General features: G+C 41.8%; 4 protein-coding genes, 1 long non-coding RNA gene, 1 other non-coding gene and 2 pseudogenes across 9 annotated transcripts; 4 read left to right on the plus strand and 4 right to left on the minus strand.

Annotated features, from left to right (window-relative positions):
* Positions 1-18844: 18844 nt before the first annotated feature.
* Positions 18845-38789, minus strand: BHMT (betaine--homocysteine S-methyltransferase). Its single transcript, XM_066381699.1, has 9 exons — positions 38660-38789; positions 38292-38552; positions 34184-34316; positions 29320-29438; positions 28151-28342; positions 27186-27333; positions 23969-24151; positions 21922-22150; positions 18845-19548 (listed from the first exon to the last, which is right to left on the minus strand). Exons 2-9 carry the CDS (start codon positions 38322-38324, stop codon positions 19365-19367), a joined length of 1221 nt encoding a protein of 406 aa, XP_066237796.1. The 5' UTR covers positions 38325-38552; positions 38660-38789; the 3' UTR covers positions 18845-19364.
* Positions 38790-75850: 37061 nt separating this feature from the next.
* On the minus strand, positions 75851-91308 carry BHMT2 (betaine--homocysteine S-methyltransferase 2). Of its 2 annotated transcripts, none has more exons than XM_066381701.1 (8): positions 91180-91308; positions 85222-85354; positions 83866-83957; positions 82736-82927; positions 80769-80916; positions 80345-80527; positions 79884-80112; positions 75851-76896 (listed from the first exon to the last, which is right to left on the minus strand). In XM_066381701.1, the coding sequence occupies exons 1-8, from the start codon at positions 91210-91212 to the stop codon at positions 76815-76817; spliced, it is 1092 nt and encodes a 363-aa protein (XP_066237798.1). In that variant the 5' UTR covers positions 91213-91308; the 3' UTR covers positions 75851-76814. The 2 variants fall into 2 exon arrangements, with proteins under 2 accessions (XP_066237798.1, XP_066237797.1); XM_066381700.1 differs by lacking the exon at positions 75851-76896 and adding an exon at positions 76903-77091.
* On the plus strand, positions 80923-81529 carry LOC136403185 (uncharacterized). The gene is made up of 2 exons (XR_010751116.1): positions 80923-81251; positions 81454-81529. It is a non-coding gene; the product is annotated as an uncharacterized lncRNA (long non-coding RNA).
* A 22-nt stretch (positions 91309-91330) lies between the features above and the next one.
* Positions 91331-166262, plus strand: DMGDH (dimethylglycine dehydrogenase). Of its 2 annotated transcripts, XM_066381696.1 has the most exons (16): positions 91331-91463; positions 92521-92695; positions 105933-106031; positions 107226-107390; positions 110137-110341; positions 118337-118585; positions 120958-121156; positions 127429-127598; positions 127971-128124; positions 129936-130101; positions 131342-131472; positions 133197-133414; positions 134575-134732; positions 137944-138003; positions 155533-155667; positions 163189-166262. In XM_066381696.1, the coding sequence occupies exons 1-16, from the start codon at positions 91363-91365 to the stop codon at positions 163402-163404; spliced, it is 2601 nt and encodes an 866-aa protein (XP_066237793.1). In that variant the 5' UTR covers positions 91331-91362; the 3' UTR covers positions 163405-166262. The 2 variants fall into 2 exon arrangements, with proteins under 2 accessions (XP_066237793.1, XP_066237792.1); XM_066381695.1 differs by lacking the exons at positions 105933-106031; positions 107226-107390.
* On the plus strand, positions 121317-121442 carry LOC136404586 (U4 spliceosomal RNA; annotated as a pseudogene).
* A 6636-nt stretch (positions 166263-172898) lies between the features above and the next one.
* TRNAT-AGU (transfer RNA threonine (anticodon AGU)) lies at positions 172899-172974 on the minus strand. Its single transcript has one exon. It is a non-coding gene; the product is annotated as a tRNA-Thr (tRNA).
* Positions 172975-188375: 15401 nt separating this feature from the next.
* ARSB (arylsulfatase B) lies at positions 188376-455171 on the plus strand. 2 transcript variants are annotated; one of them, XM_066381698.1, is made up of 8 exons: positions 188378-188776; positions 214583-214769; positions 219107-219297; positions 243511-243718; positions 344870-345113; positions 365857-365927; positions 451807-451929; positions 452638-455171. In XM_066381698.1, the coding sequence occupies exons 1-8, from the start codon at positions 188444-188446 to the stop codon at positions 452901-452903; spliced, it is 1623 nt and encodes a 540-aa protein (XP_066237795.1). In that variant the 5' UTR covers positions 188378-188443; the 3' UTR covers positions 452904-455171. The 2 variants fall into 2 exon arrangements, with proteins under 2 accessions (XP_066237794.1, XP_066237795.1); XM_066381697.1 differs by lacking the exon at positions 344870-345113 and having other exon boundaries at positions 188376-188776.
* A 96724-nt stretch (positions 455172-551895) lies between these two features.
* On the minus strand, positions 551896-552224 carry LOC136404459 (small ribosomal subunit protein eS21 pseudogene; annotated as a pseudogene).
* Positions 552225-557891: the final 5667 nt, after the last annotated feature.

Genomic DNA, 557891 nt, shown 5'->3' on the forward strand with positions numbered 1-557891 from the left:
TAAATAAATAAATACTTATTCATATTTTGATAATTTTCCCCAGTGATGTGCATTTGGTAAAATTATTGCCTAAAGAAGTCAGTGTGTGCCCCAAGGCATGATTCTTGCTGGTGTTCTTCAAATCCCACCATGCTAATGTCTGTGTGAGACTTGCCTCCGGAGGAAGCTGACCATTTTGCGATTTTCCTCCATCAGGGCTCCGCAGCTTCTCGGGAGGAATCGAGAGAGTGGACAGTGGGGTTGTGCCAAAGCTGGGCTTTTCAGGGACCATGTGGCAGAAAAGAGAATGAGGGAATGGAGGTGCTAGTGGGAAAGTGGTTAAAGTGATAAACTGTGAGGCCGGTTGTAGAGTACAGAGGAAGTGTTCTCCACCTCGGCTGCTCATTCAGTCAGCTGGGGAGCCTTTCGAAGTCTTGTTGCTTGAGCCCCTCTGCTAGAGGGTCTGATATCATTGATTAACCCAGCTTAGTCATCCTAGGCAGCAGAAGTTCCCCAGGTGATTCCAATATTTAGCTAAGGTTGCAAAACACAGCTGTATGTAAGGAAAAGAAGTGAAGTTAGGCAGGCACCAATAGAAAGGGAATGAAAGGTCAAGGTATGGGGATCTTGGATGTAGTAAGGCCGAGTGAGACCTGGATTCAGAAGGCAGGCTGCTCTGAGAGGGGACGTCAGGGTTGAAGGTAACAACGAGTTCAGGTGCTGCTCAGAGTTCACTTACTGAAGTAAGCTGCGAGTGGGGTGGAGTGGCTGGTAAGATGGGGCTATCGGCTGGGTTACCTTTGTGGACGGTTGTGGTTTTCTGGGATCCTGTTGGAGGCTGGTCGCAATGAGAGTCTGTAAGGAGGTGGTCAAGCTGTTGCTGACTGTGGTGGAGGGACATAGGATAGAAGGTTAAAGAGCAGGACAGTAAGAGGGTGGGTGACCTAAGCCTCAGAGGAAGAGAGGCTTTGGGTGGGGTGGGGTTGGGGATGGGGGTCAGTAGTTGCGGTAGGGAGTTTAGAGGAGCTGTAAGTGGAGCTGTAAGTGCCCCCCCCCCCCCACAGGGAGTTTTGGAGAAGGTGAGTGTATAGAGCCTTGCCTGTGTGTCTCTGTTAGTACTCACACTGGAGATGGTGTCGAGTCCCACAGGTTAAGTGTTCAGTCCTACAGTAGTGCCCCTCCCTCCCTTCAGACACCAGTTCAAATTGTCACCTGTGCTTCTGACCCATCGATAAGTCAGAGGTTCCCATGACTTTTTCCTTGGGTTCAATTAAATTACGAGAGAGCTCACAGAAATTGGGGAAACACATACTTACATTTACCCATTTAGTAAAGGACGTGACAAAGGACACAAGACCAGATGAAGTGATACATAGAGCACAGGAGGGATTTTATGGAGGCTTCTTTATGCAGGCACAAATAGTATTATCACCATTTCTAGCGCCTCTCCCCTCTTTGGAGGATGAAAAATGAATATGAGAATTCCAAGCTTCTCATCATGCCTTGGACCTTCTGGAGACCAGCCTCACAACAGCCCTCAGGAGCCATCTAGAGTAGCCTCAGTGGAGCAGAAGGTGCTCCTGGTGCTCTTACCACTTAGGAATTTACAAGGGTTTCAGCAGCTCTGTGCCAGGAACAGAGCAGAGACCAATCCATATTTCCTGTCACCTCGCAGCAGGAAGCGAGCAGTCTGCCTTAGACAGAGCTGTAGCAGAAGTGAGGTCCTGGAAAAGAGCTTGATTCTGCAGTGTTATTGAGGGTTGGTCTCCAGATGGTTGAGGAAATTCTTCAGAATCGAGTGAATAGATTGTTTAGGATTCGTGACTTAGCCTGTGCTGAACAGAGGACACAAATTGGCTACACTCAGGCTGATTCTGTTTAGATGACACCAGAGTTTGGGAGGGGGGAGAGTTAAATTTGTGTGTTTTTGTTCAGAGCCTGCTGTCTCTAGTTTACCCCAGGTTCCCCCTTTTGGCTTAAAACAGAGATTATTTATACTTTTTAAATTTTTTATTTATTTAAAAAATTGTTTCAGTTATAGTTGACATTTAATACTTTATATTAGTTTCAGTGTAGAGCATAGTGATCAGACATTTATATAATTTACGAAGTGATCCCCCCAATAAGCCTAGTACCTACCTAATACCACACATAGTTATCACAATGTTACTGACTCCATTCCCTATGCTGCACTTCCATCCCCATGACTGCTCTTACACTCTGTACTGCTTAATCCCTTCACCTTGTTCTCGCATCCCCCTTTATCACCCTGATAAATCTAGTGACACCACACATAAGTTATCACAATGTTACTGACTCCATTCCCTATGCTGCACTTCCATCCCCATGACTGCTCTGTAACTACACTCTGTACTGCTTAATCCCTTCACCATCTTCACAAAGCTCCCACCTCCCCACCCCTCCCATCTGACAACCATCAGTTTGTTCTCTGTATCTGTTTGTTTTGTTTGTTCATTTATTTTGTTCTTTAGATTCCACATATAAGTGAAAACATATGGCTTTTTTTGTTGGGTTTTTTTTTTGTCTATCTGACTTATTTCCCTTATAATACCCTAGATCCCTTCATGATACTTCATACATTTATATTACCTACTTGGCCTCAAGACTTGTTTCTTTAATTTTTTTATTATGAAAAATTCCAGAATACAGAAGTAAAGAGAATGGCATAATGAGTGTCCCTATCCCCATATACCAGCACCCAGATCTAAAGACCTTTGACGTTGAGACCCCTGGGAGATAGAGCAGAGAAGCATGGTCCGTTTCTGCGCAGAAGTGTCTCCCTTGTGTGGCATGCTCCACTCTCCCTCCTACCCTGACCTACTACTTGTTCTTTGTGTCTCTACAGAAGCATCATCTTTCTACAGACTTTTCCTTGTAATCATTCAGTGCATGTTTGTTGAGCCCCTTAGTGCATCAGGCCCCGTTGAGTTATTTTAGGATCCTCTGGGAGTCAGAGGCCAGGAAAGACTCAGAAGCACAAGCTGTGAGGGTGTGTGGCAGTGCCTGTGGACATTACATGGGAGAGGAGGAGGACTAGGCCCTGGAACTAGAGCAGAGGGAAAAACAGACAAAGCTCCTGTTCTCAGAGGACTTAAAGCACAGGATCCAATACATACAAAAATAGGTCACGTGAAGTGCTGTGAAACACAAAAGCAAAGCTGTTTGACCGAGTGTCTTGTCAGGGTGTGGGAGCCAGAAAGATTGGGTGGATGGGGTACTTTAGGTATTCAGAGGGGCCTCCCTGAAGTGGTAATTGATCTGAGACGTGAATGACAAGAAGGTACCTCCATGTGAAAATCTAAAGACTACCACACTTCAGGCAGTGACGAGACCAGTGCAACGAGCCTGAGGCTGTTTGAATAACAGAAAGAGGTGGCAGGATGGACCTGTTTCTCCGGGAATCCTTAGGGCACCTGTGCCCTCCCTCACATAGCTTTTCTCTGTGTCTTCACAGCACCACATGTTGTAACACTTAACTCCTTTAGTGGGGACTTGTCTTTCTTCCCCATGGCCCAGGGCTGACCAAAGGCAGGGCACTGTCATCTTTTTCATCATATCTCCCAGCCTTTAGCCCAGTGTCTGGCTCATAGAGATGCTCAATAAATATTTGAGGCATAAATGTTTGCATGTAGGAAAAAAAAAAGGAGGATGAGAATTTGGGAACCTGGGTTTTAACCCCAAATTTGAAAGTAACAAGTGAATCACAAAAATTTTTTCAGCTCCTAAAATTTTCTTTATATGTCTGAGAGAAGACAGTAATATATTTTTGTAGCTATTTAAGTTCCCTTCTTTCTAGCAGGAGTCTCCCAAATGTGCTGTCATTTCTTAATTCACCAAATATTTGAGTTCTTACTACATCCAAGGCATTGTTCCAGAAACTTGGATATGGAAGTGAACAAAGCCAAGAACCTGACCTTGAGGAGTTTATAGTCTAGTTTGTGGGGAGATGATGGAAAAACAAATATTTTATGAAATGTCTGACAAGTGGTGACAATTACTGTGGAGGAAAATAAGCAGACTAATGGAGTAGAGTGTGAAGGAGAGCACGTTGCTGTTTTACAAAGGGAAAGGAAAATGAGTTATTTTGGGATCCTCTGGGAATCAGAGGCTAGGAAAGACCCAGAAGCATGAGCTGTGGGTGTGGCAGTGCCTGTGGACGTTACATGGGGAGGAGGAGGACTAGGCCCGCAGAGCCTCGGCCTGGAATGGGTTTGACACCTGTGGACGGAGAGGAGGAGATAGGGTTGGGCAGGGGGTGAAGCTGAATTACAATGAAGATCCAAAAATACCTGGGCCAACCCAGTGGTGAGCTCTGGAGAGAATGCTGCCTGTCAGTGTTGTCCTTTGTCAGGTCAGAATGCCAGGGTTTTATACCCTTGTTTTGGTCAGGCATCAGGTAAAGGCTGGACTAGGAAAAGTTTGACCTTGAACAAAGAGGTCCTCTGCAGCTTTGACCTTTTTTTTTTTTTTTTAAGATTTTATATGTTCATTTTAGAGAGGGGAGAGAGAGGGGAGGGGGGAGGGGGGAGGAGCAGGAAGCATCAACTCCTATACGTGCCTTGACCAGGCAAGCCTAGGGTTTCAAGCTGGCAATCTCAGTGTTCCAGGCCAAGGCTTTATCTACTGCTTGAGAGAAGAGGCTGTGGGAGCAGCAGGGTCAGGTGGACAAGGGACAGTCAGGACCTTGTCCTCAGAGTCAGGCTGGGCTGCTGACAGGTGTGAAGGGCTCTGGGAAATACTTCAATGAGACATCTGTCTGTATAAGCAATTTGACTTATAAAATGTATTTGATTAAAAATGTATTTGAAAATTCATAGGCCCACGTGAGATGCAGTGATCTGCCATGTGGGTTGAAAAGGGGTGCTTCTCTATTTGCTCCTTGTCCGATTAGTGCATGCGAGGGTCATCATCTCCTTATTGAGAAGCAGGAACCATCTCTTCTTGTTCTTTATTGTCGACTGTGCAACTTTTGTATTTTCCACTGAGAGGAAAAGAGAACATTGCTATTATTACTCTCAATGCTGTGACTCTTTAGAGACTGTTTGAATTGAACCAATATAGATCTTGTTTCTGCAGTTCCTTAATAGCATTTGTTTAATGCTGGTTACATCAGTACTCCTGATACCACATCACTAATGGAGCAGCCTGCAAATACTGGTTTCCATGAGTCTCAGAGGTGCCCACTGCGCTTTGTGGATGGCCTCAAGTGCACGTCTCACCCAGAATATGTGGGATCATTAGCTGATAATTCACCATATGACAAATTTCAGCTACGTTTGCTGCTGAGAATTTTATAGTGTAAATGCAGAGGAGATGTCTTCCAGCCATGTTGGTAGGCCACAAACAGTGCTTCCCTAGAATGTGGTCTTCAGTGTTGATTATGCTCCTGCCTTCCACACCCCTCTGTCAGGAGGCAGTGCTGAGGGGGAGGTTCTGTGCATTCAAGGAACGTCCATCCCTCGTCTGGCACGATTCATACTGACCTGGGAGACCAGGGCAGCACCTCATCCATAAGAGGCCAGAGGACATTGATGGGAATGGTCTATTGACATTGTAGAGCAATGTCTGGAAAACCATCAGAGAATCAGGCATGTCCACCCCTAGAGGAGGCTTGACGTGTGGCAGAGCCTGTGGAGGGGTGGAGAGGTGGCGGGGGTCGGTAGGGAGTAGCGATGTTTAGAGAGAGATGCATAGCATAAGAAACACCCATTGTACCCCTGCTGTCCTGAGTGCTACCCACTGTGGGCGGCACTGAGGTTGGAGCTCTCGCAGGTGAGAGCCAGTGCGGGCCCCCACTCACCTCTCCCGGGAATCGCTGCAGGGGGCCTGCAGGTGAGAGCCAGTGCGGGCCCCCACTCGCCTCTCCCGGGAACGGCTGCAGTGGGCCTGCAGGTGAGAGCCAGTGCGGGCCCCCACTCACCTCTCCCGGGAACGGCTGCAGGGGGCCTGCAGGTGAGAGCCAGTGCGGGCCCCCACTCACCTCTCCCGGGAATGGCTGCAGGGGGCCTGCAGGTGAGAGCCAGTGCGGGCCCCCACTCACCTCTCCCGGGAATGGCTGCAGGGGGCCTGCAGGTGAGAGCCAGTGCGGGCCCCCACTCACCTCTCCCGGGAATGGCTGCAGGGGGCCTGCAGGTGAGAGCCAGTGCGGGCCCCCACTCACCTCTCCTGGGAATGGCTGCAGGGGGCCTGCAGGTGAGAGCCAGTGTGGGCCCCCACTCACCTCTCCTGGGAATGGCTGCAGGGGGCCTGCAGGTGAGAGCCAGTGCGGGCCCCCACTCACCTCTCCCGGGAATGGCTGCAGGGGGCCTGCAGGTGAGAGCCAGTGCGGGCCCCCACTCACCTCTCCCGGGAATGGCTGCAGTGGACCTTCAGCGCCTGAGGCTTGAACTTGTTCTGTGACTGACGTGAGTCATACAAAACTATACTGTACTGGGAAGTTCCATCTCACCTGATTCTGAGACAGAAACACTGCACCTGCCAGTGAGAGCCATCCTGTCACCAGGTAACCCTCCTGGAATTAGAGCCAACAAGAGTCCTGGGGCTTTTGGGGGCATGTGGCCAACTCCAGGAGTGAGGTGGAGGTGAGGAACATGGGAAGGGGTGTAGAGGGTCACTGAGCACTCAGAAGGGAAGAAACTGGGACCAGGCCCCATGCTGACTTGCCCAGGCTTGAGGCACCCCTCCCAGATGGCATGGCTGGCCCTGACTGGTCCTAGCCACTAGAGAGGGACTTAGAAAAATTTGAAGCAGGCTACTCTGGTGACCAGAACCCATGCAGGACCAGGTCCAGATTTGAGGCAGTCTGCTTGGTTACCGTGGGAAGGGGCTCCAGGCTCAGAGCAGGGACTGCTGGGGTCTCGGGGCAGACGGATATCAAGTGCTCATTTTGGGGATGGTCTAGGCTGGAGGTATACACCTGGGAGTTGTCAAGCTTCTGAGAATGGCTTTACAGAAAGAAAAAATTTGGAGGTTTCCAGTTTCCAAACTCTATTTCTTATTATCAAATGTGCGAAAACAGTTCTCTCCCTTCCTACATAGATGAGGAACTCGAAACAAAAATTCTACACGTGATGGTTTCTAGAACTTCCAAAGCCATGCAAACCTACAAAGAACTCTGAGTCCTGAAAATAGAAACAGTTCATAATATGAAAAATCACAAACCCAAATCTTCCTAGGAAGCGGCACCTGCGGGGAGAATGGCACTTTCGTTTCCTGGTGCCAATGACTGTAGGCTACAGCGTTCTCCCTGCCCTCTGACTGTAGGCTACAGCGTTCTCCCTGCCCTCTGACTGTAGGCTACAGCGTTCTCCCTGCCCTCTGACTGTAGGCTACAGCGTTCTCCCTGCCCTCTGAACAGTGTTATGTGTTTTAGTCTGTCCTCTGCTCAACCAGGGGATGAATTAACTAACAACTAAGTCTGCTGGAGGCATATATATCATCAAGTGTATATCTCAGTAAATAGTGACAATGATCAGGCTATTGCTTATTATACCATCAGATGAGAAACATAAACTGGAGGTTCTTCAGCAAGGTGTTAGAGGTTTGTCATCTCACAGGTGAGAACTCAAAAGTTGGAGAAGCAAAGTGATCTCTCCAGTGCTGCACAGTGAGAGAGGGACAAAGCTAGAACTCGCACCCCAAATTCCTGATTCTAAATAATTTCATGGAAAAAAGTAATAAATTTATTCATTGCTTTTTCTACTACACTGCACTAGTGTTTGGGGGAAATGGCTGAATTCCAGTAAGCCAAATCATATGGTGAGACATTAACCTTTCCAAAGAACAATAAGATCTCATTAAATCAAAATAATTGGAAGAATGGCCAGACTGAATGGGAGGAAAAGTTTAAAATATTTTCAAAGATATTCAGCTTTTTCCTTTAAAGGCCATGTAGTTAACTGGGAACAAATAACCACAAAATGAGGCCAAGCAGAGGACTCGCTGAACCTGCTAGAAGGAACAAACAGGAATAATTTATAAATGATCCATTAATGATTTGCATATAAGCGATGACTGAAAAAATATTTTAGGCATTTGGGGAAATAATTTTTTTATTTATGCTGAAAACATTTTATTAAGCTAAATGCTCACTTTATGTAGAAATTTACATAGGGAACTTTCACAAATATGTCAGTCAAACCATGTGTTAACATTATTGTGTGTTAGCTGTACTGGTATATAAATTAACCTGTCTTATTTTGTTGGGCATTATTTCTGTAGCTCACAGCAGCACAAATGATGACAGATGTTCCTTCCACTTTTCATCCTTTAATTTTTCGTCGACCAAGGCTAACAGAATGCCTCCCGCTGCTTGAGAACTGGAAGCAGTTTCTAGGTCTTTCTTTCCCTCACCACATTCCCACTGATTTTCCCCAAATGACCCTTCCCCTCCTACCACCATGTGTGAGAAGTCTTTGTCTTTGGCTGCCTTTCCGTTGTTTTCTGTTCAAATAATAAGCATTCATTTGTTCCTGGCAATGTTCAGAGATATTGGGTCTTGTTATCTCTGAACCACGTGCTTTATTTATCACACTTATCACCAGACACACTACTCCTGAAGCAGTTTGTAGCACTCTTCAATTGGTCTCTCTTCAAATTACAATATCTTCTTCATCCTTCATTATGGAAGAATCAGGGTGATTTACCTGACAGGTAACATAAGCAAGTGTCCAGACTAGCCAAAATGTTATTGACTAACAGAGAAGCTATTTGGGAAAACAGTCTGTATAATGCTCACAGCCAACTGGGGTGCTCAAAGCTGGAAAAAAATCAAGAGAGCTGGGAAAAATGGGGATCTGGTTGGTGATATATAAGGTTTTCCTTGATGGGTTGAGTGGTCATGGATATGATTCAGAGATACACATATTTTTGGGAAATAACCAAAACAAAAAAGAAGACGACAGATATTTCTGCCATTTAATGTTACAGTTCATTCTGAAGAAATAACTTAGGTTCGAAGCGAAATAGAGCTACTCAGGCATTCCCTGCTGGCGACTTGCTGCCCCCCTCTGGAGAAGTTGGGAACTGAAGCTTCTGATCTCTTTTGGTCTAGACTAGAGTTGTCTTGTTATGGATCTGCATTGGCCTGATTCCCTCACCAGAAGGCACTTTGCTACAATGTAAAAGAGTGTCAGACCATAAACTGCAAACGGTTTATTCAGGGAGTTACACTGACTACTGCAAGGATCTTTATTTCCTGGCAGGAGGATGAACTCAGTTTTTTGATCCATTTGTCCCAATTTCACTTTTCTTCTACGTAGAATCCAAGCTAAAGCAGTTTTGGACTACCGACCAGTTCTTCTTACCTTGATAGCCTGCCTTACTCAGTAATCTTATCCTTAAAAGGGCGAGTTGGGACTCTTGATTTCTGAGGGTCCTCTGGCTGTGATTCCATAAAAATGTATTTACCAGTAAGAAATGTTTATTTAACATAAAGAAACACTTAGGTATTAAATGAGCCTTCTCGCCCTGGCCGGTTGGCTCAGCGGTAGAGCGTCGGCCTAGCGTGCGGAGGACCCGGGTTCGATTCCCGGCCAGGGCACACAGGAGAAGCGCCCATTTGCTTCTCCACCCCTCCGCCGTGCCTTCCTCTCTGTCTCTCTCTTTACCTCCCACAGCCAAGGCTCCATTGGAGCAAAGATGGCCCGGGCGCTGGGGATGGCTCTGTGGCCTCTGCCTCAGGCGCTAGAGTGGCTCTGGTCGCAACATGGCAATGCCCAGGATGGGCAGAGCATCGCCCCCTGGTGGGCAGAGCACCGCCCCATGGTGGGCGTGCCGGGTGGATCCCGGTCGGGCGCATGCGGGAGTCTGTCTGACTGTCTCTCCCTGTTTCCAGCTTCAGAAAAATGCAAAAAAAATAAAATAAAATAAAAAAATAAATAAAATAAATGAGCCTTCCCTTTTAATGAACAGGATTTCTGGAAATAAAATGAATACACTTGGTGGATAGGCTGAATGGCAAAAAATATTTTCAAAATATGAAATGTGCCACTAGGAGGCAGTCTTGACATATAGTTCATTCAAGCACATCGTAATTCCTTTTGAGGGAGATGTTTTTAAAATCAAAAGATATGGAAATGATTAAAGGTTACAATGTTTTGTGTAGCAGTAAAGTTCATAAACAAATATCAAAGGGGCAAATATCTTACAGAGTAATAGAACATAAATCGAATAGGTTTCTATCATCTATGAATGAAAGCATTAAATGTTGAACCCAATTTGAGAGTGAGAAATGGTAGGTAGCAACTTTGTTTTTTAAAAGAATGACATTCATTCTCCTCTTAATTCCCCCTCATTCATACCCAGCCTTGTCCTGTGTTGTACTGTGTTGTCTCCATTTCTGTGAAGCGGAGAATGTGCGGTGGGTTGCTCAATATCTTTGTAAGAAAATTCCCTCAACTGTAATTGAAAAATGATTTTTTTTTCTTTTTTGTATTTTTCTGAAGCTGAAAATGAGGAGGCAGTCAGACAGACTCCTGCATGCGCCCGACCGGGATCCACTTGGCACGCCCACTAGGGGGCGATGCTCTGCCCATCCAGGGCATCACTCTGCTGCAACCAGAGCCACTCTAGCGCCTGAGGCAGAGACCACAGAGCCATCCTCAGCGCCTGGGCCAACCCTGCTCCAATGGAGCCTTGGCTGCGGGAGGGGAAGAGAGAGACAGAGAGGAAGGAGAGGGGAAGAGGTAGAGAAGCAGATGGGCGCTTCTCCTGTGTGCCTTGTCTGGGAATCGAACCCGGGACTCTCGCACGCCAGGCCGACGCTCTACCACGGACCCAACCGGCAAGGGCCAAAAAATGATCTTAAAAAGAAAGAAAAGGCCCTGGCCGGTTGGCTCAGTGGTAGAGCGTCAGCCTGGTGTGTAGAGGTCCCGGGTTCGATTCCCAGCCAGGGCACACAGGAGAAGCGCCCATCTGCTTCTCCACCCTCCCCCTCTCCTTCCTCTCTGTCTCTCTCTTCCCCTCCCGCAGCGAGGCTCCATTGGAGCAAAGATGGCCCGGGCGCTGGGGATGGCTCCTTGGCCTCTGCCCCAGGCGCTAGAGTGGCTCTGGTCGCGACAGAGCGACGCCCCGGAGGGGCAGAGCATCGCCCCCTGGTGAGCAGAGCGTCACCCCCTGGTGGGTGCGCCGGGTGGATCCGGGTCGGGCGCATGCGGGAGTCTGTCTGACTGTCTCTCCCTGTTTCCAGCTTCAGAAAAATACAAAAAAAAAAAGAAAAAAAAAAAGAAAGAAAAATTCTGGAAGTTTCTCTTCCTTTTAAATATTGCTGTCTTCTCTAAAACTCCAGCATACTTGTGAAGAAGGAAAGCAGTATGTTTTGAGTTGAGGCTAAACTGAGGAATAGAGATGTCATTCATATAGGACTTAGCAAAGTGTAGAATGAAAATAAGAAGTTAATGCAATCAGGATAGTCTTACTGCTCTTATTTTTTTAATAGATGAAGAAGTTACAATTTCAAAACAGCTAACCAAGCCAAGAATGTTTAGAAAGCAACATCAACTTTTTCCTAATACATGAGGAGCAGTCATATTTATGGTTTTGCATCTTCAGGCTTTGTGAACCATCATAAAAGAGTAGATATTATCAGGTGAAAAAATATTTCTTAATCTAGGAAACCTGGATAGAGTTTGAAGAATTTCTATTTTTACTTTATTTAAATTTTACTTTTTTTTAAAAGCTATCAAAGTAACACATACTTGGTGCTCCTCAGACTTGCTTAGTGGAAGCATGTAGGTGGATTCAGTTCTGAGTAGAATGGAAAGGGCCTAGATATTAACCCCCTGCCCGCCATTGGTTGGTATGTTTTGTAGCAGTAGAAGTGGGTCAGCAGAGAGAGAACAACTTTGGAACTCTGAGAGCAGGAGTCTGGGCTTTGGATACTGATCAGGTCCCATATTTCTGATCTTTTAAGCATAAACTTAAAGAAATAGGAAAGTCCCCATTGCTGAAGTGACCTATAGCAGTATTTTTCAAACTGTGCACCAAAACCTACTAATGGATTGTGATATCAACTTGAAGGATTGCAACCTATTAAAAAAAAGAATGGAGTCTCCCTCGCCAGAGCCCCAGGACATTTTTTGAGGTGGAAAGATGGCGATGGAGTAGGTGGATGTACCAACTTCCACATCCCAGAACCAAAGTGGATTACAACTTAATTTTAAGAACCACATCTGGAAAAACCAACTTTGGACTAAAGTAAGAGGACTCTTTAACCAAGGAACACTGAAGAAGCCACACTGAGACTGGTAGGAAAAGCAAAAACATGGAGAGGGCTGCCCAGCTCCCCGGAGCAAATGGCAGCCCAGAGAGACTCGTGTGGTGGGAAGTGAGTTTAGCGGAGAGGGGAGGGTCCTGGGCCCCAGAAACAAAGCCCCAGCCTGCAGCCCCAGAGCCTAGAAGAGGTGTATGGACAGTATTTAGCTGTGAAACAAGTCAGGATACTGTTTGTGAGAAAGAGACAGATTTCTCAGACCCAGGATTTTTCTTAAAGGGACTGCACCAAAAACCTCTTTTTTAACCATTCACCCAGGGCTCTGGGGGACAGGGAGAGAGCAGAGGACCAGAGTAGCAGGAAGAGAGTGTAATCTAGGAGACACAAGCAGAAATACTTTGAGGGACAGCCACCCAAACCCTTGGGCTGAGTCACTCCCAAATCTGAAGTGAATATTTCCCTGGGAACCAGCAATACCAGCAAAGGGAAGTAGCACCAGCCAAACAAGTTCTCCCATGGCACTCAGAGCAGAGTCACTTAGAAGGAGGGAGCCTTCAGGAATACAGTATTGAGTGCTAGGGTCTGAGCTGCAGTGCCCCAACCCTCACTGCTGAGGGTTTGCTGGAGGGTGGGCAGCAGCAGGACATGGAAGCACGGTCCCGTCAGTGGGGGCGGAAGCCAGGCTGGCCACAACTGAGGCTTGGTGTGGGCTCAGTCTCGACTGGCAGGGGTGAAAGGGGGAACAAAAAAGTGGTCCAGCCAGCTGCAAGCCCGGCTGCAATCCCGCACACAGGGGAAAGGCAAAAGCCTGGGAACTGCAGCTGAGTGCGGGCATGCTAGCCCACCTGGCCCACAGAGCTGGGGCTTGTGGCCTGACAAGCAAGTGCAGCTCTACCCAGGGGCCAGGGCAAAAGCCCAGGAATAGGCGGAGACCCACAGCTGAGCAAAGGTGCTCACCCCTGCCTGTGGTGCCAAGGCTTGTGGCCCTTGGTGCGGTGCACAGCCCCACCTATGGGAGCAGGACAAAGGCCACGGCTTGTGGATCCAGGCACGTGAACACAGCCCCTCCTGTGGAGGAGAGACAGAAACCAAAGCGATAGCCACAGCCAGTGCTAGCAACGCCCATACCCAAACACTGGAAGCAGCAGCAGAGGGGGTGGTGGGCCTGCAGACAGACCACATGTAAGGAACACAGAGGCCACAACCATTGGACTCCAGTGGTCACACCTTTATTATGCACAGACTAAATGGGAAGGCAGAGAAATGCAACCCAAATGAGTCAAGAGAAGTCCCCAGAAGAGGACTTGAATGAGTCAGATATAACCAAATTACCACATGCAGAGAGTTTAAAATAATGATTGTTAGAATGCTTAAAGATCATAGAACAACAATAGATGGTCATAACAAACAACTAATTAAAGACATAGCAAGTATAGAAAAGGACATTGAAATAATAAAAAGAATCAGTCAGAAATGACAAATACAATATCAGAAATGAAGACCACAATAGATGGAATTAAAAGCAGGATGGATGAAGCTGAGGATCAAATCAGCGAGTTAGAGGACAAAATAAACGAAGGCATGGAAGCAGAGCAGCAAAAAGAAAAGAGACTGAGGAAACTCTTAAGAGAGATCTGTGACAACATGAAGGGAAATTACATTTGCATCATAGGGGTTCTTGAAGAAGAAGAGAAAGAACAAGAGATAGAGACTTTGTTCAATCAAATCATAGCTGAAAACTTCCCTAAATTGATGCAGGAAAAAGTCACACAAGTTCAAGAAGCACAGAGAATTCCATTAAAAAGAAACCCAAAGAAATCTACACCAAGACACATTATAATTAAAAACCAAAGCTAAGTGATAAAGAGAAAATATTAAAAGCTGCTAGAGAAAAAAAGACTATCACCTACAAAGGACCCCATAAGGATGACATTCAACTTCTGAACAGAAACACTTGAGGCCAGAAGGGAATGGCAAGAAATATCCAAAGTAATGCAGAACAAGATCCTACAACCAAGACTACTTTATCCAGCAAGGCTATTGTTTAAAATTGAAGAAGAAATAAAAAGCTACCCAGGCAAAAAAAACAGAACACAAAAACTCAAGGAATTCATTACAACCAAACCAATGCTACAAGAAATGTTAAGGGGCTTGTTGTAAACAGAACAAAGGGGGAAAAGAATATAACAAAAGAGGAATACAGCTTTAAAGAATAAAATGGCAATAAACACAACTACATATCAATAATAACCTTAAATGTAAATGGTTAAATGATCCAATCAAAAGACATAGGGTAGCTGCGTGGGTAAGAAAACAGGACCCATACATATGCTGTCTACAAGAGATACACCTTAAAACAAAAGATGCACATAGACTGAAGGTAAAAGGATGGAAAAAATATTTCATGCAAATGGAAATGATAAAAAAGCTGGGGTAGCAATACTTATATCTGACAAAACGGACTTTAAAACAAAGGCTATAGTAAGAGATAAAGAAAGTCACTACATAATGATAAAGGGAGCAATCCAACAGGAAGATATAACCATTATAAATATCTACACACCTAATATAGGAGCACCTAAATATATAAAGCAGACTTTGATGGATATAAAAGGGCGAGATCAACAGCAATACTATAATAGTAGGGGATTTCAATATCCCACTAACATTACTAGATAGATCCTCAAGAAAGAAAATTAACAAAGAAACAGCAGACTTAAAGGACACACTAGATCAACTCGATTTAATAGATATCTTCAGAACCTTTCACCCTAAAGCAGCAGAATATACATTGTTTCAAAGTGCTCATGGTACATTCTCTGGGATAGACCACATGTTAGGGCACAAAAGCAGTCACAACAAACTTAAGAAGATTGAAATCATATCGAACACTTTCTCTTATCACAGTGGCATGAAACTAGAAATCAATCACAACAGAAAAACTGGAAAATACTCAAACACTTGGAAACTATGTAGCATATAATTAAATAACAAATGGGTTAACAATGAGATCAAATAAGAAATAAAAAAAATTCCTAGAAATGAATGTTAATGAGCATACAACAACTCAAAATTTATGGGACACAGCAAAAGCAGTTCTGAGAGAGAAGCTCATAGCATTACAGGCATACCTTAAGAAGCTAGAAAAAGCTCAAATAAACAACCTCACCCAACATCTTAAAGAACTAGAAAAAGGACAGCAAGTAAAGCCCAGAGCTAGTAGAAGGGAGGAAATAATAAAGATCAGAGCAGAAATAAATGACATAGAGGCTAAAGAAACAATATAGAGGATCAATGAAACCAGGAGCTGGTTCTTTGAAAAGGTAAACAAGATTGATGAACCTTTAACCAGACTCACCAAGAAAAAAAAAGAGAGGACTCAAATAAATAAAATTAGAAATGAGAGTGGAGAAATAACAACTGACACAATAGAAATACAAAGGATTGTAAGAAAATACTATGAAGAACTATATGCCAAAATATTAGATAACCTAGATGAAATGGACAAATTCCTTGAAACATATAATCTTTCATAAATCAATCTGGAAGAATCAGAAAACCTAAACAGACCGATTACAACAAATGAGATTGAAATAGTTATCAAAAAACTCCCAACAAACAAAAATCTGGGGCCCAATGGCTTCACAAGTGAATTCTACAAAATATTCAAAGAAGAACTAACTCTTATCCTTCTCAAGCTATTTCAAAAAATTCAAGAGTAAGGAAGACTTCCAAGCTCCTTTTATGAGGCGAGCATAATTCTGATTCCAAACTCAGGCAAAGACAACACTAAAAAAGAAAATTATAGGCCAATATCCCTGATGAATCTAGATGCTAAAATCCTCACCAAATATTAGCCAACCGGATCCAGCAATATATGAAAAAAATCATACACCATGATCAAGTGGGATTTATTCTGGGGAGGCAAGGCTGGTACAATATTTGCAAATCAATCAATGTTATTCATCACATAAACAAAAGGAAGAGAAAAAAACCACATGATAATTTCAAGAGATGCAGAGAAAGCATTTGATAAAACCTAGCATCCATTTATGATCAAAACTCTCATCAAAGTGGGAATACAGGGAACATACCTCAACATGATAAAGGCCATCTATGACAAACCCACAGCCAATATCATACTAAATGGGAAAAAATTAAAAGCAATCCCCTTAAGGTCAGGAACAGGGCAGGGGTGCCCCCTTTTACCACTCTTATTCAACATAGTTCTGGAAGTCCTAGCCACAGCAATCAGACAAGAAGAAAAAAAAGAAGGAATCCAAATTGGAAAAGAAGAAGTAAAACTATTATTATTTGCAGATAATATGAGATTGTATATAGAAAACCCTAAAGTCTCAGTAAAAAACTACTGGATCTGATAAATGAATTCAGCAAGGTGGCAGGATATAAAATTAATACCTAGAAATCAGAGCCATTTTTATACACTAACAATGAACTGTCAGAAAGAGAAATTAAGGAAACAATCCCCTTCACTATTGCAACCAAAAAAATAAAGTACCTAGGAGTAAATTTAACCAAAGAGATTAAAGACTTGTACTCGGAAAATTATAAAACATTGATAAAAGAAATCAAGGAAGATACAAACAAGTGGAAGCATATACCATGCTCATGGTTAGGAAGAATAAAGATCATTAAAATGTCTATATTACCCAAAGCAATTTATAAATTCAATGCAATACCAATTAAAATACCAATGACATACTTCAAAGATATAGAACACATATTCCAAAAATTTATATGAAACCAAAAAAGAGCACAAATAGCCTCAGCAATCTTGAAAAGGAAGAATAAAGTGAGAGGTATCACACTTCCTGATATCAAGTTATGCTACAAGGCCACTGTACTCAAAATAGCTTGGTACTGGCATAAGAATAGGCATATAAATTAATGGAACAAAACAGAGAACCCAAAAATAAACCCACACCTTTATGGACAACTGATACTTGTCAATGGAATAAATACAGCCTCTTCAACAAATGGTGTTGGGAAAATTAGACAGCTACCTGCAACAAAATGAAACCAGACCACCAACTTACACCATTCACAAAAATAAACTCAAAATGAATAAAAGGTTTAAATGGAAGCCGTGAAACCATAAGCATCTTAGAAGAAAACATAGGCAGTAAGCTCTCCGACATCTCTTGCAGCAATGTATTTGCTGATTTATCTCCACAGGCAAGTGAAATAAAAGACAGGATAAACAAATGGGACTATATCAAACTAAAAAGCTTTTGCACAGCTAAAGGCAATAAGAACAGAATAAAAAGACAAACTATACAAAGGGAGAACATATTCGACAATATGTCTGATAAGGGGTTAATAACCAAAATATATAAAGAACTTATAAAACTCAACACCAGGAAGATAAACAATCCAATCAAAAAATGGGCAAAAGGAATGAATAGACACTTCTCCAAAGAGGACATACAGATGGCCAATAGGCATATAAAAAAATGCTCAAAGCCCTGGCCGGTTGGCTCAGTGGTAGAGCATCAGCCTGGCGTGCAGAAGTCCCAGGTTCGATTCCCGGCCAGGGCACACAGGAGAGGTACCCATCTGCTTCTCCACCCCCCTCTGTCTTCCCCTCCTGCAGCCAAGGCCAATTGGAGCAGAGTTGGCCCTGGTGATGAGGCTGGCTCCATGGCCTCTACCTCAGGCGCTAGAATGGCTCTGGTTGCAACAGAGCAACGCCCCAGATGGGCAGAGCATCCCCCCGTTGGGCATGCCGTGTGGATCCCTGTTGGGCGCATGTGGGAGTCTGTCTGACTGCCTCCTGTTTCCAACTTCAGAAAAATAAAAAAATTTTAAAACCTCAACATCACTAATCATTAGAGAAATGCAAATTAAAACCACAATGAGATACCACCTCACACCAGTCAGAATGGCACTCATCAACAAAACAAAGAATAAGTGCTGGCGAGGATGTGGAGAAAAGGGAACCCTCCTGCACTGCTGGTGGGAATGCAGACTGGTGCAGCCACTGTGGAAAAACAGTATGGAGATTCCTCAAAAAATTAAAAATTGAATGCCTTTTGACCCAGCTATCCCACTTTTAGGAATATACCCCAAGAACACCATAGCACTGTTTCAAAAGGAGAAATGCACCCCCATGTTTATGGCAGCATTGTTACAATAGGAAAGATCTGGAAACAGCCGAAGTGTCCGTCAGTGGACGAGTGGATTAAAAAGCAGTGGTACATAGATACAATGGAATACTATGGGGCCATGAAAAAGAAGGAAATCTTACCTTTTGCGACAACAGGGATGGACATGGAAACTATTATGTTACGTGAAATAAGCCAGGCAGAAAAAGAAAAATATCATATGACCTCACTCATTTGAGGAATCCAATGAACAATGTGAACTCAGGAATGGAATTGAGACAGAGGAGAGATCAAAGGGACCAGAGGAAAAGAGGACAGAGGGAAAAGGGATGATAGGATGGGATAAACCTGAAGGGAAGGGGGGAAGGCGCTGTAGGGAGGGGGCAAAGGAGATGTTGAGGGGAATACGGGGAAGGGGAGATGCATTTGGGGCAACACTAGAATCTATGTAAACACAATAAATTAAAATCAATAAAAGAAATAGAATGGAATAAAATGGAATGCAAAATACCAGAGTAGATCACACATTTTATTTCAATGGTTGCATGGTATGTGCTTTATTGGGTCATATATTATATAAGTTGTGTTTCTTGCTAAGGGTCATGTTCAAAGGAGCTTGGAAATCACTTCCCTCTGTCATTTTTTCTATCCCTGTCTAGTTTTTGAGCCATTTATGAAAGTTTATGTCTAATCCTTCCTACTTGCCTGCAAACTTGTCGAAGTGGGATTAGTGTTTGAATTACTTTTCCTTGACCCCAGTTATTTTTTTAATACCTTACACTTGGTGGGCGCTTAGTAAATCTGCTTAAGATGTACTTCATACTTATTTTGTTTCTAAGGAAACTTCTAAAATGTACTTTTTAAATTGTCAGGTGCTATTTGTAATTCTGTTTTGTTCAGCTCACAGCAAATTTTATGTGTAGGCAGGCATGAATACACGCCATGTATTTTATCTGATCTTTTCCTTATTTGTAAGAACTGTGGCCCAACCGTAGATGAATTCACAAAGTTGGGTTTTACTGAAGGTACTATGCAGATTTGAATTTCTGTTTTTCAAAGAGCTCTTTCAGCTGCTGCTCCGTTGTGGCTTCTTTCTGCTGCATCAGCTCGGTTGTTCCTTTGGTCACTCCCCAGGCATCGGGCTGGGACATGGCAGGGTTGTATGGCCTGCCGGAGGCTATCCGAAGATTTTCCCAGTATTCCTTCCTGGCCCTAAGTGAACAAAACACACATTAGACTCAGTGGTGGGATTCAAATAAATTAACAGCTGGTTTTCTGCCCTAATGACCACTTTATGGATAAAAAAATGATATACCAAAAGGTAGTTTATTATTTCATATATTTAATACTTAAGTGAGAACAATAAAAGACACACAAAGCTAGATTGTAAGAGGTTTAAAATATTAATGAAAAATATTAAATACTTGGCAAAAAACAATAAAACTGTTATATAAGATATTTCCATATTGCTTCTTGATTGGCGTCCTCACTTGCAATTTTTTTCACCTGTGGATGAAATGAACATTACTACAGGTGCTTAGAATATGCTGTTGTGCAGATGAACATTAAAGAAGAGTAAGGAATGTAAATTTGTGATTTCCACATTGGGCAGCTGCCCAGATGCCCACTGTAGAACCCTTACTACAAGTGCCATTTTAACAACCAGTTTGCCAAACTCAACAAAAAATTAGGTGTCGGTTCTGCCAAACGGATGCGAGCCAGCCGAATCCCAGCACTGATTAGAGCCCTCCTTGAGTATTGATCTCTGTGCCACAGAACAGAACACAAAACCTTCAAGACACCATCTTTGCTGCACTCTTGAGACTATGTCCATTAAAACACATTTATTAACCTGTCCTAAAACTTTTCCCCTCTCAGAATCTGTAGGTTGAAATGACTTTGAATTCCTTCTTTTAACATTTACATAGGGGTTACAAGCTAAGAATTAGAATGGGGACATTTTCCGGCCAGTTTGCCCTAAGGCCACTCTCACCTCTGACACTCGCCTGGTGGACCAGCTGAGCCCACGTCTGCTGCTCTTCCCAACCCCAGCCTCACTTCCACACCTCTCCTGACCTCCGCAAAGGCTTCCTCATGGATTTCCCTGTCTCACAGCTATTACAACTTGCTAACTTGCAGATCTTGTCCTGGACCACTTGTGACCCTCTAGGCTCCTCAGTGCCTTTGGGATGTGGTCATACTCAGCTTGTCAGCCTGAATAAAAATCCTCCTCCTCTCCCTGGTTTGTGTCTTCTATCAAATTCTGTCTCTGATATTCTCAAACTTCTAGTTTCTCAGTGTGCCATTCCTTTCCCACCTTAGTGTTGGCCTATAGGCTTTGACCCTTGTCTGGCAATGTCATTCACCCTTCAGAATTAAGGTTGGGCAGCAACTCTCTTAGAAAACCTTTATTGACTCCACTCTGCTTTCAGCTCCCATGGGCCATTACCCCCAGAGCATCTGTGCATATCTTTCTCTTTGAATTTTTTATGCCAATTTGAATATACCTGTTTATCTATCTGCCTACTAGACAACTGCTTGGAGACGGTAGCGCCTCACCCAGCTTGCTACCTCAGTGTCCACACAGTGTCTGACAGTGTGCTCAGCCGATGTCCAATGAACAGGGAGCTTGCTCCCTCTGCTTGGGGCACTCACCCTCCACCCCTTCTCTAGCTCATGGGAGTTTAAACACCTTCAAAACCAGGCCAAAAGAATCCCTTCTGCTAACATATCTTTCTCTTAGGCAAACATAGTACTTTTTGTTATTTTTTTATTCATGCCTTTATTATTAAAACAGTTACCACAATGGGATGCATTGGCTTTCTTGTCCATTTTCCTCAGTATACTGTGAGAAGGACCACAGCCCTTTCCTCCCTCCCTCCCTCTCTCCTTCTTCTCTCTCTCTCTCTCTCCTTCCTTCCCTCCTTCCTTCCTTCCTTCCTTCCTTCCTTCCTTCCTTCCTTCCTTCCTTCCTTCCTTCCTTCCTTCCTTCCTTCCTTCCTTCCTTCCCTTCCCTTCCCTTCCCTTCCCTTCCCTTCCCTTCCCCCTCCCTGCCTCCCTCCCTCCCTCTCTTCCTCTAAACCACAACTTAATCGTGTTCCTGCTCTTAGTGTCCTGCACACTGCCTGACATAAAATCAGTTTATTTATTGCTCATCTTTCCCACTGGAAGGTCAGCTTTGAGGACAAAGCCCTTTTCTGTCTGATTTTCCATTCAATCCCAAGCTCCCAGAATTATGGTATGCTTGGCACAGAGCAGCCATTTAATTACTATGTTCTAGAGTGAAGTTACACTTAAATCATAGGCAGTTGATTCAGTGTCAGCATCCCCCACAGGGATGGTGCTTTCCTAGAGCGTGAACTCACATTATTACACTGCAACCTAGATTACTTACAGTCTACATTCCTAAAGCCTTCTCTAGAAATCACTCCACGACATTCTACAAACATCTCTGTAAGAGAATTTAAGGATAATTGAATCTTTATTATCACAGCAAATTAGCCATGCTCTTTATAAGGATCTCACTTGGATATATTCATAATCTATGTGAGTTTGGTTTGGCAAATATAGTTTAAAAATCCTTACCTGGCTCTGACCCAGGGTTTGGTGTGCATATTGAGGCCACTTCCCCAGCCGCCATGCTTTTCTGACGCTGGTGGCAGGAAGCCCCTCTCTGGGGCCAGCTCCTCTGCAATTGCCCTGATGTGGTAGGGCTCGAATCCACAGCACCCTCCGATGAACCTGACCCCCAGGTTGTAGGCCTCTCTGGCATATTTTTGAATATCCCACCTGGTTGCAACTCTGGGCTCCAGACCTGCAGTAAATGGCATTATGCCCAAATTCCTTTTTAAAATAAATTATTTTACATGAACAACTATAATAATATGTACATAATAATAAATGAATTAAATAAGTTGTCAATATTTAATTCTTTTCAAAACTGTTAGCCACTCTGTGTCTATATACCCAGTTTTAAGTGGCGATAGCCAGCCTTCACCACGAACCCTGCCCTCTGGTATCCGCATCCTGTGCAGCGCCCTTCGGCATGCTATCAGGTTGGTCGGCAAGACAAATAGAATATGACGAAAGGCCTGGTGTCTGATTTCTGAGGCTATGTTGTAAAGGGTGTTAAGGTTTCTGTCTTGCTCTCTCTTGGAACACTTGCCTGAGGAAAAGCCAGATGCCATGTTGTGAGGACACTCAAGCATCACAGTGCAAAGGCCTGGGAGCTGAGGAACTGATGCCTTCAGTCAACAGTAAGAAACTGATGCCAGTTCCTAACGGCCTCCTGTGAGAGCTTAGAAGTAGATCCCCAGCCCCCATCAGACCTTCAGGTGACTAGTTCTGGCCAATGTCGCAACTGCAACCTTTTTAGAGACCCTGAGCAAAAACCACCCTGCCAAGCTGCTCTTGAATTCATGACACATATTATAGATATGAATTTTTGCTGTAATTTGTCATACAGCAATAAATAACACAAATGCCTTGCCATTCCTCTTCCATGGCTCCTCTAGAATGATTATTTTATAATATCTTACTTCCCTGAGGGTGGGATATTGTATAAAGACCTTAGAATGGAATAGGAGGCTGGCCATGCTCTGGTCCTGCTGATATCTCTGGGCTTGATTTTATTAACGTAGACTCACCCTCACTTCCAAAACACACTAAAAGACTTGATCCCTGTGCCTAGACTTCAGTATGCCCTCACTTCATCTGTTTGGTCTCCTCATTCAAATTGGCCCTACAGTAACCTAGTGATGGCACTTTCCCTCCACCCTCAAACCATGGGGCAACATTCAAAATAGGAGGAAAGGCTTTTCAAGGTAACCTTGTTCTAACCTTTTTTGTGTGTGTGATGAAAAAATTAAGATCTAGACCAGGGGTCTCAAACTCGCGGCCCGCGGGCCACATGCGGCCTGCCGAACAATTTTGTGCGGCCTGCAGACTAATCCACGAAGTTCAAAATATTTTGGATAAAATTAAGTAAGCCTAGGGGCCTACTTGTATTTTTCATTTCTCTAGCATCCTAGCTAGATATTAGCTTAGTTAACAGCAGTTGTGATGCGAACTACAGTTTCTGGTCGTTTTGTGACACTGAGTAAACTGCATGTACGATTGTGCTTGTTGTACTGATTTTTTTTTGTTTTCAACTGCAGTGAGAAAAGTGTTGCGTAACAGTTGCCTTTTGTAGACCTAGTGCGGCTCACCGAATGGCTGTGATCTTGCTCTGCGGCCCACATGCTGAGTTGAGTTTGAGACCCCTGATCTAGAGGAACTAAGGAATTTTGCTAAGGTTACACAACTCAGCAACAGAGCTGGAACCAGAAGTGAAATCTTGGCTGATTCCACCTGGAAGAGCATTCTTACCAGCCTACAAGTATGACTAACTGGTTGTCTATCTTGATGTTGATTCAACTTTAACACTTAAGTTCAGAGGTCTTTTTTGCTTGCTGGTCTCTTCCTTCTCTGACTGTCTAATATGAAGGGTTTGGTGGCTGTAGGGAGGAAGGCTAGGGCTGGAGATGAGATAGGCAGACATTTCTTCACTGTGATAAAACTCCATGGCTATAGGTTTAGTTGAAATTTGTCAGACACAAAGACATTGAGACAGTGTATAGAATATCTGTCTTACCAAAGGGGAATTCTGGCAGGTCGATAAATCCCTGTTTGCTGCAGTCAGGAGTGTGGTAGGCTAAGGGCTGGCTCATCAGGTGGGCTTTTAACCCGGCAGCCTGCAGACCCTCTTTCATGAGCTTCACTGTCTGCAAGCTAATTGTGGGGTCAAAATGGCAGTTCACACCAACGATGGCAGCTCCTGCAAGTGGGAAGAACATTTGAACTGTAGGGATTCACCAGAATGCCAGGAGACCCAATCTTCCTCTCTTATCAGGGAGCTTTTATTTGGAATGATAGATCTGAAAGTACAGCATTTGATCCTTCCTCCCTGAAAATCTATCTTATCTTTGGGCAAGAACGATTGCCCACAGGCAGCAAGCACTTTCTGTGAAAAGTGCTTTGAAGAGTCTGGTATAATTGAAGTGTCATTTATGCACTCTTGGCTATTTTGTTTTTTTTAAAATCATTAGAGTTCTTTTAACTTCACATTTTAGTAGTCAGTTTTTCAATCCTTGACATTATATTGCAAGCACAATCATTTCTTGGCATCCCCAGCTGCTAGATTGCACCCATAGTTACCATACCATTTATTTGAGGAGTAAATCAATGTTCCCTTTCATCAGGCCAATTTAAAAATATCACTAATCCAGATTCCAGGAGCAGCAGAGCTTATGCCACTGGCTGGGGCAGCAGGCATCTCCGTGGTCTTCAGTGGGTGGGGTCTACAGTTTGCTATTCGTTTTGTTCAGTCAGGCCCCATGCTGTCATTCCTCTGCATCAGCTTTGGTAGGGGCACCTGTGACCTCAGTCTTGCCAAATCCAGTAATCATGTCTCTGTTCTCATTTTACTGTACCTCTCAGCAGCATTTGATCTGTTAGACCCCTTCCTCCTCCATCAACACCCCCTTTTTTCTGGCTTCGGAGAACTCCCCACACTCCCTGAGTGTTGCTCTTACCTCCCTGGCTGCTCTTTGGGGGTGTTATATGCCCACCCCTCCTCAAGGCAGAATCTGTTAATCCTGCAGTGTCCCCGGACCCCACTGAGCCATCTCCTGCTCTTCATCTGCACCTCCTTTTCAGTCTCAGGGCTCTCGACACCATCTACACAGAACCCTCCTAAACCTCTCTCTAACCTGACCTTTCCGCTGGGTTCCAGACTTGTATATGCAACAGCTTACTCAACACGTTCACTTGGATCTTGACTACCTCTTTTTATTTCTTCTGGGTATTCAGCTGCCAGAGTTTCTCTTTCCTTGCTTGGCTTTATTACACTAATGAATTAATCATGTTGGCTATTTACTGGATGTCTATTAGGTATAAGAGTCCTTGTAAGGGGTTCTAGAGAAATATAAATATAGGTCATAGTCCCTGATGCCAAGAATTTTATAATTTAGTACAAAGCTTTCCAGGGTTTGATCTATAAAAATAAGGTTCTATGATCTATTAAGTTAGGCCTTCTTAGACCCTGCCAATATATGAACATATCAAAGGCTCTCAGGGGTTCTGAAGTCAAGAGACCTGCTTAACACACTTAGTTTAACACAGCATTTTTCTTTCCTTCCTTCCTCCCTCCCTCCCTTCCTCCCTCCCTTCCTTTCCTTTCTCTTTTCTTTTTCTCTCTTTCTTTCTTCTTTCTTTTATTTTAATTTATTTATTTGAGAGAGAGAGAGAGAAAAACATCAATTAGTTGTTTCACTTATTTGTGAATTTATTGGTTTATATGTGCCCTGACCAGGGATTGAACTCACAATGTTGGCATATTGGGACAATACTTTAACCAATTGAGCTACCCAACCATGGCAACACAGCATTTTGTAAATGTATTTGATTACAGAACTCTATTAAAATTCCCACAGATTAGAAAATGTGAGTGGAGGATATTCCAAATGAGTATAAATAGAAAGTGTTTGACTTTGGGTGATGGGTATGCAACATAACCGAATGTCAAAATAACCTGGAGATGTTTTCTCTGAACATATGTACCCTGATTACTCTATGTCACCCCAGTAAAATTAATAAAAAAGAAAGAAATTTGCAAATAAGTATACAGTGAAGCAGCAGTATTTAAGTGTTACAGTTTCTGAGAGGAGGGAGGGATACTTGGGGTAGAGGTGATTATGTAAGGGTATATGGAGGTAGAGTTTGAACTAACACTGAAAGATAGACATTAGATAGGTTTATTAGACAGATATTTATTACGGATGTCCTGTGTGCTAGGCACAGGGTACTCAGTGTTAAGACAGAGTCTCTGCCCTCTTAGGTTTTACAATCGAGTGAGAGAGTTGGACATTAAGGAGATAAATGAGACAAGTGGAAAGTGCTACAAAGGCTATAAATAGGGTACGGTGATTTCAAACACTGTGCCACCTACTCTGAACAGAATGGTGAGGTGAGGATGAGAGCGGGCCCAGGATCCCTGCCAGGTAACAGTGGCAATGGTGAAGGCCTCCTCTGGTCTTTCTGAAACAAGCTAACTTGCTCCTCCCCCCATGTTTATACTACCAATCAAAAATTAGGATTATTCAACCTCATTCCTAAATCTAAATTGTTAGTGTCAATGACAAGTATGAAGTGACTTTCATGAAATAACAGGAGTTGGATAAAAATCAGGAATTAAACAAATAGCCAATCAAAATCTATTTCACAGAGTGAGTTGGACTCTTCCACTGACACTGAGTTATTCCTTGGGTTTAAATCGAGGCATCTTTTAAAACAGTGTGTTTTTCCTAACTGAAATGTAATCCAGTATTCGGAATGAAAATTATGTATAAGAAGATAAATTAGGTGGTATTTCATACCAAAGGGTTTTTATGTATATCAGTTGCAAAAAACAAGGGCATACCAATAATTTATGAGAATGGAAAAACTAGCAAAGAGGACAACTGACTTAAAAGTTAAAAGTTATTAATGTTTAAAGACCTCAACTTGAGATAAATTTAAAATAAAATATAATTTTTCTGAATGCTCCTGAGTCACCCAGACCCTTTCCATTCCAGTTGTTACAGCCTCGGCACAGGGCAAGTGCTCCTTCCACAGGGCTGGGGTGTGTGCATCTGTGCTTTTTAAAACACACTTCTCTTTAGGACTCAATAATAATATCAATATTCCTAAAAAAGTAAATGAATAGTTTTCCTGTTAATGAAAGTAGTACATAGTGATTCATAGATGGACCTGCATTTGTATATTATTTTAAAAGACTCATTAGTTACAAACTGATCAAAAGCCATCCTCACCTGCTTTAACCAGGCGCACTGCACACTGGCCAGGGCTCACGCCATGCAGGTCCCCCTCGGGGCCAATGCACATGGTCGCTGCCACAGGCTTCCCGGACGCTTTCAAGGCTTCAACAGCCCACACTGCCTCTTCAACATGTTCAAAATACTGGAATAAGACAAGGTTACGGTACTTTTAATCTTGTTTTTCTAGAATAATTTGAAAACATTCTATGCTTAATAATTAAATTATCGCCCTGGCCGGTTGGCTCAGCGGTAGAGCGTCGGCCTAGCGTGCGGAGGACCTGGGTTCGATTCCCGGCCAGGGCACACAGGAGAAGCGCCCATTTGCTTCTCCACCCCTCCGCCGCGCTTTCCTCTCTGTCTCTCTCTTCCCCTCCCGCAGCCAAGGCTCCATTGGAGCAAACATGGCCCGGGCGCTGGGGATGGCTCTGTGGCCTCTGCCTCAGGCGCTGGAGTGGCTCTGGTCGCAACATGGCGACGCCCAGGATGGGCAGAGCATCGCCCCCTGGTGGGCAGAGCGTCGCCCCTGGTGGGCGTGCCGGGTGGATCCCGGTCGGGTGCATGCGGGAGTCTGTCTGACTGTCTCTCCCTGTTTCCAGCTTCAGAAAAATACAAAAAAAAAAAAAAAAAAAAAAAAAATTATCACTAGATGAGTGATTTTCAAACTCTGAGTTTGAAATATTTGGAATGTTGAATGTTAAAAATTTGAAATGGAGAGCCACTGGCATTTTTTAAATGGAATAGAATGGTGACTTCTTACTGTGCATTGCAGTCAAAAGGTTCTAATATTAGATTAACTGAATCAAATTTAGTAGAAGCCCTAAACTGAAAGAGATTTCAAAACTAAATATTACCACTACTAGTCATGTTGGCACCTCATCTTATATGGTCCTCATGAAAGCAGAAAGCAGAAAACCGGCACTAAGTGTACTTGTCTCATCTTTGATCATGTCTCTATTTACCTCCGCAATCAAGAAGTCCACATTCTTCTTCATAAAGACCTCTAACTGTTGCTGAAATACTTTTTTAACTTCAGTTTCACTCTTGCAGCTGAGGTACGAAGGTGTCTGACTCACGCCTCCTGCCACCAAAGCATCTCCCTCATCAGCGACTTGCCGGGCAATGTCACAAGCGGCTTCATTGACTTTCTGCCCCTAAAACGGTGAGTGTATGATACATCTATATTTTCATGTGAAATTGAAACAAAATTATTATTCAACTTTCTACATCTTTTTTGTATGTTACCATAGTGATTTGATTCCAGAAAATGACAATAATGGAATGAATAGTTCAGTGCTTTACTAAGTTGAGCAATTTGTAGTAACAATAACTCCAATAATAATGATAAAAAAATAAATCTAATGATGGTATATATGATATTATATTATACCAAATATGTGTGGGAGGACAGAAGTCTTTATATAAAAAGATCTGTAACCTTCCAGTGCCTCAGCTCATGTAAGAAAATAGTGGTGATAATAATGATTATTTCTTTTTATGACAAATACAAATAAAATTCAACTAGACTAGAGAATTTATGACTTTTTGTTGTTCTGTATTTTCTCAAAGAACAGATAAATGTATCACAAGTAAGGTCTTCTCTGATTATTTAGACATTAATAATAGACATGTCCTTGAAAAATCCCAGTGCAGTAGGTCACACGGACTCATGGAACTTTGAAACTCCCTGTTCACTGTCGAGATTACAACCTTGATGGGGTAGGTAAAGGGCTTGCCCAGCATCACACAGTTGATTTGTAGCTGAATCAGGAAGATTCCAGGTTCACTGACCTCTTATGCCTGTGACCTTTCCCCTACACAGCGCCACATTAAAAAATGGGAAGGATATAAGAATTTGTAAGGATACCCACTCAGCAACTTAGTCGGGAGACTGGGAAAATCATTAATCATTAAATACCTCTTCTCTGATCTACTTCATTAAATATGTTTCTATCAATTTGGGGTACTCTAGCTAAAATCTAAGTATTATTTACATATATCTCATTGCTGTCTTATTTAAAATAAGACACCTGTGAAGAGGCTCAACATTTTTTTCTGCAAGAACTATGGTTATAACATGTGTGTCTACTACACCCTTTCTTCCAAGAGTGCCATGTATGGTTTTACTCACAGAGATTTTCTCTGCAACATAGTTCCCCCTGTTCTCCAACTTGTCTTCACTCGCATAAAAGGTGAAGGTCTGCATGACATTCGACCCAGCTCTGAGGAACTCTCGGTGAAGCTGTCGAACTGTGAGATTGAGTAAGAGAGGCATTAATTAACCCATTATTAACCCATGATGTTTTCAGAAGCCTGTAAGATAGATAAATACGAAAATATCTGCTTAAATTCCTGGTTGCTTGGTATTCATGCATCCTGGAGTTAATGCGAGATGGATCTGGGTCTTTTGCCAGGAAGAAGAGATTTCTAGCATGGAGTGGGAGGAAGGAAAGAAGGGGGTCCCAGAGACAGGGAATCATTTCAGTGTTTTTTCCAGGTAGAGGAGGCAGGGAAGGGCATTCTTCCAACAGAGGAGGCAGGAACAGGTGTGACATTTGGGGGAACAGCAGACGGGCAGATAGGGGAACAGCTGGAGTTGAGTTTGTGTTGGAGAAGGATGGAAGATGCATTTGGAAAGGTGGACTGGTGACAGAGTATGAATGGTATAGCAGCACATCATCCCAAGGAGTTTAGGCTCCAGCCCACAAAGGTTAGGGCAAAACCAACAGTTTGTAAGCAACTGAGTGATGTGATTAGCTCAAAGGATGAGTGGGATAAGGATTGGAGCAAGGTGCCCAAACGTGTCCATGGATGAATGCCAAAGAGCAAAGCTTTCTTAGGGTAGAGGAGATATAACAGCATCCCTCTCATATAACTGAATATATTCCATTTTAAAGAATTATCTATCCTTTGCTCTAAAATAGTGGTTCTAACCCTTGGTTTCCCACTAGATACCCTATAAGCTTTTCTTTTTGAGAGAGAGAGAGAGAGAGAGAGAGAGAGAGAGAGAGAGAGAGAGAGGAACTCAACTCATTGCCCTACTCTAAGTTGTATATTCATTGATTGCTTCACATATGTGCCATGACCGGGTTTTGAACAGGCGACCTCAGCGCTCCTATCGACACTCTATCCACTGCACCACCACCAGTCAGGTGCCCTGCAAGCTTTTATAAGTCATGGGTACTAGGGTAACCCCACAGCTATTCTAATTAATTGGTTTGGGTCAGGGAGCAGACCCAAACCAACTGTTTTTTTAAAGGTTTCTCCAAACCTGTTTTTTTAAAGGTTTCTCCAACTGATTCTTATTTTCAGCCTTGTTGAGAACCATCATTCTAAGAGAGTAGAAAATGCTCATTTTATAAAAAGACAGCGAGCAAAGTAGGAAATCAGCAATCCAGTATCAGCCCCTGAAATTTATATTGAAATTTCAGAGGCCTATAAAATCTAACAGTCTGGAAGCAACTACACTAGAAGCCAAGAAGCTATGAAGACACTGGGGTTCTTAGTCATCAGGGGCTAAGACTGGAGATGAGTCTAGCATCTTTGCATCCCAGGTACCTAGTAGACCACCGAGAATATAGGAAAATCAGTTTTATTTTTTTAAAGACAAAAAAGCTTTAGAATTTCAGAAAATGGGTTTTACTCTTGAAGCCAAATCTTTGTTTTTAAAATCACAGAAACTTGAGTTCTCAGTGGGAATTTCAAAGGATGCCTAAATTAGGGGGCACTGCACTTGTTTTAATTAGCAACAGAATCAATAAAAAACACCTTGTATGGAGTCCCCATCTATCAATCAGACAAGCTGCTGTGGCTGGAGCAGGGGTGCACGGCCTGTAGACTATGTCCCTGTATACCAGGGTGACATGGTTTTTAAACAGGAAGTCCGCCTAGGTTGTCCTTGAGTGTATTTCCAGAGACTGAAAAAAAAGAAGTCCTGGAATGGTGGCAAATTGTTTATGTATACCAGTGGTAGTCAACCTGGTCCCTACCGCCCACTAGGAGGCGCTCCAGCTTTCATGGTGGGCGGTAGCAGAACAACCAAAGTATAAATAAAAAGATACATTTAACTATAGTAAGTTGTTTTATAAAGATTTATTCTGCCAAGCTTAGCGAAAATTTGACATAAAGTACTTGGTAAGTAATTATTATTATATGCTTTAACTTGCTATAACTCTGCTTTATACATTTTATAAAGTAAAGTTACTTCCCTACTTTATAAATCACCATTACTGTGGAATTGGTGGGCGGTTAGAAAATGTTACTACTAACAGATACAGAAGTGGGCAGTAGGTATAAAAAGGTTGACTCCCCCTGGTGTATATGTACGTTTTACAGTACAGAGGGTCTACCCTTTTATTAGATTTTTCCAGATGGTGGTGACCCAACACACCATTCTTAATTGATTTGATTATTCCACCATTTTTCTTAAAGTTGCAATGATTCTCAAAATGTGACCAACTTAGACTCACCTGGGGATGATGATTATGAATTCAGATGCCCCAGCCCCCTCCAAACCCATCAGCCCCAAATTCCTGGCCAAATTCAATGCTGATTCCATTGGGCACAGCAACCACAACTTTGGCATCACCTTCAGTAGGAGAATCAGTCTGGTCATTTATGGGCATCATTTCAATTTCTATTTTCTGTTCGCTCTCATCATAAAACTCCTGCATCTTCATCTTCTAACCAATAACAAGGTGTGATTGGTCTCTATGACAAGGACACAACCTATACTAATTAATTACAATCATGTTCTAGCTTTAAACTCTTCATTATACTAATTTTAGCATCATTAGAAGCTAAATGTTATCCAGTTTCTCAACTAAGTTGCTGAGTGGGTATCCTTACAAATTCTTATATCCTTCCCATTTTTTAATGTGGCGCTGTGTAGGGGAAAGGTCACAGGCACAAGAGGTCAATGAACTTGGAATCTTCCTGACTCAGCTACAAATCAACTGTGTGACGCTGGGCAAGCCCTTTATCTACCCCATCAAGGTTGCAATCTCGACAGTGAACAGGGAGTTTCAAAGTTCCATGAGTCCCCGTGACCTATTGCACTGGGATTTTTCAAGGACATGTTCATCATTAATGTCTAAATAATGTCTAATAACCTTACTTGTGATACATTTATCTGTTCTTTGAGGAAATGCAGAAGGACCTGAATTCTGTAGGCATTTTAAATGAATGTTATTCTTATTAATTGTAAAGGCAGATCATCATCATTATCACCATTATTTGCTAGGTAGTCAAAGTGCCTCATAGGTCAATGGCTGTATTTAGCATTTGGGGGAAATGAAAGGTTTTTAAAGAATTCATGCTCTGAAAGAGAACAGTGGTCAGTTTTCAAGCTCTTTTCTACAAATGGATTTGTGTATCTGCAGGTGCTTTCCTGATTTAGGCTGGATGACAGCTGGAATTGAGAGAGACCCTGAAAAGTTCCCTGGCAAGCTGGATGGCACCTGAAATGTTTTTGTGGGGCTGGTGCCTAGGCTTGACTTTTTAGTGCAGGAGATGGTGAGAAAGGAAGGTTATGTTACAGGTCTGTAATCCCTATCCAAGCCATTTGGGGGCCAAATGTGTCTTGGAATCCAGAATTTGGGGAATTTTAGAAAGTAAATACAGCATATGCATTATATATTATCTAACACTCTCATTAGGGTCTGAAGCAGTAGCTTTCACCCCCAATTAAACATATTAATACTTTTTTGCATTAGAATATATGACTAACCACATTAACTTGGATACAATTATATATCTCCTCACATTAATTCAGGTCACATTTTGCCCCAAAATAATTTTATTGAAAATGTATTATCCCACTGAAGAAATATGGCAAAATTTTACTTGACCTTTTATAGTTCACTGTGGAATTCCAAAGACTTGTATTTTCTCAAGTAAATGTACAAGGGTAATAGCTAACTATGATCTGTACATATATAACTTGGAGATATTATCTATATATATATATATTATACAATCTCTTACAGGTCCTATCCCACCTGCCCTCCTGACCATAAAAGATTATGGTCAAAAAAGTAAAGTGAGAGTAAGGTGTGTGGGTACAGCTGCAGGTAAGTAGATAGTTGAATTGAAATTGGGTGCCTAGTATACAGTGCATTTAACTAGTTGCCACATATGCAAGGGAGAAGAGCCTATCTGCCACACCGTGGTTGATCCTGTACCATTTAACTAAAAGTGGGTAAAGGGGGAAGGCTGAAACAGAAGAGAGGAAGGACTGAGAGTCTTGATGAGGTTGAGGAGGGGCAGTGTTAGAGAGAGTGAGCAGAAAAGATAGGAGGTGTACTCAGAGTGAGTACTAGTTACTGAGGGTTCAGAGGTGAACATCTTTGATGATGGCAAGGTCTGGGAGTGGGCTGCTGGGGGTGGAGGAAGAGTTAGGTGGAGATGAGAAGATCAGGCACTAACAGGAAGAGTGCTGGAGGAATCCTCTGTCTGGACACTGAAATCACCTAGAGCAGATGGATTTACAACCATCAGTCCCCCACACCGGCTCACCAGAAATTTTGTGACAGAAATTTCATGACGGTCCACAAAAGAGTTAACCACCCTGATGTGGTATTAAGGTTACAGACCCAGTGATCTTAGTCAAATTTGCTTATGCTCAGGGTGGCTTCTGTTTTAACAGTCCCTGAAATAATTCTATTTTTATCAGTCCCCAAGTATAAAAAGCTTGAAAACCACTGACCCAGAATAGTGAGGGAGGGAGGGACAGAGAGGAAGGCAGTGAGCCAGGTACTAGACTCCACTAGAGTAAGGGTCAGGGACCAAGAAGTACACATTGGTGACAGCAACAAGGAGGGCTGTTGTGCTTATCCAACATGTGAGTCCATACTTACATACCTAGCACAGTGCCCAGCAAGCATTAATAAATATTTGGGAAATGTGGCATGAATGTATATTCTGATGGCATGCATCTGGACTTGGGCCAACATAGTGTTCTTGTATGAGAACCTGGAACAGAGTGAGACACCCACCTGCTTCTGGGTGCTCCACAGAAGCTTCCGGGGTCCAGGGGCCTGCCTTCACGTAGCCCCTCTTCTCCAGTGCAAAGACAAACCCGCCGTCTCCAATCACAACCTCTCCAGAGTTTAAACGTTCTAGAATGCCCTGAAATGACAGGTGAGGGGGAAAAAAGGAGTTACTTGAGTTTTTTAGACAATTTTCTATCTTTAGTACTTTTGCTATTAGACTCTTGAGAAGTATGATTTCTGTAGAATTCTCAGAAAGTACAAGTATATTTTATAAATTCATGGTACTGTCTATAAGGGAAACAGCCGCATGCTCATATAATGAAAACGTGTGTATGTATGTGCCGGGGTGGCGGTCTTTCAGGACACGTGGAAGGGTTTTGAAGAATATCGTGGGAGGATGTCATGTTTGAAGAAATATCTGCAGGATTAAATAAAAAGGCTTAGTTGTAAATCCTCAAATGACTACTTAAGCACACATTGTTAAAATGGTAAAGGCTATTCTTTCTTCTATTGATAAACTTAAGCAATGATTAAAATGATATCATTTAATGCTATTAATATAATATATTATAGCATTGTTAATAATATATTAATATTTAATATAATAATAATATATTAATAATTAATATAATATAGCATTAAATGAGTCATGTAATGTTGTTAAGGCATTTTGAAGACTGAAAAGTCAGAAGACAAGGCACTTGGTAAAGACAGAAGAAGAAGATACCACCACAAAGGTGGTCATTTCCCTTAATTAAAGTCTTCTTTCTTTGGTATTAAAATTCAGTTTCTACAACAGCAGCTGTGTTATGCTGTCCAGGAGGACTTGAGTTCATGCAAACATGAGTGTGCATGTTTACACTCTACAAGTGCAAGATGAAAAAAGAAAGAGACAACTAAATAAAGTATTTGTAAAGGAATTTCCAGCCCAGTCTCCGTACCAGTAGAAGCATTTACAGTACTATGCAATAATTACCCTCATGTTAATGTTCAATAGACATGTTTTTAATGTAATATTTTAAAGAGCTTTGTGAATTGGAAAGTAATTTTTAATGTAACCATGTGTTTTAATTTAGAAGAATCATAGAGTTTAAGAATAAAAGATATGTTACATTCAATTTAGGTCATTTTCTCTGAATTTATAAATGAAGCATTAAGGCCCATAATTTTAAAATGTACACAAAGTTTCCCAGGTGAGGAGTATAGGGCCTCCTAATTCTTTTATTTGTAAGTAGTATCTAGAGTTGACTTTAAATGAGACAGCCCTGAAAAGACAGTGTAAAGGAATAACTTGGAATGTACTTACCAACTGTGTTCCATTTATTACCAAAAACAGTTAATAAAACAAATGATGTAATAACAAAGGTTACCTAAATCTGTGACAGCCGCTCATAGGATTTTGCACTCTATGTCCTCACCACCCTCGAGCCTCCCTCATTTTAACCCTCCCCACTTCCTATGCGTTTGGTCAGCTAGGGCTCAGAAAGAAGACACAACTAACATTTTCACTTTAAATGAAATAGGAGGACCATGCTATATGTTCCCAAATATCCCTTCTAGATGGAAAAATTTTTAAGCATTGAAGTTCGTGAGATAGGAAATAACTGCAACAATATAGAATTGATCATGTGTTACTTTGAAATCCAAATATGTTATGATTTCAGTGTGCCTAAACGCTGCATCTTCACACCACAGCTTTATAACCTAATTAACAAGAAAAACTTGTTAGTTTTCATAAAACTAGTCAGTGCAGTTACATAAAAAACATGAACAAGAATCAAATAAATGAGATATGACTTGCAGCTAACTTCCATTTGACTGAACTAACTCATATTTTTGTTCAGTCACTTAGCATCTCTTAGTGAACATGTGTGTGGTATCAAATTCTAGTACTACAAATATTTAAATACACAGTATAGCTAAGAATCTGATATTTGCTGGTGGAGTAGCTAGTGGTGATTCCATTACCATGTTGTTTATAAATTGGTTGAAAAATTATATCTCTTAGATTCTAGTACATTTAATTACCTGGACTTCTGATTTCTTTATTCATAAACTAAATAGCTTAAAAAAAAAAAAGTGGACCTGACCAGGCAGTGGTGCAGTGGATAGAGCATAGGACTGGGACATGGAAGACCCAGTTTTGAAACCCTGAGATGGCTGGCTTGAATGAGGGCTCATCCAGCTTGAGTAGGGGGTCACTGGCTTGAACGTGGGATCATAGACATGACCCTATGGTTGCTGGCTTGAGCCCAAAGTCACTGGCTTGAGCAAGGGGTCACTCGCTCTGCTGTAGCCTCCCAGTCAAGGCACATATGAGAAAGTAATCAATGAACAACTAACTAAGGTGCTGCAATGAAGAATTGATACTTCTTATCTCTCTCCCTTCCTGTCTGTCTGTCCCGATCTGTCCCTCTCTCTGACTCTCTCACTATCACTGTAAAAAAAAAAAAAAAAGTGGAATGTGCTATGAAAAAAATGTTCAAGGTACTGTTTTATGGGAAAAAAAATATTACAAAATAGTATGTGTAATATTGGATGGACTATTTTTGTATAAAAAGTACATGTTTGCCTAGACAACAACCAAGCAGAATATACACTAAAATGTAAAACATGGAGTTCATAAATCTTTTTCAAACTGTTTACAATGAATATGTATTAGCTTTGTAACATATAATTTAAAACTATAGACATATTACTGCCCATGTTTTAACACTGAAATATGCATGGAAACAAGGTTACCAAAGAAACATTTTCTTTTTTATGTCTATCTTTTGCTTATATAATCCTTTAAAGATAATACGTTAAAATGTTTCATTTTCTGAGTTTGAGTTTGGGGAGTGGGTTAAAATCTATCACTATGAGATTGGGGTCAAACCAAAAATATTTATTTTAATATCTATAGAATCATCCTTTCCAGCCTACACCAACTATTCATTTAGCAAATGTATGGATTGGCAGAGATTCTCAACCTAATTGAACTGGTGATAACCTATGATCATTTGCCACCTCAACATCTTTCTCAGGCCACAGGCATGCATCTATTAATGTTTCGTGGCATTTTAATATTTTAACTGGATTAACTTTTTTTTCTTTGTATGAAGATCTTTCTGATTTGGGAGGGATGGCTGGCAATGAGGATGAGAGAAGGTCCTTACTTAACAGCTGGGAGGACAGTTGGCCTGGCCCTGTCTGCCTTGTGCCTTCCCCTGGGGGCCTATGTCTGCCAGGACTCTTTGACACCTAAAGGTCGAGCATATTCCCTCCTCTCTGCGTTCTTCTCTTCCCACACACCCAACCCTCGTTCTGCAGTCAGTTCCCATCCGTCCACCCCCCAAACTAAACCAAGGCCGACAGTCTGGACCGGGACATTCGTCCCAACAAGGGAAAATATGTGCTTCTTGTTAATCAGGTGCTGGAGCTGCTGTTTTTAAAATCTTATTAACAGCACTTCTTAAATTTATTACGGCCTCTGTGCCCATTTTTGAGGCCTGCATGATGCATTTTGTTGCCATCACTGAAACTAAACTGTGGGAGTAAACGTACCATTGCCCAATCAAGCTGCGGTACGAGGCTGCGCGCAAAGGTAATCCTGCGGGAGGGAGGCGCGTGCTGGAAACCTTCGGGGCCCTGCGCCTGCCCCGACTGTGGACTGGTCCAGGGTGCAGGGGGGCGCACGCAGTGGCGGCGGCGAGTGCAGACACACAGTAACCCAGGCGTGCCACAAGGCACCCCTTTGCCCCACTGTGGTGGGGGAAGGAAGTCCCGCCTGTGTGTGTCTGGGAGCTGCACCTCCAGGGAGTGCTCTGATGTTGGCGTGCAGGACTCGGAAGATGTTGGGAGACTCAGAGTTCTGGGGGCGCCCTCGAGTTAGGAGTCACATAAATCAAGGGAGAGCTCTGGAGCTCTGGACCTGGGCAAGAATGGAGGGCTCAGAGGCGCCTTGGGTCCTGCAGGAGGAGTTCTGGGCGCACCTTCCCTTCCTGTCACCGTCACAGCGGGGTTCCGAGGGTCCCTCTGCACTCCCGGAGACTGAGGGTAGCAGGTTGGTGGGGCAACACCCAGAGCCTTGGCTGGGATGGAGAGCGCCCTCGGGTCCCCGAAGACTCACCTTCTTGGCTTTTTTGCCCCCAACGGGTGCCATTTTCTCGGTAGTGTCCGGACAGAAACTCGGCAGGGATGCGGACCTACGAGGCCAACGTGTGCCCCTGTGAACGAAGCCCGGAGCTGCCTCGCAGCCAGGCTCTTTATACTCACTGCTCGAGTGTGGGGTGGTTTCCCGGCCTCTGCACGGTCCAACTGCGGGCCTTGGGCGGGGAACACGCCCACCAACCTTTTACTGTGGCCTGCGGCTTGTTGTTGGGAACCTGCCCTTGCGGAGGGAGAAGGTCGGAGGAGATGGTAGAAGTTGTTCTCCCAAATGGGTGACAACAGTGAGAAGTAAAATAAGAAAGAAACAAAAATGAGGTTGCCACTCACTCAGGTTTCAGACGACCCCTCCTTGCCCCTCGCGGGTCCCTAATTCTGATTTACTTCTCCCTTGCCTGGGATCGTGCACTATTATTTACGTCAGTCACCCAAGGCCTCTAGGAATGCCCTTCTCATGCCCAAATATTTGTCAAACGCCGTGGTACAAGATTATTGGGTAAGGAGGCGATGCCTTGGAAGTCAGTCTGAAGTGGCACCTGTGTGATATGCATGCAGCAGTTATATAACAGAATACAAACATGTCATTTACTGAAGAGACTGATACTAACCCTGACTTAGTGGGTATGTTTAAAATACCTTCTTCCTTATATCCAAACATGCCTTGCCATTTCTAATTCAGGCACTTTAAAGAGATCTTTGCAACATTTAACCAGGACAAACCTTTAACATTTATACATGATAGTGAAAATGTATTTTAGCAACCTCTAAATCCACAGGAAATACTATGCATAAAAATGTATAGACTGGGAGGAAATAGAAATGTTATCAGTAGTTATCTGTTGATGGAGGATTTGGCTTGCTTTTATTTTATTCATTATGTTTTACTGTATTTTCCAAAATATCCTTACAATGAGGAAACATTGGTTTTAAAATAATTTAAAAATTATTTTTTAAAACGTTCAGCAGAACAGTAGAGTAAAAAACAACTAAAAAGCCTGAAACAAAAAAAAAAAATCAGGCTCTTTTACCCAAAATAAAAGCACAGGAGGAAATTTTTTTTTTTAATTTTATTTTTTTAATGGGGTGACATCAATAAATCAGGATACATATATACAAAGATAACAAGTCCAGGTTATCTTGTCGTTCAATTATGTTGCATACCCATCACCCAAAGTCAGATTGTCCTCTGTCACCTTCTATCTAGTTTTCTTTGTGCCCCTCCCCCTCCCCCTTTCCCTCTCCCATTCCCCCCTCCCCCCCCTAACCACCACACTCTTATCAATGTCTCTTAGTTTCACTTTTATGTCCCACCTACGTATGGAATAATGCAGTTCCTGGTTTTTTCTGATTTACTTATTTCGCTTTGTATCATGTTATCAAGATCCCACCATTTTGCTGTAAATGTTCCGATGTCATCATTTCTTATGGCTGAGTAGTATTCCATAGTGTATATGTGCCACATCTTCTTTATCCAGTCATCTATTGATGGGCTTTTTGGTTGTTTCCATGTCCTGGCCACTGTGAACAATGCTGCAGTGAACATGGGGCTGCATGTGTCTTTACGTATCAATGTTTCTCAGGTTTTGGGGTATATACCCAGTAGAGGGATTGCTGGGTCATAAGGTAGTTCTATTTGCAGTTTTTTGAGGAACCACCATACTTTCCTCCATAATGGTTGTACTACTTTACATTCCCACCAACAGTGTATGAGGGTTCCTTTTTCTCCACAGCCTCTCCAACATTTGCTATTACCTGTCTTGCTAATAATAGCTAATCGAACAGGTGTGAGGTGGTATCTCATTGCCGTTTGATTTGCATTTCTCTAATAGCTAAAGAAGATGAGCATCTTTTCATATATCTGTTGGCCATTTGTATTTCTTCCTGGGAGAAGTGTCTGTTCATATCCTCTTCCCATTTTTTTATTGGATTGTTTGTTTGTTTGTTGTTGAGTTTTATGAGTTCTTTGTATATTTTGGATATTAGGCCCTTATCTGAGCTGTTGTTTGAAAATATCATTTCCCATTTAGTTGGCTTTCTGTTAGGAGGAAATTTTTTATGTGAAACGATAGTTGCATTTCAACATACGCAAAGAAGAACATTACAGTTGTGAATGATGAGTTAATACACATTTAATTTTTTAAATGATATGCACTTGATATATAACTGAGAAAGTAGAGAAATCCTTTTGCTTCTGATTGTCAAGTTTAAAGTGGAAAAAACAAAAAGAAGAATGATAGATGAATATATGTAATTCAAATAATCTAATTTTTTACCCAGCAAGGGTAGGGAACAAGATAATGCCATCCTTCACAATACCTGTATTTTGGACAATTAAAGCAATGGAGTATCCAAGTAGGTAATATTTTAGTTAGTTAATGCATCAATTACTTATAGTAGTAACTTGCTGAGTAATTGATGAGTAGAACAGTGAACCCAGCTGTGGCTGCAGGGGCTAGGGGGCAGTATCAGGGCTCTGGCAGTAAAAACTGAAAGCAGACATCCTCAATTTCACTCAAACTCAGAAAAAGTTAGGAGAAGTTTTAAACCAGCAGCATTTAATTTAAAAATTAAAAATTGTGAATTTTTAATAGATATGTTGTGGGGCAGCTGTGTTAGGCTTGTTGGCTGGTGTACCAGCTGCAGGCTCTTTGCTTGATCAGTGCATGAGCACGTGGCAGAGGCACGTGTGCATGGACTATGTAAGGCTACGGGTGCTTGCACTGGAGAGAGATGGGGGATTGTGGCTGCGCAAATTGCCTCCCCGCCACGGTGAGAGGCCATTCTGCTGTTTGTTTCCCCTGCCTGTGTGCTTGTCCACTGTTGTGAGACTTTATTAAACGGAGTGGCCCAGTGCTTTCCGGTTCTGCAGTTTCTCTACCGTCTGCCGGAATCCAGTGTGAACCAGCCTGGCCTCGGCCACCGGCATTACAAATGTAGGCACACATGGCAAAAATTTAAAAAGTCTTTCCCCAGCTGCTGTTTCCAGTACAAATCCTCCTTGAAGGTAACCACTATTACCTGTGAACTGTTCTTCTAGCGGAACTGTATGCATATCTAAGTGTGTACAGGCATAGGTAAGTGTAATGCCAGTGGCCGAGGCTGGGCAGGTTCACACTGGATTCTGGCAGACGGTAGAGAAACTGCAGAGCCCAAAAGGGTTGGATCATTTTGTTTAATAAAGACTCACAACGGGGGTGGGGGGGTGGGGGGGACAAGCACACAGGCAGGGAAACCACCTCTCAGGCAAACAAACAGCAGAATAGCCTCTCACAGTGGCGGGCAGGCAATTTGTGTAGCTGCAATCCCCCATCTCTCTCCAGTGCAAGCACCCATCATAGCCTTATATAGGCCATGCACACGTTCTCTGCCACGTGCTCACTCACTAATTAGGCAAAGAGCTTGCAGCTGGTACACCAGCGAGCAAGTCTAACACAGCTGCTCCATAGTAAGGATTTGTATTTAAATGTAGGGAATTTTAGTTATTAAACACTCATCTACCTCAACCTTTTCCAAAATGATTTTATGGGCAGCTGTTGAAATATTTTAATTTTCCTCGGTTTATCCCACTTCCCCATATCCACCCCAGTGAGGGCCATTAAAAAAATTCACCTAATATTTCCATAATAAATATTAATATCTACAGTTAACTGAGTTCACAGTTCACTTACTATGTGCTGGGCACTACGTTAAGCCTTTTACATACACAATATTTACTCCTAACAACTCTGTGAGGTAGGCACCCACTCTTTGTACTCAGAACCATGAACTCAGAGAGTTAAAACTGAGTTATCTGTGTGAGTGCAGAAATCCCTTTGCCTCATTCCCAAAGGACCAAGTCCACTTCGATGTCCCTGGGGAGTGAGTTCTGTCGTAACTGTTCCCGGCAGGTTGCCTGTGTTCTTCTCTTCTAGAGCAATGAAATGAGGAAGGTTTTAACACTCAAGTCTTTAGCCTCCTACAAAGATGTTTTCAGTGGGAGATAAATCCTCAATAGGAAGAGGGGCTTTAGAGCTGGAGGTCAACCCCCTCAGTTCTATAACCTCAAAAGCAAGGTCTTTCCCTAGCAAAGCAGAGCACAGCACTTACTCCATTTAGTTGTTCAACAAACATTTAAGTACCGTTCATACAATGTTTCAAACTCCATGCTCCTTTCTAGAGGTAAAGGATAGTTCTTTTTTCCAGGGGGGAGAAAAACCCCATCTCAAATAAGAGTTAAAATGTAGGAGTTTTCATTTTCCATTTACTTGGGCTCATCTTTAAAAATGAAAGTGGCTTTTTATAGATCTCTTTAGATTAGTATGTTTCATCTAGCCGTTAAACCACTGAGGAGGGTTTATGTTTTAGCACCATGTAAAACACTGTTCAAGTGTTGACTTGGAAACAGGGCTAACCTCTGTATTCTCCTTGGCAAGGCTAGTATTTTTAACAAACTGCATGTGAATTCATTGATGTGCAGCCTCCCCGTTTGCCAGTCTGACCACATCTAGTTGTCCTACATGTTCCTGGTTTGTATATTTACCTTAATTTAAACGCATTTGATTTTTCGGCTTCTGCTGTAAATGTTTTGGGACCTGTGAGATTTTCTTTGCTCTGAGCTCTACCAAGTAGCCACCAAATTGAAGGTTTTACTTTCCTTATATTTTCCTCCTGCCCTAACCCCAGTTGCCACTGCCCAGGATCATGATAAAGGGACGGTGAGCACAGGCTTTTTATTTCATCTTCCCTGGGTGTGCAGCCTTCTCTCACTTTATCTTTCCTTATCGTGCTTTATTCTCTCTTACCATTGCAATGGCCACACTCAGTATTTATCCCAACACACCAGGCATATCAAACCATCTCACACAATTAACCTTCTTTGTAGTGTCTTGTTTTCTTCACATATAAAATTTAAGTTGACGGTAGGTGGCTTTCCAGGTTTCTTTTTGCAGTTGGCTTCACAGAAAGTTGGCTTGGCATAGACTAGAGCGTAAGATAAATGACCTCTGCCCAGAGTGCTCTCTTTGCCTTCCCCTTTCGGTCAGCAAGCACTTCCTTAGACTGGCTTGGAGGGTGCCTCTGTTCGTGCCTCCAACTCTGCCCATTCCTAGTTCCTGGAGAAAGAACAGAGTTTTGGGGGGTTTTTTTGCTTGTTTGTTTTTTGTTTGTTTGTTTGTTTTTGCTGGACTGTTCAGGGCTTCCTTCCACTACAAATAAAAGTGCTTCTCTCCAACAGTCTCTCTTAGGTTCCACAGGAGAGTCCTCTGAATTCTGGACACTCCCAATTTCTTAAATCATATTCCCACCATGGAATTGCTCCCTGGGTTCTCTTTCTAGCTCTGGAAATTTCTCTCTTCTCTTTCTCCTTTCCTTTAATGGTTTCTAACAGTGGATTTAGCCTGTCTTTTGTGGTATTGTGTCCCTTTGCTCCTTTTCTTTAAAACAACAACAACAAAAAAAAAACCCAGATAACTCTAACTTTAGGTCACTTGCTATGTGAAGTTAGCTGTGCTAAGTGCTTCATAGTAAGACTATACTTTCAGGGATCATTTCTATAGTTTGCTAAGTGCTTCATAGTATTATGTAATCTTCACAAACAAGCCTAGGAGGTAGGGACTTTACCATCCCCATTTTACTGATGACAACACTGGCACACATTGAGAACTTTCCTGGGATCGTGTCAATCACGGAGATGGAAGGATGACTTCAGCCCAGGCAGAATGAAGCCAGGAATCATATTCTTTAGAGCTACTTTGTACTTTCTTTTCAGTAAACGGTTTTTCTAAAAAAATCTTCCTAAACTCTTTATAATCTCATTCAACGTGGCCCCTCCCACTCACCTGGCCCAACACAGAGGTTCCTTCTCCAGGTTACAAGTTCAGATTCAGTGATGTACAATTATTTACTGACAGCAAACAGTCTGCCCTGTCAAGGTCACCACCCACAAATGCACCATGACTTTTGCATTGTGTCTAACCCCTGGGTTGCCCAATCATTCTGAAACTTTGTTGTTGTTTTAAATGGATATTGGAAAAGAAAAGCTATTATTTCCTGGGATAGCTAATAAAACCTAGTTTTCCTCATCTTTGTGATCTGCTGAGAGATGAACTAAGTCATCTATTGCCTCTTCGAATGGAAAAAGTGGAGTTGAAACTAAAGATTAACCCTTGTCCCATGGAGCTGCCACATGATATCTGTGTGGTCTGTCAGCTCCGCATGTAGCTCCTGATCTGGGGAGTTGTACCCCAGGGACAACCAACCCCATGTCCTAGATTAGAACCTGCAGGGGAAAACACATCAGGTTGATGGGTGTATGTTGTGAGAAGGAAAAGAGGGAGAGACAGATATGTAAAGGAAAGATCAATGGTGGTGCCGGGAGAATCTGATTGTGGTGGGATTAGATTTGGTGTCCAGCCCAGCAAGGTTAGACTTGAGCACTGTGCTGAGGAGCCTACTTGATGGGAAACTTACTACTAGGTTAGAACCAGAGTTCTCCTCCCCCCCCCCCTTTTTGTTCTCATAAAAACACTTGATATTTTTTCATTAAAAAAAAATTTATACGTTTAATTTAACAAAGTGACATTGGTCAGCTAGAGTACATAGATTTTGGGCAAATATCTACATCATTTGGACAGTCGATTATGTTGTATACCCATCACCCAATGTCAAATCATCCTTCGTCACCTTATATTTGTCCCTCTTTATGTCCTCCCTCCCCCTGGTAACCACTGTACTCCTATTTATGTTCATGACTCTCAATTTTGTGCCCCACCTATATATGGAATTATACAGTTCTTAGTTTTTTTCGATTTACTTATTTCACTCATTATAATGTTATCAAGGTCCATCCACGTTGTTGAAATGATCCGATGTCATCATTTCTTATGGCTGAGTAGTATTCCATAGTATATATGTACCACATCTTCTTTATCCAGTCTTCTATTGAAGGGCATTTTGGTTGTTTCCATGTCTTGGCCACTGTGAACAATGCTGCAGTGAACATGGGGCTGCATGTGTCTTTACATACCAATTTTTTCAAGATTTGGGAGTAAATACCCAGTAGAGGAATTGCTGGGTCATATGGTAGTTCTATTCTTAATTTTTTAAAGGAACTACCATACTTTTTTCCATAGTGGTTGTACTAATTTACATTCCCACCAACAGTGAATGAGGATTCCTTTTTCTCCACAGCCTCTCCAACACTTGTTATTACTGGTCTTGTTGATATTAGTTAATCTAACAGGTGTGAAGTAGTATCTCACTGTAGTTTTGATTTGCATTTCTCTAATAGCTAGTGAAGATGAGCATCTTTTCATATATCTTTTGGCCATTTGTATTTCTTCTTGGGAGAAGTGTCTGTTCATGTCCTCTCCCTAATTTTTAATTCGATTGTTTGCTTGTTGTTGCTGAGCTTTGTGAGTTCTTTATATATTTTGGATATTAACCCCTTATTAGAGCTGTTGTTTGTGAATATCATCTCTGATTTGGTTGACTGACTATTCATCTTGTTGTTAGATTCTTTTACTATGCAGAAGCTTTTAGTTTGTGTAGTCCCAGTCATTTATCTTTACCTTTACTTCCCTTGCCTTTGGGGTCAAATTCATAAAATGTTCTCTATGGCCAAGGTCCATGAGTTTAGTACCTATGCTTTCTTCTATGTAATTTACTGTTTCAGGTCTTATATTTAGGTCTTTGATCCATTTTGAATTAATTTTGGTACAAGGAGACAAACTGTAGTCAAGTTTCATTCTTTTGCATGTGGCTTTCCAATTTTCCCAGCACCATTTATTGAAGAGACTTTTTTTTTCTCCATTGTGTGTTTTTGGCTCCTTTATCAAAGATGATTTGCCCATATATATATGTGGTTTTTTCTGGGCTCTTAAATCTGTTCTATTGGTCTGAGTGTCTATTTTTCTGCCAATACCACGCTGTTTTGATTATTATGGCTCTGTAGTATAATTTGAAGTTAGGTATTGTAATGCCCCCAGCTTTTTTTCCCCCCTCAGGATTACTTTGGTTATTTGGGTTTTTTTATGGTTCCATCTAAACCTGATGATTTTTTTTTCCATTTCTTTAAAAAATTACATTGGAATTTTGATGTGAATTACATTAAATTTGTATCTTGCTTTGGGTAATATGGCCATTTTAACTATATTTATTCTTCCAATCTAAGAACATGGGATATTTTTTCATTTAATTGTGTCTTTTGTTATTTTCTTTAATAATGCTTTGTAGTTTTCAGTATATAGGTGCTTCCCATTCTTGACCTGCTCCATTTCCGACCTGGGCAGGTTCACCCCTTCTTAGGCAACCTGGTGGTCTCCTGCTTCCCGGAGGTCACCATATTGATGCCGAATTTAGTGTGGACACCCCATTGGCATAGTGCACTACAGCCCAGAACTCCTGGGCTCAAACAATCCTCTTGCCTCAGCTTCCTATGTAGCTGGGACTATAGGTGTGCACCACCGCACCTGGCTCCATTCTTTGTTATGTTCATTTCTAGGTATTTTATTTATTTTTTGTTGCAACTGTATAAGGAACTATTTTTTTGAGTTCATTTTCCAAAGTTTCATTCTTGACATATATGAAAGCAATAGATTTCTGTATATTAATTTTGTATCCTGTGACATTACTGTATTGGTTTATTATTTCTAATAGTCTTTCTGTGGTGTCTTTGGGGTTTTCTATATACAGGATCATTTCATCTGCAAAAAGTGAAACCTTTATTTCTTCTTTTTTCAATATGAATGCCTTTTATTTCTTTCTCCTGTCTAATTGCTCTAGCTAGACCTTCCAGCACTATGTTGAATAGGAGTGGAGGGATTGGGTAACCTCGTCTTTTCCTAATTTTAGAGGAAAAGTTTTTAGCTTTTTACCATTTAGTATGATGTTAGCTGATGGTTTGTTATATTTGGACTTTATTATGTTGAGATATTTTTCTTCTATACCCATTTTATTGAGTGTTTTAAACATAAAAGAATATTGTATTTTATCAAATGCCTTTTCTGCATCTATTGATAGGATCATATGGTTTTTGTTCTTTGTTTTGTTGATATGGTGTATTATGTTAACTGTTTTACATATGTTGAACCATCCTTGTGATTGTAGGATGAATCCCACTTGATCATAATGAATTATTTTTTAATGTGTTGTTGTATTTGATTTGCTAGTATTTTGTTTAGGATTTTTGCATCTGTATTTATTAGAGATATTGGTCTGTAGTTTTCTTTTTTTGTATTGTCCTTGACAGGTTTTGGTATGAGGGTTATGTTGGCCTCATAAAATGTGTTTGAAAGTATTGCTTTTTCTTCAATTTTTTGGAAGATTTTGAGAAGGATAGGAACCAAATCTTCTTTGAATGTTTGGTAGAATTCACTAGTGTAGCTATCTGGTCCAGGACTTCTATTTTTGGGGAGGTTTTTGGTAGCTGTTTCTATTTCCTCCTTGCTTATGGGTCTATTTAGGTTTTCCATTTCTTCATGACTCAGTCTAGGAAGATCATATATAGTTCTAGGAATTTATACATTTCTTCTAGATTTTGAATTTGGTGGCATATAGTTTTTTTATAGTATTCTACAATGATCCTTTGTGTATCTATGATATCCGTGGTAATTTCTCCTCTTTCATTTTAGATTTTGTTTATATGAGTCCTCTCTCTTTTTTCCTTAGTGAATCTTACCAGGGGTTTGTCAATTTTGTTGATCTTTTCAAAGAACCAGCTCTGTGTTGTATTAATTTTTTGAATAGTTTTTCTGTTCTCTATTTCATTTATTTCTGCTCTAATTTTTATTATTTCCTTTCTTCTGCTGGTTTTGGGTTATCTTTGTTCTTCTTTTTCTAGTTCCTTAAGATGTGATGTTAAGTTGTTTACTTGGGTTCTCTCTTTTTTTGTTCATATAAGCCTGTAATGATATGAACTTCCCTCATATTACTGCTTTTGCTGCATCCCAGAGATTCGGATATGTCTTATTGTCATTTTCGTTTGTCTGTATATATCTTTTGATCTCTACTTTTATTTCTTCTTTGACCCAGTCATTTTAAAGAAGTATGCTGTTAATCCCTCTACTGGGTATATACCCCAAAACCTCAGAAACATTGATACGTGAAGACACATGTAGCCCCATGTTCATTGCAGCACTGTTCACAGTGGCCAAGACATGGAAACAACCAAAAAGCCCTTCAATAGAAGACTGGATAAAGAAGATGTGGCACATATACACTATGGAATACTACTCAGCCATAAGAAATGATGACATCAGATCATTTACAGCAAAATGGTGGGATCTTGATAACATTATAAGGAGTGAAATAAGTAAATCAGAAAAAAACAAGAACTACATGATTTCATACATTGGTGGAACATAAAAATGAGACTAAGAGACATGGACAAGTGTGTGGTGGTTACCAGGGGTGGGGGGAGGGAGGACAGGGGGAGAGTTAGGGGGAGGGGGAGGGGCACAGAGAACTAGATAGAGGGTGGCGAAGGACAATCTGACTTTGGGCGAGGGGTATGCAACATAATTTAATGACAAGGTAACCTAGACATGTTTTCTTTGAATATATGTACCCTGATTTATTAATGTCATCCCATTACCATTAATAAAAATTTATTTAAAAAAAAAAAAAAAAGAAGAAGTATGCTGTTTAATTTCCACATTTTTGTGGGTTTGTTTACTTCTTTTTTTACAGCTGAATTCTATTTCAAAGGCTTATGGTCAGAGAATATGCTTGGTATAATTTCAATCTTTCTGAATTTGTTTATGTTGATTTTGTGGCCCAGCAAATGGTCTATTCTTGAGAATATTCCATGTACACTGGAGGAAAATGTATACTCTGATGTTCTGGGATGAAATGTTCTATAGATGTTGATTATATCCATTTGTTCTAGTGTTTCATTTAAGGCTAATATTTCTTTATTGATTTTCTGTTTGAATGAACAATCTAGATCTCCAATTGAGATCTCCAAGTATGACTGTATTTTTGTCTGTTTCTAATTTTTGTCAGTTTCTAATTTTAGATCAGTTAGTAGATATCTTATATATTTTGGTGCTCCCTAGTTTGGTGCATATATTATATATTAAGAAGTATTATGTCTTCCTGATACAGTGTCCCCTTTATCATTATGAAATGACCATCTTTGTCTCTCGTTACCTTTGTTGACTTGTAGTCAGCATTATCAGATATGAATATGGCTACACCTGCTTTTCTTTAGAATTTGTTTTGTTGAAGAATCATTTTCCAACCTTTCACTTTGAATCTACTTCTTTCCTTGTACCTTAGATGTGTCTCTTGAAGGCAGCATACAGTTGGGTTTTGCTTTTTATTTTTTATTTTTTTTATTTATTCATTTTTAGAGAGGAGAGAGAGAGAGAGAGAGGGAGGGATAGAGAGGAGAGAGAGACAGAGAGAGAGAGAGAAGGGGGGAGGAGCTGGAAGCATCAACTCCCATATGTGCCTTGACCAGGCAAGCCCAGGGTTTCAAACCGGCAACCTCAGCATTTCCAGGTCGACGCTTTATCCACTGCACCACCACAGGTCAGGCCTGGGTTTTGCTTTTTGATCCAATCTGTTACTCTTTATTGGTGAGTTCAAATCCACTTACATTTAATGTAATTATTGACATGTGAGGGTTTCCTATTGCCATTTTGTATATTGCTTTCTGAAAGCTCTGTGTCTTATTTGTTTCGTCTCTTTTGTTTTTCTGTCATTTGTTTTTGTTTGGTGGTATTCCATACTTCTTTCTTCTGTTTCTTCTTTTTTTAAGCTATGTGTTTTAGTAGGGACATTTTCAGGGGAGGTTACCACTAGGTTATTAAATAAAATTATCATATTCATTAGAGTCTATTATCTCATGATTGCTTCTGCACTTCATCTTCCTTTGCTACTGCTGATGTTTGTCCTCTTACCTTTTATGTTATTGTTGTCCCAGATTATCTTTGTTTTCATTGCAGTCTTGTTGGAGCTTTTACTTGTACTTTTGTTTTGTTTTGTTCTTTATATCTGGTCAGATAACCCCCTTTGGAATTTCATCATGGGGGGGTTCTGGTGATAAATTCCTTCAGCTTCTTTATGTCTGTAAATATTTTTATTTCCCCTTTATATTTGAAGGATAACTTTGATGGATATAGTATTCTTGGCTGGTAGTTCCTCTCTTTCAGTACTTTAAACATTGGGGTCCACTCTCTTGTGGCTTATAGAGTTTCTGCTGAGCAATCTGATGAGCCTTCCTTTATATGTTATATTCTTCTTTTCCCTAGCTGTCTTGAGGATTTTTTTCTTTGTCATTGATTTGTGATAATTTTATTACGATGTGCCTTGGAGTATGAGGTAACTCGGTGTTCTGTTTGTCTTGGATTCGAGGCTATTGCCACAGGCTGGGGAAAGTTCTCATCTATTATTTGTTTGAATATGTTCTCTATTCCTTTTTCCCTCTCCTCTTCTTCTGATATACTCATAATTCTTATATTGCTTTTTCTGATGGAGCCAGACAATTCTTATGGGGCCTGAGTTCTTCTCTCTGTAGTATCTGTAATTTCCTATCTTCAATGTCACTAATTATCTCCTCTATCTGGCCTGTTCCATTAGCTAAACTTGTTACCTCATTTGTAAGTTCATGTATTGAGGTTTTCATTTCTGTCTGGTTATTTTTTATAGTTTCAATTTCCTTAGCGAAGTACTCCTTTTGTTCATTAAGTTGTTTTTTATGCTCACTAAATTGCCTTTCTGTGTTTTCTTGTATCTCATTGAGTATTTTTAGAACTTCAATTTTGAATTCTCTGTCATTTAGCTCCAAGGTTTCCATGTAATTGAAACTTTCTCTGGAGATTTTTCATTATCTAGCTGAACTACATCTCTGTCTTGTGTATCCATGATATTTGATTTCTTTTTCCTTGATCACATTTGAGAGTGGTATTGTTAATAACACTAACAAGAGATAACTAAAAAAATGAAAATAAAAATTGAAAAAATACAATGGAAAAAGTGAAAATTCTATAAATAAGATAAGTAGAACAAAAACTACAGAAAAAAAGGAGCAGGAACTGAGGAAAAATGAAAAAGAGAGAAAAAAACAAAGTAAAAAACAAACAAAATGCCACAAAAAAAGTATGAGTCCAAAGTATAATCACTTGACAAAAAATGATGTTCAGATAAGAGGAAAAAAAGAAAAGAGAAGAAAAGGAAGAAAATAAGGGAAGAGAGAAGTAAGTATTAAAAAAGAAAGTTTCAGAAATAAAACCCTCACAAAAAAACAAAAATAAAAAATATAACAACTAAGTATAATGAAGTTCAGATGGGAAAAAAGAGAGAAGAAAAAGGAAAGAAAAAAATGAAAAAAGCAAAAAAAATGTATTTTCTAGTTTTGAGTGGTAACTTTTTCCTTTTTCTGGCAGGTGGCACTGTACTACAAGTTTTGCCTTTGTGAGGTTCTTGGACAGAGTTCTCCTGAGGCGTTGCTGTCTTAATGATGTAGGCTGGGTGGCAGTGGCATTGGTAGGAGGGGCTTGTTGTTAGTGCTTTGCAATTTTATGGCTCTAGCAATGGCCGTCTCAGGTCTTCCAGTGCCTCTCCGCACCTCCCAACAGAGCAGGGGATCAAACATGGGCACCTCTGCCTATCACAGGAGAGAGCCGCCTGGAGACTTAGCTGTGGGGGATCTACTATTGCCACTGTTCAGACAGCAAGGGAGCAAATTCAGGACTTGGGATACTAGAGGAGACAAAGCGGGGTCCTTCCTTCCATACCACTCAAAGCCTGATCCTGGGCAGGGCAGGGGCTGAGTATGTAGAGCCGGTACCCAAGCTGTGTGAGTGGGGCGGGTAGGGCACAGATCTCAGATGAAGCATGCCTCTGTGTTACGCAGGCCAAACTCTGTGGGCCACGCGGGCTGTTTGAACATGCCTTAGGGCCCTGCAGGCTGATCTCCAAGGGCTATTGACATGGCGATCTGGGAGCACGCTGCAGGCTATGTGCATGCTTAGCACGTGTGGTGGGAGCCTGGCAATGCAGGCAGACGTTGCAAAACCGTGTTCCAGCTCTTGTTTGCACGCCCCTCTTAATTCAGCTCCTTCGCTCTGCCCTTCAGTCTTTCCACTTTTCCTGGCTCCGAAACAAAACCCACTCTAAAAGTGCCTCCCTACCTCAGATCAGTAAGGAAAGAGGAAAACACCATCCTCCGGCTTTTTTCCTCTGTGTGCAGATTCGATCTTCGACCTGCCTTCCCACTAAGTCATACCTTTATCTGGTGTGTGTATATTTCAGGTGCTCCAGGGGTTTTTTCTCTGCGTATACTTGTTGAGTTTGTTGAAATTTCAAGGGAAGAGATCAGGAGTATTCCTCACGCCGCTATTTCTCTGACATTGCTTTTTTTTTTTCCACTTTTGTTTTCTGTTGGTCTGCATATAAGTATTTTACCAGTCAGCTGCATCTAAAGAGGATTTACTGAGGATTTTTAGCTTGGTGATGATATATATCTTTCTTTATAGTATAAAGTATTTTTTGGGGGGGGTGAGATGGCATGTGATTTTAGTCTACTTTAAGGTTATCACCAATACACAGCCCTCAGTTGACATAGGAAAGCAATAACATGTCTCAGAAGCAAAATCAGCATAACCAAAGAGCTTCGGAATCTCAAGAATATAGGAATATATATGTATATTTAAGTTAATATATGTATATAATAAGAATACTAAAAAGTTTATAAAAAAGGAGATACATGAAAAATAAGATTTTCTCTAACTTTCACTTTCTCAGTTTTAATTTTTTTTTTGGTATTTATAACCTACTCAGCTTAAAGAATTTCTTAAAAAAGTTGATACTTTTAGAAACCAGCTTCTAGCACATACACCAGAAGAGCTAAAATGAAAAATATGAAAATGTTGGGGAGGATAGGGAACAACAGGAACTCTCATCACTGCTGGTAGGAGTGTAAATTGGTACAACTGTTTAGGAAAATAAAAGTGTCATGATGACAAAAACTACTGAGTAGAGACCAGATAAAATGCACCAAGGGGCTGAGGAGAGGCAACAGTCCAGGTCAGCAAACTGAAGAACTGAAGCCCTGACCCCAGCCTTACTCAGAATAGTTATCAGCAAGTATAAATAACTCAAGGAAGCAGAAAGAAGAAGTTTTCAGGGGGTGAAGTAAAAGACAAGGAACATGCTGACTCCTAATCTCTGTTCTGAGAGCCTAAACAGTTTTGTTGCTAAATCTTATCCTGCTGTTCTGCTGTTTCCAGCATGCACTGTTTCCAGTATGGGGTCAGAGACCCCTGTACTATTCTCATCCACTCAGGGCTTTCTCCCCAGGGTGCCTCACTCTATCTAATGGTTATCCTAACTCTGCATGTTTTCACGGCATGCTCCCACAAAACAGTTTGGCCATAGCTTTCAAAGTTGCGTATATCTGTATTAAGCAGTTCCACTTCTGGGTGAAAACTTATTTAAATGTTCCTTAAAAGACAGGTACAAGATTGTTTATAGCAGCCCATTTATAAATAGCTCAAACTGGAAGCTATTCAAACAGCAATCAACAATAGAATAATAAATAAATTGTGCTGTATTTACAAAATGGAATGCTATATGAATGATTCAGTTATAATTCATGCAACAATATGGATGAGTCTTACAGACAGCATTGAGCAGAAGAAGCCAGAAACAAAAGGAAATACTATAAGATTACATTTATACATTGTACCAAAAAAATGCAAAACTAAACTATCCTCTTATAAGTCACAATATTGATTACTCTAGGGTTAGGGGAGAGTGACAAGAAAGGAATGGGGTGATTCTGGGGTGCTGGCAATATTTTTTTATCTAAGTGCTGTGTACATGACTGTGTTCAGCTTATAAACATTCCCCAAGCTATACATTTATACCATATGTACTTTTTGGTATGCATCTTATACTCCAGTAAAAAAATTTAAAAACAAAACAAAACAAAATAGCTTCTTGGCCTTTTGTAGATCAGCCCAATAAACTAAATAAACTAAAAAAGCTAAAATAAGCCAGTCTAGATTTTGAATACAATCATTTTACTGGTGGTAGGAAATGATTTAAGTAGACAGTATTAACTCTGTTTTCTTATAAAAGGAATCCATTTTGAAAAATAAATTTAGAAACTATATATGCATAAGGTACCCAAAATTCAAAATGTCATCAATTGTCAATGAGATTAATTATGAAATTCTGATCTAGAATAAACAATAAAAAGGAAAAATTAAAACATTATTTATGAGTATTGATTTTATTTTATTTTGTACTTTATTTTTTATTTTATTTTTTATAGATCAGCATTGCATAATGTGTATAAGATCTATTTTTGTTAAGTTAATTTTATTTTAATTAATTAGTTAATTAAAATAGATAAGACATTCATTTGGTTCAAAATTAAAAATTAAAAAAGGGTATCCTGTCTCTTGGGTACCCAATTTGCCCCACCCTGTCAACCAGTGTTTCATTTATTTTATATCATTCAGAAATATTTTCTACCCATACACAAATATGTTTAAACATTTCTTGCCCCCCCATTTAACCAAGCAGTAGTAAAACATAGAGACTGTCTCCATCTTACTGTTTTTGCTTAATAATATATGTAATATTTCCTATTAATAGACAAGGAGCTTCTTCCTTTTTAATAACTTAATAATATTTTATTATATAATATATCAGGACTTATTTAGTTTGTTCCTACTGATGGACAGTAACATTATATCCATACTTTGCCACTTCAAATAAAGCCAGAATGAATAACTTTTCATATATGTTATTTCATACATTTAAATAAAAATGTCTGGCAAATCTGGAAGACTAATTCACTTTGTATTATCAGGCATTTATTTGTTTTCTCCACTTGTGCTCATGGTTATTCTTTTAGATTCAGGTCAAAGTTTTCCCTGTAAATCCTTCCCTGCCCTTCCTTCCCCAGGCTCACCCCAGGGTAGGAACTTTGTGTGGGCTGAAGAACCCAATCACCCTCCAAAGTAGGAAAATGTGTTTCAGATCTTAATATATTTATAAATGTGTTAACATACTTCAGAATAGAACTAAGAACTGCTTAAACCTATTTTTTAAAGTTATAACATATTAAGGAAATCAATACAAAATTAAAGAGCATAATGTTTTTAACTGGGTTTCCTGAGATATGGGTTTGGTTTCAGGTACGTATGTTATCTGGGACATGAGGCTGGGAAGCCTAATGAAGAGGTAGGAAGTGCAGACAGGGAAGGAAGAGAGTCTATGTGTGCTGCTCTAGGCAAGGGGGTAGCATTGCTTTTTTTCTGGGACTACCTGAGAATCATGCAGAGTGTATTGGAACTGTCTACTTGGAAGTCAGGATGCTGGAGTATTAATCCAAGATTCCTTCTCCCAGTGATTACGGTTGCCTTGAGGACATTAACTCTCTCACACTTTTGGTTGTTGCCTGTGGGAAGAGAGGTCTGCAGTTGCACAGGAGAGGACCCTGGGCCAGTAAGCGGGATGACTCAGGCAGCACTAGACAGAGGGCACTGTCAGTGCCAGGTGAGTCTGGCCCCTGCAGCTGCAGGTGAGATTTAGCCAGAGGTGTGGAGGGAATGGGACAGGGGCACTGGAATCCTCCGATCTAGTCTGCTCTAGCTATGTACTTAATTGGGTGAACAAAATGGCAGGTACTGCTGTGGCTTGAAATTCTGGTCTGGAGCTCCCTACAATGTCAAGTAGGGGAACTTGTTCTGGGTACTTTGTACTATTAACTTATTTGTACAAGGCCCCAAGTTTGATTGAATAACAACAATTTCTTGAGATACTATTCTCCTGACTCTCTCTCAAATTGTGGTAAGCTATATGTGACACAGAATTTGCATCTTAATAATTTTTACATGTGTTAAATACATTCATATTGTTGTGTAGCCATCACCATCATTCATTTCTAGAAGTTTTAAAAAAAATCTCCCTAAACTGACACTTAGCATCCATTAACCAATAACTTGCCATGTGGCATTCCTTATTCCTGACAACCACCATTCTATTTTCTGTCTCTATGAATTTGATGACTCTGGGTACCTGTTATAAGAGGAATCATATGGTATTTGTCCTTTTATGACTGGCTTATTTAACTTATCATAGTATCTTCAAGGTTTATAGCATATGTCAAAATTTCTTTCCTTCTAAAGGCTGAATAATATTCCATTATATGTGTATACCACATTGTTGTTTGTTTGTTTATCCATCCATCTGTTGATTCATACTTGGGTTACTTCTACTTTTTGGCTACTGTAAATAATGCTGCTGTAAACATGGGTTTAGAAATATCTGTTTGAACCCCTGCTTTCAATTATTTTGGGTGTATACCCAAAATGGAATCATATGATAATTCTATTATAATTTTATAAGTAGCCACCATACTATTTTTCATAGTGGCTATACTATTTGACATTCCCACTAAGAGTGCACAAGCTTTCCAATTTCACCATGTCCTCACCAACATTTGTTATTTCTAATTGGTGTTAGTTACTATTCATTGTGGTTTTGATTTGTATTTCCCTGATGATTAGTGATGCTAAACATCTTTTCACATGCTTGTTAGCAATTTGTATATCTTCTTTGGAGAAATATCTATTAAATCCTTTGATCATTTTTAGATTGGGTTTTGTTGTTGTTGTTGAGTTCTTTATATATTCTGGATGTTAACTGTAATCACATACATGATTTGCAAATACTGTATTTTCTCTCCTTTCATGGTTTGCCTCTTTTCCTCACTCTTTTTTTTTTTTCTGTCTGTTTTTAAGATGCTGTGGTTTGGAATGATTTAGGGACTTTTCAAGATTACCAACATCTTTATTGGAGGCACTGGGACCTGAGCATGATTCTCTAATTTTTTATATTTTAAGATTTTGTTTATTGATTTTAGAGAGAGAAGAAAGAGAGAGAAAAAGGGGTAAGGAGTGGAAAGCATGAACTTGTAGTAGTTGTTTCCCCTTTGTGCCTTGATTGGGAAAGGCTGGGGTTTCGAACTGGCGACCTCAGCATTCCAGGTCGACGCTTTATCACTGCGCCACCACTGGTCAGGTAGATCTCTGACTTTTTACCTAATTTCCTTTTTTACTATTTTACTCCAATCCCTAACGTTTGGTCACATAAACATAAAATGTAGTTTGACCTATGGCAACAATTACTCCATAAACAAAGTACCAAGTGACAAAATTTTAACTCATCCTTTGAATGACCCAGGCTCTTGCTGCTATCCTCTTTCATTCCTCCTCTCCCATCATTCAGTAATGATGTTAAAGAGACACAGAATGCATCTGGCTGGTTTTAGTTATATTAATTAGCTAATCAATTAATTAAATTTATTTTCTTTATTATATCATTGTACGACCAGTAGCCGCCACCATCATGGCCATTCACATGCAGGTTCTCACTGGATTTGGGAAGATTCTGGTAAAGAAAGAGTGGAGCCAAAAAATGGTTGGCCATTTCTTTATTCTAGCCTCACACCAGCAGGAGAGTAAAACACACACAGTGGGAAAACACTTCCCTTTCACTCAGAGCTCACAAAGCCACTGACTCATCCGGGTTTTCCTAGAATAAAAGGTCCCCACCAGCTCAGTCACCTCTGGTTCCCCATCTGACAACCTTCTCCCTTCTCCTCTCTGTACAAACTGGCTTCTCCTTCAGCACCCTGCCATCTTAGCTTTCTTCCTCTTTCCCCTTCTGCTTCTTCACAAACTTTACTTGGTGAGAAAACCCCTCCTTCAGCAACATTAGCATAACAATGGCCCTTCCCAAGCAGGAAGGTAATTAGTGATTTCACAGACAGCTGCCCAGTGCCATTTTTAACAATGAAAGTGAGCAAACTCAGAAAAACACAAATTTTACAAACTCATTTGCCCAACAATCATCCTTAAAAGGCTCTATTCTGTTCTTTAAAGTGTTTTTAAGAACCATAACATGTTTTCCAAAGGCTATTTATTTCCTCTAAGCACTGATGATAGTAATGTTGGCCACTGCCTAGCAGTGCCTGACACAAAGTAGGCTTCCAGTAAATGAGTGTTCAGTGAATGCTGGGCTGGCAACAACAAAGGGAGGGAATTTGTAGGGAAATCAAACTGTTTGATTTACTAGGAAAAAGAGCAGTATCTTCTACATTGTGGCTTCTGTGGAAATTGGTTTTATTTGTCTCATTCCTCACATCTGGAGCTTCAGGATGCCGCAGACTCGGGAGGAGGCAGGAATAAGTCTCCCCAGAAGAACACAACGAGCCTAAGGAGGCTTTCTGGCTGGACGTTGAGGGGAGTCAAGACTTGGGCCCTTTTGATCAAAGCATCCTGCTTCCTCACTATATTGTGGGAGGCTCTGAAAAAGGAGTCTTGAAAAAACAATGAAACTTTTGGGCCTTTCAATATGATTCCTTTCTAACAATGACCCCTTGAGTAAATCACTTAAACTTCCTGGGCCTCTGTTTCCTTTCAAAAACAATAATAGAGTTGAACCAGAAGAGAGATTCTCCTGGGGCTCTAAAATGCTTTATTGCTATTTTAGTATTCAATTTTGGGGGGGAAATGGAAAAACAAATTGAGCAGGTCTAAGAGCTAAATATAAATAAATACTCTTACAGCAGATTCTCATGGCCATTAAAGATTTTAGAAAGCTTAAGTAAATTTTTTTCCTTTTTTAATTTTTATTTAAATTATCTTTAATTTATAATCTCAGTTTATGACCTTAATTATGTAATAACATGATATATTTCACACATATAATTAAATTTAATATGATAACATCATAAGGGTAATTGTAGTCAATTGAATATTTGATTTCTGTTTGTTAACGTGACCATGTTATCTGGCTGCCTACCAACTTTTAAATATTTTTCTATGCTTTGGTGTAATTTTCTGTTTGAGAAATCCTGCCTTCCCAAGGTAGAAGCTCCAAAACTCACTTTCTTGACACATAGAACATAGCAGGCCAATGACTTTGGCCTTATTAGTCAGACACACGGACTTGAGAGTCCAAGAAGCAAGCAGTGTGATGCAGCAGGCATCAAGAGGAATCCCTTTCTGGCATGGGCTGTGCCCAAGCCAGTAGAAATGGATGACAGTCCTCATAGCTACTGTGAATAGTGTGTTCACACATAAACTGGGTTGAGTGCTGTTCATTGAGATCAGCCTGACTCTGGCCCTCCTGGAGGTTCTGTGAACTTCCAAATGAACTTTACTAAATCATTTTCCTGCTTAAACTTCACATAGAGTGTTTCCTATTCCCAGCAAACAAGAACATTGATTGATAGATTTTATTTCCCAAATAATCTGTCATATACCCAGGACCAAAGTACTTCTTTTCCAAGGCCAAAAATAATCTTTTAAGTTATCTGTTCTTTACCTTAATTTTTTTTTAGTCTATAAACTAATATGACTGATGCTTTAGTAACAATTATTTATTCATTCAACCAATCTTATGCTCAGAGTTGCAAGAATATAGTGATTTGTAAGACATAAGCCTTATCTCTGAAAGCTCACATATGTTTTAAAGCTGAGCGTCTAGTCTTGGATGGTTTTGTAATTATAATAGTGCTTAACATTAATGAATATGTACCATGCTCCAGGCACATGTGCTCACTCATTGAACTGTTCCCACAATTGGAAGAGTAGGTACAGCTGTTACTGCTTCAGATGAGGAAAGCAAACAGCTTCCCCAAGCCAAGTGCCGTGCTCAAGGCCATAAGCCGTAAGCAGCAGAGCTGAGATTCAAAGCCAGGTGGTCTGCCCCAGATACACACCCTTAACACTCCTCTATGGGAGCAGGCTCATGTCACTGTCAGCATTTTGATGACGATAACACCATTTATATTCATCTTTGAAACTACTTCTCTCTTATTCTAAAACCAAAACTATCAACAGGCACCACTGAACCAGGAGAGAGTAAATACTCCTCCCTTCTTTTTAAAGATAAAACTGATCCCCTAAATGGACCATAACCTTTCCCTCAGTTCCCTTGGACACTGCTGAGATGGTAGAACTTTCAAAAAGACTATTTAAATGCCTTGCTCTTCCCTTTTTGTGGCTTATTCCTTTAAAAAAAATTTTTTTTATTGGTTTTTAGAGAGAGAGAAAGAGGAGGAAGAAGTAGGAAGCGTCAACTCATAGTTGACTTCCTGTATGTGCCTTGACCAGGCAAGCCCAGGGTTTTGAATCAGCAACCTCAGCATGCCAGGTCCATGCTTTATCCACTAAGCCACCTTAATACAATAGCCAGAGAGATCCTGTCCCATCCTGTTCAGAACCCTCTAGTGTCCTCTCCTATCACTAAGAATAAAAAGCAAAATCTTTGTTAAGACATAAAATCTCACTTATTCCAACTGTACTTACTCCTCAGATCTGGCCTCCTGTAACGTTCTTCTCTCTCTGTTTCCAGCCACTCTGGCTTCTTGGCTGTCCTTGAACACATGGAGCAACCTACCACTTCAGACTTTGGACTCTGGGGCTTCTCTTCTCCAAGATATCCATGCAGCTATCATTCCTTACCTATTCCAGGTCTTCCCTTAAAAATAACGTTTTCAGTAAGGGATTCCCAAGGCCCTTTCCATCTAAAATTTCAGCTTTACTTCACTGATGTAGGCTCTAGGTCGGTGTTTCCCAACGTGGGGCCCACGCCCCACAGGGGGGAAATTAGATAGTTAAGGGGGGCAATTTGAAAATGGACTTGACACGACTTTAACTCTTTCGCCCCGGGCCATTTAAATGCAATGCTAGATATCGGTGCCAAATTTAACAAAAAATGCAATTCTTAAATAATTGCAGTAAATAATTATTAGGTATAATTTCGTTTGACGAGACCAAAATATCAACTGGGTGATTGGCGTCGTCAAGTAAACTTCGTCCTGGGTTCACCGCGGAGGTGCTGTCTGCCGCAGGGAACCCCGGACGTTTTAAAAACTCGCTAAACAACGCAGTTATTCTCACCTAATTGGCCCATCGCAACTTCTGTAGTGTTTCACATCATTCAGTTGGTGTTAATTTGAAATAAGTGTCAGTCAAAACTGTTGTAAAAGCTCGTTGATTTAATAAATATACATATATATATTGTATAGATATAATTGGTAAGTATTTGATTTTATTTTTATCAATATTAAACTCTTTATTAAGTACTTCTTGCATCGGGGCTAGAAAGCACTAATATTTTATAAATATTATTGGGGCTATAATACTGCATGCACAACAATTTTAATTTTAGAAGCATAACTTTCCAGAAAATTTTGTCAAGTGGAAAAAATATAGATACCTTTGATTTTCGGTGGTAGTGTAGTAAATGTGTTATATACATTTAAATAAATATGAATTTTTAGTATACGTTTACTCTATGTCACATTGAATATATTTTAACACATATTTTAATATTAGTTTTTAATTGATCTTATTTTTATTTCTTATAGCCCATAGTAAATTGAGTGGTGCAAGCAAGAAAAAAACTCATCAGTATTTGGAGGAATATTTAAAATTTGGGTTCATACCCGCTGTTCACGATGAGTGGATTCTTTTTTGTCTTTTATGCCAGCAATGCTTGACCAACGAATAAATGAAACGAGGTCGTCTCGAGGCGCATTTGAGGGCGAAACATAGTGCTCATATTAATTCAGATTTGAGTTACTTTAAAACTTTAAAGAAAAATTTTGAAAAAAGAACATTAAAGTCTCTATTTACTGCTCGTACTTCAACTAATAATCGTGTTCTTGAGGCTAGTTAACAAATTTCTTTATTCATCGCTAAAACTGGAGAAAATCACACTATAGGAGAGAATTTAATAAAACCGTCAATATCAGCATTTCTTAAAACGGTTCTTGAAAAAGATGACAAAGATGTAAAAGCTATGCCACTCAGTGACAATACTGTTAGCAGAAGAATAGACGAAATGAGTGAGGATATTGAAAAACAACTTATTGAAAAGCTGAAAACAAGAAAATTCTCCTTGCAAATGGATGAATCAACTTTGAGAGACAGTGAGGCAGTATTGATAACTTACGTAAGATATATTGATAAAGGACATTTTGCTGAAGAAATGTTGTTCTGTAAAAGATTAGAAAGCACCACTACCTCCAAAGATATATATAATAAGCTAAAAAACTACTTAGATGTCAATGATATACCAATGAAAAATATAACATCTTGTGCTGCAGATGGTGCTCCCAATATGATGGGCAAGAAAAATGGCTGCTTAAAATTGATGAAAGATGCGTATCCAGAAATGATTCTTGTGCATTGTGTTATTCATAGGGAAAACTTGGTAGCTAAAAACATCTCGCCTGTTCTGAATGAAGTATTACATACAGTAATAAAGTGTGTTAATGCTATTAAAGCTAGTGCCAAATGTGAGCGTCTTTTCAAGCTATTTTGTGAAGAACAAAATGAAGACCATGTGAGACTTTTACTTCATACTGAAGTAAGATGGCTATCTAAAGGAAACTGTTTGAAAAGATTTATGGAACTGTTTGATACTCTTAGTGATTTTTTAAGCAACAAACCTGAAATGAAGTATCTGTTAACAATAGATGGTAAAGCATTTGTGAGTTATTTAGCCGATATCTTTGAAAAACTAAATATATTAAATAAGCAACTTCAAGGAACAAATAAAACTCTTGTCGATGCAAAAGCAAAGATATTTGGTTTCATTACCAATATTGAGTTATGTCAGAAACATATTAACAACAAAAACTTTAAACAGTTTCATTGGCTCCAAAAATGTGAAGTAACTGATACCACTTTACTTGTTATTGTCAATCATTTGAATATTCTATCGGCTAATTTAAAAGAAAGATATTCTGATTTAAAACAAATTGATTTCCCAACATGGATGATGCAGCCAATGTTAGTGGATTTGTCTGATATATCAAATATGCAGTATCAAGAAGAACTCGCAGAATTGCAAAATGATGAGTCAGTCAGTTAAAGCTTTATTTAATATCAAAGGAGTGATGGCATGGCTTTGTGAGGAAACAGAAATCAAATACCCAAATTCAACCAAATGTGCAAGAAAACTATTGCTACCGTTTCCATCTTCATTTTTAGCTGAATGTGGATTTAGTGCTGTAAATGATTTACTGGTAAAAAAAAGAAATCGGCTGGATATAACACAACGTGGAGACTTGAGACTAAAGCTAACCAAATTGGAACCTAGTATAAAATCTCTGTGCAGCAAGCATCAAGCGCAAGGATCACACTAAATTAAAATAATAAATTAATATAGAAAAATCTGTATTAAAATTATTTGGAATTTAAATTTCTGTTTTTCATTATATGTTTTGAAATTTTACTTATTGTGTTTTGTTAACAATTTCATAGTGATTTCTTCCTAGAACCTATAATTTATGTTTATTAAGTGAACAAATCAATTTTTTAATGTTAAAAATTATGTATGTTACATGGGGGACATAAAAATTTTAGAAAGGTTAAGGTGGGGCATGGCACAAAAAAGGTTAGGAAACACTGCTCTAGGTGATCAACTTTAACTCAGGAAAGAGAGGACTTTCAGGAAACAGGACTTTCAGTGCTAACACTGGGTTTTTCCTGGACAAACCAGAACAGTTGGTCACCCTATGTAGTTCCAGAACCTAGAACAGTGCCTTGCTCCTAACAGTCTTCATAAATATTTGTTGAGCAGAGTGAGTGAATGAATGAATGAACCAATGAATGAGCTAGTAGGTAAGAGAGAGAAGTACTTTTCAAAGGGAGTGCAGGGAGGTATTTATTACCCCTAGAATCAGAACTTATAGGCATATCTATTCATCATAGCAATGTGTATGGCTTCTTTAGCATGGAAAGAAGCCCAACTTGCATGAATGGTGGGAACTAATGTTTTTAGTCCCCTAACTGGAAAAGTATAATTGATCAATTTTGCTGTTACTGAAAGTGATTTGGAATAGTGTGTCCCATGCTCATCTTTTAGAGAAGCAGTTAAAATGGCTGTGTTGGCTTTACTTTTTTTTAGACTTTAAAATGACATACCTGTATTTTAAATGGCAATGACACATTTAAAATTTTTAACATTTAAAAATATTTTATTGGCTTGTTTATATTCCACGTATGAATGAAGTCATATGGTATTTCTCTTTTTTCTGTTGTGAATGATCCTGAGTCCCAAGTTGCTTCTCTGTCTTCATGCTTCCTCCATCTACTCCAGTCCGGATTCTCCTGGGGTCCCTTCTGCTTGTACAGCCTGCTCTTCTACATCTCAGTGTCCCCTGTTTTTTCCCACCAGTCTCCCTAACTTCAGCTTCTTTAAACCAGCAGTCTGATGCTGGTATGTCGCACATCACACACTTGTTCTTCAAAATATTTTCGGTAAGAGACTTCAACAAGGCGGCATAAGAGTGGTTTATCCATCTATACATTCATTCACTCACTCATTTATTTATTTAATGCTTTTTTTTTTTTTTTTTTTTTTTTTTTTAGTGAGAGAGACAGAGACAGGGGTGGGGGCAGATAGGAACAGACAGATAGGAAGGGAGAGAGATGAGAAACATCAATTCTTTGTGGCACCTTAGTTGCTGATTGATTGCTCTTTCATATGTGCCTTGACTGTGGGGCTCCAGCCAAGCCAGTGACCCTTTGCTCAAGCCAGCAACCTTGGGCTTCAAGCCTGTGACCATGGGGTCATATCTGTGATTCCATACTCAAGCCAGCAACCCCACGCTCAAGCCAGAGACCCCATGCTCAAGCCAGCGGCCTCAGGGTTTCAAACCTGGGTCCTCTGTGTCCCACGCCAATGCTCTATCTAGTTGCCACCGCTCGGTCAGGCCATTTAACACATTTTTAAAATTGATGTAAAATTGGTGTATAACTTTTGTTCCAAGTATACAACATTGTAATTTGACATCTGTATGCACTATAAAGTGATCACAAAATTCTAATTACCATCCTTCACTGTACAATTGACCCCTTTTACGCATGTTGTATCCCCTACCCCTTTTCCCTGGTAACGACCAATATGTCTTCTCCATCTATGCTTTTTTTTATTTTGTTGGTTTGGTTGTTTTTTGTTGTTGTGTAGATTCCATATATGAAAAAAATCATATATTTGTCTTTGAGTTATTTCATTTAACATAATACCCTGAAGGTCCACTCATGTTCTCATAAATGGTAAGATTTCATTCTTTATTATGAGTAAGTATGTATGTGTATCACAATTTCCAAATCCATTCATCTCTTGAAGGATACCTACTTATTTCTATATCTTGTCTATTATGAATAATGCTGCACTGAACATAGGGGTCCGTGTATCTTTTTCTTTTTTTTTTTTGTATTTTTCTGAAGTGAGAGCGGGGAAGCAGAGAGACAGATGCCCATATGTGCCTGACCAGGATCCACAGGGGGGGATGCTCTGCCCATCTGGGGCATTGCTCTGTTGCAACTGGAGCCATTTTTTTAGCACGTGAGACAGAGGCCATGGATCTTTCCTTAACCACCTGGGCCAACTTTGCTCCAATGGAGCCATGGCTGCAGGAGAGGAAGAGAGAGAGAAGTGAGAGGGGGAGGGGTGGAGAAGCAGATGGGCACTTCTCCTGTGTGCCCTGACTAGGAATCAAACCCAGGACTTCCACATGCCAGGCGATGCTCTACCACTGAGTCAACCAGCCAGGGCACATGTGTCTTTTTGTATTGCTATTTTTATATTCTTTGGATAAATATCCAGAAGTATGTATAGCTAGATCATATGGTAGTTTTAATCCCAATTTTCTGAGGACTCTCTATTGTGGCTGCCCTAACATTCCTACCAACAGTATATGAGTATCCCATTTCACCACATTCTCTCCAAACACACCTTTTTGAATTCTAGATTGTGCCAGGTATGGGGAATTCAAGAATTAAGATATTTTCTCTGCCCCCTCAAGTCAAGGGCAGTTAACTAAATAGGAATGATTAAGGAGTATTAAAACTACATAGTATTTATTCATGATAAATCTAGGGTACATATGTGAGGAATTGAGTGAATAAATGAATGAATGAGTGAATATAATGTATATGAGAGTACAGAGCCCTCAACTGTTTTGACTGAAATGAAATGTGACTGCCAGAGTGCCAGCAATGCCACACTCAGCGCCCCGTCTAATTGACTCAAGACTTTAATAAAATAACTCTGACGGGCAAATTGCACCCTTCTCTAGCACTTTTCAGCATTTTCATTATCGATTAAACAAACTATGTGCTTGTCTGCAAGACAGCTGACTGTGCAGCCAACATGGGTTGCTTAACTTTGCTTGTGATTTGCATAAGGGTATCAAATCATGGCCGCGGTCACAGCAAAGCAGGAATTGTTTTTCCAGCTGAACTTCGATCCTCAGTTTCAGCACATCTCTTCTATCTCGTCTGGCGTTTCCATGCCAGCTCTTGGCCGGTGTGCACTGCTGATTCTGCACACGGCACAGCAGGGTTTATCAAAGGTATATTTACTCTTCTTGATAACTCCCTGGTATGTAAACATATGTTGGGGAACTGAAAAGAGCTAGTTCAAGCCAGTTTTTCTTAATATCACTGATTGTTCGTAACTTTTTATAAACAATTACCCTTTTCTTAATTTCATCCAACCAAATCAAAGCCAATGGAAAATTTGCCTTTAAAAATAACTCATATTAATATACTAAATTATTTAAAGTAAACTATAAATATGAATGTAACAATTTAGTATTTATTTTAAAGAGTTACAGTTAGAATTAAGTGGTTTAAAATACTTTCCCCCAAAATGTTTTTATTATTATCTGAAGTGTGATTCAGTTACTCTGTAATTGTAGGGTATTTCAATGTAGGAAATCTTTCTCTTATAGACTTTCCTTTATTGAATACCCACTTGACTCTTGGAAGTTTTATCAACTTCCACTTCATCAACATTCTTTTTATCTTTTTCTTCTCTCTTTTCTTGATAAGAGAGAGCCATCATCTCTTCGACATTTTATAGCGGGTCTCGCACTACTGTACCAAGAAAGAAACCAGCACGTTTGACAAATCTAAAGCAACTTTTGTCTTAAAGATAACACTCAGGCAACAAGTTACCAAATCAGCACACAACACAGTTATTAAATTTTCTTCTGGAACACAAATTTCAGTGGCTACACACTATTTCATCAAATGAGTGTAACCTATGTTATTGCTCAGGCTGATCTTCTCTTATTGCTCTTGGTCTGCATATCTTCTTCAAAATCATTTTCTTTTTTTAAAATTGATTTTAATTTATTGTGTTTACATAGATTCAGGTGTCCCTCTGAATACATCCCCCACCCCTGTGTTTCCCTCAACACCCCCCTTACTCCCCTCCCCCAACACCCCCCCATTTCCCTCCAGGATTTGCTTTCCTGCTCTCTATAATGCTGTGTTATGTGTATATAATATCACCAATCTCTTTCCCTTCTCTGATCCCATTCTCTCATCCCCTTTCCCTCTGTCCACTTTCCCTCTGGAACCTTTGATCCCACCTCTGCCTCTATTCCGTTCCTCAGTTCATGGTTTTCATTGGATTCCTCAAATTGGTTAGGTCATATGATATTTTTCTTTCTCTGCCTAGCTTATTTCACTTAGCATAATAGTTTTCAGGTCCATCCATGTTGTCACAAAAGGTAAGATTTCCTTCTTTTTCATGGCCACATAGTATTCCATTGTGTATTTGTACCACTGCTTTTTAATCCACTTGTCCACTGACAGACACTTGGGCTGTTTCTAGATCTTGACTATTGTAAACAATGCTGCCATAAACATGGGGGTGCATTTCTTCTTTTAAATCAGTGATATGGTGTTCTTGGGATATATTCCTAAAAGTGGGATGGTTGGGTCAAAAGGAAGTTCCATTTTTAATTTTTTGAGGAATCTCCATACTGTTTTCCACAGTGGCTGCACCAGTCTGCATTTCCACCAGCAGTGCAGGAGGGTTCCCTTTTCTCCACATCCTCGCCAGCACTTGTTATGTGTTGTTTTGTTAAAGAGCAGCATTCTGACTGGTGTGAGGTGGTATCTCATTGTGGTTTTAATTTGCATTTCTCTAATGATTAGTGAAGTTGAACATTTTTTCATCTGCCTATTGGCCATCTGTATGTCCTCTTTGGAGAAGTGTCTATTCATTTCTTTTGCCCATTTTTTGATTGGATTGTTTATCATCCTGGTCTTGAGTTTTACAAGTTCTTTATAAATTTCAGTTATTAACCCCTTATCAGACATATTGTCGAATATGTTCTCCCATTGTGTAGTTTGTCTTTTTATTCTGTTCATATTGCCTTTAGCTGTGCAAAAGCTTTTTACTTTGATGTAGTCCCATTTGTTCATCCTGTCCTTTATTTCAGTTGCCTGTGGAAATAAATCAGCAAATATATTGCTGCAAGAGATGTCAGAGAGCTTACTGTGAGTTTATTTTTGTGAATGATGTAATTTGGTGATCTAGTTTCACTTTTTTGCAGGTAGCTGTCCAATTTTTCCAACACCATTTGTTAAGGAGACTGTCTTTACTCCATTGTATGCTCTTACCTCCTTTGTCAAATATCAATTGTCCAAAAAGGTGTGGGTTTATTTCTCGATTCTCTGTTCTGTTTCATTGATATATATGCCTGTTCTAATGCCAGTACCAAGCTGTTTTGAGTACAATGGCCTTGTAGTATAACTGGATATCAGGAAGTGTGATACCACCCACTTTATTTTTATTTTTTAAGATTGCTGAGGCTATTTGTGTTCTTTTTTGGTTCCAAATAAATTTTTGGAATATTTGTTCTATATCTTTGAAGTATGCCATTGGTATTTTAATAAGAATTGAATTGAATTTAAAATTGCTTTGAGTAATATAGACATTTTAATGATGTTTATTCTTCCTATCCATGAACACGGTATATGCTTCCACTTGTTTGTATCTTTCTTGATTTCCTTTATCAGTGTTGTTTTGTTTTTTTACAGAGACAGAGAGTCAGAGAGAGGGATAGAAAGGGACAGACAGGAATGGAAAGATGAGAAACATCAATCATTTTTTTTGTTGTTCTGCATTGCGACACCTTAGTTGTTCATTGATTGCTTTCTAATATGTGCCTTGACCGTGAACCTTCAGCACACCAAGTAACCCCTTGCTCGAGCCAGTGACCTTGGGTCCAAGCTGGTGAGCTTTGCTCCAACCAGATGAGCCCACGCTCACGCTGGCGACCTCGAGGTTTCGAACTTGGGTCCTCCGTATCCCAGTCGAACGCTCTATCCACTGCGCCATTGCCTGGCCAGGCAAAACTTTAGGGTTTTCTGTGTACAGTATCATATCATCACCAAATAATGATAATTTTACTTCTTTTCCAATTTGGATGCCTTTTATTTTTTCTTTTTGTATGATTGCTGTGGCTAGGACTTCCAGAACTACATTGAATAAGAGTGGTGAAAGGGGGCACCCCTGCCTTGTTCCTGATCTTAAAAGGATTGCTTTTAATTTTTGCCCATTGTGTATGAAGTTGGCTGTGGGTTTGTCATAGATGGCCTTTATCATGTTGAGGTATGTTCCCTGTACTCCCACTTTGATGAGAGTTTTGATCATAAATGAGTGCTGGATTTTATCAAATGCTTTTTCTGCATCTATTGATATTATCATGTGATTTTTCTCCTCCCTTTTGTTTATATCATGAATCACATTGATTCATTTGCAAATATTATACCAGCCTTGCCTCCCCAGAATAAATCCCACTTGATCAAGATGTATGATTTTTTTATGTATTGCTGGATCCAGTTTGCTAATATTTTATTGAGAATTTTAGCATCTAAATTCATCAGGGATATTTGCCTATAGTTTTCTTTCTTTGTATTGTCTTTGCCTGGTTTTGGAATCAGAATTATGCTAGCCTCATAAAAAGAGTTTGGAAGTCTTCCTTCCTCTTGAATTTTTTTTTTATCTTTTTTTTTAAATTTTTTTTAATTTTTACTTTATTTATTCATTTTTTAGAGAGGAGAGAGACAGAGGAGAGAGAGACAGAGAGAGAGAAGGGGGGAGGAGCTGGAAGCATCAACTCCCATATGTGCCTTGACCAGGCAAGCCCAGGGTTTCGAACCGGCGACCTCAGCATTTCCAGGTCGACGCTTTATCCACTGCGCCACCACAGGTCCCTCTTGAATTTTTTTGAAATATCTTGAGAAGGATAGGAGTTAGTTCTTCTTTGAATATTTGGTAGAATTAGCCTGTGAAGTCATCTGGCCCAGAATTTTTGTTTGTTGGAAGTTTTCCGATAACAGTTACAATTCATTTGTTATAATCGATCTGTTTAGGTTTTCTGATTCTTCCAGATTAATTTCTGAAAGGTTATATGTTTCAAGAAATTTGTTCATTTCATCTAGGTTGTCTAATATTTTGGCATATAGTTCTTTATAGTATTTTCTTACAATCCTTTGTGTTTCTTCTGTGTCAGTTGTTATTTCTCCATTCTCATTTCTTTCTTTTTTTTTCCTTTTTTTTTCCCCACTCTCATTTCTAAGTGTATTTATTTGAGTCCTCTCTCTTTCTTTCTTGATGAGTCTGGCTAAAGGTTCATCAATCTTGTTTACCTTTTCAAAGAACCAGCTCTTGGTTTTATTGATCTTCTATATATTTTTTTAGCCTCTATGTCATTTATTTTCACTCTGATCTTTATTATTTTCTTCCTTCTAATTTCTCTGGGCTTTACTTGCTGTTCTTTTTCTAGTTCTTTTAGATGCAGGGTTAAGTTGTTTATTTGAGCTTTTTCTTGCTTCTTAAGGCATGCCTGTAATGCTATGAACTTCCCTCTTAGGACTGCTTTTGTTGTGTTTCATAAGTTTTGAGTTGTTGTATGTTTGTTTTCATTTGTTTCAAGGAAATTTTTTATTTCTTTCTTGATCTCATTATTAACCCATTGTTATTTAATAACATGCTATTTATTTTCGAAGTATTTGAGTGTTTTTCAGTTTTTCTATTGTAGTTGATTTCTAATTTCATGCCATTGTCATCCGAGCAGATGCTTGATATGATTTCAATCTTAAATTTATTGAGACTCGTTTTGTGTCCTAACATGTGGTCTATCCTAGAGAATGTACCATGAGCATTTGAAAACAATGTATATTCTGCTGCTTTAGGGTTACAGTTTCTGAAGATATCTATTAAATCCAGTTGACCTACTGTGTCCTTTAAGTCTGCTGTTTCTTTGTTAAAATTTTTTTTCTTTTTTTTTTTCTTCTTTGATAAGTTGGAAACGGGGGAGGCAGTCAGACAGACTCCCGCATGCGCCCGACCAGGATCCACCCGGCATGCCCACCAGGGGGCAATGCTCTGCCCATCTGGGGCGTTGCTCTGTTGCAACCAGAGCCATTCCAGTGCCTGAGGCAGAGGCCATGGAGCCATCCTCAGTGCCCGAGCCAACCCTGCTCCAATGGAGCCCTGGCTGCAGGAGGGGAAGAGAGAGACACGGAGGAAGGAGAGGGGGAGGGGTGGAGAAGCAGATGGGCGCCTCTCCTGTGTGCCCTGGCCAGAAATCGAACCTGGGACTCCTGCATGCCAGGCCGACACTCCACCACTGAGCCAAACGGCCAGGGCCTCTTTGTTAAATTTTTTGTCTTGAGGATTTATCCATTGATGTTAGTGGGGTGTTAAAATCCCCTACTATTATAGTATTGCTGTTGATCTTGACCTTTATGTCCATCAAAATCTGCTTTATATATGTAGGTGCTCCTATATTAGGCGCATAGATATTTATAATGGTATATCTTCCTGTTGGATTGCTCCCTTTATCATTATGTAGTGAATTTTCTTATCTCTTATTATAGCCTTTGTTTTAAAGTCTATTTTGTCAGATATAAGTATTGCTACCCCAGCTATTTTTTTCATTTCCATTCGCATGAAATATTTTTTCTATCCTTTTACCTTCAGTCTATGTGCATCTTTTGTTTTGAGGTGGGTCTTTTGTAGACAGCATATATATGGGTCTTGTTTTCTTATCTATGCAGCTACCCTATGTTTTTTGATTGGATCATTTAATCCATTTACATTTAAGGTTATTATTGATAGGTAATTGTTTATTGCCATTTTCTTTTTTAAATCTACAGTCCTCTTTTACTAGATTCCCCTCATTTGTTCTGTTTACAACAGGCCCCTTAACATTTCTTGTAGCATTGGTTTGGTTGTAATGAATTCCTTGAGTTTTTGTGTTTTTTTTTGTCTGGGAAGCTTTTTATTTCTCCTTCAATTTTAAACGGTAGTCTTGCTGGATAATGAAGTCTTGGTTGTAGACTCTTGTTTTGCATTACTTTGGATATTTCTTGCCATTCCCTTCTGGCCTCAAGTGTTTCTGTTGAGAAGTCGGATGTCATCCTTATGAGGGCTCCTTTGTAGGTGATTGACTGCTTTTCTCTTGCAGCTTTTAGTATTCTTTCTTTATCTCTTAGCTTTTGTATTTTAATTATGATGTGTCTTGGTGTAAGTCTCTTTGCGTTCCTCTTTAATGGGATTCTCCGTGCTTCTTGAACTTGTGTGACTTTTTCCTGCATCAGTTTAGGGCTGTTTCCAGCTATTACTTCTTTAATCAGGTTCTCTATTCCTTGTTCTTTCTCTTCTCCTTCAGCAACCCCTATTATGTGGATGTTGTTTCTCTTCATGTTGTCACAGAGCTCTCTTAGAGTTTCCTCAGACTTTTTGATCCTCTTTTCTTTTTGCTGTTCTGCTTCTGTGCTTTTCCTTATCTTGTCCTCTAAATCAGTGATTTTCAACCTTTTTTGAGCCGCAGCACATTTTTTACAGTTACAAAATTCTGGGGCATACCACCTACCAAAATGACACAAAATGACACTCTAACATACTATATGTATATTATACATATAGTTAATAATATAATTTCTAAATGTATTTATACTCACAACTGACCATGTCTCACAACACACTAGTGTGCCGTGGCACACTGGTTGAAAAACACTGCTCTAAATCACTGATTCAATCCTCTGATTCATCCAGTCTGCTTTTTTAATTCCTTCTAGTGTAGTCTTTATTTCTGATATTGTGTTTGTCATTTCTGTCTGATTCTTTTTTATGATTTCAATGTCTTTTTTGATGCCTGATATTCTTTGTTTAGGTGCTTATTATGTCCATCTATTGTTGCTCTAAGATCCTTGAGCATTCTCACAATCATTATTCTAAACTCTGCATCCAGTATCTTGGTTATTTCCATCTCATTCAGTTCTTTTTCTGGGTATTTCTCTTGTTGACTCATTTGAATTGCATTTCTGTCTTTTCATTTTGTCTCTGTATAGACTGCTCCTTTGGATGTGTTGTTTGTCTAGCTAGGTGAGTATAGGGTTGGTGTTTTCTGCCTCTAGCTTTCAGTTGTGTTTTTTCTAGATCTTCTTGTGTTGGCTTCAGCTATTGTTTGTAATCTGCTGTGGGCTACTTGTCTGCTGCTACTGCTGTTTTTGCTGTGTGTGACAGCATTTTCTATGCCTTAGCTGTGTCAGGTGTGAGGAGCCTTTCCTTAGGATACTACTCTAACTAGGGTTGTTAGGTTCTGAGCTGATGCTCTCTGTATCTGGCTGCTGGATATACCAGCCATGGACCTCCCTGGCCAGAACTTGGTGCACACCAGTGGGGGTCACTGCTTTTGACTGGCCCTTAGCAACCTTCTTAGAGCTACAGGCAAGCCAGAATTTGTGGCTGCCTCTGCTGGGCCCTGATGCCATTGTAAATATCAGCTGCACTCCTAGGCTGGTTTTTATCTACTCTTGGCCAGTGTGTGTGGCCTCTCTATTCCTGAAATGTGGTATTTCCATCAGCCCTCTGCTGCCTCTACCTCCTTGTGCACTCAGGCACTGGCACTGCTGGGCATGCGGGCTTGCAGGCCACAGCTCTGGCTGCTCTGTGGGCTTGGGAAACTCCTCACCTTACTGGGTTCTGCCTCACTCTCACAGGTGCGCGGGATGACTCTCCAGGATCCATGCCTTGCTGTCTCCATGTGGGCTGCCTGGCTCCACCCCCTTGGGCATGCAGGAGGCTTTCTGGGTTCTGCCCCTTGCTGCCCTTCACAGGGGGTGCCAGGCTCTGCCTCTGTCTGCTGTGCGGGCCAAGTGCTGCAGCCGCTGTGGCAGCCAGGCCTTCCTGCCATTTGGAGGGTACTCAGAAGATAGCAGGGGGGCGTGTAGTCCAGACCTCAGCACTCAAAACCTGTGTCCCTGATGATTCCCCTGCTTCCAAGCATCTCCCTGCCATAAGTGAGGCAGGAGAGCCTCTGGTGAGCAGGGTAATTGTTTCCCTTTGCTGGCTTGGTTCTTCCAGGAAAAATGGCCACTTTAGGTTTGGGGAGTGACCCAGTACAGAAGTCATGGTGGCTGTCTCCCACAGTCTCTCCCTGTGCCCCTGAGACTACACTCTCCTCTCGCAACTCCAGTCCTCTTAGTGCTCCCCACGCCTGGGGCCCCGGGTAAGTGGCTGTGAATGAGGTTTTCAGCATGGTTCTTTTAAGATGGAGCCTGGGTCTGAGAGTTCTGTCTCCCTCTTGCAAACAGTAACCTGGCTCTTCTTTCAGCTAAATACTCTCTGTATTTCTCCGCTAGTCTCTTGGGCTCCAGGCTGAGGTTCTGGTCCTGAGTCTGAGGATCCACAACTCTCCAGGCAACCCACCCGCCATGAGAGTCCCTCCAGGCCGCCTCTAGCTCCTGGGAGTGGGGCAGCCTATTCTGCGTCTCCACCCTTCCTACCAGCTCAGTGTAGTTCCTTCGGTGATGCTTGGTTATAGATTTCTCTTAGTTTAGTCCAAAGTTGGTTTTTCAAAATGATTGTTCCTAAGTTAATTTGTAATCCACTTTGGTTCTGGAAGGTGAGAGTTGTAATGTCCGTCTACTCTGTCGCCATTTTCCTCAACCCCCTCAAATAATTTTCCTATCAACATTTTTCAATCCTATGACTAACAAACTCTAGAGAACATTTAAAATATTTTTTGGTATATATCACAATTGTCAATCTGAAAAGTTGATGATTTGACTCTTTCTAAAAATCTAAATGAGTTGCTCTTAGCTAATATGGACCTTAAATGATTTTCCGTGTGTGTGTGTGTGTGTGTGTGTGTGTGTGTGTGTGTGTAACCAAGGGACCTAGATTTAAGAATAATTCCTTATCACCTACCATATATAATTCATGTTTATTCATTACACCACTTCTTTTTTTAAAATCATTTTTATTTACTTATTCATTTTTTTTAAAGAAGAGAGACATAGAGAAAGAGAGAGAGAGAGAGAGGGAGAGGGAAGGGAGGAGCAGGAAGCATCAACTCCCATATGTGCCTTGACCTGGTAAGCCCAGGGATTCAAACCAATAACCTCAGTATTCCAGGTTGATGTATTATCCACTGCGCCACCACAGGTCAGGCCTTATTACACCACTTGTAAACTCTGTGGTATAAAACTGGATGAAGGTTTTCGTTTGTGCTACTATAGACACAAGGAAGGGATTCAGAGTGAAGGATGGCTCCCCCTCCTGATGTAGCTTCTTGGCTCTTGCTCTTTGCCCTTTTACATAATTTTTACCTACTAAGCAATCTGTTGTGTGAGCATCTACTCTCACAGAGAGAGAGAGAAAAAAAGTAACAGCCTGGAACATAAATAATAAATGTTGATTATTATTATTTCAAAGAATATCCATAAAGTTTAAAACATTCCAGCACTACAAAAGATAAATTTTTATGTTTATTGTCACAAATGGGTACATTATTTTGATCAACAGAGAGAAATCAGTACATAGAATATAACACAAAGGTAAATCAAGAAAATATTAGACCAAGATAGATGTAAACTCTGACTTTTAAAAAGGTCTTCTAAAACTGTTACTTATTTTAAACAGTATTTCCTTGAACACTATTGTTATGCTTAGCACAATGCTAAATAATATAAGGAGAAATATAAGTACATCACATGGTCTTGTCCCTAAATCGTTTATAATCTAGCTACTTGTGATTATAAAGACACATTAAAAAATTATAGAGCCTAACACCTTTAAGGAAAATCATCTTTGAAAGCAATTCATTTGGAAGGTTATACATTTATCTCAGCAATCCTTCCATTGTTCAAAAGGGTTTTTGCTTCATTTCCTTTGGGATTGCCTTTGAAATTGTTGTACAAATCATGTAAGAAAAACAGGCTCAGTGCCCTAGTTTAAGATGCCACCCTGTCTTCCTCAGGCACCTAGCTAGTCACCTGAATTAATCACTAGGTCAGTGCTCAGAGACTTCTGGTTGTTTTTTAATCTCTAGTTCATCCCAAAGACAAATTTTGGTGTTCCTGATAACCTTCAAAACAATGTTCTGGAGTTTCACTGGACAGTAAATACTGCAAACAAGCAGCGTTTCTCATGGCCTCAGCCTCCGCTGCAGCACCCACCCCGGGCTTACCCACAGCGCGAGTGCAATGCTCGTATGTTGGCTTTAACTGAGGGGGCTGCATCATGTTAGCTATTCAGCGGCTGGAAATATCAGGGTGGCTGACGGTAATAGCGGGGAAGGAGTCCAGATATGGCTTGAGGAGGATTTCTTTCTGCTTTATTATTTCGGTGTTTTCACTACTTCTTAGATGTCTGACTTTGACAGCGAAGGACAGAAAGGTCTGCCTGAAGCCGGCAGCATTTGTTCCCAATACTCCCTTCTAGCCCTGTGTTTTAAAAAATATATAGTTAATTAACTTAAATATTGGTATCTAATATATCTATCAAATATACATAGTTAGGTGGATGATCAAGCTAAAGTAGAATTTCTGTCATACAGAACAACCATGTTTCCAGCCATTCATGCCAGGGGTCTTTCTCAAATCTCTATCCTCAGTAACAGTCTTTAGGTTTCATACCACCTGTCAGAAAAAGACGATGTGTTTGAGTTTTATAAACTTGCATTCATTCTGGAATTTCTAGCAGGGTTCTTCTTGTTCCACTCAGTATTTTAATGTAATAACAAGTATATGAAGATGGTTTTTCACATAATGAGACAAAGTATAATTCTTTACAAAGTAACTAAAAACAGAACACAAATAATTTTGTCCGTATTTGTTTCTTGTTTTTAGACAAAGAAAGAAGATTTTTAAAAATATATTTTCACATTTCCCCCCTTTCACTTATGAAACAATGAATAAATCAATGTGTTGGGATGATGAAAATGTCAGAAATCTGGGTACATCCAGGTTTCTGTGCAACCACAGACATCTGCAAACATCGGTATGTTTGGGAGTTCAGGGCTCAAGGAATGTCTGGCTTCACTCTAGAGAGTAATTCTTTATCTGTAGTGGCTAATGCATTTTAAGGTTCTCTAGACAATGATAATGAAAATAAGTTGTTTCTCACTTATTTGAAGTATTTTATTTATCACCAAGGTATGCCTTTTCCTCCTTTTAATTATATTTAGCACTTTTTTCTAAGTATGACACCTATAAAAACCATCTTCTCTAATAAATATCCAGATCTCCCAAAAGAAATGTTTGGCTAAATGATTTCTTCTCTACTTTTACAATCTAAATAAATTTACATTAAGAAAATTGTTCCAGTTCAAAAGTGAATATTGTTCTAAATCCCAATGAAATAAGTACAAAATGGATTAAATGTATACTAGCACTGAATAGTAAGAGACAGCGGAGATTTGGACTCGTTTTTGGAAGATGGAAAATGACATTGTACTGAAGAGAGAGAAAATCAGAGATGTAAACAGAACTGTAATTCCAGCTCTGCCCCAACATCATCATTGCTGAAGTGGGCTGAATATAACCAATAGTATAATTTAATAAGAAGACATTAGAGAAGGTAAAGAACTGTTATTCCTCTTTTAACAATGAAACAGGAAGTTAATGAGAAATTTCTAGAAAACCAAATGTAGTACAAAGAAAGTCAGACCAAGTATGAAGTAAATTAAAATATGATATGCATTGATATTACATATGAAATATAAGAGGAGAAATCACTCTGACTTTGATGCTTGGAACATTTTACTACAAGTGGCTCAGGTTCTGTAAAATAGGATTATATCTCTTTTTCTATAGTTCCATGCTTACGACTTGGTTGTACAGTGAATAATGTTTAGAAAATCATTACCAAGACATTAGATTGGAAATTTTATTAGAGGCCTTGAGATAAGCTAGATATCAGGTGTTAAACAAGACAGATGCTCTGCAGAAGTTTCAAAGTAGGTGGCCAAGAGCCAGTCAGATGATTCACCAGACTCTCCACTGGGACGAAGAGGGTGCAGTTAAATTGGGAGCAGACCACCCTCTCAGAGGCTGTCTGCATAAAGGAAAGGTGAAAGGGCCTCTAGCCAGCTTTGAGTCTAATAAGAGACAGAGTGAACCAATCTGGAGGTATTTAAAATCAGGCCCCGAGAATCACTGGGAAAGACGATGGGACCCGAAAGAGGGTGTATCTGGAGTGCCATGCTGAGAAATCTAGGATCTGAGGGGGAAGAGCAGTCAGAGGAGAAGCGTGAGAACTACAGCAAAGGTTCCCGGTGGAGGCCCCTGAAGAACGTGACCGTGCTCAGGAAGCTCCGCCGGTCCAGAGGAGGTAATCTTTTAGTTACAGTGCCAGTCAAGTAGTGCCAGCTCACCCCTCCTTCTATCCCTTCTCCTGTCACTTTGAATCTAGGAAGTCAGAAATCGTGGTTAGCAATTTGGGAAGGGAAGGTGGGAATTGTAAGACAGAGAAAGAGAAGAATCACACTGACTGTCGTGGTTTCCGACCTATTGAGGTCTCTGGGAAGAAGAGGAAGTTTTAGGTTTGAAACATGTTCCATGTTTTGATTTCACATGGAATGGAACACTTAATTATTGAATTGACATTGTGTTGGCTAAATCAAATGATTGTGGGGCTTTCTATACCTAAGACTAACTACCCAAAGAAGTCTTGGGGCATGTCAGGATTTTCAAACAGAGACAGAGGAAAGAGGTCACCCACTGAGTAGGTTGGGAGAGACAGAAGGGGACAAAAATAAAGTTGTGTTTGAATTTGTATTTTATGCATCCTGCTTGTTTACTATGACAATTATAATAATATTGTAGATGTTATTTACTAGCTTTACATTTTTATAATAAATCTATATTTTATTACAAGTCTTGGAAGACAACTATAATTACAGAGCATAACACAATGGTTATAAACTTTGATGATATGAAAGTAATGGTATAATTTAAGCCAAGATGTAGGTGAGGTAGAGGAAGTAGAGGGAAGCAGGAATCAATTCTTATTTTATAAAGAGTGGAGTAAATAGATAGGGCCGCATTTTGATGAATTAAGAAATAAGCAGTAAAATATGAAATTCAAACTTATAAAGAAAATCAACAGAAAAAATAAATGTAATTAATCAAAATGGGAAATGGAGAACAGGGAAAAGGGGAAGAGTATGTGATTTAAATTCCTCAGCTTTCATAAAGCTTTTTAAAAATTGATAAAACAAGAAGTAGATGTATAAGACTTTAAATGGCTTTAATCTAATACCCATAGTGGTATCTCTGGGAATAGGACTGGTGTCAGGAGGAAAGCAACTTTTACTTTTCACTTTCTACAAGTTATACTTTCTGAATTTTTATTATTATATGCATGCTTAGTATTTACAATAATAAAGTGAGATTTGAGAAAACAGTATTACTAATTAAAAAATCCTTACCTGGCTCTGACCCAGGGTTTGGTGTGCATACTGAGGCCACTTCCCCAGCTGCCATGCTTTTCTGACGCTGGTGGCAGGAAGCCCCTTTCTGGGGCCAGCTCCTCTGCAATTGCCCTGATGTGGTAGGGCTCGAATCCACAGCACCCTCCGATGAACCTGACCCCCAGGTTGTAGGCCTCTCTGGCATATTTTTGAATATCCCACCTGGTTGCAACTCTGGGCTCCAGACCTGTATTACAGTAATTATGGCATTTCTGTTACAATTTTCAGATAATAGATGCTCTAATGAGCTTTTTTTCCAATTAAAAAACTGTCAATTTTAGATTAGACATTCTTTAAATTGCTCACTTTTGGTTAACATTGAAAGTTTTTGTCTTATACATAGGTGTGCATTTTACCTGTTTCCAGTTTTGTCACAACTAAAAATCACAAGGACTTCTCATCACATGCGCTGAGCTTACCAAAGGGATACTCTGGGAGGTCCACAAACCCGCCCAGGCCGCAGTCAGGCGTGTGGAAGCCCAGGGCCTGCACCATCAGGTGTGCCCGCAGCCCGGCGGCCCGCACCCCTGCCTTCATGAGCTGCATCGTCCTCAGGCTGGTCCTGGGCCCAAAGCGGCAGTTCACGCCAACGATGGAAGCCCCTATGCAAAGAAAAAAAAGAACTGTTACATTTTATTCTTTTACTTATTTTATTTTATTTTTTAATAGTTAGAAGGTGCCTTAGAGGTCAGCTATCCCCTGCTACCTCCCAAGTTTTATGGATGAGGAAACTAATTCCAGCTCATTCTTTTATTTCGGACCTGCTCTGAAAATATTAAGCAGACTCTGATAAATGTCATAAACAACAACTGAGCTGTTAATCACACTCTGAGTCCCAGTGACCTGCTTTCACCAGCTTCACAGCACATTCTCCAGGTGTGATGCCATGCTTGTCACCCTCGGGGCCGATGCACATAGTAGCTGCCACAGGTTTCCCGGACTCCTTCAAGACTTCTACAGCCCACACCGCTTCTTCAGCATGCTCAAAATACTAAGAGAAATGTCATTTTTTTTCTGTTGGTCCAAATATAAAGCTGCTTTTAGTGATAGAAGGCAATTGTTGCAGAACAGTTATAAAAACAACTGAGTATACAATACAACTTGCTAAGGAAGGTGTCTCTGCCAGCCTGACTGATGAGCACCTTTCTGAGGAGCCCTTCACCATGCAGGGTGGGCAAAGCACGCTCACAGCTGTTCGTCTGGAAGTAATGTAATGTTAAATAATAAGACAATAATTAAACTGTTTCACGTACTCACAACTGTAAACCTACTTTTGCCCTACCCTGTATATGGATTTTCATTCATATAGATCTAAAGAACACAAAGGTTTTTTTTTTTTTAATTTCATTTATTCATCTTTAGAGAGGAGAGAGAGAGAAACAGAGAGAGAGAAGGAGGGAGGAGCTGGAAGCATCAACTCCCATATGTGCCTTGACCAGGCAAGCCCAGAGTTTAGAACCGGCGACCTCAGCATTTCCAGGTCGACGCTTTATCCACTGCGCCACCACAGGTCAGGCAGAACACAAAGGTTTTTAAAGTAGTTGAATGCTTAAAATCATAATTTTGAAGAAGCTAAAGTTAATAAACTTTGGACTCACCTTTTATGGAACTGGGCTAATAATGAATAGTTTGTTATGCTTTACACTACTTCAAAGTGCTTTTATATTCACTTGTAGATATTCATAAGTGTTGTATAAAGTAGACATAGAAATATGACTATTTCCCCAGATGAGAACATTGAGGCACAGAGTGGGAGGGATAGCTACTGCATTTCTTGGTGAATGGTGGACAGGACACATTGTCTGGTGTATTTATGACACTTGCAGGACTGCTTCTCAGGAACCCCCATAAGTGCCACAGTTGAAAAACTGGCTTTTAGTGAAGAAAAGCTAGCAGAAATCTCGCTGCTTCTTCCTTTTTCACCTCGAAACATTCTGCAGAAGCAGTATGTGAGGAACGACAGAGAGACACAAGAGAGGCTCTTATAAAACAGACTGGTGTTCCCATGATGTGGAGAGCATTCAGGGTAGAGTCTGCACTGTGCGAAGGACTGGTCCCAGGTGGGTACGCTGTAAGTGGCTCTGAGTCTTGGGAAGGTTGAAGAAGCAAGGTTTACAACAGCTTCAACAGAGCAACTGGGGAAATAGCAGTTGTTAGGCTGTTGTCCTTGTTGGGGTAAAACTTTAGTTGAGGACTTGACTCTAGCAATTGCAATGGGAATTGGTGCATGAAGGTTTTTTAATTTTTGGAGGCGGAGGAAAGAGAGTATTTTTGGCCTTCATGTTCAGTCAATGGCCAATTCTGTCTCGTTCTTCAAAATACTGCTCTTGTGTTACAGTTTGAATGAAAAGAGAGAGGTAAGAGTGAACAAGGGTGGAGTTCCTTGGAACTGAGGGTTATCAGTGGGCCTGGCGGAGTCTGAACATCCACCTACCCCGTGGCTTTGCTCCCTCGTGGCTCTAGTCCATACACACAGCTCCTTCTAGCCCTGCCTCTCCCCTGGGGAAAGATACTCCCTGAATCACTGCCCCCTTTCTCTGACCCCAGGTTGTAGTGTCCCCGCGAGAGTCAGATGCTGCAACCACCCTGACCTTAGAGAACCAAAGGCTGCAGCTGGGCCTCTTATTAGGTCTGTCCTTGGGCCTCACAGAGAATCTAGCATACAAGTGAGAGGATATTGGCTATAGTGCATTTAAATAAACCTTTGACCATCTGCAGAGAGGAAATGAGGGCATAAGGCAATCCAATACCATCATGAACAGTGAAGACTACTCATTTATACTTGCCAATAGGTTTGACACTATGCTTACCTCTGCAATCAAGAAGTCCACATTTTTCCTGACAAAAACCTCTAGCTGTAGTCTAAACAGTTTTTTAACTCTTGCTTCATCCTTGTGGTGTTTATATATTGATGTCTGGCAGATCCCACCAGCTACCAAAGCATCACCTTGGCCAGCCACTTCTCTGGCGAGGTTACAGGCAGCTTCATTTACATCTTCCCACTGAGGTTAAAGAGCAAGAATCAAGATGGTGAGCCTGGCATTTTAAAGGTAAAATACAACTGATAACAAAGGGGGAAATGAGCAAGTAAGATGAGTAGAAGTCACTGGTTTTAACTGCAATTCAAGAAGACCAGCAGAGTTGGGTACCACCTCCTCTACCACCGATGAGCTTGCATTTCCATTACTGTACTTACCACATTGGAGTTTAGCATATTTGTTTGCCTCCCATACTTGACCCTGAGCCACTTCAGAATGGGCTGTATGCCTTTGTACGATCTTTGTATCTGACTTAAGGGAGTGCACATAACAGGCACTCAAGTGTTGGTTGGGCCTTACCATATATAAATATTAACACTTTACATTTACAGAATATCTCACAATACTCTATATGCTTCATCATTTTCACCTTTTACAACCACTCCAGGCGATTAAGCATACATTATTTCCATTTTACAGAGAAAAATAATGCTCCATGCCATTAAGTGTCTTGCACAAAATCACAGAGCCAATAGGTGGCAAAGCTGGGTATTCAACCCAGTTCTCATTCCTAGGCCAGTGCTGTGTTCCCTTAGGACCACCGTGTCTCCAGATGGGCAGGTCAGAAAAGAAGAAGTGAAATGAGAAGGTAAAAAGAGCATCTATACAGTGTTTTTTCTCTATAAAAAAAATAGTACAGGAAAACGGCCATGCCCTTCCAGTGGCCTGTCCTTTCACAGTTCCATGGCATTCCTTCCCCTAAATAGGAAAAGCTTATTCATTTAGTGTGTATACATCTACATAACAATTAGTTAATATATTTTATGTGGAGTATGTAATAAAGTATTATAACACATCAGGTCAATTCCATAGCTTCTCATCAAGAGGTTATTTTTATTATATGTGATCACTGCCCACTCACCTCCCACTCTGTCCCCTAGCCATGTGGCATCACTCTTTACCTGGCTTTCCATGTTTTCTTCACTGGCAGAAAAGGTGAAAGTCTGCATGACATTTGCTCCTGCTCTCAAGAACTCCATGTGAAGCTGACGAACTACAGAGTAGTTGTTTTTTAAATTGAAATTAAAATATTAAAAAATCACAGAAACGGTCATTTGCAGCAGCAGCAGCAGCTCACCCACACACATCTCCTTCAGTCAGACACACTTTCAAACCTAGTACTTGTCTAAAAAATTGCCGAGTAAGGTCAGTAAAAGTCAAGGACAGGACATGGCAGAGTCCATACCAAATCAGGGCTGTTGAGAGTAGCCTCATATCACCCTGCTGATGGCCTTACAGCTTGGTGAAGTCTCGTGCAGAGATTTAAGCTTGGTAGGCCAGTTGCTCTTGGTCTCTTGGTCTAGAGAGGGCTTGTTCAATTTCCAGTGTCAGGAAGAATCTAACTATTCTACTTACAGTCAGCACTGTGGTGCCCTCAATGTAGAATGAGGAAAACTATGTTTATTTCTTCACCCCTGCCCCTCTGCAACAGAACCTAGCTAGCTGTCTATTGTCTGTGCTATGTTAAATTGGTGGATACCATTAATCATCCTTACCAAACACACTGTTATAATGTACAAATTAGCTAGAAGGATGAATCTGAAGCAGTGACAGTTTTACTATGCCAAGGAAACTCTTGAATTCATGAAAAAAATATTAAGATGTATATTTTGGGCCCTGGCTGATTGGCTCAGTGGTAGAACGTCGACCTGGCATGTGGAAGTCCCAGGTTTGATTCCTGTAAGGGCACATAGGAGAAGTGACCATCTGCTTCTCCTCTCCTGCCCCTCCCCCTTCTCTCTCTCTCTTTCTCTCTCTCATTTTTTCTCCCATAGCCAGGGATTGATTGATTCAAGCATGTTGGCCTTGGGCACTGAGGATGGCTCCATAGAGCCTCCACCTCAGGCACTAAAAATAGCTCAGTTGCAAGCATGGCCCCAGGTAGGCAGAACATCGACTCCAGATGGGAGTTGCTGGGTAGATCCTGGTCAGGACACATGCGGGTGAGTCTCTCTCTCTCTCTCTCTCTCCCTCTCCCCCTCCTCTCAAATAAATAAGTAAATAAAGATGCATATTTTGGCATTCCCTCTATATGAAGACGCAAGTGTGTGTGCCTGGTGGGGGGAAGAGAGAAAGAAGGAGAGAGGGAGAAGGAGACCATTTTCTTTCAGCCCATGTACTGCCACTATCCACACCTTGGCAATTTTTATAAGTGAAATGGTCCTTAGAAGACACACATTATTTTTTTTTATCTTCTCTCAATCATATGTACATACACTGTTACCCAGGTAAACACTCTTAGAGATGTTGGCACTGACCTGCATTTGGATGTTCTACCACGGCTTCTGGAGTCCAGAGCCCTGCTTTCACATAGCCCCTCTTCTCCAGGGTTATGAGAAAACTGCCATCTCCAACCACAACCTCCCCACTGTCCAGACGCTCTAAAATACCCTGAAAGAAAGAAAGAAAAATCACCCTCTTTTTTTTTTTTAACTCTAAAAAGTAGTTTCTAATTTTCGGAAAGGCAGTATGTTGTTCCTATAGCTCCTGTTCCGTTAAAGGCATCAGTGTCTAGCACTGTTCCAGAACAATTGAATACACTATTATTTCTTGGGTAATCCCTGTACTGGTTTTGTGCAAAGGCTGTGACTATTTTTTTCCTAATATTTAATCTATGTCATAATATAATGGAAGTGGTGATTCCATAGTAGTTATTTTGGGTTTTCAATGTTTGTGGCATATACAGTGTGTTCGTAAAGTCATGGTGCACTTTTGACTGGTCACAGGAAAGCAACAAAAGATGATAGAAAAGTGAAATCTGCACTAAATAAAAGGAAAACCCTCCCAGTTTCTGTAGGATGATGTGGCATGCGCAGATGATGACGTAACACCGTGTATACAGCGGAGCAGCCCATGGCCATGCCAGTCGAGATGTGGACGGTCCAGAGGAAAGTTCAGTGTGTTCTGTGGCTCGCTAAATTTGAATCCGTGACCAAAGTGCAACGTGAATATCAGCGCATTTATAACGAAGCGCCACCACATAGGAATAACATTACTCGGTGGGATAAGCAGTTGAAGGAAACCGGCAGTTTGGTGGAGAAACCCCGTTCTGGTAGGCCATCAGTCAGTGACGAGTCTGTAGAGGCTATACAGGATAGCTACCTAAGGAGCCCTAAAATCTGTGCATGAGCCCACATCGAACTGCACTGAATAGGTATGAAACTGGGAGAGTTTTCCTTTTATTTGGTGCAGATTTCACATTTCTATCATCTTTTGTTGCTTTCCTGTGACCGGTCAAAGGTGCACCATGACTTTACGGACACACTGTATTGGTAGTTTCCTAATTAGTGTTTTCTCTCCTCTTCCTTGCTAATGCGTTTTGTTTGGGGAGACAATGTTTTCAACTTAAAAATAATCTCAGGGTCCCTTGCTGCTGGGAATGGCCCTTTGACACAGTGCTGACCAATAGGTGACATAGCCGGAGGTCTGCTGAAGGTTTCTGGACAAGTTTTGCTTTCCTGATAGAGATGCCCACTCCCTTCCATCTTGACACTTTTTTCCTTTCTGACTGGAGTGTCAGCATAAGCCCTGGAGATCGAGCAGTCATCCTGTGGCCACGCCATTGACACACACATGCTAAGGTGAGCAGAGCAGAAGGATAACAGCTGCCTTCTGTCTGGATGGCATCTCTGAGTATTCAGCAAGAAAAATAAACCTCTTTTTTTGTGTAAACCACTGAACATAATCCTAATGAACACAATACTTGATAATTATGCTCTACGTCTTCCATCATGTTTATATACCTGTTATCATTTGGTACTCCCAACAACTCTTTGAGCTAGGCAGGACATTTTAAAAACAAGGAAACTGAGGTTCAGAGAGGCTATGTGACTTGCCCAAGATCACAGAGTTAAGTTAGTAACAAAGGCTTCAGATCTTCTAAATTCCAAGTCTTTTTCTATTTACCACTTTTCAGCCTACTCATAACTTGAGTAAAAGTTTGTATCCAGAGCAGTTATCCAAAGGTAATGGTTGCCATGTCCAAAACACACCCCCCTCAGATACGTGCATGGCTCACTTTCTCACATCCTTCAGGTCTTTGGTCAAGTGTTATCTTTTCAGTGAGGTCTTCCCTGACCACCCTCTGACAAACTGCAAACACCCCAGGGTGATCCCGAGCCCTCTTGTACAGTATAGACTACAGTAATTGAAGATATGATGTGTTAGTGAAAATACAAGGCCAGTTCACTTCAGCCCTGCCCGCAGCTGGACACAGAGCATCGCGTACACTGGGGAGAAAAGCCTCCAGTTGCAGCATCTCGTCAGTCAGGCTAAGTACCAGGCTGTCATATCCACACTATCCACTCTCCTGTGGAAGGAGGTGCAGTGCAGCCCTGCTGTGTTGGCCACAAACACTGTTTGACCGACAGTGCTCCTGACTCCAGTTCTTTTTCTATATTTCATATCTAAAGACGGATTTTAGCTGGATTTGGAAGAAATGTAAAGATTTGCCATGATTCTCACCTACTCTCTACTACCTCCAAAAATACAATTTGCTCTTTTTGTTTGTTCTTTTGAAACATAAATAAGGACTTAATCTTTAAACTTTCAGTGAGACCTTCCCACATGCCAGGTAGAGCTCTAGGCAACGGCAATACACATTAAATCGAGAAAAAGACCGGCTACCTTGTGGAAGGCCAGTGGTCAACAAATCATCTCAAGACAATGTAAAAAGTGAATGCTGCGGAGGGATATATAAAATTAGATGTATAGTTACCCGTATAAAAATCTCACCTTGAAAATCTAACACACTTCAATTAATTATGTTAAGACTCAACTTTAATAGTATACATCAAAGAATTTTAGTGGGGAAAAAAACATTGGTATAAAATTTAGGTGTCATAGTTAATATCTCACCTCCCACATCCAAACAAAGTGCATGTATTTAACACTCTTGTATATGCTCCCCACCATCCTCACCCCCCCAGGTTACTGAAATGCTCTTAGTTCCCTCCAGCACGTATTCTATCTTCCAATGCTGCCAGAGCAAAGCCTGGCCTGACCTACTCTTATCTGTGATTACCTCTTCCTCTGTATCCTGTGTAAGTCCAAGCTCCCTTCATTTCCACACCCATCACCTGCTGCACTGTCTGCTTCCTGCCCTGTCTTTTCCGTGTGGCTGTGAGATGTTTGTGGCTCAGTTGACACACCTTGTCAACTCCTACAGCACCTAACAAAGGAGAAGTCTTTAATAAACTAGTCAGAGTTCACAGGCAGACAAGACTTTTGAAAATGTAACATGTCTCACATAAGCTACAAGCTTTGTCATCAGGAGAAAAGAAAAAAAAAATACTGTATTTTTCACTCCATAAAAAATACTGTATTTTTCCTCCACTTTTGGGGGAAAAAAATAAGTCTTTTTTTTTTTCTTTTTTTTTTTTTCTTTTTTCTGAAGCTGGAAACAGGGAGAGACAGTCAGACAGACTCCTGCATGCGCCCGACCAGGATCCACCCGGCACGCCCACCAGGGGCGAAGCTCTGCCCCCCAGGGGGCGATGCTCTACCCATCCTGGGCGTCGCCATGTTGCGACCAGAGCCACTCTAGCACCTGAGGCAGAGACCACAGAGCCATCCCCAGCGCCCGGGCCATCTTTGCTCCAATGGAGCCTTGGCTGCGGGAGGGGAAGAGAGAGACAGAGAGGAAAGCACGGAGGAGGGGTGGAGAAGCAAATGGGCGCTTCTCCTGTGCGCCCTGGCCGGGAATCAAACCCGGGTCCTCCACACGCTAGGCCGACGCTCTACCGCTGAGCCAACCGGCCAGGGCAAAAATAAGTCTTGTGGAGCGAAAAATACAGTATATTCTTTAATGGAAAATTAGCTAGGGTTTTAAGAAAATTATAGTACATCTTTGGCAATGTCTTGATGATACCAAATAAAGGTAAGATATTTTTATCTGTTATTCAGTTTTCTAAACAGTCATTAGCAAAATAAAGAAGTTGCTAAGATTCAAATTCAGGGTATCTTTTAGCCCCTCCTTCACTGCTGCACTTACCACCTTAATTAATTACTATATCAGTATGATTTAAAGACAGCTCTAGAATGACGGGTCTATGTGAAATAAAGAACACTGTAAACTAATTCGTGGTACATTTATATTTTCATTCCAGTCCCCCTTTCAGTTTCGCAGTGAATCTACCTGGGATCTGAGAGTGAGCTCTGAGAGACAGTTATGCCCCCTCCATGCAGGTATCCATATCTGGTCTTCTGGAGTTAAGATCTGGCTTCAGGGCACTTCTATTCACACACAAAGGAGTCTACCAACTTCACCCTGTGGCAGGAGGCAGCCAGAGATCCAGCTGCCTAAAGTATCTCCCCATATGCCTGAAAATTGCCCTGGTACAGCTCTTTTGGATTAAAGAAGCAATTGGAGGTGTCCTCTGTGGCAATTAAACTCTTTAAATGCACCTATTAGCTGCGACGAGAGGTGAGATCAACTCCTTCCTTTCAACACTTTAATTTTAACTCCCAAGTACACATTGACATGGATTAGTATATCATAAGCTTGGTTCTGCAAGAAGAGAGGCCAGGAAGAAATTGAACAGAACAGCATTGTGGGGCAAACAGCTGCGTTAGGCTTGCTCGCTGGTTTCCCAGCTGCAAGCTCTTTGCACAGTTAATGCATAAGCAAGTGGCATAAAGCCACGTGTGTGCTTCTATGAAAACTCTGGGTGCTTTCCCTCAGTGGTGATTCTCCCAGATTGCTCTCCTGCCACTGCAAGGTGCAGTTCCCTGAATACCTCAGCCGCCACTGGCCACTGAGAGGGGAGGTTTTCCTGATCCCTTGCCCTCCACTGGGAAAGTGGTTTTCCTTTGTTTATTCACTCGCCTGTCTCTGAGAGCCTCCAATAAACGGGTATGGCCTGATGCTTTCTGACTCCTTACTTCCTCTACTGTCTGCCTGAATTTAATGTGAACCAGCTTGGCCTCACCCACCAGCATTACAAGCGTATTTTCAAAACTTAAAAAAAAAAAAAAAGAACTGTAAAAGTGAACATAGTATGAGACAAAGTTTTGAGAAAAAATCAGCAGTGTTCTGTGCTTCTTGCTGCCTTTATTATGCCCGTTTCCGTCAATGCCCATATTTTACTCTTATAATCAGAAAAACATATCCAAAATGTTTTAAGTTTTTAAACCCATATTTCTCATCTTATGTATCAATTACCATTATTGTGTGTATATAAATATTTTTATATGTGTAGTTGCGATCAGTCTGTAATGTATCTTCTCCCTTCCTAAGTTAGGATTGCCAAAGCACTTTGCCTGCTTCCACACTTAGCATCTTAATGGGCTAACAAATTATTACGAGGATGAACCTTAATTTATTTAGGGAGCCCACTACTGTAGGGTGTCTTGATTGTTCTTAACTTTAGGATATATGATATAAGTCAGTGGTGCACATTTTCAAGTCTGTATTTCCCCGTTCTTCCCCACCATCTCACAAATTTGGGGGCACAAGTGGGTTGCTTTGAGGGGCCCTGGATATGTTCTGTGTCCAAGTTCATGTCCTTCCTAATTTTATTTTGTCACCCCTTCTTCCCACAGTGAGTGTGGAAATGGGTGAACAAAACCAACAGCTGGCGACCCTAATGGTAACGGGCCGACAGAAAGAGCCCGGAGGGAGATAGGGACTGCCAGGTGGGATGAGACGGAGGGTCCTCATGCACCCTCCCCTCCACCGTCCGCCGCGGGTCTGGCACTGATCGAGCCAGGCCTGGCTTCAGGCTAGCCAGCTACCGTGATAGCCAGGCTGTGGCCTTTCCCGAAACCAGAGGGAACGGGACTCTGGAGCAGGAGACCCGGGACACAGTTGGTGCGGGTCCGCTAAGGGGAGAAAATGGAAATGTGACCTCTGAGTCCGGAGGCTCAAATCCCGCTCCACTCTGCGCTGGTCGTCTATGAGGGCCTCCGTGTCCTCAACTGTAAAATGGGGACACTTGTGAAGACAAAGAGATAATTCGCGTAATGCACTGTGTGCAGAGCCAGCCTCCAGTCAGGGCTCAATAAATGGTACCTAGGCTTATTATCCTATCCTCACCCCAAGATATACCGCCATCCGCCTGGCAATCCGATGAACCGAGGCCCAGAGCCATCCAGGCGCCGTGCCCTGGCCGCGGAGCTGGGCAGTGGCTCCGGCGGGATTGGACTCCGGCGCCAGGAGCGCGCAGCCTAGAGGGCTGGTCGAGTAGCCGAGGAGCTGCGGACTTTGGGAAACTCACCCTCTGAGCCCCGAGGCCTCCGGCGGGTGCCATAGCGGCGGCGCGCTCTTGCCGGGGCCGGGTGGCAGGAAGCGCGCCTGCCTGTCCCTGACCCGCCCCTCCCCCGGGGGAGGGCCCTGTGGCCCCCGGCTGCCCGCGCCTCGGAGCAGTTGTCGGAGCTGTTGTTTGTGCGCTTGCTTCGCCATGCTCCGCCCGGGTGCGCAGCGGCTGCTGGGCCTCCCCCTGCGGGGTCTCCCGCTGCCTGGCTCCCCTGGCCACCTGCGCTCCGTCAGTGGCCGCCAAGGGTGAGTGGAAACCACCGCCGGCTCAGAGGCCCAAATCCAGGTGGCAGCAGGGTGGGAATGAGGGGCCAAGGCGGACTGGGTATTGGGGGTGCTGTGAGAAATGAGCATTTGGCTTTCTTCTTCATTTACGTTTTCTTTTCCGTGCACAACCTCACGAAGTGATACAGCATAAAGGAGTTCCCAGTGAAAAGTTGCTTCAACTCCAACCCTCCTTCCCAGTCACCTGTTACAGTGCCTTTTGTATGTACCCAAGGAGGATCTATTGTGTCTACAAACACAAATGTATATGTTTTGTTTTTTTGGCTTACTTACACATTGTCTCTCCCCCCCCCCCCCCCAATTGATAAAGAGAGAGGAAGGGAGAGAGGGAGAGGGGAGAGAAGGGGAGGGGAGGGGAGGAGAAAGAGAGGTCAACTTGTTGTTCCACCTGGTTGTGTACTAGTTGGCTGCTCCTGGGACGTGCCTGCCCTGGAATGGAGCCCTGACTTCGTGCGCAGAGAGGACGCTTTATCCACTGAGCCCCAGGCCAGGGCCATACCATATATTGCTTTTTTCACACTATGTGTTGGAGAAGCTCACGATCCAGCTGGGAAGACAGTCATGCAAATAAATATATGAAACCACTGAGCAGTAATTATAATTAGAGAGGCATGTACAGGGTGAGAGGAAGTTACATGAGAAAGAACGTTTTAGTTCATCTGGCTCTCTTTAACCTGGGAAACAGTGGAGGGAGGTGATACAAGATTTATAGAATTAAACTTCATGGATATGGCTTTTGTGGAATAAAATTATTATAACTATTTCATAAATTTATTAAGAAACATTATTCTCTAAATTCTCTTTTAAAAAAGTCACCTGTTCAATTCTTTAACTGTATTGCTTATCTACAATGGGCCAGAATGATATGGACTGGGGCTCAAATGCCTCCTCCTCCCTCCCCCACCAGGTTGCCTAAGTTAGGCTTTTGATGCTTTAAAAAAACAAACAATAAACAAACAAAACCACTTTAGCTATCATAGCCTAGTAGAACTACCATTTTTTTAAAATTGTCTTTCAGAAAGGACAACCCACCCTTATCTGCAGAAACAAGATGGAAAGACAGAGCAGAGGCAGTGATTGTTGGAGGTGGCTGTGTTGGTGTGAGTCTGGCTTATCACCTCGCCAAGGCAGGGATGAAAGATGTGGTCCTCCTGGAGAAATCGGAGCTCACTGCAGGATCTACCTGGCATGCAGTAAGAAAAGCACCTCCCAACACTCATATACGCTGAATTGCGCACTGGTGCAATTAGTTTTCTTCCCCTTCACAACGCCCTACTGCTAGCTCCTTAGAGGGAGCTCCCTTTCAGCGTGTTAGAGCAGTTCCATTGTGGTTGGCGTACTTCCAGGATGTGATTAACATTGATGACATCTTTATCTTGAACATATGGCTTCTGGATTCGCATCGTGGCTCTGTCATTTTCTAACCATTTGACTTACCTGCCAGTTACTTAAGTTTCTATTTCCTGATGTGCAGAACAGGAATATTAATAGTACCTACCTGCTAGGGTTGTGATGAAGATTGAATTAATATGTGAAAAGTTATTAAACAAATGGTGTTTAGTAAATGGTACCCTTTGTATCAAAGAACAGCATCTGGGTGATCCTTAACAGGACCAAGACCTTCACCTGTATTCCCCTCACCTGGCTTGTGGTCCTTTTTCATTTATTTGTTTATTTATTTATGATATTAAATCAAAACAAAGTCCCTGCCCTCGTGGAGCCACATTCTGGTGGGGCAGGCGGAAAATTCACAAACAGTGTGTGAGAGTAATCAGTGCCGTGAAGAAGAGGAAAGCCAAGTAAAGGGACAAAATGTGATGGAGATGGAAGAGTTAGGAGGCTGTGCAAAGAGCAGAGACAAGGCAGGAGTGAGTGAGTGAGAGGCCATGAGGCTGTCCAGGTAAGAGGTTGTCAGCAGATGGAAATTTGGGCAAGTGGCAATATCTTAAGAAGAGGGCTTACATCCTTATAACACTTTTAGGTCGTTAAGGAGAATGTACTTTTAATATTTTAATAACTTATTTGCTCATTTATATTTGATTGGTTTGATGTGGCCTGCATTTTAGAATAAATTACCAGATTTTCTGCAATTTTACTTCTTAGACATCCCAAGAATTAAAAAAAAAAAAAAGCAACATACCCTTGTCATAAGTTCTTTTAAAAAAACTGGGCAAAGTTTGTAATATGCTAGTTTCTTATTAAATGTTAACTGTGGAAAACAATTTCCCTTAAGCAAAAAGTTACCAGAGTGAGTGGAAAAGACATTATTCTGGGTTATGAACAAAGTATTATGCAATGGTTTGCAAAATGGGATTCATGCAGTGTGAGCTCAAGATGGAGTCAGGTGTCAGAAACCAGGTTTTTGTCCCCTGAGGAATGAAAAGAAAAAAGGGCTTCCCTAGGAAGCTGATTCTATGAATTTTTTTAAGTCAAGGAGGCTTCCCTCTGAGGAGTAACATGAAAAAATCCCATGTATTAGGCATTGTTGACACAGAGAAATATTTGGGGCAAAAACAACAATGTGGAAGGTTGGGGAGCCAGCAAACAGGGCAGAATACAAAAAATAAAGGCCGTCTCCTGAAGTATCACATATGCTCAGGTTAAACGTGTCTGTGAATGTAGGAATCAGTGCTTAGGGAGGAAAGGACAGCTTGCAATGTGAGTAGTATTCAAAATGGAGTCACAAATCCAAAGATCCTGAGGGTTTTTCTATGTTTTAATGACACTGCTTTGTCAGCAGCTGACATTACTAATAACATGGAGCATTTCTTGTGGGATGGAGGTTAGAGGAGAGGATTGAGTGAGAAGCAGTTTTGCAGCATGGGGATGGTAAGAAAGGAATGGTTTTGGAGGGCTGAGGACTAAAGATGCAAGATGACCCATTTGGGGAGTCAGAAGACAACATTAGAACTTTCTATTTATTTTTATCTAAAAAGTGTAAGAACAAAATTAAGCTTTCCTAGTGTTTATAAATAGCCCTCACCTTTGATGTGGGTAGTATTAAATATGATTCCAAGCGACTAAGGGAGAGGTGAGAACTCTGCAATGGAAATGTCCTCACTTTTTCTTCTGTCTTCAGTATGTCATTTCATATTGCACATCACGTGCTATAGGATATTGCTCTGTGACTCATTTTATAGAACCAGGGCTTTAGTAATATAATTGGTGATGAAAGGGAGAGGAAGGGACCTTGAGATTGTTGTGTTGCAAGGAGATTTGTTGGTTATCTCATTATAATAATTAGAAGAGTTATAAAACTTAAAGTGTTTTTTTGTTTTGTTTTATTTACAAAAAGTGTCCCAAATTTGGTGACCTTTGTCACCAAAATGCAAACAGTTGCCATTCATTTCTACATAGCAGATACATATTTTAAAAATAGATGCAGTCTAGACTTTTAAAGTAAAGGTGATATTACAATAAGTGAGAAATAACTGCCTCTGTGTGTGTGTGTGTGTGTGTGTGTGTGTGTGTGTGTGTGAGAGAGAGAGAGAGAGAGAGAGAGAGAGAGAGAGAGAGAGAGAAATGGTTCTGTTGGGAAGAAAGAGCATGTTGGAAAAAGATGGATTGGAAATGTTGGCATTATTATTAGATTTTCTGGCCAAAGTGATATGTATCACCTAGTAAAACTTTCATATATGCAGAAGTTAAGTTTTTTTTAACTTGTCTAAAAATTTTCCAAATGAAGAGTTTCAGTGGAATTCACATCCATTTATTTAAAATATAAAAATGCAATACTTTCCATGTAGCTTATAATAACAACTGATAAACAAGAGAACATGAAATATTAGTGGTCGCACTTCAGCGGATACCTTCATGTAGGTATTGATTGGGATGAGGAAGTGGTGTCAAGATACAGGAAGAGGTGTCCAGATGCAGAGGGCACAGCTGTAGCGTGCACTTTTCCCCCTTAGATTGCAGTGTCAGGGACAGGTGGTTTCCTCAGCTATCACAGCCATTCAAACCAGTCTCAACATAAAACAAACCTACATTTAGGCCTTCAAATCGTTGTTTTACCAAGGTTGATCCAATATATATATTTTAATAGTAAAGTATATCAGTCACATAGCCCTTGCCAATATATAAATAAACAATATTTCAAAGCTTTTCTATATAATAAAATAATTATTTAAAATATTTAATTCATTTCCTGTTGTTTTATATTCTCTGTTAATTTAGTAAAGCATATTTATATATCATGTGAAAAATTAGGAAATGCACATATTTTAGAGGGTATTTTCAAACTTTTTAATTAGATGTGAGTGCCTGGATAAAAGATTTACCACTGGGATAGAGAATGGCTTGAGGTCAGTCAATGGCTTTTTGAGGCTGAAGAGGCTCATTAAAGAGGGGAAAGGATTATTAAAGAGATAGGGAGAGCACCCCTAGCTCAACTAATAATTTTTCTAACTCCATTATTCCTTTTATTCATGATTAATTGTTACTCTGCTATAAGGAAGAGTTTCCTCTTCTATTTATTTATTTGTATCAATATTCATAAATTCTTATTTTTAATCAAAGGGCTATAGTTTCTAATGATTATTTGTGTCTCTGATTCATCTTCCCTCTTTCATCTTCTCTTATCAACTATAATTTTATTTTTTTCAAATCAAAGGTAAGCCTCTTTCTGGTCTTCCTTGAAAATGTCTGTGACCCTTCCAGCACCTTCTCTTCCCTTAGTTCTCATGTTTTCATATGTTCTGGCACTTGATCATATGCTCTTGATTTTATTGTTTCATGTATGAAACTTTCATGCTCTCAGTCAGACCATAGGATCCTTTTTTATTTTTTAGGTGAGAGTAGGGAAGATATAGAGACAGACTTCCGCATGAGTCCCAACCGGGATTCACCCGGCAACCCCATCTGGGGCTGATGCTCAAGTACCAAGCCATTTTCAGTGACTAAGGCTGATGTGCTCGGACCAACCGAGCTATCCTCAGTGCCTGGGACCATGCTTGAACCAGTCAAGCCATTGGCTATGGGAGGAGAATAGGGAGAGAAGGGGGAGAGGAGAGGGGGAGAAGCAGATGGTCGCCTCTCCTGACTGGGAATTGAACCAGGTACTTCCACACACCAGATCAACATTCTGCCACTGAGCCAATTGACCAGGGCCCAGACCATAGAATTTTCAAGGATAAGAACAGTGTTTTCTCCTTCTTCAAACTTCTCATTTACTATGACCTTGCTGAAACTCAGAAGAGAAAAGCATTTCACCCTTCTTCTAGCCCAGTGGTAGTCAACCTGGTCCCTACCGCCCACTCGTGGGCATTCCAGCTTTCATGGTGGGCAGTAGCAGAGCAACCAAAGTATAAATAAAAAGATAGATTTAACTATAGTAAGTTGTTTTATAAAGATTTATTCTGCCAAACAGCGAAAATCTGACATAAAGTACTTAGTAAATAATTATTATTATATACTTTAACGTGCTGTAACTCTGCTTTATAAATTTTATAAAGTAAAGTTACTTCCCTACTTTATAAATCACCATTATTGTGGAACTGGTGGACAGTTAGAAAATTTTACTACTAACAGAGATACAAAAGTGGTTGGTAGGTATAAAAAGGTTGACTACCCCTGTTCCTGCCCTAAGAAAGACAAATAAATTAATAAATTCTGTGTAAGATATTACGTTTGGATAACTTACCATAAAAGCAGATATGGTTGACCTCAAATTTTAAACACAGATTAAAAGAAAAAGATAAGTTAATAAAAATATGCGGGATATAAAAATAGATAATATAATTTCATGCCTGGCAAAAAAAAAATTAAGCTCAGCACTTACGTCTGTGTTCTAGAAGCAAGGAAACTAGTAGTATGAGTGTTTTGGTAGAAATAGGTACACTATTTCACTAAGGTTGAGCTAACTTTTCCTTGACCAGGAATTCCTGGAAGAATTTGTTTCCTAAACAAAGGATATTGGGCTGAATTTTTTTGAATAACAATTTTATAAAAAGTAACCCATGTGACTCTTTCTGATGAAAGATCATTAACTCCTATGAAAATGGCTTTCTGGGGTGGGGAAAAAGACAATAACTTTCTGATAGTTAAAATTAGAGTATCTTGAGGAGTGAATGGTGAATTCTAGGTCAGTGCTCATGAATATCAGTTTTCTCAAATAATGGGAGCTATATGGAAGATAAAATTGAGTTCTCCAGTAGACACTTGAAGGCCACAGATTCTCTATTACTGAACTAGAACAGTTCATATGCACAATAGGTACCAACCATGTAAAGGAGAGTATAGTATTTGACTGAAAGTTAAGGAGCCTTTTAGTTCTGTTGTAATGGGGCTGTGCTATGAGAGGATTTATAAGCTGGGCCAGGATTTTTCTTAAAACAGTAGCTCTGCATACATTCAAATGCTTGAATAATTACTTGATAGAAGCCTGGTCCATAAGGAATGGTTGATGAACCTTTATTTTATTTTCAGATTATTTTTCAAAATTATTTAGAAAATTAAATTTAACAGGGTGACATTAATTGATAAGAGTACATAGATTTCAGGTCAATATCTCTATAGCATTTGAACTGTTGATTGTGTTGTGTGCCCATCACCCAAAGTCAAATCATTCTCCATCACCAAATACTTGTCCCTCTTTACTCCCCACCCCCAACCCCAGCTTGATGAATTTTTAAGCGAGGTGTTTTTGAATTTAGGAGAACCAAATGCCCACCACTACCATAGAAGAACCTGTAAGTACTTCAAAAAAGACTTTATTTTGAACAGATTGTGTTCTGATGAACTTTCCAGGCTACATTAGCTTCAATATGTGGCCATACATATTTAATTCAGAGAACCTTCTTCATATAATTGCTTAGAATTCTTTGTCTGGGTACTACATTGCATCTGACTTAATAAAAGGGATTTTGGCATGCTAACATTTATTTTATTATTTTTTTCTTAAATTTTATTTAGACAATTATATTTAACAGGGTGATATTGATCAATTAGAGTATATAGATTCAGAGAAAACATCTCCAGATCATTTTGACATTTGATTATGGTGTATACCCCTCACCCAAAGTCAAATTGTCCTTCATCACCTTCTATTTGGTTTTCTTTATGCCCTTCCCCACCCCACTCCCTCCCTCTCCTCCCTTTCCCTCCCCCTGGTAACCACTGCACTCTTCTCCATGTCCATGAGTCTCAATTTTATGTCCCACCTATGTATGGAATCATGCAGTTCTTAGTTTTTTCTGATTTACTTATTTCACTCCGTATAATGTTACCAAGGTCCATCCATGTTGTCATAAATGATCCTATGTCATCATTTCTTATGGCTGAGTAGTATTCCATAGTATATATGTATCACATCTTCTTTATCCAATCTTCTATTGAAGGGCTTTTTGGTTGTTTCCATGTCTTGGCCATGTGTCTTTCCATGGGGCTGCATGTGTCTTTACATACCAATGATTTTGGGTTTTGAGGGTATATACTCCAATAGAGGGATTGCTGGGTCATATAGTAGTTATATTCTTAATTTTTTGAGGAACCACCATACTTTCTTCCATAATGGTTGTACTACTTTACATTCCCACCCACAGTGAATGAGGGTTCCTTTTTCTCCACAGCCTCTCCAATACTTGTTATTATCTGTCTTGTTGATAATAGCTAATCTAATAGGTGTGAAGTGGGATCTCATTGTAGTTTTGATTTGCATTTCTCTAATAGCTAGTGAAGACGAACATCTTTTTCATATATCTGTTGGCCATTTGTATATCTTCCTGGGAGAGGTGTCTGTTCATGTCCTCTTACCATTTTTTTTTATTGGATTGTTTGCTTGTTTATTGTTGAGTTTTGTGAATTCTTTGTATATTTTGGATATTAGACCCTTATCTGTGCTGTTGTTTGAAAATATCTCCCATTTAGTTGGCTGTCTGTTTGTTTTGTTGTCAGTTTCTTTTGCTGTGCAAAAGCTTCTTAGTCTGATGTAGTCCCATTCATTTATCTTTGCCTTCACTTCCCTTGCCTTTGGAGTCAAATTCATAAAATGTTCTTTATGGCCAAGGTCCATGAGTTTATTACCTATGTTTTCTTCTATGTAATTTACTGTTTCAGATCTTATATTTAGGTCTTTGATCCATTTTGAATTAATTCTGGTACAAGGGGACAAAATGTAGTCTAGTTTCATTCTTTTGCATGTGGCTTTCCAGTTTTCCTAGCACCATTTGTTGAAGAGGCTTTCTTTTCTCCATTGTGTGTTGTTGGCTCCTTTATCAAAGATGATTTGACCATATATATATGGTTTTATTTCTGAGCTCTCTATTCTGTTCCATTGTTCTGAGTGTCTATTTTTCTGCCAATACGATGCTGTTTTGATTATTGTGGCTCTGTAATATAATTTGAAGTCAGGTATTGTAATGCCCCAGCTTCATTCTTTTTCCTTAGGATTACATTGGCTATTGGGGTTTTTTATAGTTCCATCTAAACCTGATGATTTTTTGTTCCATTTCTTTAAAAAATGTCATTGGAATTTTGATGGAAATTGCATTAAATATGTATATTGCTTTGGGTAATATGGTCATTTTGACTATATTTATTCTTTCTATCTAAGAACAAGGAATATTTTTTCATTTTATTGTATCTTTTTCAATTTCCCTTAACAATGCTTTGTAGTTTTTATTATATAGGTCCTTTACATTCTTTGTTATGTTTATTTCTAGGTATTTTGTTGTTGTTGCAACCATAAAAGGGATTATTTTTTTAAGTTTGTTTTCTGATGTTTCATTGTTGGCATATAGGAAGGCCATAGACTTTTGTATATTAGTTTTGTATCCTGTGACCTTACTGTATTGGTTTATTGTTTCTAATAGTCTTTCTGTGGAGTCTTTGGGGTTTCGTTGTACAGGATCATATGTGCAAAAAGTGAAACCATTACTTCTTCTTTCCCAATATGAATGCCTTTTATTTCTTTCTCTTGTCTGATTGCTCTGGCTAGAACTTCCACACTATGTTGAATAACAGCAGAGAGAGTGGGCAGCCTTGCCTTGTTCCTTATTTTAGAGGAAAAGCCCTCAGTTTTTTGCCATTTAATATGATGTTAGCTGATAGTTTATCATAAATGGCTTTTATTATGTTTAGATATTTTCCCTCTATACCCATTTTGTTGAGTGTTTTAAACATAAAATGATGTTGTATTTTATCGAATGCCTTTTCTGCATTATTGATAGGATCATATGGTTTTTGTTCTTTGTTTTGTGATGTGGTATATTACGTTAACTGTTTTACATATGTTGAACTATCCTTGTGATTCTGGGATGAATCCCACTTAATTGTGATGAATTATTTTTTAATGTGTTGTTGTGTTCGACTTGCTAGTATTTTGTTTAGGATTTTAGCACCTGTACTTATTAGAGATATTGGTCTGTAGTTTTCTTTTTTTGTGTTGTCCTTGCCAGATTTTGGTATGAGGGTTACATTGACCGCATAAAATGTGTTTGGAAGTATTGCTTCTTCAGTTTTTGGAAGACATTGCGTAGAATAGGGATCAAGTCTTCTTTGAATGTTTGATAGAATTCACTAGTATAGCTGTCTGGCCCTGAACTTTTATTTTTGGGGAGGTTTTTGATAGTTGTTTCTATTTCCTCCCTGCTTATGGGTTTAGGCTATCTACTTCTTCATGACTCAGTCTAGGACCATGATGGCAAACCTTTTTATAAAAAGCACCCACTTTAGCAGTGCTGGTCAACCTGGTCTCTCCTGCCCACTAGTGGGCATTCCAGCTTTCATAGTGGGCAGTAGTGGAGCAACCAAATGGTGCCACGATTGGCCTACCATGAAAGCTAGAACACCCACTAGTGGGCATGAGGGACCAGGTTGACCAGCACTGCAAAAGTGGGCAGTTTTTATAAAAAGGTTTGCCATCACGGGTCTAGGAAGATTGTATTGTTCTAGGAATTAATCCATTTCTTCTATATTGTTAAATTTGGTGGCATATAGTTTTTCATAGTATTCTACAATAATTCTTTGTATATCTATGATATCTGGTGATTTCTCCTCTTTCATTTTGGATTTTGTTTATATGAGTCCTCTTCCTCCTTTCCTTAGTGAGTCTTGCCAAGGATTTGCCAATTTTGTTGATGTTTTCAAAGAACTATCTCCTTGTTTTACTGATTTTTTCTATGCTTTTTCTGTTCTCTATTTCATTTATTTCTGCTCTGATTTTTATTATTTCCTTTCTTCTGCTGGTTTTGGGTTGCCTTTGTTTTTCTTTTTCTCGTTCCTTAAGATGTGATGTTAAGTTGTTATAAGTTGTATCTCTCTTGTTTGTTTATATAAGCCTGTAGTGATACGAACGTCCCTCTTATTACTGCTTTTGCTGCAGCCCAGAGATTCTGATATGTCGTATTATCATTTTCGTTTGTCTGTATATATCTTTTTTTTTTTTTTTGTATTTTTCTGAAGCTGGAAACAGGGAGAGACAGTCAGACAGACTCCCGCATGCGCCCGACCGGGATCCACCCGGCACACCCACCAGGGGGCGATGCTCTGCCCACCAGGGGGCGATGCTCTGCCCCTCCGGGGCGTCGCTTTGTCGCCACCAGAGCCACTCTAGCGCCTGGGGCAGAGGCCAAGGAGCCATCCCCAGCGCCCGGGCCATCTTTGCTTCAATGGAGCCTCGCTGTGAGAGGGGAAGAGAGAGACAGAGAGGAAGGAGAGGGGGAGGGGTGGAGAAGCAGATGGGCGCTTCTCCTGTGTGCCCTGGCTGGGAATTGAACCTGGGACTTCTGCACGCCAGGCCGACGCTCTACCACTGAGCCAACCGGCCAGGGCCTGTATATATCTTTTGATTTCTACTTTTATTTTTTCTTTGACCCGCTCATTTTTTTCAAAGTATGTTGTTTAATTTCCACATTTTTGTGGGTTTGTTTACTTCTTTTTTGAGCTGAATTCTAGTTTCAAAGACTTATGGTCAGAGAATATGCTTGGTATAATTTCAATCTTTCTGAATTTGTTGATGTTAGTTTTGTGTCCCAACATATGGTCAATTCTTGAGAATGTTCCATGTACACTGGAGAAAAAGGTATACTCTAATCTTCTGGGATAAAATGTCCTATAGATGTTTATCATATCCAGTTGTTCTAGTGTTTCATTTAAGGTCCATATTTCTTTATTGATTTTCTGTTTTGATAAATGATCTAAAGCCATCAGTAGTGTATTGAGGTCTCCAAGTATGACTGTATTTTTGTCAGTTTTTATCTTTAGATCAGTTAGTAGATGTCTTATATACTTTGGTGCTCCTTGGTTTGGTGCATATATATTAAGAAGTGTTATGTCTTCTTGATTTAATGTCTCCTTTATCATTATGAAATGACCATCTTTGTCTCTAATTACCTTTGTTGTCTTGTAGTCAGCATTGTTAGATATGAGTATGGCTACACCTGCTTTTCTTTGGATATTATTTGCTTGGAGAATAGTTTTTCAACCTTTCACTTTGAATTTGTTTTTATCCTTGTAGCTTAGATGTGTTTCTTGAAGGCAGCATACAGTTGAATTTTCTTTTTTGATCCATTTTGCTACTCTGTGTCTTTATTGGTGAGTTCAGTCCATTTACATTTAGTGTAATTATTGACACTTGAGGGTTTTCTATTGCCATTTTATATATTGCTTTCTGATAGCTCTGTATTTTGTTTGGTTCTTCTCTTTTGTTTTTCTGTCATTTGTTTTTGTTTGGTTGTATTCCATATTTCTTTTCTCTGTTTCTTCTTTTTTTAAGCCACATGTTTCTGTAGTAGTTTTTTCAGGGGTGGTTACTGTTAGGTAATAAAAAGAATATATATCATATTCATTGTAGTACATTATCTCATGAGTGCTTCTGCACTTCATCCTCCTTTGCTACTGTTATTCTTTGTCCTTTCCCTTTTTTTGTTCTTGTTGTCATAGATTAATATTGTTTTTATTGTGATCTTTTTGGAGCTTTTACTTGTAATTTGATTTGTTTTGTTCTTTGTATCTGGTCAGATAACCTCCTTTAGTATTTCCTGAAGTGGGGGGTTTTCTGGTGATAAATTCCCTCATCTTTTCTATATCTAAATGTTTTTAGTTTCTCTTTGTATTCAAAGGGTAGCTTTGGGATAATGACAAAGAGATAAAAAATGAATTCAAAAACATGCAAAATGCCACAAAGAAAAATATGAGTCCAGAAAAAAAGTTTGTTCATAAATGTCAATCAAATGAGAGAAAAAGAAAAATAAAGATAAAAGAAGAAAAAAAAAGTTAAGGGTTTTGAAATGTAACCATCATAAAAAACAAGAATGAAAAATGTAACCCCTATGGATAATGAAGTTCAAAAGGAAAAGGAAAGAAGAATAAAACGGAAATAATAAAACAGAAAAGATAAAATGACCAAAGTGGGGGGAAAAAAAAAAAAGAAGTTATAAAAATGTAATTTTTTTCTGGTTTTGAGAGGTAGATTTTTTTTTTTTTCCAGCTGGTGGTGCTGTACTACAGGTTTTGCCCCTGTGAGGCTCTTGAGTAGAGATTTGCAGTTGTGTCGCTATGGCAATGACATAAGCTGGGCCTCAGTCCTGTTGGTAGGTGGGGTTTGTTAGGGTTTGCAGGCTCCGACAAGGGGAGACTCAGTTAGTTTTCCAGATGCCTCTGCCACGTCTCTCCCTCCTGAGCTTGCAGCCTGGGAACTTAGCTGTGAAGTTGCCTCAGCCACTGCTTGCAGAACAAGAAGCTCTAAGAGCAGCCTGGTCCTTCCTCCAGCACTGTTCAAAGCACAGTTCTGGTTAAGGCTGTGTCAACCAGAGCTGCCAGTGAGAGCAGGCAGGGCTGGGAGTGGATTGCAGGGCCACCAGGCAGGTCTAGTATGTCTCAGTGTGCTGCAGGTTGGAAGCTGATTACAGATCAAGGGCCTTTCTAAGGGTCCCCGGGCATGTCTAGTACTCCTCAGCGCACTGGGGGGTCTAATCTCCACAGGCTTTGCTCCCTTGTGCCTTGTTTGGTATCCCGCAGCAAGCTACGTGCGCACCCAGCCTGCACGACTTCTGCAGTGCACACGGGGGCCTGCTCCCGCCCACTTAGGCGCACAACGCCTGTGATCCCAGTCAGTGCTGGAATGCAGGAATGCACTTTGTGACCTGTATCGGCTCAGGGAGGCGCCCCGTCTGGACAGGTCCAGGCCTAGGGATCCCGGCTCTTGTGCACTTCCGGTGCTGTTGGTTGGGGCGCTGGGACCACACAGAAATGCTGGCTACAGCCCATGCAGAAGTCCACCACTGACAATCTCGAGCCTAGCCCCTCCGCCCGCGAACACGGGTGTCCACGCCAGAGGCGCCAGGTGGAGCCACTTGCACACCGCCCCCAATTGCAGACCCCGGAGCGCACAAAGCCCAAAGCTGCTCCAGTGCCAGCCTCCATGGGCAACCCACCCCACAACCTCCATCGGAGTCTGCCGCCCGTGCTAGCCCCGCATCCGTGATCTCGGTCGAGCCGGCACATTCTGTCCTCTGCTTGATCATCCGGCCTAGCCCAGCTTCTTCCCTCTGCCCCAGATCCTCCGTTTCTCTCTGTTCCAGATGAATGTGGCCCTTCCTCAGATCAGTGAGGAAAGCGGAATACTCCGTTCTCCATCTTATTTCCTTCAGAGTGGATTATATATATATTCAGCTACCTTTTTGCCCAATCATACCTTTGTCTGATGTTTGTATATTTCAGGTGTTTCTGAGATTTTTTTTTCTCTGAGTTTAGTTGTTGAATTTGTTGAAATTTCAGGGGGAGATATCGGGAGCTCCCTTCACAGTGCCGTTTCTCTTACAGACTCTTTTAATGTATAAATTCAATCACATTTAGATTTTTTTTTCTGAGAGTAATTATTCAGTATGTATTCAGCAAATACATGTGGGTACAATCAATGTGTTCATCAAACAGGTAAAAGCTACAACAAAAGTCTGTTCCTCAACTCAGCAGGTTATAATTTCCAGGAGTTTTTGAAATCTTGAATTTTGGAAATTCCAAGGGAAACAGGAGGGCTTTTCCTTTCAAGGGAATGGTGAGATTGGGTCAAGGAAAACTCTTTGCTAGTCTGCAGTCCTTCTCCTTGAGGGAGCATGCGTGATTTGCTGGTTGATTCCACATTGTGTGCCATCCCCCTATCTTCTTTCTCTTACTGTATGTCCCAAGCTTCCTCCTAAATCATCCCATTTCTGAATCTTCAAACAGTCCTTTCCCTAATAACCGCTAGGGACTTAATATATATGTGTTCATTGGCTGGCTCTGACATTACTTATACGGTTCAGACTGTTCTTACAATGTGGCATCAGCCTTAGGCTCTGGTGTGCTCAAACCGGTGCTGATGTGTCCTGATCCCAAGGGACTGGCTAGTGCGGCTCCATTTCCTGCCAGCGATAAATTCCTGCTTAACAGATAAATGATCAACACTTCTAGAATGTTAATTTTTAAATATTTCCTTTCCTGCTCACTTTTAAGGCAGGTTTAACAACATACTTTCATCCTGGAATAAACTTGAAGAAAATACACTATGATAGCATCAAACTTTATGAGAAACTGGAAGAAGAAACTGGACAGGTAAATGCATTGAACTTAAAATTTGTCTTTTAAGTTTCTTAGAAATATGTAGGATCTCTGAAGGACTTTGATATCATTATATATAGCTGTTTGTAGTGGCATCAAGGGCACGTGAGATGTTTAATGTGGTAGAGAAATCTGATGAGAGGTTAAGGTAAGAACCTCTCAAATCTGCTCTACCATCAGTTTAATGACTTGAAGTGTATTACCCATGCAATTATCTACTCTTCTTGATTTTTTTTTAATGAAGGAAGAATACAAAAACAGCAGCTTTCAAAAATATCTCTACTCAGTTACTCTATCTAGAAATGAAGAAAGTAGGGCCTTTCAGCAACTGAATTGACAACAAACAGCAAAAGAATTTGAAAACAATGTGTGGCATATTGTCACATGGCTTTGACAAGTACTTCACTAAAAGCCCCTTACTTTTATTTTGACTTCCTTTCATAGTTATTAGTACTCTCAAAAGAAAGTGGCAGCCATAGTCTATCGATAGGCTAAGACTGAAGTCTACTTAAAATTTTCATGTCATTTCCCTTGCCTAAAGCCATTAAGGGAAATGACGGTCTACAGGCCAAAGGACAAAGGAGGAGATCTTCATTAGCTGAGCCCTGCCTGACTTTCTAGTGGTGGTTGTTGCTTTACTGATTGGTCTTCCCTACAGACGAGGAGTAATCTGAAGGCAAAGACTGCATCTCTTATCTCTATAACCCAGGGTTCAGCTGAGTGCTTGGCCAACTGAAGGACTTTGATAAATATTAAATGAATGTTTATTTCAATTCACACCTAATCTCATCACTGTAACATTTGATTCTTTATATTCCCTCCTCAAATGCTTTGCCTTTCTCCTTTCCACATAATTTTCTTTTACTCTGTATATTAATACTATCTCACACCATTAGCTGTCTGCCTTCACCTGTAGACTATAAGCTCCATCCAAGCAGGAGCTTTGCCTTGTTCATAACAGCATCTCTGGGGCTTAGCACAGTGCCTAGCTCAGAGCAGGCATTTAGTAAATAGATGATGAATGAATGTCTTTTTGTAAGATGAAAATATGTTTATATAGTTATCCCCTTCACTGCATAGTAAATCTCTTTTCTTGTACCCCTGCATTATCATTGTGCTGGAGAAGAATCATGTTTGAGTGCCAAACAGTGACTTATTTATGTGTTTTTACTGGCATTATTGTAACAGGTGGTGGGATTCCATCAGCCAGGTAGTATCAGAATTGCTACAACTCCTGTAAGGGTAGATGAATTTAAATATCAAATGACTCGGACTAACTGGCATGAGACGGAACAGTATATTATTGAACCAGAAAAAATTCAAGAGATGTTCCCTTTACTCAACATGAATAAGGTATTTATTTTAAGGGAATTTTCACAACATGTTGACTTGAGTTAAGATTAGAAAAAGTTATTTTAAAATGTTAATTAAAAATAGAAAAACTGTGCACACATTTTAAATGGCAAAATCAGATGATTGATACTAAAATCTGGGTAAATTAGAAGGTGGGCTATTACATGTGCTAAATGAAATATGAAAAAGTATACTAGTTTTACACCTATGACAATTGAGAAAACATTTTCAATAACTTTCTATTACTGTGTTTCTCATACCTAGGGATTTTCATACATAAACTTTCTGTATGAGAACTACAACGAAAACAATAGCCTGGTATGATAAATATGCATATAGAAAGACGGCATTATTAACATTTTCTACAAAATCAAATGTAGAAGTACCATACTATGTTATGACACAAATATCACCTAGCTCATAGCTATATTTCCCTGACATGCTTGATGCCAGGTAGTTATCTAGTTTTAATCAAATTTAACTCAGAGAATCCACTTGACAATTAAGTGTCTTTTTTGGCAGAAAGGGAGCTGGGTGACAATCCAATTTAAATAATAATAACAATAATAATAATGACTAACTATACTACATAACATTACAGTACATATTTATGTACCAGATACTATAAGCCCTTACATGCATAATCTCATTTAATCTTCACAATAATGATATAAGATACATATATAAGCAGGAAACTGCAGTTTAGATGGTTTACATAGGGGGTCTACATACACTATTCCAGTTAAGAAGAGCTGAGCAGAGATTTGAACCAGGCTCTCTGACTCCTTTGTACATACTACCTAAGGGTACTGGGTGGGACTGTTCTGGGAAGCAGAGGCTTATGGTTCTCCCTGGTGACTACTGCAGTATTTCTGATACCCAAGGGTTTGTATCATTGATCTGGATGCTGGGGTTGTTTGCCCTTGTGAGTCTTTATAGGCTGCTGGAACTCCCTGGTCTATAATTTTGTGTGATGCCAGAGTAATTGCAGGCTGGTGTGGCATTGCACTGTTTGCATTGAAATTCCGTCACCACCACTTGTGAAGATATGCTTATATCTGTTTATATGTCAGTCTTGGAATACTTTGCTGGCTGTTCTCACCATCACAGAATTTTTTCAAGGGCATTAGGTAATGGAGATATAGGAAGAGTATTTTCTGGCTCTGGGGCAGTATGCCAAATTAAATAGATATAAGATCACAGAAATTATATATCCATTATAAAATGCCAATGTGACATTTGGAAGGCTACAGTAATATGAATTCCATTAAAATCAAAAGCCTCTGGCATTAAACCTATAACAAGAGATTGGATTAGTAATCAAAAACTTCCTACAAAGAAAAGCCCAGGTCCTGATGGCTTCATTGGTGAATTCTACCAATCTTTTAGAAGAGTATCAATACCAGTTCTTCACAAACGCTTCCAAAAGTAGAAGAGAGGTGAACCTTCCCCAACTCATTTGTGAAGCCAGTGTTGCTGTGATACCAAAACCAGACAGACATTACAAGAAAAGGAAGATTGGCAACCCTTATGAATATTACTACAAAAATTCTCAATAAAATACTTGCAAACTGAGTTTAGCAACATATAAAAAGGATTATGCAGCATGACCAAGTGGAATTTATTCCAGAAATATAGCGTTGGTTTAACATGTGAAAATCAGTCAATGTAGTACTATATTAATAGAATAAAAGACAAAAAGTGATGATCATCTCCACAGATACAGGCAAAAAGTTGACAAACCTCCTTGCTCATATTTGGTGCACAGTAGATTTTTGTTGAATGGCTTTAGATCTAAGACCTAAAGATAGCCCTTCACAGTATTCACTCCCGTTTCATCTGGGGTTTGTTGTTCTTCTTCTCCCCCACAGTACCCAGCCTCAAGCCCTACCACAAAGTAGCTATTTAAGTTAGTTGTTGAATGACTAAGTTAAGTTTATATTTTCCTGACACCAGGTATATATTTAACATGTGAATTTACTAACAGTATTAAATAATTAAATATAAAGAATAGAACAGTTAGTATCAGATTTGACTACAAATGTCAGAAACCAAAATAATACCTAAACAAGATAGAAGTCCATGTCTCTTTTATTTAGATAGTCTGGGCTTGAATGGTGACTCTTTTCCATGAAGACTTCAGGGTCCCAGTCACCTTCCAAATCACTGTTCTGTCATTCCTGGGGTGTGACTCTTATGCTCTTACTCTAACATGGCAGCTAGAGCTCCAGTCATTATGTCTGCATTCCAGACAGCAAGATACAGGAAGGGACGAAGAAGGTGGACAAAGGGCCTATTTCAGTTGTCTTTTTATTATGGTTTGTGGAAGCTGCCACATGACACTTTCATTTGCATTTTATTGACCGAAAACTTATAATAGTCTTATCTATCAGCTGGAGCTAGTAGCTACCAACTATTGGAAATCATTTGTTCTTAGTGGCCTGGTGTCTAACTAAACCTTACATTTCTATTGCTGTGGGCGGGGGGAGGGGAGAATGGATATTGGAGAGAGTTGCAAGGCTCTCTTAGGTAGCCTGTGTGAGTCCTGCCTAAGTCTGAGTTTTGGTATAGCAAAAAAAAAAAGCAAAAAAAAAAAAAAAAAGCAATATATGCAGACTGATCAATCTGTTGCCTTGATGCATTTTTTTAAAGTCCAGTTTTGTTAATCATTTGCTGGCAGGATATAGTACACTGAATAATGAGTATATATTCATTTGAGTTCTGAATTTTTTTATGATCAATTTAGATTTTAGCTGGACTGTATAATCCTGGAGATGGTCACATTGATCCTTACTCTCTAACAATGGCCCTGGCTGCTGGGGCTAGAAAATATGGTGCCCTTTTAAAGTATCCTGCACCGGTGACTTCCCTGAAACCCAGGCCAGATGGAACGTGGGATGTTGAAACACCACAGGGATCTATAAGAGCCAACAGAATTGTGAATGCTGCAGGTAAGTGTCATATCTTTTTAATTAGTGAGGATTTTTTCAAGTTGCAAATAAATAAGATACTATGCCATAAAGTAATGTTTTATACTATGAACATTGTCATAAAAACATTACGATGTTCCCAAAGTGAACATGTCTATTTCTGAGCTGCAAAGCCCTCCCCTCATCACTGTGCTCTTGGTGTGTGAGATAACCTCTGTCCTTGGTTATCTACGTGGTGTTCTTCTCCATGCTCCATTTTATTTTGCTCCAGGTTATGTTTTGCCGAATTACGCTTTTCCCCCTTCCTTACGTGCACTCTTTATTTAATAATCAAATTCCAGTAATCAAATTCGTGAGCATATTCTTTGCTCTTTTTAGGACTGATTTGATCATTTGTATTCTCTCTCATCCATTTCTGAATACATTAGTTAAAAAACTTTTAACCCTTTTTCTTTCAGAACATTGTTAAATATACTTCATAATTTTTTTCTTAGGTTGCTTTGTTAAAATTTAGACTTAGAATAGAATGAAGCCAAAAGGAATATTTGAGATAATCAACCAACCACTCATTTTCCATTTATGGAGACCAAGGTCCAGAAAGGTCATGCCACTTGGCAAAGTGGCACAATTATGTCAGAGCCAGGATTTGGACCTGAGTCTTTTGATTCTTGAGTTAACACACTTTCTAACAGTTCATTTGCCTGTGAAATAATTTTTAACTCTCACACACACAAAGATAAATTCTTGTGCAAATGAAAATGCTTATGCAGTCTAAATTGGGCTGATAATTTTTATTTACCTATAATTCATAATGGTTAACTTAAAACCTAAAATAAGCATGAGGCAGTAACTGATTTTCTTGTCTTCTGCTCTTTGAGTGAGTGTTTTAATTGTACAGTGAAAGCAATCTTTGTTACAGATTAGCTAAATGATATGCCATGTGGATATGCTAGAAGCATGGATCCTTACAATTCTTAGATGTAACTTGGATTGATATTATTTTTTTTAACAAAATATTTTAAGTAGTTCTAGAAAAAGTCATATATTCAATATTTAAGAGTTTAAGTTAGTATTTCTGAAGCCTTCTACTGCATGTCCCAATTTCAAAAGCATAAAAAAGCTCACGCTTTCTTTGATATCACTTGAAATTCAAAACATGGTCATGTAAAATTACTTACCTAAAAAATAAAAGGAAAGGCATAAAATACTACTTTCTTTCTTACTTACCCCAACCTGCCACAATTCCCCTGTTTTATCCCCTACCCTCACTGTCTTACACACCAGTGGTTTAAATTCTGCTACAATATGTCCGGCACTGACTGACCAGGCGGTGGCACAGTGAATAGAATGTCGGACTGGGATGCTGAGGACCCAGGTTCGAGACCCCAAGGTCTCCAGCTTGAGAGTGGGCTCATCTGATTTGAGCAAAAGCTCACCAGCTTGGACCCAAGGTTGCTGGCTCCAGCAAGGGGTTACTCGGTCTCCTGAAGGCCCGTGGTCAAGGCACATATGAGAAAGCAATCAATGAACAACTAAGGCGTCGCAATGCGCAACGAAAAACTAATGATTGATGCTTCTCATCTCTCCGTTCCTGTCTGTCTGTCCCTGTCTATCCCTCACTCTGACTCTCTCTCTGTCTCTGTAAAAAAAAATTTTTTTTAAATAAATTAAAAAAAAATATGTCAGGCACTGAAATCATTCATCCTTTCCCCCAAGTAGCAAAGATTCATTGTAATCTTGTAACATTCTTTATGGTCTCCTGAACTGAGCCCCTAAAGCATTTTACTGTTTTCATAGTGATAGCAAATACTAAACAAACATACTCAGACTTCCAGGTCAGTACCATGGCAGACATTGCTAATTGATCACTGCACTCACTTCTGATGGGCTTACACAAACCCCACCATTATTCTCCACATTGTTTCTGAGAGCCACACACTCACAATTGCTATTTTGAGAAATAAGATAGAGGACCTTAATTTAACACTTTTCTCAGTTGTTTTCCTAAAATGGATAAAATTTTATTTGTATTTTATTGCCATTGTAATAATATTTCCCCCTAAACCACAAACTGTGAGGAATAAGGAATCATCGAAAAGAAAGAATACTTTCCATCCTCAGGACACTGGTTACCAGAAGAAGCACCTATTCTGTGTGCTTGTGAAATCTTGTGCGATGATCCGGTAGGGTCAGGCAATGGCAGGGCTCCTGGAAAGCCGCTCTTCTGGTGCTGGCCTAGGAAAACAAATACCTGTGATTAGGCTGACAGTGGGCCCCATGTGGAGTGGTAAACATTGGGCCATACCGTCAACCTAATTTGGGGGATTTTTCCAGATCAGCACTAAGAAAGCTGTTCTTAGGATGTCCTTCTGCCCTTGCCCCTGAAGCCTCCTCCCCACCCATCTACTCCTTTTCCATCCTCATCGGTCACTCCAGATAGCTCCTTAAGAACTATGCTATCTCAATTCTCAGTTATTTTCTTAAATGAAATTTGTTGGGGTGACATTGGTTAATAACACTATATAAGTTTCAGGTGTACAATTTTATAATATATCATCTGTATATAGTATTCCGTTAATTCTTTATCTCATTTAGGTTTTATCTCTGGCCTATATATATATATATATATATATATATATATATATATATATATTTTTTTTTTTTTTTTTTCTTTTCCTCCTCTTTCATCTGTTCTCTTTCATTAGGCAAAATTACTGGAGAAAATCTAACTGGCTACATATTAGTAGTCAATGGAAGGTGTGGAATGGTGTGTGTTTAATTAGTTGTAAATCTTTTCAAAAAAACCTTAAAGTATAGAAGCTCCCCAGATAGAAAGCCTCAGTCAGTGGGGACAAAGGGTTAGATGTACCCCTTCTGTAATTAAAGCTAACAGAGTCAGGTTCCTGAATGAAAGCAACCATCTGCAGCATGCTAACATGATTTGAGAATGTGTGTTTGATGGAAGGTTTCCCAGAATTACTTAGTGAGACCAAGGTGTCTCACAAATTTAGGCAAGACCCTCAGGCCAGCTCTGAACTCTAATTAAAGTAACCAGCATGTGGAATTGGAAATAAAACCAAAATGTAAATGATGTAAAGGCCACCATTATCTACTGCATTGTACAATAATAACCTGCTAGAAGTTTCTTTACATGGAGTCATAGCAGAAGGCTGTTGAGTTTTTAGGATATCTGTGAAAAAGAAAGTCTAAAAGTAAAAAATATGTCCATTTGCTGGTGTGTCTCCAGCACTGTCCATGGCAGTGGGGCTTTCATGACCAGAGACAACGCATTGCCAACCATGTGGCCTGGACAAATGGAGATAATAGTTTCTATCTCAATAAGTTATTATAATCACTAAATGAACTACTAATGTAAAGTATTCAGAACAGGGTTTACCATATAGAAAACACTAAAATTAAATATAATAATAATTATTATAATTATTTCCTTGAAAGTCTGTGTCCTGGTCAGGGAGACACTAACATGAGGGTACCATAATATCTTGGTACCAGCCTTAAAATTACCCAAATCCTTTTACTTAATCTATAGTCAATCAGTATCCATTCTGGTAATCTGACTTCCCAAAAGCTTGGTTCTCAAGCTAGTGTGCATAAGGGTCAGCATGGGAAATTTTCCAGATTTCTTTTTTTAATTGATATTTTAGAGAGAAGAGAAGAGGGGAGAGGTGAGAGAAAGAGAAGCAGGAAGCATCAACTCATAGTAGTTGCTTCCTGTATGTGCCTTGACCAGGCAAGCCCAGGGTTTTGAACTGGCGACCTCAGCGTTCCAGGTTGACACTTTACTCACTGTGCCACCACAGGCCAGTCAGGTTTCCTAGATTTAAAAAATATCCTAATTCATGTGGTCTTGGTGGCAAGCTGTATTTTAAACAAGTGCTCCAGGTACTGTATTGTCTGCTCAGGTGGTCTGCAAAATATGTTTTGAGGAACACTACTATATAGGTAGAGAGAGAGCATGAGGTAACCTCATTTTGAAGAGAGCAGAGCTGAAGAACAGTTGCCGACACTGCTGATCTCTTGGTAGGCATTTGGCTAACTTGCCTTTAGTGTTGCTTAAAAAACTGCTTCATTGTACCTTCATTTTATCCCTCCTGTCAGGTGCAGCTCAGGGATGTGGGTGGGGTGGGAACTATTTATTATGATGTAAGATTTTTCTTTGCTTAGTAATGCGTGTTTCTCTTGACCTCATTAAGCCTGAGATAACTTTGTAAACTTTACTTAAGAATTTTCATGATATGATAAATCAGAAATGTGATTGGATCATGCCAATGGAAAGACCAGTGTCCAGCCAAAGGGAGTTGCTTAACTTTGCCTGGTACTCTGCGTCAATGAATGTCACTGTATAAACCATCTTTGCTGCTGTGTAAGCCCTACTGCCAGCAAACTTGTCCATAGACCTGGACCCTTCAATTCTGTTAATCACTGAATTTGTTTATAAATGAAGCCATTTGCAATGATTGTTTTATTAACTCTTCAGTGTTTTCCAGGTAGTAATGGTATATTTTTAGATGGTTCCTCCACATTTGTGTCTCTTCCCTTCACACTTGGTGGCTGGGTGATCTAGTAGGGGTTGAAGTGTAATCCCAGCCTGGTTTTGATTAACTTGATTGGCATATAGTAGAGAGAATGCCAACAACCACTACCACCATAGGGTAAAATAGCATAGTTTTCTATGCTTCCACTTTATTTTAATGAGCAAGCAACTAGACTCAGAAATGTATAAATATGTTTGAATAGAATAGGACTTATTTTATTCAATTTCTGTTTTTTAATTGAAACAAATATATTGAGGATATTGCAAGGCTTTAACTTGCTAGGCTAAATATTTGGCTTTTTATATTTTGAAACTCCTCTAGTGCATATAACTAGAATATGTAACTTTACTCTACTTTCCTACAAAATCCTGACACTGGTAATTCACACCTTCCCACCAGCCTAAATAAATTAAGTCTCTAAACTATTAAAGGACCAAGAAATATCTCTAAGGCCCACTGATAAGATTTTTGGTTTGCAAATGGCACCCATTTCTGGGGTTGTTTTACAAGTGTGACCAATTTAGCCATTAGTCCAAAACATAACAGAACACAAGAGTGACGTTCAGATGGTTGAACAGAAATAAATTTTGGTACTTGAGAGTCTGTCATCTGGGTGCCCAGATTGACTCAGAATTGATGATTCTGAATTTCATAATGATGGACTTCAGAGCTCTTTATTAGATTCTTAAAAAGCAGAAATAGAAATGGTTAAAATTTTAGAGTGAAATCCCTAAAGAAATAAGTAAGATTTACTAATCATTTGAATGATTACTCAAAATTATTATTAAACGAACAAGCACACAGAACTCCTTCCCGCAAATGATCCATTGGTGGGTGAGGTAATTCCACATCCCTGATAAATAATCATTTTAGCTTCTAAAATACCTTTATAAAATTAAAGAGTATTGGATTTTTTTTAAGTCTCTGTAGCAAGAAAAACAGTAAGATGTGATGATTCCAGGTGTCCCCATGTGACCTTGGGCAGGTCTGTTTCCATTTCTGTCTCTGGACTTTAGCTTTACATTTGTATACTGAGGAGTCACTCAAGGGAATCAAGGGTTCCTTTACCCACAAATTATCTAGTTCTATCTTTTGCAAAAGAAAAAAATCATGTTCGTCCCCACCAATAAGCCAGCCCCCGAGTGCGCTGTGCAGTGAGCGTCGCTGGTTGTGGTAGAGCGCCCCGAGTGCGCTGTGCAGTGAGCGTCGCTGGTTGTGGTAGAGCGCCCCGAGTGCGCTGTGCAGTGAGCGTCTCTGGTTGTGGTAGAGCGCCCCGAGTGCGCTGTGCAGTGAGCGTCGCTGGTTGTGGTAGAGCGCCCCGAGTGCGCTGTGCAGTGAGCGTCTCTGGTTGTGGTAGAGCGCCCCGAGTGCGCTGTGCAGTGAGCGTCGCTGGTTGTGGTAGAGCGCCCCGAGTGCGCTGTGCAGTGAGCGTCTCTGGTTGTGGTAGAGCGCCCCGAGTGCGCTGTGCAGTGAGCGTCTCTGGTTGTGGTAGAGCGCCCCGAGTGCGCTGTGCAGTGAGCGTCTCTGGTTGTGGTAGAGCGCCCCGAGTGCGCTGTGCAGTGAGCGTCTCTGGTTGTGGTAGAGCGCCCCGAGTGCGCTGTGCAGTGAGCATCTCTGGTTGTGGTAGAGCGCCCCGAGTGCGCTGTGCAGTGAGCGTCGCTGGTTGTGGTAGAGCGCCCCGAGTGCGCTGTGCAGTGAGCGTCTCTGGTTGTGGTAGAGCGCCCCGAGTGCGCTGTGCAGTGAGCGTCTCTGGTTGTGGTAGAGCGCCCCGAGTGCGCTGTGCAGTGAGCGTCGCTGGTTGTGGTAGAGCGCCCCGAGTGCGCTGTGCAGTGAGCGTCTCTGGTTGTGGTAGAGCGCCCCGAGTGCGCTGTGCAGTGAGCGTCGCTGGTTGTGGTAGAGCGCCCCGAGTGCGCTGTGCAGTGAGCGTCTCTGGTTGTGGTAGAGCGCCCCGAGTGCGCTGTGCAGTGAGCGTCGCTGGTTGTGGTAGAGCGCCCCGAGTGCGCTGTGCAGTGAGCGTCTCTGGTTGTGGTAGAGCGCCCCGAGTGCGCTGTGCAGTGAGCGTCGCTGGTTGTGGTAGAGCGCCCCGAGTGCGCTGTGCAGTGAGCGTCGCTGGTTGTGGTAGAGCGCCCCGAGTGCGCTGTGCAGTGAGCGTCTCTGGTTGTGGTAGAGCGCCCCGAGTGCGCTGTGCAGTGAGCGTCTCTGGTTGTGGTAGAGCGCCCCGAGTGCGCTGTGCAGTGAGCGTCGCTGGTTGTGGTAGAGCGCCCCGAGTGCGCTGTGCAGTGAGCGTCGCTGGTTGTGGTAGAGCGCCCCGAGTGCGCTGTGCAGTGAGCGTCGCTGGTTGTGGTAGAGCGCCCCGAGTGCGCTGTGCAGTGAGCGTCGCTGGTTGTGGTAGAGCGCCCCGAGTGCGCTGTGCAGTGAGCGTCGCTGGTTGTGGTAGAGCGCCCCGAGTGCGCTGTGCAGTGAGCGTCTCTGGTTGTGGTAGAGCGCCCCGAGTGCGCTGTGCAGTGAGCGTCGCTGGTTGTGGTAGAGCGCCCCGAGTGCGCTGTGCAGTGAGCGTCGCTGGTTGTGGTAGAGCGCCCCGAGTGCGCTGTGCAGTGAGCGTCTCTGATTGTGGTAGAGCACCCCGAGTGCGCTGTGCAGTGAGCGTCGCTGGTTGTGGTAGAGCGCCCCGAGTGCGCTGTGCAGTGAGCATCTCTGGTTGTGGTAGAGCGCCCCGAGTGCGCTGTGCAGTGAACGTCGCTGGTTGTGGTCGAGCGCCACTGTCTGGGAGCCCTCTCCCCTCCACGGGCCACCCTCCCTCCCGCCCTTTGCAAGAAAGGACCTTACAAATATATTCAAATTAAACTTTTAAAATAACAGAGAAAACTTAATGTGCTATCTCTCCCCAAATAGATACATTTTCAAATTTTAAGTTAACAAAACTTTTGTATTTGTGGAATTTTAGGCATTAACAATTTGGGGAAAGGAGGGCCTGGGGAACAGAGGGGACTGGTTTGCAGGGATTTATTCATGATTATAACATATTATGTTGATCACATCAACATGGGGGCACTTCCATGCCTGATTATCCTTATTCTATAAGTAGGGTCAGTTCATTACTGTGTTTCTTATTAACATTTGTATATTTTATATATTTGGATCATTCATTTCTTTTCTTCAAATATATATCATTTTTGTTTCTTTTCCTACCCACCTTTACTTATGGTCAAAATACTTTTTCAGGAATGGGATTCCCTTAAATTACAGAATTATCTTCAACACTCTGGGCAATGTACAATATTGTCTTGTTTTTTTTCCCCCATTCAATTTTACAATGCAAGAAAAGATTGACATTCTTTAGACTTTGCCACAAGTCCTGAAGCCTTCTAATTACTTTATGCTAATATAAATTGGTGTTATCAGTGTCAAATGTAGTATGTTTACTTATGTGGTGAGATTTAAAAATGATTTTTCATTTAAGGATTTTGGGCTCGTGAAGTGGGTAAGATGGTTGGATTGGAGCATCCTCTCATTCCGGTTCAACATCAATACGTTGTTACTTCGACAATCCCTGAAGTAAAAGCTTTGAAACGAGAACTCCCTGTGCTCCGTGACCTGGAAGGATCTTACTACCTCCGACAGGAGAGGGATGGGCTCCTGTTTGGTCCATATGAAAGTCAGGAGAAAATGAAAGTTCAGGACTCGTGGGTCACCAGTGGAGTCCCTCCAGGTAAGCTTAGCGGATGGAAGTATGTGCATATCAGACATGTGTGTTTTAGTTTCCCTAAGGCCCGGGGCTGGCTATAGTATAAGATGATGCCATAATACTAGCCTATCGGATGCCTGGGTTATTGCAGATGAGGGGTTTGAGGTAACCTCTCTTATCCCTTTGAATAATCACAGCAGGGAGTAAGGAAAGAGAAAAGAGGCATTTGGTGGTGAAGAAGCTAAAGAAACATATTCCCCACTGCTGCGGACGGCACTAGGTAATTTTTACCTGCCCACACCTACCTCCTGCCTCCTTACTCTTTCCTTACTCCCCTCCTGCTAAGTCTGGTTTCCAGATTTGGATACAGCTGCTATTATGCTTTGACAGCTGGAAACACGACAGGTGTCAGAGGCAGAATATCCAGCCTGCTAAGCATGAAAGCCTTGGAGTCTGTCACAGAGCAGGATAGGTTAGGATTCCACACTAAAGTTCCTACCTACTATATAAGTGGATGTGGAAAAGGCTCCAGCCTCTATGCTAAAGCAGGAAGTATTAGAGTTTCTCTTCCAAGTTCTGTAAGAGAAAAGGACCTGCTTTTGTTTTTCATGAAATGTTTTTACAGAGTTGGATTAAAGATTGGGTCAACTAAGGAGGTAGTCTAGGTTTGAATCTTATAAAAGGAGCTAAAATGTCATCAGGGAACTGAATTATTATAAGGGATATAAAGAAATGGAAGATTTTATACTTTCTGTAATTATAATTTGACAAGCTACTTGAGATAGCAACTGAATCTCTCCCATCTATCTCTCAAAGAGCACCTATGACAATGTCATAACAAATACCCACTGGACTGTCTTCAGCAGAAGTTGGGCAGTTGTCTGAGGGCTTTAGTTTTGCTGAGTGGACGTGCACATTTGGGCCTGAGCAGAATAGCTCCTGACCCCAAAGGAAGGCCTGGTCTGCCACCAGAGAGTCTCCCTCTTTGCTCTGCCCCATGCTGGCAGCCTCTCCACCAAATAATGTTGAACAAATATTTAAGTAATTGCAGTTGGAGGGAGGGCCAGATTGTTGGCTGGCCCTGAATGCCCACATGTCCTGGTCCAGTGGAGATCTATAGGTCTCCATACCACTGACCTGACATGTGGCCCATGGGAGAAACAAGAAGAAGCTGTGGGATGCTGTGGGAAGTCATCAGTGCTGGCGGACATGCTCTTTTAGAGGGTCACCTTCGGCCCTGTTTCAATCACAGTGCCTGTTAGGACTGAAAAGATAATTGTGCTTCCAGGCTCAGACTCCTTTCTTGGAAGTCTAGCCCTTGGCTATGTCAGGGAGCAGACTCAGTGGGAAAGGCCTCCATGACATTCCTTCCCTACTAAGAGTTAAAGGGGGTCTAGAATCTATCATCTTAGATCCTAGGGTAGTTTCCCAGTGTCCTGACATGGCTTAGTAGACTCCCATTTGCCCTCACCTGGGAGGATTGTGCAGATTTTATAGTTATTTGAAGAATTAAATCCCCCTCTTTCTCTCTCTCTTTTTTTTTTATTCAGTGAAAGGAGGGGAGGCAGAGACAGACTCCTGTATGTGCCTGGACCAGGATCCACCTGGCAAGCCCACTACGGGCAATGCTCTGCCCATCTGGGGCATTGCTCTATTGCTTAGCAACTGAACTCTTCTTAGCACCTAGGTGGAGGACACAGAGCCATCCTCAGTGCTCAGGGCCAACTCGCTCCAATGGAGCCATTGCTACAGGACAGGAAGAGAAAGACGGGGAGGGGGGAGAGGGAGAGAAGGAAAGAAGCAAGAGTGGGAGGGGTGGAGAAGCAGATGGGCACTTCTCCTGTGTGCTGTGACTGGGAATTGAACCCAGAACATCCACATGCTGGGCAGATACTCTACCACTGAACCAACTGGCCAGGGCAAAATATTTCTCTCAATAAACCAAATAATTGTCATTTTTAAAAAATTGTGACGGAAGACAATTGGACTTTGGGTGATGGGAACGCAGCATAATCAAATGTCAAAATAACCTAGAGATGTTTTCTCTGAACATATGTACCCTGATTTATCAATGTCACTCCATTAAAATTAATTTTTTAAAAATTGTGATTGAATTAAATACTGAAAAGTATTAATATGGATAAATTAAGATTTTCTGTTTATTAAAAAGGTTAACTTGCATGATTTTATTGTTTTAAGAAATAATATTGTTCTCCATAAAACAGTAGGTACCCATCTGTTGACTGTGCATATCAAGTTTAGACTTATAAAAGAAAAGAGGAAGCACCTTCCTAACAGGCCATCTTTAAGTGCAAGCTGCTTCAGAGACTTGCATTACTCTAGAGTGCTTGTCAGTGCAGCTGTGGCATCTGGCTCCCACTGGCATGTCCTTTCAGGGTTTGGAAAGGAGCTCTTTGAGTCTGACCTAGACCGAATCATGGAGCACGTCGAAGTTGCCATGGAAATGGTTCCAGTCCTGAAAAAGGCCGACATCATCAATGTTGTCAATGGTCCCATCACCTACTCTCCTGACATTTTGCCTATGGTGGGTCCCCATCAGGGGGTCAGAAACTACTGGGTGGCTATCGGTTTTGGGTGAGTATCTCCATGTAATTCATCATTTATTAGAGAGTCATGCAATTTAGGTAAGTCTTGTCCCATAATCTCAGGCCAAAAAAAGAAAATGGGAAAAGGGCAGAGAGTTTTTCCCTTTTGTGACTAATGAAATGAAGGCAATAAAAAAATTTTAGTCTTAAGCTTTGCACAGTGGCAGTATCATAGCCAATGAGGTTTATCTGAGGGGCAATTATTGCTAATTAAAAATTATAGTCTTAAAACCTGATTGTATAATGGTTTAATCATTTGTATAGGTTTTAAAGACTTACACAAAGAAAGGCAATGATTTCCTGTAACTTTCTCTTTGCGTATTTCCTGCCATTTCTATTATTTGTGTCTCTTTTCATATTGTGTATGTTCAGATAGTTGTTTGCCCAAATTTTACAAGGATGTTTTCATAATGCAATGTGACAAAGATAATTCAAAGAATCAAATGTGTGACATATCTGATGCTATTTTCATCATAATTCATCTTTGTGTAACATGATTTGTTTTTTATGATTCCTTGGGTTGTTTACTATTTATAATTTCATTGCCCATTTGATGCTTCATCTCTAATATTTGTGCCATTACTTTGGTGAATAGTGATGTCAAATACCATTTACTATCATATCGCAACTTCTAATATTCTATTTTTCTTCCATATTTTATTTGGTTATTTATTCAACTAATATTTAATGATTGCCTACTAGTGCTGTGTCCTGGGCTACAGCTGAGAGCAAGGCAGTGAGAGCTGAGCAGAGGTGCAGGGCTGGTTGAGGGGCTGTTCTGCCAACAGGAGAGAGACTGGGGTCTGAACTAAGGAAGCAGCAGCAAGGACTGAGAGGAGACAAAATTACTTAGATTTGGTGACTAATTGCAATAGGTCTTAAGGGAGAGACGAAAATTGCAAATGATAGATAGCAGCCTTTCTAACTTCACATCTGGTTGGATGCTGGGGCTATAGGCAGAGAGAACCAGAAAAATAATGAGTGTCATTTTTGATAGGTTGGGTTTGAAGTATTAAGGTTAAGTCTGTGGGACATCCAGAGGAAAAAAAACCAGATGGAGATATGGGACTTGGAGGTATAATGTAACTGAGGGCTTAGGCTTCACCTTTACAGCCTATATGTAGGCATGTGCATATGGAAGTGTTTCTCTTGTACATTACTTGTGTATCATCCTTGGAGAATGTCTATTTGTATCTTTTGCCATTTAAAATATTGGATTATTTGCCTTTTTGTTAAGTTATACAAATTTTTTATATATTCTAGATAAAAGACCCTCATCAAATATATGATTTATGTTATTTTTTCTCCAATTCTGTGGGTTATTTCACTTTCTTGATAGTATACACTGAAGCACAAAGTTTTTGGTTTTAATGAAGTCCAGAGCACTGGCTGGTTGGCTCAGTGGTAGAGCATCAGCCCAGCATGTTGATGTCCCAGGTTTGATTCCTGGTCAGGGCACACAGGAGAAGTGGCCATCTGCTTCTCCACCCCTTCCCCTCTCCCTTTTCTCTATCTCTTCCCCTCCCGCAGCCATGGCTTGGTTGGTACAAGTTGACCCCGGGTGCTGGGGATAGCTCCATGGCCTCGCCTCAGGTGCTAAAATAGCTTGGTTGCCAAGCAATGGAGCAATGGTCCCAGATGAGCAGAGCATCGCCCCATAGGGGGCTTGCTGGGTGGATCCCAGTTAGGGTGCATGAGGAGTCTGTCTCTTTGCCTCCCCACTTCTTACTTAAGAAAAAAAATGAAGTCCAGAATGTGTATTTTTAAAGTAAATTTATTGGAGTAACATTGGTTAATAACATAAATTTCAGATGTACAAATTTATAATATGACATCATATACTCTGTGTGCTCACCACCTAAAGTCTAATCTTTTTCCATCACCATATATTTGACCCCTGTACCCTCTTAATCCTCATCATCTCTCTTCGCCTCTGGTAACCACCATACTGTTATCTGTATTTGTTTTTTCTTTGTCTGTTTGTTACCTTTTGTTTATATTCTATATATGGTTCTTATATGGAGGTTCCTCAAAAAATTAATAATAGAGTTACTATATGACCCAGCAATCCTTCTGGGTATCTACCGGAAAAATTTTAAGACACTTATTTGTAAAGATCTATATACCCCTATGTTTGTTGCATCATATTTACAACAGCTAAGATGTTTCTTATGTGATATGATGGAATCCTCACATTGGCTGCCTCTCGCGGCTTATATCAGTGATGCTTCCCATGTCTGGCTGATCATCAAAATCCCCTCACGGGAATGTTTAAAAACAGAATTCAACTTCATGGTTAGTCACTGCATGTGCTTCATTCTCCTTTATATGTTACCTATGAAATTCCTATTATTTGTCCCTAGAACTCATGAATGACGTGCTGAATTGGAAAACTAACATGCAAACAGATTCCAGATGCCACTCCTCTAGATTCTGACCCAGTCATCTAGAGAGGGGCCCAGGAAGCTTTATGTTTATGTCTATTTTTCTGATGCAGCCAGTCCATAAGACAAGTCATTGTAAACTGTCTACAAATCTGCCAGTGCTTACTTCCCTTACTCACAGGTCACCCTCAGACAAGGATGTTTCATTTTTGTTTGGTCACAATCTAATAAGTTTTTCTGCTTCTGGGTGACTAACACAGTGTCCCCCCCCTCCCGCCAATGTTTGATGAATTGTACTGAATTGAATCTAGCTTTCTTGGCTTAGAACAGATTATAAGCAGCAAATTTAAAGAGGGGAGAGTGCTTTATGATGTAACATCTGACAGTTTAAGTGTTATCATAAAAAGCAGACACAAGAACTCAAAAAACATCGCCGCTGGGCCTTTGAGAAGAAACAGGTTCTGCAAATTAATGCTCAAGATCGAAGAGCCTGACTCTCCTCCAGTCCCTCCACATCCACCTCACACACTCCTTCTTCATGACAACCTTATCAACCGGGCACAGGCCGTAACTCTCCTCCAGTCCCTCCACGTCCACGTCCAGTCCCTCCATGTCCACGTCACACACTCCTTCTTCATGACAATCTTTTTTTTTTTTTTTTTTTTTTTTTCATTTTTCTGAAGCTGGAAACAGGGAGAGACAGTCAGACAGACTCCTGCATGCGTCCGACCGGGATCCACCCGGCACGCCCACCAGGGGGCGACGCTCTGCCCATCCTGGGCATCGCCATGTTGCACCAGAGCCACTCTAGCGCCTGAGGCAGAGGCCACAGAGCCATCCCCAGCGCCCGGGCCATCTTTGCTCCAATGGAGCCTTGGCTGCGGGAGGGGAAGAGAGAGACAGAGAGGAAAGCGCGGCGGAGGGGTGGAGAAGCAAATGGGCGCTTCTCCTGTGTGCCCTGGCCGGGAATCGAACCCGGGTCCTCCGCACGCTAGGCTTCATGACAATCTTATCAACCGGGCACAGGCCATAACTCTCCTCCAGTCCCTCCACGTCCACGTCACACACTCCTTTATGAAAATCTTATCAACTGGGCACAGGCCATCTCTGCTGCTATACAAGGCTCAACAGCCACCATGTACTGCTTGCCTACTGTGTGCTTTTAAATGCCATGTCAATTAAGTCTTCATCAACACCATAAAGAAAACGAGAAGACTAAAGTTCAGGGTGGTGACCCAGGTTGCCCAAGGTAACACAGCTTGCAGGGGCAGAACAAAAATCATACGAGAACTTTTGGTTTTATACTTTTAGGTACTAAATCAGGGGCTCTCAACAGAAGTTTCATAACACTCAGTTGTATGGCATTTTACATATACATTGTTAATGGTCAGAGATCAGAAGTTTGTAAAAGATTTACTTGTTAAAAAGAAATTAGAGCCTGACCAGGCGGTGACACAGTGGAGCCAGGTTCAAAACCCCGAGGTCTCTAGCTTGAGTGTGGGATAATAGAAATGACCCCATGGTTGCTGGCTTGAAGCCCAGGGTTCCTGGCTGAGCAAGGGGTCACTGGCTCAGCTGGAGCCCCCCAGTAAAGGCACATATGAGAAAGCAATCGATGTACAAATAAGGTGCTGCAACAAAGAATGGATGCTTCTCATCTCTCTCCTTCCTGTTTGTCTGTTCCTATCTGTCTCTCTCTTTCTCTGTCTCTCTTGCTAAAAAAAGAAAAAAAGGAAAAATTAGATTTGATTCAGGATTATCCCCAAATAATAGCACTCTGCCCTATTTGTTTACTCATGGGCATTGTTGAAACAGAAAGAATACGATGGTGTAGCAATGACACCAGAGGAAACCGAAGTACAGTCCTGGCTGTGCTCAAGAAGTCTGCCAAAGGCCTGACCTGTGGTGGCGCAGTGGATAAAGCGTCGACCTGGAAATGCTGAGGTCACCAGTTCGAAACCCTGGGCTTGCCTGGTCAAGGCACATATGGGAGTTGATGCTTCTAGCTCCTTCTCCTCTTCTCTCTCTCTGTCTCTCTCTCTCCTCTCTAAAATAAAAAAATTTAAAAAAAAATAAAAATAAATAAAAAGAAGTCTGCCAAGGATGTGAATTCTTTCATGTGTGTCTTGGCTGAAAAAAGATTTAGAATAGGGGTCAGGAATCTTTTTGGCTGAGAGAGCCATGGACGTCACATATTTTAAAATGTAATTCTGTGAGAACCATACAATGACCTGTGTACTTTATGTGTTGTCCCGGAGGACAGCTGTGATTGGCTCTAGCCATCCACAACCATGAACATGAGCGGTAGGAAATGAACGGATTGTAATACATGAGAATGTTTTATATTTTTAATGTTATTTTTTTTTATTAAAGATTTGTCTGCAAGCCAGATGCAGCCATCAAAAGAGCCACATCTGTCTTGTGAGCCATAGGTTCCCGGCCCCTGATTTAGAACCATTGAAGAAGTCAAGTTCAATAACAGGGAGTGTACACTGGGGTCAGATGAATGAATTTGTAGACGGAACCTGCTCTTTAGTGCTGTGTGTGTTATATAACCCCTGTGTGCAGGTTGGTTTTCTCATTGGTAAAAATAGAGTTGCTAAAGAGTTAATCAACTTGTACAAGTTAGATGGAAACAATGCCTAGAAAATGGTAAGCACTTTCAATTAATGTCAGTAAAACTTTATACAGTTTTGAGTCTTGTAAACAGTATCCTTGGCTCTCAAAAATGGCAACTATTGTATCTCATACATTGGGCCTGGGTAAAAGAATAAATATTTTAAGCATATATTTTATCATTTTTCTTGCTTTCTTGAAACTTAGTGAGATTGTTTGGATGACCTGCGGTTTCTCTTTTAAACTAGCAAGAATTATCGATTGTTGTCTTTTTATTCTGTTTCAAAAATAGTCTTATACCAAATTTAGGCATTCTTTTTTATAGAATAGCAAAACTGGTATCCTGTTGTGGGAAAAGTTAGTTGACATTTCTAGTCTTTGCTAAGGTCCTCCTGAGCCCTTAGAACCTGTGATTCTGGCTGTTAAGCTGCTGTTATTTGGGGTCTTGGAATTTCTCACATTTAGAGGTCTGCTCATGTAACTCCTTTCCTCTGTCATATTCCCATAATTCCCTGCTCACCCAACTCCTCAGAAGCCTCTCAACTTAAACCACAGATAAACCTATAAAAAAGTCCTTTGTTAGACAAGAACAGAGTAGGACAGCACATAACCAACATTAAATTATGATCCCTTTATCTGTATCACATTATTTGCTGCAGTCATGTTATTGGTTTAAAAGCATTTTCATGTGAAAATAGAAAACAAGCCTATCTTCTGTACCAAGTGACCTATCAGTTATAAAATACAGGTGCCAGTATATCTTTCTACCTCCTCCTCAAGTCCTAGGGTGAGTGCCTATTGACTGAATGCTTCTAAAATAATGGCTCAAGAACCTTGCACAGAACTAAATTAAGTCAAAGGAGAGACGAGCATACCACTCTATAGTGTACATATTTCTTCCACAAATTTCCTATCAGGATCATTACAGATCAAGAGGGCAGTCGACTGTCAACTATATCTGTCTGTTGCTTTCTTCCACACATGTTCCTAAAGTGAACATCTTACTGACCAAGAGTTGTGGGCTATTTTGCAGGCATGTATCTCTTGAAACTGTGGAAACAAACTAGCTATAAAGTCAAACACATTTGATTTGGATGCCTAAATATGTTTTCTTTTTGAGGAAAAAGTGATAGACTATGTAAATTGTGTGTTCTGAATGCACAGAGCACCCTGATTTTAAGGCCCTGTAAAATATTTGTACATATTTTGTTGTTTGAAAACAACATGTTAGTAACAACATGTTTATCTCTGCATTTGAAAGATATGGCATAATCCATGCTGGTGGCGTGGGGAAATACCTCAGCGACTGGATCCTGCGTGGAGAACCTCCTTTCGACCTGATAGAATTAGATCCCAATCGCTATGGCAAATGGACAACCACTCAGTACACTGTGGCCAAAGCAAGAGAGTCCTACGGCTTCAACAATATTGGTAAAGGGCAAATTGGTAACACTGGACTTGCAGCGCCTCTGACTTCAGATGCTTTTTATTTAGTATATTTGGGTGGGTGTGGTTAGGGAGTCTAAAAAGCCTCGTACCTCTAAGATACAACAACAAAAACCCTATATCAGTGTATATATTTATGTCAATTTATGTGTGGAATATATCAGTGATTTTCAATTTTAATTTACTTTAACCTTTGATGATCAATATAAAAATGACAGCTTCCAGGGTTTTTAAAACATAACTTTAATACATATATAGTTTAGGATTTTAAGTACTGTTTTTCCATTTTGTGAGTCCTTCAAAGTATTTTACAGCTCTGGTTATATGCTATTTAGAGTACTGTTTTTCCTTGTTCAGTGGGGTATCCTAAAGAAGAACGGTTTGCCGGGAGGCCAACTCAGCGAGTCAGTGGGCTTTATAAAATCCTGGAGTCCAGATGCTCCATGGGGTTCCATGCGGGCTGGGAACAGCCACACTGGTTCTACAAACCAGGCCAGGACACTGGGTACAGGTAAGTAAATAACATAACATGCCTGTGGCTCTGACTGCAGAATGCGATTTCAGAGGTGGAGCAGAGGGACATCAGTGCCGTTTCCCTCCCGCTGTGTCACTCCAGCCCAGTCCAACACATCCTTTCTGGCAGTAGAGGCATTCATCTACCCTGCATGACGCTGCCCCACATCTAGGACCCATTAGGCATCAAGAGTCCTACTGCCCACCCTGTGAACCCTCTGCTCGGCATTCTCAGGAGTTCAGAGGAAACTCCCCCACTCCAAATTCTCACATGCCTTCAGCTGGCTCCCAAGGCTTCATCCTGCTTGGATGCCTGGTTGAATCACATAGTGTGGAAATATGGGTCTTTTCCTATGAAGGCAGCCACTTCCTGCTGTGTGTACACTGAGTCACACAAGTTACATATACTGTTGCTAATTTAGGGGAAAGGATCATTTACTTAGCATTTGTGGTTAAGCTAAAACATAAACAATGCCACTAAACCAATTCTCTGAATTTCTCTGAAGTTGTTGCCATTTCTTTTCTTGAATTACCTGCCCTTATTATACTTGTGATTAATAGTGATTATATATTTTTTTCTCATGAGAATTTATAAATCAAGAGAAAACAAATAGCAAATCTAGAAATTATCTTTTTTTTTTTTACTTGTCATAGTGCTTCTTTAAACAGGTTTTTATGTCTACTTTAAGACCATATCTAAATGGGGCAAAGCATAGTAGAGCATCAGTTGTTGGTTAATAAATTTGGGCTCCTCAGGCAGCCAGGCTAGATTATCTTGGGGCAAAATGCTGGTTTGGTTTTTCCTAAATGACTCAGATAATTGCCAGATCTGTTCTTCACCTTGTGCTGTTTGAATCAGCCTGTTTCCTCTACTATTTTAATAATTAAACTACTGAAAACTCATTTTGCAAACTTAGCAGCTGCTCTGACGTAAACTGCCACATTAGAAGTCCACTTCAAACAACAGAAAGGACCCTGCATAATGAATCAGGAGACCTTTGTTCAAGGCCCAGTTCTGTCATTAAAGAATGCAAAGTCCTTAGAAGTCACTTGGTGTCTTTTTTTCTAAAAAATGAAGATGTTAGATCAAATCCTTGCTTAGTCCAGGTGTAGAGCCTGTTAGAATGTAGAACATGGGCCCTCCCCCAGACCTGCTGCATTAGAATTTGATTTTAACTAGTGCAAGTGATTTGTGTTTGCATTAATGTTTGGGAAACACTGGACAAGACAGCTCCACCACATATATTCTGATTTAATTAAAGCAAAAAAATTGGCTCTTTTCCCCCCATTGATTTGAGAGAGAAGAAGGAGAAGGGAGTAGAGAGAGAGAGAAGCATCAACTCGCTGTTCTACATAGTTGTGCACCCATTGGTTGCTTCTTATATGTGCCCTGATGGAGGCTCAAACCAACAACCCTGGGATGGAGCCAGTGCTCTATCCACTGCACCACCAGCCAGGGCTCAAAATTGGCATGTTTAAAAATGTGCCTTAGGTGACTCTAATATACAACTAAGGTTGAACACCACAGGGCTGGTTGACTTCAAAACTCTCTTCCAGAATAGAAAGCCCACATGTCTTATTTTATTTTCTAGCTAATAAATACTTTATTCACTATGAAATGGGTTAAAGGGATATATAAGTAACTTTTAAAAAATCAGATTTCAACATACATGTATGAATTGCCGAGAACAGTTTTAGGCTGCATTTTTTTCCCTCCAAATGGGATTTACTAGACGAATTAAAATATGCTTACTCTGTAATTTTCTGAAAATGAATGACAGTTGTTTTATGACAAACATTGTGTTTCAGGCCAAGTTTTTACCGCACAAACTGGTTTGAGCCGGTGGGTTCTGAGTATAAACAGGTTATGCAAAGAGTAGGAGTGATTGACCTGTCACCATTTGGCAAGTTTAACATCAGAGGCCAAGATTCTATTAGATTGTTGGACCGTCTTTTTGCAAATGTCATTCCAAAGGTAAATAACCTTATAATGGTACAAGCTCCAGGATTGTGGTCTGCTTAACTCTCTATCCTCTCATTTAAAAAAAAAAAAAAAAAAAAAAAAAAAAAAGGATATTTCAATCCGCCTGATTTCTTTCTTTCTTTTTTTTTTTTTGTATTTTTCTGAAGCTGGAAACAGGGAGAGACAGTCAGACAGACTCCCGCATGCGCCTGACCGGGATCCACCCGGCACGCCCACCAGGGGGCGATGCTCTGCCCCTCCGGGGCGTCGCTCTGTTGCAACCAGAGCCACTCCAGTGCCTGAGGCAGAGGCCGAGGAGCCATCCCCAGCACCCGGGCCATCTTTGCTCCAATGGAGCCTCGGCTGCGGGAGGGGAAGAGAGAGACAGAGAGGAAGGAGAGGGGGAGGGGTGGAGAAGCAAATGGGCGCTTCTCCTGTGTGCCCTGGCCGGGAATCGAAGCTGGGACTCCTGCACTCCAGGCCGACGCTCTACCACTGAGCCAACTGGCCAGGGCCCCGCCTAATGATTTCTGTATGAACACTAGAACTCTTCAACTGATCAAGCCTATTCTAGCTATTTTTTTTTTTTTTTTTTTGTATTTTTCTGAAGTTGGAAATGGGGAGGCAATCAGACAGACTCCCGCATGTGCCTGACTGGGATCCACCCGGCATGCCCACCAGGGAGCGATGCTCTGCCCATCTGGGGCATTGCTCTGTTGCAACCAGAGCCATTCTAGCGCCTGAGGTAGAGGCCATGGAGCCAACCTCAGCACTGGGGCCAACTCTGCTCCAATGGAGCCTTGGCTGTAGGAGGGGAAGAGAGAGACAGAGAGGAAGGTGAGGGGGAGGGGTGGAGAAGCAGATGGGCGCTTCTCCTGTGTGCCCTGGCTGGGAATCGAACCCAGGACTCCCGCACTCCAGGCCAACGCTCTACCACTGAGCCAACCGGTCAGGGCTTCTAGCTAATTTTTAAATTTAGATTTCTGTTAAATAAATTACTACCTAAGGATCTTCTGATTTTGCTTAATTGTGTCAACAGGAACTACAACATTGACTGAAGTATAATTTTTATGACAATTGTAATTTAAACTGAGAACTTCAAAATTAATCTTGGTCTTAGGTTTATAAATATGTAATTCATACAATTAATATAAATGATAAGATTCAGATTTTTTTTTATTGTTGACACTACATTTTATTTCCATGTTGCTTGTAAAGAATACAGAAGATAATTTTAAATTCTATTGTGTAGGTGGGTTTTACAAATATAAGTCACATGTTAACACCAAAAGGTCGAGTGTATGCTGAGTTGACTGTTTCTCACCAGTCTCCTGGGGAGTTTTTATTAGTAACTGGTTCTGGATCAGAACTTCATGATCTTAGGTAAGTGCACACCTAGTAAGAAAATTTTATATGGGTTAAACATGGACTCAATCTTAAGCTGAATTTTTCTTTCACCAGTAGTTGAAAGTACAACTTTAATTCTTAAACATTATTGTTTCAAATAAGCTTCAAGTCTTTATAGGAAATTACTTAAAGTGAGGAGCCCTGTCTCCATCCCCCTTCAAAAGGTAATCCCTCTACGGAGTGTACTGGTTCCGGTAATATCAACTCCCATTTATTAGACATCATCAATGTGTCAGAACTTTTTTTACATATTATCTGAACGAATTCTCTTAATAAATAGTGTTGCATGGTATATATTATTCCCATTTTCAGATGAGAAAACTGAAATTTGGGTTAAAGTAACTTGCTGAAGCCAGTCTTTGATTCCAATACCCACATTCAGCAAGCTGCCTCCCTGGGCTGTCTCCTCCCTGATGCACACTTTGTGCTCTTTAGTCCATAGCTGGGTCTGATTGTTGACTAGCCACGTCAATCTTCACATGAATCTTTAGTCTACTATAAAACCTGTATGTAGTCTTTAGTCTAGTATTCAAAAATCATTTGGAATATTATTGTTTAATAAATGTCAGACTAGGAGTAAAAAGAACTATCATAAAAATTGGGCAGGAGAAATCTTGATGCTATTGGATTCTCAGTCTCATTATAAAATGATGCAAATTATATCATTTAATCCAAGATACATTGGGAAACATTTTAGTAGCTTAGCTTTGTATAAATTCAGATGATCATTTTATGATAGACTTGTGTAGTTCTGAGGACTGCTCCATAAATTATAAATAAGCTCTATAGCTGGCTTCCAAGAACTCATAAGACAGAAATTGAAACTATTTTTTAGAGTTTTTGTGTTTTCCTTGTGATTGTCAAAGCAATTTTGTATCTGATGACAGGCACATTATTAACTTTTGGCAGCATGAATGTGACTCCTGTGTATAGGTATTAGAGAAAATTGGGGCTTAAATTAATTTTTTAAGATTAAGTCATTAAGCCCTGGCCGGTTGGCTCAGTGGTAGAGCGTCAGCCTGGCGTGTAGAGGTCCCGGGTTCGATTCCCAGCCAGGGCACACAGGAGAAGCGCCCATTTGCTTCTCCACCCCTCCCCCTCTCCTTCCTCTCTGTCTCTCTCTTCCCCTCCCGCAGCCGAGGCTCCATTGGAGCAAAGATGGCCCGGGCGCTGGGGATGGCTCCTTGGCCTCTGCCCCAGGCGCTAGAGTGGCTCTGGTTGCAACAGAGCGACGCCCCAGAGGGGCAGAGCATCGCCCCCTGATGGGCAGAGCGTTGCCCCCTGGTGGGCGTGCCGGGTGGATCCTGGTCGGGTGCATGCGGGAGTCTGATTGTCTCTCCCCGTTTCTAGCTTCAGAAAAAAAAAAAAGATACAAAAAAAAAAAAAGATTAAGTCATTACTTTAAATGCAATAGTGCTGTCACTATTTAAAATAATTGTGTAGCAGAACTCATTTAAATTCAAGGATCTTCTGTACAGTGAAAATTATCTCCAATTTATATAAGAGGGTGGTTTATAGAAAATCACTTACCATCTCTGGGACTGTTTCTTCTACGTTAAATATTAGGTGATTATATGAAATGATACTCTGGGGACTTTTTGGTAATTCTAGACACAGTGCATGTCTTCTGAGAAATAATAATGTTATAAACATGCATTATTCAAGCAAGATTTAACACAATGTTTATGACTCAAATGCAGATGGATTGAAGAAGAGGCAGTCAAAGGTGGATATGATGTTGAAATTAAAAACATAACTGATGAGCTTGGGGTCCTTGGAGTTGCAGGGCCACATGCAAGAAAGGTCCTTCAGAAACTGACCTCTGAAGATCTTAGTGATGATGTTTTCAAGTTCCTTCAAACCAAGTCTTTAAAGGTTTCCAACATTCCTGTCACTGCTATTAGGATATCTTATACTGGTAAGAATCGAAAAATAACCTAGAGTAAGTCTCTAAAATATAAAAGAAGCTACCAGAAATGGTCTCTTTCTCTGTATGTCTGTCTTTTGTCAGTATAATTTTAGAGGAAGAGTTTTCCTGCCCAACTTTTATGACAATTCTATCTATTCACTTTTAGTCTGAGAAAGTTATACACAGATTTCCAGTTGTCCTATAGCTGCCTACCATTTGTAAGGGTAGATAAAAGAATAGGAGACATCGGCTGCTGGAATTGTTGGAAGGGTTGACAGAATATTTAGGCCAGCTGACTCTATCTGGGGACACTCAAGATTACCTCCCATAGAATATATGCACTGTCTTGAACATATCAGGCACCTCTCTTACAGCATTCCTGTTCTCTATCCTTCTTTCTAGACTCTACATGCATTAGAGAAGTCTTCATATAGCACCTAACCTTGCACATAATAGGTATTCAAAACAGAGTTGAATGAGTGGGCTTCAACTCCCCATTGGTGCACTGGGCTCACTTTTAACTTCATCTAGACTTCCTTGTCCTGTCACAGAAGGAGTACTTGGTGCCCAGGCATTTGTTCAATTACACGTTGCTCATGTTTTGGTGGTGTCCTGGAAAAACACATCACCACCAGCTATCGACACTGAGGAACAAGGAGAAAACACAGTGTAAAGGCCTTAGCTCTTCCCTGGTGGCCATGTTCCTTTTCCCCACCATCTTCCACCTAACCTTGGCAAAATGGAACCAGAATAAAGCACAATCAGAATAAAAAAAAGTAAGCAGACTGGGTTGGGTTTCATTTCCTTTGACTTTTGCCTACAGCTCTAATAGTGAAAGAAATGACCCAGTGCAGAAGAAAGCCGGAGTAGGGGGATTAGAGACTATGGCTATCCCACAATGTAGACCATTGGAATACAGGTCAGTTGAAGAGGTGTCCTAGATATCATTCTCTCTGTGAGTGGTGGGCATGATGCATCTGTAATATGGCAGTCTACTTTGCAGTGGGTTTTTGTTGCAACATTTTTTTATGAACTGCTGTTTTAAAACTCAGCAGTGTCTATGTTACATAACTGGAATCTCTCCATTTATTTGTGAGTTTTAGCTACTGCACATTAGACCTAGTGACCATTGTTCTTACTCTGATGTGGCACTTGTGGGTTTATTGTAGGTGAGCTGGGTTGGGAGCTGTACCACAGACGAGAAGATTCTGCGGCACTATATGAGGTCATCATGAATGCAGGCCAAGAGGAGAGAATTGACAATTTTGGAACATATGCCATGAATGCCTTAAGACTGGAGAAAGCTTTCAGAGCCTGGGGGTCAGAGGTTTGAAATGCTAACATCTTCATTTACATTTTGTATATTGTATATATAATGCCATTTTTATATAAGGGCTTGTTTCTTGGTGTTTTTTTTTTCATTCTTAATTTTTATAAGGGCTAGTTTTAACTGCTTTAACATTGACTGACTGTAAGAGAAATTACATATTATTAGATAACTTTATTTAATTAGGGGACGAGGTTTTTCTTTTTAGTTTCCCAATTGAAAGTTTGTTGGAGTTATGACATAATATTTATTCTGCCCAGTTCGTCCTCTTGGCATAGGGTCCTGGACACCGTATCTGGCTGTGCGGAGCTGCGGCCATGCCAAGGGAGCCTGCCCACTGCCCCGAACGGGAGGACCGCTTTTCAGATTCTTCCTCCTCCTCTGTCATGTTGCCCAGGCTCATTTTCTCCTCATATTTCTTTGGAGGAAATAACAAAAGGTGTCTTTCTGAGGAGCACAGCTGATGGTCTAGGATGTGGTGTCTAGCCTACTTCTACCATTAACAATGGGAACCAAGGGTTTTCACACGCATGATTTCCCTTACCTTCTCACGTCTCCTGATTATTGGTGATTCTTGAACAAGGGGTTGGGAGTCAGCATATCTAAATTATTCCCATTCTGGCCTGACCAGTAATAGCATAGTAGATAGAGCATTGACCTAGGATGCTGAGGTCCCAGGTTCGAAACCCCGAGGTCTCCAGCTTAAGTGTGGGGTCATCTCTATGATCTCCACACTGGTTTCTGGCTTGACGCCCAAGGTCCCTGGCTTGAGCAAGGGGTCATTGGCTTGGCTGAAGCTCCCCCCACCCTCTGTCAAGGTATGTATGAGAAGAAATCAATGAACAAGTAAAGTGCCATAACTATGAGTTGATGCTTCTCATCTCTCCCTTACTCTGTCTCTTGCCTTTCCCCTCACCTCCTGTCTCTCTGAATAAAGAAATAAGTAAATAATCCCCATTCTGCACACAGTCATACTAAGAAACAGTAAACAACTTGGTCCATGTTAAATGAAGTGGCCAAACTATGGTTCAAACTCTGTGCTCCTATTTTATTTCCAACATGGCAGGCTATCTCTCTGTTGTCAGTATAATTTTAGAGGCGAGATGAGGAACAGTGGTAAAGGATGTACTTTACAAGGGAGTCTCTTGAGTTTGAATTTATCCTCCACCACATATGTGATCTTAACTCTCCAGAGCTTCTGTTTACTTTCCTATAAAACAGAGATACTCTTTCTCCTATAGAGGTACAGATATTAGATAGTCTATAAAGTGCCTAGCACATAATAGAATTAATTTAACTGGAGAGCAGAGTGGGTTTGGAAGAACAGGCAGGGCCCCTTGGGCATTTAAATGATGGGTGGGAGCAAGTAGGCTTTGAGATGGAGAAAGCAGCTTCCTGGAGCCACTCTTAAGAACAAGGGCCCTGGGGGCAGGTTGTCATTTTGCAGGAGAAAGGCTCTATTAAGGGATTCCCACCTACAAGGGGGGCCTTAGATGGGGTTGCAGCAGGGAGCGAAACAGGACAGCTCTGTCCCCACACTGCTTCCTACAGAAGGAAGCAGCAGCCCAGCCTCCTGCCTCTGTTATCTGCGCTCCTCTCTGGGAGCATCCTCTAGGGCTGCGCTCCCGCTGGGAGCGTCCTCTGGGGCTGCGCTCCTCTCTGGGAGCGTCCTCTAGGGCTGTGCTCCTGCTAGGAGCCTCCTCTGGGGCTGCGCTCCCGCTGGGAGCGTCCTCTGGGGCTGGGCTCCTGCACCCTCTGCTCCCAGCTCTGCCGGCACTACTTCCCTCCAGTGCTATTACAGCAATTTGTCTTTTGGATTTCATTTTCATTTTTTTTTTCCAGAGAAATTCTGAAACTTTGAGCAGATAAAACATAATTTTAGAGTTGTTCAAATTAATTAGAATACAGGAGACCAAATTTTATGTCATGTGAAACAAGCTTATATTACTCATTTGGTTTATGCTAGTTCTGTGCTATCCTTTTTTTTTTTTTTTTTTTTACAGGGACAGAGAGAGAGTCAGAGAGAGGGATAGATAAGGACAGACAGGAACAGAGAGAGATGAGAAGCATCAATCATTAGCTTTTTGTTGCGGCTCCTTAGTTGTTCATTGATTGCTTTCTCATATGTGCCTTGACTGTGGGCCTTCAGCAGACTGAGGAACCCCTTGCTTGAGCCAACAACCTTGGGACCAAGCTGGTGAGCTTTGCTCAAACCAGACGAGCCCGCGCTCAAGCTGGCGACCTTGGGGTCTCGAACCTGGGTCCTCCACATCCCATTCTGATGCTCTATCCACTGCGCCACCGCCTGGTCAGGCTGTGCTATCCTTTTTTAAGTTTGGCTACTTTTTATGAGGTCTAGACAAGTTCTCTTAGAGCAAAAGATACCAATAGCAACAAAATAAAACAAACAAAACCCACTAACTTCAGATCTAGTTCCCAAGTAATGGCTTTAGCTCTGGAAGTATATTAGAGTAACTCACTGCATTTGAAAAGATTGAAGTTCAACCTCTATTTTTGCCTTTTCTCTTTTCCTGAACACTGTAGAAGTCATTTTCCTAGCATCTGATTTCTCCTCTATTTATCCTGATTCCCGGATAATTGCAAGATAAGTAAATTACTTCATAATTTTCCAAAACCAGATTATGCAAAATTATTACATAAAAACTATGAAAGTCTTGTTTCCGGAAGGAATTTCATATTGTGGTATTCCCCTGGATATTTATTGTAATAAAAGTCATGGAAGCAAACTGAATTTTAGTTTCTAGTTTGCTATTGAAATAATAGCTGAAAGGCTATACTTGAATTTTAGATTAAAAATTTTTTTTATTTAGAAAATTAAATTCAACAGGGTGGCATTGGTCAATAAGAGTATATAGGTTTCAGGTAAACATCTCTATAGCATTTGAACTGTTAAGTTGTGTACCCATCACCCAAAGTCAAAGCATTTTCCATCACCTTATATTTATTCCTCTTTTTACCCTGTCCCCCCTCTCCCACACTCTCTCCTCCCTGGTAACCGCTTCACTTTTATCTATGTCTATGAGTCTCAGTTAAAAAAAATCACTTTAAAGATTAGTCCATATTTTTTCTTTTTCAGAATCTATATTAAAAATAAAAAAAATACTCTTTTCTAAAAGAAAAACAATAAACATGAAAGTTACTGAAATGATTTACACTCATTTAAGATTTACAGTGTGTGCTTCCCTTTTAGATGAACTGTGATACAAACCCCTGGGAAGCTGGACTGGAATGTTTTGTAAAGCTAAATAAGGTATGTTTACATGCCAAAGTGTATTTGAAGTAAGTTTTAAAATTATGCTGTTTCATGACAGAGCCTTGCTTTAAAATTTAACCAAGTGTGACATAGGACAAATGAATTGAACAGAAATGCTAAGCATTGCTCAGGTGCTTCATGCTAAGCTTTGTCAGTTAAAACTATTGCAATGTGCTTATAGAGGTAAGATAGCTGAACCCAGCAACTTTAAATAGTAAATCTACATTCTGAGATAAAAATTAGTAAGGTTAAAACGTCAGCAGATATTCTTGTAAAACTGGTGACTTGGGAAGCCACACATCAGCTTGTCAAGCATACTGCATTAATTGACTCCCTGGGTGCTCACAGCACAAAGCAGCCTCGCCCCTGCGGATATATCCATCTACTGATTAAGCATGTTTGTATGTAACTGCAACATCAGAGTAGAAGCAAATAAGACATTTTTAAATCTGTTTACCATAAAATAGGTATTTACTAGAAGCCAATACAAGCCCAAAGAATCATAACAGATATTAACATTCTAAAAGGAACTCCTCACTCAGTGGCTCTCTAAGTGCAGTTCTCAGACGGAACACGTCAGCATCATCTGGGAGCTTGTTAGAAATGCAGTTTCTCAGGTTGCACACCAGACCCTACTAAATCAGAGTCTCTGGGGGTCAGGCCAAGAAATCTGTTTTTCCAAGCTTCAGGGGATTCTGGTGCACCTGAAGTTTGAGAAGCACCACCCTACAATAATTATTGTGGAAAAGCATATTCTGAGGCCAACTTATTACAGCTTAGCTTATCTATAGAAGCCCTATAGATGAGGTTATCCCATTGTATGGACTGGATGTCGTGTCCCTCCAAAATTCATGTGTTGAAATATTTAATCCCCATAACATGATGCTATTTGAAGGTGGGGCTTTTGAGAGGTAATTAGGTTTAGATGATGTCATGGGGCGTTGCTCCCATGTTGGAATTCATGTTCTTATGAGAAGAGGATGAGAGACCAGCTGCTCGCTCTCAGCGAGAAAGTGGCCATCGGCAAGCCAGGAAGAGGACACTTACAGGGAGACTGAATTGGCTAGCACCTTGATCCTGGACTTCCTAGCCTCCAAAACTGAGAGAAATAAATTCCTTTTGTTTAAGCCCCCCCCCCCCCACCCGTTTGTGGTACTGTACTAGAGCCGCTGGAGCTGATCAGACGCCCATTGAGCAGTGGTTGGTTACCATAGGACAGGGGTCCCCAAACTTTTTACACAGGGGGCCAGTTCACTGTCCCTCAGACTGTTGGAGGGCTGGACTATAAAAAAAAAACTATGAACAAATCCCTATGCACACTGCACATATCTTATTTTAAAGTAAAAAAACAAAACGGGAACAAATACAATATTTAAAATAAAAGAACAAGTAAATTTCAATCAACAAACTGACCAATATTTCAATGGGAACTATGCTCCTCTCACTGACTACCAATGAAAGAGGTGCCCCTTCCGGAAGTGCGGCGGGGACCGGATAAATGGCCTCAGGGGGCCGCATGTGGCCCATGGGCCGTAGTTTGGGGACCCCTGCCATAGGAGAACTCGATAGAGCGGCAGCTAGGTTGTAGGTTGGAGCAGCAGCTGCTGCTGCTGTTCAGGATACTTGTGAGAATTCCAAAACCAAACTGTCCTGCCGTAGGTGCTAATAAGCTAAAGTAAAGTCTGTTTCCCATCCTACAGAAATATCTGAGCACATGCACATGAACCAGGCTAAAGAAACTTCTTTAATGCTCCTGTGTCAGTTCCCAAATTCTTAGCTAAGATATTAACATAAACATGTATTAAACTTACAGTATTAGATTTTAGGAAAAAGAGCCTCTTCCTAAGGATTTTAAAGGGAATAGCCTTCTATGCATATTTCCCATGACTTTTATTTTTATGATGTACTGTCTGCCTCCAGACCAGAGCAAGCAGGTTCTCGGAATTCAGGCAAACCCTAGAAACAGATTGCTCTTTCTGGTAACATAGGTCTTAGTTTCGCTGTTTAAAATAAGGATCGAAATGGCCTGGCTCTTGAAAGTACTCAAGTTCTGTTGTTGGTCACTATTAGGTAAATAGTTAACTGTCTCTTTTGCTTCAATGTTTGGTATTATTCAGGAAGAAGGCACAGATAAATTATCTCTTCGTATTGAAAATGGATTTTAAAACTCCCTTTATGGTTATAAGCAGGTGTGGATTGCATATTTATTAGTTCCTTTAAATTAGTTCAATAACCACAGCCCAGCTCAGAACTAAGTTAGTTAACAGATAGTAATTTTGATGTATGATGTGTTTTTTATGATTTCTGACTTGTTGCTTCTCATTCTGGTGTCACAAAGTTGATTTCTAATGCTTTCATTGGGTGAAGGCCCATGTAGCACAGGGCCTGGGCCCACCTGAGCAGTTCTCTTCATTTTAATGATGTTGACTCAGGGACCTAGTGGGTATCAACCTGGTCATAGTGATGTTTACTAGCTTCCTAGACAGGTGACTAGGTTGGTTCAACCTCATTTACATCCTACAGACACACCTGGTTTCACTGCTGTTCACCACTGTGCTTCACAGATGCATGTTTTACTGACTGAAGGCAAGGTCTCGATACTTGAGTACTGCAGTAAAGTAAGTTGTGATATCTTCTGCTGGTGGAGAACCTTGCCTTCAGTTTGTAAAAAAACCCACATCTGTGAAGTATACAGTAAAGTAAACAGCGATCAAACCAGGTGTGTGTCTACACGGAATCCCTGCGTGGCTCTTGAGCATTTACACGATTGTATAAGCCGTAATGTGAACAAAAACAGAGATGCAACCATGTCACAGCAGGAGGGCTCCTAGAGGTCACTCAGCACCACCTCCTCATTGGAGAGTGGGAAAACTGAAGCAGAGATAAAAGGGACCCAGGTGTGTCACTAGGGTTAGCCCATTTGATCTCTGACCTCACTCTAGTGTGTCTCACCCATCACTTCCTCCAGCAAGGTCCTTTCCCATAAAGAGCTTATCAGTCTTGAATAACTGCCCAGGAGTCCCTTTTTCTGGGAACAGGTATCTTAGAATTCACATGAACTACACCTTATTACTTGATACCTCCCATAGTCATGCTTTTGTTATAAGTGTGTTTTTTTTTTGTTTTTTTTTTGTATTTTTCTGAAGCTGGAAACGGGGAGGCAGTCAGACAGACTCCCGCATGCGCCCGACCGGGATCCACCTGGCATGCCCACCAGGGGGCAATGCTCTGCCCATCTGGGGCGTCGCTCTGTTGCAACCAGAGCCACTCTAGCGCCTGGGGCAGAGGCCACAGAGCCATCCTCAGCGCCGGGGCCATCTTTTGCTCCAATGGAGCCTTGGCTGCAGGAGGGGAAGAGAGAGGGACAGAGAGGAAGGAGAGGGGGAGGGGTGGAAAAGAAGATGGGCGCCTCTCCTGTGTGCCCTGGCCGGGAATCGAACCCGGGACTTCTGCACGCCAGGCCGATGCTCTACCACTGAGCCAACCAGCCAGGGCCAACATTGTGTGTTTTATGATAGGGTCAGAATAGCTGCTTTGCCCATTTTGAGAAAGAAAATAGGTGAGTGTGGAGATGGATTATTAGGCTTTGTTACACTAAACTGGGTTCTTGTAAAACTGGTACAAAAGTAGGGAGAAGAAAAATGAAATGGGGAAGAAATCTTAGATGGCAAAGGAAGGCAGTGTGATGGCACTCGCCTTCCTTCTCAGAGCTGTCTGAGCTTCACCCCCCTGGCCCTGGCATGAGTGAAGTGGATTAACATGACGGCCAACTCATTCATCTAGTCCCCGTGGGTTAAGTTTCATTTATTAACCACTTTGCTAGACCACAGGTCTGAAAGCTAAAGATTTAACTCCTGGTGTCTCTCAGATCTCCTGAAACTTGAAACAGGTGGTATTTCAGGAACTAAAGCTATGGGACACATTCTAAACATTAATTGTGAAAAGACCACCCACACGAGGAGGGTTGTTTGGCTGCAAACGGCGCCACCTTGTGGACAGTGAGCACAGGGCCTGGAAAGGAGGTGTTACCAGAATTGTGACGCAGGTGAAAATCATTGACTATTTTGTATACTTTTACATTTCCTCAGCTAAAACCCCTTTACTCTAAACTCATATCATTGCTCTGGCTGTCATTAGAGTTTGTTCCAAATGAAGTTACTCTCAGGGAAAAAAGTTAGTGGCATTTTTTTTCTTGAAATTAAAGAAATGTATTAATCAAAAGCAAAAGGAAAATAAGCTGCTTTAAAATAGAATCATATGTGTCCTTGGAACTTTCCTCTTGGAATTACTAAGTCTTTGTCCATTTCCAGAGAACCTCAGCCAGGATCCACAGAGAACCAGGTACCGAGTGTAATGTGTTTAAACAGATCAGAAGAATATTTCTTCTATATATAAGAATATTCTTTCTCTCCCTCCTTTTTCCTGTCTTGGGCTTCTAACCAGTAGGAATGGAATAAAATGTATATATTAATCACAAGTTAGAAGACAATGTTGATTCTAGAAAATATGGGATCTCTCTTTGAAGAAAAATTATTTAAAGCATAACTATTAAGTAAGCAAAACAAGATGAAAAACAGTACAGTAGCAAAGAGCTTTTCACCAGGCTTACTATACCCTAAGTATTCAATAAATATTAGCATTTTAAAAGCATCAAAGTGGAACTAAATCATTGTTGACAAACAGCAAGTTAGAGCGAATGTCTAGTAAGTGACAGTGGAAAAAGTACCCGACTCTGTGGAGGATATTTTAGGTAAGTAGTAGCAGGAATTGAGGAGGCAGAACATTTCCATTAGGCTTGGTCTTGGCGGCATGTTGGAATCATTTGGAGTATGATTCTTTTAAATCATACGATGATTTTTTTTTCCTACTAGCAAACTCTATTTGTCACTATGCTCCCCCAGTAAATGGCATTATATAATAATGATATTTCAAAGAATCTACCAGCATTCCACACACTATGTTTAGCAGAATAGTATTTGTTTTTAATTTTAATTTTTTAGATTTAATTTGCATAATCCCTTCACCTTTTTCACCTAGCCCCCAACAACTCTCCCCTCTGACAGCTGTCAGTCTGCTCTCTGTATCTATGAGTCTGTTACTCCTTGGTTTGTTAGTTTCTTTTGTTCATTAGATTCCACATATAAATGAAATCATACAGTACTTGTCTTTCTCTGACTGGTTTATTTCACTTAGCACAATCATCTCCAGGTCCATTCATGCTGTCACAAAGGGTAAGGTTTTCTTCCTTTTTACATCTGAGTGGTATTTCATTGTGTATATGTACCACAGCTTTTTTGTCTACTTCTCTGTTGATGGACACTTAGGCTGCTTCTAAATCTTGGCTATTGTAAATGATGCTGCAATGAACATAGAGGTGCATACATTCTTTTGAATTAGTGTTTTGGGTTTCTTCAGATATACTCCCAGAAGTGGAATTGCTGGATCATAAGGCAGTTCCATTTTTAATTTTTTGAGATAACTTCATACTGCTTTCCGCAGTGGCTGCACCAGTCTGCAATCCCACCAGCAGTGCAGGAGGGTTCCCTTTTCTCCACATCTTCACCAACAACATTTGTTATTCATTGATTTATTGATGGTAGCCATGCTGACAGGTGTGAAGTGATATCTCATTGTAGTTTTAATTTGCATTTCTCTGATGATTAGTGACAATGAGTAGCTTTTCATGTCTGTTGACCATCTGTATGTTCTCTTTAGAAAAATGTTGATTCAGATCCTTTGCCCATTTTAAATTAGATTGGTTTGTTTTTAGTGTTTTTGGTGCTGAAATTTTTTTTTTTAATAATTTTATTTTTAATGGGGCGACATCAGTAAATCAGGATACATATATTCAAAGATAACAACTCCAGGTTATCTTGTCGTTCACTTATGAGCATACCCATCACCCAAAGTCAGATTGTCCTCTGTCACCTTCTATCTAGTTTTCTTTGTGCCCCTCCCCCTCCCCCTTTCCCTCTCCCTCTCCCCCCTCCCCCCATAACCACCACACTCTTATCAATGTCTCTTAGTTTCACTTTTATGTCCCACCTACATATGGAATAATGCAGTTCCTGTTTTTTTCTGATTTACTTATTTCACTTCGTATAATGTTATCAAGATCCCACCATTTTGCTGTAAATGATCCAATGTCATCATTTCTTATGGCTGAGTAGTATTCCATAGTGTATATGTGCCACATCTTCTTTATCCAGTCATCTATTGATGGGCTTTTTGGTTGTTTCCATGTCCTGGCCACTGTGAACAATGCTGCAATGAACATGGGGCTGCATGTGTCTTTACGTATCAATGTTTCTGAGTTTTTGGGGTATATTTTGGTGCTGAAATTTTAAAGTTCATTATAAATTTTAGATATTAAGTTCTTATCAGATGTATTATTGGTGTATGTGTTCTCTTATTCAGTGGGTTTTTTTATTTTGTTTATGGTTTTCTTTGCTATGAAAACCCTTTTTATTTTAATATAGTCTATTTGTTTATTTTTTTGTTTCCCTTGCCCAACGTGAGATATCAGAAAAAATAGTGCTATGAGAAATGTCTGAGATTTTACTGCCTATGTTTTCTTCTAGGATTCAAGCCTAACATTTAAGTCTTTAATCCATTTTACAATTATTCTTGTATATGGTGTAAGATGGTGGTTTAGTTTCTTTTTTTTTTTTTTTTTTTTTGGCATGTGTCTGTCCAATTTTCTTAACACCATTTATTGAATAGACTGTCTTTATCCCATTGTATGTTCTTGTCTCCTTTGTCAAATATTAATTGACCATGAAGGTGTGGGTTTATTTCTGGGCTCTCTATTTTGTTACATTGACCTATATATCTGTTTTTATGCCAGTGCCATGCTGTTTTGATTACTATGGGCATGTAGTATAGTTTGATTTCAGGCAGCATGATTCCTCCAACTTTTTTCTTCTTTCTCAAGATTTCTGTGGCTATTTGGGTTTTTCTATGACTCCATATAAATTTTTGGAATATTTGTTCTAGTTCTGTGAAATACTCTATTGGTATCTTGATAGGAATTATGTTGAATCTATAGATTTCTTTGGGTAGTATAGACATTTTAATGATATTAAATCTTCCTATCTATGAATATAGTCTGTGCTTCCACTTATTTGTATCTTCTTCAATTTCTTCCTACGATGCTTTAAAAAGTCCTGAGGCTCAATCTGTATCCCAGATCAATTTAAAATGAATCTCTGGGGGTGGGTACTCAGGCAACAGTATTTTGTTTTAATTCCCCAGATGATTGCAGGAAAGATTGAGAATGATTGTTTTAAATCAATGATTTTCAACTGGCTGAACTTTTCTATCTTGGAGAACTTTAAAAAAATTATCTGATGCCCTGCCCTGAATAGTTCTCAAAGTGTGGCCCCCAGACTAGTAACATCAATGTTACCTTAGGACCAGTTAGAAATTCAAGATATTGAGTACCATCCCAGACCCTGAAAATCAGAAACTGGGGACCCAACAGTCTGCTTTAACAAGCCCTCCAAGAGATTCTCTTAAAAAAAATTTTTTTTAATTACACTTTACATCCAATATTATCATTTATTAGTTTCAGGGGTACAGCATAATGGTTAGTTAGACAATTTTTACAAACTATTCCCCCTGATATTTCCAGTACCCAAACTGAAAACATACATATTATATCAATATTACAATATTATTGATTATGTACAATATTATTGACTACATTTCCTATGTTGTACCTTACATCCCCAATGACTTGTAACTACCAACCTGTTCTTTTTAGTTCCTTCACTATTTCTATCCATCCACCCAGCCTCCTTCCCCTCTAGCAATCATCAGTCTGTTCTCTGTATCTATGACAGGAAATTCTGATTTATGCTTAAGTTTGGGAACATTGACCTACCCCAAACCAACTGGGAGTGGGGGCAGGTAATAGAATCTGGGATTCTTGGTTTTATTATGCACTGAAGGTTGAGAACCTCTGTCTTAGTTCTTTTAACCTCATGCCTGCTATGGTCCTGCTGTGGAATAAACAAGAAAGCAGAAAAACAAGTAAGAATGATCAGAGGCCAGTGCTGTAGAAATCTGTAGTGAGTTGGAAATAAGTCAGCAGATGACCCATTGGGCTAGTCTGCTGGTGAATATATTCTATCCCCACCCTTTTGAGGGACTGGCAGTAAATGAAAAAGAAAAAACACCAAATTCTAGCTATGTAGCCTTGGCAAAGCTATTTAATTTCATTTTGCTTCTGAAATTGCTGATTTGTAAAATAAGGGCTTGCTTGCCATATCTAAAATTCTATGAAATACCAGCTAGCAGAATAGTTTGATGACATTGGTTCTATGTTATCTATATGAGCCACAAAATTGTGTCCTTTTATTAAGACATCCTTATTCTCTTACCTATTTCTGTCACTGAAAAAGGAAAAAAGGGAAGGAAAAAATAAAAAAGGAAGTAAAACCTAGGCTGAGATAAAGTTTATAATTCCTAAAACATCTTTCAGAGTATATTAAACTAATAGCCATTGAATCATTATCCCCATATATCCCCAATTACCGTTATCAAACAGTAATTCCACGCTATAAATTTAAGTGTGCTGTTTAGTGGACGTTCTAATTTGGAAGTCCATGTACCCTGGTCTAGAAATGAATTGAAGTAATTCTCTAGATTGCTTTTATTTTATTATTTTTTTATTTTAACAGCTTAACTAAACATGCAGAAAATTGACATTGAAAGTTACCATTCTATGTTTTAATGAATGTATACACTCATGAAACCATCACCATGACGAAGATGGTGAACATGTCTCCCGTCCCAAGCAGTTTGTTTGTACCCCTGTATCTTTTCATTTGTCTAATAGTGTCTTTTGAAGGGCAGAAGTTTTTAATTTTTGAAATTTAAAGTTCTGCCCTGGCCGGTTGGCTCAGCGGTAGAGCGTCGGCCTAGCGTGCGGAGGACCCGGGTTCGATTCCCGGCCAGGGCACACAGGAGAAGCGCCCATTTGCTTCTCCACCCCTCTGCCGCGCTTTCCTCTCTGTCTCTCTCTTCCCCTCCCGCAGCCAAGGCTCCATTGGAGCAAAGATGGCCCGGGCGCTGGGGATGGCTCTGTGGCCTCTGCCTCAGGCGCTAGAGTGGCTCTGGTCGCAACATGGCGACGCCCAGGATGGGCAGAGCATCGCCCCCTGGTGGGCAGAGCTTCGCCCCTGGTGGGCGTGCCGGGTGGATCCCGGTCGGGCGCATGCGGGAGTCTGTCTGACTGTCTCTCCCTGTTTCCAGCTTCAGAAAAAAAAAAAAAAAAAAAAAAAAAAAAAGAAATTTAAAGTTCTTATCAATTTGTTCTTTAATATAAGATTATGCTTTTGTTGTATATCGAAGAAATCTTTGCCTAGCTAGCCAAAATCACTAGGACATTCTGCTGTTTTCCCTAAGGGTTTTATCATCTTTTTATATATAGGCCTATGATTCATTTTTACTTAATTTTTATATCTGGTGCAAGATATGAAATACTATATTTTTTAGCATGTAAACATCCAGTGATTTTCAGTATTATTTGTTTAAAAAACTACATAGGCCTGGCCAGCTGGCTCAGTGGATAGAGTGTTGGCCCAGCATGCGGAAATTCCTGGTTCAATCCCAGGTCAGGGTGCATAGGAGAATCGACCATCTGCTTCGCTTCCCCTCCATCACCCCCATCTCTCTTTCTTCCTCTCTCGCAGCCAGTGGCTGTACTAGTTCGAGCTTCTGCCCTGGGCACTGAGGATAGCTCAGTTGATTTGAGCATTGGGCCTAGATGGGAAGGAGCTGGAAGCTTCAACTCCCATATGTGCCTTGACCAGGCAAGCCCAGGGCTTTGAACCGGCGACCTCAGCTTTTCCAGGTCGACGCTTTATCCACTGTACCACCACAGGTCAGGCCAACTTTTCATTTTTAAAATAAAACTCAGTAATTATTTTTTTTCTATATTGTTGGATTTTATTTGATAATTTTAAAAGGAAAATTTGCAGCTACATCCTCCTTACAGGCTGTTATAGCTTGCAATTATTTTCTTCCTCTTTTGAATGGACTGCAAACTTCTTCTTCTTCTTCCTTTTTTAAAGATTTTATTTATTGGTTTTAAAGGGGGGAGGGACTGAGAAGCAACAACTCTTAGTTCACTGCTTCTTGTATGTGCCTGGATTTGGCAAGCCCAGGGTTTTGAACTGGTGACCTCAGCATTCCAGGTCAATATGTTATTCAATGTGCCACCATACATAAGTCAGGCTGGACTGTAAACTTCTAAGTACAGATTCTGGCAATATAAATTGTGCTTTGTTTACCACCTTATCCAATTTTAACACCTAGCTCAGGGCTGGTATATAACAGATGCCCAGCAAGTACATATTTTCTTGTTGAAAGCAGTAGTCAAGAGAGGATGGTGGAGGAGAGACAAGATGGTGCTGGAGTAGGCGGACGTACCAACTTCCACCTCCCAGAACCAAAGTGGATTACAACTTAATTTTAAGAACCATCATCTGGAAAAACTAACTTTGGACTAAACTAAGAGGACTCTTCAACCAAGGAACAGTGAAGAAGCCACACTGAGACTGGTAGGAAAAGCGGAGATGTAGAGAGGGCTGCCCAGCTCCCCAGAGAAAACTGCAAACCCAGAGAGACTTGTGTGGTGGGAAGTGAGTTTTGCAGAGAGGAGAGGGTCCTGAGTCCCAGAAACAAAGCCCCAGCCTGCAGCCCCAGAGCCTAGAAGAGGCGTACGGATAGTATTTAGTTGGAAACAAGTCAGGATACTGTTTGTGAGAAAGAGACAGATTTCTCAGACCCAGGATTCTTCTTAAAGGGACCGCGCAGAAAACCTCTTTCACAACCACTCACCTGGGACTTCAGGGGATGGGGAGAGAGGAGAGGACTGGAGTAGCAGGAAGAGAGTGTAATCTAGGAGGCACAGGGAAAAACACTTTGAAAGACAGCCACCCTAACCCCTGGGCTGAGTCACCCTCCAAATCTGAAGTGAATATTTCCCTGGGAACAGCAATACCAGCAAAGGGAAGCAGGACACCAGCCAAACAAGCTCTCCCGCAGCACTCAGAACAGAGTCACTTAGAAGGAGGGAACCTTCAGGAATACAGTAGTGAGTGCTGAGGTCTGAGCAGCAGTGCCCCCACTCACACTGCTGAGTCCTCGCTGGAGGGCAGGAGGCAGCAGGACATGAAAGCACAGTCCTGTCGGTTGGCAGGGACAGAAGCCAGGTGGGCCATGACTGAGGCCCGGCTTGAGCTCAGTCCCGCCTGGTGGGGGTGGAAGGGGCACACAAAAGTGGTCTGACCCGGCTGTGGGCAGGTGAGGAAGAGCGGTACGGCCTGCAATCCCGCCCACAGACGCAAGGCAAAAAAACAGGCAAAAGCGGGAGAACTGGAGGAGAGCTGTGGCTGGGCAGGGGCGTGCAGCCCTGCCCAGGAGCCGGGGCTTGCAGCCAGCTGCAAACGCAGCCCTGCCACTGGAGGTGGGGCAAAAGCTAGGGAACAGGCAGAGACCCATGGCTGAGCAAGGGTGCACAGCCCCCACCCCTGGAGCAGGGTCTTGCCGCTGTCAGGAACACAGCCCTGCCTGCAGGGGCAAGGCTAAAGCCGGGAATGGGTGGAGACCCGTGGCTGAGCATAGGTGTGCAGCCCAGCCTGTGGTGCCAAGGCGTCCTGCTCCAGCACAGAGCATAGCCACACCTGAGGGGGCAGGGTGAAGGCCAGGTCGACCAGGACTTGTAGCCTGGGCACATGAACACAGCCCTGCCTATGGAGGAGAGGTAGAAACCGCAGTGACTGCTACAGCTGGCAGATGCTGGCAACGCCTGCACTGGAATTCCTAAGGCAGCTGCAGAGGGGGTGGTAGGCCTACAGACAGACCACACCTAGGGAACACAGAGGCCACACCCAATCGACTCCAGTGCCCACACCCTTCTTATGCACAGACAGAATGCGAAGGCAGAGAAATGCAACCCAAATGAATTAAGAGAAATCCCCAGAAAAGGATTTGAATGAGTCAGATATAAACAAATTACCGGATGCAGAGTTTAAAATAATGATTTTTAGGATGCTCAAAGATCTTAGAACAGCAATAGATGGACATAGTGAGTACCTAAATAAAGAGATAGCAAATATAAAAAAGGACATTGAAATAATAAAAAAGAATCAGTCAGAAATGACAAATACAATATCAGAAATGAAGAACACAATGGAAGGAATTAAAAACAGGATGGATGAAGCTAAGGAACAAATCAGTGAGTTAGAGGACAAGATAAACGAAGGCACGGATGCTGAGCAGCAAAAAAGAAAAGAGACTCAAAAAGTCTGAGGAAACTAAGAGAGCTCTGTGACAATATGAAGAGAAATAACATCTGCATCATCGAGGTTCCTGAAGAAGAAGAGAAAGAACAAGGGATAGAAACCTTGTTCAATCATATCATAGCTGAAAACTTCCCTAAATTGATGCAGGAAAAAGTCACACAAGTTCAAGAAGCACAGAGAATTCCATTAAAGAGAAACCCAAAGAAATTCACACCAAGACACATCATAATTAAAATATCAAAGCTAAGAGATAAAGAGAAAATATTAAAAACTAGAGAATAAAAGGCTATCACCTACAAAGGAGCCCCCATAAGCATGACATCCAACTTCTCAACAGAAACTGTTGAGGCCAGAAGGGAATGGCAAGAAATAGTCAAAGTAATGCAGAACAAGAGCTTACAACCAAGACTACTTTATCTAGCAAGACTATCATTTAAAATTGAAGGAGAAATAAAAAGCTTCCCCCCCCAAAAAAAGAAAAAAAAACCCTCAAGGAATTCATTACCACCAAACCAGTACTGCAAGAAATGTTAAGGGGCATGTTATAAACAGAACAAAGGGGGAAAAGAATATAGAAAAAGAGGAAGGTAGCTTTAAAGAATAAAATGGCAATAAACAACTACATATCAATAATAACCTTAAATGTAAATGGATTAAATGATCCAATCAAAAGACATAGGATAGCTGCGTGGATAAGAAAACAAGACCCATACATATGCTGTCTACAAGAGACACATCTCAAAACAAAAGATACACATAGACTAAAGGAAAAAGGATGGAAAAAATATTTCATGCAAATGGAAATGAAAAATAAAGCTGGAGTAGCAATACTTATATCAGACAAAATAGACTTTAAAACAAAGGCTACAGTAAGAGATAAAGAAGGTCACTACATAATGATAAAGGGAGCAATCCAACAGGAAGATGTAACCATTATAAATATCTATGCACCTAATATAAGAGCACCTAAATATATAAAGCAGACTTTGATGTATATAATGGGCAAGATCAACAGCAATACTATAATAGTAGGGGATTTCAATATCCCACTAACATTACTAGATAGATCTTCAAGAAAAAAAATTGGCCTGACCTGTGGTGGTGCAGTGGATAAAGCGTCGACCTGGAAATGCTGAGGTTGCCAGTTCGAAACCCTGTGCTTGCCTAGTCAAGGCACATATGGGAGTTGATGCTTCCAGCTCCTCCCCACCTTCTCTCTCTGTCTCTCCTTTCTCTCTCCCTCTCTGTCTCTCTCTCTCTCCCTTTCTCCTCTCTAAAATGAATTTTTTAAAAATTTTTTAAAAATTTAAAAAAAAGAAAGAAAATTAACAAAGAAACAGCAGACTTAATGGACACACTAGATCAACTCGATATAATAGATATCTTCAGTACCTTTCACCCTAAAGAAGCAGAATATACATTCTTTTTAAGTGCTCATGGTACATTCTCTAGGATAGGCCACATGTTAGGGAATAAAAGAGGTCTCAAATTTAAGAAAACTGAAATCATATCAAGCATTTTCTCTGATCACAATGGCATGAAACTAGAAATCAACCGCAACAGAAAAACTGAAAAATACTCAAACACATGGAAACTAAATAGCATGATATTAAATAATGAATGAGTTAACAATGAGATCAAAGAAGAAATTTAAAAATTCCTAGAAACGAAAGATAACGAGCATACAACTCAAAATTTATGGGACACAGCAAAAGTAGTACTAAGAAGGAAGTTCATAGCACTACAGGCATACCTTAAAAAGCTAGAAAAAGCTCAAATAAACAACCTAACCCAGCATCTAAAAGAACTAGAAAAAGAACAGCAAGTAAAGCCCAAATGTAGTAGAAGAAAGGAAATAATAAATATCAGAGCAGAAATAAATGACATAGAGGCTAAAGAAACAATACAGAGGATCAATGAAACAAAGAGCTGGTTCTTTGAAAGGGTAAACAAGATTGATGAACCTTTAACCAGACTCACCAAGAAAAAAAAAAAGAGAGGACTCAAATAAATAAAATAAAAAATGAGAGTGGAGAAATAACAAATGACACAACAAAAATACAAAATATTGTAAGAAAATACTATAATGAACTGTATGTCAAAAAGTTAAACAACCTAGTTGAAATAAATTCCTTGAAACCTATTATCTTTCAAAAATTAATCTGGAAGAATCAGAAAACCTAAACAGACCAATTACAACAAATGAGATCGAAACATATCAAACTTCCAACAAACAAAAGTCCTGGGCCAGATGGCTTCACAGGTGAATTCTACCAAAGATTCAAAGAAGAACTAACTCCTATCCTTCTCAAACTATTTCAAAAAATTCAAGAGGAAGGAATACTTCCAAGCTCCATTTATGAGGCGAGCATAATTCTCATTCCAAAACCAGGCAAAGACAACACAAAGAAAGAAAACAATAGGCCAATATCCCTGATGAATTTAGATGCTAAAATCCTCAACAAAATATTAGCAAACCAGATCCAGCAATACATGAAAAAAATCATACATCATGATCAAGTGGGATTTATTCTGGGGAGGCAAGGATGGTACAATATTTGTAAATCAATCAATGTGATTCATCACATAAACAAAAGGAAGGAGAAAAACCACATGATGATTTCAATAGATGCAGAAAAAGTATTTAATAAAATCCAGCACCCATTCATAATCAAAACACTCAGCAAAGTGGGAATATAGGGAACATACCTCAACATGTTAAAGGCCATCTATGAAAATCCCACAGCCAACATGCTAATTAATAGGCAAAAATCAAAAGCAATCCCCCTAAGATGAGGAACAAGACAGGGGTGCCCCCTTTCACCACTCTTATTTAACATAGTGCTGGAAGTCCTAGCTATAGCAGCCAGACAAGAAAAAGAAATAAAAGATATTTATATTGGAAAAGAAGAAGTAAAACTATCATTATTTGCAGATGATATGATACTGTACATAGAAAACCCTAGAGTCACAGTAAAAAAATTGCTGGAGCTGATAAAGGAATTTAGCAAGGTGCAGGATATAAAATTAATACTCAGAAATCAGAGGCTTTTTAATACACCAACAATGAACTGTCAGAAAGAGAAATTAAAGAAACAATCCTCTTCACTATTGCAACAACAACAAAAAAGTACCTAGGAGTAAATTTAACCAAGGAAGTTAAAGACCTGTTCTCGGAAAATTACAAAGCATTGATAAAAGAAATCAAGAAAGATACAAACAAGTGGAAGCATATACCATGCTCATGGTTAGGAAGAATAAATATCATCAAAATGTCTATACTACCCAAAGCAATTTATAAGTTCAGTGCAATACCAATTAAAATACCAATGAAATACTTCAAAGATATAGAACACATACTTCAAAAATTTATATGGAACCAAAAAAGAACACGAATAGCCTCAGCAATCTTGAAAAGGAACAATAAAGTGGGAGGTATCACATTTCCTGATATCAAGTTATACTACAAGGCAATTGTACTCAAAACAGCTTGGTACTGGCATAAGAACAGGCATATAGATCAATGGAACATAACAAAGAACCCAGAAATAAACCCACACCTGTGGTCAATTGATATTTAACAAAGGGAGTAAGAGCATACAGTGGAGTAAAGACAGCCTCTTTAACAAATGGTGTTGGGAAAATTGGACAGTTACCTGCAAAAAAATGAAACTAGACCACCAACTTACACCAGTCACAAAAATAAACTCAAAATGGATAAAAGACTTGTATTTTGCAAAGTATTTTAGCCTGGGGCAATAGGAACTCTCTTTCGCCTCCTGAGTATGACAGCAATTTAAAGTTGCAATATCCATAGAAATCATACTTCACTGTGGGCCTATCTTAGAAGTAAAGAAGTAAACTGGGGGACTCAGGCAGAGCGTATTTGAGGACCCATTCTGATGCTTAACTGAGAGGGTAAGGGGGCTTACTGTACCCAGTGCAAAATGTTTTGTGTGCAGGAAGAGCTGTATAAATCCTAAATTTATAGGATTTGGTGGCAGAGGATAGTTTTGGCATGAAATATTGTTTTCTGTCTTCTTTGGCCAATGAAGAAATCAAAGTTGTTGTTTCCCATTTTTTCTTTTAGGGAGTAGTCTGTTTATGAAAACTATTTTGAGAATTTCATTTTCCACATTGTAACTCTAATTAAATCTCATTCACAGAGATGTGATTTGTATAACACAGACTCCTCCTTTCCCCCATAAGATGGGAAGGAGGTGCTCACTTAATGTAGACAGCTTACCCCAGTGTGCTGTCCTTTGCACTCCTACTGCTCTCAGTCCCTGACTAGTTTCTCACACTTCCCTGGCATTCTGGTTGGATAGAAGGGCATGTCCTTTATTTGCTAAATGTATCCACTGACTAGTTATTGCTCACTTGCTTGTTGTAAGGTGTTATTAATAAATGTGAAAGTCCTGATGTTTGAATGATTCCTACTTTTTTGATGCATAAGAATGGATTCAAGGTTGCCCCTATAACAGTGTCACTCTTACTCACGTGCCTTGCATTGGGAATAACCCTGAGTGTGCCCAGAGGGATGTTATCAGGAATAGGAATATCATCTGTCATATGTTGCATGAAAGGAGGAAGAAAGGTTAAAAGCACTATGTTATATAATAAACTCTTTGATCAAAATGTCTGTGTCTGACTAATTTTGTAACCCATACAGGGCCTAGCAGCATGCCTCACACAGGGCTCAATACACTTCCTGAATGAACTGACGAGTGCCATCCAATAGGTTAATACAGTCCCCAGAACATTACTCTGAAAAAGGAAAAAGACATAAAGCATTTTAGGGTTGCTTTTAGCATCACATTTTGAAAGTGAATTTCCTTCTTATAAAGGGCTTATGATAGATAGGTAGAGACTCCCTGCCAGCTAGGACCACTGTCCAGAACCATTAGCTACAAGGGTCAATTTCATAATTCACCACGGCAATATCATACCTTCTGTTTTTCTGCCTAGGTGGTCTCGTAAAATTGTTATCACAAGTTATTACCCTTAAGTCTAATTCTTTCAGAAGGGATAGGTGGCTGATATTGTCACTTGAAGAGTAAGAAATATTTGTCTAGACATTTGATCCAATCTGTATTTTTAGTGAATGTGTAATTGACAAGAAAATAGCCAAGACAATTTTAAATGCTTGCATTTCTAACCTTGTCACAGTGTCTGAGCATTCATTCATCATCATTTTCTTGGATTCCTGCAGCCAGTGGACTTCATAGGAAAGCAAGCACTGAAACAGATTAAAGCCAAGGGGCTGAAACGGAGACTGGTCTGCCTCACCTTGGCAACGGGCGATGTTGATCCAGAGGGAAATGAAAGCATCTGGTACAATGGCAGGGTGAGTACTGAGGACTTCATAGCCAGGGGACACTGTGGTGTTCTGCAATAGAAACAATCCTTGTCTCATCTCTTTCTTTTCTGAGTTTTTGCTCCGTATTTATCTCTTTGTGGGATGGCACACTTTTGATTTCTGAGCTGACATTCAAGAAACAGAAATCAGTTCATTAAAAGGAAAACAAAGTACTATGCATATTTGAAAACATGAAATTCCTATGCTTTGATTGAAGAAAATAAACTCAATTTGAAATACATTTCACAATGAGAAAGGTATGGTTTAGGGGTAAAATCATCTATTTGCTCACCACATTCACATCTCTGAATGCGAGAGAAGGATTTTATAAAGAATTTGGCATTCTGATTTAGCTTCTTTTAGAATAGCGGTTCTCAACCTGTGGGTCGCGACCCTGGTGGGGTCGCCTAAAGCCATCGGAAAATACATAATGCATATCAGGTATTTACATTCCGAATCATAACTGTAGCAAAATTACAGTTATGAAGTAGCCACCAAAATTATTTTTTGGTTTGGGGTCACCACAACATGAGGAACTGTATTGCGGCGTCATGGCATTAGAAAGGTTGAGAACCACTGTTTTAGAAGATGGCAGTTCCGACCTTAGCACATTAGCAGAAAAATATTTTTGATATGAAAACATCTATGACAATAAAGGGTAGATAGAATCTTAGAAAGTACTAAAGGGAAAAGTAGAAACCACTTTGTTCTTTGGGAAGAATAAAATTAACTTCTTACTTTGGAATGTTACGTTTCATTCTCTCTTTGGGTATTCAGTAACCAAGTAACTCACCAATAGACTTTCAACACTTTTCATGACTATTTGTAAAATCCAGTTTGGCTCAAGAGTTTGCTGTGTTTTGGCAGGATCTACCAGGCAGGTGTAGGGCACTCAGCGTGGGCCATGGGGCAGACACTGGTCCATACTGAACAGTGTCTGCTTTGTCCACACCCAGTGACTCAGAGAGTCCATGTCTGGGGGTTTCTCATGTATTGCAGGCTTCTTAATTTTTTTTCCCATTTCCCCCATTTCTTCAGAGACAAAAAGGGCACTGGAGGTGGCAGAAGCCAGCAGGATCAAATATCAGCCTTTGGATTATTAAAGAAATGGCCATTTGGGTTGAGGCATGGGTCAGGTGGACATGGAAATAATGTCTACAAAGTTCCTATTATGTGTCGGATATTTTTTATGTATTCTCTAATCTGATTTTACCACATTCCTCCCAGATAGGTATGATACCTTCATTTCAATGAGGCTGATCATTGTGATGAGGCTTTGGGCTCAGGGAGGTGAAGTAACCAGCTTGAGGTTACACAGCTTGTGATTGAGGGAGCTGATTTCTGACCCAGGTGTAGTTGGACTTTGAGTTGCTTATCCTTTCTTCTGAACCACGCTGAATACCCCAATTTACTCTCTTCTTTGCTGCTAATGATGTTCCACTGTATTCTCTTCAGCACTAATTATATATATACCCACAATTCTTGTACATCTGACAGCAGGTAGGTGCTATCAGACACTATGGAGCCAACAGACTTTTCTCAGATCTCAAGCTCTTTCTTAAATGTTTCACCTGTAATTGTGCTGAGTTTGTTCTTCTGTTGGAATCATTCCTACTCTTACCTCCCTGTTTTCCCCTCCTCTTTCTCTTCTACACCTCTTGTTCACCCCTCTTTTCTTTCTTTCTTTCTTTCTTTTTTTAAAAAATTTTTCTTAAGTAAGAAGTAGGGAGGCAGAGAGACAGACTCCTATACGTGCCCCAACAGGGATCCACCCAGCAAGCCCCCTATGGGGTGATGCTCTGCCCATCTGGGGCCATTGCTCCATTGCTTGGCAATTAAGCTATTTTAGTGCCTGAGGTGAGGCCATGGAGCCATGCTTAGCACCCAGGGCCAACTTGTTCCAGCCAAGCCATGGTTGCAAAAGGGAAAGAGAGAGATAGCGAGAGAGAAGGGAGAAGGGGAGGGCTGGAGAAGCAGGTGGTCACTTCTCCTGTGTGCCCAGACTGGGAATCGAACCCAGGACATCCACACGCTGGGCTGATGCTCTACCACTGAGCAAACCGGCCAGGGCCCACTCTTTCCTTTTTTTAAAAAAAAAGATTTTATTTATTCATTTCAGAGAAGAGAGAGAGAGAAAGAGAGAGAAAGAGAGAGAGAAAAGGAAGACACAAGGGAGGAGGAGCAGGAAGCACCAACTCCCACATGTGCCTTGACTGGGCAAGCTCAGGGTTTTGAACCAGCAACCTCAACATTCCAGGTCGACACTTTATCCACTGCGCCACCACAGGTCAGGACCACTCTCTTTTCTTAATAGGTTTTTTCTCTAATTTCAAATTTGCCCACAATTTCAACTGACAAATATGTCTGTCACAAACTGATTGACCTGATCATAGCCTCTCTGGGCCTCGATTTCTTGTCTGGTCTGTAAAATGAAGCCATAGGAAGAGATAATATCTAAGGTTTTTCCCCACCTCTAATTAATTTTTGTTCTTAGTGATTATATTTCTCCCACCTCATCGTTCTTTTGTTTTACATTTTCACTCTATTGTTTCTGAGGTTTCTTGGTCTTCAGGTGACAGTCCATGCCCATCCCTCCACCAATTCTCTGTCTAACTGGGTTGTGGGATGGCAGTAGATTATGCCGTAATACTCTGTATGCAACCCCACATCAGCCAAGATGGACTGATAGACTTTCAGCCATCTTAAATATGAACTTTAGCCAAGTTCAAGTTAAAAAATCTGGGCACCTGTACTTTAAATTTATACAATGTTATATGTTAATTATGTCTCGATGCTGAGGAGAATGGAGAAACCTTAAAAACCCAAGTTCCATATCTGAATTTTCCTTGGCCATATCTATGCACTGAGTTTACATGCTATATTTTAAAAATATCTTTTATTTAGAAATTAAATTTAATGGGGTGACATAGATCAGTAAGAATACATAGGCTTCAGGTGAACATCTCTACAGCATTTGAACTGTTGATCGTGTGGTGTACCCATCTGCATGCACTATTGCTCGTCTTTCCCACTCTGTGCAATATGCTTACAGAGATGTTAATCTGCGCATAGGCTCACTTATTAATAATATAGCTCTTAAATGTCCTGATATCACCTAGCCAGCTCTTTGGTTTTAGTGTTTAGGGTCATCATTTTATTATGCAGACCACCCTCTTTGATCTTCTTTATACTCTAGAATGATATGAAATGGTTTTTGCTTTTTGTGTCCTGATTTTATCTGAACTGAACTGCCAAGAATGGTATTCCATTCTTGCAAATATTCCCAGTGCTAGAGATAGAGTACAAATGTGTTCATGTATTCAGCAAATTTTGATCAAGTGCTTACTATGTGCCAGCAAGATTCTAGGCACAAGGGATGCTGAGCTGAACAAAACAAAACAAAACAGACAAGACTCTCAGCCCCTGATAGATTTAAGTTCCAAGGGAAGAGAGATTGACAATGAACATAAATAAAATAAATGGCATGTCAGAGAATGATTAGTATGCTGAAGAAAAGTGAAGTGCAAGTGAGAGATGGGCAGTGCTGGGGGAGAGGGATTATCATTTTAAACAAGTTTAGTTTTTTAAAATAAAGGCACAGAGGTGGGAATAGGAAGGGGTTTCATTAATTATAAAAGTAGCTTTGCTGGTAAGTATGGTTTGAAGAAGTTTATGAAGAAGGAAGTTTGGGGAATTTAGAAAGTCTTCTTTTTCATTATTCACAGAGTTAAAACACACAGGGACAACCAAAGAAACACAATTCTTTATCTAATTTAAATTATGTTACCGCCTTCAAAGGCCACTTACCATGTTATCTTCTCTAAGTGGGTTAGAGGTGTCTGCAAGTCTCATAAGAGAAGAATGAGGAAAGGCTAAAAATAAATGAGGCTTGTTTACATCGGTAGAAGGTCAATGTTTGATTTCACAAAGAATATGACAATGAGTATCTACTGTAAGGCAGAGGGGGAGGGCAGCTTGTTCTTGTGACTCACTCGGCAAATGAAGCAATGAATTTAATCGAATCTGGAACATTATAAGGTAGAAACAATATAAAAATTTATGCTAGAAAAAAATCTTTCCCTGGAGATATAGTACAGTAATAGGATAAAAGAAAAGGCCAGACTTCTAAAATACTCTGAGTTACTAACTCCTAGATTGAAGAAAAATTAAAGGAGAAATGAAAGCAGTCTAGCAGAAAGCAAAGCATTCAATAAATATTTTTAAAATAGCATTCACAAAATAAATATGCTATTTCTGTAACTTGCTAACTGTAAGACAATCACTGCTGGGGTTTTAAAAGATAGGAAGGCTTGAGGAGATGGTGTACACAGTCTCTGAAGAGTGTGGGTTTTGACCCAGTGTTAGGGGATTTGACCGAGAGACTTGCTCAGCCTTCTTCCTGTTTTCTTACGATGCCCAAGAAAGTCAGGTAACTTTCCCAGGACTCCAAACACAGATCTCTGTTTACAGACTGGGAAGTGAAGCCAAAGTTACCAAGAAAGTCTTTCAAAAAGTAATAATTAAAACTCCAACCTCCCTGACCCGGATTGCTGTTTTATATCACTTAAGTATTATCTAAAGCAGCGGTTCTCAACCTGTGGGTCGTGACCCCAGCGGGGGTCGAACGACCAAAACACAGGGGTCGCCTAAAGCCATACATATTTATTATACAATACATTTTTAAATAAAATATGTATTTCCGATGGCTTTAGGCCTAAAGCCATACATATTTATTATACAATACATTTTTAAATAAAATATGTATTTCTGATGGCTTTAGGCGACCCGTGTTTTGGTCCTTCGACCCCGCCGGGGTCGCGAACCACAGGTTGAGAACCGCTGATCTAAAGGAAAAAAGCATCTTTTTTTTTTTTTTAATGCAAGAGAGACAGACAGGAAGGGAGAAAGATGATGAAAAGCATCAATTATTAGTTTTATCACTTTTTTTAGTTGTTCATTGATTGCTTCTTATATGTGCCTTGACCAGGGTGCTCAAACTGAGCCAGTGACCCCTTGAGCAAGCCAGTGACCTATGGGCTTAAGGCAGCGACCATGGGATCATGTCTATGATCCCTCACTTAAGCCAGAGGCCCTGTGCTCAAGCTGGTGAGTCCGCACTCAAGTTGGCGACCTCAGCATCCCAGGTTGACACTCTATCCGCTATGCCACCACTGGTCAGGCAAGGAGAAAAGCAATTCTAAAATGTGTGTTATCTCTGCAGTACTTTGACAGTTAATAATCTGCAAGAGGGAAGCCTTAACTAATGTTTTTCATCAAAATAAGTTCTCACCAAAATAAGTTCAGAAATAATATGGAGAGCTTCTGATTTGGGATTTCAACGAGACCGGGGATGCAGAAATAGGAGTCTATATTTAATGTCACAAAAGCATGGCATCTAAAAGACTAGATACACTATAATAAGATGTTGGTTGACTCTAGCGGGCTCTTTGCTGAGGCAGCTGAAATTTCACCAGGGTGACACGTGTCCATGAATGTTTTTGGGCACCCGCTATGAACAGCCCACTTGTGCTCTGCTAGACAGTGAGGCTGTAAGGGTTAGTGCGATGCTGTGTAGCCAGGGAAGTCATTCTGAGTAGGGCTATAAATCATGTTTTGCTTTTGTTGTCTTCCTTTTACATTTTTAAATGTGGTATTTCAACTTGACATGTCTGTATCTCATACACACACACACACTCTGCATTTTAATCTGCTTTTCCTTTTCTTTCAACCTTTCCTTTAGATCCGGTTTTTGGGGTTTTTTTTTGTATTTTTCTGAAGCTAGAAACCGGGAGAGACAGTCAGACAGACTCCCGCATGCGCCCAACCGGGATCCACCGGCACGCCCACCAGGGGGCGACGCTCTGCCCACCAGGGGGCGATGCTCTGCCCCTCCGGGGCGTCGCTCTGTTGCGACCAGAGCCACTCTAGCGCCTGGGGCAGAGGCCAAGGAGCCATCCCCAGAGCCCGGGCCATCTTTTGCTCCAATGGAGCCTCGGCTGCGGGAGGGGAAGAGAGAGACAGAGAGGAAGGAGAGGGGGAGGGGTGGAGAAGCAGAGGGGCGCTTCTCCTGTGTGCCCTGGCCGGGAATCGAACCCGGGACTTCTACATGCCAGGCCGAGGCTCTACCACTGAGCCAACTGGCCAGGGCTAGATCCGGTTTTGACTAATCCTCTTGTCTTCTAATCAGGCATGTTATATAGATTGATTTATTTATTTGTAGCATAAAGCTTTAGGGTTTTGCTCCTAAGCCTGGGTTTTTGTGCACTATTTCTCTCTTTTTTGCCATCCCAAGTTATCCTATTTCATTTTCCTTCATCTGGATTGTTCATGCCCAACACCATGTCTCCAGTCCTCCTAGAAAAGTTCATCCCCGTCCCGACCCACATAATTCCACCATCCTTCCTTCAAAGTATAGCACAAATCCTGGCTTAATTATGTTCGGTCTTGACTTTGTGTTATATTTTTTTTGTATCTCTGTGTTAATTCCTCAACAAGGCTGGAAGCTCCTGAGGGTGGGAACCTCTACTAGTTTTCTACTCTGTGCAGAGTGAGCTAGAGAGGGTTAAAGTTAACATTTATTTAAGTGCCTGGCAGTTGCCAGGAATTGTTAAATGCTATTTGTAGTCATATAGAATGTTCACCTCACACTGACTCTATATTAATAAATAGTTTAATTGAGCACTATTCTGACAGGTCATTTTCTGAACCCCATCAGGATCAGTTAACTAAGTTGCTTTTTGGATTTTTTAGATTTTTCTCCAGTGTACTTACTATTACCATGCTAGTTTGATATAGAAGATAATATTTTTTTAAGTTTAAAATGACAGTATTCTCTTTTTCCTCCTATTAGATCTCTTGGCATGAAACTGAGCAAAATATTGCCAGGTATTAAGAAACTAGGCGTTATTATTTAAAAATGAAAAATGTCAAAGTGATATAAATATATACTTTGAGAATTAGTTTTTTTTTTTAAGTGAGAGGTGGGGAGGCAGACAGACAGGCTCCTGCATGCACCCCTACCAAGATCCACCCGGCAAGCTCGTTACTGGGCAATGTTCTGCCCATCTGGGGCTACTGCTCCATTGCTTGGTGCAGCTATTTTACTCCTGAGGAGAGGCCATGGAGCCATCTTCAGTGCCTGGGTCAACTTTGCTGGAACCATTCAAGCCACGGCTACAGGAGGGGAAGAGAGAGAGAGAGAAAGAGAAGGGTGGAGAAGCAGATGGGTGCTTTTCCTGTGTGCCCTGACCGAGAATCGAACCCAGGACTTCCACATGCTGGGCTGATGCTCTACCACTGAGCCAACTGGCTAGGGCTGAAAATTGCTTCTCATAATTTGTAAATTTTCATGAATTTTTCAAAAAAGTGAACTTTTCCTCCTGGTGCTATACCCATAGAATGCTTATCAGAAAATTTTCAGATTGTGAGTTGACTCTATAGTTTAAGTGTTTTTACCTGGTGCATAAGTTGTGACTAAAATGCTGAAGACTGCTGGGTCTTGTTTTTCAGGTGGTTGGCAACACAACCTCCGGAAGCTACAGTTACAGCATCCAGAAGAGCCTGGCTTTTGCATATGTCCCCATAGATCTAAGTAAGGTTGGACAACAAGTAGAAGTTGAACTGTTAGGCAAACATTACCCAGCAATCGTCATACAAGAACCCTTGGTATTGACAGAAATAACCAGAACCCGGCTTCAGAAAAAAGGTGGAAAGGACAAAATTTGAAAACGATTTTCATCAGTCAACTGAATTATGGTTGCTATATGATTGTTCTCAAAATAATCACTGATTTGTGGGGAAACAGAGGAAACCAAGGATTCATTTCAAAATCATCAAAATCTAGATCTAGAATCTTAAAATCTTTCTCCTGTTTTCTCAGCAAGATAGAATAATGGATTAGTGCTTTACATTGTTCTTTCAAAGGAAGAAATTAGAAGTGAATGTTTTTATTATCCTGCATTGTTGCTTATGAAATTCAATTAGTAAAACATTTAAGTGTTTGCTAATATACAATCATTATTACTATTAGAGGGCATCATATAATTTTGGGAACAGATGCATATGGTTCTTCTTAGCTGAAAGCAAATTAATAAATTATGTTTTACATAAAAGCAAATGCAATACTGTTAATGATTTACTGCATTTAGAAATATTTTCTTAGTTGATAAGGAATAGTTTTAAATTTTTATATCTGATGAAAATAGTGAAATTTAATATTGATATATAAAATTTTATTTGGTTCTCTGAAATATTTATTTTCTTAATGACTTCCCTGAAGGCAGCTTTATGAGACATTATTATTGTCCTTTCAAAGGTTGTTTTAGAAGAAAAATTGCAAAAAAAAGAGAACAGTCTTTCAAGTGAAACAATGCTTCTAAACCTTCTGAAATGAAGGTGAAATATAAATAGATTGTGCCAGGACAAACACAGTTTGAATACTGAACACCTCTCTTTGGGAAAGAATTAATGCAAGTTGACATCACATTGTGCAGTTCTGAATATCATTTCACAAAGCATTTGACAAAACAGGTCAAACAAGAGCTTCAGAGCGGACAGGATCGCCCTTAGCACTGTGTACAGCGAGAAAAAAAAATCCACTTAGAAATAATTCTTTGCTATACTTCTTGAAATTATTTGTGTTTAGTTGACTGAGTAAATCACATTTTTTATTAAAGGTAGTTTTATCATTTATAATTTATTATTTATAAAGAAAGCTGAGTGTGAAGCATGATAAGATTTTTAAATTAGAATAGATTTAAAAATAATATCTTGGAAGTTTTGAAAAGATGTTATCAAGTTTCCATGTTAAATGTTTTGCAAACGTAATTATATATTAGAACACTTCAACATGCCATTTGTTTCTCTTTGGTATGTCCTCTTAAGTAAGAAAAGGAGGAAATCCTTTTGGTGACAAACATTTCCTAATTATCAAGAGTTATCCAGACCCTGTGTCTTAGTTCTGGCATCGGTGCTGGTTAATGACTTTGGATGGGAATCAAGAGATCCCGAGTCTCATTTCCTGCCTTTCTGTAGCCCTGTAACCTTAGAGTATATATTTACTATTTCTGGGTTCCTCTTCTGCAAAATAGACTCTTCTAGGGGTTTTTTTTTTGATGCTATAATAACAAGAAGCAGTAACAAAAGTACAACATTGAATTCACATCATATAGTTAATATAGCATTAAAACAGATCAATAAAAGAATAAAATGTTTAGATGAATATTAAGCATTTAAAGAAATCCTACCCGCTATATAGAGAAGTTTACGTCCTGCTTTCCTTCAGAGGTTGCCCTCATTCCTTCTTTTGCTGTATGTTAGATGCTCTTAGGTTTTGTAGGTCGCCACAGCACCCCATTTCCACCTGGCCAGGGGTGCTGGCCTGGGCACCAGGTTTGGCATCTGCCAAGCCAGAGGCTGACTAATGATGCACTAACAACTTGACTGTGGAAAGATGAGCCAAATCCACCAGATTTTCTCTCATGGAAATTTGAACTGTGAACCGTCAGAGAGTAAACTGATGAGTACTAGCAGCTGGAGAAGAGAAGATGTGTAGAAAGAGACACCTTGCAGCCTCGGGGCCAGGAGAGCTCCTGACAGGAGCAGCCCTGAGAGAAACAGAGGGAGAGACCAGATCTTGCAGCTCTCGGCTCCTGCTGGCCTATCAGCCAGGTCTCAGGTGAGAACCTTGGCTCAAAAGAGCCTATTACAACCAATAGCTTCTGGAAAGTGAAACATATGCTCAGACCCCAAAGAAATTGGCACAGAACAAGTATCAGCTGTGAAAAGCAAACAAGCAGTATGCTTGCAATACCCTGGTGCTGTGCAGGAGCCATGTCTACAGCTCAGAAAGGTGCTCTCAAGAATATAGTGGTGAACGATAGACACTTTCTTCTCCTAAGCTTGGAAAACTTCTTGGAAGTGCAAACACACTTTCCAGTGAAAACATTACAACGTTTATGGATGCTCACATCCTAACTAATCTGTCTTTATCCTTTTCTACAGAAAAAATATTTTAAAAGTAAGCCATGTGGGACATTAAATAGCAGAGAGATTAATTAGATTCTGGAATTTTAGTGAGAAGACTTTGTGCATATTTGAATTTAACAAAAAGAAAGGTTGACATTATTAGGAAACACAGCAGCTATGAAGGAAGAAAGTTTTCAGCTACATAAAGAGAATCCTTTAGCCCAGTGGTCCCCAACCTTTTTTGGGCCATGGACCAGTTTAATGTCAGAAAATATTTTCACGAACCAGCCTTTAGGTTGGGACAGATAAATGTATCATGTGACTGAGACAAGTGTCAAGAGTGAGTCTTAGACGGATGTAACAGAGGGAATCCGGTCATTTTAAAAAAATAAAACATCGTTCAGACTTAAATATAAATAAAACGGAAATAGTGTAAGTTATTTATTCTTTCTCTGCGGACCAGTACCAAATGGCCCACGGACCAGTAGCGGTCCGTGACCTGGTGGTTGGGGACCACTGCTTTAGCCCAAGTCTCAAAAAATCAGAGAAACAATAATTAAGTTAATTATACTTATTTCTGATGAAATCTTCATAAAAAAATAAAAATAATCATCTTGCCTTTGTTTATCTTTCCACCATTTATGAATCTTTAGAATAGGCAATAGTTTATAGATGCTACATTATAGATTATAAAAGAGAAACACATTTGTGGGAATTAGACTGTGGTCCTGAGACAAGTCTTTCATGCGGACTTTGGAACAACAAGCTGTGCGGGGGCAGAACACTGCCCTTGCAAGCACTGGTGAGATTGTTTTAAGGAAACAGTTGATCTCTATGGCCTTTTCCTTACATACCTGAAAGGCCTAATTGCCCTTCTCTGCACCTGAACCCAGGCTCTGCTAATTAGCTTAATGAGCAAAGAGACCAATAAATACGATGAGGCTGCAGCGATCTGGGCTCTCAGTCCTAGAGACTGGGAGTCCCCTGTACCCATCTTTTCTCTATGTTGTGTCTTGTGTGTGTGTTTTCTTAAGTCCTGCAGAGCCTTCCTTTCGTGCACACCCACAGCTGAGCTGGTCTTGGCACACATTACATAATTTTATTTTATTCAGGTATGATTTTGTAAGTATTAGCAAGTCATGAAGCAGAGAGGTGGCAAAGTGATATGAGGACTACTAGACTGATAGCCAGATGACTTGCTTTCCCCAACTCTGCCACCAACCAAGCACAGATTACGTGATCATCTACTAACGCCCTTCCTGTATTTAAAGTTCTATGAGTAATTCCTTTCTTTGATAAAGTATTCATTAGTCTACACTTATTCACTGAGTACTTACTACAAGCCAAGCACTGGAAAAGCAATGAACAGACATGGTCCCTGCCTTTATGGCACTTACAAAGTAGAGAGGTCAAACATTTAACTAAAACAATGACAACAACAAATGGTATTTTTAGTTACAGAGGTGTCATGAAAACTAAGGGGAGAGGACATTTTGAGAAGAGAAGGATGGCAGTGTCAAAAATGAAAAGATGCCATGTAAGATTGAAGGCTGAAAGTGCCCCTTGGGTCACGCAGCAAAGCTTCATTGGTATCATGGGCATGAACTATTTCAGGGCAAAGCCGGACTGCACTGAAAATGGAATAGGAAGGAGATGAGGAGTTAGGGAACACAATGTTACCACCCAGGAGCAGCTTCCTAATTCTGACAGGCTGTGAAGAGTATCAGCATTCCTCTGCCAGTAAGAAAACATCACATGAACAGCAGTTTAAGCAGTTATTTATTTTATTAAACCCTATAACAAGTAATCTAGAAGTTGGCTCAAAGGCACACTAAGTACCCCAGTTCCTTTCTTCCTACTCTGTGACAGCCTTCTCCCTCCTAACATTTTTTTTAGTGTAAGTCTTTTGTTGTTACAGTTGTTGACATTCTGATCTTCTATCAACTTATCTATTTTAAATTAGCACTTTCTTTTCATTACTTACCTTCATGAACATGGTAGTTTAATGGAAATTAATTTAAAGAATCTCAACAATACTGTGATAGGTTTGCATGGTGACATATTGATTACTAGATTTAGTGTGATGATTACATTTTAAGGTATATTAATATCAAATCATTATATGTATTAAAACTAGTAAATATTGTACCTGAAACTAATAAAATATTGTATATCCACTATACTTAAAAAGAAAGAAAGAATGCCTAGTTATACCAGAGGTCCTAATACTCACAGACTCAGCTCACTAAGTTCTTTAGTGCTGGAATCATTCAGGTTTCTTCAGGCACAGTTCGGGTCTCCAACCCCATGGAACCAGTTGTCCTACAATTCAACAGTGGGTTGGAATTAAACAAGGACAGTAGAGCTATTGACAAGAAACAGAAGTTCAGTTTCTTGAATTCTGTCATTCCAGGTGATCATTTAGAGTTTCTGTTTTTGTTTCTGTTTCTTATTTACATTATGAAGCAGGGGACAAATTGGAGGTATAATATTGTCTTCAGTAAGTATAAATTTTAATTAATACATGAAATATCTTAGTGATTTTGAATATATGTTTAAAATTCAAATTTATTTTTAAAGAATTGTTAATTGTGTTAAAACTGAAGAAAGAACCAAAAAGATAATGCTACATCAGTAGTACAATTTAATAGTTAAATTAGTTGTAACTTTTCAGTAACTTCTGAGTTATTGGACAAATTATTTACATAAAATATTATATCAGACTCTAATAGAAGGAACAGCATGCAGAAATTGTGGAGAAGGCAATTAACTAGAAAAAGCAATCAAATTTCAAAGAATTTCAAGAGAAATAACAAAAGATGCTGGTCTTACATTGCTAGAAAAAATCAGTAGAGTAATATTTGAATGCCTTGATCTTTTTCACCAATAATTGAGTACTTGTTCTAAAGCAATAGATCAAATAATGTCAACTTTTAAAAATCATTCAGCCATTTTCTCTGATATTAGAAAATAAAGAAAAACTTCAGAAGTTTTAATCATATCAAGAGAAATGTATGATGAATTTTCTGATAAGTATATTTTAGTGGAAAATTTTAACTAAGCAATATTTGAAAGTTACTATGATGTTCCCAAAGGAACAAAGATCTAAGCAATACTGCAATTTCTGGAGTTTGCAGTGAAAGGACATTTTCATGAATCTCTGCCAAACTTATCATTATGTTAAAGTCTTTTTCTAATTATTTATACATCTCTTGGTCATGTAAAAGAAGCTTTAGAAATCAAAAGCTTAAAAAATCTTCAATTAATTACATGCAAAATAACTAGACAAATCTGGCTATACTGTCTATTAAATGTAAATATATGAAGATTAATTTTAATGAAGTCACTGTAAAACTTAGGCTTAAAACATAAAAGGTGATTTTTTTATTTACAGACAATAGACCAATTTATCACAACAGCCCAAATTGTAGGTACATTTTCCTTTAAAAAACATTAATTTAAAAATATTAACCCTTTGTTTTTTGTACTATAGTATTTATTTTATTTCTATTTTTTCTTATTTTTTATTTACTGGTATAGGAGAATATTTTCACTCTTTACATTTCTCTTCTGGTCATTATTAATACTTTTATTTCATAATTATTACTAAAAAATAATTATATGAAAGAGGCAAGGTTTTCTTTTTAAAGAAAAATAATCCTTACTTAATCTGGTTAGCTGGTCATTCAGGACAGCGTCTTCACTCACACATCTAGTACCTCAGCAAGGATGACTGTGACAGCTCAGCTGGCAGAGCTTCTCTTTCCGTGGGGCCCCTTCATATGACTACCTTCTAGGCAGGTCAAAGGAGGAGGAAACTTAACATGGAAATCCTTGAAGGGATGCCCTGAGGGTTGCCAAGGTGATTCTTGGACCAGACATGGAGGAGCTACTGGTGAGAGCTGGAAGTTCAGAGGAGATATGGACACGCTGCTGAAGATGCTCCCCAAAGCAGAAAGAAGGGAAGAAACAGCCTGGCTCCTTTCTCCTTTCCACCCTCCCGTCTCTTATCAGCGCTTCCCCTTGGCTAAACCTAACCGAAGCCAAGTAAAGGAGCCTGGGACATGTAGTTTATAGGGTATGGCCTCTTCTTTGATATGGAGCACAGGAAGATCATGAAATGGGTTGCATAGCAATAGACAATGACTGTCATGCAACACCAACATAATCCATTCAGCCCTGGCCCAAGGGGTGAGTCTTTTCAAGAGATGCCAATGTGGCTACTAGGATGAAGAGAGGTCGGGAGATGGGCTGATACTCGAGCACTTCTGAAAGGGGTTGAGACTTACTTTTCACTCTATGTCTCTAACTTAACTTTTTAATAACACTATGTATATGTTTCACTTTTTAAAAGCTATATATGCATATATAGATAACTTTTTTATCTAGTTAGACTAGTCTCGTACCTTCATAGTCATGCAATATAACTATTTTTTAAGACAGTGTTCACTTTGGTTTGAGATACTCATGTGTGATTGAAAAGAGTTGGCTTAGAACTGCTTAAGAAATTGGTGTACAACGTAAAAAGTTCCTTACAGAAAACATGAATGCAGTTCGGGTGCATATAATAAATACTGCGTGAACACTCAGACTGGGCTGTGTGGAAGGTAAGGAAAAGGCAGATGAGACAGAGTGCAATGCCAACACCCTGTTTCTTGACTTGGTGGTTGGTTACAGGATTCTGTCCACTTTCTGAGAAGTCATTGACAAATGTACACTTTTGGGCAGTCTTATGCAAAAAAAAAAATGCTATGCCAAATTTTTTTATATAAATGGTACTATGTTCCAGTCTCTACTCTTACCTTGTTGGTTTTAAGGAGGTAGGAGGTGATAGCGATGGGCAGAATGAGGGGGGTCAAAGGAGTTTCAGTTTGAGTTGGCCAATGCTGTTCTTTATCCAGATTACACTGGGGAACAAAATTTTTGTTGCATCCACAAAAACACTTGTTTTTACTTTATTCGAGTGTGCTGATCTCAAATCTGACATTAGCTTTTCTCTGTAAGCTACAGTTTTTTTTGCAATTCAAGATTTTAGGTTTTCATCTTTTGTAAAATTTTTACATTTAGTTTAACATAATGAAGTAGAAAATATAATAATTTATATAATGCAGTAAATACACTAATACACTAAAAGATATGATTGCATCAGAATTTGTCTACAATTTTGAAATAGAACATATTAAAACACTTACTTTAATCATAAAATTTGTGCAAATCTTATTTAAATTCTATTCAGGCAAAAACATGCATTTATAGCTCTTGCGTTTGTGTACTTGTTGAGGACAATCTCGTCTGATGCTCCAGCAGTAGTCTGCTCATCACTAACAGCTCCAAGATTTTCAGGAAACTATCAAAGTGACTGTTGAGGAAGTGAATCTTAATGCTCATGTTACATCCAATGTCACGGAAAGCCAACAGCACCCTTTGAACCAGAAGTTCATAGTTTTTTCCTTTTTGTTGCCAAGGAAGTTCTTTGTAACTGCCACAAAAGACTGCCATGCTGCTTTCTCCTCCTTATTCATCTTCCTGGCAAATTCTTCATCACATAGGAGGGTTCGAATTTGAGGTCCATCGAATACACCTGCTTTTATCTTCTCGAAAGACAAGGCAGGAAAAGCAGAAATAATATGTTAAAAGCATTCACTTTCTCTATTCAAAGCCTGAACAAACTGCTTCATTAAGCCAAGTTTGATGTGAAGTGGGGGGAAAATGATCCTGTCTCGATTAACTACAGGTTCATTCACAATATTTTGCATCCCTATTTCCAGAGCTTCACGTTTCGGCCACTCCCTCTGTGTCCAGTGTTTCTCCCGAGTTCGGCTGTCCCACAAACACAGAAAGCAAGGATACTTCATGAAACCTCTCTGTTGTCCTAGCAGGAAACTCACCATTTTAAGATCCATACAAATGATCCAGTTATGCTCCTCACACTTCAGTAAGTCGAGGACAATTTTTATGTCATTATAATCTTCTCGCAGATGAGTTGAATAATCAATTGGGACCACTGCATAAACATTACCGTTGTGTAGGAGAACACATTTCAGATTCCGTTTAGAGCTGTCAAGAAATGGGATACTTGCCCTGGCCGGTTGGCTCAGTGGTAGAGCGTCGGCCTGGCGTACAGGAGTCCCGGGTTCGATTCCTGGCCAGGGCACACAGGAGAAGCGCCCATCTGCTTCTCCACCCCTCCCCCTCACCTTCCTCTCTGTCTCCCTCTTCCCCTCCCACAGCCAAGGCTCCACTGGAGCAAAGTTTGCCCGGGCGCTGAGGATGGCTCTGTGGCCTCTCCCTCAGGCGCTAGAATGGCTCTGATTGCGGCAGAGCGATGCCCCAAGATGGGCAGAGCATCGCCCCCTGGTGGGCATGCCGGGTGGATCCCGGTCGGGTGCATGCGGGAGTCTATCTGACTGCCTTCCTGTTTCCAGCTTCGGAAAAATAAAAAAAATTAAAAAATAAAAAAAAAAAGAAATGGGATACTTTAGCTGACCAATGAAGTACATTCTTTTCTTGAAGCCTGGAGGCTAATAACTCAGCTGCTTTCTTTGATAGGCCCAAATCTCTTACTAAGTCATTCAATTCGGGTTGGCTAAACTGCTGAGGGGTTAATAACTGCTTGGCATCAGAAGAAGACCCTTCAGATTCTACAACCATTTCCTCATGCATCTTATCAAAATACACTTGATCACCATGTTCACTTTCTTTGTCCTTAGAAGAAATAAAACCATTGAAAACTGGACCCAGGAGTGTCTCAGAGTGTGGGCTAGGTCGTATTGCTGAAGGAATATTAGGATATGCAATCATATGCCGTTTTTTCTTGCTGATGCCCTTTGTATGGATCAGACAGAAATAACAGTCGCTGCTGTGGTCCTTAGGTTCACGCCAAACCATGGGAATACCAAAAGGCATTCCTTTGCGTTTTCTTTTTTTTTTTTTTTTTTTTTTTTTTCATTTTTCTGAAGCTGGAAACGGGGAGAGACAGTCAGACAGACTCCCGCATGCGCCCGACCGGGATCCACCCGGCACGCCCACCATGGGGCGACGCTCTGCCCACCAGGGGGCGATGCTCTGCCCATCCTGGGCATCGCCATATTGCGACCAGAGCCACTCTAGCGCCTGAGGCAGAGGCCACAGAGCCATCCCCAGCGCCCGGGCCATCTTTGCTCCAATGGAGCCTTGGCTGCGGGAGGGGAAGAGAGAGACAGAGAGGAAAGCGCGGCAGAGGGGTGGAGAAGCAAATGGGCGCTTCTCCTGTGTGCCCTGGCCGGGAATCGAACCCGGGTCCTCCGCACACTAGGCCGACGCTCTACCGCTGAGCCAACCGGCCAGGGCTGCGTTTTCTTTTTGTCCAGTTACGAAGCATTTTCTCACAATTATGACACACAATATGAGGAGCCCAATTCTTATCTTGATCACCAAGGGGAACTTGAAAATAGGCAATATATGCACATGTCACAAATGATGAAATATTGTGTCTTTGACGTTGAAGTGTGTAACAGCCACATATATAACAGAAGGTGTCAGGACTATTCTTACATTTACGTCTACTCGAAGAAGCCATGATTCAATCTTAAAACAAAATAAGAGAATGTTTTTATCAGATAATAATTTTTTACATTTAAAAACAACTACAATTATGTGAAAGTGATGTTTGTAAAACATTAATTGCCTTGTGGTTATATTCAATCCAAGAGTCGTTGCCTTTTAACTCCAACTTAAAAACTGATGCATGCCATTAACTGTAACAAAAAGAAATTAAAATTGCATAAAAACTAGAGCATGCACCAAAAAACAGATTTCAGATTTGGAATCAGCGATGCAGAAATATATGGAAACAGTTCTAAAACCTCATGTAACAGAAAATGAAAAAAAAAAAATTGTTCCCCAGTGTTATCAGTTCAGAAAGTTGGAGAATTTGGAGCTAAAAGAAATTGAGATTTTTTAAAAATCTTACCCTTTCCTCCTAATACACACACATATACCAACACACAGAACAAAACCAACACTAAACTGATGATGCTTTTGGATAATTACCTTCCTGTATGCTTGGAACCTTTATGATTGTTCACATGGTGATAGTAGTTTAGCACTGATAGTGGTCAATGTAGAAGATTTAGGCCTGTGACTACTGGCAACTAGAAAGGTAAAAGAACCTTAAGAACACTCATAGAAAGTCCAGTGTATGACATTACAGGCCTTTAAAAAGGTCCTCTCCCCCTGCCTCACTTAGATGTGGTAGAAACAAATCCATTCTAGATCAGATTCCAAAACTAAATGCATTGTGAAAATAATTTAATAGCCGCCATCTAAAGTAACAAAGTTTGGATAGTTTTTCTGATATTCAAGACTATCTCCGTCTGGACTATTTAGGATAGTAAATGGGGCAATGAGTAACACCAACCACAATTTACCACATTTAGTTAGTGAACTTCAGGTTTCTCTCTAAGAAAGGCCTCTTGCCATTCTTATCTATACCCCAGTGGTTAAACATTTAGAGATAAAGTGTTTAAAATTGCTTAGCCTTTGAGTGCAATAATTTATCATAGTCAAAGGCACTGAAACAAAAACCAGTTGAAAGAAGCATTGAAACACAGGTATCCTGACTTCTGAGCATAGCTTATAGCCAGTTACCACCATGCCAAGGACCAAGAGCTCTGCACACTAGAGCAACCAAGAGACAAGAGCATCTGTGAGATTTTCTTAGTGCCTGGACTTTCAGCTTTACAGACATGTTCATTAAAGGATATTTGTTCTTGGCACTCTGTTCTCAGCTATAATGCATTTTATTTTTTGTTTAAATGTAAATTGTTATTAATAAAATACTACTAGAAATAGGTAATATGTGCACAGAATTTAAAATTTAGAAGGCATAAAGAATACATGGTGAAAAGTTACTCTTTCTTCTATACCGGTCCTCAGCTAACCAGTCTACCCAGGGACAACCAATGTTATCCTTTCTTCTGTGTCCTTCTCAAGATACTCTATAAATATTTAAGCATCTCGTTCAATATATGAATATAGATCTATATGCATAATATGTACATATAGTTTAAAGCAAATGAAAGCATACCAAGCATATTGTTCTTTGCTCAACTTCTAAAATTTAATGGTCTATATCAGAGATTATTTCATATCATCTTTTTAATTGACTGCTTAGTGTCCCATAATTAATTTGACCAGGCTCTTATACTTGCCTTTTTCTAATAAAAATAAGGCAAAAATAAATATCTTGATGTATATGATATTTCTTACATTGAGTATATCTGAAGGATAAATTTCTATAACTGGAACTTCTGGGTTAAAGTGTATGTACATTTTGACATATAGGTGAAATTGTTCCCCTTAGAAGTGTGTCAATTTTCATTTTGTGATTAGTATATGAGAGGGCTGGTTCTTTTATACCACCCAAAGTAATGAGCTATCACTAGTATCCACTGTATATTATTGAGGTTTCTATTCATATTTATCCTTTTGAATGAGATTGAATATCTGTTTACATATTTAATGACCACTTATGTTTCCTTTTCTGTAAACTATTATGTTTCTATATTTTACCCATTTAAAATTGGATTGTTGGTCTTTTTCTTATTGACTTTAGGAGTTAGCAGATTCTAACTATGGGTTAAACAGGTTTTGTGTGGGCTAGAATACAAACCAAGTGATTATGTATAAGATCCTTTCCAGCCCTGGCTGAATAGCTTGGTCAGTTGGAGCATTGCCCAAGGCACAGAGATTGCCAGTTCAATTCCCAGTCAGAGCACATACAAAAACACCTTGGTGTTTCTGTCTCTCCCTTCCTGAAATCAAATCTCTCTTATCACTGAAATCAATAAACAAAATAAAAAAATAAAAGATCATTTCCATGTGAAAATATATATTCCAAGTTCCAAGCTCCCCTCCTATCAAATAATTAACTTTTATATCCAATTGTGAATTGGGAGCTGCTTTGATTTCAGTCCTAATTTTTGCATCTTTGAACTGATTGGAATGATTTTTACTGATATGATTATGTACTAGGAAAACCCTAAAATAAAATAATTCAGTACTTGGTGAAATATAAATTATCATGTATAAAGAAAGTAGCCTTCATTTCTACAAATAATAACCTACTAAAAGATAGAATGGTAGAGAAAGCCCATTTCACAGAAAAGATAAAATACTTAGGAATAAATTTAACAAGAAAGGCATAAAACTGATATGAGGAAAATTTAAAACACTTCTAAAAGATACAAAAGTAGACCTTAACAAATGAAAGTTAATATTTGTTTTTAGATAGAACAACTTAGTATCATAGAAATTTTTGTCCCTAAATTATTTTATAAATTTAATGTAATTCCAAGAAACAAACCAACAAACCTTTTTATGGAACTGAACACATTGATATTAAGTTTATATGAAAAAATAAATATGTAGAAGTAGCCAGAAAACATTAAAAATTAAAAGCTTTAAGGAGTCACTATCCTCACCATGCCTTAAATTGTAAAGCCCATATCTGAAACAGTGAGTACTGGTGCATGAGTCAACAGGTAGGCCAGGGAACAGAATAGAAAGCCCAGAAATAGACCTAAGTATATATGGAAATTAAGCATATGATGAAGTGGCATCTCTTATCACTAGAGCAAAGATGGAGTTCTTTATTTATGTTATGAGTGATGCCGGAACAACTGTATAGTCATTTGGAAAAAGATAAAATTAGATCCATGTCTCACAACATGCACAAAAATAAATGCCATAAATGCCAATGGATCAGGGATCTAAATGTGAAAACTGAAACCATACAACTACTACTTCTAGTAGTAGTTTACTTTAACTTTTTGTAAGGAAAGTCTGTGACTCAAGTCCAGATGCAATACAAGAAAATTTGGTAAGTTGACTACATAAAAAAATAACTTTGGCATGTCAAAAAACACCATAATGAAATGTTTGACAATTGACAAACTGGGAGAAAATATTTGTGACATATACTACAGTTAGGTAACATTTCTAATATATAAAGAATTCTTAAAATTGAGGGGAAAATACCAAAAGCCTAATTAAAAATGATGTGAAAATGGCTCTTTGGCATATGAAAAGATGTTTAACCTTACTCATAATAGGAGAAATTTAATAACAAAAACTACCCAAAGATACCACTTCTCATATCAGATTAACAAAATAATTTAAATATAATACTATTTATTAGCTCAAGATAATGAAAATTGGTACAACCTATACACATGTGGAAAGGGGGAAATAAAATTAAAAGTATTCTCTATGAATGCTTTTATTTCTATAGACTGTATTAATATAGTATGTGGGTGTGTGTAATATACATCTAGCTCCTATCTTTGTCTTTTGAGAGACCCTAGAAGCAGTGGCAGCCCAATCACAATGAGCACACCTATAGCACAAACCTTGGTTTCTGGATGCCACTCTCCACTGAAAGGAATCGGAGTTCCTTGGAGGAATGTTTGATTCCAGGGTTGAGGAAGGAAAGGTACAAGATGAACCAAGAATATTTTTTGTACCAAAAAGTAAGGAAGTGCTTCAAGACTAAAGAGGACATGCCAAGAGGATACAAGAGCCATATTAAAGGGGCTCCCACTGCCCAAATCAGAGGAAATTTCAGCACAGAAATAATTATAGCAAAATATTATAGCATTGATTAAAACAAGAATCCTTGAGTTCAAAGTGATATAAATAAATAAATGGGGAAAAGGTAAAGTCCTTTTTTACAGTAGAAAGGCAACTAGTAAGTATAGAAGGAATGACTGAATTAGAAAATAGCCATTTGACAACCATCCTAGTAATCTGTTGAAGTAAGAAGCACCAGTGGATGCTAAAACTAATAGGCAAAAGTTTTAGGAATAACACAAGATATACATATTCCAAAGTTATCTCCCCATAAAATATGTATTAATGACAAGGTGGAAATAATAACTTTACAGAAAATAGTAAAATTACTGTGAAGAAATGGCCACTTGACCAAAGTGATCAAATAATAATGCCGCTCAACATTGTGTGCCTCTTAATATGTAGCATCAAGAAGATACATGACTCTTGTGATATTTCTGCACAAACCCATAACCTAGGTCTAATCATTAGGAAACCAAACTCCAATTGGGAGATTTACAATAACTAGTTTGTCATGCACATTAGAGTGTTCAATACAAAGATGAAAAGTAGAATTAACTCTTTTACATGAACTCATTTGCACACTTCCAGAGCACTGTGGACATAATAAACTTTTACTTGAAAATGAAGAACAGTCAGAGTAATGGCAGGTAGGAAGCGATACCGATAAATCTCCCCCAAAACTCAACAAGATCTTCAACCACAAACAGAAAAACCTATCCTTGGAGCCTCCAGATGTTTCGCAATACACCCAAAGGTATGATCGAGCGAAAAATTGGCTAAATATATAACCAAACCCCAAAGGAAATAGGGAGTAAGAAATGCTCCGCCTTCCTCACTAACCTAAACAGGGCGGCTTTCACTGGAAACTGAGAATATAGAAACTAAGGCAGGCAAAGGGGGTGAATAGATCCAGGCCGCGGCACAAACGGCCGAACCAGGCTGTGGCACGGAGATCCAAGCCGAGGAAAAACTGTTCCTGTGACAACCCGGGCAATATAGCTAACACTAGCGCCAAACCCAGACAAAGAAAGACAAGCGGGGCAGCCATTTTACCCGATCTCCTGGTCGGCGCGCACAGATAGTGGGCGAGAGATTCCTTCCAAAGCCCTGGGAGTGTGCACCCGTGTTATCCCGCAGAGGGGCAGAGTCAGGGGCCTTTGTGTGGGCCTAAAGCGGAATCTCAGGCCACCCCAGAGCCTTGAAAAAGCCGCACATGGGGACAGAGCGAGAGCCAATTCCAACGCTGGAACTTTTCAGTGTGGGCGGGGGGTTTCACTCAGAGGGCGAGACTTCGGTCTGACATCCTGGTCTGCGCGCGCACATAGTGAGCGAGAGATTCCTCCGAGTGCCTCCCCGTGTTATCCCACAGAGGGGCAGAGTCAGGGGCCTTTGTGTGGGCCTAAAGTGGAATCTCAGGCTACCCCAGCACCTTGAAAAAGCCGCACATGGGGACGGAGCAAGAGCCAATTCCAACGCTGGAACTTTTCAGTGCGGGCGGGGGGGTTTCACTCAGAGGGCGAGACTTCCGGTCTGACATCCTGGTCTGCGCGCGCAGATAGTGAACAAGAGTTTCCTCCAAGCGCCCCGGGAGTGGGTGCCCGTCCGTGTTACCGGACAGAGTGGCAGAGCCAGAGGTCTTTGAGTGGGCGGAAGCCCCGGCTGATTATGCTAGCAGCTCTGATTGACTGAGCCTTACCCAGAGCCCTGTGCTGAGTGGGAATAGAGTGGGGAGTGGCCAGCTCTTTGAGCCTGTTACTATCCAGGCAGAGGCAGCAGCAACCCCATAGCTGGATTATCAGGCTACTAATTGAGGAAGGAAAGACTAGGAGAGAGGCTCCAGGAACACAGACTCTCTCACTGTCGGAGCCTATAAATGATAATGAGCCTCAACTGCCAATGTGATAAAAGCACAATACATGACATCGCCATAGAGACTTATCAATTGCAAACCTCTACCTGAGCGTGCCAAAGGGGCAGAACCCGGGGTACAGAGTCACCGACCAGGAAGAGGGAGAGAAAAGAAAAAGCAAGAAGATAACCTCTCAAAATCAAGAATAATCCGCAGACTTTATAACCTATCCCATTTTATTATATTTGTTCATTTGTTTCTCTTATCTTCATCCTTGATTTTTTTTTTTCCTCCTCCAATTTGGTCGTTTAACTCTCTACCGGTCTTACTCTCTCCTCTCCTTAAACTACACTACCCATAAGTGTTACATCTCCGATTATCTTTTCTTTCCTCTTCCTTTCTCTTTATGAGGGTTGCACTCCAAAACCCTTAACTCTCTCTCTCTCTCTTCTTTTTTCTTCCTTTATTGGTTCCCTCTTTTTTTTCCTCTCTCTTTCTTTTCTCCCTCTATATTAGTTTCTTCCTTTCTCCTTTACGTCTCCTCTCATTCAAACCTCAATAACAAACAAATTATCTTATCTGGGGCTCAAACTTATGTTTGTGGCATTTTGGGGGGTTTTTACTTCACCTTTTTAACTCACTAGCAGTGCTCCCATCCCTGGCTCTCCATTTTATCAAGCTCTTCCACTAAATACAATAGTAATTTTTTAATTTGTCCCCCCATTTTCCTGTTTCCCTCTTATTCCTCTCATCATAACTCTTAGTCAATGAACACCTAAATGCAAATCATTTTATTCTTGATCCAAATTTTTTCATTATTTGCTTTTTGTGGGTCCATACCCCCCCTTTTTATTTTTATTTTATTTTTTTTATTTTTTTTGCCCCTTTATTACTTTTCCCCAATTCAGGCCCTCCATTACAGGCATTGTTTGTTCTATTAAATACAATATAATTCACAGTTCACCACAAGATTTTCTCAAGAAAGAGGGGAGAGGAGAGGAGAGGAAAAAAGGAGGGGGGGAATCATTTCCTTTTTTTTAATTTAAAAAATTTTTTTTTATTATTTTATTTTTCTTTATTTCATTATTAATTTTAAAAAAAGCAACTTTTTTCGATTTTTAATTTTTCAACTTTTTATTCTTTATTAAATCTCAATACTATCAACAAAACCACCCTCAGATGCCATTAAGGAAGAGAAAATCGAATATCATGGATACAAAAGAAAGAGAGGTAACACAGATAGATGAGGAAAAATCTATGGAGAAAAAATTTAATATATTGGAAACCTTGGAGCTAAATGACAGAAAATTCAAGATAGAAATCCTAAAAATACTCAGAGATATACAAGAAAACACAGAAAGACAATTTAGGGAGCTCAGAAAACAACTCAATGAACACAAAGAATATATGTCCAAGGAAATTGAAACTATAAAAACAAATCAAAGAGAGATGAAAAACTCAATTCACGAGCTGAAAAACGAGGTAACAAGCTTAGCTAATAGAACAGGCCAGATAGAAGAGAGGATTAGTGAAATAGAAGACAAGCAACTTGAGGCACAACAGAGAGAAGAAGAAAGAGACTCAAAAATTAAAAAAAATGAGATAGCCCTACAAGAATTATCTGACTCCATCAGAAAGAATAACATAAGAATAATAGGTATATCAGAGGGAGAAGAGAGAGAAAATGGAATGGAGAACATACTCAAACAAATAATAGATGAGAACTTCCCAAGCCTGTGGAAAGAACTAAAGCCTCAAATTCATGAAGCTAACAGAACTCCGAGTTTTCTTAACCCCAACAAACCTACTCCAAGGCACATCATAATGAAATTGGCACAAACCAATGGCAAAGAAAAAATTCTCAAGGCAGCCAGGGAAAAGAAGAATATAACATATAAAGGAAGGCCCATTAGATTATCATCAGATTTCTCAGCAGAAACTCTACAAGCTAGAAGAGAGTGGACCCCAATATTTAAGGTCCTGAAAGAGAGGAACTTTCAGCCATGAATACTATACCCATCAAAGCTATCGTACAAATATGAAGGAGAAATAAAAACATTCACAGATACAGAAAAGATGAGGGAATTTATCATCAAAAAACCCCCACTCCAGGAATTACTAAAGGGAGTTCTCCAATCAGATACAAAGAACAAAAAAAAAAAAACAAAGCCACAAGTAAAAGCTCCAAGAAGAACACAATAAAACCAAATTTAAACTGTAACAACAACAAAAAAAAGGGGGGGGAGAGGATGGAGAGTAACAGTAGTAAAGGACGATGGAGTGCAAAAGTACTCACAAAATAGTGCGCTACAATGAACAGGGTAGGAACCCTTTTCATTATTTAAAGGTAACCACAATTGAAAAAACCACCACAGAAGCACATGAGATAAAAAAGATAGCAACAGTGGAAAGATGTATGGAATACAACCAAATAAAAACAAAATATAGAAAAACGAAAGAGAAGGATCAAACAAGACACAAAACTAACAGAAAGCAATCTATAAAATAGCAATAGGGAACTCACAAGTGTCAATAATTACACTAAATGTAAATGGATTAAACTCACCAATAAAAACACACAGAGTAGCAGAATGGATTAAAAAAGAAAATCCAACTGTATGCTGCCTACAGGAAACTCATCTAAGTAACAAGGATAAAAATAAATTCAAAGTGAAAGGCTGGAAAACAATACTCCAAGCAAATAACATCCAAAAAAAAGCAGGCGTAGCAATACTCATATCTGATAATGCTGACTACAAGACAACAAAAGTACTCAGAGACAAAAATGGCCATTTCATAATGGCTAAGGGGACTCTGAATCAAGAAGACATAACAATTCTTAATATATATGCACCAAACCAAGGAGCACCAAAATATATAAGACAGCTACTTATTGACCTTAAAACAAAAACTGACAAAAATACAATCATACTTGGAGACCTCAATACACCGCTGATGGCTCTAGATCAGTCATCCAAACAGAGAATCAACAAAGACATAGTGGCCTTAAACAAAACACTAGAGCACCTGGATATGATAGACATCTACAGGACATTTCATCCCAAAGTGACTGAGTATACATTTTTCTCCAGTGTACATGGATCATTCTCAAGAATTGACCATATGTTGGGCCACAAAAACAACATCAGCAAATTCAGAAAAATCGAAGTTGTACCAAGCATATTTTCTGATCATAAAGCCTTGAAATTAGAATTCAACTGCAAAAAAGAGGAAAAAAATCCCACAAAAAATGTGGAAACTAAACAACATACTTTTAAAAAATGAATGGGTCAAAGAAGAAATAAGTGCAGAGATCAAAAGATATATACAGACTAATGAAAATGACAATACGACATATCAGAATCTATGGGATGCAGCAAAAGCAGTGATAAGAGGGAAGTTCATATCACTTCAGGCATATATGAACAAACAAGAGAGAGCCCAAGTGAACCACTTAACTTCACACCTTAAGGAACTAGAAAAAGAAGAACAAAGACAACCCAAAACCAGCCGAAGAAAGGAGATAATAAAAATCAGAGCAGAAATAAATGAAATAGAGAATAGTAAAACTATAGAAAAAATTAATAGAACAAAGAGCTGGTTCTTTGAAAAGATCAACAAAATTGACAAACCCTTGGCAAGACTTACCAAGGAAAAAAGAGAAAGAACTCATATAAACAAAATCCAAAATGAAAGAGGAGAAATCACCACGGACACTGTAGATATACAAAGAATTATTGTAGAATACTATGAAAAACTATATGCTATTAAATTCAACAATCTAGAAGAAATGGATAAATTCCTAGAACAATACAACCTTCCTAGACTGAGTCAAGAAGAAGCAGAAAGCCTAAACAGACCTATTAGTAGAGAAGAAATAGAAAAAAACATTAAAAACCTCCCCAAAAATAAAAGTCCAGGCCCAAACAGCTATACCAGTGAATTTTATCAAACATTCAAAGAAGACTTGGTTCCTATTCTCCTCAAAGTCTTCCAAAAAATTGAAGAAGAAGCAATACTTCCAAACACATTTTATGAGGCTAACATAACCCTCAAACCAAAACCAGGCAAGGATGGCACAAAAAAAGGAAACTACAGACCAATATCTCTAATGAATACAGATGCTAAAATACTAAACAAAATACTAGCAAATCGAATACAACAACATATTAAAAAAATAATACATCATGATCAAGTGGGATTCATCCCAGAATCTCAAGGATGGTTCAACATACGTAAAACGGTTAATGTAATACACCATATCAACAAAACAAAGAACAAAAACCACATGATCTTATCAATAGACGCAGAAAAGGCTTTCGATAAAATACAACACAATTTTATGTTTAAGACTCTCAACAAAATGGGTATAGATGGAAAATATCTCAACATGATAAAGGCCATATATGATAAACCATCAGCTAACATCATATTAAATGGCACTAAACTGAAGGCTTTCCCCCTTAAATCAGGAACAAGACAGGGTTGTCCACTCTCTCCACTCTTATTTAATGTGGTACTAGAGGTTCTAGCCAGAGCAATCAGACAAGACAAAGAAATAAAAGGCATCCATATCGGAAAAGAAGAAGTAAAGGTATCACTTTTTGCAGATGATATGATCCTATACATCGAAAACCCCAAAGAATCCACAAAAAGACTACTAGAAACAATAAGCCAATACAGTAAGGTCGCAGGATACAAAATTAACATACAGAAGTCAATAGCCTTTCTATATGTCAACAATGAAACATTTGAGAACAAACTCAAAAGAATAATCCCCTTCACGATTGCAACAAAAAAAAATTAAATACTTAGGAATAAACATAACAAAGAATGTAAAGGACTTATATAATGAAAACTATAAACCATTGTTAAGAGAAATCAAAAAAGATATAATGAGATGGAAGAATATTCCTTGTTCTTGGTTAGGAAGAATAAATATAATCAAGATGGCCATATTCCCCAAAGCAATATACAAATTTAATGCAATTCCCATCAAAATTCCAATGACATTTTTAAAAGAAATAGAGCAAAAAATCATCAGATTTATATGGAATTATAAAAAATCCCGAATAGCCAAAGCAATCCTAAAGAAAAAGAATGAAGCTGGGGGCATTACAATACCTGACTTCAAACTATATTATAGGGCCACGACAATCAAAACAGCATGGTATTGGCAGAAAAGTAGACACTCAGACCAATGGAACAGAATAGAAAGTCCAGAAATAAAACCACATATATATAGTCAAATAATTTTTGATAAAGGGACCAAGAACATACAATGGAGAAAAGAAAGCCTCTTCAATAAATGGTGCTGGGAAAACTGGAAAGCCACATGCAAAAGAATGAAACTGGACTACAGTTTGTCCCCCTGTACTAAAATTAACTCAAAATGGATCAAAGATCTAAACATAATACCTGAAACAATAAAGTACATAGAAGAAGACATAGGTACTAAACTCATGGACCTGGGTTTTAAAGAGCATTTTATGAATTTGACTCCAATGGCAAGAGAAGTGAAGGCAAAAATTAATGAATGGGACTACATCAGACTAAGAAGTTTTTGCTCAGCAAGAGAAACTGATAACAAAATGAACAGAAAGCCAACTAAATGGGAAATGATATTTTCAAACAACAGCTCAGATAAGGGCCTAATATCCAAAATATACAAAGAACTCATAAAACTCAACAACAAACAAACAAACAATCCAATAAAAAAATGGGAAGAGGACATGAACAGACACTTCTCCCAGGAGGAAGTACAAATGGCCAACAGATATAGGAGAAGATGCTCATCTTCTTTAGTTATTAGAGAAATTCAAATCAAAACTGCAATGAGATACCACCTCACACCTGTTCGATTAGCTATTATTAACAAGACAGGTAATAGCAAATGTTGGAGAGGCTGTGGAGAAAAAGGAACCCTCATACACTGTTGGTGGGAATGTAAAGTAGTACAACCATTATGGAAGAAAGTATGGTGGTTCCTCAAAAAACTGAAAATAGAACTACCTTATGACCCAGCAATCCCTCTACTGGGTATATACCCCAAAAACTCAGAAACATTGATACGTAAAGACACATGCAGCCCCATGTTCATTGCAGCATTGTTCACAGTGGCCAGGACATGGAAACAACCAAAAAGCCCATCAATAGATGACTGGATAAAGAAGATGTGGCACATATACACTATGGAATACTACTCAGCCATAAGAAATGATGACATCGGATCATTTACAGCAAAATGGTGGGATCTTGATAACATTATAGGAAGTGAAATAAGTAAATCAGAAAAAGACAGGAACTGCATTATACCATACGTAGGTGGGACATAAAAGTGAAACTAAGAGACATTGATAAGAGTGTGGTCGTTACGGGGGGAGGGGGGAAAGGGAGAGGGAAAGGGGGAGGGGGAGGGGCACAAAGAAAACTAGATAGAAGGTGACAGAGGACAATCTGACTGTGGGTGATGGGTATGCAACAAATTGAAAGACAAGATAACCTGGACTTGTTATCTTTGAATATATGTATCCCGATTTATTGATGTCGCCCCATTAAAAAAATAAAATAAAAAAAAAAAAAAAAGAAAATGAAGAACATGAGAAAGCTCACTATAAATTCAGTTAGTTTCAGAAACAGTTGGTTGAGTTGTAATTGTTCCTGCAGATTAGCAGCCATGGTTGGGGCAATTTGATCTTTATCAGGAAGAGTAGGGAGGAGCAGTTATGAGAGAGAAGGACAAGCAAGGGCCATAGTTAAAAATTCTCAGTTCTTCATGATCACTTAAGGATCTTCACATGAAATTTTCAAGTCCTAACATAATGAGTCAAAAAGGTCTTTAAAATTACTTTCTCATTTAAAGCTACATTTAAAATTTTTCCTTCTAAATTTTTATTTCACCAGAGGTGCAAGTGGATTTAATATAAACTAGTCCACTTCATGCAAAGAAAAAAAATTATATGTATGTAAGAGGGAAACATTCTGTGAGAGGAAGTTAGACATGAATCGAGCAAGGACTACAGGCCAGGCACAGAAAGTCACCAGGGCTGAAAATCCCAGGTGCCTGGGAAAACAAGGACTGCTCTCCAGGTGACATTTTCTCCCTTACATGGTCCTATGGTTTAGACCCCTTGATTTCACACCGCTGGTCATGGGATTCAGGGTCTCTCCCCTGACCTTACCTCCCCTGACATTTTGCTAGTCTGGTGGTTTTAGACCCCCTTAGAGGAGGAAAAATCAAGAAAGCCAGAGAATAGCACCTATGCTATAACCCCTAGAGATAACATCTAGGTCTCCGTTATGTTTCAACGCCAGTCCCAGAAAAGCAGCAAAATAGACAAAAGCCACAGCTGACCTCAAGACCAGTTGCATTGCCTGAAGACCCCCTGCCTTGATCTTGATCAATCAAGGAAGACCAGGACCCTAAAAGACACATCTGGAGAGCTGATATTCTATTGAGATCCTCCCCTGAGATCTCCCCTAAAATTCCCACCCTTAACATCCCTTAGGACCGAGGCCCCAGGGTGCTCTCTCTTTTGGGAGCATGCCCACACCTGCCTCCTCTTCCTTACATCCCTCTTTTCCCCCTTCTTCTGCTCAGATGCGTTTTCCTTGTCCCTCTGTTCCTTCTAAGCTTTAAGGGGTCCTGGAAAGACTTACAACCAGGGGAGCAGTGGGCAGTGGCAGCTCTCCTGGGCTAACCCCCTGAGCCTGTCTCCAGGGCCCACTTTTCTCTTCCTACATGCCCAACAAATTCTTCCTTTGCTTGCTGCACTTTGTCTCTTGATTGATTTATCTCAAGAAGATGAGAATCAGCGTCTTGTCGCTCCCCTTGTAACAATTTCATGTATTAAGGCAGTGGTCCCTAACCCCCGGGGCACGGACTGGTACCGGTCCGTGGGCCATTTGGCACTGGTCGCAGAGAAAGAATAAATAACTTACATTATTTCCATTTTATTTATATTTAAGTCTGAACGATGTTTTATTTTTAAAAAATGACCAGATTCCCTCTGTTACATCTGTCTAAGACTCACTCTTGATGCTTGTCTCGGTCACATTATACATTTATCTGTCCCACCCTAAAGGCCGGTCAGTGAAAATATTTTCTGACATTAAACCGGTCCGTGGCCCAAAAAAGGTTGGGGACCACTGTACTAAAGGATAATTTTCAAAAAACAATAAAATCATGACTCATACAGATATAAAAATAAATACATGTTAAAAATTTTATTTAACTTATTAATGAGGAAACTAGTACAGTGTTAAAACAGTTCATAGGACAATTCGAAGAACAGATCAGGAATATAAATGTGCAAGTGGAGGCAAACACTGTTTTTCCATGGTAGTGGGGTTGAGGGAAGAAGCGTATGTCATTCCACTGGATAGACTTCATTTGTATAGTCATAAAAATTAGTTTCCATCGTTATCAGTTATCTATAACTCATAAAGCTGTGAAATAACTCCCATGGAATCAGATCCCTTAAACCTGCAAGGATGCAGTGCCTCATTTCTTACCCTACAACTGTTATTATCTCTCTGCAGACATGGAGTAGGCAGGTCTTGGATGGCAATGGGAATATACTGGTCATAAGGCTAACTTCCCAATTCAGTGAGCATGTGGTTAAGGGAATTTCCCCTTCCATTTACAGATTATTTCAGGCAAATTAGATAACTACACTTCTTTGGTTTACTACTTAATTGTAGGGGAGTCATCTCTGAACGGGGTCATACCTGGACAAGCTACTGAGCTACTTACTCAGTGCCCACACAGCACCCCAAACAACGCCCAGGGAAACCAGAGTTAAAACTACACCTTCAAAAGGGCGCCGTGCAGTCAGAGTGTGCATCTGGCCCCCTTTCTCCTAGTAGGGAGGAAGCGGCTTCACAGGTGTACACTAGTCATAAAAACAGAATCTGAACTGTCCTGAGTACCTGCCTCTTCGTCCTCCCACCTGCAGGAGGCTGGACTGTTGCTAGAAATGATTCTCCTACTACCTTTAAAACAACAGGTCGGGATCCGGAGACAGAACTGAGTTTGGGTTAGGCTCAACCAACTACAAGCTTGTTTATTGAGAAAACGGGAATTATAATTCCTAGCTGCCAGTGTTCTTGAGAGGTTTACAGAGATGAGTCTGTGAAACACTTTGTAGTGTTAAGTACAAACCGGCTGTGTTACGAGGCCACGCTGCAAGCCTCACGGCGCGGCCTCGGGCGCCGAGCTCCGCAGCCCAGGGGCAAGCCCGCGCGGGGCGGGGCAGCCGGGCGCCCAGTTCCTGCTTCTATAAACGGTGCCGGGGGCTGGTGGCGCCAGAGGCGCTGGGCCGCGGGCGGCGGAGGATGGGCCCGAGCCTGTCTCGAGGTGGCGGCCCGCGGCGGCCGCTGCTCCCCGCCTTGCCCCCGGCGCCGCCGCTGCCGCTGCTGCCGCTGCTGCCGCTGCTGCTGCTGCTGCTGCTGCGGCCGCCACCGGGCGCGGGCGCTGGGCCCGCCCCGCCGCACCTGGTCCTCGTGCTGGCGGACGACCTGGGCTGGAACGACGTGGGCTTCCACGGCTCGGCCGTGCGCACGCCGCAGCTGGACGCGCTGGCGGCCGGCGGGGTGCGCCTGGACAACTACTACACCCAGCCGCTGTGCACGCCGTCGCGGAGCCAGCTACTCACCGGCCGCTACCAGGTGCGCGGACCCCGCCTCGCCCCCTCGGCCGGCGCGGGCCGGACCCAGTCCCCGAACCGGGCCGAGTGGGGCGGCTGGCGGTCCCGGCTCTTCCCAGGCCTGCAGCCCGCGGCGACCTCTGCGCATGCGCACCCCTTGGGCCACCCGCATCCCCTTGCGCCCTCTCTGTGTGGTTTCGTTTGGTGTTTAGTTTCCTGGAGGTCAGGTGGAGGGGCTTCTGGAGCATGCTGGGTGCTGGGCAGCAGGTGGAAGGGTGGGGACGCCCCCAGCCGGGCGGTCCTGAGTGGGAGGATGCGGAGGGGGCAAGCCGGGCGCCCAGCTCAGCAATGAGGTGGGAGCCGCGGAGCTGCGGGGAGGGTTATAACGAGAGTGCCCTCCGTGAATGCGACTCTGGTCCTCTGGTTACCCAGGGGTCATGGGTTAGGGCTGTCCACTTCTTCCAAGAGTTGGCAGCCCTGGAGTGATACCTACCCAGGTTGACTTTTCTTGGGCTGCTGACTTTCCTTTCAGATTTAACCTGTATTCGACCTTTCTGAGTATCATTATCTCTGAACGCTTGTCTTTAGAAGGTTCTCTGTAGTAGATAGAGAAAAGTATACCGGTAGAGAGTGTGAATATATGTTAGATAATTAAGAATATGGAGAACATTTGCATAGTGCTTTACTGTTTTTAAAGTTAATTCTTGAAACAGCCTATGAGGTAGCTGTTATTTTTAATCCCCTTTTACAAATGAGGAAGCAAACCTGTAGAGGTTCAATAATGAGTTAAGAATCACATAGCCTGATGAGGCGGTGGTGCAGTGGATAGATCATAGATGAGTGGACCTGGGATGCTGAGGACTCAGGTTCGAAACCCAAGGTCCTCGGCTTCAGCGTGGGATCATGTTGCTAGCTTGAGGAATGGGTCACTGGCTCAGCTGGAGCACCCCACCAGGTACGAATAAGAAGCAATCAATGAGCAACTAAAGTGCTACAACTATGAGTTAGTACTACTTCTCATCTCTCTCCTTTTCTGTCTGCCTGTCTCTCTCTCACTCACTTAAAAAAAAAAAAGGCCCTGGTCTTTTGGCTCAGTGGCTAAAGCATCAGCCTGGTTTATGGACATCTTGTTTGATCCCAGGTCAGGGCACACATGAGAAGCAACTGTCTGATTCTCTGCCCCTCTCTCCTTCTCTCCCTCTTCCCCTCTGGCAGCCAGTGTCCCATTGGCTCGAGCGTAGGCCCCAGGTGCTGAGGATAGCTTGGTTGATCCCAGTGTCAGCCTCAGGCACTAAAAATAGGTTGGTTGATTCAAGCATGGCCCCAGATGGGGGCTGCCTGTTGGATCCCAGTTGGGGCGCATGCAGGAGTATATCTCTCCTCCTTTCACTTAAAAAATTACACAGAATGTAGTCAAACTGGGTCCTGCACCCACTAATTATCTCAGGCCTCTATAATTGAATAATTTTTTTAATTCTTAACCTGAATAAGATTGACATTTTCATAAGATCTTGATGTGATTATGATCATATTAAGTAAAATAAATGGGAACTGTTTCAGATCACATGCATACTTTTATATATGCATATGTACTGTCTATTAAACAAGCATATTTTGAGCTCTGACTGTGCAAGTCACAAGGAATATGCTTAAACCTTGCACTCCCAAATCTGTGTTCTGTGTAGCCTTTCAGATCAACCCCTAGCCTTACTTATGTCCTGAGATGGGGAGAAGGAAGAGTTCACTTATAATAACCACAGTGGTCTTGTTGCAGGGGGAGCTACGAGAACTCAATTTTTATCTTTTTTTTTTTTTTTTTTCATTTTTCTGAAGTTGGAAATGGGGAGAGACAGTCAGACAGACTCCCGCATGCGCCCGACCGGGATCCACCCGGCACGCCCACCATGGGGTGATGCTCTGCCCACCAGGGGGCGATGCTCTGCCCATCCTGGGCGTCGCCATGTTGTGACCAGAGCCACTCTAGCGCCTGAGGCAGAGGCCACAGAGCCATCCCCAGCGCCTGGGCCATCTTTGCTCCAATGGAGCCTTGGCTGCGGGAGGGGAAGAGAGAGACAGAGAGGAAAGCGCGGCGGAGGGGTGGAGAAGCAAATGGGCGCTTCTCCTGTGTGCCCTGGCCGGGAATCGAACCCGCTCAATTCTTATCTTGAGAAAAAGAATTCAATTACAGAGACAAAGTGCAGCAAATAAAGGAAGAATTTATTGGCCATGCAGGAAGAAAATCAGAGCAAAAAGGGCCTTGGAGACAGGTTCAGGGGGTTAACCCTGCAGAGCTGCCACTGTCCGCTGCTCCCCTGCTTGCAAGTCTCTGGGTCCCTTAAAGCTTAGAAGGAACAGAGGGGCAAGGAAAACACACTTGGGCAGAAGAAGGGGGAAGAATAAGGGGGTGTAAGAAGGAGGAGGCAGGTGTGGGCATGCTCCCAAAAAAGAGCACCCTGGGGCCTCACTCCTAAGGGATGTTAAGGGTGGGAGGGAATTTTAGGGGAGATCTCAGGGGAGGATCTCAATAGAATATTTATCAGCTCTCCAGATGTGTCTTTTAGGGTCCTGGTCTTCCTTGATTGATCAAGATCAAGGCAGAGGTCTTGAGTCAATGCAGCTGGTCCTGAGCCTTTTGTCTATTTTGCTGCTTTTCTGGGACTGGAGCTGAAACACAACTGAAGCCTAGATGGTATCTCTAGGGGTTAATGCTTAAGTAGTAGGAAAGGTTAGGGAAGCATCTGAATTCCATGACCAGCCATATAAAATCAGGGGGTCTAAACTACATGACCAGCTGGCTAAGGGAGCAAGGTTACCCTGGGGGTGAGGTCCTTGTTACAACACTTTTGCCTGTTGCTAGGCACCTTGGGCTTTCCACTCTATAGCCTTCTGTGCCTGGCTTATAGTCCTTACCTGCAGATGTCTGTCTAACTGCCTATCACAGTCTGAAGACTTTTAGAAACAGAAAAGAGAGTTGTCCTGCAGTGAGAAATAGCTGTAGTCAAGATTGGCAATGGAGATAAAGGATGATTCCTTCACCACCAGCAGGAAGTACTTCCCACAGTTCTGAGTGGCTGCTCAGTATAATCAGGAATATCTACTCTGATGCAAATCTTACCCTGGACACTTCGTAGGACTAAAGTGGCATTCGAGTAAAGGGGGGAAAGCAAGGTCTGCCCAAAATGGTTCTGCATTTACTGTGAAGCAAGAGAACTGAACTGAAATTGCAGAAGAATGGGAAGGCCATTCATTTCTCTAACTTCCTTCCAACAGACTTGAACCTGAAAGCAAACATCACACTTCAAAAACGTGTTTATATAATTGGTTGCTTTTGTCCCTTAACATCCTCTCCTAGGAGTAACCAACATTTCATCTAGGAGGAAAAACACAACAAACACTTGAGTATTTAGAGTACCCTGTGGTTAAGAAATGAGGGCAGGGTAGAAGTTGGGTATTCCAAAAACTGTTTAGAGACCACTCAATGTAGCAAGCCAGCTGCCCCAAGCATTTTGTTTGAATTTTCTTCTGTTTTCTTCTGATAGCATTCATGAGACCCAATTGGAAATTACCTTGGGTCAGCAAGCATTCTCTTTTAAAGGAGTCAATATTTCTCAAAAGGTTAAGAAACCTCATTGCCCTTAGAAACTACTTCCTGGTACTGTTCTGAGCATTTTACATTCTTACAGCAGCCCGATGAGGTAGGTATTACTATTATCAGTCTTGTTTGATAACAGGCAAACTGTGACTGGAAGGGGTTGAGAAACTGGCCCAAAATCACAGGGCAAGTGAGTGGTGGACCAGGATCTAAACTGGGCAGTGCGGCTACATAACTTCTACACTACATTGTACATTGCCAACTCAAGAGTTATTAAAAATATTTACGAATGATCTATTATTTTTGAACATTTAGATTGTTCCTCAGAATCTCAATTAAAAAAAAATCCATCATTTTCAGGTTAGGAATTATCTGTGTTAAATGTACACAGATAATTCTAAATAGGGAGAAAGGTTTTATTTCTGAAACCAATTATGTGTTATGCATAATTCTAGACAACAAAATTAGAAAATGTGTTTATTTTAAAATTAAGTACCTTTTTAAATTTTTTTAAATTAATTTTAATTTATTAGTAACATGGGTTCAAGTGTCCCACTGAATATAACACCCTCACTCCACCCCCGTGCCCACCATTACACCCCCTTTGCCCCCCTTACCCTAACTCCCTCCCCCTTCCCTCATGGATTCGCTGTCCTGTTATCTGTATCTCTGTGTTATGTATATATAATTTCACTAATCCCTTCACCTTCTCTGATCCGATGCTCTCATCATCCCTCCCTCTGAGAGCTGTCCCTCTGCTCCCTGTGACCCCGTCTCTGTCTCTATTCCGTTCCTCAGTTCACTTTGTTCATTAGATTCCACATATAAGGGAGATCATATGATATTTGTCTTTCTCTGCCTGCTTATTTCACTTAGTATAATAGTCTCCAGGTCCATCCATGTCATCGCAAAAGGTAAGTTTTCCTTCTTTTTCATGGCCGCATAGTATTCCATTGTGTATACGTACCACTGCTTTTTAATCCACTTGTCCACTGATGGATACTTGGGCTGTTTCCAGATCTTGACTGTTGTAAACAATGCTGCCATAAACATGGGGGTGCATACCTTCTTTTGAATCAGTGATTTGGTATTTATAGGATATATTCCTAAAAGTGGGGTAGCTGAGCCAAAAGGTAGTTCCATTTTTAATTTTTTGAGGAAACCCCATACACTTCTCCACAGTGGCTGCACCAGTTTGCATTCCCACCAGCAGTGCAGGAGGGTTCCCTTTTCTCCACACGGTTGCCAGTACTTACTGTGTGTTGTTTTTTTTTGTTTTTGTTTTTGTTTTTGTTTTTTAGAGACAGAGTCAGAGAGAGGGATAGACGAGGACAGACAGACATGAACGGAGAGATGAGAAGCATCAATCATTAGTTTTTCATTGCACATTGCAACACCTTAGTTGTTCATTGATTGCTTTCTCACATGTGCCTTGACCGTGGGCCTTCAGCAGACCAAGCAACTCCCTGCTCAAGCTAGCGACCTTGGGCTCGGAGGTGAGCTTTTGCTCAAGCCAGATGAGCCCGCGCTCAAGCTGGTGACCTCAGGGTCTTGAACCTGGGTCTTCTGCATCCCAGTCTGACGCTCTATCCTCTGCGCCACCGCCTGGTCAGGCACTGTGTGTTGTTTTGTTACTGAGCGCCATTCTGACAGGTTTGAGGTGGTATCTCATTGTGGTTTTAATTTGCATTTCTCTGATAATTAGTGACATTGAACAGTTTTTCATATGCCTGTTGGCCATCTGTATGTCCTCTTTGGAGAACTGTCTATTCAGTTCTTTTGCCCATTTTTTTTTTTTTTTTTTTTTGTATTTTTCTGAAGTTGGAAACAGGGAGAGAGTCAGACTCCCGCATGCACCCGACCGGGATCCACCCGGCATGCCCACCAGGGGGCGATGCTCTGCCCATCTGGGGCGTCACTCTGTTGCAACCAGAGCCATTCTGTTGCCTGAGGCAGAGGCCATAGAGCCATCCTCAGTGCCCGGGCCAGACTTGCTCCAATGGAGCCTTGGCTGCAGGAGGGGAAGAGAGAGACAGAGAGGAAGGAGAGGGGGAGGAGTGGAGAAGCAGACAGGCACTTCTCCTGTGTGCCCTGGCCAGGAATCAAACCCGGGACTCATGCACACCAGGCCAACACTCTACCACTGAGCCAACCGGCCAGGGCCATTTTGCCCATTTTTTAATTGGATTGTTTACCTTCCTGGTGCTGAGTTTTACAAATTCTTTATAAATTTTTGTTATTAACCCCTTATCAAATGTATTGGCGAAGATGTTCTCTCATTGTGTGGGTTGTCTTTATTTTGTTCATGTTGTCTTTTGCTGTGCAAAAGCTTTTTACTTTGTTATAGTCCCATTTGTTTATTTTATCTCTTATTTCACTTGCCTATGGAGATAAATCAGCAAAAATATTGCTACGAGAGTAATCAGAAAGTTTACTTCCTATGTTTTTTTCCAAGATGTTTATGGTTTTGTGACTTACATTTAGTCTTTTATCCATTTTGCATTTATTTTTGTGAATGGTGTAAGTTGGTGGTCTAGTTTCATTTTTTTGCATGTACCTGTCCAATTTTCCAAACACCATTTATTAAAAAGACTGTCTTTACTCCATTGTATGCTTTTACCTCCTTTGTCAAATATCAGTTGTTCATAAAGGTGTGGGTTTATTATTTCTGGGTTCTCTGTTCTGTTCCATTGATCTATTATATATGCCTGTTCTTATGCCAGTACCAAGTTGTTTTGAGTACAATGGCCTTGTAGTATAACTTGATATCTGGAAGGGTTATACCTCCCACTTTATTCTTCATTTTCAAGATTGCTGAGGCTATTTAGGTTTTATTTTGGTTCCATATAAATTTTTGGAATATTCTATATCTTTGAAGTATGTCATTGGTATTTTAATAGGAATTGCATGGAACTTATAAATTGCTTTGGGTAATATAGATATTTTATTATGATGTTTATTCTTTCTAGCTGTGAACATGGTATATGCTTACACTTGTTTGTATCTTCCTTGATTTCTTTTTTCAATGTCTTATAATTTTCCAAGCCTTTTACCTTCCTGGTTGAATTTACTCCTAGGTACTTTATTTCTTTTGTTGTTGCAATAGTGAAGTTGATTGTTTCCTTAATTTCTTTTTCAGACAGTTTATTGTTGGTGTATACAAATGCTACTGATTTCTGAATATTCATTTTATATCCTGCCACCTTGCTATATTCATTTATCAGGTCTACTAGTGTTTTGACTGAGACTTTAGGGCTTTCTATGCACAGTATCATGTCATCAGCAAATAATGATAGTTTTACTTCTTCTTTTCCAATTTGCATGCCTTTTATTTCTTCTGCTTGTCTGATTGCTGTGGCTAGTACTTCCAGAACTATGTTGAATAAGAGTGGTGAAAGGGGGCACCCCTGCCTTGTTCCTGATCTTAAGGGGATTGCTTTTAACTTTTGCCCATTGAGTATGATGTTGGCTGTGGGTTTGTCATAGATGGCTTTTATCATGTTGAAGTATGTTCCCTGTATTCCCACTTTGCTGAGAGTTTTGATCATAAATGGGTGCTGGCTTTTATCAAATGCTTTTTCTGCATCTACTGATGTGATTTTTATTCTTTTGTGTATGTGATGAATCACATTTATTGATTTTCAAATATAGTACCAGCCTTGCCTCCCTGGAATAAATCCCACTTGATCGTGATGTATGATCTTTTTGATGTATTGCTGGATCTGGTTTGCTAATATCTTGTTGAGGATTTTAGCATCTATGTTCATCAGGGATATTGGCCTATAGTTTTCTTTCTTTGTAGTGTCTTAACCTGGTTTTAGAATGAGGATAATGCCTCATAAAAGGAGTTTGGAAGTCTTCCCTCCACTTGAATTTTTTGAAGTACCTGTAGCTTGAGAAGGACAGGTATTAATTCTTTAAATGTTTGGTAAAATTCACCTGTGAAACCATCCAGTCCAGGACTTCAGTTTGCTGGGAGTTTTTTGATAACTGTTTCAATTTCATTTGTTGTAATCAGTCTGTTTAGGTTTTCTGATTCTTCCAGATTGAGTTTTAGAAGATTGTATGTTTCTAGGAATTTATCCCTTTTACCTGGGTCGTCCAATTTTTTGGCATATAGATCTTCATAGTATTTTCTTAAAATCCTTTGTATTTTTGTAATGTCAGTTGTTACTTCTCCACTTTCATTTCTAATTTTATGTATTTCAGTCCTCTCTCTTTTTTTTTCCCCTCTCTTTTTTTCTTGGTGAGTCAGGTTACAGGTTTGTCAATCTTGTTTACTTTTTCAGAAAACCAGCTCTTGGTTTTATTGATCCTTTGTATTGTTTTTTTAGCCTCTATGTCATTTATTTTCTTTTTGATCTTTATTATTTCCTTCCTTCTACTTCCTCTGGGCTTTACTAGCTGTTCTTTTTCTAGTTCTTTTAGATGTAGGGTTAAGTTGTTTATTTGAGCTTTTTCTTGTTTCTTAAGGTATGCCTATACTGCAATGAACTTCCCTCTCTGGACTGCTTTTGCTGTGTCCCATAGATTTTGAGTTGATGTATGTTTATTTTTATTTGTTTCAAGGAAATTTTTGATTTCCTCCTTGATCTCATTGTTAACTCATTCATTATTTAATAGCATGCTATTTAGCCTCCAACTGTTTGAATGTTTCTCAGTTTTTCTATTGTAGTTGATTTCTAGTTTCATGCCATTGTGATCAGAGAAGATGCTTGATATGATTTTGATCCTTCTTAAATTTATTGACACTTGTTTTGTATCCTAACATGTGGTCTATCATAGTGAATGTACCATGAGCACTTGAAAAGAATGTATATTCTGCTGCTTTGGGGTGAAAGGTTCTGAAGATATCAATTAAATCCAGTTGATCTAGTGTGTCCTTTAAGGCCACTGTTTCTTTGTTAATTTTCTGTCTGGAGGATCTATCCAGTGATGTTAGTGGGGTATTAAAATTCCCTACTATTATAGTGTTACTGTTGATTTCTCTCTTTTTGTTCATCAAAATCTGCTTTATATATTTAGGTGCTCCTATATTAGGTACATAAATATTTACAATGATTATATCCTCTTGTTGGATTGCTCCCTTTGTCATTATGTAGTGACTTTCTTTATCCCTTACTATATAGCCTTTGTTTTAAAGGCTATTTTGTCAGATACAAGTATTGCTACCCCAGCTTTTCTTTTCATTTTCATTTGCATGAAATACTTTTTTCCATCCCTTCACTTTCATTCTATGTGTATCTTTTGTTCTGAGGTGGGTCTCTTGTAGACAGCATATGTACGGGTCCTATTTTCTTATCCATGCAGCTACCCTATGTCTTCTGATTGAGCATTTAATCCATTTACATTTAAGGTTATTATTGATATGTACTTATTTATTGCCATTTTATTCTTTAAATATACAATTCTCTTTTTCTCAATTTCTTTTTTCCCTTTGCTCTTTTTACAGTTGGCCCCTTAACATTTCTTGCAGTACTGGTTTGGTTGTAATGAATTCCTTGAGTCTTTTTTTGTCTGAGAAGCTTTTTATTTCTCCTTAAATTTTAAACGATAGCCTTGCTGGATAAAGTAGTCTTGGTTGTAGGTTCTTGTTTTGCATCACTTTGAATATTTCTTCCCAATCCCTTCTGGCCTCAAGTGTTTCTGTTGAGAAGTCAGATGTCATGCTTATGGCGGCTCATCTATAGGTAATTGACTGCTTTTCTCTTGCAGCTTTTAGTGTTCTTTCTCTGTCTCTTAACTTTGGCACTTTAATTGTGATGTGTCTTGGTGTAAGCCTCCTTGGGTTCCTCTTTAATGGGATTCTCTGAGTTTCTTGAACTTGTGTGACTTTTTCCTTCATCATTTTAGGGAAATTTTCATTTGATTTCTTTGAACAGATTCTCTATCCCTTGTTCTTTCTCTTGTCCTTCTGGAGCCCATATAATGTGGATGTTGTTTTTCTTCCAGTTGTCACAGGTCTCTTCGAATTTCCTCAGTCTTTTTGCACCTCTTTTCGTTCTGCTGCTCTACTTCTGTTTATTTTGTCTTCTAAATCGTTGATTCAGTCCTCTGCTTCATCCAGTCCGCTGTTGATTCCTTCTAGTGCAGCCTTCATTTCTGATATTGTATTTATCGTTTCTTATTAGTTCAATGCCTTTTTGATGCTTGCTGTCTCTTTATTTAGGTGCTTTTTATGTCCATCCATTGTTGCTCTAAGGTCTTTCAGCATCCTAAAAATCATTATTTTAAACTCTGCATCTCATAGTTTGGTTATTTCAATCTCATTTAGTTCTTTTTCTGGGAATTTCTCTTGTTGATCCATTTGGGTCACATTTGTTTGTCTCCCCATTTTCTCTGTGTTTTAGGTAGTACATTGTCTGACTTTGAACTTTTTGTGGTGTCTTTATGAGGAAGATGGGCTTAGGGTACTGACCTGCAGGCCACCTGTTTTCCTTTTACTAGGAATGCTTCTTGAGGGTACTATTTTCCCTCCTGTTTTCTGTGAGTATTAATTGTAGTTGGTCCTTTCATGGGTATGGTTATTCCTTCAGGCTGGCTGGCTCTAAGGGTCAACCTTGATCATGTGTATTACACACTGTGCAATGTCTGTCTTGTTGGGGATATTTATTCTCCACAGTGTCTAGTGCCTGCTAGACTCCTCCTTTGGGCCTGCTGCTTGTGTAGCTAGCTGAGTGTAGGGTTGGGGCTGTCTGCCACCCACTACCAGTTGTGTTGGTTCTAGATCTTCTTGGCTTGGTTTCAGCTGTTTGTAACCTGCTGTGGGCTACTTGTCTGCAGTTACTGCTCTTTTCGCTGTTTGTGTCTGCATTTTCTGTGCCTGGGTAGTGTGGGAGGGGCTGACCTGTGTATAAGGATCAGCTTCTCCTGCTTAGAGATGACAGCAGCTCTGTAAATGCCCCAAGCTTCGTAGGATTTGCCTCCACTTTTCATTGCTTCACCTCCTTTTGTAGCTGCCTGGTTTTCCCACAGAGTCTTCTCTAGAAAGACTGTAGTGTGGGCTCAGACTGGCCTCACCCAACAAACCCCTCTATAGGTTGTAAGCTTGGTGGGTTAGGGCAGCTGAGGTTGGGAATAAAACATTAGTGGGACCTCCTACTTCAAGGGTCTCTTGGTCAGGAGATCAGTATGGGGAATGTGGCCTCTACTCCAGAGCCTAATCCAGGGGTCCCCAAACTTTTTACACAGGGGGCCAGTTCACTGTCCCTCAGACCATTGGAGGGCCGCCACATACAGTGCTCCTCTCACTGACCACCAATGAAAGAGGTGTCCCTTCTGGAAGTGCAGCGGGGGCTGGATAAATGGCCTCAGGGGGCTGCATGCAGCCTGCAGGCCATAGTTTGGGGATGCCTGGTAATCCCTCAGCCACTGCTGGATACTCAAATTTTACTTCTCCCCAACAAGGTGAGCAGCAGGTTCAGATCAAGTGGGTCTGATAGTCCCCTCTGCAGAAGTTCTTATAGCTGGTGAGACCCTGGTCTCAGGGAGGAAGATAGAGAGTCCTCTCTTTGTGCTGTGTCCCACCCCAGAAAGTGGCTGAGCCCCTCGATCAGTTCCAACAATAGGCTCACAGGGACCCACACTTTAAATTTCCATGCTCCAAACCTCTCTCCCTTCCCCCTGTCAAATCTAACTCAGCAGGGCAGGATATCTAGCATCTATGCCAGCTGACTGTGAAGCTCCACCTTATCCAATGTACATGAGCCGCTGTGCTGGTGCTGATCACAGAGAGTGGAACTCGCCTCAGCTGGGCCAGGTGTGAGGAGCCTTTCCTTAGGATACCCCACCAGCAAGGGTTGTTAGGTCCTGAACTGATGCTTTCCTCAGCTGGCCACTGAATGTGCCAGCCCTGGGCCTTTCTGGCAGGTACCCGGTACAGACCAGTGAGAGACACTGCCTTTGTGTCCCTTAGCCACTTTCTTGAAGCTACAAACAATCCAGAGTTTGTGGCTACCTCTGCTGGGCCCAGGTGCACATGGAAATACCAAGCTGCACACCTAGCCTGGCTTTTACCCACACTGGGCCTGGGCAAAGGTCACTTTAAAGGCCAGGTTCCCTGAGTCCCGCCTCCTGCAGCCTCTGTCTGCTGGCTGCTTATTAGGCTGGGCCACTGAAAAAACCTCTGCTAGAGTCTAGAGCCTGTGGCAATTCAGGGATTAGGAAGTGTGGTGGGTGTGGCTCTGCCTCTTGGTCCCAGGTATCAGTCAGTCCAGACTTTTTTCACAGACCTCAGTAGGATGTGGCCCAAGCAGTCCAGTGGGTGTGGTCTCTGAGACCCTGAGGTGTCGTTTGCCCACACTCCGGACAGTTTCTTCTGAGTCTCCCCTGAGGCAGAATCACCAGTTTAGACTTGGAAGCGTGTAGAGGGAAGCTCCAGCCTCAACACTGGAAAACTGAGTCACTGCCATGCCCTCTGTTTCCTGGCCTCTCAGAACGACCTGACTTCATGACTGGGGCAGGAGAGACTCCCGAGGGCGGAGCAGTTGCTTTCCCCGGGCTGATGCCGCACAGAGGGGAGACTCCACCTAAGAAAGATGGCGACTGCAGTATTGGAGAATGACTCAGCACAGGGGTTTTGGTGGCTGTCCCCCACAGTGTCTCTCTTTGGGCCTACAACTTTACACTCTCCTCATGCAACTCTAGTCCTCTCAGCTCTTCCTCTACTGGAGGCCCGGGTAAGTGGCTGTGATTTTCTTTGCTGTCCCTTTAAGATGGAGCCTGTGTCTCTGAGATTTCCGTCTCTTTCTCACTGATAGCAGCCCAGCTCTTTTCATGGCCAAGTGCTGTGTGGGTGCCTTTTCTAGGGTCTGGGGCTCTAGGCTGGGGCTCTGGGCCTGGGGCTGAGCACCCACACCTTTTAGGTGACCCTCCGGGCTGCTGCTGGCTCCTGGGAGCGGGGCTGCCCTCTCCGCGTCTCTGCCCTTCCTACCAGTCTTGATGTGTCTTCTGTGATCCTTGGTTATAGACTCCTCTTCCTTTAGTGCAAAGTTGGCTTTTCAAGATGATTGTTCTTAAATTAAGATGTAATCCCATTTGGTCCTGGGAGGTGGTAGTTGGATCATCTGCCTATTTTGTTGCCATCTTGGAATCTAAAATTAAGTACCGGAAGGAACTACTCAGTAGCCGTATCTGTGAATTTAACAGTTATGCTTTAATATTTAGAGAGTCCCGTTCCCATAATCACTTAACTTTAGATTAGAAAAAGTAATAAGCAAGACTAGGTTGACTGACAGAACTTTATATTCCCAAGAAGTTCTGAGTTTTAGTTTTTTAACTTGTTAAGGTATTAGGTGGACCAGTTAATGATTATGGGTATAGGTTTCATTCTTTGTTGTGTCAGTTTCAGACCAACCTTGTAGACATCATTTTCCACTGTTGGAAAAAATGGGAATTGGGCTAAGCTCTAAAGCTCTGTAGCTCTAAATTTCTTTGACTTGAAGGCACTTGGGTCCCTTAGCGAATGTGTGGCTTGGTAAATGAACATTGTCATATTCACCAACCCCATCTACTGGTAGAAGGAGAGATTAACCTTGCCCAACACTCCCTTATGGGGTGCACAAGCTGCTTGTTTTGCTTCTAGAAACTTATTTCTAAGTTTTTCTCCTTTTTATTATCTGTTGTAAATGGAATTGTTTCTTAATTTTATTTTCAATTGTTCATTGCTAGTGTATAAAAATGTAACTGACATTTATATATTGATCTATATCCTGCAACCTTGTGAAACTGATTAGTTCTAATAATGTATGTATGTACACATGTTCTTTATGATTCTCTCTCTGTACAAGATCCTCACATCTACAAATAGAAATAGCTTTACTTCTTTCTTACCAATCTCAATATCTTTCATTTCATTTTCTTGCCTAATTGTTCTGAGTAGATCCTTCAGTACATTGTTGAATAAAAATGGTGAGAGTGGACATCCTTTTCTTATTCCTCACCTTAGAGGGAAAGCTTTTAGTCCATCACCTTTATAATGCATGCATTCATTCATTTTTTCATTCAGTTTTTATTGAGTAACTCTTTGTGCTGGGCATTGTGCTATATACTTGGCTCTCCTGGTGCTTATAGCCTGTTGGGAATGAGGCTAGGGGAAGGGGTTATCAAGACAGGGTAAAATAAACACAAACAAATGAGCAAAGTGAATTTAAATGGCATGACAGTATATATGGGGAAGAGATAAAGCAGGTTGGGTAATAGTGACTCAGGAGAGCCTCTCCAAGTGTTATGATGAAACCGTGAGATAACGAGTCAACGGACGGATGTCTTGCCACACAATCAATTAGCCAAATTAAGAAATTAGGAGTCTTGCCCTGGCTGGTTGGCTCAGCGGTAGAGCGTCAGCCTGGCGTGCGGGGGACCCGGGTTCGATTCCCGGCCAGGGCACATAGGAGAAGCGCCCATTTGCTTCTCCACCCCCACCCCCCTCTCCTTCCTCTCTGTCTCCCTCTTCCCCTCCCGCAGCCAAGGCTCCATTGGAGCAAAGATGGCCCGGGCGCTGGGGATGGCTCCTTGGCCTCTGCCCCAGGTGCTAGAGTGGCTCTGGTTGCAACAGAGCGAAGCCCTGGATGGGCAGAGCATCGCCCCCTGGTGGGCGTGCCAGGTGGATCCCGGTCGGGCGCATGCGGGAGTCTGTCTGGTCTGTCTGACTGCCTCCCTGTTTCCAGCTTCAGAAAAATACAAAAAAAAAAAAAAAAAAAAAAAAAAAAAAAAAAGAGACCTTTTTATCCGGTTCCGTGGCCCTTCTCCCTACCTTCTCATAGGTAGCCCATTTCTTAGTTTCTTGGTATCCTCTGGAGGCATATTATGAATATAATGGAATAGATTTTATATTTACTTCCCTCTTGTTTAAAATCTCAAGATTAAAAATGTTAACTTAAAAATGCTTAAAGGGGTAAGGAACGGGACAGATGTTATTTAAGAGTACATACTTGGAACAAGTAGTAAGTAAGACCTAGAAATCTAATGCACAGTATAGTGAATATAGTCAGCACTATGGTGTAGTAATCATCAAACTTGCTCAGACTAGAACGTAATGATTCCATCTGCTAAAAAGAAAAGATAGTTGTATAATGCGATAGAGGTGTCAGTTATCACTACAGTGGCAATCACATCACAATGTTTAAATGTATCAACATGTGGTACATCTTAAATTTACAAAGTTATATGTCAAATATATTTCAATAACATAACATGCAATAAAGATGTTTATAAAAATGGTTTAATTAAGACCCTTCAGCTTTTCTAATAGAATTTGCATACTGCTTTTAGTTCATGTAGAAAACTTGAGAATACTAAATTTCCATATTTTTACAAATTGAGTTTATTCAATACAAAATATTCATTATACCTGTGCACCCTTGGTAGACGTTAAGTGAGAATGCTCGTCCTCAAGTCTGACTTCTCCACTGGCTTGTCTTGCTTACCTCTGGCCTAGAGAATCCCTCAATGTTGAACAAGTAAATGAGTGAGTGTGTCAAGTACTCTGACACCTGAGCATCTCCTGAAGCCTCACTGTCTTCACTGCTTAGGGTCCACAAGTCATTTCTAAGACCCTTGCTTCCTTTTTAAGAAATTAACAGGATTAAAGGGTAATAAGAGTTGTCGGCCTTGATGGGAACACTTCCTTTTGGGGGAAATAAGTAACTTTGGTCCTTACCTCCTGGGAACATTCTTACCTTAGGAACTGAGAGAACCACTCCACCAGAACTCTAAACCTTGACAGAGAAGAGAAGCAGTGAAAGATGGCTGCACGGTTTCATCCTTAAGGAACCTGAGCCACTGTTCTTACTCGCAAGGAGAACAGGGCATTGTGTCCTATGGCTTGGACAGGAGCCGTGCTGCCTGTGGACGCCTCACCTCCCTGACTCTCCCTCATTGTTCCCAATGGGCCGCGACTCATTCTCTATCACACTTCCACATGCCTGCCTCTCAGCAGGCCCTGTCCCTGGTTGGTTGTCCCCTGGACTCTGAGATTAGAAGAGTAGTGCTTGGGGGAGGTTACATGTCACACACTGCAGCTGTTTATAGGATCCCTGGCAAAGGCATCCAAGGAATGAGAGATAGGAGAGCATGTCGTCTAGAGCAGGGGTCCCCAAACTACGGCTGGCGGGCCGCATGCAGCCCCCTGAGGCCATTTATCCGGCCCCTGCTGCACTTCTGGTAGGGGCACCTCTTTCATTGGTGGTCAGTGAGTCCTGGAGTACTGTATGTGGCGGCGAAGCAAAGCGCGGCGTCACTCACGTATAGTACTACTTCTGGTCACACTGGACGCCTGCATCACGGCTCTGGAAGCGCGTCATATCACTTGTTACGCCTAGCAGTGACAAATATGGAACCGGACATTGACCATCTCATTAACCAAAAGCAGGCCCATAGTTCCCATTGAAATACTGGTCAGTTTGTTGATTTAAATTTACTTGTTCTTTATTTTAAATATTGTATTTGTTCCCGTTTTGTTTTTTTACTTTAAAATAAGATATGTGCAGTGTGCATAGGGATTTGTTCATAGTTTTTTTTTATAGTCTGGCCCTCCAACGGTCTGAGGGACAGTGAACTGGCCCCCTGTGTAAAAAGTTTGGGGACCCCTGGTCTAAAGGTCATAGGTGCCTCCAAAGAAAAAGCACTTGTTAGTCTTTATTCTGACTCTCAGGGGAAGGAACAAAGGATGCATTAGGTCCATAGTAACAAGCAAGGTGGCCACTCACTGAAACCACATCAGGCTTCCAACGCAGGTGGCCCTGAGGATGGCTTTCTCTGATGGGTCTTTTGTTTTCCCAGGTGTCCTTCTTGATCCAAGACACATTTTCTTAGAAGGGAAGGGGCATCTGGAGGCCTTATTCTATAAGTATTGAAGATATGTTAAAGAATTAATTCCATATTTAAAAACATTTTTTTAAAATTTATTTTTTATTTTTTTTAAGTGAGAAGCAGGGAGGCAGAGACACTGACTCCTGCATGTGCCCTGACTGGGATCCACCTGGCAAGCCCCCTACAGGGCAATGCTCTGCCCATCTGGGGCTGTTGTTCCGTTGCTCAGCAACAAGCTATTTTAGTGCTTGAGGCGAGGCCATGGAGCTCTCCTCAGGATATGGGGCCAACTTGCTCCATCCAAGCCATAGCTGCAGGATGGGAAGAAGAAGATATATAGAGAGAAGGTATAGGCAGAGAGCAGGTGGTTGTTTGCCTGTGTGCCCTGACCAAGAATCAAATTCGGATGTCCATACGCTAAGCGAACACTCTACCACTGAGCCAGCTGACCAGGACCATAATTCCATATTTTATATATTTAACTTCCCAAGTAATTGGATATGAGGAAATAAATGAGTCTGGGGATGAGTAGAATATGACCCATTGACTTATGGAGGGTTTTATTGATTGAATTTTGAGGTTTATTATTTCAAGAATCACTTTGAGCATAAGCTTTTTCCTAGCTAGTAACACTTTTTGGTTTTTCTTATATCACTTTACTAAAAATTTTTCTTCCATGTTTTCCTTTTTTTTTTTCATTTTGGGCTTTTGGCTGGATTAATCATTTAAACAGAGGGAGGCACTGAGACAGTTTTTGCCTTGTTTATTCTTTTTTACAAACAACATCCCTTTGTGGGTTTAGTCAGAGATTTACACTCCTTGCTAATCAATACCAAAATAAATAGACACTTAAAACTGTCATGACACCAGCCAGTTCTGCAGCCTGAGTTCTGAAGGACCTGGCCAGATGGCGAAACTGGGCCCCTGACATGCATAATGTGTGTTCTGTAGCCCTTGGCTTCAGCAACCTGGGCAGCTGACAGCTTTTTAGAAGGCTTACGGAGGGGAGGGAGAAGATTCTCCACTATCCATTTGTCCTGTAGGGAAGTGGTCCCCAACCGTTTTTGGGCCATGGACCAGTTTAATGTCAGAAAATATTTTCACGGACCAGCTTTTAGGGTGGGACGGATAAATGTATCACGTGACTGAGACAAGCGTCAAGAGTGAGTCTTAGACAGATGTAACAAAAGGGAATCTGGTCATTTTTAAAAAAATAAAACATCGTTCAGACTTAAATATAAATAAAACGGAAATAATGTAAATTATTTATTCTTTCTCTGCGACCAGTACCAAATGGCCCACGGACTGGTACCAGTCCATGGCCCGGGGGTTGGGGACTACACTGTAGGGCATCTCCAGAAATAAACGCTAAGGTGGCATGAGTGGTAGTTGACCATGGTAAAAATTCGTAGTATACTGCCCGAGGCACTGGCTGTTCTGAGCTCCTGGCTGGCTCCCAGCGTGTTCTGAGATTGTGTTTTGGCCTCGAAACTTCCTTCTGAGCTCTCTGGTATATAAGTGGAGGGGCAGAGCTCCTCCAGTGTTTTGTTTGTTTGTTTGTTTGTTTGGGTTTTTTTTTTTTGAATTTTCAAGTCCTTGAGCAGGAGATGTTGCACAAATACACAGGTGCAATGAAGGTATGAGTTCATCTTGCACAGGAAACTGGCAGGCCAGGTGTTATCTCAACACTTTGAGGTGAGGAGAGAAAGAGCGTTCATTGCCATGTGTGTGGTAGTGCTTCAGTGAGTTCCTGGAAGGGTTTATTGTAAGTGTAGCTGAGAGATGGTGCTCTGAGCTTCCAAATAGGTTATGAATCAATAGACTGCCCAGACCTCTGAAAGAGGAATTGTTAGAGGTTCTGATGTAGAAATGGCCCTGTCCCATCTTCCCCATCCAAAAGATAGGGTTCGAGAGATTGATTTTTCTCTTTTAAGCTCATGAGACTACACTGACAGTATTTGGGTTTACTAGCAGGGTAACCCACAGGTTCAGATAAATTCTTATGCATAACAGAACTTGTAAACAAGGATTTCCCACCACTTATCTTACAGAAAGAACCCAGAGACAAGCCAGGTCCTTCACTAAATTTGCAAACCCTTTGCCTTTGCAGAGGAAGTCATTGATGGTCAAGTAAAATCATAGGTGATTCTGTTTTTTGTGAGAGGACTTGGTTTAATGAAGAAAAGACAGCTACCTGTGGTAGAGAGAGAGACAGAGTAATCCTTCTGGACTTGTATGTATTAGCTTCATTTTTTTTTTACACTTACTCTCATCAAAGATGGGTGTCAGGATGGAATTGTTTAGAGGCTGTTGCATTTACAAGGGATGTTTATATTTTTTCTTTTGATTCCTGTTGGTGCTCTGTTGTCATCCTGTGGGTGCAGCATGGTGCGGCTTTATAATTCTGTGCTAGTTTGAAGTGCTGGGTTGGAACAAGCTCAGCACCTGCTGTTTACTGCTTGTCTGTACATTACAGCTTCCTTACTTCAAATAGTGTTTGAACAGACCAAAAACATGGTTTTTGGCTGTCATCCAGTTTGGCTTCCACTCCCCAGTAATGCCATAAAAATGCTCTGTCAAATAAATTCTCAGGAACTGAAAAGAACAAATTCCCTGCTCTGTGTTATTGCAGATAATAGAAGCAGGCTTCGGCTGACTGCCTGGCATGGTGCCCATGGCTTAGGAAAGCTGAGTGGCCTAGAGTCCCTTGGTCGTGCCCAGCATCTCAGAGTTAATTCTCTGCGTGAGATGGATGAGAAATTTGCACATAGCATTGATCTCCACTGGGTGTTTTGAATTCCATGAAACATCTTTCCTGCCTGACCAGGCGGTGGCACAGGGATAGAGTGTCGGACTTGAGATGTACAGGACCCAGGTTCTAGACCCCGAGGTCACCAGCTTGACTGAGGGCTCATCAGGTTTGAGCAAGGCTCACCAGCTTGAGCCCAAGGTTGCTGGCTTGAGCAAGGGGTCACTTGCTCTGTAGCCCCCCCCCCCCCCCCCCCAGTCAAGGCACATATGAGAAAGCAATCAATGAACAACTAAGGTTCCACAATGAAGGATTGATACTTCTCATCCCTCTCCCTTCCTGTTTATCTGTCCCTCTCTCTGTCACAGGAAAAAAAAAAAAACTTTCCTAATCCTGTTCTATGGCCAAATAAATCATTTGCGAACACATTTTTTTAAACCATTTATTAGTAATTGCTTGCTAGCTGCCTGACAACTGATATAGAGGTGCCAGAGTCATGGCCTGGGTTGGGAACTGGCTCTGTCAGACTTCAGTGACCCAGAGCCCCGCTTATTCCAGAAATCAGGGGTGCCCAGTGGTAGGGAAAGCTGGCCCCCAAAGCAGAGTTGGATGTGGGACCCCATTTCCACTTCATACAAAGCCAGGACAGGGAGGTGTGATGTTTTAAGGAAAGGGGGGCTGGGCGGGTAAGGAGGGAAGCCCTTGGGGACAGCCCCTCCCCCACTGTGCCCCTCAGAGGGAGCAGCGTCAGCTATCATGATTACAGCCACACTGACTTCCACCCTGGCTTTCCAGCTTGCCTAGCAAGTTCCAGTCCCAGGACTTTTGCATTTTTTACTCCTTATGCTTATATCGCTCTTGCCTGTGATTTTTGCGAGGCTCGCACCTCTCACTTTATTCAGAACACTGTTCTAGTATCTCCTCCTCAAAGCTTTCTTTTGCTACCCTGTCACTGTCTGTGTCCCACTTTATTATCCTCATAGCAATGATCACTATCAGACATTATAGCATCAGTTCTCAAACTTTATGGTTTGAGGTTTTAGGACCAATGCATGTGCTTAAAAATTGTTGAGAACCTGTTGGGAAAATGAATTTGTAAAATTTGTATTTTTTGAGTTTGCTCACTTTTATTGTTACAAAATGGCTCTGGGCAGAACTAGGTATATATGGTCTGTGAAATTGAAAATTACCTTCCTGTTTAGGAGGATACATTGTTTTGCTAATGTTTGTTGAAGGAGAGGTTTTTACACCAGAAAGTTTTGAAAAGAGAGCAGGAGAAGGGAAAAAGAAGCCATGTTGGCAGAGTGAGAGCAGAGAGAATGCAGAGTGCTGGAGAAGAAGCCATGTCGGCAGAGTGAGAGCAGAGGGAATGCAGAGTGCTGGAGAAGAAGCCATGTCGGCAGAGTGAGAGCAGAGAGAATGCAGAGTGCGGGCGAAGAAGCCATGTCGGCAGAGTGAGAGCAGAGGGAATGCAGAGTGCTGGAGAAGAAGCCATGTCGGCAGAGTGAGAGCAGAGGGAATGCAGAGTGCTGGAGAGGAAGCCATGTCGGCAGAGTGAGAGCAGAGGGAATGCAGAGTGCTGGAGAAGAAGCCATGTCGGCAGAGTGAGAGCAGAGGGAATGCAGAGTGCTGGAGAAGAAGCCATGTCGGCAGAGTGAGAGCAGAGGGAATGCAGAGTGCTGGAGAGGAAGCCATGTCGGCAGAGTGAGAGCAGAGGGAATGCAGAGTGCTGGAGAAGAAGCCATGTCGGCAGAGTGAGAGCAGAGAGAATGCAGAGTGCTGGAGAAGAAGCCATGCTGGCAGGGAAAGACAGGGTGTGCAGATGGGGAACCAGAGCTGAGGGCTTTGTGAGCTCCACTGAGACTGGTGAGGCCTTTGATTCTAGGAGGAACCAGAGAAGATTCTCTGGGTTGTGGAATCAGAGAATGTGTCAGGGCTTTGTGAGCGCTGTGTGTTTGCTCATCAGCTGTTGTGAGACTTTAATAAAAGGAATGGCCCACCATTTTTTGGCTCCACCATTTCTTTACCATCTGTCTGAATTCATTGAGAACCTGCGTGTGTATGGCCATGACGGCGGCGACTACTGGCCATACATGACCTCAAAGAGCTTATGTTTGTGAGGCTTATACCTTTCAAAATTTACTGTATCAGAACTTTACATGTTAACCTCATGTATGAAAGATAACCTTATTTTCCAAAACGAAAGAATTACAAGAGAAAAATGGTATTGTTCATATTTTTGTACATGTCTTCTATTCATAGAAGATGGCTGGATTGTTACATCTGCTTCTGCATTTATTCCGTTCTGATATAATGTTTGGGTAAACATTGATGAAGAATAGTCTCCCACGATATATAGTTGGAAAAGGGAGGGTTATTTTAATAGCCTTTCTACATAACTGTGGATATTCGATTTTAATGTCATACCAAGATTCAACAAGTGAACATTTCTTAAAGCTAGTTATTGTGTGGTCCTTGCACCCTGGACATCCTTGTGTGAGCCATTCCCAGCTGGTGGGCCAGATGGCCCCTTATTTTAAAAGAAAAGTTGGTCACTGTCTTTTAAAATTAATGGTTTACTTAAAGTAAAATGCAAATAATCATTTTCATTATACTGTTAAGTAACCTCTAAAAAATCACCAAACATTGAAAGGTTATAGAATTTCCTTCTTTTTTATTATCAAATTTGGCTTTATTCCCTTTTTTCAATTACATGTTACATTCATTATTGGTTTGTATTAGTTTCAGGTGTACAGCATAGTGGTTAGACAGTCATATATATACTTTACAATGTGTCCCTCTAATATTTCCAGTGCCCCCTGACACCATATATAATTATTACAGTATTATTGACTGTATTCCCTCTGCTGTACTTTTGTAGCCATGACTATTTTGTAGCCACCGATTTGTACTTCTTAATCCCTTCACCTTTCACCCGGTCCCCCAACCCCCTCTCCCCTCGGGACCATTAGTCTGTTCTCTGTATTTATGATTCTGTTTCAATTTTGTTTGTTTATTTTGCTTTTCAGATTCCACATATAAGTGAAATAATATGGTATTTGTCTTTCTGACTGACTTATTATATTTGGCATAATACCCTCTAGCTCCATTTATGCTGTCAGATGGTTAAGATTTTGTTCTTTTTCATGGCCTAGTAATATTCCATTACATAGATGTACCACCACTCTATTATCCACTTGTCTTTTGATAGGCACTTGAGTGCTTTCCTATCTTGGCTATTGTAAGTAATGCTGCAGTGAACACAGAAGTGCATATATTCTTTTGTTTTAGTGTTTTGGGTTTCTTCGGAAATATACCCAGATGTGAAATCTCTGGGTCATAAAGCAGTTCCATTTTTAATTTTTTTTTTTTTCTGAAGCTGGAAACGGGGAGAGACAGTCAGACAGACTCCCGCATGCACCTGACTGGGATCCACCCGGCACACCCACCAGGGGCGATGCTCTGCCCACCAGGGGGCGATGCTCTGCCCCACCGGGGCGTCGCTCTGCCGCGACCAGAGCCACTCTAGCGCCTGGGGCAGAGGCCAAGGAGCCATCCCCAGCGCCCGGGCCATCTTTGGTCCAATGGAGCCTTGGCTGCGGGAGGGGAAGAGAGAGACAGAGAGGAAGGAGGGGGTACGGGTGGAGGAGCAAATGGGCGCTTCTCCCATGTGCCCGGGCCGGGAATCGAACCCGGGTCCCCCGCACGCCAGGCCGACGCTCTACCGCTGAGCCAACTGGCCAGAGCCCATTTTTAATTTTTTGAAGAATGGCTATACTGTTCTTTATAGTGGTTGTACCAGGCTGCATTCCAACCAGCAGTACATGAGGGTACCCTTTTTCCACATTTTCTCCAATACTTGTCTGTTAATTTATAGATGGTAGCCATTCTGACAGGGTGAGGTGATAGCTCATTGTGGTTTTAATTTGCATCTCTGATGATTGGTGATATTCAGCATCTTTTCATATGTCTATTAGTCATCTGTATTTCTTCTTTGGAGGAATGTCTATTCAGGTCCTCTGCCCATTTTTTAATTGGATTTTTTGGGTTTTTTAGTGTTGAGTTGTATGAATTCTTTATAAATTTTGATTAATTGCTGATCAGATGTATCACTGGTGAATATACTCTTCCATTTAGTAGGTTGTCTTTTTATTTTATTGATGATTTTCTTTTCTGTGCAAAAAACTTTTTAGATTGATTTAGTCTCATTGGTTTATTTGTTTGTTTATTTCACTTGCTCTAGGAGATGTATTGGAAAAAATATTGCTATGTGTTATATCAGTGATTTTACTGTGCCTGTATTTTTTCTAGGAGTTTTGTGGTTTTCATTCTTACATTTTAGTCTTTAATCCATTTTGAGTTTATTTTTATATACAATGTATGAAGGTGGTCTAATTTCATTTTTTTGCATGTATCTGTCCAGTTTTCCCAGCACCTTTATTAAATAGATTGTCTTTACTCCACTGTATATTCTTGCCTCCTCTGTCATATTAATTGACCCTATAGGGGAGAGTTTCTTTCTGAGCTCTCTATTCTATTCCATTGATTTATATGTCTGGATTTTTACACTATTACCATGCTGTTTTGACTACTATAACCTTATAGTATAGTTTGAAATCAGGTAATGTGATATACCTCTAATTTTGTTTTTCTTTCTTAAGATTGCTGTGATTATTTGGGGTCTTTTATGGTTCCTATTATTTTTGGATTATTTGTTCTAGTTCTGTGAAATATGCCATTGATATTTTGGTAGGATTTAAGTTGAATATATAGATTGTTTTGGGTAGCAGAAAAATTTTAATGATATTAATTCTCTTTATCCATGAACACAGTACATGCTTACATTTATTTGTATCTTTAGTTTCTTTCTTTACTGTCTTACAATTTTTCGAGCATAGGTCTTTTGCATCCTTGGTTAAATATCATTCCTAGGTGTTTTTTTTTTTCTTTTTCTTTTTATTTTATCTTTTACAGGAACACAGAGAGAGAGTCAGAGAGACGGATAGATAGGGACAGACAGACAGGAACGGAGAGAGATGAGAAGCATCAATCATCAGTTTTTTGTTTCGACAGCTTAGTTGTTCATTGATTGCTTTCTCATATGTGCCTTGACCGTGGGCCTTCGGCAGACCGAGTAACCCCTTGCTTGAGCCAGTGACCTTGGGTCCAAGCTGGTGAGCTTTTTGCTCAAACCAGATTAGCTCGTGCTCAAGCTGGCGACCTCGGGGTCTCGAACCTGGGTCCTCCGCATCCTAGTCTGACGCTCTATCCACTGCGCCACTGCCTGGTCAGGCTTTTTTTTTTCTTTTTAATTGCAGTTATAAATGGGATTGTTTTTTTAGTTTCCCTTTCTGACAATTCATTATTGGTTTATCAAAGTGCAACCAATTTCTGAATATTTATTTTGTATCCTGATATTTTACTAAATTTATTTGTCAGTTCTAGTACCTTTTTTGGTGGAATCTTTAGTATTCTTTATATACAATGTTATGCCATCTACAAATAATGACAGTTTTACTTCTTTCTTTCCAATTTGGATGCCTTTTATTTCTTCTTCTTGTCTGATTTTTTTTGGCTAGGACTTCCAGTACTATGTTGAATAAGAGTGGTAAAGGCAGACATCCTTGTCTTGTTCCTGATTTTAATGGAAACACTTTTAGTTTTTCCCTGTTAAGTATAATGTTAGTTGTGGGTTTGTCATATGTGGCCTTTATTTTGTTGAGATATGTTCCCTCTATTCCCACTTTATGGAGAGTTCTTATAAATCAGTGCTAGATCTTGTCAGAAACTTTTTCTGCATCTATTGATATAATTCTATGATTTTTACCCTTCATTTTGTTTATGTGGCATATCACATTGATTTGCAGATATTGAACTAACTTTGCATTCCAGGAATAAATCCCACTTCATTATTGTGTAGTCTTCTTTTTAATGTATTCGATTTGCTAATATTTTTTTGAGCATTTTAGCATGTATGTTCATCAGGTATATTGGCCTATATTTTTCTCTCTTTGTAGTGTCTTTATCTGGTTTTAGAATTAGGATAATGCTGGTCTCAAAAGATGAGCTTGGGAGCCTTCCCTTGTCTTCAGATTTTTGGCATAGTTTGAGAATAATAGGTGTTAGTTCTTCTTTGAATGTTTGGTAAAATTCACCAGTGAAGCCATCTGGGACTTTTGTTTGTTGGGAGTTTTTTGATTACTGCTTAGATTTCACTGCTTATAATCAGTCTATTCAGATTTTCTATTTTTTTCTGATTCAGCTTAGGAAGATTATATGTTTCTATAGAAGCTCCTTCAAATCAAACACTATTCATATGTGCAGAAGTTTAAACACTTTTTTTCTGGATAGATCCACACCTTATATTATGGCTACCTTATTGAAGTAGAAAGTGAAAACTTAAGTTAATGGTTTCTAACATAGTGTCTTAACAAATATTTTTTGACATCTAATATTTGTTGAGTGCTTTTCATTTTTTTTCAAATCCTGTTTATGTCCATTAACTTACTTGAATAAGTTATTAAAGTACCTTTCAAAAATAGCCTCAAGCCAGTACAGGAGTAGAGTTAAAAATTCTTATACTACTGATATGTCCAATAAATTGGGCAGCCACTTTAACTGCCTATTTAGAATCTTTCAGCATCATTAATTAATAATTTTATGTTTATCTCTTTAAGATCCGCACAGGTTTACAGCACCAAATAATCTGGGTCTGTCAGCCCAGCTGCGTTCCTCTGGATGAAAAACTCCTGCCCCAGCTCCTAAAAGAAGCAGGCTATACTACACATATGGTCGGAAAATGGCACCTGGGAATGTACCGGAAAGAATGCCTTCCAACCCGCCGTGGATTTGATACCTACTTTGGTAATGGAACTGCACATGTTTCTTTAACAACTCAGACTGACTGCAGCCGACTCATAAACACACTCAAGTGCAATCAAGTGAAATACTGTAACTGGAAACTTGAACACAGAGTGAGTCAGTCAGCACTGCCATGGGATCACCTCCATAAACATGACTCATGGTGGGCATGAGCCCCCAGGGAGGCAGTTACCTTTGCCGGGGTGCTAAATGCCATGTTGGAGCCTTTGGAAAATTTGCTACCCTCACATCTAAGACCACTGTATCTTAGAAAATCTTATTACCAAAGAGGAGTACAGAATGGGTTTTTTTTTGTTTGTTTGTTTTTTTTATATTTTCTGAAGCTGGAAACGGGGAGAGACAGTCAGACAGACTCCCGCATGCACCCGACTGGGATCCACCCGGCACGCCCACCAGGGGGCGACGCTTGCCCACCAGGGGGCAATGCTCTGCCCCTCTGGGGCGTCGCTCTGTTGCGACCAGAGCCACTCTAGTGCCTGGGGCAGAGGCCAAGGAGCCATCCCCAGTGCCCGGGCCATCCTTGCTCCAATGGAGCCTCGCTGCGGGAGGGGAAGAGATAGACAGAGAGGAAGGAGAGGGGGAGGGGTGGAGAAGCAGATGGCCGGGAATCGAACCCGGGACTTCTGCATGCTAGACCGACGATCTACCACTGAGCCAACCGGCCAGGGCCAGAATGATTTTTTTTTTTTTTTTAATTTCAGGCAAAACCCCAAACAAGAATATTTCCTTCACAAATGTGTGGAATATTTTCCTTCCATGGGCTGTGTCCAGAGGTTATGTTTTGTTTTTTATAAAGATGATGGGGAAGGTGTTTTTCCCTGGACAGTCTTTTGCCCTACACTGAGTCTGGTTTTGAAATCACTAGATTGGGGAAGCTAAGTCAAAAAGTAAAGTGGGAGGGAAACACAAGTGGTAACAGAAAGGGTGATAAAGAATTACAAGTATTTTATGAACTTGATAGTCCTATACAAACTAATGTGAAACCTAAAGTTGGTTTTAAAGTGTGCCCTCTTTAAACCTGTTCTGAGCCGTATCTTAAATAACCTGTTTATTTTGATGGTGGCTGGACACCTTTGCTGGGTTCTTTTTCATATTTCACTATCTTTCTGTCTAACTGTTTCACTTACCTACCTTCTTTTATATCTTCATTTATTTTCAACTTGCCATATCCAAAAAGGAATACATATTTAACATAAAACATTTACAAATAAGTAGAATTTAAAAAATAGAGTGAATAGAGCCTGACCAGTGGATAGAGCATTGGACTGGGACACAGAGGACCCAGGCGTGAAACCCTGAGGCCGCTGGCTTGAGCACAGGGTCACTGGCTTGAGTGTGGGATCAAAGATATGACCCCATGGTTGCTGGCTTGAAGCTCAAGGTCGCTGGCCTGAAGCCCAAGGTAGCTGGCTTGAGCAAGGGGTCACACACTCTGCTGTAGCCCCCTGGTCAAGGCACATATGAGAAAGCAATCAATGAACAACGAAGGTGCCACGACGAAGAATTGATGCTTATCATCTGTCTTACTTCCTGTCTGTCTGTCCCTATCTGTCCCTCTCTCTGTCTCTGTAAAAAAAAAAAAAAGTAGAGTGAATAGAAAAGGATGGGATAGTTGCTTGACACCAAATTAAAAACAAACAAAAACAACACTCATGGCTGTAGGTGGACTTCACATTTAACTCTGAGATTTGAGATTTTTTTTATGTCCAGAGCAAAAGAAAATATTGGTAAGTCTATAAGAGTCACATTATTTGTAAGATAAATGGAAACCAGATGTTCAGGAAGAGTAAAGTATTTTTTGGCTCTAAGACCTGAGAGAAATTCCTCCTTTGGGAGAAGGTAAGGCAGAGAGTGCCCTCAAAGACATTTTAGTAATAGAGTGATGGTTTTCTTACAGATGTTTCTTGAGGCATTTTCTTTTATGCCAGATAGGGCCAGAGCACCAAAGTGCATTACAGTAAAAGTATTTTAAGTGGTCAAACAGTGCAGTCGAAGCACGTAGCTCTGTGGTGCTCGTTAAATCGGGGTTAAAGTTGAGATGCTAGCACATTGGCCCTGAGCCCTAACTCAGGCTTGGATATAAGACCTTTGTCATTTTGGAAATTCTAAAAGATAAAACAGCCTGTGTATTGAAAACTTTCAGTCAGGTGTTCGCTAAAGTATAGGTCAGTATCTATACTATGGCAAGAGGAAAAACTGCGGATATTTTTTAAAAAATCTTTTATTAAAAACTAAGTTATATATTTAAAAATTCAATTGGAAAAAAAATAGAAATGATATCCTTTCCTGAGCATTAAGAAGCCTAACCAGGGCCTCGATGAATAGACAGATACCTTATACTCAGTGGAACGGAGACTTGCAGGCACAGAAGGCCCAGGGACATGCAGCTGCTGCCACTGCTGTGACTCTGCTGCTCTGTTAAAAAGCAGTCGGATGATTGTGGGGCTGGGTACAGAACTCTGTGACTACACTACAGATCACTGAATTGTACATTTTAAATGGGGGACTTGTATATATATGAATCATATCTCAATAATGCTGTCAAATAGAGTGGTCAGAGATTTAGCTCTTCAAGAAGTATTTTTCCCTCCCAGAAAGCATAGGCTGCCATCTTCTTTAGGCTCAGCATGTTAAGTTCACATTTGTGAATCACTTTTAGGAGAAAAGCTCTAAGTGACTGTCACACAGGTACTTGGTGTCAGTTTGGTCAAGTATATGAATATATAGTTCTATTTCTAGTATCTCCCTACTTATAATACCTTTTTAATCTTTATAGGTCATGCCTCTCTTAAATCTATTCTGTGCATATTTTCTCCCAAATGATAAAAACAGTTTACATTTATGGATAATGAACCTGAGAGATTCCCTCGAGCTCTGATACCCAGTAGTTATTAAAAACCCCAAACAGAACCCCAAACAGAATCCATCTAAGCACCCATATAAGGGCTGAAAATATTTTTGTGGATATAGTTCTTTCTCTATTACATATTAATTAGTAAACACATGGGATCTCTCTTTCTCTTATATATTAGGAGGAAAACTACCATTTAAAACTTTATCTTAAAACCAAGGCGTTCATTGAATTCAGGGCCTTGACTTTAATGAATCATGGAAAAGAAGGAAATTAATTAAAAATGAGTTGGTTTATTGCATAAGCTGTGCAAGACTTCTCATTGCGATGCTACGAAACGTTCAGGACTGAGGAAAGGCTGGAGCAGGCCTATCATCCGCCTTCGCAGTTCCTAAGCAGTGTTAGGGGACAGCTCCGAGTGCAGCACAGCTCATTCCTTTTTAACAACTTTATCAAGGTGTGGTTTGCATACCATGCAGTTCACCCAATTACAGTGTTCGATTCAATGATGTTCAATACACGCACAGGGTTGTGCTACTGGCATCACAGTCCAGTTGCAGGACATTTCCATCAGCCCCAGAAGAAACCCTGTCCCTGTTAGCAGTCGCTCCCAGCTTTTCCTTGCCCTAGGCCAGCACGAACCTACTTTTTGTCTCTACTAGATTGCCTGTTCTGGACATTTCATATAAATGGAACCATACAATATGCAGCACAGCTTATTTTAATATTTTAGGAAAATATGGAACATTTGCAGCAACAACTATTTGTTGAGAAAACCTATTTCCTTCCATGGTTAAGTCTAAATTATAGGATAGGCAGTTAATACTATTTAAATATGCAGTGAAATTGAGATCACCATTGGTAGAAAAATCTAATCCTAGCACACCATGTGTTAGTTTGATCATGTGGCCCTGTTTTGTCTAGAAAACCCCTGTCTGGGAAAGTATGTGTCTTTCACCAGTGGGTGTCAGTGTCTGACTAAAGATTCTTCCTAGAGCCATTTCTATAATTAATCTTAAAGGCAGTCTCCCAAGGTCAAATATCAGCATTATTTGATTCTTGCATTTCTTTATGTGATCACCTCAGAATAAAAACTTGTAACAAATCCCATTAACCATATGCTATTTTAGCTATTAGATAGCTTTAAAATATTAAGATGTTGTCACCTTTCCTGAGTTTGAGCCCTGATTTTTTAAACATGTATTTACTTGGAGTCATCACTTTGAGAGTTAGTTGATAGAGCTTGTGTGCGCAGGACTGGTGTATGGAGTGCATGTGAATGTTTTGACAGCACTAGTGCCCTCTGCTAGCAAACAGAGACGTTAGGAAGCAGTGCTCTAACTAACCTTGTCATTTGATTAGCCTTGTCACTGGCAGTCAATTGTGTTAGGCAATTAAATGCTGAAACATTAGTTTGTTTAACAAGTTTTCTGTCATGCTGACTACTTTCATCTCCCATTCTTATTAGGATATCTCCTTGGTAGCGAGGATTACTATTCCCATGAGCGCTGCACCTTTATTAATGCTCTGAATGTCACACGATGTGCTCTTGATTTTCGAGATGGTGAAGAAGTTGCAACAGGATATGAAAATATGTATTCAGCAAACATATTTACCGAAAGGGCTACCGCCCTCATAACTAACCATCCACCAGAGAAGGTAAGTCTTGCCTCTTTATTGGTATCAAGATTGTATTAAGAGTGCATCTCTTCAGATGAATGTAGAAAAAGGCCACTGTCATATAGAGAAAAATCTAATAAATTCTAGGAGAATAGGTTTCAAATGTTAGAATACATCAGTATGAGTCCGGGAAGCTGGTTAAAGATAGACATTCCGGTAGCCCACCTCTAAGAGGCTGCGCTCTAACGTCTTTGAGAAATACAAACATCAGCATTTGAAATAAACTCCTCAAAGGTGAGTCTTATTAAAGTAGTCCCTAGAGAACACTCTAAAAATTTTGTGTCTGTAATATTTAGTAGAAATAATAGTTTTTATTATTTGGTATATCATGTGCATGTGCTATAAGTAATTTGTAAATTGACATTTTAAAAAAATGATAGGCTTATGTACCAGATGAGGTTCAATTATGGAAAACTTTCTTTTTTTAATTTTTATTGTTAATTTATTGTGTGACATGGTTTCAAGTGTCCCATTCAATACAGCACCCTCTACAGCCTGCAGCACACCCTCTTCCCCATGCAGAGAATCTCTGCTCTTATCCCCCTTTGCCACCCTCCCTCTAGTTCACCCCTCTTCCCCATGCAGAGAATCTCTCTGCTCTTATCCCTCTTTGCCACCCTCCCTCTAGTTCACCCCTGTTCCCCATGCAGAGAATCTCTGCTCTTATCCCCCTTTGCCACCCTCCCTCTAGTTCACCCCTCTTCCCCTCTCGCTGTTGCTACCCTGTGGTCTGTATATATGTGTTATGGATATGATTTTGGCTAATCTTTTCATTTTCTTTGATCCCATCTCCTCTTCCTTCTTCCCTCTGACAGCTGTCCATCTGTTTATTGTGACCCTGCCTCTGTTTATATATATTTTGTTCTTCAGTCCATTATGTTTATTAGATTCCTCTTTAGGTCCATCCATGCTGTCACAAAAGGTAAGATTTTCTTCTTTTTTACAGTACTGTGGCAAACTTTCTATTAAGAGATCAATAAACTTTAGGTTTGGGCAGGTCCCCTAACTTTGTATCCCTCCCCCATCCCCAAGATCATTTTAGCTATTTTAGATATTTTGCATCCCCTAATTTTAAAACCAGCTTGTTAATTTCTACAAAACAAAACAAAACAAAAATGCATGGTTGGATTTAGAAGTAATTGACTCTGTAGACCTTGGGAAGAATGGATGTTTTAAGAATACTGAATTTTTGAATCCATAAATGTGGCATACTGATGAGCCTCTTTCTCATATTTACCATCTTGAAGCCACTGTGTATGTCATATGCTGAAATGTTTTGACTTATCTATAGGTAAAAATAAAAAACTTTGAATAGCTTGAAACATTTTTTGTTAACCTAGAGTTAACCTTATGAACTAAAGTTTAAACTGAATTCTCTGCATTTAGCCTATGAATGCCTCTAAAATATTTGTGTTGAATCAAATATTTGTGTTGGTAGATCTCAGGCTCAAAATATGGCTTCATTAAGAACTGCATTAGCATACTCACAAATTTAGAGGCTTTAATAGGACCCTAACATCGCAAATTACAGAATGTGCAGTGCTGTTTGGTTCTTCCCCATTCCCTGCAGTTTGTCTCCCTAACGGTTACTGAAGGTCCTCAATGCAGGTCAATCCCAATTTGGATTCCAGTTCATGTACCTGTTAGACATAGTACCTGGCTGCCAACTCCCTTTCTGACATGGCTTCTTTGTGTCTCTGTCTGTGCCACCTCTGACTCAGCACTGGGAGTCTTCCCTGGTGTCTGTCCTCAGCTTTGCCCCACATCTGGCTTTTTATCACTTGTACATGCTGACATCTTGGCTCAGCCACGCTTGCTGTGGAACATGGAAGCAATTGGAGCATTCTCTCAAACTGTAGACGTATTGCAGATTTTAAATCTAGAGCTACATCAATGTTCAGACAGTTGGAAAGACAACTGCTAGGTAATTGGCTTAATTAAGTTCTCAGTTTTCTCCTGTATATTTGTTGTTTTGTGAGACAACTAAAAACCCAAAGAGTAAGATAAGGCCTTAAGAGAGCTGTTGTCCTTGTCTTGTTCTTTGAGAAGTCACTCTTTTACAAGTACACAGACTGGCTTAAAGAAGTGAAGTAACTTGTTCAGAGTCACAAAGCTCTTGAGAGTCAAACTTTAAATCCACACTGACTCCAGAGCTCAGTGCCCTCCCTACTTACAGTTTTATCCAAGACCAGAGATTATGAGCCTAAAGTGTGTGGTTCATCCCGACAGTATATTGGGATCATCTGGAAAGCTTATAAGAAATGCCAATTTCAGATATTGTGATATATTGGTCTGGGTGGGACCCTGTCATTGGTATTTAGTTACCCCTGTGCCCCCACCTCCTGCCGGTGATTCTGACATGCAGCTACGACCGACTCCCTCAAACATAGATTAGAAGCAGAATCCAATTGCCTTTTACAGGTTTACAATATAATCATGTAACTATAATATTCCTGCAATAAAAATTAGTTCCCATTAAGGAACAATAGAATATTCTCTCACAGTGCCTGTAACATGAAGCGGATAAGAGGAAGCAGCTGGGGTAAAATACTTCTTTGTGGGTGGGCTGCCTTCACTGGCGTGTGTAGAAAGCGCAGGAACTAAGGGACACTGTAGGCCCTACAGTTCAGATGGGAGGGTGGTCATTTTTCTACAGTGTCTGAACTATTCTGAAGCAGTACCCAGCCTTTCCAGCACCTTTACAGTAAGGTTTCAAGTATAGACATAAATGAATGAAATGATCAATAGCTGAGGAACACGCCAGAAAGTTTGTGTAAAACAGCAAATGCAGATGTTGATGTTTTAGGAAAAGTTCTCAGTAAAATGGTGTCACCCCAGTTCGAGGAGCTGCACTTACCATTTTACAACAATATTGAATCTTACTCTGTGCTAATTTCTCAAGTGCTATATACAGACTATAACATAGGTAGCTTGTTCTAGTAATCATTATAGAAATTCACACGTCTCCACAAGCCAAGTTAAAAGTGTCCCTATTTTAAAGAGCACTTGAGGTGGGGAAAAGCACATGGTGCTATTTTGTAACAAAAATACAGTTGGTGCTGGACTCAGACACTCCTAATAACTGTTTCTCATATGCTGGGAAGCAAAGTCCTTTCTCTTTTTCTGCAGGATAATTCCCTTAGTACTAACACTGCAGTGTGAAAGTAACATATTCATAAAATATCTTCTGGTTAAAAATAGCCACCTTCAGCACTTTGCAGAATAAAAATAGATGTTTTCTCACATATCTAATCTACTAAAGCTTCTTAAAGCAAATGCATATTTCTTGTGGTAGACTCCTACTTTCCCTGGAACAGTTTGGAAAGGGATGCCTTCATTTGGAAGTCAAAGATAGAGTGAGAATTTAAAAACATGTCATATGCCTTTTAAATTCATTCTTTAAGTTAGGAAAATAGACTAAACAAATGAAAATAAGACTCTTCCTCACTGAAATTAGTATCTTAGCATGGTGAGGATATTTTAAGAGTATAATAATAGACATAATAAGACAAGGAAATGAACCCCTAGCATCTTATTTATATGCTAATAACTTTAAGTAATAATGTCATACTCTGTTTGGTCGTGATTCACATCTAGGATTCTATTATGTAGTCCTAAGAAACCTGAAAGGGTACAGTTGAGGCTGGTGTAAAGGAAGTAGCTACCCCTAGTCTCATCAGACGAGGGATCTGGACCTGAGAAAGAAGAGGAGGGATCAGGGTTCAGCATAAACCCAGAGATCAGTGAATATCAGGTTGGGTCTAGGACTTGAGTGTTTTGAATCAGAATGTCAATAAAATCCGAATGTGCCCTCAGGTCTCCAAAGTCCAAGACATGATTGGGTTAGAACTCAAGTCAATAGATCTTGTAGTAATAATGAGCTCATCTCCAGGGTGGTGGCCACCTGATTTGGGCTATCAGAGGCCCTGGCTGGCAAGTGTGAGGAAATTAGCTACGTGTAGATGCTTAAGGAGAGAGGTGGGAGCAGTGCTGCAGGTGGGTCCTGAGTGTGAGGAAACTAGCTACGAGTAGATGCTTACTGGGAGAGAGAGGAGCAGTGCTGCAGGTGGGTCCTGAGTGTGAGGAAACTAGCTACGTGTAGATGCTTACTGAGAGAGGTGGGAGCAGTGCTGCAGGTGGGTCCTGAGTGTGAGGAAACTAGCTACGTGTAGATGCTTACTGGGAGAGGTGGGAGCAGTGCTGCAGGTGGGTCCTGAGTGTAAGGAAACTAGCTACGTGTAGATGCTTACTGGGAAAGGTGGGAGCAGTGCTGCAGGTGGGTCCTGAGTGTGAGGAAACTAGCTACGTGTAGATGCTTACTGGGAGAGGTGGGAGCAGTGCTGCAGGTGGGTCCTGAGTGTGAGGAAACTAGCTACGTGTAGATGCTTACTGGGAGAGGTGGGAGCTGTGCTGCAGGTGGGTCCTGAGTGTGAGGAAACTAGCTACGTATAGATGCTTACTGGGAGAGGTGGGAGCAGTGCTGCAGGTGGGTCCTGAGTGTGAGGAAACTAGCTACGTGTAGATGCTTACTGGGAGAGGTGGGAGCTGTGCTGCAGGTGGGTCCTGAGTGTGAGGAAACTAGCTACGTGTAGATGCTTACTGGGAGAGGTGGGAGCAGTGCTGCAGGTGGGTCCTGAGTGTGAGGAAACTAGCTACGTGTAGATGCTTACTGGGAGAGGTGGGAGCTGTGCTGCAGGTGGGTCCTGAGTGTGAGGAAACTAGCTACGTATAGATGCTTACTGGGAGAGGTGGGAGCAGTGCTGCAGGTGGGTCCTGAGTGTGAGGAAACTAGCTACGTGTAGATGCTTACTGGGAGAGGTGGGAGCAGTGCTGCAGGTGGGTCCTGAGTGTGAGGAAACTAGCTACGTGTAGATGCTTACTGGGAGAGGTGGGAGCAGTGCTGCAGGTGGGTCCTGAGTGTGAGGAAACTAGCTACGTGTAGATGCTTACTGGGAGAGGTGGGAGCAGTGCTGCAGGTGGGTCCTGAGTGTGAGGAAACTAGCTACGTGTAGATGCTTACTGGGAGAGAGAGGAGCAGTGCTGCAGGTGGGTCCTGAGTGTGAGGAAACTAGCTACGTGTAGATGCTTACTGGGAGAGAGAGGAGCAGTGCTGCAGGTGGGTCCTGAGTGTGAGGAAACTAGCTACGTGTAGATGCTTACTGAGAGAGGTGGGAGCAGTGCTGCAGGTAGGTCCTGAGTGTGAGGAAACTAGCTACATGTAGATGCTTACTGGGAGAGGTGGGAGTAGTGCTGCAGGTGGGTCCTGAGTGTGAGGAAACTAGCTACGTGTAGATGCTTACTGGGAGAGAGAGGAGCAGTGCTGCAGGTGGGTCCTGAGTGTGAGGAAACTAGCTACGTGTAGATGCTTACTGGGAGAGAGAGGAGCAGTGCTGCAGGTGGGTCCTGAGTGTGAGGAAACTAGCTACGTGTAGATGCTTACTGGGAGAGGTGGGAGCAGTGCTGCAGGTGGGTCCTGAGTGTGAGGAAACTAGCTACGTGTAGATGCTTCCTGGGAGAGAGAGGAGCAGTGCTGCAGGTGGGTCCTGAGTGTGAGGAAACTAGCTACGTGTAGATGCTTACTGGGAGAGACGGGAGCAGTGCTGCAGGTGGGTCCTGAGTGTGAGGAAACTAGCTACGTGTAGATGCTTACTGGGAGAGGTGGGAGCAGTGCTGCAGGTGGGTCCTGAGTGTGAGGAAACTAGCTACGTGTAGATGCTTACTGAGAGAGAGAGGAGCAGTGCTGCAGGTGGGCCTGAGTGTGAGGAAACTAGCTACGTGTAGATGCTTACTGGGAGAGGTGGGAGCAGTGCTGCAGGTGGGTCCTGAGTGTGAGGAAACTAGCTACGTGTAGATGCTTACTGGGAGAGAGAGGAGCAGTGCTGCAGGTGGGTCCTGAGTGTGAGGAAACTAGCTACGTGTAGATGCTTACTGGGCGAAGTGGGAGCAGTGCTGCAGGTGGGTCCTGATTGTGAGGAAACTAGCTATGTGTAGATGCTTACTGGGAGAGGTGGGAGCTGTGCTGCAGGTGGGTCCTGAGTGTGAGGAAACTAGCTACATGTAGATGCTTACTGGGAGAGAGAGGAGCAGTGCTGCAGGTGGGTCCTGAGTGTGAGGAAACTAGCTACCTGTAGATGCTTACTGAGAGAGGAGGGAGCAGTGCTGCAGGTGGGTCCTGAGTGTGAGGAAACTAGCTACGTGTAGATGCTTACTGGGAGAGAGAGGAGCAGTGCTGCAGGTGGGTCCTGAGTGTGAGGAAACTAGCAACGTGTAGATGCTTACTGGGAGAAGTTTGAGCAGTGCTGCAGGTGGGTCCTGAGTGTGAGGAAACTAGCTATGTGTAGATGCTTACTGGGAGAGGTGGGAGCAGTGCTGCAGGTGGGTCCTGATTGTGAGGAAACTAGCTACGTGTAGATGCTTACTGAGAGAGGAGGGAGCAGTGCTGCAGGTGGGTCCTGAGTGTGAGGAAACTAGCTACGTGTAGATGCTTACTGGGAGAGGTGGGAGCAGTGCTGCAGGTGGGTCCTGAGTGTGAGGAAACTAGCTACGTGTAGATGCTTACTGGGAGATGTGGGAGCAGTGCTGCAGGTGGGTCCTGAGTGTGAGGAAACTAGCTACGTGTAGATGCTTACTGTGAGAGGTGGGAGCAGTGCTGCATGTCGTCCTGAGTGTGAGGAAACTAGCTACGTGTAGATGCTTACTGTGAGAGGTGGGAGCAGTGCTGCATGTCGTCCTGAGTGTGAGGAAACTAGCTACGTGTAGATGCTTACTGGGAGAGGTGGGAGCAGTGCTGCAGGTGGGTCCTGAGTGTGAGGAAACTAGCTACGTGTAGATGCTTACTGGGAGAGACGGGAGCAGTGCTGCAGGTGGGTCCTGAGTGTGAGGAAACTAGCTATGTGTAGATGCTTACTGGGAGAGGTGGGAGTAGTGCTGCAGGTGGGTCCTGAGTGTGAGGAAACTAGCTACGTGTAGATGCTTACTGGGAGAGAGAGGAGCAGTGCTGCAGGTGGGTCCTGAGTGTGAGGAAACTAGCTACGTGTAGATGCTTACTGGGAGAAGTGGGAGCAGTGCTGCAGGTGGGTCCTGAGTGTGAGGAAACTAGCTATGTGTAGATGCTTACTGGGAGAGGTGGGAGCAGTGCTGCAGGTGGGTCCTGATTGTGAGGAAACTAGCTACGTGTAGATGCTTACTGGGAGAGGTGGGAGCAGTGCTGCATGTCGTCCTGAGTGTGAGGAAACTAGCTACGTGTAGATGCTTACTGGGAGAGGTGGGAGCAGTGCTGCAGGTGGGTCCTGAGTGTGAGGAAACTAGCTACGTGTAGATGCTTACTGGGAGAGAGAGGAGCAGTGCTGCAGGTGGGTCCTGAGTGTGAGGAAACTAGCTACGTGTAGATGCTTACTGGGAGAGAGAGGAGCAGTGCTGCAGGTGGGTCCTGAGTGTGAGGAAACTAGCTACGTGTAGATGCTTACTGGGAGAGACGGGAGCAGTGCTGCAGGTGGGTCCTGAGTGTGAGGAAACTAGCTACGTGTAGATGCTTACTGGGAGAGAGAGGAGCAGTGCTGCAGGTGGGTCCTGAGTGTGAGGAAACTAGCTACGTGTAGATGCTTACTGGGAGAGAGAGGAGCAGTGCTGCAGGTGGGTCCTGAGTGTGAGGAAACTAGCTACGTGTAGATGCTTACTGGGAGAGGTGGGAGCAGTGCTGCAGGTGGGTCCTGAGTGTGAGGAAACTAGCTACGTGTAGATGCTTACTGGGAGAAGTGGGAGCAGTGCTGCAGGTGGGTCCTGAGTGTGAGGAAACTAGCTACGTGTAGATGCTTACTGGGAGAGGTGGGAGCAGTGCTGCAGGTGGGTCCTGATTGTGAGGAAACTAGCTACGTGTAGATGCTTACTGGGAGAGGTGGGAGCAGTGCTGCAGGTGGGTCCTGAGTGTGAGGAAACTAGCTACGTGTAGATGCTTACTGGGAGAGGTGGGAGCAGTGCTGCAGGTGGGTCCTGATTGTGAGGAAACTAGCTACGTGTAGATGCTTACTGAGAGAGGAGGGAGCAGTGCTGCAGGTGGGTCCTGAGTGTGAGGAAACTAGCTATGTGTAGATGCTTACTGGGAGAGGTGGGAGCAGTGCTGCAGGTGGGTCCTGAGTGTGAGGAAACTAGCTATGTGTAGATGCTTACTGGAAGATGTGGGAGCAGTGCTGCAGGTGGGTCCTGATTGTGAGGAAACTAGCTACGTGTAGATGCTTACTGGGAGAGAGAGGAGCAGTGCTGCAGGTGGGTCCTGAGTGTGAGGAAACTAGCTATGTGTAGGTGCTTACTGAGAGAGAGAGGAGCAGTGCTGCATGTGGGTCCTGAGTGTGAGGAAACTAGCTACGTGTAGATGCTTACTGGGAGAGGTGGGAGCAGTGCTGCAGGTGGGTCCTGAGTGTGAGGAAACTAGCTACGTGTAGATGCTTACTGGGAGAGGTGGGAGCAGGGCTGCAGGTGGGTCCTGAGTGTGAGGAAACTAGCTACGTGTAGATGCTTACTGGGAGAGGTGGGAGCAGTGCTGCAGGTGGGTCCTGAGTGTGAGGAAACTAGCTACGTGTAGATGCTTACTGGGAGAGGTGGGAGCAGTGCTGCAGGTGGGTCCTGAGTGTGAGGAAACTAGCTACGTGTAGATGCTTACTGGGAGAGGTGGGAGCAGTGCTGCAGGTGGGTCCTGAGTGTGAGGAAACTAGCTACGTGTAGATGCTTACTGGGAGAGACGGGAGCAGTGCTGCAGGTGGGTCCTGAGTGTGAGGAAACTAGCTATGTGTAGATGCTTACTGGGAGAGGTGGGAGCAGTGCTGCAGGTGGGTCCTGATTGTGAGGAAACTAGCTACGTGTAGATGCTTACTGAGAGAGGAGGGAGCAGTGCTGCAGGTGGGTCCTGAGTGTGAGGAAACTAGCTATGTGTAGATGCTTACTGGGAGAGGTGGGAGTAGTGCTGCAGGTGGGTCCTGAGTGTGAGGAAACTAGCTACGTGTAGATGCTTACTGGGAGAGAGAGGAGCAGTGCTGCAGGTGGGTCCTGAGTGTGAGGAAACTAGCTACGTGTAGATGCTTACTGGGAGAGGTGGGAGCAGTGCTGCAGGTGGGTCCTGAGTGTGAGGAAACTAGCTATGTGTAGATGCTTACTGGGAGAGGTGGGAGCAGTGCTGCAGGTGGGTCCTGATTGTGAGGAAACTAGCTACGTGTAGATGCTTACTGGGAGAGGTGGGAGCAGTGCTGCATGTCGTCCTGAGTGTGAGGAAACTAGCTACGTGTAGATGCTTACTGGGAGAGGTGGGAGCAGTGCTGCAGGTGGGTCCTGAGTGTGAGGAAACTAGCTACGTGTAGATGCTTACTGGGAGAGAGAGGAGCAGTGCTGCAGGTGGGTCCTGAGTGTGAGGAAACTAGCTACGTGTAGATGCTTACTGGGAGAGAGAGGAGCAGTGCTGCAGGTGGGTCCTGAGTGTGAGGAAACTAGCTACGTGTAGATGCTTACTGGGAGAGACGGGAGCAGTGGTGCAGGTGGGTCCTGAGTGTGAGGAAACTAGCTACGTGTAGATGCTTACTGGGAGAGAGAGGAGCAGTGCTGCAGGTGGGTCCTGAGTGTGAGGAAACTAGCTACGTGTAGATGCTTACTGGGAGAGGTGGGAGCAGTGCTGCAGGTGGGTCCTGAGTGTGAGGAAACTAGCTACGTGTAGATGCTTCCTGGGAGAGAGAGGAGCAGTGCTGCAGGTGGGTCCTGAGTGTGAGGAAACTAGCTACGTGTAGATGCTTACTGGGAGAGACGGGAGCAGTGCTGCAGGTGGGTCCTGAGTGTGAGGAAACTAGCTACGTGTAGATGCTTACTGGGAGAGGTGGGAGCAGTGCTGCAGGTGGGTCCTGAGTGTGAGGAAACTAGCTACGTGTAGATGCTTACTGGGAGAGAGAGGAGCAGTGCTGCAGGTGGGTCCTGAGTGTGAGGAAACTAGCTACCTGTAGATGCTTACTGAGAGAGGAGGGAGCAGTGCTGCAGGTGGGTCCTGAGTGTGAGGAAACTAGCTACGTGTAGATGCTTACTGGGAGAGAGAGGAGCAGTGCTGCAGGTGGGTCCTGAGTGTGAGGAAACTAGCAACGTGTAGATGCTTACTGGGAGAAGTTTGAGCAGTGCTGCAGGTGGGTCCTGAGTGTGAGGAAACTAGCTATGTGTAGATGCTTACTGGGAGAGGTGGGAGCAGTGCTGCAGGTGGGTCCTGATTGTGAGGAAACTAGCTACGTGTAGATGCTTACTGAGAGAGGAGGGAGCAGTGCTGCAGGTGGGTCCTGAGTGTGAGGAAACTAGCTACGTGTAGATGCTTACTGGGAGAGGTGGGAGCAGTGCTGCAGGTGGGTCCTGAGTGTGAGGAAACTAGCTACGTGTAGATGCTTACTGGGAGATGTGGGAGCAGTGCTGCAGGTGGGTCCTGAGTGTGAGGAAACTAGCTACGTGTAGATGCTTACTGTGAGAGGTGGGAGCAGTGCTGCATGTCGTCCTGAGTGTGAGGAAACTAGCTACGTGTAGATGCTTACTGTGAGAGGTGGGAGCAGTGCTGCATGTCGTCCTGAGTGTGAGGAAACTAGCTACGTGTAGATGCTTACTGGGAGAGGTGGGAGCAGTGCTGCAGGTGGGTCCTGAGTGTGAGGAAACTAGCTACGTGTAGATGCTTACTGGGAGAGACGGGAGCAGTGCTGCAGGTGGGTCCTGAGTGTGAGGAAACTAGCTATGTGTAGATGCTTACTGGGAGAGGTGGGAGTAGTGCTGCAGGTGGGTCCTGAGTGTGAGGAAACTAGCTACGTGTAGATGCTTACTGGGAGAGAGAGGAGCAGTGCTGCAGGTGGGTCCTGAGTGTGAGGAAACTAGCTACGTGTAGATGCTTACTGGGAGAAGTGGGAGCAGTGCTGCAGGTGGGTCCTGAGTGTGAGGAAACTAGCTATGTGTAGATGCTTACTGGGAGAGGTGGGAGCAGTGCTGCAGGTGGGTCCTGATTGTGAGGAAACTAGCTACGTGTAGATGCTTACTGGGAGAGGTGGGAGCAGTGCTGCATGTCGTCCTGAGTGTGAGGAAACTAGCTACGTGTAGATGCTTACTGGGAGAGGTGGGAGCAGTGCTGCAGGTGGGTCCTGAGTGTGAGGAAACTAGCTACGTGTAGATGCTTACTGGGAGAGAGAGGAGCAGTGCTGCAGGTGGGTCCTGAGTGTGAGGAAACTAGCTACGTGTAGATGCTTACTGGGAGAGAGTGGAGCAGTGCTGCAGGTGGGTCCTGAGTGTGAGGAAACTAGCTACGTGTAGATGCTTACTGGGAGAGGTGGGAGCAGTGCTGCAGGTGGGTCCTGAGTGTGAGGAAACTAGCTACGTGTAGATGCTTACTGGGAGAAGTGGGAGCAGTGCTGCAGGTGGGTCCTGAGTGTGAGGAAACTAGCTACGTGTAGATGCTTACTGGGAGAGGTGGGAGCAGTGCTGCAGGTGGGTCCTGATTGTGAGGAAACTAGCTACGTGTAGATGCTTACTGGGAGAGGTGGGAGCAGTGCTGCAGGTGGGTCCTGAGTGTGAGGAAACTAGCTACGTGTAGATGCTTACTGGGAGAGGTGGGAGCAGTGCTGCAGGTGGGTCCTGATTGTGAGGAAACTAGCTACGTGTAGATGCTTACTGAGAGAGGAGGGAGCAGTGCTGCAGGTGGGTCCTGAGTGTGAGGAAACTAGCTATGTGTAGATGCTTACTGGGAGAGGTGGGAGCAGTGCTGCAGGTGGGTCCTGAGTGTGAGGAAACTAGCTATGTGTAGATGCTTACTGGGAGAGGTGGGAGCAGTGCTGCAGGTGGGTCCTGAGTGTGAGGAAACTAGCTACGTGTAGATGCTTACTGGGAGAGAGAGGAGCAGTGCTGCAGGTGGGTCCTGAGTGTGAGGAAACTAGCTATGTGTAGGTGCTTACTGAGAGAGAGAGGAGCAGTGCTGCATGTGGGTCCTGAGTGTGAGGAAACTAGCTACGTGTAGATGCTTACTGGGAGAGGTGGGAGCAGTGCTGCAGGTGGGTCCTGAGTGTGAGGAAACTAGCTACGTGTAGATGCTTACTGGGAGAGGTGGGAGCAGGGCTGCAGGTGGGTCCTGAGTGTGAGGAAACTAGCTACGTGTAGATGCTTACTGGGAGAGGTGGGAGCAGTGCTGCAGGTGGGTCCTGAGTGTGAGGAAACTAGCTACGTGTAGATGCTTACTGGGAGAGGTGGGAGCAGTGCTGCAGGTGGGTCCTGAGTGTGAGGAAACTAGCTACGTGTAGATGCTTACTGGGAGAGGTTGGAGCAGTGCTGCAGGTGGGTCCTGAGTGTGAGGAAACTAGCTACGTGTAGATGCTTACTGAGAGAGGTGGGAGCAGTGCTGCAGGTGGGTCCTGAGTGTGAGGAAACTAGCTACGTGTAGATGTTTTTGAGAGTGAGAGGAGCAGTGCTGCAGGTGGGTCCTGAGTGTGAGGAAACTAGCTACGTGTAGATGCTTACTGGGAGAGGTGGGAGCAGTGCTGCAGGTGGGTCCTGAGTGTGAGGAAACTAGCTACGTGTAGATGTTTCCTGAGAGAGGTGGGAGCAGTGCTGCAGGTGGGTCCTGAGTGTGAGGAAACTAGCTACGTGTAGATGCTTACTGGGAGAGGTGGGAGCAGTGCTGCAGGTGGGTCCTGAGTGTGAGGAAACGAGCTACGTGTAGATGCTTACTGAGAGAGGTGGGAGCAGTGCTGCAGGTAGGTCCTGAGTGTGAGGAAACTAGCTACGTGTAGATGCTTACTGGGAGAGGTGGGAGCAGTGCTGCACGTGGGTCCTGAGTGTGAGGAAACTAGCTACGTGTAGATGCTTACTGGGAGAGGTGGGAGCAGTGCTGCAGGTGGGTCCTGAGTGTGAGGAAACTAGCTACGTGTAGATGCTTACTGGGAGAGAGAGGAGCAGTGCTGCAGGTGGGTCCTGAGTGTGAGGAAACTAGCTACGTGTAGATGCTTACTGAGAGAGGTGGGAGCAGTGCTGCAGGTGGGTCCTGAGTGTGAGGAAACTAGCTACGTGTAGATGCTTACTGGGAGAGGTTGGAGCAGTGCTGCAGGTGGGTCCTGAGTGTGAGGAAACTAGCTACGTGTAGATGCTTACTGGGAGAGAGAGGAGCAGTGCTGCAGGTGGGTCCTGAGTGTGAGGAAACTAGCTACGTGTAGATGCTTACTGGGAGAGGTGGGAGCAGTGCTGCAGGTGGGTCCTGAGTGTGAGGAAACTAGCTACGTGTAGATGCTTACTGGGAGAAGTGGGAGCAGTGCTGCAGGTGGGTCCTGAGTGTGAGGAAACTAGCTACGTGTAGATGCTTACTGGGAGAGGTGGGAGCAGTGCTGCAGGTGGGTCCTGATTGTGAGGAAACTAGCTACGTGTAGATGCTTACTGGGAGAGGTGGGAGCAGTGCTGCAGGTGGGTCCTGAGTGTGAGGAAACTAGCTACGTGTAGATGCTTACTGGGAGAGGTGGGAGCAGTGCTGCAGGTGGGTCCTGATTGTGAGGAAACTAGCTACGTGTAGATGCTTACTGAGAGAGGAGGGAGCAGTGCTGCAGGTGGGTCCTGAGTGTGAGGAAACTAGCTATGTGTAGATGCTTACTGGGAGAGGTGGGAGCAGTGCTGCAGGTGGGTCCTGAGTGTGAGGAAACTAGCTATGTGTAGATGCTTACTGGAAGATGTGGGAGCAGTGCTGCAGGTGGGTCCTGATTGTGAGGAAACTAGCTACGTGTAGATGCTTACTGGGAGAGAGAGGAGCAGTGCTGCAGGTGGGTCCTGAGTGTGAGGAAACTAGCTATGTGTAGGTGCTTACTGAGAGAGAGAGGAGCAGTGCTGCATGTGGGTCCTGAGTGTGAGGAAACTAGCTACGTGTAGATGCTTACTGGGAGAGGTGGGAGCAGTGCTGCAGGTGGGTCCTGAGTGTGAGGAAACTAGCTACGTGTAGATGCTTACTGGGAGAGGTGGGAGCAGGGCTGCAGGTGGGTCCTGAGTGTGAGGAAACTAGCTACGTGTAGATGCTTACTGGGAGAGGTGGGAGCAGTGCTGCAGGTGGGTCCTGAGTGTGAGGAAACTAGCTACGTGTAGATGCTTACTGGGAGAGGTGGGAGCAGTGCTGCAGGTGGGTCCTGAGTGTGAGGAAACTAGCTACGTGTAGATGCTTACTGAGAGAGGAGGGAGCAGTGCTGCAGGTGGGTCCTGAGTGTGAGGAAACTAGCTATGTGTAGATGCTTACTGGGAGAGGTGGGAGTAGTGCTGCAGGTGGGTCCTGAGTGTGAGGAAACTAGCTACGTGTAGATGCTTACTGGGAGAGAGAGGAGCAGTGCTGCAGGTGGGTCCTGAGTGTGAGGAAACTAGCTACGTGTAGATGCTTACTGGGAGAAGTGGGAGCAGTGCTGCAGGTGGGTCCTGAGTGTGAGGAAACTAGCTATGTGTAGATGCTTACTGGGAGAGGTGGGAGCAGTGCTGCAGGTGGGTCCTGATTGTGAGGAAACTAGCTACGTGTAGATGCTTACTGGGAGAGGTGGGAGCAGTGCTGCAGGTGGGTCCTGAGTGTGAGGAAACTAGCTACGTGTAGATGCTTACTGGGAGAGGTGGGAGCAGTGCTGCAGGTGGGTCCTGAGTGTGAGGAAACTAGCTACGTGTAGATGCTTACTGGGAGAGAGAGGAGCAGTGCTGCAGGTGGGTCCTGAGTGTGAGGAAACTAGCTACGTGTAGATGCTTACTGGGAGAGAGAGGAGCAGTGCTGCAGGTGGGTCCTGAGTGTGAGGAAACTAGCTACGTGTAGATGCTTACTGGGAGAGACGGGAGCAGTGCTGCAGGTGGGTCCTGAGTGTGAGGAAACTAGCTACGTGTAGATGCTTACTGGGAGAGAGAGGAGCAGTGCTGCAGGTGGGTCCTGAGTGTGAGGAAACTAGCTACGTGTAGATGCTTACTGGGAGAGAGAGGAGCAGTGCTGCAGGTGGGTCCTGAGTGTGAGGAAACTAGCTACGTGTAGATGCTTACTGGGAGAGGTGGGAGCAGTGCTGCAGGTGGGTCCTGATTGTGAGGAAACTAGCTACGTGTAGATGCTTACTGAGAGAGGAGGGAGCAGTGCTGCAGGTGGGTCCTGAGTGTGAGGAAACTAGCTATGTGTAGATGCTTACTGGGAGAGGTGGGAGCAGTGCTGCAGGTGGGTCCTGAGTGTGAGGAAACTAGCTATGTGTAGATGCTTACTGGGAGATGTGGGAGCAGTGCTGCAGGTGGGTCCTGAGTGTGAGGAAACTAGCTACGTGTAGATGCTTACTGGGAGAGAGAGGAGCAGTGCTGCAGGTGGGTCCTGAGTGTGAGGAAACTAGCTATGTGTAGGTGCTTACTGAGAGAGAGAGGAGCAGTGCTGCATGTGGGTCCTGAGTGTGAGGAAACTAGCTACGTGTAGATGCTTACTGGGAGAGGTGGGAGCAGTGCTGCAGGTGGGTCCTGAGTGTGAGGAAACTAGCTACGTGTAGATGCTTACTGGGAGAGGTGGGAGCAGGGCTGCAGGTGGGTCCTGAGTGTGAGGAAACTAGCTACGTGTAGATGCTTACTGGGAGAGGTGGGAGCAGTGCTGCAGGTGGGTCCTGAGTGTGAGGAAACTAGCTACGTGTAGATGCTTACTGGGAGAGGTGGGAGCAGTGCTGCAGGTGGGTCCTGAGTGTGAGGAAACTAGCTACGTGTAGATGCTTACTGGGAGAGGTGGGAGCAGTGCTGCAGGTGGGTCCTGAGTGTGAGGAAACTAGCTACGTGTAGATGCTTACTGAGAGAGGTGGGAGCAGTGCTGCAGGTGGGTCCTGAGTGTGAGGAAACTAGCTACGTGTAGATGCTTACTGGGAGAGGTGGGAGCAGTGCTGCAGGTGGGTCCTGAGTGTGAGGAAACTAGCTACGTGTAGATGCTTACTGAGAGAGGAGGGAGCAGTGCTGCAGTTGGGTCCTGAGTGTGAGGAAACTAGCTATGTGTAGATGCTTACTGGGAGAGGTGGGAGTAGTGCTGCAGGTGGGTCCTGAGTGTGAGGAAACTAGCTACGTGTAGATGCTTACTGGGAGAGAGAGGAGCAGTGCTGCAGGTGGGTCCTGAGTGTGAGGAAACTAGCTACGTGTAGATGCTTACTGGGAGAGAGAGGAGCAGTGCTGCAGGTGGGTCCTGAGTGTGAGGAAACTAGCTACGTGTAGATGCTTACTGGGAGAGAGAGGAGCAGTGCTGCAGGTGGGTCCTGAGTGTGAGGAAACTAGCTACGTGTAGATGCTTACTGGGAGAGGTGGGAGCAGTGCTGCAGGTGGGTCCTGAGTGTGAGGAAACTAGCTACGTGTAGATGCTTACTGGGAGAGGTGGGAGCAGTGCTGCAGGTGGGTCCTGAGTGTGAGGAAACTAGCTACGTGTAGATGCTTACTGGGAGAGAGAGGAGCAGTGCTGCAGGTGGGTCCTGAGTGTGAGGAAACTAGCTACGTGTAGATGCTTACTGGGAGAGAGAGGAGCAGTGCTGCAGGTGGGTCCTGAGTGTGAGGAAACTAGCTACGTGTAGATGCTTACTGGGAGAGACGGGAGCAGTGCTGCAGGTGGGTCCTGAGTGTGAGGAAACTAGCTACGTGTAGATGCTTACTGGGAGAGAGAGGAGCAGTGCTGCAGGTGGGTCCTGAGTGTGAGGAAACTAGCTACGTGTAGATGCTTACTGGGAGAGAGAGGAGCAGTGCTGCAGGTGGGTCCTGAGTGTGAGGAAACTAGCTACGTGTAGATGCTTACTGGGAGAGGTGGGAGCAGTGCTGCAGGTGGGTCCTGAGTGTGAGGAAACTAGCTACGTGTAGATGCTTACTGGGAGAAGTGGGAGCAGTGCTGCAGGTGGGTCCTGAGTGTGAGGAAACTAGCTACGTGTAGATGCTTACTGGGAGAGGTGGGAGCAGTGCTGCAGGTGGGTCCTGATTGTGAGGAAACTAGCTACGTGTAGATGCTTACTGGGAGAGGTGGGAGCAGTGCTGCAGGTGGGTCCTGAGTGTGAGGAAACTAGCTACGTGTAGATGCTTACTGGGAGAGGTGGGAGCAGTGCTGCAGGTGGGTCCTGATTGTGAGGAAACTAGCTACGTGTAGATGCTTACTGAGAGAGGAGGGAGCAGTGCTGCAGGTGGGTCCTGAGTGTGAGGAAACTAGCTATGTGTAGATGCTTACTGGGAGAGGTGGGAGCAGTGCTGCAGGTGGGTCCTGAGTGTGAGGAAACTAGCTATGTGTAGATGCTTACTGGGAGATGTGGGAGCAGTGCTGCAGGTGGGTCCTGAGTGTGAGGAAACTAGCTACGTGTAGATGCTTACTGGGAGAGAGAGGAGCAGTGCTGCAGGTGGGTCCTGAGTGTGAGGAAACTAGCTATGTGTAGGTGCTTACTGAGAGAGAGAGGAGCAGTGCTGCATGTGGGTCCTGAGTGTGAGGAAACTAGCTACGTGTAGATGCTTACTGGGAGAGGTGGGAGCAGTGCTGCAGGTGGGTCCTGAGTGTGAGGAAACTAGCTACGTGTAGATGCTTACTGGGAGAGGTGGGAGCAGTGCTGCAGGTGGGTCCTGAGTGTGAGGAAACTAGCTACGTGTAGATGCTTACTGGGAGATGTGGGAGCAGTGCTGCAGGTGGGTCCTGAGTGTGAGGAAACTAGCTACGTGTAGATGCTTACTGAGAGAGGTGGGAGCAGTGCTGCAGGTGGGTCCTGAGTGTGAGGAAACTAGCTACGTGTAGATGCTTACTGGGAGAGGTTGGAGCAGTGCTGCAGGTGGGTCCTGAGTGTGAGGAAACTAGCTACGTGTAGATGCTTACTGAGAGAGGTGGGAGCAGTGCTGCAGGTGGGTCCTGAGTGTGAGGAAACTAGCTACGTGTAGATGTTTTTGAGAGTGAGAGGAGCAGTGCTGCAGGTGGGTCCTGAGTGTGAGGAAACTAGCTACGTGTAGATGCTTACTGGGAGAGGTGGGAGCAGTGCTGCAGGTGGGTCCTGAGTGTGAGGAAACTAGCTACGTGTAGATGTTTCCTGAGAGAGGTGGGAGCAGTGCTGCAGGTGGGTCCTGAGTGTGAGGAAACTAGCTACGTGTAGATGCTTACTGGGAGAGGTGGGAGCAGTGCTGCAGGTGGGTCCTGAGTGTGAGGAAACGAGCTACGTGTAGATGCTTACTGAGAGAGGTGGGAGCAGTGCTGCAGGTAGGTCCTGAGTGTGAGGAAACTAGCTACGTGTAGATGCTTACTGGGAGAGGTGGGAGCAGTGCTGCAGGTGGGTCCTGAGTGTGAGGAAACTAGCTACGTGTAGATGCTTACTGGGAGAGGTGGGAGCAGTGCTGCAGGTGGGTCCTGAGTGTGAGGAAACTAGCTACGTGTAGATGCTTACTGGGAGAGAGAGGAGCAGTGCTGCAGGTGGGTCCTGAGTGTGAGGAAACTAGCTACGTGTAGATGCTTACTGAGAGAGGTGGGAGCAGTGCTGCAGGTGGGTCCTGAGTGTGAGGAAACTAGCTACGTGTAGATGCTTACTGGGAGAGGTTGGAGCAGTGCTGCAGGTGGGTCCTGAGTGTGAGGAAACTAGCTACGTGTAGATGCTTACTGAGAGAGGTGGGAGCAGTGCTGCAGGTGGGTCCTGAGTGTGAGGAAACTAGCTACGTGTAGATGTTTTTGAGAGTGAGGGGAGCAGTGCTGCAGGTGGGTCCTGAGTGTGAGGAAACCAGCTACGTGTAGATACTTACTGGGAGAGGTGGGACCGGTGCTGCAGGTGGGTCCTGATTGTGTTTGGAGAATCTTAGAGTCTTACTTAATTGTTCCTCTATAGGGCCACCAGGTCCTACTAAGAACAATACTCTATTAATTTTTTTTGTTATTATTCAATAACAGGATTGAATTGCCTCACAGCTAGCATTGTTGGGAAATTAGTTGTTCCATGATAAGTTTCACCTTGTGAGTGCTGACATTTTATTTTTACAGTATTGGATGAAAATACCCTAAAATGTGTTGCAGTGGTCTTCACCTCATTAAATGGCCTACCCCATACATCATTCTGCCTCCTCCTAGTGACCAAGCCCTACTGATCTACGGGCCATTTGCCCATACACTAAGTGACTCTAAGGTTTCTGCCAAGGAAAGAGGCAGAAATATAGCTTGTCAAAGATTGCCTTTAGCTACACTGGTAAGGTATTAAGATCTGGTCTGCAAGGAGTGCGTGGCCTTTGCGTGTGTGACCGTCCCAGGACAGGCTGGGCCTCGTCCTCAAAGGAAGTAGTGCGTGGCCTTTGCGTGTGTGACCGTCCCAGGACAGGCTGGGCCTTGTCCTCAAAGGAAGTAGTGCGTGGCCTTTGCGGCGTGTGATAGCCCCGGACAGGCTGGGCCTCGTCCTCAAAGGTCGTTTTCACTCTTGCTTCTCAGTTATGCTCCTTCTCACAAGCCTGATCACTGGAGAAATGTGGAATTGCTGTAGTTTTATCATTTTAACCCCTCAAGAGTGATGGTCATGTCCTTAGCCACTAAAAGGTAATTATTGGAAAGATTTTTCAAGTAATTGTTTTTTGCTACATTTAACAAAGTGAGTAGAATAATTTCTATACTTAATATGTATAAGGTCCTCTGATGATGGTCCCAGAGTCATTATATATTTCCCAGGCGTGGTCATAAGAACTCTTCCCCACGACCCTCCCTGGCCGTCGCCTCTGGACTCTCTTGCTGGCTGGGGCAGCCTGCCCTCTGTCCCCTTCCTGACCTCCAACCACATGCATTGCCATGCTGCTAATAATCACCCAGATGAACATATATTTTTAAACAGTAAGGTTCCTTTCTCACTCCTCCAGCTCTGCCCACTGTGGAAAATGCAGACCAGAGTCACAAACTTTCCTGTTTACAAGGGTCAGGCCTCTAACCTGAGGACCCAGGTTCGAAACCCTGAGGTCACCAGCTTGAGTTCGGGCTCACCAGCTTGAGCACGGGGTCGCTGGCTTGAGCACTGGATCCTAGATGTGACTCCATGGTCGCTAGCTTGAGCCCAAGGTCACTGGTTTGAGCAAGGAGTCACTCGCTGTACTGTAGCCCCCCGGTCAGGGCAGATATGAGAAAGCAGTCAGTGAACATCTAAGCTGCCAGAGTGAAGAATTGATGCTTCTTGTCTCTCTCCCTGTCTGTCTATCCCTATCTGTCCCTCTCTCTGTCTCTGTCAAAAACCCCCACAAAAAAACAAAAAAAAACAGAAGCTGACTTGGAATACCGCTAATGTTAAATGCTGTGAATTGGTGTTAAGAGGTAAAATAGAATCAATATCATGCTCCGTAGTTTCCAGGAATTAAATTGCCCTAATGTTTGGTCCTAGATCAAAAACTAACAAGGCATGGTATTCACTTGTTTTCTCATAAAAATATCAAAACTCCCTGACCCTTTCCTAAAAGGTATGAAGTTATTTTTCAGCTAAAGCATCTGTTGGTATGTATCCACACCATAATAGTGATGTTTCCAATAATAGATTTGCAACTAATATGAACTCAGGCAACTCATGTAAACTTTCTAAGCCTGGGTTAACTTATCCATAAAATGAATGTAATGTAGGGTGGTTTTGAGTATTAAGTGAGATAGAATATATAAATCTTTATAGAATCTAGCACATAGACATTTAATATATACTGTATTTCCCCATGTATAAGACACACACTTTTCCAAAAAATTTTGGGTCTAACAATTGGGTACATCTTATACAGTGTTTGTAGTTTTTTTTTTACTTGCATTTCCCACTTTTTCACACTTGTTTTTGAGCTCATTATTATAGATTTTTTTTGCTTGCATTTCCCACTTTTTTGCACTTGTCTTTGCACTCATTGTTTCGCACTTGTTACTGGGGTAGGTTACATTTTACCATGTTCTGCCCAGAAATGACTCAGAAAAGATTTTTTTTTTTGTATTTTTTCTGAAGCTAGAAACGGGGAGAGACAGTCAGACAGACTCCCGCATGTGCCTGACCGGGATCCACCCGGCACGCCCACCAGGGGCGACGCTCTGCCCACCAGGGGGCGATGCTCTGCCCCTTTGGGGTGTCGCTCTGCCACGACCAGAGCCACTCTAGCGCCTGGGGCAGAGGCCAAGGAGCCATCCCCAGCGCCCGGGTCATCTTTGCTCCAATGGAGCCTCGGCTGCGGGAGGGGAAGAGAGAGACAGAGAGGAAGGAGGGGGGGTGGAGAAGCAAATGGGCGCTTCTCCTATGTGCCCTGGCCGGGAATCAAACCCTGGTCCCCTGCACGCCAGGCCAACGCTCTACCGCTGAGCCAACCGGCCAGGGCCCAGAAAAGATTTTTATACAGTGCTGAATTCAAGTTAAAAGTGACCCAGTTGCCTGACCAGGTGGTGGCGCAGTGGATAGAGCATCAGACTGGGATGCTGAGGACCCAGGTTCGAGACCCCGAGGTCACCAGCTTGAGCGCGGGCTCATCTGGTTTGAGCAAAAAGCTCACCAGCTTGGACCCAAGGTCTCTGGCTCAAGCAAGGGGTTACTCGGTCTGCTGTAGCCCCACGGTCAAGGCACATATGAGAGAGCAATCAATGAACAACTAAGATGTCACAATGCGCAACGAAAAACTAATGATTGATGCTTCTCATCTCTCCATTCCTGTCTGTCTGTCCCTGTCTATCCCTCACTCTGACTCTCTCTCTGTCTCTCTAAAAAATAAAAAAATAAAAAAAAGTGACCCAGTTTGCAAAAGTGAATGGAAACTGTGCTGCTGATCGTAAAATTGGTCCTCCTCCAACTGAGAACTCAATCTGAGACTGGCTACGGGAAGAAGAAACCCTACAGAAAACGTTATGAGAGAAGAAGGTATGAGAGGCAAGTCAGCAAAATGGCCTGATTTAGAGGGAATTGAAGACATGGATTGAAGAGTAAAGGGCATTGGAATTCCTGGGTCCACAGAGATGGTCCAGCATGAGGCAAGAAGAATTGCTGATTTCAAAGGAGAACACAATGGGTGCTTCAAGTTCATGAAACAGAATGGACTAAGCATGTGTACATGCACCAGACTTGCCCAAAAGATGCCTGAAAGCTATGAGCTGAAAGCAGTCAGTGAACATTGTTTTGTCATTCAATGTCAGAATTTCATCATTTTGTCATTCAATGTCAGAAGACACATCAGTTTGAGTTGGGACAAATTACAAATATGGATGAAGTCCCCTTCCATTTGATGTCCCACATAACAGAACTATTGATAAGAAGGCAGTGAAAACTGTAACTGTGAAGACAAGTGGACATGAAAAGAGCCACTATACAGCTGTTCTAGCTTGTTGTGCTGACGGAATCAAGCTGCCTCCTATGCTGATTTTCAAATGCAAAACAATGCAAAAGAAGACATTCCTCAAAGAGTGATTGTTCACGTTCATGACAAGGGTTGGGTGGATCAGGATGGGATGAAGATCTGGTTTGAGAAAGTTTGGAGAAGGAGACCAGGTGGGCTCTTACACAAACCTGCCCTATTGGTGCTTGATCAGTTCAGGGCACACACAACAAAAAACACAAAGATTACTGCAGAGCAAAAACCAAAACTTGCCGTTATACCTGGAGGCTTGACATCCCAGCTCCAACCACTTGATGTCAGTATTAACAAACCCTTCAAAGCTGCCATGAGCGACAAATGGAACCAATGGATGAAGTCTTCTGGGGACAATTTGACACCTGCAGGAAGAGTGAAGAAACAACTATAGGAGAAGTTTGTACCTGGGTGAAAAGATCCTGGGATAATATCAAGATTGAGATCATTGTCAAGTCATTTAAGAAATGTGGCATTTCAAATGTCATAGGTGGAACTGAGGATGAGGCAATATATGAAGACAGTGATTCGTCATCAGACACAGATGAGGACAAACTAACGGATGGGAGTGTTGACAGTGATGAGGAGTTGTATGAATTTTATGATGAAGAAAACTTGAGTTCAGTAACTTCATGTAAAGATTTTTATTTTCAAATTTCAGGCCCCAAAATTTAAGATGCGTCTTATATATGGGAACGTGTTATACATGGGGGAATACGGTGGTTGTTGGATTGATACTATTATTTGTTTGGGTCAGAGTCTTCTAGGCCATTTTAAACTTAAGCTTTTAGATTTAAATCTTTTATCTTGTGTATTTTGTTACATTTTTAACATCTTTATTGAGACATAATTCCCATACCATAAAATTCAGCCATTTAAAGTATACAATTCAATAGTAAATTCATAGTTATGCAACCATCATAATCTAAGTTTAAAATATTTCATCACAACACAGAGAAACTTTGTACCTATTGGCAATTACTCCCCATTCTTTTCCCTACCCCCTTACAGCTCTAGGCAACCCCTAGTTTACTTTCTGTATCTATAGATTTATTTGCCTCTCTGGACATTTCATGTCAATGGAATCTTACTACATGCGGTCTTTTGTGACTGGCTTCTTTCACTTAGCATGAGGTTTTCAAGGTTCATCTGTGTTATAGCGTGTGTTACTACATCTTTCCTTTTTTGCTGATAGCATTTCTTCTGTTGCTGTATATTGCTGAAAATATACCACACTTTCTTTACCTATTCATTAACTGATGGATATTTGGGTTATTTCCAAGTTTTGGCTATAATGAAAAATGCCTTGTGAACATTTATATTCAAGTTTTTGTGTGGACTTGAGCTTTCATTTTCTAGGAATGGAAATGCTAGGTCATTCCTGGTACTCTGTTTAACAATTTCAGGAACTGCCAAATTGTTTTTAAATTGGCTGCACCATTTTAAATTTCTACCATCAATGTATAAGGGTTTTCATTTTTCTACACCCTCACCCACACTTGTTACTTTCCGAGTTTTGCATTGTAACCTCCCAGTGGGTGTGAGGTGGGACCTCAGAGTGGTTTCGGTGTGCATTTCCTTAGTGACTAATGATTTTGAGCAGTTTTTCATATGCTCTGGCCTCTTGTATATCTTCTTTGGAGAAATGTCTATTCAAATTCGTTGTGCATTTTGTAATTTGGTTGATTGTCTTCTATTATTGAGTTGTAAGAGTTCTTAATATATTCTTGATGCAAGTCCCTTATCAGGCATATGATTTATGAATATTTTCAACCCATTCTGTTTGTTGTGTTGATATTACTTTTATTAACTGATAAATCTAGACCTCTATATATTTTGCACTTCCATGACATCTTGATTGATTTGCACAAACTCTCTTTCCAGCCTCTATTTCTCTACCTTGCTCTCCAGTCTGTCCACGAGCCCCTTCAGGTTCCTGAGGAATACCTGAAGCCATATGACTTCATCCAAGATAAGAACAGGCGTCACTATGCGGCAATGGTGTCCCTGATGGATGAAGCAGTGGGAAACATCACCACAGCCTTAAAAAGGCGTGGTCTGTGGAACAACACAGTGCTCATCTTCTCCACAGGTAAGCCAGTCAATAAGGACGTCATCTCTTGGCAAAGTTTAAGACATAGTATTTGATAAATGGGATGAACACAAATTTGAGCATTTAGCAGTTTCTTATTAAAATAAATGCTAACTGTGGGATTAGAGACATGATCGTAATGGATAGAAAGATGTGTCTAAGGAAAAAGAATTGTGGGCTTCCCCACCTTTCTTCAAATACCAAAATATTCCGGGAATATGCTTGAAAACAATGCTTTCTGAGTACATGTGTGTGGACATCACTCAGCTGGGCAGTGAATCCTTGGAATGGCTTGTTCTCAGCAACCTCTACAACCTCGGCTCTGTCACTAGCACTGCTCACTACAGGAGACTCTGTATCATTGCAAAGAGACAGAGTGTGACATTATGAAGACAGGTAAGACATGGAGCCATTTAAATCTAGGCTAGAGTCTCCAAATATAGATTTTTTATATTAAAATTTTCTGACAATAAAAGTTACACATGTTGATTATAGAAAAAAACAGAAAAGAAGAAGGAAGATGTTTTTTGAAAATCATTTTCATTATGGCGATATCATTCTGATTTGAAATCTGTTATATATGTAATTCCACCTCCCCTCCCCATTAGGCGTAGTTTTCTATAGTTTCCCTAAGGAAGTACTTTGGGTATAGATCTTGGTTTACTTACTATGCTGAGAACTCAGAGAATATTTTCTATCTGAAAACCTAGCTCCTTTTTTTATGGGAAATTTTCTTATTTACTTCAGAATTGCTTGACCCTCCATCCTATGTTTCTCCTAGTCTGCCTTTACAAAACTCCTGTTATTTGGATATTGAGACTAATCCTCTAATTTTCTCTCTCTCTCTCTTTTACTCTCCTGTTTTTTTCTTATTTTTATTTGGGAAATTTTCTTATATTTAACAGTTCTATTCAATTTATTGAAACTACTATAGTTTTGTGTGTTTTTTTGTATTTTTCTGAAGTGAGAAGCGGGGAGGCAGAGAGACAGACTCCCGCATGCGCCTGACCAGGATCCACCTAGCAAGCCCACTAAGGGTTATGCTCTACACCAGGGGTCCCCAAACTTTTTACACAGGGGGCCAGTTCACTGTCCCTCAGACCATTGAAGAGCCAGACTATAAAAAAAACTATGAACAAATCCCTATGCACACTGCACATATCTTATTTTAAAGTAAAAAACAAAATGGAATAAATACAATATTTAAAATAAAGAACAAGTAAATTTAAATCAACAAACTGACCAGTATTTCAATGGGAACTGTTGGCCTGCTTTTGGCTAATGCAGGGGTCCCCAAACTTTTTACACAGGGGGCCAGTTCACTGTCCCTCAGACCATTGGAGGGCCAGACTATAAAAAAAACTATGAACAAATCCCTATGCACACTGCACATATCTTATTTTAAAGTAAAAAAACAAAACAGGAACAAATACAATATTTAAAGTAAAGAACAAGTAAATTTAAATCAATAAACTGACCAGTATTTCTTTTTTTTTTAAATAAATTTTTATTAATGGTAATGGGATGACATTAATAAATCAGGGTACATATATTCAAAGAAAACATGTCTAGGTTATTTTGTCATTAAATTATGTTGCATACCCCTCGCCCAAAGTCAGATTGTCCTTCGCCACCCTCTATCTAGTTCTCTGTGCCCCTCCCCCTCCCCCTAACTCTCCCCCTGTCCTCCCTCCCCCCACCCCTGGTAACCACCACACTCTTGTCCATGTCTCTTAGTCTCATTTTTATGTTCCACCAATGTATGGAATCATGTAGTTCTTGTTTTTTTCTGATTTACTTATTTCACTCCTTATAATGTTATCAAGATCCCACCATTTTGCTGTAAATGATCTGATGTCATCATTTCTTATGGCTGAGTAGTATTCCATAGTGTATATGTGCCACATCTTCTTTATCCAGTCTTCTATTGAAGGGCTTTTTGGTTGTTTCCATGTCTTGGCCACTGTGAACAGTGCTGCAATGAACATGGGGCTGCATGTGTCTTTACGTATCAATGTTTCTGAGGTTTTGGGGTATATACCCAGTAGAGGGATTGCTGGGTCATAAGGTAGTTCTATTTGCAGTTTTTTGAGGAACCACCATACTTTCCTCCATAATGGTTGTACTACTTTACAATCCCACCAACAGTGAATGAGGGTTCCTTTTTCTCCACAGCCTCTCCAACATTTGCTATTACCCGTCTTGTTGATAATAGCTAATCTAACAGGGGTGAGGTGGTATCTCATTGTAGTTTTGATTTGCATTTCCCTAATAACTAATGAAGCTGAGCATCTTTTCATATATCTGTTGGCCATTTGTATCTCTTCCTGGGAGAAGTGTCTATTCATGTCCTCTTCCCATTTTTTTATTGGATTGTTTGTTTGTTTGTTGTTGAGTTTTATGAGTTCTTTGTAAATTTTGGATATTAGGCCCTTATCTGAGCTGTTGTTTGAAAATAACATTTCCCATTTAGTTGGCTGTCTGTTTATTTTTATATCAGTTTCTCTTGCTGAGCAAAAACTTTTTATTCTGATGTAGTCCCATTCATTTATCTTTGCCTTCACTTCTCTTGCCATTGGAGTCAAGTTCATAAAATGTTCTTTAAAACCCAGGTCCATGAGTTTAGTACCTATGTCTTCTTCTATGTACTTTATTGTTTCAGGTCTTATATTTAGGTCTTTGATCCATTTTGAATTAATTTTAGTACACGGGGACAGGCTGTAGTCGAGTTTCATTCTTTTGCATGTGGCTTTCCAGTTTTCCCAACACCATTTGTTGAAGAGGCTTTCTTTTCTTCATTGTGTGTTGTTGGCCCCTTTATCAAAGATTATTTGACCATATATATGTGGTTTTATTTCTGGGCTTTCTATTCTGTTCCATTGGTCTGAGTGTCTATTTTTCTGCCAATACCATGCTGTTTTGATTATCGTGGCCCTATAATATAGTTTAAAGTCAGGTATTGTAATGCCCCCAGCTTCATTCTTTTTTCTTAGGATTGTTTTGGCTATTCGGGGTTTTTTATAGTTCCATATAAATCTGATGATTTTTTGTTCCATTTCTTTAAAAAATCTCATAGGGATTTTGATGGGAATTGCATTAAATTTGTATATTGCTTTGGGTAATATGGCCATTTTGATTGTATTTATTCTTCCTATCCAAGAACAAGGAACATTTTTCCATCTCATTGTATCTTTTTCGATTTCCCTTAACAATGCTTTGTAATTTTCATTATATAGGTCCTTTACATTCTTTGTTATGTTTATTCCTAGGTATTTTATTTTTTTTGTTGCAATCGTGAAGGGGATTATTTTTTTGAGTTCGTTTTTTAATATTTCATTGTTGGCATAGAGAAAGGCTATGGACTTCTGTATGTTAATTTTGTATCCTGCGACCTTACTGTATTGGTTTATTGTTTCTAATAATCTTTTTGTGGAGTCCTTCGGGTTTTCGATGTATAGGATCATATCATCAGCAAAAAGTGATACCTTTACTTCTTCTTTTCCGATATGGATGCCTTTTATTTCTTTGTCTTGTCTGATTGCTCTGGCCAGAACTTTTAGCACCACGTTAAATAAGAGTGGAGAGAGTGGACAACCCTGTCTTGTTCCTGATTTAAGGTAGAAAGTCCTCAGTTTTATGCCGTTTAAAATGATGTTGGCTGATGGTTTATCATATATGGCCTTTATCATGTTGAGATATTTTCCTTCTATACCCATTTTGTTGAGAGTCTTAAACATAAAATTGTGTTGTATTTTATCAAAAGCCTTTTCTGCATCTATTGATAAGATCATGTGGTTTTTGTTCTTTGTTTTGTTGATATGGTGTATTACGTTAACCGTTTTGCGTATGTTGAACCATCCTTGAGATTCTGGGATGAATCCCACTTGATCATGATGTATTATTTTTTTTATATGTTGTTGTATTCGGTTTGCCAGTATTTTGTTTAGAATTTTAGCATCTGTATTCATTAGAGATATTGGTCTGTAGTTTTCTTTCTTTGTGCCATCCTTGCCAGGTTTTGGTATGAGGGTTATGTTGGCCTCATAAAATGTGTTTGGAAGTATTGCTTCTTCTTCAATTTTTTGGAAGACTTTGAGTAGAATAGGAACCAAGTCTTCTTTGAATGTTTGATAGAATTCACTAGTATAACCGTCTGGGCCTGGACTTTTATTTTTGGGGAGGTTTTTAATAGTTTTTTCTATTTCCTCCCTGCTGATTGGTCTGTTTAGGCTTTCTGCTTCTTCATGACTCAGTCTAGGAAGGTTGTATTGTTCTAGGAATTTATCCATTTCCTCTAGATTGTTGTATTTGGTGGCATATAATTTTTCATAGTATTCTACAATAATTCTTTGTATATCTATGATGTCTGTGGTGATCTCTCCTCTTTCATTTTGGATTTTATTTATTTGAGTCCTGTGTCTTTTTTCCTTGGTGAGTCTTGCCAAGGGTTTGTCAATTTTGTTGATCTTTTCAAAGAACCAGCTCCTTGTTTTATTGATTTTTTTCTATAGTTTTTCTGTTCTCTATTTCATTTATTTCTGCTCTGATTTTTATTATCTCCTTTCTTCGGCTGGTTTTGGGTTGTCTTTGTTCTTCTTTTTCTAGTTCCTTAATGTGTGAAGTTAAGTGGTTTACTTCGGCTCTCTCTTGTTTGTTCATATAGGCCTGAAGTGATATGAACTTTCCTCTTATTACTGCTTTTGCTGCATCCCAGCTGACCAGTATTTCAATGGGAACTACGGGCCTGCTTTTGGCTAATGAGATGGTCAATGTCCGGTTCCATATTTGTCACTGCCAGATGTAACAAGTGTTGTGACGTGCTTCCAGAGCCGTGAGGCATGCATCCCACGTCACTGGAAGTAGTACTGTATGTGAGCGATGCCATGCTTTGCGTCTCTCACTGACCACCAATGAAAGAGGTACCCCTTCCGGAAGTGCGGCGGGGGCCAGATAAATGGCCTCAGGGGGCCGCATGTGGCCCGCGGGCCGTAGTTTGGGGACCCCTGGGCTAATGATATGGTCAATGTCCGGTTCCATATTAGTCACTGCTAGCCGTAACAAGTGACGTGTGCGTCCTCTGTCACCGGAAGTAGTACTGTACGTGAGCAACGCCGCGCTTTGTGGCACCACCACATACAGTACTCCAGGAGCACAGGATGCATCCACATCCACTGACCACCAATGAAAGAGGTGCCCCTTCCTGAAGTGCGGCGGGGGCCGGATAAATGGCCTCAGGGGGTCGCATGTGGCCCGCGGGCCATAGTTTGGGGACCCCTGCTCTACACATCTGGGGTGTCGCTCTGCTGCAACCAGAGGCAGAGGCCATGGAGCCATCCTCAGCGCCCGGGCCAACTCTGCTGCCATGGAGCCTTGGCTGCAGGAGAGGGAGAGAGAGATAGGGAGAAAGGAGATGGGGAAGGGTGGAGAAGCAGATGGGCGTCCCTCCTATGTGCCATGGCTGGGAATTGAACCCAACCCAAGACTTCCACATGCCAGGCTGACGCTCTAACACTGAGCCAACTGGCCAGGGAGTTTTTTAATTATCAAGGAATCATGGCCCTGGCCAGATGGTTCAGTGGTAGAGCCTGGCATGTGGATTTCCCGGGTTCAATTCCTGGTCAGAGCACACAGGAGAAGCAACCATGTGCTTCTCCATCCCTCCCCCACCTTCTCTCTCTCTTCCTCTCCTGCAGCATAGCTATATGGTTCAAGTAAGTTGGCTTCAGGCACTGAGGATGGCTCCTTGGCCTTCTCCTCAGGGGCTAAAAATAGCTCCATTGCTGAGCAACAGAGCAGTGGCCCAGATGGGCAGAGCATGCCCTTAAGGGGCTTGCCAGGTGGATCCTGTTCAGGGCGCCTGCAGAAGTCTGTCTCTCTGCCTCCCTGCCTCTCAATAATTAAAAAAAAAATTGTTCTTGATTTCTGGTAATTCCTTTTTTGTAAAGTTTTGATTTTTCTTTATGGACCTAATAATTTATATCTCCAAAGCCTGTGCTCTTAACCACTAATTATATGTGTGTGAGTAATTTTATGTAGATGTATGTGTATAAAGATATATTTTTAAGTTTGCTGATACTCCCAACATTGTCTCTCTTCCTCTAAGGTTGTTTGTTTCTTATTTTAGCCTGCTTTCATGAAGGAGGCTTTCTCAAATTCTGATGTTTCTTAGCTAAAACCTGGTTATTTAACTGGAAACTCCCAGGGTGAGGTCTGGGTTTGTGATCTGGAGAGTTTGGCTGTAAAGTAACTATGTAAGGGTGTGAAGCAGCATGTAGAGGAATTAATCTGGTTATTCTACTCGTAGTTTATTTTTTGGCTTTTTTAAAGGTTGTTTTGTTTTGCTTTTAACCAGGCATGATTGAATCTAGCATTTATTATGTGCTTATTATGTGCAGGACATAGTTCTAAGTGCTGTATATTAATTAGTTCAGTTAATCCTCACAGTAGCTCTCTTGCAGATGTGAGAATTGAAGCATAGATAGGCTGAGTGACTTGCCCAAGGTCACACAGTTGCCCAAGGTCACACAGCAAGGCAGAGCCAGGAATCAACCTTTGTGGCTCCACTGCAGTCTCCTGCTTCTGAGGTGATGCAAAGGATGATCTGGATGTTCTTTTTTTTTTTTTTTTTTTTTTTTTTCGTTTTTATTTATTTATTTTTTAATTTATTTTTATTTTTTTATTTTATTTATTCATTTTAGAGAGGAGAGAGACAGAGACAGAGAGGGAGAGAGAGAGGAGAGAGAGACAGAGAGAAGGTGTGGAGGAGCTGGAAGCATCAACTCCCATATGTGCCTTGACCAGGCAAGCCCAGGGTTTCGAACCGGCAACCTCAGCATTTCCAGGTCGATGCTTTATCTACTGCGCCACCACAGGTCAGGCGATCTGGATGTTCTTATTGGACCTCGTTATCCAGCAGAGCTTCCCCATGGTGTGTTCCAATACTGGTCTACCGAGGAGCTTGGGCAGGGCCAGGCATAGCAGCCACCCTGCACACCTTGTTCAGCTGCTTTAGTGCTATACAAATGCTATAATTTTCTAAATATGCCCTGTTGTGGAAAGGGTTGCTTTAAGGCAGGGGTCTCAAACTCGTGGCCCGCGGGCCGCATGCGGCCTGCCGAACAATTTTGTGTGGCCCGCAGACTAATTCACGAAGTTCAAAATATTTTGGATAAAATTAAGTAAGCCTAGGCGCCTACTTGTATTTTTCATTTCTCTAGCATCCTAGCTAGATATTAGCTTAGTTAACAACAGTTGTGATGCGAACTACAGTTTCTGGTTGTTTTGTGACACTGAGTAAACTGCATGTACGATTGTGCTTGTTGTACTGATTTTTTTTTGTTTTCAACTGCAGTGAGAAAAGTGTTGCATAACAGTTGCCTTTTGTAGACCTAGTGCGGCCTGCCAGACAGCTGTGATCTTGCTCTGCGGCCCACATGCTGAGTTGAGTTTGAGACCCCTGCTTTAAGGTAACATTTGTTTCTCTCCCAAGGCTCACTCTTCAGAAAAGATAGAGATATCTTATATATAAGTTCTTACCACATCGCTCATATTCTGAGTGTCTTTCTCAGTTGGCTTTATTTTGAACAGCTCAGTGAAGCACTTTGCTCAATGTTGGTATTGAATACTTATAGAGGTCACTCACTAAAAGAATCAGTTTAAAAAAAGAGTCCAAGAGATTTAATACTGATTTAGTCATTATTCCTGAGAAATGAGCTCAGGATTATAAGAATTGGAAGGGGATAGTTTATAAAACAAATCTTTGTTGTGGAGATCACAATGATACAATTTAAAGATAAATAATTGCCTGAAACAAAAGTATTATATATGTTAATGTATCATATACAGACTGAAAAGTACTCAGGCAGAAGTGAAGATGATAGCTCTGGGAAGCGGACATATATGTCAGAGTGCCTCCTCTGACAACAGAAATTGATATCAAATAGGCATGGGAAGAGGTGGAATAAAATTTTTTCATGATATGTGAAAGTGGGGGGGGGGAAGCAATATTTTAAGATCTTTTATTCTATGATTTCAAATGTGTATATATAACTTTTAAATAGATGACTATTTCATCATCCATATTATATTTAATTCAAGTCAGAAAAAATAATTTTTGGAGCTTTTCACTCGGAAAATGGGGATTACCTTATAATAAGTTTGTCTCATATTCTAACACTATGATATATTAATAGTATATTTGTCCTGGACCATCGTTGCTTTGTTGGGCTAAATCCAACTTGATCGTGCATATGCATTTTTATTATTCTGCTGAATTCAGTTTGCCAGAGATTTATTTAGCATTTTTTTTTTATCAATTCAGAAGTGAAAAGTGGGTTGGAGGCTTCTTTTCTCAGTCAAGTTTTGTTGTCTTGGTTATGCTAACTTAATAAAATAGTTTGCATGGTTTTTCTATTTTTTTCTATGCTCTGGAACAGTTTACAGATTGTTTGAAAGATCTCTCTGATTAAGCTGGTCCCTAAAACCTTTTTTGAAGGCTTTTTTTCTTTTAATTATCTCCATAGTTTAGATTTTTTGCTGAATTATATCTAGATGTGGGTCTTTAAATTATTTTAAAATTAATTTTGCCAGAAATATAGTGAGCCCTTTGATCTGTGTGCTGAGATTATTTTTCACTCCAGGAAGTTTTCCTTGTTCATATTTTAGTTTATTGCTTTTGTTCTGCTTGATTTATTTCCTGAAAATATCTTTAGTAAATAGTTGAATCACTGACTCAGCATTTCATCATTTTTGGTTCTTTTTTTTTTTTGTATTTTTCTGAAGCTGGAAACGGGGAGAGACAGTCAGACAGACTCCCGCATGCGCCCAACTGGGATCCACCCGGCACGCCCACCAGGGGGCGACGCTCTGCCCACCAGGGGGTGATGCTCTGCCCCTCCGGGGCGTTGCTCTGTTGCGACCAGAGCCACTCTAGCGCCTGAGGCAGAGGCCAAGGAGCCATCCCCAGCGCCCGGGCCATCTTTGCTCCAATGGAGCCTCGCTGTGGGAGGGGAAGAGATAGACAGAGAGGAAGGAGAGGGGGAGAATTGGAGAAGCAGATGGGCACTTCTCCTGTGTGCCCTGACCGGTAATCGAACCCGGGACTTCTGCACGCCAGACCGACGCTCTACCACTGAGCCAACCGGCCAGGGCCCATTTTCGGTTCTTTAACCTTTTTCAGTTTTTGGAGCTCCTCTACATCACCAGTTAGATGTTTGTGCAGTTTTAATTTTGCTCTTTAATATCTCCAATGTAGATTATTATTGATTTTGTTTTTATTTTCTTTGCAATCCTTTGTTGGCCTCAATTTTTTCTTTCTTCCTCTTTCTCTCTCTTCTTTCCTCCCTTCCTCCCTCCCTTCCTTCCTCTCTCTCTTTTTTTCTTCTCTCTCTCTCCCTTCCTTCCTTCCTTCCTTCCTTCCTTCCTTCCTTCCTTCCTTCCTTCCTTCCTTCCTTCCTTCCTTCCTTCCTCCCTCCCTCCCTCCCTCCCTCCCTCCCTCCCTCCCTTCCTTCCTTTTTCTTTCTTGATTTTAGAGAGAGAAATAGAGAGAGAGAAGCATTGATTTGTTGTTCCACTTAGTTGTGCATTCATTGGTTGATTCTTGTATGTGCCTTGACTGAGGATCGAACCCACAGCCTTGGTGTATCAGGATGACACTAACCGACTGAGCTACCCGTCTGTGGCCAGTTCACTTTTCTTCTAAGCTTGTTAGTAATAATAATCGCTACTGTTAAATGTTTACTACATGCCTGGGTCCTGTTCAAGTGCTTTTTCTGTACTTTCTTATTACTGGTCATGTCATAAGCATTAAAGCTCACTGTAACCTTGTGAAATAGGTTTCATAAGCATTAAAGCTCACTGTAACCTTGTGAAATAGGTTTCTTTATCCTCATTTTATAAATGAAGAAGTTAAAATTAAAGAGTTTAAGTGACTTTCCCAAGGCCACTGCTATGGTCTGAATGTTATGTTTAACTCACATTCACATGTTGGAACACTAACACCCAGTGCGAATGTAAGAAGGTGGGCCTTGGCAGATGCTAGGTCATGAGGGTGGAGCCCTCATGAGTGAGATGGATGCTTTTATAAAGAGACTCCAGAGAGATCTCTAGCACCCCACTCCCACCCCTTCCATGTGAGGACACTGGCTCTGAACCAGGAAGAAGGTCCTCACCAAAGGGCAATCATGCTGGTCTTGATCTTGGACTTCCTAGCCTGAAGAACTAACTGTGAGAACTAAATTTCTGTTGTTTGTAAGCAAACCAGTCTGTGGTATTTTGTTATAGCAGCACAAAGGAACTAAGAGAGCCACTCATCTAACAAATGGAAGAGCTAGAATTCAAACCCAGATCTTGAGGTACCTATTAACCCTAATCGATTGTGCTTTTGCTTTTCATCTTTTTTTTTTTTTTTACCTCATTTCATCGTCCTTTATCTACTTTGGACTTTCTACACTTCTATTCCTAGAACCCAGGCTTTTCCCAAGTAGTGCTTTTCTAGTATCTTTATTTCCATAGTAAATCACTGCCAGCTCTCCTCACACTCTGAGTAGAGCAGTGAAGTGTCTGTGATGCACACCACTCACTCAGTTCCCGGTGGCCCTTAGGCCTTGGTCTCAGGTACTCTCCTGAACCTAATGACCTGCTTTGGGCTTTTGACTCCCCAATTCTTTGATCCACTGAAATGACTCCAGCATGCACAGGCTGCCAGACTCTTCCTAGTTCCTTACCTGCAGGACTGCCTTTGGGGTCACTTCTCAAGACAAAGTGGGCCACTCTTTCAGTCTCTCTTCTTTTTTTTTTTTTCCTGGGAATTGTGATCTCTAACTGCACGTAGGAAGTTGAGGAGGTAATACTGATCTGGTCATGTCAGAAACTAGCTCTGTCTTCTCCCAGGCTTCCTTCCTGTCTCCTTCCAGGTAGGTGGGGTGAGTCTATGTCATGAGACTAACGGAGTAGGCCAGCCCTGTTTCCTGAGCCTGGCTCCTTCAGCCTTACAGCTCATGGAAGTTTCTCCAGGATCCTGGCATTATAGGTTTGTCTGTCAATCTTGGTTTCTCACCTTGGGATTTGTTTTCACCTTGTTCTGTGTCTCTGTTATGTTAGCAGGTGTTAGTTAAGACAAGTGGCACTGGGGGCTGTTGTAGAGATGCCATTTTAACCTGGGTTCCTGTCACCATGGCTGATCTTTATAGTTGCTAAAAGTCAGGAATCTTCAATGAAATCAGACCCTGAGTAAAATGAGCTCAAATTAGAGGTAACCCTGGAACAACTAGATCATGAATTAAAACTAGAAAAACCAATTCTAAAACCTTGAAAACAGATTGATCTCAACATCTTTCTTCATTGTGTTTCTCAGATGTTGCATTTCTTTTACAAATTGAAGGCAAGACCTTCCACCAGCAAGAAGGACACGACTCACTTGATTGCGGCCCTTGCTTTACTGCAGTGATCTGGAACCGAACCTGCAATGTCTCCGAGTCCGACCTGTGTATATTTATAATAACTCTTTCCAGAATAACCAGTGTCCTTGCATTTAGTGAGAGTTTGACTCTAAGGAGAAACTTAATCAGCAGTTCTTTCTCTGGAGCCTTTTTCTGTGTTTATTGACAATCTCATTGCCTGATATAGAATTTAATAATGTGCTATTATAATGTTATTAAACCGAAGGAAGCAGGACCTGGATGTGGCTGATCATAGAGCAGTGGTTCTTTTTCCCCAGGTTTCTCACTTCAGTTCACACAGCACTGCTCTTCTTTGTAAGCATGGGATACTGGGTGCAGCCAAACAAGTAAATGCCAAACCCATTACTACAGAAAACCCTGCAACAAACTAGCTTCCTGTCAGCACACTTACATTTTGTGAAAGGGAGAGGAAGAGGCATATTCATTTAACATATGAATGTTAAGGGAAGTTGACTTTTAAAAAAATCTCCTTTTTGCCTGACCTGTGGTGGTGCAGTGGATAAAGCCTCGACCTGGAAATGCTGAGGTCGCCAGCATTCGAAACCCTGGGCTTGCCTGGTCAAGGCACATATGGGAGTTGATGCTTCCTGCTCCTCCCCCCATCTCTCCTCTCTCTCTCTCTCTCTCTCTCTCTCTCTGTCTCTCTGTCTCCCTCTCTCTCCTCTCTAAAATGAATAAATAAAAAAAAATCTCCTTTTATAAAGAGGGAGATCCATGAGGCTGCTCGTTCCTTGTCATCATCATTGGAGAATTTAAGGTGGTTCCTCTCAATAGGTCACGTGGGGACCACCGTACATGGAGTGTTCGTTAAAATTCCATTTTCTGAGCTGATGGCTGCACAACATTGTGAATGTGCTCTATGTCACTGAGCTGAACACTTTAACATCGTTAATTTTGTGTTACATGAATTTCACCTCCATTTTTAGAAATACAGTTTCTCTGACTCCTGAGTCACACATTTCTGAATCAGAAATGCTGGGGTTGGGGCCCTGGCCAGTTGGCTCAGTAGTAGAGTGTTGGCCCGGCATGTGCATGTCCCAGGTTTGATTCCCAGCCAGGGCACACAGGAGAGGTGCCCATCTGCTTCTCCACCCTTCCTCCTCTCCTTTCTCTCTCTTTCCTCCCCTCCTGCAGCCAAGGCTCCATTGAAGCAAAGTTGGCCCGGGTGCTGAGGATGGCTCCATGGCCTCCGCCTCAGATACCAGAATGGCTCCAGTTGCAACAGAGTGACGCACCAGATGGGCAGAGCATCACCCCCAGTGGGCTTGCCGGGTGGATCCCGGTTGGCGCATGCAGGAGTCTGTCTCTCTGCTTCCCTGCTTCTCACTTCAGAAAAGAAAAGAAATGCTGGGGTTGGGACTCAGGGATTGTAATGTTTCACAGGAATCCAAGTGATTCTTCTGGACACAGAAATTTGAGAACTTCTGATCTAAAGTAACTTATTGAAACCTTGGGAATTAGCCTAACAAGGAATGTACTATATTTATTTTATGTGTAAATAATCACTTTAATAGTTTGTATATATATTATACATATATAGAAATATACATACATATACATACAACTACAGTATATGTAAAATATGTTTGCCAGAAGCCAACTGGGATTGAAGTTCAGTCTTTCCTGGGCAGTTTTCATTTTGGTTAAGTCCATCTATTTCTAGAAATAGACTCTTTAGGAAAGCTAATAAAAAAAATCCTAATGTTATTATTCTGTTCTTCATGCTCTTATTGCATGTAAATTACAACCTTAAGGGAGTAACTCCCTTCCTCTTTTCAGGTGGGGAAGTGTGCGATTATTACTGCTGTTAACGAATATTGCTCGTCTCACTGCAAAGATGATATTCTGTTCTTGTAATACAGAGGTGGCCCTTCTGATTTCCTCTCTGACAGGACATGATCAGAGTTCAAGTCCCAGCTTTGCTGCCAACTAGTTACGTAGGCACTAGCCTCAGTTTAATTATCTATTAAGTACAGGTTGACAGATCTTGCATTCATTCATGCAGTCTCTCATTGCAGAGAGAAAGATAAATAGGCTGTAGTTCCAGCCCTTAGGAAACTGGCAGTCTAGGAGGCAGACAAGTGAATGCATTATTACGATACTGTTGGAGAGTGTTTGGATGTAGCTAGAGGCAGATTTAATGGCGAGCACACTGGGTGCGCACCCTGGGCCCCAACTTCTGAAGGGCCCCACAAAACCCCAACTTTACACTTTTTTCTAATGACACCAAATTTGGTTTTATATCTGCAATTTTAACATTAATAGTACATAATATTTTTTATTTATCTAAAAATATAGTTAACATATATTTTTATTTTCTCTGTCTCTCTTTTTTTTAAGGGGCCCAGTATTTTCTTCTGCGCCTGGGGAGTGCTCATATAGTCCTTCAAGCAGTGGATCATAGTTCATCTGAGACTGGAGTGGGGTCCACACCAGTAATGGGAAATATGCAGAAATGGTTTTGGTAGTCACAGTGTCTTTTGGGTGAAGCCATTTGAAGGACAGTCACCTGCAGTGCTCAGGCTAGCCCTGCACAATGGAGACATGTCCTTTCCCAGAGGGTCACTACACCACCAGCAGGGAATACTAATAGACCCTGTTCAATAGCACATTTTTACTGAAACCAATAGCAGCATTTATTAGAGAGCCTAAACTTTTAACATATATTATCTGAGCTTTCACAGAATTATATCTAGATTAATATCTTAAACAGAGCAATAAAGAACCTTACTTAATTCCTCTAAATTTTATGTCCCTTGCTCCCTTATATATAGAGTTCCCTTAAAAATTGGTACTGAAAAACTTCATGGTTTTAAATGTACTGATGCAATTGGCAGGCTTATTGAAATATTACAGCAATTCTGTGCCCAAAAGCAAAGTAATCTGACTTCTAAACCCATCGCATTAGGCTCTTCAAACACTTCAATGAAATGCTGACAAAGCTAACGAAGAGCTGTTAAGTGAATAAATCATAAAGTGTGCTCACACGGTCTTCCTCTCTGTAGTTATCCCTTTAACGTATCAGCCATGGAGGAAATAACACATGGTTCAAAACGATGAGCATATTGGATCACTTTAATTTTTTATTAGTAATAGGTAGTAATGCATACAGGTTTGTTGATTCTTTTATTGAAAAATAGTAATAACCAAAACATTTTAAAGGTCCCCAGGACATTCTTGCTTTTGTATTCTTTGCAACAAACCATTGAATTCACAATCCCAGAGTCTAAGGCAAAGGTCCTTCTCAATCCCTGTTTGTCAAGATCTTCAGTGTTTTACTATATAGCTTATTGCTTGTGTGCTACGACATAATACCCTATTTTTAATATTATGACATTTTCAGCATGTGAAGCATGTGATAATCTTTATTTTTGCACCTCTAAGACGAGGCTCTTCCTTGAGTTTATAATTGGCTTCTTGGTTTATAAGTGGCATCTCCTTGCGGTTATAATTAATGGAAGATACATATTGAATGGAGCTTATTTATTAACTAAATTGCAAAAAGCTTTCCAATTGGTTTGGGTTTACTTTCTTGTTTTGCATTCCATTTTAAAGGTCACACTTAAGATGGATCCATTTCTTAGTTTGTACATTACTCTCAAAACTCATTGGAGCCAAAATCCCTATGAAGGCAGGAAGAATATTCAGTTTAACAGGCTGCTCTGGAAAGTGAAGGAAGTGAAGTGGTTTCTCTACAGGAATAACCGACTGGGAGCGCGGGCAGAGCAGGGGACGGGGCTGTCGCCACAGCTGTCGGTGCGAACGCAGTGGGCAGCTGGGCTGGAAAGAGCCGAATGACCTAGGAACTCCTAGTTCAGAAATCAGCAAAAACTGGATTGTATTTCACGGTTTGGAATTTATTAAATCTATATTATTAATAATAGATGTAAGATACAAACTTAAGTTTCAAAGGAAGCACTGAGTCTCCACTAAAAAACAAAAGCTGGCCCTGACTGGTTGCTCAGTGGTGGAGTGATGGCCTGGCTGGGTTCAATTCCTGGTCAAGGCACCCAGGAGGAGCAGCCATCTGCTTCTCCACCCCTCTCTCTTCCCTTCTCTCTCTCTCTCTTTCTCTTCCTCTCCTGCAGCCTTGGCTCCATTGATTCAAGCAAGTTGGCCCTGGGTGCTCCGTGCCCTCACCTCAGGCACCAAAATAGATTGGTGGCTGAACAGCAGAGCAATGGCCCTAGATGGGCTGAACATCACCTGGTAGGTGGCTTGCTGGGTGGTTGGGGCACATGTAGGAGTCTATCTCTCTGCCACCCCACCTCGTTGATAATGATAACAATAACAGTAAACCTGTGCACTGTTTATACTATCTTCAGAAAGGTAAAAATAGGGACTTATTCTGTAGTAGTTTCTTTCAAGGAAAAAAAGAAGAGTGGCTAAATTTTAGCTACCAAAGAAGCCAGTCTAATTCTCCCCCATTTTTCACTCCACACATGGTGTTCTCTCCAAGGCAGTGGTGACTGCTGTGCATGTGTGTAGAGTATATTTGAAGCAAGGCATTTGCTCAAAACTTAGAGAGTTCAGGGCTAGATCTTGCTGATGTCACGTCCTGGATTCCTCTCTACTCTGGGCTTCCACGCGATTGCTGTGGTTTCTGTGTTGATCTGAGGCCCTCACTCCTTGGCTGAGTAAGGCCACTGGCTCCTTCCTCCTAGAGCCTGGGAGCCGCACTCTCCAGGTAGGGCCTGGAGTCAGTGCCAGAGCTCTTTGTGGGAGGCAGCCTTGCTGTGCTTGGCCTCCAAAAGGCTGCTCTCCCTTTGCTTTCAGAAGCATAAGGTCCCCCACTCCCACCCCCACCAGACCTAAAAACAATCATAAAAAGATATTTGAAAAAAATTCCTGTTGCTTCTCGTGTTGACTTTGGGAGTTAGGTACACAGCATCAATCAAACGTTGTACAGAACTTCTGCCTCCAGGCTTTCCCCTTCTTACAGAACAGTCCTTAGCCTGTGGGGCTCTTTTCTCATGTTTTCTTAATGAGGAAATAGTTCAGAGATTACTGACACCACAGGTTTTTCCTTTCCAGGGGTTTTCACTCTTAACCAACTCTAATCTCTGTGATCTCTTTTATATTTTTCTGTCACAGTGTGGACCATATCTAATTAACCTCTTCTAGGAGCACTGTTCCAAGTACAGTGATTTTTTTTTTATCATTTACATCTCAGAGCACTTTCTTAGTTGTGTGGATTTTTAAAAAATAAGAATTGTTTCAAAAAATTTAACAAACATTAGAAATGACACCTACCATTGTGAAGATTACAAAAAAGCTATGTCTCTGTCCTCAAAACAGCCTTGTGATCTAGAGATGTACCCTGATACACACAGACGTGCATAAGTTAGTCAGCAGTGTGACAGGAGTGAGGAGGAGAGGAGTGCTGTGCTTGGGCCGAGGATGCTGGCTCTGGGGTGCCCATGTAAAATCCCATTTTAGTGTTAGGTGCCGTGGGCCAGTGCGGCTCCTAATTCTGGGTTTTGAGTAAAAACGGTGCGGAATTAAGAAAACAGACTCATTAAGAAAAAAGGATGTGATCGGGAGGCAATGCTGATGGCAATATCCAAGCGCCCCACAGCCCCAGTTTGCTTTATTATGTAGTCACATGCAAATCAAAGAAGTCCTTGTTACAAGGTACAAATCTGAAGCTAAAACAGGAACTCTCCTAAGGCATAAACAGGAATCCCCCCACCAAGCATAAGCGAAATCAACCAACATCTGAACAAACAAAGAGTAAGAAGAAGGGCATGTAAATTGCTTCCAGCAACTTAAGGAAGCAAGTGAAGTGGGTGCAAATACTCAGCATCATAGCCAATATGAAGGTGGAGGGGGGAGAACTTAGCCTTTTGCTAAGCCTCGAATCTACAAAGGCTTATTGCCATTTACGGTCCACAACATATCCCCCTTTTCTTTTTTCTTTTTAATTTGTGTGCTGAGATTTGCACTTATCTGATTTCCTAGTTTCCCAGATTCTAATTTGGAGGCAGACTGAAAAAATACAGAACAAACAAAATTAGTATAGCCAACCCAAACATTCTAATACATTACAGTGATTAAAGCCTTTAAGCAAATTCTTAGCCAATATAACAAGAATCTATAAAAGAGTAATGTCCTTAATATGTTCACCAAGTCCAAGTTGGCACCAATACCATTCCAAATCCCTGCAAATGCAACCCAACCCCAGTTCAGTCCATTAGGAGCTGTCACAAGGAGCAGGAGTCTGGGAAAAGTCCAGATGGCACTGGAATTGTCATATTTCTATACTTTGCAGCTCATGTCCAGGTCCCAATGACCGCTGTTTCTAGCTGGTAATGATTCAGGTAGACTAGAAAAGCCATCGGCAGCATCTGTGGAGATGGAGCTTCTGTTCTCCTCAGCCTGGAGAGATGAGACCAGGGTGCTTTTCCCTGGAGCTCTGCAACCATGGCGTGGTGAAGAGAACCTTGGGATACACTATGCTGGGTGGCAGAGGTAAATTCATAACAGAAGTTGGCAAAAAGGAGAAAGAGAGCTCTAAATTAGGAGCAGGTCTCAGCCTTAAATATTCATGGGGCATTGAAGCAGGAGGCATAAAGGAAACACTATATATTAAACAAAGCAGCAGAAAATAGGACTATCAACACCCACAACAGAGATCTTCGAAGGAATGAATAAAAACCCAAATATTCAGGCAAGACATAGTAAGTGGCCCTTGTGTCCATAAGAAATTAGATCAATTTACCTGCTACTTGGAAGAAAGACCCTAGGCTTATCCATGTGAGATGGGGCCAATTTCCATGGGCACCTTTAGCCTTCAGTGGCAAGTCCCAGCAGGCTGGACCAGGTTAGGTCACAGTTGGCTGGAGCAGGGCTGGAAGAGACTGAACCCTCCCTTAGAGGAGCAAGAGGGCAGCTTACCTTTTAGTGTTCCTTTTTCCTCACAGCAGAGGCATGTAAGCCTGGCAGGCATTGACTCAATGACCTTCCTTTCCACTATTGAAGCAGGGCCCAGATTGAGTTCTATGAGGCTCCTTCAGGGCATTGGAGCCTTTAAGGGCATATGCCAAGAGCTGGTATTTTACCTGATCTCTTTTGGGCTTTGTCTGCCTCTTGGTCATTATAAACCTTAAAACGTGCTCAAAAGATTTCGCTGCAGGGTTTGAGGATCCCCATCTGCTTATATAAACTTTTTCCGTATATTTAGAGCTATTTGGAAAAAGACAAAACAGCATTATTAGCTAGATCAAATAGAAGAGGGTAGAAGTTTGCAGGAGAAAAGGATTTGCCATCTCCTGTTCATCAGCATTCAAAAGAAATTTTTTAAAGATAAGGTAGGTTTGCAGGAGTTCCAGGATATGACTCCCCCTTTTATATATTTTTAAATTGACCTTAAATATTTGCTGGGTACACTTTAATAATACCTTGATTTTAAAGATTGTAAGAAATACCCATAATTCAAAAGGTTTGACAAAATATAGTAAATGCTTTTCCTACATATGTAGGAGTATTGTCAGTTTTAATCAGTTTAGGAAGTCCAATAATAGAAAATGCATACAATGAGTTATAACATGTTTAAAAGCCTCTCCTGTTCTGGCAGAGGCTACTATAAATCCAGAATAAGTATCCATTGTAACGTGGACAAAGGACTGTTTGCCAAATGAAGGTATATGAGTAACATCCATTTGCCAAAGTTGTCTTGGTAGGTGTTCTTGAGGGTTAACTCCAAATGAAGGGACAGATTGTAGTATAGGACCTCTTGGACAGGATTTAACAATCTGCCGTGCTGCTTCCCGAGAAAGTTGAAACTGTTTACACAGGGCTGCAGCGTTCTCGTGATGAGTAGTATGAGACTGGAATGCTTGATCTGTCATGGTTGCTCCAATAATTCTCTTTTGGGTAGCTTTATCAACAAGGACATTCCCTTGTGCTAAAGCTCCAGGGAGCATGGAGTGAGCTTGAGTATGTCCTATAAAACATGGAGCTCTATGTTGACGTACAAGTCTTTGAAGAAGGAGGAACTGCTGAAATAGTTCATCAGCAGTTGTGCCTCAGACAGCAGTCTTTATAGTGGAAACAACCATAAGTAAATATTTGCTGTCTGTATATAGATTAAAGGAGGAACATGGTAAATGCTGAAAAGCCATGATAATGGCATGTAATTTTACTTTTTGAGCTGACTTCAAGGCGATTGTTTCAGTATAAACTTGTCCATCGATTATTAAGCCTGCTATTTCTGACCTGGACCTATTAGTAAAGACTGTAGGTGCTTCAGGAATGGGCTCACTAACAATTGTTTTAGGAAATACAAATGTAGTAATTAATGAAAATTAAACTATTTTATTAGCTGGGTAGTGAGAATCAATTTGGCCTGTAAAATTTGCAAAAGCAATTTACCGTTTAGTTGAAGTTTCCCAGAGCCATTGTTGTTGATCCTTTGAAAAAGGAACAAGAATAATTTGAGGCTCAAAACCTATAAGCTGTAAGAGTCACCTAGTCTCCTATGCCCCTTGATAATCAAGGAGGCGACAAGATCAAAATACGGAGATAAAACTTTTTTAGGAGTGACAGCCAAGTGGATCCATTCAATAGGACCTGAAGCTTGCCACAATAGTCCCGTTGGAGTGTAACTCGAGGGACAAATTAGTAAGCCAATTGATTCTTCAGGATTTATGCATTTTAGTTGTGCTTGTTGCAAGGCTTTTTCTACAAGATTTAAAGCTTGCTGTCCTGCAGCTGTAAGTAGCCGAGGAGAAGCGGGTTCAGCCGAGCCTCTAAGAATATAAAAAAGTGGCTTCAGTTCTTTGGTAGTTAACTTCAAGGAAGGTCTAAGCCAATTAATGTCTCCTAATAATTTCTGGAAATCATTTAAAGTTTGCAAATGAGCTGTCCTGATTTCTAATTTTTGTGGACGAATTTGTTGTCCCTCAATAATTTGTCCTAAATAAGAAAAAGGTAAAGATTGTTGTACCTTTTCAGGAGTTATATTTCTAGTTGTTGCAAAATGGTCAACACAATCTCTTTATCTGGATGAGAATTCCCCGTTGTTCTTTCCCTAGTCCCTTAGTGGGCAAAATCCCTGATAAAGCATTTGAGCACTGACTAAACTATTAGGACTGACAAGCAACGCTACCATATTTTTCAAAACATGTCTACTCCACAAATTAACTGGCAATCCAGGGAGCACATAAGGCTAAAAAAGTCCAAAATGACCTTCTTTATCTTCCCATTGTAAAAAACTAGAGCTTTGTTGAGGGGATTTACTCTGCCCTATACCTTGTAATTCTGTGACTGCTGCATGAGTGGGCCAGGAAGGAGGCCAATGTAGCTTAGCAATAACAGATACATCAGCTCCAGTTTCTAAAAGTCTTTTAAATTTACACCCTTGTATTGTTAGTTCCATTTCAGGGTGTTCCTGACCTATCTTTTAAATCCAATAGGCAAAATCAGAGGAGCCAAATCACCAATTTCCTTGGGGCCCCTTTTGCAGGACGTGGCCTGAGAAGCAGAACTAGCATCCTTATACTATTCTTCTAACTGCCTGAAGTAGCTTTAGACAAATTCTTGAAATGACTTATTAGGGCCATGCTTAATTTTGCTCAATTCCTTTGTTTTGCCTACCAGAGTATAACCATACACATAAACAAGACAATTTACACACAAAAAACACAAGTATAACATATAACTTTGATTAATTCTAATACTTGAATTGCTATTTGGCTCCTAACTCTGAACACACCTCACAATGCACTAATCAAATTAGTAACTCTTAAGGATCTACATTCTATTCTATTTAAATTTAAATGAGCACTCCTTACAAGTTCTAAAATCATTTTTTCTAAATATTAGAGCCAGCATTTCCAATTTTTGCATGCAAAAAAAGAACTTAGTTCAGGCCTTAAAAACAGACACATTTTAGACAACATTAAACAAAGACTAAACAGAAACAAGAACTAGACGAACCAGACAAACCAGAGAGAAACCCAGGATTTCAGAGCACAACCAGATTAGATAGATGCCTACCTGATTTTAGTCAGGGCATTTTCTGACGGAGGGACTGAAGGATGGGACTTAACAAAATCTCCCCAAGAAAATTTGCTCTCGGCAGCTGCTGGGATATTTTCTCTAGTCAGATCCAACACGGGTCCCCTGCCTCAATTTCCAGGCAAAGAATAAGAAAGAAACAAAATGATAGTTCAGAAGATTGTAGTTAAAACATTAAAGAAAATCAGACCATAACAGGAAAAGCTGTAACTTTCCTGATACCTGAGTGTCCTATCCATTCTCAAATTCTATAGTCACTGTAACTGGCGGCTCAGGTTGACTATGCTGAGATTTCTCCCCTACCTCAATGGCCTTTTCATGAAAGTCTGACTTCCACAGCAAATAATCACCCCTGGAGAGACAAGCACGAGCAATCGCCTTCCAGTCATTTGGGGGAAGAGCCTTTGCATTAATAGTATCTAATAAACCAAGTGAAAAAGGGGCAGTAGGCCCATACTGAACACAAGCAAGTTTAAGCTCTTTCAGAGTTCTAAAAGGTACAGGTTCATGTTCACACTAGTCTCCCTGTATCGTCCTGTCTTTCCACAACAAGAAAACAGGCAAAGCCATTTATTGTTTCCCCTATATTTCGAGCCTGGTTTATAGATTGTTGGAGAGGGGATTTCCCAGATTTTGAGCCATAGACTCTGGAATCAGCCCGATAAGGGAATGGAGGAGCAGAGGGTTGAACATAGGATGGAGCCGAGGGCAGCAGAGGCCCCGCGGCTAAGGCAGCTATAGCCACAGAGTTTTTATCCGAGTCATCCTCTGTTTCCAGCTCACCTTGCTACTCTTCAGACAATGATTTTTCTTCATATGGAAACATTTCTACAAAAAAGTCCCTTATTTTTGACCCTAACTGTCCCATAATTTTTTACTCCCGATTATACTTTCCTCAAAAACTTTCTTTACTCACTGTGCACACTTCACTTGGGGAGTTCCATCACCTGCCTTCAGTTTAGTTTCCTTGTACTCAAGTCTTCTGTTTGGGTGCCACTTGCCACGGACCAGCGCGGCTCCTAATTCTGGGTTTTGAGTGAGAAAGGTGCGCAATTAAGAAAACAGACTCATTAAGAAAAAAGGATGGGATTGGGAGGCAATGCTGATGGCAATATCCGAGTGCCCCACAGCCCCAGTTTGCTTTATTATGTAGTCACATGCAAATCAAAGAAGTCCTTGTTACAAGGTACAAATCTGAGGCTAAAACAGGAACTCTCCTAAGGCATAAACAGGAATCCCCCCACCATGCATAAGCGAAATCAACCAACATCTGAACAAAGAGTAAGAAGAAGGGCATGTAAATTGCTTCTAGCAACTTAGGAAGCAAGTGAAGTAGATGCAAATACTCAGCATCATAGCCAATATGCAGGTGGTAGGGGGAGAACTTAGCCTTTTGCTAAGCCTCGAATCTACAAAGGCTTTTTGCCATTTACGCTCCACAACAGGTTTAATGTGAGAAGATCTTCCCAGATCCAAAGGTAATAAAGCAGCTAAACGGTGAAGTCCATTGGAAATTCATCCCTCCAAAGTGCCCCATGTATGGTACATACAGCTCACATTGCTGAGTCCCTGAAGGGAGTGGCATGAGTGGTGTCTGTGATGAGTTGTGATCATTATTAGGTGGTTACCAGGTGAGTGAGATCATCACTTTTTTTCTTGGTAATAAGAATTAGTTAATAAGCATGATGATTCTATATTTTATTTAAGACAATATACTGGTTCTGAGGAGATCCAAAGCTAAAATATGGTTTTAAAGAACACCTAGTGTAGTGGTCTTGGTCTGCATGAATAGGGAGCATAAGTATCAGATTTCCTGGGTGTGAGGGGGGCAGGCTAGTGTATGGTTTGGAGACATCTTTTCCCATGCCTGGGGCTCTGCCACATCTCCAAGAGGGCCCTGGGTTAGTCCTTGACCTTCAGGCAGAAAATCTCTTGGATGTGTAAGGAGAAGTGCTGCTGATGGACATGTGAATAGTCAGGAGGACAAAATACATGGAGCGCACTAGTCCAGCACCATGCCCAGCACAGAACTCAGAAAATTTTGGCAGGTGAGAGAGTAGATATGCATTCTTGATCTAACAGTACACCTACACAGATCATAATCAGAGGCCAAGTGGGTGGAACAGAAAGATCAAGTTTGAAGGAGTGAGGCTCTGGTTAGGGACCTTCAGGGGAAACTTCATAGAGGAGCTCGGATAGCAATTAAACTGGGCTTGAATAATTGGTAAGTTATCAGTAGGTGATTGACAGGGCTGGACATTTTGGGCATGGAGACTGGCTTGAGAGATATTCAGGAAGAGAGAAGCAAAGGTGTGTTCTGGGCGGGATGACTAGGCCACTTCAGCTGGCCAATTAGTGTTCAAAGGGATACACAAACCACAGTATAAATGGCACATCCTCCTAGAATGTTAATCAGCTTGGCTTGGATGAAACAAACGGGCAAATTATGGGACAGAATACAATTGATTTCATGGATTTTTTTGAAGTTCAAAATCTCAGATTTTTACTCTTTTGATTCTTTGATGGAAGAATTTGAAGTGGGTTTTTTTTTTTGCTTTTTTTTTTCATTTGTATTTTTCTGAAGTGAGAAGTGGGGAGGCAGAGAGGCAGACTCCTGCATGCACCCTACTGGGATCCACCTGGCATGCCCACTAGGGCAAGGGTCAGGAACCTATGGCTCACGAGCCAGATGTGGCTCTTTTGATGGCTGCATCTGGCTCACAGACAAATCTTTAATAAAAAAAATAATAACGTTAAAAATATAAAACATTCTCATGTATTACAATCCATTCATTTCTTTTTTTTTTTTTTTTTTTTTTTTTTTTTTTTTTTTTACCTTTACAACAATTTATTAAGATTTAAGAACAAGTTCTTTTACTCAAACTTTCATTCATCATTCCCAGTTATTATGCAAAGAAAAAAAGAGACAATATAACTAAGAAGAAAAAAATTCTCTATAGTCTCTAAGGTATAATTCCACTTTTTCAAGTTTTTATTTTGTAAAGAAGTTAAAAGTAAGAAAATAATTAAATTTGAACTTGTAAATTATAAACTAAACTATACTATTAAATAACTTGGTAGGCTTAAGAAATTCATTCAATCTTTCTGTGACAATCCATTCATTTCCTACTGCTCATGTTCATGGTTGCGGGTGGCTGGAGCCAATCACAGCTGTCGTCCGGGACAACACCAAATTTTTAATGGATAATGCATAACATACATGGGTCATTGTATGGCTCTCATGGAATTACATTTTAAAATATGTGGCTTCCATGGCTCTCTCAGCCAAAAAGGTTCCCGACCCCTGCACTAGGGGTGATGCTCTGCCCATCTGGGGCATTGCTCTGTTGCAACCAGAGCCATTCTAGTGTCTGAGGTGGAGGCCATGGAACCATCCTCAGCGCCTGGGCCAACTGTGCTTCAATGGAGCCTTGACTGTGGGAGGGGAAGAGAGAGAGAGAGAGAAAGGAGAGGAGAAGGGGTAGAGAAGCAGATGGGCACTTCTCCTGTGTGCCCTGGCCAGGAATCGAACCTGGGACATCCATATGCCGGGCCAATGCTCTATCACTGAGCCAACTGGCCAGGGCCATGAAGTTATTTAAAGGAGATTAACTCCATTCATTCACAAAATAATTTGCCCACTTATACCAATTTAGTGCTTGAGGCAGGGGCTGTGGTTCTCCCTAAAATGCATATGAGATGTGGGACAAAATGTCTAGCACTTGGCCACATGGCTAGGATTTCATTTAGCTATTGGAGAACCCAACTCCGGTTGGAGGCCCAAGTCTTTGACACTGTGCATATCCAGGATGGCACATCTTGATAGTGATTAGTGTGACTTACCTTAAAGAATGTGCCTCCGTCCTGAACAACAGCCATGAAAGACTTCTGTGCTGAGGTCTGGTCTGTGTGGTCTGCACTTTAGCCTCGTGAACTTAGTCTACCTTGGTCTCCCAGGATTTGAAGGGATGGAGGGCCTTCAAAGTCACTTCCTGAGTCTTCTTTCTGTCCTGCACGGCCTAAGCCCTAGATTTCTATCTCACATTCTCCAGCCTTTCTGGCCGTCCTCCCCACGTTGCCCCAGGTTGTTCATTTGTCCTCAGCACATTTGGGTTTTGACTCAGTAGGTCATTTAGATCACAGGCCTTCTCCTTTGCAGTTGTCTTTAGCTGTTCCTGGCTTTGAGAAAAGACCACTTGCAGCCTCTCCAAGCTAGAGAGGCATCAGAGGACAACCATAGGTCGAATTGTTGGTGGGTGAAAGAGCTTCTTGACCTTTCTTTATCATTTCTGTTTTAATCTCCATGTTTTCTAGCAAGTGTTAGATTGACATTATTATGAAGTTTTTTGTTATAATACCAAAATCTGCCCAGTGCTATCAACAGCTTTCTTATAACATGGTCATCCTTCACAAGTTAAAGGAATTAAGAAAAGCTCAGTTAATCCAATACTTAGTAGTGCACTGGCCATCCTTATTCTGGGGAGCCAGGATCTAGATCTGTGTTGCCCACGGGTGGCTGGTGAGAATTGGAAATGTGGTGAATTTGAATTGAGATGTGCTGTAAGTATAAAACACTGAATTTCAAAGATGATAGGAAAAAAAGTAACAGAATAATTTTATATTGATTATCTGTTGAAATGATAATATTTTTGATACATTGGGTTGAGTAAAATATATTGAGATTAATTTTAACTGTTTCTTTTTATCTTTTAAAAATGTGGCTACCGCCTGATGAGGTGGTGGCATAGTGGATAGAGCATCGGACTGGGAAGTGGAGGACCCAGGTTCGAGACCCAGAGGTTGCCAGCTTGAGCGTGAGCTCATCTGGTTTGAGCAAGGCTCACTAGCTTGAGTCCAAGGTCGCTGGCTTGAGCAAGGGATCACTTGGTCTGCTGTAGCCCCATGGTCAAGGCTCATATGAGAAAGCAATCAATGAACAACTAAGGAGCCGCAACAAAGAATTGATGTTTCTCATCTCTCTCCTTTCCTGTCTGTCCCTCTCGCTCTCTCTGTCACACACACACACACAAAAAAAGTGCTCACCAGAAAATTTTATATTATATATATGGCTCAGATTGTATTTCTATTGGACAGTACTGCTTTAGAGTGTGGCTTCAGAATGTAATGATTCATACCTGTTGGGAGGTGCCCAGGGATTGTTTATTGAAGACTTTTTTCTCTTAATGATCAGGGTAGGGTGAGAATAATATATAGTAGACTGTAAGGCTCTACAAGGCAAGAGCTGTGTGTTTATCATACTTCTCTGGAGGCATGAGTGGTGAGGTGATTTTGCTTAGTAAGCTCATAAACTGGCTTGGAAGATAATTCCAAAAACAGTTTTGAGCATTGACAGCATCATTGAAATAAGCATACTGCCTTCCACTGACCCCATTAAAAGATGTAATTTATTCAGCTGTACAAGTCTGAAGTTTGATTGGAAGAAGAAGAAGGAGGAGGAGGAGAGGAGAAAGGAGGGAAGGAGGAAAGAAAGGGGAAGGGGAAAAGGAAGGGGAAGGGGAAGAAGGGAGGGAAGAAGGAAGAGAGGGAGGTAGAAAGGAGTCTTCATTAGTTGAAGTCCATACCTCTAGCATGTAGAATAGCATTTGGGCAAGAATCATGGTTATTATGTGTTATTTCATAAACGCAGAATGCAACATGATGGAGACAAAGGAGGAAAGGACACCTTTTTCACAGGTTCTAAAGAGAACCCAAAATTTTAATTTGTTTGCTATGTTGGGATCGCACTTCCTCCTCAGTACCAGAAGTTACACCATATAAAACAGGATTATGGGATCTGGGTCAACTTATTAAATGTTCATATTGTATAATGTATTTTCTTTCAAATTTTTATCATTAGTATTTACATAGGTTGAAAATAATCTTGAGACTTTGGTATTCTTTTTCAGTAATCTTTATTTTTTAAGATTATAAAATCATTTTAGGACAAGTTCATTATTAGTGAAGTATTTCTTCATAAAATAGGAATAATGTTTACCAAAAAAGAAACCTTTATTTTATTTTTTTCAAATTAAGGGTAGAGTTTCACAGCAGAATAAGAAGGAGGTACAGTGATTTCCCATAGCCTCCTTGCCCCCTCACTGCATAACCTCCCCATTATAAACATCACCCAGCAGAGGGCTGTTGTTTTTTAAGGTTTTTAAAAACAGCCTTTGTCATAAAGCCTCATGATCTTCTAATTCTCTGGGGTAGATGAGAAATAATTATCACCTTTTTATAAATAAGAAAATAATCACAGAGAGGTTATTTGTGGAAAAGCACTGGTAACCAGTAACTGGAATGGTTGGAATTGTCTTGTATTTTCCATTCCAGCTACTACTGTTATAGCATCACACAGCTGTGTGAGCGCTGAAGTGGTTTTTCTTCACTGTAGAACATGCTGTTCTGAAAAGTGAGGAAATGCATCTCGTTTTAGGTGCACTTCTTTTTATTAAACTCTACGCCGTGGTTTGTTTAATAATGTAGGTATTTATAAGATGTTTGGAAAGTTGAGGAAGTAGATTGGGTTTTCAGTCCCGGTACTTTTCCTTTCCTCCCAATGGTAGTCAACAGAATTTCGGCATTCCTTGTTCAGCTCTTGGAGGCTAAGTTGCCGTGAAGCTATGCGACCTTCACGTTCCCGTGGCGTTATTTGTCAGCTCATAATCTCGTGGAATTTCATCAGTCTCGTTGCTGTGTGTGACTAAAACCCAGTGGCATTTATTTTCTCTGCAGGTGTTTATTTACTTTTTTTCTTAGATGACCGTCTCTTTGTTGATAATATTTTCTCAAGCCTTAAAGCACTAATTGAGTTTGGAGCTTCAGAAGATCACTTGTTGCGAGAATCTGAGGTCCAGTGAATTAGTGTAAGGTCTGTATAAACATTAACCAGGGGTCCTACTGAGAATTATAAATGAGAAGGAAGTGATAGGTTGTGATAATAAGGTGCTCCCAGACAGAGGGTTCAGAAAAAAGCAGACATAAATAGCCTGTTCCTTGGACACACCTACCCAGTCAGCCAGCACTTGTTTCCTTAGGCACTCAGGGCTTGAAAAATGTGCAGAACCTGGACGGTATGAATGCCAGTGCAGAAATAATGGGCAGTGGATTTTTTCCCTGTCAACATATGTATGCAGTGAGTGAAGAGCAAGAAGGAAAAAACACATTTTGGGAAAAAATGGTTTAAATATTCATATTTAAGGACAATGCCTTTTTTGTGTGTGAGTGTGTGAGAGAGACACAAACAGATGGATAGGACAGGAAGAGAGATGAGAAGCATCAGCTTGTAGTTGTGGCACTTTGATTATTCACTGATTGCTTTCCAAGGCAATGCTTTCTTAAAAATCAATTTTAGAGAGAGAGGAAGGAAGAGAGAGAGAAACACTGGTTTGTTGTTCTACTTATTTATACATTCATAGGTTGATTCTTGTATGTGCCCTGACTGGAGATTGAACCCACAACCTTGGCGTATTGGGATGACGTTCCAACCAACTGAGCTACCCATCCAGGTAGCTCTGTTACTAACAGTACCAAGTTGTGCACTGTTATCTCAGCAGCAGTTCAGTCCACCTGCTGAAGCACGTTCTACTCTCCCCATGCTCTTTCGCTCTTCTTGGTGTCCAGCATAAATCACTTGTCATTAGAACTCAGTAATGGACCTAGATTTCATCCTAACTCAAAGAACACACCACAAGTTAATATTACGTTTTAACTTCAAAAGGCTTCCGCAGTCAAACACCTGACAGGGCAATATAATATGCCATGAAAGACTCCAGCTTTAGTCAAGATAGAGTTCTCTGGAATTTACCTGGGATGATGGACACACAATGCAGTGTACAGATGATGTTTTATTGAGTTGCACACCTGTATCTCAATAAATTCAATTAAAAAAAAAAGAATTCCCAGAAAATCAACTACTTGATATGCTGGGCAAAGGGAGAGGGTAGAAAGCCAGATCTGGGCTCAGGAAGGGGCTGAACTGGCTAGAGGACTCACTCCAGAAGGTTGACAGAGTATGGTCTCTAGTGGCTCAGGCGACATGGCAAGTTTGGCCTGTCTTGGAGAAACAGTGGGGCTGTGTAATCGGACAAACCTGAGATCACATCCTCATTCTACCACTTACTAACTGGGTGACTGGGTCACTTCCTTTTCTGAGCATCAGTATTCTTATTTGCAAAATGGGGATAAAGTTTACTCTCAGGACTATTATAAGATTAAATAAAATAATTCACGTAAAACTCCTGATACCAGGGCTGGTATAAGGTGGGAATTTAGTAATTTCCGCTATCACTATGGTTACCATCCCTGTCCAGGCTTTTTCCACGTTGCACCAGCTGGTGAGGGCACTGCAGCAGTCATCTCTGGGCACCACTGCGCAGCACTGTGTCTGTTTAGGTCCCAAAGGCCCAGGGTGAAGCAGGACCCCATTCAGCCATGCTACACTGACAGAACCCAGCACCCTTAGAAGAAGAGGCCCACAGGGCTGGGAAGGCCATTGGGGCCTCCCTTTTGGAGACATGGAATGCACATTTGAAAAGCAGGCAGATGGCCACACATAACACTGCAGGTGGGCGTTGGTGGGAGTGGGTTTACAAGAAAAGCTCTCAATATCCAAGGCCTCAGTGGAGCTGATCCTGGACATCAAAGGCCTTAGAATCTGCAAATGGGCAGGATGGAGTAGGCAGGAGCTGTTGACCCAGTAGTCAGTTTCTGGCTTTAAATATTCTGAAGTTCTTAGAACTATTGAATGACAACACTGGTTTTAAGCCTTTCCCAGAATGTGCGGTGCATGTATCATTCTCCATTTTTCAGGTGAAGAGGTGGGCTTAAGGCACAGTAAGTGAGCCATAGTTAAAAACAAAGCCACAATGGCAACCTTTGGCTCTAGGCTTTCATTTAGAAACTACACTTATTAAGACAGTGTCTATACCAAGGATGTTCCCTGCTCATCAGAGACGAGGAGAATATTCAAAGCAGAGGGATAATACAAAAGCAAAAGACTGTCTTTCATTGACACTTCTGTGCATCACAGCAGATCCTCATGCCCCACATCTTGCTCCAGCTATTGTTCTGTGACCAGTTCCGATCAGGTATGGTCAGCTACTCACAGAGCAATCACAGTGCCATGCGTGAAGCCCATATGGTCTCTGACACTGAGGGATCCATGTGCATTACCCAGATGTGCTGGCAGTTGATGCCTGGGGGGCCACCCTAACTTTTTGGGAGCCAGTAGATAAATGCATCCTCCCGTGTCCCACAGAGTGACAGTTCTGAGATGAGTTTCATCAGGATTCTCAAAGGGTGCCAGTGAGATTGGGCATGAGTCACCTGGGGCTGTGGGCAACTTGATAACAAATCCGTGTGCGGCTTTTTCCTCCCTCCCCATTCAACAACCCCAGCCTCTCATTCTTGCTCACTGAGATTACTTCTAAAATAAACTATCTGCATGCAAACTGCTGCTTTTTGCTCAGGCAAAGACAATGTCAAAAGCATTTACTCTTAGCCCCATGTTCATACTGACTCCTCTTGTCTTCACCAAATTATAGCATGTTGGAGCTAGAAAGTCTAAAAGTCTTCTATTATATGAGGGACTTGATCTCCAAAGAGGTGCAGTTACTTTCTACTTTCACACAGCTAGGTTGAGGCAGATTTGGGAATAGGATGCTACTGGCTCTTTTTTTTTTTTTTTTTTTTTTTGGCTAATGGTCTTTCCTTTAAAACTGTCACTCATTCTGTACCTTACTGGTTATGTGCTGGCTCTGAAGCTACTTGGGTTTCCAATAGGAAGAGAATTAATAATGACAAAATTTGGCCAAGGCAACACTGAGGATACTCGGTTTCCAGGTACCTGAGTTAATATAAGAACGCTGAATTTAATGAGGTTGAGTTTGCCATGGAGATACAATGAAAAGAGAGAAAGGTAAGTTGGTATCTTTAAAGAGATTATAATAATGGGCTGTGGACTGTGAGCTGGCTAACAAGGGAAATTAGGACTTGGTAGAGGGTTGTTAAAATATGGTAAAAAGCCTGACCAGGCGGTGGCGTGGATAGAGCGTCAGGTAGAACGTGGAGCACCCAGGTTTGAAACTCTGAGGTCACCAGCTTGAGCGCGGGTTCATTTGGTTTGAGCAAAAGCTCACCAGCTTGAGCCCAAGGTCGCTGGCTTGGGCAAGGGGTCACTCGGTCTGCTGTAGCCCCCTGGTCAAGGCACATATGAGAAAGCAATCAATGAAAACTAAAGTGCCACAATGAAGAATTGATGCTTCTCATCTCTCTCTCTTCCTGTCTGTCTGTCCCTATCTGTCCTTCTTTCTGTCCCTCTCTGTCTCTGTCACAAAATAAATAAATAAAATATGGTAAAAATATTATGTGATAGGAGGATTGGATATCCTGAGGGTGACTGGAGAATTTTTGGTTCTAGACCAATGCCATCCAATAGAATTTAACACAAACCACACATGTGAGCCATGTATATAACTTTAAATGGCTACATTTTTAAAAACTAAAAACAATAGGTGAAGTTGATTTTAGTAATACATTTTATTCAACCCAGTATATCAAAAATATTATCATTTCAACAAGTAATTTGTATAAAAAGTTATCAGAGATACTGTATGATCATTTATTTATTTTTATGTGGGTGTGTGTTTTTCTGAAGTGCGAATTAGGGAGGCAAAGAGACAGACTCTCGCATGCACCCAACCGGGATCCACCCCGGGCTGGTCCACCAGGGGGCGATGCTCTGCCCATGTACAGTGTTGCTCTGTAGCAGCCGGGGCCACTCTAGCACCTGCGGTGGAGGCCATGGAGCCATCCTCAGCACCTGGGCCAACTTTGCTCCAATGGAGCCTTGGCTGCGGGAGGGGAAGAGAGAGACAAAGAGGAAGGAGAGGGGGAGGGGTGGAGAAGCAGATGGGCACTTCTGTGTGCTCTAGCTGGGAATCGAACCTGGAACCTCCACAAACCAGGCCGATGCTCTACCACTGAGCCAACTGGCCAGAGCCGGTACTTTACAATCTTATAAAAATGTATATGCTGAGCCGGCTGTATATTTTATACTTGAAACACAGTTCACACTGGCTACATTTCTTTTTTTTAAGAGAGTCTGTTTAACTTTTTTTTTTTATGATTTTAATTTGTGACTAGATTCAAGTGTCCCACCGAATATATCTCCCCCCCCCCCCTTATTATCCCTATGCCCCCTCCCCCCAATGCCTTCCACCCTTCCCTCCATGATTTGCTGTCCTGTTCTCTATTATGCTGTGTTATGTGTATATAATTTCATTAATCTCTTTGCCTTCTCTGATCCCATCTTCTCTTCTACTTTCCCTCTGACTGCTTTCCCTCTGGTCCCTTTGATCCTTCCTCTCCCTCTGTCCCCTTGCTCAGTTCACATTGTTCATTGGATTCCTCAAATGAGTGAGGTCATATGGTATTTTTCTGTCTCTGCCTGGCTTATTTCACTTAACATAATAGTTTCCAGGTCCATGGTGTTGCAAAAGGTAAGGTTTCCTTCTTCCTCACGGCCACATAGTATTTCATTGTATGTATGTACTACAGCTTTTAAATTCATTCGTCTACTGACGGACACTAGGGCTGTTTCCAGATCTTGGCTATTGTAAACAATGCTGCCATAAACGGGGGTACATTTCTTCTTTTGAATCAGTGATTTAGTATTCATAAGATATATTCTTTTTTTTTTTTTTTTTTTTTTTTTTTTTTATAATTTTATTTTTTTAATGGGGTGACATCAATAAATCAGGATACATATATTCAAAGATAACAAGTCCAGGTTATCTTGTTGTTCAATTATGTTGCATACCCACCACCCAAAGTCAGATTGTCCTCTGTCACCTTCTATCTTGTTTTCTTTGTGCCCCTCCCCACCCCATATCCCTCTCCCATTCCCCCCTCCCCCCCCGTAACCACCACACTCTTATCAATGTCTCTTAGTTTCACTATTATGTCCCACCTACGTATGGAATAATACAGTTCCTGTTTTTTTCTGATTTACTTATTTCGCTTCGTATCATGTTATCAAGATCCCACCATTTTGCTGTAAATGTTCCGATGTCATCATTTCTTATGGCTGAGTAGTATTCCATAGTGTATATGTGCCACATCTTCTTTATCCAGTCATCTATTGATGGGCTTTTTGGTTGTTTCCATGTCCTGGCCACTGTGAACAATGCTGCAATAAACATGGGGCTGCATGTGTCTTTACGTATCAATGTTTCTGAGTTTTTGGGATATATACCCAGTAGAGGGATTGCTGGGTCATAAGGTAGTTCTATTTTCAGTTTTTTGAGGAACCACCATACTTTCTTCCATAATGGTTGTACTACTTTACATTCCCACCAACAGTGTATGAGGGTTCCTTTTTCTCCACAGCCTCTCCAACATTTGCTGTTACCTGACTTGCTAATAACAGCTAATCGAACAGGTGTGAGGTGGTATCTCATTGCCGTTTTGATTTGCATTTCTCTAATAGCTAAAGAAGATGAGCATCTTTTCATATATCTGTTGGCCATTTGTATTTCTTCCTGGGAGAAGTGTCTATTCATATCCTCTTCCCATTTTTTTATTGGATTGTTTGTTTGTTTGTTGTTGAGTTTTATGAGTTCTTTGTATATTTTGGATATTAGGCCCTTATCTGAGCTGTCGTTTGAAAAAATCATTTCCCATTTAGTTGGCTTTCTGTTTATTTTGTTATCAGTTTCTCTTGCTGAGCAAAAACTTCTTAGTCTGATGTAGTCCCATTCATTAATTTTTGCCTTCACTTCTCTTGCCATTGGAGTCAAATTCATAAAATGCTCTTTAAAACCCAGGTCCCTGAGTTGAGTACCTATGTCTTCTTCTATGTACTTAATTGTTTCAGGTCTTATGTTTAGATCTTTGATCCATTTTGAGTTAATTTTTGTAAAGGGGGAGAGACTGTAGTCCAGTTTCATTCTTTTGCATGTGGCTTTCCAGTTTTCCCAGCACCATTTATTGAAGAGGCTTTCTTTTCTCCATTGTGTGTTGTTGGCCCCTTTATAAAAAATTATTTGACTATATATATGTGGTTTTATTTCTGGACTTTCTATTCTGTTCCATTGGTCTGAGTGTCTATTTTTCTGCCAATACCATGCTGTTTTGATTGTCGTGGCCCTATAATAGAGTTTGAAGTCAGGTATTGAAATGCCCCCAGCTTCATTCTTTTTCATTAGGATTGCTTTGGCTATTCGGGGTTTTTTATAGTTCCATATAAATCTGATGATTTTTTGCTCTATTTCTTTAAAAAATGTCATTGGAAGTTTGATGGGAATTGCATTAAATTTGTATATTGCTTTGGGGAATATGGCCATCTTGATATATTTTTCTTCCTAGCCAAGAACAAGGTATATTCTTCCATCTCATTATATCTTTTTCGATTTCCCTTAACAATGGTTTATAGTTTTCATTATATAAGTCCTTTATATTCTTTATTATGTTTATTCCTAAGTATTTTATTTTTTTTGTTGCAATCGTGAAGGGGATTATTCTTTTGAGTTCCTTCTCAGTTGTTTCATTGTTGGCATATAGAAAGGCTATTGACTTCTGTATGTTAATTTTGTATCCTGCGACCTTACTGTATTGGCTTATTGTTTCTAGTAGTCTTTTTGTGGATTCTTTGGGGTTTTCGATGCATAGGATCATATCATCTGCAAAAAGTGATACCTTTACTTCTTCTTTTCCGATATGGATGCCTTTTATTTCTTTGTCTTGTCTGATTGCTCTGGCTAGAACCTCTAGTACCACATTAAATAAGAGTGGAGAGAGTGGACAACCCTGTCTTGTTCCTGATTTAAGGGGGAAAGCCTTCAGTTTAGTGCCATTTAATATGATGTTAGCTGATGGTTTATCATATATGGCCTTTATCATGTTGAGATATTTTCCTTCTATACCCATTTTGTTGAGAGTCTTAAACATAAAATTGTGTTGTATTTTATCGAAAGCCTTTTCTGCGTCTATTGATAAGATCATGTGGTTTTTGTTCTTTGTTTTGTTGATATGGTGTATTACATTAACCGTTTTACGTATGTTGAACCATCCTTGAGATTCTGGGATGAATCCCACTTGATCATGATGTATTATTTTTTTAATATGTTGTTGTATTCGATTTGCTAGTATTTTGTTTAGTATTTTAGCATCTGTATTCATTAGAGATATTGGTCTGTAGTTTTCTTTTTTTGTGCCATCCTTGCCTGGTTTTGGTATGAGGGTTATGTTGGCTTCGTAAAATGTGTTTGGAAGTATTGCTTCTTCTTCAATTTTTTGGAAGACTTTGAGTAGAATAGGAACCAAGTCTTCTTTGAATGTTTGATAAAATTCGCTGGTATAGCCGTCAGGGCCTGGACTTTTATTTTGGGGGAGGTTTTTAATGGTTTTTTCTATTTCTTCTCTACTGATAGGTCTGTTTAGGCTTTCTGCTTCTTCTTGACTCAGTCTAGGAAGGTTGTATTTTTCTAGGAATTTATCCATTTCTTCTAGGTTGTTGAATTTAGTGGCATAAAGTTTTTCATAGTATTCTACAATAATTCTTTGTATATCTACGGTGTCCGTGGTGATTTCTCCTCTTTCATTTTGGATTTTGTTTATATGAGTTCTTTCTCTTTTTTCCTTGGTAAGTCTTGCCAAGGGTTTGTCAATTTTGTTGATCTTTTCAAAGAACCAGCTCCTTGTTCTATTAATTTTTTCTATAGTTTTTCTGTTCTCTAATTCATTTATTTCTGCTCTGATTTTTATTATCTCCTTTCTTCGGCTGGTTTTGGGTTGTCTTTGTTCTTTTTCTAGTTCCTTAAGGTGGGAAGTTAAGTGGTTCACTTGGGCTCTCTCTTGTTTGTTCATATATGCCTGAAGTGATATGAACTTCCCTCTTATCACTGCTTTTGCTGCATCCCATAGATTCTGATATGTCGTATTGTCATTTTCATTAGTCTGTATATATCTTTTGATCTCTGCACTTATTTCTTCTTTGACCCATTCATTTTTTTAAAGTATGTTGCTTAGTTTCCACATTTTTGTGGGATTTTTTTCCTCTTTTTTGCAGTTGAATTCTAGTTTCAAGGCTTTATGATCAGAAAATATGCTTGGTACAACTTCAATTTTTCTGAATTTGCTGATGTTTTTGTGGCCCAACATATGGTCAATTCTTGAGAATGATCCATGTACACTGGAGAAAAATGTATACTCAGTTACTTTGGGATGAAATGTCCTGTAGATGTCTATCATATCCAGGTGCTCTAGTGTTTTGTTTAAGGCCACTATGTCTTTGTTGATTCTCTGTTTGGATGACCGATCTAGAGCCGTCAGCGGTGTATTGAGGTCTCCAAGTATGATTGTATTTTTGTCAGTTTTTGTTTTAAGATCAATAAGTAGCTGTCTTATATATTTTGGTGCTCCTTGGTTTGGTGCATATATATTAAGAATTGTTATGTCTTCTTGATTCAGTGTCCCCTTAGCCATTATGAAATGGCCATTTTTGTCTCTGAGTACTTTTCCTGTCTTGTAGTCAGCATTATCCGATATGAGTATTGCTACACCTGCTTTTTTTTGGATGTTATTTGCTTGGAGTATTGTTTTCCAGCCTTTCACTTTGAATTTGTTTTTATCCTTGTTACTTAGATGAGTTTCCTGTAGGCAGCATACAGTTGGATTTTCTTTTTTAATCCATTCTGCTACTCTGTGCCTTTTTATTGGTGAGTTTAATCCGTTTACATTTAGTGTAATTATTGATACTTGTGAGTTCCCTATTGCCATTTTATATCTTGCTTTCTGTTAGTTTTGTGTCTTGTTTGATCCTTCTCTTTTGTTTTTCTATCTTTTGTTTTTATTTGGTTGTATTCCATACATCTTTCCACTGTTGCTATCTTTTTTATCTCATGTGCTTCTGTGGTGGTTTTTTCAATGGTGGTTACCTTTGAATAATGAAAAGGGTCCCTACCCTGTTCATTGTAGCGAACTATTTTGTGAGTACTTTTGCACTCCATCGTCCTTTGCTACTGTTAATCTCCATCTTCTCCCCCCCTTTCTTTTTGTTGTTGTCACAGTTTAAATTTGGTTTTATTGTGTTCTTCTTGGAGCTTTTACTTGTGGCTCTGTTTTTTTTTGTTCTTTGTATCTGATTGGAGAACCCCCTTTAGTAATTCCTGGAGTGGGGGTTTTCTGATGATAAATTCCCTCATCTTTTCTGTATCTGTGAATGTTTTTATTTCTCCTTCATATTTGAAGGATAGCTTTGATGGGTATAGTATTCGTGGCTGAAAGTTCCTCTCTTTCAGGACTTTAAATATTGGGGTCCACTCTCTTCTAGCTTGTAGAGTTTCTGCTGAGAAATCTGATGATAATCTAATGGGCCTTCCTTTATATGTTGTATTCTTCTTTTCCCTGGCTGCCTTGAGAATTTTTTCTTTGCTGTTGGTTTGTGTCAATTTCATTATGATATGCCTTGGAGTAGTTTTGTTGGGGTTAAGAAAACTTGGAGTTCTGTTTGCTTCTTGAACTTGAGGCTTTAGTTCTTTCCACAGGCTTGGGAAGTTCTCATCTATTATTTGTTTGAGTATGTTCTCCATTCCATTTTCTCTCTCTTCTCCCTCTGATATACCTATTATTCTTATGTTATTCTTTTTGATGGAGTCAGATAATTCTTGTAGGGCTATCTCATTTTTTTAAATTTTTGAGTCTCTTTCTTCTTCTCTCTGTTGTGCCTCAAGTTGCTTGTCTTCTATTTCACTAATCCTCTCTTCTATCTGACCTGTTCTATTAGCTAAGCTTGTTACTTCGTTTTTCAGCTCGTGAATTGAGTTTTTCATCTCTGTTTGATTTGTTTTTATAGTTTCAATTTCCTTGGACATATATTCTTTGTGTTCATTGAGTTGTTTCCTGAGCTCCCTAAATTGCCTTTCTGTGTTTTCTTGTATATCTCTGAGTATTTTTAGGATTTCTATCTTGAATTCTCTGTCATTTAGCTCCAAGGTTTCCAATATATTAAATTTTTTCTCCATAGATTTTTCCTCATCTAGCTGTGTTACCTCTCTTTCTTTTGTATCCATGATATTCGATTTTCTCTTCCTTAATGGCATCTGAGGGTGGTTTTGTTGATAGTATTAATGAGATTTAATAAAGAATAAAAAGTTTAAAATAATAATAATAAAAAAAATCGCAGAGTTGTTTTTTAAAAAAAAATTAATAATGAAATAAAGAAAAATAAAATAAAATAAAAATTCAAAAAAAAAAAAAAAAAGGAAATTATTCCCCCCCTCCTTTTTTCCTCTCCTCTCCTCTCCCCTCTTTCTTGATAAAATCTTGTGGTGGACTGTGAATTATAACAAACAATGCCTGTGATGGAGGGCCTGAATTGGGGAAAAGTAATAAAGGGGCAAAAAAAAAAAAAAAAGAAAAAAGCAAAAAAAAAAGAGCATATGGACCCACAAAAAGCAAATAAGTAAAAAATTTGGGTCAAGAATAAAATTATTTGCTTTTAGGTGTTGGTTGTCTAAGAGTTATGATGAGAGGATTAAGAGGAAAACGGAAAAATGGGGGGACAAATTAAAAAATTACTATTGTATTTAGTGGAACAAGAACTAGATAATATGGAGAGCCAGGGATGGGAGCACTGCTAGTGAGTTAAAAAGGTGAAGTAAAAACCCCCCAAAATGCCACAAACATAAGTTTGAGTCCCAGATAAGATAATTTGTTTGTTATTGAGGTTTGAATGAGAGGAGATATAAAGGAGAAAGGAAGAAGCTAATATAGAGGGAGAAAAGAAAGAGAGATAGAGAAAAAAAGAGGGAACCACTAAAAGAAGAAAAAAGAAAGGAAAGAGAGAGAGAGAGAGTTAAGTGTTTTGGAGTGCAACCCTCATAGAGAGAAAGGAAGAGAAGAGAAAAGATAATGGGAGATGTAACACTTATGGGTAGTGTAGTTCAAGGAGAGGAGAGAGTAAGGCCGGTAGAGAGTTAATCGGCCAAATTGAAGGAGGAAAAAAAAAGTATCAAGAATGAAGATAAGAGAAACAAACGAACAAATATAATAAAATGGGATAGGTTATAAAGTCTGCAGATTATTCTTGATTTTGAGAGGTTATCTTCTTGCTTTTTCTTTTCTCTCCCTCTTCCTGGTCGGTGACTCTGTACCCCGGGTTTTGCCCCTTTGGCACGCTCAGGTGGAGGTTTGCAGTTGATAAGTCTCTATGGCAATGTCATGTATTGTGCTTTAGTCTCGTTGGCAGTCGAAGCTCATTAGCATTTATAGGCTCCGACAGTGAGAGAGTCCGTGTTCCTGGAGCCTTTCTCCTAGTCTTTCCTTCCTCAATTAGTAGCCTGATAATCCAGCTATGGGGTTGCTGCTGCCTCTGCCTGGATAGTAAGAGGCTCAAAGAGCTGGCAACTCCACACTCTATTTCCACTCAGCACAGGGCTCTGGGTAAGGCTCAGTCAGTCAGAGCTGCTAGCATAATCAGGCTGGCTTTCCGGCCATTCAAAGACCTCTGGCTCTGCCACTCTGTCCGGTAACACAAGCGGGCGCCCACTTCCGGGGCGCTTGGAGGAAACTCTCACTCACTGGCTGTGCACGCAGACCAGGATATCCGGCCAGCAGTCTCACGCTCTGAGTGAAACCCCCAACTGCAGGGAAAAGTTGCAGCGTTGGAATTGAGTCTCGCTCCGTCCCCGTGCGTGGCTTTTGCAAGGCGCTGGGGCGGCCCGAGATTCTGCTTTGGCCCACACAAAGGCCCCTGACTCTGCCCCTCTGTGCGATAACACAGGTGCGCACTGCCGAGGCACTCGGAGGAATCGCTCACTCCTTATCTGCGCGCGCAAACCAGGATATGAGGCCGGCCGCGTTTCCCTCTGAGTGAAACACCCTCCAGTACGGAAAATCTCCACCGTTGGAATTAGTTCTCACTCCCTCCTGTGCGTGGCTTTCCCAGGGCGCTGGGGCTGCCCAGAGACTCTGCCCTCGGCCCACAGAAAGGCCTCTGACCCTGCCTCTCCGTGGGGCAACACGGGCACCCACTTCCGGGGCTTAGGAAGAAATCTCTCGCCCACTAACTGCGCACCAACCAGGAGACCGGGTAAAATGTCTGCGCCGCTTGTCTTTCTTTGTTTGGGTTTGGCGCGAGTGTTAGCTTGTATTGCCCAGGTTGCCACAGGATCAGATTTTCCTTGGCTTGGATCTCCGTGCCACAGCCTGGTTCGGCCGTTTGTGTCGCGGCCTGGATGTATTCACCCCCTTTGCCCGCCTCAGTTTCTATATTCACAGTTACCAGAGAAAGCCGCCCTGTTAGGTTAGTGAGGAAGGCGGAGCATTTCTTACTCCCTATTTCCTTCGGGGTTTGGTTATATATTTAGCCAATTTTTCACTCAATCATACCTTTGGGTGTATTGCGAAGCATCTGGAAGCTCCAAGTATAGGTTTTTCTGTTTCTGGTTGAAGATCTTGTTGAGTTTTGGGGGAGATTTATCAGTATCGCTTCCTACCCCGCCATTACTCTGACGTCATCTTCATAAGATATATTCTTAAAAGTGGGATAGATGGGTCAAAGGGCAGTTCATTTTTAATTATTTGAGGAATCTTCATACTGTTTTCCACAGAGGCTGCACCAATCTGCATTCCCACCAGCAATGCAGGAGGGTTCCCTTTTCTCCACATCCTCGCCAGCACTTATTCTGTGTTGTTTTGTTGATGAGCACCATTCTGACTGGTGTGAGGTGATATCTCATTGTGGTTTTAATTTGCATTTCTCTAATGATTAGTGATGTTGAGCATTTTTTCATCTGCCTATTGGCCATCTGTATGTCCTCTTTGGAGAAGTATCTATTCATTTCTTTTGCCCATTTTTTGATTGGATTGTTTTATCTTCCTGGTATTGAGTTTTACAAGTTCTTTATAAATTTTTGTTATTAACCCCTTATCAGACATATTGGCAATTATATTCTCCCTTTGTGTGGGTTGTCTTTTTTTTTTTTGCTGTTTATTTTTTTATTCTATTTAATTTAATGCAATGACATTGATAAATCAGAGTACATATGTTGAGAGAAAACATCTCCACATTATTTTGACATTTGATTATGCTGTATACCCCTCACCCAAAGTCAAATTGTCTTCCTCACCTTCTATCTGGTATTCTTTGTGCTCCTCCCCTCCCCCCACCCCCCTCTCTCCTTCCTTGCCCCCTCCCTCTCTCCCGCCACACCTCCACCCCCGTTACCATCACATTCTTGTTCATGTCTCTGAGTCTCATTTTTATGTCCCATCTATGTATGGATTCATATAGTTCTTAGTTTTTTCTGATTTCCTTATTTCACTCCATATAATGTTATAAAGGTCCATCCATGTTACTGTAAAGGATCCAATGTCATCATTTCTTATGGCTGAGTAGTATTCCATAGTATATATGTACCAAAGCTTTTTAATCCACTCGTCCTCTGACGGACATTTGGGCTGTTTCCAGATCTTCCCTATTGTGAACAATGCTGCCATAAACATGTGGGGTGCATTTCTCCTTTTTGGAGCCGTTCTATAGTGTTCTTGGGGTATATTCCTAAAAGTGGGATACCTGGGTCAAAAGGCAGTTCGATTTTCAATTTTTTGAGGAATCTCCATACTGTTTTCCACAGTGGCTGTACCAGTCTACATTCCCACCAGCAGTGCAGGAGGGTTCCCTTTTCTCCACATCCTCCCCAGCATTTACTCTGTGTTGTTTTGTTGATGAGCGCCATTCTGGCTGGTGTGAGGTGATATCTCATTGTGGTTTTAATTTGCATTTCTCTAATGATTAGTGATGTTGAGCATTTTTTCATATGCCTATTGGCCATTTGTATGTCCTCTTTGGAGAAGTGTCTATTCATTTCTTGTGCCCATTTTTTGATTGGATTGTTTGTCTTCCTGGTGTTGAGATTTACAAGTTCTTTATAAATTTTGGTTATTAACCCCTTATCAGATGTATTGTCAAATATGTTCTCCCATTGTGTAGTTTGTCTTTTTATTCTGTTTTTATTGTCTTTAGCTGTGCAAAAGCTTTTTAGTTTGATAGAGTGTCATTTGTTTATCCTGTCTTTTATTTCACTTCCCTGTGGCGATAAATCAGCAAATATACTACTCCAAGAGATGTTGGAGAGCTTACTGCCTATGTTTTCTTCTAAGATGCTTATGGTTTCACGGCATACATTTAAGTCTTTTATCCATTTTGAGTTTATTTTTGTGAGTGGTGATTTAGTTTCATTTTTTTTGCAGGTAGCTGTCCAATTTTCCCAACACCATTTGTTAAAGAGGCTGTCTTTACTCCATTATATTTCCTTACCTCCTTTGTCAAATATCAGTTGTCCATAGAGCTGTGGGTTTATTTCTGGGTTCTCTGTTCTGTTCCATTGATCTGTATGCCTGTTCTTATGCCAGTACCAGGCTGTTTTGAGTACAATGGCCTTGTAGTATAACTTGATATCAGTAAGTGTGATACCTCCCACTTTATTCTTCTTCTTTTTTTTTTTTTTTTTTTTTGTATTTTTCTGAAGCTGGAAACAGGGAGGCAGTCAGACAGACTCCCGCATGTGCCTGACCGGGATCCACCCAGCACGCCCACCAGGGGGCGATGCTCTGTCGCGACCAGAGCCACCTTGGCGCCTGGGGCAGAGGCCAAGGAGCCATCCCCAGCGCCCGGGCCATCTTTTGCTCCTATGGAGCCTTGGCTGCGGGAGGGGAAGAGAGAGACAGAGAGGAAGGAGAGGGGGAGGGGTGGAGAAGCAGATGGGCGCCTCTCCTATGTGCCCTGGCCGGGAATCGAACCCGGGACTTCCGCATGCCAGGCCGATGCTCCACCACTGAGCCAACCAGCCAGGGCCTTATTCTTCTTTTTTAAGATTCCTGAGGCTATTCGTGTTCTTTTTTGGTTCCATATAAATTTTTGGAATATGTGATCTATATCTTTGAAGTATGTCATTGGTATTTTAATTGGTATTGCATGAATTTATAGATTGCTTTGGGTAATATAGACATTTTAATGATGTTTATTCTTCCTAACCATGAGCACGGTATATGCTTCCACTTGTTTGTATCTTCCTTGATTTCTTTTATCAATGCTTTATAATTTTCTGAGTACAAGTCTTTAGTCTCCTTGGTTAAGTTTACTCCTAGGTACTTTATTTTTTTGGTTGTAATAGTGAAGGGGATTGTTTTTTTAATTTCTCTTTCTGACAGTTCATTGTTAGTGTATAAAAATGTCTCTGATTTCTGAGTATTGATTTTATATCCTGCCACTTTGCTGAATTCATTTATCAGGTCCAGTAGTTTTTTGACAGACTTTAGGGTTTTCTGTATACAATATCATATCATCTGCAAATAATGATAGTTTTACTTCTTTTCCAACTTGAATGCCTTTTATTTCTTCTTCTTGTCTAATTGCTGTGGCTAGGACTTCCAGGACTATGTTAAAAAAGAGTGGTGAAAGGAGGCACCCCTGCCTTGTTCCTGATCTTAAGGGTATTGCTTTTAATTTTTGCCCATTGAGTATCATGTTGGCTGCGGGTTTCCCATAGATGGCTTTTATCATGTTGAGGTATGTCCCCTGTATTCCCACTTTGCTGAGAATTTTGATCATGTGGTTTTTCTCCTTCCTTTTGTTTATGTGATGAATCACATTGATTGATTTGCGAATATTGTACCAGCCTTGGCTCCCCAGAATAAATCCCACTTGATCACGGTGTATGATTTTTTCCATATATTGTTGGATCTGGTTTGCTAATATTTTGTTGAGGATTTTAGTATCTATATTCATCAGAGATATTGGCCTATAATTTTCTTTCTTTGTGTTGTCTTTGCCTGGTTTTGGAATCAGAATTATGCTTGCTTCATAAAAGGAGCTTGGAAGTCTTCCTTCCTCTTGAATTTTTTGAAATAGTTTGAGAAGGATAGGAGTTAGTTCTTCTTGGAATATTTGGTAGAATTCAATTGTGAAGCCATTAGGCCCTGGACTTTTCTTTGTTAGAAGTTTTTTGATAACTGTTTCAATCTCATTTGAAACAGTTTAGGTATAGGTTTTCTGATTCTTCTATATTGATTTTTGAAAGATTATGTGTTTTGAGGAGTTTGTCCATTTCACCTAGGTTGTCTAATTGTGTGGCATACAGTTCTTTATAGTATTTTCTTACAATCATTTGTATTTCTGCTGTGTCAGTTGTTACTTCTCCTCTCTCATTTCTAATTTTATTTGAGTCCACTCTCTTTTTTTCTTGGTGAGTCTGGTTAAAGGTTCATCAATTTTGTTTACCTTTTCAAAAAACCAGTTCTTGGTTTCATTGATTCTCTGTATTGTTTTTTTTAGCCTCTGTGTCATTTATTTCCACTCTGACCTTTATTATTTCCTTCCTTCTACTTCCTGTGGGTTTTACTTGCTGTTCTTTTTGTAGTTCTTTTAGATGTAGGGTTAAATTGTTTATTTGAGCTTTTTCTAGCTTCTTAAGGTATTCTTGTAGGGCTATGAATATCCCTCTCAGGACTGCTTTTGCTGTGTCCCATAAATTTTGAGTTGTATGTTCGTTTTCATTTGTTTCAAGGAAAATTTTGATTTCTTCCTTGATCTCACTGTTAACCCATTCGTTATTGAATAACATGCTATTTAGTTTCCAAGTGTTTGAGTGTTTTTCAGTTTTTCTATTGTAGTTGATTTCTAGTTTCATGCCATTGTGGTCAGAGAAGATACTTGATATGGTTTCAATCTTCTTAAATTTGTTGAGACTCATTTTGTGTCCTAGCATGTGGTCTATCCTAGAGAATGTACCAGGAGCACTTGAAAAGAATGTATATTCTGCTGCTTTAGGGTGAAAAGTTCTGAAGATATCTATTAAATCCTGTTGACCTAGTGTGTCCTTTAAGTCTGCTGTTTCTTGTTAATTTTCTTTCTTGAGGATCTATCCATTGATGTTAGTGGGGTGTTAAAATCCCATACTATTATAGTATTGCTGTTGATCTCGCCCTTTATATCCATCAAAATCTGCTTTATATATTTAGATGCTGCTATATTATGTGCATAGATTTTTATAATGGTTATATCTTCCTGTTGGATTGCTCCCTTTATCATTATGTAGTGGCCTTCTTTATCCCTTACTATAGCTTTTGTTTTAAAGTCTATTTTGTCAGATACAAGTTTTGCTACCCCCCCCCGCTCTTTTTTTATTTTCATTAGCATGAAATATGTTTTTCCATCCTTTTACCTTAAGTCTGTGTGCATCTTTTGTTTTGAGGTGGGTCTCTTGTAGACAGTATATGTATGGGTCCTGTTTTCTTATCCATGCAGCTACACTATGTCTTTTAATTGGAGCATTTACTCCATTTACATTTAAGGTTATTATTGATATGTAGTTGTTTATCGCCATTTTATTCTTTAAATCTACATTCTTCTTTTATTAGATTTTTTTCCGCCTTTGTTCTGTTTACAGCAGGCCCCTTAACATTTCTTGTAGCATTGGTTTGGTTGTAATGAATTCCTTGAGTTTTTTTTTTTTTGTCTGGGAAGCTTTTTATTTCTCCTTCTGTTGAAATGATAGCCTTGCTGGATAGAGAAGTCTTGGTTGGCCCTGGCCGGTTGGCTCAGCGGTAGAGCGTCGGCCTAGCGTGCGGAGGACCCGGGTTCGATTCCCGGCCAGGGCACACAGGAGAAGCGCCCATTTGCTTCTCCACCCCTCCGCTGCGCTTTCCCTCTCTGTCTCTCTCTTCCCCTCCCGCAGCCTAGGCTCCATTGGAGCAAAGATGGCCCGGGCGCTGGGGATGGCTCTGTGGCCTCTGCCCCAGGCGCTAGAGTGGCTCTGGTCGCAATATGGCGACGCCCAGGATGGGCAGAGCATCGCCCCCTGGTGGGCAGAGCGTCGCCCCTGGTGGGCGTGCCGGGTGGATCCCGGTCGGGCGCATGCGGGAGTCTGTCTGACTGTCTCTCCCTGTTTCTAGCTTCAGAAAAATGAAAAAAAAAAAAAAAAAAAAAAAAAAAAAGAGAAGTCTTGGTTGTAGGCTCTTGTTTTGCATTACTTTGAATATTTTTTGCCATATCCTTTTGGCTTTTAGTGTTTCTGTTGAGAAGTCAGATGTCATTCTTATGGTGGCTCCTCTTAGGTAATAGTCTGCTTTTCTTTTAGAAATTTTAGTATTCTTTCTTTATTTTTTAATTTTTATATTTTAATTATGATATGTCTTGGTGTTGGCCTTTTGGGGTTCATCCTTAATGGAACTCTCTGTGCTTCTTGAACTTGTGTGACTTTTTCCATTATCAATTTAGAGAAGGTTTCAGCTATGATTTCTTCAATCATATTCTTTATCTCTTGTTCTTTCTCTTCTTCAGGAATACCTATGATGTGGATGTTGTTTCTCTTCATGTTGTCACAGAGCAATCTTAGAGTTTTCTCAGACTTTTTATTATTATTTTTTAATTCATTTTAATGGGGTGACATTGATAAATCAGGTACATATGTTCATAGAAAACATCTTCAGGTTATTTTGACATTTGATTATGTTTCATACCAATCACCCAAAGTCAAATTGTCTTCCATCACTTTCTATCTGGTTTTCTTTGTGCCTCTCCCTTCCCCCCATCCTCTCCCTCTCCTCCTCCCCACCCATAACCACCACACTCTTGTCCATGTCTCTGAGTCTTATTTTTATGTCCTACCTATGTACAGAATCATATAGTTCTTAGTTTTTTTTGATTTACTTATTTCATTCAGTATAATGTTATCAAGGTCCATCCATGTTGTTGTAAATATCCGATGTCATCATTTCTTATGGCTTAGTAGTATTTCATAGTATATATGTACAAAGCTTTTTAATCCACTCATCCACTGACGGATGCTTGGGCTGTTTTCAGATCTTTGCTATTGTGAACAATGCTGCCATAAACATGGGGGTGCATTTCTCCTTTTGAAACAGTGCTATGGTGTTCTTGGGGTATATTCCTAAAAGTGGTATAGCTAGGTCAAAAGGCAGTTTGATTTTTAATGTTTTTAGGAATCTCCATACTGTTTTCCACAGTGGCTGCATCTGTCTGCATTCCTACCAGCAGTGTAGGAGGGTTCCCTTTTCTCCATATCCTCCCCAGCACTTATTCTATGTTGTTTTGTTGATGAGCACCATTCTGACTGGTGTGAGGTGATATCTTATTGTAGTTTTAATTTGCATTTCTTTAATGATTTGTGCTGTTGAGCATTTTTTCATATGCCTATTGGCCATTTGTATGTCCTCTTTGGAGAAGTGTCTATTCATTTCTTGATTGGATTGTTTGTCTTCCTGGTGTTGAGTTTTACAAGTTCTTTATAAATTTTGGTTATTAACCTCTTATCAGATGTATTGTCGAATATATTCTCCCATTGTGTAGTTTGTCTTTTTAATCTGTTCTTATTTTCTTTAGCTGTGCAAAATCTTTTTAGTTAGATATAGTTCCATTTGTTTATCTTGTCTTTTATTTCACTTGCCTGTGGAGATAACTTGGCAAATATATTGCTGCAAGAGATGTTGGAGAGCTTACTGCCTATATTTTCTTCTAAGATACTTATGGTTTCACAGCTTACATTTAAGTCTTTAATTCATTTTGAGTTTATGTTTGTGAATGGTATAAGTTGGTGGTCTAGTTTCATTTTTTTGCAGGTAGCTGTCCAATTTTCCCAACACCATTTGTTGAAGAGGCTGTCTTTATTCAATTGTATGCTCTTACCTTCTTTGTTAAATATCAGTTGTCCATATTCTCAGACTTTTTGAGCCTCTTTTCTTTTTGCTGCTCTTCTTCTGTGCTTTCATTTATCTTGTCCTGTAACTTGCTGATTCGATCCTCAGCTTCATCCATCCTGCTTTTAATTTCTTCCAGTATGGTCTTCATTTCTGATATTGTATTTGTCATTTCTGACAGATTCTTTTTTATTATTTCAATGTCCTTTTTTATACTTGCTATCTCTTTATTTAGGTGCTTGTTATGTCCATCTATTGTTGCTCTAAGATCTTTGAGCATCCTAACAATCATTATTTTAAACTCTGCATGTGTAATTTGGTTATTTCTGACTCCTTCAAATCTTTATTTTTTTATAAGAAAAATTTTATTAATGTTAATGGGGTGACATCAATAAATCAGGGTACATATATTCAAAGAAAACATGTCCAGATTATCTTGTCATTCAATTATGTTGCATACCCATCACCCAAAGTCAGATTGTCCTCCATCACCTTCTATCTAGTTTTTTTGTGCCCCTTCCCCTCTCCCTCCTCCACTCCTGTGCCCCCTTCCCCCCTCTCCCCGGTAACCACCACACTCTTGTCCATGTCTCTTAGTCTCGTTTTTATGTCCCACCAATGTATGGAATCATGTAGTTTTTGGTTTTTTCTGATTTACTTATTTCACTCCATATAATGTTATCAAGATCCCACCATTTTGTTGTGAATGATCCTATGCCATCATTTTTTATGGCTGAGTAATATTCCATAGTGTATATGTACCACATCTTCTTTATCCAGTCTTCTATTGAAGGGCTTTTTGGTTGTTTCCATGTCTTGGCCACTGTGAACAATGCTGCAATGAACATGGGGCTACATGTGTCTTTACGTATCAATGTTTCTGAGTTTTTGGGGTATATACTCAGTAGAGGGATTGCTTGGTCATAAGGTAGTTTTATTTTCAGTTTTTTAAGGAACCACCATACTTTCTTCCATAATACTTGTACTACTTTACATTCCCACCAACAGTGAATGAGGGTTGCATTTTCTTCACAGCCTCTCCAGCATTTGCTATTATCTGTCTTATTGATAATAGCTAATCTAACAGGTGTGAGGTGGTATCTCATTGTAGTTTTGATTTGTATTTCTCTAATAACTAATGAAGATGAGCATCTTTTCATATAGCTTCTGGCCATTTGTATTTCTTCCTGGGAGAAGTGTCTATTCATGTCCTCTTCTCATTTTTTTATTGAATTGTTTGTTTGTTTGCTGTTGAGTTTTATGAGTTCTTTGTAAATTTTGGATATTAGGCCCTTATCTTAGCTGTTGTTTGAAAATATCATTTCCCATTTAGTTGGCTGTCTGTTTATTTTGTTGTCAGTTTCTCTTGCTGAGCAAAAACTTTTTAATCTGATGTAGTCCCATTCATTTATCTTTGCCTTCAACTCTTTCAAATCTTTTTTGGGGATTTCTCTTGATTTATTTGGGTTGCATTTCTCTGCCTTCCCATTTTTTCTGTGAATAAGAAACGTGTGGCCACTGGAGTCTAGTGGATGTGGCCTCTGTGTTCCCTAGGTGTGGTCTGTCTGCAGGATGCCACTCCCTCTCTGCCACCTTGCGCATTTGGGCTTGGGCATTGCCAGTGTTAGCCTGCTGCGGCTGTTGCTGCAATTTACAGCCTGCCCCCACAGCTGGGACTGAGTTCACACGTTTTGTCTGCAAGCCTTGGCTGGCCCCCTTCCTCCACCCCTCCCCTGAGAGCAGGACTGTACTCCTGCATCCAGGCTACAAGCTTTGGCTTGGCCTTGGCCTTCGCCCCACCCCCACGAGCTGGACTGCGCTCATGCTTCAAGGCCACAACCCTTGGCCCCTCTGGCGGGGCTGCGCTTCTGTGCTCAGCTGCGGGTCTCCGTTGGTTCCCTGGCTTTGCCTTGCCCGTGCGGGCAGGACTGCAAGTGGGACCACTCTTGCTTGTCTGACCCGCAGCTGTGGGTCGGACTGCTTTCATGTGCCCCTTCCACCGCCACAGCCGCCCTCAGCCTTCGCCCCTGCCGGCCAGGGCTGCGCCTGGGCTGGGCCTCAGTCACAGCCTGCCCCAGCTTCCACAACCTTGTGCACAGAACTGTGCTTGCACCGGGCCACAGCCGCGGCTAGCCCCCAGCATCCACCCCTGCTGATGGGAACGCACCTCCATGTCCTACTGCCGCCTGCCTTCTGGCAAGCACTTGGCCGTGTGGGTGGGGGCACTGCAGCTCAGACCTTAGCACTCAATACTGTATGCCTGATGACTCTCTGCTTCTAAGCGACTCTGCTCTCAGTGCCGTGGGAGAGCTTGTTTGGCTGGTGACCTGCTTCCCTTTGCTGGTATTGCTGTTTCCAGGAAAAATATTCACTTTAGATTTGGGGAGTGACTCTTCCCAGGGGTTAGGGTGGCTGTCTCTCAAAGTGTTTCTCCCTGTGCCTCCTAGATTACACTCTCTTCCTGCTGCTTTGGTCCTCTCCTCTCTCCCCGTCCCCTGGAGCTCTGGGTGAGTGGTTGTTGAGAGAGATGTTCTGTGTGGTCCCTTTAAGAATTCTGGGTCTGAGAAATCAGTCTGTTTCTCACAAACAGTATCCTGACTTGTTTCCAGCTAAATACTGTCCATACACCTCTTCTAGGCTCTGGGGCTGCAGGCTGGGGCTTCGTTCCTGCTAAACTTACTTCCCACCACACGAGTCTCTCCAGGCTACCACTCACTGCCGGGAGCTGGGCAACCCTCTCTACGTTTCTGCTTTTCCTACTAGTCTCAGTGTCACTTCTTCAGTGATCCTTGGTTAAAGAGTCCTCTTAGTTTAGTCCAAAGTTAGTTTTTCCAGATGATAGTTCTTGAAATTAAGTTGTAATCCACTTTGGTTCTGGGAGGTGGAAGTTGGTACATCTGCCTACTCCATCGCCATCTTGCAGCCCTTCTCCAGGCTGGCTACATTTCAAGTGCTCAATAGTGACATGTGCCTAGGTGCTACTTCTCTTCCCAGTTATTTTGAGCTATAATGAACTTTCAATATCATATTAGTTTAAGATGTACCACATGATGATCTGATGTAAGTATATATTGCAAAATTATTACCTCAGTGAGGTTAGTTAACATATTTATTACCTCACAAAGTTACCATTGTGTCCTGGTAAGAACAACAAAAATATACTAGCTTTCCTCCCTTAAGTATCTTTATGTAGGTAACACTGTACTACTAACTATTGTCACTGTGCTGTACTTTAGGGCCCCAGAACTTACGCGTCTTCTAACTGGAAGATCGGACTCTTTGATCACCTTCACCCATTCCCCCCACAACACCCTCCCTCAGCTCCTGGCAGCCACCAACCTATTTTCTTCTATAAGGTTTTGTTTTGTTTTTTAAGATACTTTAGTGAGATTGCACAGTATCTGTCTTGGTCTGACTTATTTCACTTAGCATAATGTCCTCAGGATTTATCTATTGTTTTTGCAAATTTGCAAATGTCCGGATTTCCTTCTTTATGGTGAATAATAGTCCAGTGTGTGTGTGTGTGTGTGTGTGTGTGTGTGTGTGTGTGTTAGTGTTAGTTACATCTTCTTTACTTATTTATCCATCAATGGACACTTAGGTTGTAATACTGCTATTATAAGTAATACTGCAGTGACCTGGGGTGGGGGGTTACGAATATCTCTTCAAGATAGTGATTTAAGTCTTTTTGAATATGTACCCAGAAGTAGGATCATGTGGTGGTTCTATTTTTAATTTTTTGAGGAGCCGTCATACTGTTTTCTGTAGTGGCTGTCCCAATTTACATTCCCACCTACAGTGCACAAGGGCTCCCTTTCTCCACACCCCTGCCAGCACTTATCTGTGGTCTTGTTGGTAACAGCCTTCCTCACAGGTTTGAGGTGATAACTCATTGTTGTTTTGATTTGTGTTTCTCTAATGATTAGTGAAGTTGAGTACCTTTTCATGGACCTGTTGGTCATTTGTATATATCAGAAAAATCTCTATTTAAGTTCTTTGCTCATTTTTTTAGTTTGGTTATTTGGGGTTTTTTTGTTTGTTTGCTTTTTGCCGTCCAGTTGTATGAATTCCTTATATATTTCAGATATTAACTGTTTATCAGATAATATGGTGTGCAAATATATTTCCCATTCTATATGTTGCCTTTTCACTTTTTGATGGTTTCTTTTGCTGTGCAGAAGCTTTGCTATTTTTGTTTAATTATAGTATTTGTATTTGTTATTTTGTTTGATGTAGTTTTTTTGGTTTGCTTTTTTGTGTGATGTATTCCCAGTTGTTTATTTTTGTATTTGTGGCTTAGGTTTTTGGTATCATATCCAAAAGTAGTCATTGCCAAGACCCATGTCAAGAAACTTTTTCTTTGTGTTTTCTTCTAGGTGTTTTATGATTTCAGGTTACATTTCATCTTTATTCCATTTCAAGTTAATTTTTGTGAGTAGTATAAGAAGAGGGTCCAGCTGTGTTATTTTGCATGTCAGTATTCAGTTTTCTGTTGGGAACCATTTTAAACGGGTCGGTTCTATAGGAAGTGAGCTAGTGAGATTGCTGGTGGTCACTAGAGAGTGCGATACCCAAAACTGAGGTTATGGAGGGTCTGCAAGTAGGTATTTGTAACTGCAGATCTGGGGTAGGGCACTGGGAGCGGGTTGCTACAGAAGGGTGGTAGATAAGATCATTGATGAGAGAAAGTCAGGTCACTGAGAGTCCAGGTACTAAGAGATGATCCTCTCCTATCTGCTGTTGGAGGTGTGGGCTCCTGCTTCTAGCCAAGCCTCACCACATTGATGTACTCACTGAGCCACCTCCCGTGGCCAGCAATGTAGAGGATCCTCAGAGACCAAAGTCCACAGTAGGTCTTTGGACCCCCTCACTTCCATCCTGCCTCCTGTTTGTGACATCACTGTTAATACTGAGCAGGAGTCTTGTTCTAAATAAATGACTTTGTCCAGAGTTTATTTTAAAATAATATTTTACTTTTGAATGCATAATACATGAAGCATAAATCTTTTAAATGTGTAAAAGTAGGCCCTGGCTGGTTGGCTCAGCGGTAGAGCGTCGGCCTGGCGTGCGGGGGACCTGGGTTCGATTCCCGGCCAGGGCACATAGGAGAAGTGCCCATTTGCTTCTACACCCCCCACCCCCTCCTTCCTATCTCTCTCTCTCTTCCCCTCCCGCAGCCAAGGCTCCATTGGAGCAAAGATGGCCTGGGCGCTGGGGATGGCTCCTTGGCCTCTGCCCCAGACACTAGAGTGGCTCTGGTCGCGGCAGAGCGACGCCCCGGAGGGGCAGAGCATCGCCCCCTGGTGGGCAGAGCGTCACCCCTGGTGGGCGTGCTGGGTGGATCCTGGTTGGGCGCATGTGGGAGTCTGTCTGACTGTCTCTCCCCGTTTCCAGCTTCAGAAAGAAAAAAAAAAAAGAGGTAAAAGTATTTAAGTGAAAAATAAGTTCACCTACCTGCTGCTATCCTCCAGCCTCCCAGTTTCTTTCCCAGAGAACACCACTGTTGTCAGTTCTAGAGTTTATGTGTAAGAGGTTGCTCCTTTGCCCCATTCCCTCCTCCTGCCTCTTGAGGTTGGGATATAGAGGAACCTTTTATCTATGAAAATGCATTCATGTACTTCAGGACAATGGTTTGCTACACAAGAGTCTGGGCATTAGAAGACATAACTTCAGTTCAGCCTGTGCTCCAAATTCAAATGGTTGCCTTATTAGAAAGCCCTAGGTTCTGGGCTCCAATAGATGCATATAACCCAAAATCTCTGCAATTCTTTAAGGGGTGAGTAAAATCTTCATTCCTTCATCTGTCTAACAAATATTTTGTCAGTGGTTCCCCTGTACAGCGCTCCATGCTAACCACACACAAGAGAAGCAGACTTAATCAAACTCCCTGAGGCGTTTGGACTGTGCATTGACCCCACCTGAAGTCCATGCCAGGCCAGCTACTAGCAATGCCAATCTCTCCATGTTCAAGAACCATCAGGACGTTGCAGATGCACTGACTGATTTGTGGCATAAACATTGATTGTAAAGAATAAGGACTATGCCCTGGCCAGTTGGCTCAGTGGTAGAGTGTTGGCCCGGCATGTGGAAGTCCTGGGATCGATTCCTGGCCAGGGTACTTAGGAGAAGTGCCCATTTGCTTCTCCACCCTTCCCCCTCTCCTTTCTCTTTCTTTCTCTCTTCCCCTCCCGTAGCCAAGACTCCATTGGAGCAAAGCTGGCTGAGAATGGCTCCATGGCCTCCATCTTGGGCGCTAGAATGGCTCCCATTACAGTGGAGAAATGCCCCAGATGAGGAGCATCACCCTCTGGTGGGCATGCCAGGAGGATCCCGGTTGGGCACATCTGGGAGTCTGTCTGTCTGCCTCCGCCACCCCACCCTGCTTCTCACTTCAGAAATATACAAAAAAAAAAAAAAGAATAAGGACTATGTGGTCCCCACAGTTTGCCCTGTTCCTACTCCTCTCCAGTTTTGATTGTCCCAGGCTCACAAGCACAGCAGAGGTCACTCTAACTTGCTGTAATTGCAGTAGACATTCTCAGCAGGACATACTGGGATCCATCTTCCCTGCCTCATCTCCACTACCTTCTCCCAGACTGAGGAGTAGAATTCTTAGTTTTCTGTATTAAAATTGTTCCCATCTCTAAGAGATCTCGTGTTTAAGAAACTTTGCCAAGCTCATTTCACTTTGTTTTGTTCCTCCTCCTCTATACTACTAACTGCAGGATTTCATATTAGTGGTGTCATGCAGAAGATGCAGTGTTAATAGGATACCCGTCAGCAGAGGAGTGAAACAAACAAAAGTGTTCAGGTACCTCAGGCTTCTGTGAAAATGCAGTTTGTGTCCTTTAGTTGTTGTAATTTCTAATTACTTTTGAACTGAGAAAAGATGTTCTTGCTAATTAGTAATGATTTGGTAATGACCTTTTGATTCAAAAAATTGCTTTGATTCTTGAAATATCTGAAGAAGAATTACTTAATTTAATAAATCACTATTATTCTAACATTAAAAAATCAGACATTGGATGATATCCATGATGGTAGCAGACAAGATGTTATACTCACTACCTCCCAGGACCAAGCTGGAATTAATTTAAAATATAGAACAATTATCCTGAATAACCAACTGAAGTCTAACTAAAGAGGAGTCTTATAATCAAGGATTTGTAGAAGAAGCCAGGTAGAGACTGTTAGGAAGGGCAGAGATGCAAAAAGGGCTGGCTCAGCTCCTGTGGGCAGCGGCTGAGGTAAACAGCATGATACTGGTATAAAAACAGATGTATAGAGCAATGAAACAGCATAGAGAACCCCGAAATAAACCCACACCACACTGTGGTCAATTAATATTTGAAACAGGAGGCAAGAATATGGTAAAGGTAGTCTATACAATTAATGGTACTGGGAAAATTGGACAGATATTCACAAAAAAATAAAACTAGACCACCAACTTCATCATACACAAGAATAAACTCAAAATGGAATAAACACTTAAATGTTAGACTCAAAATACTAAAAATTATGGAAGAAAACATAGGCAGTAAAATCTCTGCCATCTCTCATAGCAGTATTTTTTCTAATATGTCTCCTCAGGCAAGAGAGATTAAAGAAAAAAAATAAACAAATGGGACTACATCAAATTTAAAAGTTTTTGCATAGCAAAGAAAAACATCATCAAAATGAAAAGACAACCCACTGAATGGGAGAACATATTTGCCAATGATACATCTGATAAAGGGTTAATATCCAAAATTTATAATGAACTTATAAAACTCAACACCAAAATACCAAATAATCTAATTAAAAATGGGCAGAGGACCTGAATAGAACATATAGAGAGCCAACAGGCATATAAAGATACTTGATGTTACTAATCATCAGAGAAATGCAAATTAAAACCACAATGAGAAAAAAACACATTCCATACCTGCCAGAATGGCTATCATCAGTAAATCAACAACAAATATTGATCAGGATTTGGACAAAAGGGAATTCTCATGCATTATTCTTGGGAATGCAGATTGGTGCAGCCACTGTGGAAAACAGTATGAAAGGTTTCTCAAAAAATTAAAAATGGAACTGCCTTATGACCCAGCGATTCCACTACTGGAAATATATTTGAAGAAACCCGAAACACTGATTTGAAAGAATATATTCACCCCTATGTTTATCGCAGCATAATTTACAATAGCCAAGCTCTGGAAGAAGGCAAGTGCCCTTCAAAAAAATGAGTAGATAAAAAAGCTGTGCTATATTCATGTAGTGGAATAGTAGTCAGCAGTAAAAAGAAAGAAAAATCTTACCTTTTGCGACAGCATAGAATTCAGGTATCCCCAAACTGCGGCCCTCTGAGGCCATTTATCCGGCCCCCTCCGCACTTCTGGAAGGGGCACCTCTTTCATTGGTGGTCAGTGAGAGGAGCACTGTATGTGGCGGCCCTCCAACGGTCTGATGGACAGTGAGCTGGCCCCCTGTGTTTGGGGACCCTTGAGATGGATCTGGAGAGCATTATGCTCAGTGAAATAAGCCAGTCAGAGAAAGACAAATGCCATATGATTTCATGTATAGGTGGAAATGAACAAAATAAACAAAATAGAAGCAGACTCATAAATACAGAGAACAGACTGATAGCTGTTGGATGGGAAGGAGCTTGGGGGCTGGGTGAAAAAGTGAAAGAATTAAGCAAAAAAAAAAAAATACTCATAGACACAGAGAACAGTATGGTGATTACCAGAGGGAAGGGTGTTGGGGGAGGTAGGAGGGCAAAGGGCAGGTAAGTAGTGCTATGAGGAGACTTGACTTGGGGAGGTGAACACAACACAATATACAGATGATGTGTTCTGGAATTGTAAACTCCTGAAACCTGTATTACTTTATTAACCAATGTCACTCCAACAAATTCAATAATTTTTTAAAATTAGACAGTAAGGTCTTGAAAAGTCATCACTTTTCTTTTCTTTTTTTTTTTTTTTTTGTATTTTTCTGAAGTTGGAAATGGAGAGGCAGTCAGACAGACTCCCTCATGCTCCCAACCGGGATCCACCCGGCATGCCCACCAGGGGATGATGCTCTGCCCAGCTGGGGCATTGCTCTGCCGCAATCAGAGCCATTCTAGCACCTGAGGCAGAGGCCATGGAGCCATCCCCAGCGCCCGGGCCAACTTTGCTCCAAAGGTGAGGGGAAGGGGTGGAGAAGCAGATGAGCGCTTCTCCTGTGTGCCCTGGCCGGGAATTGAACCCTGGACTCCTGCATGCCAGGCCGACGCTCTACCACTGAGCCAACTGGCCAGGGCCAAAAAGTCATCATTTTATACTAAAGCATACATATACTACTTTGGGCTAAAAGTTCTTAAGGTGGGTGGTTATGTGTCCACATTTAATTGAGATTTTTGTCACCCAAAATATATAGGACCAATTAATGTAATATCTTAACCATAGGGGAAACTGGATGTGGGGTAAATGGAACTCTGTACTAGCTATGCAATGTTCTGTACATCTAAAACTATTTTTTTAAAGTTGAAATATATACATATATATTTATATATACTGTGTATAGAAGTTCCTTAAAATGAAATTAGATAATTTTACAAATAACTGAATGGAAACATCTCCTAAAAGTGTCCATAAAGTGAATTTCCACTCAAAAAGAAACTTCATTAAAAATATTGACTCTGTGTTGCCTTCCTAAATCTTTTGACTATATGTTCATTGAAGCATTATTTACAATAGCCAATTGCCCTTCAATAAATGAGTAGATAAAGTTATAGGAGGTATTAGGAGGGGTAGTTTTATTACCTAATAGTACCATCAGAAACCCCTGATGTGCTGATATATTAACTATGAAACTGTGTGTAGAATATTTAGTTGCTATATAGGAGATTCCTTTTGTAAAAGAAACAATAAATCTACTGATTACTAATAAGTCTATATCTTAGTTAAATTTACAGTTTAAAAGCTATTAATTGTCTTTAGGATTAAAAGGATGTCTCATGATGCTGATGGGCCAACATGAGGAAGTGTGGTGACAGTCTGAGTTGTACTTTTCTTTGTTTGTTCCATTGTAAGTTTCTAAGAAATTAACCGATTTTTTGGCCCAATTTAACTGGAGAGTTTTCTGTTTTCCTTGATTCCCTTTGACCCTGTGGCTTAATTTGCCACCTTTAAAGACAGTTGCATTCATAACAATTTCAAATGGATATACATCTTAGTATATAAATAAATTTCAATGAAATTAAGTAGACAGATGATACAGGTAATGGAAGAAAAGTGATGATAATCACAAAATTTGATCTTAAATTTCTTTGTGGTTGATTGTTAGGTGTCACTTAGCTTTTGTTTTTCCTGATAGCAGTAAATTATCAAGACTATATAATTAATACAGTCCTTAATTTAAAAAAAACAAAACTTCAAATGTATCCCACTGGTCGGCAAGCCATGGCTCGCGAGCCACATGCGGCTCTTTGGCCCCTTGAGTGTGGCTTTTCCACAGAATACCACATGCGGGCGCTACCTTGATAAGGAATGTACCTACCTATATAGTTTAAGTTTAAAAATTTGGCTCTCAAAAGAAATTTCAACCGTTGTACTGTTGATATTTGGCTCTGTTGACTAATGAGTTTGCTGACCACTACACTAGCCTAATATTGTATTAGAGAGGGCCTTTAAATTCGAGTTTCCTTTGTCTAGAATTCTCTTCATTTTGACCTTCACAGAGCTGATGCCTGGTCATTTTAAGTCTCAGCTCACAAGTCAGCTCCTCCTCTACTGCTGCCTTTCCTGCCCTCTCACTGACTGTCTCCACCCAGTGTCTGGTTTTCTTCATGGTACTTGTCACAGTGTGGTCTATCTTGTTTGCGGGGCTTTTTGTTTTTGTTTCTTGCTTTACTTGTCACCTGCCTCTCACCAAAATTAAGTTCCAAGGATGCAGCACCACCTTCTTTATCTTGTACATCACAATATCCTCTGTCCTAGGAACACTTGCACATTGTTGGCTGATACTTTAACATTTGACATTATAACATATATGTATAGGTATGCATTTTATTTATAACTCCTGGTAGAAAATAAGTCAGAAAGCTCCCCTCAAGAATAACAACCTCCAGTTACTAAAGCCTCTCCTCATTTTTTTACCTTACTCCATTTCTGACTTCTTTAGACACTTACAGTACTTTTGGGGCATAATAAATGATATAATTTAATGGGAAAATGATACCGCACAAGGAGAAAACTTGGCATTAAGGTAATGTTTTATCTGCAGAACAAATTGATATTTTAGCTCCCTTCATTTCTGTTAAGTTTTTGTCACTAAGAGAAGGATAACTTTGAAGGTGGGAAAGAAAACATAGGCCATTCTGGAATCATTATCTCAGTGACCTCTTGTTCTACCTGAATATTCCCAGAAGACAAGCCAGGTTAGTGTTTTTCCACATTAGCGCAGAAATTTGGTCAAGTTCACTCTTGGCTATAGACTGAAGGCAGCTTGTCTGTGTGTCCAGGCCCAGTCTTCTTTGCTGTGGGTGGGACAGGCTGGAGAGGGTCTTTTTCTTTCTCCCATTAGTCAGGGCCCCTAATGTAGCTTGGCCTTTTGCCTGCTTTAGGACTTGCATCAGAAGACGCCACTGAGTTGCTGAGAGCATTAAAGGTAATGTGGGCAGAGTATTGATCCCTCTCACCTGTTCACTCAGGAGATGTTTGTAACTCTCAGGGATATTCTGAATATGATGGAAGACATGCCTCATTTGTCACTTGTCCTCATCCAGAACTTCAGTAATTTTACATTGAATCATTCCTTTTTAGAGGATATTTGTAGTAAATGCTAATCTCAAAAGAAGCCACAGATTTAAGAGTTACATAAACGCTATAGTAATAAGTAGGCCTTAGATTTGACAGGTGTCGGTTTCCATTTTACCTTCCGTTTTACATCCTCTCCCTCCTTTTCTTTAATGTAGCTCATGCTCATGCTTAAGTGAAAGCCTCTTTGACCTTCTCCAGTCCTGCCTTTAGGGCAACTTTTCTCTCAGCACGTGAAGTTAGCTTGCCTCAGACTGACTTGAACAAAGAGTTTTACCAATCATGTTCCTCATTGTAAAGCAGGGGTCGGGAAACTTTTTGGCTGAGAGAGCCATGAACACCACATATTTTAAATTGTAATTCCATGAGAGCCATACAATGACCCATGTATGTTACGCATTATCCAATAAAAATTTGGTGTTGTCCTGGAGGACAGCTGTGATTGGCTCCAGCCACCCACAACCATGAACATGAGCAGTAGGAAATGAATGGATTGTAATACATGAGAATGTTTTATATTTTTAATGTTATTTTTTTTTATTAAAGATTTGTCTGCAAGCCAGATGCAGCCATCAAAAGGGCCACATCTGGCTCGCGAGCCATAGGTTCCTGACCCCTGTTGTAGAGGGTCTTTTTCTGAGATCACTGGTTTCCTTCTAGTTACACTATCATCAGTACAGCTTGGAAAAATCCTTCATTCCAAATAAAGAAGCCCAGGACCTAGAAATGTCAACTCGATAAATTGTGCCCATTTTAATTGAAGAGACAGCAGTAGTTAGTTGGTCAGGTAATTATCAGATAACTCAGGAAAGTATCCAGGAAATGACTAGGAAACAGAAACCAAGCTGATTGCAAATTGAGGGTGAAGATCAGATTTACTTGATAAAAAGGAATGTTTCTGCCAGAATTGAACTCTTCAGGCAAACATATACAAGTAAGTTCAAATGCTGAAGACAGTTATCTTTTGGTTGGCAAATTACCTGGAAAATGTACAGGAATGTTTATTGGCTGTAAGAAGACTTCCGTGAAATATACTGAATATAAAGTATGTTGGTGCCATAATGTGGCACTGAGAACTTATGAGCCACTCCATGCTGATACATGGGTCACTGTCCCAGCAACTGTGGTGCTGAGAGGACCGGCCGAGACACTGAGCACTTGTTTCATTTTATATTTTTAATAATTTGGCTCAAAAGTGTTACTTTTCTTTCTAAAAGAAAGTACTACCTAGTTCATGACTTCTTTGTAAATTAGCATGAAAAGAATACTTCTTAGCTTTGGCCAGTTGGCTCAATGGTAGAGCATCGCCCTGGCGTGCAGGAGTCCCAGGTTCGATTCCCGGCCAGAGCACACAGGAGAAGTACCCATCTGCTTCTCCACCCCTCCCCCTCTCTTTTCTCTGTCTCTCTCTCTCTCTCTTCTCCTCCCTTAGTCAAGGCTCCATTGGAGCAAAGTTGGCCCGGGCGCTGAGGATGACTCCATGGCCTCCATCTCAGGCGCTAGAATGACTTCAGTTGCAACAGAGCAATGACCCAGATGGGCAGAACATCGCCCCCTGGTGGGCATGCCGGGTGGATCCCAGTTGGGCGCATGTGGAAGTCTGCCTTTCTGCTTCCCTGCTTCTCACTTCAGAAAAATACAAAAAAAAAAAAAAAGAATGCTTTTTAAACTTCAGATTACCAGAGTAGACTCTATTAAAAAGCCATACTTAGTTTAGATTCACTATCAGCTTTGGAAAGAAAATTTTAATATCTTCATTAATTTATTTAAAATTTCATTAATCACATACTTCTAATAACAATTAATACAGGGTAGAAAATGAGTAAAGAGATTATTGAACGTTATGAAGAGGACAGTGGAAATTATGTATTATTTGCCACCCAAAGTACTGCCTTCACTGTGTCCCATAGATTTTGGATTGTTGTGTGTTCATTTTCATTTGTCTCAGGGGAATTTCATTTCTTCCTTGATCACATTCATTGTTTAGTAACATGTTATTACCACCCAAAGTAAATAATTTCCTATAATGAAAATTTCTCTGATGATAAAATTGTTTGAAGACATAATTTTTAACAATATCGGTTGTTTTAACAAATAATTTGGGTGACTACAGCTTGAAAAGGGATTATTTTTTTAGCTAAAATTTTGGGTACCTTAATTTGATATTTTCACATAAACATACATGGTGGCAGAGGAAAAGTGTGATATATCTAAAGTGACAAGTCTGTAAATTTCAGCTCCCAAAACACAAATATGCAACACTGAGTCTAGCTGAAATGTGGATTAAGAGGCTGTAACTTACTTAGTAAAATAAACTGGTAGGCCTGACCTGTGATGGCGCAGTGGATAAAGCGTCAACCTGGAAACGCTGAGGTTGCCGGTTCAAAACCCTGGGCTTACCTGGTCAAGGCACATATGGGAGTTGATGCTTCCTGCTCCTCCCCCCTTCTCTCTCTCTCTCTCTCTCTATCTATCTCTATCTCTATCTCTTCTCTCTATAATGAATAAATAAAATCTTAAAAAAAATAAACTGGTAGGAACCCCTATACTTGTGTTTGATAGTAGTATGAAAAATTTGAGCATCAAACTAAGTAAATACGTTTCATCATACAACAGGACAGAAAAAATAAGTCCATCTAAACTATTGTGATTTTTAAAAATTTACTTTTCAATTGCAGTTGACATAGAGTTTTATATTAGTTTCAGGTGTAACTATAGTGATTAGACATTCACATAACTTACTAACTAATCACCCTGATAAGTCTAGTATCCATCTAATACAATATATAGTTATAATATTATTGACTATATTACTTATGCTGTGCTTTATATCCTGGTTACTATTTTTATAACGGCAATTTGTACTTCTTTTTTTTTTTTTCTTTTTTCTTTTTTGTATTTTTCTGAAGCTGGAAACGGGGAGAGACAGTCAGACAGACTCCCGCATGCGCCCGACCGGGATCCACCCGGCACGCCCACCAGGGGCGAAGCTCTGCTCACCAGGGGGCGATGCTCTGCCCCTCCGGGACGTCGCCCTGCCGCAACCAGAGCCACTCTAGCGCCTGGGGCAGAGGCCAAGGAGCCATCCCCAGCGCCCGGGCCATCTTTGCTCCAATGGAGCCTTGGCTGCAGGAGGGGAAGAGAGAGACAGAGAGGAAGGAGGCGGTGGGGGTTGAGAAGCAAATGGGCGCTTCTCCTATGTGCCCTGGCCGGGAATCGAACCCGGGTCCCCCGCACGCCTGGCCAACGCTCTACCGCTGAGCCAACCGGCCAGGGCGGCAATTTGTACTTCTTAATCTCTTTCACCTTTTCACCTGTCCCCTCTAACCCCTCCTCTCTTTTGGTGACCATCAACTTGTTTTCTGTATCTATGATTTTGTTTCTTTTTTGTTTGTTTATTTTGTTTTTTAGATTCCACATACAGGTGAAATCATATGGTATTTTCTTTCTCTGTCTCACTGACTTCACTTAGCATAATAACATCTATATCCATCCATGTTGCTGCAAATGGTAAGATTTCACTCTTTTTTATGGCTGAGTAATATTTCATTATCTAAATGTACCACATCTTTATCCATTCATTTATCAATGGACACTTAGGTTGCTTCTGTATCTAAGTTATTGTAAATATTGCTGCAATGAACATAAGGATGCATATACCTTTCCTTTTCTTTCTTTTTAAAAAAAATAATTTTATTTAGACAATTAATTTTAACAGGTGACATAGGTCAACTAGAGCATGTAGATTTAGAGAAAACATCTCCAGATCATTTTGATATTCGATTATGTTGTATACCCATCACCCAAAGTCAAATCGTCCTCCTTCACCCTTCGTTTGGTTTTTTTGATGTCCCTCCCTTCCCCCCACCCCCTTCCTCTCCTCCCTTATCTATGTCCATGAGTCTCAATTTTGTGTCCCACCTATGTATGGAATCATACAGTTCTTAGTTTTTTCTGATTTACTTATTTCACTCAGTATAATGTTATCAAGGTCCATCCATGTTGTCATAAATCAGTGTTTCCCAACCTTTTTTGTGCCATGCCCCACCTTAACCTTTCTAAAATTTTTATGTCCCCCCCTATGTAACATACATAATTTTTAACATTAAAAAATTGATTTGTTCACTTAATAAACATAAATCATAGGTTCTAGGAAGAAATCACTATGAAATTGTTAACAAAACACAGTAAGTAAAATTTCAAAACATATAATGAAAAACAGAAATTTAAATTCCAAATAATTTTAATACAGATTTTTCTATATTAATTTATTATTTTAATTTAGTGTGATCCTTGCGCTTGATGCTTGCTGCACAGAGATTTTATACTAGGTTCCAATTTGGTTAGCTTTAGTCTCAAGTCTCCACGTTGTGTTATATCCAGCCGATTTCTTTTTTTTACCAGTAAATCATTTACAGCACTAAATCCACATTCAGCTAAAAATGAAGATGGAAACGGTAGCAATAGTTTTCTTGCACATTTGGTTGAATTTGGGTATTTGATTTCTGTTTCCTCACAAAGCCATGCCATCGCTCCTTTGATATTAAATAAAGCTTTAACTGACTGACTCACCATTTTGCAATTCTGCGAGTTCTTCTTGATACTGCATATTTGATATATCAGACAAATCCACTAACATTGGCTGCATCATCCATGTTGGGAAATCAATTTGTTTTAAATCAGAAAATCTTTCTTTTAAATCAGCCGATAGAATATTCAAATGATTGACAATAACAAGTAAAGTGGTATCAGTTACTTCACATTTTTGGAGCCAATGAAACTGTTTAAAGTTTTTGTTGTTAATATGTTTCTGACATAACTCAATATTGGTAATGAAACCAAATATCTTTGCTTTTGCATCGACAAGAGTTTTATTTGTTCCTTGAAGTTGCTTATTTAATATATTTAGTTTTTCAAAGATATCGGCTAAATAACTCACAAATGCTTTACCATCTATTGTTAACAGATACTTCATTTCAGGTTTGTTGCTTAAAAAATCACTAAGAGTATCCAACAGTTCCATAAATCTTTTCAAACAGTTTCCTTTAGATAGCCATCTTACTTCAGTATGAAGTAAAAGTCTCACATGGTCTTCATTTTGTTCTTCACAAAATAGCTTGAAAAGATGCTCACATTTGGCACTAGCTTTAATAGCATTAACACACTTTATTACTGTATGTAATACTTCATTCAGAACAGGCGAGATGTTTTTAGCTACCAAGTTTTCCCTATGAATAACACAATGCACAAGAATCATTTCTGGATTTGCATCTTTCATCAATTTTAAGCCGCCATTTTTCTTGCCCATCATATTGGGAGCACCATCTGCAGCACAAGATGTTATATTTTTCATTGGTATATCATTGACATCTAAGTAGTTTTTTAGCTTATTATATATATCTTTGGAGGTAGTGGTGCTTTCTAATCTTTTACAGAACAACATTTCTTCAGCAAAATGTCCTTTATCAATATATCTTACATAAGTTATCAATACTGCCTCACTGTCTCTCAAAGTTGATTCATCCATTTGCAAGGAGAATTTTCTTGTTTTCAGCTTTTCAATAAGTTGTTTTTCAATATCCTCACTCATTTCGCCTATTCTTCTGCTAACAGTATTGTCACTAAGTGGCATAGCTTTTACATCTTTGTCATCTTTTTCAAGAACCGTTTTAAGAAATGCTGATATTGACGGTTTTATTAAATTCTCTCCTATAGTGTGATTTTCTCCAGTTTTAGCGATGAATAAAGAAATTTGATAACTAGCCTCAAGAACACGATTATTAGTTGAAGTACAAGCAGTAAATAGAGACTTTAATGTTGTTCTTTTTTCAAAATTTTTCTTTAAAGTTTTAAAGTAACTCAAATCTGAATTAATATGAGCACTATGTTTCGCCTTCAAATGCGCCTCAAGACAACCTCGTTTCATTGATTCGTTGGTCAAGCATTGCTGGCATAAAAGACAAAAAGGAATCCGCTCATCGTGAACAGCGGGTACGAACCCAAATTTTAAATATTCCTCCGAATATTGACGAGTTTTTTGCTTGCTTGCACCACTCATTTTAGTATGGGCTATAAGAAATAAAAATAAGATCAATTAAAAACTAATATTAAAATATGTATTAAAATATATTCAATGTGATATAGAGTAAACGTATACTAAAAATTCATATTTATTTAAATGTATATAACACATTTACTACACTACCACCGCAAATCAAAAGGTATCTATATTTTTTCCACTTGACAAAATTTTCTGGAAAGTTATGCTTCTAAAATTAAATTTGTCGCGCATGCACTATTATAGCCCCAATAATATTTATAAAATATTAGTGCTTTCTAGCCCTGATGCAAGAAGTACTTAATAAAGAGTTTAATATTGATAAGAATAAAATCAAATACCTACCAATTATATCTATACAATATATATATGTATATTTATTAAATCAACGAGCTTTTACAACAGTTTTGACTGACACTTATTTCAAATTAACACCAACTGAATGATGTGAAACACTACAGAAGTTGCGATGGGCAATTAGGTGAGAATAACTGCATTGTTTAGTGAGTTTTTAAAACGTCCGGGGTTCCCCGCGGCAGATGGCATGCTCCGCGGTGAACCCAGGACGAAGTTTACTTGACGACGCCAATCACCCAGTTGATATTTTGGTCTCATCAAACGAAATTATACCTAATAATTATTTACCGCAATTATTTAAGAATTGCATTTTTTGTTAAATTTGGCACCGATATCTAGCATTGCATTTAAATAGCCCGGGGCGAAAGAGTTCAAGTCGTGTCGAGTCCATTTTCAAGTTGCCCCCCTTAACTATCGAATTGCCCCCCTGTGGGGCTTGGGCCCCACGTTGGGAAACACTGTCATAAATGATCCTATGTCACCATTTCTTATGGCTGAGTAGTATTCCATAGTATATATGTACCACATCTTCTTTATCCAATCTTCTATTGAAGGGCTTTTTGGTTGTTTCTATGTCTTGGCCACCATGAACAATGCTGTGACGATCATGGGGCTGCATGTGTCTTTACGTACCAATGATTTTGAGATTTGGCGGTATATTCCCAGTAGAGGGATTGCTGGGTCATATGGTAGTTCTATCCTTAATTTTTTGAGGAACCACCATACTTTCTTCCATAATGGTTGTACTACTTTACATTCCCACCAACAGTGAATGAGGGTTCCTTTTTCTCCACAGCCTCTCCAACACTTGTTATTACCTATCTTGTTGATAATAGCTAATCTAACAAGTGTGGGGTGGTATCTCATTGTAGTTTTGATTTGCATTTCTCTAATAGCTAGTGAAGATGAGCATCTTTTCATATATCTATTGGCCATTTGTGTTTCTTTTTGGGAGAAGTGTCTGTTCATGTTCTCTTCCCATTTTTGTTAGATTATTTGCTTGTGTGTTGTTGAGATTGTGAGTTCCTTATATATTTTGGATATTAGCCCCTTATCAGAGCTGTTATTCAAAAATATCATCTCCCATTTAGTTGGCTGTCAGTTTGTTTTGTTGTCAGTTTCTTTTTTTTTTTTTTTTTTTTTGTATTTTTCTGAAGCTGGAAACAGGGAGAGACAGTCAGACAGACTCCCGCATGCACCCGACCAGGATCCACCTGGCACGCCCACCAGGGGGCAATGCTCTGCCCCTCCAGGGCGTCGCTCTGTTGCGACCAGAGCCACTCTAGCGCCTGGGGCAGAGGCCAAGGAGCCATCCCCAGTGCCTGGGCCATCTTTGCTCCAATGGAGCCTTGGCTGCGGGAGGGGAAGAGAGAGACAGAGAGGAAGGAGAGGGGGAGAGGTGGAGAAGCAGATGGGCACTTCTCCTGTGTGCCCTGTCCGGGAATCGAACCCGGGACTTCTGCACGCCAGGCCGACGCTCTACCACTGAGCCAACCGGCCAGGGCCTTGTCAGTTTCTTTTGCTGTGCAAAACCTTCCTAGTTTGATGTGGTCCCATTCATTTATCTTTGCCTTCACTTCCCTTGCCTTTGGAGTCAAATTCATAAAATGTTCTCTATGGCTAAGGTCCATGAGTTTAGTACAGGAGTAGTCAACCTTTTTATACCTACCGCCCACTTTTGTATCTCTGTTAGTAGTAAAATTTTCTAACCGGCCACCGGTTCCACAGTCATGGCGATTTATAAAGTAGGGAAGTAACTTTACTTAATAAAATTTATAAAGCAGAGTTACAGCAAGTTAAAGCATATAATAATAATTACTTACCAAGTACGTATGTTGAATTTTTGCTAAGTTTGGCAGAATAAATCTTTATAAAACAACTTACTATAGTTAAATCTATCTTTTTATTTATACTTTGGTTTCTCCACTACCACCCACCATGAAAGCTGGAACGCTCACTAGTGGGCAGTAGGGACCAGGTTGACTACCACTGCTTTAGTACCTATGTTTTCTTCTATGTATCTTATTGTGTTAGATTTTATATTTAGGTCTTTGATCCATTTAGAATTAATTTTTGTCACAAGGAGACAAACCGTAGTCGAGTTTCATTTTTTTTGCACGTGGCTTTCCAATTTTCCCAGCACCATTTATTGAAGAGGCTTTCTTTTCTCCATTGTGTGTTTTTGGATCCTTTATAAAAGATGATTTGACCATATACAGTGTGTCTGTAAAGTCATGGTGCACTTATGACTGGTCACAGGAAAGCAACAAAAGATGATAGAAATGTGAAATCTGCACCAAATAAAAGGAAAACTCTCCCAGTTTCATACCTATTCAGTGCAGTTCGATGTGGGCTCATGCAGAGATTTTTTAGGGCTCCTTAGGTAGCTATCCCATATAGCCTCTACAAACTCGTCACTGACTGATGGCCTACCAGACGGGGTTTCCTTCAACTGCTTATCCCACCAAGTAATGGTATTCTTATGTGGTGGCGCTTTGTTATAAACGCGCCAATATTCACGTTGCACTTTGGTCACGGATTCGAAATTAGCGAGCCACATAGCACACTGAACTTTCCTCTGTACCGTCCACATCTCGACTGGCTTGGCCGTGGGCTGCTCCGCTATATACCCGGTGTTACATCATCATCTGCACATGTGCACATGCTGCCATATCATCCTACAGAAACTGGGAAGGTTTTCCTTTTATTTGGTGCAGATTTCACATTTCTATCGTCTTTTGTTGCTTTCCTGTGACCAGTCAAAAGTGCACCATGACTTTACGGACACACTGTATATGTGTTTTATTTCTGGCTCTTGAATCTGTTCCATTGGTCTGAGTGTCTATTTTTCTGCCAATACCATGCTGTTTTGATTATCGTGGCTCTGTAGTATAATTTGAAATTGGGTATTGTAATGCCCCCAGCTTCATTTTTTTTTCTTAGGATTACTTTTGGCTATTCAGGGTTTTTTATGATTCCATCTAAACCTGATGATTTTTTGTTTCATTTCTTTAAAAAATGACATTGAAATTTTGATGGGAATTGCATTAAATTTGTATATTGCTTTGGGTAATATGGTCATTTTAACTATATTTATTAACTATCCAGGAACAAGGAATATTTTTCCATTTCATTGTATCTTTTACAATTTCATTTAACAATGCTTTGTAGTTTTTATTATATAGGTCCTTTACATTCTTTGTTATGTTTATTCATAGGTATTTTATTTTTTCTTTGCAACCATAAAAGGGATATTTTTTTGAGTTTATTTTCTGAAGTTTCATTGTTGGCATATAGGAAAGCAATTGACTTCTGTCTGTTAATTTTGTATCCTGCAACCTTACTGTATTGGTTTATTGTTTCTAATAATCTTTCTGTGGAATCTTTGGGGTTTTTGATGTACAGGATCATATCATCTTCAAAAAGTGAAACCTTTACTTTTTCTTTTTCAATATGAATGCCTTTTATTTCTTTCTCTTGTCTGATTGCTCTCGCTAGAACTTCCAGCACTATGTTGAATAGGAGTGGAGATAGGGGCAACCTTGTCTTGTTTCTGAATTTAGAGGAAAAGTCCTTATTTTTTTGCCATTTAATATATTACTGATGATTTATCATAAATGACCTCTTATATTGAGATATTTTTCTTCTGTACCTATTTTGTCGAATGTTTTAAACATAAAAGGATGTTGTATTTTATCGAATGCCTTTTCTGCATCTATTGATAGGATCATAGGGTTTCTGTTCTTTGTTTTGTTGATACGGTGTATTATGTTAATTGTTTTAAGTATGTTGAACCATCTTTGTGATTCTGGGATGAATCCCACTTGATTATGGTGAATTTTTTAATGTGTTGTTGTATTCAGTTTGTTAGTATTTTGTTTAGTATTTTAGCATCTGTATTCATTAGAGATATTGGTCTGTAGTTTTCTTTTTTTGTATTGTTCTTGCCAGGTTTTAGTATGAGGGTTATGTTGGCCTCATTAAATATGTTTGGAAGTATTGCTTCTTCTTCAGTTTTTTGGAAGACTTTGAGTAGGATAGGAACCAAATCTTTGAATGTTCGATAGAATTCACTAGTACAGCCATCTGGCCCTGGACTTTTATTTTTGGGGAGGTTTTTGATAGGTCTTTCTATTTGCTTCCTGCTTATGAGTCTGTTTAGGCTTTCTACTTCTTCATGATTCAGTCCTGGAAGATTATATTTTTCTAGGAATTTATCCATTTCTTCTATATTGTTAAATTTGGTGGCATATAGTTTTTCATAGTATTCTACAATAATCCTTTGTATATCTATGATATTTGTGGTAATTTCTCCTCTTTTGTTTTGAATTTTGTTTATATGAGTCCTTTCTCTTCTTTTCTTAGTGAGTCTTGCCAAAGGTTTGTCAATTTTGTTGATGTTTTCAAAAAACCAGCTCCTTGTTTTACTGATTTTTTCTCTCGTTTTTCTGTTCTCTATTTTATTTATTTCTGCTTCGATTTTTATTATTTTCTTTCTTCTGCTGGTTTTCGGTTGCCTGTGTTCTTTTCTAGGTCTTTAAGATGTGATGTTAAGTTGTTTACTTAAGCTGTCTCTTGTTTGTTCATATAAGCCTGTAGTGATATGAACTTCCCTCTTACTGCTTTTGCTGCATCCCAGAGATTCTGATATGTCGTGTTGTCATTTTCGTTTGTCTGTATATATCTTTTGTTCTCTGCTTTTATTTCTTCTTTCACCCACTTATTTTTTAGAGGTATGTTGTTTAATTCCCACATTTTTATGGGTTTGTTTACTTTTTATTTTTTGCAGTTGAATTCTAGTTTTTCAAAGCTTTATGGTCAGAATATGCTTGGTATAATTTCAGTCTTTCTGAATTTGTTGATGTTAGTTTTGTGGCCCAACATTTGGTCAATTCTTGAGAATGTACCATGTACACTGGAGAAAAATGTATACTCTGACATTTTGTGATGAAATGTCCTGTAGATGTCTATCATATCCAATTGTTTTAGTGTTTTGTTTAAGGCCAATATTTCTTTATTAGTTTTCTGTTTGGATGAACAATCTAGAGCCATCAGTGGTGTATCGAGGTTTCCAAGTATGATTGTATTTTTGTTAGTTTTTATTTTTAGATCAGTTAGTAGATACCTTATGTACTTTGGAGCTCTGGTTTAGTGCATATATAATAAGAAGTTTTATGTCTTCTTGATTCAATGTCCCTTTTTTCATTATGAAATGACCATCTTTGTCTCTGATTATCTTTGTTGTCTTGTAGTTAGCATTGTTAGATATGAGTATGGCTACACCTGCTTTTCTTTGGATATTATTTGCTTGGAGAATCATTTTCCAGCCTTTCACTTTGAGTCTTTTTTTACTCTTGTAGTTTAGATTTGTTTTCTGAAGGCAGCATACTGTTGGATTTTTTAAAATCCATTCTGCTACTGTGTTTTTTTATTGGTGAGTTCAATCCATTTATGTTTAATGTAATTATTGACACTTGAGGGTTTCCTATTGCCATTTTATATAATGCTTTCTAATAGATGTATATCATGTTTGGTTCTTCTCTTTTGTTTTTCTGTCATTTGTTTTTGTTTGGTTGTATTCCATACTTCTTTCCTCTTTTTTTTTTTAAGCCATGTGTTTCAGTAGTGGTATTTTCAGGGGTGGTTACCATTAGGTTATTAAAAGAATATATATCATACTCATTGTATTCCATTATTTCATGAGTGCCTATGCATTCCATTTTTCTTTGTTACTGCTAGTTTTTGTCTTCTCCCCTTTTGTTGTTTTTGTTGTCACAGATTATTCTTGTTTTTATTGTGCACGTGTTGGAGCTTTTACTTGTGATTTTGTTTGGTTTTGTTCTTTGTGTCTGCTTGGATAACCCCCTTTAGTATTTCCTGAAGTGGGGGTTTTCTGGTGATTAATTCCCTCATCTTCTCTATATCTGTGAATGTTTTTATTTCTCCTTTATATTTGATAGATATAGTATTCTTGGCTGGAAGTTCCTCTCTTTCAGTACTTTAAATATGGGGTCCACTCTCTTCTGGCTTGCAGAGTTTCTGCTGAGAAATCTGATGATAATCTAATGGGCCTTCCTTTATATGTTATATTCTTCTTTTCCCTGGGTGCCTTGAGGATTTTTTCTTTGTCATTGATTTGTGATAATTTCATTATGATGTGTCTTGGAGTAGGTCTGTTTGGGTTAAGGTAACTCAGTGTTCTGTTTGCTTCTTGGATTGGAGGTTCTAATTCTTTCCACAGGCTTGGGAAATTCTCATTGATTATTTGTTTGAATATGTTCTCCATTCCTTTTTCTCTCTCGTCTCCTTCTGATATAACCATTATTCTTATGTTGCTCTTTTTGATGGAGTCAGACAATTCCTGCAGGGCTTTCTCATTTTTTTAAAATTCGTGAGTCTCTCTCTTCTTCTCTCTAGTATCTCTAATTGCCTGTCTTCTATGTCACTAATTCTCTCTTCTATCTGGCCTGTTCTATTAGCTAAACTTATCACCTAATTTTTCAGTTCATGTGTTGAGTTTTTAACCTGTTTGGTTCCTTTTTATAGTTTCAGTTTTCTTAATAAAGTATTCTTTTTGTTCATTGAATTGTTTTTTCTGAGCTCACTAAATTACCTTTTAGAGCTTTCTTATATTTCACTAGGTATTTTTAGGACTTCAATTTTAAATTTCTTGTCATTAAATTCCAAGGTTTCCACATAATTGGAATTTTTTTCTAGACATTTTTCATCATCTATCTGAGTTATGTCTCTGTCTTTTGTATCCATGATATTTGATGTTTTTCCTTAATGGCATCCGAGAGTGGTATTGTTAATACACTAATAGGTGATAATTTAGAAAACAAAAGTTGAAAAAATACAGTGAAAAAATGAAAATTTTATAATGATAAGTGGAACAAAAACTACAGAGAACAAGGAATTGTAACTGAGGAGAGATGACAAAATAGAGAAAAAATGTAGTCAAAACCAAGCAAAATATCACAAAGAAAAATATGAGTCCAAAATATAATAATTTGATGATAAGTGACGATTGTATGAGAGCAAAAAAAGAAAAAAAGAGAAGAAGAAGGAGAAAAAAGATAATGGAGAAGAAACAAGAAGGTAGAAGTAGAAAAAGAGAAAGAAAGGACAAAAAATAGAATACAAAACAAATAGAAAAAGAAAAAGGAAAGAAAAAAAACAGAAGTAAAAGTTTCTGAAATGAAATTCTCACAAAAAACAAGAATGAAAAATGTAACAACTGTAGATAATGTAGTTCAAAAGGGAAATAATAAGAAAAAGGAAAAAGAAAATTGACAAAAATGACACAAACCGTTAAAGAAAAGTGTAATTTTTTTTTTTGGTTTTGAGAGGTAGCTTGTTTCTTTTTTTTCGTCGGGTGGCGCTGTACTATGAGTTTTGCCCCTATGTTGGTGTGTCGCTGTGACAATGATATAGGCTGGGCCTCAGGCCCATTGGCAGGTGGGGCTTGTTAGGCCTTTGCAGTTATCTGGCTCTGGTAATGGGGGTCTCAGTTTTCCAGACACCTCTCTGCACATCCCTCCCACTGGAACTAGCACCCAGGAGACTTAGCTGTGGGGTCCGCCTCAGCTACTGTCCTCACAGCAAGGGAATCTACGCACAGCCAGGTCTCCCCTCCTACTGCTCAAAGCACAGTTCTGGGAAAGGCAGTGGGAACCAGAGCTGCCAGCGTGAGCAGGCAGGGCAGGGCACAGACCAAGGGCCAAGCTCCTTTCTGTTACACACAGGCAAAATTCTTTGGGCTGCCGGGCTTATCTGGCATGTCTCAGCATGCTGCAGTTTTCATCTATATGGGCTTTTCTCGCTTGTGCTGCTTGGTAGCCCGGGACAGGCCACATGTGTGTACAGCTCCCAATACTGCACACAGATGATTGCAGCTGCTGATCAGGCGCCCAGCCCCGGGCATTCTCAGGCCAAGGGTCTTAGCCCATGTGCATGCCGATGCTGGAGATCATAGAGCCAGTAATGCCCAAAGATTCTGGTGCCCCCACAGGTGCCCAGTGCTGGGGATCATGGAGCTTGGAGTGTCCAAGAATGCTAGTGCTCACACAGGTGCCCAGCATTGTTAATCTTGGGCAGAGCAGCTCAGTCCAGGCACACACCCACTCGCTCCCCGTGCTGGTGATGCTAGGTGGAGTCGCTAGTGCTGCTGGGAATACCCAAAGATGCTGGCACCAGCCCACATGGGCACCCTGTGCTGATAATTTTAGGTGGATCCCACAGCCCGTGTGCACGCCTAGTGTCTGCGATCTCAGGCAGAGCTGGTGTGATCTTTCCTTTGTTTGTGCGCCCGCCCTACCTCCGCTCCATCCCTTTAGTTCAGCCTCTCATCTCCACCAGCTCCAAACAAAAGTCTCCCTACTCAGATCAGCGTGGAAAGCAAATTCCTTGAACTCCATCTTACATATTTAGCCACTTTTTCACTCAATCATACCTTTGTCTGATGTGTGTAAATTTTGAGTGCTCCTAAGGGGTTTTTTTGTTTTTGGTTTTTTTCTCTGTGTTTAGTTGTTAAATTTGTTGAAATCTGAAGTGGAGAGATTGGGAGAATCTCTCACACCACCATTTCTCTCCATATACCGTTTCAAATTATCGTTTTAGATTTCTTCAGGTAAATATCCAAAAGTGCCTGATTCATAAGGCAGTTCCATTTTTACTTTTTTGAGGACCCTCTACTGTTTTCCACAGTGGCTGCACCAATTTACAAATCCACCAACAGTGCACAGAGGTTCCCTTTTCTCCATATCCTCACCAACACTTGTTTGTTGATTTATTGATAATGGCCATTCTGATAGGTGTGGTTTTAATTTCCCTGATAATTAGTGATATTGAGCACCTTTTTGTATGTCTATTGGCCATATGTATATCCTCTTGGAGAAATGTCTATTCAGATCCTCTGCCTACTTCTTAATTGGATTGTTTGTTCTATTGGTCTTAAGTTGTACGAGTTCCTTATATTTTTTGGATGTTAACCACTTATTGGATGTATCATTGGTGAATATCTTCTTCTATGCAGTAGGTTGTCTTTTTGTTTTGTTGATTGTTACCTTTGCTGTACAAAAACATTTTAGTTTGAGGTAGTCTCATTTGTTTTTTATGTTTTGTTTTTTTTATTTTTTTTATTTTTTATTTTTCCGAAGCTAGAAACGGGGAGAGACAGTCAGACAGACTCCCACATGCGCCCGACCGGATCCACCTGGCACGCCCACCAGGGGGCGACGCTCTGCCCACCAGGGGGCGATGCTCTGCCCCTCCGGGGGTCGCTCTGCCGCGACCAGAGCCACTCTAGCGCCTGGGGCAGAGGCCAAGGAGCCATCCCCAGCGCCCGGGCCATCTTTGCTCCAATGGAGCCTCGCTGCGGGAGGGGAAGAGAGAGACAGAGAGGAAGGAGAGGGGGAGGGGTGGAGAAGCAGATGGGCGCTTCTCCTGTGTGCCCTGGCCGGGAATCGAACCCGGGACTTCTGCACGCCAGGCCGACACTCTACCACTGAGCCAACGGGCCAGGGCTGTTTATTTTTTGTTTGTTTGTTTCCCTTACCTGAGGAACCGTATACAAAAAAATATTGCTAAGCACAGTGTCAAACAGTTTACTGCCTCGGCTTTTTTCTAGGAGTTTTATGGTCTTACATTGAAGTATCCATTTTGAGTTTATTTGAGTATATAGTGTAAGAAAGTAGTCTAGTTTTGTTTTGTTTTGTTTTGTTTGCATGTATCTGTTTATTTTTCCCCAACTTTTTGTCTGTGACTCAGCCCACTTTATGATACTCAAAGTAAACTAAAGCTATATTTTAAAAGTCCTCTTCATGATTTTGGCTGGCATGAAGAGGACTGGTGAGGGAGGTTCTGTGCCAGCTGACCAGGAAATATTCTTGGAGAATCCCGCTGACTCACCTGAGTCCTGTCCCCTACTCTGAACATGTTTTCAGTAACCATGAAAAATGCTTCAAATGATCACAATGATACATTGATTCTCCTTCCTACTTCCTTGAATATTCTTTCAGCAAAACTAATTTAAAAATAATTTATGATTACATGTGGTTTTTATCAAGAAATGGGAATTGACAGTGGTATTGTGAATTGATTGCAAGAGAAAAAATTTCCTCTAAAAGGTAGTTACCTTAGTCAGATAGTTGGAGAAGCTCCCGTCTAATTTCTGCTCTGTATTATGAGCTCAAAACATACCTTCCCCTTGGGCCCGTGATGTCAGGTTGTCTGGTTGAGTGACGTGTTGCTGTTGCAATTATTTGGATCTTCCTGTTACACCTGCTATGTTGGTAAACCTGAAACCATCATGGCAAATATGTTTATTTGCTTTCCCCTGCAAAGCACTGCCCCTTTTTACCTCCTGCAGATAAAAAGTGACAGGTTCTTTTCCTGTTAGCCAGAAACAGTGATGGGAACCAGGTGGAAAATAACAGCTTTTAAAATGTAGTTTTAATTCATTTTGAGTCCCATAAAGTCGGCTGAGTCACAGACAAGCTGTGGGCCTCACCAGATCGCTCCATGACCTCACTTTCCCTGTGGCAAACCTTTCTCAGTGCAATATGGTGATATCGCTGGAGTATCAGAAACAGCTTGCTTGAAAGGAGTTCGTCCCCAAGCTCTCAAGGCTGCCAGACAGCATCTCTATAGTCCATCTTCTCTCTCTACTTATTCTTCGGATTCATGTGGTCTTCATGTACAACAATAATTGACCAGCCTCACAGCAACCACATAGGTTCTAGATAGTGAAGGCCTGGTTACATAACCATTCATTAGAAGTGGAATTTTAGAAATAATGAAAGCCTGCATTGACTCCTCAGTTTCTTAAAATGGATACTTTTTTTTTTTTTGTATTTTTCTGAAGTTGGAAACGGGGAGGCAGTCAGACAGACTCCCGTATGTGCCCGACCGGGATCCACCCGGCATGCCCACCACAGGGCGATGCTCTGCCCATCTGGGGCATTGCTCTGTTGCAACCAGGGTCATTCTAGCACCTGAGGCAGAGGCCACGGAGCCATCCTCAGCGCCCAGGCCAACTTTGCTACAATGGAGCCTTGGCTGCGGGAGGGGAAGAGAGAGACAGAGAGAAAGGAGAGGGGGAGGGGTGGAGAAGCAGATGGGCGCTTCTCCTGTGTGCCCTGGCCAGGAATCAAACCCAGGACTCCTGCACGCCAGGCTGACTCTCTACCACTGAGCCAACCGGCCAGGGCCTTAAAATGGATACTTTGAATGAAACCACTGAAATCCCCAAGATGATGATTGATCTTGCTGCTGGGTGCTGAGATGTCTATTTTAGATTCCCTCAATTACCTTCTTTTTCTATCTTTTAAATTATTATTGCTATCGCGGTCAAATAATATGATAGGAGAGGTCGGGATGGGTTTCCAGAGGTTTAATCGTGGCGTTGCTTCTGACTTGCTGAGCACCTTCTCACATGCCGTTAATCTTTCTTGACCTCATAATTTTCATGCTGATCTCTAAGATACCATTTGATATTCTGTGGTTTCATTATGGAAATTCAGACACTCGTTTCTACAGGGTAGAACACCATCGAGGCAGATTCACAATTCTGTATTGCTAAATTGTCTCTCAATTCCCCGAGTGATTCTGCTGGGACGAGAAACACTGGTACAGAATCTAGACCCAGGGGCTTATTTTTATAAAAATTTTTCTTTTGCCACATGTCTTTCATCCTTAAGTCAAGGACAGTTTACCCTTCTGTGAAAATAATCCTCACAGAAGTTAAGATCCAGCCATTTTCCCTCTGTGTGACTTTTATGAATATTTTGCATTGATTCACCATCCACTGGTGTTCTTTCTTGTCTCCCACTCTCTCTATTCAATCACTCTTAACCAGTGGTGATTCAAAAGAGCAACAAAGAAACCACAGAGTAGCACTGGTTGACTTGACTGTATCAGCTATTGACTGTCTCTGCAGCACGGATTTTCTGAGGATGGCCTTGGGAGCGGCAGCATCACCACCTGGACTCGTTAGAAATGCACGACCTCGGGCTCCCTGTGGACTGGAGAATTTGGACGTGGTACCCAGCAGTCTGTGCTGGGTGGGTGGTTCTGGTACATGCTATTGTCTGAGAGGTATTCTAGGGAGATTTTATGTCATATTTAGACAGTTGGACTTTTTTTAAAGTATGTTTAGATGTTTTTGCAGTAATCATTATCCAAACTTACATGCTCTGGAAATAAGAGGGATATTACATTTCTAAAAGGGATATTTACCTGCCTTCCTATATTTTTAAGCTTTAGAAGTTTTTATATTCTTTTTTGTTTTTAGAGAACCTATCTACATCTCACCCTATTTGTACACTGAAATTTTAGTCTGAAGTTCTATTATCATGGAAGATTTAATAATTAATGCTATTTAAGTGATCTATTGTGATATATGATAAAATAATTGATGGAATTTGACTAATGAAACATTTATTTAATTTCTACTCTTTTATTTGTTTAGTTTTTTTAATTGAACCTTCCAGATGGCATTTCGTTATTAGAACATAGAGAAGGATTTTTTTTAAAGTTATCCAATAAATATGTTTGTTCTATAATAGACCCAATGATTGCTCTTGTCAAAGGGAAATTTTTACTAGGTTGAGTGCTCTCTGGAGGAAGGTATAGAACTAAGTGATGAAGAGGAGGATATGGGCGTCAGGTCGTAAATGAGGGAACTTGAACTTGCAGAGTGGCAGGAGTAGACTTCGAGTCGAAGGTTCCATGTTTCCAGTTCACTCTCTGCACAAAACATTGCTGCCTTTAGGGTTACAGTTTACCTGATTGGTTGGATTTTCATCAAGAGCTTGATCCAAGTAGCCTTTTTTGTTGTTTCCTTTTCTTTTTTTTCTTTCTTTCTTTCTTTTTTTTTTGTAATATATAAAGCATTTGCAAGTTCTTCCAGGGGCAACACCTAGCTTCATTTAGCTCTCTAAAGCCCTCTCACCTCTGTCAAGTCGCACGAGGAAATTCAAGGTCTAGCCAGAGGCCCCCAAAGAGTTAAAAAGACAACCAGCCTGCAGAGTAGAAGAAACTGATGTCAGAAACAGATGTCTCTCTGCAGGCCTTGCTGGATTCGTGAGTCGGGATAAAGCCAGCATGTATGCATGCACGTCAGAGAGAAAAGTCTTGCCAGGTTGTGGAGAAGCGAAGTGCTGTCCCTCGTCGGCCACTCCTCAGGCCCTGCTGCATGGGAGCTCTGCGAAAGGGCTCCCCAGGGACTGTGGCCCTGACACTTGAGCCATTAACTCAGAACGCCCTCCAATCCACTGCTTTCATGGTTGGTGTTCCAGCTGAGCTGCCCGCACAGACCTTGCCCATTTTCATTGGCTGTGGGGATTGTTATTGGAGTGGCTGACAGCTGTCTGCCAGGCTGTCTGAACTGCCTTCCTGTGCTCTCTGCCGCTGCTCAGCTTCACAGCACAATTGTTCCTGTTCAGCCTTTTCTTAAAATCTTTCCCAGCTGTATCCTGATATGGGAAACCTCTTAAATTAGCTCCAGATTGTTCTGTTTATTTTGTGTTAGATAAGCGACAAAATACAGTCCCAGCAGCCAGCCAGGAGGAGGGTAGAAGGTGGGGCTGGGGATCAGGGGACACAAGCAGGGTCTTTTACAAAAGATTAGAGTTCCCAGGCAAAGCTGTGAAAAGGCACAAATGTGATGCAGCCACAGGCTCTGCATTTTACACGTGACCTTGACGGGGTGGCAGAGCAGCAACTTGAGATCTGAGCACACCTCCTTCCAGTGAAGACCATGCAAGACCCCGGCAGGAAGTTACACTGGCAGGAAGTTAGATTTCCACTGGGGGAAACAGAAACAGTGTCTCTGTCAGGTCAGTGGCTGTGTCAGCTGTCCAGGGACCATGCTTGATGCCCTGATTGCAACAGGATTCCCTTTTACTTCTTTAAAAATTGTTTTTCCATATTGCAATGCATGGTAGCTAATGGCTCAAAGCTGGCTGCAGTTTCCCAGTCTCCCTGTATGCTCAGTATTTGAACATGTTCTCTTCCCTGCTGTCATTTAAAGCTAGAAGTCCAATGACATTGAGTCACCACCATAGGTATTTTCCACACAGTTACAAGTGAAAATTCACAATGGACTAGGCCCCCATTTGCTTACACAGGCCGTCTGTGCAACTGCTCCACCCATGGCCGCTCCTCCGTTGTGGTCGGAGGCTCACAGGGGCTCACCATGCACAGCCTTTCTGCATACTTAACAAAACGTATATTCAGATAAAATAGATACTGTCCTACAATGAAGACAACTGCTTTGTGCTTGTAGGAATCAATCCAAATAAAATATGAAAAATAAACTTCCGAAGACTTTAACTCAGCTGAAGCATACAAACAATGCCAGCAGCCAGCTGAGCTACAGCAGTCACTGAGCATTTTGTCTGGGGTCATTCAAGACTCCCGGGAAAGACACCCTGATGCATTCGAGCCGACCAGGCTTCCAGTCCTCACGCTGTCCCAAGTCCTCGGAACCCTTTCTATCAAGGTGACCGAAGAGGAGTGGGTAGAAGTACAGGGTCTGGGGCAGGGGTCCCAAACTTTTTACACAGGGGGCCAGTTCACTATCCCTCAGACCGCTGGAGGCCGGACTATAAAAAAACTATGAGCAAATCCCTATGCACACTGTACATAACTTATTTTAAAGTAAAAAACAAAATGGGAACAAATACAATATTTAAAATAAAGAACAAGTAAATTTAAATCAACAAACCAGTATTTCAGTGGGAACTATGGGCCTGCTTTTGTCTAATGAGATGGTCGATGTCCGGTTCCATATTTGTCACTGCTAGCCGTAACAAGTGATGTGATGTGCTTCCAGAGCCGTGACACGTGTGTCCCGCATCACCGGAAGTAGTACTGTACGTGAGCGACACTTCACTTTGCTGCACCGCCACATACAGTACTCCAGGAGCACAGGATGCATCCGCCACCAATGAAAGAGGTGCCCCTACTGGAAGTGCGGCGGGGGCTGGATAAATGGCCTCAGGGGGCCGCATGCGGGCCATAGTTTGGGGACCCCTGGTCTGGAGTAATAAAATGCCCTTAGAAACTGCCTCTTAGTTTCCTTTGAGGGCAGATAAGCTCAACATGTAATTAAAGGGGCACAAAACCAAGTTTGGAAGAAGAATTACCCCCATTGAGTCCCCATTCCCTCAGGTGGAAGGTGTCTTTTCCTTTCCATCCAGGGCCAGTACGAAGCTGAGTGGCCTCTATGTCACCTCTACTTCCCCACTTGTCCTCTGTCTTTTCCCTGTGTCCTTTTTAGTCTTATTTGTGGACAGTCTTGTCTTTCTCCCATGGTCCAGGCTTTCCACGAATGCTATATTTCTTGAGAGCAGGGACCATGTATTGAACCTCTGCTGTCTTTTCTCAAAGTGTTGACCACAGTCATGGGCACCTAGCAGGTGCTTAAAGCCCGTCAAATAATTTTCTTTTATTACCTGACATGAGGTGCCATTCATTCTGCTTCTGTATTAATTCAGACAGAGGTAAAGCAGCAACAATGAAAGACCAGGCATCAGCCATTCATGTTAAAATCATGAGCAGGCCCTCCTTGTGCTGGGCGGGATGGAGTGAGCCACCTAATGCCTGTGTTTCTCATTGTTTCAAAGAAAAACCTTGGACCACACAGAAAACAACTACCCAGGTACCTGGAAAGTAAACAGTAGCAGCCACATGGTGAAAGGGAATGAAGTCAAGCTTTATCAATGCTTTACCAGGAGTGAGCTCTGCAGAGCTTGTTTTCTCCCATCTCTCAGCTCTGGCCCAGGGGCCGAGGCTGTCGGAGAACCGCGCGGCAGGCCTTGGTGGCGAGGGCTCACCCGGAACTCCTGACTTCTAACCGAGGTTTAGGAAAGAGCTCCTCTGCTGGAGGGTACAGGGGACTTCCCATTCTATCTGTTTCTTTTTCCTCTCTCTTTGCTCTCCTGCCCCTGCCCCAAGGACAGCCTCAGCTGAGAATTGTCATTGCTCTTGTGGTGTGGGATTTGGTCACCTAAAACCCCAGGAGAAGATTCTCTCTGGCTAAAGACAAGGGAAAAAGAGCCACTTTTGTCCAAAGAGTGTGGGAGAATCCCATTATTTTCCCTCTATTTCCTTTCACTGCTTTGCTCCCAAGGGCAGCCTCAGTTGTGCAGAGCACAGGATGCACTAGGAAGCTGACACCTGAGAGGAACCTCTGTTTTTGACAAGAGGAACCAGGGAAGAGGAACCCCAAGGGCTGAAAAGTATGGGGGCAATCTCAGAGAGAAGAGAGCTGGAGAACAGGGTCCCCTGATTGGGTGTACGAACCTACCTAAGTCCCATACTCACCTCCAAGATACACCTGTGCCTCACAGACTCAAAGAAGCAGAGCAAAGGCTTCCAGAACTCAACTGCAGCATAAGCACTTCCCAGGCTCCAGACTGACCCGGCAGAGGCACACGTACCAGGCAAACCCGAACAGCTGGGCGGAGGCTTCAAAACCCAGCCTGACATTGGCATCACTGTCCAGGGAAGGTGATGCAAAGCTTGTAGTCTGAATCTAACTAGGTTGATTATAATGGTTGTCCATAAGATAAAGATGAACACTCCTGAAATGAATGGAAAAATAGAAATTCTCAGAAGAGAAATAGAAAGGGAGAAAAGGACAAATTTGAAATGTTAGAACTAAAAATTATATTATCTAAAATTAAAATTTTACTCTAGGGTTCCCAGTATCAGAATGAAGATAATAAAGGACAGGATCAGTGAGCTTGAAGACAGTAGATGTCACACAATCTGAGAGATAGAAAAACAGAGAAAAAAAACTGAACTGAGTTGCAAGGAGAGACCTAGTATCAAAAAGTCTAACGTTTATGTCATTAGAGTCCCAGAAGGAGTGGAGAAATATTGGTGTATATAGATATATATTTATATTTTTATAAATATGTAATATATAAATATATATTAAAATATACATATATGAAGGAATAATGTCTGAAAACCTCATAGATTTGGTAAAAAATACAGAGATTCCAGAAGTCTAGTAAAATCCAATCAGAATAAACTCAAAGAAAACTACACTCACATTATAATCAAATGGCTAAAAACTAACGAAGAAGAAAAACTATCAAAAAAGCAGCAACCCCAGTTGTATGGGGTTTTACTCAAGACAAATGAAAACATGTTTATATAGAAACTTATACCCACATGGTTTTTTTTTTTTTTTTTGCATTTTTCTGAAGCTGGAAACAGGGAGAGACAGTCAGACAGACTCCCGCATGCGCCCGACTGGGATCTACCCGGCACGCCCACCAGAGGCGACGCTCTGCCCACCAGGGGGCGATGCTCTGCCCATCCTGGGCGTCGCCATGTTGCGACCAGAGCCACTCTAGCGCCTGGGGCAGAGGCCACAGAGCCATCCCCAGCGCCCGGGCCATCTTTGCTCCAATGGAGCCTTGGCTGCGGGAGGGGAAGAGAGAGACAGAGAGGAAGGCGCGGCGGAGGGGTGGAGAAGCAAATATGCGCTTCTCCTGTGTGCCCTGGCCGGGAATCGAACCCGGGTCCTCCGCACGCTAGGCCGACGCTCTACCGCTGAGCCAACCGGCCAGGGCTACCCACATGTTTTTTAGCAGCTTTGTTGGTAATTGCTAAAAACTGGAAAAAACTCAAATGTCCTTTAACTAATAAATGGATGAATGAAATTGTGGTACAGCTCTGCAGTGGACAACTACTCAGCAATGTAACGAGCTGTTGATACACAAATTAACATGCATGAATCTCAAATGCATTATGCTGAATGAAAGAAGCCAGACTCAAAAGCTTACATATTTCATTATTTTAAAAAATTTTACAGATTTTATTTATTCATTTTAGAGAGGTGAGAGAGAGAGAAGGGAGAGAGGAGAAGGGGGAGGAGGAGCAGGAAGCATCAACTCCCATATGTGCTTTGACCAGGCAAGCCCAGGGTTTCTAACCAGTGACCTCAGCATTCCAGGTCGACACTTTATCCACTGCGCCACCACAGGTCAGGCCTGCATTTTTCTTTTCCTATGATATTCTGGAAAGGGAAAAACTTTATCAATGGCTCTCAGGGGTTAAAGGTGGGGTTGAGGGAGTGATGGAGTTGTTCTGTGTCTTGATTGCGACTCTGGTTATATGATTCTGTTTGTCAAAATTCATAGAACTGCATCCCAAGACAAGTGAATTTTATTGTATGTAAATAAGAAAATAAAAATTAAGAGAAATCACTAGCACACCATTGATGCATGATAGGGTTAATATAACTTCATGGCTGACTACATGAAGTATGGAAAAGATTCATATAATCTCTTAAGTAATTTGAAGTCATTCTCTACTTGATTCTATATTTAAACTTGTAGGAAACCAAAACCAGAATAAACAATGAAGTGGTCTCTCTATGTACATACAGAAAAGCTTTTCAAAAAAGAGTTTTGTGTCTCACATGCTAGGCAGATGTTTTGGAAGGTCAGCTTACAACAAAAGGCCCTGATGAAAAATTGAGGTCTGAAAGTGGGGGTCTGCACAAGAAAGAGAGACACATTGATTCCAGAAAGGATCTACTGCTGTTAAAAGGAGCCGGGTGAATTTGATGGACCGGTGAAAACAAGAACAAAGACTCTGACATGTCCTGGAAGCTCTGGGTTTTTAGAATTAAGGTAGGATTTAGAATGCCCTGTCTAGAAGAATCACATGTGTTATACTAAGGTACATCCTTGCCTGTGTTCTGAAATGCACATGGGGTGAGCAGGCTTGGACTGTTTCCCATGAAGCAGATGGTGTACATTCCTGTGACACCAGAAGAGTTTCTTCTAAAGTCCCTTCTCATCCAAAGGACAAGAACTGCACAATGGATGCTTCATTGCGATGAGATCCCACCAGCTGACCAGAGCTGTACTTCCCTCCACTACTTAGTTCTGCTTTTGAAATTTTATTGTCACTCTGCATCGTCTTATCAATTATTATACACAAATGTACTTTTTATGAAGCTTTTGGTTTTAAGAAACCCTTGCCTGTCCCTAATTCACAAAGATATTCTCTTGTTCTTTCCAGAAAGATATTCTCTTATGTGTTTCTAGAAAGATAGTCTTACATTTTTCTTTGATCCAATTTCTTTTTCTCATGCAGTTGGGTTTTGTTAAGATATAATTCACAGTACAGAAAAATTTACCCTTTAAAAATGTGAGGTTCTGTGGTTTTTTTAGCATATTCACAAAGTTGTACAATCATCACCATTATCTGATTTTTACCACCTCCCCCAAAATCCTGTATCCAATAGCATTCCCCCTCCTCCTAGTCCCTGGCAAAGACTAATCTATTTTCTGTCTCTGCAGATTTGCCTATTCTAGAAATTTAATATAAATAGAATAATATAATGTGTGGCCTTTTGTGACTGGCTTCTTTCATGTAGCACAATGTTTTCAAGATTTGTTCCTGTTGTAGCATGCTAGTACTTCATTCCTTTTTATTGTGAGGTAGTTCTTGTATTGCTGTGTATAAAGATATATCACATTTTTTTTATTCATTCACCAATTAATGGACAATTGATTTCCACTTTGGGGACTGTTATGAATAATGCTGCTGTGAACATTCATATATATGTTTTTATGTATATACAGTGGTACCTTGAGATACGAATTTAATTCATTCTGTAATTGAGCTCATAAGTCAGTCAACTCGTAAATCAAACTGCCGATACTGGACCTGTGCGCCAACGCACCAACTGGTGGCAGCTTCCCGAATCATGACTTGTATCTCGGAAATTCACTCAGATCTCGAACAAAAATACCGACCGAGTTGCAACTTGTATCTTAAAAAATTTGTATGTTGGTCTGATCGTATCTCAAGGTACTACTGTATATGTTTTTGTTGATCTTGGCTAAACACCTGGGCACGGTATTTATGGGTATATGGTAACTCTTTGTGAGGACCTGCCAAACTGTTCCAAAGCTATGCCATGTTACATTCCCACCAGCATTATATGAGGATTCCAGTTTCTCCATATCTTCTCCAAAACTTGTCTGTCTTTCTTATTATAGCTTTCCTAATGAATGTGAAGGTATCTCCTTCTGGTATTGATTTGCATTCCCTTGATGACTACTGATATTGAACAATTTTTAATACACTTATTGGCCATTTGTATGTCTCCTTTGGAGAAATATCTATTCACATTCTTTGCCTGTATGTTAATTGTTTTTTTCTTTTTACTATTGTGTTATAATATGATTCATCTACAATTAGTTTTATGTATGTTAATAAGGGTTGGTCAAGGTTCTTTTCCCTGTGGCTATCCAATTACTCTAGAATCATGTGTTGCAAAGACTATTAGACTTTTTTCATCTTTGCTGAATAGCAAATGATCATTTAAGTGTGGTTCTTTTGCTAGGCTTTCTACTTCAGTACCTTGCTCTCATGAATACTCTAGCTTCATAGTAGGTCTTTAAGTTGAGTAGTATATAATTCTTTGAACTTCGTTATTTTGTTTGAAAATTGTTTGCAATCCTAGGATAAACCTCAGTTGATCATTATGATTGTGGTAGGCAGAACAATGTTCCCCTCTCTTTCTCCAAAGCCATTCACATCCTAAAGTTTTGAACCTGTGAATGTTTGTTATATATTATATTTTTTATGGTAATCAGCGATCTTTGATGTTACTATTGCAGTTGTTTTCGGACACACACATATAAGAGGTAAACTTAATCTATAAGTATTATGTGTGTTCTGACAGTTCCACCAACTGATTCTTCTCCCTCTTCTCTCCCTCTTCTCAGTCTCCCTATTTCCTGAGACACAACGACATTGAAATTAGGCCAGTTAATTACCCCACAATGGCCTCTGAATGTTTAAGTCAGCGGTTCTCAACCTGTGGGTCACAACCCCGGCGGGGGTCGAACGACCAAAACACAGGGGTCGCCTAAAGCCATCGGGGTCGTGACCCACAGGTTGAGAACCGCTGGTTTAAGTGGGGGAAGAGTCACATATCTCTTACTTTTAATCAAATGCTAGGACTGATTGAGTTTAGTGAGGAAGACATGTCAAAAACCATGATAGGCCAAAAACTAGGCCTCTTGAGCCAGTTAGCCAAGTAGTGAATGCAAAGGAAAAGTTCTTGTAGGAAATTAAAAGTGCTACTCCAGTGAACACACTAATGATAAGAAAGCAAAACAGTCTTATTGCTGATAGGTAGATAGATTCTAGATAGAAGATCAAACCAGCCACAATGTTCCCTTAAACTAAAACCTAATCCAGAGCAAGGCCCTAACTCTCCCATTCTATGAAGGCTGAGGGAGGTGAGGGACCTACAGAAGAAAAGTTTGAAGCTAGTAGAGGTTGGATCGTGATATTTAAGGAAAGAAACTGTCTCCATAATGTAATAGTGCAAGGTCAGACAGCAAGTGCTGATGTAGAAGCTGAAGCAAATTATTCAGAAGATCTAGTTGAGGTAGTTGATGAAGGTGGCTACACTAAACAACAGATTTGCAGTGTAGATAAAACAACCTTTTACTGGAAGATGCCATCTAGTACTTTCATGGCAAGGAGGAGAAGTCAGTGCCTCACTTCAAAGCTTCAAAGGACAGGTTGACTGTCTTGTTAGGGGCTAATGCAGCTGGGGACTTAGGTGAAGCCAGCATTTATTTACCATTTCAAGAGTCCTGGGGCCCTTAAGAATTATGCTAAACCTAATCTGCCAATGTTCTCTACATGGAGCAACAAAGCCGGGATGATAACACATCTGTTTACTGAATATTTTAAGTACACTGTTGAGACCTACTTCTTAGAAAACAAGAGTCCTTTCAAAATTTAACTGCTCATTGCCAATGCACGTGGTAACCAAGAGCTCTGATGGCAGATATACAAGGAGATGAATGTCTTCATGCTGCTGACACAACATCCATTCTGCAGCCCATGATTAAGGTGTGATTTCGACTTTCAAGTCTTATTACCTAAGAAGTACATTTCATAACTGTAGAGTCCTCGTAGATAGTGATTCCTCTGATGGATCTGGGCGAAGTAAACTGAAACTGTCTGCAAAGTAGTCACCATTCTAGATGCCATTAGAACATTCATGATTCATGAGAAGAAATCAAAATATCAGTATTAAAAGGAGTTTGGAAGAAGTTGATTGCAACCCTCATGAATGACTTTGAGAGGTTCAAGTCTTCAGTGAAGTAACTACAGATGTGGGAATGAGAGATCTAGAATTAGAACTGGGGCCTAAAGCTGTGACTGAGCTGCAATCTCATGACACAACTAATGGGTGTGGGCTGGCTTCTTATGGGTGAGCAAAGATACCCTTAAAATAGTATCAGCTCCTGCCTGACCAGGCGGTGGTGCAGTGAATAGAGCGTTGGACTGGGATGCGGAGGACACAGGTTCGAGATCCTGAGGTTGCCAGCTTGAGCGCGGGCTCATCTGGCTTAAGCAAAGCTCACCAGCTTGGACCCAAGGTTGCTGGCTCGAGCAAGGGATTACTCGGTCTGCTGAGGGCCTGCGGTCAAGACACATATGAGAAAGCAATCAATGAACAACTAAGGTGTCACAATGAAAAACTGATGATTGATGCTTCTCATTTCTCTCCACTCCTGTCTGTCTGTCCCTATCTATCCCTCTCACTGACTCTCTCTCTGTCTCAGTAAAAACAAACAAACAAGTATTGGCTCCTGGTGAAGATGCTGTGAAAATTGCTGAAATGACAACAAAGGATTTATATATTACATAAATTTAGTTGGTAATAGCTGAAGGATTTGAGAGGATTCACTTCAATTTTGAAAGTTCAACTGTGGTTAAACTGCTTTCAAATAGCATTGCATGCGTCAGAGAAATCATTCCTGAGTAGAAGAGTCAATTTGATGCAGCAAACTTCATTGTTGTCTTATTTTAAGGGATTCCCGTAGCCACCCCAGCCTCCAGCAACTACCACCCTGATCAGTCAGCAGCCATCAGCATCACAGCAAGTCCCTTTACTAGCAAAAGGATTAGTCACTCACTCATGATGATTAGCATTTTTTAGCAACAAAATATTTTTTTTTTTTTTGGTTTTTTTTTTTTTTTTTTTTCATTTTTCTGAAGCTGGAAACTGGGAGAGACAGTCAGACAGACTCCCGCATGCGCCCGACCGGGATCCACCCGGCACGCCCACCAGGGGCGACGCTCTGCCCACCAGGGGGCGATGCTCTGCCCATCCTGGGCGTCGCCATATTGCAACCAGAGCCACTCTAGCGCCTGGGGCAGAGGCCACAGAGCCATCCCCAGCGACCGGGCCATCTTTGCTCCAATGGAGCCTTGGCTGCGGGAGGGGAAGAGAGAGACAGAGAGGAAAGCGCGGCGGAGGGGTGGAGAAGCAAATGGGCGCTTCTCCTGTGTGCCCTGGCCGGGAATCGAACCCGGGTCCTCCGCACGCTAGGCCGACGCTCTACCGCTGAGCCAACCTGCCAGGGCCAGCAACAAAATATTTTTAATTAAGATTTGTGCATTGTTTTCTTAGATATAATGCTACTGCATACTTAATAGTAAAATGTAAAAACATAATTTTTTATATGTGCTGGGAATCCAAAAATTTCATGTGACTTGCTTTATTGCAATATTTGCTTTATAGTGATGGTCTGGTCCTGGTCTTGGACCTGCAGTGAGGTATTACTGCAGTTGCTATTATACATATAAAAAGGTAAAAATCTGTGACTGAGTGTAAAGCCAGTATCCACGGCCACTATCACAGCAGCCCGGCCCATGCAGGTTCGCATTGGATTCGGACAGTCGGTAAAGAAACAGCGGAGCCACAAACTGGTGGGCCATAGCCTTTAATCCTACCTTGCACCCGGCAGGCAAATAAAAACATACACTGGACTCCAAAACCCAGTCACACTCAGTGCTCACAAAGCCACTGACTTATCCGAGTTTCCTAGAATCAAAGGTTTCTAGCTCACCAGCCTTCTTCTCCTCAGTTCCCCATCTCCTTCCTTATCCCAGATACAAACTCTACACAAACTGGCATCTCACTCAGCACTCCGCCATCTTGGCTGCTTCTCCTGGCCTCCTCCACGTGGCCTCCTTTAGCTGCTGGCTCTACTCTCTCCGCTCTCTCATGCTAACCTCAGGAACCAAGAGCGCAAACTCTCGTTCCGTCCCCATTTTATAGTGTAGAAATCCAAACCCTTAATCCAATATACATAACAGGGAAGTCTCTAATACAAAGTCACTTCTCTGAGGCATGATAGGATTGTACCACCTCACACCAAAAAGGGTGGGACAGGCTTAATCCCAAAACCAAGGCTACAAGGATTCTGCTTGCCCCTAGCCCACCCCAACACACATTAATATCACCTGGGCGACTGCCTCCTCGTGTAATCTTTAACAAAGTGAGCATAATACATTTTATCCACCCAACAGGGGCACATATGATTATTGCCACATCTGTGCTCTTCTCAACAGCAGGAGAAAATCACTCATTAGGGGAACTGTAGCCTCTTCCAGATGGCGGTCTGAGGGCCTCTGAGCCTTCAGCCATTGCATCTGCTGCCACCACACCACACTGGGCTCAGGGACAGCAGGGAGCCTCGCTGTCCCTTACCCTCCCCCAGGCTCCACCAGCAGATGAAGCACAGGTTATTTCCACTCTTGGGTCCCTCCATCTGTCATTCCCTCTACCCTGGTGACAGGGCCTGGGTGTCTTAGGGTCACAACCTTGTCTTCTTAACTTTGCTCCTAGCCCTCTCTCTTCTCCTAGCTGGTCCTGAATATTGTTTAAGCTAAACCTGTCAGTGCATTGATCTGCTTATTGTCCCTTCTCTGAGGTCATACTCCCATTGCCCTGATGTCACACGGTGACTGGAATGACTAGGAACAAGAAAAGTCCATTCCAGTGGAGCTGTAAGGTACTTGAGGTATCCAATGTGACCTGTAAATCATTTTTCTCCTTTTAGAGTGTAGGCTCACCTCAGTGCCAGGACAGTAAAAGCTTCTGTGTGCTTGTGGCTGTGACCGCTGAGGGCGATGGCGGGTGAAGACAGGCACATCTTATTGATGAAATAGGATCAGTGTCATGACTATGGAGCATAAACCTTTTTCTAGGACTAAGCATGTTATCCTTAGCTACACCATAAGCCTCTTACTGTCTTACTGATGTAGGGTCATCATTTTAATTTTAGTTATTGTATTGTGCTTCATACAGTGGTGTCCTTAGTATACATCAGTGTGGATCACTTAAGATTGGAAAAAACATGTCAATACATTTTTAGTTTGTGGACTACTTTTAAAATGCACATTTTCTCATTCATACTCTTCTTCCCTCACTTTTAGTGTGGCCGCTCCAGAGACCATTGCCCACAGTCTGCCTTTCTAATTCGCAGATTCTATCCTGCTGTGAAATTAGGAAGCCAGCCCCCATACATATTATTGGAATCTTGACTGAGACTAAATGGACCCCACATTAGGATCTAATGGCAGAGACTTAGTGATGCCTATTACAGTCAGGGGCATTTGTTTTGATTTGTTTGATCATTTGGTCTTGTTTTTATATCCTGGTTCATGGCTGTTCAGGATAACACAGTTTCCCAGCTATTGGACTTCTCTCTCTCTCAACACCCCTTTTCCTCCTGTTAAAATGCTCCCAGTTAGCCCCAGGTGGCTCCCCACTGTCCTCCTCTTCTTAGGCCCCTTCGCTCCCAGCAGCCAGCCCTCCTCCCCTGCCGGGATGCCCAGTGCTGCCAGATTTCTTCAGACTCTCCCCGTGCACCCCTAACCAAAGGGTGCTCGTCGTCAGGAGGACCCAGAGTCCAGGACTCGGAGTTTGATTTACTTTGGTTTTGGAGCAAATGTCATCTGCAGATCCAAAGTGAATCTCTTTTTTTTATACCTTAATTAAGTATTCATTTAATGTTTAAATTCTTTTAACATACTCCTTAATATTTAGGTGTATTGAGTTATTTTTGTTTCTGTCATTAAATGTTGCTCTGTTGTTCCTCAATGTTCTCATGACTTTTTTTTTTGGTCTCTCCCACCATAATTAGACACCTATCCAACAGTTGGGTCCATTAGCATTTAGTAAACTTTGAAAAGGCCTCTGTGGAAACAAAACTGCCTGCCTGCTCAGTTTGGTTTATTGATCTTTCTGAGTAATCCTAAAAGGTAGTCTTACTACTGTACTCATAAGATAGAAATCCAGTAAAATGTTTCTGTTTCCAGTTCAGAACATTTAACTTGTATTACATATTTGGAAACACCAAGGTAAATTAAAGTAGTTGCTGCTTGCGCAAATAGAATATGTGGGCTTTCTCTCTTTAATTCTCTGAAAATCGTTGACCTCTATTCCTATCTTTCTTGCCATACAAGTAATTAGTACACTTGTTGCTTTGAATCGACAATTCTTTCTTTTATCTCTGATGGTATTTTCACTTCTCTCTTGCTGTCCTTGAACTTGCCAAACTCTAAAGCACCTCTGTGATACCTTTTTCATCTATCACTTCCTTTAAATTTTTTTTAAATTTTTATTTATTGACTTTAGAGAGAGAGGAGGGGAGAGAGAAGGAGAGTGAGAGAGACAGAAGAACATGGAGCTGTTCCATTATGTGCCCTGGCTGGGGATCAAACCGGCAACTTCTGCACTCAGGACAAAGCTCTAACCCACTGGACTATCTTGATTGGCATTTCTGACAGATAAACTGCTTTCTGGTAAAAATTATCTGGTCACCTTAAAGGGGTTTCAGATCCCTGAAATTCATAATTTCATTAGTAAAAAAAAAAAAAAAGCATTCTTTCAAGATCAAACTGCAGAGAAAACAAGGAGAGCTTTAATTAGAAGGACAAATAAACATGTACTTTTGCTGGCCCTAAATAAGCCAAACACAGGGCTTCCATGGTACTTGATAGGGGATCTAGAGCATTAGATTAAACCTAGTTATTACCCATGTCACCTAAGTGAGAGTAACTTACAACATTTTGTATTTACCTTACAACTTTCATTTAAGGATCTCCAAGGTTGGTGACTACCTATGCTTTAAGTTGGAGAAGAAGTTCAGTTGTTTGCCCACCAATATGTAATAAATTAGGACACTGTTTCCCAGTTCCCAGTTCCATTTTAACTTTTAGAGACTTTTGAGTCCTTTTATCCTTAATAAATATTAAAGGATGAGATAAAATCTCATTGCTATCTCATTATTATAAGCAATGACATTAGCCCCATTAATATGAGGAAATCTTATACTGTAATCCTACATAATCTTTTTCTTTGTAAGCCTCACTCACTCCTGATTTTGCCCTTTTCCTGCATCCATCTTCCTTTATCTTCAGCTCTTTCAGAGGCTGCACCAGCTATTTGGGGCCTGGGTGCCAGTCCCATCCCACCAGCGTCCTTCCGGCGCCAACGCGGCAGGAGAGCTCCATGCTGGTGCGCAAACCAGGATGTGCAGTCTGACCCGTGTCAGACTGGGAGGTGGGGTCAGAGCATTTATCTGCCTGAATGCTGCAGACCATTTACAACCCCTTCAGATATTCAAATGAATGTCTGAATAAAAATTCTGTTTCTGGCATTTAATTTGAATCACAGGCTGTGGCTTTTGCACCTGCTTCTTTGATAACTGATGTATTTTATTTAAACTCATGGAAACAGAAAGGAGTCGCCTTGGCTCTGGCCCAAGAATATAACAACAAACCCTTCTCAGTTCATTTCTTGACTCTTAAGCAATGACCTACAGAGAAGGGAAGGCGGCCTAGAGGGCTCTCTGCTTAGATTACCTTCTAATGAAGCATGGGTCGTAGTGTTTGTCTGCGCCACCTACATCTACTGTATGTTCCATAAATACCCAGAGGCTCCTGCTCTGCTCTGCTGATGAGGATTATCACTATTGAAAATGGCTGATATTTGTTGAGCACTACTTCTGTGAGTATTGTTGTCATCCTCGTTTTTCAAATGAGGAAACTTAGAGATAGAGTAACCTTTCCAAACCCACAGCATCCAACTCCTATCCCTTGAATACATTTCAGTGAAATTAGAAATTTGGCAGTAGGGATGGTAGAGAAAAATGATGACAGTCATAAAACAGCTAGTCATTGTCTTTTTTACATGTAGTCATCACTTAGCTCTGGTTCTCCTTAAGTTCTAATAACAGAGTGTTCTTAAGAATATAATTAGTTTAGTATTTAATTAAGAAGAAGCCTTGACACAGAATGCCCACCTGCTAATGTGTAACTGAATTAGGTCTAGAATCTCCTGTCCCCGTGCCGGGCCCCTGTCCTCGTGCCAGGCCCCTGTCCCCTTGCCGGGCACCTGTCCCCGTGCCGGGCCCCTGTCCCTGTGCCGGGCCCCTGTCCCCGTGCCGGGCACCTGTCCCCGTGCCGGGCTCCTGTCCCCGTGCCGGGCCCCTGTCCCCGTGCCGGTACCTGTCCCCGTGCCGGGCCCCTGTCCCCGTGCCGGGCCCCTGTCCCCTTGCCGGGCCCCTGTCCCCGTGCCGGGCCCCTGTCCCCATGCCGGGCTCCTGTCCCTGTGCCGGGCCCCTGTCCCCTTGCCGGGCTCCTGTCCCTGTGCCGGGCCCCTGTCTCTCTGACGATGGTCAGCTCTGCCCTGTCATTCTGGTGCCGGCTCCTTAGAGAGGCCCAGTTACCATCTACCACGAAATGGAGAGATCTTGCCCCTTTCTCAAGTCACTCCGTGGGCAAGGGAGCCCTGTGTGCTGCCGGCTAGAGTGTTCTCTGGTATATGGTGCGCACCCCAGAAAGGTCTGTTAGAGGGGAGTGAGAATGCTCTCTGGGCAGGACCAGTGCTCCCTCACATGCTTTCAAGCAACTCCATTGCATCTGGCCAGCTGCCAGACTGGACAAACAATTCTGATATTTGCTTAAATTCTCACAGGGTTCCAAGAGCTACCCCCTTGCCAATACTCTATAAAATAAGGAGCAGCTGTGTGCAGAGCAGCTTCCAAAAAGTCAAGGTCACAGAGTGGCTGGATGAAGGCTCAGTAAAAACTATGCAGTAATCAAAGTTCATTTTTAGTGCATTCAGTCTATACTTTGGAGGCCTTTTCTCTATTTGTTTATTTGCTCCCCCAAGCTTTTGAGCTCTCTCTTTGGCAACCTTTGGGTAGGTCCTGGGAATGCAAAGACAAATGAGACATTGCTCTTGCCCTTGAGAGGCAGAAGTAGATGGGAAGACAGATCCATGCACAACTACCTAACATACAGAGATAAGTGTGGTAAGTATAAGATTCTAAGATAAGTGTAATGGAAAAGTGTATAAAAGTGGAACAGAAGTACAAAGGAGAGATAATGACTGGGGGGAGGGGCTAAAGTGAAAAGTTCACCGAAGATGGGACATTTAACCTGGGACTTAACATTTAAGTCAAGCAGGAAAGAAGGGGAAGAACATTTTAGGCACAGGCACTAACATGTACAAAGATAAAGTCAGCATGAACTTGTTCTGACAACAGGGAGGAGTTAGCTCTGTATGAAGCACAGGGCATTTTTTATTTAGAAGGGCCAGATATGAAGGATTCTTTATGTTGGGCAGAAGTTTGGACTTTTTCCTGCTTGGAAAGCAATCAGAGGTTTTTAAACACAGATGTGGCCTGTTGGGTTGGGGCTTTACAAAGATGCCTTTGACAGCAACGTGAAGTAGTCTGTAAGTTACCTTAGGAGACCAGATGAGGGGTATGTCAGACCCAGAGCATTGGGGCTGGATTGGAAACCCATTGAAAAGACACACTTAGCAGAAATGAATGCCTATTCTATCAGAAATGGTTGAATGCAGAACAGGAGGGAAAGAGATCTGGCTGTAAATTGAGTATCTGGGTAGGTAGATATTTTCTCCAAAGTCTTTTAGTAGGAGAAGATTGAATTTACCTAGCCCTTTAGATGAACTACTAATACACGTTAACTCTCCAATTGACATTTTAGTCCATTTTTAAAAAATAGTCTAAAAGAAACAACCACCCGACACTGAGGACACACATTTGGTCCAGTGCTCTGTGATCTGTGTTTGAAATTCTCAGTGATGCTGTCCTTGAATTTGTTAACTCCAGTCAGACAATAGATTCTTCCTACTCATCAAAAGTCATGCTGGTACAATGTCAAGAAACAAACAAACAAAAAAATCAAGAAGTGAAATAAAAGCAGCCAAGGCTCCATTGAAGAAAAATTGGCCCAGGCACTGAAGACGGCTCCATGGCTTCCACCTCAGGTGCTAAAATGACTCTGCTGCAACGGAACAACTCCCCAGATGGGCAGAGCATCGCCCCCTGGTGGGCATGTCAGGTGGAATCTGGTCGGGCACATGCGGGAGTCTGTCTGACTGCCTCCCTGCTTCTAACTTTGGAAAAATACAAATACACACACACACACACACACACACACATCACTTGATGTCAGAGTTGTTTCTTGATCACTGTTTCCAACAGATTATTTTTAGAGATATATTTGAATATTTGAAATTTTAGGTTCTGGGTTTTTGTTTTTTTTTTCAGAGTGAGGTCTTTTTTAAAAATAGTGATCATGATTAATGTTTAAAACAACAGAAAACCTTAGTGTTAGTCCAATTATATGAATCCCCTTTTTAATACTATTATAGTATAATAGAACTATTATATGTACATAAAAATCATTTTAATAGAATAAAGAAAAAAAAAAAGAAACAACCATCACCAAGTCCTCTTCTTTTTTTGGACAAAGAGGCTTTTTGGTACTTGAAATCATGTGTACTCATCTGTCACACTTATGTTGGTGGCCTTGTTCACAGGGCAGTCCAGTCCCTGGGGCCAGGCTGCTGGAGTGGTCCTCACTTTAACTCCCATGATTCCCTAGCAGGGTAAGGAGGATGTCTCAGGTAAGCCCCTGTTAAAAGACCCCTGGAGGCAGTGAGTGGGAAATAGCTGTTGATGGTCAGGGCAGCCTGTCATAGCCAAGTCACAGCCTTCCATTGCGTGGGGAAGAGTCCTAAAGCCAATGTTGTTGTCACGGCTCCATCTTCATTTTTATCAGCTGGATGTGGATGAAGCTTCATTGTCATATACTTAAGCTTATGCTCAGATCTTTGGCTAACCGATGTTTTCCATGACTTTTTGACAGTTATTTTTGTTCAATAATGAATAATAAAGTGAGATTTACCATCTGTATATGACAGCATTTGTTTTATTTTGACATTTTGTTTCTGGACAGCAAAGGTTTTATAATTAACTTTTCCCTCTGCCAAAAACATTGCTGAAAAACCACTCCCCCCCCCTCCCCCCCCCCCCCCCCCCCCCGTAAAAAAAAGTTTCATAGTTTCCTTTACTAGTTGAAATCATCTTATTTGGATTTGGAAGTTTTCATAAGTCAGTCAGGAAATGAAACAAAATTTTCTCTTGAAAATTAATTCTTAACAATAACAAAAATTAACTTTTGCCCAAAGAAAATTAGAAGGGAAAATGAAAAGAAACATGTTTGATATGGTGGTGGTTTCATTATTCTTTAAAAAAAATTATACTGAGGTACAATTGGTATATAATACTATATAAGTTGATATATATATATTATTCAAAATTGGTACATAACATTATAAAGTTCCATTGTAATTTAGCATCTGTATGCATTACAAAGTAATCACCACCCAAAAGTCTAGTTAGTTATTATGTTTCACAATACAATTGACCTCTTTTAATTTCTGTCAGATGTAAGTGAGCAATATAGGAAACCCCCTTTTCTACTTTGTTTCAAATGAGCTTATTTGATTCTTGCTGTTACTCTGATCAGCTTTGTATCCAACCCCTTGGAATACTGGGAGACTGCTAGAACTGAAGGACAGTGCCCTATTTCTCAAAGGCCTAAGCCTATAGTAGGTTCTGCCCCTTCTCTGGTTAGTGCCAACCATCAGACTGGCGCTGCCTGTGGAAATACAAGCCTCTTCCCCCCTGCAAAGCTGAATCGCTCTCCTCATGTGGCCATGTCTGTGGTTGGCTCTGTAACTGGGAAGCCCAAGAGAACAGGTTGCCGGCGTGTCAGTTACCAGTGCTTTCTCTCTGGAGTGCTCTGAAAAAAGGACAGAGGAAGTCACATTGATAACTAATGATAAAATGGTTCATCATTGCTAATGGCAAAAACATTACACTGAGCTAATAGCAAAAACAGTCATACTCACTGCATGAGCACCCTCCCTTAAAACTATGAGGAAACACCTTCCAGCTCCAATAGTAGCAGCAGTAGCCAAATTCTCTTTCCAGCCTAGAGTATTTTTTCTTCTAAGCCATACCTGAGGGGCTGCTCCCGGAATCAGGTTCCAGACACAGCATCATCTCCACTGCTACTTCCTACCACCATCACGATCCAACAGTTTTGTATTGAGCACTAACAAAAATGTGCAACTGAAGGAGACATTTTAATACCTCAAAAGTGATCTATTCAAAATGGAGACAACAGACATCTTCTACAAAATTGATCCAGTATCATTTATAACAATCCAGACAACAAGGCAAATTAATAGTGCTGTCTCAGCCATTCTTGTTCGCAAAGGTAGGTAAGCATTTCTTTCCAGTGTATGTTTGTATCACATGAATGGCACCTTCTTTTAAATTTTGATGTGTTGGTTATGGGTGACATACTTTGAGGAGTATAAGGAACACGGAGGAATCCCTCTGTCTAAAGAGGGTGGCCTTGTTTTGAACATACAGGTCAGCTCATGTGAAATAGAATGTGTCTTTAATACACTGGGTTGGATGACTTTTTAGACCTTGGGTTTTTGTCTAGAAGAGATGTGAGGCTTAAGGACAGATTCTTATAAGTCTGTGACAGCAATAAGACTGTCCACCCACCGATGTGTTGAAGAATCATAACCACCATCTAATCAGGCATAAGAGTCCCTGCCCTTCAGGAAGCAGAGAAGAATGGAGGACCTGGTATGTTTGGGGCTTTGTCAGAGGCCAACTTGGCAGTAGACCCTTAAATTTCTTCTCCACCAAAAAGCAAGGTGGCTCTCCTGTAAAGGGAGTCATTGCCTTGAAAAAGCTCTCCCTCTGCTGTATTTGAAGGACACGTGTCCGCTTGGCTGTGGTTGACTGCTTAGAGTTTTCACAGGAAAGTGAAGCTTTCTGTAGCCTATAGGTATGAAACCCCCTCTCCATCAAGGACATCAGGAACATGGCACTCTGGGAGCAGAAAGTACCCAGAAAGTCACACAGACCTTGTCTGAAGCCTAGATTTGCCACATATTGGTTTAGCCTCTTCACATCTCATTATTTAAGCAACAAAATCAGGCGTCCCCAAACTACGGCCCGTGGGCCCATGTGACCCCCTGAGGCCATTTATCCGCCCCCCCCCCCCCCCCCCCCCGCCGCACTTCTGGAAGGGGCACCTCTTTCATTGGTGGTCAGTGAGAGGAGCACTGTATGTGGCGGCCCTCCAACGGTCTGAGGGACAGTGAACTGGCCCCCTGTGTAAAAAGTTTGGGGACCCCTGAACAAAAGGGTTATAACACTAGGCTATTTGGATTATTATAAACATTAGCTACCAGTATTTAGTGCTTAGTTTGTGCTGCATACCCAATCAAGCAATGATCATAAATGGGTCATCCTTACCATAATACATAAGGTAGCAATTATTATCTCCACATTAAAGATCAACCAAGGCAGCTTGTTTCCCGCATTACATGGCTTGTGAGTGGCTGGTGTGGCTGGCATCAGTCTGTCAGATTCAAGACTCTGTAAGAGATAATATGAAATTAAAGTGGTGCCTGGCACACAGTAGGGGCTTAACACATTAGTTGTCTTTCCGTCCATGGGTTCCCTGTGGCTCTGATAGATTTTGATTTCTGTGTTAGATTTGTGTATGTAAGGTTCTGTAGAGCAAGTCTGCATTACTGCCCTCATGTGGTTCGTTTGGACAATGCTGGTTTAAAAAAACTATATAAAGTATAATATACTACAAGCAAACAAGTGTTATTTGAAATATGTCTTTAGACTCACCAAAGTGCATGGATACTTTTGAAGATAATATGATTCTGCAGCCTCCTTGAGAAATAATCACTTTTTACTTTCTACGGTTCAATTTAATTTCAAACTCTGAGCCCCAACCAGCCGGTAGGATACTTAACTTCAGTCACTCATGTACCTTCTGTCCTAGCTTCACCGCTGTCCTCCATTCCTTCAGCTGTCTGGAAGAAACACTTCTCTTCCTGGCACAGTGCGTGAGGGAGCTTTTTGTCTTGCCATCATCCTGTTGAGAAGAGAAGAATTTTTCTTGCAATTATTTTTTCCACCTGACTGCTCTGTTTACAGAGACATTGAGCCTACTGGAGAAATCTTCAACTTTCACACTTAAGAAAGAGTTTAAATCACCAGGGAGTAGAATGTTAGTTTAGTTTCCACTTTAAACTTAAGATGTTTTTTCCAGAAGGAAAAAAGTCCTCTGCCCCCACCTATCAGGTGAAACTCGCTTAAAGGTTTCTTGTCCTGTGCCTGGAGGGCCTGGCTGACCTGGATGCATTCTTTTATGTTATACAAGGTCGCTCGCAGGCATTTGAAACCAAGGCTCCATCCCAAGCAGTTACCCTCAGGGGACATCTTTGTTTTTTGCTGACCCTAAACACAGAGAATTGACAGCACTCTGGTCAGATTGGTGCCTTGCTGCAGTCTGATTATGTCTGTGATAGAGGGTAGTTTTGGGTAGGAAAAAGGTAGTTGGTACAGGAGAGGATAAGGAGGAGTTATCTTCTTTAGTTCTTAAGCACCATTTAATAACAACATACATAGAAGTCTTCTGTTCCTGAACATTGTCCTAATGCCAATGCCTCATTGTGTTTCAGATAACGGAGGGCAGACTTTGGCTGGGGGCAATAACTGGCCCCTCCGAGGAAGGAAGTGGACCCTGTGGGAAGGCGGCATTCGAGGGGTGGGCTTTGTGGCAAGCCCCTTGCTGAAGCAGAAGGGAGTGACGAGCCGGGAACTCATCCACATTTCCGACTGGCTGCCCACTCTCGTGAGCCTGGCCGGGGGGAGCACGAGGGGGACCAAGCCTCTGGACGGCTTCGACGTGTGGAAAACCATCAGGTACCTACCTGCACATCTTCCTCTGGTCCGCCCAGAACACATACTCCAAGAACAGCTTGACTCACCTAAGTGAGACTGCTAGCTATTGTGTGAAAATGATACTTCAGCTTATAAATAAATGATTTTTAAGAAAGCAATGCCTTTAGAAATATTGTAAATATTTTTCAAGTTTTTGAATCATAGATTTCTTTGAGATTGAAAGATGTGAACCTATAGAAAAAAGTACCTAAACAAATGCACAAGAAAATTATTTTTATGATATAGACATTGATTACACTTTTTTTCCTTATTGTATATGTTATGTGTTTCCTCTTATGTGTGTATGTCAGCTCTGACTCCTGGCTACTCTTTGAGTGAGTGATGTCCACAGTGTTTTGTCCTCAACAACTTAAAGCTTCTTTTATGAAGTCAATTCATCTTATATTTAATCTTCCTCTTTTCCTGCTGCCTTCTGTTTTACCCAGAATTATTGTCTTTTCCAAAGTACCCTGCCTTCTCATGATGCACCCAAAGTAGAATAGCTTCGATTCTGTTGCTTTTGCCTCCAGTGAGGTTTCAGGTTTAATTGGCTCTAGAACTCACTTCTTTGTCTTTCTGGCAGTCCAGGGTACCCATAGGGCTTTCTTCCAACTTCAGGTTTCAAATGAATCAGTGTTTTTCCTATCAGCCTTCTTCACTGTCCAACATTTGCATCCGTAGTAGTTACGGTGGTACAAATGACCTTAGCCTTGATCTCTTAGGGCACATGACCTTTCCTAATTCTCCCATTGCTGCCCTTCCACATCCCAGGCTTCTCTTAATTTCACATAGAAAAATGTGAAAAACATTCTTTGCAAACCTGTGCCTCTCTCTCATTTTTAATGCAAAAATTAATACCTACTTCATGATAAAAATAATAAAAATTTCCGAGCAAAGCAGAACTTGTCACCAGCTTTCAACTGGAAGGCTACTGAAGTCTGATCTAAAAGAGTAGGAGGAAGTTTTGAGAGTGGATTTGATGTAACAACATGTGTCAGGCTTGACATCTAATCAGTGTTGATATTTTTGTTGTGGTGTTTTGGTGCCAGATGTGTTGTAAAACCTGGCTTGCAAAAGCACACAATAGCAAATGGAGTCAAAGCTGCCAAATGAAAGTAGGCTTGAGTTGAGAAATAGTTGGATTCGTTTTGAGTAATATCCTCTGCCCTCAAGTTCACTGAGTTTATTATCTTTGGCAAAGTCCAAGTCATTGATGTTCATCCATATTGCCAAACCTTGGATTGTAAGTCCACGTGTCAATTTTAAGATTATCTTGATCAGCAGTAACCTTTAAAAGTTTGCCACATGTTTGCTTCTCCTGCAGAAAAATTGGAAAAAGTTAGGTCCCGTTAACTCCAGACTTGCAGAAAGTCTCTGGCGCTGTTAGAAGGGCACTGTATTCCTACTGGCTTGTCTCCTGTGCATTGGGAGCTCTTTCTTCTTGGATACATGGCACTGTTAGAAGGGCATTGTATTCCTACTGGCTTGTCTCCTGTGCATTGGGAGCTCTTTCTTCTTGGATACATGGCACTGTTAGGAGGGCACTGCACTCCTCCTGGCTTGTCTCCTGTGCATTGGGAGCTCTTGATTCTTGGATACATGGCACTGTTAGAAGGGCACTGCACTCCTCCTGGCTTGTCTCCTGGGGATTGGGAGCTCTTGATTCTTGGATACATGGCACTGTTAGAAGGGCACTGCACTCCTCCTGGCTTGTCTCCTGGGGATTGGGAGCTCTTTCTTCTTGGATACATACACATTGTTGACTGCAGGGCTTTACCCAAAAGATATGGTGAAAAAGACTGTCCAAGTATGTTAAACCATGAGAAAGTACAGGTTCCTTTTCCATTTTTTTAAAAAATAAAATTTCTGCACAGGTTTAATCAAGCATTTTAAGACTTTCCTCTGGAAATCCAGTGAATTTCCCTTTAGTAAGTGAAGAACCATTCTTGTTTTGCTCCCCTTCCTTGACAAAAAGATCCTGAAAGAAATGACTTGGCCCCTAGCAGCCCTGATGAAGTTGCTGCTTCTCACATTAGAAAGCCTTCGTTTCACAGCAGAGGCAGATCGTTTGGCTCCCAGACCCCCAGTAGAGAAAGCGGTTGGTCAGGATGACAACTGAGGCTTCCTTTCCAAAGCAGCAAAACCGGTGCACAGCCAAGTACCAGACATGCTCAATCTGTGCCCAGAGCCCTGCAACTTTTCTTTCTTGCCAGGTATTTACTTGGGAATACCATTTTCAAGATGATGATAGCTTTTGAAAATTTAACAAAGGTCTCATGAAGTAGGAACGCCAGCAACGGATGAACAACAGAGTAGGCTGTGCTGAGAGCATCAGGAGTTTCACTGATTGCCTCGATATCAATTCTCTTAGACCTGCTTTTTAAAGTATTAAAATGTTAGATGAAATAGCAGTTCTGGAGTGAGTGACATTATTTGCAATAGAAACGCCTTCAACTGCTTCTGTTTTTTTTCTGTTCCAAGCCCCAGACCATGTGTGTCATTTATAGGGGACATGATGTTTCCAAGTCCGTATGGGTGTTTTGTTTTTCAACTTGATAAGCAGCCTATAGGTTGTTTTAAGACATTTCAAAGGATTCATACCTCATAATACTTCTTTTTATTTATTTATTTTATCTGTAATTAAACTTAATATAAACAAAAGCAGAGCCTCTAATTATAAATGGTAAGAATGGTTTTGTTTCCTCATTAATGGGAAACTGTTCTAGACATTATAACAACAGTGATAATGAAATATCTGATATTTCATCTGATGATGTAAAATACATTAAAATTTTAATGTGACATTATAAAGACTGTTTCCTCCATGGATTCAGTTTCAAGAAGAAAGTTAAAGAAAAAAATGAATCAATTTTTACCCCGCTTTCACAGATACCATGAAGCCCAATGAGGCAAAATGGTTAGTTGAGCCAAAGGTTAAGAACCTCTGAACTAAAATGATACCTTTTTTAATTAATTTTAATTTATTTATGAAGCTAGAAAGCTTTTGCACACCAAAAGACAGTATGAACAAAAATAAAAATACAACCCACACAATGGGAGAACATATTCGCCAGTACATCTGATAAGGGGTTAATAACAAAAATTTGTAAAGAACTTCTAAATCTCGACACCAGGAAGGTAAACATCTAATTAAAAAATGGGAAAAAGAGGCCCTGGCCGGTTGGCTCAGCGGTAGAGTGTCGGCCTGGCGTGCGGGGGACCCGGGTTCGATTCCCGGCCAGGGCACATATGAGAAGCGCCCATTTGCTTCTCCAGCCCCCCCCTTCCTCTCTGTCTCTCTCTTCCCCTCTCGCAGCCAAGGCTCCATTGGAGCAAAGATGGCCCGGCGCTGGGGATGGCTCCTTGGCCTCTGCCCCAGGCGCTAGAGTGGCTCTGGTCGCGACAGAGCGATGCCCCGGAGGGGCAGAGCATCGCCCCCTGGTGGGCAGAGCGTTGCCCCTGGTGGGCATGCCGGGTGGATCCTGGTCGGGCGCATGCGGGAGTCTGTCTGACTGTCTCTCCCCGTTTCCAGCTTCAGAAAAATACAAAAAAAAAAAAAAAAAAAATGAGAAAAAGAACTGAACAAACATTTTTCCAAAGAGGACATACAGATGACCATTAGGCATATGAAAAAATGCTCAACATCACTAATCATTAGAGAAATGCAAATTAAAACCACAATGAGGCCCTGGCCGGTTGGCTCAGCGGTAGAGTGTCGGCCTAGCGTGCGGAGGACCCTGGTTCGATTCCCAGCCAGGGCACACAGGAGAAGCGCCCATTTACTTCTCAACCCCTCCGCCGCACCTTCCTCTCTCTCTCTCTTCCCCTCCCGCAGCCAAGGCTCCATTGGAGCAAAGATGGCCCTGTGGCCTCTGCCTCAGGCGCTAGAGTGGCTCTGGTCACAACATGGCGACACCCAGGATGGGCAGAGCATCGCCCCCTGGTGGGCAGAGCGTCGCCCCCATGGTGGGCGTGCCGGGTGGATCCCGGTCGGGCGCATGTGGGAGTCTGTCTGACTGTCTCTCCCTGTTTCCAGCTTCAGAAAAATTCAAAAAAACAAAACAAAACAAAAAAACCCACAATGAGATATTCAGATATTACCTCACACCAGTCAGAATGGCGCTCATCAACAAAACAACACAGAATAAGTGCTGGCGAGGATGTGGAGAAAAGGGAACCCTCCTGCACTGCTGGTGAGAATGCAGACTGGTGCAGCCACTGTGGAAAACAGTATGGGGTTTCCTCAAAAAATTAAAAACAGAACTGCCTTTTGACCCAGCTATCCCACTTTTAGGAATATATCCTAAGAACACCAAATCACTGATTCAAAAGGAGAAATGCACCCCCATGTTTATGGCAGCATTGTTTATAATAGCCAAGATCTGGAAATGGCTCAAGTGTCCGTCAGTGGACGAGTGGATTAAAAAGCAGTGGTATATATATGCAATGGAATGTTATGTGGCCGTGAAAAGAAGAAAATCTTATCTTTTGCAATGTCATGGATCGACACTTGAATTCATGTAAACACAATAAATTAAAATTAATAAAAGATTTAAAACAAAACAAAACATGACTTCAAGTGTCCCACTGAGTATAACACCCTCATCCCCCACACTCCCGTGTCTCCATTTACACCCCCTTTGCCCCCCTACCCCTACCCCTCTGGGATTTGCTGTCCTGTTATCTGTATCTATGTGTTATGTATATATAATTGTACTAATTCCTTCACCTTCTCTGATCCCATCCCCTCATCCCTCTTCCCTCTGACTGCTGTCCCTCTGCTCCCTGTGACCCTGCCTCTGTCTCTATTCCGTTCCTCAGTTCACTTTGTTCATTAGAATCCACATATAAGTGAGATCATATGATACTTTATTCCAAATATTACTAAGACAATCAGACTGATTATGGGGTAGTTATTATTGATGTTAATTTTATTATTGAATAATATTTCCTTTTTAGTGAAAATTTTGTGGTATTACTTTAATTGTTTTAAGTTCTTAGTAGCTCTGCGATCTGTCTTGGTCCTGTTTTAATCCTGTTACAATCATTGTCTTTTTAGGGTTTACTTAAATGCCTGGTAGAAATAATTGCCCACCTCTCCCCATTATATTTCCTTTGCAAAATTTTGCCTTAGGTGCATCTGATCAGTGCTCAGCTAAATGCTCTCAGGGCCCTGTGTGAATCTTTTTGTGTGCAGTTTGATCTTCTCAGGCACACCATCCTATAGATTCTTTAGCTCCCTTGGTCTCCCTGGACTCTCACTGTCTCTTCAACGCAGGCAGTCCACTGGGCTCTGCCTCAGTTCCCTTCCCTGCGGAGGGCTTGGAAACTCTCTCAAGATAATGAGCTAGAACAGAAGACTCACTGCCTTTGTTTGCTAAAACTCAGGAATCACTGTCTTTTGCCTGATAGCCAGTGTTTTGAAAACTGTTGTTTTATATATTCTATTTTTCTTTGGGTTGTTTTGAGTTGGGGGGTAAGTCCAGTCTGACTGTTACTTGGTCTTGGCTAGAAGCAGAATACCCAAAGAAAATTTTATTGTCTTTATTTTCCTGCTTGTTTTCTACATTTAAGTGTTTGATAATTCAATCTAGCATCATAGACCTAGTATTCTGAAATGAAGTATTATAAATCTTTTTGTGTGTGTGTGTGACAGAGAGAGAGAGGGACAGATAGGGACAAACAGGAAGGGAGAGAGATGAGAAACATCAATTCTTCGTTTTGGCTCCTTAGTCTCCTTAGTTTTTCACTGATTGCTTTCTCACATGTGCCTTGGGAGGGGGGCTGCAGCAGAGCGAGTTGCACCTTGCTCAAGCCAGTGACCTTGGGCTCAAGCCAGTGACCTTGGGCTCAAGCCAACGACCTTGGGGTTTCAAACTTGGGTCCTCTGTGTCCCAGTCCGAAGCTCTATCCACTGTGCCACCTCTGGTCAGGCTAAAATATTATAAATCTTTTAACTCTTCTTTTTAAAAATGGGTTTTTTTCTTCTGCATTCACCTTTGTAATCACATATAGAGAAATAATATATATATCTGAATATTTGTAATTATATGTTATAGATACCTGTATGTACAGATGTATAGCTATTATCTCTATGTTTAATTACCTTTAATATTACCAACACTTCTTTTATTACATTTCTTCCCATTCTTCAGTTCTTAATTTTAATTCATCTTTTGATTAGTTGGTTAATACTTTAAAGCTGTTTTTAGTAAGGGTACATATATGATGAGTTCTTTTCATCTTTGCATATGAAAAAATCTATTACCTTCAAACATAAATAATTTAACAAAGAATTCTTGTCAAATCTTTTCTTCTCAGCATTCTATAGATATTGCTTTTTTGTCTTTTTATAAGTACTATTTCAGCAAAGTGCAACAGTTTTACCTGCAAAAGAAAAAAAAGTTCTTTTCCTTTGTTCTTTTCTTTTTACTTTATCTATATGAGAAGATGGATGTTAGCTAACCCTACTATGGTAATCATTTCACAATGCTGGATGCCTTAAACTTACACAGTGATTATGTCAATTACTTCTCAGTACAATAAGAAAATTTTAATCTTTTTTAAAACCTTTATAAATGCTGAGATTGCAATCTTACAAGGAAGAATTTATGTCAAAATTTTTGGTTAGTATAATGGTGGGAAAGGTGCAAATGATTTCTTTTAACCCATGTATTTAGAAGTATGTTACTTAATTTCTAAATATTTCAGATTTTCCCTAATGTTATTATTGATTTCTAGTTTAATTCTATTTTGGTCAGGGAACATATTATTGTTTTACTTCTTTTATTTATTTTTAAATTTAATTATTTAAATTTTATTTTTTAATTTATTGTGTTGACATGGTTTCAAGTGTCCCATTCAATATAACACCCTGTACTTGGGCCCAGATGCGGTCTTTCTTGGTGTCTGTGCCATGTGGACTTGAAAAGAATGTTCATTCTGTCATCAGTAGGTGCAGTGTTAGGTTTTCCTTTATGATCCCATCAGAAAATATTTTATTTTAGTAGATTAGTTTACAGGTATTGCTATGTCTGGTATTTTTATTCTTAGCTTTGTCATAATGTTTTGTGTTATATTTACTTTTATCTTTGACTTTTTGTTTGTTAGTTCTTTTAATATTTAAAATGATTTATAGTTTATTCCAGTGTTCGCCATTATACTAATCACTTTATGTAATTCTTTTTTTTTTTTTCCCTGAAGTTGGAACCGGGGAGGCAGTCAGACAGACTCCCGCATGCTCCCGACCAGGATTCACCCAGCATGCCCACCAGGGGGCGATGCTCTGCCCAGCTGGGGTGTTGCTCTATTGCAACCAGGGCCATTCTAGCACCTGAGGCAGAGGCCATGAAGCCATCCTCAGCGCCCGGGCAAACTTTGCTCCAATGGAGCCTTGGCTGCGGGAGGGGAAGAGAGAGACAGAGAGGAAGGAGAGGGGGAGGGGTGGAGAAGCAGATGGGTGCTTCTCCTGTGTGCCCTGGCCAGGAATTGAACCCAGGACTCCTGCACGCCAGGCCGACGCTCTACCACTGAGCCAACCAGCCAGGGCTATGCAATTTTTTTTTTTTTAATTTAGATTCTGCTCTTTGGTTTGTCACCTTTAAGTGACATCATTGACTCCCACTTTTTACCTATAAAGAAATCAACTCGCTTATTAAACTTTACCCTTTCTCTCGCCCTTCTCTGCCAATTTTATTTTTAGTTATATTAGTTCTACTTTGTCAAAGCATATAATACATATAATACTGTTCTTCTATCCTTGTCCATAACTTTATTTTAGTCTCAGATATACAATATGTTACATGCTAACCATTTGTCCATTTCTAAAGTGTTCTCAATTATCTCTTTTTTTTATTTATTTATTAAATTTAATTCAGTGACATTGATAAATCAGGGTACATATGTTGAGAGAAAACATCTCTAGATTATTTTGACATTTGATTGTGCTGTATACCCCTCCCCCAAAGTTAAATTGTCTTCTGTCACCTTCTATCTGGTTTTCTTGTGCCCCTCCCCTCCCCCAACCCCTCTCTCCTTCACCCCATCTCCCCTCCCCCCACCCCCTACCCCTGTTGCCATCACATTCTTGTTCATGTCTCTGAGTCTCATTTTTATTTCCCTTCTATGTATGGATTCATATAGTTCTTAGTTTTTTTTCTGATTTACTTATTTCACTCCGTATAATGTTATCAAGGTCCATCCATGTTATTGTAAATGATCCGATGTCATCATTTCTTATGGCTGAGTAGTACTCCATAGTATATATGTACCCAAGCTTTTTAATCCACTCGTCCTCTGACGGACACTTGGGCTGTTTCCAGATCTTCGCTATTGTGAACAATGCTGCCACGAACATGGGGGTGCATTTCTCCTTTTGGAGCCGTTCTTTGGTGTCCTTGGGGTATATTCCTAAAAGTGGGATAGCTGGGTCAAAAGGCAGTTCGATTTTCAGTTTTTTGAGGAATCTCCATACTGTTTTCCACAGAGGCTGCACCAGTCTGCATTCCCACCAGCAGTGCACGAGGGTTCCCTTTTCTCCACATCCTCGCCAGCACTTATTCTGTGTTGTTTTGTTGATGAGCGCCATTCTGACTGGTGTGAGGTGATATCTCATTGTGGTTTTAATTTGCATTTCTCTAATGATTAGTGATGTTGAACATTTTTTCATATGCCTGTTGGCCATCTGTATGTCCTCTTTGGAGAAGTGTCTATTCATCTCTTTTGCCCATTTTTTGATTGGATTGTTTGTCTTCCTGGTGTTGAGATTTACGAGTTCTTTATAAATTTTGGTTATTAACCCCTTATCAGACGTATTGTCAAATATGTTCTCCCATTGTGTAGTTTGTCTTTTTATTCTGTTCTTGTTGTCTTTAGCTGTGCAGAAGCTTTTTAGTTTGATATAGTCCCATTTGTTTATCCTGTCTTTTATTTTACTTCCCCATGGAGATAAATCAGCAAATATATTGCTCCGAGAGATGTCGGAGAGCTTACTGCCTATGTTTTCTTCTACGATGCTTATGGTTTCACGGCCTACATTTAAGTCTTTTATCCATTTGGAGTTTATTTTTGTGAGTGGTGTAAACTGGTGATCTAGTTTCATTTTTTTGCAGGTAGCAGTCCAATTTTCCCAACACCATTTGTTAAAGAGGCTGTCTTTACTCCATTGTATTTCCTTGCCTCCTTTGTCAAATATCAGTTGTCCATAGAACTGTGGGTTTATTTCTGGGTTCTCTGTTCTGTTCCATTGATCTATATGCCTGTTCTTATGCCAGTACCAGGTTGTTTTGAGTACAATGGCCTTGTAGTATAACTTGATATCAGGAAGTTTGATACCTCCCACTTTAGTCTTCTTTTTTAAGATTGCTGAGGCTATTCGTGTCCTCTTTTGGTTCCATATAAATTTTTGGAATATGTGTTCTATATCTTTGAAGTATGTCATTGGTATTTAAATTGGTATTGCATTGAATTTATAGATTGCTTTGGGTAATATAGAAATTTTAATGATGTTTATTCTTCCTAACCATGAACACGGTATATGCTTCCACTTGTTTGTATCTTCCTTGATTTCTTTTATCAATGCTTTTTAATTTTCCGAGTACAAGTCTTTAGTCTCCTTGGTTAAGTTTATTCCTAGGTACTTTATTTTCTTGGTTGTAATTGTGAAGGGGATTGTTTCCTTAATTTCTCTTTCTGACTGTTCATTGTTGGTGTATAAAAATGCCTCTGATTTCTGAGTATTGATTTTATATCCTGCCATTTGCTGAATTCATTTATCAGGTCCAGTAGCTTTTTGACAGACTTTAGGATTTTCTATATACAATATCATATCATCTGCAAATAATGATAGTTTTACTTCTTCTTTTCCCACTTGAATTCCTTTTATTTCTTCTTCTTGTCTGATAGCTGTGGCTAGGACTTCCAGGACCATGTTAAAGAAGAGTGGTGAAAGGGGGCACCCCTGTCTTGTTCCTGATCTTAAGGGTATTGCTTTTAATTTTTGCCCATTGAGTATGATGTTGGCTGTGGGTTTGTCATAGATGGCCTTTATCATGTTGAGGTATGTTCCCTGTATTCCCACTTTGCTGAGAGTTTGATCATGAATGGGTGCTGGATTTTATCAAATGCTTTTTCTGCATCTATTGAAATTATCATATGGTTTTTCTCCTTCTTTTTGTTTATGTGATGAATCACATTGATTGATTTACGAATATTGTACCAGCCTTGTTTCCCCAGAATAAATCCCACTTGATCATGGTGTATGATTTTTTTCAATATTGTTGGATCCGGTTTGCTAATATTTTGTTGAAGATTTTAGCATCTATATTCATCAGAGATATTGGCCTATAATTTTCTTTCTTTGTGTTGTCTTTGCCTGGTTTTGGAATCAGAATTATGCTCGCCTCATAAAAGGAGCTTGGAAGTCTTCCTTCCTCTTGAATTTTTTGAAATAGTTTGAGAAGGATAGGAGTTATTTCTTCTTTGAATATTTGGTAGAATTCCGTTGTGAAGCCATCGGGCCCTGCACTTTTCTTTGTTGGGAGTTTTTTGATAACTGTTTCGATCTCATTTGGTGTAATCGGTCTGTTTAGGTTTTCTGATTCTTCCAGATTGATTTTTGGAAGATTGTATGTTTCAAGGAATTTGTCCATTTCATCTAGGTTGTCTAGTTTTTTGGCATACAGTTCTTCATAGTATTTTCTTACAATATTTTGTATTTCTGTTGTGTCAGTTGTTATTTCTTCTCTCTCATTTCTAATTTTATTTATTTGAGTCCTCTCTCTCTTTTTCTTGGTGAGTCTACTTAAAGGTTCATCAATCTTGTTTACCTTTTCAAAGAACCAGCTCCTAGTTTCATTGATCCTCTGTATTGTTTCTTTAGCCTCTATGTCATTTATTTCTGCTCTGATCTTTATTATTTCCTTCCTTCTACTACATTTGGGCTTTACTTGCTGTTCTTTTTCTAATTCTTTTAGATGCAGGGTTAAGTTGTTTATTTGAGCTTTTTCTAGCTTCTGAAAGTGTGCCTGTAGTGCTATGAACTTCCCTCTCAGCACTGCTTTCGCTGTGTCCCATAAATTTTGAGTTGTTGTATGCTCATTGTCATTTGTTTCTAGGAATTTTTTTATTTCTTCTTTGATCTCATTCTTAATCCATTCATTATTTAACACCCTGCTATTTAGTTTCCATGTGTTTGAGAATTTTTGAGCTTTTCTGTTGTGATTCATTTCTAGTTTCATGCCGTTGTGATCGGAGAAAGTGCTTGATATGATTTCAGTCTTCTTAAATTTGTTGAGAACACTTTTGTGCCCTAACATCTGGTCTATCCTAGAGAATGTACCATGAGCACTTGAAAAGAATGTATATTCTGCTGCTTTAGGGTGAAAGGATCTGAAGATATCTATAAATCGAGTTGATCTAGTGTTTCCAATAAGTCTGCTGTTTCTTTGTTAATTTTCTTTCTTGAGGCTCTATCTAGTGATGTTAGTGGGGTATTGAAATCCCCTACTATTATAGTATTGCTGTTGATCTCGCCCTTTATATATTGGGTGCTCCTATATTAGGTGCATAGATATTTATAATATTTATATCTTCCTGTTGGATTAATTCCTTTTTCATTATGTAGTGGCCTTCTTTATCTCTTACTATATCCTTTGTTTTATTTTTTTTATTTTTTTTCATTTTTCTGAAGCTGGAAACAGGGAGAGACAGTCAGACAGACTCCCGCATGCGCCCGACCGGGATCCACCCGGCACGCCCACCATGGGGCGATGCTCTGCCCATCCTGGGCGTCGCCATGTTGCTACCAGAGCCACTCTAGCGCCTGAGGCAGAGGCCACAGAGCCATCCCCAGCGCCCGGGCCATCTTTGCTCCAGTGGAGCCTCGGCTGCGGGAGGGGAAGAGAGAGACAGAGAGGAAAGTGCGGCGGAGGGGTGGAGAAGCAAATGGGCGCTTCTCCTGTGTGCCCTGGCCGGGAATCGAACCCGGGTCCTCCGCACGCTAGGCCGACGCTCTACCGCTGAGCCAACCGGCCAGGGCCTATATCCTTTGTTTTAAAGTCCAATTTGTCTGATATAAGTATTGCTACCCCAGCTTTTTTTTCATTTCCGTTTGCATGAAACGTTTTTTTCCATCCTTTTACCTTCAATCTATGTGTGTCTTTTGTTCTAAGGTATGTCTCTTGTAGAAAACATATGTATGGGTCCTGTTTTCTTATCCACGCAGCTACCCTATGTCTTTTGATTGGATCATTTAATCCATTTACATTTAAGGTTATTATTGATATGTAGTTGTTTATTGCCATTTTCTTCTTTAAAGGTGTATTCCTTTTTTTGCTGTATTCTTTTCCCACTTTGATCTGTTTACAACAGGCCCCTTAACATTTCCTGCAGCATTGGTTTGGTTGTAATGAATTCCTTGAGTTGTTTTTTGTCTGGGAAGCTTTTTATTTCTCCTTCGATTTTAAACGATAGCCTTGCTGGATAAAGTAGTCTTGGTTGTAGGTTCTTGTTCTGCATTACTTTGAATATTTCTTGCCATTCCCTTCTGGCCTCAAGTGTTTCTGTTGAGAAGTCAGATGTCATCCTTATGGGGGCTCCTTTGTAAGTGATAACTTTTTTTTCTCTTGCAGCTTTTAATATTTTCTCTTTATTGCTTAGCTTTGGTATTTTAATTATGATGTGTCTTGGTGTAGGTTTCTTTGGGTTTCTCTTTAATGGAGTCCTCTGTGCTTCTTGGATTTGTGAGAGTTTCTCTTGCATTAATTTAGGGAAGTTTTCAGCTATGATATGATTGAACAAAGTCTCTATCCCTTGTTCTTTTTCTTCTTCTTCAGGAACCCCTATGATGCGGATGTTATTTCTCTTCATGTTGTCACAGAGCTCTCTAAGAGTTTCCTCTGACTTTTTGAGTCTCTTTTCTCTTTTCTTCTCTGCTTTCATGCCTTCATTCCAGTTGTCCTCTAACTCGCTGATTCGATCCTCTGCTCTATCTATCCTGTTTTTAATTCCTTCCATTGTGGTCTTTATTTCTGATATTGTATTTGTCATCTCCAACTGATTCTTTTTTATACTTGCTATTTCTTTATTTAGGTTTTCATACTGACCCTCCATTGTTGTTCTAAGATCCCTAAGCATCCTTACAATCATTATTTTGAACTCTGCATCTGGAAGTTTGATTATTTTCATATCACTCAGTTCATCTCTCGAAGGTGTCTCTTGTGGTTTCATTTGGATTGCACTCCTTTGTCTTCTCATCCTCTCTTTTTGGGTGTTTTATTTATAGAGTTGGTTGAGTCTAGGCTTGGTGTTGTCTGCCTCCAGTTTTCAGTTGTGTTATTTCTAGGTCTTCTTGGGTTGGTATCAACTGTTATCTGTAATCCACTTTCGGATTTGGGCAGCTTTGAGGTCTTGATTTGTTTGTTTTCTTAACAGGTGATAGTCTTGTTTGCTGATCTCAGCAGGGGGCTTCCTTGAAACTGTATCCAGGAATGTGATGGGTGTAACCTGAGACTCTGAATGCCTCTTTAGCCAGCTAATCTCACTGGGGGCAGGGTGTTTTCTCAGCTTTAGTAGGGGGAGGTGTATCTCAGACCTCCATGGAGACCTGAGTTACTGCCCCTCCTCCCCACTTCTTGTTTTCAGCTGTGTGTTCTTGCGCTGATTGGAGCTGGATAGATGTCCAGAGATCTCTGATCCGGAAGCACTTCAGCTCTGTTTTGTGAAAGGTTCAGTCCCTCCCCATCTATGGCCGCCTCCAGCATGGATGAGTCAGCCCTTTTAGCTCGTCTCTTGCATTCCTTAGCCCCTCACAGTCTGTCCCTCTCCCTGTCCTCTCCACCTGGGAGATAAGCTGGTCCTTTCAATGCACCTCGCTCCCTGGTCGCCAGGCAAGTGGCTGTGAGCAGTAGTTTCTGCTCCCCTCCCTCCGAGATCCTCTCTGGGCTCTCAGCCCCACCCACCCCCCTCCGTTCCGGCAAGCAGAGGAGGTTCAGGGGCTCCCTACCAGGACTCCTGTGGTTTCTTCTTTGCTCCTTGGTTTTTGAGAGCCGTTCTTGCAGTTCAGAGTTGGTTACTCATGCTAATTTTTCCTAAATTGATTTGTATTCCAGTTTGGTGGTGAGAGCTGGGCGTCTGTGCATCCGCCTACTCCGCTGCCATCTTTTTCTCTCCTCAATTATCTCTTAGTTGGAGGAATTTATTCTTTAATAGGTTTCTCAGGATTCTTAGGATTCTTTCACATCTATTTAAAACATTTTCTGCAACCTTGAAAACTGAAAAACAGTTCAACTGATATAAAATTCTTGTCTCCTGGTCTCCCCGTGACTTTCTTGACTCCACTCTTGACTAGGTTTGTGTGCTGCTTTTGATAAGTTTGATGCCAACCTGATTTTAGGTCTTTTGCAAGTGAGTTGGTCCTTTTGCCTTGAGGCCCAAAAGATTTTTTATAATCATTATTATTATTATTTAAAGTCTACGACTTTTACTAGATGTGTCTCAAAGGTAGCCATGCTGGGTCAGTGTCCCCAGATACACAGTACGTTCTTTTAGTCTGTAAACATCGAGGTCTTTTATTTCAGAGATTTTTGAATTATAGTTTTAAATATTATGTTCCATTGTTTTGTGTTTCCTCTATAGATATTATTGAATCTTATTTTCATGTTCTGTTTCTATCAGTTTCTCTCTGATCCTTTTTACTTTTTAATTTTGAATTATTTATCTTTTCTCCTTTTATCTTTATTATGCTGCTTTCATATGCCTTCAGTTGTAGACTATCCCTTTGTTTCTGAGTGTTTTTTCTTTTAGTTTCTTCCCTTAGTTTACTATCTGAGTTTTTACATTTTGGATTCATGGTATTTTTTTTATATTGGCAGTTCTGATTTAATCATAATTAATTCATATTTGAATATCATGTTACAGTTTTTTCCTGCTTTTTTCCATCCATAGTAGAAGAATGTTTTCATTTGCTGAAAGCTTTAATATCTCATTTGCTCTTTTTTTAACTCCTGTGGTGACATTGTTTAACTGCTGGTCCTTTCTATTATTGTTATTGATGTTTACATATGTTAGCTTTTCCTGGACTCATAACAGCAGGTGATTTGTGGAGTGGAATTTGGATAGTTTATTTATTTCTCAGTTTAAGAGCACCTTCTTCTATTGCTACAGAGAAGTGTAGTTTCTTTAATCAGTGCTGTTCCTTTCTGTCTTTCCCTCTGATCCCATGATATCGTGTTGTTCCAGAAGAACCTTCATCTGTTGCCTCTTCTTCCTTTCCCTTTATCACCCACCTTCTAAAGACACCTGGTAGTCAATTGCTCCTCTCGAATCAGGGCCTGCTCCAGACTGCCACATTGATCCTGTCTTTTGCAAGCCACTTCCTTCAACTCCCTAGTTGCCAGCTCTCTGACCCCCCAGCTGTCAGACCTGAGTCTGCATCTTTCTGAGGTTTATTTTACTAGACACAATCTGGATGCCTTCTCTCTTTTGCACATCCCAGCCTGACTCTCCAGGGTGGGCACCAGCTCTGCCCTCTCTGGTCTCTCTGATAGACATTTCCCCACCCCCACCCAGGGTTTAAATACATGTTCAGGCTCCTGCTTATATTGTAGGTTTGATGTTGGTTGATTTTCCCATCTTTCATTTTCAGTATGGTTTTTTCAAAAGAATGTGTGGAGAAATTCAAATTTAGATGGCTACCAGTATTCTCTGCAAAGCTGGACACTCAGATGTTTTTGATCTCTCCCTCTGGTTTAGGAAAAAAGAGCACTGAAAACTGTAGATGAAGCATTATAAGTACGGTTAATGAAATAAAGAGGATAGGGAACTCCAACTAGTAGCTCCGTCTTTAAAGGCTGCCAAGTGACTATATGTTTTTAAGTTAAAGCAAAATGTTTAAAGAATGGTGAGTTACTTTATTCTTTTTTATTCCAAATTCACCCTTTTTGACAAAAGAGCATCTATCCTACACCCGTGTGTGTAGTGCTCTGCGGGCCATTTTAGATCTTTTTGTGGTAAGGTGCTGCGTTCTAGGACACTGCATATCATGCTAGTTTCTTCTGTTTACTCCTGAGTAGTCTGGTGTTTGCTGCCCGGTGGACAGAGGGAGGGATGCAGCTGGGGTGAGGGAGGAAGAGTGGGACCGCTCAGCTTTGAAAACAGCTAACTGGACACCATTCCCTTTGTGTGTGTGTGGCGCTGCCCGAGTCCTCTAACTAAAGATGGACAAAATGTATCTTTTTCTTCTTGCTTTAGGATCAGGTTTTAATTCTTATGATAGAATCCAAGAACCTGTTGTTCATCTCTTCAGCGTTGGCATTAGTGAAAATTCCCTTGGGATTTAGGCATTTGTCTTCCCTTTATTTTCCAGCACTGTTGCCAGTTTTCACCTCTTGTAACTCTTTATGACATTTATAATGGAAATTGGAATAAAAGCATGTTAGGCCCTGCTGGTCTGCCTAGATGCTAATCCAGAAGTTCTACCCATGGTTGCACAGTAATGAATAGGAAAAAGTTATATTAAGGGCATGATTCCATTCCTTTTTATAATGTTACTTCTTAAGTAGCCTACTTAAAGTTTTTAATAAGATTACTTAATGTACATGAAAAATTTTCTCATATATAATAACTCTATATCAAATAAATTCCCCCATCAAATATAGTCACAATTTTATCATTCCCATGCCTACACTTGTTATTTACAGTAATGTTTATATGTTGAAATGGTTTTTTAAGGAGCATGGAATTTACATAAACCCAGTATCACTCACACCAACATAACAAAGAACAAAGTACTGTAACAGATTAATTAATAGTATAATGGTTAAAAATGTGAACTCTGTGGTTAGATCTAGTTCAAATCCTACCTCCTCCATTTATTTTTTTGTGTGATCTTGGGCAAGTTACTTAACATCTCGAAGCATCAGTTTCCTCATGTGTAAAAAGCACTATTAATGGCACCTGCCTCACGTGCACTGACCTGAGGGTTTAGTGGAAGGGTATGTGTAGAACCTGCAGCACAGGCCTGGAGCCGGCTCTGAGCTTGACGTGAAGACGATGAAGGTGGTGGCGATGCTTACAAAGGGCTAGCAGGATGGACGTTGTGCGTATTTCTTGAATTTTTTAAATTAGTAACTTCTTTTGTCAAAATTTCATTTCAGAAAATATTGCCCAGGCTATTTCTACTTCTAAAAATTTGATACCATCTTACAGGGTGTGTCTTTTTATGACAGATAGTCAGCAGCTAGTGGCAAAAGAAGTATGGAATGTAATAGCATTTCATTTATTTATGGGAAATGTTTTACTGCCCCGCCCTTCAACTAGTTGGAAAATGAAAGTAAAAATATTGGAAACTCTATTTATAAATGGACAGTGCTGTGATCTCAGTGTCTGGAACTGTAGACTTTTAGAAAATATTTATAGCATATTGGAGACTAGTCACTGACCAGCTTCTAATTTTAGTTTTATCTAAATTAATCCAGAAAATATGAAATTTTTAGTAAATTAAAATTGAATATGGAAATGTATCAGTCTTTAAGACAAGAGGATAGAGAAAAACAGTTAACTCTTAATAGAAGCATTTGAAGTCAGTGGAGATATTTGTTAACGGTGCCTTAATAATAAACTAAATGAGTAAAAGTATAATATATTCAAGGAGATACTGAGGCTGTGTCTGCATTTCACTAAGAAGACGATTTACTATAGTGGTTAGGAGTGGGGAATTCGTGAGTCAGTCTGCTTGAGTTCTAAACCCAGTTCTATCACCTGCTTAATTAACCATGTGATCTTGTAATTCACCTAACTGCAGTGTGATAAGGTTGTATCTATATCATAGTGTCAAAAATTAAATGAGATAATGCATTTAAAATGGTACATAATAAATGCTAACCATTATTATTCTAACTATCCTAGCCAAAAACCCTCAAAATAACTCCAGTTTGATTATTACAGACATGCATGAAACATGTCTATTTCACTGGTGTAGAGGTAGGTCTCTGTCATTAAGTGGTCATTGTGAACTGTATGCCTTAGCCATTAATGTTATGCTGGGCAGGAGGTGAGCATTGTGCAGTAAGGATCCTTGAAAAGTCCCATAGGTGCCTACCTTTTTTTTTTTTTTTTTTTTTTTGCATTTTTCTGAAGCTGGAAATGGGGAGGCAGTCAGACAGACTCCTGCATGTGCCCGACCAGGATCTACCCACTAGGGGGCGATGTTCTGCCCATCTGGGGTGTCGCTTTATTGCAACCAGAGCCATTCTAGCACCTGAGGCAGAGGCCATGGAGCCATCCTCAGCGCCCGGGCCAACTCTGGTCCAATGGAGCCTTAGCTGCGGGAGGGGAAGAGAGAGACAGAGAGGAAGGAGAGGGGGAGGGGTGGAGAAGCAGATGGGCGCTTCTCCTGTGTGCCCTGGCCAGGAATCGAACCCTGGATTCCCGTACCTTATAGGGGCTAATTCCAGAGCTCTCCTTTGTTCCTGTCCACTTGGATCCCAAACAGTGGCCATAAAGACACCTCTTACCTTGGTTCACCTAAAAACAAGGACCTTGTGTGATTGTTGAAAAATCACATACTATAAACATTACCAATCATTATTCAAAGGTTTCATTTCACAAATGGAATCAGCAGTCCAGTGAAGATAGTGTTACTCATACAGCCAAACTATGTCATTTGCCTAAATCTAAAAATAAGGAAAATTCCTAGATAACAGATTGCAATAAATATATATATCTTTTTTTCATGTAACCCATAATGAGTAGACTTAGCTATATTTGACACTGATACTTTTCTAAAAAGAGACTCACATGGGAGAGAGTATCATAACATGTCTTAGAAATTAAAATTACAGCTATATCAATGTGTTTCATAAGGAGAACTCTTGCCAGCAAGAATGGATAGTAATATTAATGTCCATTGTATCTATGTATTATTCTCGTATCTGCACCTCAGGTTGTAGTCTTGTTTATGTGGGGTTTTCTTTTCATGTCTGCAGAATCAGAATATGCATTTTGTGATGAAAGTTGATGTTTTAAGTGACCAGTTTATTTAGCCTTTAACATATACCAGGCACTGTGCTGATGGCTTTATACATATGTTGCCTCATTTAATTCTCATAACAACCCTTAAGTCAGTACTTTTATCCACAGTCTGCTAGTGAGAAAACCAAGGCCCAAAAACAGCCAGTAGATTGTGTATTTGAGATGCACACTCTGAAAGGCTGAGCTCTTAAACACAGTGCTGTTCTGCATAGGAGAAAGCGAGGCCTTCAGAACTGGGCAGAAGTAAGACCATAAACTGTTGAAGCAATTAACACTATCCACTTTGTAGTGCTTTGGTTGTATGGAAATGAATCTTTGGAATAATAAAATACAATAATATTTGTAGCATTATATATAAGTACATGTAGAAGCATATAGAAGATAGAAGCTAACTTATGTTGTAATATAGCAATAACCAATCCCGTAAGTATTTTATGAGTTTAATGAGGCCTCATTTTATTCTGTAAGACTGTGGTGATCACATATTTGATATTGTTAAAAATTGTGTTATGAGCATGCAAAACACTTTTTTTTCATACAACCCACTTTGGTACATATACTTTCGAGGAAGAAATTGTATCATATTCTAAAACTTTTGTTCTGCAAATGATACTATCAAGAAAGCAAAAAGACAATCCATGGAATTGGAGAAAATATTAATAAATTATACATCTAATGAGGGACTCGCACCAGAAAATAAAAAATAATGGTGATGATAGTTGAAGTTTCTTTGTTTTGTTTTTAATTAATTTAATTTTGTTTTACTATTTCCTTACTTGGCAAATACAATAATGCCAATCACAACTCAGGTATTTTTGAAATTATATGGTCCTTATAATCCTAAACCACTGCTGTAGACCACTAGCTGTGAGTTTGGGGTGTGAGTATATTGAGCCACCTGAAAACATGGTCTCTTTATTACATCAGGAGCCTGAACTGGTTGTTCAGGTATGTACAAATCCCAAGGTGATAACAGTACTTGGCAACTTTCTACTGGATTATCAGGTGGTCTACAGGTCTATCCCAATGACTGAGATCGTATCTAATACCTTCCATAAGGCTGAGTATATACTAACAAAATGACCTGGATATTTCATACCCCACATACATTTGATGGTTTTTATGCTCCCCATTTTTAAAGAACATTATTTTGAGAGTCATACAACCATTATTTGGCCAATAACATACTATGTGCCTTCCACATCTGTAACATGAGGAGGTTGGACTGAGTGTTCTCCAAGTTTTTTTTTCAGCACTGTTGTAGTGTGTGATTGTATTTGCATGTACCCTCTTTTTTTAATGTTGAAGAGGTATGTATATTTCACATGTATTTGTATTAAATGACTTCTAGCCATGTGGCCAATTGGGACATGGAAGACATTAGTTTTTCTCACTTATTTGCTGCTGTTGAACTACAGCCACATTGTCTATTGCAAAAGGTCAGAAGACTCACTTTTTAAATATGCTTGACATTGACGTTCTTATATAAATGTTCAGTCATTGTTATAATGTAGATAAATGATGACTACTTGAAGATAGGTGCACCAACCACAGAGTTTGGAGATCTCTGAATTCTTGACATAGTTGTTAACTGGCAGGTTTGTTATTTCCTACAAGTATAAGGATAGGAAGTATTAAAATCATCCATATGTATTTGAGAGAGAAAATTAATGTTTCCTAAAAAATTCTTTTCTAGTGAAGGAAGCCCGTCTCCCAGAGTGGAGCTGCTGCACAACATCGACCCTGCCTTCGTGGACATTTCCCCGTGTGAGTGCCCTGTTCATTGCTGCCGACTGCATCTGTCTGGTTCCCAAAGACAGTTTTATTACCTAGCGTGTCTCTAGCCTTGCTTTCTCTTTTCCCCTGTGAACTTTCCATGGAGGTAAGCACTCTCCCGAGCACCTGGAGTCCCGGTCTCACTGGCGTTGGTGCCCCGGAGGCTGGGTTCTGTTCTCAGCTCTGCAACTTGCTAACTGTATGGCCTGTGAGGTTTTCACTCTCCGTGCCTCAGCTTTTGCATTTGTGATGGGAGAACCCATCGACCTCAGAGGTTCCTTTTCACTGTAAATGTCATATTGTTGTTTCCTTCTTCCAGAAAACCCGAGGTCAAATTAACCATCATATTATCTAATCGAGCTAGCCAGGTGCTGCCCAGCACTCACTGTATCTCACAGGTACGACTTACTGAGCAACCGTGGAAGTAACTTAGCATGGTTCTGTCTCTGCTTGAATGAACCCATAGGTAGCTCTATGAATTCTTCAGGGAAAGAGGCCATTTCATGCTCTCAGATCCCAGCGGGCTGTGGTGGTCCTGTATAACACCATGCTAGCGGCCCTGGGGTTTGAGCCTGGAAGGCATTACCTGTTACACCCTTTGCCCAAGTTCTATCATAATGCCTCATCTTGAGACAGACTTCAGGAAATAGTGCTCTTACATTTCCTTCCTTCACTTGGGTGCTCACAACCCCTCCTTTCTAAACATAGTGCTGCCCTTACTCAGGCTTTCCTCACATCTTTGTCCTCTCCAGTCTATGCTAACGAGGTTTCCTTGCTCAGAGAATGATCCCCCAGTGGCATCAGGCATCTGAGACCCAGCTCACTTCACCAGCCTCACTCCAGGCTCCCTTGCCATGTTCTCACCCTTCTAGACACTTGCCATTTCCAAACATGCAGATAATTGTACTTTATGTCCTAAAAATGCTTTTCCCTTTGCCTGAAACAACTTTCCCTGCCTCTCCACAATTTTTGCTCATCCCTGAAAACCCAGCCCAAATGTCCCATCTCTGTGCCTGCTCTCCAGGAGACCCAGGAAGAAGCAGTCACCCTTCCTCTGTTCACCCTTCGCAGTGTCTCTGGTTAGCATCCATTGAATTCTCTTGTAAGAGCTTTTCTTTCCCACTAGGCTGAGAGCTCCTGGAAGTCAGTCTCTCTGTCTTACGAATCTTTCCGTCCTCATAAGTTAACACAAAGACCCAGCACTTAAGCACGCCTAATGATTACTTGATGACTGAGTGGAGACGAGTTGGAATGGAATAAAGACCAAAGTGGACTTAGAAAGGAGAAGTCGCTGAGACAAGTAGAAATGGCTACATTATGGAAAATTTTCTATTTCTGATGGTGTAAATTTTTGTGAATGAGAGAGGCAGAGGTAATTATATGTCCAGTATGGTAACCACTAGCCATATGTGGCTATTGAACACTTGAAATGTGGCTAATTGTGGGTTGAAATGTGCTATAAATATTAAAAACACATAAGATTTTGAAGACTTAATATGAAAAAGTAGAATATATCATATTTACTACTTGTTGAAATGGCATACTTTGTATATGTTGAGTTAAACGTATTATTAATATGAATTTTACCTGTTTCTTTTTCCTTTTTAATGTGGCTAATAGAAAACTTTTAATTACCTATGTTTCTCTTGGCCTAGAGGAATTATTATAGAAGGTGATAGGAAATGAGCCTGACCAGTGGTAGCACACTGGATAAAGCATCAGCCTGGAACACTGAGGTCCCTGGTCCGAAGCCCTGAGGTCACTGGCTCTAAGCTTGGGCTCATCAGCCCTGGCTTGGTGGCTTGAGTTGGGGGACTCAACCCTATATCCCAAAGCTTGCCAACTTGAGCCCAAAAGTCACTGGCATGAGCAAGGGGACAGTGGCTTGGCCCCAGGCAAGGCACATATGAGAAGCTCAGTGTACAACTGAAGTGACAGCAGCTACGAGCTGATGCTTCTCTCCTTCCTGTCTTTTCTCTCTGTCTCAACAACAACAGTAAAAAGTGCTGGGAGATGATTTGATCAGCTACATAAGAGAACCACAGACTGTGATAGTTCCTGTGAGGCCACTGATCGTGGCTGTTAAACTGTTCTCTGCCCCAGTACACCTAAGGGCTATGACATGTTCCATTCCGTAACTGGATCACTAGAGCAGTGATTCTTACCCAAGGGCCAGTGCTATAAGAATCTCTCAGAAGGAAATGAGGAGAAGCAGGGATGGCTTTTAAAATTTCTGAGTAATTTTATGCACTGCATAAACCCAATATAACATTCAGCAATATGCTGATATGCTGCCCACATTATGATTGTAAACTGTTCTTACCCACTAACTTCATCTATAAATGAAACGCCCCGAGCCCCCTTCACTCACCAAGATATATTTTGCCTTGCTGTCAGAATTGGGAGCTTATGAATTCTATTCCTATGTCACCTGGCCATAGTGCTGCTTACTGTGATTTTCACTGTCTTCCCTAAAGTGTCCCTAGCTCTGGTGTAAAAGTTAACAAAGGCATGGAAATCAGAATAAAGAATTATGTTAGCTTTGCCACCCATAGACCATAAAGTCTTGAGCAAGGCCCTTCACTTTGTTTGGAGTTGGTTTCACACATATAAACTGGTGTACTTATTAAGACCCTTGTTGCTGTCACAGATTCCGGGACGCTTTCTCCTTCTGCCCCACCTTCCCCACTTCTGGAAGCCGCTCCAGGCTTTCCCTGCTAGCTTGGGCCTCTTGCTCTGATTTCTGTGTATAGTAAGGGACAATGTCAGGTCTTGACATCAATGTAGAACTACATTCACAATTTGACCACAAAAACTGGACAGCATCCTGTGCTGTCTATGCCTGCAAGCAGCAAAATGCCGCCTCTTGCTCATACATGGGCAACACTAGGGGCCTTTTCTCCCAGTTTTCATACTTTATGTTAATGGTCACATAGACAGACTGTAAAAACCATGAAAAAATAAGCCCCAAGTAAAGCAAGCAGTAATTGTGTTCCCCAGACCTCCTTGATAGACAAATATATTTCTGAACCACCCATCTCTGGGTTTAGCCCATCCTGACTTCCCCTGTGAGTCCCAGGCACCGGCTCTTCTTGCTGTTTCTTGGGGCTCCTGCCTTCCTGGCAAGTTCTCTTTCATTGTTTCACTGGTCACTGGTCCTCTCGGTGCCTCAAATCAGCTGCCATTTTCCTCCCCCACCCCCTGCCCCATGGACAGTGTCACACGTGTGGCTGCAGCTGCTTTCCTGTGTGCTTTGAGAACACTTTTTATTCATCTTAAGGGGCTTTGTTCTGAGATAATCTTGGCAGACATGTTTTGGGCTCTGTTCACTCTGACCTTTTTGTCTTGTCTCCTTCCTAAGAATAAACCCTAAGGATTATTGACTCCACTGTGTCTTGAAGATATTTCTTTCTAGCAGGCTGACCTACAATTGGGGTCTTTCTCTGGCAGTGCCAGCTGGGCTGTGAGGAAACCTGTGAGAGAGCCGACAGGAATGGGAGAGGGCCGTTTAAGCTGACTTATGGGGAAGCCCAGAAACATCCAAAGTGATGGGGAGCACCCGTGATCCCAAGTTAGGCCCCGGGATGCTGTGGATGTAGGTTAGCCCAGTGTAGTTCTGAAGAGCTCCAACTCCAACTTCCGTGCTTCCTCGATGTTCTCGCTAGCCTGCCGCAGACCAGGAGTAAAACTTATTTCAAAGGCATTAGCTTAACGCACAGGCCTCAGGCTTGATCTGGGCTGTTCTGAGGTAATGACCCTACTCCATCTGCAGCCACAACTCACATTGGCAGTCAGATGTGGCATTCTGTGCATTGTTAGCCTTCTCACGTACATCTGGTTGTGTAGTGTGCAATATATACCTGACACACATGCACACATACAAAGACTCAGATTCTGCTGATAGAGCTTGATTATAGCTGAAGGGCACTGACAGATGTTAGCATTTTCCACACCACCAAAGGCCGTCTTCAAAGTGATTCTGTCCAGCTCTGTTACTATTTCATTTAAAGGGCCTCCTCTCTTTAAAGGTTATAATGAGATGTTATTTCTACTCGTGATTACAGGGTAAAAGAGCACTCCTCCCTCCCTCTCCTCTCTCGCGCATGATCATTATCTGTAGTGAAATTGCCAAATCTATACTCGAGGTCCGAGAGTTGTCCAGATTTGCATGCTTGGAGCCACCATTTCCCTCTTTAGAGAAATATTCAAGTGTATTTCTTGATATTAGGGTGCCATTTCCAAGATAACTTATTCAGTAGATGCTGGCTGTCTGCTCACAACGTGCTAGGAACTGTTGTAGGGACTAGAGGTCAGTAGGCTGTAAGCCTTGGCAGAAACTGGTCTGGAACAGGGCATGAACACAGCCTCTGGCTTCCCTGCCTGACAGCTGTTTGTGGTTTCCAACTGCCCACAGCTGCAGGCAGACTCCTTGGCCTGCCTCCTGCCGTCTCGCGGCCGGAGCACCCCTCAGCGCTGCTGCAGTGCCTTCCGTCACCATCAGCTTCCTCTGCTTCTCTGGTCCTTGTTTAGGGCCCAATTCACATTCCTACTTTTCCTTGACTCCCCCAAAGTTGAGTCCCTTGAGTTTCTCTGGAGCATCATAGGACACTGAGCTCTTGCTGCCTCATAATGTAATTATTCATATTTATATGTCTTCCCTACTCAGAGCCATAAGCCCCAAGGAAGGCAGATTTCATCTGTCCAGCTCTCTCGATGCCTTACGTATCAGAGATTTTATACATGCTGAAAAAATGCATGCTAATAAATCAATTGTTTCAGTAGGCTATCATCCACTGATTGAATTAGAATAATTCTAGCAAGAGGAATAACATCATACAGTATTTTCAAAGCACTTTCATTTCTTTCTGTACATATTTGAGAAGTAGCAATGCAGAGGCAACTTTCTACCATTCTGCCTGAAATCAGATATTGAACAGAGTCAAGAAAAAGTTAGGTGGGATTTATGAGGCACACCGACACTCAGTGATGAGATTGCTCATCATTGCATACAATGCCAGAGGGTAGAAGGTACTTGGTGTTCAGTTCATTCATCCTCTTTATAATCTAAAAGGAGAAATTGAGGCATTGGTCACACACAGCTAATAAATAACAGAGCTGGAAGCCAGGGCTTTCCAGGTCCCAGCCTCAGACATAAGTCATGTCCTACTGAATACAGCAGTCCCCATGCTTCCTCTTCTGCACTGGTTCTGCAGGAAAAGGGCACCCAGACCTTAGCTATGGCCAGGCCAGTCAAATAATGACATGTTGATAAAGCATTATACACTTAAATGAGGCTGGAAAAATGAGTCTACAGTGACACTAGCCTTGTGGTTTCACATAGCTAGATGATAGCAGTTTCTATTTGGGTTTTTTTCTTTTACCCAAAGCTTTTTTTAAAAGGATTAATTTATTTTTAATTGGATACAGTATTATGTCAGTTTCAGGTGTACAACATAGTAATTCAACATTTATGTACTTTACAAAATGATCACCGCAGTAAGTCTAGTAACCATCTGTTACCATACGTAGTTATTACGATGTTATTGACTCTATTCCTTATGCTGTATATTATATCTTTATGACTTAGCAGCTTCTATTTGTGAAGCTAGTTATAGAAACCTCTCAGTGCCTTGTAGTAATTACATTTGAGGTTGTTGATGGAATAAGGGAGCAAGGTGTAGAGACAGGGCAGTGTAGCCTCATGGAGCATGCAGAGTTATGGAGTTTCCAGAAGGCTTGGGTTTCAATCCCAGCTTTGATTTGTTACCTGCGAGCCTATGGATAATTTCATTGAGTTCTGTTTCATCACCTATAAATTGAGGGCAAATACTGTCAATATGTCTAAACAGTAGTCAACAGAAATTATATTCTGGCTGTTGGGATTGGAAGGGGCGAATATGTGTACTTTTATTTTCTGTATTTCTACAGGTTTAATTTTTCGTAATGAGAACATGTAATTTTCATTATCAGAATGATAATGGTGCATGCCCTCAATTACAGAGTCTGAGCACAGATAACTCTGCTCCTTTTTCATGTTCAAATTCTGCCTCCTTCATTTTGGGGAGTGCTAAAGTGTGTTTGGAAATGTGGCTTTTTGATGCCAAAGGCAGTCTCCCAAGTGCCATGGCCCATCCCCCCTGCTTCATGGTACATCTCAAGTAACAGACCCCAAACCTTCCCTGTTAACATTCAGTGCTGGCGTACTGGCTTTTATCCTGAGAAAATAGATAAAACAAACCAAATCCACAGCACTTTAAAAACACTAGTTAAGGCCCTGGCCGGTTGGCTCAGTGGTAGAGCGTCGGCCTAGCGTGCGGAGGACCCGGGTTCGATTCCCGGCCAGGGCACACAGGAGAAGCGCCCATTTGCTTCTCCACCCCTCCGCCGCGCTTTCCTCTCTGTCTCTCTCTTCCTCTCCCGCAGCCAAGGCTCCATTGGAGCAAAGATGGCCCGGGCGCTGGGGTTGGCTCCTTGGCCTCTGCCCCAGGCGCTAGAGTGGCTCTGGTCGCGACAGAGCGATGCCCCGGAGGGGCAGAGCATCGCCCCCTGGTGGGCAGAGCGTCGCCCCATGGTGGGCGTGCCGGGTGGATCCCGGTCGGGCGCATGCGGGAGTCTGTCTGACTGTCTCTCCCTGTTTCCAGCTTCAGAAAAATGAAAAAAAACAAAAAAAAAACAAAAACACTAGTTAAGGCCCTGGCCAGTTGGCTCAGCAGTAGAGCATCGGCCTAGCGTGCGGAGAACCCGGGTTCGATTCCCGGCCAGGGCACACAGGAGAAGTGCCCATTTGCTTCTCCACTCCTCCCCCTCTCCTTCCTCTCTGTCTCTCTCTTCCCCTCCCGCAGCCAAGGCTCCATTGGAGCAAAGATGGCCCGGGCGCTGGGGATGGCTCTGTGGCCTCTGCCTCAGGCGCTAGAGTGGCTCTGGTCGCAACATGGCGACGCCCAGGATGGGCAGAGCGTCGCCCCTGGTGGGCGTGCCGGGTGGATCCCAGTCGGGCGCATGCGGGAGTCTGTCTGACTATCTCTCCCTGTTTCCAGCTTCAGAAAAAAAAACAAAAACAAAAACAAAAACACTAGTTAATACTCTCCACAGGCCTAGGCTATACAGAAATGGCAAATCCCACTACCCCAATTTGCTGTTTGGAGAAATTAAGGCAAGCAACTTTTTTAAGGCTTCCCATGGCCAGATAACTGAAGTTGACTTGAAGGGCCTGGGCGGACCCAGCTCTGGGTGAAGGGTGTCTGGCCACAGCCAGCTGCCTTGCTGACTTCTCTCCTGCACACCATGTGGTTACTTGCCCAGAACCCCATTTACACACCAGCTTTTTATTTTTCCCCCCAGGGTTACAATGATACCAAGTTTTCCTGTTTCCAACTGACCACTTATTTATTTGCTTACTTTGATTTAATTTTGATTGAGCCTAGAAATTTTAGCCATGGTTTCTAAGAGTAGCCTTGTAATCCTAGCTGGTTAAAAGCTCTGTGCTGATTTTGACACTCAACACAAAAGTAGACAACCCTTTACCAGTCCCTTTCAGAACTGGGTCACCCCACTCTCCACATGGAGCCTACTTCAGACCCAGCTCTGTTCAAGATTTTGGGATCTCTCCTTCCTTTCTCTCCTAGGCTAGACCAGCATCTTCCTACCTCACTTCCCTAATCTTAAAATCTTAAAATTTGTACAGATTAATGTATATACTTTTCTTGAAATAGACAACCATAAAATTCTGGAATAAAACATAAAACCTCACTAAATTTTGTGGGACATAGCCAAGAAAATTAAAATGAGTAATTTCACTTTCTAAATATTTACTAACATGGTCATGGTTTTTCAGGGGCCAATAGGGTGCTTATGTCTAAGGCTAAAATAAAACTTGTAAAAACACTTCTGAGAAGCAGGCTGCAGAGAGCGTAGTACGTGCCTGCCTTCGGTAACCCACAAGGTAAGATGTGCGTAACCGGCATGCATGGACTGAAGTCTGTTACCCCTTCGGTAACCCACAAGGTAAGATGTGCGTAACCGGCATGCATGGACTGAAGTCTGTTACCCCTTCGGTAACCCACAAGGTAAGATGTGCGTAACCGGCATGCATGGACTGAAGTCTGTTACCCCTTCGGTAACCCACAAGGTAAGATGTGAGTAACCGGCATGCATGGACTGAAGTCTGTTACCCCTTCCGTAACCCACAAGGTAAGATGTGCGTAACCGGCATGCATGGACTGAAGTCTGTTACCCCTTCGGTAACCCACAAGGTAAGATGTGCGTAACCGGCATGCATGGACTGAAGTCTGTTACCCCTTCGGTAACCCACAAGGTAAGATGTGCGTAACCGGCATGCATGGACTGAAGTCTGTCACCCCTGGCAGCAGGTGCACAGGGACTGAATCCATGTTCCTGTTTCTTAAGAGTCTTTTGAATCCGAGGGGAAAAATATATGCCCAGGAGCTGATATTAACACAGTAATAAAATACATAGTTAAAATAACACAATTACAAAATAAAATAACAAGAAATGATAAGCATTCTAAATTAAATATACATATAGCACTAAGGAGAAATAAATGAGGCATCGGGAGATGTTAAGCTAGACTTCCACAGAAAGTATAGTTTTAAATTTGTTATTTTAACAGCTTTGGTTTTATCATTACTTGATTTTAATGTGAACAAAAGTAAATACTGTTTAACACTTTATTAATTTTCTACCAATGCTGGTACAAATTACTCTAAGCTTAGTGACTTAAAGCAACACAAGTTTATCGTACAATTCTGTTGAGTAAAAGTCTGTTCTGAGTCTCACGGGACAAAAACTCAAGAGTGTCAGCAAGGCAGTGTTCCTTTCTGGAGGCGAGGGTAGAATCTATTTCCTTGCCTTTTCTAGCCCAAAGAAGCTGCCCACCTTGCTTGGCCTGTGGCCTCCTTCCTCCATTAAGAGCCAGCAGTGGAGGGTTGAGTTCTGCTCAGCACGTCACAGCAGCCCTGCTTCCATCAGCACATCTCCTCCCCTGACTTCTTCCGCATTTAGGCCAACTCAGATCCAAGATGGTCTCCTCATGTCATCCTGTCAGGGCCAGCCGATTAGCAACCTTAATTGCATCTACCACCTTAATGTCACTTTGCAGGTAATTTAACATAGTTATGGGTTCTGGGATTAGGACATTGGCATCTTGGGGGGCCTTTATTCTGTCAACCACAGACACCTCTTGTTTCACTAGCTTTTATGAAAAATACAAAGCGTCGTTTATAACCTAGTTGGAGAGAAGAACAAAAACATATGAAAAACTTAAAAGAAATTCAATAACAGTTCAGGGCAACAGTGGTAGAAACAGTACTAGCTGTACTTGATTAATTGGCAGCTCATTTCCATAGACTCGATATCGCCCTGGGACGAGAGTGAAGGAGGGAAGCGAGCCTGCTCTGAGCCTGGGGGTAAGAGTTCCTGAGACAGAGAAGGGCATCTTGGGACAAAGAAGAATGTGAGTGAAGGGGTGAGGCAAGGCTGTGCTGGGGACAACGGAGGCGGGAAAGAAGAGGGGAAGGAGAAATTAGGGTCATGTGCCAGACTAAGGAGATTAGATTTGATCTTGTATGCATGGGAAGCTCCCTGTTTATTTTTTACATACAAGTTATATATAGGAGGGGTTTTGTGTAGAAATTTTGAAAAATACAGAAAAGCTCAGAGACAAAAGTAGAAATTATTCTAATTCAGGTCTGCTGCCCACCCCTCAAAGTAAGCATTGTTAATATTTTGGTGTTCTTTTCCTCTCTCCCCCCTTCACTTGCTAACTGACACACGCATTTACACAGATTCTTACAGAACTCAGATCATAGAATGTGTATTATTTCATTACCTAATTTTTAGCATAATTCAGTATAGGAATATTTCATCTTTAAAATTTTTGTGAAACACTTTTATTAATGATTGCCATGGTATTCTCTGACATGTAACTGCCATTCTAACATGGGGAAATACTTAACCATGACCCTATTTTTGCATTTGTTAGGATATTCTCAATTTTTCATTAATACAGATGAAGCTGCAATGACCATCCATTATTTTTAGAGGATAATGTCTAAAACAAAATTCCTGGGTCAAAGGGCATAAACATTTTGAAGATCATTTGATATATGTGGACCAGTTGCTTCCTTCCTTGAAATATTGTGTGAATTGATAGGTTTACCATCACTACAGAGGAGTGCTTATTTCTTAAAATACTGGTTAAAGGGTAGATTAGCATTTTTCTAAAATGTTCCAATTATGTAAATAAAAGAATGTATTGTTTTAATATTAATTTCTTTGATTACTGCTGAAACGAGGCTTATTTTTCATGCTTCTTGAATATTTGGGGCCATAAATATTAGTTTGTCTTTTTAAAAAAAAATTTCTTATAAATTTATAAGAACTTTATATATAAAATAATCATGGAGTAGCAAATTTTTTAAATTTTATTTTATGCTATCTTTTCAATTAAAATTTTATAGAATTCTTCTGTTTTTAAAAATATGTTCTAATTCTTAATTCTGAGTTTAAATATTCACTTATATTTTCTTCTAGTCCTACAAAAGTTTAATCTTTTATATTTGGCTTTTTAAAAAATGTGTCTTAGGTATAATAGAATTAATGCAAAGTAGTTTTACAGTTTTAAAATAGCAAAGTCAATATTGTAATGCCCACCATCTTGAAAAAGTTTAGATTTCAATTGAAATTGCATTGAATCTATAGCTAAGTTTGGAGAGTGTTGTCATTTTTAACAACATCAAGTCTTTCCACAAATGCTATATACTTCTACTTTGATGTAATCTTCTCTAATGACTTCCTCTAAAACATTACAATTTTCAAGATTTTTTTTTTTTAATTAAATGAGAGGCGGGGAAGCAGACTCTCACATGCGCCCTGACTGAGATCCACCCAACAAGCCCCCTACCAGGGTCGGGGGGTCAGTGCTCTGCCCATCTGGGGCCACTGCTCTGTTCCTCGGCAACCAAGCTATTTTAGCACCTGAGGCGAGGCCATGGTGCCATCCTCAATGCCCGAGGCCAGCTTGCTCAAACTATTAGAGCCATGACTGCGGGAGGGGAAGAGAGAGGGAGAGAGAAGGTGAAGGGAAAGGGGTGCAGAAGCAGACGGTTGCTTCTCCTGTGTGTCCTGACTGGGAATCTAACCCAGGCCTTCTACATGCCAGGCCAGTGCTCTACCACTGAGCTAACAAGCCAGGGTCAAGATTTTTTATTAAGTTTATTTTTAGGTACCTTATGCTTTTGTTGCTGCCATAAATGGTTCCCTTTTCTTTTTGAATTCTGTTAGTTTTTAGTGTATACGAATGCAGTTTACTTTTGAGATTTTATCTTATATGGAATAAATGACATTATTAAACCTTATTATCAAGTCTGATAATTTGTTGGTTTTGTATGTCAATAAGAAAATTATCTGTGAATAATGACAATTTGTTTGTTCCTTTCTAAGCCTATATCTTTTCCTTGTCTTATTGTACTGCTTTTCTTAGGACTGGAGATTTCAGTCAACTTTAGCATCTCCCTTCAAAATATGAGGGGTATCAGATACCTGTGCTAATTGCTCTCCTTTCTAAATGTTTCCACACAAGCAGTTTGAACAGGGTACAGACAAGATTAAACAAGGGAATTGTGAGGAATCACATGGGGATAGATAAAGAACAGAAACTAGGCACTGCCCCATCATGGCCTCATCCCCATACCAGCATTGCTTTCTTTAGAGTGCATGTCAACATCTGGCATAATGATATTTTAAATAATTAGTTGTTATCATCTTCCTCTCTCATTAAACTAAGCTCCAGGAGGACAGGCCTTTTTGTCTTATGTATTTGTTACTGTGCCCAAGCACCGAGGACAGTGGCACAGCAAAAAGCAGTTGTTGAATAAATGTCCTTTATTTAGTTTTTTTTTTTAAAAAAAAGAAACTTGGGAAAGACTTTAACAGATTTTTTAAAAAGAAATTAAATGTCAGAGGTGCTTGATTTGTGATAGCTAATATTTGTTTACAAAATAAGACAGAAAACTTAGATTTCACTTAATTGATGGCAAGTTTAAGAGATTTAAGTTTACTTGAGCCTGACACTAGTGTAATTTATGACTTAAGCAGGAAGTCACGATTATTTTGACTACTTACAAAAATTCATTTCAGAGGCTTTTTAATATCATTTTGTAAAAACTCCTCCCAGCCAATAATTGAGTGCATATCTGACTTTCAGCTTCCTTATCTAAAGAGAAAAGAAGAATAAAAGAGGGAGGAGAAACTCAGCTCAAGTACCACCTTTCTTATCATCTTTTGCCTGAGATACAGGAATTATTTGTAACGTATGTATTTCACTTAAAGAAAGTTGAGGGTTGGATTTTGACTATTTCTTGGACAAGTTAGAGTATTATACCCAATTTCTAACTAACTAATATTTAAAAATTTTAATGTTAGGGACCAGAAAAAAATGTAAACCTTTTTCTTTTTCTAATTCCACCACATTTTCACATTTATATGAGGTCGTTTTTCAGCAGCATTTACCCAGCAACACACTCAGATGAATGTACATTCTTGTGAAAAGAAAATACTGACAATGGAAACCAAGTTAGAAAACAGTGGAAGGAGAAGATATACATAAATCACCAGACACTTGGATGAGCATGTAAGCAAATCTGAGAATGGCATGTTTTTCATAATTTTATATTTTCCCTTTTAAAAATCACTTTCCATTTTGTTGATGGCTTGGCAGCTCCAAGGATGACATCAACCTTTCTTTTGTGAGGTATCTGCTTTCTTTTAGATAACTTCATGCCACTTCTTCAAGTGTTGGTGATTAAGTTGAATTAAAGAAAAACAAAACTAAGTTTAAGTTTAAATTCTCCTAACTGCCAAACCAAACTCAGTTCTGACCTTGGCATGCTTTCAGCACTCTTGAAAACTTACCATATTTCCTTATGTATAAGACGCACGCTTTTTCAAAAATTGGGTGCGTTTTATACAGTGTTTGTAGATTTTTTTACTTGCATTTCCTGCTTTTTCACGCTTGTTGCTTTTGCATTCCTTGTTTCGCACTTGTTCCCAGTATATTACAGTAGGTTACATTTTGCCACATTTTGCCCAGGAAAGATTTTTATTCAGTGCTGAATTCAGGTTAAAACGATCCAGTTTGTAAAAGTGAATGGAAATCATGCTGCTGATCGTAAAATTGGTCCTCCTCCAACTGAGAACTCAATCCGAGACTGGCTACGGGAAGAAGAAACCCTACTGAAAACCTCATGACAGAGGAAGGCCATGAGAGGCAAGTCAGCAAAATGGCCTGATTTAGAGGGAATTGAAGACATGGATTGAAGAGCAAAGGGCATTGGAATTCCTGTGTTGACAGAGATGGTTCAGCATGAGGCAAGAAGAATTGCTGATGGAAAAGAAGTTACTGATTTCAAAGGAGGACACAATTGGTGCTTCAGGTTCATGAAACAGAATGGACTAAGCATGTGTACATGCACCAGACTTGCCCAAAAGATGCCTGAAAGCTATGAGCAGAAGGTCCTTGAATATCATCATTTTGTCATTCAATGTCAAAAGACACATCAGTTTGAGTTGAGAAAAATTACAAATATGGACAAAGTCCTCCTTCCATTTGATGTCCCACATAACAGAACTATTGATAAGAAGGGGGGTGAAAACTGTAACTGTGAAGACAAGTGGACATGGAAAGAGCCACTATACAGCTGATCTAGCTTGTTGTGCTGATGGAACCAAGCCGCCTCCTATGCTGATTTTCAAATGTAAAACAATGCCAAAAGAAGACATTCCTCAAAGAGTGATTGTCTACATTCATGACAAGGATTAGATGGATCAGGATGAGATGAAGATCTGGTTTGAGAAAATGTGCAGGAGACCAAATGGGCTCTTACAGAAACCTGTCCTATTGGTGCTTGATCAGTTCAGGGCACACATAACAAAAAACACAAAGAAGATTGCTGCAGAGCAAAAATCAAAACTTGCCATCTTACCTGGAGGCCTGATATCCCAGCTCCAACCACTTGATGTCAGTATTAACAAACCCTTCAAAGCTGCCATGAGAGACAAATGGAACCATAGATGAAGTCTTCTGGGGACAATTTGACACCAGCAGGAAGAGTGAGAAACCCAACTATAGGAGAAGTTTGTACCTGGGAGAAAAGATCCTGAGATAATATCAAGATTGAGATCATTGTCAAGTCATTTAAGAAGTGTGGCATTTCAGATGCCATAGATGGAACTGAGGATGAGGCAATAAAAGAAGATAGTGATTTGTCATCAAATACAGATGAGGACAAGCTAATGGATGGGAGTTTTGACAGTGATCAGGAGTTGTATGAATTTTATGATGAAGAAAACAAGTTCAATAACTTTATGTAATACATTTTTTTTTTCAAATTTCAGGCCCCAAAACTAAGGTGCATCTTATACATGGGAGCATCTTATACATGGGGAGATACGGTATGTTGTCCATAGGCTGCTTTGTTCTTAGAAGCAGCTGTAAGCAAGTGAGAGAAAAACACACTCTTTAGAGTCACACTGTATCTGTCAAAACGCACGATGTTATCAGTGCAGTCATTCCAGCCACACAGGTGCTTTCAGACTATCAGCCTCTTTTTGCCCCCTTAAACAGGCCCCAAGTCAAGAGGATAATGATCTGGGTGATGTTTTCCTGCTTCAAAACATCACAGATAGTTGCCTGAACTATAGTCTCTCTCAGCAGTCAAGGGCAGATTCTGGCCATCAATCAATAAGGCGGTGAAGAAATTAGGCTATTAATGGGGAAGGAAAAAGTAGTCTGTGAACAGTACTAACAAGCTTCCTGCATCACTTGAGAAGCCACCTGTGACCACTAGGTAGAAAACACTTGCATTTTAAAGGTATGGACTGTCACCTTACTCTAAACCAGTGCTTCTCAAACTTGAATGAGCATATAGATGACCTGCTTCAGGAGGCCGGGGTGGAACCTGTTCAGTGTTTCTAACCAGCTGCCAGTGGTGCCAGTGCTGCTGGTCCTCTGACCATATTTTGAGTAGCCAGCCCGTAGTCTAGAAAGGTCTTTCACCCAATTTTTAAAATATTTGTATGAATATTTGATTTGAAGCTAATCAGATATTTGTAAGGGATGCAGTTAATGATAGGGATGTGAGATCTTAAATTTCAGAACTGTTTTATAAGTGTTTACAATCCCCACTACTGCAAAGTTACTACTTAGGCTAGTTGGACAACAGTTTACATTATCTTTCTCATTTTCCAAATGCCAAATTGTTTTCTGATTTTAAAGTGATCTGGCATTTGATGAAAAAAATTCAAAATATGTTCAAGCCATCAAGGCCTGAAGATTTCAGAGCTCATCTCAGAAGCTTGGCTCCTTTTTCCTTTTGTTTCATTCTGTCAACATTCAGAAAGAAAGTCTAAACCTCCAAAAATGGCAGTGAACTAAACAGCTGCCTCCCAGGAAGTGGTACCCAAGTCAAGAATGAGGTAGCTAACTTCTCCTACTTAAATTCCCTGAGACCTTGCTTGGGTGGTGGGTTCTGACTCTTTTCAAGTACCTCTTTGGGCCCTGCAGAGTATGGAGGTTGGGGCTAGTCAAACCATCCAGCCCCCAGAGAGAATACGTAGAGAAACTTGGTGACCAAGGGTGCTACTTCTGTGTGGAAAGTATATAAATTCCCCAGGCTCATGCTGATGTAAACCCCCCAGGCTCATGCCGATGTAAACCCCCCAGGCTCATGCCGATGTAAACCCCCCAGGCTCATGCCTATGTAACCCCCCAGGCTCATGCCGATGTAACCCCCCAGGCTCATGCCTATGTAAATGGCTGAGAGGTTACTCTGGGGTTGGTTTTGACATCCCTGCATCCACGTGGCTCTCAAAGCCGTAGCTGGGACCTGGTGGTCAGCCATTCTGACCTTGAGGCACACAAAACACCCTTCCTCAGAGTCGCTGTGCGAGCGCTTCGTGCATCCTGGACTCAGGAGGCTTCCCTCACCTCTCAAAAAGAATGACATAAACAAATTCAGAGACTCTGAAAAACAAGTCTAATCACTTACTGTATTCAGAAGGAAGATGGTAGTTTTATGTTTCTGTTATAAAAAAGAAAACTATTACTTTTTTTTCCCCATGAGTTGGTAACTTTGGAACATTGTAAGAGGACTCAGTACAGGTTTCCTTTCAAGTATTTAAAGATTGAGAACAAAACATTATGTGCCATATTTAAATGGGAAGAAAACTACAATATAAAATTTATATTCACTATCACCTAAATTATATAGAAAATACAGGCATCAAAATAGGATTAAAAAAAATAAACCAAAATGTTATGATGGTCCATTAGCTTTGTAGTAAGAAGATGGATGCTTTTTTTTTTTTTTTTTTTTTTGTATTTTTCTGAAGTTGGAAACAGGGAGGTAGTCAGACAGACAGACTCCTGCATACGGCCGACCGGGATCCACCCGGCATGCCCACCAGGGGGCGATGCTCTGCCCATCTGGGGCGTTGCTCTGCTGCAACCAGAGCCACTCTAGCGCCTGAGGCAGAGGCCATGGAGCCATCCCCAGCGCCCGGGCCATCTTTGCTCCAATGGAGCCTTGGCTGCGGGAGGGGAAGAGAGAGACAGAGAGGAAGGAGGGGGGGGGCGGAGAAGCAGATGAGCGCTTCTCCTGTGTGCCCTGGCCGGGAATCGAACCTAGGACTCCTGCACGCCAGGCTGACGCTCTACCACTGAGCCAACTGGCCAGGGCGATGAATGCTTTTTATTACCTTTTTCATTCTGTTAAGTACAAACCAGAATTTCTACAAGTTTGTGTTATTTTTACATTTAGAAAGAAAGAACAGCTCTGGCCAGTTAGCTCTGTTAATAGAGCATCTTCCCAGTACACCAAGGTGGCAGGTTCAATTCCCTGGTCAAGGCACATACCAGTCAACCGAGTGCATAAATAAGTGAACAACAAATCAGTGTTTCTCTCTCTCTTTCATTCTCTCTCTCTAAAATCAATAAGTTAAAAAAATTAATAGTACAAAAACAAAAAAAGAAACAAAGCAATGGTGTGATCAGGCTGAAAGTCCCTGAGCCCGTGCATCCTCCCCCCAAACACACATGTCTAATCTCTGTTCAGGGACTTGGGTCTGTAGTTAATTGTTCAATGTTTTTATGTGGTGTGGATCTGTGTACTGCCTCAGTGACAGGGATAAATTAGAGTGTCTCAGTAAAGACCAAACTCATCAATTTTTCCAAAATCTGCGTTTGATTAATTCTACAAAGGTCCAGGTCAAAGTTATTCCTCAAACGTTATTATTTTAATAAAGAAGCCTGAAGTTTCCACATTTGTCAGGAAATTCATTATCACTGTGAAATAGCCAAAGGTCACAAAATGTCCCCTTCCACAATCAAACAGCATATAAGAAAAATTTCTTTTTCTCAACAATTCATTACCCCGGCAGAACCAAGAGAAACCTCTGACATTTCAGATTCTTTTACTTCGGGGGAAATAAATGTTTCATAGATCATGGAGAAAAATGACAAACAAATTAATGAAAAGCAAATATACTCCTGCAGTGTACGCAGCCTGCCAGACCAAACACAAGTCAGAGCCGGCGTTTATTCTCAGGTCTTTCCGACTCTGAATAGTGACAGTTTTTATAATGGCATCAGCACTTTAGTTACAGAAAGATGTACGCACTCCAAAGAAATACAAATTAAAGAAACATGCAGTGGAAAAACAGAAATTCTATCATTTGATGCATATTTAACTGTAGTGGGAAAGTCATTGCTGGCAAAGCATTATTGAAATCTTGAGCTAATAAGTGGAAGCATTCTAGGAATTATTCCACCCTTTCCTCATCATGCTTTATACAAAATTGTAACGACTGAACTTAGCTCAATTTTCCCACATCCTAAAATTTCTTTCCTTTAATTCTGCCTCATTCTGGTCACCTTTCTTCATCTCTAAACTTTGTCAAGGAGAATTTATACGTGCTTTCTCCAGAACTTCAACTTACATTCATTTATAAACTGAATTTAATGCCAAATACATTTTCATTTTTATTTTTTTAAAACAGTACAAATAAAGCCAAAATTCTCTGAATCCCAGCCCCAGTCCCCTCCCCAAAAATGAGCACTGTAGATATGCTTAAATATACCACAAAGAAAACTAGATAGAGGGTGACGGAGGACAATCTGACTCTGGGCGAGGGGTATGCAACATAATTTAATGACAAGATAACCTAGACATGTTTTCTTTGAATATATGTACCCTGATTTATTAATGTCATCCCATTAACATTAATAAAAATTTATTTAAAAAAAAAGAAACATTAGAATAAAAAACAACTAAATTTTATCATATAATCAATAAATAAAAATATGTATGTAAATCTAATGACTTGTAATGAAAAAATATATTAAAAACATTAAGTTTTAAAAAAAATAAAAACAAAAAGAAAAAAATATATATATATAAAATAGGGGTTTATGGAGTTGTATGTGTATGTGTGTGTGTATATAAAATACTTTCTTCACATAAGGGGTGTTATATAAAATGTACTTTTTTCAACATATTTTAAATTCTCAAACTTCTGCCTTGGAGATCTTTCTAGGTCAGTACATATAGAACACTGGTTCTCAGCTAGGGGCAGTTCCTCCTGCCCCCTGCCCTGGGTACATTCAGCAATTTCTGGAGACATCTTTAGTGCTTACAAGCCAGGTGGTAGTGCTACTGGGATCTAGTCAGTAGAGGCCAGGGATGCTGCTAAACATCTACAGATGCACAGCAGAGCCCATGACAAAGAATTATCTACCCAATTGCTGATAAGCTGAGGTTAAGAAACCCTGATGTGGCTCTACTGTGTTGTTGTAACTGCTGCATAGTATTCTGTAGTTTATTTCACCAGTCATGTAACAACATACATTTAGGTGAATTTTTAAAAACATATTTATTTGTGCCCATTAGTGAGTGAGTGCTTCTTCCTGTACTTTTCAACCAACTGCAATTTATCTTCTTCCCCAAACAGCACTTCCCTCAGGTTACCTACCAGTAGTCTCCTAATTTCCAAATCCTTGGCTGGTTTTCAGGATGAGCTGACTTGGCCTTTCCGTGACATTCGTCACTGCGCACCACCCCTGGGAACACTTGGCCCCTTGGCCCCAAGACTGCCCGCCCCACTTCTCTACTTCTGTTGCCCCTTCTTAGTCTCCATGGCTGGCCCGCCAGCATGCCCTAAGCTCTTGCTGCCTCCGGCACCGTTTGGGCACGGGGAATGTGTGAACGGGGGGCAGTCCCTGTGCCAGACCCTCTGGTCTAGAGGACAAACAAGCACACAGATGAGCTGAGCAGAGGGACGCTTGCCCAAATCAGGGTGCATGTGGTTTGCTGAGTGATTGAATAAGTGATTAGATAAAGTATAAAAGATTCTAAAGGATAATAGAAAATGTTTTTCCTTTGTGGTTCAGAGTTTACTGCATATTTTATCTTCTTGACTACTCCCATAACATACATTTTAAAAAATCAAGAAAAATGCTTTTCTCACATTTTCCCTCCACCATTATGTTTTTTCTGCTTTTAAACAACAACTGCCCTGTTTCACTTCCACTCTGCAGGGCATGCACTCAGCCGGGGCAGGGACAAGATAGAATCAGAGAGGAAGTGACCCTGGCTGCCAGCCCCGGGGCGGAGTGGGGTGGGCACTCCAACCTCTCCACCCGACTGCTCATGCCTTTCCCCTTCTTCTCAGCCTTCTGGGGCTGTGGGGCCCTCAGCTCCCTGCGGGACCCCAGGAGTAAGCTGAGCTGTAGCTGCTCCCTGGCCTTTGTTCCCTGGATCATGGGACCTTAAACCCCCACCTGAAACCTGACAGTGAAGGAAATCTCAACTGTAAGTCCAGTTCTACTCAGATCAGAGTCCTAAAGCATGTGTGGAGGCTCTAGATACAAAGATAAATGGCACAGAGCCCCTGCTCCCAAGGGTCTGATGGGGCTGCTGCATGGGGACACACCTCAACATCGACTTAGAATACAAAGGAAAATAAACCAAGCCCCTGAAAAGGGGATTGAGCAAAGTTGTTTGAGGAAAAAGGAGCCTTAGCTACAATAGAGGCTCAAGCAAGGTGTTTGAAAATAATTTCTCCTCTCTCTCAGAAGTAAGAGCAGCTATGTTGGGAGAAGTCTTTTGATTTAAACACAAGGGAAGTGGGATTTCTGAAAGATTTCAGAAGAGCTGGATTCCATAGCACTGTTCTGCTGAGCACCAAGTAGTTTGGTTAAGGCTCTGGACCTTAGATGGGGAAATTATCCCAGATACTGATCTCGGGTCTCAATAAAAGCATCCAGGATAATGGCTATCTCAGTCCCAAATGCTCAAGTCTGAGCAACCCTGGTTGTATGCTGTTGGGCAGATAAAATGTATTATGCTCACTTTGTTAAAGAGGCCATCGCCCAGGTGTGTTGGAGATCGTTGTAACCTGGGGCTTGGTTTTGGGATTAAGCCTTTCCCACCCTTTTTGCTGTAGGGCGGTACAATCCAATCATGCCTCAGAGAAGTGACTTTGTATTAGAGACTACCCTATTTTGTATATTGGATTAAAGGTTGTGAAGCTACACTATAAAATGGGGGCAGAACGGGACTTGACGCTTGGTTCCTGAGATTAGCAAGAGAGAGCAGAGGAGAGCAGAAGGAGGCCACGTGGAGTAGGCCAGGAGAAGCAGCCAAGATGGCGGAGTACTGAGTGAGATGCCAGTCTGTGTAGAGTTTGTATCTGGGATAAGGAAGGAGATGGGGAACTGAGGAGAATAAGGTTGGTGAGCTAGAAACCTTTGATTCTAGGAAACTCGGATAAGTCAGTGGCTTTGTGAGCACTGAGTGTGACTGGGTTTTGGAGCCCAGTGTGTATTTTTACTTGCCCGCCAGGTGCAAGGTAGGATTAAAGGTTATGGCCCACCAGTTTTTGGCTCCATGGTTTCTTTACCGACTGTCCGAATCCAATGCGAACCTGCATAGGCCGGAAGGCTGCTGTGATAGTGGCCCTGGCCCTGGTTGCTGGCTTTACATATGCCAAGAATATTAATTTGACTCATTTCTGTTCAAGTTTATTTTACACAAGACGTGCTATCTAATTCTTAAAGGCACACTCACTGATTGTTCCAGATCTGTGTGCAGATGCTCTATATTTATATTTAGGCATATATCTAGGAAGGGATTGCTTATTTTGAAGCCAGGTGGGGTCCTGGGAGCATAAAGGATCTAGCTCAAGTATAGAGGCTTTTACCATGAACTATAAACCCTGGTAGACAAGGGGTAGAAAGGAAAATTTAACAGTTTCATGGAATTGGGGAGGACAGTGCAAATAAGGGAGAGAATAAAGTAGTTGCTTGAATGGGTCATTGAACAAGGACAAAAATAGTAAGAGCCATAACTATTGTTTATTTTGGGTCTCCTAATGCCCATTTTTTAATCTCTCCAGGTAGAGAGCTGATTGACACTTGAGTTGGGAGACAAGTAAAGTACTGGCACAAATGGTCCCAGGGAGCTACTGTATTCTTCCAGGTTGTTAACACAATTCAGTCGCTGTGGTTCTAGGGCTGAAATCACTGTTTCCCCATAGGGACTGCTCCCAGCTGCTAGAGGCTCTTCTCAGGTCCTTGCCCCATGATCTCCTTTGTCTCAGAGTCAAAGAGGAATCTTCTCTTGTCAAATCCCTGTCATGTCCACAATCTCTCTGACTTTTCTGTTATGAGTCAAAGAAAACTCTGTTTTTAAGACTCATGATTAGGTTGGACTGCCCAGATAATCCCCCTATCGTGAAGTCACTGGTTAGATCCGCCACATAAGTCACATGATCACAGAAGCCACACCTAGGGCCAAAGGTCCCGGGGCAGATAATTTGGTCAACAACAGCTGCCCAGTATGTGGTTATCTCTGACCTTGAAATGACAGCTGGTGATCCAGGGCCCACAGCCCAGAAAAGTGTTCCTAAGGGTGAATGTGATAGAGTTGGAGAATAACACAAGGAAAGGAAAAGTTCTCCAGGAGCCAAAGAAGGACTTTTAGTGGCAGAGTCAGATGACTGAGCTGAGCAATTAAGCTCCTTTCTTTTTTTTTTTTTCCTTCTTTTGCAAGTGAGAGAGGGAGACTGGAGACAGACTCCCGCATGTCCCCCAACCAGGATCTGCCCAGCAACCCCCGTCTGGGCCAATGCTCTGCCCATCTGGGGCCCGTGCTTGCAAATGAGCTATTTTTAGCACCTGAAGCAGAGGCTCCACAGAGCCATCTTTAGCTCCGGAGACTGTTGTACTCGAACCAAGTGAGCCATGGCTGCGGGACGAGAAGAGTGAGTGAGAGAGAAGGGGAGGTAGAAGGGTGGAAAAGCTCCTTCCCTGCTTTGTATCTGGGATATTGATTGCTTTTCATACATCTCACTATGACTCACAAGTTCAAGATAAGGGGAGAGCAGGTCTCAGAGAGCAGGGCCCCACAACTTTGCAGAGGGCCTTATCCAAATTACAAGACACTTTTCCTGTGCCAAGAAGCATGACTTGGCAAACGGAGGACAGGCTGTGTGTATTTTCAGCATACTTTTTTGCTCTGCGTATTTATTTTCCTTCAGAAGTGGGAAGCCCACGGACATCTAAGACTGCATTGACAGTTAGTGCAATTGAGGAAGTGGTCACAGAATTAAATATGAAAATGTTCTATCCACCTTTTGTGATATGGTGCCTTTGTTTAGTCATACAACCAGAATTTGAAGCTCATTCTTTTTTTTTTTTTTTTTTTTTTTTTGTATTTTTCTGAAGTTGGAAACAGGGAGGCAGTCAGACAGACTCCCGCATGCGCCCGACCGGGATCCACCTGGCACGCCCACCAGGGGGTGATGCTCTGCCCATCTGGGGTGTTGCTCTGCTGGGTGTTGCTCCATCCTCAGCGCCCGGGCCAACCTTTCTCCAATGGAGCCCTAGCTGCGGGAGGGGAAGAGAGAGACAGGGAGGAAGGAGAGGGGGAGGGGTGGAGAAGCAGATGGGTGCTTCTCCTGTGTGCCCTGGCCGGGAATCGATCCTGGGACTCCTGCACGCCAGGCCGACGCTCTACCACTGAGCCAACTGGCCAGGGCTGAAGCTCATTCTTTTTAAATTTTTGCTATCTAAGTGTTTTTATTGGAGAGTGTTTGATATTTAAATTTATTTATTTATTTATTTTTTTAGAAAGGAGAGAGAGAAGGGGAGAGAGAGAGAGGAGAGAGAGAAGGGGGGAGGAGCAGGAAGCATCAACTCCCATATGTGCCTTGACCAGACAAGCCCAAGGTTTCGAACCAGCTACCTCAGCATTTCCAGGTCAATGCTTTATCCACTGCGCCACCACAGGTCAGGCCAGAGAGTGTTTGATATTTATGTTTTATAATTTTTCTTCTCACTCAAGCAGTTTTGAACATCAGAATATCATTTCAGGAAATCTATTTAGTAAAATTAGAAGAAAATGAAGAGAACTCTCTTTTACTGATAGTCATAATAAATATAAAAATGAGGAAAATACAGATTTGTAGAGTACTGCATGACTCAATGATTTAGAGTACAAATCACTGCCACAGTTTTTTAAGTGATATTTATCTATCTATCTGTGTGGCTTCAGGTGCAGAAAGTTTAATTTGTAGAACTGCAAAAGTGGAAAAATTATTAGTGAAGATATATTTACTAATTCTTTCTGTGCACACTCATAATTTATAACATTTTTAATCACTGACATCAATTATTACATTCTTGTGTGCTCAGGACAATTCTGAGTCCTCTAAGCTGCATCAATGTTACGTCTAGTGTGAGTGTGACTGTGTGTACCTATTTGAACAGAGTGTACCTGTGACTTTGTTTCTGTAATGTGATCATATCAACTATTTGGAGTTATTTCAATCATACTAGCATTCATTTCTGCCAAATTGATCTTGACTGTCATATTGCCATTCCCAATCTATTACATATATATTTTTTATATGTACCGTATTTTCCTATGTATTAGATGCACTTTTTCCCGAAAAATTTGGGATCTAAAAATTGGGTGCGTCTTATTCAGTGGTTGTGGATTTTTTTACTTGTATTTCCCACTTTTTTGTGCTTGTTTTTGCGCTCATTGTTGAAGACAGTGATTCATCATCAGACACAGATGAGGACAAGCTAATGGCTGGGAGTTTTGACAGTGATGAGGAGTTGTATGAATTTTATGATGAATAAAACATGAGTTTAATAACTTTATGTAAAACTTTTTTTTTCAAGTTTTGGGCCCCAAAATTAAGGTGCATCTTATACATGGGGTTGTCTTATATATGGGGAGATATGGTAGATCACATTTGAAGGTTCCTTGAACAGCTTTCCCAGCCTGATTTCAGATTGGTTGCTCCTTGAAGGTTGTATCTGCTCTGCCTCCTATCCTCTCTCCCATTATCACTCTTCTCTTGTGCCAGGTGGGTGTCCTCCAGGACACCGTGCTTTCCTCCCAGGCCAGTGCCCGTGCGCCCTTGTGTTCCTCTTGTGTGCTTCTCACGACCTAGCAGACAGCTGAGCACTTGCCTGCTACTAGTAAGTCCCGACCTTCTCCTCCAGTGGCAGCTTCTGAGTGCTCTTGTGTTTCCAAATGGATTTGCTTGTGGCTCCCACTCTGCAGATACATTTGCATATGACCGCGGTGTCCTCTCTCCTGATTACAAGGATGTGGCACTTCTTCTAATCACTTAAACAGTCAAGTATATCTGAATTCACATCTTCCAGGTGGCGGTGGGCCAGAAATTCTGGGTATATAATCTCTGGTTCAGAGTTAGCTCAGTTGGCAGATAGCCTTCCAATTTTTTTGAAAAAAATTGTGGATGAAATGTGAATAGACTGTTGTTTTTCATCTGCATTAATAATTAGTATTTTCCAGATATTAAGTCTCTGATTTTTATATTGAGTTTTTAGGAATATAGTATGGTCAAGATTCTATAATATATTCATTGTTTCACACAATATATAGTTCCTGCGATAACTATAATTCCAAATGTTGATACACCCAAAAGAGAGTTTGCTTTTCCCTCTCACACATCTGTTTCGCTTTATGTGAGAGAAATTTCTCATGCCAGAATGGCTTTCAGTGGATATAGGCAATCTGCTTTATGATGAGCCTCTGCAGTTCACAGATGCAAATGTTTAAAGAGCAGCAAGGTTAACATGGTTATTTCTTCATCTGAAACGTCCCCAGTCACTACTTTTGTCCTCTTTTTAAAAAAAAATCTTACTGTGTTATACATCCATTGTGTGTAATCCTTATAGCTCTGCCTCATAATTCTCATATCAGAACTGAGTTAATCCTCAGTGGCTCCTGGGATGAATTTCCAGGTCCTATAGTTTATATTGCCAGTTTGATTGTGTCCTCTTGATAGAATTTAGGTTCCCAGGGAGGGACTGAGGGAAGCAGCTTTACTACCCAGAGCAGAACCCCACTAACCAAAAGAACAGCCCCTCCAAAAAAAGTTCTAGTCTACCAGTGTGTGTCCTCCATTGTTTAATCAACAAATATTTCTGAGCACTCATTGTTTCACTCTGCTGAGAAAAGTGGGCAAGGCAAGGGAAACTTATGGATGCTAACCTCAAAAAATGAGCGGTGCAGTGGGACCGATGGGACCTAAAATAACGATCAGGTGGCAGTGTGGGTATCAGACCACGCTCCTGCCTGTGCTTACCCTCAGCTCATCACACCCACAGCTCCATACATTTTTGTTTTTTTCAAATTCTGTGTCTAATATGACACTTGAGGACCAGAATTTTCTACAGAAATTTACCTAAGTTTTCTTGTATTTCTCAGTTGTTTTGTTGTGCAAAGCCTTCTCTATAGCAAGAAGTTTTTATGTTAACAACACTAGGTTAAAGACTCAAGGCGTCTGAGTCTTGGGGGAAATCCAACCACAATCATTTTCTGATATAACTAAACATGCGAGTCAGTGGTTGGAAGTTCCTGGCCCCCCAGCACAGGAAAGCCGAATGCATATCCCAGTTGAAGACGTTTAACTAAGGTCATCCAGTGGTGCGCACTGTTTGCAGAAGGAAGGCTGTATATTTTCTGAAAGCACGCCCTTAATAAAAACTCAAAAGCATTCAATACTATTGTAATTAAGTTTCATGATGGAAGGTGCAGCTCTGTTGCGGTCTGGAATTAGAACCGCATAGTGTGTACCCCAGAAAATGAGTTCATGTGGCAAAAATAGAATCTGCCAAACTGATGTCAGCAGAAATCTGGTCTGCTTTCTGAAATGGAATGTAGGAGTCCAAATTCTCTCCACAATCTCTTTCCAAACAAAATGAGGAACAAATAACTCACAGGCACCAACTTCATTTTTCCATTCAAAGCAAGAAGAGTTTTCACCATGCTGCTTCTGCCTGTCCTTTCCCAACAGCTCTCCCTGAAATGTGTGAACCAGTAGTGCTACAACTCATGAGACTTGCGTGCTGCTTTGGGGCATAGATAGATTTAACCCTAACGTTTTGGTCCCCATCCTGTCCTAACTCCCTGTATAGCAGTTTCCGTCTGTGTCTCTCCCTAGAGGAGAAATGACTGTCCTTCTCTGAGCACCTAAAGAAGAGACAGATTAATGTTCTGCCTTGGTAGGGGGTGAGAGGGGGAGTGGGCATGCAGCTGACAGGAAGTGTGAGAAGTGAGTAGAGGTTAGGAGAGCTAAGTTTGCTAAGGATAAACTGGGGAGCAACTTCTCTTTTGGGACAATAGATGGGCCACACTCGGCTGGATCAAGGGGTCCAGTGGGGTGCTCACCAGACCAAGATTTGATGGGGAAGGCCCATGAGCTCTGCTTATACAGCCTGAGCCTCTGCCAACATTCAGCTGCCACCAGTCCCTCTCTGAGGCTGAGTGTCCTGGGGTTGGCCAGAGTCACAAGGCCGGACAAGTGGGCGTGCAGTTTGAGAAGCATGTCAGTGGGATGGGCGCAGGGCCAGGCCCACAGGCCTGCTATGAGAGGAGCAAGGCAGGCCTGGCCCAGGTCTAAAGGGCAGGTTGCCAAAATGTGGTTATCAGAGCAGGAGCATTGGGGTGAAAGCCACGGGCAGCGAGTGTGGCCAGAGGCCGAACAGCAGCACAATGGCTCCCGCCTGCTCCTGGGGACTGGCTGGCTCAGCCTGACCACAGCAAGGGTTGCAGGGCCCCAGCTGAATGGCAGGGCATGCTGCCTGACCCGGGGCGGAGCCAGGGCTTACAGCCCGACCCCAATCCTGAACACGCTCTGAAGCAATGTCTCCACTTGTTCCTCATGCCTCGCTACTCCACAGGACTAGTCCTTCGTGGAGACGTAGGAGAGTCACCCATGATATGTGCCAAAGGGTCTGTCACCAGAAGCCTCTCCGCTGCCTGGAGGTGGGACTGAAATCCTCTCCCTAAGAGCTGCTCGCCTGCTGAACCCCCTCAGTGAGCGCCCATGCCTGCTCCAGCATAGAGCTGGACCTGAGTTCATGCTGGCAAGACCCTGCCCAGCTGGGCCCAGCCAAGGGGTCCCATCCCACTTCACCTCCTTCCAATCCGTTCCTCTCATGCTTAGCAATGCCACATTCTTCCTGCCCCCCTGCCCCCTCCCCAGATGTGACAGATGCTCTCCTGCCTTTGTGTTTTTCCTCATACTGTTCCTTTGTCTCTCTTGCCTTCTTTTGCCTATTCAAGTCTGGCTAATCTTTCGAGACCCAGTTCAAACGGAACCTTTCCTCAGTGAGACCTTCCCTGTGAGAGTCACCTCTCCGAGCAGGAAGGAGTGCACCTCATTGCTCCTCCCTCAGTGACCACTCAGGCTTACTCAGGCTCATGCACATTCCCTGTTAGGTTCCAAAGCTCTGAAAGACAGGGGCTTTGTATCCCCTCCCAGCACAGTGCCTGGAAGGTAGTTTGTAACCTACACATGTCTGTGCTGAAGCCTTTAGCACTCGTTAACTCATTAGCTCTGACTAGTGAAGAAAGTCGAAAACAGGCACGGGAAATAGTTAACAGTTCTGGATGCCTTTCTGTGTGATGTCCCCCCTCTCTCCATGTCCAACAGAACGTGAGCCAGGACCCCACTGGCCCGGGCAGGAGGGTTGCAGGGCTGTCCTGCTCCTCCGATGACACTGTGAACCGGGCAGAGGCCTCGGCTGATGCTGAGGACCGGAGTAACCCAGGTTCTCTGGGGGCCGAGTGAGAATGGGCTCTGTGGCCTGCACAAGTATTTGGTTTTCTGAAGCTGCCCGTGGCTCTGGAAATCAGGAAAATGTTCTAATATGCTTTAATCTGAATGCTTCTCTGGGCTGGGAAGTATAAATGCAGCATGCCGTGAATCCCTCCACCCAGCACAGGGTGTGGTCTGCGAGCCGTTCCAGGATGCGCCGGGCAGCTGTTTGCCATGGACAGTGTCTCCCAGCGCCACAGGAGGTAGTGCAGGCCCCATCAGAACAGCGTCCTGTAACTATGCGATGGCAGGCATTTAAACACTAACTGGATGTCTTAGTCCATTTAGGCTGCCTTAACAAAATAGCACAGTCTGGATAGCTTAGTAACAACAGAAGCTTATTCCTCACAGTTCTAGAGGCTGGGAAGTCCCAAGTTCAAGGTTACCAGCATGGTCACAGCCTAGTAAGGGCTTACTTCCTGGTTCACAGCCAGTGCCTTCTCTTCTATAAAGCACTGATTCCGTGCATGAAGGTACTCTCACGCCTGAAGCACCTCCCCAAACCCTCCTAATCCCATCAATTTTGTGGGTTAGGATTTCAACATATGAATGGGGGAGAGGGCAGTGCATAAACATTCAGAGTATAGCACTACATATGTTTATCTATTAGGGAATTACTATTAACATTCTCGGAAACATTGCTTATCTTTCTCATTAAATCACTACTGTGTGATAATAGTATTGTGATTATGGCTTTTCTCTAAAGAATTCTTGCCTTTTAGACATACATACTAAAAAAATTGCAGGTAAAATGTTATGATAGCTGGGATTTACTTTGAAACAATGTGGGGAGAAGGGAGAGGTGGGGAAAGATGGAAGATTGGCCATACGTGGGTAATTGTTGGAGTTGGGTGTTGGGTAACCTCGGTGTTCATTATACTCTTCAGTCTACTTTTGTGTGTGCTTGAAATTTTTCATAATAAGGTTATTTTAAGTATGTGGGAAAGAAGGTGGAAATAAAGTTCTTTTGTTCTCATCCCCTCAATTCTAGGTTTTGCTTTAATGATGACAGTTTGCCTTGCTCAAGGTCACCTCTGAGGGTCTCTTAGTTAGGGAAGAAGGCCCAGATAGATAACTGGCATCTTCACACCTCTAGCACCTTCTTAAAAGGTATTGCCTTCAGGTGTCTTAAATACATTTAAAAGGCTTTAAAAATAAAACACTCCTCCTTTTATTGATTCAGAAGGGCAGGTACAGCCTGAAGTCCTAGAAAAACGGGAAAACGGGTCTGCACTCTGAACTCTGGGCTTAGGCTCCTTCTGGGACGAAGCACGCACTTCTCCCGCATGAGTGAGGAGCCACTGCCTTCTTGATGACAGTTTATAGAAGGGAAACATGCTGTTTCCACTGGGCCTGTATCCCTGGGGAGCTGGCCTGAGCACTTTTCAAAGGAAAGATACATGACTCATGGGACTCTTCTACCTGGAAAGCAGCCGATGGAGATGTGTTATCCCATACGGCCTGGGACCGCCAGTCAGTCAGGAACACTGTGGAAGGCAGGTTGTGCTCTGAATTAATCTCTCAAATGTTTCTATTCTATCTCCCACACAGACTGAATGCTCTGAACATTTTCCAGAGTAGATTTTCATTGGCGTCATTTCCACCACACTCTTGTTTCCACTACACCTCCTACCCCCACCCCACCCCACCATGGAATGCTCTCTGCTCTCTTCATTGTCCTTGACACTTCTAGTTTTCATGGCCCAGCTTGCGACCTAGTTGCAGAAGTTGAGAAAGAAGAGCTAATTGGGGGTGATAGAGAGTGGACGAGTGAGTGTGTGTGCCAGCTAGTGAAGCCTTAACTGGAGTGAGTTCAGACCTAAGGGTTTCCCGGGATGCCTACCGCTTTGAGCTAACATCTTGTCTAGTTTCCTCTGCATGTTCCATTTTCTAGTGGTGTCATTTGGAGGAAGCTACCAAAGCCATATGTACCACATTCCAGATGCCATCAGAGCTGTGGGCAAGAGTAAATACAATGGATGACTAAGGGATCCAGGAGCTGCTGACAGTCAAGAATCATGAGGCAAACCTAACAAGTTGGAATATAATCAGTGTAAATGTAGAGTGTGTGTTCGGGGCCATCCCAAAGAACAGGGTGAGGAGGAATGGCTGACTAGAAATTTCATATAATGCAGTAGTATGATGTAGCTGCACAGACCTTCAAACAAATGTTTAAAAATCTAGTTGCATGAATAAAGAGGTTGAAAGCATCAGTACTGTAATGTATCCAGGAACCACATGTTTCTCACAAGCTACTGAATGTGGCCATCTCAGTGAATTTACCATCACTATGAAAGGTATTCATTCCTACTTCTCTGTTGGTGCCTGATCCTGAGTGTTGCGCGTAGAAGATAATCTGTACAGATCTTGCTAATTAATGGCCTCATGACATCCTTCAGATATAGAATTGTTATGCATGTCAGGGGACACTGTGACTCTGTTACTGTTTTCTCTTTCCTTTGTTACCAGTTAGTTTTCTTGTTGTTGTACCTTTTTTTTTTTTTTTTTTTTTTGCATTTTTCTGAAGCTGGAAACGGGGAGAGACAGTCAGACAGACTCCCGCATGCGCCCGACCGGGATCCACCCGGCACGCCCACCAGGGGCGACGCTCTGCCCACCAGGGGGCGATGCTCTGCCCCTCTGGGGCATCGCTCTGCCGCGACCAGAGCCATTCTAGCGCCTGGGGCAGAGGCCAAGGAGCCATCCCCAGCGCCCGGGCCATCTTTGCTCCAATGGAGCCTTGGCTGCAGGAGGGGAAGAGAGAAACAGAGAAGAAGGAGGGAGAGGGGGTGGAGAAGCAAATGGGCGCTTCTCCTATGTGCCCTGGCCAGGAATCGAACCCAGGTCCCCTGCACGCCAGGCCGACGCTTTACCGCTGAGCCAACCGGCCAGGGCCTGTTGTTGTACCTTTTAAGTTGCTAAGTTATACAGTAGGGCAGGAGAGAATAAGATAAAGCAGAGTAGATTTTATAATAATAACAATGACAATAAAGGCTACTATATTTTCCTTCTATTTTGTGCCAGGCACTGGCTCAGCATTTTTCTTTTTTCTTTTTTTTTACAGAGTCAGAGAGTCAGAGAGAGGGATAGACAGGGACAGACAGACAGGAACGGAGAGATGAGAAGCATCAATCATTAGTTTTTCGTTGCGACACCTTAATTGTTCATTGATTGCTTTCTCATATGTGCCTTGAACACGGGCCTTCAGCAGACCGAGTAACCCCTTCCTTGAGCCAGTGACCTTGGATTCAAGCTGGTGGGCTTTTGCTCAAACCAGATGAGCCCATGCTCAAGCTGGTGGCCTCGAGGTCTCAAACCTGGGTCCTCAGCATCCCAGTCCGACACTCTATCCACTGCGCCACCGCCTGGTCAGGCTCAGCATTTTTCCTTGGCCCATTTAATCCTCACAGAGACCCCCAGGAAGGTAGGTAGTAGTGTTATTCCTGTATTTGAAAGAGAAGTAAAGTAAGTCTTAGAAAAGTTAAGTAAATTGCCCAAGGTTACATGGCTGGAAAGTGGTGGAATGGGGATTCCAGGTTCCTCTGTCACCAGAAGCCAGCCTCTTCCTGCCGCTGCTGCGCTGCCCTCCTCACTGCAGTGAGGGGCTCTTCTCTTAAAGAGCACCTTGTAGGGTTCAGCACTGCGGGAAGTACCCGGGTGTTGAGGCAGGCTCTGAAATGTGCCAGAGCCCAGTGCCCCATCAGTAATGACGGAAAAGTTATAGTTTGCTTCCAATGGCCGTTCCTGCTCACTCAGCCGTTTTACCACACAGTTCTCCTCGCATGTTATTATTCCTGCTCTTCAATGCTTGCTTTTCTAGTCAAGGTCAGAGAAAGCCAGGAAAATCTGCTCAAAAAAGTCAGTTTCGCTTTCTCAGAAATAGTTCTTACCATCACAGAAAGCAGAGGAAAGTTTGCATGGGCCTCTTGCTTTCGTGGTAAGAGAGCAATAGAAGGAAAATTAATGAATAGAAACAAAAAGATGTTTTTCTTCCTAATAATCTCATTTTACCCTTTTTCTAATCTTATTAAATCTTTATCACTTACTTATATAAAATCACTGATTAAAATATAGGTTTTAATACAGTGGTACCTTGACGCATGAGTTTAATTTGTTTCATGGCCGAGCTTGTGACTCAAGTTGCTTGTGTGTCAAATTGAATTTCCCCATTTAAATTAATGGGAATGCAATTAATCTGTTCCGGCCCCCAAAAACCACATGAATTTTTTGTTTTATATGCTTTTAAATAAGAAAATAAATAACAAATACATACACACACACACACACACACACACACACACACATACACACACACAATAAGAGAGGATGTAAAGAAACAAACTGGTTTATGAAATGTATTTACCTGAAGGTCAGGTGAAGATGCTGGTGGAAGGGGAGGAGACTGACGGAGGAGGTTCTCATTTCATGCACTATCGCTTAACATAACTTACTCTCTACACACTTAACACTACATTTAATAGCAAATTTTAATTTACATACTACTTATGATATATAACTTTATCACTAAACTTAATTGCTATTTTTTTCCTTTGCTTAATCATCCTTGTATGGCTTCCTTCTCCTTCCCCTTCTCCTTCTCTGCTCTTTTCAAAACTTTCTTGCACAAAAACCCCTCCTCTGGCAACATTAGCATAACAATGGCCCTTCCCAAGCAGGAAGGACATTTGCAATTTCACAAGACAGCTGCCCAGCACCATTTTTAACACTAAAAGTGAGCAAACTCAGAAAGTACAAATTTTACAAACTCGTTTGTCCAACAATCATCATTTTTTTTAATGAGTATAGAATTTTTTTTATTTTTATTTATTTATTTTTTTTATAAATAAATTTTTATTTTAATGGGGTGACATCAATAAATCAGGGTACATATATTCAAAGAAAACATTTCCAGGTTATCTTGTCATTTAGTTCTGTTGCATACCCATCACCCAAAGAGAATCGTCCTCCGTCACCCTCTATCCAGTTTTCTTTGTACCCCTCCCCCTCCCCCTCTCCCTCCTTCCCTCCCCCCACCCCCCCGTAACCACCACACTCCTGTCCATGTCTCTTAGTCTCGCTTTTATGTCCCAGCAATGTATGGAATCCTGCAGTTCTTGTTTTTTTCTGATTCACTTATTTCACTCCGCATAATGTTATCAAGATTCCACCATTCTGCTGTAAGTGATCCGATGTCATTTCTTCTAGTTGAATAGTATGCCATGGTGTATATGTGCCCCATCTTCTTTATCCAGTCTTCTATTGTTTTACACTGATTAAAAGCCTTTAAGCAAAGACTTAGCCAATACAGCAAGAATCCATAAAAGAGTAGTGTCCTTAACATGTTCACCAAGTCCAAGTTGGCTCCATCACCATGCCAAATCCCTGAAAAATGCAACCCAACCACAGTTCAGTCTGTTAGGAGCTGTCACAGGCAGCAGGAGTCCAGGAAAAGTCCACATCCAGGAAAAGTCCGCATGGCACTGGAATTGTTGTCACCATTCTATACTTTGCAGCTCATGTCCAAGTCCCAATGACCACTGCTTCTAGCTGGTAATGATCCAGGTAGACTGGAAAAGCCATTTGCAGCATGCGTGGATATGGAGCTTCTGTTCTCCTCTGCCTGGAGAGATGAGACCAGGTTGCTTTTCCCTGGAGCTCTGCAACTGTGGCATGGTAAAAAGAACCTTGGGATACACTAAGCTGGGTGGCAAAGGTACATTCATAATAGAAGTTGGCAAAAGGGGGAAAAAGAGCTCTAAATTAGGAGTAGGTCCCAGCCTGAAATATGAGTGGGGCATTGAGGTAGGAGGGATAAAGGAAACACTATATATTAGGCAAAGCAGCAGAAAATAGGACTATCAACACCCACAACAGAGATCTTTGAGGGAAGAATAAAAAACCTGACTATTCAGGCAAAACATAGTTAAGTGGCTCTTGTGCAAATGAGATCAGTTTACCTGCTTCTTGGAAGAAATATCCTAGGCTCGTCCACAGTGTCATAGATAGGGCCGACGGCCCTGGGCACCTTCAGCCTTCAGTGGTAAACCCCAGCTTTCTGGGCAAGTTTAGGTCATAGGTGGCTGGAGCAGGGCTGGAAGAGACTGAACCCTCCCTTAGAGGAGCGAGGGGGAAGCCTACCTTCCAGTGTCCCTGTTCCTCACAGCAGAGGTATGTAAACCTGGCAGGCTTTAGCTCAGTGACCTTCCTTTCCACTATTGAAGCAGGACCCAGATGGCATCCTATGAGACCGCTTTGGGGCATTGGAGCCTTTAAGGGTGTATCCTAAAAGCTGGTAGTTCCCCTGATCTCTATTGGGCTTTTTCTGCCTCTAGGTATCTTAAAAGCCATGCTCAGAAGATCTCACTGAGGGGCTTGAGGATCCCCATCCGCCTATATAAATCTTTTCCATATATCTGGAGCTATTTGGAAAAAGACAAAACAGTGTTATTAGCTGGATCTAATAAAGAAGGTAGTACTTTGCAGGCGAAAAAGATTTGGTGTCTCCTGTTCATCAGCATTCAAAAGAAATGTAAATTTTTTTAAGTTAAAAGCATGATATGGTAGACCCGTAGGAGTTCTAGGATATGACTACCCCCTCTTAAATTTTTTTTTAATTGACCTTCAAATGTTTGCTGAGTACACTTTAATACAGGGGTCTCAAACTCAACTCAGCATGTGGGCCGCAGAGCAAGATCACAGCCGTTATGTTGGCCGCACTAGGTCTACAAAAGGCAACTGTTACGCAACACTTTTCTCACTGCAGTTGAAAACAAAATCAGTACAACAAGCACAATCGTACATGCAGTTTACTCAGTGTCACAAAACAACCAGAAACTGTAGTTCGCATCACAACTGCTGTTAACTAAGCTAATATCTAGCTAGGATGCTAGAGAAATGAAAAATACAAGTAGGCCCCTAGGCTTACTTAATTTTATCCAAAATATTTTGAACTTCTAGGATTAGTCTGCGGGCTGCACAAAATTGTTCGGCGGGCCGCGAGTTTGAGACCCCTGCTTTAATAATACCTTAACTTTAAAGATTGTAAGCATGACAAAATACAGTAAATGCTTTGCTCCATATGCAGGAGCATTTTTAGTTTAGCCAGTTTAGGAAATCCAATAATAGAACAATGCATACAGACAATGAGCTATAACATGCTTAGCAGCCTCTCCTGTTCTGACAGAGGTTACTATAGATCCGGAATATGTATCCACTATAATGTGGACATACGACTGTTTGCCAAATGAAGGTATATGAGTAACATCCATCTGCCAAAGTTGTCCTGGTAGGGATCCTTGAGGGTTAACTCCAAATGAATGGGCAGTATAGGACCCCTTGGACAGGATTTCCCAGTCTGCTGTGCTGCTTCCCGAGAAAGTTGAAAGTGTTTACACCGGGCTGCAGCGTTCTGGTGATGAATAGTATGAGACGGACTTGCTCGGTCTGTCATGGTTGCTCCATATAATTTTCTTTTGGGTAGCTTGATCAACAAGGGCATTCCTAGGCCCTAGCCGGTTGGCTCAGTGGTAGAGCCTTGGCCTGGTGTGCAGGATTCCCAGGGTCGATTCCCAGTCAGAGCACACAGAAGAAGCGCCCATCTACTTCTCCACCCCACCCCCTCTCCTTCCTCTCTGTCTCTCTCTTCCCCTCCCACAGCCAAGGCTACATCGTAGCAAAGCCACCCCAAGCACTAAGGATGGCCCCATGGCCTCTGCCTCAGTCGCTAGAATGGCTCTGGTCGCAACAGAGCAACACCCCAGATGGGCAGAGCCTTCCCCCCTGGTAGGCATGCCAGGTGGATCCCGGTCAGGTGCATGCGGGAGTCAGCCTGACTGACTCCCCATTTCCATCTTCAGAAAAAATACAAAAAATAAATAAATAAAAGAAATAATACAAAAAAAAAAAAAAAAGAAAAGAAAAGAGAGAAAAGAAAAGAAAAGAAAAAGGGGCATTCTCTTGTGCTAAAGCTCCAGGGAGCATGGAGTGAGCTTGAGTATGTCCTATGAAACATAAAGCTCTATGTTGACATATATGTCTTTGAAGAAGGAGGAACTGCTGAAATACTTCATCAGCATTTCTCCCTAAGACAGCAGTCTTTATAGTGGAAACACCATAAGTAAATATTTGCTGTCTGTCTATACATTAAAGGGGGAAAATGGCAAATGCTGAAAAGCCATGATCTTTGTGCCCCTCCCCTCCCCCAACCCCCTCCCTCTCCTCCCCCCACCCTGTAACCCCAACACTGTTGGCCATGTCTCTGGGTCTCATCTTTATGTCCCACCTATGTATGGAATCATATAGTTCTTAGTTTTCTCTGATTTACTTCTTTTGCTCAGTATAATGTTATCAAGGCCCATCCATGTTGTTGTAAAAGATCCTATGTCATCATTTCTTATGGCTGTGTAGTATTCCATAGTATATATATACCAAAGCTTTTTAATCCACTTGTCCTCTGATGGACACTTGGGCTGTTTCCAGATTTTTGCTATTGTGAACAATGCTGCCATAAACATGGGGGTGCATTTCTTCTTTTCAAACAGTGCTATGGTATTCTTGGGGTATATTCCTAAGAGTGGTATAGCTGGGTCAAAAGGCAGTTCGATTTTTATTTTCTTGAGGAATCTCCATACTATTTTCCACAGTGGTTGCACCAGTCTGCATTCCCACCAGCAGTGCAGGAGGGTTCCCTTTTCTCCACATCCTCGCCAGCACTTATTCTGTGTTGTTTTATTGATGAGCGCCATTCTGACTGGTGTGAGGTGATATCTCATTGTGGTTTTAATTTGCATTTCTCTAATGATTAGTGATGTTGAACATTTTTTCATATGCCTATTGACCATCTGTGTGTCCTCTTTGGAGAAGTGTCTATTCATTTCTTTTGCCCATTTTTGGATTGGATTGTTTGTCTTCCTGGTATTAAGTTTTACAAATTCTTTATAAATTTTGGTTATTAACCCCTTATCAGACGTATTGTCAAATATATTCTCCCATTGTGTAGTTTGTCTTTTTATTCTGTTCTTATTGTCTTTAGCTGTGCAGAAGCTTTTAAGTTTGATAAAGTCCCATTTGTTTATCCTGTATTTTATTTCACTTGCCCGTGGAGATAAATCAGCAAATACATTGCTGCGAGAGAATTCAGAGAGCTTACTGCCTATGTTTTCTTCTAAGATGCTTATGGTTTCACGGCTTATATTTAAGTCTTTTATCCATTTTGAGTTTATTTTTGTGAGTGGTATAAGCTGGTGATTTAGTTTCATTTTTTTGCAGGTAGCTGTCCAATTTTCCCAACACCACTTGTTGAAGAGGCTGTCTTTACTCCATTGTATTTCCTTACCTCCTTTGTCAAATATCAGTTGTCCATAGAGCTGTGGGTTTATTTCTGGGTTCTCTCTTCTGTTCCATTGATCTATGTGCCTGTTCTTATGCCAGCACTATGCTGTTTTGAGTACAATGGCCTTATAATATAACTTGATATCCGGAAGTGTGATACCCCCCGCTTTATTCTTCCTTTTCAAGAATGCTGAGTCTATTTGTGTTCTCTTTTGGTTCCATATAAATTTTTGGAACATGTGTTCTATATCTTTGAAGTAAGTCATTGGTATTTTAATCGGTATTGCATTGAATTTATAAATTGCTTTGGGTAATATAGACATTTTAATTATGTTTGTTCTTCCTAACCATGAGCACGGTATATGCCTCCACTTATTCGTATCTTCCCTGATTTCTTTTATCAATGTTTTATAATTTTCCGAGTACAAGTCTTTAATCTCCTTGGTTAGATTTATTCCTAGGTACTTTATTTTTTTGGTTGCAATGGTAAAGGGGTTTGATTCCTTGATTTCTCTTTCTGACAGTTCATTATTAGTGTATAAAAATGCCTCTGATTTCTGACTATTGATTTTATATCCTGCCACCTTGCCGAATTTATTTATCAGATCTAGTAGTTTTTTGATTGAGACTTTAGGGTTTTCTATATACAATATCATATCACCTGCAAATAATGATAGTTTTACTTCTTCTTTTTCAACTTGAATTCTTTTTATTTCTTCTTCTTGTCTGATTGCTGTGGCTAGGACTTCCAGAACTATATCGAATAAGAATGGCGAAAGGGGGCAACCCTGCCTTGTTCCTGATCTTAAGGGGATTGCTTTTAATTTTTGCCCATTGAGTATGATGTTGGCTGTGGGTTTGTCATAGATGGCCTTTATCATGTTGAGGTATGTTCCCTGTATTCCCACTTTGCTGAGAGTTTTGATCATGAATGGGTGCTGGATTTTATCAAATGCTTTTTCTGCATCTATTGAAATTATCATGTGGTTTTTCCCCTTTCTTTTGTTTATGTGATGAATCACATTGATTGATTTGCGAATATTGTACCAGCCTTGTCTCCCCAGAATAAATCCCACTTGATCATGGTGTATGATTTTTTTCATATATTGCTGGATCCGGTTTGCTAATATTTTGTTGAGGATTTTTGCATCTAAGTTCCTCAGGGATATTGGCCTATAATTTTCTTTTTTTGTGTTGTCTTTGCCTGGTTTTGGAATCAGAATTATGCTCGCCTCATAAAAGGAGTTTGTAAGTCTTCCTTCCTCTTGAATTTTTTGAAATAGCTTGAGGATAGGAGTTAGTTCTTCTTTGAATATTTGGTAGAATTCACTTGTGAAACCATCAGGCCCAGGACTTTTCTTTTTTGGGAGTTTTTTGATAGCTGTTTCAATCTCATTTGTTGTAATTGGTCTGTTTAGGTTTTCTGATTCTTCCAGATTGAGTTTTGGAAGATTATGTGATTCAAGGAATTTGTCCATTTCATCTAGGTTGTCTAGTTTTTTGGCGTACAGGTCTTCATAGTATTTTCTTACAATATTTTGTATTTCTGTTGTGTCAGTTGTTAATTCTCCACTCTCATTTCTAATTTTATTTATTTGGGTCCTCTCTCTTTTTTTCTTGGTGAGTGTTTTTAAAGGTTCATCGATCTTGTTTACCTTTTCAAAGAACCAGCTCCTGGTTTCATTGATCCTCTGTATTGTGTCTTTAGCCTCTATGTCATTTATTTCTGCTCTGATCTTTATTATTTCCTTCCTTCTACTAGCTCTGGGCTTTACTTGGTGTTCTTTTTCTAGTTCTTTTAGATGCAGGCTTGAGTTGTTTATTTGAGCTTTTCCTAGCTTCTTGAGGTATGCCTGTAATGCTATAAACTTCCCTCTCAGGACTGCTTTTGCTGTGTCCCATAAATTTTGAGTTGATGTATGCTTATTATCATTTGTTTCTAGGAATTTTTTAATTTCTTCTTTGATCTCAATGTTAACCCATTTGTTATTTAATAACATGCTATTTAGTTTCCAAGTGTTTGAATGTTTTTCAATTTTTCTATTGTGGTTGATTTCTAGTTTAATGCCATTGTGATCAGAGAAAGTGCTCGATATGATTTCAATCTTCCTCAATTTCTTGAGACCGCTTTTGTGCCCTAACATGTGGTCTATTCTAGAGAATGTACCATGAGCGCTTGAAAAGAATGTATATTCTGCTGTTTTAGGGTGAAAAGTTCTGAAGATATCTATTAAATCGAGTTGATCTAATATGTCCTTTAAGTCTGCTGTTTCTTTGTTAATTTTCTTTCTTGAGGATTATCTAGTGATGTTAATGGGGTATTGAAATCCCCTACTATTATAGTATTGCTGTTGATCTCGCCCTTTAAGTCCATCAATGTCTGCTTTATCTATTTAGGTGCTCCTATATTAGGTGCGTAGATATTTATAATGGTTATATCTTCCTTTTGGATTGCTCCCTTTATCATTAGGTAGTGACCTTCTTTATCTCTAACTATGGTCTTTGTTTTAAAGTCCATTTTGTCTGATATAAGTATTGCTACCCCAGCTTTTTTTTCATTTCCATTTGCGTGAAATATTTTTTTCCATCCTTTTATCTTCAGTCTGTGTGCATCTTTTGATTTAAGGTGTGTCTCTTGTAGACAGCATATGTATGGGTCCTGTTTTCTTATCCACACAGCTACCCTATGTCTCTTGATTGGATCATTTAATCCGTTTATATTTAAGGTTATTATTGATATGTAATTGTTTATTGCCATTTTTTTCTTTAAAACTGTATTTCTCTTTTGCTATATATTTTTTTCCTTTGATTTGTTTACAACAGGTCCCTTAACATTTCTTTCAGCTTTGATTTGGTTGCAGTGAATTCCATGAGTTTTTTTTTGTCTGTAAAGCTTTTTATTTCTCCTTCAATTTTAAATGATAGCCTTGCTCGATAAAGTAGTCTTGGTTGTAGGTTCTTGTTCTGCATTACTTTGAATATTTCTTGCCATTCCCTTCTGGCCTCAAGTGTTTCTGTTGAGAAGTCAGAAGTCATCCTTATGGGGGCTCCTTTGTAGGTGATAGTCTTTTTTTCTCTAGCAGCTTTTAATATTTTCTCTTTATCATTTAACTTTGGTAATTTAATTATGATGTGTCTTGGTGTTGGTTTCTTTGGGTTTCTCCTTAATGGAGTTCTCTGTGCTTCCTGAACATGTGAAATATTTTCCTGCCTTAATTGGAGGAAGTTTTCCGCTATGATATATTTGAAAAAGTCTCTATCCCTTGTTCTTTCTCTTCTTCTTCAGGAACCCCTATTATACGGATGTTATTTCTCTTCATGTTGTCACAGAGCTCTTAGAGTTTCCTCAGACTTTTTGAGTCTCTTTTCTTTTTTCTGCCTTGCTTCCATGTCTTTATTTATCGTGTCCTCTAACTCGCTGATTTGATTTTCTGCTTCATCCATCCTGCTTTTAATTCCTTCCATTGTATTCTTTATTTCAGATATTGTATTTGTCATTTCTGACTGATTCTTTTTTATTATTTCAATGTCCTTTTTTATATTTGTTATCTCTTTATTTAGGTTTTCGTAATGGCCATCTATGGTTGTTCTAATATCTTTGAGCATCTTAACAATCGTTATTTTAAACTCTGCATCTGGTAATTTGGTTATATCTGATTCACTTAGGTCCTTTTCTGGGGATTTCTCTTGGTTTTTTTGTGTTGTATTTCTCTGCCTCCGCATTTTCTCTTCACAGGCGTGGCTATGATCACGCGCTCGGTGCACAAGTGTTGGTAGCCTTGGCCTTTGCCCCTCCCCCGTGTCTGACGTTATGCTTTGTCCTGAAGGTACTGGCGAGCACCTTTGCTCAGCTGCGGGTCGCTACCTGTTTCCAGGCTTTCGCCCTGCCCTTGCAGGAGGAGCCCACTCGAGGAATGACTGCTAGCCTTGGCTCTACCACCGGGCAGGACTGCGTGCCCAAGCTCAGCTCAGTAGCGGAACTCCGCCTGTTCTGGGCTTTTGGCTTCACCCCCGCGGGAAGAGCCAGCTACTAAGACCGCAAGCCTGGGTTGCACTGGCGGGGCAAGGCTGTGCTCCTGCGCCCTTGCTCAGGGGCTGGTTTCCACCCTTTCCGGGGTTCCCACCCTTCTCCCGCAGGCTGGATTACAGGCTGCCGGCAGCTGAGCTTGGCCGCTTTTGCACGCCCCCTTCTCCCCAGCCGGGCAAGATTGAGCTCACACCTGAGCCCAGTGGTGGCCAGCTGGCTTCCGCCCCTGCCAGCAGAACTGCGCTTTTGTCTCCTGCTGCCGCCTGCCCTCCGGCGAGCCCTCAGCCGCGTGGGTGGGGGCGTTGCAGCTCGGACCCTAAGACTCACTACTGTAGACCCAAAATCTCCCTCCTTCTATGCGACTCTGCTCTGAGTGCCGCAGGGGAGCTTGTTTGGCTGCTCTCCTGCTTCCCTTTGCTGGTATTGCAGTTTCCGGGGGAAATATTCACTTCAGCTTTGGGGAGTGACTCGTCCTAGGGGTTAAGGTGGTTATCTCCCAAAATGTTTCTCCCTGTGCCTCCTAGATTACACTGTCTTCCTGTTACTCTGGTCCTCTCCTCTCTCCCGTTCCCAGGAGCCCCGAGTGAGTGGTTGTGAGAGAGATCTTCTGTGCGGTCCCTTTAAGAAGGATCCTGGGTCTGAGAAATCAGACTGTTTCTCACAAACAGTATCCTGACTTGTTTCCAGCTAAATACTGTCCTTACACCTCTTCTGGGCTCTGGGGCTGTAGGCTGGGGCTTTGTTCCTGGGGCTCAGGACCCTCCCCTCTCTGCTAAACTCACTTCCCGCCACGCGAGTCTCTCCCTGCTGCCGTTCGCTCCAGGGAGCTGGGCAGCCCTCTCCACATTCCTGCTTTTCCTACCAGTCTCAGTGTGGCTTCTTCAGTGTTCCTTGGTTGAAGAGTCCTCTTAGTTTAGTCCAAAGTTGGTTTTTCCAGATGATAGTTCTTAAAATTAGTTTGTAATCCACTTTGGTTCTGGGAGGTAGATGTTGGTACGTCTGCCTACTCCAGCGCCATCTTGTCTCTCCCCAATCATCATTTTCTTCACTGACTTTTGGCTTTTTCACCACACTTTCCTCACTTTCACGTAGAGGCCATTTCAACAAAAATATTTTCATGGAAGTCTGTTTCTTCCTCCCTTTCAGAATGTATGGCAGGCTATCTAGTGGAGGGTGGCGGAAGCTCGTGTTTCAAATATCCACTCATGACTTTAAGCAACAAATCCCGCAGTGACTGCTCATCTCTCAAATTGCTCGTGATTTTTTTTTATTAATTTTAATGGGGTGACATTGATAAATCAGGGTACATATGTTCAGAGAAAACAGCTTGTGTGTCAAGGTACCACTATAATGTAATGTTCACTGTCTTTGGGCTGTACTGACTTAATTCTGCTCTCTGTGTCACTAATAGGTCAGATTCTCACCATAGATAAGCAGCAAATGCAAAAAGTCACTCATTGTACAGATCAACTTGTTATGATGATAGGATTAAGCCTCTTGTTATGCAATTTGGCAATTATTAGGGAAAGGCTTTGGGTTTTTTTTGTTTGTTTTTAATTTTTTTAATTTATTTTTAGAGAGGAGAGAGAGAGGGAGAGAGAGAGAGAGGGAGAGAGAGGAGAGAGACAGAGGGAGAGAGAGGAGAGAGACAGAGAGAGAAGGGAGGAGCTGGAAGCATCAACTCCCATATGTGTCTTGACCAGGCAAGCCCAGGGTTTCAAACCGGCGACCTCAGCATTTCCAGGTCGACGCTTTATCCACTGCGCCACCACAGGTCAGGCCAAGGCTTTGGTGTTTTTAATTGTCCCTTTGCAATGGGATTTGTGATTTGGCTGCCGTCTCTCTCTCACTTTCCAGTGTATATTCCTCTGAGTAAAACTGAGGAACTTACGATTTCTAAGAAATTGTGTATCATTCACATAAAACCATGGAAGTCAATGCTGAGATTCTACCAGTGGTCTGTGGCCTGTAGAGTCAGGAATGTTGCAGAGAAAAATCACTCTAAAAAGATTTCAGGAGCTCCTACTAAGCTAAGAACTAAGTAATTTAAAAGAAACTCAATGGTATAGTCCCTACCTTCCAGTGGCCTTGATTTTATGGGAGCCTTGAAATAGACCTGTGAGGACACACGAACACCCAGCAGCATTATCCCGATTGCTGCAGAGTGCACGCTGGCAGGCTGCTGTCTGGGAGCAGGGAAAACTTGTGAGCGAGCCAGGAGTGGAGACAGGCAGACAACACGAACCAACTATCCAGAAGAGAAGGGCTGGTTCCTACTTGGTCCACAGCAGCTGTGAAAGTAGGAACCGCCCACTTTTGTTTCCTCTCCAGCATCTCATCTTTGAAAGCATTTGGGTAATTACAGTTTTCATTTCTGACTTTGGTTATTAGTTGTAGTGTATTAATTATCTGCTGTGTTGTATGGCCAGGAGCCACAATCGTGGCCCTTCACATGCAGGTGAATGGATTCGGGCAGACAGTAAAGAAATGGCGGAGTCGGAGGATGGTGGGCCATCCTATTTATTGGTGTCTCACCAAGACAGGCAAGCCACAGAGAAGCCAAGGGAAAAGCAGAAAATCTGCTTTTCCCATGAAGGGCAAGGGGTCAGGGAGGCCCCTGCAATGGTGATAGCAGAAACCAAGAAAGAGCAAGCTCCCGGTCTGCCCCACTTTATAGAGTAGAAACCAAAACCTTTAATCCCGTATACAAACAAGGAAGTCTCTGATACAAAGTCACTTATCTGAGGGATTCCTCATGAGAGTGCAGCACCCACATCATGCAATCAATCAGTCAAGGGTGTGGGGAAAAGCTTAATCTTAAACTAAGCCTTGGGCTATAACGACCCAGCCTGCTTACAGCCTGTCCCCCACACCCAATACAAACTATAAGTGAGCAAACATATATATCATATTTATAAACTTATTTGACCAACATTCCATCCCTTTTACTCACTTCACAATCTAAACCACAGGTATCTTCCATGATGGTCACTGTGCAAGGAGTGGGGTGCATTGCATAAACAGAAACAGTACCAACTACAGCAATAAGATTAACAAATCAAAAGCTATGGGTGAAATGAGAGAGCTGTCAGCGGCACCAAGAGAGGCAAATATTTTCCTTCTGGCAGAATACAGGCCAGAGTTTTGTCTGCAGACAGCACCGTAGCTGGCACCAGAGGGTGCCCTGAGCAGGCATACCAAACCTTATTGGCCAATACACCAGCATCTGCTGGTTCTATGTGTAGTAAAATAGGAGAGCTCATTATTGGCCATAAAGAAATTACAAAGGTGCCCTTCATAATGCTGTCCCCCTGAGCACTCAAGGGATAATACACTTCTACCTTAGGTGGTTAGGGGCTGGTTTTCCAAGGAGTTAACTGGAGGTCCACCTCTAGCCCCCTTTCCCATGATGCCAACAAGGCCACCCATCATAGGTGGTACAGTCCAGAGCCATTTCCATTGAAGCCATTGGCCTTTAAGGAGGGCTGTTGGGGTAGGCAAGAGCACATTGTCCTTCTGTCCAAAACCTGGCTTGAGTAAAATGTCCTGGTGCGTATCTGCAACTGAATGGGGGCAGCTGTCCGATGCAGGAGGGCCTCTACTGGAGCTGGGCACCCCCATCGAGGTCTCTCATTCAAAATCCGGAGTACTGTCCATAAGCAGTGTGTCCATCCAGTAAGGGAGCTGGTGCCCCCCTCCTGTCGCAGTCCCTGCTCTAAGAGTCCATTATACCACTCAATGATACCAGCAGCCTGGGGGTGATAGGGAACATGGTACTTCCAGTCCACCCCCAGCTCTTGAGCCCATTGTCTCACTATAGAACCAGTGAATTGGGTACCATTGTCACTTTCAAGGACCAGCAGTCACCCGTATGCAGCACTCAGGCAGTACAGAGCCTGTATGACTGCCCTCTGGTCAGGGTTACGAGCAGGGTAAGCAGCAAGCAGCCTGGTGGCAGTATCTACACAAGTGACTGAATACTGGTACCCTTCTGACTTTGGTAAGGGTCCAATAATGTCTATCTGCCATCGTGTCAGTGGAACATGACCCCTCTGAATCTGTCCAGGCGACACCAGTGGTCTCCGAGGGTGCTTCTTGGAACACACTGCACATTGCTCACAGGCTGCAAGTACCTCTGCATAGGACACAGGCAAGTTCCAAGCCTTAACCGTAGCCCACATAGTTTTCTGTCCTGCATGGAGCAGGCGCCGGTGGAGCCACTGCGCCACATCACCTGCAGGTGCAGTCTCCAACCATCGCACCCTCACCAACGTATCTGCCTCATCATTCCCAGGATGGGCTGGAGGGGCATGCCCTGTGACATGGTTGGAATCCATGGGAGTCCAAAAAGACCAGAGTAACAGGCTTTATTGTAAGGAAGAAAGGAACCTGCCGGGCACTTCTCCAGGGAGAAGGGCACCAGTACAGCCTAGGGGCGAGTTATATAGGGTTTGGGAGAGCCTGAGGGGGCACTGAGTCAAAGGTTCTGGTATGTTCCTTTTTACTGTTTTAGGATTTCAGCTTTCTGGGATGCTCCTCCTTGGGGCAGGTTGACCAGCTTCCGGTAACTCTTTTGCCTCAGGGATGATTACCCAGTAAGTAAAGGTGAGGTCAGGCAGCCAGATGGGACAACCAAAGGGCAGCTGGAATTTCATATATCTATCATTTCTCAACTCTGTGGTATGATAAAAAGGAAAAGAGGTGGGAGAAGGAAAGGGTATGAGGTTCAGGAAGGAGGTTTGTCTCGGGCCAGCCATCTTCTGGAGCTACTTCCTGCTGTTATCCCTATAGGGGCCTCCTTCAGGACCCCCCCTCCCCGGGGTAGTTGGAGTAGAGGTGTATTTATAGAGTTCCAGATTTTTCTGTTTCGCGAGGGCAGGTTTCAGGGTTGGTGTATAGGGTTAGGTAGATTTTTCCAATTTTCTGATTGGTGAAGGTCTGCCTGCGGTTCTGTAAGAAACTAGTGAACAAACGTAAGAGGCAGGGTCCAAAAGTTAGAAAAATAAATAGGAGAGTGAGTGGACCAATGAAAGCAATAGTCAAGATACCCAGTTTGTGTGAAACCACTGATTCCATGTTATTAATTTGCTGGGCTTTATATATATAGAGAGAGAGATAGAGTAGGAATAAGACAGGAAAGTGGCCAGTCCCCTGCCCCTAGACCTACTTCTGTAGAGATTCCTGAAGCAATAAGAAGAGGAATTACCTGTATAGCTAGTTTGGTCCTTAGATTGATGGGTAGTGTATTAGGAATTGGAAGAGGCTCTGGGGTTGGATTAGGTTGATATTTGGGGTGAGATAGGTTAGGGTACAGGTTTTTGTCCAATTAGTAGGGAGACACATAGAGGTGTTATGCTGTTTTTCTACTTTAGCAGCAGTGGGAGTGGTCAGGATCATGGGTATGGACCTGTCCATGTGAAAGTCAGTCCTTGGGTGGTGTAATACTGGAAGCGCCTCTTGGACAATCTCTGAACAGTTTGCTGAGTAACCTGTAAATCCTGCAAGTACTTAGGGAAAGGGTGGTTACATTTCTGCACTTTGTAGCTAGAGTTTAAGTCCTAGTGACCACTGCTTCTAGCTGGAATTAGCAGCAGGTCCCAGCCAATAATAGGCATGGGGCATTGAGACAAGAAGAATAAAGGAGATACTATATATTAAATAAAGCAATAAAATCAGACTGTCAATATCCCTTTGAGGGATAAATAAAACTCAAATATTCAGGCAAGGCATAGTAGATGGCCCTTGTGTTTACAAGAAATGAGATCAGTTTATCTGCTACTTGGAAGAAATACCTTAGGCTCGTGAATGATGTCCTTGGGCCTTCAGTGACAATTCCCAGCGTGCTGGGCAAGGTCAGGTCACAGGTAGCTGGAGCAGGGCTAGAAAAGACTGAACCCTCCCTCCATGGAGCAAGGGGGCAGCTTACCTTCTCGTGTCCCTCTTTCCACAGCAATGATGTGTCCCTTGATGGGGCCGGGAAGCCTGGCAGGCTTCAGTTCAATGACCTTTCTTTCCACTCCGGAGCAGGGCCCTGATGGAATCCTATGAAGCCCTTTAGGGTGCTGGAGCCTTTAAGAGCGTATGCCAAAAGCTGGTATTTCCTGACTTCCTTTGGGCTTACTTGCCTTTTCTGTTACTTCCTTGGTTATTATAGACCTTAAAAGCCATGCTCAGAAGATCTCAGTGAGGGACTTGATTAGGAGAGCAAAATTGGAAATTCGGTGTCTAAAGAAGCCTATTAGACCAAGGAAAGAAAATATTTGATCTGCGGTGGTAGGTGGTTGGAGACTGTGGAGGGTCTGAGTTTGATCTAGGGTGAGACCTCAGGTGGTGGGGGTTAAGGCGATGCCTAGATAGACACGAACTGAGAGTGAAGTTGAGCCTTAGCAGAGAAGACACGATATCCCTTCACAGCGAGGAAGTTAAGAAGGGTGGCAGTGTGTCTCCTTGAGGCAGGCAAGGAGGGGCTGCAGAGGAGTAGGTTATCTACATATTGTAAGAGAGTACTAGTTTTAAGATTGCATGCTGGTAAATTCTGAGTTAGTGCCTGCCCAAACAGGTGTGGGCTGGGGTAAGACAGTTCATGTAAGTTGCTGGGCTGCATTAGTGTCCGGGTCAGTTTAAATAAAAGTAAACAGAAAGTAAGAGTCAGGGTGTAGAGGAATGATAAAGAAGGCATTCTTGAGGTCTAGGACCTGTAGAGATTAGGGATTACTGGATGGAGGGGAATTACTGCCTCATTGATTAGGTGTAAGTCTTGTACGAGGCGATAAGCCCCTGAAGGTTTTTGAACAGGAAGGTTGGGGGTATTGCAGGGAGAGTCCGTGGAGATGAGTCAGCCTGGTTTAAGAGTAGGGTAATTATTGGTTTAAGGCCTTAGAAACAGACATAGTTAACATACTAAACAAAGACTTCAGATACACATTATGAATTAAGAAATTTAAATGAGTGTGCTTTACTTGTTTCAATTAAAATTATACTAGAGATATTTTCTGACAAAAAGAGAGAAAACAGAATACTCACACAGCTCAATAGACAACTCTGCTTTTTTAAGTTTTTTGAGATGGCAGGGAGTTGTCAGCATAGAGGGGAGGAAGAGAGAAAGCAGACGGTTGGACAGCGTGAACAGCTGGATGGAAAGAAGGAGGGTCAGAATCTGCAGGAGGAGGAAGTTGAAGTGCTTGTGGTGGCGCCACGTGGTCAGAGGAGTTAATAAGATTTGGAGCTTTGAAGAGAGGGGAGAGGACGAGGGGGAGAAGGGCATAGCTGTAACCTGTGAGGAGGGGGGTTGGGGCGAGGAGAAGAAAGGCAGAGCCTGGAGTTTGTAAGGAGGGAGGAGGGGTCTAAGAACACAGTGCAGAAGGGAGGGGCCCCCGGCCAACAGGGGAGGAGAAAGACTGGTATTTTCAGGTGAATGAGAAAACAGGATTGTCAAAGGGAGGGGGCTTTCTGGAGGGAAGAGACTAGCGCATAGAGATTTGCAGAGGAACCAGAGAAGGGTCCTGAGAGAGGGGCACCCCCAGGGTCAGGCAGGAGGGGGAGAGAGTTGGGAGTCCACGGAGAAGGAAAGATTAGGAGCAGAGGGTTTTTTTTGTTTTTTGTTTGTTTGTTTTGGGGGTTGTTTTTTTTTTTTGACAGAGTCAGAGAGAGGGATAGACAGACAGGAACGGAGACATGAGAAGCGTCAATCATTAGTTTTTCGTTGCGCGTTGCAACACCTTAGTTGTTCATTGATTGCTTTCTCATGTGTGCCTTGACCGCGGGCCTTCAGCAGACCGAGTAACCCCTTGCATGAGCCAGCGACCTGGGGCTCAAGCTGGTGAGCTTTTGCTCAAACCAGATGAGCCCCCGCTCAAGCTGGCGACCTCAGGGTCTCGAACCTGGGTCTTCCGCATCCCAGTCCGATGCTTTACCCACTGCGCCACCGCCTGGTCAGGCAGGAGCAGAGGTTTTAGGTGAGGTTTCTCTGGCCAAAAATGGTCTGCGTGTAGAACAAGTGGCACAGAGATTAAGGACGGGAGCTAAGGGAGAGGAAAGCCGGCACGTAAGGAATTTCAGAAGGCTTTCCCATCCAGTGGCAAAAATTATCAAGGTATCTCAGAATATTGTAATTGAATGTCCCGTTTTCAGGCCAATGGGAGTCATTGTCTAATTTGTATTGGGGCCACGCTGTGTTACAGAAGAAAATGAGGGGTTTTTTTGGCTTAAGGTCAGAGAAGCCCAACTTAGTGAGGTTTTTTTATGAGACATCCTAGAGGGGTCTGGTCAGAAGGCTTAGACTGAGGAGCCCATAGTGGAGACAGGTGAGCAAGAGGGGGCGTCCCCGCCTTTTGTCACTGTCTCAGAGGAGAAAATCTCCATGTGGGGGAGTGGTCCCTGATAGAGGTCGTCACCACCTGTCAGGGAGTTCTGAAGATGAGAAATCTGAGAGAGTGGAGAGGTTTGGCTAGGCGCCTAGTCTTCTGTGCAGTCCACTGAGACTGAAAGTCAAACCCCTCAGAACGTGAGGCGTGTCAGAGAAAACCGTCTGACCAGAGAAAATTTTGTGGAAAAGAGAAGCCAACTGGGGAAGGGGAAGGGAGAAACTCCTTACCTTTCTGGTCCAGCAGGGGTTCAGGACAGGGTTAGACTGCCGGCCAATCGACCTACAATTACACGTCCAAACAGAATCAGGGAGTAAGCCCAGGATGAGATGCCACTGCCCATTGCTTCCCTGGTTGTAAGTTTGGACGGCAAAGAGGGATCATCCAGGCAGTTAGTACCCTGTCCCGGGTTTCGGCACCAAATGTTGGAATCCATGGGAGTCCGAAAGACCAGAGTAACAGGCTTTATTGAAAGGAAGAAAGGAACCCTGCCGGGCACTTCTCCCAGGGAGAAGAGCACGGGTTACAGACTAGGGGCGAATTTTTTAGCGTTTGGGAGAGCCTGAGGGGATACTGAGTCAAAAGTTCTGGTATGTTCTCTTTTATGGTTTTAGGATTTCAGCTTTCTGGAACGCTCCTTCTTGGAGCAGGTTGACCGGTTTCCTAGAACTCTTCTGCCTCAGGGGCGATAGTCCAGTAAGTAAGGGTGAGGTCAGGCAGCCAGGTGGGACAACAAAAGGGCAATTGGAATTTCATATATCTATCAGACATGATATACTGTCACCTGCTTCTGGTGTCCTATTTCCCATAAGTCCTGCCACATGGCCTGACTCCATAGAGGATGGTGCATTACTGTCCACTGGTTAATGTGCCAAGTCGCAATCCAAAGGGTCAGTCCATGATAGACAACCCAGCTGTCAGTACAGATCACCAGAGGTGAAAGTTCATTATGGGCAGCTAGCCAAATAGCTCCTAATTCTGCCCATTGGCTGCTCTGGCCTGTACCCGTCCGTGTCCATCCAAATAGTATCAGTGGCCGGATGGAAGGCTATGGCCGTCCACTTGGCAGGTTGCCCCCTGCTGGAACCATCAGTATACCAGACATCCTCGGGGATGGGCACCCACCCCTCCTGGTAGGGACTGACTTCAGGTTCTGCCTCCTGAGCCCCAGCTGCACCTGACTCTAAAGTCACATAGGTGACTGGACTCAAGACTTCCTGCAGTTCTGCCCTCAATGGGCTGGTGCTAAGAGCACAGCGTTGCTGCAGGTAGGCACCCCACTTGGCCAGGGTGGAGGTTTGGGCCATACCACTATGAGGTTTTGTTCCCCAATCTTTCACCCATCCTGCAATAGGGTATGTTGTCTTGACTGTAACTGGTGTTGTGGTTGTAATGCTCTCAGTGGCCAGGAGGGCAGCATACACAGCTGCCAGGTGCTTCTCCACTAATGAGTAACGAATTTCAGCACCTTTCCTCAATTGGGACCAAAACCCAATAGGTTGCCATAAGCGCTCTGTCTGTTGCCACAAGCCCCATCCAAACCCCTCCAAGGTTACATGAACATCCAGCAAACAGGGCCTGGCAGGATCAAACACATTCAAGACCTGTGCCACCTTGACAGCTCTCTTACCTGCTGCAGATGAACCCTGCGCCTGCTCAGTCCAATCTCAACGACCCCCCTTCCAAATAAGGTTGTACAAGGGACATAGTAATGTTATAAAGTACTACACCCCAGATTCTTTTTAAAAAAATTTTTTTTATTATAAATTTTTATTAATTTTAATGGGGTGACATCAATAAATCAGGGTACATATGTTCAAAGAAAACATCTCCAGGTTATCTTGTCATTCAGTTATGTTGCATACCCATCACCCAAAGTCAGATTGTCCTCCGTCACCTTCTGTCTGGTTTTCTTTGCCCCCCCCCTCCTCCACCCCCCCCCCCCCCCCCCCCCCCCCCCGGTTAACCACCACATTCTTGTCCATGTCTCTTAGTCTTGTTTTTATGTCCCACCTATGTATGGAATCATACAGTTCTTAGTTTTTTCTGATTTACTTATTTCACTCTGTATAATGTTATCAAGATCCATCCATTTTGTTGTAAATGATCCGATGTCATCATTTCTGATGGCTGAGTAGTATTCCATAGTGTATATATACCACATCTTCTTTATCCAGTCATCTATTGAAGGGTTTTTTGGTTGTTTCCATGTATTGACCACCATGAACAATGCTGCAATGAACATGGGGCTACATGTGTCTTTATGTATCAATGTCTCTGAGTTTTGGGGTATATACCCAGTAGAGGGATTGTTGGGTCATATGGTAGTTCCATTTTCAGTTTTTTGAGGAATAACCATACTTTCTTGCATAATGGTTGTATTACTTTATATTCACACCAACAGTGAATGAGGGTTCCTTTTTCTCCACAGCCTCTCCAACTCTTGCTATTACCTGTCTTGTTGATAATAGCTAATCTAACAGGTGTGAGGTGGTATCTCATTGCAGCTTTGATTTGCATTTCTCTAATAACTAATGAAGATGAGCATCTTTTCATATATCTGTTGGCCATTTGTATTTCTTCCTGAGAGAAGTGTCTGTTCATGTCCTCTTCCCACTTTATTGGATTGTTTGTTTGTTATTGAATTTTATGAGTTCTTTGTATATTTTGGATATTAGGCCCTTATCTGAGCTGTTGTTTAAAAATATCATTTCCCATTTAGTTGGCTGTCGTTTATTTTGTTGTCAGTTTCTTTTGCTGAGCAAAAACTTCTTAGTCTGATGTAGTCCCATTCATTTATCTTTGCCTTTACTTCTCTTGCCTTTGGAGTCAAAGTCATAAAATGCTCTTTAAAACCCAGGTCCATGAGTTTAGTACCTATGTTTTCTTCTATGTACTTTATTGTTTCAGGTCTTATGTTTAGGTCTTTGATCCATTTTGAATTAATTTTAGTACAAGGGGACAAACTGTAGTCAAGTTTCATTCTTTTGCATGTGGTTTCCCAGTTTTCCCAGCACCATTTGTTGAAGAGGATTTCTTTTCTCCATTGTGTGTTGTTGGCCCCTTTATCGAAAATTATTTGACCCTATATATGTGGTTTTATTTCTGGACTTTCTATTCTGTTCCATTGGTCTGAGTGTCTACTTTTCTGCCAATATCATGCTGTTTTGATTGTCATGGCTCTATAATATATTTTGAAGTCAGGTATTGTAATGCCCCCAGCTCCGTTCTTTTTCCTTAGGATTGCTTTGGTTATTCGGGATTTTTTATAATTCCATATAAATCTGATGATTTTTTGTTCCATTTCTTTTAAAAATGTCATTGGAATTTTGATAGGAATTGCATTAAATTTGTATATTGCTTTGGGTAATATGGTCATTTTGATTATATTTATTCTTCCTATCCAAGAACAAGGAATATTTTTTCATTTCATTATATCTTTTTTGATTTCCCTTAACAATGCTTTGTAGTTTTTGTTATATAGGTCCTTTATATTCTTTGTTATGTTTTTCCTAGGTATTTTAATTTTTTTTGTTGCAATTGTGAAGGGGATTTTTTTTTAGTTCGTTTTCTAATGTTTTGTTGTTGGCATATAGAAAGGCTGTGAACTTTTGTATATTAATTTTGTATCCTGCGACCTTACTGTATTGGTTTATTGTTTCTAGTAATCTTTCTGTGAGTCTTTGGGGTTTTTGATGTATAGGATCATATCATCTGCAAAAAGTGAAACGTTTACCTCTTCTTTTCTGTTATGGTTGACTTTTATTTTTTTATCTTGTCTGATTGCTCGGGCTAGAACTTCTAGCACCACGTTAAATAAGAGTGGAGAGAGTGAACAACCCTGTCTTGTTCCTGATTTGAGGCAGAAAATCCTCAGATTTTTGCCATTTAATATGATGTTAGCTGATGGTTTATCATATATGGCCTTTATCATGTTGAGATATTTTCCTTCTATACCCATTTTGTTGAGTGTTTTAAACATAAAGTTGTATTGTACTTTATCGAATGCCTTTTCTGCATCTATTGATAAGATCATGTGGTTTTTGTTCTTTGTTTTGTTGATATGGTGTATTACATTAACAGTTTTACCTATGTTGAACCATCCTTGAGATTCCGGGATGAATCCCACTTGATTATGATGTATTATTTTTTTAATATGTTGTTGTATTCGATTTGCTAGTGTTTTGTTTAGTATTTTAGCATCTGTATTCATTAGAGATATTGGTCTGTAGTTTTCTTTTTTTGTGCCGTCCTTGCCAGGTTTCGGTATGAAGGTTATGTTGGCCTCATAAAATGTGTTTGGAAGTATTGCTTCTTCTTCAATTTTTTGGAAGACTTTGAGTAGAATAGGAACCAAGTCTTCTTTGAATGTTTGATAGAATTCACTAGTATAACCGTCTGGGCCTGGACTTTTATTTTTGGGGAGGTTTTTAATAGTTTTTTCTATTTCCTCCCTGCTAATTGGTCTGTTTAGGCTTTCTGCTTCTTCATGACTCTGTCTAGGAAGGTTGTATTGTTCTAGGAATTTATCCATTTCTTCTAGATTGTTGAATTTGGTGGTATATAGTTTTTCATAGTATTCTACAATAATTCTTTGTATATCTATGATGTCTGTGGTGATTTCTCCTCTTTCATTTTGGATTTTGTTTATATGAGTTCTTTCTCTATTTTCCTTGGTAAGTCTTGCCAAGGATTAGTCAATTTTGTTGATCTTTTCAAAGAACCAGCTCCTTGTTTTATTAATATTTTTCTATAGCTTTTTTGTTCTCTATTTCACTTATTTCTGCTCTGATTTTTATTATTTCCTTTCTTCGGCTGGTTTTGGGTTGTCTTTTTTCTTCTTTTTCAAGTTCCTTAAGGTGTGAAGTTAAGTGGTTTACTTGCACTCTCTCTAGTTTGTTCATACAAGCCTGTAGTGATATGAACTTCTCTCTTATCACTGCTTTGCTGCATCCCAGAGATTCTCATATGTTTTATTGTTATTTTCATTTGTCTGTATGTATCTTTTGATCTCTGTGCTTATTTCTTCTTTAACCCACTCATTTTTTAAAAGTATGTTGTTTAGTTCCCACATTTTTGTGGGTTTTTCCTTCCTTTTTGCAGTTGAATTTTAGTTTCAAGGCTTTATGATCAGAAAATATGCTTGGTACAATATCAATTTTTCTGAATTTGCTGATGTTATTTTTGTGGCCCATCATATGGTCAATTCTTGAGAATGTTCCATGTACACTAGAGAAAAATGTATACTCTGTTGCTTTGGGTTGAAATATCCTGTAGATGTCTATCATATCCAATTGCTCTAGTGTTTCAATTAAGGCCAATATATTTTTATTGATTTTCTGTTGGATGAATGATCTAGAGCCGTCAGCATCTCCAAGTGTGATTGTATTTTTGTCAGTTTTTGTTTTTAGGTCAATCAGTAGCTGTCTTATATATTTTGGTGCTCCTTGGTTTGGTGCATATATATTAAGAATTGTTATGTCTTCTTGATTCAGTGTCCACTTAATCATTATGAAATTACCATTTTTGTTTATAATTACCTTTGCTGTCTTGTAGTCAGCATTATTAGATATGATTATTGCTACACCTGCTTTTTTTGGGTGTTGTTTGCTTGGAGTATTGTTTTCCAGCCTTACACTTTGAATTTGTTTTTATCCTTGTTGCTTAGATGTGTTTCTTGTAGGCAGCATACAGTTGGATTTTCTTTTTTAATCCATTCTGCTATTCTGTGTCTTATTATTGGTGAGTTTAATCCATTTACATTTAGGGTAATTATTGATACTTGTGGGTTCCCTATTACCATTTTATAAATTGCTTTCTGTTAGTTTTGTATCTTGTTTGATTCTTCTCTTTTGTTTTTCTATCTTTTGTTTTTGTTTGGTTGTAATCCATACTTCTTTCCTCTGTTACTACCTTTTTTAAGTCATGTGATTCTGTGGTGGTTTTTTTCAGGGGTGGTTACCATTAAGTAATGAAAAGGGTACCTACCATGTTCATTGTAGTACACTATCTTATGAGTGCTTCTGCACTGCATTGTCCTTTACTACTGTTAATTTCTGTCCTCTCCCCCACTTTTTTTTTGTTTTTGTTGTCACAGTTTAAATTTGGTTTTATTGTGTTCTTGGTCGATTTTTACTTGTGGTTTTGTTTTGTTTTGTTCTTTGTGTCTGGTTGGAAAACCCCCTTTAGTATTTCCTGAAGTGGGGGTTTTCTGATGATAAATTCCCTCATCTTTTCTGTATCTGTGAATGGTTTTATTTCTCCTTTGTATTTGAAGGATAGCTTTGATGGGTATAGTATTCTTGGCTGGAAGTTCCTCTCTTTCAGAACTTTAAATATTGGGATCCACTCTCTTCTAGCTTGTAGAGTTTCTGCTGAGAAATCCAATGATAATCTAATAGGCCTTCCTTTATATGTTGTATTCTTCTTTTCCCTGGCTGCCTTGAGAATTTTTTCTTTATTGTTGGTTTGTGCCAATTTCATTATGATGTGCCTTGGAGTAGTTTTTTTGGGGTTAAGAAAACTCAGTGATCTGTTTGCTTCTTGTATTTGAGGCTTTAGTTCTTTCCACAGGCTTGAGAAGTTCTCGTCTATTATTTGTTTGAATATGTTCTCCATTCCATTTTCTCTTCTTATGTTAGTCTTTTGGGTGGAGTCAGACAATTCCTCTAGGACTTTCTCATTTTTAAAAATTTTTGATTCTCTCTCTTCTTCTCTCTGTTGTGCCTCAAGTTGCTTGTCTTCTATTTCACTAATCCTGCCTTCTATCTGGCCTATTTTATTAGCTAAGCTTGTTCTTATTTTTCAGTTTATGAATTGAGTTTTTCATCTCTGATTTGTTTTCATAGTTTCAACTTCCTTGGTAAAATATTCTTTGTGTTTGTTGAGTTGTGTTTTGAGCTCCCTAAATTGCCTTTCTGTGTTTTCTTGTATATCTCTGAGTATTTTTAGGATTTCTATTTTAAATTCTCTGTCATTTAACTCCAAGGTTTCTAATCTATTAAATTTTTTCTCCATATATTTTTCCTCATATATCTGTGCTACATCTGTCTTTTGAATCCATGATATTCGATTTCCTTTCCCTTAATGGCATCTGAGGGTGGTTTTGTTAATAGCACTAATGAGAATTAATAAAGAATGAAAAGTAAAAAAAAAAAATAGAAAAAAATTTTATTATTACTTCTCTTTTTTTTCCTCTTTCCTTTCTTCCTTGAGAAAATACCATGAAAAACTGAATTTTACTGTGCCAAATGAAACAAAAACTACCTATATCGGAGGGCCTGAGTTGGGGAGATGTGATAAAGGGGCAAAAAAGGAAAAAATTTGTATCAAGAATAAAATGATTTGCTTGTAAATGATGGTCGACTGAGAGATATAATGAAAAGAGGGAAACAGGAAAAAGAAAAAAAAATACTATGGTATTAAGTGGAACAAAAACTAGATAGAATGGAGAGCCAGGGTTGGGGGGAATGCTGTTGAGTTAAAAAGCAAAGTATAAAGCACCCAAAATGCCACAAAGAAAAGATTTGAGTCCCAAATAAAATAATTTGTTCGTGAGTGGGGATTGAATGAGAGGAAAAATAAAGGAGAAAAGAAGAAACTTAAGAAAGAGGGAGAAAAAAGGAAAAGAAGAAAATAGAAAAAAAAAGAAAAAAGAGAGAGTTAAGGGTTTTGGAGTGTAACCCTCACAGAGAGATAGGAAGAAGAAAAGAAAAAAAAATGGGAAATGTAACACTTATGGGTAATGTAGTTCAAGATGAAGAGAAAAGAATATGACGGGCAGAGAATAAAAGGACCAAGGTGGAAGAAAAAAATAATAATAATAAAGACAAGAAGATGAAAGAAACAAAAAAAAAAGTGGAAAAAGTTATATAGTCTGTGGATTTTTCTTGATTTTGAGAGGTTATCTTCTTCCTTTTTCTTTCTTCTCCCTCCTCCTGGTCAGTTACTCTGTACCCCAGGCTCTGCCTCTGTGGCATGCTTAGGTAGAGATTTGCAGTTGATGAGTCTCTATGGCGATGTCATATATTTGGCTTCAGTCTCTTTGGTAGTCGGTGCTTGTTAGCATTTGTAGGCTCCAACAGTGGGAGAGTTCGTTTTCCCGGAGCCTCTCTCCTAGTCTCTCCTTCCTGAATTAGCAGCCTGATGATCCAGTTATGAGGTTGCTGCTGCCTCTGCCTGGAGATTAAGAGGCTCAAAGAGCTGGCAAATTGTAAGGCCAGTAGCCAGGGCCACTATCAAAGCAGCCCGGTTCATGCAGGTTCGCATTGGATTCGGACAGTCGGTAAAGAAACAACGGAGCCAAAAGCTGGTGGGCCATAGTCTTTAATCCTAGCTTGCACCCAGCGGGCAAGTAAAAACACACACTGGGCTCTAAAACCCACTCACATTCAGTGCTTACAAAGCCACTGACTTATCCGAGTTTCCTAGAATCAAAGGTTTCTAGCTCACCAGACTTATTCCCCTCTGTTCCCCATCTCCTTCCTTATCCCAGATACAAACTCTGCACAAACTGGCATCTCACTCAGCACTCCGCCATCTTGGCTGCTTCTCCTGGCCACATGGCCTCTTTCTGCTCTCTGCTCTGCTCCCTCTGCTCTCTCATGCTAATCATCCCAGGAACCAAGAGAGCAAGCTCCCGATCCATCCCCATTTTATAGTGTAGAAATCCAAACCCTTAATCCAATATATAAAATAGGGAAGTCTCTAATACAAAGTCACCCTCTGAGGCATGATAGGATTGTACCAACCCACATCAAAAATGGGTGGGAAAGGCTTAATCTCAAAACCAAGCCCCAGGCTACAAGGATTCTCAACACACATTAATATCACCTGGGCAACGGCCTCTTTAACAAAGTGAGTATAATACATTTTATCTGCCCAACACAAATCCCCTCTCTATCCCCACTCAGTGCAGGGCTCTGAGTAAGGCTCTGTCAGTCAGAGCTGCCAGTGTAATCAGGCGGGTCTGGGAGCCAATTGCTCTCAAGGTGCCTTTCTATGAGCCTCCAGGTGTGTCTAGTATGCCTCAGCACTCTGTGGGACCACTCTTCCCAGCCTTTTTGCACTTTGTAACCTGTATTGTCTAAGAAGAAGATGCCCTAGTCGCTGCCTGCAGAACAGGAGGTCTTAAAAGCTGCCAAGTCCCTCTTTTTAGCGCACAGCCCTGAGTATGAAAGCTCTGCCCATCAGAGCCACCAGCTTAAGCAGGTAGGGGGCGTGTTGACTTCTGTTCAGTTCCCCAGGTATTTCTAGTTAAATTTGCCTTAGCGTCCCATGGGATTGCTTTCTGCAAGCTTCTTCCTTGTTAAAAAGTCTACAGCCAATCCTGTCTAACTTCTGCAGTGTTCTCTGAGGTTTGTTCCGTAGGAATGTGTTTTTCACCCTGTGTCAGCTGACAGGAAGTTGCCCCCGCGCCTACGTACGTAGTAAGAGGCACTAAAAAATATCACGACTCTTGTGTTAGATCGCTGATCTGAGAGAGACCTTGTCAATTAGAGCCGCATAAGTCAGTTGGGAGGTTAGCAGACTGTGGGTTAAGCTAATTTCAGCGATTGGATCCACAGATCTCCAGAGACAGTCTGCAAGCTGCTTGCACGCCCCTCCCTCTAGCGCTTCTGTATTTTTTTCTTCCCTGGGATGTTAGCTTGAATGGCTGGGTGAGGCACTCCGCCCTCCTGGAGAAGTTCGGGCGTAGAGAAGTTTGCTTTCGCACACTCCCCACGCACTGCTGGGGTGCAGGGACCACATGGAGACTCTGGTTGCAGCCCATGCAGAGGCCTCTGACCCTGCCTTTCTGTCAGGGAACACGGGCGCCCACTCTGGGGTGCTAGAAGGAACCACTTGCACACACTATCCGCGCTCGCCAACCAGGATATCGGGCGTAATGGAGGCCACCTATTGCCAGCCTTTGCCGGGGTTCAGCGCAGGCGTTAGCTCACGTGGGCTGAGTCGCTGCGAGCACACTCTTTCCTCGGCTCAGACGTCTGTGCCACAGCCTGGTTCCCTCCACGCTCCCAGCCCCCACTTTCTCTCAGTTCCAAGTGAAAGCAGTCCTTGCTCAGGTCAGTGAGGAAGGCAGAGTGTTCGTTCTCCATCTTATTTCCTGCAGGGTTGATTATATATTTAGTCAATTAGTCTCTTGATCATACCTTCGTGTTCAGTGTGTGGGACTTCCAGATGCTCCAAGGATAGATTTTTTTTCTGTCACTGGTTGTAGAACTTGTTCAAATTTTGGGGAGAGGTATTGGGAGCGCTCCTCATGGTGTCATTTCTCTATTGTCACTCCAGAAGTTCACACCCCAGATTCTGAAAGGCACTGTACCTCATTTAATCAAGTTCACGTAGAGACACCCAGTCCAGATGAATTTTGAAGAGTTTTATTAGCAGAGGAGATTTATTAATATGCCACTGCATATGGCTGACACGGGGCATCTGCAAGCCCAAATCGTACAGGCCCAAAAATAGTTCAGGGGCTGCTTATACACCCTTGATCATACACGGGTGGGGGAGAGCATGACCTCACAGTACAAGCTGGCAACATTTGTTTAGGGGATACTTAGAAACATTAAGACTTTCAAGGTAACACAATCAAAGATGTTTATAAATCTTTCAGGGTTCATCTTCCCTCACTAGCCTAGAGATACTTTACTCTCAAGATTCCAGGGAGGGGGAGGAACTACAGTCAATGCAAGGTGGTATGTAAATTCTGTCTCCCATTGAAAGAGAAGAAGTTTCTAGGTTAACCTTTTTTTAGATTTAAAACTGAATGACCCATTGTTCTTGCAAGCCAGAAACTTCTACATTCTTCTCCCTCCCCTCCCTAAAAGAGGGACGGGACAGGAAAGCTTGATAGGGAAGCCTGACCTTTCCTCCCAGAATATCAATATCAATTTTCAGCTTTTGGTATCTTACAACAGTAACTGAGCCAAATGGGGTATAAATGCTCACCAATACCCCAAGAAACCTAAGAATTCCTGTAACTGTTTTACTGTAGTGGGAACGGGGTGTGCTTGGATCTTATCTATAACTGCCTCAGTGATAACCTTTGTCTTACCCGACCAGACAACTCCCAAGAACTTAACAGATAACCCAGGTCCTTGTAATTTGTTCTCGTTGACTGCCCAGCTACATGCTTTCAAATGGGATAGCAGGGTAGGGACTGCTTGCTCCAATTCTGGAAGAGAATCACTAGTTAGCATAATATCACCAATATAATGGTACACGCAAACTGCCTCTGGCTGTTTCCATTTAGCCAGGTCAGCAGCCACCAGCCCATGGCACAAGGTGGGGCTATGCAAATAGCCCTGGGGTAACACTGTGAAGGTCCATTGTCTTCCTTCCCAAGTGAAGGCAAATTGGTCTTGACTCTCTGCAGCTATATCAATAGAGAAAAAAGCATTGGCCAAGTCTTCCACAAAGTGGTATGTCCCCAACTCATGGCTTAGCAGATCCATCTTGTTAGCTATCGAGGGAACAGCAGCATGCAAAGGAGGAACAACTTTATTAAGTTCCCTGTAATCCACTGTCATTCTCCAGGTTCCGTCTGGTTTGTGCACAGGCCACACTGGGGAGTTGTAAGGACTGTGTGCTGGCCGGATGATCCCCACCTTTTGTAGTTCGAAGATTGTCCCTGTGACTTCTTCATAACCACCTGGCAGGCGGTACTGCTTGGTGTTAGTCACACGCCGAGGGATGGGTAATTGCAAAGGGGAATGTTATGCGTGTCCCTGCAATACTGCCTTCACAACCCTGATCCGCAGCCAGAACTCCCTGGCTGTAGCTTCCAATCACAGTCCTTGTAAGACATCTACCCCCAAAATATATTCAGGAATAGAGGATACTTACTGTAAGGCCAGGAGGCACCGCCATCATCACAGCCGCCAGCCCATGCAGGTTTGCATTAGATTCGGACAGACTGTAATGAAACAATGGAACCAGTAACTGGTGGGCCACAAGCTAGGATTACTAGCTTGCACCCGGCAGGCAAATAAAAACTGGGCTCCAAAACCCACTCATTCAGTGCTCACAAAGCTACTGACTTATTCGAGTTTCCTAGAAGCAAAGGTTTCTAGCTCACCAGCCTTATTCACCTCAGTTCCCCATCTCCTTCCTTCTCTCTACACAAACTGGCTTCTCACTCAGCACTCCACCATCTTGGCTGCTTCTCCTGGCCTCCTCCACATGGCCTCTTTCTGCTCTCTGCTCTGCTCCCTCATGCTAATCATCCCAGGAACCAAGAGCGCAAGCTCTCGTTCTGCCCCCATTTTATAGTGTAGAAATCCAAACCCTTAATCCAATATACAAAATAGGGAAGTCTCTAATACAAAGTCACCCTCTGAGGCATGATAGGATTGTACCAACCCACATAAAAAATGGGTGGGAAAGGCTTAATCTCAAAACCAAGCCCCAGGCTACAAGGATTCTCAACACACATTAATATCACCTGGGCAACGGCCTCTTTAACAAAGTGAGCATAATACATTTTATCTGCCCAACAGCTCCCTTCTGTGGTTTTAGGATTTCAGCTTTCTGGAATGCTCCTCCTTGGGCAGTTGATCAGTGTTGGGCAGATAAAATATATTATGCTCACTTTGTTAAAGATGGTGCTGCCCACGAGGAGGCCAAGGCTGTCGCCCAGGTGATATTAATGTGTGTTGGGGGCTGGCTATGGGCAGGCCGAATCCCTGTAGCCTGGGGCTTGGTTTTGGGATTAAGCCGTTCCCACCCTTTTTGATGTGGGGTGGTACAATCCCATCATGCCTCAGAGAAGTGACTTTGTATTAGAGACTTCCCTGTTTTGTACATTGGATTAAAGGTTTGGATTTCTACACTATAAAATGAGGGCAGAACGAGAGCTTGCCCTCTGGGTTCCTGAGATTAGCATGAGAGAGCAGAGAGAGTAGAGCCAGCAGCGGGAGGAGGCCAGGAAAAGCAGCCAAGATGGCGGTGAGATGCCAGTTTGTATAGAGTTTGTATCTGGGATAAGGAAGGAGATGGGGAACTGAGGAGAATAAGGCTGGTGAGCTAGAAACCTTTGATTCTAGGAAACTCGGATAAGTCAGTAGCTTTGTGAGCACTGAATGTGCGTGGGTTTTGGAGCCCAGTGTGTGTTTTTACTTGCCCGCTGGGTGCAAGCTAGGATTAAAGACTATGGCCCACCAGCTTTTGGCTCCGTTGTTTCTTTACCGACTGTCCGAATCCAATGCGAACCTGCATGGCCCTGGCCCTGGCTTCTGGCTTTACAATCAGCTTTCTGGAACTTTTCTGCCTCAGGGGTGATTTTCCAGTAAGGGTGAGGTCAGGCAGCCAGGTGGGACAACAAAAGGGCAGTTGGAGTTTCTGGTAAATTCATATATCTATCAGATTCTCTTCTTCTCCACATGGCCTTCCTCTGTTCTCCTCTCTAATGCTAATCTCAGGAACTGAGAGAGAGCAAGCTTCTGGTCTGCCCCACTTTATAGTGTAGAACAGTGGTCCCCAACCCCAGGGCCGCGGACCAGTACCGGTCCGCAGAGAAAGAATAAATAACTTACATTATTTCCGTTTTATTTATATTTAAGTCTGAACAATGTTTTATTTTTAAAAAATGACCAGATTCCCTCGTTATATCTGTCTAAGACTCACTCTTGACGCTTGTCTCGTAAGTTCGACAATTATATTTAAAAATACTACAGTTTTACGCCAGTTGCATAATTTTATTTTTGTGCATTTTGTGCACCTTTAGGGTGGGACCATCCCACCCTAAAGGCCGGTCCATGAAAATATTTTCTGACATTAAACTGGTCCATGGCCCAAAAAAGGTTGGGGACCACTGGTGTAGAAATCAAAACCTTTAATCCAATATACAAACAAAGAAGTCTCTGATACAAAGTCACTTATCTGAGGCATAAAGGGATTCTTCATGAGAGTGCACCACCCCCCATCATGCAACAGTTAAAGGTGTGGGAAAAAGCTTAGTCTTAAAACTAAGCCTTAAGCTATAACCACCCTGCTGGCTTACAGCCTGTCCCCCACACCCAATACAAACTATAAGCAAGCAAACATATATCATATTTAAAACTTATTTGACCAACACATACACCTTATATGGCTTAGGAGGCAGTCTTCCTATCCCCAATGGAATAGTTATTGGCTTCACTTGAACAGTTTGGCCCCCATAACCGTCAATGGCCACTGGGGTCCCAGCAAACCACTCTGGGTTCCCATAGAGGAGGGACCATTCTGCACCTGTATCCACCAAGGCCAACACCCGTTGTACATTGGAAGGGGACCAGTGGATAGCCAGTTCCACGTGTGGCCTCCAGTCCCCGCCCATCCCCATTAGACGGGTCCCTCGGCCCTTTTCCTGTTCAAACTGGGTCTTCGGAGTTCTCCTCTCCCTCAGCCGTCTCTATCATATAATCTTGTAACCGAGCTGTGCGCGCACCAAACGTTTTATTGGTAACTGCTGGGACCTTTCCTCTCAGTGGCTGGAACTTCTGTTCTGGTTTAAGCTACCGCCAAAGGTCCCTGTTGCGCAGATAAAATATATTATGCTCACTTTTTTAAAGATGGCGCTGCCCACGTGGAGGCCATTGCCCAGGTGATATTAATGTGTGTCTCTGTGGGCTGTGGGCAAGCAGGATCCTTGTAGCCTGGGGCTTGGTTTTATGACTAAGCCTTTCCCATCCTTTTTAATGTGGGGTGGTACAATCCAATCATGCCTCAGAGAAGTGACTTTGTATTAGAGACTTCCCTATTTTGTATATTGGCTTAAAGGTTTTTGGTTTTCTACACTATGAAATGGGGGCAGAACAGGAGCTTGCGCTCTTGGTTCCTGAGATTAATATTAGAGGAGAGAGCAGAGCAGAGAGCAGAAAGAGGCCATGTGAAGGAGGCCAGGAGAAGCAGCCAAGATGGTGGAGAGTTGAGTGAGAAGCCAGTTTGTGCAGAGTTTGTGCAGGAGAAGGAAGGAGATGGGGAAGAGAGGTGAATAAGTCTGGTGAGCTAAAAACCTTTGATTCTAGGAAACTCGGATAAGTCAGTAGCTTTGTGAGCACTAAATGTGAGTGGGTTTTGGAGCCCAGCGTGTGTTTTTACTTGCCCGCTGGGTGCAAGCTAGGATTAAAGAAGATGGCCCATCAGTTTTTGGCTCCATTGTTTCTTTACCGACTGTCCGAATCTAATGCGAACCTGTATGGGCCAGGCTGCTGTGATAGTGGCCCTGGCTCCTGGCTTTATACTCCCCAAAGAATTTTATTAGACTGGCCATCTAATTTCCCCTTATCTGCTCCAGCCGCAATCAAATCTACCCACATCTGTCTTCGAGTAACCTTTATAGGCCTGTTTCCCTTGTTAGTTGGGGGGACATATGCAGCAGCCCTCACTGCTTTATGATCCCAAGCGGCCTCCAGCTGTACCAAATCTGCTACCATCTGTGTAACTGCATTGATGGGCTGCCCCACAGAGGGGCCCAAGATAGCCACAAGTGACCCAAAAAGGGTTGACAGGGTGCTAGCAGAATAAATGCCCTCATTTTTGCCGTAAACACTTCCTCGTCTGGCCCACGGGACCCAGGGTTGAAAACAGCATTCTTTATACCTAGTTCCTGAAGGACCTTTACTACCTCACTGTAACACTGCCACCGACTCATTGCCCCTGGCAATTCTCTAGCATTCTACCAGACCATACGAATGGCGGCCATCATCCATTCTAATAGGGTGTGGTCTCCTGGGTTGTCATGACAGTTCTGAAGATGCTGCCTCAAGGAGGAGTGTGTGGTAATGGCGGCCAATTTCTCCATCTCTGCCCGGAGATCACGATGCCATCCACCCCTATGTCCCATAATCGTAGTAACCAGGCTAGCAGGGATTCAGTAGGTTTCTGCCTAAATTGTGCCCCCAACTCCATCAGCTCTGCCTGGGTATAGGGCCGGACCACAGAGTGTTCCATTACCTGGGCTGGAGGCTGTGGCTGCCCCTGAGGGACTCTTCGTTGCTGGGTTTTTACCTTCTTGGCGACCAGTGGTTGGGCTCTCAGTGTGTGTATGGCAGCTTCAGCCTGAGCATTCTCATTCTCTGAAGAGGTGTTGCAAGCACCTGCTCCCGCTGACTCTAAGCCAATCCACCATCTCGGATGCTGCTGCTCCTTTGGTGACCGTTTAGGCTCCTGTGGCTGCTGGCCTCTGGCCAGAAGCTGAGACTTGAGCTCTTGAATCTGCAGTTGTTTCTCCAACAACTGCCAGTGCAAACATTCAGCTTCTATGGTAAACTGCAACTCAGGAACCTGTAATTCCTTTTCCAGTGCTCACTCCAATTCCAGCCTTTTCTGCTGTTCAATTTGCAATTCATACTGAAGCTTTTGACCTTGGGTAGCTTCTTGCACAGAACTCCAGGCTTCCTCTTGAGTAAAAAACACCCAGCCCACAGTCCCTAAAAGGACAGGCATGGGGAGCCAGAGCAGCAACCAGTCCTCCACCCCACCCATCAAGGGTGGCGGCCCCATACCGATCTCCGAATCCTGCCACAAACTACGCCAGTTGTAAGGCCAGGAGCCGCCATCATGGCCATTCACATGCAGGTTCCCATTGGATTCCGGCAGACGGTAAAGAAACGGCAGAGTCGGAGGATGATGGGCCATTCTGTTTATTGGTGTCTCACCAAGACAGGCAAGCCACAGAGAAAACAAGGGAAGGGCAAGGGATCAGGGAGGCCCCTGCAATGGTGATAGCAGGAACCGAGAGAGCAAGCTCCCGGTCTGCCCCACTTTATAGTATAGAAATCAAAACCTTTAATCCAATATACAAACAGGAAGTCTCTGATACAAAGTCACTTATCTGAGGCATAATGGGATTCCTCATGAGAGGGCACCACCCCACATCATGCAACAGTCAGGGTGTGGGGACAAGCTTAGTCTTAAAACTAAGCCTCGGGCTATAACAACCCTGCCTGCTTACAGCCTGTCCCCCTCGCTTATACAAACTATAAGTGAGCAAACATATATATCAATTTACAAACTTATTTGACCAACATGTGTCAAGATATTTTCCCCTGATCCCCCTGAGCACTCGTCCTTCTTTTCCCCGTGGTTGTGTCGCTCCTGCTTCATAAGTCAGAGTGGTTCCACAGTTTCCATTTCTCCTGTCACGCGAAAATGAGACACTTCCCAACCTTCCTTCTGTGATTACACTGACCGAGTCTAATCTAACCTCAGGGGTATGTGGTGTGGAGGGGTAGCAAGGCAAGGAAAGGAAGGAACTGCTTTTGATACAAAATTCTCTGTGAGCTAGAGTGATACACTCTTTTCACTCCACATTTTGGTTACATCTGCATGAGCAATGACTGGTCCTGAGAGAGCACCTCTCCCCTGGTATTTCTGTTGCTTTTTTTCAGGGTTCTAACTGCATATATCTTACATGAGCTCCTTGAAACTATGGTATTTTCCCATATATAAGACGCTCCCATGTATAAGACACATTTTAATTTGGGCCTGAAATTTGGGGGAAAAATGTATTACATAAAGATATTGAACTCAAGTTTTATTCATCATAAAATTCATACAACTCCTCATCGCTGTCAAAACTCCCAGCCATTAGCTTGTCCTCATCTGTGTCTGATGACAAATCACTGTCTTCAACAATGAGCGCAAAAACAAGCGTGAAAAAGCAGGAAATGTAAGTAAAAAAATCCACAACCACTGTATAAGATGCACCCAGTGTTTAGACCCCAAATTTTTCAAAGAAAGATTCATCTTGTACATTGGGAAATAGGGTAAACAGAATTTTTTTTTTCTTAAAACATTAACAACGAAGGACTCATAGCCATTCAGGCACTCTGCTTATACCCTTGACTCCTCAGGATGGCCAGGACCCTGTCTAGTTCTCCTGGGGTCCTCAGGTGAGAGAACGGACACTGAAACAGTGAACAGGCCCTTCACTAGACCAAGGCCTCCCTCCTGCAGGGAGTGGGACCCAAGTCCAGTTCCCAGTACATATAGTAGGTACTCAAGAAATAATTATCTAATAGAATAAAACCAGTTCCTGGGATGGCACCAGGTACAGAGTAAACACTCCATAAATGTTTGTTGGTAATAACACAAATCCCTGTATTCCATGGGGAAGAATTCTAGTCTTCGTAGAGCTTGCATCATTTGAACCTCTGGAAGGCATTCAGGCTGAGTAACACAGGAAAGCAGCCACAAGCAGAGAGGCAGATGCTGATCCAAGCCCTCAGCTGAGGAGACCAGCCCGTTTCTGTGGGAACCTGGATGCGCTGGCCTCAGGGAAGCTTGCGGGAGTGGGTGGGAGGTGTAAATCGGGGACTCTCTTGGCTCCCTTTGGCATTTGCACAGAAGCACACGTGTGTGTGTACCAGGCCTCAGCTTCAGTGGCTTTAACAGCCCAGTAATTATCTCCGGATCAAGGGAGGCAGGGATGTGTATGGAAATCACTTTTTAGTAGCAAATATTTCTATTGGAAAAGCCCCGATAAGCTGCCGGCTTTCTCTCCAGTGTTCAAAGGATACTGGAGGACTGACAGGCTAATTTAAACATCTTACTACAAAGTGTCCTCAGTGCAGAGGAAAATTAATTGTGGTGAGATGTCAGTTTCAGAGGTGGAGCTCCAGTTCCAGTTTGTGAGTGAAACACTCTGTGTGTGAGCAGATGGGTCAGATGGAAGAGGAAAAACGCTTCTGTCCAGGTGCCAGGTTGTGTGGTCTTCATTTTTCTGAGGAAGTTTTTTATCTCATGTAGGTAAGTGTTTCACTCTTACGGAGCAAACACAACCAAATACGGACGTAGACATCCCTTCCTCGTGCTTGCAGACAGCCCCCCTTCTCTTTGACCACTCAGGGGAATGGAATTAAGATCTGGAGTTAAGATCTTAGGAAATGTCAATTTGTTTAAGTCCATTACATGAACATCTTGAGATACCCCTTAGATCTAGCAGTAGGACCACAGATTTAACCTGGACACAAATTTAAAAGGGATTTTCCTTCTCAATATCATTGCAAACAGAAGACTCCAAATTTTTTTTTTTAGTATGGCCTAAATCAGACCTGGATACCTGACCAGCAGCCCCCACCTTGAGACCAACTAGCTGAGTCAGGGAACTTCTATTTCATCATCAGTACAAAGCGGAGTTCAGGTTACCTGATGTCTAAGGTCCCTCATAGTTCTAACTTCCTTCATTCTATAATAATTGTGTCCTTAATTTTTCTGGTATCTTTTCTCTAAACCTTATTCTTCTACAGCAGGGGTCGGAAACCTATGGCTCGCGAGCCAGATGTGGCTCTTTTGATGACTGCATCTGGCTCGCAGACAAATCTTTAATAAAAATAATAATAACGTTAAAAATATAAAACATTCTCATGTATTACAATCCATTCATTTCCTACCGCTCATGTTTATGGTGGCTGGAGCCAATCACAGCTGTCCTCCGGGTCAACACCAAATTTTTATTGGATAATGCATAATGTACACGGGTTGTTGTATGGCTCTCACAGAATTACATTTTAAAATATGTGGCGTTCATGGCTCTCTCAGCCAAAAAGGTTCCCAACCCCTGTTCTGCAGTGACCCTGTTTGGGATGTGAAATTGAGAAGTGTATACTTCCCGTGGTTGGGTTGTGTCTCAGCCTACTGTTCTCTTCTCTCCATCTGTCCCTGTTTGGATCCCTGTAAAACCTACCCATAGTCTTGGAGCTCCAGTTCACTGACTTACTCACTAACATTCATCAGATATCTACACAGTGCTAGGCTCTGAGTGCATGGTACACAGGGGAACAAAATAGTCATGATTCTGCCTTTTTTGGATTTTATACTTTTATAGGGAGACAAATAAATAAAGAAATATACAATTGTAGATTGTAATATGGGTTATGACAGATCAACTGGGGTTCACTTATTTCATTTGGGAGGCCAATAAAGGCAGCTCTGAGAAACTTGTTTGATTGACCTGAGACCTGAAAAAGGAGTTGGCCTGGCAAAGAGTTGTAGAAAGTGCTCTAAGTAGAGAGAAGAGTCAATGCAAAGACCCTGTGGTGAGGAAAGGCCACCTGACAAGCAGAGCTTGGTGTGTCCAAAGTGTTAATCCTAATCCGGAGGGACCCGAAACATTGAAGACACAAAGTCCGACGATTACACACCAAAGCTTTATTGTCTAGCTTGGCCAAGCGGCGGCAACTCCGACAGTGGTCTGAGGGAGAGCGCGCCGGCCCTCTGTTCTACTTAGTTTTTATAGTTTTGTATGTGGGAAGTACAGAAGCAAAAATTGTAATTAGGAGCCCTTACCACTATTGGTTATAGTCATATGTCCCTTAACATGATAGGACCATGTTCAATTTGCAAGCCATACATCCTTTTGGAGAAAACAAAATTTACAAATCAACACATTGGTAGAAAGATGTCTCTTTATGTATTAAAAGGCTTTCCTATATTATCTAGTGTTTATCTGCTATCTCTCTGTCTAGAGTCACACGTGTTAACCACACGCATTTATATAGGAGAGGTAGTTTCGGTGGGGACAAATGCCCGCAGATGGCTCATTGCTATAAGAAAAGGTTTATTTTGGCTTTTCTCTCCCTGCACCTGGCTAGCCATTCACCCCTTTCCCCACAGGTGTGGTGGAATGTCTGGGAATCCATGTTTTCCTCCCCTTTGCATTTATAATACAATGCCAATCACACAGTACAGAGACTATTTTCACAATTTCTCTGCACACCTTAACCCAAATTAATAAAATGTTCTCCAAGCCTCTTAAAATATTAATATTAATTCTGTAGTTTTTGGTACTTTACAACACCTGCGGGTGAAGTGGTGCAGGGGCTCCTCACAAAGGACTGAAAGAAATTAGTGTGGTTGGACATACTAGGTGAGAGGAATGGCCTGAGATGAGATGGAGGAGGGGTGGATCCATTAAGGTAATTAAGGAAACACTGGCTGCTGGAACAAACCAAAGCCATGTAATCTTCCAAACAATACAGACATTTTTCATGCACAGAAAGTACAAAATGGGTGCTCCTGAGCAATGGACAGCTCTCATCCAAGCAGTGTTTTAGGGACTCCAGCTTCTTCCAGCTTGTGGCTGTGCCATATTTAACAAGCTGCCAACGCTGGCTGCTTGTCCACATGGAAGTGTGTGCACAGGAGGGTTTCCGGGCCGACCATCTGGGAGTTGTGCTCCCACTTTGTTCACATTCCACTGGCATGTTCCTCACAGAACGCGGTGGGACTGCAGTCTCAGGAAGGAGACAGAGCAGGTGACACAGGCCCCGTGGGCCGTGTTGCAGTGTGGACTTCATTCCTGTGCACTGAGGAGAGGGGAGTGGAAGGCGCCTGCGGTAAATCCGTCATCACATCGAAGCCTGTGTGTTCGAGTGCTCATGTCACACACTGTGTCTACTCCTAATTCATCATCACCCTTAGAGAGCACCATCTCCCCTCAGCATTTTCTCTTCTTTCAGTGCTGTCATTCATTTCAGACTGCATAGTCCTTTTTCACATGTGGGGACCTGTGACCTAGCTAGCCAGAAATGGAAACACAACAAATAAAGTTTTATCTTAATGTGCATAACAGTGTAACGCAGTACAAGCTGGAGCTTGATTTCTGAACTCCACATGTACAATGCATTGATCCAAATGCTTTTTGTCTATTGCACATGATTTGTAAATGCTGTGTGCAGTACAAAAGGTTGTTCAGACAAGCCTACAAGTTTCAAAGATATCTAAGACAACCTGAATAGCATTTTCACCAGTAATACAGGCTGATAAGTGGCAATCACCCTGAGCATAAGTGAATTAGACTAACATCATTGAGTCTATAATGATGGTGTATATAATATTCACACAGTGTCAGGATGGTTAACTCTTTCATGGAGCAGCATGAAATTACTGATTGACCAGCACCAGTCTGTGAACTGGCAGTTGAAAAACACTGATCTAGACTTTCCTTCTACCTCCCAGGCCTGGGCCGTTTCAGTACTCACCGAACAAGGTTCATTAATTGGTTTCTTCCTACTCTGCTGCAGAATGCCAGTTTACACATTGGCATTGTGAAATTTCCTCTCCCAGTGACAGTTCCTTCTGACTGCAGTATTTTCACAGTACTAAGTCATCTGGGAAGCTTAATAATCACATCGTAGTGAGCATGCAGATGAATCTTTCTGAAAAGTGCTAAAAAAAAATGCTGCTGGTTTCTAGTTACCTACTGAGAAAAGTTCTAACTTACACAGTTGGAGGTAACCGATTTGACCAATCCTTTCCCAACTGTCCTTACCCTGCCCCCCTCTCGCCAGCCAGGGTGCCCAGCTGTCCTCCAGTGTCAGAACAGGCTTGGCAGACCCCTGCCTCATACTGTTCCCCTCTGTCCCTGACGTCTTCCTGCCCTTGCCTCTCTGAATTCTGCAGATCCTTCAGTCCCACCCTCACCTCAAGTCTCACCTTCTCTGGAAAGCCTGCCTTGACCCAACAACCAGAAATCAGCTTTCTGTCACTGGAGCTCTGTATCACTCCCCAAAGTTCTTTGCACAGTGGCTTGCAAATCTAAGCACTCAAGTAATATTTAAATTCTTTAAATTGCCTTACTGCTCCTTTGGCATTTGTCATATGTTACCTTTTTTATTTTCTTTTTTTACATTATATCCTTCCAATTTATTCTAAACTTTGTGAGTAGAGATACTTTTCCTGCATTTAAAACCTGGCACATCTACCCCCCCCCCCAAAAAAAAAAATCAGTTGATGCTTTTCTACATTTGATCTTAGCCAAAAGGCTGAGAAGCAATTAATTGATGCTTTTCTATAATTCTGGTGACACCTTGCACAGTTCCTTCAACAAAGCAGATGTTCAAAACATTCCTGTTGATATCTTTTTGCTCTTTTAATGTATGATTCCTTATAAAATACAAAGCCTTAGTCAGTTAAGGGGGGGGGCATGCTTTTGCTGGCATTTCCAGCCCCAAAGAGAGACCTTTGGGCAAAACACTTTGTCCAAAGTGCCTCTCTAGCCCTCTGTAGAGAACTTTATACTCTGCTTCTTCTCCTCATTCCAGAGGCCAACTCTGGGTTTGTCCTGGAGTGTTTCGTTATAAATACTCCCACTCTCCTATTTACAATGTCCCTTCCCCTCCCCCTCCCCCCTCCCAAAAAGGTTACAAGGGGTAAGGGTATTGTGCAGGAGGGGGGTCCTATCTTTTAAATTTTCCATGTTATCAAAATTTTTCATATGGCGAGCTGTTCTAGAGCCAGGAGAGCATCAGAGCAAAGAACTATATTTTCAGAATTGACCCTGGCTCTGAGGGGATTTGACTGCCTAAACCTCTGTAGAGTATCACCCTCAAGTAACATGAGCCCCTGGCATGATAGTGGGTACTCCCCTACACCTCCTAATCTGCCGGAGGATTCTTCACATTCTTATTTGAGTCAGATGGAAAATTCAGTTCTGTTTTTTTTCCCCCAAGCTTAATTGGTTTTTCATATGCAGGTCTCAGAAGTGGGATTTATCTGTACATATCATCCCCTAATGTGAAAGCTAACAATACTATGAGGAGAAAGAGGAGAGGTGGGTAGTGATAGTTGAATTCAGTAGAGTTGAGTTCCTCCCACCTACTTTGAGTTTCAGAACAATAGCAGCATGGTAGGGAGAGACTGTCTCTCCAGACTGGTGTCTCTCCAGACTGGTGTGTCTCCAGACTGGTGTCTCTCCAGACTGGTGTGTCTCTCCAGACTGGTGTGTCTCTCCAGACTGGTATCTCTCCAGACTGGTGTGTCTCCAGACTGGTGTCTCTCCAGACTGGGGTGTCTCTCCAGACTGGTGTGTCTCTCCAGACTGGTGTGTCTCCAGACTGGTGTGTCTCCAGACTGGTGTCTCTCCAGACTGGGGTGTCTCTCCAGACTGGTGTGTCTCTCCAGACTGGTGTGTCTCCAGACTGGTGTCTCTCCAGACTGGTGTGTCTCCAGACTGGTGTGTCTCTCCAGACTGGTGTCTCTCCAGACTGGTGTCTCTCCAGACTGGTGTGTCTCTCCAGACTGGTGTCTCTCCAGACTGGTGTCTCTCCAGACTGGGGTGTCTCTCCAGACTGGTGTCTCTCCAGACTGGGGTGTCTCTCCAGACTGGGGTGTCTCCAGACTGGGGTGTCTCTCCAGACTGGGGTGTCTCCAGACTGGGGTGTCTCTCCAGACTGGGGTGTCTCCAGACTGGGGTGTCTCCAGACTGGTGTCTCTCCAGACTGGTGTGTCTCTCCAGACTGGTGTCTCTCCAGACTGGGGTGTCTCTCCAGACTGGGGTATCTCTCCAGACTGGGGTATCTCCAGACTGGGGTGTCTCTCCAGACTGGGGTGTCTCCAGACTGGGGTGTCTCTCCAGACTGGTGTCTCTCCAGACTGGTGTGTCTCTCCAGACTGGTGTCTCTCCAGACTGGGGTGTCTCTCCAGACTGGGGTATCTCTCCAGACTGGGGTATCTCTCCAGACTGGTGTCTCTCCAGACTGGTATCTCTCCAGACTGGGGTGTCTCTCCAGACTGGTATCTCTCCAGACTGGGGTGTCTCTCCAGACTGGGGTGTGTCTCCAGATTGGTGTGTCTCCAGACTGGGGTGTCTCTCCAGATTGGTGTGTCTCCAGACTGGGGTGTCTCTCCAGATTGGTGTGTCTCCAGATTGGTGTGTCTCCAGACTGGTGTCTCTCCAGACTGGGGTGTCTCTCCAGACTGGGGTATCTCTCCAGACTGGTGTCTCTCCAGACTGGGGTGTCTCTCCAGATTGGTGTGTCTCCAGACTGGTGTCTCTCCAGACTGGGGTGTCTCTCCAGACTGAGATAGCCAGCACAGGTTCAGATTCTGCCGCTCCTGTGAGTCATCTCATGAGTGTGTGTGAGGTGCCCAACTGCCACAACCAACATTCTTAGGAAGCATGTCTGGGGTGCATGTGACAAATAACAGGGTTTTTAGGGAAAGTACTGAGGCTTCAGCAATCTCAGGCTGGCTCCATCATCAAGCTGCCAAATTCGAATCAGTTTCTATTAATTCATGAACATTTAAGGCAGATAGCCTGCAACCAAACTTTTCAAGTTGATCTGAAGAATTGGTGGCACCTCTTTGAAGACACCGTCTTTTCTTACTGCCTCAGATGTGCTTGCTGTTTTCCTTGGAAAGAGAGACTATGTTCTGAATTCTGGGTCACATGAGACCCTGATAGGCTCAAAATATAAAACATCCTTAGTTTCAGCTGAGCTGCTGCCAGGAACTAGAGTCGGCTAGAAAGAGTTTGTCTCAAATGTTTACTTTCCTGCCTCTGGCAAACAGCATCTAGTGGCCCTCCTTCCAGTGATCATAGGGTTTGAGTAACACACCGGGGTTTAGGCCGTGGAGAATCAGTGCTGCAGAGGGCTATGCCTGGAAGAGCGCCAGACAGCTTTAGTTTTCTGCTCTGTAACTATGGCCACTGCTTCCCCCGCGTGAGCTCCCAGGGTCTGGAAAGACAAAGGACAGCACCACCAAACTGGCAAGAGAGGCCAGGCCCACTGACAGCCATTGTGGGCAGGGCCCCCTTTCCAAATTAAGTATTAAATTAACATTATTTCATCCTTATTCAAAAATGTGCTCAGAGCCTAGACACATCTTTCCTGCACACGAGAATATAAGCTGTGCAACACAGGAAGAGTGCGGCCTGCAGTGCGGCACTTTGGACCTGGGGCTTTGTGCAAGTTGGGGGTTTGCTAAACGCCATGTTGCGGAGCAGGGCAGTGCGTCTTCTTTCATCCCTAGCCAGAGAACAGACGGCTCAGCCTGGTTCTTGCTCATCATCTTAATCACAGGCTAAAGATGAATATTTTTGGTTAGTTTCCCATATATATATATATGGGAAACACACAGTATCTGTTTATAGCAGTTTGCTGACGGACTCTACCAATTACTTGAAAAGCTTGTATTTAGGGAGAGACAAACTGAACATGTGAATTCAGAGGACAGTTGTAGTTCTGCACGAGAGGAGCCCGCGGTGGGACAGGATCGGAATGGAGACGTGGTTGGCACACGAACAGTGTGTCAGAACTGGAAATGATCATCTGTTTCCACTTTAATTGGAGGATGATTAGAGAAAATACACACTCCTCTGTCTTTGTTATTGAAAGCTCATTGGGCCCCTCGTCATGTTTATTATGGGCATTATATGCAACAAGCCCAGTGAAATTGCTGTCTCCACAATTATCAGTGGTGTTCTAGTTGCCAAACCCAGGGCTCTCCTTCCCTGCTTTCTTGCACTCTTCCTCTTTTGGATGGCAGCCTTTTCTCCATGGAATATTTCCTGTGGCTTCTGAAGCATTCTTCTAGTCTGACTCTCTCTTGGTCTTTGGGAGGCTCCTTCTCCCGTTTGCCTTTCAAATGTCAGTCTCTGCAGAGTTCCACCCTCTGCCCTTTCTCGTCTCAATTTATATGTTTTTACGACTTGAACTACAACAGGAGGATGTGGAGACGAGGCTTCCAGCTTGGGGGCTCAGGATGTGCCAGTGCACGTGGTACATCAGAGAGAAGCTCCTGTGGGAGCTGTCTGTGGGCAGTGAGACAGACAGGACTTCCCTTCCTCCCGCCCCTACCACTGTCCTGGGCACAGGGCTGAAAGAAGGCAGGGTGGCTCATGAGGGAAACAGATATGGTGGAGCCAGGGAGTATGTACCCTATGGAAAGGAGGAAGTTTCCACAGAGAGAAGAAATATTCAAAAAGAGAGACACTCACCACTCCCTGGATCATTTTTGTCACTTTCTTTACCGGTCACATTCATCCTGTCCCTTAGGGCCCAAATCAGTGAGCCCGCTTCCTGGACCCCCCCCCTCCCCACACACACACACACACACACATACTGTGCTTTTTATTCACTCAAAAATGTATTTTTCACTATTTTAGAACTTATAATATTTTAACAAAATTATTTTATCAGCGGCTGGACTCTGGTATATTCATTTTGAAGATTAAATATATGGTACCTAAAATGATCAACAAAATATTTGTTTAATAGCAAATGAATGAGTAATATAAAGTAGAATATTTATTTAAAATTTAATTTGAACCAAAGTGTAAGAAGACCTCTCATCAACCCATTTCAGATATAATTGGATTAATTTACCAGCATAGTCATGACTTGAGGGCTCACTGAATCCTTGGTTTTTTACTGCTCAATTGACACTACTGGCTAATGCCAGACATTAACCGACTGTGGAAGTTCCGTGGAACATAGGCACATTCTCTGAATACTTACCATGCACACAGCTCAGTAATGATTGACATTTGCACTCCGTCTAGGCTGAGCAGGCCTCTTTTTCACTAGGACTCTTACAGTGTCAACTCTGGGCGGAGTGAAGAGATGTCAGAGAAACTGACTTTGTAAACTGAAAGTCGTAAACTTAGATTCATTTGAAATATGTTATGTGGATTGCATGTATAAAAGTTATGAGCATTTTGATTTTTCCCTCGTAGGTAATAAATTCCATCTGTAATATTCCTCCTCACCTTTTTCTGATTAGCTTTATGTCTGGCATATTTTTCTCCATATTCCTGTTTCGTGTTGTGAGGATTTCGCCAAGAGGAGACAGGATTCTAAATAAGCAGAGTGGATATAACAGAAAACTTGCAGGAATCAGGTTTGAGTCCAGAAATAAGGGGCAGGATGAATTTAGGGGGGAATTATTAATGGTGGTCAGGCCTCCCTATTTTCCCCTCCTCCGGAGTTTATGCCCGCAGAGTTGTACAGGGCCCAAGGGGTGGGTGTAGCCCTGATGGACAAAGGGCACATGGGCCACTGTAACCCAGACCATAAACCAGCTCTACCTCCCCCAATGCTGACACACTCCCCTGGCCTGCAGGCCCCTCGCTCACCACACCCGCGCCCATGTGGGTGCCTCCAGTGGAGTGTGCTGGCCACTGTCACCATGAGATCCATGGAGCCTGAGGCGTCCTTTGGGGACTGCCAACAGTGAACCAAGGTGGGTGTTGGCCTGCTCTGTTCTTCCCTGTTTTGGATGGGCAGTTGCTTAAAGCCTGTTTTCAGGGAGGAGCTATGGCAAGACCATCACAAGTATAACCTGCTGCTGCTAACAGTGGTGACTTCAGATCACTGAAGGTTATGGAAGGCCAAGCAGCTCACGTGGGGCCAGGCAAGAGCTCAGGGCTGAGCTCCACTGGGCTCAGGGAGACAGAGTCAAGGATGAAGGTGACTTGGGTGGGGCAGTCAGGCAATCCCAATGTACAACCAAAACTGAAAATCCCGATTCTATTTTACTCTATTTTCACAATTTTGGTCAGACCTCTGGTTTAGCATACAGAATTTAGGTGGTATTGCTGCATTTTTTTCCACATTATTTCTTTATTCATTTATTTTTAAACCATTTTCTTAAGGTATGATTGATATACAAAGAGCTGTACATATTTAATGTATCCAACTTAATGATTTTTGAGATATACATCCATGAAGCTGTTATGACAGTCTATGCCATAAACATACCCATCACCTCTGAGAGTTTCCTCCCACCCCTTTACTTACTTTGTGTGTGTATGTGTGATAAGAACACTTAACCAGTTTTTAAGTACGTGATGCAGCATTGATGCTACAGTATTAACTATGGGCACTACTGGGCTGGATGGTGGATTTCTGGGGCTTCTCTGTCTTGCATAACCACAATGTTGTACCCATTGACTAATCCCTCCACGTTCTCTCATCCCCGCTAACCCATAACTTTTTTATAATACCTTATTTCCTTGGTAGCTGGTTCAGATCTCATGATCATCACATAGCTGGACTGTTGATCACACCTTGATTTTGAGGGCTATCAATCGAAGGCCATTGATTTGACCAAAATGGAAATGATTGATTTCAGTTGGTCAATCAGTTTTGTCTGTGTGCCCAGTCCTATGGCAGCTGCTGTGGGAATTCAAGAGGCCTGTGCCCAGGATCCATGTGCCTGCAGTGCACAGCCTGCTCACCGCCGTGGGGTTGCATTCCATCCTCACAGTCATCCTGTGAGGGCGGCATTATTGCTATCCCCATTTTAATTACAAGGAAACAGGGGTTCAGAGTGGTTAAATAACTTAAGATAATAGAGAGAGATTATTCTAAAAGCTACTAAAATGCACCATGGTTTCTCTGAGCTCCTTTCCAGAACTAGAGTCACAACATAGGGAATGCTGCTGCTAATTTTCAACAGTTCTGTAAGCCCCAGCTTTCCTGCCTGGAGGGCATTACATATGGCTAGTGGGAGCTTTTTTCATCTCTGAAAATTTAGCAGAGAGGGTCAGCGAAGCTTCAGCTCAGTGTGTGTGTGAGGGGGTTCTGGCCAGTGGTTTTTCGGGTACTATTTTCAAAGAAATATCTTTTATTTTTAGATTTAGAATGATTTCAAACACAAGAATTCAAGACAACAGTGAACACGTTTACCTCTGAATATGCAAATCCTGACCACACAGCAAGATGAGAGGCATCCCTGGCCAAGCCCACAGTTCTGGGGACATGTAAAGCCATGGGCAGACTGGAGATTTGATCCGCATGTGCCTAAGTGCGCCCAGCCAGATGTAGCCCAGATGCACTATGATGCGGGGGGGGGGGGGGGGGGGGGGGGGATGTGGGGGCAGTGTGCGTTGGGGCTCAGACTATCCGGCATAATAAGGATCGTTCTGACTTGAACTCAATTTGAATTTGGAATCCTTTCAACTTTTCTTTGATTGGGCCATGAAGAAATGGTCCACCAATCAAATGTTTAGAGTAAATAAACTCAGGCATATTGGCTCACGTAGTAAGCTAACAATCTACTTTCAAGAACTTTTAAGTACAGAAGTTGAAGGTAGTTGTGCTAATTAAACCTAAGTCTTAACCTGTTCATTAAAATATATATGTGACAGGATTCTATATTAGGAAATACCTCAACAATCAAATGTCTGGAAAAAATGGAGGGTTTTCTTCCCTTTGCCCGAGTAAGCTTTGCTATATGTCAAATGGCATGTGCGGTTAAAGTGTGAAGATGGCGTTATACTAGCAGGAAGAATAAAATGGTCATTAGAGGTAGAATAAAATTTTTAACTGATCTTTGTAAATTATAAAAGTGATCAAAAACAGAGATTGCTTGACAGTTGGTGATGCAGTGGATAGAGAATCAACCTGGAAGGCTGAGACCCCCAGTTTGAAACCCTGAAGTTGCCAGTTTGAGCACAGGATTATTGACATGGTCCCAAGGTTACTGGCTTGACCCCAAAGGTCTCTGGCTTGAAGCCCAAGGTCACTGGTTTGAGCAAGGAGTCACTAGCTTGGCTTGAGGCCCCCAGTCAAGGCATGTATGAGAAACAGTCAATGAACAACTAAAGTGAAGCAACTACAATTTGATGCTTCTCATCTCTCTTCTCCCTCTCTCTTTCTTCCTATCTCTCTCTCTAATCAATAAAAAAATTTTAATGTTGATAAGTCTTACATTATACCAAACACTATGCTAAGTACTATATGTGCCTTATCTCACTTGCTATTGTTATACTACTTTTATAGATAGTAAACTGAGACATGGGAAGTTAAGAAAGTTGCCCAAGATTATGCAACTGGTAAAAATAATATTTATTGCACACTTATTATGTGCTGGGCATAGTGCTAATACAACAGATAATATCTAATCTATTGTGAAATAGATATTATCCTCATTTTACACATGAGGAAACCCAGGCCTGGGAGGTCAACTAACACGTAGTTCACACAGCCAGTGAGTGAGAGAGCTGAGGTTCAAACCCAAGCAAGCTGGCTCCAAAAATGCGTGCTCTGTACTGCTGAGTGCTTGGCCTGGGGACAGGGGGAGGCAGGCCCTCACTTCAACCCCACAGCCCTGTCCTCGTTACCATCCCTATCAGTGCCTTCCTTTCTCAGTGCATTCTCCAGCTATGGAGAATTCTACTTGAGCAAGATTCCAGACGGGAAAAGACTGAGACCTCTGTTCACCTCAGCACTGGGACTGAGGACTGCTCCCCACACTGCCTAGTTTTCTCTAGGCATGAAAAGTTTGTTTTCTACGAAGCTATCTCGTTATTTGCAAGTCAGCTAGCATTTTTATTTTATTTAAGCTTTGTGTAGTTGAACGTCTCAAGGATTAAACACCAAAATGAAAACAGATGCTAATAAATTTAGGGTAATTTTAACTTTCCTGTTCATAAGTTTTCTTGTGTTTTTCCAACATGTGTACAAGAAATATATAAATTACATAGAAAAATTGATGTATTTTATAAAACACAAACTAGTTTCCAAAGAGTCGTGAGGATGAACTGTGCCGCCATGAAATGCTCAGACAGGAGGAGCTCAGATGGACCCTCGGGCACGTCTCAGTCCCTTCCCCATTTGGTGATCCCATCACCATCACTAGTTAGTGTCTTTCAAATGTTAGCCACAGACTCTTTCTTCAAAAAAAATGTAGAGAAGTGCAATGTATTCTGCAAATACTACAGATTCTTCCTTAAGGGTTAAACTGTGCTGATTGAAGTGGAGATGGGAAACCGGGACCCTTCCCCCACTAACTTACCATCCCATCTAGAGACAACTCCAGGTGCGTCTGGGACCCCTTCTGGCTTTGAGGAACACAGTTCTCCACTGAAACCATCACTCTAGCTCACGCTGGACATTTGAACACAGAGATAAGGAGCTCTATAAGTATACTCAATGTTATGTAAGATAGTGGTTTCCTCCATTTGCCCTAAAATATTCTTCTGGTCTCCTTTGTCACGTCCAAAACCAATACAATCGACTGGTCCATCTTATAACTGAGTGGTTGTATCTAGCCTTACTATCATAGAGTTGGCTTTTAGCTCAGAAGAAAAAGAGAAAGATTTGTTTATGCTTTTCTGAACTCCCTACTTTCTTCCCAAAGGTTAATAAATCTAGTTCCCTTTTTTCCATTCATCAAGCTGATGGATGGGATATTTAGTATTTGTGATTCATGGTCTGAAACTCTCTGCTCTCTTGACCTCTGTGATACCCTGTTCAACTGTTTTTCTTCCTCATATTATTTTTTTTTCTCTGCCTCACTGGCTAACAGTATTTTTGACACTTAGTGCTCTGTCTCTGGGCTACTGACTTCTTCTTGCATCACTCTTCAGATACCTAATCCATCTCCAGGGTCCAGTGATCACTGCATTGCAGATGGTGCTTGAGTCAGTGTGCTTCAGTCTCTTATACAGGTCCTGTGTTTTAGCTGCAATATGTAGTGGCTGTTTCTACCTTGAGCTCATATTAACCCTTTAAAGTCGGTGTGCCTAACTCCAGAATCATGTCGTCACCACTGTTTCTGCCCCAATATCTCTATTCTGCCAACAGCAACCCTGTTCTTCTAATCACCGAACTTGAAGCCTAGATTTTTGCATTCAAAATTCTCTTAGATGTCTCTGTGCTAATCACATTATGTCACAGAATTTCAGAACAAAAAGCCTTCTTACCGCACAGTTGTTAATCCATAAATATTCCTTAAATCTGGATCTAGTCTAACTCTGAAAGAAATTCTAAAATTTTGTTAACATTCTAAGAAATCTCTGCCTCCTATCTCTCATCTTGATGATCTATCTCATACCCTGTCAATTTAATAATGAAAACACCAATTGAAATCAGGATAGCAGTTGAGGAGAGGAGGGTAGTAACTGGAGGCTGCTGATGTGGGTTTCTGAAGTCCTGGTAATGTTTCCTTTCATGAGTGGGCTGGTGTTTCCAAGGGAGAATCCACTCTTTACCAAGTATGATTTGTGCCTGTTTCTCTATGAGTGTTATCTAAAAATGTTTTAAAGTAGCCTTTGGATTGACAAAGAAAAAGAAAGGTAGTAATGTTCATCAAATGATTTTTTTTAAAGCTATAGATCCTCTCTAAAATTTTTAGATGGGCAGAAAATTTCAATTCTGAAAGTATCAGTAGAGGATGTGAACAAATAGGGACACTGCTGGTAGGAGGGCCAGTCAGTACCTGTGGCAAAGTTGGAAATGTGTGCACCTTGCACCTGGACAGTTCTGCTGCCAGACACGTGTACAGAGGAGTTCTGCACGTGGGCACAGGTGCTGTGGGCACGTGTTCATTGCAGGATGGCTCATAATAGGACAAGCTAAAAGTAAAAGCAGAGCAACCTAAAAGCCCACCAACAGGATAAATGAAATGTGGTTTTTATATAGTGAAATATTAAGCGGTTAAATATATATACACTTTAATCACAGAGCTCTAAAAATATCATGGAGGAAAAACAAATGTAGAATATGTATTGTATGACACACATTTTTAAAGTATAATACAGTACTATATATTATTCCTTGACACAGATATGTGTGTGAGTGTGTGTGTCAGTGTATTTTTAAACAGCTGAAGGAAATGCTATACACCAAAATCTTGAAGGAATAGCCTCTGGGGAACTGGATGAAGAGACTGGGAATGAGGATGGGGACAAAGACTGTCGCTTCATCTTCATGGCCCTGTTTCTTTAATTAAAAAAAAAAACACAGCAAATATGGCAAAACGTTAACATCTGTTCATTCTGGGTGACAGCTCGCGGTTATATTATTTCTTCTGAAGATGAAAAATATAATTGAGATAACAGTATCTTTCATCACTTAGTCTTATTTATTGTTTGGGTATTATATGTTCCTGTCTGTTTTAAGGAAAAATGTATATAAGTATAGCTAAGATAGCTAAATTTCTTTTTCTTCATGTTCACAAAGCAGACTTGTTTTATTTAACATTCATACAGACTTGTGAAGAGTAAGTCCTGGGGCTCACAGTTCTACTAGTCTGTGTAGTAAGGGCGCACTTTCTGTAATAGACATCTTCAGGCACCCTCATCACTAGAAGCACATTTTTGTGTTTTTTTTTATTTGTTTTTCAATATTTTATTTATTAATTTTAGAAAGGGCAAGGGGGAGAGAGAGAGAAATATGTGGGGGGCAGGAGTGGGAAGCATCAACTCATAGTAGTTGCTTCCTGTATGTACCTTGACCCAGCAAGCCCAGGATTTCAAACCCACAACCTCAGTGTTACAGGTCAACATTCTATCCACTACACCACCACAGGTTAAGCTAGAAGCACCCTTTTGTATTGGAGCCAAAATAGCCACAAGAAAACAGAGAGATAAGAAGTCAACAAGCTTTCCTCTTTGGTGCGAGTGCCTTGTTGGTGGTGATTGTTAAGACCCACTGTCTGAAACCACCAGTGTTATTGGTTCAGTCTCCATTATGTCGTCAGGGCCATTTCCAGAAGACTGACAAAGAATGGGGCTTTCCCACACTGACAGTGCTTCCTGAATTTAACCCTGATTAGCACAGAAGTCTTCCTGCTCTGGCAAGGAGGAGGGTGCTCTCCTCAAGTCCTACATAACAGGATGGTGGATGGAGGACCGACCAGCATGGTGACATGTGCACTTTTGCAGACACATCCCAAACTGTGGCTATTATTGGGTGGGTAGTCTGTGCCTTTCAAAGTGCACCCAAGGTGATTGCTGTGACCATGTTTGAAAAGTTAACAGATAAATTTGAATTTAAAGCAAACTAAATATTATACAGTTGTGCCCTAAGTTGAGGCTTTTAAACATAGATGGGTAGATGTGAACTGGGGGACCTCCCCCCATACCTTGCCCTCCAGGGTCTTTAGTTCAACCACAGTAGAACTAAAGTCACTCTGGACCTTACTCCTCCTCCCAAAAAACAGGCGAAGGAGGGAGTTACCCAAAAGAAGGAACTAAGCTTAAGCTTGCTTAGGTCAGACCCTTTTGTCTGTCGAATTGTGGGGCAGCGGGTGTCCAGAATATGTGGCATCCCTGTGGCTGCTGGGAGCTGTGTGTCTAAGGGAGCCTGCTGGGTGTCCAGAATATGTGGCATCCCTGTGGCTGCTGGGAGCTGTGTGTCTAAGGGAGCCTGCTGGGTGTCCAGAATATGCGGCATCCGTGTGGCTGCTAGGAGCTGTGTGTCTAAGGGAGCCTGCTGGGTGTCCAGAATATGTGGCATCCCTGTGGCTGCTGGGAGCTGTGTGTCTAAGGGAGCCTGCTGGGTGCCCAGAATATGTGGCATCCCTGTGGCTGCTGGGAGCTGTGTGTCTAAGGGAGCCTGCTGGGTGTCCAGCAAAGCTAATGGGGGGGGGGGGGTCTTGCTAAGTCAAGGGTCAGTTATTAGCAAGGCCTGTGTGTCACAGATCTGAAACTATGTTTTCTCCAATCATGTTTATCAGTAACAAAAGCAATATTTAGCTTCATCTGCCTGGCCTCTACTTTTCAATTTGCTGCAAACTCAAAAGGGGAAGAGGCAGTTGGTATTAATTGCTCTCCTCAAAAACCCAATTGATCAACTAATAAGACCTCAAGGTGATAAATTAACATAACCCTTGATACCAGCCAATAATTTGTATACCAAATCTATCCCTACACCCATAATTATTCTGTCTGGATGGTTAACTGAGCACTACTCAATTAATTTAAATTCCATACCTGTGGTTTAAAATATATGTGTGTGTGTGTGTGTGCTATTATTGCAGCATGCTTAACCTATCATAGCTTGAGATAGACTTCATTAAAATGTACATTTTATAGTGTATTGTCCACATAGGTAAACTACACTCAGAAAGTGTGTTTATTTGGTTCAACTATGTAATACCAAAAGCAAAACACATAAAACAACTCCCCCATACTGTAACAGAACACTGTTCTGCATATGGCCAGCTGTGCGTTGGCAGAACATAGTGATTTTAAGGATGAATCAGTATTCTAATCTCTTTGGGATTTCCTTTACATTTTTGGTGGTCTGTGACTGATGTTCGGTGTAACTATGGCTCTGTTTATACTTAATAGAAGCTTCATTTCTATGGCAGGATACACATTTACACCCCAGAGTTGAATAAAAGCTACTGTTCTACAAGAAGGAAATAAAATGTTGATTCATAACAACACATTCCAATAGCAGTGATCTAATTCTCCCAAACTATTTCTCTACAGGTCCTGGGAATAGCACAGCTCCAGCAAAGGATGGCTCTTCTCTTCCAGAGTATTCCGCCTTCAACACATCTGTCCATGCTGCAATTAGACATAGAAACTGGAAACTCCTCACAGGCTACCCAGGTAGATGGCTCAACACTTCCCAGAATGTAATAACTGCCTTTTGCACAGCCTTACTCTGGGGCTGCTGAAGGAGACAGTTCCGTGAGAAGGGGCAATGAGTGGTGTGACCCCACCCCCGGAAACTTAAGAATTAACTGTAGGAAGAGTAGAAGGAAGAAATGTCACTCTAATGCTTCATGGAAAATAAGGATTTCAGATACGTGTGGCTCTCAAGCACAACAAAGAGAATCCCTGAAAGCTACCATCGCAACCAGTGGTGCAGGGGGAGAGGGCCGCTTCCCTTGGCACAGGCCCTGAAAGTGACATCTGTTAAAGACTTTTTTAATGTTGTGTGTGGCGTGATGGTTAAGGCTGTGACACAATTAAGCAGTGTTTAGAATGAGGACATTCTTGGCAGTTGGGGCAAGACAATCCTGCATTGTTTGGTACTGCGCCATGTGTTACATTTTAGCATCCATGGCCTGTGACCACCAAATGCCAGTAACACTCCACCCAAGTCATGTGACAAATAAAACTCCAGTGGGGCATGTCTCATTACAGCACCAGAAGTCAGAGTCTTAGACAGAACTAGACACAGCATCAAGGGCCCATCTTTTTCATGTGTCTATGCCTACAACCCCACTCAGTTTTGTCTCCTGGGCTACCTCCTTGAAATTAGAATTTGCCTACTTTGTCTCTCTCCAGCAAACTGTTGTATTTCTTTGCCAGGCTGTGGCCACTGGTTCCCTCCACCGTCTCAATACACTGTTTCTGAGATACCTTCATTGGACCCACCGACCAAGACCCTCTGGCTCTTTGATATTGAGCGGGACCCAGAAGAAAGACATGACCTGTCCAGAGAATACCCCCATGTCGTCAAGCAGCTCCTTGCCCGTCTGCAGTTCTACCACAAACACTCAGTACCTGTGCACTTCCCACCGCAGGACCCTCGCTGTGATCCCCAGGGCACTGGGGCTTGGGGCCCTTGGATGTAGGATTTGCAGCAGCCTTGGGGGCGGGGCTAGAAAACCTTTCTGTTGCAGGTTAGACTTCAGACCTTTACTCATGTGACTTTTGTCTCATTTGTTCTCCCAACCTGGGTTCCCCTGGCCCTTCTGTTGTTCCTAACCACATTGGCAGGTCTAATTTCTAGCACATTTGAGAAACGCTTTTGCTGTCGCCTGAGGCATGTGACTAGAGGAGAGGTGCCTGGGCTCGTTCCCTTTCTCTGGAGCTGGGACAGCTGGGAACTCAGTTTGATAGGCCCTTATTGACTCCTAGAGGCCAGAGCAGCTGGCTCCTTTTGCCTCACAAGTCAGGTGTGAGATTTCCCTTTGCCAATAGCCAGCTTTTATTGGAATGACTCACATTTCTTGTAACAAATGAAGGGAGCAGATAATTGTTAATGGTCCTGTTGGTCAAGGGGACTCCCTGTCTGCAAGAGACCATGTTCGGACATTCCATGTGAACAGCCCGCCTTGGTCACCCCTCACGCACCTCATCACTCATCCCGTCACAGAGCATAACGCTCATTTCACAGCGAAGGTCTGTATGGCAATAAATATGCTTGCTCCTGGATTCTGGTTTTTACAATAAAGAACTGTGTTTTTATCCCCAAGTTTTCCCCCAGCCATTGCTCATTTTGTCTAGACTTCCTGCTACCCCCAGCTCCCCTGTGGTTTTTCCCTCCCCCTTCCTTATAACTCTGGCATCCTGCGCCTGAGAAGGCCGCTTTGCTTCACCACGCTGAGCACTACTGGTTTGTGGGACATTGAGCCCTGCCTTCCAATGCCCCTGACACCCAAGCAGAGCCCTGCCGAGAGAACATGGCCGGCTGGCTCTGTGAGCATGCTCATGGGGACAGAGAGGTCCAGGCTGCTGAGGACTTTTCTAGTTACATGGAGTTTATTATCATAATTGTGGCCCTGTCTCGTAGCATAGTAAGAGTTGCACAGCTCTTTCCCAGCAATGAGGAAAAAACCAGGAAAGGATAACATGGTTCTGAGATGATGGAAGTGGACAGTTTGTAAAAGGAAATGGCCAGCATCTCAGATACTGGGCCTTGGTAAAGCCACATTTCTCTTATTCTCTCTGTTTTACTGCTTTTATTGATGTTCTAAGATGGGGGGAAGAGGGTGAACAGTATGACCTGCCAGCCCTTTCTCAGTCTCACTAGTGTCCTGCTAACATGAATTGGTCCAGATTAGTGCCAAAGATTATCAGACTCAGAAGTGTATGCAAAAACTATATTCTTTTTTGTATTTGCTCTACTGTTTTCATTCACTGCTTATCACCAATGCCTGGTTCAGTGCCTGGGACATAGGAGGCACTCTATACACTTTTTAAAAAATTAATGAATGGACAAATAAGCAAATGAGAAAGTATACCATAAAAGGTGGTAGTCCAGTGAACTGAATACAGGGATTATATAAATACCTTCCAGTGGTTGCTTTTCTGTTCCCAAGCTGGCCTCCTTGAGTAGGAGCACAGTCTGCATATCTGGGCAGTCATAGGACATGACAGTCAAGTTGTGCTGTCCTCTGGGCGGGCGGCTGGAATACACCTACCAAAGTCACTCTTCTTCTGGCAAAACCCTCCGTCTGTCTACTCTTCGTAGGACACTAGAAACGAAAACCACTTCTATGATGGAGGTCCTGATATAGCCATCCTTCAATTCAATAGCTGTACTTTCTGGTTGCTACTAATATGGTTTGTATTACAATATGATGATTGGAAGGAATGGGTGCTAGAACTAATGATACCTGTTACCAACCTACGCCCCACTCGTGGGTTGGCCACTGGCCAACCAAAATGCTATTACCTCTCATTCCCAAGCCTGTGACAGACTTATAAACTAACTGAACCCAGATGTTCCTTCTGGAACCTTCTACTCCCAGGGCTGTGGGTGGCCATTAATACTGTAAGATAGGAAGCCATTCCTCAGTGATGCTTCTTGGCTCTCCCTGCTGTGCTGTCAGCAGCTGTCCCCAATTCTAGTTCCTTGATCACTCTGTACAATGTGATGTTCCACACTTAGTGGACTTAAGAGGAATTTTAAAGGCTAATTTTCTGTACAACTTTATCTGATATTTTATCCATAATAGAATGCATCTCATTAGATTATCTTTTTTCTGTACCAGAATGTGAACAGATTTATATGTGGTTATTAGAAGTATTAATGTTATTTCTTTCTGAATTTGTTTGCCTTTAAAGAAGGTTTTTATTTTCTTTATTTTTGTTTGTTACTTCACAATCGTTCCACGTGTGGGGAACAAAAAAATTAAATGCATAGAATGTGTCAGCAGAGAGTACATATATTGATCGACTTACGACCTATGCAACTTACAACCATTCGACTTTACGACCACAATCACTAGCCACGACTGCTCCGCTTCTGGTAGCGCAAGCGTTGCCCAGCTGGGCGTACAACAGTGCGGACCAGCTTCCGGAAGTACTACCATCTCCACGTGCACCATTTCAACTGTTATCCCAGACTCGGTACAACAATTTGTGTTTTGTGTCTTGGATATTTTTCATCAAACCCCTTCCAAGATGTCTACCAAGAGGAAATTGTCTTTGCAAATATTAAACCAGTTGTACTGGTAAGGCAGTGTTTTACTTAAGCCTGACAAATGTAAAAATAAGAAAATGGTATAGAGATGATACAAATGGCACAAAATGAACAAAGAAAATTATGATATATAACAATGAAAGAAAATTATGATAAAATATGACTTAAAGATTTTTATAACATCATTTCACAGTACTGTACTTATAGCCTACTCAACTTACGACCAAATCGTGTTACCACCAGGACCAGTCTGTCAGAACCAATCGTGGTCGTAAGTCGAGCACTAGCTATACAGGGTTTCCATTTGGACAAGGAGAAATTTATGGAAGTAGAGGTGATGGTTGCACAACATCATGAATGTACTTAATGCTTCTGAATTGCACACTTTAAACTGATTAAAATGATCAATTTTCCTGACTAGGTGGTGGCACAGTGGGTAGAGCGTCAGACTGGGATGCGGAGGACCCAGGTTTGAGACCCCGAGGTCGCCAACTTGAGCGCGGGCTCATCTGGTTTGAGCAAAAAGCTCACCAGCTTGGACCCAAGGTGACTGGCTCAAGCAAGGGGTTACTCAGTCTGCTGAAGGCTCGCAGTCAAGGCACATATGAGAAAGCAATCAATGAACAACTAAGGTGTCGCAACAAAAAACTGATGATTGATGCTTCTCATCTCTCTCCGTTCCTGTCTTTGTGTCCCTATCTATCCCTCTGAAAAAAATAAAATAAAATAAAATGATCAATTTTAAGTTATGTAGTTTTTATCGCAATTTTTAAAATGTGTTGGCTCATTTTTATTATCTTCCCAAATTACCTCTTAAACCTTAAAATATATTTTTTGGCTGAATAGCCATCATTTGTGTAGACTGGTTTGTTTTCAGGCTATTGAAAGACTAGCCTACTCACCTGTTTTCCTAGTGACCACCTTACCACTCACTGAGAGCACGTATGTTAAGTGGTGTTGGGGCACCTGCCACCTGTCTCCCACCTTTGTTCCATTGCCGTAGGAGCCACCCGCCTGATGGCACAGAGCAGAGGTGAGTGGTGATGTGGGCTGTCCTGGGCCTGCTTCAGAGCTTTGTGACTGTCAGGAGAGGCCATTTCATTCTCAAACTAATTCACCCAGGTAATTAATCATTGCACTTAAGGTAGTTTAATAACCTTTGTTATTCTTTTAACAATAGAGATATTATTGTATTTTAACAATAGAGATTTAACAATAGATATTTATGTAGCATTTTTTTTTTTGTATTTTTCTGAAGCTGGAAATGGGGAGAGACAGTCAGACAGACTCCCGCATGCGCCTGACTGGGATCCACCCAGCATGCCCACCAGGGGGCGACGCTCTGCCCACCAGGGGGCGATGCTCTGCCCCTTCGGGGCATCGCTCTGATGCGACCAGAGCCACTCTAGCGCCTGGGGCAGAAGCCAAGGAGCCAAGCCCAGCACCCGGGCCATCTTTGCTCCAATGGAGCCTCGGCTGTGGGAGGGAAAGAGACAGAGAGGAAGGTATGTAGCAATTTTTTAAAAACAGAAAACGGGCCTGACCTGTGGTGGCACAGTGGATAAAGCGTCGACCTGGAACGCTGAGGTCACCGGTTCGAAACCCTGGGCTTGCCCAGTCAAGGCACATATGGGAGTTGATGCTTTCTGCTCCTCTCCATTCTCTCTCTTTCCCCTTTTTCTAAAATGAATAAATAATAATAATAATAATAATAATAAAAATAAAAACCCACAGAAAACTACAAAAGGAAATGAAACAATTCATAAGCCACCCACTCAGAGACAGCTGCCATAAGCTTCTTTTATACCCTGTTAAGAGAATAATGAAGTGCCCATTCCCAGACTGGTTTTCAAATCCCACTATGCCCAGCTGAGTCCTCTTTAGAGAATTAGATGGTAGATAAAAATAAAATTTCACTTCTTCTGGGAATCTTCACTTTAATCCCATTAATGAGGTATAGATATTCTCAGGAGTTTTACTCCAAAGGGTTGTGATTTTACATACACTCTCACACACACCTCTCTCATTCTCTCCCTATCCCCCTCCCTTGTCCCAATCACCCTTTCCCCAGTTTTTCCCTCTCCCCTCTCTGTTCCTGTCCCCCATCTCTCCCCTCTTCCTTTCCCCATCTCTCCCTCTCCCCTATGGGTCTCAAGAGGAGGCCCAGGCACTGAGGAGCCAGCTTGCAAGCAATCAAGCCAATAAGTAGGCACCTGCCTCTTGTTCACACCCTAGTCTTGCAGAGCAGGGTAGAGTAGATATGCACACTCTTCCTCTCCTCAGGTAAACAGGACTTACTGTGCTTATATTAAGTCAAAGCTTGGATTTGCCCTCTCTGCCATTTTTTTTAGCCAGGGTCATTCAAGTTCACTGTGCGTTGGAGGCAAGGACAGACAGGGCAGTTATGGCAGCAAGGGAAGGAGGGTGCATGGGACCAGACCCTGCTTCTCTGAGGCTCTCCTACCAGGGAGTCCAGCAGACAGGAAATCCTAGGACAAGGCAGGGGTTAGAAGGGACTTAGGAGTCAAAGGAAATCCAGCCTAAAAATCCACAAAGTATTCTCATGCCTAAGTGGTGGTGGCACAGTGGATAGAGCATCGACCTGGGACACTGAGGTCCCAGGTTCAAAACCCCAAGGTTGCCAGCTTGAGCACAGGCTCACCAGCTTGAGCGTGGGGTCACTGGCTTGAGTGTGGGATCATAGACATGACCCCATGGTCACTGGCTTGAGCCCAAAGGTCACTGGCTTGAAGCCCAGAGTTTCTGGCTTGAGCCTAAGACTTGAGCAAGGGGTCACTGGCTTGGCTGGAGCCACCCCCCCCCCCCACCCCAAGTCAATGCACCTATTAGAAGCAATCAGTCAATGAACAACTAAGGTGCTGCAATGAAGAATTGATACTTGTAATCTCTCTCACAAAGAAAAGATCCACAAAGGAACTCATTTACCTTAATTGTTCCTTTTTATTTTTACACCCATGTGACTAGTGAGTTCTTTTATTATAAACTGTTTTTAAAGTTAAAACCTTCTTGTAATGCTGGTGGCTGCCGTCATGGCCAGGCAGGTTCACACTGGATTCAGGCAGATGGCAGAAAAACTACAGAGCCAGAAAGTGCTGGGCCACTCCATTTAATAAAGTCTCACAACAGCGGACAAGCACACAGGCAGGGGAAACGCCTCTCAGGTACACAGCAAAAATGGCCCCTCACAGTGGAGGGCAGGCAATCTGAGCATCAGCAATCCCCCTGAGCACAAGCACCTGTAGCCCTCTATAGGCCATGCACACATGCAGCTACCAGGTGGTTATGCACTAACCAAGCAAAGTGCTTGCAGCTGGTAACCCTGTGAGCACAGCTGCCCCACATTCCACCTCTTTAGGGTCATTTGCCTCACACTAGATACATTACATACATTCCAAAACTGACAATTACAAAGATGTCCTTCACAATGTCTCCCTGAGCACTCTGCCCAGGGAGTTAACTGGAGGCCCACCTTCAACTCCCCACCCCATCATGCCAACAAGGCCACCCATGGAGGGGGGGGGGGCTGTACAGTCCAGGGCCATGTCCATTGAAACCAAAAATGTCCTTGGTGCATCTCTGCAACTGGGTGAGAAGCAGCTTCCTGGTGCAAGGAGGGCGTTCACCAGAGCTGCCCTCCCCACTGCCCATCAGGGTCTCTCATAGTCTCAGTCCAAGATCAGCCCATGATCGACAGCCCAGCTGTCTGTGCAAATCACCAAGACAAAGGTCCATTACAGGCCACTAGGTTCACATGGGGCCTCAGGCCTCCCCCCCCCCCCATCCCTGCTGTCATGGCAGTTCTGAAGACGCTGCCCCAAGGAAGGGCGTGTGGCAACAGTGGCCAACCTCTCCTTCTCTGCTCCAGAGATCATGATACCATCCACCCCTATTCCCCACTGTTGTGGACCCTAAATGGCAAAAAGCCTTTGTAGATTGGAGGCTTAGCAAAAGGCTAAGTTCTCCTCCCTTCACCTCCATATTGACTCAGGTATTTGCACCCACTTCACTTGCTTGCTTAAGTTGCTGGAAGCAATTTACATTCCCTTCTTCTTACTCTTTGTTCAGATGTTGGTTGATTTTGCTTATGCATGGTGGGGGGATTCCTGTTTATGCCTTGGGAGAGTTCCTGTTTTAGCCTCGGATGTGTAACTTTGTATCAAGGACTTCCTTGATTTGCATGTGACTATATAATAAAGCAAACTGGGGCTGTGGGGCCGCTCGGATATTGCCATCAGCATTGCCTCCCGATCACATCCTTTTTTCTTAATGAGTCTGTTTTCTTAATTCCACACCGTTCTCACTCAAAACCCAGAATTAGGAGCCATGCTGGTCCTTGGCACCCCACAATCACAGCAAGCCTACCAGGGGCTCAGTAGGTACTCTTTGCTGCTGGGTTTTACCTTCTGGACAACCTCTGGCCAAGCTCTGAGTGTGCAGATGGCAGCTTCAGCCTGACCTCCTCATCCTCAGCAAAGGAGCTGGAAACATCTGCTCCCGCTGACTCAGAGCCACTCTGCTGGCATAGCTCCATCTTCAGCTCCTGCGGCTGCCGGCTCTTGGACTAAAGCTGAACCTGCAGTTGTTCCTGCAACAACAGCCACTGCCAACGTTCAACCTCCAGGGCAAACTGCTACTCACGGACCTGTTCAGCCTCCTCCAGCACTTGCTCCAGTTCAAGCCATTGCTGCCACTGGGTTTGCAGCTCATTTTGGAGCTCTTGACCTTGGGAGGCCTCTCACAGGGCTGTGAAAAACAGCCAGCCTATGGTCCCTAAAAGGACAGTCATGGGGAACCATAGCAATGACCAGTCCTCTACCCCACCCTCAAGGGTGTCTGCGGCACCATACCCATCTGCTCGGAATCCTGACCGAGGCCAGGCAGATTCACACTGGATTTGAGCAGACTGTAGAGAAACTGAGGACCAGAATGGGTTGGGCTATTCCGTTAAATAAAGTCTCACAATGGCGGATGAGCACACAAGCAGAGGAAATTGCCTCTCAGGCACACAAACAGCAAAATGGCCCCCTCACAGTGGCGGGCAGGCAATCCACCATCTGCAATTCCTCATCTCTCTCCAGCACAACCACCCATATAGCCTTATATAGGCCATGCACACGAGCTGCTGCTAGGTGGTTACGCTTTAATCAAGCAAAGTGCTTGCAGCTGGTAACCCCGTGGGCAAGCCTAACACAGCTGCCCCACACTTCTATTAGAGGACGCTCTCATTCGGTTAGGGCTTCAGTCAGGCAGCTGGGTGTTCTTGGTTCTCAAGCCAGTGCTTGGATGCAAGTGTTTGGGTTTAATGCACACAAGTGATGGAAATATGCAGGCCCCATGTCCAGGATTCCAGGCAAAGGAGAAGGGCCCCTCAGTGGAGCCTGCATGTCTTCTGTCACTGAGGTCCACAGGTCCTTCTCTCCCCAAAAAGCCCCTTTGGCAGCCAGGGCTAGGAAGAAGCCCCAGCCATCTCAGCTTCTTGGGGCTCCTGTTGGATCTATGTGACTCACATAGGCCCTTTCACTGCCAGAGTCTTAACATGGTGCTTTCCCTTAAATTTACATTCTTTACTAGAATAAGTAATTTTAAGGAATGCTGTTTTATCACCATGGTGAAGGGAAAACTAGTGTCATTGGTAATAGTAAAAATATACACAATGAATCCAAATTGCTCTTAAATTTGAGCTAAGAACTATTCCTGACCTGGAAGGAAAGGAAAGAATTGAAGAATAAATAATGTTTTCACTAAGCAATTTATAATCAGCAGCACAGGGCTGTGTCTCGGCGATACTAGTGTGGAAATAAGGAAACTTCCTCAGAGCAAGCACACAAGAGTTCAGTATGTACTGGGTGGCACCCCATGGAGACTGGTAACTTTACGTGGTGATGAGCTCCTGTCCCTCCGTGGACTGTCTCCTCCAAGAAAAACCATAGCAGCTTTACTTTTCCTCAAACACTTTGTTTAGCTCATGTGCCTGTAGACCAAGAAGCTAGGGACACATGCAAAATGCGTTAAATGTATAAATACAAGAGGAAACCAACATACACATCCTCTGCAATACAGAGGAAGATCACAGAGGATACGGCCAAAGGAAAAAAACAAGAAAGTCAATAAACAAGTTGGGTGCCTAAACAGGTAGTGGCACAGTGGATAGGGCATCGGACTGGAATGCCGAGGACCCAGGTTCGAGACCTCAAGGTCGCCAGCTTGAGCGCAGGCTCATCCGGTTTGAGCAAAGCTCACCAGCTTGGACCCAAGGTTGCTGGCTCGAGCAAGGGGTTACTCGGTCTGCTGAAGGCCCACGGTCAAGGCACATATGAGAAAGCAATCAATGAACAACTAAGGTGTCGCAACAAAAAACTGATGATTGATGCTTCTCATCTCTCTCCGTTCCTGTCTGTGTGTCCCTATCTATCCCTTTCTCTGACTATCGCTCTGTCTCTGTAAAAAATAAATAAAATAAAATAAAAATAAACAAACAAACAAGTTGGCGGAGATGCAACATCCAGAGAAGAAATGTTTTGAAGAAGTAAACACCAAGAGAAGAGAAAGAGAGAACATGGAGGTCTCTGGGGTTAAGAAGTTCCCTGAGCCTTAACTTCCAGGATTGTAAAGTGTGGTCCCCTAAGCTGCCTTCCCAAGAGACTCAGTGTCACCGATGCATAGAAATTGCTCCTCCTCCTTTGCTTCACCAGCCAGCTCACCCTCCCTAGGTGCCCACGTGGGCCTCATCTGGCCCAAATGCACCACAGCCCCATGGATACTATAGATAAGCCCATCAGATGTGCCCTATCTTGCTAATTATAGGGTCAAGGCAAGGAAATTTTGGTGAGGACATTCTGTACACCAAACATCATTTGACTTTTATAATGGCTATTAAACTCTTCACAATCATATTTAATAATTAGGTAAATAATTTTTGCATTTCAGAAATTATGTTGTATGAAGTCACACGGCCAGGAGAGCAAGGAGTGGCGCTCAGATTGCTCTTAAAAAGACCCACTCTTTACTATGCTCTCCTGCAAACTCCAGTGCTGGGCTTTCTTCCCTTCCCTTTGTCCTGCACCTTTAAGGAAAGAGGATAATTTGTAGGAAATCCTATTCTTACAACTTAGACCTCGGGAGCTTCTGGTGAGTGAACATCAATCTTGCAGAGGGCGTGGGATCAGTGTATGGGGGAGGAGCAGGGAAGCCAGTGAGGAGGCAAGTGCAACAGTTTAAGCAAGAAGTAATGCCAACTGGAAAGGTATGAAGATAGGATAAAAAAACTGACTGGAGGCTTAGAAATTTCTTTTTTTAAATTGGGGCTTTGTTATTGTTTTTTAGGTATTTCATAGGAAATGGCCTTCCCAGATTGTGGGGCAGCTGTGTTAGGCTTGCTCATGGCGTTACCAGCTGCAAACACTTTACCTGATTGTTGCGTGAGTACGTGGCAGAGGCATGTGTGCATAGTGTATATAAGGCTATGGGTGCTTGCGCTCAAGAAAGATGAGAGATGGGGGATTGCAGATGCATGGATTGCCTGCCCACCACTGTGAGGGGCCATTTTGCTGTTTGTTTCCCTGAGAGGTGGTTTCCCCTGCCTGAGTGCTTGTCCGTCATTGTGAGACTTTATTAAATAAAATGGCCCAACCCTTTCCAGCTCTGCAGTTTTTCTACTGTCTGCATGAACCCAGTATGAACCAGCCTGGCCATGCCGGCAGCCACCAGCACTACATAGACACAGGTCACAGAGGCTGGGGCCACCTATCTATGCCCTGCCCCAGGGAACACACAGGCAAATCCGACAGCACAGTGCAGATCTGAAGGTGGAGGGGCCAGATTTATAGATGGGTTCATACAGCTCACAGCAGCTCCTAATGATAGTGCTGGCTTCAAAATTTAATGTCACGTTGTGGTTTATAACAAATTGGCACCAACCAGTCTTTAATCTTTGGTTACAATCAGTTACCATCTTGATAAATTCTGGAGGAGGTGGTGGTTCCTACTGGCCAACCTGACTGCTCTCATTTACACAAAGTCAGCATAACCTGATTCAGCCGCTGGGGTTAAGGCTCCGAACTGAAGAATAAGGAACACTTCCGAGACCTGGGATATTTCTTCACGTTCTGTTTGTAAATGCTTTCTCTCTGGTGATTGGGATGAAAAAAGACAATGCAGAGATTAGCCTGTATATGGGTACTTTTTTATAAGGAATTTTTCTTTGTGAGGGTCTCTCCTTAAAAAGAGGAACAAATGATGACTATGTTTCAGTTCAGGTAGTATACTTTGGTTTAAAATATTTCAGAGTTAGAGAGCTCTGTATTGGTCAATAGGAGCTGGTTAGAGAGATGCTTTGATTTCTATAGTTAAACATTGTTGCCTGAAGTAAAAATGTTAAGTGGCTGAGCCATAGGAATTATGCTCACAACTCCTCTTACTGATTAGGATGAAAAAATGTGAGCAAGAGAGAATTGTCTGCTTCTTACACAACAATCAGGCGGGGGTCGGCTCCTGAAGGCAGAAAGACAGAATCCCGGCCGGCCGGTGCTGCAGGGGGCTGAGCTGCTGTGGGGCTTCTGCTGGCTTTTAGACTCGGTCATCCCAGTGATTACCCCTGTGCAGACCCACCTGGTCACCAAGCCAAGCTAACCCAGCCCCAGAGAGCAGAGATATCCTGTCTTGGGTCAGAAATAGCAGAATGGAGACGTGAGCATTTGAAGTCTTCAGCCTCTCTTTTGTCACTAAAGTTTTACTCTTAACATCATCAGAGAATAGAACTTGACCTTACTTTTATCAGTAATTATTGTTATACAATTTTGCTGGTTGACAGGCTTTAAAATGTTACATTATTTTGTATTTCTTTGGGTACCACTAGATTGGACTTTCATATATATGTATGTATGTATATGTGTATATATATGTATATGTGTATATATATGTGTGTATGTACGTACACTGCTCACAAAAATTAAAGGATCAGGGAATGTGCAGATACTCCAGGACTTTCAGCCTTTTGTATAGTGCATTTTCACCAATGAAATAAAAGTTGGTTTTGCATCACATTTGCATAATCAATCAAACAACTTTCACTTGTCATTTGCTTTTCTGATGTTCTTATTTAATAAAAATAAAATCAAATGCTTTTTTTAATTGCTTCATATTCATTTTGAAATATCCCCTAATTTTTGTGAGCAGTGTATATGTGTTGGCCCCTATGGCTCTTCTTTGAGTGGCCTGGTCAGCCACATCCTCTCAGCAATCTCACAGGCTGTATCTAGGAGGAGTGGGACAGGAGCCCCAGCTGCTGCGGGTAGTGCAGGGAAAAGTCCAGCTTCTATTTAGGACCTGAACCATTATCTCCACTGGGAGTCTTTTCTTCCAGGTGGTGCTTTTTGAGTGGTTAATTGCCTCTGTTTTCATTCAGGTTTTGGAACAGAGTCCAAAGGCAGGGAAAAGTTAAGAGACAGAGAAGGAATGGTCAAGGTCCTTTTCCTTTCTTAAGGACAGAGCCAAACTGAGACTTGCAAGCTCTAAGGGAAGGCTGATAGATTAGCGCTCCTTCTAATATTGGGCTAGGAGCACTGGGGGAGGGGCGAAGGAGACTGGAGAGAGAAAGCAGCTACCCAGTCACTCCTCTATGATCCCCTGTGATCAACAAGTGTGGTCCCAACTGGCACTGAGGCACACCCTAGCAGGTAAGTGACTCACCCTTCTTGGAGGCTGTGGGGCAGCTGTGTTAGGCTTGCTCGCTGCTTTACTGGTGCGTGAGCATGTGGCTGCACCATGTGTGTGTGGCCTATATAAGGCTACGGTTGCCTGAGCTCAGGGGGGTTGTGAATGGTAGGTTGCCTGCCTGCCACAGTGAGGGGCCATTCTTGCTGTTTGTGTACCGGAGAAGAGGTTTTCCCCTGCCTGTGTGCTCATCCGCCGTTGTGAGATTTTATTAAATGGTTGTGAGACTTTATTGAACACTTTCTGGCTCCACAGTTTCTCTACCATCTGTCCGAATCCATTGTGGACCTGCCTGGCCTCAGCCACCAGCATTACACCTGGTGTAGTGGGCAGAGTTCAGAGCAGAGATGCTGACACCCTTAAAGGGTGGGGTAGGGGAGTGGTCACTGTTCTCCAGCATATGGTTCCCCATAGCTGTCCACAGGCTGGGTGTTTTTTACAGCCCTGTAAGAGGAAACTGAGAGCTCTGTGCAAGAGGGGGCCTGAGGTCAAGAGCTCCAGGGTGAGCTGCAGACTGAGCAGCAACAACGGCATGAGCTGCAATGGTCAGCAACAACGGCATGAGCTGCAATGGTCACTGGAGAAAGAGCTGCAGATCCGAGAATGGCAAGTCAGACTGCAGGCTGAGAACCAGCAATGGTGTGAACTGGAGCCAGCACTGGAGAGGGAGGCCGACCGGGTTCGAGAGCTGCTGTGTGAGGTTCAGGCTGAACACCAATGGTGCCTGGAACTGGAGTGATCTCTGGAGAAGGAGTTGCAGGTTTATGAACTCCAGTTTGCCTTGAAAGCTGAACATTGGCAGTGACAGCTGTTGGAGAAATAATTGCAGGTTTAGGAGCTCAAGTCTCAGCTTCAGGCCAAGAGCCGGCAGCCACAGAAGCCAAAGCGGGTGTGAAAGACGGAGCTGCAGTCCTGCCAGTGGAGTGGCTCTGAGTCTACGGGAGCAGGCGTTTCCGAGCAGGAGGGGCACTTGTGGGCGCCCTTTTCTGAGAAGGTAAAACCCAGCAGCCGAGAGTCCCTCAGGGGCAGCCACAGCCTCCTCCCCAGGTAGTGGAGCGCTCTGTGGTCCAGCCCTACACCCGGCAGAGCTGATGGAGTTGGGGGTGCAATTTAGGCCCCTGGCAGCCTGCTCGCTGCAGTTATGGGACATAGCGGTGGATGGCATCATGTTCTCTGAAACCGAGATGGACCCTAAGGCTGTGAGGGTTGCTACCCATGATGCCCCCCTGACTAACAAGAGAAAAGGGCCAGTGAAAGTTACATGAACACAGATGTAGGTAGACTTGATTGTGGCCAGGGAAGATGGAGAGAAATTAGCTGGCAGTCCTAATAGAGTCTTGTTGGAGCTTTGGCAGCAGCTTGAGTCAGAACAGAGGTTCCAGCTGTCGAAAAAGCGGGGGAAGTGGGTGGCCCGGCATCTGCCAGGAAAATGGCTGGCATAAGAGAACTGTCAAGGCAGCACAGGTCTCAAATGTGTGTGACCCCTCCAAGCCCTGTGAGCTTGCTGAGGGGTTTAGATGGGGCTTGTGGCAATGGACAGATGGTTATGGAAAGTGCTGAGGTCTGTAAATAAAGAGCTGTATGGCTAGTTGCCTGCAATGGACTTTTACCTTGGTGATTTGCACAGACAGCTGGGCTGTCTATTGTGGACTGACCTTGCACTGTGACTAGGAGAAACCCAGATTGGGGGGGAGGGGGCACTTGTGGGTGCCCTCCTATATCAGGAAGCTGCTCTTGTTATAAAGTACTGTACCTCATTTCTGCAGGTTCATGTAGAGACACCAAGTCCAAAATGAATTTTGAGGAGTTTTATTATGAAAAGCCAGCGGCATACACAGGGCAATCCTCCTACCCAAATCCTGCAGCCTGATTACCTCTCAGAGGCTGCTTATTATATAGTGTGTCCATAAAGTCATGGTGTACTTTTTTTTAAAATTAATTTTATGGGGTGACATTGATAAATCAGGGTACATATGTTCAGAGAAAACATCTCTAGGTTATTTTGACATTTGATTATGCTGCATTCCCATCACCCAAAGTCCAATTGTCTTCCGTCACCTTCTAATTAGTTTTCTTTGTGCCCCTCCCCTCCCCCCCACCCCCTCCCTCTCTTCCCCCCCCCCACCCTGTAACCCCCACACTCTTGTCCATGTCTCTGAGTCTCATTTTTATGTCCCACCTATGTATGGAATCATATAGTTCTTAGTTTTTCTGATTTACTTATTTCACTCAGTATAATGTTATCAAGGTCCATCCATGTTGTTGTAAATGATCCGATGTCATCATTTCTTATGGCTGAGTAGTATTCCATAGTATGTATGTACCAAAGCTTTTTAATCCACTCGTCCTCTGACGGACACTTGGGCTGTTTCCAGATCTTTGCTATTGTGAACAATGCTGCCATAAACATGAGGGTGCATTTCTCCTTTTGAAACAGTGCTATGGTGTTCTTGGGGTATATTCCTAAAAGTGGTATAGCTGGGTCAAAAGGCAGTTCAATTTTTAATTTCTTGAGGAATCTTCATACTGTTTTCCACAGTGGCTGCACCAGTCTGCATTCCCACCAGCAGTGCAGGAGGGTTCCCTTTTCTCCACATCCTCGCCAGCACTTATTCTGTGTTGTTTGTTGATGAGCGCCTTTCTGACCGGTGTGAGGTGATATCTCTTTGTGGTTTTAATTTGCATTTCTCTAATGATTAGTGATGTTAAGCATTTTTTCATATGCCTATTGACCATCTGTATGTCCTCTTTGGAGAAGTGTCTATTCATTTCTTTTGCCCATTTTTGGATTGGATTGTTTGTCTTTCTGGTATTGAGTTTTACAAGTTCTTTATAAATTTTGGTTATTAACCCCTTATCAGATGCATTGTCAAATATATTCTCCCATTGTGTAGTTTGTCTTTTTATTCTATTCTTATTGTCTTTAGCTGTGCAGAAGCTTTTAAGTTTGATAAAGTCCCATTTGTTTATCCTGTCTTTTATTTCACTTGCCTGTGGGGAATAAATCGGCAAATATATTGCTGCAAGAGATGTCAGAGAGCTTACTGCCTATGTTTTCTTCTAAGATGCTTATGGTTTATCCATTTTGAGTTTATTTTTGTGAATGGTGTAAGTTGGTGGTCTAGTTTCATTTTTTTGCAGGTAGCTTTCCAATTTTCCCAACACCATTTGTTGAAGAGGCTCTCTTTACTCCAATGTATGCTCTTACCTCCTTTGTCAAATATCAGTTGTCCATAAAAGCGTGGGTTTATTTCTGGGTTCTCAGTTCTGTTCCATTGATCTATATGCCTGTTCTCATGCCAGTACCAGGCTGTTTTGAGTACAGTGGCCTTGTAGTATAACTTGATATCAGGAAGTGCGATACCTCCCACTCTACTCTTCCTTTTCAAGATTGCTTAGGCTATTTGTGTTCTCTTTTGGTTCCGTATAAATTTTTGGAATATGTGTTCTATATCTTTGAAGTAAGCCATTGATATTTTAATCGGTATTGCATTGAATTTATAGATTGCTTTGGATAATATAGACATTTTAATGATGTTTATTCTTCCTAACCATGAACACGGTATATGCCTCCACTTGTTTGTATCTTCCCTGATTTCTTTTATCAATGTTTTATAATTTTCCGAGTACAAGTCTTTAGTCTCTCTGGTTAAATTTATTTCTAGGTACTTTATTTTTTTGGTTGCAATGGTAAAGGGAATTGCTTCCTTAATTTCTCTTTCTGACAGTTCATTGTTAGTGTATAATAATGCCTCTGATTTCTGAGTATTAATTTTATATCCTGCCACCTTGCTGAATTCATTTATCAGGTCCAGTAGTTTTTTGACTGAGACTTTAGGGTTTTCTATATACAATATCATATCATCTGCAAATAATGATAGTTTTACTGATTCTTTTCCAATTTGGATGTCTTTTATTTCTTTTTCTGTCTGATTGCTGTGGCTAGGACTTCCAGAACTATGTTGAATAACATGGTGCACTTTTGACCGGTCACAGGAAAGCAACAAAAGATGATAGAAATGTGAAATCTGCACCAAATAAAAGGAAAACTCTCCCAGTTTCATACCTATTCAGTGCAGTTCAATGTGGGCTCATGCACAGATTTTTTAGGGCTCCTTAGGTAGCTATCCCATGTAGCCTCTACAGACTCGTCACTGACTGATGGCCTACCAGAACGGGGTTTCTCCACCAAACTGCCTGTTTCCTTCAACTGCTTATCCCACCAAGTAATGGTATTCCTATGTGGTGGCGCTTCATTATAAACGCACCAATATTCACGTTGCACTTTGGTCATGGATTCGAATTTAGCGAGCCAAAGAACACACTGAACTTTCCTCTGTACCATCCACATCTTGACTGGCATGGCCGTGGGCTGCTCCGCTGTATACATGGTGTTACATCATCATCTGTGCATGCGCACATGCTGCCACATCATCCTACAGAAACTGGGAGGGTTTTCCTTTTATTTGGTGCAGATTTCACATTTCTGTTGTCTTTTGTTGCTTTCCTGTGACCGGTCAAAAGTGCACCATGACTTTACGGACACACTGTATACTCTTTGACCACATACAGGTGGGGGGAGGCATAACATCATGACACAAGCTTACAACTAACTACAGACAGGTGGGGATTCACAAGACATACATTTCACAGATTCTTCCAATGTCTCTCCCCCTCCCTCCATTGCCTAGGAGCATGCTATTCCTAGGATTCAAAGAGGAGGAGAAAGAGAGCAATATACAAATCCTATCTCCTATTGAAAGAGCAAGAAAGTTCTTCAAATACCTTACTGCACTCTCACCCAGTTGCAGAGATGCATCAAGGACATTTTTGGTTTCAATGGACTTGGCCCTGGACTGTCCAGTCCCCCCATCCCACGGTGGGGTGGGGAGTTGAAGGTGGGCCTCCAGTTAACTCCCTGGGCAGAGTGCTCAGGGAGACATTGTGAAGGGTGCCTTTGTAACTGTCATTTTTTGGAATGTGCGCAATGTACCCATTGTGAAGCGAGCAATCTGGAAGGGGTGGAATGTGGGGCAGCTGTGTTAGGCTTGCTTGCTGCTTTACTGGCTGCAAGCCCTTTGCCTGATTGGTGCGTGAGCACGTGGCAGCACCATGTGTGTGTGTGGCCTATGCTGAGCTATGGGTGCTTGTGCTCAGGGGGATTGTGGACGGTAGATTGCCTGCCCTTCACTGTGAGGGGCCATTCTTGCCATTTGTTTGCTTGAGAGGCGTTTCCCCTGCCTGTGTGCTTGTCCCCTGTTGTGAGACTTTATTAAACAGAATGGCTCAACATTTTCCGGCTCCACAGTTTCTCTACTGTCTGCCCGAATCCAGTGTGAACCTGTCTGCTGGCATTACAGAGGCAGTTTAACAAGCACTTGTTTCTTGCCGAGAACAGCCCTTGGGGTGAGCTGACCCTAGGGGCCATGGCCCACCCATCCCCACACAGGAGAGGAGTGATGATGGACACAGCTGTCTCCTTCCTGGCAGTGCTTTTAAGCCCTCAGGCCCTTACACTGGCTGGCCTTTGACAGAACCTTGCAGCCTCTTTCCTCTGGAAGCTTCTCAGGAGTTCACTGCCCTCTGTATAAATAACCTACTATAACTGAAAACTTTCACTCAACCTTTAGTCTTTCCTTTCCCAGTATGAGTACTCCCAGTGCCTTCCGTCTGATTTCCGGCCTGCCTCCCCATGCCTTCCGTCTGGCTTCCGGCCTGCCTCCCCGTGCCTTCCGTCTGACTTCCGGCCTGCCTCCCGGTGCCTTCCGTCTGGCTTCCGGCCTGCCTCCCCGTGCCTTCCGTCTGACTTCCGGCCTGTCTCTCAGCCAACCTGCCAGCACCCTCATGCTTTCAGGCTTCCCCATAGGCCGTCCATTCCCCTCGTTCCTGCCTCTCTTCTTCTTTGCTTGACTAGCTCATCTTTCTTCAGGTCTGAACTGAAAGGTCAGGTTAGGTTTCCCTAAACTCTGAACTGGAAAGCCTTTCCTGACTTGCACATCTCTGGTGAGAGCGGACATCACACTGTATTGTTATTAATCTACAAATGTCTGTCTTCCCCACCAGGTGGAAGTCTCCTGTCTGGTTTGTTTAATGGACAGCTTTGTCTCATAGAACAAGGCTTGGCACTTAAACAATACTTGTTGGATGTCCTTTTTGTTGAATTCAGAAAACCTAACCACCTTCTGATTGCAAAATGACATTTAAGGACCTGATTTCAAAGTCTGGCCCTTGTCCCCAGCCCTTCCATCCTACCTGCAGACCCCCGCTGATGCTGATGCAGCCTAGGTGGCAGCCCCACCCTGCTTCCTGCCCTGGGGAAGTGCAGGTCTCAGAGCATTGACGTCTTCAAAAGGTTTCATCTGTATCAGCTAGAAGGATTTCAGCACCTTTGTGAAGTCAGGGTGAACTTACACTCTCCAGACTCCTCAGGCAGGTTTTGTTTACCCTGGGATCTCCTCCAAAATATCAGCTGTTGGCTTCAAACACTTTGTTATGATCTCACATTTGCACAGACTCAGATTTTCCCCCCTTCACTTTCCAAGCCTTCCCTAAGACTTCCCCTCTTTGCTTATTTATTCGACCTCGTTGCAGATGCTTCTCCACATGCAACTTTTCCTGCAGAAAACTGGCATCTTGACTTACTCCAAGTGCTAAGATACAGCCAAGGACAAGCTACAAAGTGCAGGTGGCATGTTTGCTGATGCACATTAATTGTGAATCTGGATTTACTGAGGCTTTTCTCCTTCCACAGAATGGGAGTGGGTGTTTGTGGATTTTGGTGTAGATACAGTGGAGATAAACTAGTGGTTGGTTTCCTTAAGAAAAGCAGAATTGGAAAATTTTGTTAAAGGCAGGGTTTGGGTCACTAGAGATACAAACTTAGTCACCTAGGAGCACACTAGAATGACATGGATCCCAGTGGAAAGGGAAAGGCACAGCATGTGTGACAACACGCATTCTCACTTGCTGAGCACCTTCCAGGTATGCCGATGTCTGCATGGCAGTTGACGAAGATGACTAAGGAGTGGTCCTGACCCTCAAGCAGCTGACAGCCTGTTAGGACAAGGAAGTTAGTGAATGGTGAGTGCCATGCACAGGTGGGAGGGGGAGTCAGGACAGGAGAGCAGAACCAGGTGGGCTGCACACATATCCCTGAACTAGCACTGCCAGTACTAACTGTGGCAATTGGACCCAGAAAGACATGAAAAAAATCCCTCAAACACCTGGGCCCAAGATCACAGATGACTTCCACGGTCATCAAGATCATTTAGCAATTCTGGTATTTTTCACTTAGCTAAACTCAGAAATCAAGAAAATAACACCCCCCATCGCCAATACCACCTGCCCTGTGTATTATATATTGCTGTGTAACCAATTACATCCAGAGACAAAAAATATGGATTGTCCCCCTCAGGAACCCAGGTGCAACTTAGCTAGGTGGCTCTAGCCAAGGGCCATTGTGGGCACCATCTTAATTGGAGGCTTGACTTGGTGGGGAATTGGTAGGACTCAAGAGAGAGCCTGAGTACCCACAATGGAAGCCACAGTCATTTATAACCTACACTCAGGAATGCCACCTATTTCAAATATATTTGTTAGAAGCCAGTTGCTAAATTCAGCACATATTCAAGGAAAGGGATTACTCAATGGTATGAATATGAGAGTGTTATCTTAGAGACTACCCACTGTACCCCTCCACCAGGTCCCATTTTCATTTTTTGATTAAATTGATTGGGGTAACATTGGTTAATAAAATTATATAGGTGTCAGGTGTACAATCCTATAATATATCATCTATATTATCTGTTTACCTTAAGTCAAGCCTCCTTCCATCACCACTTATCCTCTGTATGCCCTTCCCCCCCCCCCCAGTCCCTCTGGCAATCACCCTGCTATTGTCTGTGTCTATGAGTTTTTGTTTGTTTGATCCTTTCACCTTTTCCATCCAGCCCCACAACCCCCCTCTCCTCTAACAACTCTCAGACTATTCTCTATCTATGAGTTTGTTTCTATTTTGTTTGTTTATTTTGTTCATTAGATTCCACATATAAGTTAAGTCATATGGTACTTGGTTTTTCTCTGACAGTCTTATTTCACTTAGTATAATGCTCTCCAGGTCCATCCATGCTACTGCAAAGGGTAAGATTTCCTTCTTTTTTATGGCTGAATAGTATTATTCCATTGTGGTAAATGTACCACAGCTTTATTATCCACCCATCTGCTGATGGACACCTGGGCTGCTTCCAAATCTCGGCTATTGTAAACAACTCTGCAATGAACATGGGGGTGCATATAATCTTTTGAATCAGTGTTTTAGATTTCTTCAGGTGTGTTGCCAGAAGTGGAATCTCTGGGTCATAAAGCAGTTCCATTTATAAATAAATATATATATTTTAGGTAACTGTATGCTGCTTTTCATAGTGGCTGCACCAATCTGCATTCCCACCAACAGTGTGTGAGGGTTCTCTTTTCTCCACATCCTCACCAACACTTGTTGTTTGTTGATTTATTAATGGTAGCCATTCTGACAGATATGAGGTGATGTCTCATTGTGTTTATTTTTTTTGTTGTGATTCTAATTTGCATTTCTCTTATGATTAGTGATATTGAGCATCTTTTCATATGTCTGTTGCCATCTGTATGTCTTCTTTGAAGAGGTGTCTATTCAGGTCCTTTGCCCATTTTTAAATTGGGATTGTTGGCTTTTGTTGGTGTTCAGTTGTATAAGTTCTTCATAAATTTGAATATTAACCCCTTATCAAATGTATAATTGGTAAATATGTTTCCCATTCAGTGGCTGTCTTCATTTTGTTGATGGTTTCTTTTGCTGTGCAAAAACTTTCTAATAGTCCCATTTTTCTTCTGTATCCCTTACCTAAGGCAATATGTAATGCCATAGCCACGGCCACTATCACAGCCGCCTGGCCCATGCAGGGTCGCATTTGATTCGGACAGACAGTAATAAAACAATGGAGCCAAGAATTGGTGGGCCATTACCTTTAATCCTAGCTCACACCCGACAGGTGAGAAAATACATACAGTGAGAAAACACTTCTTTTTCCATTCAGGGTTCCTAAAGCCACTGACTTATCCGAGTTTCCTAGAATCAAAGGCCCCACCAGCCTTATTCACCTTTGTGCCGCATCTCCTTCTCTCTGTACAAACTGGCTTCTCCTTCAGCACTCTGCCATCTTGGCTGCCTTTCCTCTGCAATGCTGATGGCAGGATCTGAGCTCTAGTGCCCTGGGTCTGCCTTATTTTATAGTGTAGAAAATTAAAGCCTTTAAGCCAATATACAAATAAGGAAGTCTCTGATACAAAGCCACTTATCTGAGGCATAAATGGGATTCCTCATAAGAGTGCACCACCCCACATCATGCAACAGTCAAGGCTGTGGGGAAAAGCTTAGTTTTGAGAAGATCTTAGTATTAGAAGGATGTTGAAAAGATCTTAATATGAAAAGGGTCTTAAAACTAAGCCTTAGGCTATAAGGACCTTGCCTGTCTACAGCCTGTCTCCTACATCCAATGCAAACTATAAGCGAGCAAACATATGTCATATTTACAAACTTATTTGACTAACACAATATATCAGAAAAAATATTGCTATAAGAAATGTCCAAGGTTTTACTTTCTATGTTTTCCTCTAGAATTTTTATGGTTTCAAGGCTAATATTTAAGTCTTTAACCCACTTTGATATTATTATTTTATATGGTGTAAGAAAGTGGTCCAGTTTCAGTTTTTTGCACGTATCTGTCCAATTTTCCCAGCACCATTTATTGAATAGACTATCTTTACCACATGGTATGTTTTTGCCTTCTTTGCCAAATATTAATTGACCACAAAGGCCCTTTTCCTTCCTATCTCATTACCACCTTTTCAAAGTTTATGATCTGCTTATGAAAGACTGGTGATTGCTTCCTCCTTTCCTCTGTGTTACCACAAGTGGGAAATGGCCTTAAATCACAATAGGACATTAGGTTGACTGTTCTGCTTATATAGGTAGGAGACCCAGAAGAACTTGGTGGCAGAGACTTCCTCTAAAGAGGCCAGGTCCTAGGTCAGAGGTGGTAGGTTTAGGAAGAGGTCATTTCTGGCAGTATTTACCTAGAAGGGGTCTCTTTTGCAAACTGACTCTGTAGTAAGGTACCTAAGAATTTCAAAAATTAATATTAATATTAATTTTTGGAGGAAAAGTCAGGCTTCTTGGACTTTCTTTGGAGAATGGAGGGAGAAGAATCCAGAAGCTTTCTGGCTTGCAAGAATGACTGGGTCATTTAGTTTAACTATAGAATAAAGGTTATCTGAAGATATTTCTTTCCTTTTCAATAAGAGATAATATCTACGTACCCTACACTGATTTTAACTCTTCCTCCCTTCCTGGAGTCCTGAGAATAACATGTACCTCTAGGCAAAGGGAGGGGAGATAGACACTAAAAGATTTGTGAATGTCTTTGATATGTAAAATGACATCACTATTGTGTTACCTTGAAAGTTTTTTTTTTTATTTTTATTAAATTTAATGCAGTGACATTGATAAATCAGGGTACATATGTTGAGAGAAAATATCTCTAGATTATTTTGACATTTGATTCTGCTGTATACCCCTCCCCCAAAGTTAAATTGTCTTCTGTCACCTTCTATCTGGTTTTCTTTGTGCCCCTCCCCTCCCCTAACCCCTCTCTCCTTCTTCACCCCCTCCCCCCTCCCCCAACCTCCCGCCCCTGTTGCCATCACATTCTTGTTCATGTCTCTGAGTCTCATTTTTATGTCCCTTCTATGTATGGATTCATCTTAGTTTGTTTTTTTTTCTGATTTACTTATTTCACTCCGTATAATGTTGTCAAGGTCCATCCATGTTATTGTAAATGATCCGATGTCATCATTTCTTATGGCTGAGTAGTATTCTATAGTATATATGTACCAAAGCTTTTTAATCCACTCGTCCTCTGACGGACACTTGGGCTGTTTCCAGATCTTCGCTATTGTGAACAATGCTGCCACAAACATGCGGGTGCATTTCTCCTTTTCGAGCCGTTCTATGGTGTCCTTGGGGTATATTCCTAAAAGTGGTATAGCTGGGTCAAAAGGCAGTTTCATTTTCAGATTTTTGAGGAATCCCCATACTGTTTTCCACAGTGGCTGCACCAGTCTGCATTCCCACCAGCAGTGCAGGAGGGTTCCCTTTTCTCCACATCCTCGCCAGCACTTATTCTGTGTTGTTTTGTTGATGAGCGCCATTCTGACTGGTGTGAGGTGATATCTCATTGTGGTTTTAATTTGCATTTCTCTAATGATTAGTGATGTTGAGCATTTTTTCATATGCCTATTGGCCATCTGTATGTCCTCTTTGGAGAAGTGTCTATTCATCTCTTTTGCCCATTTTTGGATTGGGTTGTTTGTCTTCCTGGTGTTGAGTTTTACAAGTTCTTTATAAATTTTGGTTATTAACCCCTTATCAGACGTATTGTCAAATATGTTCTCCCATTGTGTAGTTTGTCTTTTTATTCTGTTCTTGTTGTCTTTAGCTGTGCAAAAGCTTTTTAGTTTGATATAGTCCCATTTGTTTATCCTGTCTTTTATTTCACTTCCCCGTGGAGATAAATCAGCAAATATATTGCTCCGAGAGATGTCCGAGAGCTTACTGCCTATGTTTTCTTCTAAGATGCTTATGGTTTCACGGCCTACATTTAAGTCTTTTATCCATTTTGAGTTTATTTTTGTGAGTGGTGTAAGCTGGTGATCTAGTTTCATTTTTTTGCAGGTAGCTGTCCAATTTTCCCAACACCATTTGTTAAAGAGGCTGTCTTTACTCCATTGTATTTCCTTACCTCCTTTGTCAAATATCAGTTGTCCATAGAACTGTGGGTTTATTTCTGGGTTCTCTGTTCTGTTCCATTGATCTATATGCCTGTTCTTATGCCAGTACCAGGATGTTTTGAGTACAACGGCCTTGTAGTATAACTTGATATCAGGAAGTGTGATACCTCCCACTTTATTCTTCTTTTTTAAGATTGCTGAGGCTATTCGTGTCCTCTTTTGGTTCCATATAAATTTTTGGAATATGTGTTCTATATCTTTGAAGTATGTCATTGGTATTTTAATTGGTATTGCATTGAATTTATAGATTGCTTTGGGTAATATAGACATTTTAATGATGTTTATTCTTCCTAACCATGAGCACGGTATATGCTTCCACTTGTTTGTATCTTCCTTGATTTCTTTTATCAATGCTTTGTAATTTTCCGAGTACAAGTCTTTAGTCTCCTTGGTTAAGTTTACTCCTAGGTACTTTATTTTTTTGGTTGTAATTGTGAAGGGGATTGTTTCCTTAATTTCTCTTTCTGACTGTTCATTGTTGGTGTATAAAAATGCTTCTGATTTCTGAGTATTGATTTTATATCCTGCCACTTTGCTGAATTTGTTTATCAGGTCCAGTAGTTTTTTGACTGAGACTTTAGGGTTTTCTATATACAATATCATATCATCTGGAAATAATGATAGTTTTACTTCTTCTTTTCCAACTTGAATGCCTTTTATTTCTTCTTCTTGTCTGATTGCTGTGGCTAGGACTTCCAGGACTATGTTAAATAAGAGTGGTGAAAGGGGGCACCCCTGCCTTGTTCCTGATCTTAAGGGTATTGCTTTTAATTTTTTCCCATTGAGTATGATGTTGGCTGTGGGTTTCTCATAGATGGCTTTTATCATGTTGAGGTATGTTCCCTGTATTCCCACTTTGCTGAGAGTTTTGATCATGAATGGGTGCTGGATTTTATCAAATGCTTTTTCTGCATCTATTGAAATGATCATATGGTTTTTCTCCTTCTTTTTGTTTATGTGATGAATCACATTGATTGATTTACGAATATTGTACCAGCCTTGCCTCCCCAGAATAAATCCCACTTGATCGTGGTGTATGATTTTTTCCATATATTGTTGGATCCGGTTTGCTAATATTTTGTTGAGGATTTTAGCATCTATATTTATCAGAGATATTGGCCTATAATTTTCTTTCTTTGTGTTGTCTTTGCCTGGTTTTGGAATCAGAATTATGCTCGCCTCATGAAAGGAGCTTGGAAGTCTTCCTTCCTCTTGAATTTTTTGAAATAGTTTGAGAAGGATAGGAGTTAGTTCTTCTTTGAATATTTGGTAGAATTCCATTGTGAAGCCATCGGGCCCTGGACTTTTCTTTGTTGGGAGTTTTTTGATAACTGTTTCGATCTCATTTGGTGTAATCAGTCTGTTTAGGTTTTCTGATTCGTCCAGATTGATTTTTGGAAGATTGTATGTTTCAAGGAATTTGTCCATTTCATCTAGGTTGTCTAGCTTTTTGGCATACAGTTCTTCATAGTATTTTCTTACAATATTTTGTATTTCTGTTGTGTCAGTTGTTATTTCTCCTCTCTCATTTCTAATTTTATTTATTTGAGTCCTCTCTCTCTTTTTCTTGGTGAGTCTACTTAAAGGTTCATCAATCTTGTTTACCTTTTCAAAGAACCAGCTCCTAGTTTCATTGATCCTCTGTATTGTTTCTTTAGCCTCTATGTCATTTATTTCTGCTCTGATCTTTATTATTTCCTTCCTTCGACTACATTTGGGCTTTACTTGCTGTTCTTTTTCTAATTCTTTTAGATGCAGGGTTAAGTTGTTTATTTGAGCTTTTTCTAGCTTCTGAAAGTGTGCCTGTAGTGCTATGAACTTCCCTCTCAGCACTGCTTTCGCTGTGTCCCATAAATTTTGAGTTGTTGTATGCTCATTGTCATTCGTTTCTAGGAATTTTTTTATTTCTTCTTTGATCTCATTCTTAATCCATTCATTATTTAACACCCTGCTATTTAGTTTCCATGTGTTTGAGAATTTTTGAGCTTTTCTGCTGTGATTCATTTCTAGTTTCATGCCGTTGTGATCGGAGAAAGTGCTTGGTATGATTTCAGTCTTCTTAAATTTGTTGAGAGCACTTTTGTTCCCTAACATGTGGTGTATCCTAGAGAATGTACCATGAGCACTTGAAAAGAATGTATATTCTGCTGCTTTAGGGTGAAAGGATCTGAAGATATCTATAAATCGAGTTGATCTAGTGTTTCCAATAAGTCTGCTGTTTCTTTGTTAATTTTCTTTCTTGAGGCTCTATCTAGTGATGTTAGTGGGGTATTGAAATCCCCTACTATTATAGTATTGCTGTTGATCTCGCCCTTTAAATCCATCAAAGTCTGCTTTATATATTTGGGTGCTCCTATATTAGGTGCATAGATATTTATAATAGTTATATCTTCCTGTTGGATTACTCCCTTTATCATTATGTAGTGGCCTTCTTTATCTCTTACTATATCCTTTGTTTTAAAGTCCAATTTGTCTGATATAAGTATTGCTACCCCAGCTTTTTTTTCATTTCCGTTTGCATGAAATGTTTTTTTCCATCCTTTTACCTTCAATCTATGTGTGTCTTTTGTTCTAAGGTGTGTCTCTTGTAGACAACATATGTATGGGTCCTGTTTTCTTATCCACGCAGCTACCCTATGTCTTTTGATTGGATCATTTAATCCATTTACATTTAAGGTTATTATTGATATGTAGTTGTTTATTGCCATTTTCTTCTTTAAAGGTGTATTCCTTTTTTTTCTGTATTCTTTTCCCACTTTGATCTGTTTACAACAGGCCCCTTAACATTTCTTGCAGCGTTGGTTTGGTTGTAATTAATTCCTTGAGATTTTTTTTGTCTGGGAAGCTTTTTATTTCTCCTTTGATTTTAAACGATAGCCTTGCTGGATAAAGTAGTCTTGGTTGTAGGTTCTTGTTCTGCATTACTTTGAATATTTCTTGCCATTCCCTTCTGGCCTCAAGTGTTTCTGTTGAGAAGTCGGATGTCATCCTTATGGGGGCTCCTTTGTAGGTGATAACTTTTTTTTCTCTTGCAGCTTTTAATATTTTCTCTTTATCGCTTAGCTTTGGTATTTTAATTATGATGTGTCTTGGTGTAGGTTTCCTTGGATTTCTCTTTAATGGAGTTCTCTGTGCTTCTTGGACTTGTGAGAGTTTCTCTTGCATTAATTTAGGGAAGTTTTCAGTTATGATATGATTGAACAAAGTCTCTATCCCTTGTTCTTTTTCTTCTTCTTCAGGAACCCCTATGATGCGGATGTTATTTCTCTTCATGTTGTCACAGAGCTCTCTAAGTGTTTCCTCTGACTTTTTGAGTCTCTTTTCTCTTTTCTTCTCTGCTTTCATGCCTTCATTCCAGTTGTCCTCCAACTCGCTGATTCGATCCTCAGCTGTATCCATCCTGTTTTTAATTCCTTCCATTGTGGTCTTCATTTCTGATATTGTATTTGTCATCTCTGACTGATTCTTTTTTAATATTTCAATATCCTTTTTTATACTTGCTATTTCTTTATTTAGGTTTTCAAACTGCCCCTCCATTGTTGTTCTAAGATCCCTAAGCATCCTTACAATCATTATTTTGAACTCCACATCTGGAAGTTTGATTATTTCCATATCACTCAGCTCATCTCTCAAAGGTGTCTCTTGTGGTTTCATTTGGGTTGCACTCCTTTGTCTTATCACAATGGTGTTTTATTTGTAGAGTTGGTTGAGTCTAGGCTTGGTGTTGTCTGCCTCAAGTTTTCAGTTGTGTTATTTCTAGGTCTTCTTGGGTTGGTATCAGCTATTATTTGTAATCCACTTTCGGATTTGGGCAGCTTTGAAGTCTTGATTTGTTTGTTTTCTTAACAGGTGATAGTCTTGTTAACTGATCTCAGCAGGGGGCTTCCTTGAAACTGTAACCAGGAATGCTGTGGGTGTAACCTGAGACGCTGAAGGTCTCTTCCACCAACTAATCTCACTGGGGGCAGGGTTTTTTCTCAGCTTCAGTAGGGGGAGGTGTATCTCAGATCTCAATGGAGACCTGAGTTACTGCCCCTCCTCCCCACTTCTTGTTTTCAGCTGTGTCTTGTTGCACTGATTGGAGCTGGATAGATGTCCGGAGATCTCTGATCCGGAAGCACTTCAGCTCTGTTTTGTGAAAGGTTCTGTCCCTCCCCCAGCTATGGCCGCCTCCAGCACGAATGAGTCAGCTTTTTAATTTCGTTTCTTGCATACCTTAGCCCCTCACAGTCTGTCCCTCTCCATGTCCTTTCCACTTGGGAGATAAGCTGTTCTTTTCAACCGACCTTGCTCCCTGGTCGCCAGGTAAGTGGCTGTGAGCAGTATTTTCTGCTCTTTTTCCTCTGTGAAATCCTCTCTGGGCTCTCAGCCTCACCCCCCCCCCCTTCCGTTCCTGTAAGCAGAGGAGATTCAGGCACTCCTTACCAGGATTATTGTGGCTTCCTCTTTGCTCCTTGGTTTTTGAGAGCTGTTCTTGCAGTTCAGTGTTGGTTTTTCATGCTGATTTTTCCTAAATTGATTTGTATTCCAGTTTGGTGTTGAGAGCTGGGTGTCTGGGCATCCGCCTACTCTGCTGCCATCTTCAAAAGCCCCTACCTTGAAAGTTTTAATGTTTTTTATAGATCCTCTAGATAAATGTTATAAGCTTGTTAATGATTATGTCATACTCCCCCTTCTTTTCCCCCAACCTGTATGTGGTCAAGGGTATATAACCAGCCTCAGAGCTATATTTGACACTGCACAATTTGGGTCAGCTATACCCCATGTTAGTCATATGCAGCCGGCTTAATCAATAAATCTCCTCTTAAAAATTCTTCTGTATCCTGCCGTGGTGTCTCTACGTAAACCCGCAGAATGCTACTTTACAACATTTGGGAGCTTGTCTGGGATGCTGGTGTTCTGCGTCACCAGGCAGAAACACCCAGATCAGCTGAACTTTCCGGAGGGTTGCCTGACCCCACTGAGATCTCGAGGAGAAGCACCACCTGAGACATTCCAGGGCTCTCTTTTTCCTGTGGGGTTCAGACAATTCCTCAGCAAACTCCTCCAGTCCCCAAATTCAACAATTCAGCAAAGATCGAGGAGTGTAAATTCTGACCTCCGAAGGTAAGTGAGGCAATCTTTTGCTTTGCTGATTTCTGTCTGGGACTAGTCAATTTGGACTATTGCATAGAGGATCGGACACAGTCGCACTCTCACAATAGGCTCTCCATGACCGAGATGTCGGTGGAGAGTTTTGGGTACTGCCTCGGGCTTTTCTGGGACACATCTGGTTGTACTCTAGGAAGACAATTAGTGGTGACTGAGTTAAACAGTCCTGCCTCAGACTTTGCGGGACATCTGGTTGTGCTCTCAGGAAGATACCTGAGAGGGGACTGAGTTAATCAGTCCTGTCTCAGACTTCTAGGGACACTTTTGTGCTTGTCAAGATCTCATTATTTGTTTTTAATGTTTCTGTCTGAAATCCCTGAGTGATTGGTGTGTGAGTGGGGATTTCTGGTGCCTGAGCCTAAGCTCCCATGAAGAATGTGGCTGGACAAGCACCTGAGAGGCCCCTGGTGGGGGAAACCCTTCCTTTGTCTGTTGAACTGTGTGCCTAAAAGTCAAGTGTAAATGTAAAATAGTAAATTGTCTCTTTTGTAAGTTCTCTTTTTCAGAAAAATCTCTGTTGTAATTTTAATTGGAATAAGCAAAGCATGCTCATTTAAATTTCTTTATTTGTGTGATTGTATGTGAAGTCTTTGTTTAATGTTTAAATGTGTCTGTTTTTAAAGCCTGAATTAAGTTCTTGCATGCAAAAATAGGAAATTTCTGGCTTAAAACCAGAGGGAAAAGTGAAGGAAAATTCATAAACCTCATATGAGCTAGTGGCTGTCTGCCAGAGCCCGCAAATTATAAAACTAGCAAAATTCATAGAACTATTAAAAATTCTTCAATGGTAGATTGTCTGTACTGTAGATTCTCTTTGTTCATTAGAGAAATCTCTTGTGACATTTCGTGGTATAGGCCTCTTTCCCCAGACCCACTAAATCTCTTTTCTTGTGTAAAGCCAGAAGCCAGGGCCAGGGCTACCAACACAGCTGCCGCCCAGCCCATGCAGATTCGCATTGGATTCGGACAGTCGGTAAAGAAACCATGGAGCCAAAAACTGGTGGGCCATAGCCTTTAATCCTACCTTGCACCCGGCGGGCAAGTAAAAATACACACTGGGCTCCAAAACCCAGTCACACTCAGTGCTCACAAAGCCACTGACTTATCCGAGTTTCCTAGAATCAAAGGTTTCTAGCTCACCAGCCTTCTTCTCCTCAGTTCCCCATCTCCTTCCTTATCCCAGATACAAACTCTACACAAACTGGCATCTCACTCAGCACTCCGCCATATTGGCTGCTTCTCCTGGCCTCCTCCACGTGGCCTCCTTTAGCTGCTGGCTCTACTCTCTCCGCTCTCTCATGCTAACCTCAGGAACCAAGAGCCAAACTCCTGCTCCGTTCCCATTTTATAGTGTAGAAATCCAAACCCTTAATCCAATATACATAATAGGGAAGTCTCTTAATACAAAGTCACTTCTCTGAGGCATGATAGGATTGTACCACCTCACACCAAAAAGGGTGGGACAGGCTTAATCCCAAAACCAAGGCTACAAGGATTCTGCTTGCCCCTAGCCCACCCCAACACACATTAATATCACCTGGGCGACTGCCTCCTCGTGTTATCTTTAACAAAGTGAGCATAATACATTTTATCCACCCAACATCTTCGATCCAAGACCTCTGGCTTCAGGGAACTCTGTCTGACTTTTTCTCTGAAAAAATTGTCCTTTTCTGCTGATGATTGACACCTCTATAGTCAAACATCCTTTATTCTGAGTGCTAGTTAATTATCTGTCTTATCTTTCTTGCCTTTTATTGGTGCACTGATTCCTGCATTCTCCTGGACAGTTTCAATTTTGTAAATCAGTGCCCCAGACATTAAAAGGAGGGTCCAGTACACAAAAGACCCCCTTAGGCTATCTCCTAAAGCTCTTTCAAGAAGCCTACAACCATGGAGACAACCGTGGGTACAGAATTAAATGGTCAAAAGGAAGCCTTCGCACTCTCTGTGAATCAGAATGGCCCACTTTCAGGGTTGGATGGCCAGAGACCTGGACTTTTAATCCCCTGTTGGTAAGGGCAGTCTGGAATGTCGTAACCAGGGATCCAGGCTACCCTGACCAGTTCCCCTACATTGATCAATGACTAAACTTAACAATGAACCTGACAAAATGGCTAAAAGCTTGCTCGATACAGAAAGGGTGCTACATCTTCCTAGTTCAGCCAGATTTACATCTAGGACAAAACGGGGATTTGAGAAAAGGACTAGGACTCCGCTGAGAAAGAATCAGTGCACATATTACAAAGAGGAGAGGGCTGAAGAATGCGCTCTGGAAAATGTTTGTTCGGCCTCTGGGGGCGAAGGGCTGGCAAGTAAGTGGTTCAGGTGAGGAAAGAGCAGGAGGCAGGGCCGGGATACGCTGTGTATGGAGCAGCGGGGGAAGAGTGCTGGAGTAAGGTGGCGGGGACAACTAAGGGTAGGGTGACTGGAGGAAGTATAGAATAGAAACTAGTTTCAGATATTCAGATATCCACCTACTGACCAAAAGAAGTTTTGCCCATTTGGAAGATATGGGGTAGGAATAGTATTAAAAAGATTAAAACTTTTCTTTAGAAAAATCTTAGAGAAGGAAAAGGGAACAAGACCAGATAGAAATGTTTGGGAAATAACAAACCACGGGTGTGGACCTTGTTGATTATCAGTTTCTTGAAATGAATTACAACTCCATGAAGGAGAATGAATGATAGGATTATGAGGAAGGCTATTATCTTGCTAATGTTTTGCAGAGAGAGCAGAGAGAATGCAGAGTGCTGAAAGAGAAGCTAATTTTGCAAAGAAAGAAGCCATGTTTGCAAAAAGAAAAAGTATTTTCTATGTTAGAAATGTATATGATATTTCAAGAGTCTTTTATTAATTCTCCTTTTTATTTGCTATTTCATAGCCCTGTGATGTTGAAATCTTGGTTTAAATATTAGGGGATATGTAATGATTATTAATGATGTCTTTTTATGTGGTGTATAAATGTTTAGCTTATTATCACTTTTGAAGCAGTATTGTTCAATGTTAGGTCACCAAACTCAGAGTGACAAATATTAGTATTGATTGGCTTAACAGTAGAATTCTCAACATAATAGGTGGAAAGGAGAAAATAGAATAGAGATAACTAATTGTGGGAGTAGAAAACATTTAAGTTTTGAGCCCACATTAAAAGGGCTAAAGCGGTGTTTCCCAATGTGGGGCCCACGCCCCACAGGGGGGCAATTCGATAGTTAAGGGGGGCAATTTGAAAATGGACTCGACACGACTTGAACTCTTTCGCCCCGGGCCATCTAAATGCAATGCTAGATATCGGTGCCAAATTTAACAAAAAATGCAATTCTTAAATAATTGCGGTAAATAATTATTAAGTATAATTTCGTTTGATGAGACCAAAATATCAACTGGGTGATTGGCGTCGTCAAGTAAACTTCGTCCTGGGTTCACCGGGGAGCATGCCTTCTGCCGCGGGGAACCCCGGACATTTTAAAAACTCGCTAAACAACGCAGTTATTCTCACCTAATTGGCCCATCGCAACTTCTGTAGTGTTTCACATCATTCAGTTGGTGTTAATTTGAAATAAGTGTCAGTCAAAACTGTTGTAAAAGCTCGTTGATTTAATAAATATACATATATATATATTGTATAGATATAATTGGTATTTGATTTTATTTTTATCAATATTAAACTCTTTATTAAGTACTTCTTGCATCGGGGCTAGAAAGCACTAATATTTTATAAATATTATTGTGGCTATAATAGTGCATGCACAACAATTTTAATTTTAGAAGCATAACTTTCCAGAAAATTTTGTCAAGTGGAAAAAATATAGATACCTTTTGATTTGTGGTGGTGGTGTAGTAAATGTGTTATATACATTTAAATAAATATGACTTTTTAGTATATGTTTATGTCACATTGAATATATTTTAACACATATTTTAATATTAGTTTTTAATTGATCTTATTTTTATTTCTTATAGCCCATAGTAAAATGAGTGGTGCAAGCAAGCAAAAAACTCGTCAATATTCAGAGGAATATTTAAAATTTGGGTTTGTACCCGCTGTTCACGATGAGCGGATTCCTTTTTGTCTTTTATGCCAGCAATGCTTGACCAACGAATCAATGAAACGAGGTCGTCTTGAGGCTCATTTGAGGGCGAAACATAGTGCTCATATTAATTCAGATTTGAGTTACTTTAAACATTAAAGAAAAATTTTGAAAAAAGAACAACATTAAAGTCTCTATTTACTGCTCGTACTTCATGTTCTAATAATCGTGTTCTTGAGGCTAGTTATCAAATTTCTTTATTCATCGCTAAAACTGGAGAAAATCACACTATAGGAGAGAATTTAATAAAACCGTCAATATCAGCATTTCTTAAAACGGTTCTTGAAAAAGATGACAAAGATGTAAAAGCTATGCCATTCAGTGACAATACTGTTAGCAGAAGAATAGACGAAATGAGTGAGGATATTGAAAAACAACTTATTGAAAAGCTGAAAACAAGAAAATTCTCCTTGCAAATGGATGAATCAACCTTGAGAGACAGTGAGGCAGTATTGATAACTTACGTAAGATATATTGATAAAGAACATTTTGCTGAAGAAATGTTCTGTAAAAGATTAGAAAGCACCACTACCTCCAAAGATATATATAATAAGCTAAAAAACTACTTAGATGTCAATGATATACCAATGAAAAATATAACATCTTGTGCTGCAGATGGTGCTCCCAATATGATGGGCAAGAAAAATGGCTGCTTAAAATTGATGAAAGATGCAAATCCAGAAATGATTCTTGTGCATTGTGTTATTCATAGGGAAAACTTGGTAGCTAAAAACATCTCGCCTGTTCTGAATGAAGTATTACATACAGTAATAAAGTGTGTTAATGCTATTAAAGCTAGTGCCAAATGTGAGCGTCTTTTCAAGCTATTTTGTGAAGAACAAAATGAAGACCATGTGAGACTTTTACTTCATACTGAAGTAAGATGGCTATCTAAAGGAAACTGTTTGAAAAGATTTATGGAACTGTTGGATACTCTTAGTGATTTTTTAAGCGACAAACCTGAAATGAAGTATCTGTTAACAATAGATGGTAAAGCATTTGTGAGTTATTTAGCCGATATCTTTGAAAAACTAAATATATTAAATAAGCAACTTCAAGGAACAAATAAAACTCTTGTCGATGCAAAAGCAAAGATATTTGGTTTCATTACCAATATTGAGTTATGTCAGAAACATATTAACAACAAAAACTTTAAACAGTTTCATCGGCTCCAAAAATGTGAAGTAACTGATACCGCTTTACTTGTTATTGTCAATCATTTGAATATTCTATCGGCTGATTTAAAAGAAAGACTTTCTGATTTAAAACAAATTGATTTCCCAACATGGATGATGCAGCCAATGTTAGTGGATTTGTCTGATATATCAAATATGCAGTATCAAGAAGAACTCGCAGAGTTGCAAAATGATGAGTCAGTTAAAACTTTATTTAATATCAAAGGAGTGATGGCATGGCTTTGTGAGGAAACAGAAATCAAATACCCAAATTCAACCAAATGTGCAAGAAAACTATTGCTATCGTTTCCATCTTCATTTTTAGCTGAATGTGGATTTAGTGCTATAAATGATTTACTGGTAAAAAAAAAAGAAATTGGCTGGATATAACACAACGTGGAGACTTGAGACTAAAGCTAACCAAATTGGAACCTAATATAAAATCTCTGTGCAGCAAGCATCAAGCACAAGGATCACACTAAATTAAAATAATAAATTAATATAGAAAAATCTGTATTAAAATTATTTGGAATTTAAATTTGTTTTTCATTATATGTTTTGAAATTTTACTTACTGTGTTTTGTTAACAATTTCATAGTGATTTCTTCCTAGAACCTATGATTTATGTTTATTAAGTGAACAAATCAATTTTTTAATGTTAAAAATTATGTATGTTACATAGGGGGGGACATAAAAATTTTAGAAAGGTTAAGGTGGGGCATGGCACAAAAAAGGTTGGGAAACACTGGGCTAAAGGAAAAAGACAAGATGGCGCAGGAGTAGGCGAATGTACCAACTCCCACCTCCCAGAACCAAAGTGGATTACAAACTAATTTTAAGAACTATCATCTGGAAAAACCAACTTTGGACTAAACTAAGAGGACTCTTCAACCAGGGAACACTGAAGAAGCCATACCGAGACTGGTAGGAAAAGTGGAAACGCAGAGAGGGTTGCCCAGCTCACCGGAGCAAACGGCAACTGGGAGAGACTCGCATGGTGGGAATTGAGTTTAGCAGAGAGGGGAGGGTCCTGAGCCCCAGAAACAAAGCCCCAGCCTGCAGCCTCAGAGCCTAGAAGAGGCATATGGACAGTATTTAGCTGGAAACAAGTCAGGATACTGTTTGTGAGAAAGCCTGATTTCTCAGACCCAGGATTCTTCTTAAAGGGACCGCACAGAAAACCTATCTCACAACCACTCACCTGGGGCTCCGGGGAATGGGGAGAGAGGAGAAGACCGGAGTAGCAGGAAGACAGTAGTGAATGTTAGGGTCTGAGCTGCAGCGCGCACACCCACACGGCTGAGGGCTCGCCAGAGGGCGGGTCGCAGCGGGACGCAGAAGTGCAGTTCTGTCAGTAAGGGTGGAAGTCGGATGGCCACCACTGGGCCCAGGTGTGAGCTCAGTCTTGCCCGGCTGGGGAGGAGGAGGCGTATAAAAGTGGTCAAGCCCAGCTGAGGGCCGCCTGTAATCCAGCCTGTGGGAGAAGGGCGGGAACCCTGGAAGGGGTGGAGACAGGCCCTTGAGCAAGGGCGCAGGAGCACAGCCTTGCCCCGCCCAGGGAACCGAGGCTTGTGGCCTGACTTGGGAGCTGGCTCCTCCAACGAGGGTGGAGCCAAAAGCACAGAACAGGTGGAGTCCAGCTACTGAGCGTGGGCACGCAGTCCCGCCCGGCCTGTGGAGCCAAGGCTTTCAGCAGTCCAACGAGCAGGCTTCTCCTGCAGGGGAGGGCAAAAGCCCAGAAACAGGTGGAGATCTGCAGCTGAGCAAAGGTGCTTGCCACTGTCCTCAGGGCCGAGCATAACACCACCCACGGGGGCGGGGCAAAGGCAACGCCACCAAGGCTTGTATACCTGAGCACGTGATCACAGCCACCCCGTGAAGGAAAAGCGGAAACCACAGCAACAGCGCCAGTGAGAAGGCACCGGCAACGCCCATACTCAAATGCCCTAGGCAGCAACAGCAGAGGGCATGGTGGGCCTACAGACAGACCACACCTAGGGAACAGAGGCCACACCCAGTGTACTCCACTGGCCAAGACCTTCTTATACACAGAGAAGATGAGAAGGCAGAGAAATGCAACACAAATGAGTCAAGAGAAATCCCCAGAAAAGGACCTGCATGAATCAGATATAAACAAATTACCAGATACAGAGTTTAAAATAATAATTATTAGGATGCTCAAAGATATTAGAACAACAATAGATGGTCATTATGAACACCTAAATAAAGAGATAGCAGATATAAAACAGACACTGAAATAATAAAAAAGTATCAGTCAGAAATGACAAATACAATATCAGAAATGAAGAACACAATGGAAGGAATTAAAAGCAGGATGGATGAAGCTGAGAATCAAATCAGCGAGTTAGAGGACACAATAAATAAAGGCATGGAAGCAGAGAAGAAAAAAGAAAAAGACTCAAAAAGTCTGAGGAAACTCTAAGAGAGCTCTGTGACAACATGAAGAGAAATAACATCCGCATCATAGGGGTTCCTGAAGAAGAAGAGAAAGAACAAGGGATAGAGACTTTATTCAAGCATATCATAGCTGAAAACTTCCCTCAGTTAAGGCAGGAAAACATCTCACATGTTCAGGAAGTACAGAGAACTCCATTAAAGAGAAACCCAAAGAAATCTACATCAAGACATATCATAATTAAAATCCCAAAGCTAAGTGATAAAGAAAAACTATTAAAAGCTGCTACAGAAAAAAAGACTATCATCTACAAAGGAGCCCCCTTAAGGATGACTTCTGACTTCTCAACAAAAACACTTGAGGCCAGAAGGAAATGGCAAGAAATATTCAAAGTAATACAGAACAAAAGCCTACAACCAAGACTATTTTATCCAGCAAGGCTATCATTTAAAATTGAAGGAGAAATGAAAAGCTTTTCAGACAAAAAAAAACCCTCAAGGAATTCACTACAACCAAACCAAAGCTGCAAGAAATGCTAAGGGTCCTGTTGTAAACAGATCAAAGGAGAAAAAGAATATAGCAAAAGAGGAATACAATCTTAAAGAATAAAATGGCAATAAACAATTACATATCAATAATAACCTTAAATGTAAATGGATTAAATTATCCAATCAAAAGACATAGGGTAGCTGCATGGATAAGAAAACAGGACCCATACATATGCTGTCTACAAGAGACACACCTTAAAAAAAAAGATGCACATAGACTGAAGATAAATGGAGGAAAAAAATATTTCACGCAAATGGAAATAAAAAAAAAGCTGGAGTAGCAATACTTATATCAGACAAAATGGACTTTAAAACAAAGACTATATAGTAAGAGATAAAGAAGGTCACTACATAATGATAAAGGGAGCAATCCAATAGGAAGATATAACCATTATAAATATCTACGCACCTAATATAGGAGCACCTAAATTTAGAAAGCAGACTTTGATGGATTTAAAGGGAGAGATCAACAGCAATACTATAATAGTAGGGAATTTCAATACACCACTAACATCACTAGATAGATGCTCAAGAAAGAAAATTAACAAAGAAACAGCAGACTTAAAGGACATACTAGATCAATTCGATTTAATAGATATCTTCAGTACCTTTCACCCTAAAGCAGAAGAATATACATTCTTTTCAAGTACTCATGGTACATTCTCTAGAATAGACCACATGTTAGGGCACAAAAGCTGTCTAAGCAAATTTAAGAAGATTGAAATCATATTGAGCACTTTCTCTGATCACAATGGCATAGATCTAGAAATCAACCACAACAGAAAAACTGAAAAATACTCAAAAACTTGGAAACTAAATAGCACGTTATTAAATAACGAATGGGTAAACAATGAGATCAAAGAAGAAATTAAAAAATTCCTAGAAACGAACAATAATGAGCATACATCAACTCAAAATTTATGGGACACAGCAAAAGCAGTCTTGAGAGGGAAGTTCATAGCATTACAGGCATACCTCAAGAAGCTAGAAAAAGCTCAAATAAACAACTTGACCCTACATCTAAAAGAACTAGAAAAAGAACAGCAAGTAAAGCCCAGAACTAGTAGAAGAAAGGAAATAATAAAGATCAGAGCAGAAATAAATGACAGAGGCTAAAGAAACAATACAGAGGATCAATGAAACTAGGAGCTGGTTCTTTGAAAAGGTAAACCAGACTGATGAACTTTTAACCAGACTTACCAAGAAAAAAAGAGAAAGGACTCAAATAAATAAAATTAGAAATGAGAGTGGAGAAATAACAACTGACACAACAGAAATACAAAATATTGTAAGAAAATACTATGAAGAACTGTATGCCAAAAAACTAGACAACCTAGGTGAAATGGACAAATTCCTTGAAACATATAATCTTCCAAAAATTAATCTGGAAGAATCAGAAAACCTAAACAGAACAATTACAACAAATGAGATTGAAACAGTTATCAAAAAGCTCCCCAAAAAAGGAAAAGTCCTGGGCCTGATGGCTTCACAAGTCAATTCTGCCAAATATTCAAAGAAGAACTCCTATCCTCAAGCTATTTCAAAAAATTCAAGAGGAAGGAAGACTTCCAAGCTCCTTTTATGAGGCAAGTATAATTCTGATTCCAAAACCTTGGCAAAGACAACACAAAGAAAGAAAATTATAGGCCAATATCCCTGATGAATTTAGATGCTAAAGTCCTCAACAAAATATTAGCAAACCAGATCCAGCAATATATGAAAAAAATCATACACCATGATCAAGTGGGATTTATTCTTGGGAGGCAAGGCTGGTACAATATTCACAAATCAATCAATGTGATTCATCACATAAGCAAAAGGAAGGAGAAAAACCACATGACAATTTCAATAGATGCAGAAAAAGCATTTGATAAAATCCAGCACCCATTCATGATCAAAACTCTCAGCAAAGTGGAAATACAGGGAACATACTTCAACATGATAAAGGCCATCTATGACAAACCCACAGCCAATATCATACTCAATGGGCAAAAATTAAAAGCCACCCCCTTAAGATCAGGAACAAGGCAGGGGTGCACCCTTTCACCACTCTTATTCAACATAGTTCTGGAAGTCCTAGCCACAGCAATCATACAAGAAAAAGAAATTAAAGGCATCCAAATTGGAAAAGAATCAGTAAAACTATTATTATTTGCAGATGATATGATATTGTATATAGAAAACCCTAAAGTCTCAGTCAAAAATCTACTAGACCTGATAAATGAATTCAGCAAGGTGGCAGGATATAAAATTAATACTCAGAAATCAGAGGCATTATTATACACTAACAATGAACTGTCAGAAGAGAAATTAAGGAAGCAATTCTCTTTACCATTGCAACCAAAAAAATAAAGTACCTAGAAATAAATTTAACCAGGGGGATTAAAGACTTGTACTCGGAAAATTATAAAACATTGATAAAAGAAATCAGGGAAGATACAAACAAGTGGAAGCATATACCATGCTCATGGTTAGGAAGAATAAACATCATTATAATGTCTATATTACCCAAAGCAATTTATAAATTCAATGCAATACCGATTAAAATATCAATGGCTTACTTCAAAGATATAGAACACATATTCCAAAAATTTATATGGAACCAAAAGAGAACACAAATAGCCTAAGCAATCTTGAAAAGGAAGAATAAAGTGAGAGGTATCACACTTCTGGATATCAAGTTATACTACAAGGCCATTGTACTCAGAACAGCCTGGTACTGGCATAAGAACAGGCATATAGATCAATGGAACAGAACTGAGAACCCAGAAATAAACCCACACCTTTATGGACATCTGATATTTGACTAAGGAGGTAAGAGCATACATTGAAGTAAAGACAGCCTCTTCAGCAAATGGTGTTGGGAAAATTAGAAAGCTACCTGCAAAAAAAATGAAACTAGACCATCAACTTACACCATTCACAAAAATAAACTCAAAATTGATAAAAGACTTAAATGTAAGCCGTGAAACCATAAGCATCTTAGAAGAAAACATAGGCAGTAAGCTCTCTGACATCTCTCGCAGCAATATATTTGCCTATTTGTCTCCACAGGCAAGTGAAATAAAAGAGAGGATACACAAATCGGACTATATCAAACTAAAAAGCTTCTTCACAGCTAAAGACAATAAGAACAGAATAAAAAGACAAACTACACAATGGGAGAATATATTTGACAATGCGTTTGATAAGGGCTTAATAACCAAAATTTATAAAGAACTTGTAAAACTTAATACCAGGAAGACAAACAATCCAATCCAAAAATGGGCAAAAGAAATAAATAGACACTTCTCCAAAGAGGACATACAGATGGTCAATAGGCATATGAAAAAAATGCTCAACATCACTAATCATTAGAGAAATGCAAATTAAAACCACAAAGAGATATCACCTCACACTGGTCAGAAAGGCGCTCATCATCAAAACAACACAGAATAAGTGCTGGCGAGGATGTGGAGAAAAGGGAACCCTCCTGCACTGCTGGTGGGAATGCAGACTGGTGCAGCCACTGTGGAAAACAGTATGGAGATTCCTCAAGAAATTAAAAATTGAACTGCCTTTTGACCCAGCTCTCCCACTGTTAGGAATATACCCCAAGAACACCATAGCACTGTTTGAAAAGAAGAAATGCACCCCCATGTTTGTGGCAGCATTGTTCACAATAGCAAAGATCTGGAAACAGCCCAAGTGTCCATCTGAGGACGAGTGGATTAAGAAGCTTTGATATATATATACTATGGAATACTACGCAGCCATAAGAAATGATGACATCAGATCATTTATAACAACATGGATGAACCTTGATAACGTTATACGGAGTGAAATAAGTAAATCAGAAAAAACTAAGAACTATATGATTTCATACATAGGTGGGACATAAAAATGAGACTCAGACATATGGACAAGAGTGTCGGGGTTAGAGGGTGAGGGGGAGGAGAGAGGGGGAGGGGGCAGGGGAGGGGCACAAAGAAAACCAGTTAGAAGGTGACGGAAGACAACTGGACTTTGGGTGATGGGAATGCAGCATAATCAAATGGCAAAATAACCTAGAGCTGTTTTCTCTGAACATATGTATTCTGATTTATCAATATCACCCCATTAAAATTAATAATAAAAAAAAAGAATTTGTCTCAGGGCTAATTCAGGCAGTTAGAAGAATAGTATAAGGATGCTAATTCTGCTTCTCAGGCCACATCCTGCAAAAGGGGCCCCAAGAAAATTGGCGATTTGGCTCCTCTGATTTTGCCAATTGGATTAAAAAAAAATAGGTCAGGAATGCCCTGAAATGAAACTAACAATACATGGGCATAAATTTAAAGGACTTTTAAATACTGGAGCTGATGTATCTGTTATTGCTAAGCTACATTGGCCTCCTTCCTGGCCCACTCATGTAGCAGCCACAGAGTTACAAGGTATAGGGCAGAGTAAATCCCCTTAAGAAAGTTCTAGTTTTTTTTTTTTTTAATAAATTTTTATTAATGATAATGGGATGACATTAATAAATCAGGGTACATATATTCAAAGAAAACATGTCTAGGTTATTTTGTCATTAAATTATGTTGCATACCCCTCGCCCAAAGTCAGATTGTCCTTCGCCTCCCTCTATCTAGTTCTCTGTGCCCCTCCCCCTCCCCCTACCTAACTCCCTCCCTCCTTTCCATGTCCTCCCTCCCCCCACCCCTGGTAACCACCACACTCTTGTCCATGTCTCTTAGTCTCGTTTTTATATTCCACCAATGTATGGAATCATGTAGTTCTCGTTTTTTTCTGATTTACTTATTTCACTCCATATAATGTTATCAAGATCCCACCATTTTGCTGTAAATGATCTGATGTCATCATTTCTTATGGCTGAGTAGTATTCCATAGAGTATATGTGCCACATCTTCTTTATCCAATCTTCTATTGAAGGGCTTTTTGGTTGTTTCCATGTCTTGGCCACTGTGAACAGTGCTGCAATGAACATGGGGCTACATGTGTCTTTACGTATCAATGTTTCTGAGGTTTTGGGGTATATACCCAGTAGAGGGATTGCTGGGTCATAAGGTAGTTCTATTTGCAGTTTTTTGAGGAACCACCATACTTTCCTCCATAATGGTTGTACTACTTTACAGTCCCACCAACAGTGGATGAGAGTTCCCTTTTCTCCGCAGCCTCTCCAACATTTGCTATTACCCGTCTTGTTGATAATAGCTAATCTAACAGGGGTGACGTGGTATCTCATTGTAGTTTTGATTTGCATTTCTCTAATAACTAATGAAGCTGAGCATCTAAGAAAGTTCTAGTTTTTTACATTGGAAAGATTAAGAAGGTCATTCTGGATTTTTTAAGCCTTATGCGTTCCCCTGGATGGCCAGTTAATTTGTGGGGTAGAGATGTTTTGAAAAATACAGGAGCGTTGCTTGTCAGTCCTAATGGTTTAGTCAGTACTCAGATGCTTGATCAGGGATTTTTGCCCACTAAGGGACTAGGGAAAGAACAGCGAGGAATTCTCATCTCCAAAGAAATGGCACCCAATACCAGAAGGTGTGGATTAGGATATCAAAATTTAGCATAGGGGCCTTGGTAGCTCCTGCTACCCCAATAATACATTGTGCAGACCCAATTACTTGGAAATCAGATAATCCTATATGGGTAAACCAACGGCCCCTTTCTCAGGAGAAACTTAGGGCAGCTGCTAGATTGGTACAAGAGCAGCTACAGCTTGGGCACATTGAACCATCTAATAGCCCATGGAATACACTTCCATATTTTAATCTTGTTGCCTCCTGGATTATCAAGGGGCATAGGCGACCCTTACAGCTTATAGGTTTTGAGCCTCAAAATTATTGTTGTTCCTTTTTTCCAAAGATCAACAACAATGGCTCTGGGAAACTTCCACTAAATGGCAAATTGCTTTTGCAAATCAATGTACAACTTTATACTGAAACTGTTAACTTAAAATCAGCTCAAAGACTAGAATTATATGCCATTATCATGGCTTTTCAGCATTTGCCATATTCCTCCTTTAATCTATATACAGACAGCAAATATTTACTTATGGTTGTTTCCACTATAAAGACTGCTGTCTTAGGGACAACTGCTGATGAACTATTTCAGCAGTTCCTCCTTCTTCAAAGACTTGTATGTCAACATAGAGCTCCATGTTTTATAGGACATACTCGAGCTCACTCCATGCTCCCTGGAGCTTTAGCACAAGGGAATGCCCTTGTTGATCAAGCTACCCAAAAGAAAATTATTTGGAGCAACCATGACAGATCGAGCAATTCAGTCTCATACTATTCATCACCAGATCGCTTCAGCCCTGTGTAAACAGTTTCAACTTTCTCGGGAAGCAGCACGGCAGATTGGTAAATCCTGTCCAAGGTGTCCTATATAATAATCTGTTCCTTCATTTAGAGTTAACCCTCAAGGACTCCTACCAGGACAACTTTGGCAAATGGATGTTACTCATATACCTTCATTTGCAAACAATCCTATGCCCATGTTACAGTGGATACCTATTCTGGCTTTATAGTAACCTCTGTCAGAACAGGAGAGGCTGCTAAGCATGTTATAGCTCATTGTATGCATTTTTCTATTATTGGATTTCCTAAACTGTTTAAACTGACAATGCTCCTGCATATGTAGCAAAAGCATTTACTGTATTTTGTCAAACCTTTCGAATTATGAGTATCTCTTACAATCTTTAAAGTCAAGGTATTATTAAAGTGTACCCAGCAAATATTTTAAGGTCAACTTAAAAAAAAATTTTAAAGGGGGGAGTCATATCCTGGAACTCCTACGAGTCTACTATATCATGCTTTTTACTTTAAAAATTTTTAATTTCTTTTGAATGCTGATGAACAGGAGATGCCAAATCTTCTCCTGCAAACTTCTACCTTCTTTTATTTGAGCCAACTAATAATACTGTTTTGTCTTTTTCCAAATAGCTCCAGATATACAGAAAAGGTTTATATAGGCAGATGGGGATCCTCAAACCCCTCAGTGAGATCTTCTGAGCATGTACCAAGAGGCAGAAAAAGCCCAATAGAGATCAGGTGAATTACCAGCTTTTAGGATAGCCCTTAAAGGCTCCAACGTCCCAAAGAAGTCTCATAGGAATTCATCTGGGTCCTGCTTCAATAGCAAAAAGGAAGGTCATTGAGCAAAAGCCTGCCAGGCTTACATGCCTTTGCTGTGAGGAAAAGGGACACTGGAAGGTAGGCTTCCCTCTCGCTCCTCTAAGGGAGGGTTCAGTCTCTTCTAGCCCTGCTCCAGCCACCTATGACCTAACCTTGCCCAGAAAGCTGGGGTTTGCCACTGAAGGCTGAAGGTGCCCAGGGCCGTCAGCCCCATCTACGACACTGTGGACGAGCCTAGGGTATTTCTTCCAAGAAGCAGGTAAACTGATCTCATTTGCACTAGGGCCATTTAACTATGTCTTGCCTGAATAGTCAGGTTTTTTATTCTTCCCTCAAAGATCTCTGTTGTGGGTGTTGATAGTCCTATTTTCTGCTGCTTTGTTCAATATATAGTGTTTCCTTTATTCCTCCTACCTCATTGCCCCACTCATATTTCAGGCTGGGACCTACTCCTAATTTAGAGCTCTCTTTCCCCCTTTTGCCAACTTCTATTGTGAATTTACCTTTGCCACCCAGCTTAGTGTATCCCAAGGTTCTCTTTACCACACCACAGTTGCAGAGCTCCAGGGAAAAGCACCCTGGTCTCATCTCTCCAGGCAGAGGAGAACAGAGGCTCCGTCTCCACACATGCTGCAGATGGCTTTTCCAGAATCATTACCAGCTAGAAGCAGCGGACATTGGGACTTGGACATGAGCTGCAAAGTATAGAATTGTGACAATTCCAGTGCCATGCGGACTTTTCCTGGATGTGGACTTTTCCTGGACTCCTGCTCCTTGTGATAGCTCCTAACAGACTGAACTGGGGTTGGGTTGCATTCGCAGGGATTTGGAATGGTGTTGGTGCCAACTTGGACTTGGTGAACATGTTAAGGACACTACTCTTTTATGGATTCTTGTTGTATTGGCCAAGAGTTTGCTTAAAGGCTTTAATCACAGTAAAAAACAAAACAAAACAAAACAAAATAAAACAACAACAAATATATATATATATATATATATATATATATATATATATATATATATATATATATATATGGATAAAGAAGATGTGGCACATATACACTATGATATACTACTCAGCTATAAGAAATGATGACATCAGATAATCTACAACAAAATGGTGGGATCTTGATAACATTATACGGAGTGAAATAAGTAAATCAGAAAAAAAACAAGAACTGTATGATTCCATACATTGGTGGGACATAAAAATGAGACTAAGAGACATGGACAAGAGTGTGGTGATTATGGGGGGGGGGAGGAGGGAGAGGGGGAGGGGGAGGGGCACAAAGAAAACTAGATAGAAGGTGACGGAGGACAATCTGACTTTGGGTGATGGGTATGCAACATAATTGAATGACAAGATAACCTGGCCATGTTTTCTTTGAATATATGTACCCTGGTTTATTGATGTTACCCCATTAAAATTAATAAAACTTTATGTATAAAAAAAAGAGGGCTAAAGGATGTGAACAGAAATCTGTTTCTCTTGAGCTTTTAGATATTATCTGTTAGGGTGCATAAAATTACAGCATAAATAAGGTATGTTTTCTTAGAATGTAAAAGAAATTTGTGATTAAGTAAAATATAAGTTTTATTCTATGAAATATTGGTCATTTCAGTTGGTGCTTTTAACTAGATCTTTAGAATTTGAGGCATAGATGTAATAGGAAATAGTTTAAATCCTCTTTCCCAAGTGACCTATTGAATTAGAAAGCTCAGAATTCCCTTTCTCAGCGAAGCCTCAAGCCCTAACAGGACTGTTAGAATCTGTACTGTACATACGCTCCCCATTTAGGACAACCGAGACCACCTCAAGAAAATGTTTTAGTTGCCTAGCGTAAGTGAGATTCTAGCATTCAAACAAGTGAGGAAATTTTGGACACTTTCCACCAGTTTCTGTTAACCAGGATCAAAGAAAATACTAAGGCAGTTAACTTAGCCTTTACATAGCAATCAGCTCTAAAAATTACAAAGAAAATATATTATAAATTTTAAAAAAAGATAGCATCATCAGGTTCTAAAAAAATAAGTAAATCTAAGCATTTCGGAAGGTACATTGCTCCTCCCTCAATCACAGAACTCTGTTTGGCCCCTAAGATGGCTGGTTAGTATAAGATGGGTAAGATTCCTGAAGGCAGGAACAACCTAAGTCAGGCACAGTTGAAGAAGGGCCATCAGGAGAAGGCTTAAGAACGAACAAAGGTGAGGCTCAAACCCTCACCCCAACAATGCAGGAGCCTGCTCCCCTGAATTAGTGGCCTTCATCCACTGTCCTGGGCACCAAAAAGGGGGACTCCCTAGAAATTCAAGAAAAACCAATAAGGTAGCCCTAAAACCAGTGGGGTTTGGGGAAAATTTTAGTGACTTTACTAGAACCCTTGTTGCCAAAGGTTTATTTGCAACCAATTAAAAAAAGATTTTGCCAGCAGGAAAGGGATAATTAGAAAAGCCAGACTTAGAATCTACTGCAGAAGGCATGTCTGAGTGTTTAGTTTGTGCCCAAATAAATACTAAGCAAAGTAAAGAAATTATAAAAAGAAACAGGGAGAGAGGAACTTTTCCAGGTAAACATTTAGAAATAGATTTTACTAAAGTAATTGACAAGTAGGTAGAAGCTTTTCCTCCTAGAAATGAGACTGCAATAACAGTTAAGAAATTGCAATATGAAATTATTCCAAGATTTAGCTTGCCCATTAATACTGGGTCTAATAATGGGCCTGCATTTGTATCCAAGGTCTCACGGCTAGTGGGAAAGGCACTCAATATTAATTGGAAATTACATTGTGCATACAGGCTCCAAAAGTTCAGGGCAGGTAGAACACATGAATCGAATCGTAAAGGAAACTTTAACCAAATTTGTTTTTGAAACTGGTGAAAAGTGGCCCTCCTTAGGGCAAGGTACACTCCCTCTCGCCCCTCTAGCACCAACAGTTCATGGGCCAGCTTGATGGAACCCAGCTCCCTGGAGGACGAGGTGGCCACGGGTGCCATTGGAGCAGTGCTGAGGCCACTGGACACCACACAGCGCTCCGAGGGCTACCGCAAGGCCCTGGTGCTTGGCACATGGCTGCTGGCACTGCCCATGATGCTGGCTATCTGGCTGGTCCACAGGGAACATAAGAGCCTCTGCCTGCCAGCTGAGAGCCAAAGCACCCACCGGGCCTACCTGATATTGCCCTTTGGGACCAGCATTGTGGGGCCTGGCGTGGTCATCAGGCTGCTCTACATGCCCCTGGCCTGGGCCTACTGGCTGTCGCAGCAGGCCTCCTTCCCACAGATGTGGCGGCTGCCCAACCCCAGAGTGCTGCACCTCATCCTGGGCATTGTGCTGCTCTTCTGGGCGTGCTCCATGCCCTCCTGGATATGGCAGCTGCTGGCCCAGTACCCTGGCGTCCAGTGCTCACACCCGCAGCAGGAACGCCAGTGGGGGCGTGGGCACCCAAGACTTCTGGCAGTGCCACCCCTGCTCCCAGCATGCCTTTGGCAGCTTGCTGTTCTCCAGCAACCAGCTTGGTTATCACTAAAGGTATAAGGTATAGAAATACTTTTGAAAGAGAAAGGAAAAAAGTAAGTTGTTATAAAAGCCAGTTATTTCTGAATAGTTAAGAAAGTTTATAAAAATTAATGGTTTATATAAATTGCAGAAGGTTTGTACAGAAATTAATCAGTAGCATTTGTTTCTTCAATAGACTGTATTACTATTAATGAAAACATCAAGTCTACCTGTTAAATATCTGTTGCATGTTATAGGCTGATGTTCCTACTTATACTATCTGTAGATCACTGATCATAGCCTTAATTTCAAGGCCCCTGCCTACACAAAAGCCTCATACACCTCGTTAAAATGAGTCAAGAATTTGACTCAGGATATAAAACCAGTGGGGAATGTGGTAAGATACCAAAGAATTGCAAAAATTAATATTTGGAGGAAAAGTCAGGCTTCTTGCCCCATCCTTTCTTTGGAGAATGGAGGGAGAAGAATACAGAAGCTTTCTGGCTTGCAAGGATGACTGGGTCATTTAGTTTAACTATAGAATAAAGGTTATCTGAAGAACTTCCTTTCCCTTTCAATAAGAGACAATATTTACATACCCTACACTGATTTTAACTCTCCCTCCCTTCCTGGAGTCCTGAGAGTAATGTATACCTCTAGGCAAAGGAGGGGAGATAGACACCAAAAGATTTATGAATGTCTTTGATATGTAAAACGACATCACTATTGTGCTACCTTGAAAGTTTTAATGTTTTTTATAGACAAATGTTATAAGCTTGTTAATGATCGTGTCATGTTGTCATGCCCCCCCTCAACCTGTATGTGGTCAAGGGTATATAACCAGCTTCAGAGCTATATTTGACACTGCACAATTTGGGTCAGCTATACCCCATGTTAGTCATATGCAGCCGGCTTAATCAATAAATCTCCTCTTAAAAATTCTTCTGTATCCTGCCTCGGTGTCTCTACATAAACCCACAGAACGCTGGTTTTACAACTCAAAGCCTGGCCTGCTTATAAAGATGCTTGTAGTCCTCTTAAAGTTCAAGACCAAATAGCTGGCTTGCAGCAGAGAACAGATTCTGTGCCATCTCAAGGCTGAGGTTGCCCATATGGTCACAGAGTCCAAACTGGTCTTGGTTTCTCCCCCATATTCCCTTCCGGACTGTGAGGGAGGAAGAAACTTTCCTTACCCTCCAGGTTCTTTTGGCTGAATTAATAATCAAATAAATGTGAGACAGATTAGCCAGAGAAAATGACCAAATTTAAGTACATACATATGTTTGGGAACCCTGCATATGTGAGAGAGTCAGAGAGCTCACATATATGAGAAGTTCAAAGACAGGGACAATGAGATATACATGGCATTTTGAGCTAAGGATCACAGTGGGGCTTCAGAGGGGAGGGAGGTCTCTGCAGAATGATAAGAAGAGCAAAAGTTTGCTCTGCCCTATAGATAGGTCAAAAAAGGTTATCTCTGATAATCTGTTATTATGGGCAAGGCCCCTAATTCAAGTTCTTCTTGAATTAAAGACTAGTTAAACCCTGTCTGGGTAATTCAGTTGGTTAGAGGGAGTTTGATCTCCAGTTAGAGCACATATAGAAACAGATTAATGTTTCCATCTGTCTGTCTGTCTCTTACTCCCCAAAAATCAGGAAATTAAAAACAAAAAAATATATACTATACATAAACATTTATAAAGTCCTTACAAAGGAGCAAGGGGGCAGACATTTCTCTTGAGCCCACAGGGTCTTGGTTACCTTTTGTTGGAATCCATGGGAGTCCTAAAGACCAGAGTAACAGGCTTTATTGAAAGGAAGAAAGAAACCCTGCCGGGCACTTCTCCCAGGGAGAAGAGCACCAGTACAGACTAGGGGCGAGTTGTATAGTGTTTGGGAGAGCCTGAGGGGATACTGAGGCAGAAGTCCTGGTATGTCCGGAATGCTCCTCCTTGGGGGGCTTTGAACATGTGGGTGTTGAATCAAAAGTCCTGGCATGTCCGTCCGGAGCCCCTCCTTGGGGCGGCTTGTCAGCTTTTTGGGATTCCTCTGTCTCAGGGGCGATAGTCCAGTAAGGATGAGGTCTGACTAATAAGCGGAACATCAAGAGGGCAGTTTGGAATTCACGTATCTATCATTTCTCAACTCTGTGGTTACATATAAAAGAAAGGCAGTTATTAATTTTATAATATACAGTAAGGGGTGATGAGGAGAAAGGGGAGAAAAATTTGGAAAATTATTGCTTCTTCTGGAGAGAACTCAAAAAGGGAATCTTTTTTTTGTATTTTTCTGAAGCTAGAAACCGGGAGAGACAGTCAGACAGACTCCCGCATGCGCCCGACCGGGATCCACCTAGTATGCCCACCAGGGGGCGATGCTCTACCCACCAGGGGGCGATGCTCTGCCCCTCCAGGGCGTCACTCTGTTGCGACCAGAGCCACTCTAGCGCCTGGGGCAGAGATCAAGGAGCCATCCCCAGTGCCCGGGCCATCTTTGCTCCAATGGAGCCTTGGCTGTGGGAGGGGAAGAGAGAGACAGAGAGGAAGGAGAGGGGGAGGGGTGGAGAAGCAAATGCGCGCTTCTCCTGTGTGCCCTGGCCGGGAATCGAACCCAGGACTTCTGCACGCCAGGCCGACACTCTACCACTGAGCCAACCGGCCAGGGCCAAGAAGGGAATCTTGCCAAGCCAAGTCCCCCATCCAGTTAAGGAGGTCATCAATTTCCATGCTGTAAGGTCTGAACCAGGCGATGTCTCTGAAAACCTGAGTGAGGAAGTAAAAAAATTTTGCGAGGTAATAATTGTTAGTTGCTTGCTGCGGGTGCCGAGTGGACAGGGTGACATGGTGATACATGGTCTCCTGGATGAGCCTCATGAGATGTGCTGGTCTGGTTCCTTTCGAATGGGAGCACATGTGGAGATTTTAGAGACAGAGAACCTGTTGGTGTAAGTTTTTAGAAGGACTGAATATGTGTAGTTGAAAAGGAAGGGGGTTTGGAGAACATTCAGGAGGGAACTTCTCGGGCTGAGGGGCGGCTTCTTCCTGCTGTCATCCCTACCTATTTGATATTTCCCTCGTGAAGTTCTCCTTAGGGTATTGGGGAATAGGAGTGTAGGAGCATTTGATTGTAGGTAATCCTAGAGATTTCTCTCATCTGGGCCTGTAGGAACTTGATAAGAGGGGCCCCGAGAGAGGGGTGCCCTCAGAGGTCAGGCAGGAGAAGGAGAAAGTTGGGAGTCCGTGGAGAAGGAAAGATTAGGAGCGGAGGTTTAAGGTGAGGTTTCTTTGGCCAAAAATGGCCTGCGTGTAGAACAAGCAGTACAGAAATAAGGACAGGAGAGAAGGGAGAAGAAAGGTCTGCACACATAAGGAATCTCTGATGCCCACCCCAACTGGTGGCAGAAATTGTCAGGGTCTCTTAGGATATTGAAATGGTAGTAGAAAGCAACCTGGCTAGGTGCTTAGACTTTCAAGGAAGTCCGTAGAAGCAGGCCACTTGGAGTAGAAACCTCCCAAACTGTGAACCTCAGAGAGTAGGGTGAGTCCTGAAGGAGTAGAGGAGTAGTCTCTGAGGCCTGAGATTGGGAGGAGCCCATGTTCCGAGGGGAGTCTGTCTGGATGGTTTGGACTTAGAGGAGCCCACAGTAGAGGAGACTGGTGAGAGAAGGGGGCGTCCCCGCCTTCAGTCACAGTTCCGAGTGGAGAAAATCTCCGTAGAAAGAGAGTCTCAGACAGGAGGTCGTCACCCCAAGGCCAAGATCCCAGGATGCAGGAGAGGGGCCTGGCTAGGTGAGCCTAGACTTTCGTAGAAGTCCATAAAGGAGTAGAGGCAGACCACCCATAGATATGGGGTCTGAAGTCAAAACTGTCTGTAAAGCCAGAGGCCAAGGCCAGGGCCACTATCACAGCAGCCTTCTGGCCCATGCAGGTTCGCATTGGATTCGGACAGTCGGTAAAGAAACAACGGAGCCAAAAACTGATAGGCCATTTTCTTTCATTCTAGCTTGCACCCGGCGGGCAAGTAAAAATATACACTGGGCTCCAAAACCCACTCACATTCAGTGCTCACAAAGCCACTGACTTATCCGAGTTTCCTAGAATCAAAGGTTTCTAGCTCACCAGCCTTATTCTCCTCAGTTCCCCATCTCCTTTCTTATCCCAAATACAAACTCAGCACAAACTGGCATCTCACTCAGCACTCCGCCATCTTGGCTGCTTCTCCTGGCCTACTCCATGTGGCCTCCTTCTGCTCTCTGCTCTGCTCTCTCCTCTGAAGATAATCTCAGGAACCAAGAGGGCAAGCTCCCGCTCCGTCCCCACTTTATAGTGCAGAAATCCAAACCCTTAATCCAATATACAAAATAGGGAAGTCTCTAATACAAAGTCACTTCTCTGAGGCATGATTGGATTGTACCACCCCACATCAAAACGGGTGGGAGAGGCTTAATCCCAAAACCAAGCCCCAGGCTACAATGATACTGCCTGCCCCCAACACACATTAATATCACCTGGGTGACGGCATCTTTAACAAAGTGAGCATAATACATTTTATCCGCCCAACACCGTCCGACCAGGAAGGGGTGTTTTTAGAGAGAAATTTGGAAGCCAACCGGGGAAGGGGAAGGGAGAAACTCCTTACCTTTCTGGTCCAGCAGGGGTTCGGGACAGGGTTAGACTGCTGGCCAATCGACTTACAATTACACGTCCAAGCAGAATCAGGGAGTAAGCTCGGGATGAGATGCCGCTGCCCATTGCTTCCCTGGTTGTAAGTTTGGACAGCAAAGAGGGATCGTCTAGGCAGTTAGTACCCTGTCCTGGGTTTCGGCACCACCTTTAGCTCAAAACAATCACATACGACAAAGGCACATCTTGGCGTGACTATTTCTGAACACCTACAAGAGCCTCCCAATCCGTTCCCAGCTGTGTGATTCAGCATAAGCACCTTGTCCTTGCACAAGCCCCAGGTCGTCCTTGTCTCCCGGGAACTCTCTACCAGCTCCGCGAGTCCTCTCCTCCCTCTCAGCTGAGAAGGACTTAGGTGCAAGGCCTTCCTGGGTGCTGGCAGAGGCCCCTGGTTATTTCAGGCTTCAGTATCTAAGCCCCGAAGTTATAAGGTGGCAATATGGGGAAGCAAACATTGTTAGAACTCAATGGTGAATGATGAATTTACTCACCACTAATAAAAGTGTCCATGTGCAAATACCTCGATTTCAGTCAAACCAGCCTCTTCCTAGCCAGCCACTCCTCTTCCCTGTCAGCCAGCCTCCGGCTGATTTTCCAGTGTTGCACAGATGCAGAAAAGGACGCAATTCATGCTGTTGCATGCAGTGGGTGGTGAGGTGGGAGAACTACTCTCTCTACATAAATCTAACAGAGAAGGATCTTGTAGAATTAGAGCAGTTAAGAAAGAGGGAGAGAATTGTCAAGGACACAGACACAACAGGCTTTTCAAAAGAAGGTGATTTGAATATCAAAGGTGGAAGAGAGGCCCTCAGGAGACTGATAAAACTTGAATATTTTTGCAGGGATTCCTCTTTATCTTCCTGTCCTTGATATAAAATGAAGGAAGACACACTGTGGTGTATATAATTTTGTTAAACAGCTGATGCCAAAAGTATCCATTCACTCTTTTTGTTAGTCTAAGAATCAGTACACAATCACACAACCTCCATTTTAATAAATAGGTAAAATATCTTTTTATGATTTTTAGTTTTATTCGAAGATAAAATTCCAATCAAAGCCCCTTTTCTCTCCCCATGACATTTTAGATAAGGTTGGTGGGGGCAGTGATGCGAGGCTAAAGGCAGGTCTAAGGAGAAAGACTGTTTTAAGCAGCAGCTAACAGGATGTGATATGGAACGTTTCCTGTTGTCCAAAGCTTCAAAGCTGAAGTCAGTGTGTGACAGGACCCCCACATTCTAATGAGAGGTGCTACAGGAACCCCACAGGACTTGCTAAGACAAGGCTAGAGGTTCTGAATAGAGTTCTTTGAAGAGAGTTTGTGAGAGGAGTGAGTTTTGCTTTTTCCTTCCCCATGGTGCGGGATCCAGTCACCCAAAGCAAGCAAAGAGGTGGTGCCCAGCAGCCCTGAGGGTTGAGGAGGTCTTGCAAGAGGGGCAGGCAAATTGGCCTCTCAACAAACCAGCCTCTCATTTCATAGACAGAAGCTCACTGAGTGGTGAAAACACCCCAGGCTGCGCGTGCTGCTCCCAGAGCGGAGAATGCCGTGGTCTCTGGAGAGCTGGCTACGTGTCTCCTGGAGGCTGGGGACATGAAGACTGGCATGGAGCTCTCGGGGATTTCTGAAAGCAGGAGGCCAGCTCAAGCTAGGTGGCGAAGAGAGAGAGGGTAGATGGCACCTGGGATGGTACGGCACATTTCTGTCATTTGAAAGGCTATGGGTGACCTGATTCCCATGGGCCAAGGGTTGGCCAGAGAGCTACCTTTGGGGGCAGGCATCCTAGCAGAAAAAGACCAATCAGCTGGAGAGTGTATCATCCTTAGCGCAGCATGAGAAGTCCTTGTCATGGGAATAGGGGAGGGGACCATAATAATGCCATTAATAAGCCCTCCAAAGGAGCTGGACTTAGAATACAGAGGACTCCAGACACTCAGGAAAAAGCCCCAAATTGCACATGTTAAATAAACATAATGGCCTCTGCCCCTTCCCTCTCATTTTTCATCTGGTCAGCCCGAGAGGATCCTGAAGAAGGCTGGAGAGGGGCAGGGAGGGGAAGTGGAGAAGGCAAATCAAGAAGGATGGAAGGATAAACCAGGCCTCCTTCCCCACTGAAGGTTCTTGACCCCATGTCAGACCTGAGCTGGACAGAAGGAAGAGACTTTATATTGGCTGTGAGATTCAAGTTGAGTTTAGATTGGAGCTTTTAATATCCTCAGATGGTACTGTTCTGATCTCTGAAAGCGATCAAGGTCTTGAGATCTGCCTGAAGAAATCATCAAAGAGCGAAAGAGAGTCAGACAGAACTTATTTGAAGACAGCAGTAGGAAAAAAATACTAAATTGAATCTTACCAAGTTAAGCCTGCTCAGTAAACTGCTGACATGTTAGAGAAAGAGTACTTACTGTTCCACTTTGCAGGAGGAGAGTTTTCCATTTCATATGTGCACTGACTCTTGGACTTTCACACTGGAGACAGAGCTCCTGCTCTGTAAGAGCACAGTTTTTCTGCTGGAAAAACTGGAAATGGAGTAAGTGACAGCAATACAGTGTCATACTGGGAAAGTACAGGGCACTATCTGAACATAGAGGAGGCCACCAACCCCATCCTGGGGGCTAGGGAAGACTTTCAGTGAGGTGACATCTTGGCTACCTTCTTATGGAAAAGTAAGAGCTGACCAGACCAAAGGGGAGGTAGGAGGTAAGGTAAAGACAGATGGGAAGGCAGAGAGGAAAGGTGGAGACTAGGAGTGCTGATGAATTGACTTTTAAGAGTTTTGATCATTTAAGTAGACGAGGGCTTGTCTGTGTGCCAGGCACTTGGCAGCACCCCCGCAGCACGTAGAGCCCTGTGGCAGAGCAGATCTCTGAGGAAGAGTGAGTATCTAAGGGGAGGGAAAGTAGGGTTATAGTTGTTCAGATGGAAAAGAATACAATAATTAATAAATAATTATACAAAAATAAACTCTGTTTTGTGTACTTGCAGTTGTAAACCTATTTTTGCCCACCCCATCGAGAAGACAAAGGCTATGGATACAAGTTGATCACATCAGGATACATCTCAGAATTCCTGCACCTAGGACTCAATACCTAACTCCTGTGCTGGGACTCTGAGGCACATAAGTTCATAAGGAATGTAGGCAGGCAGAGGAAGCCCCCCAAAAAGGGCTTTAACCCCTGACCTGAGGGAGGAGCCCTGTCCTGGTGCACTGGGTTTCACTAGTGGTGCCACTCAGACTCTCTGGCCTGCAAGAGCAGAGCTAAGACAAACCCAACAGACTGGCCACCTGTCGTCTTATGCCCAGATGCAAATCTTCACTCTGTCTTATCTCTTTTAATGAGAGGCTTGGTGAACCCTAGAAAAGGCATGACAAAATGTAAGGGACAAAGATGGGATGATTCTAGTGCCTGGAGCATTGCTGATGGAAACCACCTGTAGGCCACATGCTTTCCCAGCTGCAGAGGCCACCCACTGACTCACCTCACAAATGTGTGGGCAGACGACCTCAAAGAAGGCTCCAAGAGGAGGAAACTTCTAACTCTAAACCCTTTGACTCAAAAAAGGGCTTTGAGAACCTGTCCAGTTGGCTGAGTGGTAGAGTGTCGGTCCAGTGTGTGGATGGTCCTGGGTTTGATTCCCGGCCAGGGCACACAGGAGAGGCGCCCATCTGCTTCTCCATCCCTCCCCCTGTCCTTCCTCTCTGTATCTCTCTTCCCCTCCCGCAGCCAAGGCTCCACTGGAGCAAAGGTGGCCCAAGCACTGAGGATGGCTCCATGACCTCTGTCTCAAGCACTAGAATGGCTCTGGTTGCAATGGAACAACGCCCCAGATGGGCAAAGCATCACTCCCTAATGGGCTTGCCGAGTAGATCCTGGTTGGGTGCATGAAGAAGTCTGTCTCTCTGCCTCTCCACTTCTCACTTCAGAAAAATACAATAAATAAAAAAAGCTTTGACTGTGGAACTATGTGCCAACCAGTTTCCCCTGAAAGCGGAAAAACCATTGGTACCCCTAGAGGTCAGGGGGGATTCCCAGTGCTTGAGGAACTGATAGAGGAAGACAACTGGACAGATTACGAGAAAGGCAGGAGAAACAACAGAAGAGTGTGTTCCCATAGAAGCTCAGGGAAGAAAGTTTGGACAGCCAATTAATAGAAGAACAAAACGTGCCCATTGGATCTGGTGAAGGACTGGTCATTGGTCACTCTGACAAAACCACTTCCAACTCAGTGATGGATTCAGGAGCCAGTCTGCAGTGTGTTTGAGTATAAATGGGGTATAAGCAACTGGAGGTAGTGAGTAGAACTTGTCCATTCCAGAAGGCTGACTATAGGAAAGAGAGTGTGAAAAACAAGAAGTACTAACAGGAATATAATGGCATGCAAGAGGGTTTTTCTCTTTTTTTATGTCAGAATATTTCAAAGCATGTTTGGATAATGATGGGAAGAGTGGGGAAAGGTTGAAGAAGTGAATGAAATAAGGCAGAATTCAATGGAACATGAACTCGGGAAGCAGGAAGAGATGGACCTGGAAGAGCACAGGTGTAGGAATTCACCTCAGATAAGAACTGAGGGGACTGTCATTAAGCTAGGGAGAGAGCAAAGGCATGGGGGTAGATAAAGATGAGTGATAACTGGAGGGCCAGAAAGATTCAAGTTTGTTTGCTTTTCTGGTGAGTAATAGGGTGATGAATAACATAAAAGCATTTTTAAGTTTCAAAATATTTGCATAAATATTCATTTTACCCTCAAATCAAGCCAAACATGTCTTTTGGTTGGTTCCAAACCTGGGTACCCATGCCAGGCTCTCTTCACTCTGGGCTACCCTGAGCTGGTGCTTTCCCTTCCTGCAGTGCTGCACCACACCACCTCACTCAGACTAATCTTTCCTCATACATTGACCCAAGCCAATTCTCATGAGTCCCCTTACAGCTGCTCCCATTGAGGAAATCTAAACAACACCTGGTTCTTTTCTACCTTATCACTGTGCCTTAAACTCCCCTGCTGGCCACCGGGTATCCACTCCAGCTCAGCTGGCCAGCGTTCATGCTCTGGTAACCAAGAAGGTGTTGACCAAATCCGTATCTGTATTAGAAGGCATGGTGCCACCTCTATGCTATGGCCAAGGCACATCCTCTGACTTAGTGGAGGTTTAACTTGACATGATTTGAGTTGAGGACACTTGGCCAGCTGTCTACTTAGATTTTTTAGTTACCTGATACCCAAAGGAGTTGGGACAGTGGCCAGGCTCCATTGTTCTCTTAGAGTCCCGGCTGTAACTGGCCCCGTGGCCTCTCTCCCAGAACTTTCTCTTCTCAAGTGGCACCATTACAACACATCTCTTGAAATCCCTCACTGATTAGTTCGTGGTGTGAAAGAGGGGAGAGGGACAAGGTTATAGCTGCAAAAATTGTGAAAGGCAGAAAATGGCACTGGACCAAGGGAGCAAATCCGTTACTGGCAGTCAGGTGACTCTCTGCTTTTGTGCAGCCAGGTTTTGGAGGCTGTTCTGACAGAAAGATTTTGAAAAAGTTTTGAGCAATAATGGGATCATTAGACTAAAAAATTGCTTTCAAGACTGACATCTATTTGGATTATACATTCTAATGTATTTGTTTTAAAGGTTCATTATTTTATGGCCTTAGTGTATGCAGTCTTTTGAGCAGTGTCAAAATGAAGCTCTTCTAGCTAAGCCGGAAATAGACTTCCTCCAAATGTGGATCCAAGATCCAACTTTGTGTCAAGTGTCTTTAAACTTTCCAGTCCAGAAGAATATTGAGGCTTTTGACATTGTGAATCAACAATGTAGTTAAAGGTCAAAGGTTGAAAAAATTCAGCTTGCTTTAGCTTTGACTTGCATATTTGTGAGGCAGATCTTTTTGACCCCAGAGTTTAAGTGAAACTGCTGGTGCTGAGGGGGCAGCCCCAGAAGGCAAAATGCAACTGTTTTTCTGGGTATTGTGCTTTAATGTAAACCAAACAGACTCACTTCACACTGGGCAAGCAATAAAATACAAAGCAGCGCTATTTTTGTTCGGGGGAACTGTTCTGATTACCCAGGACAGTTTCCAGGAAATTGTCCTGGCCTCTCCCTACGATCTCATCTTTCTTTCATTTTTTACCCATTTTGGTGGCTTCTTTGTCCTGTCCCAGGCTTTCTGTGCAGCACACTGGGACCACACGTTGAGCGTCCCATTGGTGCTCCCCAAGCAGGATGGACGCACTGCCTCTGGCCTCCTTGCTCTTGACTGTTGCAGGAAACATCTCTCTGCACTCTCACCAGATGACGCCCCGCCTCTCATGGGAACAACCAGTAACTAAGGGTCTGGAGCTCCTGTGTGGACCACAGCCCACCTGCAACAGGTGGGCTGTGGCAGAGAGTGAACAAAATACTGTACTTTTTTTCTGAAAACATTGAGATCCTGAGTTGCTCTCTTTGTAAAAAAGGTGTCTCCCCAAAGAAGCCCTTCTGAATGCCATGGTGCTGCTGGAGGTGTCCCTCTGCACCCGACTTTTTCAGTAAAAACCAGCATAGGCTTATTTTACATTTTCTAAGTTCCTGGTGGACACGTGCCATCACAAGTGTATCAGAGGCCCCTACTCTAATTCCCTCTGCTCACTGAAGCCCACCCCAGCCCCGGGCAGAACCGGGGCAGAACCAATGCCTCCCAGGTCCCACCTGGACAGGGAGAGGTTAACCATACATGATCATAGCTTTGGAGGCTGCTTTTCCTTAATTTTGGAAGAAAAAATGAACATTCAGAATAACAACACAGTTATGTTTTCAGAGTGATTATTTGGCTTCTGGCTAAGACTTGGTCTTATGGGAGGCAGAGTGATAAAGTTTGATTAAAAAAAAAAAAAAAACCACATCCTTTTTCTTTCTATAAACACAACCTGGAAAAATACCAGCTGAGTTGGCCGAGTCTTTGCCTGCCCCAAATGGAGGTGTTTATGGCACCAAAGAAAGTTTCCTTAGAAGCATTTCATCTTGGGTTTTTTATGAATTAATTGGGAATAACAAAATGTATAAGACTTGAATGGAGCTGGACTTTCTGCATTTTTTTATTACTATTTGATTTTAGAGAGAAAAGGAGAGAGAGAGAGGAAAGCATTCATTTGTTGTTCCACTTAGTTACACATTCATTGGTTGCTTCCTGTATGTGCCCTGAGCTGGGATCAAACCTGCAATCTTGTGTTTCAGGACGATGCTCTCACTGACTGAGCTAGCCAGCCAGGACCTGTACTTTCTGCACTGACACTGTCCACTAGAAACCAGTGCCCTTTATGGAAGATAGGAAGGATTTGTATAAAAGATGGGTCTGGAAGATCGAAAGAAACATTGCACTCTGATGTCTCCTGGATTGAAGTACAATTTTCTGGCCCACAGCCTTGGGGTGGACAGGAAGACTGAGCTGACAGTTTAGGGAAGGTTCTTGAGGACAGCAAATTTTTCTCCAAAATTTTGATGCTAATAATCCAAAGCATACATCCATGGTGGCTCAGGCAGCCCTATGTTGACAACACAAAAGTTAGCAGAAGTGTTTTTACTTATAGCTAGCTTCATTAATCAAGGCTCTTCACTAAGGTGTTTTGTTCTATGGCTATTTCCTTTACAGAAAATGAATTGCATGATACACAAACTTTCCCACTCATGGTCCAAAATATATTTAAACGACTAAAGCTCATTAAGCTGTATGGACTCAAAGCACAGTTACATTCACATCTAACAGGTAATACCTGTCTTTTTCTCCATCTAAGTCATATACACATTGTAGTGAGGCCCTCCAAAGAGGGCCGTGTTTCAGGCTGGCATGTGGAAGCCTGAGATGTGGTCCTGGCCCTCAGGAAACATCATGAAGGAGACACTGCATGAAACAGTGATGAACAAGTCAAGACAGTAATGATCAAGTTCCAAACGAGGAAGGATGGAAGGACCTGGAGAAACTGAGAGAAAACAAAGGGCATGTGAGAGAGCAGGCTTCCTATTTTTACAGGGATATTAAACCTGTCACCAGAAGGAAGAACCTGGATGTTACAGGAAGAAAAATTTCAGTTCCTCAATAAAAAGAACTTCTAAATTGGGAGAGCCTACATAGTGAGATTGCTGGAGGCGTGCAAATGGAGACTGAGTAATCATCTGTTAGGGATGCTTTTGAAAGGATTTTTCAAAGGATATTGAGTAAATGATATGACCTCTATGACTGTCTTGGACCTATGAAACAGTGACTGGAGTGAATTATGAAACTGTGGCACAATGACTGGAGCATAAATTCAATCTGGGCCTCCCAGAGGAGCAGGAGCTATGCTGGATCTCAAAGGAGGAATGGCCTCTAGATGGGCCCCTCCCCTCCTGTGTGTTTCCATACCTACCACACACTACCTAGGAGAGCCCAGTCCATAGCAAAGCAGTCTCTGTGGCAACAGAAGCAGGGGACACAGAGCTAAGGAACCAAGATGGATGAATTCATGATATACTTAAGGTTTGTGCAGTTCACCAAATGTAAATTTTACCTTTCAAAAAAAAATGGATAGTGATATACAGTTTGAAATGTATTAATACCTGCAACTTATTTTAAATGCATTTTTTAATTTTTTTACAGAGACAGAGCGAGAGTCAGAGAGAGGAATAGATAGGGACAGACAGACAGGAACGCAGAGAGATGAGAAGCATCAATCATCAGTTTTTCGTTGTGGCACCTTAGTTGTTCATTAATTGCTTTCTCATATGTGCCTTGACTGTGGGCCTTCAGCAGACCGAGTAACCCCTTGCTCAAGCCAGCGACCTTGGGTCCAAGCTGGTGAGCTTTGGTCAAACCAGATGAGCCCGCGTTCAAGCTGTGACCTCGGGGTCTTAAACCTGGATCCTCCGCGTCCCAGTTCAACACTCTATCCACTGCGTCACTGCCTGGTCAGGCTAAATGCATTTTTTAAAAAAAAACATATGAATTGTGATATATATGCACAATGAAATACTACTCGGCCATGACAGCATGGATAGACCTAGAAGGTATTATGCTAACTGAAATAAGTCAGAGAAAGACAACTACTATATGGTTTTATTTATATTTAGAATCTGAAAAACAAAACAAACAAATAATGGAAACAAACTCATAGATATAGAGAACAGACTAATGTGTGACAAACAAGAGAGAGGTTGGGGACTATGTGAAAAAGGTGAAGGGTTAAGAAGTACAGATTGGTAGTTACAAAATAGGCACAGAGATGTAAATTAGAGCATAGGGAATAGAGTTAATAGTATCATAATAACTATTTATGGGTCCAGCTGGGTACTGGAAATATCAGGGAGACCACTTTGTAAAGTATATGACTGTCTAAACCACTGCGCTATACACCTGAAAGTGATACAGCATAATGTAAACTATAATTGAAAATCTAAAAAACAAAACCAAACCATGAGTTTATGAGTGGATAAGAAATAAATAGATATGGGATAAAACATAGTAAAATGCTAATTGTAGCATCTAGGTGGTAAGTACTTGGGTGTTCACTGTATAATTTTCAACTTTTCTGTATGTTTGAAGTTTTTTATAATAAATGTTGAGGGAGAAAAATCTATGTGGTTCTGACTGTTGAACAGAGCAAATGGCTTTCAGCTCTCACAGATTTGGAACACCATGGATATAATGTAGGTTTATTTCGTTCTCACTGCTCACTAAGCATTTATGTGTGTTGTCTCACTTACTCTCACAACCACCTAAGAAGTAAATACCACCATCTAGCCCTGGCCTGGTAGCTCAGTTGGTTAGAACATCATAACGATACGCCAAGGTTGTGGGTTGAATCCCTGGTCAGAACACATACAAGAGTCAATCAATGAATGCATGAATAAGTGGAACAAAAAATCGATGATTTTTCTCTCCCTCTTTCTTTAAAATCAATTTTTTAAAATGGGTTTTTAAAAAAGGAAAGTACCAGCACCCACATTTTGTAGCTAGAACTGAGGTACAGACAACATAAAAAATCTACCATAGCCACAAAGCTGTGTCAGGTCTGACTGACTCCAGAGCCCAAGCGCATGACTAATATCCCACTCTTGGGTCCCAGATGTGGATACCTGGCTCGGTGCCTTGTGTTGGGTTGAAAGCATTTGATGTTTGGGGGAAAGTGGGAGGAATGCCTGCATTCTGGCCCTGCCCTTCAGGTGGGCTTGCTTCTTTAATTCTTCAATTGTTAATAGACACCCAGACAGTATGCCACTTAGGAGTTTTATTCTGGTTTCATTTTCTTAAACAAGAAGCTTATTCAAACAACAAAACACTTGATTTGAAGGGAAACTATCTAGAATCATTCCTTGAGAATAATCGATCCCTACTTAAAGACAGATTTTTCTTTATATAATAGCTACCTACAAAAAAAGTTACTATAAAATTGTCCTTAGTTTTACAATGACAAATGGAAAACACTAAAATTCTATAATTGAAGAAAGATGCAAGGATGTTTTATGTTGTTTTTGTTGTTTAACAATGAGAGCAAAATAACTTACTAAGAGCTAAAGGAGCATGCCACTAGTGGAGAAAGAGAAGAGTAAGTCCTCACTTAACGTCATTGATAGGTTCTTAGAACTGCAGGGAAATGAAGTATAACAGAACCAATTTTACCATAGGCTAATTCATAGAAACAAGAGTTAAGTTCCTGCAGTAACTTATAAACGTTACAAAAATACGTGAGGACATGCTGTATTTTCACAGGACCAGTCATTTTTCCTTATTCCATCTTCATTGGTGTCCATCAAAACATACCTTTGGCTGTTTTTTAAAATATACCTTGTTTGTGCACATACATCAGTTAGTTTATGTACAATAAGGGAATACGCAAAGGAAAAATGAAAACACAGAGTAACTATACTGTAAAGCTCAGAACGCGGTAGATGGAAAAGGTAGTTTTCTAATGGAGTATGTACTCTTGGTCTGTAGGAACAGAGTTCTGGGGTAAGATAGAATGGTCATGGCCGGAACAGAGCTTCCTGAGCCCACCACTGCCCTGGAACAGACAGCAGGAGGAAAATGACTTTAAAACTGAGTCAGAGGTAGGGAAGGAATGCTTCAAGTCTAGGTCTCTGGGTCTTCTTTGAGTTGGTCCGGATAACCCTAAGTTCAGGCTGTCAGAGGAAGCATTTGCTTGATTAAATGCCCTCCTGAGCCCAGGAGTTCTAGCCAGTTTCACTGTTCCAGCTTTGCCAGACCACAGGATTCCAGGACAGTAGGGAGAGGGGTTGTGCTCCAGAGACACCATGCCAGCCTCCCTGCTACTGACCGGGACTCTGTCAGCATCTTCCCACCACTTTCCACGGAAGACCCAGGGCGGAGCCTGGCGCCTGGGCCTTCCCAGCCAAAGTAACGTGTGAGCACATGGTGAAGGCTTTAGAAATGTTGGAAAATTAGAGATAATCACATCCAACTCTCTCTTTAAATTGTGGTAAAACAGACAATATAAAAGTTATTATTTCAACCACTTTTAAATGTACAATTCAGTCACACTAAGTTCATTCATAATGTTGTACAGTCATTATTATTATTCATTTTCAGAACTTGAGTTTGTCAAACATAAACTCTGTGCTCATTAGACAACACAACCCTCTTGTTTAAACAATGAAAAAATCAAACAAAAAGGAGAGAGAGTGTGCCAGTGTTATGCAGCTAGGATAAGGGTCAACAATCTTGGCATCAAGAGCTCTGTTTGTTCCACCAGCTGATTTCTTAAAATGTGATTAAAGTACAATAAGTCTATATTGTCCTGGGAGCCGCACTGTTAGAAGGATGTTGGCCAACAAGAGTATGTCCAGAGACAACAGGCACAATGACAAGGACCCAGAAACTGTGTCTGTCCCTTATAGATGGAAGGAATTGATGATGGGGGATTTGGGACAGTTATGGGTATTGTTTTCAAAGGTTTTAAAATACAGTGTTGGAACATAGATTCAACTCAAGGGCAGGACCAGCATGAAGGGATGCATGTGGCAGCAAGGCCATTTCTACTGGAAACATCGAAGAACATTTTTTGAACTGTATTTTTTTTCAGGGTAATATATGCAGATAGTTTTAAAAGTAAAATACTAGGATGAAAGACTTTAGCAGCTCAGATTTAGGGTTACAAATTTAACTGTTTGTAAAGTGTATGGTTGTGAAACTAATATAAAAGAATATTGAAAGTAAACTTTAATTGAAAAATAAAATTTTAAAAAATGTTAGCAATTCCCTGTCCACTCCTCCTCCCTCCCATCTCCAGGTGCTGCTCCTCAGAAGCTGCTGTGTCCATTTCTTTTGGTTTTTTCATTCTACTCCATGTCCCATATTTCAGAATGATATGTTTGAATGCTATTTATTGTTTTATCATTTTAAACATTACTTGTTGATATGTTGTTTTCATAGACAAGGATTTGTCTTTTATATGCATCTTATCTCTTGTTTTTCTCTCCACTTCATCCTTTCAACAATTATATAATTTTGGAGGTAAATTAATATTCAGTGTCTACATTATGATATAAATATTGTTTACTCCCTAGCTAAGTAATATACCATGATTATGCTCTTTCTTATATAATAATTTTTTGCTTTTTTTTTTTTTTTTTCATTTTTCTGAAGCTGGAAACAGGGAGAGACAGTCAGACAGACTCCCGCATGCACCCGACTGGGATCCACCTGGCACGCCCACCAGGGGCGATGCTCTGCCCACCAGGGGGCGATGCTCTGCCCATCCTGGGCGTCGCCATGTTGCGACCAGAGCCACTCTTGCGCCTGAGGCAGAGGCCACAGAGCCATCCCCAGCGCCCGGGCCATCTTTGCTCCAATGGAGCCTTGGCTGCGGGAGGAGAAGAGAGAGACAGAGAGGAAAGCGCAGCGGAGGGGTGGAGAAGCAAATGGGTGCTTCTCCTGTGTGCCCTGGCCGGGAATCGAACCCGGGTCCTCTGCACGCTAGACCGACGCTCTACCGCTGAGCCAACCGGCCAGGGCCCAATTTTTTGCTTTTTTTTGGACTAAGAAATTGCCTCAGTTTTTTAATGACTTTGCTTCCCATACACCTATTGCCATTTTTTCCTAAATGCTCTATACATTCTTTATTGAAGTATAGTAAACATGCAATATTATATTAGTTTTAGATGCACAATATAGTAACTTGACATTCAAATACCTTACTAAATGATCACCATGTTAAGTCTAATAACCACCTGTCACCATATAAAGTTATTATAGTGTTATTGACTGTATTCACTGTGCTGTACATTATATGCCTTGACTTAGTTTATAACTGAAAGTTTGTAACTCCTAATCCACTGCATCTGTTTCACCCCACCTCCCAACCTTCTCCCCCCTGGCAACCATCAGTTTGTTCTCTGTGTCTCTAAATGTTTCTGTTTTGTTTTTGTTTGTTAGTTTTGATTTTTTTTTTCAGACTCTACCTGTAAGTGAAATCATATGGTGTTTGCTGTTCTCTGACTTATTTCACTTACCATAATACTCTCTAGGTCCATTCACACTGTTGCAAATGGAAAGATTTCATTCTTTTTTTTGTGGCTGAATAATATTCCATTGCATGCATGTACCACATCTCCTTTATACACTTGTCTATCGATGGACACTTAGGTTGCTTCCATATCTTGGCTATTGTAAATAATGCTGCAATGAACATGGGGCTGCGTATATCTTTTTTGAATTAGTGTTTTTATTTTCTTTGGATAAACATCCAGCAGTTGAATTGCTAGGTCATATGATAGTTCTATTTTTAATTTTTTGAGGAACTGCTATACTGTTTTCCATAGCAGCTGCACCAGTCTGCATTCCCACCAACAGTACTCAGGGGCTGCCTTTCTCCACACCCTCACCAACAGTTGTTATCTGTTGACATTTTGATAATAGATATTCTGACAAGTGTGAGGTAATAGTTCACGGTAGTTTTCAAATAACTCTTTAATAACCCAGCTAAAGCAGCAGACAGTGAGCTCCTGGTCTCTAGAGGTATGGAGCAGAGCCTGGGCGACCACCTGTGCTCGTGTGATGTGAAGGGATTTGCACAGCTGAGAGAGGATCCCTTCTAACTCTGAGGGAGTGGGGAGATGATGTCTGAGGCTCAGGCCCACCTACCTAACTTAGCACAGTTCACATACTCTTGGGTGGGAGTCCTGAAACAAAGGACTTTTGAAGGATTGAATGGGAAGATGCTCACAGTTTAAGCTAATAATGCACTTGGACTAGTGCATAGAGTGGTTGGCCTATGTATTCTCCCAACTGCAGATCACACTGTCATGAAATCAATGTAGTCAGTTATACCCTGGAATTTTTAAAACATGAATTAAAATTAAATAGAACATATTAGTACAACACACAGGGTAGGGGTAAATGTTAGGTGTTCTTCAAGAAATGTTTTTGGTTGTATTTTGTGTGTGTGTGTGTTCAAGATCAATGTAAAATTTTTGGTTACTACTCATTTAATATTTTTAATATAAAAGTTTAAAAGTCACTATTTAATGTAAAGTGTGGGACAGAAATGTCTAGTCTTAGAAATGTGTCACAAATTATTAAAAAGGTCACGTGCCAGAATGGAGAGATGACATTCTCCACCCGGCTGGGTAGGTCTGACTGCTTGCTTTCTTGTGAAATTCTTGTCTATGGCCAGAAGTTGGGCCCACAGGGTAACCAAGCACACTGACTTGGCGGGGAGCAGCCAAAAACTTCTGCACACCTGAGGGGCAGACAAAATGACGTAACTTTTTGTTAAACTCTTCCCTTTATACTGAGGGACTGGGATGAAAATGAATTTTGATCCTCAGAGAGTAATCAGAAAGGAACCTAGCAACAGAAAGCTAAGGGTATGTGTAGTAACCCATCTCTCCCCTCCCACACAGAGCATAGACACCCCCACCGGCGTGCAATGATTCCACTCCTCCCTCCCTTACATCAGGGACTTGGGTCCCCTGGGACAAGACTGCACACGCATACACTGGTCAGACTCCCCTGAGGCCTGTAAGTAAAAGGGAGCTTCTAAGAAGTTCTAGGAAGGGTTTTGAGTGAACAGGAGAGTCTCAGAGTGCACACTGCAAAAGGATGCCTATAGTAAGATCAAGAGAAAATTACACTTAGCGAACACAATGTTTTCAAAACTAAGGAAAACTGCCAGTTCTCTGGTGAATTCTTTCTCTAATGGAGGGTATGTATAATGGATCTAGTTTTGTCTGTCCAACATCCCTTCTTGATTCTGACATTAGCATCCACCTTCCTCCACCTCCTATGGATAATTGTCCCTGTCCTGCTATCCATTTTACCTGGTTCTAATGCTATTGCCAACCACAAGGTCTTGCCCCACCAGCCTGGCTTCAGTGATTGGTCCATGCAGAAGGCAACAGACCTAAGCTGGGCCAATCAGGATCTTTCCCTAGGGTTTATAAATATTAAAGCATCAGGCAAGAACTCAGCTTTCCCTATGGGCTTGCTAAGCTTGAAAGCTGTATGATGGAGCTGTCTATGGCTCCATTTTCCTCCGGTTGTGTAGGCAAAGGCTACCGGCAGACTGAAAGAGCAAGAAATCTGACAACAGCTATGCTACTTTGGCCAGTTCTACTTCTATTTTGTCTACCCCCTTTTCAGTAATGTGACTACACAAATAGGGGTATGTGTTTGGTGGTGGGAGGGAGTTGTTGGTTTGTTGCTTAAACTAATATAAATTGTTTTTTGTAATTTACAACTGAGACAGTTGCTTCAGCCTGCTTATAATGGATTGGGTTCAGGATTTCGAGGGAGAACTTGTGTTCGAAGCCTAGAACCAGTTCTTACTGTGTTTAAAATATCTAACTTATCCAAACCTCAGTTTTTTCATCTATACAATGAACAAGGTATTTGTGAGGCTTAAATGAGCTAATTGTGTGAAAGTGCTTTAGATAGCAATAAAATATCTCAATGTTAGAGGTAATTACTAATCCAAACACCCATCTCCTACGAAAGGGGGGGAGGAAGTATATGAGACTCCCTCATGAATCCTCCTAGTCAACCCACTCTACCCAAGGGAATCACTATTCTAACCATCACAGATTGTCAGGAAACCTGCATTTAATCCCAATGCTGCTAAATTTTAACAGTATGGCTTTAGGTAAATTCCCTATCTACTCTGAGTTGCAGTTTTATCATCAGTAAAATGGGGTTAGAAAAAAAAAATTTGCCTTGGAGGCTTGTTGCAACATATGCTAGGGTAACAAAGGTTTTCTAATAAAGGTTCTTAAAATTTAGTCAACTAAGGAGCAAGTGGCTTGTTTCTGTTGTGAAACATCCAGGACAGGTGCTCTGGGTTGGTGGCTGGCTTAGGCACTAACTCTAATAGCAACTCATGGATTTTAAGACCATTACAACTCAACCAATGAGAAAGAAGGAAAGAGCATGAAGGAGGACTATTCCTCCTAAAGGCTCTAGCATGAGTGTAGCATGCTGTTGCTCACTTTCCATTGGTGAAGGTTGTAGACACATGACCTCACCTGCCTAAGGGAAAGCTGGGAAATGTAGTTCCAGGCTGGATAGCCATGTTCCAGCTATCACTCTTCCCTAGGAAGAGGGGACAAACAGATTGTGGTGGAGAGCTGCTGCACAAGGAGATAATGCTTACCTCTAGCTTAGTATATTCCCTGACACAGATAATACTCAAATAGGAGCTAGTTCAGTACTATTAATTCTCTCATGCAACAGGACTTAGGAAAGAAATTTTTCCTCTAACTAAGCCACAAAATGACTCTTTCTAGGAAAAATGTACTGACCTCATGTTCATCTTCTGCCAGCTTCCTTTGGCAGCTTGGAGCACATCTCTCAGCTCCCTGTCTCCAAGGGCCTTCACTTCTTTGCCCCAAAAAGCTTCTAAAATACTCCCTAGTGAGAATTATGAAAGATAAGCCTGGGAGAAAGTCCAGCTTCATCTGCTTGAATGCCCTATTTACTTAGGGGTTGAGCTGAGAATAGAAGACAATTAAAAGATGACAAAGGAGTGTTAGACATGCTACATTTCCCAGCCTCGTTTTGGCCACACTACAAATCCATGTACACCAGTGTGGAGATCCCAATAGTTGTTTTCTTGTTGACTCTGGCACCAACTATTTCCTATTTTTCTGGCAGATTCATGGGGAGGGGTGTGCAGTGGGCACTTGGGTGTAAGAGGATAGCTAAGAATGATAGATAGTACCCTGTCCAATGACATGAATAATGCAGGTCTAAGTTCCGTTAGCCATGGAAATTTGCAGTAGGAAACTAATGAAATATTTAATTTCTAATAAATACTCTGGCAGAGGCTATAGCAGGGATGGGCTGCACTGTGTAGCTGGTCCAGAATGAGTATGAGAGACCACCCACAAAGCCAAGTGCACATTGTTCATGACCTCAGCGGATGGGCTGCCAAGGAAACAAAATTCCTCACTGCCCTTTCCCTGCCCCCGGCCCTGCCCTCCATCTTGCCCAGACCCTGGGAGGAATCGGGACTCTGCTAAGGATAGCCCACCTGCCTTCAGCTCATTCACAAACATTACCTGGCTCCTTTGCAACTTGGTTTGAGTATCTCCATAAGTAATAATTTGCAAATTTACCTATCATCTGTAAATAGGACGTGATTTCTTCATCCTCCTGCTTGTTACAGTTTCTAGCTGTGACCAAGTCCAAGGATTCCTTGAAAAAGAAAAGTAGGAATCATTCTCAACCCTACATGGAATATAAAGAAAAATGGGGGAACCAAGGAGTACTGCTGCACTCTTACAAAAGTGGGTGCCAGTTAGAGATATTTGATTGGGGGCATTGTGGAGGGTTTGGAGAGAAAGGATGAGCAGCCTAAGGCTGAGTCTACACGTACATTGTGAAGTACAGGCAATTCTCCTGATCATTTGGGCTTTCTTTAACCGAAAGATCTAGAAAACTGAAGCTAGGTTGCTTTTACTTAAATATTTCTAGCCTGTCTTAGAGCTAATTTTCTTCCTCACTTCACTTGTCTTGTGATTTTACAAGGAACTCAGTTAATTGCCTTATTCCTGACAAAGTTCAATCCCACATCCAAGAGGCTGCTTTTAGAGGCAGCCTCATGTTTGGGTCACCTCAGGTTCCCCTTTCTGACGATGGAAGAGAACTGGTGCCACATTGGGAAAGGATCAAGAGAATGCCATGCCTTTTGAAAACAGGGCCAGCTAGAACACACCATGGATTTCTAAGAGAAATACCAAAAGAGAGAGGAAGCCTATACTAGAAACTTTCAAACCCTCAGTGAGTGGTATCCATGGAAACTGGAGGAAACAAAGGTAGTAGCCAGCCTGCCTTCAGGCTGTGGAGCTGGCTCAGTGTGAGGCAGAGCTAATAAAAAGCGCTCTGTAATATCCCTGCACAAACTGTTAAGACTCTTGCAAGCAGTTGCACTTTGGCCTGGAGCCCCAGAATCCATTCATCTGGTGATTAATTGCAGAAAAGATCCTGGGAAATGGGTCAGGAGCAGAAAGTGTTTTATATCAATGTGATTAGAAGCTGGATGTGGCTAGTTACCTTTTGATGAAATTTTCTGAGAGCCAGTTTTAAAAAGCAGTTCCCAGCCTGCCCCACCAAGTACTCTCCTTGAATTCCCAAGTGATGTTTTGAGACAATACTACATAAGGGGTCAGAAAGAAATAGAGCAAAGCTGAGGAGTGGGTCAGGACCTTTTTAGGTGGTGACATGGAAAGGAAAGCAACAGAAAGGGTTTTAGTAAGGTGACCAATCGTCCTCATTTAGGGAGGACAGTCTTCTTTTGTAAGTTGTCCTCCTACATGTCCCCCTTTTGGATATTGGAAGACTAATCTGTAAATGTCCATATTCGATTAATGCAGAGTCGATCCATTGAGTGTGATGTGACGTATTTGTATTTGGCATGATGATTCGTCAAGGATCAATACAGTGCAGCAAGACACAATTATGAGACGCATGTGCTCCTCACGGGAGACCTTGAGAGAGCGCGATATACCGAGTGTGCAAATGGCTTTGTGTACTTCTTACTGAAACACGACATGGCACATACGACATTGTAGACTCACGATTCTTTCTTTCTCAGTGAATATTTAATCATAGTCAGGTAAGCACAATTCACGTTTTATTTATTCATTATCTATTTAATAATTTCCAAATATGTATAATTTTATTTACAAGTATTTTCCCAAAATCTGAGTTTTAAAGTGGAAATCTAACCTCCAACCTTATCTATTAATAACATATTTTAATTAAATAGTTGCATAAAACAGATGTTTTTTAATTAGAAAATGATAAATACACCTGAGTATCACTTCAGATTAGTGGTTTTGTTTGATATTTAGTTTTGTTAATTTAGCTTCTGGAAAATTCACCTACCATGGTGTAACATTTTCAGCTCCTAATGTGCTTGCATCGTTCGTGTAGCTCTATATTTTATTTTTAATTTTTTATTTCATTTAAGGGATGGAAAAATCAAAAAAGAGAAAATGCCATTTCAACAATAAATTGAAAAAGAAATTTCCATTCCTCATATTAAAGAAAGATACCTTTGTTTTTTGCAATATTTGTAGCTGAGAATTTTGTATTGCAGTTGGGGGCAGAGCAGTGATAATGAAACACTTGACCACCAACAAACATAAGCAACCATTAGATGCATCAGCTTCCAGTTGTAAAGTAATGAGTTTTTTTAAAACTTCAAATTATTATGAAGATGAAACACAGTTGGCTGCAATGGAGGGAACATTTGCATTTCATACCAGAATTCACAATCAAAGTTTTCATAGTATGGATTGTACAACTAAATTATTGAAAAAGTTTCACACTGCAAAATTTTCATGTGCCAAGACAAAATGTGAGGCTACTTTGAAATCAGTATTTAAAAATGACTGTGACAAAATACTTACAGAGGACTTGGAAACTGCAGCATCTGTAACAATTTTATCTGATGCATCAAATCATGATGAAATTAAATTGTATCCAATAATAGTAAGATATTTTAATGTTACCACAGGCATTCAAGTAAAAATTTTAAATTTAGAATTCATTGAGGGTGAAACTTCTGAAATTTTGTCAAACCATCTATACAGAGTAATAAATGAAAACAATTTGAAATCCAAAGTTGTTGCACTAACAACTGATAATATAAATTCAACTTTTGGTGGGTGAAGACACAAAGGGGTGAATAATGTGTATGTAAAATTACAAGAGTTACCCCAAAAGAAAATACTAGGAACAGGCTGTAATGCACATATTTTGTCAAATGCAATCAACACAGCATCATGTGCCATGCCAATTAATGTAGAAGTAATAATAACTATAATATATTTGCATCTTAGTCATTTTACCATTCATGTTGCTAGTTTAAAACAGTTTTGTGAAGAAGCAAATGTTGAATACAAAAAACTTTTAGGATATTCAAAAGTTAGATGGCTTGCTCTAACACCTGCTATAGAGCAAGTTCTACAATTATTTGAGCCTCTCCGTTTATATTATTTAAGTTTAGACAAATATCCTAAAATCCTGGAATCATTTTTCAATAATAAAATATCTGAGATATTAATGTATTTTGTACATAATCAAGCATCTATTTTTTACAAAATGATTCAAAAGATTGAAGGTGAACACATTTCAGCTATGGAAGTTAGTCTTATTTTGAATGACTTTATCCTTCAATATAAATCTCATTTTGAAGAAAAATTTCTTCCTTTAATTATATTTAAAAAATTGTCAGACTTAAAGGAATCAAATCCGGACATAACAGAAAAGTTTATCAAAGAAGTACAGAATTTTTACCAGACATGTTTTCAATATATTGAAGAATAATCTGAAACAAACATCACAGGAAATAACAGCTTTCAGTGGTGTTTTTTTTACTTCATCGCAAATATATTGTATGGATATTGAATCTTGTCTTGAGTTTTTATCTAAAGAAATGGCAGACATCAAAATAGATGACAATTGTCTATGAAAAAATTAGAAGACTGAATGTATATTTAAATTCTGAAAAATTAATACAACAGGAAAATAAACATGTCAAAATTGATAAAAGATGGGTGGAAATATTCAGGCATTTCAAAAATAAACATATTCCATGTGAAAAGTTATTTATTCTTGCTCAATTTACATTGTGCTGCCCTGGAACTAATGCAGCAGTTGAAAGAGTTTTTTGCTCTTTCATTGCTAATGATTTTTGGACAAGTGAGAAATCAGGATTGAATGTTGATACTAGCTGCAGCACTTGCGTAAAATTCAATATGAAGGATATTTCTTGTTCAGATATTTCCAATATATTGTTACAAGGTGATACATTGACAAAAAATAGTCATTAAATGGAAAAGTGCTCATTTAGATAATATTATTTATCTAAATGAGTACTTTTTTCTTATAATTATTATCAAAAATTAATAAGCATGTAAGCATAATTACAATATATAAGGTCTACCGGAAAGTTCTGTCCATTACCTTCCTGCTTGGGAGGGGCCATTGTATTGCTAGTGTTTCCTGGAGAAGGGGTTTTTCCCCTGGCCTGGGTTTTGCAGGAAGAGGAGTGCACAAGTGGAACTGGAGCTGAGGGGCTTTGGGAGCTCCACTGAGGGTGGTGGCTCCTTTGATTCCAGGACAAACCAGAGAAGATTTTCCGAGTTGTGGAAATGGAGAATGCGTCAGGGCTTCGGAAGCACTGAATAAGAGGGAAGCGGTCTTCCCTGCCTGTTTGCTTGTCCACTGGCTTGAGACTTCTATAGGAGGCAGATCTTTTATACTGCAGAATCCGCACAGCAGATTCCTCAGTGTGAGGCCTCTTTCAGTCTATTGGGGGTGACTGATTCCACCTTTGGAATTTTTCTGCTCTAGGAAAAGTTCTAGCGTGGAAAAAATTAAGCAACATGCTCTATATTTGAGCGGAATCTGCTGCGGCCTCCTATTGACTTGAATAGGAGAGGAAGAAATGTGTCGGAACTGCATTTCTGCCGTACAGGGGATCTCTCTTCTGCGGAATCCACGGGTCTCCCATTGAAGTAAATGAGATGTGGATTCCACCGCAGAAATCGCTGCTTTATAGTGTGAAAGAGCCCTGAAAGATACCATGCTGTGCAGAAACTGCAGTGTATCCTATGACGTAGTTCACACTGTTCTATATAGAAAACTTGCCACTAATCTGGAAAAAACAGATCCATTAGTTAAGCAGCTATTTACGAAATGGTAGCCCCAATACACTAGGTAAGAAGGTCCATTAGTAATAAATATTTCTCAATATATAATTAAATATTGTTTTTGTGATTAATCACTATGTTTAAATTATGTTTGATTTGTAGCAATGAGAATACATAATGCATATCAGGTATTTACATTCTGAATCATAACTGTAGCAAAATTACAGTTATGAAGTAGCCACCAAAATTATTTTTTGGTTTGGGGTCACCGCAACATGAGGAACTGTATTGCGGGATCACAGCATTAGAAAGGTTGAGAACCACTGCTCTACAGTATCTTAGGTTTAAGATGACTCAAGTTCAATGAAATCATTCTGGTAGTGTGTGTTTGAGTCTCTGGAATATTTTGAGGTTGAATAATTTCTGAGCTCAGCATCTTGTCAAAGTAGATTAAAGAGGGTTTTTTGCTTGATATTTCCAATGAAATAGTCCTATATATTATGCTTTCTTATAACTACATCATTAAAATTGGATTAGAGCATATGGGATTTATTATTTTAAAAATATTAATCATTTTACATATAGATTAGAGGATTTGGATTTAATGAGTTTGCGATCTTGGTACTTCCCTTCCTGAGGCATGCAGATTAGAAGAGCCTTTGAGAAGGTGATGGGTTCCTTCCATCACTGTGGGTACCTTGAGAAGAATAAGTGACTGACTGTATTTTCCTAAATGAACTCTTGTTGGAATTTCCATAGTGGAAATGCTAGCTGGCCACAGATCCAGTCAAGAATTCTCAGTTGAAGTTGTTTATTCATTTTATTTATAAAACAATATTTATCAGTACTGCCTATATACCAGGGTCAGACACTGGGAATGGAGCAATAAAAAGTCATACTTGGCCCTTGCCTCATGGGACTTAAGTTCTAGTGGAGGAAACATGATAAAGGTACCTAACAGATAAGCAAGAGTATTGCAAGTTGTGCTGTGTAATCAAGGAAATACTAGGGTGATATAATAGAGAGTAACCAGAGAGGCCACTTCAGATAAGAGGGAAAGGGAATAAACCAGCCTTGGCCTGAGGCATGAGAATAAGCCAGCCACTAAAGAGCTGTGGGAAGAAAGCCAGGCAAGGGAAAGATCCAATGGTAAAGGATTGATACAGTCAGTGGTCAGAAAGGAGACCACAAGAAGAGAAAAGAGCAGGAAAAAACGACAGGCTTGGAAAGGTGGCAGGAATCAGATTTTTAGGGTTTAGAGACCTTAGTAAAATTTTATGTAAATCTAATTGTAAATAAATATTTTCTTAATAGTCATGACTGCATGAGACTGCATTTTTCATGGGAAAAGCTGGTTTTCTGCTTTTCCCTTGTCTTCTTTTGTGGCTTGCCTGTCTTGGTGAGACACCAATAAACAGAATGGCCCACCATTCTCCGACTCCTCTGTTTCTTTACCGTCTGCCAGAATCCAATGGGAACCTGCATGTGAATGGCCACGATGGCGGCTCCTGGCCTTACAAGGGGACATCTACTGGGCTGACTCTTAAGGCGGAGGTAAGCAATCAGTTCTCTAACAGGTGGGGTTAAATAGGGAATTTGAGGGTGGGGCTGGTAGTCATTACTGGGGGTGGGGAGGGTGGGGGTGGGGGGTGAAGATTAACTGTAAGTAAACTAGAGACCTTCCACAACTGGGTCAGTCAATTGGATGGATATCTGGGGGCAGGTGATCCGGAATGTTTAGTTTTTTAATGTCCCTTTGTCTACTTAAGGAGGAGGGGGCCATTGTCCCCACCTGCAACCCTATCAACGAATATTTTCACATGCATTATTTTATCCAGACTTGATAAGAGCCCCGCGAAAGGGACTAGCCGGCTATTGTTATGATCGCTGTGTGATGAACCCAGCTGAGGCCCATAGGTGTCCTGACTTTGACTTTAGTGATTTGGTACATTTCCCATAGGCCACAGTTTATAAGAGATCAATCCTGACAAATTTCCTTGGCCTTATAGGGAGGAAAGGAAATAAGCTTAGTGTTGGTCAAATAAGTTTGTAAATATGATATATATGTTTGCTCGCTTGTGACTTATATTGGGTGTGGGGGACAGGCTATAAGCAGGCCAGGTCGTTGTAGCCTAAGGTTTGGTTTTAAGACTAAGCTTTTCCCCACACCCTTGACTGATTGTATGATCTGGGTGGTGCACTCTCATGAGGAATCCAATTATGCCTTGGATAAGTGACTTTGTATCAGAGACTTCCTTGTTTGTATATTGGATTAAGGGATTTTGGTTTTCTACACTATAAAGTGAGACAGACCAGGAGCTTGCTCACTCAGTTCCTGCTATCACAATTGCAGGGGCTTCCCTGATCCCTTGCCCTTCATGGGAAGAGCTGGTTTTCTGCTTTTCCCTTGTCTTCTTTTGTGGTTTGCCTGTCTTGGTGAGACACCTATAAATAGGATGGCCCACCATCCTCTGACTCCGCCGTTTCTTTACCATCTGCCTGAATCCAATGGGAACCTGCATGGGCCAGGCGGCTGCTTTGATAGTGACAGCCGTGGCTCCTGGCCTTACAACTGGCGTAGTTTGCAGCAGGATTCAGAGATTGGTATGGGGCCGCCACCCTTGATGGGTAGCAAAGAGTACTGGTTGCTGCTCTGGTTCCCCATGGCTGTCCTTTTAGGGGCCATGGGCTACGTGTTTTTTACTCAAGAGGAAACCAGGAGTTCTGTGCGAGAAGCTGCCTGAGGTCAAAAGCTTCAGTGTGAATTGCAAATAGAACGGCAGAAAAGGCTGGAATTGGAGCAATCACTGGAGAAGGAATTACGGGTTCGCGAGTTGCAGTTTACCCTGGAAGCTGAACGTTTTCACCAGCAGTTGTTGGGAGAAACAACTGCGGATTCAAGAGCTTGAGTCTCAGCTTCCGGCCAAAAGCCAGCACCCACAGGAGCCTAAACGGTCACCAAAGGAGCAGCAGCATCCGTGCCGGTGGATTGGCTTTGAGTCAGCGGGAGCAGGCGCGTGCAACTCCTCTTCTGAGGATGAGAAGGCTCAGGCTGAAGCTGCCATACGCACACTGAGAGCCCGACCAGTTGTCGCCAAGAAGGTAAAAACCCAGCAACAAAGAGTCCCTCAGGGGCAGCCACAGCCTCCAGCCCAGGTAATGGAACACTCTGTGGTCCGGCCCTATACCCAGGCAGAGCTGATGGAGTTGAGGGCACAATTTAGACAGAAACCTACTGAATCCCTGGTAGCCTGGTTACTACGATTATGGGACATAGGGGTGGATGGCATCGTGATCTCCGGAACAGAGATGGAGAAATTGGCCGCCATTACCACACACTCCTCCTTGAGGCAGTGTCTTCAGAACTGCCATGGCAACCCAGGAGACCATACCCTATTAGAATGGGTGATGGCCGCCATTCGTATGGTCTGGCAGAATGCTGGAGAATTGCCGGGGGCAATGAGTCGGTGGCAGTGCTACAGTGAGTTAGTAAAGGTCCTTCGGGAACTAGGTATGAAGAATGCTGTTTTCAACCCTGGGTCCCATGGGCCAGACAAGGAAGTGTTTATGGCAAAAATGAGGGAATTTGTCCTTGCTAGCGCCCCGTCAGCCCTTTTTGGGTCACTTGTGGCTATATTGGGCCCCTATGTGGGGCAGCCCATCAATGCAGTCACACAGATGGTAGCAGATTTGGGAGAGCTGGAGGCCACTCGGGATCATAAAGCAGTGAGGGCTGCTGCCTATGTTGCCCCCCCAACTAGCAAGGGAAACGGGCCTGTAAAGGTTACCCGAACGCAGATGTGGGTAGACTTGATTGCGGCTGGAGCAGATAAGGGGAAATTGGATGGCCAGTCTAATAAAATTCTTTTGGAGCTTTGGCGGCAGCTTAAACCAGAACAGAAGTTCCAGCCACTGAGACGAAAGGCCTCAGCAGCTACCAATAAAACGTTTGGTGCGCGCACAGCTCGGTTACAAGATTATATGATAGAGACGGCAGAGGGAGAGGAGAACTCCCAAGACCCATTGTACCAGTTTGAATAGGAAAAGGGTTGAGGGACCCCTCTAACGGGGATGGGCGGGGACCGGAGGCCACACGTGGAACTGGCTATTCACTGGTCCCCTTCCAATGTACAACGGGTGTTGGCCTTGGTGGATACAGGTGCAGAATGGTCCCTCCTCTATGGGAACCCAGAGCGGTTTGCTGGGACCCCAGTGGCCATTGACGGTTATGGGGGCCAAACTGTTCAAGTGAAGCCAATAACTATTCCATTGGGGATAGGGAGACTGCCTCCTAAGCCATATAAGGTGTATGTATCTCCTATTCCTGAATATATTTTGGGGGTAGATGTCTTGCAAGGACTGTGGTTGGAAACTACAGCTGGGGAGTTTCGGCTGCGGATCAGGGTCGTGAAGGCCGTATTGCAGGGACACGCATCACATTCCCCTTTGCTATTACCCTTCCCTCGGTGTGTGACTAACACCAAGCAGTACCGCCTGCCAGGTGGTTATGAAGAAGTCACAGGGACAATCCTCGAATTAGAAAAGGTAGGGATCATCCGGCCAGCACACAGTCCTTACAACTCCCCAGTGTGGCCTGTGCACAAACCAGACGGAACCTGGAGAATGACAGTAGATTACAGGGAACTTAATAAAGTTGTTCTGCCTTTGCACGCTGCTGTTCCCTCAATAGCTAACATGATGGATCTGCTAAGCCATGAGTTGGGGACATACCACTTTGTGGCAGACTTGGCCAATGCTTTTTTCTCTATTGATATAGCTGCAGAGAGTCAAGACCAATTTGCCTTCAGTTGGGAAGGTCAGCAATGGACCTTCACAGTGTTACCCCAGGGCTATTTGCATAGCCCCACCTTGTGCCATGGGCTGGTGGCTGCTGACCTGGCTAAATGGAAACAGCCAGAGGTAGTTCGCATGTACCATTATATTGATAATATTATGCTAACTAGTGATTCTCTTCCAGAATTGGAGCAAGCAGTCCCTACCCTGCTATCCCATTTGAAAGCATGTGGCTGGGCAGTCAACGAGAACAAATTACAAGGACCTAGGTTATCTGTTAAGTTCTTGGGAGTTGTCTGGTTGGGTTAGACAAAAGTTACCACTGAGGCAGTTATAGATAAGATTCAAGCATACCCCGTGCCCACTACGGTAAAACAGTTACAGGAATTCTTAGGTTTATTGGGGTATTGGCGAGCATTTATACCCCATTTGGCTCAGTTACTATGCCCCCTGTACAACCTTATTTGAAAGGGGGTTCGTTGGGATTGGACTGAGCAGGCGCAAGGTTCATTTGTAGCTGCTAAGAGAGCTGTCAAGGTGTCACAGGCCTTGAATATGTTTGATCCTGCCAGGCCCTGTGAGCTGGATGTTCATGTAATCTCAGAGGGGTTTGGATGGGGCTTGTGGCAGCGGACAGAGCACCTATGGCAACCTATTGGGTTTTGGTCCCAATTGTGGAAAGGTGCTGAAGTTCGTTACTCATTAGTAGAGAAGCAGCTGGCAGCTGTGTATGCTGCCTTCCTGGCAACTGAGAGTATTACAACCACAACACCAGTTACAGTCAAGACAACATACCCTATTGCTGGATGGGTGAGAGATTGGGCAACTAAACCATGCAGTGGTATGGCCCAAATGTCCACCCTGGCCCAGTGGGGTGCCTACCTGCAGCAACGCTGTGCTCTTAGCACCAGCCCATTGAGGGCAGAACTGCAGGAAGTCTTGGGTCCAGTCACCTATGCGACCTTAGAGTCAGGTGCAACTGGGGCTCAGGAAGCAGAACCTGAAGTCAGTCCCTACCAGGAGGGGCGGGTGCCCATCCCTGAGGATGCCTGGTATACTGATGGTTCCAGCAGGAGCCAACCTGCCTAATGGACAGCTATAGCCTTCTATCCGGCCACTGAGACTATTTGGATGGACATGGGTACAGGCCAAAGCAGCCAATGGGCAGAATTAAGAGCTGTTAGGCTAGTTGCCCATAATGAACCTTCACCTCTGGTAATCTGTACTGACAGCTGGGCCATCTATCGTGGACTTACCCTTTGGATTGCTACTTGGCACATTAACCAGTGGATGGTAATGCACCATCCACTATGGGGTCAGGCTATGTGGCAGGACTTATGGGAAATAGGACACCAGAAGCAGGTGACAGTATATCATGTCACAGGGCATGCCCCTCTAGCCCATCCTGGGAATGATGAGGCAGACACATTGGCAAGGGTGCGATGGTTGGAGACTGCCCCTGCAGGTGATGTGGCACAGTGGCTCCACCGGCGCCTGCTCCATGCAGGACAGAAAACTTTGTGGGCTACGGTTAAGGCTTGGAACTTGCCTGTGTCCTATGCAGAGGTACTTGCAGCCTGTGAGCAATGTGCAGTATGTTCCAAGGAACACCCTTGGAGACCACTGGTGTCACCTGGACAGATCCAGAGGGGTCATGTTCCACTGACACGATGGCAGATAGACATTATTGGACCCTTACCAAAGTCAGAAGGGTACTAGTATGCAGTCACTTGTGTAGATACTGCCACCGGGCTGCTTGCTGCTTACCCTGCTCGTAACCCTGACCAGAGGGCAGTCATACAGGCTCTGGACCGCCTGAGTGCTGCATACGGGCGACCGCTGGTCCTTGAAAGTGACAATGATACCCACTTCACTGGTTCAATGGTGAGGCAATGGGCTCAAAAGCTGGGGGTGGACTGGAAGTACCATGTTCCCTCTCACCCCCAGGCTGCTGGTATCATTGAGCGGTATAATGGACTCTTAAAGCAGGGACTGCGACAGGAGGGGGGCACCGGCTCTCTTACTGGATGGACACGCCGCTTATGGACAGTACTCCGGATTTTGAATGAGCGACCTCGACGGGGGAGCCCAGCTCCAGTAGAGGCCCTCCTGCATGGGACAGCTGCCCCCATTCAGTTGCAGATACGCACCAAGGACATTTTACTCAAGCCAGGTTTCGGACAGCAGGGCAACGTGCTCTTACCTGCTCCAACAGCCCTTCTTAAAGGACAACGGCTTCAATGGACTTGGCCCTGGACTGTACAGGCCCCCCATCTGAGATGGGTGGCCTTGTTGGCACCATGGGGAAAGGGGCTAGAGGTGGACCTCCAGTTAACTCCTTGGGCAACCAGCACCTGACAACCTAAGGCAGAAGTGTATTATCCCTTGAGTGCTCAAGGGGACAGCATTTTGAAGGGCACCTTTGTAATTTCTTTATGGCCAATAATGAGTTCTCCTATTTTACTACATATAGAACCAGCAGATGCTGGTGTATTGGCCAATAAGGTTTGGTATGCCCGCTCAGGGCGGCCTCTGGTGCCAGCTACAGTGCTGTCTGCAGACAAAACTCTGGCCTGTATTCTGCCAGAGGGAAAGGATTTGCCTCTCTTGGTGCCACTGACAGCTCTCTCATTTCGCCCATAGTTTTTGATCTGTTAATCCTATTGCTGTAGTTGGTACTATTTCTGTTTATGCAATGTATCCCACTCCTTGCACAGTGACCATCATGGAAGATGCCTGTGGTTTAGATTGTAAAGCGAGCAAAAGGGGTGGAATGTTGGTCAAATAAGTTTGTAAATATGATATATATGTTTGCTTGCTTGTGACTTATATTGGGTGTGGGGGACAGGCTATAAGCAGGTCAGGTCGTTGTAGCCTAAGGTTTGGTTTTAAGACTAAGCTTTTCCCCACACCCTTGACTGATTGTATGATCTGGGTGGTGCACTCTCATGAGGAATCCAATTATGCCTTGGATAAGTGACTTTGTATCAGAGACTTCCTTGTTTGTATATTGGATTAAGGGATTTTGGTTTTCTACACTATAAAGTGGGACAGACCAGGAGCTTGGACACACAGTTCCTGCTATCACAATTGCAGGGGCTTCCCTGATCCCTTGCCCTTCATGGGAAGAGCTGGTTTTCTGCTTTTCCCTTGTCTTCTTTTGTGGTTTGCCTGTCTTGGTGAGACACCAATAAATAGGATGGCCCACCATCCTCCGACTCCGCTGTTTCTTTACCATCTGCCTGAATCCAATGGGAACCTGCATGGGCCAGGCGGCTGCTTTGATAGTGACAGCCATGGCTCCTGGCCTTACACTTAGTCTTAAAACTAAGCCTTAGGCTATAATGACCCTGCCTGCTTACAGCCTGTCCCCTACACCCAATACAAACTATAAGCGAGCAAACATATATATCATATTTACAAACTTATTTGACCAACACCGCCTAATAAACTTCTCTTAACCTGAACTTGGGTGTCCTCCTTCGGCAGACCTTACACTTATCAACATGGAGAACAACAAAGACAAGGTGTTATTCTTTTGATTTCTGGCATAGTTTGTCTCTTGTAATGATCTTTCAAAGACATTTTAGAGGGTAATAAGCCATCTGGGCCTAACATCCTGGGTAAAGCAGGGATGTCTGAGCCCAGCCACAAGGTTGCAAGAAGGATTCAATGAGATTGCACGTGGACAGGCTATCCTGATACCCCACCTGCTACCCTTCCCCAGGGCGCAGCTCCCTCCCAACAAGCTCGGTTCAGTACCATGTGCTCTGGATCTTTGACTGTGTCATCTCTAGTCCCCACTTCCAAACCTCCCTGTCCTATGGCCAATGTTCTCATGATTCTTCTCTGTAAGATAAAGAAAGATGCATTTATGATACTCCGTCAAGTTAAACCACCCAGGTAAAATGTACTAGTTTGCAGAAGGCCTAAGCAGTAACTTTAATATGGGGGATATCAGAAGTCATCTTACTACAGAGGCCATCAAAAAGCTATATATATATAATTCTGGATTTATTTTTTTTTAGACTCCCCAAATCACATCAAGTGTATAACTGCTGATTCTTCCCATAGGCATATTGGCTCTCTCCAGAATGTTAGACAAAATCAATACAGTCAATATTCATTATTAGTACATCTTTCCCATCGTTTGGGTCTTCTCACCCAGTTCCAGGCCAGGGCTCCTGATGTCTCTGCTGCTTTAACACTTCCCATGCCTAACCCAACACTTTGAGCATTTTCTCCTTCCTTCTTTCCTCACCAGGAGCCTGTAGCTAAGGTGACGATATATCCCAGATGGTCCTGGTTTTTACCTGTTCTTCTGGCATAACTATTCATATATTTACCATTCTTTCAAATGTGTGCTAATTTGGAAAATGAATAACATGAAAACCCTGCCTGTAATCTGAATGAGCAAAGTTGGAAGTCAGATCTAGGGTGAGAACAGAGAAAATACAGAGCTGCCAAGACAAGGTTCAGAAGTCTCCTGTGGCTCCATCCTCCAGCTCACTGGCCCACACCAGCAGTCGCTGGAACCGTAGGTATTGGGAATGAGGCTGGTTCCCAGCATCTGATGAAAGCAAGAGATTCGCAGAAATTAGAGGTGAAAGGATAGGAAAGGAAATGAAGGGTTATCTTAAGAGGGCAGCAAAAGGTTGCACATGCCGCATGAGGGTGTGGGAAGACAGCACTTTGTTGCTTGGGTTTTATCTCCATTCCCAGGGCGCGGGCAGAGTACACAATGTTGGAATCTGGACCGATTCCCTTTCCTCCTTACACTCAGGTGTTACTGCCAAGGACCCTAGAGAATTTACCCTTATCAGGCAAATTGTATGAATTAGGTCGGCTACCTGGACCAAGGGGTAGAAGACCGGGGTCCGGTCCCATTTGTCATTCAGTGACCTTGAGAAAGTTACTTTCACTGTGATGGGCAAGTGTTTCATCTGCAAAGCAAAGAGAGCTGAATCAGATGGTCTCTATGGCAATAGTTCAAATTATTTATTTGTGTATTGCTTAAAGAATTTGAAGAATTTTCTCTCATAGTTTTATGTTATTTAAATGTTCCTTCAACAAAAGATGTAATGTTTTAAAAACTTTGTTGTATTATTCTTTAAAAATGTATCCAATACTACAGCCACTTTATACCCAATCACCATCATTTAAAAAATATATCAATTAGTCCTGATAAGATAGCTCAGATGGTTAGAGCTTCCTCTTGAAGCTCAGAGGTTGCCAGTTCAATCCCTGGTCAGGGCACATACAGGAACAGATCGATGTTCCTGTCTCTCTCTCTCTCTCTCTCTCTCTCTCTCTCCCCTTCATCTATCACTAAAATTAATATGCAAACATTTTTTAAAAATATATTAATAAATTATTCTTTAACACATAGAAATTTTACATTGCTGCCTTGATACTTTGAAATCATTTCATTGTACTTCCCCCAGAGAATTTTACTCCTGATGTATCTGAATGCTTTAAAGTCTCTTTAAAATCACTGTTTTACTTGAATGCAACAAATGTATGTAAACAAATTGAAACTTCAGAAATTTTCTGTGATCAAAAAGCTCGAAGGGTAAAAAAAAAATCTTTAGATAGAATTATCACTACAATTGTTTTGACCAGCTATAGTCATTAAACATAAAGGAATTTATTGGAAATGTATCTCTTAGTAAGATGAATAGGGCTGCTTTGGTTTTTAAGCAAGTTCAGTTATTTATAGCTGAGTATAATTTATATCGATTTTATTCCCCTTTTTTGGCTTTAAAAATGTCAGTGCTGAGGAATATTATTTATATAAATAAGCAGATGGCAATGGAAGGAACTTTCTTATAGCAATATCGCTCATTTCTCTGAAGCTCTGAGTTATATGTAAAACATGGCCTTGTGATCCATTATCAGAAATAATTTTTAATGTGCTGTCAGCTAACAACAGGTCCTCTTTTGATTTTTTGAAGGCAAAAACTTGGAACCTATCTTTTTCAAGAATTAGACTTGCAAAAGGATTTATTTCCCAATCTTTAAAGTTGTGCACTTTCTCAAAACCAATGCCAATATTTTGAATTGTTCCATTTGTCTGGCCGTCCAGGGGTCTTTCCACCCTGGGGAACACCAGGATCAAATGAAGGCGAGGGGAGAGGTACGGCACCTTCGTCAAGTGAGGACAGCTGGGAGAGAAGAAGCCAGAAAACTGAACCAGCCTGGCCAGCTGCTTTCCCAGCCTCACAGCTTTTAGGCAGGAGCATTTGTATTCATTTTCTATGTATACACTGACTCCCTTCCTAACCTGTGTGTACACCCCCTGGAAGAAAAACTTCCTGACCCTCACACTCAGGTACCTCAGTTTGAAGATCCAGCTTTATGCTCTCAAAGTCCAGGCATTGTTATATTAAAGCAAAAACAACTGACAGAAACTTCTCTTTTTTTATTATTTTAATTTTATTTTATTCATTTTTAATTAGGTAATATGTTCAACTGGTATAAAACTAAACATTGACCTTAAAAAAAAAAGAAGTATTGACCTCATCAGGGCACATATAAGAATCAACCAACAAATGCACAAATAAGTGGAAAACAAGTCGATGTTTCTCTCTCTCTTTCTCTTCCTCTCTCTCTAAAAAAAAAGGTATTAAAGTGTATACAATGAACCTCCACTCTCCCTCTCCTGCCTATCAGCCTTCAGTTCTCTCCAGGCAATGAACAGGAAGGTTTCTAGTGTAATTTGCTAAGATAATCTATGCATATTTATGCAACTATGAATAGATTTTCTTTTCTTCCTCCTCTTTCATAATTGTCAGTGTACTGCACACATTGCTTTGCATCTTACTTTTGTGTTATTGTTTTGTTTAGAAATTACATTGGAGATTTTTTAAAATTTCATCATATAAAGAATACCTTCATTGTTTGTTGGATTGAAGAATATTCTATTGAATGTTATAATTTTTTTTTTTTTTTTTTCTGAAGCTGGAAACGGGGAGAGACAGTCAGACAGACTCCCGCATGCGCCCGACTGGGATCCACCCGGCACGCCCACCAGGGGCGACGCTCTGCCCACCAGGGGGCGATGCTCTGCCCCTCCGGGGCGTCGCTCTGCCGCGACCAGAGCCACTCCAGCGCTTGGGGCAGAGGCCAAGGAGCCATCCCCAGCACCCGGGCCATCTTTGCTCCAATGGAGCCTTGGCTGCGGGAGGGGAAGAGAGAGACAGAGAGGAAGGAGGGGGTGGGGGGTGGAGAAGCAAATGGGTGCTTCTCCTATGTGCCCTGGCCGGGAATCGAACCCGGGTCCCCCGCACGCCAGGCCAACGCTCTACCATTGAGCCAACTGGCCAGGGCCTGAATGTTATAATTTTCTTAAACAGGCTTATACTGATGGCCTTTTAGGTTGTTTCCAATTTTTTCCATTTAAATAACACTGATAAATATAGTGTGTGTGTGTGTGTGTGTGTGTGTGTGTGTGTGTGTGTGTAATTTTGCATATGTGTGACTAATATTTATTGTGAACCTTCTAAAAGTGGGATGGACGTCTGGGAAAAAGGCCTGTGTTTGTATTATTTTGATTAGACATTGGTATATTGCTCATCTCCAAGGAGGATGTACCAATTTAATCTGCCACCAGCTAGGTATGAGAGTGCCTAGATGAGTTATCCGTAACGTCTAAAGTTATTACTGCCTAGCAAATCACCCAAAATTTAGTGGCTTCAAACAATAATCTCTTTTCATCTCTCATTGCTTCCGTGTGTCCCAATGAGGGGTGACATGGCTCGGTTGATCTGCTGTGGGGTCTCACAGGAGGTTACATTCACACAGTGGCTGGAACTGATATCATTTTAAAGACCTCAGGTGTCTGATGAAGGACTGGAAAGAGTTGAATATCCAGGGAATGAAAGTACTGGGACCACTCAGGTGTTTCTTTCTATCCTTTCGTGGTCTACTCCAACGTGGAGGCAGCTAGGTAGCCAGACTTGCATGGAGGAAGAAGCAAGAGAGGTGCCCAGGGCACATGATTTAAGGAGGCACCATTTAAAGGCTGACCCTGCACTTGCACAACCCTGAGAGTGAGTGCTTTCTCACATTCTGCGCCAATCTCCCCTGGGTCCCGGCCCTGCTGGTATGTCACACAGCATCTCCTTCCCACAGCACTCCTCGAGCATAGTCAGAAGCCTGCCCTGCAGCAAGGGGAGGGAGCATCGAGGAGGGCATTGCAGCTCGACGGGAACAGTGTCAGGCACGCTGTGCAGAGAGCTGGGACCTTTCCAATATGATGAGTGAAACAGGGCTTTCTACTTATTTTTTTTAATAAAATTCATTCTGAACATAACTGACTAGTACTTGTAAATCTACATTTCTCTTATTAGGCATGAGGCAAGTACCTTTTGAGTGTTTGCTTCTTCTTTGGCTGTCTTTATCGCCTATGCCCATTTTTCTATTGGTTAAATCAGTGTTTGTGGAGATGAAGGAGAAAGAGAAAGCAAATTAGTCTTTTGTCTGTGATATGAGTTATAAATATTTTTTTCAGTTTATTGTTCACCTTTTGATTACTTGTCATGGCTTTTCCATTGGAAAAATAATTTTATATTCTTCTTTTCCAAGTGAGAGAAGGGGAGGCAGAGAGACAGGATCCCACATGCGCCCTTACTGGAATCCACCTGGCAACCCCTATCTGAAGTTAATGCTCTGTCCCATCTGGGACCGTGCTTGCAACTGAGCTATTTTTAGCACCTGAGGTGGAAGCTCCAGGGAGGCATCCTCAGCATCTGGGAGCCAATACACTTGAACTGATAGAGCCATGGCAGCAGGAGAGAAAGAGATGGAGAGAGAGAAGAAGGAGGGGCAGGGGTGGGAAAGCAGATGGTCACTTCTCCTGTGTGCCCTGGCCAGGATGGAACCTGGGACCTCCACAGGCCAGGTCAGTGCTCTACACTGAGCCAACCAGCCAGGGCTAGAAAAATAATTATTTTTGTATAAATTTGTCTTTTAGTCTTCTGGATTCTTTTTCTTTTTTTTCTGGTCATGCTTGGAAAAGCCTTTCTCACCCTAAAATTGTAAAAGTTTTCTTGTGTTTTCTTCCACTGTGTGTGTGGGGGGGGGGGAGGGTGTTTGATTTGTTTTTTACAATTTTTCCTTTGATGCATTTAGTATTTTTACTTTAAGAGATGAGATATAGATTTAAATATCCTTTTTCCAGTCACTATCCAGTTAACTTGAAACATCACTTACATCTTATCAAATTTCTAAGGTCTATACACCTTCTTCTGACCCACCCATTCACGTGGACCTGATGTGATGCTTCCATGCTGGTTTAAGTATGTGGCCATGTAATGTATTTCAGGACCTGGTAGGGCTACTGATCTTTATCATCCTCATCATTTTCTGGGATATTGTTTTTAGCTTATTTTTCCATGAAAACAAGTAAGTTAATTGCATGGTGATCTTCCCAGTCATGAAGTGAAGTTAGGATGAGTGAGCCTCACGGGTTGGGAGCATTCTCTACACAAAAAAGACAGAAGTGGGAGTTAACCTGGCCTCTGAGAAAGAAGGCTGGTACTCAGAGGAGCAACTTTCCACTTCCAATCTGCAAACTGTTCTGTAGATCCAAGCCACAGTGATACTTGAACAGAAATGACCCAAAGCGGTGAAGATTAATGAGGGAGGGGAACCCCATTCTTTATAAGATCATTTTCCTGTTTTAATAATTTTAGTATGCCAAATCTTTCAGGGAAATTGAATCTTTCCTTAGTAATTAGGAATCTTGCATAATTTCTGATTGTTCTTCTGTGGTACTGTTCAGGTATAATTTGCTAAAAAGCAAATTTTCCCTAAAAGCATGGTAAGGGAGTGGTAGGTAGGATTTACCATTAGAGGTTTTATTCACAAATACTATGTTAGTCTTTCTATGTTTTTCAACAAACCAATGAATCTAATGAAACTCTCCTAGAACCACCTTTTTGTTACTTTTCCATCTCAGTTCCAGGATGGTAGACACTCACATTTCTATGTTCTGACTGAAACACAACAATATTGAAAGCATAGGACTTGGCTCTTACTGAAACTCTTCTACTGAAGAGTTCAAAGACATTTTGCTATTGTTCCTGCTCCATTCTCCTGGGATGCTGGGAGATCCTGCAGCCTTCTGAGGTACATACTTGTAAAATGCCTTTGGGTTTGCAGAGCTTTTGCTATTATTATTTAATAATGGTCTCAGGATTTCAGGATTTCTATCAAGGGAAGAACCAAAGCTCAAAAGTTTGAGTGGGCCTGACCTGCGGTGGCGCAGTGGGTAAAAGTGTCGACCTGGAACACTGAGGTCGCTGGTTCGAAACCCCGGGCTTTCCTGGTCAAAGCACATATGGGAGTTGATGCTTTCTGCTCCTCCTCCCCTTCTCTCTCTCTCTCAAAAAAAATTTGAGTGAAGCATGACTAAAAAGCCAACAAAAATGAAAAATGTGAGAGCCCTATACTGAATTGTGGCTCCAAAAAGATATAGCTACGTCCTAACCCCTGTACTTGTCATGTGACCTTATTTAGAAATAGGGGGTTTTTAAAGTTTTTTCTTACTTTGTTTTATTTTTAGAGAGAGCAAGGAAGAAGGGAGAGAGGGGGAAGCATCAACTTGTTTCACTTAGTTGTGCCATTGATTGCTTCTCAGATGTGCCCTGAGCGAGGTTCAAACTGGTGACCTCTGGGGTTGAGCCAGCACCCTGGGGGTGGAGCCCTGACTGGGGCTCAAACTGGCAACCTCAAGGTCAAGCCTGCACACTTGGGATCAAGCTTGTGACCCCAAAATTGAGCTGGTGACCTTGAGATTGGCGACCCAGGGCTCAAGCCCATGACCCTTGGATGGAACAAGTGACTCCAGAGCTCCAGGACAATGCTCTATCCACTGTGCCACTGACCAGGGCAAAAAAAAAGTTTGTTTTTGTTGTGGGTTTTTTTTGTTTTGTTTTGTTTTGACAGAGACAGAGAGAGAGTCAGAGAGAAGGACAGATAGGGACAGACAGACAAGAAGGGAGAGAGATGAGAAGTATCAGTTCTTCGTTGTAGCTCTTTTCAGAGTTCTTCACAACAGTTGTTCTTTACAACAGTTGTTCATTGATTGATTTGTCATATGTGCCTTGACCATGGGACTACAGCAGAGCTAATGACCCCTTGCTCAAGCCAGCGACCATGACCCCACACTTAAGCCAGATGAGCCCACGCTCAAGCTGGCAACCTTGAGGTTTCCAACCTGGGTCCTCCGCGTCCTGGTCCAACACTCTATCCACTGTGCCACCTCCTGGTCAGGGGAATAAAGTTATTTTTAAATTGAGATATCATTTACATACAACATTATGTACATTTCATTTGTACAATGTGTTGATTTAATACATTTATGTATTGCCATAGGATTACCACCGTAACTTTAGCTAACACCTCTATCCCATCACATAATTATCATTTCTTTTTTGTGGTGAGAACACTCAAGATCTAGTCTTCTAGCAATTTTGAAATATATAATACAGTGTGTTGACTACTGGAAAATAAGGTCATTGCAGATGTAACTAAGTTAAGGTTCTCAAGATGAGCTCACTCTGCATTTAGAGTGGGTCCTACATTTATGACTGGTTTGCTTACAAAAGCAAAGTGAGGGAGACTGGATACGGAAACACAGAAGATGAGTGAAGGTGAAGGCAGAGGTTGGAGTGGTGTTTACAGTCCAATCTTTACAGTGCTAAAGATTGTCAGTCAGAGACCAAAAACTAGGAAACAAGCATGAAATGAACTCTCTTTCCAAGCCTCCAGAAGGAGCTAGCCAGGCGGACACCTTTGTTTCAGTGTCTAGTCCATAGAACTAAGTAACAATACGTTTCTGTCATTTAAACCACCCAGATAGTAGTAATTTTTTATTGACAAAAAAACAAACAAACAACAAACATATATATATATAGATATACACACACACACATATATACACATACACACACATACATACATACACACATAACAGGCACAGAAAACTAATACAAACTCTTCCCATCAAGAGAGGCTGAGTTGAACAGTTTTGCTCGAGTCCAGGAAAACCACCAGCTAGAAGAAATAGTACTTCAGCAGCCCCCCATTGCCTCGCTCCCCTGTTCTCTCCTGAGTCCTGTGCCCGGTACCCAACCTGCACTGCCTCCTCAGATTCCTCCTTTGTGAGTAATCCTCCTCCAAGTTCCAAAAGCATCCTCATCGCTTTCTCAAATAGTCTCCTGTGCCAAGACCCCCACCAGCTTACAACAGCTTACAAACTTGTTCATGGTTTGTAAGCATGGTTGAGACCAATAATGTGGGGTGTTACCCTCTCAGGAATAGTCTTATTTTTAAAACAATTGGATGGGCTTTACCACAAAGAAATCCTCGGTACTGAGGGAGTCTCTGGAACTGGCATGTGGGTGTGGTAGATGGCTGGGCAGGGGCTCTTCTCCCGTCCTCAAACTGCGCTGCCTTCTGTCCCCGGGTGTCCCCAAGACCCTGGTTCTGCGGCTCCATTAGAACAGGGAAGGACCCCACCATCTCCATCAGAGAGCTGCCCTTCCCAGGCCCAGCAGCTTGCATTGAGCAGGCGCCGGGTGGACCAAGGCTCATTGTCCTGGAGGCTTATGGGCAAGTGTGGAGAACGTGCTTTGAAGGAAGGGAGACTTTCCATGAGGGTCATGTGAAGGCAGAACTGGCTGTGTAATTTTCAGGACCTCAGTGCTAATGGAAATGTGGGACCCTTGTTCAAAGTTATTAAGAATTTCCTGACAGTGACAGTGGACCATTAAACCATGCCAGGAACCTTCACAACGTGGGCTCTGTGCCACCACACAAACCACATGCCCATGAAACTAGCTCTGTGTGGGGGTCACCAGAAGCTTTGACTCATAAGTGGGGCTCTGTTAACCTGGGTCAGTGACTGTCCACTTGTGAGCACGAGCTCATTCCAGAAATCTAGGCACAAAGAGAAGCTGCCACCATGTAAAATGCAGGCTGGGGTGATGTCACAGTTGTTCAGATGGGTTTGTGTAGGAAAAAAGGTAAAAGAAAAAAATGATCAGATTTTTGAAATCCACCCCCCCCCCCCCAGGAAGTCTCCTTGTGACCAGGGAAGCTCTTATTTTTGGAACTCAAAGCCATCTTGCTTCTGCAGGTGCCGAAGCTCAATGACTTTGTGTAAGCAAAGGAGTAAGAGGTTTGGGGTGGACGTTTGAGATGAGAGCGGTTTGGATGCTGATGCTGAGGGAGCTTATGAGGACAGGGTCCAAAGGGAAAGACTTGGGGTAGAACAGTGAAATTCTGTGTGTGGGTGATGTGACCCCCCCACCTCCATGCCCCACCCCAACACCACCCCCACCCTTCAACCCAGCAAATCTTTAGTAAAGGAACGGCTCTTTAGGAATCTGTGAGGTGAGCTTCCTTGGAGGGGTGAAGTGTTTAGTTAAGGGTAAGAGCACCCAGCTCAGTGTCTGGTAGCCTTGTCAAAATGGAGAGGAGGAAAGTTTCCGCAGAACTGACTGAAACTAAGGGGTAGTTGGGCTAAGAAGCCTCAGGAAAATCATGATAAAAATTGTTCTGCCTTTTCAGTTAGTCCCTTTGCTTGGAAAAATCATGAGAAAAAAATTTAAAAGGCAGTCTGGTTAGAAGGGTTCCAGCTACTGAGGAGAGGAGGGTGTACAGGACTGAAGGTGGTTTAGCTCTGGAGGCCAGAGGAGCCTGAGAGGAGTGTGGAAGCCTCAGGCTCCTTCTTGGCTGATAGCACCTGCAGAAGCTAGATGGCTTTGAGTTCCAAAAATAAGAGCTTCCCTGGTCACAAGGAGACTTCCTGGGGGGGGGGGATTTCAAATATCCGATCATTTTTTTCTTTTACCTTTTTCCCTACACAAACTCATCTGAACAACTGTGACATCACCCCAGCCTGCATTTTACATGGTGGCAGCTTCTCTTTGTGCCTAGATTTTGGAATGAGCTCGTGCTCACAAGTGGACAGTCACTGACCCAGGTTAACAGAGCCCTCACTTATGAGTCAAAGCTTCTGGTGACCCCACACCCCCTGACAGTCTCCTGGCTGAAGTCCTGCAATCTGTATTTCTCCTGCCTGAATTGCTTTGGGCTTTAACTCTAACCAGACTCAAAATTACCCTGTTACATTCCTTCTGGCTCCCAGATATTTTGCTGATGAGATAACTTCCTTATTCTTCTAGTCAATAAGCACTAGGGATTGACATTTTAGTACACAATACTGTGTAGATCTGTAGTTGACGGGATGTGAGTATGTCTGGTTGAACTCACCTGTGGTCAAAGTGGTCTGAAGCCAAAGTGCACCTTATGGTTACTGCCAGTTCCAGGAAGGAACACAGCATATTTTCTCTTTCCCTTGTACATATAAAGAAGTTTTTATTTGTCCTAAGTGAATGTTCAACAATGTCTCACCTAAATAGGTTCTACAGATGAGATACCTCGAGATACAATGTGTTCCCTAATATCCCTGAAAATGTTCCCACTGATGTTCAAGTTCTGTAAACTACACTGGTGTGAATGAAGGGGGTTGGGGAATGTGGATGCTGTTTGGCATTTTTGTGTAGGGTGGGGAGAGGTATTTTCAGTTACCTGCATTCAGTTACCTCTATTCCAACTCGCCACTCCTCCCTCACCTCCTACCAGGTAACTGAAAGGTGGCTCTGAGGCCACCTTTCTGAGAAACACCACCGCTTCTTATCACTCTTTCAATGGGAAGCCGTAGCTGAATTCAGATCTAGGGAGACTCCCAGGCACAGTACACTTGCACAGGACAAAGAAGAAATAAGAAATTCTGTCCCAGCTGGTGGCTCCACCTTCAGTTCTCTCTTTTTTTTTTTTTTTTTTCATTTTTCTGAAGCTGGAAACAGGGAGAGACAGTCAGACAGACTCCCGCATGCGCCCGACCGGGATCCACCCGGCACGCCCACCAGGGGCCACGCTCTGCCCACCAGGGGGCGATGCTCTGCCCATCCTGGGCGTCACCATGTTGTGACCAGAGCCACTCTAGCGCCTGAGGCAGAGGCCACAGAGCCATCCCCAGCGCCCGGGCCATCTTTGCTCCAATGGAGCCTTGGCTGCGGGAGGGGAAGAGAGAGACAGAGAGGAAAGCGCCGCGGAGGGGTGGAGAAGCAAATGGGCGCTTCTCCTGTGTGCCCTGGCCGGGAATCGAACCTGGGTCCTCCGCACGCTAGGCCGATGCTCTACCGCTGAGCCAACCGGCCACCTTCAGTTCTCAGGCATAGAATTAACTCAGGTATGCAATTCTCTGCAGCAATCACTTCAAATCTACTCTATATGTATATCTTGGTCTCTGCTTATGGAACTGTTTGTATTATAAGGTGACCAATTGTCCTCCTTTAGGGAGGATTGTCCTTTTGTAAGTTCCATCCTCCCTTGAAAAATGTCCTCCTACATGTCCTCCTTTTTGATATTGGAAGACTAATCTGTAAATGTCCGTATTCAATCGATGCAGAGTGGATCCATTGCGTGTGATGTGATGTATTTGCATTTGACATGACAATTCATCAAGGATCAGTACCGTGCGGGGAGATGCGATTATGAGACGCATGCGCTCCGCACGGGAGACCTTGAGAGCACGTGATATACTGAGTGTGCAAATGGCTTTGTGTACTTCTTACTGAAACACAACACAGCACATACAACTCACGATTATTTCTTTCTCAAGTGAATATTCAATTATGGACAGGTAAACACAATTCACATTTTATTAATTTATTATGTATTTAATAATTTCCAAATATGTATAATTTTACTTACAAGTATTTTCCTGAAATTTGAGTTTTAAAGTGGAAATCTAACCTCAAACCATATCTATTAATAATGCATTTTGATTAAATACAATAGTTGCATAAAACAGACCCTTTTTAATTAGAAAATAATAAATACACCCGAATATCACTCCAAATTAGTGGTTTTGTTTGATATTTAGTTTTACTAAGTGAGTACTTTTTTCTTACAATTATTATTAAAAATTAATAGGCATGTAAGCATAATTATAATATAAAATATTAAAAATGTTTTTATTATGCATTTGTCATATTATAGTGTATTATTGTTGCAATGAATAAAATGTTTCTTTTTTTTACAATATTTTTTTCTTCAATTTATTTTTGTCCTTTTCATTGTAAAAAAATTGGTCACCTTAGTATTCATTCAAGCAGGCCTGAAAATATTAATATTGTGAACTCCTAAAATGTCATGTGGTAAAAATTTTTAAATTATTTTTTCTTTATGCCACAAAAATATAGCAATACTTGATTTTAGACCTCTATATTATAAGTTAAGGTTGCATGTAACATTTGATCCCTGAACGGTGTGGGGGATGCTAGTTTAAAGTCATTCTCTTTTTCATCCTTTAACACTTGTTATCTCTCCATTCCAACTCACCCTCCCTCACCTCCTGCCAGGGGGAGCCTGCAGGAGCCAGTGGTCTCATTCCAGTTTTGAAAGGACTGAGTGAGAGTGAGATCATCCTCTTGGGGGTTCTAGCCATCAAGTCAAATGTTTGGGTTTGTTTGTTTGGTAGATGAAAAAGCCCAAGTTGGCTGTCTCCCTGTCTATTGTACATACCACTGTGAGAGCCAAGATCAGGGTCCTCCCAAGAAACAAAAGGAAATGGATAATTCTGTGAGCTAAGAAGCCAACAGTTCTCCATCACCTCCCCCCAAAGCTGTTCAAATTCCAACATGTTCGCTTGTCTAGTCTCCAGAAGTAGCGAGCAAAGGAGCAACAATAGTTATTGCCTCATTTTCATTCATTCATTCATTCATTCATTCATTCATTCCTATAAACATTTTCTGAGCACCTACTATGTGACACTATTCTGAGCCCTGTGGCTATAGCCATGATCAAGATGTTGATATGGAGGTAGAAGTCTCAAGACACTCATAAATCATACCATATAGATTAAAGGCCAACCCTGGAGAGAGATAGAGAGTCTTAGAGCCTTTTGACAAAGATACTATCATCAACTGTTCCTGACCTCCACTCTCCATCCCACAACCATCTTGACAAGTGAATATGGCCAATGGCAGAAAATTCACTTCTCAAATAAGACTGTTCTTTACATCCATGCCAGCTTTGTCTCCTAGAACTACCAAACCACCATGTGCCTTCCCATGATCACCCTGCCAAAGTGAGAAGCAGCTGCCATGTTTCTGTAATTTTTACACTAAACTTAGGGGAAGGGTATGGGAGGAAGTCCCAGACTGAATCTACACTAAAGTGCAGAAATGCTTAGATTCTTCCAGAAATTGTGGGCACAGGGTATGTGTGTACACCAGAAGTCTGTTTGAATGAGACTGTGAAATCCTATTAGGAACTAATTCACCCAGAGACAGGAATAAGGCTGAGGTGACCAACTTGACCCAGTCACCAAGACTGGATCATTCAGAAAGGAGCAACTTGATCAGAGTTCTGGCTACCAAAACAGATTTTTAAAATCCTCTTGTATGTATCTGCATAGAAAAAGGGTGAGGCAAAATGTTGATTTTTTTTTTCTTTCTGGGAGGTAAAATTATGAATTTTTTTTTTAATTAATTTATTTTTTTGGCAGAAAGATTCAGAGAGAGTCAGAGAGAGGGAGAGATAGGGACAGACAGACCAGAAGGGAGAGAGATGAGAAACATCAATTCTTCATTGTAGCTTCTTAGTTGTTCATTGATTGATTTCTTATATGTGCCTTGACCAGGGGGCTACAGCAGAGTGAATGACCTCTTGCTCAAGCCAGTGACCTTGGGTTCAAGCTGGTGAGCCTTGCTCAAACCAGATGAGCCCACACTCAAGCTGGCAACCTCAGGGTCTCAAACTTGGGTCCTCAGCATCCCAGTCTGATGCTCTATCCACTGTGCCACTGCCTGGTCAGGCTATGAATAATTTTAATATATGCTCTACACTTTTCTGTATCTTTAATATTTTCTACAGTGGATGTATAAACCTATTAATAGAATAAAATTTTATTTTGAAAATCATTTAGAAACTTTTCTACAGTGGTTGAATTACCTGTTTCTTTACACTGTAGAGCAAAGTTCCTTTAGTTTCAAAATAAACAGCACTCTGTTAATATTAGCAAATGTGCATTACAGAAAGTGCTATTAATATTAGCAAGGATCTGTTGGTGTAGCAAAAGAAAGTACCTGGCACAAGGCCCATACAGGCACTTTAAAATGCCTTCATGACTTTCCTTTAACAACCAGCAAATCTTCATTAGCATCTGTATAATTTGAAAAAATAAAAGTAACCACCAATAGAAATTTATTTTCCCTAAAACACTGCAAAGGCTCTCTCAGAGGAGGCTAGAGTCAAGGGCATTAGGACAAAATTTCTAGAGTAATTAGGCACTGCTTCTTAATACACACACTTACATTCAACTAAAATTGCTTTTCAGATGTATCGATATAAGAGATTTATAAAACAGATCAAAGACATTCATACACATCAAAATTACTATCTAGACAACTTGGGTTGCAGTTATAGGACTTAAGGAAATAGTAACTCTGAATTATATTTTGTGACCACTGATTATTTAATGCATGGGGTAAGATTTCCAGTAAGCATCTTAATGTCTTCCAAGCTGTGAAGTCCATTTTCCTTAACCCTGTTGGATGGTGGTTACCAGATTTTGTTTCCTTCTAACATGATGGAAATCACACAAATATGCCATTTTCTATTTCATTACTGGATTTAGGGTTATAGGGTGAAAATGTTTACACTAAACTGGTTTTAAGACTGGCTCGCTGGAGATGCACGTTTCCAGATAGGCCCTGGGATGGGGTGGAGTCCCCTTGGAGACCAGAGGCACTGAGGAGTTCAACAAAACAGGATTAGAAGTAAACTTGACTCATCGGCAGTTCATCAACAGTCTTTGATCTGGAAAGTGTTCTTTAATGTAACTGAAGTAAATATTTCAAAATATTTTGAGGGGAGAATTAAAAGGATTGAAATTATTGTCCAAGACTTGTGATTTTTGTGGTCCAGTTCTATTTTCTTCCCTAAACTCTTATTTAGTCTTATATAATGATGGCTCCTTCATAGTTACTACAGACATAACTGATTTAAGTGTGACGCATTGCAGTGACTCTCCTACCTACCCTGGAGTTTGCTCTCATATCAGAAGAAAGATAACTTTAGAGAAAACAAAACTTGGAAAATTTGATTTTTTAGGCTTTTTTTTTTTTTTTTTTTTTGAGTTTTCACCATTTATTTATGACAAATTTCTCATCTGTGATGCTCTCCAATCAGAAGTTCTTTGAGACGATGCTGTAGACCTTGGCCAGTCGGAGAATGGAGTCGTCTGACTCGCCCATCCTGCGAATAGCCCCGCAGATAGCATAGGTTTTAAACTGGCCTTTGAACCTGCCAGTCACTTTGTCAACCTCGGCCACGTTCATCTGGATGGACGCATGGTCCTTGGCGCCGATGATGCGGTTGCTAGCGGAGCATTTCCGCGGCATGTACAGGTCCACGAACTCGCCGGCGTCATTCTGCATGTTGACGGCGCGCCTGATGCCACCACCACGAGGCCGTCCACGGAAAGCTTTTTAGGCTTTTTGATAAAAGATCCTCTACAATGTTTGGGATCCTCTACAATTAACTTTAAATGAGCTCTATGTTGCAGCCTAGCTTATAGTCTGATAATTCACCCAAACATGCTCTTAAAGTCAAACTTCTACTGTTAAACACAACTTTTTTTGTGTGTTTCAGGGGTATTCTCTCTAGAAGCAGAGTTTAGTGTTGAAAAAGCTCAGACTCTGGAACCAGGCAACCTAGGTTTGAATCCCAGCTTCCCTACTTAGTAATTGTGTGACTTTGAACTTAATGTCTCTGCACTTAGGTTTTCCACATATGTGAAGAAATAATGACAGTAGTTAAAGCAATTGGGGTTAAGATTCAAAGAGTTAATATGCATAAACCATAGAGAATAATGCTTAGCATACACTAAATGCCACATAAAAACTTGTCTCTCTCTTTCTACAATATACAAGAAAATAAGAATAACCACTGTTATTATTGTGATCTAAAAGAATGAATATTCTTCTCAAGGTTTCTAATTTATTACCAAACAGAAAACCTGGTATGAGAGAGACTGCAACTGCATATTTTAACATCACAAGAGTACTTGTTCCTTTACAGGTATTTTTCCTTGTGTGTGTGTGGTACATTTTCAAATGTGACAGAGGTGATTCTTTAAAGGGGCATTTCTTAAATCCTCTATATGGAAAAAAGGCTAAAAATGTGTCAGTTTTTCTCAAGACAGTAAAGCAGTGAATGTCAATGTGATTTCAATCTAAACCTTATATAGGAATAGCAGCACTTCCTACAATATTATATCATCTTCCAGTTCATTCCTACATCCTGTTTATCATTTTCCCTGCAGCTGCTTGTCGGTGTTGGCACTGGGAAATTATCTACCAGCAATACCCATTTGGCTTCCTGGTCTGCTTGAAGATCATTCTCCCCTGAGATGGACTTACTTTTCATTTTGTGTGTGTGTGTGTGTGTGTGTGTGTGTGTGCACGTTTCCTTCTAAATTTTAGTTGCCTTCTACTCCTCTTGGAGTTCTAGCGACGTCTTTCTTTTCTTTCATATTTCCTTCAATAGTTACTTGGCATTTCCTCCGTGTGGTCTCCACTTCCCCGAATTCTGGTGCTTTGTACCTCTTTCGAAGGCCTTTTACTTTCCCTTTCCAGGTTATCTGGGCAAATCATTAAAGCTGGAGGTTAGTAATGACTGATCAATGCCATCTCCCTTCTGTAGTTTACTTTTCTGGTTCAAAATCTTTTACTGCAGAGCTTGTTAAGAGCCTAGGTTTGAATCCCAGCTTCCCTACTTAGTAATTGTGTGTCTTTGAATTTAATGTCTCTGCACTTAGGCAACTCTTCAAGAAGTTGCCTTCTAGAATCTTAAGATTTCTTGTTTATACACAAGGCAGGGCCCTGTTGAACTCTTGATGGTTCGAACAGCTCCTAAACTTTGCCAAAGGACTCCTAGTGGGACCCAAGAGGAACTGCAGTGGGGATTTAAAAGCAAGTATCTGCTTAGCTGCCACAGCCCCGCTGGAAACTGTGAGAAAGCACCCAGCACCTAAGTATAGATGGATGGAGAGGTCTGCACCAATGTTGGGGCTGTGACAGTGCTGCTGTGAGCCTGAAGAGGTCTGGTGCTAAAAGAGGAAAAGGTACCCGCTTCCAGGTTCCCAGGCTGAGTGAAAAAAAACTATGGACTGAATTCCCATAATCATGGCTACCAGAAAGACTATTGTCTTTAGCTCCTGTCCATACAAATAGTATCTAAAGAAACCTGGACTTCCCAAATCCCTTCAGTGTCATCCATGGTCTAGAGGGGGTCATAATCTATTTCTGCTATAACACTAGTCACAGACGGAGTCATTCCGCAGGGCCTCAAAGTTTTCTGTCCCCTGCTGTGTGTCTAAGCCTCATCCTGTATCAAATACTCCCTCTCTATGCTGTTCCTATGGAATAACTGTTACTCAGGATCAGCAAACTTGTCTCTTCAAGCAGGGGCTCTCTTCCCCATTTGGGGGATAGGGTGTTTGAGGTAAAATTAATTGCTAAAAACTGCATTATAACACAAAATCTCTATTTATTTATTTATTTATTTATTTATTTTATTTTTGTGACAGAGACAGGGAGAGACACAGAGAGGGACAGAAATGAGAAGCATCAATTCTTCCTTGCAGCTCCTTAGTCTCCTTAGTTGTACATTGATTGCTTTCTCATGTGTGCCTTACCAGGGGGCTGCAGCAGAGCAAGTGACCCCTTGCTCAAGCCAGCAACCTTGTGCTCTCAAGCCAGTGACTTTGGGCTTCAAGCCAGCGACCATGGAGTCATGTCTATGATCCCATGCTCAAGCCAGCAACTCTGCCTCAACTCTGCTCAAGCCGAATGAGCCCGTGCTCAAGCCAGTGATCTCAGGGTTTCGAACCTGGGACCTCAGTGACCCAGGTCAATGCTCTATCCACTGCACCACCACTGGTCAGGCCCTGGGGCCAGTTTTGAACACATTCCACCCTCAACTGCTGGGGGCCTCTGGCTTTCACATCATACATACCTCAAGCTCATAGATAGTTAACCTGAATCACTTGCTTTTCAACACTTCCAGAGTTAAAATCAAATGAGCTCCCCAATCTTTGCAATTTCTGTTATCCTTATTGCATTCAAGTGCCACAGCTGCCACTGTTCCACCTCCTCCCTGTACCTGCACTGGGGAGAGCTCAATAACCGTGACCCTGGGCATGCCCAGGGTTATCCCCTCCGCCCTTCAAAACCCCATCCTGAATGCCCACTCTCTAGGACCACTGCTTTAAAAAGCAGAGTCTTAGACAAAGGCTTGTGTCAGCTGGTTTACTTGGAGTGACCCCAAGGAATAGGAGTAGGAAACCAGAAAAATAAAATGGGGAAGGAGGGAAAGCCAGTGGAAGAATGCTATGTAGAACAAGGTTTGCCCAGCTCCTATTGAGCATTACACATTATATATGATCTTAAATATTTGGATAAATATGTCCTTTGTGGGTAATTGAGAACTTTTATTTTTAATGAAGTTGCAATCTTTTTCTCATGTTTCAAAATTATTATTCTGTTTGTGGTTTTTTTTCTTTCTGTTCTTTCCTCATTTATTAAGATCTGGGTTTCTTTTTTTAAATCTTCAAACAACCATTTTCTTATACATTACTGATAGCCTGTAGGATTTTGAGTTCAAAGGGTAGTCTTTTTTTTTTTTCAGAGACAGTGAGTCACAGAGAGGGATAGACAGGGACAGACAGGAACGGAGAGAGATGAGAAGCATCAATTATTAGTTTTTCATTGCGTGTTGCAACACCTTAGTTGTTCATTGATTGCTTTCTCACATGTGCCTCGACAGTGGGCCTTCAGCAGACTGAGTAACCCCTTGCTGGAGCCAGTGACCTTGGGTTCACGCTGGTGGGCTTTTTGCTCAAACCAGATGAGCCCGTGGTCAAGCTGGTGACCTCGGGGTCTCGAACCTGGGTCCTCCGCATCCCAGTCCAACGCTCTATCCACTGCGCCACTGCCTGGTCAGGCAAAGGGTAGTCTTTTCATTACTGTAACCTACTGTGTCTTTAAAAAAATTTTTTTTACCTGTTTATTCCTCTAGTTCAACTAACAAAGTCCTATGGTCATGTTCTGAATATGAAAAAAACTTTGATACTTTGATTTTATATGCTCAAGTGTATAAATTTATTTTGAAAAATGTTACCCTGACATTTACTCTTCTCATGCAAGGCCATGACATTCAAGTCTTACAGCATTCAAAATAGTTTGTCAAAATTACTCTATGTAGTTTTGAATAGGTAGTCATGTTCATGGTACAAAAGTCAAAGTTATAGAAGGGTGTACAGTGAAGAGGAAGTCTCTGTCCCACTCATCCACTGTTACATTAGTCCTATCTGTTACATTAGTCTTATCTGTCCTTCTAAAAATAAACTATGAAATTATAAGTGTATATGTGTGTATAGCCTACACACACTACTGTGTACTTTGATTTTTCACTTAAAAATATTTTACATACCTTTCCTAATTAATACACATAGAGCTATCTTATTCTTTTAATATCTACATTGTTTTTCATTGACTGAATGTAATAAAATTTCTGGGGTTTTTTTTTTGTTTTTGTTTTTTTGTATTTTTCTGAAGTTGGAAACGGGGAGGCAGTCAGACAGACTCCCTCATGTGCCCAACCGGGATCCACCCGGCACGCCCACCAGGGGGCGATGCTCTGCTCATCTGGGACGTTGCTCTGTTGCGACCAGAGCCATTCTAGTGCCTGAGGCAGAGGCCACAGAGCAATCCTCAGTGCTCGGGCCAACTTTGCTCTAATGGAGCCTCTGGCTACGGGAGGGGAAGAGAGAGACAGAGAGGAAGGAGAGGGGGAGGGGTGGAGAAGCAGATGGGCGCTTCTCCTGTGTGCCCTGGCCGGGAATCCAACCCGGGACACCTGCACACCAGGCCAACGCTCTACCACTGAGCCAACCGGCCAGGGCCCTTAATGTTTTTTTTTTGTTGTTTTTTTTTTTTCTCTTCTTTTCCAAGTGAGAGGAGGGGAGATAGAAAGACAGACACCTGCATGTGCCCTGACCAGGATTCACCTGGCAACTGCTGTTTGAGGCCAATACTCTGCCCATCTTGGGTCATGCTTACTACCGAGCTATTTTTAGCACCTGAGGTGGAGGCTCCATCCTCAGTGCCCGGCCAATGTGCTAGAATGAGTCAAGCCATGACTGTGGGAGAGGAAGAGGAAAAGAGAGATAGAAAGGGGAAGGGGAGGGGTAGAGAAGCAGATGTTTGCTTCTTCTGTATGCCTTGACCAGGAATCGAACTCAGGCCACCCACACACTTGGCTGACACTCCACCACTGAGCCAACTGGCCAGGGCCATTTTTCTTAATGATTTGTAGGAGATTTTATATATTGAAAAATTTTACTCTTTTGTTTGTATTATAAATAGGGTAAATGAAATTTCGCCTTTTTTTCCTTTTGCTTGTGCAGTGAGATGGCCTTGCAGAAAATTTTTTTCTTCGTGTAGTCTTTGTCAGTTTTCTCTCTTATTTTATTTTTTTAGTGAGAGACAGACAGGCAGACAGGAAGGGACAGAGAAGAGAAGCATCAACTTGTGTCACTTCAGTTGTTCATTGATTGCTTTCTCATATGTGCCTTGATGTGGCGGTGAGACTCTAGGTGAGCCAGTGACCGCTAGCTCAGGCCCGGGACCCCGCGCTCGAGCTGGGGAGCCCGCGCTCAGGCCCGGGACCCGGCGCTCGAGCTGGGGAGCCCACGCTCAGGCCGGGGACCCGGCGCTCGAGCTGGGGAGCCCACGCTCAGGCCAGCGACTTTGGGTTTCAACCCTGGGTTCTCAGTGTCCCAGGTCAATGCTCTGTCCACTGTGCCACCAGTGGTCTGGTTCAATATTCTGTTATGGTTTCAAAAATTTGTATCATACTAGAGTTGAAATTGAAAACACATTTTCCATCAGGACATTCAACAGGTCACTCCTGCCTCTTGTTGTCATGAATACACAGATAATATCTCTAAAAGTCTGAGATAGATATAATATCTCTAAAAGTCTAAATGTGTTTTCAGTTTCAACTCTTTTATACTCTTAAATTACAAAAAAATTTAAATCTTACATTTCTTCTAGTAACTATATGGTTCT

Source organism: Saccopteryx leptura, chromosome 4 (genome assembly GCF_036850995.1).
Source record: "Saccopteryx leptura isolate mSacLep1 chromosome 4, mSacLep1_pri_phased_curated, whole genome shotgun sequence".
NCBI lineage: Eukaryota > Metazoa > Chordata > Mammalia > Chiroptera > Emballonuridae > Saccopteryx > Saccopteryx leptura.

Coding starts and splice junctions, on each gene's coding strand:
- BHMT2 (XM_066381701.1), bottom strand. CDS start 91,212: ATGGCACCCGCCGGAGGCCTCGGGGCTCAGAGG. Junction 83,958..85,221: donor GGTAGAACATCCAAATGCAG/GTCAGTGCCAAC, acceptor ACTACTCTGTAG/TTCGTCAGCTTCACATGGAG. Junction 82,928..83,865: donor AAGAAAACATGGAAAGCCAG/GTAAAGAGTGAT, acceptor CTTTAACCTCAG/TGGGAAGATGTAAATGAAGC.
- ARSB (XM_066381698.1), top strand. CDS start 188,444: ATGGGCCCGAGCCTGTCTCGAGGTGGCGGCCCGCGGCGGCCGCTGCTC. Junction 188,777..214,582: donor TACTCACCGGCCGCTACCAG/GTGCGCGGACCC, acceptor TATCTCTTTAAG/ATCCGCACAGGTTTACAGCA. Junction 345,114..365,856: donor GACGTGTGGAAAACCATCAG/GTACCTACCTGC, acceptor ATTCTTTTCTAG/TGAAGGAAGCCCGTCTCCCA.
- BHMT (XM_066381699.1), bottom strand. CDS start 38,324: ATGGCACCCGTTGGGGGCAAAAAAGCCAAGAAG. Junction 27,334..28,150: donor TGGACTTCTTGATTGCGGAG/GTAAATAGAGAC, acceptor GTCTTATTCCAG/TATTTTGAACATGTTGAAGA. Junction 24,152..27,185: donor AGTGCGCCTGGTTAAAGCAG/GTGAGGATGGCT, acceptor TCCCACTTGCAG/GAGCTGCCATCGTTGGTGTG.
- DMGDH (XM_066381696.1), top strand. CDS start 91,363: ATGCTCCGCCCGGGTGCGCAGCGGCTGCTGGGCCTCCCCCTGCGGGGT. Junction 118,586..120,957: donor CACCAGTGGAGTCCCTCCAG/GTAAGCTTAGCG, acceptor ATGTCCTTTCAG/GGTTTGGAAAGGAGCTCTTT. Junction 133,415..134,574: donor TATTAGGATATCTTATACTG/GTAAGAATCGAA, acceptor GGTTTATTGTAG/GTGAGCTGGGTTGGGAGCTG.